At 39.9% G+C, this 576,716-nt stretch overlaps 1 protein-coding gene across 1 annotated transcript; it reads left to right on the top strand.

Annotated features, from left to right (window-relative positions):
* Positions 1 to 81,583: 81,583 nt before the first annotated feature.
* On the top strand, positions 81,584 to 84,284 carry LOC130883695 (myb/SANT-like DNA-binding domain-containing protein 4). The gene has a single exon (XM_057784392.1). The coding sequence runs from the start codon at positions 81,624 to 81,626 to the stop codon at positions 82,791 to 82,793; it is 1,170 nt and encodes a 389-aa protein (XP_057640375.1). The 5' UTR covers positions 81,584 to 81,623; the 3' UTR covers positions 82,794 to 84,284.
* Positions 84,285 to 576,716: the final 492,432 nt, after the last annotated feature.

Here is a 576,716-nt window from a genome sequence, read left to right on the forward strand (position 1 = left end):
TGAACTGTAAGAAGCATGTATCACATCTCTTCCTTGGAGTCCAGGAACTCTCTGTGACTGTGGAAAGGAATGTGAAACTCAGTGTTGAGACAGGGTGTGTTTTCATCAGTGCTATACAGTCAATGCTGGTGTATATGCCATTCAGCAAACAGCTGGCTTCTAGCATGTGTCCAGGCATTGTCACAGGTATGGTGCTATACAGATATTTAAGACATTGCTCTTGTTTTTAAGCATCTATGAAAAAAATGGAATAAAATACAGTGTTTCTCCAAATGGGGAAACCAGTTTCCATGAGATCATATATTTCTGTCTCTGTATTTTGCTGGAAGTTTCCACTGACAGGTTCATCTATGAATTGCTCTATGCAACTTCCAGTTTAGGGAAGATGATTTATGGTCTTTTAAATCCATTATTTCAAGCCTCAGTGAAAGCCAGACAGATTTGGGGGTTTGGGGCTTAGGCCTGTGGCGTCCCAGGCTTGTTAGACAGAGGATGTCCAGATTCCTGTTCCTGCCTGTGGCCATCAGTCACCGGGCTCGTGTTGATCCTGGCTGAGGTTGTTTGTCTGTGGCCCCTAGGCAAACCCCAGCTTGGTTAGCTTTTTTTCACAGGGTAGGAGATGATCACAGTGGTGAGGAGCCTTTACTTTAGAGGACTCTGTTGGAGCTGGATGTTCTGGATTTCCTGTGATGATACTGACATCACTCTCTTCCATTCATTGCTGAAGATGAGTGCTTGGGTTTAGCATTTAGCAGCCTTGTTCTCCCTGCATTGGTTTCTACTCTAAGCAACAGCTTCTCGTGGAGAACCCTCTAGAGCTAGTTGAGATTTTGCTGAGGAGCTGACCCAAGGGTTGAGTTTACTTTTTGTGTTTTAGAGTGAATCAGTATCAATGAAAGATAAACATTTTTCTCACTGGGCTGTTCAAATCAGAGCCACCTGTACTGTGACAGGGTCATTACTTGCTCCTTTATCTCAGTGACTGGATTTAAAAAAGGTTTAATTTATTTTTTGTGTATGAATGTTTTGCTTACACGTATGTCTATATATCACATATGTTCCTGGTACCTTCAGAGGTCAGAAGAGGGTGTCAGATCCCCTGAGAGGGTGACAGATCCCTTGAAATTAGAGTTGGGGATGGTTGTGAGCCACCATGTGGGTGCTGGGTTTGAACATAGGTCCTTGGCAAGAACAGCATGTGTTTGTAAACACTGAAACACCTCTTCAGCCCTCAAAGGCCGACTTTTGACCAGATAAACATACTTTATTTTGCTAAATGTTAGCTATGACCAGAATTGGTCTAACTTTTAAGTTATGTGAAAAGCAACTTCCCACAAAAACAGAACCCTCACTTGAAACTGCTGGTCACCCATGCCCTCCTGTTTAATGAAGCCCAGTGCCAAGTCCCTCTGTGAGGGACAGAATATTCTGGTTCTATAGGGGCAGTTATGCACTAGAGAAAACAACTGAAATATTTGATAATTTATTAGAGATTTCCTGTCTATGTTTTGGAAAGCCAAGAACCTCATATTCAAAATTAACCATTTCTACTCAGTTCTTTTCACATTTCCCCTAAAGAGCAGCATTTGAGGTTGAAGGAAGGCTAGAATGATTGCTTTGGGGGAAACCAAGAAATTTAATATATAAGAAAACATTTAAATAAATCCTGAATATTCTTTTAAGTCCTTCAGTTCAGAGACCCTTTCCCTGATGGTTTCTTAGAAGGCCTGTTTGCTAGTTGTATTTCCTACAGGGTTTGCATTCACAGGTCCATGGTCCTCTGAAACAAGACTGCTTAAGAACTTCACTTGCCTTTGTCATTTGGGAAACCTTCCAGCACTTTTAGTGAGATTGATGTCACCCCAAGATTTATCACTATTATCGCTGCAACGTGTGCACCTGAACTTCAGGACAAAGCTGATGACAGCAAGGTTTTACTTATGAGAATGGAAGTGGTTCATATTCAAAGCTGATGTCTCCGGAGCCCTGATCTCATTCACCAGTGTAGAACTCCAGATATCATATGGGGCTCTTCAGTGTGGCTACTGGAACCTTTAGGAAATTGGGGAAACTGTAGGTGCTTCACAGTTTTTGCAGAATCCCTGTTTACATGAGCTGTGAACATTCTTTTTAGCATGTGATTACGTCTACACAATATTTGTAAAGGTATTCACACATTAAGATCATATGCACACACACATATATACATGTATATGTACACATACGTAATATACTCTACACAACATATACACATACACTGCACACACTTGCACCAGGCATATACTCAAACACACATCCAGGAAGTGCTAAATGTAGTAGTACTTTCTCATTGGGATAGCCAACATGCAAATAATGACCCAGAGATTTAATATCAGGCTTATTTCTAACTAGCTGTAGTAACTTAAATTTACCCATTTCCATTTATCTACATGTTATCACGTGACTCACGGCTTTTGCCTCTCCTCCTGCATGTCTTGCTTCCTCTATGTCTGGCTGGCAATTCTGCCTTCTTTTTCCCCTGAGACCTTTCTGTCTCCAGAAGTCCCATCTAACCTCTTCATGCCTAGCTATTGGTCATTCACCTCTTTATTACACTAATCACAGTAATACATCTTAGCACACTGTACAGGAATATTCCACAATAGCTAAGTCCCTTAGTAATGAGCACAAGGACTGAGAGAAATATTTCTCAAACTGTCTTATAATTTGAAAGACAGATTCTAGCATCGTTTCTTTATCAGGCTCAGTAGATGAGATACTGTCAAATGGGGAGCCAGATCTGAATGTTACCTGCTGTCTGTGCCGTCCTGGCTTAGATGACATCTTCTTTAACTTTGCCCTGCCCTGCTCTTGATACACGATGTCTGTCGACAGTGGCCCTGGGCAGTCAGCTTCCCAGAGGCCTTTCTGCTCTCACCTCTCTTCCAGCCATGTTTATTGTCCTTCGCTCTACTCTCTCTACCCTTAGGACTTACCTACTGTCCCCCTTGCATTACTGCAGGCTGCACTATTAGCCCCCAATCTGGATACTTGAAAATTGGGGTAGAAAGAATTTTATATTCCTTCTTCCAGAGAGATAACAAGAGCTTATGAGTGACCTTTCACAAACAGCCTTGCAAAGCATGCAAGTTCTGAAGGCACAGTGAGGGTCAGGAGTTTCTGCTGCTTCTCAGTTCTGTATCCTGAGTCAAATGGTTGAAGTTCGCTGACTCTCAGTTTTCTCATTTGGAAAAAAGGAATGTTACACACACCAAGCTCCATTTTGGCAAACAACAGACACTGGAATAAACTCCTGTCTTAGGGACCTTGAGTCTTTGAGAGGATAAAAAAGGACTAAGACCTTACAACTAGTGAATGTCTGAGATGAAGTTTTTGTTGTTATTATTTATTATTGTTATTAATTATTGAGTCAGGTTTCAGGAAGCCCAGGCTGGCATCCTTTCTATGCAGCCAAGGATGGCTTTGAATTGACCCTCTCACTTTAATCCCAAATGCTAAAGTTATAGGCATGAAGAAATCCTGGCTTGGAGGTAAAATTTAAGCTTTATCTTTTGACTGTAGAACTATGTTCTTTTAGAGAATAATAGTTGCCATTGTAGAATTCATATAAAATAATGTATGTAGGGTACAACCAACTCTTCTTTATTTAGAAATATCAGTTGGGTTTCATTTGTCCCCTTTCCCAAGGCCCTGCAGTAATGGGATGGGAAAATCAGGTTGGCAGGCAAGATAGGGCATCTATTTTTGGCTGAGTGAGCAAGGCTGCAGAAGTAGAGAGCTAGAGAAATTCTGTATCTCAAATCAAACTAGGCTGGCAGCTTTCAACTCCAGCTATACATAGGCCCGCTGGCCTTGGTGGTTATGCCTTTATTTAGAATCCCATGTCCCTTTTTGAACCTTGTAACTTGAGAAAGAATGAGTAACTGAAGGAAAATGCGAAAGATTAATGGATTAAAAGATTTGAAAAAAATTCTTGTAGGAATTGGGACCACTTAGGTTGAAGAGAAGATGGGAAATGGCAATTTTCACCATGCCAGCGAATGCGTTACTGGCTGTGACAGCATATTTTTCTCTAAACGTGAAAATTGACTACGTAAACATCTAGGCAGTTTTTAAATCTAAAATCTCCTGTGTCTTGGGAAATGAAGAACAGGAGACTCGGGGGTGTTCTGAACTTTCAGAACCAGAGACCTTCCGTTCAAGTGGTGCTTTTGGATACTTTGGTAACATTGTGGAGCTCAATAGAACTGGCTTGTCCAGCAGAACAAGCAAAGGCTTTGGCTGAGCTTCAGAGAGAAAGAGATGGAGGTGGGTGTAAATTATGGCAAAGCTGGGCAGCTAATCATCTTCTGAGGGCAAAGATGACCACAAGGAAGGCAAGAAGAAACTCAGTGGCAGATGAAAGAGCCCAAAATGGTCCTGATACTTTCAGTTTCTCCGTACTTTAGAAAGAGGGACCGAGGGCTGAGACAATGGTGGAAGCCCCCAGAACTAGGACACGACTATGGTTTTGAGAGCTGTGTTAAGCATGGCAGCATTGGCAGCTGAGACAAAGATACTGTACAAATGCGAATTTATGCATATATTTAAAATTTTGCATACACATAGAATGATTCCATAGTCTTCCCTGGAAATTTTGTTTCAGGTTCCGTAAAAATTCAAATCCATGACTTCTTGAGTTCCGTACAGAATGTGATGTGCTATTTGATTCTCATCTTTGCACATCTTCCTATATACATTAAATAATCTTCAGGCTGCTTGAATATCTACTATAATATAAACCTTATGTAAATAGTTGTTATTTTGCATGGCTTTGGAATGGTGGAATGAAAATGAATCTTTACCTGTTCAGAACAGTTTTTAAGTATTCTTTATTTGTTGTTTGTTGAATATGTGAATAAAGAAGGCAAGCTACATGAATCGTTCAAATACAAGGAAGGTCTATGTATTCTTCTTAATATGAGTAATAATAATCAATCCTCTTAACGAGAGTGATATTTATTACTCTTAAGATAGCTTTTGTTGTTCATCGGACAGCTCTTTAGTCTTGTGACTCCACCATCTTCTGGGACTCCATCATTATGAGATGGTGCTGGTGGAACAGGGAAGAGAACATGGCGGCCAATGCTTTTCTTAAAATGGCTCATATCAAGTGGGCATTGTACCAGCACGTTCACACCCAAATATAATGGAAGGTGGGATATATTCTATTTGCTTGAGGAAGAAGAAGAAGAACAACAACAACAACAAAAAAAAAACAGTTTAACAGCTAGCACAAACTTCTAGTACAAACTTAGGACTAAGTGTATGAGCAAAATGACCAGAACTTACAGGAAATTTGCCTCTTCTATGATGTTAGTTCATTGTGCCTAGAAATCCTACAAACCCTCAATGGTGGTACTTGGCTTCCCAACAGATTTAAAGATATTAAATTCTAAATTCCAATCTGCTGCCCTTCCTTTCTCTTTCGCTTTGTCTACACACCCTTAGATCAGGGTGACTCTGCTCTGTCTAGCCTCTAAATTGGGCTGTACAATCAAACTGATGGATAGCATTCTGTGGCTTTTGGTATAAGAACTGCTCTTGTGTTTTAAATAGCTGAGGGTTGGAGCTTAGTTTCAGTGGGGAGAGGTGCCTGCACAGAAACAGGACAGAGCTGACTTTGATCCTAGGACCCATGTGAAGGTGGAAGGACAGAACAGGCTTAATCAAATGTCTTCCAATGTTTCCTTGTGTCATGGTGCATGCATAATTAAACTCGCATCACACATTTAGCACACGGGGGGGAAAAATTGAGAAAAAGTTAAAGTAACAGTTTTCTATGGCATGTAAATGATGACTTGAAACATGAATTTTCATAGCCATAAGTGTTTTGTTTTCATTTTGTTTGTGAGCACAGAGGCACACTGTACTAGACTTTTAGAGAACATGGAGTCAGTTATGTCTTATGTGCAATAAATAGCATTATACAAACTGAGCAGGTTATATTTAGGAATATATACATATTCCTAATATATAGGTATGAATACATAGATAATATATTGATGCAGGTGGGTCTTCTTTTTATGTGTTGCTTTCATTGGTTAATTAATAAAGAAATGGCTTGACCTGATAGGTCAGAACATAGGTGGGTGGAGTAGACAGAACAGAATGCTGGGAAGAAGGCAATGAGGCAGACGCCATAGCTCTCCTCTCTGAGATGGATGAAGGTTAGAATCTTCCCGGTAAACCACCACCTTGTGGTGCTACACACATTAATAGAAATGAGTTAATCAAGATGTGAGAGTTAGCCAATAAGAGGCTAGAGCTAATGGGCCAGGCAGTGTTTAAATGAATACAGTTTGTGTGTTGCTATTTTGGGTGTAAAGCTAGCCATGCAGGAGCCAAGTGGGATGAAAAGCAGGCCCGCCCGCAGCTCCTTCTACAATATATGTGTATATACATATGAATGTAAAAGCATTAATGAAAAAAGAGGTCATGAATTTGAAATACAGAAAGGAGCGGTATATGGGAGAATGGAGGGCAGAAAGGGAAAGGAGAAATGATATAGTTATACTATAATCTCAAAAATAAAATAAAGAATTAAATAGAAAGTAGAACAAAACAAAATAGGAATCTGAGTTGCTGTTCACTTGTATAATGCCTTTATGAAAATTTGAAAAACTTTCTACCTCAGGCACAAACACCTTATAGGTAGATGCTTTAGTAAAAGAAAATGGTCTTAGAGTACCTCCTCCTCCTCCCCTCTAGTCTGGTACCTTGGAGCAGGCAAGAACCAGTGCAGAAGGATGCAGTAACCTTGAGTAGAGACTGCGGGAAGCTTTGTTGATGAGACCTCAAACGCATATGTCTTAGCAAGCATGTTCATCATTTTACAAATCTTCAATAGCTAAGGCACTCCAGGAAGCTGGCAACATTATTTTTGAGTGTCTTTTCAAAGGTCCTTCTGGAAGAAATTGCCTTTGAATTTGTAGACTAAGCAAAGAAAATCTACCCTTACCAATATATCCACTGGGAGCTTGAACAGAACAAATGACAGAGAAAAGACAATGTTCGCCTGTACTTGAGACTGGGCATCCATATGTTCTTGTCTGAGAACACGTGAATACCTGACTTACAGACATTTGTGTGCAGGCTAGAAAAGAACTGTTGGCATTTTAAGGCCTCCAGCCTGCAGGTGGCAGATCATGAACCTCCACAATTTCCCAAGCATTCTCTTTTAATGAACCAGTCCTAAACACACACTACACACACACACACTCACACACACACACACACACCTATCTCCTCTTACTTCTCTTTATTTGAGAACTCTGACACAGCAAAATTCTTTACTACACTCCTAGCGCATGGCAGCTATCTGGTCTCCTACACCCTCTCAGAGTAGCACAATGCAAAGTCATTGGTGGTTTTTTTGCAGGCAACATGTAAATTGCTCGGTTTGAGTATGCCTCTTCAAATACTCAGATACTGCTCAAATTTTAGCTTAAACGATGACTAGACCTTACTTTGGAAAGGAAGGTTATACTCTATAATATACTCCATGCCAGATATTGGAGAGGTGTAGAAAATACTGTATAAAATTCTTGATGCTGTTCCATTTGGGTCCATGCCATAAAAAATAACCAAGTAGGTCTGAAGAATTGTCAATAAATCATCTATTTAACCTGACACTGCAATGTGCCAATTTGTTTCTTTATAAGCCTAAGTGCTCTTCATAGAAAGACAGGATTAAAACTCTGGTTTGAAGTTTGTCTTCAGACAGCCCCAAAGGATGACCAGAAACTTGCTCAGAAAGGTGATTAGAAGATGGGGCTTTGGTGTATCTCATCCATACACATAAGTATGTTCTTAACAATAACCGACCAAAGCCAGTTGATACCCAGCTTTGGTATTTAGACAGTTTGTATTTGGGTTCTTCTATTTATGCCTAAAGCCAGAGTTTGCTCTGGTGGCACAGCCCAGGAAGCCGCACTTTAAAATGATGCAGCTTTTATCTGCTGCTGTTGCTGAATCAGGAAATCTCTCTACAGCATGCCCTAGCAAATAGCAAAAGGCTGTGTTAAACTTTTTTGTGTGTGTTTAAAGTTAAACTCTCTCTCAGGTTTTATGTGGAATTCATTACCATGTTGGGTGCCATTTTGTAGTAGAAGAAGCTGTGGGCTGTGTTCCTGGTGCCCCAGATCCCGGCCGCCTGGCTAGTTTATGCCCCGAAATAATTACACGGAAACTGTATTCTTTTAAACACTGCTTGGCCCATTAGCTCTAGCCTCTCACTGGCCAACTCTCACATTTTCATTAACCCACCTCAAACAATCTGTCTAGCACCACGAGGTGGTGTTCCACCAGGAAGGATCCTAACCTGCGTCCATCTTGGTGAAGAGAGGCATGGCGTCTGTCTGACTTGGCTTTCTTTCTCCCAGAATTCTGTTCTGTCTACTCCACCCACCCAAGGGCTGGCCTATCAAAGGCCAAGCAGTTTCTTTATTAATTAACCAATGAAAGCAACAGATAGATACAAGACCCACCACCATCATATGCCTACCATCACTCTTCTTGTTATTCTGTCCCTTGAACATTGACAACAGTTTAGGACATTGAATGACCCCCCATGTGTTTTTCAGATAAGAACTGTGCATTAAAATCATAATTGTCTCTTCTGGATATTAGCTGTAGGCCTTGGGGAATGACTTTCTAACCTCTCTTCTTCTGTGAAATGGTGCTAACAGTGATGCAAACATGGATTCATTCCTTGTAGTACTACTCTAAGAGTTCAGAAAGGAAGTAACACAAGGCTAACAGTGTCCTAGCACACCACAGAAACCCAAACTAATGGTAGTTTTTTTACCTGGGCATAATTTATTCACCAGGTATGCTTAGCTTCTTTCTTCTTCATTTTAATGACTATCTTTCACAGGCTTGGTTCTTTAAATTCTTATGGCAATTAAGAAATATATTCTGCTTTAATATGCAATATAAAGTATTGTGCGAGATAGAGAAATGACCAAAAATTTACATGCAGGAGAAAATCTGAGTTAAAAATTTTCCTGAAGAGTTTGATGAGAAGGAAGGTGGATACAGTAGCTTGTCATGGAGTGTCAATGTTGGAAGTAAATTGAGGTCAGATGCTGAAGGGCACAGGGCTGTAAACCTGTGACCATTGTTCTGCATTAATGCTGTATCCACACTTCTGTTGTAAGTTCCAACAGAAGCATCCTCATCTCCACTGCCTCCTCCCCCTGCAGAATGCCTGGCATAGAACAGCAAATCCTCAGAGCAAAACTGATCAGAGGAAATGTTGAAGCGTGATTACATTCCAATATGAAATATCTGATGGTTTCCCTCCTGAATTCAACAACATACGATTTATTGATTTTACTGATTTTACTGATTGATTTTACTGATTACGATTTATTGAAATTGTACTAGATCTTATATCTAGTATAGTGTTGAATGGAATGAGGTGGAGGAAATTATTTAGCCTTTTACTGAAGCTAAGAGTGCACTTGTTCAAACTTTTGCCATCAGTGATCCTACCTGTGAGTTTTATAGGTGCCCTTTCCTGATTTCTATCATGCTTTTACATTTTTAGATTTCTGAGTATTTGTCTTGAATCAGCATTAATTCTGTCAAAGGCCTTTGGTATATCTCTTGAATGATCACAGTGTTTTTCTTCTTCAGTCTTACTGAGTGTTGCATCCATTGACTTTGGAGTATTACGCACCTGGAACAGACCCCATAAGGACACAATGTGTTTCTCTTTTTGAATGTCACAGAGTTAGGTCCTAACATTTAGTTGGGAAATTTTGTACAGTTTTCAGAGATCTCTAACACTGTCTTCTTGGGAGGTTTCAAATGGGCTTTTGTATCAGTTTAATATTATAGACAATAAAGCAAGTCAGCAAACATTCCGAATAACTATTTTCTGAGTTTGTGTAAAATTAATATTATTCCTTCCTTAGGTACTTTTTGCAGTGTACTTGATGTTGTCGTGACTTGGAGATTTCTCGTAGGCTTAAAAAATTACTGATTCATTTCCTCACTATATATGTCTTTTTATGTGTATGCACAGATATGAATATATCACCACCTTGTTTCTCTTGCATCAGTTTTGGAATGCTACTATGATTCTGAAGATAAAAGGAAGTCCATTTAAATCTAAGTTGTCAAACTCATTGGCATAATAGTTTTGTGCTGTGCACACAATGCTAGGCAGTGGCAATAAGTAGGGCGGGCCAAGCTCCCGACCTCATGGCTTGGGTTTTATCTACTATGCTAACATGTGATAGAAATCAAGACTAATGAATTTGACAAATATTTGTTGTTCTCTTACCATGCACTAAAGGTTTTGCTATGCTATGGAAATGAACATTATTAAGATGATATCTTAGGCTTCAAGGGTCCCACAGTCTAGTAAAGGAGATACATTTACATGTAATTGTTTTTCAAAGATTGGAAGTGATAAGAGCTACCATATTAATTATCACAGAAGAGGAAGTGATTAATTACCTTTGGAAGTAGAGAGATCAGAGGAGGGTTTATAGAGAGGGCAATATTTACTCTTGTCCTAAGAAGAGATAAAGGAATTTCCCAGGTAGGAACTAAGGTACAGAAACATGAGCACATAAGGAATCAAGACATGGAAAGGCCTGCTGTGGACAAAGGGGAGAGACAAATCTGTACTGCCAGAGGCATGTTCAGAAGAGGAGGCAAAGATATATGTGGGTCAGAGCTTGAGCAGTCTAACTACACTACTAACTAGTTGGTTAATTACACACTAACTAGTTGGTGTTTAGAAGTAAAAATGTAGGAATGGGCACAATTGACTCAAAAAATGGATTTAGAACCAGATACACGAGAATCACATGAACCAATTATTGAATTAAAATGCAGATTATTGAATACAAGCCTCGCTCCAGTCTTTGGTAGCACACAAATAAGCATAGTATATGTGTCTCCAGTGATTCTTTTTCATTAGTGCTGGGAATTGAACTTAGCGATTCCCATGTCCTAGGCAAGTGCCCGACTGCTAAGCTATACGCCCAAACTGGGGCTCCTCAGTTATGTCCAAGTTGAGTCACGAAATGCCACCTGCTCAAAGGTTCATCCCTAAATTGATGATTTATCATGAGGTATTGCTACCTCTCACCAAATGCAGCATAGATTTACTTTAAGAACGAATGTCTTTAGAATCTAGAGAATGGTAGGGTGAGCTGATGGCACAGCCTTAATGATGTGGTGCCAGGAATTCTCTTTCCTGAGACAGTGAGCCAACTTTACCATTCTGTGCTGAAGCAGAAAGAGTTCACAATAAAAATGACAACAAAAATGCCAACTTTCAAAATACAATCTTTAAAATGTGCAAAGGAGACTGTTTTTTAATATTTTCAAAAACTTCTTTGTTTTCTTTGTTTATTTATTTATTTATTTTTTTGTAAAAGAATTCACCTGTATGCTCAAGTTTATTCCCCTGGCCAGTATAAAGTTGGTGAAGCTAGGCATTTATTGTTTGGATTCAGTTGTTGGTGAGAGACTCTAACAAGTCGTCATTAGGAAGAGGTTTCAAGAGCTACTTTCAAAAACCTGAGACACTGTCTGAACTGATGAAAACATATAAGATGTCATATTCTTTTAACATCAAAGATGGTGTAAGTTCCTGTCAGAATGGTTAAGGTCAAGAACACTGATGACAACTTATGTTGGAGAGGATCTGGAGTAAGGACAACACTCTTCTACTGCTGGTGGGAGTGCAAACTTGTTCCACTACTTTGGAAATCAATATAGTGGTTTCTTAGAAAATTAGGACTCAATCTACCTCGAGACCCAGCTATACCAAATTTAAGCATATACCCAAAGGATGGGCAATCATACCACAAGAACACTTGCTCAACTGTGATCATAGCAGCATTATTCATAATGGCCAGAACCTGGAAACAAGTAGATAAATGCCCCTCATCTGAAGAATGGATAAGGAAAATGTGGTACATTTACACAATGGAGTGTTACTCAACTGTAAAAACAACGATATCATAAAATTTGCAGGCAAATGGATGGAACTAGAAAAAAAATCATTCAGAGTGAGGGCATCCAGACCCAGGAAAACAAACATGCTATGTACTCACTTATAGGTGGTTATTAGGAATAAAGTTTAGGATTACCAGCCTACAACCCACAGCCCCAGAGAGGCTAGATAATAAGGACGCCCAAGGAGGGATGCATGTATTTCCCTGGGAAAGGAAAGTAGAAAAGATCTGGGTTAACCAGGGCAGGAATTAGGGGAGATGGAGGGATGGGATGGTTGGGTTGGGAGTGGGAGGTGGGTTTGAGGCAGGATAAACTAAGACAGTAACAAAATAAATGTCTCGATGGGGGAAATTTTGGGGTTAGGGAGAAATTTGGGGCAAGAGAAGCCCCCAGGAACTACAAGGTTGACCCCAAATAAGACTTCTAGTAATAGTGGAGAGGGTTCCTGAACTGACCATCTACTGTAAGCAGTTTGGTGTCTTCCCTAATTGCCATGAGAGATCCTCTATCCAGTAACTGATGGAAACAGAGACAGACATCCACAGGCAAGTACTGCACTGAGCTCTGAGAGTCCTTCAGAAGGAAGAGAGAAGGAATTATACTAGCCATGGGGGGTCCTGATGGGGGAACCCACAAAAAGAGCTCTCCTAAACTTACATTAGCTCATGGATACTGGCCCAACAGTGAGGGAGCTTGCATGGGACCAACGTAGGCCCCCTGCATGTGTGTGACAGTTGTGTGGCTTTCTTAGTAAGACTCCTAACAGCGAGAGCAGGACCTCTCTCTGGTATTTAGCTGACTTTTGGTAACCTTTTCCAGATGCTGGATTGCCTGTAAGGGGAGAAGCTTGGCCCTTCCTCAACTTGATGTGCCATGCTTTGCACAAGCCAATGGGAGGCCTGTCCTTTTCTGAATGAAGATGAAGGAGGAGTGGATGGGGAGAAGGGTCGATGGGAAAGGGGAGGAATTGGAAGGAGAGGAGGGAGTGGAAACTGGTTGATATGTATAATAAATAAAAAAAAGTTATTTAAATAAAAAAGATGGTATAAATTATATATGATATAACAAATAGCCTTCCTAATATTCAGCAGCAAGAGTGTGTTTACGTGTGTGTGTGCATGTGTCATGTGCCATGTGTCTTGTGTTATTGCTTGTTAGACTCTGGGTGACAAGACTGGTGGCCAACCAAAGGTTTTTTGGTTTTGGTCCACTCTGAAGATAGATTTAAGTTTATAGTAAGTAGGAAGTTCTCTTTACCAGATCTGTTGTTTTGGAGTTTCTTAGTCCTTTTACCCATGTGATTTACAAAAACCTAGGTCAGAACAATAGTACATAAAGTACTTTTATAGATTGTGTCTTTGTATCCTCACAAATCATTTTAAAGGAGGAATTACATGTCCTAGAATATGCTGTGGGCACTGAGGCTTGCTCCATAATGGCTCATCTATGGTTGTATCACTAAGACCAAGGTTGAAAGGTTCATATTTTCTAGGTCAGTTTGACATGTGTTACTGTTTCTTATTTGTAAGTTACATGTAGTGGAGTGAAAGAAAATGGTGCCAGTAGGCTCAGAGGATGTGCACTAGAAAGAGGTGTGGTCTTGCTGGCATAGGTATGTGTCAGTGTGAATGGGTTTTGAGGTCTCAGATGTTCAAGCCAGGATAGGGCTCATGTTTCTTCCTGCTGCCTGTAGATATAGGTGTAGACCTCTCAGCTACCTCTCTAGTACCAAGTCTGCCTACATGTCACCATGTTTCCCACCATGACGATAATGGATCAAACCTCTGAACTGTGAGCCAGCTCCAACTAAATGTTTTCTTTTGTAAAAGTTGCTGTAGCCATGGTGTCTCTTTGCAGCAATAGAAACCCTAACTAAAACAGAAGTTGGTAGCAGGACTGGAGGATTGCTGTGATAGGACATTTGGAGGAATGCAGACTTTGGGACTTTACTTTGGATTAGAAAAGCAGGTGAATGCTTTAAATGGGACTTAATGGACCATCCTAATAGGAACATGGAAGAGAGCAAGCAGTGCTGTGGGTGATTTGAACTGTGGGGGCTTGACTCACGAGGTTTCAGAGGAGAAGAAAGTTAGTATGTGACTTAGAGACTATTGTTATAGTAAATGATGTAGGAGGTTCCTTCTCTAGTTGTGTTGCTTTCATTGGATGAATAAAGAAACTGCCTTGGCCTTTTGATGGGGCAGAACTTAGATAGGCAGGGAAGACAGAACTGGATGCTGGGAGGAAGAAGGCAGTGTGGCAGATGCTATAGCTCTGGTTAGACTCACGCCGGTAAGCCACAGTCAAGTGGTGATACAGATTATTAGAAATGGATTAAATTAATATGTAAGAGTTAGCCAATAAGAGGCTAGAAATAATGGGCCAGGCAGTGTTTAAATGAATACAGTTTCTATGTAATTATTTTGGGGCTAAGCTAGCCGGGTGGCGGGATGTAGCCCGCCATTCTCACTATTACAGTAACTGCTTTTTGCTCTTGTCTGAGAAAGTCTGTCTGAGTCTAACTTGAGGAGTTTCGGATTAATTTCATTTGTTGAGGAAATTTCAAAGTAGCCTAATGTAGACTGTGCCTTGTGGCTTTTAGTGACCACGCTTATTCAAAAAATAATGAAATGAAATTGGCCAAACATGAAAAGTTGTAAAATGTACAATTTGAGAAAAAAAGGGGCCCCAGGAAGTGGGTTCAAAGACATAAACAGATTGAAGAAAATCTGGCTGTTAAATGGAATAACGAGAGTGGTGAGGTCAGGACAAGATGCCACCCAGTTAAGCTTCCAACATGTGAAAAGGAATTTTAAAAAAGCTTAGATCTAGGTGTGGTGGTGCCTACCTGCCCTTAATACCAGCACTCTGGCAGCAGAGGCAGGCAGATCTTTGAGTTTGAGGCTAGCATGTTCTACAGATCAAGTTTCAGGATAGCCAAGTATAGGCAGTGAAGGAAACCAGAAAGCTAAGATGTAATTGAAAGAGGGGGCCATGTTCCAGCCCCAGCAAACAGCAGAACTTGGTAGCTTTGGCCATGTGGTTTTGGATTTAGAGTCAAAGACTGAAGAAAGGGGTTATAGAATCTCACTCTGCAAATAAGAAAAATCACTTGGGCAGGACATGTGCCAGGGATGTCCCTGAATGGAAGTCTTGTAGAGAGGCCATTTCATGAAGCGGTGAAGGTGAGGTCTGGATTGCATTGGAGACCCCAAAAGATTGGAGATGCCAGAGCCATGGGATAGCTGCTGAGGTGAACTACTAACAGGAAGTGAAACTAGTCCCAGCGAAAGAAGTATGTTGTAGTCAACAAAACTCAAAGAGGTGGAGATCTAAAGAATACTGACGTCAGACGGGGTCTGGAGTTTGCCCAGCTGAATTTTGGTTTGCTTTGGTCTATATTTACTCACCACGCCACCTTTCTTGCCTTTGGAATGGTAATGTATATTCTGTGCCATTCATTATATGTTAGAAGTAGATGATCTCTTTTGGGTTTTGATTTTGTAGGGGCATACAGTCAAAAGACTGCCACGAGTCTCAGAAGGAGCTTTGGGCTTTTGGAGACTATAGGACTTTAGTATTTCTGAATTATGACATGATTACAACCTTATGGGGTCCAGGGATGTAATGTGGTGGTTTGAATGAAAATGGGTCCCTTAGGCTTAAAGGGAAGGCAGCATTAGGAGGTGTGGCCTTGCTGGAGTAGGTGTGGCTCTGTTGGAGGAAATGCATCACGGGGAGTGGGCTTTGAGGTCTCAGATGTTCAAGCCAGGATAGGGCTCATGGCTCTTCCTGCTGCCTGCAGATATAGGTGTAGATCTCTCAGCTGCTTCTCCAGCATCATGTCTACCTGTATACCACCACACTTCTCATCATGACAATAATGAACTCAACCTCTTAACTGTGAGTCAGCCCCAATTAAATGTTTTCCTTTATATGAGTTGCTGTGGACATGGTGTCTCTTCACAACAATAGAAACCCTAACTGAGATATTAGCATTCATTTGTGATTTCACTTGGAAAATATTCAAAGGACAGGGCCTTTGAGGAGACATGTGGGCCGCCTTGACTGAGCATAAACATCTTGGTAAAATGCAGATTTCATGAGATGAGGTGGTCAACCTCAATTTTCTAAGTCATTCTCATTTTCAGACTATCCTTGACTGAGAATCACAGGTTTTGAAGCTGAACATTTGGAGAAATGTTTCCAGGCAAAGAATAGAAATGAGGTACCATGACTTTTAAAAAATACTTTTTGTTAATTCTTGGGGTATTTCATTCAATGCATAGAAAAAGTTACTATTTTTATATTAAGTGTATATGTATGTTTTTCCTGTCTATATGTGGTGTTCCTCATATGATTTCTGGTTGCCTATGGGAGCCAGAAGAGGGAATAAGATTCCCTGAAATTGTAGTCAAAAACTGTTGTCAGTTGCTCTGTGGCTGTTGGGAATTGTGTCTTTTGGAAGAGCAGTAAGTACTCTTTTTTTTTTTTTTTTTTTTTTTTTTTTTTTTTTTTTTTTGGTTTTTCGAGACAGGGTTTCTCTGTGGTTTTGGAGCCTGTCCTGGAACTAGCTCTTGTAGACCAGGCTGGTCTCGAACTCACAGAGATCCGCCTGCCTCTGCCTCCCAAGTGCTGGGATTAAAGGTGTGTGCCACCACCGCCCGGCAGCAGTAAGTACTCTTAAGCACTGAGCCATCTCTTTAGCCCTAAGCATATTGACATTTTGACACAAGAGCATACAAGATAAGGGCTGGGGCCTTAGTCCAGTGGTAAAACACTTGCCTGTCAAGCCCAAAGCTCTGGGTTCCATTCATCTTTGAGAGATTGATACAGGCAGTTGGATAGACAAACAGACAGACCAGCAAATAGAGAAGACGGCAGATTATTTTTTTCAAATTACATTCTCTCTCTTTGTGGAGATGCCTGTCGTTCATCTCTCCTAAGAGCTCCTGTGGTATGATTTGCACTAATATTGAAGATACCCACAAACGGCAAAAACCATTATGTGTAACATGATGACTAAATGCAACAGAAACCTTTATAAAGATGCGCTACACAAGATCTTCAAGGCAGCCTAGGGTGGTTTCATGACAAGGTTCCAAGTTCTAGAGAGCTTACCGTGATCGTTCAGTGCTGACTTCCTCTTACATCTACTGTGGTCTCTTTCCTTTCTGTGGTTGTAAAGCCCATAAGAGTACAACACACACACACACACACACACACACACACACACGTTATAAAGACAGTGCTGGGCCTCCGAGTCACTTCAAATGATGGGGCAGTCAGCTCTCTCCAGGTATTTCTGATGGGTTTTCCTATTTCCTTCCTTTTTCACCCTTCATCCCTCACACTTGCTTACTTAAATGTTCCTTTTCTTTCTTCCTTCTCTCTTCCCTCTCTCCTTCCTTACTTTTTTCATTTCTATCTTTCTTGCCATTTTCCTCTTCTCTCTTAATGTCTGTCACTGTTCTTCTTAATTCCTAGAATTCTCTCAATTCATCCTCATCCACAGAACAGTGGTTCTCAACCTGTGTGTCACGACCCCTTTGGAAAACCTCTATCTCCAAAATCATTTACGTTTTGATTTATTATTAATTATTATTTTTTTATTTTTTGAGAGAAGGTTTCTCTATATAGCCCTGGCTGTCCTGGAACTCGCTCTATAGACCAGGCTGACCTCAAACTCCCGAGTGCTGGGATTAAAGGAATGCACCACCACTGCCTGGCTACATGACTTTTTATAACAGGAGCAAAACTAGAGTTATGAAATAGCAATGAAAACAACTTTATGGTTGGGGGTCATTCTAACATGAGGAACTGTGTTAAAGGGTTGCAACATTAGGAAGGTTGAGAACCTTTGACCTATAGTCTTTGTTTTGGAAAATTAATTCAGATTTTTGTCATCCTCACTAATGAGATGAGTTGTCCTACCTGGACGAACATTTTTGTCCTTTCGATGTTAGGAACAGTTTAGGGGTGTTACCTGGCAATTCCTTTGTGTCTGATCAGGAAGATCCAAGCACATAAAACACAACCTTCTTTCTTTGCTATTCAGATTTTTCCAGATGCTTTAAAGTCAATGCACAAATCAGATCAATGGAAGTTATCTGAGTTGCAGTAAACTTTTGAGGCGGGGAGTAGGAAATCTGTTTCTAAATTCTAGAAAGGAAAGTGGCAGCTAAGTCAGGGAGACAGCATTGCAGGACTCAGTGTTGTTTCCTTCTGTCAGGGGGTCAGGTCGTTGGCCAGGAGAAGAGGTCAAGCAGGTCAGAGTTCTAACACCGTGACTATACTTTCGTCTGAATCAGCACTTGCTGTGTAATCTGGGCTGACTACTAACACCATCTTTAGGATGAAATGCAGGGTTAGTAAACAAGGTTTGTGGAACACTGGTGGGTACAGAAGGAAAACTCAGAAATTATGTGATTACTCCTTTTTTATGGGTAATTTTCCCTTCTGTGAGGTTCACACAGTGCCCAATAATGCTGACACCTATGCCCACGGCACTGATAGTTGGGAGTGCTGTTATAAAGCTTCTGTCACAGAGTTCCCTCAAACTTCACATACTCCATGGGGTCAGCAATAGCACCAAGGCCTACAACGGAGAGCACAACCTCCTCCTGCTTGAAGGCCCAAGAGGTAATATAGCTGACTCGAGGGTCAGTTCACAGAGAGACTTTCTGGAAAGGGCTGCTTGAGATTCTGAACATGCCAGAGAGTCTAGGTGTTTCCTGGAGAGGGAGGGGGAGTGGGAGGAGAGAGAGGAAGAGAGAGGGGGGAAAGGAAGAGGGAGGAAGGAAAGGAGGAAGAGAAAGAGAGAACAGGCAAAGGCAGAGAGAAGGAAGGGAGGAGGGGGCGGAACAGACACTCTACCCTATTGTATCAAAACTATCTGACCTGCCACAAAATTCCAAGAGCACTGCTTAGCCGTAGATATTTTACTCATCCGACTCTTTAAATACAAGTTTATAATAACCTAGGAGGTTACTTCAGGGAAGAGAGGGCTCTGGGAGTTGAATCTAAGCGGCACCTGGGGATAGGCTGGGGAAAAGAACTAATAGGGCATTCTTAGGAGGACTTCTTCCCGGGTTCCTTGCTTCAAGAAAGAAGGGTGACGTCAATCAAGGAGGAAAAGAAGAAAACAACAACCCAACAAATCCTAGGTCGTATTGCTCCAATTAAGCAAGAAGGCACGCTAGAGCATGAACGATTAGGTAATCATTCATACCTGTTCTGTTTCAGTGCTAGCCCTGAGCCTAAATGTAGACATTTCTTGCTTAAACATGAATTCTTTTTATATAATAGCTCACGGCCTTGACTATTTAATTGCATTTTTCCCCCTTGAAGAAAATTACTTATAAGGAAATGTTGAAAACGAATCTCCTGGAGGGAAAATGTAGGGACCTCCTGAATGTAAATTTGGCAAAACAGAGCTATAAAGGACCTCTCTCAGTGGGAGCAGGTGATTGAAGTCCTTTTCCTGTTCAAAAGCAAGAACCCTGTTATCAGATGATTCATTTCCAAGGCAGTAGGCTTTCCTGTCTGAAGAGCCTAGCACGCATCCTGGCCCTCAGACCCCTGGGGGCTAAGCCTGACTCACATCCATAGGCTTCCTTAAAGAGTGTGGGGGCTTCTGGGAGGAGCACTCAGAGGTTTGAAGAATGTGCTGCACCCTAGAGGAGCTGGCTCTCCCAGAAGCTAGAGCTGGGTTCTTTCTAAGAAATGGTTTGTGGAGTAAGGAGCTAGAAGTCCTTGCTCTGCTGATCAGGAGGCAGGATTAGATGATGACTCTGAACAGCCAGTGTGGAGTCAAAGGGTCTGTGTTCAAACGTGGCTCTGCCAGCTATCCACCACAGTGAGCTTAGGCAAGATACTCCATCAGTTACACTTCAGTTTCCTCAATTCCAGGCCAGATTATACTGCCCGTGGGCAATTCAGGGACGCTTAAATGGAGAAATATAGATAAGATGCCTAGTAGTGTGGGGGTCATAAAATGAGTAATCAGGGAGTGCTAACAGTTGTGGTTAACGCTAAATATCTTAGGATGTAAAATACGCTATCTCCGTGGGAACTGGAACCCGATAGAGCCACTACCCAATGCACAACAAGCAAAATGCATGCCTTCTGTAGACAGAAAATGCGTTACTGGAAAGCATTTTGGGGGTAGGGTTGGCTGTATCTGATGCCTAAACCTACACATCAACAACAGTCATCAAAGGAATACATCGTAAGCCTTTGAAACAAAGTAGGTTCTGCGAACTGTTGTGTAGTAGGTGAGGGAAGTTAAGAGGCTGTAGGTGAGGCTCCCAGGGTGCACGGCTGTCTCTGAAATCACGTCATTTTAGCAATAGGACTCGTGTGATGAGATTGAGTCAAAAATATCAGGCTGGAAAGATCCGCACTGAGGACTGTGAAAATTGGGACATGTCTGGAAGAGTTCAAATTCAATGTCTTTTCTCTGATTACAAGTAACCTAGGACCATAACACCAGTATTCATTTAAAAGGAAAATCAAGTTTGGCTTTCCCCAGAGAACAGTTGGCTCTCTGCCCAGTGGCCTGTACAGTAATAGACTCAGACAAACTTCCCAAGTTTGCGAAGAAAGGAAACGCGGGGAAAGAAGAGCCGGAGAGAAGTGTTTGACCTTTGTCTGTGAACACTCTGCATTATGGCCAGGTGTTGAGAAAACTTGTTTGCGTTCTCAGGGCAAGTCAGCCAGCTCTTATGGGAACAATGAGAACTTTCGTCTTTGTCCGTTTCCAGGTCCTATGTTTTGTAATGCGATCTGTTATTCATTCATCAAACATTCATTAAGTGTCTGGTCTTGGAAGTTCGGTGTCACTGGAGGCAGGGCAACCATTCTTCTCCAAGTATCTCTGGCCAAGAATGGTCACCAGTTATCCAAGATATGAGGCATAAAGCTGCAGTAGAATGCCAGAGATGCTGGCTATTCTGTATTGTCTCTCTGTTTCTGTTTGTGTTTCTAAACACTGCTAGGAGCTCTGTGTCTGTCCCTTTGATTTTGTACGTAGCTGTCACCCGGTTCTGGCTTTCTTCCTTCGAAAGCCACAGCCTGGATCTACAAGTGTTTTTAACTCTTAGTCTCCTCAGATTCCCTGGGGCTTGGAGAGATGCCTTAGCCATCAAGAGCACGTTCTGTTCTTGCACAGGACTGGAGACTGGTTCTCATAACCCCTGTCAGACGACTCCAGCTCCAAGGGCGCACCTCTGGAACTCACAAATACCTGTAATCACCCAGCACACAGACACACATCTGTTACATAAATCAAACTAAAATGAAATCTTTAAAGAATATTAAATGTGGGGCTGGAGAGATGGCTCAGAGGTTAAGAGCATTGCCTGCTCTACCAAAGGTCCTGAGTTCAATTCCCAGCAACCACATGGTGGCTCACAACCATCTGTAATGGGGTCTGGTTCCCTTTTCTGGCCAGCAGGTATACACACAGACAGAATATTGTATACATAATAAATAAATAAATATTTTTTAAAAAAAGAATATTAAATGTTTCTTCTCTTCTTTGAATTATAACAAATGAGGGTAGACTTGGGTAAAAATGTTTAGAAAAACATCCTTGAATAATGCTAGAAGTAAGTAAAATTCAGTTCAGTTGGGCTAGAGTAGAAGACTGAATCTTGTTTTTATTTCTCCTGAAAGTGACCATTAATGCCTAATTTTATGTATGGCTCAGTGTTTGTATGCTGTGTTGTGAGAGAATTTGAAGGATGAGAGAACAGTCCCGTCTGAAGGTATTCCCTTTCGATGTATGACATCTCCAGAGAAGCAAGACTTAATTCAGTCTTGATTCCTATTGTCTTTTATCCTGTGTAGTTTCCCCTCCAGTGTTGCTCCCTGAACAGGATTATGAGAACCCCCACACTCTAAGGGTTTGCTTCTTACAATTACCAGCTTCCAGAATTGTGAACGACAGCTAGACATTGAAGTTCCGTTCTTCGTAACGAGGATTGAACAGCGCTCTGAGCAAAGTGCCGGCTTCTCTGTGGAGGAGTGAACTGTGCTTATGAAGAAAGGTAACGAGGGAAGAAGACAGAGAGCAGAACACCTGCCCCAGAACTATGTAAACCCTCGAGGTAGCAGTTTGTTTTCTGGCCTCTGATTGCAGGATCCCTCTCTGTACTTGTGATAACATGTCACACGCTTATAAAGACTGGTGTGGTCTTAGCACACTAGTAAAAGCTTGTCCAGTTTTGCAATTTGAACCAGTTGATACGAGACCGAAAGCTAGAATACATTTGCATTCATTGGCTCAGTGGAGTTCTTGCTGAGGTGTTGGCCACATTATCTCGTCACTGCTTCTTAACTGACAGATGCCCAATTGTCTTATATACTTTAGAAGTGAATGTAGTTTTTATCTTGAAGAACAATTAAGTCTTCCGAAGGCTAAATGTGTCCAAGGAAGAAAAGGAAAGCCAGAATACAGTTTAATTTATTGAAAGTTATTTATAATTTCAGTACTCACTGTCCTGAAAATGCCTGTCCCCTTGGAAATATGATTCAGATGCTCAGAGCTGAAGAAACATTTTCCTTTTTCCTGTGTAAAACATGAAACAAAAGACAACTGAAAAACACTTCATTAAAATAGTTCCTTTGTCCTTTTGACAATGAAAATCAAGGAGAGTCATGCCAGTTTGGCTATGTAGGTGGTCCCTTTCTATGCTGACCTTAGCATGACCTCACAAAAATCACTATAAGTTATTTGATGGCTCTAGAGATTTTCAAAATCTGTTGAAAAGAAAGAGCCTGGTGTACTGGAGCATTCCAGACACTTCACAAATTAAACTGTGAGGTTCTCAACTGAAGAAGCTACCCACGACCTGCTCTGCCCAGACTCACCGTACTTAGGCCTCTTGTGTTCTCATATTTGAGGACTCCGCAGGTTGATTTTGGCTTCTTCATCCTTTGTTGGGGTCTTCCCCAGGCCAACTTTGCTATCAACTACATGTAACTGGTTTACATCAGCACACATATTACATGTTTCAAATTAAGTATGTTCCCCGAGGGAATATCACTGACATTTCTTTTTCTTTCTTTTTTAGGGGATCAGTAATTCTAGAACATTTTTCAATAATGCAATGTTCAGAGCTTCTTCAGAGTATAACAAAAAGCAGCGATTTGATTGTCTGATGAAAAATGAAAATTAGGTACTGGGTTGTTTCTTTTCTTTTAGTTAAAAAAATATCTTTTCTTCTCCTTGAGTAAATTTTTAATATCCTGGGGCTGTCCGAGGAAACAAACACAGTCATGGGGGTCATCCGTCTTACCTGCCAGAGAGCTCAGTCTAAGAGTTTTGAGAAATGAAAAATGAACTTGGTGCTTTTGGTTAATGTTTTTCAGTTAGATGAAATTTAGTATTCGACCCCTAATTTTGTGCAAAGCTTTCATATGGTGGCTCCATCCTTTTTGCCTGCTGTTAGGTAGTAGTTTTGTTTAGTTGATTGTCAACAATATAAGTAAAAGAGAATATGTCAAAGGCTTGGGGGTTTTATCCTACTAGGAGGTATGTGAAGAACCTGTCTCAAGAATCGATCTTCCTTCTCTGGAATACCAGAAGCTTTAAGAGGAAAAGAATAAAAAGCTCTTTTCCAATCTTTTAGTAAAATGGAGTCTTGGCAGCACACATTTTCTGAGCACACTGTCCACCTCTTGTTCTTCTGCTTGACGTGATTCATGCTTGCAGAATGTTTGGCAGGAGTCTGAGTTTAAGTTCCCAAATGAGTATTCAACATAGATTAATTGAGACTGTTATTTCATGGAGTATAAATACATCTGCTTATTAAAATGCATTTATGAAGATAAACAATTATGTAATAGAAACCATCTATAGGCTATAATAATAGGACTAATTAAGAAGGCAATTGTAAGTGACATAATTACTGGAGGTTAAAAGGTACACTGTTGATAATGCTTGTTATGCCGTGTGAAGACTCTAATAAGAATTTTGATCATCATTTAACATGTAATAACTCTTACTGTACACAAAGAAAGGGTCGCTCTTCCAGTTTGGTCTTACAGAGTGCTCTGAGGAGCTGCGGCATTAAGAGCTCTACTCTTACGATAGACGAAAGACATAGATTTAGGATATTAATTGTTACTAATTATATTCTATTTGGGAAGTGGAAAGAGAAACCTATGCCTTTGACTAAACCTTCTGTCATCTCTGATGATAGAAAAGCCCCATATATGTATTTATATATGAAAAAGAGTTCATCACTGCTTTCCATGGGGAGGATTTAAGGCAACTTTTAAAATGTTTGTGAGTTGCTATTTCTAGAGACATTCTCCAAGAAGTCATTTTTTATTCTGATTGTCACTAGAAGGAGCTTTAGGAGGATTAGGGGGCTGGTTTTTGCTCCAGCATTTGTATGCACATTTCCTCCAGCTTCTCAGTGGTCCCTTGCTCTCCATAGTAATGTGATCCGCTCGGTGGTACTGAGAAGCGGGGAGAACTAAAGAGGGATAATCAGTCATGTATGACCTCAGTCTTGGGCTATGGGAATAAGGGATGCATTATAGAGGTAGAAGAACACGTGTGGCATTAGGCCCGTTCCCAGGGCCCAAGAGAAGCCCTGAGAGGGAGTCAGAGCAAGAGGAGCACACTAGATTGCAGACAGCTCTCTGTTGCTTCAAAATCAAGAAGCATTTCAGAGCCAGAGAAGTTTGTATTCTTAAGCAAAATGTCTCCACTGCTTCCTCACATTCAGTTGTGGTCACTCTGCTGCAGACCCCAGAGTTTCTGGATTGTTGCCCAAGAGAGAACTCATCTATCTGCTCTTGAGAAGTGTTTGCTGGTCTTGTTTATTGAAAGACTATTTGGGAAGGCTGTGTCTTTATTTAGCAATGAAGTGCTTACATGTATCTGTGCGCTAGAGGTGGTTGTTCTTTGAGATGTAGGGAGCCACAACTTTTATGTTGTATTTGATGGTTTGGATGGTATAGTCTCAGGTTGAGTTGACCAAAACTTCAGAGAGTTTCAAATACTTTTCCAAAGTTGTTAGAATATATAGGTATTGTCTGTTGAGGAGATTGCATTTGGCACAATCCACGTGGGCATGTGAGCTCATGCATGTGTGTTTGTGTATGTGTGTGTGTGTGCGTGTTTGTGTGCGTGTATGTGTGTGATCCCTGTGCTTATTTTTGTCCTTCTCTTTGACTCTACTCACCATGGATTTTTCATGTTAGTGTTCAGATCTCCATGATTCCCCATCTTTCCCCGTGGTTTATATACATTATGTACCTGTGTGTACATGAACCAGGTAGGTGATTCTTATAGCTCTAGACTTATTCCCAATATGCTCCATTCTTTATTAAAAATCTATTTCAGATTCTCTGTTGTTGGATTCTCTCTGAACTATAGTAACGTGGCTGAGAGGACTGAGTTCTAGTTCCAATTCTAATACCTATATTTCTATTAATTTTGCAAATCTATTTAAATTGTCTCTGATTGCTTCCTTTCCTGTAAATATGGACAAATTTAAAATCACTTCAGTGTTGGCTTACAGAACACAGAACTCTCAGGAAGCATTGGCTTAGCACTGTGGGATGACAACTGTGGCTGTCACTGAAGAATAAGCAAGCCAGTGTAATCCGGTCAATAATGTGTGCTATGTCAGCAAATTGCCTCTGGTCCATGAAGACATAAAAGCCTCATGAGATTACTCTTCTTAAGTTCACACAAACTTGATTCCACGATTCATGTCCATCTATTTTTGTCAATTCTCTCATGGCATCTTTTAAGTGCAACAAGACATAAGGAAATGGTAAGAGCTTTTCCTTGTCTTTATTTACATGTGAGCATTTCATTTTAAACTTCAAGATTACCTTATTTAATTAGACAAATATGTCATTTTGGAACTTGTAGAAGATGGAAGGAAGGTTGGGAAAGCAGTAGAAGAAGGAAAGGACTGGCCACAGAGTTGATGCAGCAGTCATCATCTTGATTATCTATGAATTTTGAAGATATTGGTCAAGGTCTGGCATGTACATATTTAATAATTATCATCTGATATATAGAATAAAGCAGTAGATGGAAGTGTCCACTCCCCACCCTGCCAACATGCCAGGTAATGTCTTGAGGACAGTGATGACGTTGCTCTGGTTCAGTCCTGATGCCTCGGGGCATGGAATGTATATGCCAAGATCCTTGTCATGACTCTTGTGAACAGCTTGATAGAGTCAACCACTTAAAACCTTCATTTGTAGGAAACTACTTAAAATTGTTAATTATCAAGACTAAGAGAATGAGGTCAAAATGGTGGTTTTAGTTTCTTAATAAAAAAAATTCTTACCAGAAACTAGAATTGGTGGTTCTGAGACAAAAGTTCCACCAAAAATTAGGCCTGTTTGCTTCACTTGTGAGAAAATGAATCTTTGCCTTTATCAGATTCCCAAGAGGCAAACAACATGCAAAGAGTCTGCGTTTACGAACCACCCACTTGAGGACAGACAAAGAGAGAGTCCTCTGATTCCATTGCTGTTCAAGGAATCCTTGACAATGAGAGTTCAATGGTTAGCGTTCACATTTCAGACTCAGGAAGCTAACTGAGTTATCTTATCAATACAGAAACACTTTTGAAGGATGACCTAGAAATCTATGTCTAATTCTACAATACTTTGGCAATCTTTAGTATAAATTATATGCAAGATGAGATGCATTTCAACTAAAGTCTCTGGTGACAGATGAGTTTTGGTGAAAGGAAATGCTAGACTAGAAGCCAAATGTGAGTTTTGGTGGGCAGAAATGGACAAGCTGGATTAGCTTGAGAAAGAAGTTTGTGGCTAGTGACTCAGTGCAGTGTTTCCTGGAGACCTAGCCTCAAGCTCTGCCATTAGAATATAACGCACTCATTCGAAGCAAAACACAGTCCTAACTTCAAAGAGAAGAACAATTTATTCTTGAATTGAATGATCATGGCCTGGGAATGGGGATATAAATGGCATCAAATAACGTGTTCCACTGTGGAAATTATTTCATGAAACTAGTTACAGAGCAAAATAAAGTTCCAAATGAGGCCGTTTCTTCAAATATTTGGTGAGAGCATTAGGTAGATAGATTATAGTCAAGTGGAAAAATCTCTGCTTTAGGTCTCAGCACTGTCTGACGGTGTTCCCAGCCTTGGGGTTTGTAGAAGCTAGTGGTCTGCTAAACTGATAAATTCCCAAGGTTTTCCTGGTAATCATAAAGATATTATGTCAGACACAGAGGTGGGCAATGAATGGTTATTAAGGTAGCAGGTAATTAGGCTTTAGATTTGCAGCATTTCAACTCTACAAACACAAAATTCAAATTGGTCATTTTTGTAGAATCTTTAGCATAATGGGTCTCCCTTTCCCTGAAAACTTGAGTCCATTTTCTAAAGAAACATCGGGGCATTAACCCTATGAGAGGCAGGGAAGAGGCCCGATGGCAACAGCATATCAACAACAATGAGAGGCATAACTTTTATATTTTCAGCTTTCATATTGGAGCCTCTGATCATCATCTTGAAACTGACAGATAATAGAGTGTGTATTTTACTCAGACAATTTTCGCAGATGTAGTATAGGTCTATGCCAGGCTTATTTTATAGAAAAATATTACCATGTGTTTCAAATGAGCAAAGTGAAGATCTGCAAAACACATTTCTCCCCCAGCAGAAAATTCCCGGCAATCATGGTTAGTGGAAGGTTGCAGCCTTCCTTTAGGAGCAAGGAAGAGTTGGATTTGAAGACCCACTTCCCTGGAAGGTTGAATTTTGATCATCAACCTGATTGGAGTAAGAAATATTTAAGGAAAAGCATGCCTCTGGTGTTCGTGGTGGCCTTTCCAGAAACAGCAAGGTCACAAAGGCTCTGACCTAAAGAATATATTAATCCTTTCATAACTGGTGGTAGACGACGTCACAACGGAGATGTGCTGGAAGATCGAGCTGGGGCCATTTGGGGAGAAGCAGATATACTTGGGTGTATCCCTGGAGGTCCAGGTCCATCTTGCCCAATTCTTGTAGCTCCTTTTTTTTTTTTTTTTTGCCACCGTAAGGTAAACTGTCTTGCCTGCCCCCCTTGGTCCCTTCCTGATGAGACTGACCACAGCCCCTGTGTTCTCAGTAAAAATATCCTTCTAAAATCATTCTCTTAGGTATTTTTACCACAGTGATGAAAAATCTTATTACCTCACTGTACATGGCTGAAGGAGGTAAAAGAACTTCTCATTGAGCCTCAATAGTTCCACCGATAAATGAAGAATATCACTGCTTGGCCGGGTGTGGTGACACAGTCCTTTAATTCCAGCTTGTGGGAAGTAGAGGCTGAGAGATCTCTGTGAGTTCAAGGCCAGACTGGGCTATACAACAAGGTCCATGCCAGCCAAGGCCACACAGTGAGACACTGTCAAAAATACAAAGAGAATATTAATGCTTATTCTAAGATTCTGTAAGGGTTGGAAGACAATGTCTAGCTTTATGAATTGTGGGTGGCTAATAAATGACAATGATTATTATACTTACTAATATGAACCTGAATACATATTCATATATGTGCCATAATGCAATAATGAACTTTATATAAGCAAGCTCTGGAGGGCAAAAGTATTCTTCCAAATAGGCTAATCTTTTAATATTTAACCACCTAGGGGACAGTGTTGTCTTTTTATGTGATGTAAACCCTTTGTCTTCTCTGGAGAAATGTTTATTCATATCTCTTGCTTGTTTTGAAGCATTTTGGATCCATTTTAGTAATCACCTATACGTTTTCCATGTTAATTCCTCTGTTCACACATATGGCTTATAAAACAGAGACTGTGTTTCATCTTGAATTTCTTGCAAAGATGCCTTCCAGTTTCCATTGTACAAAGCTTTCAGTTTGTCGGGTAAATACACTCTGGATATTTTGATTTTTTTTTTATCAAATTTTCATGAGTTTTTCATATTGTTCATTACTAGGGAAAAAGCAGAACAATGAATTTTACAGTCCTGTTACTTTGCTGATGTAACTTGCTAGTTACTATTTATGTCTTCCTTTTGTTTGTATTTTGGGCTTTCAAATACATAATCTCTCATCTCTTGGTAGAGAAGCAGATAATGTTACTTCTTCCTGCCCATTTGAATGTCTTTCATTTTTTTTCTTGTCTACTTGGTCTAATTATCTACCTAGAATGTCTAGTACTATGTCAACTCTCCGTGACAAATGACAGCATTTATGCTTTGTGCCTGAATCTACAGAACACGCCTTTAGTCTCTCCTGTCACTACTTTTACTGAGTTCTATAAATTTTAATATCTATGTTTAAAAAATTATATCTACCTTTGACCATTCTTTGTGTTTTTCCCTGTTTGATCTAAAGTTGAGTATTTATTCTCTGTAAATTTGTGTTTTTCACAGTTTTTCTTGTTTTAAATTTCATCACATGCAGTTTATAAGATATTTTGTATAAGGCTTAAACAATCTGGGAAACACTTTTAGTGCTACTTCATAAGGACTCGTGTGCTGCTGTTACTGGCTAGAGCATTCTGAATGCTCAGTAGAGTTTATGCTGTTGCTCACATCGGCTCTACATCTTACCTTCTATCTTGTTCTGTTCAGTATTGAAAGTGGGTTTTGTAGTCTCTAGTCCTTATGTTAGACCGGCTTCTTTCTTCAGTTCCTCAGTTATTTTTGATGAAATATTAATTTTAAAAATCTTTCACTCTTATATGTACTGCACGGTGAGCATACTTCTCAAAACTCCCCTCATGAGTTGTGCTTATTTATGACTTGGTGTATAAATGTCTATAATATTATTTTCCATTATATTGAAATTTTAATATTTAAAATTTATTTATTCACTCGTTGTGTGTGCAGGTATGTGCTATGTTTGCACATACGGTATGTGCTGGCACCCATGGATGTGAAGAGTCAGAAGAGGTGATCAGAGTTGGAGTTACAAGAAGCTGTGGAACTGCTTGATGTACGTTCTGGGAATTGATCCTGTGTTCCCTGGGAGAACAGCAAGTGCTCTTGATTACGAAGCCATTTCTCTGGTTCCTGAAAAATAAAATAAAATTAAAAATACTGTGTGTGTGTGCTTTGTAAGTGCTAGCCTGTCCACATTGAGGTCTGAGGACAACTTTATTGAGTTGCATCTTTCCTTCCACCTTTATAGGGGCTCCAGGATGGAAAGAAATCAGTCAAGCTTGTGTGGAAGGCTCTTTAGATGCTGAGCAGTCCTGCCGACCCCAAACTTTTATTAATATATAACACTCTGTATATAACTCTGTATATAATCTGTGTCTTATGCATGTTAATGTAGACTTAGAGTCTTCATTTTCATCTGATATGATTGTAGCTCAAACCTCTGTGCCATGTTGATTATTAATTCCATGGAACATAGTCTTCCTTTTTGTTTTAAGTATGCCTCGCAATCTCAAGTATCTGGTAGTGTATGGGTGAATCATGTATTTATTTATTCTGCAGAATGCAGATTTAGAGTGTAACATAGTTCCATTTGTAAGGATTTCTGGTGGAGGTGGACTGTTGTTATTTCCCATATGCCCGGATATCCTCAACTTCTTTTCCTGTAGTCTGTCTTTTATGTAATTGATTGGATTTCTTATTGTAGGAAAAGTTTTGTTTTTACCTCTCATTTCTACTTGAATATATTTTACACATGTTCTCTCTGTGGCTGCTGTGGAGATTATATTTAATGGCATGAAGTTGAAACACTTTAATTTGGATTGACACCAACCTGAGATCAACTTGTGAGAATAGTGATCAATTAGCAACTCTTGTTTCACTTGTATATGTCTCAAAATGTCATTTCCACATAGTATCGTCTCTGGATAATCCCTTTAAATGGCTTAGTCTCTTCAATTACATAGGAAAAATCCTGTGAATTTACAAGCCAAAGTTAAAATAAGTTCTGCTTATACATTTTAAAATCATTAATGTCTTGAGTCAGTAATAAATGAAAATAGACTAGCTCTTAGAGTTATGTATATACTTATCTTTTTTGGGCTCTTTACAAAAATTTACATTGTATGTGTTTGTGTGCTTTACTTGAATAGATATCTGTGCAACACATGTGTGCCTGGTGTTCACAGAAGTTTGATGCTAGAAGAAATTATTTCAGTTCCCTAGAACAGTAGCTATGATGGTTGTGAGCCATCGTCTGGGTACTAGGAGTTGAACCTAGGTCCCTGAAAGAACAGCCAGTGCTCTTGACTGCTAACCCATATCTCCAGCCCCAGTTTTTTGTGCTTTTATTGCTTCAGAAGTTCTGAGTTCCTGTCTTTTGTTCCTTGAACATTTCATTTCAGGAAGGTCTAGTGGCAATACACTTTCCCAGTGTTTTTCTTTTTTCTTTTTTTTTCTCACTTTCTTTTTTTTTATATTTTTTTATTTTTATTTTTATTCTTTTTTAATTAAAATTTCCACCTGCTCCCTGTTTCCCATTTCCCTCCCCTTCCTCCCAAATATTGCCCCCTCCCCCCACTCCCCTCCCCCTATCCCCACTCCTCTTCTCCTCCCCCCACTCCATTCCCCCTCCCTCTAGATACTGAAGAGCAGTCCAAATTCCCTGCCCTGTGGGAAGACCAAGGTCTTCTATCTAGGTCCAGGAAGGTGAGCGTCCCAGTGTTTTTCTATGAAGAAATACTTTCTCTCTCTCTCTCTCTCTCTCTCTCTCTCTCTCTCTCTATATATATATATATATATATATATATATTTGAGTCACAGTTTTGTGAAATATAAGGTTTATGGTTAACAGTTTCTGTTTATTTTAGAACTTTGATTCTTCCATTGGCAATCCTACTGAAGGGTCCTCATGTCTTACAATCTGCTCTGGTCTTGTTTCTGATAAGATTATCTCAGTTGCTTGGAAGGTTAATTCTAATGTGTCTTCAGTAGCTTGTAGTTTCTTGAAGTTCATGAATTTTCATATTCTACCTTTCATTAGTTTCCAACAATCTCAGCCATTATTTCCTCAAACGCTGTACACCTTTTCTCTTTCCTTCTAAAGCTATCACAAGCACATATTGGTCCACTTGTTGGTGTCCCCTAAGTTCTTAAGCCCTCTTTATTTTAAAAATCTGTTTTTATTATTTCTTAAAAGAACCTTTTCTTTTTATGTTCTAGTCTTTCTCCTCACTGCTTGACTCTATTTGAATCATTCGTGTACAATTTTCAACTTACTCTATTTTTTAATCTCTGTAATAGTTTGTTTCTTTTTATGATTTCTCCCTCTTATATTTTCATTTTATGAACACGTTTGACTCTGTCCATACCTTGTTTTTGTTCTTCATGTGTCACTGATCTATAACTCTGCCATTAGCTCATTGTCAGGGACACTTCACATTGTCTTTGGTTTCTGTGCTTGTTTGACTAGGCCATGTTTGACTGCTTGTGTGCTTGGGACTTTTGGTTGCAAATAGGACATTTCGTTCTGCAAATAAGAATTATGTTATACTTTTTTCCACTCTGAGAACTCAGAATTTCAAACCATCTTATCCTTGAGTTTGGATATATTATATTTTTATTTTGTTGTATCTACTTTTTCTTTCCCTCATGGTTGGCTAGAGTAGTGAACATGTGTCTACTACTTGTTTCTGTGCAGTCCACGATGTTAAAAAAGAATATTTAATTTTTATGTCTATTGGGGACTGTGAAATTTGCAGTAGAACCTTAGAGTTGCCAGGGGGCTGCTGAGGTAAGACACTGTTGTCTGGACTCTGAATCTACCTCTGTTTTTGGTTTCATTTACTTTCTTAGAAAGTATTTTTTTTTCCTTTTCTGGGATCCATTTATGCCATAAAATGTTATGGGAATTGTTATTGAGAGTTGTAATTCAATGTAATATAATATAAGGCATTGAGAATATTGGGAACATTTTGGAAACACAAAGCTCTCTCCCCTTCCACACGACTTTTCTCTAAGTACTAGTGGTAGGAAATCCAAGAGTTAACAGGAGAACAAGAGACTGAAGAAGATTCTGGGGTGCCTCTGTTTCTGTCTGCATGTGCACAAATGCTCTTTCAAGAGTGTTGAATCTAAAAAGAATGAAGGTAGTCTCAGTTCAGAGACAGCTCTCCCAGTCGGTACCTTTTATTTCGTTAGTTCTTGGAGAGTTTCGTACAAGGAGTTTTCATTATATCCACCCCTCTCAACTCTTCCCAGATTCAGCAGCCTTTTTCTACCCACTTAATTTTGGGTGTGTGTTTTTTTAAGTTTTCAAGAATTTATGTTGTCCAAATTCTTGGATAGATGATCTTTCATTGCATCGTGGTCGACTTGCCAGGGGATACGCTCTCAGAGAAATCTGTCTCTTTCCTCTCCCAGCAGCCAACAATTGGCAACATCTCCATAGGTCTGCATGGGACTCTATCCACCTCCCACCACTGTCCATGCTGGCGTTTGGTCTGGCTTGGGCTCCCACGTGTCTCTTGCACACTGTCGCATCTTCATGTCTGAAGCTGCCCTTCTGTGTCCGGAAGCCAAGCTTTGCTTGTACCCATTCATTGCCTCCAGCTTTTCCATTCTTTTTGGCCCCCTTCCATAATAATTCCTTGACCTGTGGTAGTATCTATGTTCCCTTTAGGACTGACTATTCTTCAGTCTCTTATTCTTTACACCTTGGTTAGTTTGTGGGTCATGTGTTAATCTTTTCCTCTTCACTGAACTTCTCCAAGCCCCATGATTCTCTCAGGTAAAGACAGATTGCTATTTTCATTTCTTTCAAAGTGTTGTCTTGGTAATGTTTTAATAACGCATGCAAACTGTTGAATATATTTGACTATATAATTTGATCCATTTATTTCAAAATGTTTGAGATCTTTTCCAGTTCAAACCATTTCAGACCAGAAAGAAGCTGAGGCTTTTAAATTTCTTTCGCATGTGCATAGATAGACCGATGGGGAGTGAACTCAAAGCTACCCATTTATTCCCTTGGCTTTCCTTTGTTAACTTAGGGTAACCATGTTCTTTTATTAAAGCCATTTTAAATCTGAATCCATCAGACTATAACTTTAACAATCTTCTACCCATTTTCTGGTAGCTAGTCAGCCGGACACCATCACATACAAAACTTTCTGGTGATGTAGTAGTTTTGCTGAATTCCATAATGGTGGGAGATTCACCCAAGCCTTGGTTCTGGCTGGAACAAGAGGAGGTGCCCAGAGGTGTCTCGTAGAACTGATCTTCTTTAGATACAGATACCACCATTAGTTCTGCAGACAATGAAAGAAAACCCTCTAAAACCCAAAATATTTTTCAAAATGTCTTCCATGTAAGCCCCATGTCTGCTAAAAACAAGGGAACTTTATTACATGTGAGGTCAGCGTACTCTTATCGGATGCTCTACTCTACTGCAGAAGGTGATGGGCTTGCGGACCCAGGCAAAGCTCTTCTTTCTGATGGCCTGAAAGGTGTTGATAATGGGAAGCTGTTTTTAGGGTGACTAATGCTGTCTATGAAGGCACTGGATCCCCGAGTCTTTGTCTAGAGATTTTAACCCTAACCTTTCTTAGGAAATCCTGTTTGGACCTTACGAAATCTCTTTTCTGTTTGCTATGATTGTTTTAGTGCCTTCTGATGCCTCCTCTCATGGTTATCTTTCAGTCACATGTGCATGTTGACAAGCCATTTACTTTGCAAACTCAGACACAGGTCATACCTATTTCATCGGTTGCCACTCTTTGTGAATCTATTTACAAAGTCACGAGGAACTCTTCTGACAGATGTCACTGGGCAAAGATCAACACCTCAATCTGAGGTATGTCCACTGCTGGGCCCCCTGCTGGCTTTGCCATGCTAGGGTTTCCTCCCGAGGGCTGGCTTTCCAGGGAGAAGGCACCGAGAGACCCGGAAAGCACAGGGGAAACGAGCAATGAAGAAATGTGGCTGCTTTTCTCCCTTTGTGCGTGATGGGAGATACCCGTTAGTTACGTAAAAGGAGGGAGAAAGAAAGGCTGCCCAGGTTCCGCGCTTTGTTATTATTTCAGTGAGGAGGGAGGCAGGGAGATTCACTGCCCTACCGGTTTAGCAGAGAGACTGGAAGCCTGTCCGTCACCTGCGGGGTCCTTTCTTGTCTTGGCTTGTGTTGGAGCTGGTACAAGGGCTGAGAGTCTTAACCCTGTTTAATTTATGTAGCTTCAGAAAGAAAGGTTGTCAGAGCCCACTTGATGAGGAAAGAGGAAGGACGGCAGATGAGACTGGGGACATGTCTGAACCTCCTCCCGCTGCCCTGTCACCCGTGCTCATCAGGTAAGAAGAAAAACAGATTAAAGCGAGGCCTTTGTTTCCAAATTCCAGGCTTGCAAAGGATGTATTATGATACTCATTTCAAAATATGGTTACATCTTGAAAGCATTTTTGTTAGAGAGGCATATTATCTTCAACAATGAAGCAAGGAAGAAAGCTTGGTTCTTAACAGTAGACGCTTAAAATACCTTTGCTCATATATATATATATATATATATATATATATTTACATTAGCATTCAGAAATTCTTGGCAGGAACAATAGGCATGGTTCAAAGTTCACCTCCTAATCATAAGCAGACTTCTTTTCCTACCCCCTTTAGTCTTTATTTTTTTCTTGCTGTGTTTAGAGTGAGGGGGAAAAAGGGTTACATTTAAACACCATTCCCCTAGGATGAGGCCTAATTTCATAATAGGATAGTTTTATTCAGAGTTAACTACTTTGGTTTGGGTTCCGAATGATAATGGTAGAAAATATAAAGTAACATTTTAAAAGCTCAGACTGAAAGGCATAGCGCAGCTTAGTAAAAGCATATGTTGCTGGTGGGACCTCACAACCGCACTCGATCGTGCTCTTGCCAAATCACGCTAGTTTCTCAGACTCCCATTTAAATTCCCCCAGCAAGACGCACAAGGCAGGCTCTGGTTTTCTGCTCTACGGTATTGAAGGGCATCCTCACAAAGCTTGCCCCCCAAAGAACTAACTTCGTCTTGTCTGTGTGAAAATTCAAATTGAGGCCAGTGTTCAGTTACAGAGTTCAGGACTCCACGCCACCAACAAGAGCAGAAAAGAACAGCTGTTCTTGGCACCGCGCTGGTGACAATGGCCGCAGCGCTGAGCACGCTCACACAGGCAACGCGCCTGCCAAGTCTGGTCTGTAAGGAGTTAGACTTGATGGCGGTCAGCCTTTGCAGGACCTGAAATACCATGTGGCCAAGCCCCAGATACACAGAGAGACTTTGTTAAAACTCCCTGCCTGTGTCTCCTTTTCTCTAAAAGCCCGAAAGACAAAAACAAAACAAAATAACAACAGCGGAGTAACTGTTTGGTGCTTCGTGTAACCTGGAGCCAGGAGTACATCCTGAACCCGAGGGTCACCAGTTGATGTGCGGCTGTGGTCACTTAGAAAAAGGGGCTTCTTTGGAGTCTTCTGGTGCTTTTATTGAGTGCAGGGGTGGGGTGAGGTGGGAGGTTTATTGCTGTTGTTTTTCTTCTTCTCAGGCTCTGTTGAATTGCTGTTTATGATTTTGACAGCTCTCTCCTGGCACCTCTGAATTCTTTACAGCTAATTATCATATCTATCACTACAATGAATAAGGTGATTATCCCACCCCACACGGGCCTTTGATATTGTTTACCCATCCACATTTAAAACAGACCACACTGAAGAGTAGACTTGCATTAAGCTGGGAATGCCCTGAAGTTCTGGCCACCAGGTCCTTGTCCCTGTTAGGGAAAGGAAAGGTGATGGGTTCTTGTTCCTTTTGTTGGGAAAAGTCCACATTTGTTTTCAAGATGAACTCGTCCTGTGGAGGAAAAACACTAAGGTTATCTTTTCCCCTGTGCATGACAAACAAAATGCTTTCCAGTTATTGGAGCCTTGCCCTGCTCTGCTGAGGCGCACTACACTTAAAACGAGCCATAAGTGTGAAAAGGTTTTTGTCAAATATTGAATTTCCTGAACTGTCTTTGTCATTGTAAAACAGTGATATGATGTCTCTATATCACTTTCACAGGAAATACAAGGAGAACCTTTTAAGGTTTATGCTGTAAAAGAAAAAAAGAAACCCGAAGAATCGCAGGAAACCTTCCTTGCAAAGCCCTGCGTGCTCAGCAGTGTGTCGTAGACACAGTGTGCACTGTCACTACAGTAAGCAGTTGTTCTTGGTGTGCAACTGAAGTGGATGCTGCTCATAACTAGGGATGTGAAGTATAGCATGGCTGCTGAAGAGACATCAGGTATTCTTTGATTTGGGCATGGCTATATACATTGCCGAGCTGCAATGGAAGACCAATAGGTTCATCGAAAGGAATAAAAGAAAAACATGGATTCATTTTCTTCACAAGGCAACAATTTTTTTTTCTGGTGTTTTGTCTTTTAAGTACTTACAAATTCCTCTTCCTCTGTTGTTTTCCAAAAGAGAGATTAGATGCTGGAGGCTAAGAGAACAGGATCTGCAACCAGAATGCCTGGACAAGAACCCCTGCCCTGGGTCAACAGTGGTAACCACTGGGTAGTGGCATGGTGTTTAAGTGAAACACCGCGTGCCTCTGTGTTTCAGCCTTAGATTATCAAAGAGGTTACAGCTGTGCACAATACTGACCGTCGTTAAGGCCTAGTTATTCTTTAGTCTTGAAACGAAAGGCTAGTGGCATGCGTTCCTTCAACAGTGCATCGTACTGAACACTTGAATGTGCCCCTTCTTCCCAACATTTAGTTCTTATTTCTGTTTATTCTGTTACCAGATGGTTTAATATAAATAATAGAATTCTGGTCTCTTCAGCTGTTGAGAAGTTTTGCTTTAAAACCTGCAGGAGTCCCTAAGTGTCTTCAGGAGTTTGCTCTAGGAACAGTCTGTAGATAGCAACTGTGAAGTTTCTTCTGTGAACCAGTATAGCTGTCACAAAACCCCTCACATCTTCCCATATACTTAAAGTGCTGTCTACTGGATTTTAATATTCCATACAATGTAGATGCTGGTGAGTTACTGCTATACTGTGCAGCAGAAGGATAAAATCCATGTCTATTCAGTACAAACAGGATTTTCCTTACCTATTTTGATTCTTAGCTAGTTGGATCTGTACACATAGAAACAGCTGGTGTGGAGGACTGATGTACTTTTTAAACCACTCTCTGTTTTGAGATACTTTCAAAGAAGTTTGAAACATCCCCCTTTCCCCTCCAAGACAGGGTTTCTCTGTACCTTTGGAGCTTGTCTTAGAACTGGCTCTGTAGACCAGGCTGGCCTCGAATTCACAGAGATCCACATGCCTCTGCCATCCGAATGCTGGGATTACAGGCATGCATCACCACTGCCTGCCCTAGAACTTTGGATTCTTATGTGTGCTGAGTCACAATTATAGCCCCCTGCAGAAACAGGTGACATCCAGCTCCCCAACATGTAGAGCTGAAGATTGCTAAGAAAACAGTTCAGTTTGGCAAGACCATAATTCAGCTATAGAACTTGGCTCTTAAGAAGGTGGACATATACTTGTCATCTACACTTGGAAGACAGGGTGAAATACTCATTGTTCAAAATCATGTTGCAACTACAGGCATGCTCCACAGACATCATGAGTAGAACTGGGTAAAATGTCATCCTATGAGTTTGTATTCCTGGCATTTAGAAAGTTTATAAGGTTTATTTATTTTACTTTATGTGTATGATTATTTTGTCCGCACGCAAGTGTGTGTACCACACCTGGGCTTGGTACCCTCAAAACTTAGAAGAGGACATAGTGTCATGTGGAACTGGAGTTATGGAGAGTTGTGACTTCTGGGGATTGAACCTGGGTCCTCTATACAAGCAAGTGTTCTTAAATGCTGAGTCATCTTTCCAGCCCTATTTTCTGATATTTTTAATGTAATGAATCACTCCTACTGTAGCAAAAAATCGTTTTGGTATCCTTATAATTTTGTGGGTAGTTCAAGGACAGCAGAGTTGTCTCCAAGCTCAGCTCCACGGTGGCTGGGTCTTGAATGGAGATGCTGGAATGACATGTCTGGAGCCTCGTCTCTGGTAGTCAGTTGGGCTCTCCAGTTACTCGTCAAAGGCTGTTTGCTTTGTTTAGAATGCACACCTCTAATCAGCAACCCAGAAAGAAAACACTAAATGAAATGAGGATCATGATGGTGTCCTAGCGGAAGGAAGTTCCGGCCGACACACAGTGCAGACACAGCTCATACCAAGTCATTCAGGTACACAATGTGTGCCAGCTAGGATTTTCAAACAGACTTGACCTTGACTAGCACAATGGTCAATCACACACTTGAAGTGTATTATGTTCTAACCTTCCTTCCTCTTTGATGGTCCGTGAGAAAGGGAAACGTTTGTTTGCTACAGATATAGTCACGGGTCAATGCTACCGGTGGTAACTGCCTTCCTTAGCAGAGAGCAGAACTGCAGCCCAAAGATTTCATTGCTCGGTACAATTTCAGAACAGCTGATAAGCAGTTTTGGTCGTTATAGTATTTTCTTTTTATTGCCTTTAGATTTTGATAAGTATTATGTTTTGTGTATTAAAGTTTCAAAGTATATCTTAATGTATATATGTTTATATTTAATATATATATTCCTATCTAATGGGTACACACACTCACTTACACACACACACATATACATATACACATATATATGTATACTAAGTCTGGTATACATATGCATGTATATATATATTTGTGTATATATGTATATATAACGACACATATACATGCATATTTTAATGTAGTAACATATTTACAATAATAGAATGAATACATTAAAATCTACGAAGTAGTTAAAGTTTTGTGTAGTGTTTTGATGGGACCACCAAAGCCAGAGGCACTCAGAAGACGCAGAGTTAGAGCTCGTGGAAGTCTGTACAGATACACACAGCATCTGAGAACAGAGACAGCCAGCGCCAAGAGGATGTCCACAAGGAGACCTGGAAGGCGGAGCATGTCCAATTGACCACAGAGCTGACCATGTTTCCTTACCCTCACCCCTGAACCACCAAGGTCAAAGCTGAGAGGAAAGAGCAGAAGGTCCAGTTCGCCCTCTCCTCCCCAGAGGAACTGTCACCCAGTAGTCTGGCCTGAAGTAGCGAATCAGCATGTTTCACCAAGACACGAAAAGCAGGCTTATGTTGGCTTGCAACTAGTAGTGAAAATGGAAAATTATAAATTTAGTAACTGAGAATGCCTGAGAGAGTTTGAAATCTGCCCAAGTCATGATGCAGAACTCTGCCCATGGCACAGGGAGATTTGACACAGCGCAAGGGGAGTGATTGGAGAAAATCAAACCGCCTCTTATTTCTACCCTACCAAGCTGAGACAGTTCTGTGGATCGCTCAGCTACCAACTAACAAACACTACAAACGTATACATCAGTGAAAATTGGGGTCAATAACAGCAAACATGAAAGTGCTAAGCCAGTGATGAAGTATGCCAAAAAGCACAGGATGGCGTAAGAATAATTAAAATTTGGAAAATACTTAAATTGCGAATAATGACAAAATTCCCAGCACAATGCCCGAAATGAGGTCCAATTGAGCAATTTGTCTTGACCGAAGCTTTGCCGGTTCTGCCAAGAGCCACGCAGTCACCTGACTGTGAGGCAAAGGAAGGGCTAACCTTGCAGTCCCTGCCAATGTGACTATAATAGATGTGACGATGAGCTCACTGGAGAGCTGGCTCTGTAGCTAGACTGGAGCTTCAGACGTCTCTGGAAGCTGAAGAACAAGGAAGTGAGTTGTACCAGGGGACGCCACACACTGTAGAGGAAGGTGGATTCCCAGAAAAAAAAAAACAAAAACAAAAAACAATGCCTTTAGCATGAGATATTCTATGTCTTTGTCCCTGACTCTTATTCAGCCTGTTTTTCTTTGTCCTTCCTTACCCTTCTTCGTTGCCTCTCACCTCTAAAAAGTTCTATTTCATTTTAAAATCCCTGAGGTATGGCTGGCTGCTGCTCAGGAAAGGCCTCTCCCAATAAACAAAACTATATTCTTTAAGACTACTTGTAGTGTCAAAAATAAATACTTGCAACAGGGATTTTAGACGAGGAGTGTTTTGCTTTTAAGAATAGGTTCTGTGTCAGGCCTGGTAGATCAGGCCTTAGTCCTACCCTGTGAGAGGCAGAACCAGGTGGGTTTCTGTGAGTTCAAGGCCTTCGTGGTCTACATAGACTGTTTCTGGTCAGCCATGGTTATAGAATGAGACCTTACCTCAAAACAAACAAACAGGTAAAAAGGGGAAATCCATGGTCTGCATGCATGTGTGCACTGTGAAATTGCTGTTCAAAAAACAGCAATTCCTTCCTTCCTTCTTTCCTTCTTTCTTTCTTTCTTTCTTTCTTTCTTTCTTTCTTTCTTTCTTTCTTTCTTTCCTCCCTCCCTCCCTCCCTCCCTCCCTCCCTCCCTCCCTCCTTTCTTCCTTCTTTTCTCTCTCTCTTCCTGCCTCCCTCCCTCCTTTCTTCCTTCTTTCCTTTCTTTCTCTCCCCCCCCATTTCTTTTTCTTGTTTTATAGACAGATCTGCAATTACATCTTCAGGAACACTAGGAATCTGTCATGGCCTCCTGCGACACCGAGCTTCAGCCTTTTTTGTGTTCTCAAAAAGACTCACTCTTTTTAATTCAGTGGTTAAACTGTCACGGTGAGCATGTATAGGACACATAGCCAGTGCCTATGCCGGCTACATGTTCAAGGAACAATGGTGACCCTGTCCTCCTCCCCAGATGAAGACTGTGGCAGTGGGAGGTTATATGCGTATGTTTGCACATGATGCCCACACAAAATTACACGTATGTATGTGTACAAATATATTTACATCTGTATGTTTGCATTATGCCATGTGTAAATCATCAGATAAAGCAATGTAAATTCAAAATACTGGAAATAATAAGAAAACACTCTTCCAAAATTCCTATCAAATTAGAAATAAAACCTTAGCTCTGGGAATTCAGAAATGAATCCAAACAATCAAAAACATAAGGGGAAAACAACAATACACATGCAATGTTTCTTGGCAGATGTGCCCATGTTTCTCCTCAAAGAAGCCCCACAAAGCTGTGTTTCCTTTAAGAGTGTGCAAGAGCCTTAGTAACTGTGGAGGACTGGCCCTCACTGCAGCGTTGCCCAGCGTCTTGGTCTTTCCCTTTTTTAAGTCTATTTTACAAAACTCCCCCCTTTCCTTTCTTTTACTTCCTCCAAAATCCTTAGTGACAGGGACAGCTGCAGTCCCTTCCTCCCACTCTCCCATTCAGGGTGGAAGGCTGTTGCCATTGGAGACCTCCCCAGCTCCCACAAGCTTGCTCTGGCCAAGAACTTAGGTGGTGGACTTGAAGTAGCAGAAAACAGTCAGTGATTAAGAAAACAGCTTTTTCAGCCAAACTAAGTAACCGGAGCTTGGTTTCATATCTGAGATATTGGTTGTGTTAATTAATTAGTACAAAAATAATGGTCTGTGGGGAAACACGGCTTTATAAACTTTTGGCCGGACCTAGCAAAAATGAACAATAGGCCCGGGAAAACGTTAGTAGTAAAGCGAGGCAGTTCTAACAAAGTTTTACAGTACGGGGTTTAGGGTCCTCAGGGCGAACATATGCATTACACATCTAACCCCACACTGAGAAAATAATCCCTAATGCTGGTTCCTCAGCTAGTCCTATTAAAAATTCTCCAAAACAGAAAGCCTGCCAATTTCAGACTAAGAATAAATGGCTCATGGTTCCTTCTGTAACAGCATCCAAGATTCATGTTCTCAGCACGGCACACAAAAATCACCGGGGGAGGAACTGCTCTGGTTTCTGGGGAGACAGGAAAAGCTCGCGTGTTGATGCAGCTCCGTTTATTTCGGGCAGGGCACCCAAAGGCCTCTGTTTGTTCAGGAAGGATTCAGTCTCGATTTCATCATAAAAGAGGTGAGGATCCTTGTTGCTTTTGTTAGCACCCAGCCTGTATCGACTTGGAATTCATGATGGAGGGTCTATAAAATGTATTCAGAACACTATAAGATGTCACCTTGCAGAACATCCAAATGCAGCGAGGAAGGACCCAGTCAGTGCGTGACTGTGGTAGGTTTTGCAGAGGACCTTAATGCCCTGCTAATTGTCCTGGAGTTTGGATGAGTCCATAGTTTTTCCTAGCCTTACATAAACTATTGCATAGATAAGTAGCCATTGGTACATGAAAGTTGTGGGTGAATATATGCAAGATAAGATACGGGAACATTTTAAAATTGCTTTAGACCATTTTTTTTTGCACTGACTGAAGAAAACATTTGAATTCTGAAATTAAATAACACAACCTTGGGCCATGATCTCAGCTGTGAGAACTCTGACTGCTTCTCGGCTTTCTCAAGCCTGAATGTTCCTGCCAGAAATGTTGGTCTGTGTCCATACCACACGGAAGTGAGGAGCAAGCAGGCAGGGCTATGAACCATGTTCAGGTCTAAATTCTTTAATACATATATCCCCTAGCTCTTACAGGATAAAATATAGTAGAAAATAATGTTAAAATATTGCCGTGTATCAGTTATTGAATTTCTTAATTTGAAAATTTCTTAATCTGCAAACACTCGGCATTGGCTGGATCTCAAAAGCTCTGTGAGGCTCTAAATAGCATCTCCCATGAAAAGGCTCGTGCCCTGTCTCGTGCTCGGCTGGTCGATCGCTGTGTCAGGGTCCACACCTGCCTCGTGTTGACCTGCTTGCAGCTGTCACACCGGGGAGGGGCCTCGCTTGCTTTAGACACCGTGAAAACAACTGGGCAGAGCAAGACTGTCATTTCCCAACAGTCCCCAAGCTTTACACTCAAGCTCAGAAGTACACAGAAGTCCTACACATCAGAGACTTTCAAATATAATCCCACATCAAGGTGACCTTAATTTCAAGGCTCCCCTAGGCAGTCTGTTCCTCCTGCAGGCTCCTGGGTGTTTCTGCATGTGACCTGCAGCCTGTATGACTGTGTTCTCTTGAGGCCTCTGTTTCCAGAAGTGAGAGCATTTAGGCCTGTTCCCCAAACTCATTTGCTGTGGGATTTGGTCTACAGAGAGAAACACTTTTTCCCCACTTGGCTGCTTCTAGGCCTGAGTGTGACTGCGTGGCATGATGTCTGCATGTAAGCATAGAGAGGACAGGTCTCCATTTCCAAAAATAAACAGTTATGCACACAGAGACAATCCAAACAACTTCTTTAGGATGTACTCCAAGAGGCCACCCTGGGACAAACACTGGCTGGTGTTTTCATTGACTCCAAAGTGGTCATTGAAAGTATCATTTCACAAGGACCCTATTCTAAGTCAAGTTCCTTACAGTATGACAGTGTCCCTTTTTAGTTATAAGCCTAGCCTGTTTCCCACCTTTGACCCCTTTTATGTGTGACAAAGGGGAGTATAATTCAGCCGTGCTTCGCATGCTGACAACTTTGACTTCACGTCCTTGGAATTTTGTCTGGCAAGCGAATGAAGAGCTGACATTAGGTTACAAGCTTGCCACACTCTACAGCGAGAGAGATACAGGACTGCTCTTCTGGCTAGAAAGGTACTGAGTTTTCCTCCAGATGTCCTATGTAAGGATCCAGTTCTCAGCCATTACATCTGCTGCCATGTTTTATCCATAATGGGATTTCAAGACCAGAGTAATAACTACACATCCCAGTTTTTCAGTCAGAGCTAGGCTAAGAGAATAAAATGAGTAGTCTTTCGGGTGCATTAGTGCTGCTCTCCCCAAGATACTTTACGTCTGCTGTGTTTTAAAGACTCTGGCTAAAGGAGGTAAAGACAGCTTTGCTGAATGTCACATATGAGTCTCCAAGACCTTGCATGTGGGCTCTTGGAGGTGGCAGGGGTGCTGCTGAGTCTCAGCACAATGTCTTCTCTTGATCTGTCCCATATAGCAAGACTTTCTGGAAAGACTGATATTATCCACTACCATTAATTATTACAAAAACCACAGAAGGACATGGAAGTAGACTAACCTGTATAATGGTGGGAAGCAGGAAGACCCCTCTGGCAAACACACAATGTATGCTCTTTGTTCATGTTGGGGAAAGCCCTTTGGATAAAAGGAAAATAGTGGCATTTCATGGGGCTGAACTAGCAACGTGAAAGTGTGATTACACTTGACAAAGACCTTTATTCTTGGTCCAAGACAAAGAGAATTTAAGGCAAAGGAGAATTGGTGCGGCTTTATGGACACATACAATAACAAAATGATGCAACATACCTCTGACCCAGATGCAATCTTTCCCTCTGTTCCAAATTACAAACAAGCCAGTCTACAGAGACCAGTACAATGGAAGCAGATAAGAGCATTTCGTCACCATCATCTGAAAAGGGTTAAGGGCACAGCAGCGCAATCACACGGTGGCCTGCCAACTTGGTGCTTACGTTCACCATGGAAAACTTTAAGAAATAAAAAACATGCAGACTTTGGTTTTCTTCCAAAGATTTATGATTTGGTTGATCTAAGATGAGGAAAAAGGAATTCTTTAAGCTTTTGGGGTGACTATATCAATGAGTGCTGTTTCGAAGACATTTGTCCAATTAAGTAAAATTGTCTTGAATTAAGTGAAGTCTACTATAAGAACTAGAAAATGCCATTTCAGTCTTCTCTAGTAATACTAATGTTTGCCTCTCTCTTTTTCATATGATATTTTGTAAGTGTCTTTGTAACTTTAGTTGTGAAAAATGAGATTATGTAGAAATTCAAAATATATATATTTTATACTTTGTGACTATACAAATAAAATATATTGGCATTAAATTTTTGAAGCTTTAATACCTCTTAAAATATTCCAATACGACAAGCACAGTCCTACCCAGCTATGACTTCTATGAACCACAATAACGGCAATCATGTCAAGGTAACCCTTAGGGTACAGTAGTGGCACACACACTTTACCAGTAACCAACAGTTCTCTAACTGAACACAAGACCTGCTCAACAAGAGGGAGAACATGCCTGACCAGAAACTTAGATAACTACTTAGTGCTAGTGAAGTCATGGATCTTGGAGGAGGCTCTAATAACCAACATTCTATTAAATCAACATAATCATTAACTACATTCTAAATATTTGTCTATATACCCACAGATAAGTATAGTCTTCACCCTTTACCAAGAAAACATCTCTGAAAAAGAAGGAGACAATTACAAAAAATATAACCAATCAAAATACAGAGTTGTGGAGTCTAGTACCAATTGATACCTCTAGAAAATACTCCTGTATCTACGATTCAGGGAACAGTATGGAAGAGGGAATGGGAAGAGTTAAGAGATGGAGAATTGGGGAGCTTACTGTGATACTGTGTCTCCAGTAAAGTCAGAAGCTAACCCCATAAAGTCTCAATAAAACAAGACTGCCTAAATATTTGCTGAACCACGGCAGTATGAATAGACATGCTAGTGAGGAAGAGAAGAGGAGAAATAAATAATGTAAGACTCAGAGAGGTTGGAGGACATCAAGGAACAAGGCCTCTAAATCAACAGGATCGAGGTACATATGAACTCACACAGCTGAGGTATCATGCACAGGGCTTGCACGGGCCTGCACCAGATAGGATCATGGAGCTGAAAGACGTAGAGACAGCCCCACTCCCAACATGAAATAGATCTCCAATGATAACCACTTGTAACCAAAAATTTAGTTTTCTCTGGGGGAGTAACCCTGGAGAAAGAAACTGCTCTTAAGGGTGGGCTGCATGCTCAGTAGATGACCTGCAGAAAATGAACTCAGTGGCATCTTTGGAGGTGTCTTGTCTCATAACGTGGTGTCGGGGTTTTAAAAAAACTTTTAAAATATTTATTTCACACACACACACACACACACACACACACACACACACTTTTGTATTTTAACCCTATAGATCTTTTGGCTTCCAGTTTACTGTTTTTATGGGATTACCGAATGTGTGAATAAAGGGATTTCTGTGTCTATATCTGTTTCTTGGGTTATTTTCTCTCTGCATTGTGTTAGTTTTTGCTTTCTATTTCATTTTATCATTATTCCTTATATGTTTGTTTTCTAATGAGAAACAGAAAGTGGTGGATCTGGATAGTAGGGGAGGTAAAAAGAACTGGAAGAAAGAGACATAGGGGAAACAGTAATCAGAATATATTATATGAGAGAAAAATCTACTTTTAATAAAAGAAAAAAATGAAAATTTAAAAAAGAATTGACATATAAAATAGACCAAGCATGGGGATGTTGTGGAAGTAGTAGGCAACTGTTCTTCAGCTCTACTGGATACAAGAAAGAGTTGGCTTTAAAAATTGAAGTAGTCAGTCATGGTGACATATGCTTTTATTTCCAGGGCTTGGTAGGCAAAGGGAGGCAGATCTCAGTGAGTTTGAGACCAGCCTCATCTACAAATTGAATTTCAGGATAGCCAGGGCTACAAAGAAAGAACCTGTCTCAAAAAATAAATTGAAATAATCTTTAGCCTAGAATTGAATGTTCATAGCAAATCAAGTAGATTGAAAATGTTCTCAGAGATGCAATATCTAAAAGACTTCATTCTATTATATCCTTCTCAGCCATTAGAATATTTTTTCCATAAAATAAGAATAAATTGAAAAAGATAATGATAAGAGAACAAAGGTCTAACACAAATCAGAAGAAAGGGAAAATTTCAAATGGAAATTCTAAGATAAAAGAAAATCAGTGAAGAGCAACCCACATAGAATAAAACATGACGACAGTAAAAGGTTGGTGATGAAGGAGCCAATGAACTTCACCATGGGAGAAGTTGAGTCAGGGGTATTCTTATAACTTACTGTAGACAAGGGAAATTCAACTAGAAATGTAAGGAATAATTTAAAAGTGTTATGTGCATGAGTGTTTTGCCTACACAAATGTAAATGTATCACACATGTAAATAGTGTGTTAGGTGAACAGAATAAGGCATCTGATTGATGGGGAATCTTTGCCAACCAATTATCTTTAAGAGGTTGGACCGAGTTAGGGTGTGGCTTTCTGGGACCTGGTGAAAAATGGTGCAGCCCAGGTGCTCTCTGTGTGGTTCTCTTGCAGCATAGCTGAGCTTGGACTTTTTGTTTCTGTTTTGTGAGTTTTCCCCTGATAATAAGTAAAAAATAATTGTTTTGTCTTTTAAAAAGGGGAAAAATCGAATGGGATAATAAATAACTTATTGTGAAATTATTCACACTGATAATAATAGTGGGTGATAGAGTGAACACTTGTAAGCTATTATTTATGGACAATTTACGTTGGTATAGTTTTTGTATATTGATTCAAGTTCAAATTATATTTGTTATTTCTGTTTATAATATTTGTACACCTATGCAAAGTCATTCTGTCAGATTGTACATTTGCATGCTTCTACCTCTGTTTAGGACATTTTGTATATTGATACAACTTTTAGGATATATTTTCATATTGAGTTATATATTATTCTTACCTCTGATCATATATTGTTTACATTTTGAGGTCATTGTTCTCATTTGCTGTACATTTGTTTATAGGTTATTTAATATTCTGACATGAAGTCTTAGTCTTAGTCTTTAAGTTATACAAGTATTAAATATTATAGGTCAATTTTTGTTCATGTTTATTATACATATAGTCATATTAATTAGGTTATTTAGATACATAGAGATTGTATTCTGCCTCGATAAGTAATCTTTAACTACTTCAAGGATCTGTAGAACATGGCATTTAAATAACTTAGGGTTCTGTTGACATGAGACATGATTGCTCCTGACAGCACCAATCTATTCCCGAGAGAATGTTCAGCACTGAAGACACTCCACTCGGAGTTTGTTTTCTTCTTGGCACAGTTGGCCTTTGGGCAAGGAAATGCCCATGCCTCAACCACTGACAAAGTACATGGTATCTGGACTGGATATGCAGGACACAAGAAAAGGATTGCCAAACCTTGCCAAGACAGGGTAAGACAGTTATGAAAAATTTTCTGCCTCTGAAAATGGTCTGTCAGTTACCTTAACCAAAGTTGATTGCTTCAACTTTGCACATGAGACTTTGGATGATTGCTCAGGTGGCCAGTTGTCTCCGTCATATATTGCTTGCTTTGGAAGCTGCTTGATTGCACTTCCTGCCTACTCAAGCAACATTATCTCCCTTCTCAGGCCTTTGATGGGGTTGAAAATTAGATAGTCATAGTTACCAATCTCTTATGATTTAGCCAAGCCTATTTCCTATGCAAGACTTAGACTCTTTGGAATAGAATGCCTATTAAAACATTTATCATGTGTTCCTTGTTTATTATTGTTTATGTTGGTTGTAATTTTATATTTGATATTGGTTCCCATTGTATATAGCTTTGTATTGGGTTTCATTACTCTTATTTAGGCAAGGGGGAGGTGATGGGGAATCTTTGCCAACGAATTATCTTTAAGAGGTGGGACCAAGTTAGGGTGTGGCTTCCTGGGACCTGGAGAAAAAAGGTGCATGACCCAGGTGCCCTCTTTCTGTGTGGTTCTCTCTCAGCATAGCTGAGCTTGGACTTCTCGTTCCTGTTTCATGAGTTTTCCCCTTATAATAAATAAAAATATAATTGTCTTGTCTTTTAGCTACCCTGGTTATTTCCCAAATTGAGCTAGCTTCAACATTTGATCTGCTAAACTGGAATTACAGATGGTCATGAACCACCATGTAGGCCCTAGGAACAGAATCTGGGCCCTCTGCAAAAGCAGCAAGTGCTCTTACCTGCTGAGCCATCTCTCCAGCTCCAAGAAGTTGGTGTTTTGTTGTTGTTGTTTTATTTTTGTTTCAGTGATGGCTTTGTTAACTCCAGGAAAAAAAAAAAAGAGGTGTCCAGGGGAGAAATGTATAGGCATAATAGTACATTACTTGGCTGCGCACCGAACATTTAGTGTTCATACAATTTAATAATGGAAGAAGTCTGTGATAAAAAGAAAGTGGAAGTAGGAGCCCAAATAAAGCTAAAATTCTCTTTTACTAAGATGGAGAGATAATGGAAGGCTAAGCACACAACACACCATAGTATCTGGGAGATACATATGTTTTTAAAATGGAAATAAGTGTTTAAGAAAATCATTTTAAAATTTAAAAATGGCTCCTTTTCAGGGGGAAGATCAATGTTACAAAGGAACCAGAAGTGAGTGAGTGATTTTTGTAAGCCGATTACCACATTTTCTTTATTTTTATTTTTTAAGAATGTTGTAATCATTATTTTATGAAACCATACATGATTTAAAAGTCAAATTTCAATTAAGGTTGAAAAGAAGAGTTAGGGAACCAAAGCAGTTCCCTGTTTTATCTTTGACCAGCACGGGGATAAGTTAGGGGTTGGTGTCTAAATTTTTCTGTTTGCCTTGAGCTTTTCAAAATACCTTCTTAGGACTGGATGTTTCAGGCCTACTCTGGGACTACATTTCACAAAGAAAAATTACCTACTAAAGCTGCCTTCCTGCAGGAAGATATTAACAAAAGCAGCCTCGATCTGCTTTGGACTCTTCAAGTAAAATGAAAACCTGTGATTGAAGGGGATATGATGGACTGATTTAAATGACTATGCGAGATGAATTTGATAGGAGCAATCAAAGAATCCTCTCAATAGCTTACACAATTGTATTGCGATTGAAAAACTCTAATATTTCCCAAAAATAGGTAGCCATTCATCCCTCCTTCCAATATTCATCTAAGCATATTTTGGTTTCATGTACTATGCTTGGAGTTGTTAAGGAGATGACACATACTCTCAAAAAATTCACAGTCATTTGTTATGGAAATAAGACAAAGCCATCTCCTGTGAGTGAATCACAGCACAGCATCCCAGAGGCTATGTGGAAGGGATTTGGGAGCAGACTGCTTTTCCCTCGTAGGCTATATGAGACTGAAGTCATCTGAACTTTGTCTCAGCATCCTTTATCCTCAGGACAAACTCTGCCTCCACCCCTGTTGAGAGCTCATAAACCTTATGAACTTTCTCCCACCTAGATGCAGCTAACAAATAATCCTGCAGACTTAACTTTTTCCAAGCATATAAAACGCAGAATGTACAATAAGCCCTCAAAAGAGGTTTATTTCTTTTACCATTTCACCTGGAACAAGTAAGTCTGTTTACAACTTGACTACACTGCACCGTGGTGGTCAAGAAACCGAGGAGAGCATTTAAAATCCCCACTCCCGTCTGATTTGGGGTACATGTGGTTGTGATTACGTGGCATTGCTGAATTACATATTACTTATTATTTATTCATTTTTGTATGAGGGGAGTTATATCACACTGAAGGTTTATTGAGATGATTCATTTAAAGCCCCTGCCTACCATGTTCAGAGCTGCTTAAAGGTTGAAGCAAATTATTACTTGTATTCTTTCATCCAGAATACATGTATTCTGATAGCAGTTGGGGTGTAGATATTTGCTTGTGTGGAAAGTACAGTGTCAGGAAGGCAAATGGCACGTGGGAACACCTCTAAAATACAGAACCCTTCCAAAGGAAACAGGTCAATTGATGGTCAACTTCTTACTAAGGTTGCTGTTGTAGAATATTGTTTTAACTAGGCAAAGATGCGTTACATTTGTTTATGCTGCAGAATATTACTTAACTATGTGACAGTGTGGTACATCTGTTTGCTGCTGCCTTTGTTAACTGCGTAAAGATCGGTTATATTTGTTCTGCATTTGTTTAATTCTGTAAAGATCTGTTGCATTTGTTTCACCGTGCCTGCCTAAGGCACCTGATTGATCTAATATAAATCTGAATGGCCGATAGTTAGGCAGGAGAGAGAAAGGCAGGGCTGGTGGGCAGAGAGAATAAGTAGGAGGAGAAATATAGGAGAGAGAGAGAGAGAAGAAGAAGAAAAAGGAGAAAGGAGAGGAAGAGAGAATGAGGGAAAAAGAAAAGAACACACCTGGGTCGTGAAGCCAGGCAGTGGCTAGCCACCCAGATGTGGAGACAGCAGAAAAGTAATATTATACAAAAAGAAATATAAAGTGCCATAAGGCAAACTATAGACAAATATAAGCAGGTTAAGTTATAAGACCTAACAAGAAAGAGGCATAAGCTAAGGCCAAGCATTCATAGCTAATAGTAAGTGTCCATGTTGATTCGAGAGTTGGTTAGTGACCTAAAAAAAGGTAAAGCCTGGCAGATGTTGCAAGAAATAGCCAGTTTGTTTTCCTTCATAGAGCAGTCATCTCTCCCTCCCTCCCTTCTCCCCTCCTCCTTCTCCTCTTCCTCCTCCTCCTCCTCCTTCTTCTGCTCTCTCTCTCTCTCTCTCTCTCTCTCTCTCTCTCTCTCTCTCTCTCTCATCTAGGGATAGACTCCAAAGCTATGCACAAGATGCTGATGGCCGGTTGCACCCACTCCATGTTCCCTGGCCCTAGTTTTTCCAAGGAAGGAGTAGATGCTCCAAGAATGCCTGTTAAGATGGAGTCAAGAGTAGCAGGGAGACAGTCGGGCAGTGGGCCAGAAGAATTGTCATACAGCTGCTCCTCCCATCTTATGCTCACAAATAGGATTGCCTGAGTATGTCAAAATCCTAATTCACAAGATGAAAAGTATTGGGAAGTGGAATCTTTGGGGCTATGTTTGATGGATTTGGAGCTTAGTATCCTTATAATATAAGCCTAGGTTGCTTGTTTTCCCCTTCTCTCACCAAGAAAAGAGCTAGGAGGGACCACAATGAAGCAAGAAGAGGATGCCCTTTGGTGATTAACCTATTAGTGCCCCAGTCTTGGACTTTCCAGTCCTAGAGGTATTAGCTGTGAATTTCTGCTATTTGGTAAGCTACCCAGTCTGTAGCATTTTGCTACAACAGTTGAACGGACTAAGTCAGACAGGCATTCCTAGCACAGCTTCCTTCAAGATGAGGTTCCCTGCTGCTTGGGAAGTGCCTTAGCTCTGGAAGTTTCCCAGGAGATTAGATTAGGCTTGAGAGAAGAGAAAGAAGGATCTGGAAGTGTGATAATACTTCGTGATCTAACAAATAAAGCTTGCCTGAAGGTCACAGTGTGGAGTTAGCTACTAGTTAATCATTGAGGCCAGGTAGTGGTGGCTCACACCTTTAATTCCAGCACTAAGGAGGTGGAGACAGGAAGGGATGTGGCTGGGCAGAGAGGGGAATATAAGGCAGGAGAAGGCAGGAACTCAACATTCAGTCTGAGGATTCCTAGAAACGGGAAGATGGAAGATCTGAAAAATAAGGTTTTAGTCATGTAGAATTAATACTAGAACTCTGAGGCTTGATCTGTGGGCCCAGAATAATTCCTGTGGGTTTACATGAACAACAGCAACAAGCTTTGACCTCTAGGTACTCAGATCCTAAAGCTATGGGTAATTACAGAACCTACGTCAAAGGGATAAATGAATGGGAAGAAGGGAATTAATCTTTCTTTAATATTCAGAATTGTGTTCAGCATGTGTTGTATACTAAGCAAGTGTTAGCTGTTGTTATTTTAAACTTTCAGTACTGGTATTCAGTTCAATATTCACTTCAATAAAACAGCTGGACATTTTCCTCATAAACTATTCTTAAAATGGTAAAACCATAAAGTAATAGGTCAAATTAATAAGCTTCCTAGTAAAATTTGTGTATAAATCCATGAACAAACTTGTATATAAATTAATGAGTGAACCTAAAGTGTCACCTTTCCAGGTTCCATGGAAAGCAAGAAGCCAGCTTGAAAATGATCCCCAATCTCCACTAATCAGAGAAAAATCTAATCCCAAAATTTAATCATTGCCTTTTCCCTACCACCGCGTATAATAATGAAGGCATTTTATCCATCATTTTTCCTTCAATTTGATTACAGTTTTCTGAGTGTTATCTGACTCTCCCCTTGGGTGAATCCCAAGGTCTCATTCTGGGTCTCAGGTTCAAGACAAGTTCTTTAACCCTACATTTGCTGTAATAAGACTGACTGGTGATCTATGTCAGAGACTAAACCACGCTACACACACAGGGTTTCAAGCTGAGAAACACGCTTGGGAATTGGAATGAAATGAAAGAGAAAGTTAAGTTCATCTTGGAAAGGACTTTCCATTTCTCATGTGACATCCAGGAAATGAAAAGGGACAAGCACTCTTCAAGGTAGTTATTTTGGAATTTGCCTGCAATGTACTTACATAGAATGAGGAAGTAGGGTAGCCAGTCACCTAAACCCTGTGACCTTAAATCCATGACCATGACTTCACTGATTACCAAGAGAAGAAATGTAAATTTTAAGCGCTTCTCAAAGGCCTGTTGATCAAATAGATGGATGGAAAGGGTTCAAGAGTCCTTCGAGAGAAGCCTTGGCAGCTTCCTTGAGGAAAAGACTGGTGTACATTTCTTGATCATTATTAGATACAAGCTTTGGAAAGAAATAATGATTTTTGCAGTCCAACTAGGAAAATTATTTAAAAAGGAAATAATAGAACCCATGTGATATGAAGATAAGAGTGGGTGATAATTGCTGAGACCTCAAGGTCTAAGCCAAGATGGTGTCAGGATGTGTGGGATGTTCCTTTGCACTGTGTGTGGATATGTCCCTGTGATTGGTTCAATAAAGAGATGAATGGCCAATAGCCAGGCAGGAAGAAGATAAGCAGTACTTCTAGGGACAGAGGGGTCTCAGGAAGAAGAAAAAAGCAGGGTCACCAGGCCGACAGAGAGGACACAAGACATGCAGAAGGTGAGGTAAAAGTCAAAAGTTATATGATGCACATAGATGAGTAGAAATGGATTAATTTAAGTCATAAAAGCTAGTTAGAAACAAGCCTAAACCAAGGCTGAACTTTCATAATTAATAATAAGTCTCTGTGTCATTATTTGGGTGCTGGCTGGCAGGACAGAGAAAGACTCGCCACATCAGGAAGGTGGAGAAAGGGGCAGATTAATTAAAACTTTCGATGTATGAAGAAGCCATATGAGTTCCATGAGTTTGTAAAATAATTGAAAGTATTTTTTTTAAAGGGATTTGGAGCTTGAGAGTCAGCTCAGCAGTTAAGAGACCTTTCTGTTCTTGCAGAGGACCAGAGTTCAGTTCTCAGCCCCCAGGATCCGGAGACTCAAAACCACCTGTAAAACGAGTTCCTTTTTTTCTGATCTCCAGCATCACTCATAGACATGTAAATGTGCACGGAACCCAACATGGGTAAAAAATAGAACCCAACATGGGTAAAAGAAAATGCCTCCTGGATTATCAAATGTAAATCTCAGCACCAAGCATGGGTTAGTGCCTTATGTGTTGGTCATAGAGGCTACCTTTGTACCTGAGTAAATATGGGCTAATGTCATTGTTTTTGGTTACCCACCATAATTAGATGGTAAGAACTTCTTGTTGAAGACATCACAAATTTTGTTTGCACACTCTAGAGAAGTTATTTGCCTTCTATACAAAATATCAGGGACGTATCTCTCTGCCTTCTGAGTGCTGCTCATAAAATATTTAGCCCTAGTCCCAGTTAGCTTCATAAGCAGAAGTGTTAAGAGGATTTCTGGTTATTCTTTTTGCCATGTAATACTGGAATGTGCAAAGTACAGATACAACTTTTTTTTTTTGCCAAAAAAAAGAAAAGAAAAAATATAGTTCCAAACTCTATCCTTTTATACTCTGTCCCAAGAAAGACTTATTTATTGGCTTACATATTGGCTTAAAACCCAGACTAAGCTGGCTGTGCCATTCATTGATGCCATTAGCTGAGTCTTTGTCCAGTTCTTTGTGTCTCTGAGACTCAGCTCCCTTTTTCATACAGAGTTGGATGGCTTGGGGGCAGATTAGATACTTTATGAAATCCAACACCAAGCAGAACGCTTAGTTCACAGTAGGAACCATTCTGTAGATGCCATCAGTTGGAGGTCTGTCAAAATTTCCACGCACATCTTACAATCCCATCTTGGATCTTTTGGGAACGTGAAACTCCCAGGATCGATATATATATATTTTTTTTTTTCTGTGAAACCACTGGGGAAAATATTCTCCTGAGCTGCTTTCTCAGCTGGCGCCTGGCCTTGGCCTGCAACTTTTTGGTTTTTTTCTTAATAACCACTTGGCCTCTGAGCTTGACGGTGGACGGGCAGACAGTAATGCTAGGGTTAATGGGGTGGGGTGACTTCTGCTACTGGCGTCTTAAGTCACACACTGGGTCAAAGGAAAATGCCAGTCTGCCTCCTTGTCCCTAGTCCATGGCTGACTGCCTACCTCTCACTCCCACCTTTCCTAACACCTTTATTTAAAATCCTTGCTCATTGTCTTGTGGTCTCTCATCTTCTCTGCTTTCCACAGTGTTACTGTTGACAAGAACATCTGAGCCATTATTTGTATGTTAATGACTCCCAGGAACCTTGGTAGCTAGTAATTAAATATTGTTAACTGCTGGGTTCTGTGACATTACCAGTGTCTGGTAGAAAGACCTGTGAACAATACTACCCAGTCATTCCCGTACCTGTCTCTGGACCTAGAGTTTACTGACTACCTGACCTGGGTTAGAAATTATAGGCTGCCTGTCAAGTCCACAGAGTCCTTTTGGTTAGGATTGTTTGTCCTGAGAGCAGAGCTGGCCCCGATCTTGGCTATTTTACCTGGAGAAATCTACAGACGGGTTGGCGTATCCTTTCTTAGGAAAGCTGGTGTAGCTGTCAGTCAGTCAGAAGTCACTTTATTCCCTAATCTAGTTCCAAAGGTCTTCTCTCTTTCCAGAAAATCTCTCAAAAGGTATGTGCTGAAAGTCCACCTTCTATGGGATATTTTATATGTATATCTTCATTCATGCAGTTGCGGAAATAGCATTAAGTTTGTGCGGAACTCTATATTTCAAATAACTCAATTCTTTTTTTTTTTTTTTTCTCACGACAGGGTTTCTTTTTGTAGCCCCCAGTTATTCTGTAACACACTTTGTTGGCCAGGCTGGCATAGAATTAACAGAGCTCCATTTGCCTCTGCCTCTGCCTTTCGAATGCTGGGATTAAAGGTGTGTGCCACAATCGCCTGACTTTCTGGTTCAGATCTTTAGCTTTTCCCTGAGCAGTTACTTGAGCTTGAGCACACTATCGAATGTCTCTGTGTTACTTTTATTGAATTTCTCAGATTGGTGTACTAATGTTTGGTTGAACTGACTATTAAATCAGCTAATAAATATGAATCATCTAAAAGCTGTTGTCTTCCTTACTGAGATCATTTTCTTGATACATTCATTCTTGTTGTATAAAGTAAGTACACACACGCAGTCATGTGTTCATATACACAGAGGCATATGGACATGCAAAGATGAAACAATTACACAAAATGTCCCTGAGGGCTAACAGGAGCTAGTCCTGAAAGTCACTGTCTTTTCAGGAAGGAACAAATGGGTCTATATAGTACTTCGCTACTGAAAGAAGGAACATTTGTTTCTTGTTTCTGGTGTATACATATTGATGAATCCAGAATTGGCATAAATGGATGCAGTGGCAATTAGGGACAGAAATGATTGCATCCATAAGAAGACCTTTTGCACTTCCCAAACCAAGTCTTGTGCCTTGGGAATAGACTGCAGGTCCATGAGGCTCTCTTGCAAAAATTTCTCCCATGAGGCTTGACGGTACTCATGCATTGTTTCAGAAGATGAGTGCAGGATCTGAATCATTATTACCTGAAGACTGTGGTTCAGAGCCATAGGAGGTACACAACCCCCTCTGTATTGAAATTCTAGAAGAAGTAAGTATAACCCTGCCGTTTCAATGTCCAAAAATCTCACTCATCAGCATTTATGGCATATGTGAAGTTCTTCACCCATCTGCTAGGACACTTTCAAAGATATACCATAATATACAAGAAACTAAGATGACTAGTCTAGTCAACTCAATTTCATTCCCTATCTAAGGAAAGCTTCATGTCTTCATAAGGAGGCAGCCCTCTATGAGGATTGTCTATGTTCTCAACCGACATGCTCAATCATGTCTCTTACTCTGACAACACTAAAATGTCCCTAGGGAAACTGCTACTTGTTCAGCTGCACTGAGTCTTTCTTCCTCTTTCTGATCTGGCTCTTCGGTGCAGAACTTGGAACTCAGGGAACTGGCAGAGAAGGATGGACTCATGTTTCATGCACAAGGCTAAATGCAGACCCCAAGCGTCCATTCAGTATTTCCAACCATAATGTGGAGGTTTCTTTACTAGCAAAGTTATTAAGCATCTTATCAATGATAAATATTTTTTCAAGGGCAGACATTACTATTCTTGAAGACAAGGCTGTATAACCATACTGGCAGAACAATTTACTTTCTTGCCAAGGTATAGGTTTTGTTTTCCTAAAAACAGTCTAGAGGGGTACTTGGTTTGTTCTTGCCAACCTCGGGTGATCTGACATTATAGAACAAATTATTCGAGGTATGAAGTTAGATTCTATTATGGGATTTTGATGAGTGTGTGTTCTATGATATTGATGCCCACTAATCCTTGGTTCCAGTGAGATGTTAATCTTTGTATTTCATGTATCATCTCTTAATTTAAAAAGTGGTCATCTTCTAAGAGGCTAGTGTAGATCAGAAAAGAATGTGATTTCTTTGTCAATTATGATGGCACATGAAGAACCAAGTGAATTCAACTATATTATTTAACTGTTATCTTTATTTGTATTATTCAATAAAAACCAGAGAGCTTGGGGGCAGTGATTTAAAGGCACCCTATCTTTGTTTACTGTAATATAGAAAAATAAAATTGTTAATAGGCTCTCATCCTAATATCTTTTAATATTTTTCTATGTATCCATATTTATCTAAGCTCGCAGTAGCTAATTGGAGAAGCAGTATGGGTAGCACATAAACACTTGGAATTGGATTGGTCAGACATCTGTTTAGATCTTGGTCTCGACATTTATAGCTACTTTGGAAAATTGACATTCCAAAACTTGACGTTTTCATTGTCAGAAATGGAAATCAAAATATCAAGAAGTTTAATATACAATATTCAGCACAGAGCAAAGCATCTGTCTATAATGAATGGTGAATAAAGTATACTTCTTGCAAGCAGTATGTAGTTCATTGCATATAAAGTCATTTATATAATATATATTTAATGACTTCCTCTTCCCCTCCAATACCAATCTCCCAGTCTTATTCTCAGCTCTGTAGGAGATCACATGTTGCAACCTACCCTTCCTCTATGACCCACTTCCACTGAGCTCTTCTCCAACAACTTTCCTTACCACCCTTTCCCTTTGTCACAGCCTCCAACTCCTGCAGGCACTGCCTGGGAACCCAACTGCCATACCTCTAGCAAAGCAGATAGGTGATCTTCAAATTTTCACTTTCTCTCCTCTCTTTTAAATACCATACCCCAATCTCATTCTGATCTTGTTAGCAGACTACCATCTGTGGTCTCTCCCCTGTTTCTGCTTGCATTTCCAGGGAACTAAACAGATCTTTGTGGCACACCCCATTAATCCTCTGTCCCATGGACCTCCTCAGTACCCCATTATAATCTATCTTCAGCTCCCAATATCAAAAAACACATTCTAACCTGAATCCACAGTGGTCACGCTGGCAGCATCTCCGCAGATTTTCCTACCAATGCAATCCATGGATCTAAAGATTCACAGAAAGTAACAACCAATGAACAAAACACCACCAAACAAAGACAGAACCAGGTACCAGTACCTAAAATTACAGTCATTCTAAACCCAGATGCCTAGACACCAGGGTAAAAATATGGTCAATAACAGTCAGACAATGCCTCTACTAGATCCCAGCAACCCTAGTATAATAGGCCCTGAAAAATGCAATATACTTGAAGCACAAGTAAAAAAAAAAATTAAAATAGCATTTATGAGTATGTTAGAGGTTCATAAGGAATAAATTAATTAAATCCATTAAATGTAAACACATACACACAAACAGAGGAATGAAACGAAGAAAACAGTTCAAGACTTTCTAGTAGAAATTAAATCAATAAAGAAAACTCAAATGAATGGACGTCTGGAAATGAAAAATTTAGGGACAAAACAAGGACCTCAAAAACAAGTCTCACCAACAGAATATACAATGGAAGAAAGATTCTCAGACTTTGAAGACAAAATAGAAGTAATGGGTACCTTAGCCAAAGAAAATGTAAAGTCTACACATATCCAGACATCAATCATCCAGAAAATTAGTAGCATCACAAAAAGACCAAGTTTGTGAATAGTAGGTGTAGAGGAAGGAGAAGGAACCCAGGTCAAAGGCACCAAAACTATTTTCAATAAAATCAAAATAGAAAATTTCCCTAACTCTAATGAAGGAGATGCCTATAAAAATATAAGAAACATACAGAACACCAAATAGATTGGTCAAGAAAAGAAATTCTCCATGTCACATTATAATCAAAACACTCAACTTACCAAAAAAAATCAAATAGCATATAAAAGCAGATATATTCTATTAGAATAATGCCTGACTTTTCAATGGAGACTCTAAAAAGTCATATGGTCTGGACAAATGTTCTAAAAACTCTGTAAGAGACTACAGATGTCAGCTAAACTATGTACTCAATTACTATAGACTACTATGCTCAACAAAACTTTGAATCACAATAGACGGAAAAATAAATGAATTTTAACATAAAACCAAATTCAAGCAGTATCCATCTATAAATCTGTCTCTGCAGAATGCAACATGAAGAGGCTAAGAATACTCAAGAAAACATAAAGAAAAAATAAAATTAGAGAAGGAAATCAAAAGAATGGATATAAGAAAGCCCACACTACCAAAGCAAAATAACAGGAGTCAAGAAACACTGATCATTGATAACTCTTAACTTAAATGGTCTCAATTGTTCCATAAAAGACACAGACTAACAAAATAGATTAAAAGCAGAATCTATCTTTCTACTGTATCTAAAAATCATGCCTTAACATTAAGTATAGATATCACCTAAGCATAAAAGAATGGGAAAAATATATTCCAAGCAAACCAACCAAAGAAGCAAGCCGGTGCATTCATTTTAATATCTGACAAATTTGACTTTAAACCAAAACTAATCAGAAGAGATAGGGAAGGTCAGTACATACTCATGAAAAGAAAAATACACAAACAGGACATGCAATTCTTAACATCTATGTACCAAACACAAGGACACCTGGAGTACGAGTTTGTTTGTGTGTTGTTTTCATTGGTTAATGAATAAAGAAACTGCCTTGGCCTAGTTGATAGGGCAGAACTTAGGTAGGCAGGAAAGACAGAACTGAGTGCTGGGAGAAGAAGGCAGAGTAGGAGAGAGACACCATGGAGCCACCAAAGACAGACATGCTGAATTTTTCCCAGTAAGCCACTGCCACATGGTGATACACAAATTAATAGAAATGGGTTAAACTGAAATGTAAGAGTTACCCAATAAGAAGTTAGAGCTAATGGGCCAAGCAGTGTTTTAATTAATACAGTTTCTGTGTGGTTATTTTGGGGCTAAGCTAGCTGGGTGGCCGGGACAAACAAGCTGCGCCTGCTCTCCTTGCAACAGACACCCGAGTTCATAAAAGAAATACAGCTACATATTAATCACATACTGATCCTCAGACAAACAAAACAAAGTACAAAAGAGCTGATGAAAAAAGTGTTGGTTCTTTGAGAAATTCAATAAGCTTGACAAACCCTTTACCAAATTAACTAAAAGGTAGAGAGAAACTATAAAAATTAACAAAATTAGAAACAAAAGGGGAACATAATAACAGATATCAAGGAAATACAGAGAATCATAAAAACATGTTTAAAAAACATATGCTTGGCCAAATAGGAAAATCTAAAAGAAATGGATAATTTTTTTGATATGTACACCACCTAGTAAAATTATATCAAGACCAGATAAGCAATTTAAACAGACCTATAGCCCTTAGTGAAATAGAAGCTGTAAATAAAAGTCTTTCTATTAAAAAGGTCATAAGGTCATATATTTTTAGTGTAGAATTCTACAAGACTTCAAAGAAGAGTTAACTCCAATACTCCTCAAATTTTATCACAAAATAGAAACAGAAGGAACATTCCCCAGAAGAAACATTTTTATGAGATACAGTTATTCTGATACCAAAGGCACATGAAGACCCAACAAAAGAGAAAATTATAAAACAATTTTCCTTATGAATGTAGATTTAAAAAATTCTCAGTAAAAAAAAATATTGAAAACCAAAATCAAGAAGACATTAAAACTATCATCCACCATGATCAAGTAGTCTTCATCTCAGAGAGTCAAGGTTGATTCAGTATACATCAATAAATGTAATACACCATATAAACAGACTGAAAGACAAAAACTGCATGACAATCTCATTAGAGGCATCAAAGTCCTCTGACAAAATCCCAGCACCCCTTCATGGTAAAAGTCCTGGAGAGAATAGATAGAGGAAACACACTCAATATAATAAAAGCAATCTCAACAAGTCCATAAGCCAACACTTACTTGAATGGAGACTCACACAATTTCCACTCTAATCAGTAACAAGGCAAGGCTGTTCACTCTCACCATGCCTACTCAATATAGTTCTTGAAGTCTTAGCTAAAGCAATAAGACAACCAAAGAAATCGAGAGACACAAATAGGAAAGGAAGAAGTTAAAGTATTGTTATTTTCAGATGATATGATAGCACACATAAGTGACCCTAAAAATTCTACCAGGAAGCTCCTAGTGCTGATGAACACTTTCAGCAAACAAGCAGGATACAAAATTAACTGACAAAACCTAGTAGTCCTCCTATATACAAATGACAAATGTATTGAGAAAGAGGTCAGGAAACAACACCTTTCATAATAGTTTCAAAAGACATATCTTGGGGGGAGACCTTTGACTAAGCAAATGAAGAACTTATAAAAAAAGTTTAATGCATTGAAGAAAACAATAAAAGATGATATCTGAATATGGAAATCTCTATCATGCTCATGGATTTACAGCATTATTAAGATAAAATTGTCCACCCTACAAAGCAATATAATTTAATGCAATTCCCATTAAATTTGAACACAATTCTTCACAGATATTGAAAGGGTAGTTTTCAGCTTCATCTGGAAACACACAAAACACAGAATAGTTAAAAGACTCCCAAATGATAAAAGAACTGCTGGAAGTATCATCATCCTCAATTTCAAATTGTACGATAGCTGTAGTACTATAGAAAGTATTGACACACACATGCGTGCACATACATACACACACACCAAAAAAAAAAAAATAACAGGCACATTGATCAGGGGAATTGAACTGAATACCTAGACAAAAGTTCACATACCACTGAACAACTGATTATTTTTAAATAAATAATCCAGAAATACACACTGAAAAAAAGAGAGCATCTTCAACAAATGGTGCTGGACAAACTAGATGACTACATATAGAAGAATCCAAATTTTCCATACTTATTGTCCTGCCCAAAACTTGACTTCAAATGGATCCAAGTCCTCAGCATAAGACCAGATACACTGAACTTCATAGAAGAGAAAGTGGAGAGTAGCCTTGAGTGTATGGGCACAAGAAAAGGTTTCCCAAACAGAACACCATTAGCACAGGTTCTATGATCAACAATTATTAAATGTAACCTCATGAAGCTGAAGAACCTTCTGTAAGGCAAAGGACACTGTCATTCAGACAATGCTACATTCAGCATGGTACAGAATGGGAAAAGATTTATACCAACTACACATTTATTACAGGATACTTTCCAAAAATATATAAATAATTAAAAAATTTGGATAACAGCAAAAAACCAAAACAAAAAAGGAACCCAATTTTAAAAAGTGAAGTACTAATCTAGAGAATTCTCAAAAGGGGAAACTCAAATGGCTGGGAAGTACTTAAAGAAACATTCACCATCCTTAGTCATCAGGAAAATCTAAATTAAAATGACTTTGAGATTCCAAATTATACCAGGCAGAATGACTGAGTTCAATAAAACAAATGACAGGTCATACTGGAGAGGACACAAAGCAAGGGGAACACTCATCCATTGCTGATGAGAGAGTAAAGTAGTATAGCCACTATGGAAATTAGTTTGGTGGTTCCTCAGAAAGATGGGAATTGATCAACATCAAGATCTAGCTATACGCCGGGCAATGGTGGCCCACGCCTTTAATCCCAGCACTCGGGAGGCAGAAGCAGGCAGATCTCTGTGAGTTCGAGGCCAGCCTGGTCTAGAAGAACTAGTTCCAGGACAGGAACCAAAAAGCTACTGAGAAACCCTGTCTCGAAAAATCAAAAAAAAAAAAAAAAAAAAAAAAAGGATCTACTATACCACCTTTGGGCACATACACAGAGGGCATTTCATCCTACTCCAGAGACATTTGCTCACTCATATTAATTGGTCCTCTATTCATAACAGTCAGAAGTCAAAAACAACCAAAATATCTGTCAACAGATGAATGGAGGTTCCTTGTCTCGTGATGTCATGGCATGGCTTTAAAAAATAATTTATTTTTTATTGAAAAAAAATTTCGCCTCCTCCCAGTCTCCCATTTCCCTCCCCCTTCTCCCACTCCTCTCCCCCTCCCCCCACTCCTTTCCCCCTCCATCTCCAGTACGAAGAGCAGTCAGGGTTCCCTGCATTGTGGAAAGTCCAAGGTCCTCCCCACTCTATCTAGGTCTAGAAAGGTGAGCATCCAAACTGCCTAGGCTCCTACAAAGCCAGAACATGAAGTAGGATCAAAACCCAGTGCCATTGTCCTTGGCTTCTCATCAGCCCTCATTGTCTGCCTTGTTCAGAGAGTCCGGTTTTATCCCATGCTTTTTCAGTTCCAGTCCAGCTGGCCTTGGTGAGCTCCCAATAGATCAGTCCCTCTGTCTCAGTGGGTGGGTGCACCCCTCGCCTCACGGTCCTGACTTCCTTTCTCATGTTCTCCCTCCTTCTGCTCCTCAAAATAAATTTTTTTTAAAAGTTCGTTATTTTTTTTTTTTCCGAGACAAGGTTTCTCCGTAGCTTTGGTGCCTGTCCCAGAACTAGCTCTTGTAGACCAGGCTGACCTTGAACTCCCAGACGTCCGCCTGTCTCTGCCTCCCAAGTGCTAGGATTAAAGGCGTGTGCCACCACTGCCCGGCCTATGTGTAGCATGCTGAATGTAGCATTGTCTGAATAGAAGACCCGGACTTTAACCCACACACCTATGAACACCTGATTTTCGATAAAGGAGCTAAAAGTATACAATGGAAAAAAGAGAGCATCTTCAACAAACTGCGCTGGCATAATTGGATGTCAATCTGTAGAAGAATGAAAATAGATCCGTATCTATCACCATGCACAAAACTCAAGTCCAAATGGATTAAAGACCTCAATATCAGTCCAAACACACTGAACCTGATAGAAGAGAAAGTGGGAAGTACTCTACAACACATGGGCACAGGAGACCACTCCCTACGTATAACCCCAGCAGCACAGACAATAAGGGCAACATTGAATAAATGGGACCTCCTGAAACTGAGAAGCTTCTGTAAAGCAAAGGACACTGTCACTAAGACAAAAAGGCAACCCACTGACTGGGAGAAGATCTTCACCAATCCCGCAACTGACAAAGGTCTGATCTCCAAAATATATAATGAACTCAAGAAACTAGACTGTAAAAAACTAATCAACCCAATTATAAAATGGAGCACTGAGCTGAACAGAGAATTTTCAACAGAAGTTCAAATGGCCAAAGACACTTAAGGTCATGCTCAACTTCTTTAGCAATCAGGGAAATGCAAATCAAGACAGCTTTAAGATACTATCTTAAACCTGTCAGAATGGCTAAAATCAAAAACACCAATGATAGCCTTTGCTGGAGAGGTTGTGGAGTAAGGGGTACACTCATCCATTGCTGGTGGGAATGCAAACTTGTGCAACCACTTTGGAAAGCAGTGTGGCGGTTTCTCAGGAAATTCGGAATCAACCTACCCATGGACCCAGCAATTCCACGCTTGGGAATATACCCAAGAGATGCCCTATCATACAAAAAAAGTATATGTTCAACTATGTTCATAGCAGCATTGTTTGTAATAGCCAGAACCTGGAAACAACCTAGATGCTCTTCAATGGAAGAATGGATGAAGAAAGTATGGAATATATACATATCAGAGTACTACTCAGCAGTGAAAAACAATGACTTCTTGAATTTTGCATGCAAATGGACGGAAATTGAAAACACTATCCTGAGTGAGGTAAGCCAGACCCAAAAAGAGGAACATGGGATGTACTCACTCATAATTGGTTTCTAGCCATAAATAAAGGACATTGAGCTTATAATTCGTGATCCTAGAGAAGCTAAATAAGAAGGTGAACCCAAATAAAAACATATAGTCATCCTCCTGGATATTAACCTTCATCAGGCGATTAAAGGAGACAGAGACAGAGACCCACATTGGAGCACCAGACTGAAATCCCAAGGTCCAATCAGGAGCAGAAGGAGAGAGAGCACGAGCAAGGAACTCAGGACCGCGAGGGGTGCACCCACATACTGAGACAATGGGGATGATGTATCGGGAACTCATCAAGGCCAGCTGGCCTGGGTCTGAAAAAGCATGGGATAAAACTGGACTCACTGAACATAGCAGACAATGAGGACTACTGAGAACTCAAGAACAATGGCACTGGGTTTTGATCCCACTGCACGTACTGGCTTTGTGGGAGCCTAGGCAGTTTGGATGCTCACCTTACTAGACCTGGAAGGAGGTGGGAGGTCCTTGGACTTCCCACAGGGCAGGGAACCCTGACTGCTCTTCGGGCTGATGAGGAAGGGAGACTTGATTGGGGGAGAGGGAGGAGGCAGAATTCTTTAATAAATAAATAAATAAATAAATAAATAAATTGTTGAAGGGAGCTGTGGGCTGTGTTCATGCTGCCCAGCTCCCGGTCTCCTGGTTAGCTTATGACCGAAATAACAACACCACTCTGTTTAAGGGAGCTGCGGGCTATGTAGTAATAAGAGTGGCAGAGCTGCGTCCCCGGCACCCAGCCGCCCGCATGGCTTTACCCGAAATAATTACATGGAAACTGTATTCTTTTAAACACTGCCTGGCCCATTAGTTTTAGCCTCTTATTGGCTAGCTCTTACATATTGATCTAACCCATTTCTAATATTCTGTGTAGCACCACGAGCTGGCTCACCAGGAAAGATTTTAACCTGCGTCTGTCTGGAGTGGGAGAATCTTGGCGACTGCCTGACTCAGCTTCTTTCTCCCAGCATTCTGTTTTGTTTACTCCGCCTATCTTAATTCTACCCTATCAGAGGCCAAGCAGTTTCTTTATTAATTAACCAATGAAAGCAACAGATAAATACAAGACCCACCTCCATCAAGAAATAAATAAATTAATTAATTAATAAAAAACAAAAAAAATAATTTATTTATAATTTAATTTATTTACATATATTTACTTTTCTTTTTTAATCATTAAATCCCTTTGTGGATATATTATGTCTTCCAGTTTTGTGTTTTTATGGGATTTCTGAATGTACAATAAAGTGGGTATCAGCATCTGTATCTGTTTCTTGTGCCTTTTCCTGGACTGTTTTCCTTCTGCTTGTTTGTATTATTCTATTTGGATGTGTTACTCTCTTGTTTTATCTTATTTTTATTATATTTTATTGTTATTCCATAGAAGTCATCTTATTTTCTAATGAGAGACAGAACGTGGGTGGATCTAGATGGGAGGGGGCGGGGAGGAAATGGAAGGGGAAGAGGGACAGGGAACAGTAATCAGGATATAGTATGTGAGAAAAAAACTATCAGGGCATTTTTCTTTAAGCTTACAAGTCCTTTGCTGTAAGCTTCTTCGGTTTTTATGGGATTCCCGTATTTGTGAACGTGTGTCTCTTGTTTTGTATATACATTTCTTGTGCTTTTTCTTTGACTCTTTCTTGTTCCATTGTTTTGTCATACTTCTGATTTGTTTGATTTTTATTTATTTTATTGTTATCCATTAGATGGCTGATTGTTTTCTTTTATTATTTATTTATTTATCTATTTACTTTTATTGTTTTTATTGAGCTATATATTTTTCTGCAATCCCCTCCCTTCTTCTACTTCCTCTTATATCATCTCTCATGGTCCCCATGCTCCCCATTTACTCAGATCTTGTCTTTTTCTACTTCTCATGTAGATTAGATTCATATATGTCTTTCTTAAGGTTCTCTTTGTTGTCTAGGTTCTCTGGGATTGTGAATTGTAGATTGTTTTTTTTTTTCTTTATGTCTAGAAGCCACTTATAAGTGAGTACGTATTATATTTGACTTTCTGGGTCTAGGTTACCTCACTCAATATGATATTTTCTAGAACCATCCATTTGCCTGCCCATTTCAAGACGTCACTATTTTTCTGCTGTGTATTACTCCGTTGTGTCTGTGTACCACATCTTCTTTATTCATTCTTTAGTCGAGGGACATTTCAGTTTTTCCAAGTTCTGGCTATGATAAATAATGCTGCTATGAACATAGTTGAACACATGTCCTTGTGGTATGATTGAGAATCTTTTGGGTATATACCCAAAAGTGGTATTGCAGGGTCTTGAGGTAGGTAGTTTCTTAATTTTCTGAGAAATCACCATATTGATATCCAAAGGGGCTGTACCAGTTTGCACTCCCACCAGCAATGGAGGAGTGTTCCCTTCACCCCACAACCTCTCCAGTATAAGTTGTCATCAGTGTTTTTGATCTTGGCCATTCTGACAGGTGTAAGATGGAATCTCAGAGCTGTTTTAATTTGTACTAATTTGTATTTATGTGATGGCTGAGGATGTTGAACATTTCCTTAAGTATCTTCCAGCCATTTTAGATTACCGTGTTAAACGTTCTCTGTTTAGGTTTATACCATTGTTATTGTTTTTTTTTCTTTTGATAAACAATTTCTTGAGTTCTTTGTGTATTTTGCAGATCAGCCCTCTGTCCAATGTGGGGTTGGTGAAGATCTTTTCCCATTCTGTAAGCTGTCGTTTTGTCTTGTTGACCATGTCCTTTGCTTTAGAGGAGCTTTTATGTTTCAGAAGGTCCCATTTATTAATTGATTCTCTCAGTGTCTATGCTACTGGGGTTATAGTGATCTCCTGTGCCAATGTGTTCAAGTGTACTTCCCACTTTCTCTTCTATGATGTTTAGTGTGGTTAGTGTTATGTTGAAGTCTTTGATACATTTGGACTTGAGTTTTATGCATGGTGATAGATATGGATCTATTTTCATTCTTCTACATGTTGATATCCAGTTATGCCAGCACCATTTGTTGAGTATACTTTCTTTTTTCATTTTATATTTTTTTTCTTTGTCAAGAATTAGGCGTTCATAGGTGTGTGGATTGATATCTGGGTCTTCTATTTGGTTCCTTTGGTCCTCTTTTCTATTCTTATGCCAATACAAGGTTCTTTTTAGTGCTGTGGTTCTGTCATAGAGTTTGAAGTCAGGTATTGTGATGCCTCTAGAAGTTCCTTTATTGTATAGAATTGTTTTGGATTACCTGGGTCCTTTGCTTTTTCATATAAAGTTAAGTATTGTTCTTTTGAGGTTTGTGAAAAATTTTGAAGGGATTTTGATGGGGATTGCATTGAATCTGTAGATTGCTTTTGGTAAGACTTCCATTTTTACTATGTTAATTATACCTATCCAAGAGCATGGGAGGTCTTTCCATTTTCTAGTGTCTTCTTCAAAAATTTAAAGTTCTTGTCATACATGTTTTCCACTTGTTTGGTTAGAGTTACTCCAAGATATTTATGTTATTTGTGACTATTGTGAAGGGTAATGTTTCTCTTATTTCTTTCTCAGTCCACTTATCATCTGTATAAAGGAGGGCTACTGAGGTTTTTGAGTTAATCTTGTATCTTGCTACATTACTGAATGTGTTTATGAGATGTAGAAGTTCCTTGGTAGAATTTTTGGGATCTCTCATGTAAACTATTATATCATGAGCAAATAGTGAGTGTTTGACTTCTTCTCTTCTAATTTGTTTCGCCTTGATTTCCTTTTGTTGTCTTATTGCTCTAAATAGAACTCAAGTACTATATTGAATAGACATGAAGTGAGTAGATAACCTTATTGTGTTCATGATTTCAGTGGGGTCACTTTGAGTTTCTCTCCATTTAGTTTGATGTTGGCTGTTGGCTTGCTGTATATTGCCTTTAATATGTTTAGGTATGTTCCTTGTATCCCTGATCTCTCCAAGACCTTTATCATGAAGGGATGTTTTATTTTGTTAAAGGCTTTTTCAGCATCTAATGAGATGATCATTTGGTTTTTTTTTTTTTTCAGTTTGTTTATATGGTGGAGTACATTGACAGATTTTTGAATGTTGAAGCAATACTGCCTCTCTGGGATAAAGCCTATTTGGTAATGGTGGATGATTTTTTGATGTATTTTTTGATTTGGTTTGTCAATATTTTATTGAGTATTTCTGCATCAATGTTCATGAATGAGATTGGTTTGTAATTCTCTTTCTTAGTAATATCTTTGTGTGGTTTGGCTATCAGGATAATTGTAGCCTCGTATAAAGAGTTTGACAATGTTCTTTCTGTTCCTATTGTGTGGAACAATTTGAGGAGTATTGATATTAGTTTTTCTTAGAAAATCTTGTAGAATTCTGTCATGAAAAATTTGGTCCTGGGCTTTTTTGTTTGGGAGACTTTGGATGACTGTTTCTATTTCTTTAGCAGTTATAGGTTATTTAATTTGCTTATGTGGTCTTGATTTAATTTTCCTAACTGATATTTATCCAGAAAATTGTCTATTTTTTTTAAGTTTTCCAATTTTGTGGAGTACAGGTTTTCAAAGCTGATGATTCTCTGGATTTCCTTCATGTCTGTTATGTTTCCCCTTTTGTTTCTGATTTTGTTAATTTGGATATCTTCTCTCGCCTTTTGATTGGTTTGGATAAATATTTGTCTATTTTGTTGATTTTCTTGAAGAACCAACTCTTTGTCTCATTGATTCTTTGTATTGTTTTCTTTGTTTCCAAATTGTTGATTTCAGATTTCAATTTTATTATTTCCTGCCATCTAGTTCTCCTGAGTAAGTTTGATTGTTTTTGTTCTAGAGTTTTCAGGTGTTCTGTTAACTCACTAGTGTGGGATTTTCCCAACTACTTTATGTAGTCATTTAGTGCTATGAACAGTTAACATTGCTTTCATTGTGTCCCATAAATGTGGGTATGTTGTATAGTCATTTTTGTTAAATTTTAGGACATCTTTAATTTCTTCCTTTATTTCATCCTTGACCCATTGGTGATTCAGGTGAGCATCATTTAATTTCCATGTGTTTTTAAGCTTTCTGAAATTAGTGTTGTTGTTGAATTATAATTTTACGTTATGGTGATCTGATAAGATACATGGAATTACTTCATTTTTTGTATCTTTTAAAGTTTACTTTATTACTGAGTATGTGGTCAGTTTTTGAGAAGGTTCTATGAGGTTCTGAGAAGAAGGTATATTCTTTTATGTTTGGATGGAATGTTCTATAGATTTATGTTAAGTCCATTTGAGTCATCACATCTGTTAGTTCTCTTAATTCTCTATTAAATTTCTGTCTGGCAAACCTGTCCAGTAGTGAGAGTGGGGTATTGAAGTCTCCCACTACTAGTGTGGGGGTTTTAATGTGTGATTTAAGATTTAGTATTGTGATTGTGTAGTTCATTTAAAATGTAATGTATAATTGAAAAATATAGGTTGTTAATGGATAATCATCGATAATAATCAAGCTTGTAGTCATGTTAGTTAGATTTTCTAGTTATATAAAAATATATTTTAGTTAGATAAACATTCTTCATATCTTTCAAAGACTACAGAATATGGCATTTAAAATGTTTTAATAACTTAGGGCTTTTAATGACAATGAGACACATCTACTCCTGGAAGCACCAATCTACTTCAAGAAGAAGATGGGCATCAAAGAGGCTCCTTATGGAGTTGGTTAGCCATATTAACAAGAAACTGCTCTTGTCTGGACTACTTCACTGGACATGCAGTACCCATAGAGAGATAACTGCTGAACTTGCCTAAAGGTGAGATGATCTTTGGGGTTCCTGATTCATAAAAGAGTTTGCAAGGACACAAAAAAATGACTAAACTGTTATTAAAATTTCCTTCTTCATGAAAAAGTTTGCTGTAATCTATGGGCCTGTAGGCTGAAGATGAATGCCCCAACAGTACAGAATAACTTTGGGTGACTTTCCAGGCAATGAGATGTCTCTGTCAATTCTAGAGTTTTGGAAGTTGCTTATAATGCACTTCCTGTTTACTTGGGTAATATTATATTTTTCTATAGTCTTTGATGGAGTTGCAGAAAGGATAGATAGTTATAGTTATAGTTTTCCTTTGTTATGATAAAAAAATAGATATAAATATTATAACTGTAATTCTTGCTTGATAACTGTTTTGTTAATTTTGCTATGTTAAAGCCTTTCTTCCCTTTTTAAACAGAAAAGGGGAAATGGTATAGAAATTCCTTCTGTTTGTGTGCTGCTTTCATTGGTTAATCAATAAAAAAACTGGTTGGCCTGATAGGGCAGAACCTAGGTAGGCAGAGAAAACAGAACTAAATTCTGGGAGAAAGAAAGCAGAGTGAGAGAGGGCTGCCATGGAGACGCCATGAATTACCTGCCTGAGATGGATATAGGTTAAAATCTTGCCTGTAAGCCACGATCTCGTAGTGCTACACAGATTATTAGAAATGGGTTAGATCAAGATGTAAGAGTTATCCAATAAGAGGCAAGGCATTGTTTAAATGAATACAGTTTCTGTGTGATTATTTCAGGTGTAAGCTAGCCGGGTGGCTCCTACTACTACACCTGATTTTTTGTATTAAGCTTTTGTTATATTTAATGGGTTTTTTTTTGACCAATGAGTCTCTTTTCTCTATTGTATCTTTAATGTTTGAGTTTCCTTTTTCCCTTTCTGTATTCTGCTGCTTATGCTTGCATGTGTGGTTCCTGATCATTTTCCCATATTTTCCATTTCCAGAATTTCTTCAGTTTGTGTTTTCTTTATTGTCTCTATTTCAGTTTTCAAGTCATGAATCATTTCTTTCATTTGTTTGGTTGCTTTTACCTGGTTTTCTTTAAGGGATTTGTTGATTTCTTCCAAATTTTTGTTTGTCTTTTCTGCATTTCTTTGAGAGAATTTTTTTATTTTTTCTTTAAGGGCCTCAAACATTCTTCTAAAGTTATTTTTTAGGTCATTTTATTCTACTTCATCTGATTGGTATGTTCAAGTTTTGTTGTTTTAGAGCCACTAGTTTTTGTTGATGTCATGTTGCTCTTTGTAGTGTTGAGTGTGTTCTTACCTTGTCTACCCACCTTTTCTTCTGATTGGTGGTAGTTGGGGATGTGTCTCTCTTGATCATTCTTCCAAGTGCCAGTCGATACAAGGCTCAGATGGCTGCTCAGATGCTGGAGTTGAGGCCACAGTTTCAGTCACCCTAGATGTCACTTGGTGTTCCTGGAGATCTCTTGGCACTTCCAGATTGGACTCTGCAATCCTTGAGGTCATTTGGGTCTGCTCCCATGGAGATCCCCTTCTTGGGCCTGCTCCCACAGAGGTCTGGCTTGAACCTGCTCCTACGGAGGTTGCTGGCTCAGGCCTGGTCCCATGGAGGTGGTTGATTCAGGCCTGCCCTGGAGGAGGTTGCTCCTTGGGACTGCTCTGTTAGTTTGCTCCCTCGGACCTGGTACTGCAGAGGTCTCTCACTCAGACCGGCTCCCGTGGAGGTTGAAGACTTGGGCTGCTATGACAGAGATTGCTGGCTTGGGCCTACTCCCACAGATGTCCCTGAGTCAGGCCTGGTTCTGTAGATGTCCCTTGCTTGAGCCTGGTCCCTAAGAGGTAGTTGATTGTTTCCTAAGGAAAGACAGAAAGGGTGTAGATTCTGATGGAGGGGGTACTGGAGGAGTTGGGGGAAGGGAAACTAATCAGAATATATTGCACAAAAAGTATTTTCAATGAAAGATAGAAAAACATATCCAACATCATGCAATTAGAAAAAAAACTGCCCCTTTTTCTTATGAATTTCCTAAGTGCAACAGATCTTACAGCAAGCATAGCTCAGGGCATAGCCCTCTCAACAAAGGGTTTTTCTCACTGAGAAATAAGCTTAGGTACCTAACAGCACTTTCTGTCATAACCTATGTAACCAAGCTCTGAAGTTTCATAGAAAATGGGCCTACTACCGAATTTCTGATATTTCTACACATGGTATTCTGTACATCCTGTACATGAAGACCTTATTCAGAACAATCTTTGTAATGATTTTATAGAGTGACTGACTTGAAAGATAGAGATCCCATTTTTTTTTCCTTAGTGACAATCAGGTTTCCATACAATCCAGCATATCAAAGGTGATGTTTAATCCACAGCAAAGAGCTGGTCTCACTGCTGTCCACTATAACAGACATGGCTTCTCCTATCACTGTCTTCCTTTTCTACAGTATAATGCTGGATGCCTGTGTGTTGGTGCTATGACAGTTTGGGGCAAGTATAATTATTGCAAATATATTGCTCTGCTATGATCCAAATAATGAAATTTTATTCATCAATCCATTATTCTTGGCTTCTAGTGACTTCTAGGAAATGATGGAGGGCTAATTTGTTACTTTTCAAGAACACCAAAGTCTCAAAACAAATGTTAATTTAAAAAAAACTACTTCTTTCCCCTGCATGAAACTTGAAGAGCCTCACCCTGAACACAGAGTGTCTAAAGTAGACCTCCATAATGTTCTTACTTACTATAATACCATCACTGCACAGAAATCTGCAGGAGTGGAACTGATGAGTGAGGGTCATGAGAGAGATGGGAACCAAATGGGTGGGTACTCACTCCCCTTGCTTGGCCAAATTATAGTTGATACCCGGGGGAGCCAGCTTGAGGTTGTTCCTGTTCAGGGCCACTGGGCTTCAGGTGTACACATTAGGATGTTAGGGTTTCAGGTAGAATCTGAAAGACTTAAGCGGATTTCATGCTGTCTAGGAATATGTCTATCGTGACCATAGTACAGATGATAGAAAGAATGTGAAGAGATTCAGGTTATCCAAGCCCACGCTATTTCAGTCTTCTGAAAACCAGGGGAGTGTGCCTATGGCTGAGTCACAAGATCCAGTTGGTCCTGGAACATTCTAGGGGGCATATCATTGGAGAGGAAAAGCCACTCCTAGGGAAAGATAAATGGAGCAGAGTGTAGCAGTTGAATCACTAGACTTAAGAGTGAAATGTAAAGCAGCAAGAACTTATCTTGCACCCTTCACCATGATGTCTCTGGAAGCATTTTTGTGCTATGCTTGAAGAACACTGAGTACCTTCTGGAGCATGCAAACTTCCTGCCTTCATCAGCATAAAGAGCAGTTTATATCTGGATGCCATACCTGTAAAGCTTTGGACAGTGATTGCATTTCCATTTCACCGTATTTTAGTTTGTTTCCAACAATGACTGTAATTTTAATCTTCTAATTGTTCCCAGTAATTGTAGAAGAAGTACAAGAGGTCACAAAAGCTGACAAAAGAAAATGAAGGTTCCAGTAAGAGAAATGAAAGTTCAAGACTAAGGACAATGTCCCTTGAAAATGGAAGAATGTTTGTTTGGGGGGGGGACACACTATATTTGATTTAGCATTATGTCTGCAACTTGCACAATATTATCAGTTAGAATCAGAATCACTCCAAAGGGTTTCTCACAGGTCAGAACAATTGAAAGATTCTCTCATTCTCTCCAGGTCCGTGATCCTCACCTCCACAGAGAAGGTTGACTCAGTTGGAGACAAATAAAGGACTCTAATTAGGGCTCTTGGGAGGCGCAGCAATTGTTTGAGACTGTTACTCAACTCTGTGAACTCATTAGCAAGAATCTTTCTGTTTGCATAGGCAGAGAAAGAGCGGCGAGTTCATTTTGGCCAAGCAAGCATGGGCCTGAGAGAATTCATATTTTATAGCAGAGGATTATTATTTTAGAGAGGAATCCAAGCAGCAAATAGACTATGAGTAACTGGCACAAACAGAATGAGGAAGAAGGGGGTGTAGAAGTGAAGGAGGGACGGAAGCTGGAATTGAAGAAAAAGTCAGGACTAAGTACAGTCCTTAGAAGGAAGAACAAAGAGCCCTAGAATCCAGGGCCATAACCTGGAGATAGTCTCCTGAAGGCCTGGGTGTAGAATGGAGCATCCCTGGCTGCTTAGAATCTCTGTGACTCTTTGTTCAAGACTCAAGTTCAAGAAGGGAGAAGCTGGTTTGATGGGTGTCAAACACATTCTTGTTGAGCAAGGGTCAGGGTGATGTGAGAGGAGTATCACTAATGCGGTAGAGAGGGGTGGTGAGCCGATGAGAGCAGTGGCTTGCTATGATGAATTGGGAGATACCTATTGTCCTAGATAGTTTGAATCACTTTATATATCCCATGCTGTCTTTATGGGGCTGACAGCAGTTAGGCTTCCCATGACTTAACCTGACCAGCGGCCTGCTCTCCTCAATGCAGCCTATGCATGCACGGGTTAGACAGCCCCACATTAATAGCTGTGGTACTCAGAAAACTCAAATGTTCTAAGAAGGCGACATATTGTCTTATATTGACATGTGAGCATGTACTTTACTTGTAAAATTTTAATATATGTATACATTGAAGAATGAGTCAGTGATTTAACACATCCACTACCTCAAATGCTGATTGTTTTTGTTGTGAGTACATGTAAAATCCATTCTTTTAGAAGTTTCAAAACAGGTAATGTACTACTGAATATGGTTCCCATGATCCACCAAAGAGCAAGTTTTGTCTCATCGGCTTGTTCCCCACTGACTCATTCGTGGAGTTTGGTAACTTTCGTTTTATGACTTTGACTTAAATGTTTTTGTACATTCAATATTTTTAGTTTTTACAGGTAAGGCATTCTATTCCTGCCTTTTCACTTAGCATTGCTCTCTGTGCTCAACCGTGTTTCCACATAAGCCTTTTCTTCTTTTGAAGACCGAGTTCTATTCTATTGTGCAGGTAGGTCATACTTCCTTTCTCTCTCCATCTCCGGAACGCACCGGAGATGCTTCCGAATCTTTGCTACAGTGGACAGTGCTGCAGTGAACATGCGAGTGTGGAAATTTTCTCACCACACAGATTTCAGTTTCCCTGGCTATACCTCTCCAAGGTGGGGCATCTGGGCCATATGTAGTCCTATTTTCTGCTTATTGACGAATCTCCATCACACGTACTCCAATGATACCCCTATCTTCCCATCAACACCAGGGTTGCAGTGCTCCTTTTTCCTGTATCCTCACTAACCCTTGCTCTCTTCCATGTTTATGAGAAGAGCTATTCCACCAGGTGTGAGCTGATACATCGTACAGTGATTATAATGTGCCTTTCCTTGGTGATTAATGACATTAAGTAGTTCTTCATGGAGCTTTGGGCAGCTTCATGAGAAACGTCTGTTCAAGTCTTTTTCCTAGTTTCTACATTGGACTGTGTTTTTTTCTATCATTGAGCCTAGTTCTGTCTACATTCTGACGTTACTAGCCACTTATCAAATGTATGGCTTGAGAATGTTTCCTTTCATCTTGTTTGCCTCTTCCCTTTGCTCTGAGTTCCCTTTGCTATGCATACATTTTATGGTTTGTCTTAGTCTCAATAATCTGTTTTCCCCCCTTTCTTTTTCTATGAACTCTTGTAGTCTTACATTTGTAAAATTATTGTCCACATACGGTATTGTGATTCTCCCATATTTCCAGTATTGCCACAGTTTCAGCCTTACATTTAAGTCCTTTATCCTTGTACATTGATTTTCACATGTAATCTGACAGAAGTATTCAACTTCATTGACTTTTTGTGCATACTTGATCAGCATTGCTTTTTAAAGAGGCTGTATTTTTCTCATCATGTGTTTTGGGAACCCTTGTCAAAAACCAGTGAAGTATGAATATGAGGGTTTATTGCTGCACTCTGTGTTCTACTGTGTTTGCCACTGTGTCTGCTTGATGCTAGTGCTGTGTTACTTTGACTACTACAGTTTTGTAATATATTTTAAAGGCAAACAACACAACGTTTACAGTTTTATGTTGGTTGTTTGGAGCTGCTCTAAATAGATTTTAGGATTGTTTTTACTGTTTCTGTGGGAAGCATAATGAAAATTTTAGTGACATTGTGCTGAAGTTTTATATAACTTTGGGTGGCACAGATATTTTAACTATTAATAAGTGGGGTATTGTACTTACTTTAGTCTTTTCTCCCAATAATGTCTTATAGTTTTCAGTATAGAAATCTTTCAGCGCCTCCACTAATTTTATTCCTAAGTACTTTTATTTCACTTTATTTATATATTTGTATATTTTATTTATATTTTATATTTGTATGTGTAGCAAAGTTACACATTTTTGTGAGTGTGCCAACTTGCACATATGCACATGGAGGTTACAGATTAATGCCAGTGTCTTCATTGATTGCTCTCTACCAAATTCCTTTTTGAAGCAGGGTCTTACACTGATCATGTAGCTCATCAATTCGGCTAGGCTAATTGGCTAATGAGTTTTAGGTATTCTTTGTTTTGCCCCCCCCCACGCCCCCAGTGCTGAGGTTACAGATGTGTGCTAATGTGTGGCAGCACCCAGCCTTTCTTTGGGTTCTGATTGAAATTCAAGTACTCATGTTGGTATAGTAGACAATTTACCCACTGAGTCATATCCTTAGCCCGACGTTTAATCATTTTTAATGCTATCTGGACTGGTGGAAGTGCTTCTGGTTTGTGCATTTTATTTTAGGTACTGCTACTTTAATGAATTAGTGCAGAAATCTCTAGGGCTATGTTTCTGAACGTGTCATCATCAAACAATACTATTTCTTCTTTTCCTATTTATATACTATTTGTTTATTTATCTAACCTAAATTGTCTGATTGGGGCTCATGGATATTTTTGTTTAACACGAGAGCTCGTAATCTTCAAGAGCAATGGTATTTAATTCACTTTCTTGTATCATGTATGCCCACATTTTACATGCAATGCAACTTTTTTTTGGGGGGGGGGAGCTAGGAAAACCCAGTTGTCCAGTTGGGTGTAGTAAAAACAGGATAGCAAACAGAGTGCTTTAGATGATCAGGGAGCTCATTGTCTGCAGTTCCACCGTGGATACTGTATCTGACAGCAAATAAACATAAAGGCACACGGACTCTTGGTTCTCATTGAAGTTCGAAGACACTCATAGAGGTCATTACGCTAATATCCGTGTTGAAGCTGGAGTGCTATGCAAACTTCAGCTTCTGATTAGCAATTATCAACAGAACACTTCAATTGTTGATGCTTTTGATACCAAGCATTCTTCTGGCTGCAAGGTCTTTAGGGTTTACCATAAACACTAACCAGGGACAGCTATGAAAAGGGGATGCTGTGACTAAAGAACTCACTTTCAAAGTTTGTTTCATCTGAATTATTGTAAATTTTAAGTTCTGATATTTGATTCAGATTTTAGGAAGTGTGTAAGTAGTTTTGGCACAACTTGTATATGCGAATCTATTTTTTTTCAGCTGCAAATTTTAACAAATCTAAATATAAACTGAGGATTTCTCATGGAAACGTGCTGTCCCAGTATGGAAAATTCATACTGGCTTGTGGAGACTCAGTAGGAAAAAAATAAATGTATAATATTTCATTAACATGAGTTTTGATGATTAGGTCTTGGAATGATAATATTTTGGGTAGATCGGATTAAAAAACATGTTGTTAAAATTAATTTTCCCAGTTTCTTCTTTGCCATTTAGAAGTGTGGCTACTTGCAAACTTAAAATTACTGACATCACTCACATTATATTTCTATTGGACAATGTGGCTCTGGAAGCTTTTTGAAAACTTCTACCATGTCACTGAATCATCCAAATACCCCAGCAGTAGCTCACGGCTTCCCTTTTTAAGAACAAGGCTAATGGAATGAACTTAAAGAAAGTTCTAGTCTTTCTGGAATTATAGAGGACTGTGCCAGGTCAGCAAGATTCTCTTCCTATTTCCTCTCTGTCACATAACTCCATGTAGCTGTCTGTCAAGGAGGTAGAGAACGGGCATACTATGTCTTTTGAGTCTTCCTAACAAAATTTCCATAACCCAATTTCTGATCAAAGATAGAGTGAAGGAAATACCTTCTCTTTGATTGGCAACTAGGAGAGTATTTGAGTTTGCCAAAGGAATGAAAACCAAACCCACTTACAAGAACAAATGGAGTTTTAACAATGAAGGCTAAAACATACTTGAAAAAAAAGGAGCAAGATAGTTCACCCAAAGGGCTTTGAGTATGTCTAGTAGAAGTAAGAGTTACCAAATGGAACTAGCTCAACATTTAATTCTCAGATTGTATTCTCCCTATTAACAGTATTCTGTATTTGGTCATCACAAGAATGAAAGTCTTTCCCAGCACATTTTTTTGGTGTTATTAATTTTGTATCAGCTGGTTTCCCTTCTTCTCTTCCTCTACTGTCTTCTCCACACCACAGGGCACAGGGTCTCCAAGCCTTTCTTTATCACTGCATGATTGATCGCAAAGCATGGCTAGAGTCCATGGACGTGACCGGTTCTTGCAGGCACACTCTCCCGTGAGGGAAAGATTCGCAGAGAGTGAGGCAAGCGCTTAGCAGATCATTTCTTCCACAGAGATAGGTGCCAGCTGCAAGTCTTGAAAAGCACAGCCATCTGCTCTGTTCCTGTGTCAGCCTTTGCCTCTCGCAGATTCTGCCATGTGGGTTTGGGGGAGTTCAGAACTTCAGTAGTGCCTACGACAAAAACAAAGAGCAAAAATGATGCCCGGAGGACAGCAGGCCCTCATTTCCCAGGGGATCCCTGGAGCCACCTCATTGGCTGTATTTCCTGTGTCACACGGGATGGTTCTTCCCTGGCTCAGTCTTCTGGTTCTCCCCAAGACCAGCCCTCCCCATCCTGACCTTCCTCTCTGCAGAGAACAGACCTGCCAGAGAGCCTTGCTATTTTTACTTCTCTGAGAGGGGATCTCAGGTTACAAATTATATACGGATGAGGTAAGTTCCAGGTACGCAGACTCATGTTTCCAATTTAGCTTGGCACTGATTTCGAACATTAAACAGTCCCGCCCAGATCTCCCTGTTTCCACTCTCCTCCCCTCTCTGGCATCTCATTTCATCCTGGTTTTAAGGGTCATTTTTCTTTCCTGCTGCACCCCTCAGCTTTCAGGCTGCTTGGGGTTTGGGGATCAGGGAGAGTTAGGTTCCACACAGATACAATTGACACCTACTATGTCCTGAGTGGTAGCCACACTACACCCCTTCTCCTGGTACGGCGGATATTTGTAATAGAGGTTTCCGTCGCTTTCATCCCTACGGTCACAGTTAAGCCCCTAGACAGCATGAAGAGTTTAGGATGCTGTAATTACCTAGGATTTGCAGATGAAAACGAAGCAAGATTCGGAAGAGTTTAGTGATTTGACTAGAGAACATGGGAAAGATGAAGTGCAGAGGTAACAGATGAATAAGGGATTTCTGGTTGGCTGCCCTCCTTGAAAACGCTGATCTGAAGAACTCTCCCTCTTTTCTCGCTCCTTCCCTCCTCCCTACATCTCCCTGTCCTTCCATTTTTCCTGAGTCTTAGATCTATTAGACCTTAGTTCAGATGTCTCCTCAAAGCTACTTGTATGACAAACACGTTGGATATTTCCTGAGTTCTGTCTTATGAATGTAAATTCAATTAGGGCAGCGTGTTAGGAATGGGAGACACTAAAGTCAGGCTAAAACATACAGGAATTATTGAGAATAAGAATTCAAATGTCGGTGATGGTGCCGCTGGGGTCGCAGATATCAAACTGCTTCCATGACTAGATGAATGGAAACTCAGTGATTTTTTTTTTTTTAGCTAAGAGCCGACAAGGGGTTGTACTTGGGCTTCGTTCTTTGGAGCATACTCTTTGCACAAGTTTTCCTGCTATTAAAACCTGCCCTGAAGTTTTAAAAATGAAGCAGTTGAAAAGGAAAAGGAAAAGCAATTTTAGTGTTCAGGAAACTCAGACCCTTTTGAAAGAAATTACCAAAAGGAAAGAAGTCATTTTTTCCAAGCAACTCAACACAACAATAAATGTGATGAAGCGAATGGCCTGGGAGGAGATTGCACAGTGTGTAAACGCTGTAGGAGAAGGCGAACAGAGGACGGGAACTGAGGTGAAGAGACGGTACCTCGATTGGCGTGCACTCATGAAAAGGAAGAGAATGAAGGCCAACATGAAGCTGGTTGGTTCTGGGTTTCCTCTACCCACGTCTGATTTAGACGACTCTCTCACTGAAGAGATAGATGAAAAAATTGCATTCCGAAATGATGCAAATTTTGACTGGCAGAATGTGGCGGATTTCCGAGATGCAGGTGGATCCCTAACAGAGGTCAAAGTGGAAGAGGAAGAAAGGGACCCACAAAGCCCTGAGTTTGAGATTGAGGAGGAGGAAGAAATGCTGTCATCTGTCATACCAGATTCCCGGAGGGAAAGTGAGCTCCCTGACTTCCCTCACATTGATGAGTTTTTCACCCTCAATTCCACACCGTCCAGACCCGCATATGATGAGCCTCATCTGCTCATGAATATAGAGAAACAGAAGCTGGAGCTGGAGAAACGCCGGCTGGATATTGAGGCAGAACGGCTGCAGGTGGAGAAGGAGCGTCTCCAAATAGAGAAGGAGCGCCTGCGCCACCTGGACCTGGAGCACGAGCGCCTGCAGCTGGAGAAGGAGCGGCTGCAGATCGAGAGAGAGAAGTGGAGGCTGCAGTTGGTTAGCGCTGAGAAACCCGCCCTAGAGAACGATCTTGGCCAGGGGGAGAAGTCCATACTACAGCCACAGGACGTAGAAGCGGAGAAGTTGAAACTCGAGCGAGAGCGCCTGCAGCTGGAGAAAGATCGGCTGCAGTTTTTGAAGTTTGAGTCTGAGAAGCTGCAGATCGAAAAGGAGCGCTTGCAGGTGGAGAAGGAGAGACTGCGAATTCAGAAAGAAGGGCATTTGCCTTGACTGTTCTCCATCCTCTGCTTAGCAAAGGTTTATGAACTGTAGCTTTCCTCATCAGTCCATGTAAAGGTAGTTGGTGAATTAGCTACCCCATCGCCACCCCTGTCTTATGTTAGTGTTTTTAGTAGGAAAAAAGATAGTAACACATAGGTAGCCATGTGGTTCAATAGTACATTGTATAAACTGTGCCCACCATAAACAAATAGCAGAGGATCTGCTAGACTCTTTCACATTAGTAATACTGCATAGAGTCCTGTCTTATTTGTGTGCCCGAAGTTTGCAATAATGTCTACAGTGAAGGTCCCACCCAGTGATTCTCAAGTGGAGTTTGGGCTCCCAGAAGACATTTGGGATTGTGGGGAGATGTTTTTTGGTGGTCAAAGTAGATGGGTGTAGGCTTCTGCTGACATCAGTAGAGGCTACAGGCTCTGCTAAATACCATGTAATGCCTGGCTCTCCTCTTCACAGGAAAGAATTACCCAACCCAAAGTATCACTAGTACCAAGTTTGAGAAACCTATCCCTGGCCTAACTGTGCACCTATAACTGTCTTCTAAAGTTTTGGAATATTAAAGCTTCAGATATTTATGTGCATAGATATTTAAATGGCCAAAAGCATATTAACTGTAAGACATTACTGTGTAGTTTATTGAATATAGGGAGTGGTGGAGGTTGTAGGTACTTTATATCCATGGTGTTGTCTATCAGTAGACTGAGACTTAGAAGCAATCCTGGGACTATCTGAGATTGTATAAAATGAATCACTTTGAAAGGCAGTCCCCCCCTCAAGAATGAACACGCGATTTGGAAAGCTTTAGTTCCCCCTTCTTTAAATCTGTTGTTGTAGTTTGAATAGAGAACTTGCCATTTCAATCATACACTGAAATGTTATATAAGAGAGTGGCAGAAGCTAGTAAAAATCATACCAGTGCCAAATGGTGACAGTAGTCCATGATGGTGACCCAGTAAATTGTTGATTGATTTTTTATTTTAAAGTGAAGAATAGTCATTTGAGACTGAGAGATGGGGCAAATGCCCTCTGCATCAGTAAAATGGTGTTGAAATGATAGAAGTAGCTGTGTGTTATGGTTAGGGGAATCATTTGCTTAACTTAATATCTACAAGAATATGAAATGGTAACTTCTTACTTTAGAATCTGAAGTTCAGAGAAATCCTGCAGTAAGTAAGTGGCTGATCTTTATGCAGTGTCCTGACGGTAGTTTATGACAGTAAAGTGCTTTCTCTGCACAATGAGCTGGAAATGGCTGCACAAGTTCACTTTGTGTTTCCTGTTTTCTAGGATGATAGCTTTAATACAACACTTCTGTTGACACACTACTTTGATTCTGTATTTGTTCCTCATTAATTTATAAATGGCTAGAAATCATGTTTGAATACGGGTATGTAGAGGGAAAACATACCTGTAATTCCTTATCCTGATTTTGAAATAGTGTTATTTTTTTATAATTCTATTAAAAGCTTCTACCTTAGAAAGAAAAAAAAAAAAAAAAAAAAGAATTCAAATGTCTGCTCATTTTGTTATTTAAAATTAAAGGTGTTCACTTAATAGTGTTCCTATCTTTAGGGAGTTTATAGTGCAAGATGTACAGAAACATTTAAAAATAAAACATGATTCACAAACAGAATCTTAACAATCAAGTAGAAAACTTGTATTTCTCCTAATGAAAGAAAGAGCTTTAATTTGACAGTTTTGAATTCTGGCTATACAAATAGACACGTGTGATATTATGCATATTTGTTACAGATGTAAATGTTTGCACATATTCATGTATTCAGTGTAGTATTTAACTATGCTCTAAACTTGTTGGTGCCTGTTTGCGAGTCCTTGACTATATCATTGGGGCCTACATAAAGATGGGATAATCATTAATTTTGATTTTATTAGTGATCATAAATGATTTTCTTCAATCTTTTACAAGTGTGGTATATACAGCACACAATATAACAAAAATGGCATGGAATGATTTATGGTCTGCGTAAGTTTCTTAGTGTATTTTGCCCATTTTTCTTCCTCTGTAAATTGGAAATGATACTATAAAGCTCACTAAAGTTTTGCGGAGAACTTTTAATGAGATAATCTCTAAGAAATTCTTAGAATGACTTTAGTAAATAATGATCAATAAAGACTGGCTTGGAAAGCTACAAAGCCTATGAGCTACAAGAGAGCAGCCTATAAGATATACGGATGCAATAGTGACACAATGTTATGTAAGTAATCAACCCATTATTAAAAATTGGAATTAAGGCCCACTCCATGAGATAGAATTCATATCTGACACTGTTAAAGTGTTCAAGAGCCTGAGACTAGATAGGGCATGGAACATAGCAATAAAATGACTCCTAATGACATATCATTATACCTATAGATCAATGTGCTGTGGGATAATGTTCTTGTATACTGTAAAGATTTGTCACTCATATTAGTTTAATAAAGCACTGATTGGCTGTCCTCCTTTAAAACGATATAGTGACAGGAAGTATAGGTGTGGTGACCAGACTAAGAGAATTCTGGGAAGAGTAAAGGCAGAGAATCAGTCACTAGCCAGACACAAAGGAAGTAGGATAAGAATGCCTTACTAAGAAAAGGTATTCAGTAATGTAACTAACATATATAATTATGGGTTAATTTAAGTGTTAAGAACTAGTTAATAATAAGCCTGAGCTAATAGGTCAAACAGTTTATAATTAATATAAACCTCTGTGTGTTTCATTGGAACTGTTTGGCAGTGGGATCAGGTGGGACAGAAATTTCTGTCTTCAAATGGCACCCAATATGGGGCTTGAATCCATGAGCTGGGATTAAGAGTCCCATGCTCTACCAACTGAGGTATTTGAGTAGCACAGAAAATTCCATCTACATTTGAAGCCCAACATTTGGGGTACGAACTCACAAAAAAGTCACTGGCACAGTCTAGAGCTGTAAGTGGTGCCACAAGATCAATACATAAACAGATCCAGGTGGTGGTGGCTCATAACTTTAATCCCAGTACTAGGAAGTCACACACTTTTAATCCCAGTACTAAAAGGGAATATAAGGTGGGAGGAGACAGAGCTCAGGTCTGAGTCTGTAGTCACTCAGCCTTGGTAGAGGTACGACTTCTCTTGTGGCTTGGCTGTTTTGCTTTTCTGATCTTCAAGTTGCACCCATATCTGTCTTTGGGTTGTTATTATTCATGTTACATTAATGCCTTGGTTTACCCTATCAGAGAAGGCTCTTCTTAGAGTAGGTGGTAAGTAACAAAGAGATTCACAACTGGAGGGTGTGTGGAGGTGGCAGGCTTTGGAGCACTCAATGCCAAATGGGATAGCATTATCAAATCTCTCTCTTCAAGGTTAGAAATCTACACAGAAGAAGAGACAGAAAGACTATAAGATATGGAGGTTGTGGATACTGACAAGGAAGGAGCATCTTCAAGATGAAAGAAGACTAACATACAAATGAACTCAGAGACTGTGACAGTGCACACAAGACCTGCACAGTTTCAAACCAGACAAAACCTCAGCACTGAGAAGGGGAAGTGGACACAAAATCCCACCCTACCCATTAAGTTATTTGCAATTGATGGCTGCAGGGAATGGGGAATTCATTTTTTTTCCTCATGGAATATCACTGGGTGTACCAAACACCAGGGCAGATTCTATGCTTTATAGTAGTTAGCCACAAAACAGACTCAAAGTGTGCCTTTTGTTTTGTTTTGGTATTTTCTGTCTTATTGGTTTCATTTTTTTTTCTTTTTAGTCTTTTATTTATTTTTGTTGTTTTTACATTCTTTTTAAGAGAGAGGGAGAGAGGGAGAGAATATAGCTTGATGGGTAGAGAGGTAGGGAAGATCTGGGAGATGTTGGGAGAGGGAATTAATATGATCAAAATATATTGTATGATAACATTTTTAATAATAAGAAATCAAACAACCTTCAACCACTGCCCCACAAAGACAGGTTGGGACGATGGTTCAGCATGTAAGCCCTAGCTGTGAAAAGAGAGGACCTGATTTTGAGCCCCCAGAATGCCTATGACAGCCAAATGAAGTAATTCACCTCTGTAATTCCAGTATTCTTACCGTGAGATGGAAAACAGAGATGGGGCAGTCCCCAGAAGTACGCGGGCCAGATAGCCTGTTTGATGCAACAATAAACAACACACAGACCCTGTCTCAAATAAGGAGGCAGGAGAGGATCCATACTCAAAGCTGCTCTCTGATCTCCATATCCATGTTATTACACATGACCACCTGTGCTCACACAAAGACAAAAAATACAAATATGTGGTGAATTTTGTATAAGAATATGTAAGCAGCATGTGCATATGTATGCACATAAAACCATCACATTACATTCTACGGCCGTGTTTCGCCTCCCTTTCCCCCAACAGTCAAACACTGAATACACTGTTGTTTTCAATGATTTCATAGAGATGAGAGTGCTTGTGTGATGTCTGTCATCATTGGTCTCCCTTTGAGCACAAGTGAGGCAGTATTTGGGAGAAGGGAGTAGGAGCTTCAATGGAGGAGCTGAGGGTTGGATGAAACTTTTTAAGACCAAGGTAAAGAGAGCCCAAGGAGGAAACAGGCTTCAGAAGCTCGTGAATTCCATGGGACTGTCAGCTTTCGCTTTTCCTCTGCATCTCTTGCAATATTGGGAGGAGATTTCGGTTGCAATAATTTCAGATTGTCCTCTCATTGTGTCGGGTTCTGGCACAGCTTGGTTGCTGACAACTCTTCCAGACTGACTCATTGATTCTTTGGAAAAAGAAGAAAAGGGAGGGGCGCCTGCTAATCCATTTACTCATTATTGTTTCTGTTTATGATAGAAAAGCAAAATATGTCTTCTTAATCTGAGGATTTAAGTATTGAGATAGAATTATTGTCTTTTTCTCGTGAATTTTTTTAATACATTGAGTGCATAGAATAAATAACACCATTTTAAAACAGCAGTTTGATGATTCTGGCAATTACATATAACTGTACAATCAATACCACTATCGAGTGCTCCCATGGTTTCAAAATGCTCCCCCTTACCCTTCTGCAGTTGGTCACCTCTGCAAGTACTACCTTCCATCACCCTGAGTTCAGCTGCTTTCCTGCAGTGTGTGGTTCTGAGACTCATTGATGTTCACTGTTTTTATAGCTTGATGTATTGCAGAGTTGATGTCCACAGTTTCTTTACACAGCAGTTGGATGATGGCTGTGTTCTTCAGGGCTGCTATTTGGAATGCTGCTACCAGAAACATTTGAGCACTTGAGTTATTTTGAAATACATGTTCATTTAATTTAAATAAATATCTACAACAGAGGAAGATAGAGATAAGCATGCATTCACCTTCATGAATGTTGGATTGTTTTCCTGATTACTTTACTACTGTCAGTAGAAGCTGCAAGGGATGCCAGCACCACTCGCTCTCCTACTTTTCCAATGTTCCGTATTGATGTTCTGTAGCTGGTCTTCTGTTTACTGGGTGCTTATCTATCTTGTTTTGTGAAATGTTGCTCAGATGTTTTGGGCACGAGCCACTTCTTAGAGTTTCTTTCCTATTAAACTGTGAGTATTCTGTATTCTAGACACAGAGGTTTTTGCTTCACATTTTTTGCCAGCTTGTGTCTATGTTGTCCTGCTCCCTAAAGTAGATGAACTTATCTACTCTCTTTGTGAGTGTGTGTGTTGCTTTTGTATTTGTATTCTTTTTGATCTGTTTAAGATAGGAGTAATTTCACTTACAAAAATGTCACTCTAGTTCTTATTTTCTATTCACATTTTCTACGATGTACTTTGATTTTTTATGTATATATTATTTGTTTTAATGATTTCCCTTATGAGAAAAAAATGTAGCTATTCCAGAACCACTTTCTAGAAAACTATTTCTTTTTGGTTGAATTATCTTGGGAGATCTTTGATTGGGGAATGTAGTGGATGGTGTGTCTGCTCTTCCTCCTGAGTCCTGAACACTTGTCTGTAGCCAGTGCAGCTGATCCTAGGTCCTGGACCAGAGAATACAAGTATCCCAACTTGCTCCTCTTTTGCAAAAAATTTCCTGTACCATTTCATTTTATTTTACTTTCTGAACACAATTCAGAGACAGCTTATCAACTACTTTAATACAATTTAAGATAATTGGTATGTTTAGTCTATTAAAATGCAATGTGGCTATTGCTATGTTTCAGTTTGGGCCTGCCTTTTTATTATTCAGTTTTTACTAATCCATTTTATTATCTTCCCATAGTCTTTCTTTCCAGATCTTTGGCGATTATTTTAATACTTTTTGGCATTTAATTTATTTTTGTTGGCTTTTTTTGAGTGTGTAGATGTCAATGCCATGGTTGTGATATCTTAGTTTAGCCATTCAAGATATTTCGATTGGGGAAATAATTATCTCAAAACAAAAAATTTAAAAGACACTATTAAAATATAAATGATAGGGCATGGATTATAGCAAAACATCTATAAAATATGAGTCTGGCAAGTAAATTATGTCTCAGATTTATATTAAAAATACCAAAACTGCTACAATTTTAGGAAAAGATAAATGACCTAATATGAAACTGGAAAATGATTTGAACAGATAGTCACGAAGTGGATATGTGAATGGCCAAAAGACACAAGGAAATATATTAAATATCGCTATATTAGTCAGGGCTCTTTAGAGGAACAAATCCAATATGATAATACATATTAAAAAAGGGTTTATTAAAATGTCTTATGTGATCCTGTCTGGGTAGTCCAGAAATGTCTATCTCACACCAGAGAGACCAAGAACCCTAATTGTTCAGTCCACAAAGATGGGTGCTTCAAGAGCCCCAGTCTGGAGCTAAAGATCTGGAAGATTCCTGGAGAACTGCTAATTTTCAATTCAGATTGGAATCCTGGCTAGGTCACAAACTAAGAGAAGGAATACAGCCATGGCAGCAGCAGAGTAGCTGACCTTGCCAACAAAAGTGAAGGCAAGCAGGCAAACACAAAGCAGCCTTCTTCTATACTGTACCTTGGCTGTGAAAGAAAATCACTGATGTGGTTGTCAATGGTAGTAAATACAAGAGGTGGGAAGAAACTGGGAAAAGGCATGAGAGAACCTCCTGTAGAGATGGTATTGACCCCTCCCTGGTGGGGATTTGAATTATACAGTTGTTGATTGGCAGTTGAAGGTCTTACTTTGTCTTATAGTTCCAGAAAGATAGAATGCATAAAGATGAGAGGTTATGTATGCTATGCTGGTGGGGGCAGAAAGCTGGAAGATCACATTTCCATCTACACACAGGAAGCAGAGGGACTGAGCAAGAAGTATAACGAGGCCACAAACTCTCAAAGCGCTCCTCCAGTGTCTTATTTCCTTCATCAAGGCTTCACCTCCTGAAGACTCCATAATCTCCCAAACAGCACCACCAGCTGGGAAATGAGGGTTCAATGCATACGCCCATGGAGGCCACTTCTCATTCCTACCACCACAAAAGTTACATGAAAATTTTTTTACCTTCAAAATGAAAAGAATTGTTCACAGTATCATTTGGTTAAACTAATACCTTATGATATTTAAAAAAAAGTTGATGTTAATCTCTGGCTAAGGTTAACAATAATTAATTCAGATTTTTATACATTAAAAACAACTATAAAACATTAGTGGCCCATGCCAATAGACATTTGTTTCTTACATATGGGTGGGTCTAAGTTGCTTGGATATCTGCTTAAAGATGTGAATTTATGAGTTTATTGGAGGGTCACTCTAAGCTTCAGGTTGGACATGAGATGTCTCCATTTTTTTTCCCCCAATTTTTGTAGATGTGCTCTTCTTAGGAAAAGGTACAGATATTTGAGTGTAAGGAGAGTCATGCAGATCCTTCCTCAAGCGTTGTTTGTATCAGGTCTTCTAACATCCCTTTGATGACAGCAATTCCCACCATGGAATTCAGAATTAAGAAGAAGGAAAGTACTTGCTGCTAAGGTGGAATGTGGGTGACTGTTGAAATGACCTATGACAAACTGGATCCAGAATGTGCCTGTGGTATCACATGAGAGGATTATTCAATAATTACTTTGGAAAGAGATTATTATTTATGGATGCAATGATAGAATGATCTTGAATTTATACTAAGATAGTGTGAAAAAGGGGGGAAGTGGGTGGAGGTATAGAAAAAGTATTGGCTGGAAGTGTATAATGGCTGAAGCTAGGTGTGGGGAAAATGGAATCCATTGCACTATCCATTGTTCTTTTACATATATTTAAAATTTTTCTATGACAAAAATATTTCAAATATGACAGAAATCATGCGTTGAATTAGTTGCTTTTATATATATGGGAAAACAGAAATTCTGAATTGGTGTGCTGTTTATTCTGTGATGAGGCCACTACCTATTGGCCAAACAGAGCCAGGATCCAGGCCAATATTTTCTACTTGATGTGGCTTTCAGTCATTTATTTGGTAATTCCTCAAATATTTATTTAATACTAGGCTCTGTGCAAGTTATGGATAAAAGAGATAAAGTTTCTATTGCCTCAAATCCCCTCATCTAGTGTGTCAATAACAAACTGCAAAAATGAGGGCATGCTACATTGTAATGGGGTTATACACAGATCTGTCGGGGCATAGGAAGAGAAAGGATCCCTAAACATGACTCAGGCATTTGGTCAAGGAATTCCAAAAGGATACACAGAATGTAAATGGGAACCTATATATATGAAAGATTTAAAAGATTAAACAAACAGTAGTATCTTATGGCATGCACCATCCAGTTTCTGTGGCAAACTAGTGTGCCTACTGGGATTAAAGGTGTGTGTTACTATTATCTGGTCTGTAAGGCTGACCAGTGGGACTGTTTTACTCTCTGATCTTCAGGCAAGCTTTAGTTATTAAAATACAATTGAATTGCCACACTTAAGCACACACACACACACACACACACACACACACACACACACTACATAATCAAGCATCCTGGCATGTGTCATGCTTCTTGATGGGTACAAAGCTCCTCTCATCCACACTTGATATGAATTTCCCAGTCCTTTTTTTAAAAAATGCATCAACTAGTCTTTCTTTGTTAATTTATAGCTGAGATTAAATAATTTAGAGTAAATTTGTACGAAAGAATTTAGATGCCCTAGCAGTGTGTTTAAAATACTAAATATTAATTTTATTCACTGACTGCCCAAGTAACCATGGTGAGTGTCCATGTTCATGTCAGAAGCATTTCTGTGGGCTTATGGGCAACAGAAGAAATATTCTTGTGAATATGTACAAAATTTTAAGCTCGTGAAGTATTGTAAATTCATCAGCCCTTCCAGAATTTTCAAAAATCAAAACTTTAAGAGGATATTGACAGACTACTAAATGAGAATTTTAAGACAAGCTGTCAAAAAAGCCATATGGTAATACTAATTTTTTCCATGATTATTTTTTTCTCTAAGAACTCATGGGGTTCTGAGAACAGGTTTTGGAATGCTTATATGATTATTTTAAAGTCCTGTTTTATATTTTATCTGTTTATATCATAACTGAAGTACTCCTCTTTGAACTCTACACTTGGTTCCATATTGCATTCTATTTCAGTCAAACGGAGAGAGCATTTATTACAGTTTTTTCAAGCCCTCATAGCTTAGCTGACATCAAGTAGGGTTTTTAAATGGAGCTTCTTCTTCTATTCTGAAACTTGCTGACACCACTGCCCTACCCCCTTTCTCTCCCATGCTCATCTGTGAATTTGAGAACATTTTTAGGCTGACAAGAATCATGGGAAATAAATGAAATGCAGATGAGTTTTATAGCTGCGCTACGCCCAAAATTTATGTTTTCTTAGTACAGCAAATGTTTTAGGTAAGGGCTGGGAGGAATACCTCCAAACGGAATGTGGTAACCTTTGGAGGGAGTGAAGGACTGGCCTGCCATAGTGACTCCACTCCAGTGATGTACAAGAGGTCCTCACTTCGATGCTATCTTCCCTACTTCCATGATTCTCTTGTGTGTTGATCTCCTCACTCCCCAGGTAAGGAGGGGATTTGGTACAGGTGCCTTGCATCTTTTCTCATGAATAGGATTAGTGCCCTAAAGGAAGAAATTCTAGTGGGTAACTTTGTGAGAGCCCAACTACAAGATGCCAGGATGAACTAGGAAGTAGTCTTTTACCTCTTTTACCAGACACTCTATCTCTTATCTCCTTCCTATTGGACTTCTGTATCTCCAGGACTATGAGAAATAATTCTGTTGTTTGAAAGCTCCAGGGTGCATATATTTTGTTGTAGCAAACAAACTCAAGTGAACTGTTTTATTTGAACTTTGGCAAGAGAGATTTTTGCCTTGATCCGATACCGAATACCCTCCATGGCTCATCTGTGGGAAGCCTGGGATGCCAAGGCTATGCTTCTGTACCTAACTGGAGTCTAGACCACCTCTATTTCAGATCGTGTATTGACATTCCAAGTCCGCAGAGTTTCTAAACCAGACCCCAAGCCCGCTTCCTGGGCTCCTGTGTTTCTCATCTCTGAAAGCACCCTTGTGAGTATGTACCCACAACTGGGCATGGGAGGAGGCGTGCCTAAGCAAGGCTCCTTAACAGGGACTGTGAATAGCACTTCAGTGTCTTGGACTAGGATTCAGTGATGACATGAAACCCTTGGCTATGTGTGGCCGAGCTGAAGTGAGAGGGATAGGACCAGAGCCATATGCAGAGTTCCATGATGGAACTCTGAGGAGTCTGGGAATTCTTTATGGATACTATAGATGGGCCATCTGTAAGGTGTATCCTCAAGAAACATGAGATATGCTTTGTGGAAAAGCTCTCAGCTTTATTTGTAGGGTTTCATTGTTTTGTGAGGGCTTTCTATTTGCACTTCCTCCCAGGGCTCCCCAAGTTAGGTCTGGGTTGAGGGAGATGTGACAACAGGCACTTCCCTGTCCATGCAGATGTCACTCTCCATTCAATTCCAAGAGATGACAGCCCATGTAGCCAGGCACACTGTGAACCATGAGTCAGGGTCCAGTTCTCTGTTACACTCGCCTGCTTTGGATACCAGGCTAGCAACCTTGGAAATCTGACCAACTGATGGTCCCTTCCCCTAGTGGCCTAGGTCCTATCTCCTTTTTCCTTAGCTTTTGCTGACTGTTATTTAGTTATATACAATTTATTATGTATGCATTTATAATACATATATTCAACAGGACCACCTTGATGGGTTTTTTCATTGTTGTTTATAGGCCAGTTGTGTCTTCCCATCCCATCTGTATATCAGTGATAGCCCGTGATGATACTGGACAGCAGCTTTTGTTGTTTCTACGTCAGGAAGGAGTCTCATGTGAGCTAACGTACCTCAGGCAGACAGTATGCGCAGCGTTGAGATTCGCAGCCCAGACATGTCTGCTCAGATTCCTCGCTCCACCACTTAAGCCCACAGGCTCACCTGCTGTGCATGGCAGAAGCCAGGTTTGTTGAGACCTGGTGGGCTGTGCACGATACACCTTGGGACATTCCCATCTGGACACAGCCCGGTACTTTCGCTAATCCTCCCACTCGATGTTGTGTTCTAGGGTTTGTCTTACTCTCCCTTTGGCTCAGATACAAGCTCTCTGTTGTCTTGTGGTTTAGGCCAAAGTGTGTTTGCTGGTTGAAATGGAAAGTTAACAATCGATCCGAATTTTGCCAAAACACACAATAGTTCCCTACAAACAGATGCAGTTAATGTAGCAGCACAGAAAAAAAAAAAAGAAAAAAGAAAAAAAAACCCAACGTATTTCGAAAATCTGTAAAAGTGACTCTTATCCCAAGAACCCCTGAAGGAAGGTTTTATAAAATTCTTTCAAAGATGCATTGCTATTATTTCATAATCTTTACTAAGCCAGTCACTCTAGTGAGATTCAGCATCAGCCTAAAAGCAGCCAAGCTCAGCTTTAGGCCGACTGATTTCTGATTACCACGGGATTCGCACACACCTCTGCCTCTCATAGCCCAGCTGATCAGGAAGCTATGTCGGTGAAGGGAACGCCAGGGAACTGCATTGACAGGTGATTTTTTTCCCCCTCGTTTTCTTTCTTCCCCTATGCAACTGCATAGCTCCACTCATCCTCAGGGATGGAGAGAGGCAGGTTCACTGGTCCTCACTCTAGCATGCTGTCACCTGGAGCTGTCAGTCTTCTCTCAATTGTACCAACTCATCCGGTCCCTTGTTTTCCACCATTGCTACCTGCAGCTCCTCCTCTACCTGGATTTTAAGAGGGCAGAATGTCTACTGATCGTGATGAGCACCGAGGGTACCATCTTGACTGTGACCTTTGTGCCAGAAGCCACAAGGTAGTTTTTCTTCCATCCAGAACTGTTATAGGAAGATGGACCCAGCCAGATGGACTGATTTTACTTTATATGTTATTTATGACCAGGTAAATAAGGGGCTCGGACCAGGGATGTGAACTCAGGACTATCTGATGCAAATTGGAATTGTAGTCATTTTTTTTATGGTTCATCATTTGATTGAATCAATAAACATATTGACTAGTTCCTCTGAGTAGGGTTTTCTATCATGACATTATATAGTTCTTATGATAATTTCAGTTTCTCCCTTGAGGCTCAGCGGCTGAGAATAGCCCAAGGAAAAAGGTCAAAACATAATGCAAGGGCAGGTTCTATCTTTGGGATTTTTTTCCCTTATACTGTGATCAACAGTCACTGGTTCAGAGAACCTTGATGACCTAGCCCTGTGATTCCAGCTACTGAGGATACCCCATGGCACAAAAATGACAAGTTCAAGGCCTGCCTGGGCTGCAGAGCAAGTGTTTTGAAGGCCAGCCTGAGCAACTTTGTGAGACTGTGGCTATTCTTGGTTGCCTGCTTGACTAGATCTATGATGAGCTACAATCCAGAAATGGAGGACATACCTCTGAGGAATTGTTTTCTTGTTTTGAGTGAGTGAGTTCACTTCTGGTACAGATGTTTGAGGTAGGAAGACACACACACCTTTTGTCCAGATCTTGAGGCAGGAAGGCATTTTAATCTGGGCCCTACCTTCCTCAAGAAGCCTGCATAAGACGTAGAAAAAGGAAAGTTTTGTTCTCGCCTGCTTGCCCTCTCCTTGATGGCACATGTGTTCCTTCAGCGGCATTGGAGCCTACACGTCAGCATGTCCCGAAGACAAGCTGAGACACCCAGCCTTGTGGACGGAGCATACACTGGGTTCTTGGACTTCCCATTCATAGCCAGCCCTTATTGGGTTAGCTGAACTGAAGCCTTAAGTCTCTCCAGTAAATCCCCTTTCTCTCTCTATATAGAGATTCATTCTATAAGTTCTGTTATTCTAAAGAATTCTTACTAATACACTATCTCAAAATAAAACACAGGGATGGGATATATCTCAGCAGTAGAAGGCCTTCCCAGCAGTTATAAGACCCTAGGTTTAATCCCTAGTATGATACAATAATTATAATCATAAAATCTCTTAAAAGTCACTGATAATCACAGTGATTGTTTTATATTTCCCTAAACTTTGGAGTTTTAGAAAATGCTTTATAAACCAATAATGGATAACAAAACTGAAAACAATTGCCAACAAACTAGTATTTAAGTTGAGTCTTCAAATACCCCCCCAGCATGTATTCCTCTTAGAAGAAGATATTATAGCAGTATCACTTAAAATATTTCCCCCATCACCTTTACTTCAAGGAGTATATACCATTTTAACAATTATTATGTGAACAATCCACTTTTGTTATTGAAATGTTCCTCTAGAACCACACCTATTCATTAGTCAAACATCCTGGCCAATTTCCCTAAAAGTGACATTAGGCTATTTTCAGTTTTTATCTTATAAATTTATTTTAACAAAATTATTTTCATTAAACTAAAATCACAGAAAATTTGGCAGGGAAAAAACATGTTTTTGTCATTGGGAATGACATTTTTTTGCAGTTTTTATGTGTGCCTAATTTAGCATTTTAGGTTTAAATTTCATCAATGGTTTCCTCCTCTGTAAAAATTTAAAAAGATATAGAAATGTATGTGTACAGATAGACACTGTGTAAAAATCTAGATAATCTGATTTTGAAGGTACTGAAACAACAACAAACGAAAAAAGGTTGAAAATCACAATAATCAGAGGGTGCTATATGGAACAGGTATTAAATCTATTATAAATCTACAATGATTACAATGCCATAGTACTGAAATATTATATAGATAAATCAATAAGGAAATAATAAAAGCTATAAAGCCAGATACATAAAATAATTTACTACATAATAAATGTGGCATTAGGTACTCTGGTTTAACGGATAAATGGTACTGAGACAACTATGTAGCCATTTCACATAAAGAAAATTTATATGGTTGTTAATCATATGAAGAAAGACCAGCTTCACACATAAGAGAAGTGCATATTAAAACTGTAATAAAATATTATTTCTTCACACATCAACTTTGCGGAGATTATGACATGAATAAGTTTCTCTTTTAAATAAGATACATACATATATATTTATATATAATAAATTAATTTACCTGTGTGTGTGTTTATCTGTATGCGTGTGAGTGTATGTCACATGTATACAGGTGCTCTTAGAGGTAAGCAGAGGGTGTCAGATTCTCTGGAGCTGGACCTTCGGGCAGTTGTGAGCAACCTGATACAGGTGGTAGGTGGAAAGGCTCTGAGGTCTTCTACAAGAACAGCAAGTACTCATTACCACCCAGCAATGTGGTGATACCAGCACCCTGAACAAGGGTTAAAAACCAGCTATTCCAAGTGCTGATAGTAGTAATGTAAATGAGCCCAACTTTCATTCAAAATTTTCCAAAATCTCAACATTTAGGATGAATATAATATTTACCCAGAAATTTGCTACAACTAAAGGCAAGGGATTGAGGTTATTATTTAATTCCATGTGCACCCTTTTATGTCTTCTTAACTTTGTATGTAGTCACATTCATAAATTCAATTTAAAAATAAAATGGTGGTGCCCAAAGCTTGTTTGGTTTCCATTCATTTGATTTTTAATAAATTTTAAATAAAAATTCAGCACATAAAATTGCAGTTGTGCTATTTCTTTTCTCTATAAAGTCTAACGTTTTTAGGTCAAGCTTTCAAATTTCCAACAAACTTTTTCAAATGCAGTTTCGGTTGCTATCATTCTTATTTCTTTTGGATTATGATTAATTATGACTGCTTTAAGTGATTCTTGATCTAGTTTGGGAGCTAATCCACAAGGAAACTACAATGTGGGAGATACAATTGACATGGTTGGCAAAGCAAGAGTGAAAATTACAGAATGCTCTGAGCTTCAGACTGGCCAAGGCAAGTGACAATCATCGGTTCATCAATAGTGTGGCTTGTTTTGAAAGTCATATAATAATAACAATGAGTCTTTTCTTTCCGGATGCCTTTCTTTCCAGAAGGCTTAACTTCCTTTCCTTTACCGTCTGTGTGTGGAGAGATGCTTTAGACTGGATGAAGACAGTGGTAGTGGATTAGATACCAAATACCTACAACTTACAGAAACCTGGCTTTAGCAAGCCAGATCATCCATAGAGGTCCAAGCAGGAGATTAAAGTTAAGCCTGACCTTTAACCTGTAACGTGAGAGAAGACCTTGTTTTCAGTGTTGGAAGAAATAACAGTGATTTGAGAGGTTGCTGCTCTAGATTATTTTTTGGTGGCTGTTTTTAGGACATTCATCAAAAGTACCTCAGGGGAGGCTTTTTTGGCTGATCCATTACTGTCCATCAAGGGAAACTGGGATAGGAGCTCAAGGCGGGAACCTGGAGGTAGAACTGGAGGTAAGACCATGGAGAAATGCTGCTCACTGACTTTGCCGAGCTATGTTTCTTATAGAGCCCAGGCTTTACCTACTCAAGGGTAGGACCACTTGTCATGCAATGAGCCCACCCATATCAACCAAAAATCAGGAAAATACCCCCAGAACATGCTCTCAGGTCAACCTGATGGAGGTTATTTCTCAGCGGAGATTCTCCCTTCTCAGATATGTGTAGGTTTCTGTCAGGCCGATAGGAACTAACTGGGACAATCGCTATAAACAGTGGGCATATTCCTGAAGTTTGATTAAACAGCATTTCTTTACATTTTAATAATTCTAATAACTCAGACAGAGGGTGCTGGAATTAGCTTTGTCCCTGGAAAATTAGGGAAAGGGAGCTGCTTAAAGAATTAACTGTTTCATTCAACAACTACTTACTTATTAAATGTCTCCTTTTCACCAGGCTTTAGGCTGGGTCGGCACTGACTTCAGGAAGATACTTAAGACATGTTCCTGCATATCAAAGGGCACTACGATCTGTTTAATCCTCCCATTTTCTCACTGCGTTGCCAGGTAGGCGCATGGAATGAATGCGGGTATTTGTTAGGACTTTCACACAGAGCCCTGGGACATTAAAGACTTCAGTGTGGAGAAGAGCTTAAGGAAATTTTGTTTGGTTTTGTTTTTGTTTTTAACCAGCAAAGTTTATTCCTACAGCTCCCTCCGTATCCTGTGCCATTAGGATGCCAATTGATCGCTAATTGCTGTGCATTACCCATAAGCCAGCTACAAACATGTTTAATAGCATGCTCTTTGTTGTAATTTAGGGGCAGCGACTGCTGTCTGTCTCTTTGTTCTTCGGAACATTTTTTTTCCTCCCTGAGCCTACAAAGTGTTTGGCTGGCATGCAAGGGCCTGAGGAAGCTTAGGCAGAAACCAGGCCCCATGAGGCATAATCCTACCACACCCTGTAGTGGATAAGACGGCTGTGCCTTGCCGATGTGTGCACAGACGGCTAAGTGGAAGATCTGTCAGCCAGAATTGTGAGAAGTGCCACCACACTGCCAGCCAGCCCTGCCAGAGGAGAATGGCACTTGCCAAGGGCAAACATGAGGCAGGCCATGAAAACCGTGTTTTCCCTCTGTCAAGGCTGGTTGCAAGCACTGAGTGCAGACACTGAAGCAAGGCAGCTAGGGCAGGGAGGAAACCTTCTTCCCAGTGGGGCTTCTGCACTTTGACTTCAGGATATTTTCCCCATATCAGACACTAGCACCCGAGAATCGAGCCTAAAACAAAAGTTTAAAGATGTTATTAAATGTAATAATTGTGGGGCCTGGTAACTAGAACTCTGAGATGGGTAGAAAGACAGGAAATCATTCAGTGTTAAACCAGATGAATTTTCAGGGTTTCCATGGCTCCTTATAGAGGCTTAGGAAGGTCGAGGAAGTTGAGTTTCACTGAAGTAAAGGGCCAGCTCATGTACATGTCTGGTGACCTGAGCATCTATGACACCTAAAACCACCTCTTCCATTTGTTTCTGTTTGTCATCATTTGTTTCACTGAGTGCAGCATAGAATGGCCTTGACTGCCCTCATTATCCGAGGATAACCTTGAGTCCTAATTGTACTGCATCTACCTAGCCACTATGCTAGGTAGATTCCCGACGTGCTCCGCACCACTATGCTCAGATCCTTAGATCTTCATAAAGTTTTCTGTTGTTGTTGTTGTTGTTACTTTGCTTTATTTCGTGAAGATTTTGTTTGGGAAACTTGCTTTATCTACATTGTGTTTTAGTCCGGGTGCTGAGAGGACTAGTTAGTACCCTAGCACATCTTGCCACCACAAGCGCCCAGGTGAAGTCGTCCTAAAGCCAGGTCTTTATTTTGCTTCTGGTTGAAGGCTGTTCTATTCTTTCCCAGACTTAAGTGATGCAGCATACTCTTTATTACAAGTACATCTATTTCCAGTTGTTGTCAATGCTCCTGGTTCCCCAAGAGAGCCCTATCTCAGACTAATGCATGTATGTTCCATCTTCTTGGAGTGTCCACTGTTAGCTTATGCTCCCCCCTTTCCTGTAGAATTACTATTGCTAAATGAGAGAAAGCCTTTGTATCTTGTGAGATACATTACTCGTCTATAGGTAATAGCTGAGCAAGCATAAAAGCCAGCCTTTTGTCACAGGGCCAAATCTGAAGAGAAATTCATGCGCCACAGCTCCCTGTGCATACAGGCTGCTGTTAGACTTTAACTGGGACCACATTGTGCTCCACTTTCTTCTGTCTTACCCTGGAGCCTTCGTTCTTCTTCCCTTGGGAACACAAACACAAGAATGCCTGTCTCATGCTCTGCATCGGGGGAACCTGACAATCACCCTCATTATGGATGTTTATGGCAGGTGGGTAAGGCTCTGGGAGTGGTAATGTGATTGGAGAGGGCTTAGCACATAATTTACCCTAATAAGTGTGTGCTAAATGAATGGATTTTCCAGGCTTGCTGTTTGGATTAAAAGTAACACAGCTATTATCAGAAAATCTATTTCCCAAGAAGGGCCCAGCTCACTGATTCACTCCTGGACTTAAAATGAGACGACTAGGAAAATTTCATAAGGCATATTGCTGAACAGGAAAGAAACTGTTGATTGTTAATGATGTTAATTAATCAACAGGGATTATTCCATGCCAACTTTTCCCAGCATGTCTCTAAGTACCCCAGTCTCTGGTAAGTTTGAAGAGAAAACAATGGCAACAAACAACAACAAAACCTAAAGAAACTTTTATCTTTTAAGTGAAATGTTATTTCAACATAGTGAAAAGAAATTAGTCTAATGAAATGATGGAGAATTATAAGACACTATTTCATCACATGGGATGATATATCTCATAGGTAACATATTCTGAAAAGGTTCAGAGAAGTAAGTGTGGGTGTTCACCAGTTAGGCAGGTCTGGGTATGGGGGAAAGAGGCAGAAGCCATTCCAAGTGGATAAAGCAGTAAGGACAAAGGTATGGAGATAATTGTGAGGGTGACGGTGTTTGCTATCATATAGAGAACTGGGAATGTTTCACACAGGTCTTCTTTATGTATTCCTCAGGTATTCTCATGAACATTTACATGTTTCCTTCTTTAATCATGGATTAGATCAGCCAGGCACCGACTGTTTCTGGAACGTCTGCTGTGATCTACTGGCAATGCGCCAATAAAGAGAGCACCTCTCTTGGCTTTCAAGAATGCTGCAGCCAGCAATAGGCCATTGTAGCATACAGGGTGCTAAGGGAACTAGGGAGAGACAGGAGGTCCACACCTGTAGGTGACTCAAAAGGCCTCCTTAGAAAGTCAAATCGAATTTGTGGCCTGAAAGTTGGACAGACTTTATTCAGCTAAAATAGGATGGAAGGAAAAATTTTAGAGATGCATGGAACTCTGAGAGAATTGAATTGTGAACAACACGTGTGTAGAATAGAGGGACAGAGGGAGGGAGGACAATGAGGGGCCAGATAAGGAACAGACACAGCACAAGCAAAGGAGAACAGACTTTGTCTGAGAGTTCATGATAGCCACTCATTAAGTATTGAAATCACATAGTAAGGGTCTTATGAGGCACCTTCTGGAAGAGTGGGAAGTATAGGACAGCAAGCTGGACACTAAGAGATGTTCTGCAGCTTCATCATGCTCATAAGAAATGATAGCGAGAACCAGGAAAAGCAGCACAACAGAAGTAGGCATTTGGTTAGGTTCCAGAAAGCAGAAGAATGACCAGTGAAAATACTGGGGAGCTCAAAACAAGAATCTAGACTAGGGCTTCATGAGATTTTCATAGGGAGCGTAGCAGGAAAATACAATCATGGGAAAAACTAGGACTCAGTTTTCAACTTTTTGAGTTTGAAAGTCCTGAGATGACACAAATAAAGTTTTTAAATGCATGAATCTGGGAGAAGAACTTAGGGGTGTTGATAATAGATTTGGGGTTTCTACTAAGCAATATATAGCAAACTACAATTAGAAACTTTTCCTTCATTAAGAGAAATTTAGGGGCCAGGCGGTGGTGGCGCACGCCTTTAATCCCAGCACTTGGGAGGCAGAGGCAGGCGGATCTCTGTGAGTTCGAGGCCAGCCTGGTCTACAAGAGCTAGTTCCAGGACAGGAACCAAAAGCTAAGGAGAAACCCTGTCTCAAAAAATAAAAAAAAGAGAGAGAGAGAGAGAGAGAGAGAGAGAGAGAGAGAGAGAGAGAAATTTAGGAGCCTCCCAGGAGTTTTATGTCAAGTTTTGAAAATGGGTAAAATGTGTATTTTCCAGACAATATGAGTCATAGGTTTTCTGAGGTCTTCAACGGGTTTCTTTGAATCTCTCTAAAGTAGAAAAATAGAGATTAAAGATGGGGGAGTGCTTGTTCTACCTCCCTTTCTCTTTTCCTTGTATTTGCTCATGAATCAAGAGTTTGATTCATAAACTCTTTATTTCCCCTGGCCTCATTCCTAGTTTTGTAGTACAGATCCTTATTTACTTATGATTTAAATTGTTCTTATTAGAATATTCCAACTTCCCAACACATCTGTCTATACATTTGCCCTACACTGACAATACAAGTCTCTTCTCCTCAGAGAAGCAGGAATCTCTATCATCTCTATGTTTCCATGCCTATTAATCCTCAGCTTACTTTGTTGATCTCTGCAATTCAGTTATGGAAATCTCTGACTCAATTTAAAGCTCCTTATTCTTACAAGTTAGACGTTGTTAGGTTCTGGGAGCTGGATGCCAAGAACTCAGGTCTGACCCATTCCCTCTCTCTAGCTTTCTTGTCTCAGGCATTTGTGCTGTGGATAGGAGCATTGAAATGGTCAGTGTGATTGGAAAAAATTAGTTCATGCAGTGTGTTCAAGGTGACAAGCTTAAAGTGCCCACCTCCCCTTCATCTAATGCTTTACCTGGCCTAATATCCAGCTGTAGTAACCAGCCTCAATAAGATACTGTGGTGTTTGAAGCCCATGTATTTCATGGAGGACTGTAGCACTCACCCTTCACTTCTGGTAGATATCCCTCTGTGTCTTTCTTATACTAGGTCAATATTACTGCTCACTCTGTTTTGGAAAACTGGACTAAGTCTATATTGGAGACTGAGAATACTTCCTCTTTTCTCAATATGTGTGAAAATGAGAAATGAGGAAACTTTCCTGATGTGGGAGTCCCTTCTGTGTGCTGTGATTACCATTAATGAATAAATAAACTGCTTTGCAAGGCAGAATTAAAGTAGGCAGGGAAAGCTAGGATGAATGCTGGGAGAAAGAAGGGCAGAGTCAGAGAGATGTCATGGAGCAGCCACCAGAGTCAGACATGCTGAAACTTTGCTGGTAAGCCACTGCCATATGGCAATACACAGATTAATGGAGCTGTGGGCATGGCTCTCAGAGGCAGCAAACAGCTCTGCCATGCTGGACTGTGGGGAGCAAGCAGAAAGTACTGTATATAACATAGTAATGGCACAGCATAAGTTTTAGACTGGGCAGGCAAATAGGAAGTACCATACATACCATAGTAATGGCACAGTTTAAGTTGTAAAAAGCATTTAACATTTTAAAAGGTGCTCCTAGACAATAAGAAACATTACAGATATACAATAAAGAAAAATCCAAATGAGTCATAGTGTTGGATAAATGTACATAGGTTTAAAAAAAGAGTATAAAGAGTCATACAAGGGTAAAGTCCCAAAGAGTCAGAGTGCAGATAGTCATAGATTAAAAGCATAGAAAAATAGTCCATATAAAAATGAAAAACTCACAGAGAGTCTGGATTATGTATATTATTGTGTTATCTTTGAATTTTTTGACTATGAAATAGATAAATACAGAGAGAAATTTCATTGTATGGACTGCTAAGTTAAAGCAACATAAAGGTATCTTTATTCCACAATCTGAGGTAAGAATATGTTGCTTTGGAAAAGAGATTCTTCTTTTGTTTTCACAGAAGATGAGAACCTGTGGATTGCTTCCAGACCAATATGGTTTGATGGAACAAGACCCCCTGAAAGGATGCTGTAAACACCCCCACAAAAATACTTTGCCCAATAAACAGCAGGAAGTAGTTTAGAAAAATTATGCCTATATTCCCAAATATTGTTTATAAATGTTTCTTTACATTTAAAGGGGGATATGCTATAGAGATTTGAATTGGAATGGATCTTGGTTTATTAATACAAATTTAAGGTCAATTTTGTTATATGTATATTTCTGCTCTCAATTAAGATATTATGCTTGTGCAGCTTATTTAAAAATGTAATGTATAATTAAGAAATGTAAGTTAATAGATAATCATCTACAATAGTCAAGCTTGTAGTCATGTTAGTTAGGTTTTCTAGACATATAGAGATATATTTCAGTTAGATAGGTATTCTACAAATCTTTCAGAGACCTTCAGAATATGGCATTTAAAATGTTTAAAAACTTAAGACTCTTCATGACAGTAAGAAACATCTGCTCCTGGCAGCATCAAACTACTTCAAGAGGAAGATGGGCCTCAAAGAGGATTTTTATGGAGTTTGCTAGATGAACTGTACATGCAAGATCTGCAGAGTAATGACTGCTGAACTTGCCTAAAAGTGAGATGATGCTTCAGAGTTCCTGCTTCATGAAAGAGTCTGTGAGACATTCTGCAGGATACAGAAAAAAGTGACTGGCAAACTGCCAATATAGGCGGAACTGTCTTTGAAATTTCATGCTTTGTGGAAAAGTCTGCTGGATACTATGTGCCTGTAGGCTGAAGATGGATGCCCCAATGATACAGAAGAACTTTGGGTGACTGTCTAGGCAGCGAGATGTCTTTGTCAATTCTAGAGTTTTGGAAGTTGTTCCCAGTGTACTCCCTGTTTACTTAGGTAATATTATATCCTTCTGAATTCTTTGATCAAGTTGAAGAATTTATTGTTATAGTTTTCCCTAGTTATGATAAAAAATAAAATAAATATAAATATTGTAACTGTAATTCTTGTTTGATACCTGTTTTATTATATATAATTTTACTATGTTAAAGTTAAAACCTTCCTTTTTATTTAAACAGAAAAGGGGAGGTGATGTGGTGGTCCCTTCTGTGTGCTGTGATTACTATTAATGAATAAAGAAACTGCTTTGGACCAATAGCAAGGCAGAAAGTAGGCAGGGAAAGCTAGGATGAATGATGGGAGAAAGAAGGGCGGAGTCAGAGAGATGCCATGGAGCTGCCACCAGAGACAGGCATGCTGAAACTTTGCCAGTAAGCCACTGCCATGTGGTGATACACAGATTAATGGAGATGGGTTAAATTAGTATGTAAGAGTTAACTAATAAAAAAACTAGAGCTAATGGGCCAAACAGTGAGTTAAACAATATGGTTTCTGTGTGGTTATCTTGGGTCTGTGTTATCCGGGTGGCTGGGAACCAACAAGTGGTCCCTTCTCCAACACCTTCCCAAAATGCAGCTCACTTATTTACTCTGTCTCAGGGTCATATCTAAGAAATTTTGGGCATCTCCTAGGATGTAGTTCCTCAAAGTATAACAAAGGCTCATCACATTTTCCTTTTCCTTTCAGATTTTAGAAATGAAGCACTAGGGGATAACTGGCTTGGTTTGATAGGGAAGAAGGAGCCCACCTACTTTTCCATCAACTCCACGTGAGGACTAGATGAAGAGGGTAAGTACAGATAATGTCAGATCTCCCTTTTTATGCCTTCTGGTAGATGATCTAGGATTCTTCTGAAATGTACCATGTGAGCAAATTCTGTGTCCGGGATGATCTCACTATAGTTTCTGATGTTGATTGCTCTCTTCTTGCTGACTGGCATGGGGACATATTACTATCTCGTAATTGATCCATGAGATAATTTCATGTCTTATCCCAGATATCCTTTCTGATTATATTCACTTCAGTGAAGGTCAAATCAAATATTCTCAGACTTGATTCCAAGGTCATTAAAATCACAATATTTTAACCTTGGTAGCATAGATTTAATGAATAATGTAGCCATTCCCTAAGTCTTGTTCTAACACATTTCCATGCAATAACACTTTTACCTGTTATATCCTCTATTTTAATCAAATATCTTTTATTTGTTCTTATGTCAAACTCATATGTCATCTTCTTTGTAGTCTCTAACAATTCTCTTAATACCTTCTGTTTTTTAAGCAGCATTATTTTTTCCTTCAGTTCCAAGAATTTGTAAAGAATCCTCTATTCATCTCATGGTCGGTAGGTAAGTGGAGTTAGATTATGGCAGGAGATTTAAATAGTCTTAAACACTAGCTTAGCTTGGATCTGTTCAAGATTTCAAGATTTAGACAAAGAGGTTCACAAGTTTCTCAAGATCATCCAGAACACAATCTATAAGATGCTTCCAGTGTGGTAGTTCATAAACATATTCACCATAACAAAGCACACTGTTGGAACAGAGCCGCTCAGAGGGGACTGCCTGCTGGCAGGCTACCCTGGACTCACTGTTAGAATAACACATTAAAACACAAGCTTTGGACCTAAAGAAAAGACACATTAGGACACAGAGTCTAAAAGAAGATGAAGCATGAATATACACAGAAATGAGCACAGACCTGATGCAGTGCTCTTATCAGGCAGAGGACCAGATTTCGTTGTACAGTGGTGAAGCAGAAAGCAAGGGAAACAGAGCCAAACCCTGCTGGGGTGACAGTGCCCATATGGACACCAATCGACACTTGAACTTCCTACATTGCATAGCCATGTGGCCGGAACCACCAGGCAACTGAGTATCTGGGCTTCAACAAACTTCATCTTCAAAGGTGGCTGTAGACAGAGGGCTTCAAGAAGGGTTCAGGAATCTCTGGGTAACACTCAAATCTGGCTACACTAAAAAAGTGCCTGTGCGAATGAACAGAGGCTTAGTTGTTCTTTAAACAGCTCATCAGGCATGCCTGGACCTTATAAACAACAGAATGCCCATAGATGCATGGCGTTCCAAAAGGATTTGTAAAATCATCTTGATACATCTAAATTTAATTTGGTTTGCTAATTTTCAAGAGCCAGGTCTAATAATATCAGTTACATGTTATTGTTGTTGTTGTTATTATTATTATGTGAGGGTTACCTCCCCTCACTTCTAAGCTCTTCCTCAACCAATACCCACACCTGCCTGATCAGATCATTCATGCAACCCACTATCCTTCCCACTCTCCACAGCCTGTGGTGAACCATGTAGCTGTTTTGGTCACCATTTGCCTTACCAACTACACTGTAGGTAGAACAGCTGTGGTCACAGCTTAGTCCAAGCCTTGCTGCCAAGAGAGGGATTGAGCTGGCCTAGGGAGCAGCTTTTGAGTGTCGTTTAGGAATGTGGGTGGATCCAGAGAGAAAGGGCACAGCTAATGCCACTTTTACAAGAAGGCGGGAACCCCCGTTCCTCCCCAGAAAGATGAGTGAAGGCAGCTGGTGCTGTGGGGAAAATATGCTGGTGCATCTCAGCTCCCGGAGGAGCAGCTGTTATGGTCTGAAGGGCAGCAGCAGGTCACTGGGCTCTGTTCCTCTCACCTGCGCATCATGGCGGGAGGAGAACACTGGGCAGAAGGAGTCAGCAGTTTTCTGATGCATCATGTTTGAGAACTAGTGCATGGTTTCATGGGTAGGACACAGTTTCACCTTTTCCAGGATGCATGGACATGATCTTTAGGGATGTTATTTTGAGCTTATAGCCAGTAAGGAAAGCTGGATACTGTTGGCATTGAACGAACACATCCAATGCCCTTGTCTTTATCTTGAGAGCTTATGTTCTATAGGCCCTGAGAGGCCAATCCCCCAAGTAATCAAAGAGCCTCACCTAGACCACTTCTCCTTGTGCCCAGGACACCCCTCGTTTTCCATCCGGTCCAAAGAGGCACAGTGGGGCCCTGAACCCTCACTCTTTTGGAATGCTTTTGATATTTGAGAGTCCATGACGGAGGCTACAGCAAGGTTTGATCCTGGCCATTACATACCAACTGCAGACACAAGATAATGTGTCCCTAACATAGCGGTTCATGTTTAGTAAATTATTTAAGAAAGGACTCCTCTGGTTAAGAGATTTTAGTGTATTGAGTCTTCTAGCTTTTAGTTATAGTTAAAAACTTTTATTAAATATATTATTATATAATAATAAACAATAAGGTATAAACAATGGGTTTCAATGTCACATTTTTTATATGTATAAGGTGTACTTTGATCATACACGGCCTGCCCTGCCCCCTCCTCTTTTCCATGTCCTTATACTCCCCTATATGACCAATGTCCTTCAGTAGTTCTTCTGACTCCCAGCCAGGTCTTCACTAAGAGCTTCTGTCCAGACAGTCTGCTATCCACAGCAGGGCCACTGTGATTGGACCAGTGGTTCCAGGAAGACCAGACTTCCTGATAGAACCAATAGATCCCGAGTACCTTTGTCTTTGACAAATACCATGAAAACTTTGCACCCACGGTACCTTCTCCTTCTTCTCGTCTTGCACCCCAGCAGTCACGGTTGCTGTACTTGGCTCAGCCATGGGATTTCGCCATTCTTTGAATTCACTCCTTCTTGGCCATCTTCTCAGCAACAGCTGCCTTCTCAGCTTGACTTCAATCTCCATGCAAGCTATGGATAAATCCATAAGCTGGATGCACCTGTGCCTGGCAGCTGGAAATTATAATCTCTCACTATGTGATGCACTTATTGGGCAGGGAGTAGGCAGCAGAGCTTTAAAATTAATATTTGAAGTGAGAAGTTTCTCTTGCAAAACTTACTCCCCTCAAAATTCTTCTCCCAGCATGGCATTTGGATAACAGCATCTAAAATAAGAATTCACCCTAAAGTATAAAGGACTAGGCGGTCAGTCAAAGTTATGGCTCTTGAAGCAATGAATTTGGGAAAGAGCGCTTGCTCGTCTAGATTTCCCATTTCTGAAGAATCTCTCCTGACACATCTGTGATATTCTGATATGAATAGTTTTATTCTTTTCTTCTTCCAGATGAAACTAACTGTTCTAAAGGCTGAGATTATAGTAACCCTATGTAGAAACTTCAGTTTTCTTTGTGGCTTGAATTTAGGAACTGAGTCTCCTGTGGTAGTCCTCCCCATGGAGTCACCAACTTTTCAGTGTATTGCCTGGCCAGCAAACAGGATAAAGCACGCTCCTCCCTTCTGACTCTGCAGGATCCCTGTAGCTGCCTTTGTTCAGACTCATTACAGTTACCCGATAGTGCATGAAATATTTTCCAATGGCAATTTTCCTTTCTGTATAAACTTTATATAGCAAAGAATATAAAGAAAAGTTGTATACACTCTTTTTATTTAATGCAAGTTAACTGAGATATTTTTGGTACCTTATACCCATCTCGTTTGTTATCTCCATGCCCTGTGATGATAGTCATTTGTCACGTATTTTGATCAACTGGGATCAGATCTTGAGTTACTTTTCTCACTGATGTGACAAAAGGCAGCTCAGGAAAGGAAGGGTTTGTGGTTTTAGGGCACATCCCATTATGGAGGCAGGAGTATGTGGCAACCAGTCACACTGCACCCACAGTCGGGAAGCAGAGAGAGGTAAGTCCATTCCCTTTTGTATTTGGCCTGGTACTCAAACACATGGTAAAGTGCTGCCCACATTTAGGGTGGGTGTTACCACCTCAATTCACAAAATCTAAAAACGCACAGCTATGCCCTCAGGCTCACTTACTAGACACTTCTATACCCTATTAAGATGACAGTTAAGCCGGGCAGTGGTGGCACACTCGGGAGGCAGAGACAGGCGGATCTCTGTGAGTTCGAGCCAGCCTGGTCTACAAGAGCTAGTTCCAGGACGGGAACCAAAAAGCTACGGAGAAACCGTGTCTCGAAAAATCAAAAAATAAAATAAAATAAAATAAAAAGATGACAGTTAACATTAACCACCATTTCACCTCTTGTCAACCTGACAAGCAAATATATTAGCCGTAAGCCAACAGCTTCCGCTCCTTGTTCCCATAGACTCATAGCCATCTCGTTATGCAAAAATGTAACTTCAAAAGACCCAGTAGTCGTTAATCATCCCAGGACTACTCTGAATAAAGTGTAGTCTCTTTTGAGACTCTGTGGTCTCTTAACTGTGAGCCCCTAAAACATTAAAAGCACAAGTTTCTCACATATAGAATACAATGCTGTATAGAAAACATTGTCATTCCAAAATGGAAGTGTGGAGCATAGCAAGAAAAAAAAATGGACCAAAGAAGACCCAGCAGGAAAAACACCCATTCCTGAAGTTCCACGTCTAGACTCTCGAGCTTGTGATGAATAATCTTGGTTCCTTGGTACCACCATCCCCACTTATGCTGCTTGCAGTGTATACAGTCTTTTGGGGGCTTCTTATGGCTTGGTCAGCCTGTCTTCTAATACAATCTGGAATCAGTCAGGGTTGGTCATGGTCACAGTGGACTGGGCCCTCCCACATAAATCATTAAGCAAGAAAATTTTCATAGACTTGCCTCCAGGCAAATCTGATGGAGACATTTTCTCAATTGAGGGTTCCCTCTTCCTAGGCTGAAGGGGACTCTGCAGTTGCCATGGCAGGCAGGGACACAATCTCCAAAGGGGCAAGAATGAAAACTTGTTCGAGACTGACTTGTTTAACCTGGATCAAACTTCAGGGAGTCTGATACCAGGTGGTTTATTGTCCATATATTTAAACACAATGTAATCTGGACAAAAGTTTCCTAGTGTACCACAATCGCCAGTGCACAAGGAGGCAATAATTATATTGATAATCAATTCAAGGTACATGTAATTTCTTCCACAAAGATGGGTTCTGGAGATAGGCTATCTTTATTAGCTTAAGGGCCAACAAAAGGATCTGGTTTGGTCTTGGTCATACAGATAGCACAGAGGTCATTTGGGCTCTATTAACCACCTCTTGAACCTGGTTGTGGGAGCTTAGGGGAGCCTTTGGTTATACAGACAATGTAAGTGTCACTTAGAGTATGAAGTATCTTCAGTCCTGGTTGTGGAAGCTTGAGGGAGCCCCTAACTATCCAGGTAATCTAAGGGTCATTTAGATGACTAGCCACTCTGGTTCTGGTTGTAGAAACTTGATATGGCATGACCCAACAGATAACACAGATCACCTTACTGTTAAGCACCTCCAAATCTCAGCCTTCTGGGAAAACAAATTATATGCCCTTCCCTTTGAAAGGAAAATCCGGGTACTTAATAATCTTGGTTTACATGGAGATCTGTAGCTACAAGGACTGTTCTGTTCTTAATACTAGAAGACCCCAGATTATGTCAAGTTAACAAAAAACTAACCAGCGCAGAATCTAATTCTCAGTAGCCTTCTGGGATCTTGGCACAAGCATCTCTGATCTTGTCACTCTTCCATCTATCATAACTATAAAAACAGTACTGTGTGGATGTCACTGACAGTTTCTGTTGACGCTCGATATGTACCCTGCCCCTCTGGACTATGCATGCTACACCGACCAATGTGTGCTGTCTTGGCAGACCCTAAGAGTCAATTTTTGAGCAGAGAACCCCTACGGTGGCATTTTCCCAAGACGAAGCCTTTGCTGAACAGGGTCTTGTTCTCAGGCCGTCTTTTCTGTTGTACCAGTGTAGAGAAAGAGACTTTCCTTTAATTACGCTAATTGTTTTAACAAATACAATCAGTTATAATTTGCTTTCCTAGTACCCATATTGTCTTCTACTCTACCCCCTCCATTTTCATGCCAACTAGGATGGTTTTCATATCTCCTTGCTCCACTGTTTACCCTGTTTTACTCTAGACCTGGGCGAGAGTAGTGAGCAGTAGCCACGCCACAGCTTGAGTAACAGTTATTCTGTCTTGAGAGTTCATTAGCCAAAACAAACCAGTTTATTGCTTTTGAATTCAGCATCATCAAGGACGCAGGTAGAATGTAGCTAAGTTCTCTTTCAGAATATAATATGAAGAGCTTCTAGCCAGGTTCCTCATGGAGTCCATGTTCTGTGAAGTTTCATGAGCCAGACCTCTACTCTCTGTATTTCTCTCACCAGTCTGCTCTTCACCAGAGTGGCCCATTAAGCTCTGCTTACGTCCTCCTATCACTTTTTTGCCTGAAGTTCTAAAATCCTCACTATTCATCTCATAAACCAGCACCAATGACCTCAAGGACGCATGGCCAGGTTGATTATAGCAACAACCCCATTCTCAGTACATTTTTGCTACATTAGTTACTTTCTTCATTAGTGTTGCAAAATACACAGTAACAACTTCGGGAGTAAGGGCTTCCTTTGGATCACAGTTGGAGGATATATCCAGTCTGGTAGGAGAGGCACGGCAAACAGAGCCTGAGGCAACTTGTCACATTGTATCTGCAGGCAGGAAGCTCAGAGAGATGGATGCTGGTGCTCAAATACTTTTTTCCTTTGTCTTTATTCTGGGATTGTATGCAAATAGTACCAATTCCAACTATATTTAGTCCAGTAACTCAGTATAGAAACCCCGTCACAGAAAATCCAAAGGTTTGTCTGTTAGGTGATTGTAGATCCTTCTAAGTTGATAATTAATATTTCTTATTACAGACATGTTAAATGATTTACCTGACATCATGTAGACAACAAGTTTAGAATTCAGGTCAAGATTTTCCTAATTGCAAATTCTGTGTTCACTGTCCGACTCCGGACCACAGGATACGATGAATAAACGTGAATGCTTTTCTTCCCCATCAGTGGAAAGTCATGTTCATGACTGATGGAAGCCCTGCTACTCTTCCCAGCTTTCCGCACATTATAGGATAAGGGACCTTGAGATTCACAGGGCCCACTGGCTAATTAAACTCAGCTTAACTTTTTCTTCTTGGTCATCAAGTGAGAGCAACTGGCTAATCAACCATTACTAGCACATCTGTAGATATGTGTATGCTCGTGGGTTTTCTTTATCTATGTTTTGACACCTTAAAATCCCTGTCTAGCTGAGGAAGCCCGCCCTAAGCCTAGGAGTGAGGCTAGCTAATATTTTAAGATAATCTGGGTTCAGAAGCAGCCTGCCTTTGATATGCAAATGAGCCATTCTAAAGCCACACCCCCTTCATGAAACCCCTGCTCTGTAGCAGGCAATGATCCCAGGGCCGGGCCAGCTAGCCAGAAAGCACCGCTATAGTTTAGAGGCACTACAGATTATCTGGAAGCACTCACCCTAAACTGCTGACACCCTTGACCCCCTTTCCCATGAAAAGTCCAGCCTAGGCTCTGGGGGAGGCTTGTTTCTGTCTCCTGCCTATCCACGTCGTCCCCATGTGGTCCTATGTGTTGTATTATGCTCTCTCTCGCAGCTGTGAGAACAGCGAGCTTTATTTTCCCCCCTAAGCTTCTCCTCTGTACCCTCTGTGGCTGCACCTGACTACACACACCATCCAAGAGCACAGAGCAGTTTCCCACAGAACTGAACGTCTAATCTGTACACGTCTTTGTGGCAGCAGAGCTGATTGTCTGGCAGGCAGCGTGCGAGCTGAGCCTGAGAAGCTAAGAGTCAGGGCACCCTTTGCTCCTTGCTGGTGGGCAGAACACAAACTCGGGACGTGCAGCTGGAGGAAACTCTAAACTTTAGATTCCTGAATTGTGAATTTGTGGGGCTTTAGAATAACCGCTGTGACGACTGGTACTTAGTGGCAGCTGATGGCATCTGCCAGTTTCGCATATATTCCTCTTCATTTGTGAAGCCTCCCCACAGATGTTGTATCCCTTGTGATCACACCTGCGAACCTAAAACCAACTCTTTTTTTTTTTAATGCAGCAGCAGATGTTTTGGAATTGGAACAGTTATACAATTGGACAGGAAAAAGAAGGGACAAAATTTGTTCCACCTACTCCTTTATCTGCACAAATGCCAAAAAAGCAACTCTCCCTTTTTTTCTGGGGAACAAAAGATGAGCAGCCCTAGCATAGTCACACACAGAAACAGAAATGTCGAGGGGAGCTTTGACATTGTGTTTCCATAAATGATGATGGTTTGAATTCGAGACCCAAGAGTCAAATCCTCTTCAAAGTACTGTCGCATGATGTTCCCAACTCACATGGGGAAGTAAAGGGATGCTCTTCGGCCCTATGAAGGTGCCACATTTGCTGAGGCAAAAATGTGCCACTCTGATAGGACAGTTAATTAAGCAATAAGACACGACATGACGTGAATTATTGTGTAATAACTCATGCCTTTTATGCATCAAGACGCAAACCTGAAGGCCAGGCAGTCCTCTAGCATCTGAACTTGAATTATGCTGTCATAACTCAGGCCCATTTTTCCAGTGAAGTGGGAGTTGGGGTGAGGCAGGACTGAAAACCAAGGACAAACATGGAGCCTTGTGAAAAAGAGGGAAGAAAGAGGAGTCTAGTCAGACTCGTACCCGCTGTTCTTCAAACATCAGAACAAGCATTTGAGGAAGAAAGACACTAGTGTGCCTTAATCTTTTTGCTATAGCTTTGAGATCGGCAGACTTCCACTCCAGAGCTGGCTAAAGGGCAAAGTTTGTCAGAAGAATGGGCGTTAGAGAGTCCAGAAGCTCAGCAGGGTCTCTGTGACATAATGGGAAAACTCACTCACTTAGGTATGTCTTTGGATGTTTCATGTACTGACCTTGATCCTGGGAAAATGCATGTCCTGCTTCTGGGAGAAACTGCAGTCCAGTAGCATGTCTACAGTCTGCAAAAACAGTTTCTCTAGCCGTGCCCCTCACGAAACAGAGGTGAGTAGTTAGCTTCAGAACAGATCCAACAAAGAAGGCCTGGTTCCCCAGGCTTGAACTTGACCCAAAGAACCAGTCTGTACAAACTGTGGAGAAGCCACCATTTAAAGAGTTAAACAGACAGAGCCCATTTTGGAATCCCATTCCAAAAGAGAGAGCAAAATTAGGTCCTCTGAGAGATTTCCTTGCTTGCTGCTCTTCCCTTTCGCGGGCATATTGATTTAATGAATGATGATGTCCCTAACAAGTCCCAATTAGTGGATATGGTCCTGTTAATCTCACAGCTGGATAGCTTGACAGTCAATCAGATTGATCTTTGTTAAAATCCCATTTAACAAAAGCGTATCTATGAAGGCGACAGCAACACTTCCCTCCATCCCAGTGTGGGCATGTGGGACTGAGATTGACAAGACTGTGCCCTGTCCAGCCCCACGCATCGCAAGCTGCCAGCCGAGCAGCCTCTTTGCTTCCTTCCCACTCTCCCCGAGTACCTTCGGCCTCAGCCTGGGTGGTGAGAAGCAGTTCAGCAAACCTGCCACTTCGGATCGTCAAGTTTGCTGGTAAAATTCCAAAATTCAGAGTCAGACGGTGCCTCCCTGCGTATGACTAACATATGGTATTAGCAAATTTTACCCGCACTGTACTAAGGGAAGCACTCCAGAATGTGTTTGCTATTCCTCCAGCTACTCTGTTGCCTTCCATGGTGGCACTGATACGACTCCTCTTTGGTCCTATCTGAAATGCATATTTTAACATTAATTTCTCCTCCTAAGTGGAAAATAGAATGCTTAACTTCATGATTGAATTCTTCCTTGATTTGAGAAGTTGCTGTCGGGTCTCTTCAATAAACAGGTGGGGATTTTGTACTTTTCCCTTTTGGCTTATGAATAGTATTCTATATTCGACTAACAAGAGTTCCAGGAGACAATATGTTGATCAACAAAGAGAGTCTACAATGGAGGGTATCAAGCTTTCTGCAAAGGGCAAGCAATCAATGAATTGGGTTTTGAGTCCCGTTGTGACCGTGCCGTTTGTTGTAAAAACAGCCATATACAGTAAGCAAAAGGGTGAGACAGGCTGTTAGGATAAAACCATACAAGCAGGTAGCAGGCTGTCTTTGGCTCAACGGCCGTCGTTCTATAATCCACAGTGTTAAGGTAGACAGATCCAATTTTTATCCCCTTTTAAGATTCTCCAGCGCTGACAGGTAGTGAGGTAAGCACACAGGAAGATCCTCAGAGTAGGGAGGGGAACAAGAACTTGGGGTTGGATAGACAGGGGCTTGGGCTTGCTTTCAGGTTATTTGTATGACTTTTGGGAAGTGACTGTCTTCTCCGAGCTGTACTTTCCCCGTGTGTAAAAAGGCAATTGCACCAGCAAGGGCAGAAGCCACTCACGTATTTCTGCTCTTCTATCTTTTCTGGGCTCAGAACTAGACACATTTCCCAGCTCTCCTTGCTGCAGTGGGTTTCCATGTGGTTAAGATCTCTTCAGTAGACAGCATGAGAAACCTGGTTCGGATCTAAAGCCATGAAATCAATGGCCCCATCTTCATGAACGTTTCTCGCCTTTTGGCTCTGACCCGGGCATGGTGATGAGGACCTCAGCACAGGAACAAGAGAACATTGAAGCACAGAATTTGGAGCAAGGAAAGGGAGAAGCTCTCAGACCTGGATTACTGCATGCAGCCATTGTTGCCTGATGAGCTGAGACGGTGGCTGGGCTCTCTTATAGATAAGAAGTCCATGTTGTACACATGTTCACACAAGTGTTTCCTTGCTTCGTTAGCTTAATCCAAACTAAACACTACAGTGTCTAACCCACGAGTTTATTATGGAGATATACATTAACTCATGTGAGGTACTTGGAATTTAATGGAAAATCCATAAAACATAGCTTTTTATCTATTTCATTATTTAGAAGGACCATGGCAAAATTAACTTTTTCCTCTCCATTTACTTGGTTGTAGTAAGAATAATCTTTGCCAAACCATAAAAGCTGATTGTGTCACTCTGTTTAATTTTTATAAATTATTATATTTCTTATTTTATGTGTTTGGGGTACATTCATGCCACAGCATATCTGACAAGAGAACACTTCTGTGGGGTCAGTACTCTTTCTACCTTTACATGCATATGAGGATTGAACCCAGACTGTCCAGCTTGCTCGGCAGGCAGTTTTATTTGTTAGCCCTCTCATTAGCCCAAGCATCCTCCATTTCAAATTGATTAGCAAGCCAATTCTAAACTCCTTAGAAACAAATTGAATTTCTTCCCTTAACCTTTAAGGCCCTTGCTGATCTGGTCGTTGCTAACACTTCAGCTGTATCTCGTTGCTGCTTCTCTTGGTTTTGCCCCTCATGCATGTGTTCTTGCTCATATCCAGAGACACTTTCATCGTCACAACCCCCCAGCAGGGCTTCCTCACGCTCTTTATGACCGCAGAGTCCTGTCCACCACAATCAAACCTCTTCTTTCGTCCTGTATGCTTTCTATTCGAAGGCTTCAGGACATCTTTATGGATAGCATAGCACATACTTCATCTCTAGCATGGATCATGATTTGGATATGAATACACAATTATGAAAAATGACCCAAACTCTGTGTAAACCACTGGGATGCAGGGGTTCTGACAGTATCACCTCTAAAAATCTCCCAGCTTGTGAATAAACACCAGGGAAAGGAAATTGCATTCATTATCATTCCAATTAATGTAACAAATAGCTGAACTAAATCAATTTATTAGACAGTATAGTTCATTTTGTGATAATAGATATAAATAATTTGCATTGGTATGGATTTTTAAGGTCAATTTTGTTATATGTATATGTATTTCTGATCTTTATTAAGGTATTGTGATTGTGTAGTTCATTTAAAAATGTAATGTATAATTAGGAAATATAGGTTGCTAATGGATAATCATCCATAATTGTCAAGCTTTTAGTCATGTTAGTTAGATTTTCTAGATGTGCATAGATATATTTCAGCTAGATAGGCATTCTTCATATCTTTCAAAGACTGCAGAATATGGCATTTAATGTTTTAATAACTTAGGACTTTTCATGATAATGTGACACGTCTGGTCCTGGCAGCACCAATCTACTTCAAGAGGAAGATGGGCACCGAAGAGGCTCCTTAAGGAGTTTGATAGCCATTTGGGCAAGAAACTGCTCTTTCATGGACTGATGCATAAACTGGACACAAAGAACCAGCAGAGAGAAAACTGCTGAACTTTCCTAAAGGTGAGATGGTATTTCAGGGTTCCTGACTCATGAAAGAGTCTGTGAGACATTCTGCAGGACACAGCAGATAGTGACTGAACTGTCTTTGGAATTTCCTGCTTCATGAAAATGTCTGCTGGATACTATGGGCCTGTAGGCCAAAGATGGATGCCCCAACGGTACAAAAGAACTTTGGGTGACTGTCCAGGCAGCGAGATGTCTCTGTCATTTCTAGAGTTTGAAGTTTCTTATTTCTTGTTTACTTAGGTAATATTATATCCTTCTGGAGTCTTTGATGGAGTTGAAGAAGGTTAGTTAGAGTTACAGTTTTCCTTAGTTATGATAAAAGATAGAATAGATATAAATATTGTAACTGTAATTCTTGCTTGATAACTGTTTTGCTATATGTAATCTTACTATGTTAAAGTGAAAGCCTTTCTTTTTTGTTTAAACAGAAAAAGGGGAAATGATGGAGGTGGGTCTTGTATTAATCTGTTGCTTTCATTGGTTAATTAATAAAGAAACTGCCTAGGCCCATTTGATAGGCCAACCCTTAGGTGGGTGGAGTAAACAGAACAGAATGCTGGGAGAAAGAAGCTGAGTCAGTGAGTCACCATGATTCTCCCACTCCAGACAGACGCAGGTTAAGATCTTTCCTGGTAAGCCAGCTTGTGGTACTACATAGAATATTAGAAATGGGTTAGATCAATATGTAAGAGCTAGCCAGTAAGAGGCTGGAACTAATGGGCCAGGCAGTGATTAAAAGAATACAGTTTCCGTGTAATTATTTTGGGGCATAAGCCATGCGGGCAGCCGGTGCCGGGGACGCAGCCCCGCCGCTCATATTACAACAGAGTGGCACCCAACGTGCTAATGAACTCCACGTAAAACCTGAGAGGGCTTAAAAAGGAGAGAGAGAATTCAAGATAGTTTTTTGCCATTAGTGGTTGCCAAGAATTGAACTTTTGACCTTTGGTAGGGCAGACAGTGCTCTTAGCCACTGAGCTATCTCTCCAGCTCTTTTTTTTTTTTTAATCACTGCCTGGCCCATTAGTTCCAGCCTCTTATTGGCTAGCTCTTACATATTGATCTAACCCATTTCTAATATTCTATGTAGTACTACAAGCTGGCTTACCAGGAAAGATCTTAACCTGCGTCTGTCTGGAGTGGGAGAATCATGGTGACTCACTGACTCGGCTTCTTTCTTCCAGCATTCTGTTCTGTTTACTCCACCCACCTAAGGGTTGGCCTATCAAATGGGCCTAGGCAGTTTCTTTATTAATTAACCAATGAAAGCAACAGATTAATACAAGACCCACCTCCATCAAATTTGGACTGTGGTTTCAAACGTATGTATCCACCCATGGTCACTTATATCTTGCTTTGGACTAATGGGAGGACAGGATTTCATGGCTGCAGCTGGCACTGGGGAAGGATTTTTTTTTTTTTTTTTTTGGCCTCATGGCGACACAGAAGCAAAAAGAATGATGTGGGAACTGTGGTGGTTTGTATGAGAATGGCCCACATAGGCTCTTATGTTTGAATATTTGCTTGGTCCCAGTTGGAAAAATTCTTTGGGAAGAATTAGGAAGAATGACCTTTTTGGAGATCTGTCACTGGGGTGGGCTTTGAGGCTTCAAATGACTAGCATCATTCCCTCCCTCCCTCCCTCCCTCCCTCCCTCCCTCCCTCCCTCCCTCTCTCTCTCTGCTTCCCTCGCCCTCTCTCTCCTTCTCCCCTCCCCACCTCTCCCTGCCTAAACCTTGTACATCAAGATGTGAGCTCTCACCTGTTCCTGCCACTATGCTTTTGCTCCACCATCACGGACTCTGACCGCACCCCCCCCCCGAAAGTGCAAACCCCAAGTTAAATGCTTCCTTCTAAAAGTTGCCTCGATCATGGTGTTTTGTAGCAGCCCTGGCAATGTGATTAAGGCGGGGACTAAAGGCACAATGTCCCTTTTAAGGCTACTCCCTTTACCCCCTTTGGAACTTACTGCCTTTCTCCAGGCTGTACCTTCCAACAGTAGCTTAGGTTAGAGATCAAACTTTAAACAAATATACCTTGGGGGTGTTCAGGCTTCAAAAGTCAGCAGAGTCGGAATACCTATAGTTTTTAAAAAGTATATAAACAAGAGTCGGGCAGTGGTGGCGCACGCCTTTAATCCCAGCACTTGGTAGGCAGAGGCAGGCGGATCTCTGTGAGTTCAAGACCAGCCTGGTCTACAAGAGCTAGTTCCAGGACAGGCTCCAAAACCACAGAGAAACCCTGTCTCGAAAAAAAGAAAAAGCAAAAAAAAAAAAAAAAAAAAAAAAAAAGCAAAAAGTATATAAACAAAGTGATTTACGAAAGAACAAAAGAAGCTATGAAGATAGTAGACTATTAATCGTGGATAGTTTGCTATTTGTATTTTTTTTAAGATAGAAAAGTCCTTTTGAGGAATTATAGTTTTTCTAAAACCAAGACTTCTAATGTGACAGTAACACACACCACCATAATAATGATGTAAAGAAATGCAATCTAAATGCAAAATAATATATAATGCAATGCTGCATGAAAGACTAATTTCTTTGTTGACAAAGAAAAATATCAACTAATGAAACAACTTATGAGACAATTAGGGACATGAATTAATAATTCACAGAAAATGTAGTTAACAAATTTATGAAAAGATATTCAACATAACTTTAAATAAATAAAATTTAAAATAACGTTTAAATTTACTGATACTGTTAGAAATGATAAAAATGTGGTTAGGATTTTTCAGAATCTTAAAAAAAAAAGACCATATATTTGTGTGGACTGCTAAGTTATATAGCTCTTCTGTGGTTTATTGACAATATCTATTAGAAAGTTAAGTAGAGATATCATTTGACTAAATAATTTCATATCTAAAACTATATTCTGAAACTTTGTTACATGATGGTTTGTTGAGTTCTTCTGTCTAGTAACAGGCCTGACTGGGGCTGTAAGAATAAAGAAAAGACAAACAGATACAGAAAATCTAGGATTCTGGTGGACTGGACTCTGATGGAAAAACCACAGCACCCAGAAGAGGCAGCATCATTGCGTATGGCTGAACAAGAAGCCAGGGTTTATGGTATAAAGCTGGATAAGGAGGTCTGTTGTTACTCTGTTGGGAGTAGTCTCTGTTAGGAAGCAGTCAACATGCTGTAAGTATCTGAGGAGAGAAAACTATGATGGACATTTTCTCAACACTTGGGTTTGGCCCATGCCTCTGTGCCTGGGGTATAGAGTTCTTGATGTGGCCATGCCTATGTCAACAGCACACGTTCACCCAGAACTTCACTCACTCGAGACTTCCTCCACTCCATAACTGTTGTTTAAAAAAATGCGTATCTGTAGTAAGTGTGTCCTTCTTGGCAATGATGATGGTAACAATGTTTGGGATATTGCCAAAATATTCACCATATCAGTTATAATAAAATACACTGTTGAAAAATATTCTACCTTTTAAAAATAAAGTATATGTTTGCTTCAGATTGAGTAAAAGTCCATAATTGATTAGAAATTAGAAGATGAAGAAACAGAATAGTGCCTATGTTTCGTTGCATTTATTGGAAATGTGGGCATTACATACAGATAGAATACACACATCCAGTGTATGGAATGGGACAGCTGTTCTTGAGCACTGGAAATGATTCCTGGAGGGAAGACTCAGTACTCAGAGTAGGGAGATGGCGCATTCAGAGGGTCAGTCCTGGGGAGATGGCACAGTCAGAGGGTTAGTCCTGGGGACATGGCAGTCAGAGGGTTAGTCCTGGGGAGATGGCACAGTCAGAGGGTCAGTCCTGGGGAGATGGCACAGTCAGAGGGTTAGTCCTGGGGACATGGCAGTCAGAGGGTTAGTCCTGGGGAGATGGCACAGTCAGAGGGTCAGTCCTGGGGAGATGGCCCAGTCAGAGGGTTAGTCCTGGGGAGATGGTAGTCAGAGGGTCAGTCCTGGGGAGATGGCACAGTCAGAGGGTAAGTCGGGGTAAAATTTTCCATTTCATTCCCTGGGATTTTGCTTCCTCTACTTTTCTTTTGAAAAGTATTCCTTTTCCTAGAAATGATGAATTAATTGCTATTTAAGTGAGCAAAGGTTTACAACCTGATGTTATAACTGATATTCAATTCATATTAAGCTCTCTTCCACAACTTATGCTACTTAAACTCTGAGTTTTTTACAAAAGCACTTTTATTTTGTTATTTATAATCTAAAATGATTAAATTGTCTCTTTACTATCATCATAAGGAAATGTTAATGGTGTATTATATATAATATAAACATCTGCAAATATACTCTATTTTATTATTTGTATTTGGGACTTAATTGTCCTCTATAGTCCAGGCAGGTCTTACAATTCTGCTTTGGCCTCCTGAGTGCTGGGATAATAGGCTCTTGCTACCACACATGCCACACATATTTTTCTCTAAATTACTTTTATTTTTCCTTGGTCTTCTAGGAGTCTTGGTTATTCATTGTTCTTATTTCCTTCAAAGTACTCAACATGATTGTACTATATTTAACTTAAATATTATCTTGTCAGTGGTCATTTGGGTTGGTTCCAATATTTGATTATGTAAATACAGGGCTCCAGCGTGTGCTTCCTGTATGAAACTTGAAGTTTTTAATCCATTCAAAATCTATTATGCTAGATTGTTCTCATTAATATTTCCTCTTAAAGTTTTGATCCTTATATTTAGAAAGCTAAATATTATATTCTCATGTTTCCCACAAATTCTATTGATGTGTGGATTGAAAATATAATAAATGTTGGAAAAAAACTATCTCCAAATTATTCTTATTTTCCCCATTTCCGTAATTCTTGTCATGACTGTATATTCTTCTTAATTTTAAGAATTACAGAGGCCTCAAGGTCCCCGCCAGGGAAAGCGGGCCCCTGCTGCTGGGGCTGCAGTCTCTGCTGTGATCTCCTGGACCTGCTCTGCCTGCGCCCTACTTCCCTTTGTCCCTGGCTCATTGGGGCATCCAGGAGTTCCTGTGTAGGTGCCGAGAAGTTTCATCGGGACGGGTGAGTGTGTGCTATCCTGGGGCAGACGGTCCCGGTAGAGAGCACAAACGCCCCTCCCCCAGCTCCTGCTGCAAAGCTTTCTCTCCTACACACCCGCCCCCACCCCCACCCCCAAGCCTGCCTTGTCTGCAAGGTCCTTAGCTGTGGAACAGTTTCCTGCCCTTTCACTAAGGCTACCAGCCCAGACCAGTGAGTGCCTGACTAGAGGGCAGGCCTCAAGGTCCCCGCCAGGGGAAGCAGGCCCCTGCTGCTGGGGTTGCAGTCTCTGCTTGTGATCTCCTGGACCTGCTCTCCCTGCCCCCTATTTCCCTTGGTCCCTGGCTCATTGGGGCCACCAGGAATCCCTGCATAGGTGCTGAGAAGTCCCATCTGGATGGGTGAGTGTGTGCTATCCTGGGGCGCACTGTCCCGGTAGAGAGCACAAACGCCCCCCCCCCCCAGCTCCTGCTGCAAGGCTTTCTTTCCTACACACCCGCCCCCCACCCCCACCCCCAAGCCTGCCTTGTCTGCAAGGTCCTTTACTGTGGAACAATTTCCTGCCCTTTCACTGAGGCTACCAACCCAGAGTAGTGAGGGCCTGACTAGAGGGCAGGCCTCAAGGTCCCCGCCAGGGAAAGCGGGCCCCCGCTGCTGGGGCTGCAGTCTCTGCTGTGATCTCCTGGACCTGCTCTGCCTGCGCCCTACTTCCCTTTGTCCCTGGCTCATTGGGGCATCCAGGAGTTCCTGTGTAGGTGCCGAGAAGTTTCATCGGGACGGGTGAGTGTGTGCTATCCTGGGGCAGACGGTCCCGGTAGAGAGCACAAACACCCCTCCCCCAGCTCCTGCTGCAAGGCTTTCTCTCCTACACACCCGCCCCCACCCCCACCCCCAAGCCTGCCTTGTCTGCAAGGTCCTTAGCTGTGGAGCAGTTTCCTGCCCTTTCACTAAGGCTACCAGCCCAGACCAGTGAGTGCCTGACTAGAGGGCAGGCCTCAAGGTCCCCGCCAGGGAAAGCGGGCCCCTGCTGCTGGGGCTGCAGTCTCTGCTGTGATCTCCTGGACCTGCTCTGCCTGCGCCCTACTTCCCTTAGTCCCTGGCTCATTGGGGCATCCAGGAGTTCCTGTGTAGGTGCCAGAAGTTTCATCGGGACGGGTGAGTGTGTACTATCCTGGGGCGGACGGTCCCGGTAGAGAGCACAAACGCCCCTACACTAAGGATACCCAACCAGAGCAGTGAGTGCCTGCCTAGCGGACAGGCCTCAGCAACCCCCGAAAGGGAGCGCAGGCACCTCCAGCTTGTACTGCAGTGTCGCCTGTGTTCTACTTGACCCCGCCCGACCCCTTGCATTCGGCCTTCTTTACGCGGGTCATTGGAATACCACGCATCCATGTTTTGGTGTTGAGGAGTTCACCTGGAAGAGAACGGTTCCTGCCCCTACACTGAGGAGATACACCTAGAGAGTTAGTCACAGCAAAGACTGGTCCAAGACATCAGGCCTCTCCTGGCTCCATTTGAAGGAAAAGATGGGCAGGCGCCAATGCAAGAATTCCCCCAACAACTTGAAAGGCAACGTGACATCACCAGGATCCAGGAATCCCGAAATGAGAAGTGTACACCCTAATCCAGAAGAATTAGAAGAATTCGACTCAAAAGTGAATTTTATGAAAATAATAGAGGACCTTAAACAGGAGGTGAAAAACTGCCACAACCAATTAGAGATTACAAACAAAAAGGTAGAGGAAATGAATAAATCTCTCAAAGATACCCAAGAAAACCAAGAGAAACAAGAAAAAGTAATCAAACAGGTAAGGGAAACGGTTCAAGACTTGAAGAATGAAGTGGAAGTAATAAAGAAAACACAAACCGAGGGAAGGATGGAGATGGAAAATTTGAATAAACGAACAGGAACTACAGAGACAAGTACCACCAACAGATTACAAGAGATAGAAGAAAGAATCTCAGACACTGAAGATACCATAGAGAAAATAAACACTCTCATCAAAGAAAACAGCATAACCAACAAATTCTCATCACAAAACATTCAGGAAATCTGGGACACAATAAAAAGACCAAACCTAAGAATAATAGGGATAGAAGAAGGAGAAGATCTACAGCTCAATGGTCCAGAAAATATATTTAATAAAATTATAGAAGAAAACTTTCCCAACCTTAAGAAAGATATTCCTTTGAAGGTCCAAGAAGCATACAGAACACCAAATCGACTGGATCAAAAAAAAACATCTCCTCGTCATATAATAATCAAAACACAAAACATACAGAATAAAGAAAGAATATTAAGAGCTGCAAAGGAAAAAGGTCAAGTTACCTATAAAGGTAAACCTATCAGACTTACACCTGATTTCTCTATGGAAACCATGAAAGCCAGAAGGTCCTGGATAGATATACTGCAGAAACTACGAGACCATGGATGCAAGCCCAGACTTCTATACCCAGCCAAGCTTTCGTTCACTATAAATGGAGAAAACAAAATTTTCCAGGATAAAAACAAATTTAAACAATACGTAGCCACAAATCCAGCCCTTCAGAAAGTAATTGAAGGAAAATCACAAACCAAGGAGTCCAACAATGCCCACAATAACTCAGACATCTAATGACCCTTCACCAGCACAACTTGAAGAAGGGAAACACACAAACTCTACTACCAAAGGAAAGAAGGAAAGAAAGGAAAAATGACTGGAGTTAACAACCACTGGTCATTAATATCACTTAATATCAATGGACTCAACTCACCTATAAAGAGGCACAGGCTAAGAGATTGGATACGAAAACAGGATCCAACATTCTGCTGCTTACAAGAAACACACCTCAACCACAAAGACAGACATCTACTCAGAGTAAAGGGCTGGGAAAAGGTTTATCAAGCAAACGGACCTAAGAAACAAGCAGGTGTGGCCATACTAATTTCTAAGAAAGTTGACTTCAAACTAAAATCAATCAAAAGAGATGGAGATGGACATTTTTTACTCATAACAGGAACAATTCACCAGGATGAAGTCTCAATCCTGAATATCTATGCCCCTAATATAAAAGCACCCACTTATGTAAAAGAAACGTTACTAAAACTCAAGGCAGTCATCAAACCACACACACTAATAGTAGGAGATTTCAACACTCCTCTCTCACCAATGGACAGGTCAATCAGACAGAAACCTAACAGAGAAATAAGAGGATTAAGGGAGGTAATGAATCAAATGGACTTAACAGACATCTATAGAACATTCCACTCAAATAAGAAAGAATATACCTTCTTCTCTGCAGCTCATGGAACCTTCTCGAAAATAGACCACATACTCGGTAACAAAGCAAACTTACACAGTTACAAAAAAATATCGGTAACCACCTGTGTCTTATCAGATCACCATGGATTAAAGTTAGAATTCAACAACAATGCTATCCCCAGAAAGCCTATGAACTCATGGAAATTGGACAGTCAACTACTGAACCACACCTGGATCAAGGAAGAAATAAAGAAAGAAATTAAAGTCTTTCTTGAATTCAATGAAAACGAAGACTCATCATACTCAAACCTATGGGACACTATGAAAGCAGTGCTAAGAGGAAAGTTCATAGCATTAAGTGCCCACATAAAGAAAACGGAGAAAGCACACATTGGAGACCTAATAGCCCACCTTAAAGCTTTAGAAAGAAAAGAAGCAGACTCACCTAGGAGAAGTAGAAGACTGGAAATAATCAAATTGAGGGCTGAAATCAACAAAATAGAAACACAGAAAACAATCCAAAGAATCAATGAAACAAAAAGCTGGTTCTTGGAGAAAATCAATAAGATTGATAAACCCCTATCCAAACTAATCAAACGGCGGAGAGAGAATACGCAAATTAATAAAATCAGAAACGAAAAGGGAGACATAACCACAGACACAGACGAAATTCAGAGAATCATTAGATCTTACTACAAAAACCTGTATGCCACAAAATTAGAAAATGTAAAAGAAATGGACACTTTTTTAGATAAGTACCATATACCAAAGTTAAACCAGGACCAGGTGAACAATCTAAATAGACCCGTTAGTCGCGAAGAATTAGAAGTTGTTATAAAAAACCTTCCCACCAAAAAAAGCCCAGGTCCAGACGGCTTTAATGCAGAATTCTACCAGAACTTCCAAGAAGACCTAATACCTATACTCCTTAATGTATTTCACAATATTGAAACAGAGAAGTCATTGCCAAATTCCTTTTATGAAGCTGAAGTTACTCTGATACCAAAACCACACAAAGACACAACCAAGAAAGAGAACTACAGGCCAATCTCACTCATGAACATCGACGCAAAAATACTCAATAAAATACTGGCAAACCGAATCCAAGAACACATTAGAAAAATTATCCATTATGATCAAGTAGGCTTCATCCCAGAGATGCAGGGCTGGTTCAACATACGAAAATCTATCAATGTAATCCATCATATAAATAATCTGAAAGAAAAAAACCATATGATCATTTCATTAGATGCGGAAAAAGCATTTGACAAAATTCAACATCCCTTTATGATAAAGGTCTTAGAGAGATTAGGAATACAAGGGTCGTTCCTAAATATAATAAAAGCTATTTATAGCAAGCCGTCAGCTAACATCAAATTAAATGGAGAGAAACTCAAAGCTATTCCACTAAAATCAGGAACACGACAAGGTTGTCCACTCTCTCCATACCTCTTTAATATAGTGCTTGAAATTCTAGCAATAGCAATAAGACAACATAAGGGGATCAAAGGGATTCAAATCGGAAAGGAAGAAGTTAAACTTTCATTATTTGCAGACGATATGATAGTGTACATAAGCGACCCCAAAAACTCCAGCAAAGAACTCCTTCAGCTGATAAACACCTTTAGTAGCGTTGCAGGATACAAGATCAATTCCAAAAAATCAGTTGCCCTCCTATACACAAAGGATAAGGAAGCAGAGATGGAAATCAAAGAAGCATCACCCTTCACGATAGCCACAAATAGCATAAAATATCTTGGGGTAACCCTAACCAAGGAAGTAAAGGATCTATTTGACAAGAACTTTAAGTCAATGAAGAAAGAAATTGAGGAGGATACCAGAAAATGGAAGGATCTCCCTTGCTCTTGGATAGGGAGGATCAACATAGTAAAAATGGCAATTCTACCAAGGGCAATTTATAGATTCAATGCAATCCCCATTAAAATCCCATCAAAATTCTTCACAGATCTTGAGAGGACAATAATCAACTTTATATGGAGAAACAAAAAACCCAGGATAGCCAAAACAATCTTATATAATAAAGGATCGTCTGGAGGCATTACCATCCCTGACCTCAAACTCTATTACAGAGCCTCAGTATTGAAAACAGCTTGGTATTGGCATAAAAACAGAGAAGTCGATCAATGGAACCGAGTAGAAGACCCTGATTTTAACCCACAAACTTATGAACACCTAATTTTTGATAAAGGAGCTAAAAGTATTCAATGGAAAAAAGAGAGCATCTTCAACAAATGGTGCTGGCAGAACTGGTTGTCAACGTGTAGAAGAATGAAAATAGATCCATATCTTTCACCATGCACAAAACTCAAGTCCAAATGGATTAAAGACCTCAATATTAGTCTGAACACACTGAACCTGATAGAAGAAAAAGTTGGAAGTACTCTACAACATATGGGTACAGGAGATCACTTCCTACGTTTATCCCCAGCAGCACAGACATTAAGGGCAACATTGAATAAATGGGACCTCCTGAAACTGAGTAGCTTCTGTAAAGCAAAGGACACTGTCACTAAGACAAAAAGGCAACCCACTGACTGGGAGAAGATCTTCACCAACCCTGCAACAGACAAAGGTCTGATCACCAAAATATATAAAGAACTCAAGAAACTAAACTTTAAAATGCTAATGAACCCAATAAAAAAATGGGGCACTGATCTGAACAGAGAATTCTCAACAGAAGAAATTCAAATGGCCAAAAGACACCTAAGGTCATGCTCAACCTCCTTAGCGATAAGGGAAATGCAAATTAAAACAACTTTGAGATACCATCTTACACCTGTCAGAATGGCTAAAATCAAAAACACCAATGATAGCCTTTGCTGGAGAGGTTGTGGAGAAAGAGGCACACTCATTCATTGCTGGTGGGAATGCAAACTTGTGCAACCACTTTGGAAATCAGTGTGGCGATTTCTCAGGAAATTAGGGATCAACCTACCCCAAGATCCAGTAATACCACTATTGGGAATATACCCAAGAGATGCCACATCAAATGACAAAAGTATCTGTTCAACTATGTTCATAGCAGCATTGTTTGTAATAGCCAAAACCTGGAAACAACCTAGATGCCCTTCAATGGAGGAATGGATGAAGAAAGTGTGGAATATATACATATTAGAGTACTACTCAGCAGTAAAAAACAATGACTTCTCGAATTTTGCGTGCAAATGGATGGAAATAGAAAACACTATCCTGAGTGAGGTATCCCAGACCCAAAAAGAGGAACATGGGATGTACTCACTCATAATCGGTTTCTAGCCATAAGTAAAAGACATTAAGCATATAATGTGCGATCCTATAGAAATTAAATAAGAAAGTGAACCCAAAGAAAATCATATAGTCTTCCGCATGGAGAGGGGGAAGTAGACAAGAGTGCAGGGCAAAAAATGGGAACTTGCGGGTGAGGTGGCATGGGGCAAAGGGGAAATGGGATGAGAAATATGAGAAGGGGAGGATGGGAGGAGCTCGGGGGATTGGGATGGTTGGGATATAGGAAGGATGGATACGGGAGCAGCGAAGTATATATCCTATCTAAGGGAGCCATCTTAGGGTTGGCAAGAGACTTGACTCTAGAGGGGTTCGCAGGTGTCCAGGAATATGTCCCCAGCTGGTACCTTGGGCAACTAAGGAGAGGGAACCTGAAATGACCCTATCCTATACTGATGAATATCTTGCATATCACCTTAGAACCTTCATCTGGCGATGGATCAAGGTAGAGACAGAGTCTCAATTTGGAGCAACGGTCTGAGCTCTTAAGGTCCAAATGAGGAGCAGAAGGAGGGAGAACAAGAGCAAAAAATCAGGACCACGAGGGATGCACCCACCCACTGTGACAGTGGAACTGATTTATTAGGAGCCCACCAAGGCCAGCTGGTCTGGGACTGAATAAGCATGGGTTGATTCCGGACTCTCTGAGCATGGCGGTCAACGAAGACTGATGAGAAGCCAAGGACAATGGCACTAGGTTTCAATCCTAATACATGAACTGGCTTTGTGGGAGCTTAGCCTGTTTAGAAGCTCACCTTCCTGGACGTAGATAGAAGACCTTCGTCTTCCCGCAGGGCAGAGAATTTGGACTGCTCTTCAGTATCGAGAGGGAGGGGGAATGGTGTGGGGGGAGGAGAAGAGGAGTGGGGATAGGGGGAGGGGAGTGGGGGGAGGGGGCAATATTTGGGAGGAGGGGAGGGAAATGGGAAACGGGGAGCAGGTGGAAATTTTAATTAAAAAAGAATAAAAATAAAAATAAAAAAAAAAAAAAAAAAAAAAAAAAAAAAAAAGAATTACATACTACGGATTGGCTTTTGGTTCGGAAATATTGCCATTTTTCCATTGTATTTTTCTAAATGATTTTTCATGATTGACAGGCACTCCATTGCTTCTGTCATTATTCTTTGTGACTCTGTAGTCAGTTTCTTATTAGTTTGTATAATTTTCAGTTTACTCATTGGGCTTTCTATGCAGACAATATAGGTCTCTATAAATAATATATTTTTTATTCTTACAAGCTCTATACCTGACTCTGCTCCTTCTGTCTTCTGTGTAATATAGTCCTGTGTGCATATGTGGACAGTTACACAGACCCATGTGTGTCAATATGGAGGCCAAAGGCTGATATCAGGTGTCTTTGAGTGAACCTGGAGCTTCACTCTGCTATTCTGGTTGCCCAGTGAACCTTAGGGACCCATACGTCTCAGCCTTCCATACCAGCAGTGCAGTGGTGTCACAGATGGGTATAGCCACATGCAGCTTTCACATAGATGCTGGGAACCCAAACTCAGGCCCCCATGCATGCAAGCATTGTACCCACTGGGCCATATATTCCACTCTTTGTTTTCTTTTCTGATTTGCTCAGGTTGTCTATAAACTGGTGATTCTCAAAATTGTTGTGCACTCCCCAATGCTGATTCATTGGTTTGGACTGTTTTTATCTGTCTTTGGGAAACTCCTGTATCCTTGGCCAATCTCTGGTTGCAGTAGATAAACATATTCGTGTGAGTACTTGTTGACGTTTAGCATTTCGGTGTGTATGCACCCAGTGAGAGACAGAGTTAAGCAAAGCAGTGAAGATAAATGTTTAAACTTGACTGGCTTGCCACACTAATGGAGGGACTTCCTGGCTGGGTCAGATAAGTCTCTAATTCCTGAGAAAGGTCTCCACTGGTTTTAAGCTTCTGCCCATAATGTAACAAGTTCTTTCACAACACATGTAACATCTTGTCCATTGCTTTTGAAAACCTAAGTCAGGAGTCAGCTAATTACAGCTGATAGGCCAATCAGACCCAATGCCTTTCCGAGTTTCACTGGAACCCAATGACACCTGTTTACTTACCTATCATCAGTGGAAGTTTTCACACTACACAGATAGCCATGACTCAGAGAGGCCTGGTGAAGCTTAAAATATTTATTTATTTATTTATTTATTTATTTATTTGTTTGTTTGTTTAAAACAACCTTTTTTTTATTTCATATACCAACCTCAGTTCCCTCTCCCTCCCCTCCTTCCACTTCCCCTATCTTTCCCTCCCCTACCAAACTCTTCCCCACCACACCCCCATCACCATCCACTCCTCAGAAAGGGCAGGGCTTCCCATTGGGAGTCAACAAAGTCTGCCAGAACACATTGGAGCATAACAAGGCCCTCACCCCTGTATAAGGCTGAGTAAGGTATCCCTCCATAGGCAATGGACTCCAGAAAGCAAGCTCATGCAGTAGGGATAAATCCTGGTCCCACTGCCAGTGGTTACACAAACTGCTCAAACCACACAACTGTCACCCACATTCAGAGGGCCTAGTTCAGTTCTATGCAGGTTCCCCAGCTGTCAGTCCAGAGTCAATGAGCTCCCAGTAGCTCGGGTCTGCTGTTTCTCTGGGTTTCCCCATCACAGTCTTGACCCTCAGAATCTTAAAACATTTATTATCTGGTCCTTCTTAGAAAATCAAAGTGGGAAAGGGATGGCTGAGATGGGGGAAGGACAGAGATGGAGAGCAAGGAAAGAGATATCTTGATTGAGGGAGCCATTATCGGGTTAGCAAGAAATCTGGCACTAGAGAAATTCTTAGGAGTTTACAAGGTTGACCCCAGCTAAGACCCTAAGCAATAGTTGACAGGGTGCCCGAACTGGCCTTCCCTGTAGTCAGATTGATGACTACCTTAAATTTCATCATAGAACCTTCATCCAATGACTGATGGAGGCAGATGCAGAGACCCACAGTGGAGCACTGGGCTGAGCTCCCAGAGTCCAGTAGAAGAGTGGGAGGAGTGAGAATATGAGCAATGAGGTCAAGACCATGAAAGGGATACCCACTGAAATAACTTACTCAGCTAATGGGAGCCCACCAACTCCAACCTGACAGCAAGGAAACCATCATAAGACCAAACTAGACCCTCTGAGTGTAAGTGACAGTTGTATGGCTGGGGCAGGCTATGGGGCCACTGGTAGTGAGACCAGGTTTTACCCTACTGCTTTGACTGGCTTTGTGGAAGTCATTCTCTTTGGAGGAATACATTGCTTAGCCTAGATACAGCGGGGAAGGCCTTTGTCCTGCCTCAAAGCAATGTGCTAGACTTTGTTGACTCCCCATAGAAAGCCTTACCCTTCCTGAGGAGTGGATGAGGGGTGGGGTGGGGAGGAAGTGGAGGGAGTAGGAGGAGGGAAAGAAGTGGGAACTGAGATTGACATGTAAAATAAAAAAAAAAAAACAGTTTTTTTCAATAAATAAATGAAAAGAAAATTGGCAAATCTGCATATGGAAGCAACAGGTTCTTGTTTAGAATGACAGTGTCAGGCATGAATTTCCTACTACTGAATGGGTCTTAAATTCCATCAGACAGTAGTTGGTTATCCCAAGACATCTGTGCCACTATTGCACTATTGGACATATCTTGTCAGTCTACCCCTCGTGGAAGTTCATAGTGTTCCAGCTGTGTAGGTCTGTTGAAAATTTCTCTCCTGATAGCCTGCATAACACCTAATGCTACAAAAGCTAGCTTTGAGGGAAGATATTTCCAAGTCATTATTGCTGGATTTCTCCAAGTCTTGAGGCTGTTCTGTAATGTTTTCCACTTTGGGATTTTGCCCTTGAGTTCTGGTAGGGAACCAAGAGTAATGATAATAGCCTATATTGTTTTGGGGGTCTCTTAAATCCACCTCGCTAGCAACTTTAAGGGAGACAGCCTACATTTGTCTCTGGACATTTTGTTTGATAAGCTATGTCTTCTGGGAGTAATATTATCTTTCAGTATGAAATAATCTCAATTAAACTTGTGTATGTGAATATGGTTTTATTGGGGATTTTATACAGTGTATTTTGATCATATTCTTTCTCCCACATACTCCAGGATCTACCCCCATTTCCCTATTTACTCAACTTCATTCCCTATCCTCTTCCCCCCCGCCATAGTGTTCAGTTTGTATTGGCTACTCTAGGATATGGTGACTACCCTGGAGTGTGATCAGTATACCAGGGGTCACACTAATAAAGTAAACAGATTTTGCATTTCCCAGCATCCATTAAATGCCAATAGTTCCTCACCTATGGGTAGAATTGTGTACTCACCTCCCTCCCCTCCATGCTGGAATTATGTCTGGCTTGAGTTTGCACATATCATGTGCTTTTTGTTACAATCTTTGGGAGTTTACATGTGCATCTTTACTGGAAATTTTTGTGTTTTTTTAAACACTGTAAAGTAATATACTTCCTCTGGTTCTTATGATTTTTCTACTGCCCCTTTTTACTGAGATGCCTAGATCGCAAGGGGAGGAGTGTGAGATAGACATTCATTTAGTCTCTTATTTTCTGCATGTTGACCAGTTGTGACTCTCTGTGTTAATTGCCAACTATTGCAAAAAGAAGGTTCTCTGATTTGGATTGAGAAATGTATCGATCTATGGTTATTGCAATACATCTTAGGAGCCATTTTAATGCTATGCACATTTGGCAGAATAATAGTACTTGATTTTCCCCTAAGGTTTACGACCTATATAGCCACAAGTTCTTGGCTCTGTTAACAGTTCCATCTCGTATTGGGTTCTATCTCATAGAGTATGGCATAAATCCCATCAGGAAATGGTTGGTTACCCCTATAACATTCACACCACAAGTGGGTATATCTTGTCTGTCAGATTGTTACTGAAGCTTGCAGTCTTCATGGGAGAGTGAGATTAATGATTACTTTTCTCCTCCAGTAGCATGCCCAGCACTTTCTAGAACTATGAAAGTTAGCCAGTAGGGGTAAAGCTTCTATGTAAGCACCCACTTAATTTCTTCATATAACTCAACTATGCAGTGTCTTCAGCAATAGAAGTCAAGTTCTGGAGGGTATCTGCACTGGCTAGACTTTAGTCAGCTTGGCACCTACAACTCTTGAGTTATTTGAGATGGAAGACTCTCAGTTGAGGAAATGTCCCCACCAGATTGTCCTGGAAGCAAACCTATGTGACATTTTCATGATTTAAATGATGTGGGTAGTCCCAGCTCACTGTATACAGTGCCACCCCCGGGCTAGCTGTCTTGGGTGCTATATGCAGGCAGGCTGAACAAGTCACAAGGAACAAACCATGGCCTCCCAATCAGTTCCTGTCTCATGCTCCTTCCTTGAGCTCTTGCTGGGATTTCTTTGGGTGATGGAGTGTGACCTGAAAGTTGTAAGCAGAAGCAAACCTTTTCCTCTTCAAGTTGTCTTGGACACAATGTTTTATCAGAGCACTAGAAAATAGTTCAAATAGTTACCAGGAAAAATGGAAGCAAACTGTAATGCTTGAGGGGGGGGGGGTCTATGTGACTCCATTTTCCCACAGCTCTATAAGATAAAATGGAAAGTTTGTGATTTTGTTGATTTCGCCATGACTTTCTCTATTCCCTCACTGACCCTTGGCTTTCCTCTCTAACTCCCCCATCCAGTCTCTTCCATTACCATCTTCATTCATCCTTGTTCGGCTATGCCTCCCCCATTAAAGCTTTATTATACACTACAGAGACCTTTATCCAGTGTCTGATTTATTAGGACGTGAGTGATTCATAGAATTGGCATGATTTTTATGTTTGCAGGTGGTGTTAATGCTGCCGATTGGGTATCCGAAACCTGAGACCCACAACAGTACTGAGATATAGGGAATCTGTCTCAGAATCATGCTTACATGTTATATTTATAGCTTGCTGGGATTTTGTTTTTTATTGCTATTGCTATAAATTTAATCATTGCCTGTTGCTTATCTTTTAGGTGGATGATTCATTTTTCTTTGTTTGATCAATTTATGTTATGTTTATATCAGAAAATTTCCCAATAAGAAACTATTTTTTAATTCTTGCCATTGCATGTGATCATAATGGGTTATGTTACTTTGTTGCTGTATTTAATTTCCTTATTTATTTAGAATTTTTCTTCAGTAGTTATAATCAAAAAGAATATTCATAATGTGCATACTACAGTTTGCTGGGTTTTCCCTTACAACAATTTATTGGGATGATTATGCCAGCATTCCAAATTTAAATTTAAAACTTCTGTTTGTTTCTGTGACCTAAAGTAGAATTTACTCTGAATGGAAACTACCTATTCTCCGAAAATGTGAGGAGTCTCATTTGAGGACATGTTTGATTTTAAAACATCTTAGGGGAAATGCTTTGATTTATTTTAATTTTCTTCTAGGCAGTTTTATCCTATATACACCATAGCTTTGGGGCTTAGTTTGAGTAAATTACATTTTCTTACAATTTTACCACAATTTTCAAAATTTTAAACCCTCTAAATCTGTTCTTACCTTCTGTTTATTAGTCTTAATTTTGTTTTACTATATTCTTTCTCTTTTCTTTACTGTATTTGCTAATTCTTATTTTATCACTTTATAAAACTTGATCTTATAATTGATCTAAAATACTATATATGTCTTAAAATTCATTTCCACTTAAAAAAATTTTTTGTTTTTTCCCCAATTACTTTGGTATCTTAGTTGAGACGTTAGTTTGATATTGGTAGCTTTGCTTATTAAGATTATATTCTATAAACTTAAACTTAAAATATATATGTATGTAAAATATTATATATATATATATATATACAGTATACTTGTAAATTACATGGAAAAAGCAAATAAACTTTTCCCTATTATTCAAAACCTGTAGTTAGTTTTAGAAATTATCATAGATCATCAAGTGAACAAAGGTTGAGCATGTGTCCTCATTGTTTCACTTCTGGTTTACCCCTTTATGTAAAGACAAGTATTAACCAATATCTGCATTGGTCCATGCCCATCTCCCCATCTATAACCAAATCCTGGATATAGCTGCAACAACCAAAAAAATCTCAATGAGTCATTGAATGTCTTAATAAGGTTTCTATAGCTGTGAGGACTCACCATGACCTTGGCAACTCCTATAAAGGAAAAGATTTAATGAGGTTGCTGACAGTTCAGAGGTTAAGTCCATTATCATCATGGTAGTACATGGCAGTGTGCGGGCAGACATGGTGCTGGAGAAGGAGCTGAGAGTTTTATATCTTTTTTTTTTTTTTGGTGTCCATATCTTGATATGCAGAAAACAGGAAGTGAGCTCTTTCACTGTGAGTGACTTGAGCATATATGAGCTTTCCAAGCCCGTGTCCACACTGACACATTTACTCCAATAAGATCACACCTCCTCCACCAAGGCTAAATCTGATAATGTCACTCCCTTTGGGAGCCATTTTCTTTCAAACACCACATTGAGGATCAACTGGTTCTGTGGAAGTGGCAATATAGAGCATATTGTTACATATGTTATAGTAGGCAAACTTTGTGTAATCTCTACATCGATAAATTTATAATAATTTATCAATTTGACTATATATGCATTTTACATATAGAAGTCAGCTATTGAACATGTACTACTAATACCTAGGCATGTTCAAGGATACAAAATATCTGCACTTTAAGACTACAGTGTACTCATGGTTTAGTTGTATGTAGTTTGAATTAAATGTACCTGAAAATATTTTAGAAATAATAAACATAATCACCTTTATTATGTCTTATATGTAAACTACTTCTAAATTATTATTATTATTTTCATTCGTAAGGAACATATGATTCATTGTATAAAAGTTTGTGTCTTTTGTTGGCATATTTATCATATCTTTTTTTAAAAAATGTGGAAAACTGTAAGAAGTCCATCAAAAGGTAGGCACTTAAGGAACTGTGGCATTACAGAGCATTTATACTATTGAGTAATGTTTCATCATCTTTAATAAAGGAGAAAATATTGTTAGAATCGCATGGATACACTTTGAGGACATGATGGTAAATTAAACCAAACCATCTCAGAAGGAAAATACTTCATGATCCTACTGTCTGCCTTTTCATTTAATAGCCACCTGGTTTTCTTTTCAGTTAATTGATTTCTTCCATTGAGAAATAGAGGTTTTAGAAGGACATGCATCGGGGGTGAGGAGTTTTCACATGTTGGATCATCAGGCTCATGCTGGTCTGTGGTGTGAGAAAGGAACAGTGCAAGGCTGAGGTTGAGCGCTCATTATTAGCTGTTTTGCGATAATGCAGCACCTTTCTTGTGGGCAATGGTCTTAATGACCTCACAGGACTAAGATCTTCAAGATGATGTTTACTGTCTATTTTGGAACACTTGTTTAACTACGTAAAGATGTGTTTTATTTGTTTATGTTGTGGGATTTTTGTAAACTATGTAAAGATGTGTTGTTGTCTTACCTTGCCTGCCTAAGGTACCTGATTGGTCTAATAAAAGGTTTAATGGTCAACAGTGAGGGAGGAGGTATGGGTAGAACTTCCTGGCAGGGAGAGTAAGTAGGAGGAGGAATTTAGGCTGGAGGAAGAAATAAAGGGAGACACCAGTGGCCAGTCAGCCAGACAGACATGGAGGAAGCAGAAAAGGGTTAGAAAGCATGACGGCCGAGCAAAGGCTTATTGTCAGAACAGCTGAGCACTCATGCCTTGGTCTGTAAGTCAGAGGCAGAGAGTTCTGGGAATGGTGTGAGTCTTCTGAAATCTCAAAACCCACTCCCAGTGACAAACCTCCTGGCAAAGTGTTCTACCAACTGGCAACCAAGTATTCAATCATATTGACCAGTGGAAGTCATTCTCATTCAAACCAACACAGGAATTCATTAAGCACATAGTTGGATCTTGAAAGGCCAAAGACACGGGAGTTTCACCCCTGAACTCAAATCACTCAAAAGGAATTTGTGGAGACAGAGAAGTGATCAGTTCACAGTAACACTGTTGTTTTAAGACGAGAATCATCATTTGAGATGTTCTAGTGTGTCTAGCATATTCACAGTCACCACTACCTAGTTCTGGAACATTCTCATCACTTTATAAGAAAACTTTGTTTTTCTTTAGAGGTCAGTTCTTTTCCTGCCTATGGAAGTAGCAAATCTGCTGTCTGTTTTCATGGGTTTAAAGAGGTTGGATCTTTTTTTCCACACAGACAATTGTGCTTGGAGAAGAAGACAAGAGGTCAAATCACCTCAACTAGTTGGGGGAAATTGAGCAAGACAGTTTGGCTTTTTGAAATTCCGGTGCTTAATCTGCCTGAATTCTCTGAAGGAAGGGGCAAGGCCAGACTACACTCAAAGGTTGCTCTGAGCCCTAAGATCATGAGCATTATAAACACCATTCTACATTTGAAAATCATGAATCGATGCTTTGCAATAAACTAAAGATTAGTGTGTAACCTTAGTAATTAATGTCTAGAATGACACTGCTGGCCTATTTTGGGATATACCTACATAGAACTTGCATACATTCCCAAAGAGTAAAGGGAAGAACAAAACTCTTTGGTTACCAGAGTACTCTTCATACGGTTAGGATTTGCATTCATCATACCATGACCCCAAGAAAAAGACTGGCTTGTCATTCTGTTCTCATGCATATTTTCTCTCTGTTGAAATAACCTGTAGAGACTCTCAACTGCTGACCAGGCTTTGATCTTTTTTTGATAGCTCCTAAAAGACAGTGCCTATTAATATAACCAAAGAGAACTATTTAAAACAGAAGGAGCCATGACGTGCCCTTGTAAGAGCCACTCCATTTCAAACGGGCATGGAAACATCTCAACAATGAACAGGCTTCTCCACACAGAGGTGGAGAAGCACGGTCTCCTCCGTGCTTGGTTTTTTTATGTGCTGGCTTCCTGGCCAGTTTGAGGGCAGTGGTGGCACATGCTGTACCAGATGTCCTTCCACAAGCATTGAATCTTCCATTTATCACTTTCTCGCTTTCACAGAAGTGTGGTTCAGAAAGGCAGCAGACGGAAACCTTCACGGACTGACTGTCTCACATGTGCGTTCAACAGCGGGGCTTCTTCAGGTTAGTTTTTGGGTTAATGCTGACCTATAGTTGACCCTTTGAATTATACATTTATTTAAGTTTTCTTAGGTATGAGAAACACTAGTTAAATATGAAGGGCCTGATTGGGAGCCCTCTGGTGCCTGCTTTAAAGGAAGGAAGTTGTTTACAAATGCAAGAGGCCATTCTTTGCCCGGAATGAAGTCCATCCGTCTTGAGGACTCTTCCTTTCTCCTTCTCTGCCTGCTCAAGATTGTATTCCTTTTTCTATCATCTGTATGTTATCAAAACAAGTCAGTTATGTCTCTGTCTGTAGAGAAGCCTATCACTGCCCTGAGAGAATGCCCCCAACCCCGTCAGAATCCTATCCTGCATCTCCATGTTCAGGAACCCTGGAATTTGGTTCTCTCTTTCTGAGGTGCTTAGGACCTATATGGTTTGAAGTTATGAGGAACTTTCCATGAAAATAACTTAGCATGAAGCCCTCGGGTCGTTAGTTCTGCCTGACAGCTTATTGCAAAGACCAGAAACTCTCGTTTGAAAAGAAAATTCATAGAGAGAAAGCTGCTGTAAAGTTCTGAGTGTTCATTAAGGTATTCGTAGAGAAGCAGAGAGACCCTCAATTTGAACTAAGCTGGGTAATTTTGGAAAATGGAGCTGCAGCACCAGGCTCCAGGTATGGGCAGTCCTTACTGGCAGCTGTGTGGCATTTGCAGTTTTTCCCCGTTTTATGCGACGATGGTGCGGGCCGGCTCAGCCTGCAGCACTGATTGCTATTCAGGGAGCAGGTTCTGGATTCGCTCCAATCATGTGGAATCTATTTTGGACCCGTCATGTCATACTTGAACTCTAAAATATGTCTTTCGGTGAAAGGTTCTGTTTATCTTTCTCTACTCAGGCTCACTCAGAAAATGGAGTTCAGTCCACATACCAGCAGGCTTTTGTTCCACTTTGGAGCCCCTGGAATCCTCTGCAGCAGACACAGAAACAGCATCCCTCAGTCCCGTAATGGCGGCTGGGTTTTCCTCAGTGCCCACCACGTATTCTGTTGTATTCTCCCTTCTTTGCAAACATCCCACTGGGAAATGGGGGCGGCAGTTTACACTGGCTTGTCTCTGTTTCGCAGGTAGCAAGCAGCTCAGCATTTTGCAGGATACACAGCTGAGCCCACCTCCTTAGTGGAGGGAGTCCTGCACGGAGTCTGCAAGATCTGCCTGGGGCAACACTTCACGGTCAGGGAAGCCAGCAAACAAGCTGGGAAGAAAGGCAGCTAGGCTGGGGCCTCAGCGTGAAAAAATAATCCAATCTGCTAAGAGCAGATAGCAGAGACTGGCCCAGGAGGCCAAGCCCTAGGAGCAGAGGACTGATTCTCGATTACACCAGGAAGATGGGCGTACAGCTGTACTCTGGTCTCTGATGCGTTTTCATTCTTGAATACTGTACCCACAATGAGGACAGCAGCCTGCAATTAACTTCTTGTATTGAAGTGGTTAAGAAGGCTTTCTGAATGGTTGCTCTTCTCGGGTCTCTTTCTCTCTCTGTCTCTCCCTTTCTCCCTCTGTCTCTGTCTCTCTTCCCCCCTCTCTCTCTCTCTCTCACACACACACACACACACACACACACACACCCTGTTAGAATGTCAAGACTTCAGAGTCAAATTACAGGCAGCTCCATTTTGTGATTGGAATCTGATAATGTCTTGCCTTTGTGGTCTGAGCCTTTTCTTCTTGGGGAAGGAAGAAAAGGAGGGATCCATAAAGAAAATAACTGGGGAGAAGATGTTGCATGGCACTGGAAGGAAGGTCCCTGTGATGCCTTTGAAAGACCTCGTAAGTCACGTGGTTTGATCGACAAGAACTACTTTGGAAGTGAATGGGCAGCGGCGTTAACTAGGGACTCCAGCTCGTGAGCTTGCATTTTCATAATGGGGTCAGGAGCTGGCTGTAATTTGTTAGTGACTGCGGCTAAAATGCGAACATTTTCCAGTCACATTTGCAGGAATCTGAAGCTAACCACAGTCTAGGGCACAGCCGTGAGGAAACACGTCCCAGCTGCAGTGCTGCACTTGGCGACCCGGCTGGGAAGCGACTCCACAAAGCTGCCAGTCTTCCTCGCTGGACCAGTGCCACTGGAAACAGAAGTGCAACTTTATCACTTGACTTCAAGACGCCGTTTCCCAGCGGCATATGGAGGCAATACAGGCCTGGACCAGCTGCAGGAGAAGCTCCTCTTTCAGGGTGGGGTGGTAGATAGGGGCACCCTCTCCATGCCTGAGGGAGAAGGTTCAAAAGCCTGGACAGTGGGATTCTTTTCTTGCGGGGGTGGGGGGAGGCTGGAGAGTATTTAATTTCTCCATAAAGTGTTCAGCAGATGTGAGCTCAAGGCTTCTTGTGTGCCCATGAGAAGCAAAGTTCAAATAACCATCGCCCAGCCAGTGTTGTGAAGATAGCCCCACCTCAGCAGTAACCCATCTCCGGATGTTCTCCAGCATTGCCGCAACTACACGCGGAAGTGCTCGAGAATCCTGGAGTACACGATGCCAGAACTAGCTCGGAAATGAAATTGGAGGTGTGCTGAGAACAGTGATTTCCATTTGGACTGTTTAGTTGGGAAGCAATAGCAGCCTTGGGTGGTCACGGCAGAAGCATGGCGCTTGGCCCAGTTCACAAAAAACCTACAGGCCCAAGACCCATGGGCACTCAACGGTAGCAAACGTCCAAGAAGGAAGCAGCTTAAAACTGTCAACGAATTCTAATCGAAAAATAAGACCACAGGGTCCCCTGGGCTATGTGTGAGAACTGATCCCTTGACGAGGAAAGGCACCCACCTTAGCAGTCTCACTGAATCTGAGAAACGTGATCAGATGGCTTCTACTTTTTATCTAGGACAGCGCTAAAATTCTCACAGACGTGCATGGATGTTCCTTGCTGAATTTTTGTTTGTAAATATGTAAGAAGCCGGGCGGTGGTGGCGCACGCCTTTAATCCCAGCACTCGGGAGGCAGAGGCAGGCGGATCTCTGTGAGTTCGAGACCAGCCTGGTCTACAAGAGCTAGTTCCAGGACAGGCTCCAAAACCACAGAGAAACCCTGTCTCGAAAAACCAAAAAAAAAAAAAAAAATATGTAAGAAATGGTACAATGGGATAACTTAGATGCATTAAGGTCCAAAGATACATCCACACACATACAGTGGACACACCATGCACATTTTTGTTTATGATGTGTAATTCTCTTAATTCTTTAAATGTGTTCCTAGGTGAATACAAGGAGACAATTGAGATGTGAATCAGCTACAAGGTTGGCCACTATAATACTCTATAAAAATTAGTATGGAATGGGGAGATGATTGAGTGTTAAAGCACTTGTTTACCAAGTGTGAAGATGGAGTATCAATTCCCAGGATCTATGAAAATCCTGGGTAGGCTCCTTAGCCTGCCTGTAATTTCAGGGCTCAGAAGATAGAGATGGGATCTCAGGGCAAACTGCCAGTTACATTGGTCGTATTGGTCACTTCTGAACTCAGCTGAGAAATTCTGCCTTGAGATAGAAAGTAGGGATAAACACAATATAAACTTCCAAAAATAATCAACAATTATATACACATACCTATCTGTCTGTCTGTCTGTCTGTCTCTCTGTCTATCTATCTACCTATCTTTATATCAGAAGGAATGTAGCAAGGTTTCGTGGCAGTCCACATGTTTGAGAAGATGAATCAGGAAGATTACCATGAGTTCAGGGCCAGCCTGGGCTACATAGTGAGATTAAGGCTAGGCTTGGCTACAAAGTGTGAAACTGTCTCAAAAACAACAAACAAATAAGCAAAAAAGAAAGACAATGACTCAACAACAAAAAACAAAGCAAAACATGAAAATGGGCACCATGTGTTGTTATACGGATGTATTGAAGGAGTCAGGCTACAAAATCGTGAATTCCCAGATATGGAATTATTGGTAACCTCAATTTTCCTCTTTTTAATAATCTCTATTAATTTGCCCTCTCTTTTGATGCACTTCAGATAATCTATATCATTTAATAGCTTTATAATGTTCATATAATATGGCAAGATTATGTAATGTGATATATAGTGTTTTTGTGTTTTGTTTTTTGCTTGTTTGTTTGTTTTTGTTTTTCAAGACAGGATTTCTCTGTAGTTTTTGGAGTCTGTCCTGAAACTAGCTCTTGTACACTAGACTGGCCTCAAAACTCACAGAGATCCACCGGCCTTTGCCTCCTAAGTGCTAGGATTAAAGGCATGTGCCATCACCGCCTGGTGATATAAAGTGTTTTATGTTGAAAAGTTATTAAGGTGCCTTGATATGGGATTCCCCTTTGTATGCTGTGAATACCATTGGTTAATAAAGAAACTGTCTTGAGCCTGTAGCAAACCAGGGAAGAACAGAGCTAGGTGGGGAAAACTAAACTGAATGCTGGGAGAAGGAAGGCAGAGTCAGGAGAGAAGCCATGTAGCCCTGCCGGAGAGAGACACCAGAACTTTACCTAGTAACCCACAGCCTTGTGGAGATACACAGATTAATGGAGATCAGTTAAATTCATATATGAGAGTTAGCCAATAAGAAGCTAGAGCTAAAAGGCCAAGCAGTGTTTTAAATAATATAGTTTCTGCGTGATTATTTCGGGTCTGAGCAGTCAGAAACAAACAAGTGACTCTCCTTAAAACAGTGCCTGGAAGATGTTTTGGAAGGGGAAGGGAAGTGCTGTCAAGCCTGACTACCTAAGTTCAATCCCCAGGACCTGGTTGAAGAAGAGAACCAACTCTTGAAAGTTATCTTCTGACCTCCACATATATGCTGTAGCATGAATATGTGTACACACACACACTCACATAAATAAATACAACTAATAAATTATATTTAAAAGGTTTTGATCCCTTCATGAATTTTTAATCTTATCCTAAAAGTTAAATAGGATAAAATAGATACAATCCTGTGATTTTTAACATCTACCTCCTGCCCATCCATCCCTTCTTCAGAAGGGGGAAAGCCTCCCATGGAAGTCAACAAAGCATGACATATCAAGTTTAGGCAGGACCAAGCTCTTCTCCCTTGCATCAAAGCTGGACAAGACATCCCACCATAGGAAATAGGTTCCAAAGAGTCACCTCATTTATCAAGGACAGGTCCTGGTCACACTGCTAGGGGCCCCACAAAAGACCAAGCTACACAATTGTTACCCACATGCAGAGGGCCTAGACTGGCCCCCATGTTGACTCCTTAGCTGTTGGTCCAGAGTCTGTGAGTTCCCACAAGCTCAAGTTAGCTGTCTCTGTGGGTTTTCCCATCATGATCTTAACCCCCCTTGTTCATAAACTCCCTCTTCCTCTATGAAGATAAAATTATAAGACCACAGGTATAATGGGAGTGAATAATAACAAAAAATGTGTGCTATAAAATTTAAAATGATTAAATTAGATTATTATGGATCTTCCTATGAAATTCTAGAAAAACATATAAGCTTGTTATAAGTGTGACCCTGAATCAGAGTACATCCAGCAATCAAGAAAATACACAATGCTCATAAAAGGAGAAGAGACTTCCCCTTCAGGTGTAGAGTGAAGGAGAGGCAGCTTCACATGCTCTTCTGTATGATCCAGTCTGACCATGATAGAACTTCTCCGCAGAAGGGACTGCCAGTTGAACACCTCCAGATGACATGATCTGTGGTATTAGTTGTGCAAAAGTGCCCCAGTAACGTCACCCTGCTCCCAAACTTAGTGGACCTTTGATAACATCCACAAATCAAATTGAAGTCCATTAAAGTTAGGGACTTTGATTCTAAAGAGATGCAGCACCATTGAAAATCTCCAGTTCATTGGATCCATACAGGTTTAAGATGGTAGAACGTAAATCAGGAAATTATCCTGTGTTTCTGGTGACTGAATTTTTAGGAGTACTGGAAAGATCTGTTTATAGTTTAACAATCAACACAGTGACATGGGATTAAAGTGCTGTCCTGTATTCAATGTGTCTCACTGCATGCTGAAGACTAAGATAATTAGCTACTGGTTTTAGATCGTATTCCATATAGACATGAATAATGAAAAATTAAATGATAGCATGATGTCAGGAAACTTCATTAAGGAGAGAATTTATCTATCCATGTGACATTAAACACTTCCTGAGAGAAGTTAAAGCATAGTCACATTCCTTGGAATGGGAAAGTAATGCCAATTTTAACTCCTGAAAAGTTAAAGACAAAAAATTACTAATGGGAACAGCATAGAATAACACTTATAAATATAGATTCTGAGTTGGGCAGTTTGGATATGAGTTACAATCTGCCTATCTATCTATCTATCTATCTATCTATCTATCATCTATCTATCTATCTATCTATCTATCTATCTATCTATCTATCTATCTATCTATCATCTACCTACCTACCTACCTACCTACCTACCTACCTACCTACCTACCTATCATCTGTTTTGGGCTTGCTAAGGATCAAACCTAGGGCATTGTACATGATAAACAAATGTTGTACCACAGAACTACATCAGCCCCAAGTGTGTGTAGCACAAATTTGACAGTCCATTATCTCTCAAAGTTTGCATTATCTCAGACATAAAATGGATAGTGAAGCCTAAATCAGAGGATTGACATACACTTCACTCCCATGCAAAGTTTCTGTCAAGTTGTAACATTCGATCATTCAATAATAGCTTTGTGTATTGGTTTTTTATTATTTTTTGTTTGTTTGTTTGTTTATTTATTTATTTGCAAGACAGAGTTTCTCTGTGTAACAGCCCTAGCTGCCCTGGAACTAGTTCAGTAGACCAGGCTGGCCTCCAACTCACAGAGATCTGCCTGCCTCTGCCATCTGAGTGCTGGGAGTATAGGTGTGCACCACCACTGCCCAGTCATAAATATGGTGGTATAAAGGAAAATAAAAATGGGCATCTCTGTACCTGCTGTCATTTGCTTTATCTAGCCCTGTTCCCTTACAAGTTCATAACTGTGATAGTTATTGATAGATGTGTTGTGATGGGCTGTGACACTTATAAGGGGCTTGAAATTTCACACACACACAAAATAGGTATGGTGGCTAATTGATAGCCTGTGATGAAGAGAGAAATACAGACTAGGTGCTGTGTCAAGAGAGATGGCTGTCTCTTTGAAGCTCTTCCTTTGCTGGGATATCCTGGGTTGCAGAAAACAGTAAACCTATGTTGTTAAAGGTAAAGATTGCGAAACACTTGGATAACTGAATAGACTGATAATTCCTATAGAAAAAAATGATTATTACAGACAAAAAGCACCAAAAGCCCTAAAAATTACTTTTCAAAACATGAAGCGCCTGGTCTAATTTGGCTTTCAGATTAGGCTGAACTTTCCCAGCCTCTGAGGATGGGAGAATTCCCCCATGGTTCTTTGGGAGTCTCATCTGAAATAGAATTGGAAGGAAAAGCAACATGATTGACAAGGGCAGGTGATGGGAGCTCCGACATCCTGCTGAGGGAGCTCACTTAGGATTCCAAATTAAAGTTAGCCTCAGCCCCATGCTGGCTTGTTCTGCCCTCTTGTAGATACTGTGAGTCAGTTCGGTGCTAAAGACATAGCATGTACAGATTAGCAAGTACAAGGCTTGAAGGTCTCAGCACATCCTCTGTCTTTCAGAAATAAGAGAGTGTAGCCATGATAATGAGTAAGTTAACTGGGAAATGACACGAAGCTTTTTTTTTTAAAAAAAAAAAAACACTTCCCAAGGTTTGAATGTTTCCCCAAATATTTGTCTTACAAGTTTATTGCCTGACATCATGCAAAACACATTTATTATCTCTCTACTCTCATTTAAAGCAACGAGTAAGCTAGTTTTGGGACCTAGGGAAAAATCTTGACACTCTTTAAGTATTGGTTTTGCTTTTCTACATTAGATTATGTAATCTTATAGTGAAAATTGCTATAGTAATTCTATATAACCGAAGCCTCTAAGATGTGAATTCACCATAACAACACAGCAAATGTTGGGCTTGTAATTTCTGTGGGAAATTTGTATAGAGACAAGATTCAAGCTCCACTTTCACAAAGGGCAGTCTCTAAGATAATTGAAGTTTCTTTTGTAGTGAGTACCTAGATTATACCTAGGCACACAGCAAGCATCTTATAAAAGCTTACTGTTTAAAAGTAGAAATATGCACAGAAAATAAGAAGATAAACATAACAATATTCTGTGAGTATGAATTCTAAAAAATATGTACTCAAATAAGAAATATGTCTACAGAATGAATAGCAGAAGCTTTAAGGAAATTTAATCTACTATATTCAGAAGAACTCTCTAAGTAACAATGGAGGTAGATTGATTAGCTTGCAACATTTCTGTTTGCCAACCTGTCTAATAAAGAAAAACTATGTTTCAAAGGATGATATCCTCCTGGGCCACATTTCTGTTAATCTTTCCCTTGTTTCCCTAACTCCAAGGGAATGGGCCTTTATCTCATGTGTTCTTTCATATTTGAGGTGTTAGCTGAGCCAGAACCAAGACTTACTTTCTCTTCTGATGAATGGGGATTGAGTGACACTTGCCACTTCTAGTCTCACTCTCTTGAGTACCTGTTTCAACTATAAATTTACAGGGAAGTTAAAGACAAGCCTATAACCAAATAAGAGAGAATTGACTCCCTACTTATAGTGGTTCAATTAATGATTATATTAACATTATAATAGCACAGACGTGACATGTACTCAATAGAAACTTTACTGTGAATTTGAAGTTCATCTCTTTCCAGGACACTACTTGCTACTGTACTTTCTTTTGATGCCTTTAAGTGGCAGCATACAGTGGCTGCCACTTAGTCATGTGATCAGAGGAACAACAACAACAAAAAAAACCCAACACTTTACCTACCTTGTGGTTAGGTAAGCTGTAATGTCTGGTAGGTAGAGATATTTTAAAAAACTTTGTTTTACTTGAAATACTTTCCATTTATGATGGATAATTGTGATATGGCTCATCATACAATGAGGTACTGTGGGACAATGGTCTTGTACCCTGTAAGATTTGTCACTTTTATTGGTTTTATAAAACATTGACTGGCCAGTATTCATACAGGAATTATAGGCAGGGTTACCAGAATAGGAGAATTCTGGGAAGAGGAAAGGCTCAGAGGCAGAGGAATCAAGATGGGAATGCCTCACTGATAAAAGGTACCAAGACATGTGGCTAATAGAGACAAGAATTATGGGTTAATTTAAGATGTAAGAGTTAGCTAAAAATATGCCTAAGCTATTGGCCAAACACAGTTGTAATCTCCTACAACAGTAAGGGATATGGAACATTATACATATGTACATGGAAGGTTGTCGGAAGGGATGAATGGTAAAAGAGCAAAGAACTTACTTCCAGAGACATAGTGGGCCTAGAGAAAAAAAACCTTACTCAGAAACTCATCAAAGGGCTGTAGAATGAGAAGCCCTCTGTAGCTCTGTAGAGGTGAAGTTAAATTTGGAGCCTGGTCCTGCTCCAGCAAAAAAAGAAAAAAAAAGTCATGTTTTGGGGTACAGGATAGAATGACAGAAACTGCATATGGAAACTAAGTTCTCATGCAAATTTTGCCACATATGAAATAAACACCCAAACACTGCTCTCTTCAGAGGGGGACAAATTAATGGCCATGTCCTTTCTGTTTCTAGCAAACTACTGACTTGTTGGAGACCATACTAATAGTTACATTGACAGCAGTAGATCTTGCTTTGGGCCTGCCTTCCAGGAGAAGAGGTTGAGAGTAGAATGGTTGCTTGTTAAGCTCTGGCCCCTAGAGCAACGAATCATCAGATCTATTAGTCTAGGTGTCAGCAAAGTGCCAAGCCAACAGCTAAGGAGATGAGTCGTGATGAAAGGGGTTAATTAGTGGTCGAATCACCCAACAGTTATAGTGGTGAGACCCCGATAACACATGGGTGTGTTTGCTCATCCCTACAATACAGTGAATTCTGTGTGGACTTTTTAAGATTTCTTCAGCGAGCTAGGGTGTTTTCACTTTCTGAAATCATGTTTAACATTCTCTCTGCATCAACATGGATAATTCTCAAAAACAAAATGTTGAGTGAAAAAAGCAGATTGCAAAAGGATAAGTACAATATGCCACCACTTATATATATTTTAAAATACATGAAACATTGGAATACATTTTTGGATGCATATACATATATATGGTGACATTAAAAACATGGGCATGGAGGAATAAAAATCCCTTTGGGCTGGTCTTTATTTCTGAGTGGATAACCTCTGGGGAAGAAAATCCAAAGAGACAGACACACTATTTCATCTCAAAAAGTATTCTCTCCCTCCTAAACATTTCTGAGATAAATACAACACAACTTTTGGGCAGGTACTTCTTTGTATTTCTAACTCAGGCCTATTAACCAATGTTAAAGCAACTCCATGTGTAAGTCAATGAGTCCTGGAAACTCTGGGTTATCCTTAGAATTTTGTTGTCTTTAAGGCAATTGGTTCAGATTATCCTTGCCATCTACTTTCCTTGAAACTGATTCATAGAAAGCTCCAGATCTGTAGTCCATTTGGGTTTATCTATATAGAAAAGTCACTTAATTATGAAGTCAGAAAGTAACTGGACTCATTTTGTTCAACTTTAGAAAGCTTCATCCTTGGGATAAAACTAAGGCATGAAAGTGTTCAGACTCCACAAAGGTGACTGTAGAGCTGAACACTGATGACTGGAAGATAACACATGCAGAACTCAGTGTGGGATCTCCAGGCATCTGCTTCACCATCAGTGCTGTTCTGTAGTTCTTCATTCTGGATATGTCTCCACATTTGTCTCTGTAATTGCTTAGCATCTCTTCAATACAAGTTTTTGATTTTAGATTTTTGAGCTTTTTTTGGTATTAAATAAGCAGATAATAAAATAGACTCCAAAATACATGATTATCTGACTTAAAAGAAAATCCAAATGTTTAAAATTTTCTATTTGTAATGTTCTTCTTCCTTCCCTCCAAGTTAAAAAAAAAAGTCTTAGGTAAAATAAAAACAAGTGGCTTAGCCACTTGTTAGCTAAAATTTTAAGTAGATTTTATTGAGAAATGGGGAAAAATTGTAAGTTAGGTAGAGAATATAACAACATATTTATTTTAAACAAATGACACCAGAAGTGAAATGAATAGCAATTCCAAAGTTTGGGGACAAAATTGGAGTTCACTTCTAAGTGTGTATGTACGTGGCAATGGGAAGCAGGGAGTTCTTAGGCCCAATCTTTGGCTTCTGCTGTGTAATCTGGCAGTCATTTCAAAAAAACTGAAGGATGCCAGTCAGGGCATAGGCCCTGTCTCTTTCTTCCCTATGTGTCTTTCTTGAATGTAGAGTGGAACTTTGCCCAGATCTCAAGCCTGCTGGGTGACAATTCTGGTAGCTTCTTTCTCAGGACATATCTCTATTTAGTTTGGCTTGATATGGAGGGAAACCATAAAAGGAGGAATTGGACACATGTGACTGCTTTAATTTTTGGTGTTGACGGACCCTGCTAAGCCTCTACTACTCGTCTTTAAACAAAAAGTATGATATTTACATAGAAAGTGTGGATAAATTTTATTTGAATAATTGTACATCCATTGCATCACATATACTCAAAAACCTGTATTCCTATTCTCTGTAGTAGGTTTTCTACCTGGCAGCTGGCAGCTGGTATCAACTTCATGTATTCCAAGATTCTGAACCTAAATCTTTTCCCCAACCAAACCAAACAACAAAATATGTCAGCCACAAAGTTTCCTTCTAGTCTTGAGTTTTATCTAATGGTCCACAGACCATCAATCCCATTCATATACAAATGGACACACAGTTTGAACCTTGAGTTTTCCTGCACTTTGGACCTGATTGGCTGTGTTGGCTGTCAACTTTGATCACACAGTCAATCCTCAGGTCCAAAGTGAAGGAAAACTCAAGGTTCCAACATCTTGCTCCTAGATCCTGCACCTTCCCCATCAGACCAATGCTGAGATGTCCGGTGGCTCAGGTTATCCTCCACTCACCATCTACAAAATTAAGCTGAGACTATAATCCCATCATTACACCTTAGAGCAATTGTTCTTTCTGTTGCTTGTGTGAACACCAGATCCCAGTAAGTAGATGCTGGCTGATCTGCTAAGATGTGGGCATGGAAATGAGAGTCAAGAAGCTTTATTATTTATGGGGAGTTGAACAGAGCTGCATTACCAGAGGAAGAAGAGCTTTTGGGGCAGAATTTAAGAGCTCATATGGGTGTTGGAGATGACAGTCTATTAAAATCTTGGATAAAACATTATCACATATTTTAAAGGGTAATAGTCAACCATCTTTTCTTTCTAAATAAGCTCTATGAGGATCCTTTAAATAAGGTAACCTCAATCAGAATTAAATGTACCCATCATTGCTATGTTCATTTTACAAACTCCAAATCAAACCTCTTCCAATTTTTTTTCCCAGTCCTTCAGCCACTTTCCCATTGAAATTTGTGTCACTGGGGTTGCCATGACAGCAGGCACAATTCTTCATCCCTAAGAAACACCCAATTTATCACTTTTCCCTGTAGAGTTCTCAACTATGGCAATGCCCACCTTACTCTTCTTCCAATAGTGACTGCTTAGAACTGAAACTTCTACTTGACAAGAACCGTAAGGACTTTTTTGTCAACCTCCTATCTCTTTTCAACTTAAGTGATACAATACAGCATACGGCTTAACTGGACCTCATACTAAAGAACTGGTGCTTAGGTTTTCAGAAGCATATCTATATGAAACCCTTGCCAGGGAAGAGAAGTGGTTTATATAGTACAATAAGTCGTGAATGAGACAGATATACTCTTCCTTATATGAAGTATTTGACATAATAAGAAAAACAGATTGTACATTGGCAACCCAAAACAAAAAAGAGTGTTCCAATAAATTGAACTCTGAGAGGAAATAACACAGGAGTGCAAGGGGGAAAATAATATGAAGTCTACACAATGAATTTGATACATCTGAAGAAGTGATGGGAAGAGCCAGCCATGGCACGAACAGAAGGAAAAGAATTCTCAGCTTCCAGGGCAAACAGAGCTGGAAAGCAAGAATGAGCTCTGTGCTGAGTATTCCCCACACTGGATGAAGATGGGATGGTTGGACACCACAATCAAGGCCAAGGATGACTCCCTGGAAGCCAGGAGCTCCAGGCTGTAGATTGGTAGGTTTGGTTCAAGATGGCTTTCATTATAAATGTCTCTGAAAGTGACTAAAAGGTTCTGAACAGAGATATTACAATACAGTCCAGTAGAATCTTAATTACAACTCATGACCCCTCTTAGCTTGTTTGAATACCTTTTACTTATACCCCATAAAAGAACAAAATCCATATAAAAATAAATTCATAGAAGCAAATTTTGTACACATGAGTTAACACAAGCATAAATATGCTCTCTCTATATGCTTATCACCACAACTTTCTCCTCTCTAAGAGACTATCATCTATTGTAATAATAATTCTCCTTTGTCCAGATGCTCCAGTGATGTTTCTTGTACTTGGCTTCACATTCATACATCTTGCTTTCATTATGTTGCAGAAAGTTCACAGTATCTGCGGCTGCAGTTTCTTAAAGTACAGAGGCTCTCCTGGCCCAATTAGAGTTTTTCATTAACTATAGTTCCATTGCTATGACTGTCATCAGTGCAATCTGCTCATTCACAAATTCACAGCAGTACTGAAATACATTTTGCTAATGTGTGGTGCAAAATGTCTCCTGTATAATATAATTTACAAAATACCTGCTGCAGCTTCCAGGAGAATGTCTATAGTCTATCCTGGGTTAGCCTGAAAGTAATGTATCTTCTAGGCAGAGAAAGCTCTACTCTCAAAGGGTGCTTTTGTGGGTTGCTATTTGTCTCTGACTGTCAGTGTTCTCAAATTGCCTCTCTGGCATTAGAGTTTTAGCCAATTCATGCCCCCTTTAAAAGTATTGAATTAACAAAATTTGGCAAGAAAATTTTAGATTAATATCAGATAGTAACAGCTCTTGTGAAAATTTAGATCAAATATTGATGTCACTTTAACCCAAAGCAAGATAGATAGACAATACTATGTGATGTGTTTTGAGGGACAACAGAAATGCCCAGTTAATAAATGTGCGATTTTCTGGATAGAAACTACACCTTAGAAGTTCATTACCTTTCCCTGGCTAGAAAGCCTTTTCAGCTTGATGCATTCTTAACATGGATTGGTTGACAGCATTGATGTAGAGAAGGTCATGGCAGGAGATGGACTGGGGCATGAACAGATTCCAATAGAAGGGGATGGACACTGTCTGGAAAAGCAGTATGACCAGGAAAGTCTGTAAACAGGGACCTAGGAAAAACCCTGGAGCCCGTGGGAGGTAGAAGCACCAGGCCCTGAAAGCAAAGATGGTTGTGTGCCAAATTCTGACTCCAGACTGTGCCTCAGGCAGGCACTGTTAGCACTTCATGTCCCATTAGAGGACCTTTCCTTTCAAGCAGATGGTGGCCTCATTGATAACAAAGAAAACAACAGTGGTATCAGGAAAGATGGCCAGGACCTGCTTCAAAGAGACAAACACCCAAGGGAAAATTCCTAATGTTTCTTGGGAATGAATTACTGAAAGAAAGAAAAAAATCTTTAAATGGAATTGATGCAATGGTATAATTTATTTAAGAGAATAAATATCAAATTCATGATCACTTTGTTCTTCTACACAGTACAGATTATGAGAAAGGAGATTCAGGTGCATATTTCATGTGAATAAAAAGCTTTCTACATTTGAACATATTTTTATGTGGGATGCATTCTGTGTTCAACTGGAATAATTTTAGTGGCAGTTTGAAAAGCTGTCTGTGAAAATAGAATACTTTTTAAGTTGAACAATAAGACATCAAATCTTCATGGTAATAGTTTGTTTCCTGTTTAAAAACATTTTATCAGAAAAAATGTAGTATCTGTAAAGCTAATTTCTAAAACTAAACTTATTTTTTAAAGTTAATCTTAAACATTGTTCTTATAAAAGAGCTCTTGCAAATAAATAAACATCCACACAGAGAAATTAACCAAACCTGAAGACTATTCATCTCAATGAGCATTTACACAGAGTAAAATTCAGAGCTCTAGAGTTTCTCCACAACTGGTTTTTACACTTTTATTATTTTTTTTGCATTTATTTACCATGAAAACCAATAAATCCACAACAGAATTAATTAGAACTAAAAATCCAAGTAGCTTTGTATCCTCTTTTGTAGCTTGTATCCATTGCTTGCAACTTTTATATTATATATTTAAGAAGTCTAAATTCTATAGATGTGACATTAACAGATTATAAAAGCTTACTTGTTACTTGTTTGGGGTTGAATCATAAATGCTCTCCAAAGGCCCATGTGTTGAGCTTCAATCCTCACCCAATGGTATTGCTAGTTGACAAAAATATTAGGAATGCAGCCTAGAAGAATGTTAAGTTATTGGGGGTTCATCCTCGATGGATTTATTAGATACCAATCTGTTTTCCCATTTTGCCTTGTGCACTGATGTCCCGTTGTCACCTGATCGCTATTGTGTCACCCAGACTCGCTGCACAATTGAAGGACGGAGCCTAATGTCCATGTACGGAAACTCTCGAGGCAATTCTTTTTTTCCTTTTAGTTAATTATCTGAGGCACCTTGTCACAGTGTAACCAAGTTCAATGGCACATCCACAGATGTGCCTTTGGTGCTTAATACTGTCAAACTGACAAGACCTAGACTCGCTGAGATGGCAAATAGCAGGAGGTGCTTGTGAGGGGGTTTCTAGACTAGGTGGAAAGACTTGCTTAAACAAGGTGCCGCTCCATAGTACAGGAGTTCCAGGTTGGATTAAAACTTGAGAAACCCAAGCTGAGCACCCGCATTACTTACTCTCTGCTTCCTGACTGTAGATGCTATGTGACCAGCTGTCTCACACTCCTGCTGTGGTGGTTTCCCCACTGTGATGGACCAAAAACCAAAGTACACCAGCCCTTCCTTAGGTTGCTTTGCACAGACAGGTAATTTGACAGATTAAGAAAAAGAAACTAATATAGAACTGACTACATAAAGACAGAGATGCAAATACTATAATTTGTAGACATTTGTGTCTACATGTAGGAATCACTAAAATATGAACTTGTGTGTCTATATTGGAGTGTGTGCGTGTGTGAAACTGGCAGAGAAGTATGTTTACTTCAGGTGCTTCCTTTACTAGCCTATAGCTAAAGATTCACCTGCGAACCTGGCTGTGGTTGAATCAGCCCAAGTTTCAGGACTTTTCTCCCCCTGTCATTAGCACCATATGTTGGCTGCTTTGACTTTCTGAGGTTTGACCTGTTTTTTCGGTCTCATAGAGGGAACTCCTCTGTTCTTATTTCATTTGCATCTGGCTTCCATTTCATCTGTGTTTTCTGGGCACTGCCGATGCTTTATGCTGTTTGTCAAGCATGTCTACACCTCCGTGATCCTGGCTGTCCATACTGTCTCTAAGTCTGATTGGAAAAATTATCCTAGGGTGAGCACAGAGAACTTTGGAACTTCGTGTGTGTGTGTGTGTGTTTGTGTGTGTGTGTGTTCATGAGTGTGCATGTATGTGGAGGGGAAAGGTTACTGATGGAGGAAGGTCATTGGTTAATAAACAAACTGCCTTGGCCCATTTGATAGGCCATCCCTTAGGTGGGTGGAGTATGCAGAACAGAATGCTGGGAGGAAGTGAGGCAGACGCCATGCCTCTCATCTCCAGGGCAGACGCCGCCAGGTCAGACATGCTGAATCTGTCCCGGTAAGACTGGTGCTACACAGATTACTAAATATGAGTTAGGTAAGATAAGTCACCATCTCATGGTGCAACACACATTAATAGAAATGGGCCAAGCAGTGTTTATATGAATATAGTTTGTGTGTTGTTATTTCGGGCCATAAGCTAGCCAGGCGGCCGGGAGCCAGGCGGCAGGAACGCTGCCAGCAGCTCCTACTACAGATTACTTTGGGTGTCTTTCTCAATTGCTTTAAAATTTATTATTTGAGAAAAGGCCTCATTGAGCCCAGAGCTTACCAATTTAGCTAACTGTTTGGCCAGCAAGGACTAAGAATCCTCCTGTCTCTAACACCCCTGTGCTGGGATTACAAGCGCCTATAACCACACAGGGATTCTTACATGTGTGGTGTGGATCCGAACTCAAGTAAATATGCTTCCATAAGCACCTTACTCACTGGAATGTCTTCTCTTCTAGCTAGTTGAGCAGGAATCTAGATGTTAATAAAGTGTATGGCTTTGCCAGAGTAACTGGTCTTTCCCTTTCCCTTTTCTTCCCTTCCCTTCTTTCCTCTCCCCTTCCCTTCTCTTTCCTTCCTTCCTTTCCCCCATTTCCTACCCTCTTCTTTCCCCTTTCCTTTCCTTTCCTTTCCTTTCCTTTCCTTTCCTCTCCTGTCCTTTCCTTCCCTCCCTTCTTGTCCTCTCCCCTTCTCTCCTCTTCCTTTCTCCTTCTTTCCATCTTCTCTCCCTTCCTTCCATCCTCCCTCCCCACCCCTCCCTCTCTCCTGTCCTTCTTCCCTTCTAGCATGTACTTTAGGCACAGAACTTCAGCTTGATTTTTTATATTAGAGACTTGGTCAGATTTGCTGTGATAACTGGAATGTGTGCACAGATGAATATAGCATAGTACCTAAACCTCATGAACCAAATATAGTTAGTAAGAGACAAAATAAATAATTTCAATGCAAAACAGTAAGTTCTAGAGTAATAACTGCCACATGGTGAAAGATCAGGAAATAATCAACTCTACTTAAATTACCTCAGTGCTCCTAGGTGTCTTATTTTAGAATACTATTACTATGAAGAGACACCATGACCATGGTACCACTTATAAAGGAAATATTTAGATGGGGTGACTTGCTTACAGTTTCAGAGGTTCACTCCATTATCATTATGACAGAGAGTGTGTAGCATGCAGGCAGATGCGGTGCTGAGGTAGCTGAGAATCTTATATCTTACAGGCAACAGGAGGTTGACTGAGACACTGGGTGGTATCTTGAACATAGGAAACCTCAAAGCCCACCTCCACAGTGACACACTTCCTCCAACAAGGTCATACCCACTCCAATGAAACCACACCTCCTAATAGTGCCACTTCCTATAAGATTGTTGGAGCTAATTACATTCAAATTACCACACTAGGGAAGTCTCAGTTAGGACTTTATTCCAACATTTATTCAAATGTAGGAGCAGTCTTACCCTTTATTATTGTCCATTGTTCTTAAGACCTTGTGACCTTGTTTGGGTTAGGAATTTCCAGAGATCCAAAGTTATTAGAATAAAAGTGTAGTAATTTATGATAGATTCATGAAAGACACTTACTAAGTAGTCTTAAGCAGTTATGAAGTCTGAGAAGTCCCAGAGGAGTCAGCATGGAAGCTGGAGAACACAGAGTCAGTAGCATGATATAGTACAAAGGTCTGAGAACTTGGGAGGCTCATGGTCTCCTGGTCCACCTGAGGAAAAAACTTAAGAATCTTGTAGAGTCTCAGAGTCCAAAGACAAGAGAGCTTGCAGCCACACCATCCCAGGGAAGGACAATAAATTTTCTTCCAATCCAGAAAAGACAAATGGTAGACTATTTTCTTCTCTTCTTGTTGACTTCATCCAGGCCCTGACCTGAAGGGATGGTGCTATTTAGATGAAAGTAGATTCCTTTTATGTACCTACAATGAATCACCCAACAGACACATCCAGAGTAATGCTCATCCTTTAGTTCAGTTAAGTTGTCACTTACAATCAGCTGCCACAGTATTTATAAGGGGAAGATCTCACTAGTTTTTTAAGGATATGGATTAATATAATTAATTTATGGAAATATATGAGAAGGAATTTGATACTCTGAAAAGGAAGAAGTAGGAATTATTGGTGAAAGAAAGATTAGGTGGCCTAATCAATAGTGGGGCTGAAGAATATATAGTTCCTGATGCTGTACCACAGGGGAAATGATGAGATGCTGTGGTCAAAAGAAGCCATGAATTGGTTATGATGAACTCTGACTATAATCCCAGAACCTTGGTCTTTTCTGAAAGTTCCCTCGCATGGAAGCTACTAACCAAGAGAGTGACCTGTTTATCCTATTTAGATTATTATAAAAGTGTAAGCTCATGCATAACAAATGAAAAAATCTTAAGATTTTTTTTGTTTAGGAGACTTGTAGGACAAGTTGGTTTTAGCTAATTAACCTAAGTGTGGATGGATGGCCAGCTTGAACCTTTCTCATTGTTATTGCAGTATCATTGAGATGCTTGTGCAATAGAAAGTGCTTATAGATAGAACAGAAATACTATTCCCCAAGGATACATTTTTGAAATGATTAATATAAGCAATTAACACTATTGATAAAAGTCCTAGTCATATGAATCAGCAGTCATTAAGTGCATAAAATTCTCATACTTCTTGCGTTTGTGCGAAAATAGAAAGTTTTAAACAATGTCCTGCAGCCAAGTAAAAGCATGAACAAAATACTTTTCTAAATTAATGAGTATAGCCAAAGTATAGTTTAAGATAGTATGAAACTCTCAGGCAGCTTTCTATTATTGTTACAAATACCTGCGATAATCAACATACGGACACAAGTTTTATTTGGGCTCATAACCCCAGAGGTATCAGGTCATAACCAATTGTCCCCATTGCTTTTGAGTCTGTTACCAGGCATTACATCATGGTGGGCATTGAGCAACAGAGCACAGCATCACAGTCAGGAAGAGAAGTGATAGAGAAGGACAGGAAAGGGCTTGGGTCCCCACAGCCACTTCAAGAGCACAGCCTCCAGTCAGTACAAGAAGTCCACCAGGCTTCATCTAATAAACATACTTTTACCTGTTAATATCTTCATAGGTTGAGGACCTTCGGGCACATAACTTTAAAGGACACTTACCCAAATTATAAGACAAATGTTCCAGCTCATGGTTTGAAATTTTTAAAGTATGTATGTTTATATATATTCACACATACATACATACATACATATATACATACATATGCACACACATATACTAACATGTACTTCTCTTTTTCTGCAACTGATATTTAGGTAAATTCTGAAGAGATAGCCTGACATAATACAAACGCTTAAATTGTGACAGGAACATTTTCCACTGTAGTCTGTGGTCCTTTTACATATGTTGCAATTAACTGAGATCCTTTCAAATAGTCATCCCCAAGGAAGGAAAGTACTTTCTAGCTTCTGAGAATAGTTTCTGAAGTACTATTTGAAGACTCAAAATACATTTCAAATCATCAAAAAATTATTTCTCACATCAATAATTTATAGTTTAGTAAAAGATTACTATTTGGGGTTATGCAAATTAGGAATATTTACTAATTCAGACAGTGTTTATAAATAATTTCATACATAATGAATGAAACTTAAAAACCATTTGATTTACCTTTTTAATTTTCAAGGTCATACTCACTAAGAAGATGGAATTGGGTGAATAACAGTAAAATTAAGAGTTTGGCTTTTTAAATCAAAGGATTAAGTAATAAAATGTTCCAAATGCTTTCTGCTTTCTTCACAGAAGTGAATACTAAGAGCGTGTCTAACACGTAATCTCTTACAAAATAGTTATATTTATAACAATCTGTGTCTTATATATACTAAATAGTATCCATTTCTATCTTATATAACATACACACAGTAAGTAAAAATATTTTTTAAAAAGTAGTCTAAAACTCAGTAATTTAATTAAGTAAAAATAGCTCCCTTACTACTAACCTTCTTTTTATAATTAATTTAGTCTTTCTGTATTGTGAAGTATTTAGTCATTGCTTTGCTCTCTGGGGTAGTACGCCACCCTAACCCCAGCTAGAATTAGCATATTATTAACCAGGCTGCAAAGGCTGACAGCTAAGTTTCTATGGTTATCTCAGTGAGATGTGTCCCCCCAGGTTCCTGTATTTGAGCACTTGGCCCCAATTTGCTGTTCTTTGGGGGGGTGGGCTATGGAAATTTAAGGACTCAGAGGCTCACTGCAGCAGGCTCTGTGGTCTTGGAGGCTCACCCCCATTTCCAGTTTACACTGCTTCCTATGTGTGACTGGAGATGTGCCTTCTCGGCATCTTGCTCCGGTTGTCTGCTGCCATGCCTTCCCTGCCTTTCTGTACTATCCCTCTGGAAACTTACGGTAAACTCTTCCTTCCATAAGCTGCTTCTGGCTATGGTGTTTTATCACAGCCACTAGAACCTAATACAGTTCTCTGCCAGTGAGTTGCCTGACTCAAAGTCACCTTTCTTTTTATGGTCTGCAACCAACATCACAACTCTGGTTAAAAAGGGACAAAAGTCTAGTCTCCTTGTCTCAATTTGAAACATCTTGGATACTGCCAGTTTTGCAGATTTCTGTGGAATGTCTAGTTTTTCCACTAAGGCTGCATCCAAGTTCAGCTTCATACCCCTACGCTTCACAGGTGAGGGCCTCCTATGGTGCCTTCTAATAAATCAACTAGATGAAGAAAGGCCCAGCATCTGCCATAGCTATGGTTTCTTTTATTTTTGCTTATGAACCTAGCCCTTAAGGACTGAGTTATCTTTCCAAACCTTAGCAGTGGTTTCTATTGCTTTGATTCAAAGTGCCTTAACTATGGACTCCTATAAAATAAAATAAAAAATAATAAAAAATAAATAAAATAAAAAAACAAGTAAAACACTTTCTTATTCCAAGAGGGAAGAACCAGGGTATAGTCACAAACCAAAGCAAAAGCAAATTTCAAGACTGTAAAAAGTTCAAAGTTTGATGTCTGAGACCCACTCATGGTAGCCTGGGCTCCAAAGAGCTTGGACGGTCACACATCTCTGGGTCTCCCAATCACAACACATGCAGACTGTCTGGTGGGCTCAAGGCAGTTCCACTTCATAGCATTTAATATCCTTGGCAGTTGTTCCATGGTACTGTATCTCCAAAATTCTCTTCTTGCAACTGCACTGCAGGTTCATCATTAGCCTTTCTTGCAACTGGACGTCAGGTTCATCGTTAACCTAGCTTGGACTCTTGTCAGGAGATCTAACCCTGTTACAAGATGCCAAGACTAACTCCATGACCCCTTCTACCCCGGGGCTGCAACTTTAACTGCAACTGCCCCTTCACCAGTGGCTTCTGGCTTCTCATAATATCAAACCTCAGCTTCTCTCCTTGACCTTTTCGTACCTTCAAACCAGTACCTTCTGGGAGACTCATACACATTACCAATTGCAACTGTCCACATGAGGTGCAACCTCAGATCACTTTGGACTATAGCTTTTGTGTGCTGACTCTTGTGAAGTATACTTAGAAGATTCTACCTCATTGATGCCGGCCACTTTTTAATTATACCTTCTTCAGCCCCAGATGACCAATATCTATTATCCCAGCAAAGTATAGGTCTCACTATAAAGGTTCTTAATTCAAAATATCAGAGCCCTGATAGAGTCTTTAAGGAACTCTCAGGCTTCCTTTTGGAACTGTGCAAGCCAGGCCCGCAACGTCTGTTCCCCCTCTCATCATTATAATCTAAGTTTTTTGTTTGGTTTGGTTTGGTTTGGTTTTTGTTTGTTTGTTTGAGACAGGGTTTCTCTGTAGCTTTGGAGCCTGTCCTGGAACTAGCTCTTGTAGACCAGGCTGGTCTTGAACTCACAGAGATCTACCTGCCTCTGCCTCCCGAGTGTTGGGATTAAAGGCTTGTGCTACCACTGCCCGGTTTATACACCATCTTTTTGGCTTCTCTAGCCTGAAGTTCCAAAGTCCTTTCCACTCTTGGTACCAATTTCTGTCTCTGTTGCTATTGCTGTGATAAGACACTGTGATCAAAATCAACCTGGGGGAGGGGAGAGATTTATTTCATCTTATACTCCATCACTGATGGAAATCGGGACAGGAATTTGAGCAAGACAGGAACCTAGAGACAGGAGCTGATCTCTAGGCCATGGAGAAGTATGGCTTACTGACTTGCTCCCCATGGTTTGATCAGCCTGCTTATTATATACTCAAGAACTACCTGAACAGGGGCCTCACCGACCTCAATGTGGTTGACCCTCCTACAACAATTATTAATTAAGAAAATGTACCATAGACTTGCTCACAGACCAATTTAGTGAAGGCACTGAGACTTCCTGTATCAAAATAACTCTAGCCTATGTCAAGTTGATATAAAACTATCTTGGCACAACATGTGAGAGTATCTTTAGTGACAAAAAGGACAATAGGTGCCACCTATTATAGTAGGCTCTACTTCCATATATATATATGGAAGAATTCTAAATGGAATCACTAAATAAGAGAGGCACAAAGCTCCAACTAGATATCTAATGGCTCCTAATTGAGATTATGCTGTACCTATTTGTCTTAGTTGGGGTTTCTATTCCTGCAATAAAACACCATGACTGAAAAGCAAGTTGAGGAGGAAAGGGTTTCTTTGACTTATAATTCCATACCACTGATCATACCTAGAGAAACTCAAACATGGCAGGAATCTGAAGGCAGCAGCTAATATGGAGACTATGGATAGATGCTTCTTACTGGCTTTCTCCTCATAGCTTGCTCAACCTGATTTCATAGAACTTGATTCCAATAGGCCAGGCATGATACCACCCAAAATAAACTAGCCCTACCCCCATCAATTACTAATTAAGAAAATGTTCTACAATCAGATCTTATGGAGGCATTTTCTCAATTGAGTTTTCTTTCTTTCCTCTAGTATATGTCAAGTTGACATAAAAGTAGAACAAAAGAAGTAGACTCTTGTCAACTTGACACAAAAACACAACAATTGTAAACCATAATCTTTGCTTCATTGTTTTTTTCTCAAGATTATATATTAATATCAATATCACAATGTAAATATTCAAAAAATTTAAAGGTCCCACAGTCTTTAAAACTTCAAATACTTAAAAATGTCATCTTTTTAAAATATCCAAACTCTTTTAAAACCCAAAATATTTCAAATTCAAAGGCAATCAACTATGGACCCCTGTAAAATTGAAAAACAATTAAATACTTTATTTCAAGATAGAAAAACCAGGGAACAGTCACAATCAAATAAAAACAAAACCAAAATCCAAACTAAATAACTAAACATCCAATGTCTGGGAGTCACTTATGATTTTCTGGCCTCCTCCAAGGGTCTTGGGTCACTTCTCCAGCTCTGCCCTCTGCAGTAAACACAGCTTATCTTCTATACTTTACCTGTGTCCACCCCACTTCTGCTTCTATTCTTGATGGTCACTACATGGTACTTGTATCTTCAAAATGCTGGGGTCTTCTGCTGCAACTAGACTGAACTTTCACCAGTAGTCTTTTATAGACTCTCTTCATGGTGTCAAGCCTCAATTTTTCTGCATGACCCTTTTAATCCTGGCCCTTCAACTGCCATTGAGGCTTCACTTTTTGTAGTGTAAATCAAGTATAAGATTAGAATTATAACCAGCATAAACAATATTAAGCAAGGAATATATGCTAAATATTTTAATAAACATTCTCTCCTAAAGAGTCTAAGTCCTGTATTGGAAATGGCTTGGCTAGTTCATAAGAGGACAGAAACTACGACTATCTAATCTTTAACCCCATTGAAGGCCTGAGAAGGAAGATACTATTACTTGAGTCGGCAGGAAGTACAATCAAGCAGCTTCCAAAATGTGCAGTAGATGACAGAAACAACTGGCTGAGGAATCACCCAAAGTCTCATTTGCAATGTTGAAGTAACCAACTTTGGATAAGGCCTAGAGTAACTGACAGACCATTTACAGAGGCAGGAAATTTTTTAAAACCATCTTACTCTGTCTTGGCAAGATATGACAGTCTTTTTTCTTATATTCTGCTTATCCTGTCTGGAGTCAGTGGTTGAGGCATGGGCAGTTTCTCTTTGCTTGTTGATTCTTTCTGGATGCTGTGTCTTCATCTTTAGGCATCTAGATGTTCAAGGTCTCTTGACTCTTTGAAGATGAGTATTTTCCTGCAAAAACAAGAACAAAACCCTGTCCTGACCCTTATGAGGTTTACTTACCACCTGTATGGTTGTCACCTCTGTGGGCAAGCTTTCATTTCTCTTTCTCAAGAGGTTTCTATTTTTCAAACCAAATTTTTATTAATTTTAATGGTATCCGTAGTTTTTCTTCTCCTGTGGAAACAAGAGCGAAAACCCTTCCCTAATATAATACATTTTCTCATTTCTATTGTGAGGTCAGCACATCATTGAAATATACTGGCTGATTTAACTCAGAAGGTTTTTCTATTACCCAGTGTCTCTCTGCTGCCATTGTTCCTTTCTCATTAGCATTAAGAAAATTTAAGGTTAATAAACTATTATGCAATCTTTTTCTGGGGGCATTTTCCATCCCTTTCTGTTTGTTTAGCATATCCTTTATAGTTTGATTGGATCTTTCTGTAACTGCCTGACCTGTAGGATTGTTTGGTATGCCTGTAATGTGCTTTATATTATAATAAGCAAAAAACTGTTTCATATTTTTAGACACATGTGCTGGAACATTGTCTTTATTTGTGCAGGTATACCTGCACATTATGGCCATAACTTCTAATATATGTGTGATTACTGAATCAGCCTTTTCTGAGCTCAAGGCAGTTGCCCATTGAAAACCTGAATAAGTGTCAATGGTATGGTGTACATATTTTAATTTTTAAAAATTTGTAAATGGAAACACATTCATCAGCCAGATATCATTTCTTTGAGTATCCGTTGTGTTACTCCCTGAAGGTAATAGTGTTTGATTGTAGAAAGAGCAAGTAGGACATCTCTTTATAATCTCCTTAGCTTTTTGCCATGTAATAGAAAACTCTTCCCTTAAACTATGCTATTGATATGATGTTTCTTAAGAAATTCTGAGGTCTTCAGCACACTTTCAATCAATAATCAATCAATTTCTGTATTACCTTTTGCTAGAGGAACTGGCAGACCCATATGGGATCAGATGTGAGTTATGTATATAAGACAAAGCCTATTCCTGATTATATCTTGAACTGGTATAAATAATGAAGTCAATTCTGTATTATATGGTATAAATTCAACAGTTTCAATATTCAGGACAACTCTTTCTGCATACTGTGAATCAGTAACTATATTGAGAGGTTCTTTAAAAATCCCTTAGGACCATGAGACTAGCATATAATTTTGCCTTTTGGACAGAATTATAAGGGCTTTGTTCTGCCTTTCTTAATTTTTCTGATTTGTAACCTGCCTTTCCTGATTTATTTGTATCAGTATAAAATGTATAGGCTCTAGTTATTTGTGAATCACATACAATTCAGAGAAGAACCCAAGTAGTTTTCTTTCTTAGGTTAATTCTATCATTTTGGGGATAATTGCTATTAATTTCTCCTAAAAATTAGCACAATCTCTTTGCCATGGTTTATTGTCTTTCCATATTTTTTTTGTTTCATCAGTAGTCAAAGGCACTATAATCTCTGCTGGGTTTATATCTGTTAGTTGATAAAGTCTCAATTTTCTTTTTATAATTAATTCAGAGACTTTTCCTACATATGTTTTTAATTTATTACTTGGTTTATGTGGTTAAAAGATCCATTCTAAGATAATATCTTCCCTCTGATTAAAATTCTTGTAGGGGAATTTCTCAAAGGCAGTATGACTAGAATATAGTTAAGATTTGGATTCACTCTATCTACATGTGCCTCCTGTAATTTCTCTTCAATGGCCATCAATTGTTTTTCTGCTTCAGCTGTTAATTCTCTGGGACTATTTAAGTCTTTGTTTCTATCTATCTAAGGTTTTTTTTTAAAATAAACTATTAGGTCAGGTGTTATCCCAACAGCTGGTCATAGACTAGAAATATCTCCCAACAATCTTTGAAAGTCATTAAGAGTCCTCAATTGGTCTTTCCTAATTTTTTGTTCTAATTATCTGAAAACTGATTTTGAATCCTAGATAATTAACAGAACCTCCTCTTTGTATATTTTTAGAAGCAATTTGTAAACGCCATTTAGGCAAAACTTTTTTTTACTTCTTCAAACATCTTTCTAAAGTATCTGCTTTTGAGTCAGATAACAAAATGTCATCCATGTAATGGTAAATTATAGACTTAGGAAATTGTCTGTGTATTATTTCCAATGGCTGTTTTACAAGGTATTGACACAGGGTGGGACTATTGAGCATTCCATGTGGGAGGATAGTCCACTGGTATCTCCTAGTAGGCTGAGAATTATTATAAGTAGGCACTGTGAAAGCAAATTTTTCTTGATTCTTTTCTTGTAAAGGTATAATGAAGAAACAATCTTTTAAATCAATAACTATAAGAGGCCATCCTTTTGGTAATAGAAAAGGCAGAGGAATTCCAGACTATAGAGGGCCCATAGGTTGGATAAGCTTATTGACAGCTCTTAGATCTATTACCATTCTCTATTTTCCAGATTTCTTTTTAACAACAAGATTTCTTTTTAACAGGGGAATTCCAAGGGCTGGTTGATTCTTCAATATAGTGAGCATCTAATTGCTCCTGTACCAGCTGTTTTAAAGCCTGCAGCTTGTCTTCCATTAAAGATCATTGTTTAACCCATATGAGTTTTCAGTTAACCATTTAAAAGGCAAGGTTGTTAATACCTATGAAGGTTTACTACTTGCTTTGTGTTCTTGTACAGCCTGAATGGCTGGTGACATTTTATATCCTTCCCAGAAACATGAGTTTTGTGGACTGCAGAACTGTTAATGTGGGCATTCCATTGCTGTAATAGGTCACGGCCCCATAAATTCACTGCAATATTAGTTACATATGGTTTCAACCTTCCTTTCTGACCTTCTGGCCCTATTCATTCAATTCACCCCATGCTTTGTTTTACTTGAGATAGGGTATCAATTTCTAGGAACTGAACATCTGCCTCTTGAAGATGCCAATCTGGATGCCAAGATTTTGGAGTAATGATAGTCACATCTACACCTGTGTCCAGTAATCCCTCAGCTACAATGTCATTTATGTGCACTCTTAGCTTTGGTCTTTGATCATTTATAGAAGTCTGTCAAAATATACATTTCCTATTTCCTACTGAAGTTTTTAACTCATCCTCAAGGTCTACTCCACCATCCAGAACAGTATGGCCTTATACAGTAGGCACTGGATTGTTTAATTTTTATGGTGAGGTATGTTATCCACAGTAACTGGGAATGACTAGGCTTTGTTTGACATTGGACCATGTGAGAGGCTTCCCAAGGAGTTTTTTTTTTCATTTAGAAATTAATTACAACATAAGGAGATACAATTATCTGTCAAGTTGGCAAGGGCTGGACTTGTGATGGCTATTCTTGGTTGTCAACTTAACTACATCTAATCCAGATTTTTGAGGTAGGAAAACATGCTTTTAATCCAGATCATTTGAGCTGGGAAAAGTCCCTTAATCATGATTTTGAGGGGAGGACACAACTTTAGTCCAGATCTTAAATCCATATCTAATCTGAGCCAAACCTTCTGTTGAAAGGCAGAAGGATATGAAGGAAAGAAGCTTTTGCTCTCTGCCTACTTGATCTCACCTCATTAATGGTGTCTCTATCCTGTGGTTTCTATCCTGCCAGTTCCCGCAGTCATTAAGTCCCAAAGAAATCACCCAGATATCTATATTAGTTATAAACTGATTCGCCCGTTAGCTCAGGCTTCTTATTAACTCTTATAACTTATATAAGACAGATCTCTGTGAATTCAAGGTGGAGCAGCACACACCTTTAACCCCAGCATTTGGGAGGGAGAGGTAAGCAGATCTGTGTGAGTTCAAGGATAGCCTGGTACACAGAAGAAGTTCCAGGACAGCCAAAAATACATAGAGAAACCCTGTCTAAAAAGCCAAAAATTAAAAATAAAAGAAATAGAGGTTAAAATAAAGCTATGTAAAGATAAAAAATACACAGATTTTTGACCAAAAGAAGAGAGACACCACTAAATGTGGGTAGCATTCTGTTTCCTCACTTCAGGCACAATGTGATCAACTGCTTCTTGCTCTAGGTACCATTTCTTTCCCTCCATAATATACTATATTCCCTCAAACCATGAGCCAAATTAAATCCTTCCTCCGTAAAGTTGATTCTTATCAGGTATTTCCTCATAACCACAAGAAATTAGCTACTGCCGTCCTGGAGAATGGTAGTATAACAGTGAACACTCAACCAAGTGGAAGCTTCAGTGGTATCCTTATTAGATTTCATGTCCTTGTAAACACACAGTAAGTCAGCCTCCGGATGGTAATACCATCTACCAGCCTCTAGATGGTATTAGGAATGAAGGCAAGAAGAAAATTGCCTTCCCATGGAATAGAAAAGCACACATTTACAGTTTTATCCCAGAGTGGGATAATCTGTCCAAACCTTAAATCTCATTTACTCAAAAGGGATACGTATGATGTGGACATTTGTCAGAATATAATGTTGTTCTGTTAATTCAAAGGCATCATCCTAACCACACCAGATAGACAAGCAGTCGTTTATTAGATGTCTTCATAAACTCCATATACTCACTCCAGAGTGGGATGACACCAACTTTGCAAGAATTAAGCTATATCTTTAAAATCATAGACATCTGTGAGGCCTGCCTCTGAATGAAAGGAAAAATTATTGCCTCTTGTGCATCCTATCATGAAGAAGGAAAGGCAGTAGCTGGCAGAATTTGTGCTTAGGATGCCTTATATTGATACTTGGGAAACATTTTCAACTCATTTATAAATGACTTATAAAAGATACAACTGTAGCTTCCACTTGGTTGAGTGTTCACTGTTCTTCTACCATTCTCCAGGACGACACTAACTAATTTCTTGTGGCTATGAGGAAATACCTGATAAGAATCAACTTTATGAAGGAAGGATTTAATTTGGCTCATGGTTTGAGAAAATATAGTATATTATGGACAGAAGGAAATAGCACCCAGAGCAAGTGGCTGTTGGCTTTGGTAAGACTCTAGCAGGACTGTTCTGCACTGGTCCATAGTATAATACAACTGACCCTGTCCTAAGGCATAAAATCTGTCAGACCATGTGGTATTGCATAGTAATATATAGTATTCTAATAGAGGTAATTGTGGTCTAAAAAATGCTATGGTAAGCCACAGTAATAGAAATGCAGTGTAGACTCATGTGTTTATGAAGCAAAGATATGCCACCCACACCAGGAAATTATGCCCTAGTTCTTGGCATACTACTGCCTTGGTAGGATGATGATGGGCTCCAAAGTGATTTGAAACCAGAATTCCTCCTCATGGCATGAGTTTTGTCAGATCTACTAAGTCATGAGATGTGATAAATCCAACAGCTATATTTTATAACATAGAATGGGAACATCTAGGTTTGAGTCTGGGTCATTTGGGACCCCAGTATTTCTACAGGTAATTCATGATCAGTATAGTTATTATGATATGGAAGGACATATCATTGAAGGTTTCTACTCATCATAGTTGATTTAGGCACTGCTACTGTTGAAGATCCAACCTACCAGTGACAGAAGACAAGAGGGAGCCTCTAAGGTGCCAATATACCTAAGGAGAATGCCAAGTTGAATAAACTAGCCTCTTTCCATCTTAAAAGGAACATTAATTCACCTTGACTGAAACAATTCATTCGGAACGTGGACATAATGTCCCTGCCTGTGATTTATCAGCAAAGACCATTATATAAAAGGCGTTTGGTGTACCAATATAAGATGACACATAGTATGATGACAGTGGCCCAAGAAAATCTACTTTGCAGTAGAGGAAGGCCAACCACAAATTTTATGAATCTAAACATCAAAGTTCTCACTAAACTACTGAAAAGATGGTAACATGATTAATTAGAGCAGTGGTTCTCAATCTTCCCATTGCTACAACAGTTTAATATAGTTCCTCATGTTGTGGTGACCCCCAACCATAAAATTATTGTCATTGCTGCTTCATAACTGTAATTTTGCTACTGTTATGAATTATAATAAATATATGTGTTTTCCAATTGCCTTAAGTTACCCCTGTGAAAAGGTTGTTCAACATCCCTCAAAGGGGTTAAGACCCATAGGTTAGAACCACTGAATTAGAGGGCTGGGTATTTTTCCAAAAGTAGCTTCAGTGTCATCTTTTTTTTTTTTTTTTTTTTTTTTTTTTTTTTTTTTTTTTCGAGACAGGGTTTCTTTGTGGTTTTGGAGCCTGTCCTGGAACTAGCTCTTGTAGACCAGGCTGGTCTCAAACTCACAGAGATCTGCCTGCCTCTGCCTCCCAAGTGCTGGGACTTCAGTGTCGTCTTTGAGAGGCATTCTGTTCTCCAGAACACAATGTACACTAAACCAACAGCAATGGTATGATATTGTCTTTTACTGGGCAGAATATGTGGTGTCAAGGAAGAAATGTGAGTAATATAGGCTTCCATTGTTTTCCACTGTTTGGAAATTCCATTGTTGACTGTTTGGATAATTTATAATTTCTGCCTATTTAACTCTGTATTGAAGATCTGGAGCTCCTGAGCTTCAAAGAGGGAAGTGTCTGCCACCAGGACACAGTGAGATATCAATAAACAAGAATTATGACTGCTGTCTGGTGGCTTTGCACTCCTTGTATATATGCTCTCCCCTAGATGGAATGTGACCTAGGGTAAGGGAGTTTTCTCTTCAAGTGCAGGCAATACCCAAGAAAAGGGTCAGCAGTGATCCTTGGGAGTCATTACTCTTGGCATAAAAGGGCGCATGAGTCTCATTCTTGAGGGGGAACTGAATGAAAAAACACAGCTCTCACTAAAGCCCACTTCCTGGAATGCTTGTTTACATGTAAGCTGTGTAAAAACTACCTCTTCTAAGAATAGCCCCAGAAGTTTCTGGTTAGGTTATTATTCTGAAAAAAGGGGGGCATTTCAGCTGTTCTGGACACAGAGTTTCTGAACCATTTGTGCTGGTACTTGTGCAGCGTCCCTCATCCTTTCATCTTGACAGTGAGACACTGGTTCTCTTTGGCTCATCTCCTTACTGATACTGTTCACTGGATCAAGGTACATCTGACTCTCCACTGCAGTAACTGTTTCAGAGTTTCCACTCTTTAATATCTACATTTCCCCTTTCTTTAGGACAGTGAAGAATTTGTGATTCATACAGGACTTACAGATAGTTTTACTGAAATCACTGAAGATACTGAAAATAGTGTAACAGAATCTGTTCATTTTGTAGAGCAAGTTTCAATGCTTAATGTCTCTGTTTGAAACTAATGTGGGCAGTTAATGCAGAGAATTACCCAAGAATTGTAATTCAGGTGGGAGTGGTCGGGGGGTACATAAACCAGAAAGCAGTGGCTGTATGAGTTAGTTGGCTAAGATTGCTACAATGAGCGCCACAGAGAGAATGAAGGGCAGAAACCTCTCATGGATAGGACCAGAGGCTACAGTCCAGACCCAAATGGTGGCTTTGGTTTGTCCCTCCTTACAAAGAAAAAAGAAGATTCCTCATGCCAAGTCCTCCAAGTCTTTGTTGATTTTTCTGGTGGCATTGGTGTTCCCTGGCATCCTTGGCTTCCCTTGCTCTTTCTCTATGATCCTCCTGTTCTCATGCTGTTCTCCCCATGTGTCTCTGGTTAACATCTCCTTTCCCAGAGGAGAACAATAATATAGGTAAGACGTGTATTAAACTCTACCACTACCTCATCTCAACTTTATTGATCATATACATAATGACCCTGGTTTCAAAAAAGATTATTACCTGAGGTACTAAGGATAGAGAATTTAGCACATGAATTTTATGGAAAAACTAATGCATGCTATTAAATTTAGGGAATGTTTGTATGACTTAAGAGAGTTAAGTGGTAGAGAACATCAACTTTGGAAATAATAAGTGTGAGATTTTTTAATGATAGGAACTTTAGATTATGAGCCCTAAGAACAAAGACTTCTATTCATAAGTTTTCTGAGAGATTCCCCACTGGTAACTTTTCAAATGAAGCAGGAGAAATCCCCAGTTACTCCAAGTACCTGTTTCTTTGGTTCACCTGAAACTTTGTAGCACCAAAGGGAAGAGAAAGAAGAAAATGTTCTCACTATATGAGTTCCTACTAACCACTTGCAGTTAATCTTTTGAAGAAAGAAAATTCCAATCCAGCAATTCCCATCTCAGGACAAGTTCTGGAAGATGAAAACCATCGTCACCCCACTCGGTTCACTGACTTTGAAAGCCCCACATGCCGTGCCATGTTGCCAAGTCGAACATCTGCATTTCAGTTGCTGCATGCCTTTGGCATTGGCATTGGCCCTATGACCACAATGCTTTCTACGGCAGCTATTTTAGTGGCTTGGCTCTTTTGTGCTCCCTTAGGTCTTATGGTGTAGCAAGAGGACACCCACAGTGGATGCCAAGAGAGTCATCCTAATGAATGGCATATTACAGACCCTGGGAATGTGATTTTGTGTCATTTCATAGCGTAGCTGGCTAAATTCCGGTTACTGAAGGATCATGTTAAATCAGGCAGAAAAGTGATGTGGAGCCCTTTCTTTTAGGAAATCAGTCACAGACGTTTGCTTGTCACAACCAAGGTTCCCTCTGTGGTGCTCTTAAGGGAGAACCAAAGATTATATATGAGTATGACTCAGGTCATGTGGAACAGTACTGTAGAATTAAAGTCAGTCACAGACTTCAGGTAAAAGCAGATTCCTTTTTTCCACTCTGTTTCCTTACCATGTGACAAGTTCTTGTGCCCACACCCCTGAATGTAAACACCAGGTCAGTTCACCCAGTTGTGGGCTTCCTTCGGCGACAATGTCACTGGACGCAGAAACGAGCTGGTGAAACGCTACTGCAAAAGGGAACAACAACAAAAGAAAACAAACAAGCAAAAAACGTATTTCAGTCCCCACACGTTGTTATGAATGTGGGAGATGATGTAATGAACCTAATGCTAGAGCAAATAAAAGCATCTTTTCAAAGGTTGCAGCTTGCTGCCAAATGTGGGCTCTGAAGCCGTGCCACTGGGAGCGGCTTGCACATGGCATGGTCTTCCTGATGAAGAAGCCTGGCTGGCATGCCAGAAGGAGCTAGCAATTAGCACTGCCAAAGACTCTGGAGACCCCTTTCAGCAGCCTGAGCTGGAATCTATGGCTGCTAGTTACCCCTCCAGCAGCACAGCTGGGGTGTGGCCAGCAGTGGCTGCCTCTTGCGTGGGCTCAAACTCATTGTTGTAGAGTGTGGGTTTGCTTTGGGAGGATTTATGCTATTGGAGATCGGGGCTCAGTGTCCAATGCTTCAATAAGGAATTAAAGTAGCATCTCTAAAAAAGCTGAGTTACCATGCCCAAGAAGGGTAGACAGGATTCAAGATAAAAATCCAACCATGCATAGTTACCATTGGCTGGGCAGACAGAAGTGGTAGGTGTGAGCTGCAAAGAGGGTTGCAGTTACTGAGTGGATGATAAATCAGGCCAGGATAAGGGAAAATGACAGTCATTTTGTAAGCAAGAAAAATGAATGAATAGGTAGCCAGTTGCCCTATCGTGGAAGAAATACAAACTGGACATAGGTTTCTGGGTTCAGTTACAGAGACTACCACTTCCCGGTGTTTCGATATTCTCATATAACACATATATAGCCACATATATGTATATAGAGAGATTATGATAAAGCATATGTAGATTTTAAAAATCTCAATTTGAATACATAGGTAAGAGAGTTTTATCCAGTAGATAATCTATACACATATATGAATATCTATATTGTGTAGATAATCAGTGGTGTACTATACAATCTACAAACAGAACACTCTACAAACATTCATGGAGTTGAATGCCTCCTAAGAACAGATAAAACCAGACATATTACAAAGAAAGCCTCTGTTCCCTTGTACCTTATATTTTAATGAACAAGAGAAAGGGCAGCTGGACAAATGAGCTGCTTTCATACTGTAGGGAAATCTATGAGCAACATGATGAAGGATGGACGGACTGCAAGATGTCTCAGCAATTGGAGGCACTTGCTGCCAAGCCTGATGACCTGAATTCCATCTGGGGCCCACATGTTAGAGGGAGAGAACTGACTCCTATACGTTGTCCCCTGCCTTCCGCAAGTGCTCAGAGGCATGCAGTCCTCTATAATGAATAAATGCAGTAAAATTTTAATTGAAATTGTAAGGGGTGATATGATGTGGGACTTAAAAGATTGATTTAGGCAGAATTGTTGTAGAATGTTAAGGTATTGCCCATTTGCTTTTGCCGATGGAGGCAATGCAGTAGGCTCTGCTGTTTCCACTTGCCAAAAAAGAAGCTCAACCACTCTAGGCTTGTGCTAATGGCGCAGGCTGAACTTTGAGTATAAAGGAAATCTCATCCATTTGCCCTTCCTAGACAGATCCATGCATGTCTCCCATAGGGTCCTCTTTGTTACCTAGGTTCTCTGTGGTTGTGGCCTGGAGGCTGGGTGTTCTTTGCGTTGTATCTATCATCTATTTATGAGTGAGTACACATTATATTTGTCCTTCTGGGTCTGGGTTACCTCCTTCAGTATGGCTTTTTCTAGTTCCATCTATTTGCCTGCAAATTTCAAGATGTCATTGTTTTTTTACTGCTGAGTAGTACTCTCATTGCGAAAATGTAGCACATTTTCCTTATCCATTCTTAGTTTTAGGGGCAACTAGGTTGTTTCCAGGTTCTGGCTATTATGAATAATGTTGCTATGAACATAGTTGAGCACATGTCTTTGTGATATGATTGAGCATCCTTTGGGTATAATGTCCAAGAGTGGAATTACTGGGTCTTGAGGTAGATTGATTCCTAATTTTCTGAGAAACCTCCATACTGATTTCTATAGCAGCTGTACAAGATTACACTCCCATCAGCAACGCAGGAGTGTTCCCCTTGTTCCACATCCTCTCCAGCATAAGCTGTCATCAGTTTTTGATCTTGGCCATTCTGACAGGTGTGAGACGGTATGTCAGAGATGTTTAGATTTGCATTTCTCTGTCCAAGTTGCTTGCAGTCTTCTCACATAGTTCATCCTATATGGTCACTGAATGTTAAAATTATGTTTCTGTGTCTGTTTTAATTTTCAATTTATGTATACTCAATAGGCTTAAACAAATACCATTATCAAACACTGTTTGCCCCATGTCTGGCAGAAAATATTTGAGCAATAAAAAGCTGTGTTTGCCACAAATTAATGTAAGTGAGTTACTCCCTCTATTTATCTGGAAGTTGCTTTTGCTTCTCATGTAGGATATAATGATTTGGTGGAAGGCTGTTAAAATTTATTGAGAAAATCTACACAAAGCTATATTAGTCACTGAAACATACCTTGCTCTCACAGGAGTTATTTCCAATAGAAGTTTGCAGTAGCCTTGAGTGCTTCATTTCATCACAGTAGACAGAAACTCTGATTTCTACAGTGTTCATTTTGTCCCTTTGCCAGTCTTTGAAAACCAGTATGAACTGCTTTGTGTACCATGTGTTAGGTTGATTCTTATAACTTCTTATTTTTGAAAGAGAATATAACTATTCAAGAAGAATTATTAATGATACAGATTTGACCTGAATTTATTTGCAATGAATTTTGTATTGTATCCTGAATAATAGTATGAGCAGTAAAGAAATAAAGGTCATAACTAAATAATGAAGCAAATTTTGTCTCCTGGGACATGTGAAGTCTGTTCAACAGATACTGAATTTCTGTTTATCACATGTACAGTGGTGTATAACTTACACAGCAAACATTCTCACTAAGTGTTCATGCTATTAACCTGTACCACCAATGAAACATGAAATAGTTACTTGGGAGTAAATGTAAGCCATTAACCCCATACAACAACTTAAAAACCATTTAAAAATTACGTTCTTTATAATTTCTCTTGGTAAATAAGTTCACATTAGTTTTCCCCACTTTCCAACAACATGAGATAAAAATTACCATATGTCTTTCTGTTTAATTTATCAGCCTTGAATGAGACACAATTCCTGCCAACTGCTTATGTATGTGACCCACTCTTCTTCATAATTTGGGGGAAAAAAAGACAATGTCAAAACAATCACCCTGAAGAAGAGCTCTAATCAGGTTATGTTTGCTTCAATGGTGTTACACTTTCAAAATCTGTTTCAGAATGTTTCATAATGAAATTCTTAAAATTATGAAGACAAATTTTATACAGAAAAATCCCCAGTGGATATTGAATCAGAATTGGAAAATACTACCGAATGCAGGGATGCTGAAGTCAAAGGTCATCTCAGTGGACATCCATCTATATACCCTTGTCTTTTCTTTTTGGAGATTGTTTGGCAGAACCTGCCCATATCACATTTTCAATCAACCCATCCAGTGATAAATCACACTTGCTAAAACTTTTGACATGTGTGTCACCCATTGCTGCTGGACTGTGGAAAAAATACAATGGGGTAAGACAGTGACAGGAGTAGGTCACAGGCATTTGTAGACATTTCTTGAACTCTGGGGTAGGGGATCTATTTCGTTCTTGTAAATAACTTAAGAATGTGAGAGAATGCTGTTTGGAATAGAGATCATATCCGCAGGTGTGCTCTTTGGGATGCTTTCACTTTTCCCATGATGCAAGGGGTGTGACTGAAGGGGAAAGATTTGACGTGGATTGTGGAAAACATCAAGAAGGAAGTTAAGAAATATGTTTAAATGAAAATGTCAGTTTTGAACTCTTTTTATTGTTGTTGAGATAGGTTCTTGCTACAGAGCTCCATCTTGCCTGGAACCTTCTTTCCTCAGCCTCCCAGTGTGGAACAGCACAGTCAGGTATCACCATGCCTGGCTTGGGGCCATATTTAAAAAATAATCTTGCTGTCTTCTTTTACTCTGTCAATGTTTGCGTTCCTATGAAATATGCATCACTCTTGGGCCAAGATACAGCACACGCGGTACAAAGGGTAGCATAGTGCCAAGGAGAACTTTAAAGTCATGTCGGTAAGAGCTAGATTCATACGCTCATATCCACTTTCATTTCGGTTTACACGTCTCTTCTTTCATCAGGAATCACTTAAATATCCCAAGCGTGGTTTCAGGCAAAGGTGAGACAACAGTAAACTCTTACTGAATGAAGGACAAACTGATGAATGAATGGTCAATTAAATGGAGCTTCTCTACCTGCCTCTTACTCCTTCGTGCTTCACCTTCTTTCTATTACTTCCCAGGGAAACTTCTCTATCCTGCACAGACTCAGTTTCCCTTATCTGGCCTGCGCAGAGCAAGCCTCTAATACATCCCCTATTCTCACGAAGTTGAGCATCCCAGTTCCAACTCCTTTTCCATGCTCTCTTGCCTCTTTCATGATTATGAATTTTTTTGACATAAGCCACCATGCCTAGGTATGATTATAAATTTCTGTAAAGTCTTTCCAGTTTCTAAAACAGGAATCCTCTTACATCATCCTTAATTTGAGAAATAATGCTAGTCCTGTCTACGATTTAACTACAGTGTGATATTGGGACTTTAGTGCCACCAAGATTCAAAGACTATATCTTGAGAATATATTGCTTTAATTAACCTTCAGGACAACCGTTGACAGTGAGTGCATGGTTTCCATTTTACACTGGAGGAGGTTGTGTCTCAGAACATTTCTCCAAAATTTCCTAGGCAGTAGGCAACGGTGTGATAGATAAATCTACAACCTCTGACACTTGCCGGGACCCCAAAGGCTGGACCATCACTAATTGTATTCATTCTCCCTTGCTTCGTTAGCGATGAGTATTCATAAAAACGACATGGAGGAGGATGATGAAAACTCTGCAGGAACCTTCGCAATCAGCTCCGGGGAACCGACTTCATGAGGACTAGGGGGCAGTGCCTAAAGTTCTGGGAAAGAGCATTTGGGTAAAACTTTATAGTGCTGAGCTTTGCCACGGGAGACTATTCCAAGAGCTGCTATGTTGAGCAGCTAATTAATCCTCTTGAGGCAATTACCTAGCCACCAGAAATGGTCTACTGCAGGCCCATGCCCAGGGGCACAGACTGTTAAATAAGCAGCAGAAGAACCTTGAAGTGGCAGGATTGTAAGTGGTCCTTCCTGAGGTCAGCACTTCAGGCACTTGTTTGGGCTGGACCCAGCAGCACAGCCTCGTACACAGGTGGGCGGACTGTAAGTGCTTTTTAATGATGGCGGTGGCGATGATGTATGAAGGTCTGTTTATACTTGCAGAGAGGGTCATGTATTTTAACAAGAAGGGTTTTTGATTGGCATTTCAAAGAGGCCAGTGTTGTTGGAAAATGTCAGCACCCTGCATAGGAGGGCACTTCATAAACGTTAAGGGATCGGGTCTGCTAAGGGGATTAGGATAATTGTTTCGGAGTGAATGGGCAGGCTCAGTGGAGATGACCTGAAGTCATTTTAATGGGCCTAGTGGAGCTCATGGTGACGACTCAAGCCATGGGATTAAGATGCTCGGATGGAAATTCCCAACCATCCCTGAGCATCATTTCCACTGGGATACTGGCTGCCTATTGTCCTACTCTGCCTGGTAGAGTGACTGCTGCCTATTGTATGGCTATGCCTGGTAGGGTGACTCAGTCTCTGGGCTTGAGCAAAGACATGCTGATCAAAGGAACTGCCACCCACCATGTGGCACAGGACTTCTTTGCCTCCAAAGATGAAAGATGCCTATTTTCGTGGAACTTCTCACTTGGGAGAACCTTTTAAATCATGCCAGTTCAAGATCAATCAGAGATGAAGCCACATACTGTCAGAACCGAAAGTTTTGTGGATGGAAATAAGAAGGAAAACTTAGTTCTCCCGAGATACGCAGGCTGGGTTGCTGGAAGTGAAGGTTCGTCAAGGCTGAAAACCTTAGAAACAAACATCAGAGTAAATAGGTGTGAATTTGGAGACTAAACAGAACAGTGCTAATATTAATCCTGTCCGTTAACCCATGTCTGTCTGCAACCTTCCTTTTAATGTTAGATATTTTGGATAAAAAACCTTAAGTTTCAAATACTGGTTGACTTGGCCAATAATAAATTAATGGATGAATTAAATAGATGTCCTCTCTCTCTCTCTCTCTCTCTCTTTCTCTCTCTCTCTCTCTCTCTCTCTCTCTCTCTCTCTCTCTCTCTCTCTCTGTGTGTGTGTGTGTGTGTGTGTGTGTGTGCATGTGTGTTCACCCCAAAGCTATAGCACTACCATTGTTTGAGTACTTTAGCTTCAAGTCTGTTTGAATGTCTGTGTTCATAAAACAATGGAGTGGCCTTAACCTTTGCTTTCTCCCTAAAAATAAACTGAATGGGAGGATTCCGGAAACAAACATCAGCTTTTGCCCCAAGTTCATTGCATCGTGGCTTTTATGAGATACTTAAGTGCTATTTGGTAATTGCGACTTTTACAAGGCTGCCAGCACTGGGTTTGTGACCAGCAGCCCTCGTACCAGTATAGTTTACCAGACTCAGATCCTCTCCACGGAATTAGCAGGGACGTAAACGGGGCAGGCAGGACAGTGTGTCAGACTGCAAGCTGTGGAATCCCTCCCTTGGGCTGCAGTAAGGGGATTGCACCTGCAGCCAGCAAATGTTGGGGTTCTCTAAGATGCAAGTTGGTGAACTGTGTGCACAAATGGCTCTCAGCCTGGAAATCCCATGACTTCCCACAGGCTGTGGAGACAGTCGGAACACTCACATTCCAATTCAGCCCTGGGTTCTAATCGGCCTGATGCTTCAGTGACTGGACAATGACTGCCTCAAGGCTAGATGTTTCCTTCCTTCCTTCCTTCCTTCCTTCCTTCCTTCCTTCCTTCCTTCCTTCCTTCCTTCCTTCCTTCCTTCCTTCTTTCTTTCTTTCTTTCTTTCTTTCTTTCTTTCTTTCTTTCTTTCTTTCTTTAGCTTAATGCTGGTCCAAAACAGCTCTTCCTTAAATTAAATCAAATTTCAAAACTCACCCATAAATTTCACAGCTCCTTACTACAAAGTTTTCCTCCTGCAGACACATTCATTTTTAAAACTCCCCCATCAGGTTCGCCAACGGACAAGGAAGGCACTGAAGATTTTGATGAAAGAGCCCACAAGTTTGGAACCCTGTCTCTACTGCAGTGCCGCAATCACTGTGAGTGGCCGTTAACAACTGATGTTCCTGGAATCCGACCCAAGTCTACTGAATCAAAGCCCCAATGCTGGGTCAGGAATCTTCCTTGCACACAGCGTCGTAAGCACTTCTGCGAGTGAACCTCTGCCGGAGGCTGCCAGCTTCTTTTCAGGGACAGCCATTAGACCCAGTACCATGTCCTGGCTAGAAGGTTTCATGTTATACAGAAATTCATCACTTTTTCTGGTTCTTATGTTTTTATGTTATTATAAAGATGCCATTTAAAAGATTTTTCTAAGATAGAAAATAAATGATTTTAAAAACTCTTGTTTCTAGGTTTTTCGTAGACTTCTCCCATTCCTCCTCTACTTTGCGCTTCTCTTTTTCTCTCTTTTCTTTAAACTTTATTGGCCCAGGTTAGAAACATATGCGGTACACCGAGGAGGAGGGTAAAATGCCAGGTAACAATAAAACGTCAAGGTAAGCCAACCTCATTTGGGGGACTCGTGTAGAAAATCTGAGAGGGGAAGACGAACTTCCAGGTGGGTTCTCCAGAGGAGAAATGGCACATTGCAGAGCTCTCGGGGAGCTCACAGGTGAGGTGCGGCGCTGTGTGCTGAAGACTGGGATTCAGCCATGCCTGACGGAGGAAGGGAGTGAGCGATAACTGAAGACAACGCTTCACGCACGCTCATATGGAATGTAATCAATGAAACACGGGGCAAGGCAGGACTCGTGGAGGAAGGCAAGAGTTTTGGAAAATTGATTTGGCTTCTTGATGAGTCGATCAATCATCCCCGTCTGTTTTATGCAGACAGGTTGTAGCTCCAAGGTTTTGTCAGGGTATCTCCATTCCGATCCTTGCCATTTGTGAAGTGTATCAGGATGCAAACCTAAACCACACTCACAAAGATTCTCCAGTTCCCACTTTCATGGTTCATTTACAGGAGTAGATGTGTACTTGAAAACAAATGGTTCTCTCTCTCTCTCTCTCTCTCTCTCTCTCTCTCTCTCTCTCTCTCTCTTTCTCTCTCTTTCTCTCTCAAACCTATCTTAAGTATGGTTGTGGGATATCATGAAGTTTTCTCCTGACCTTCATGTTCCCTGCTCCACTTAAAGAGCCCAAATGTGAGACCTGTGCAATGAGAAAAATGGATAAGAACTGAAGAGAAAAGGTGAACGAGCCAGTTTTATTCCTTTGGATTAAGATCTCTCATCTAAAAGTTCCTAATGAAAGGGACACAAAGGAACATTTCCAACAAAGTTCTTGGGCCCTGAGAATGTGGGCAGGAATGGAGGAGTATCCTGGCAGAGGCTGTGAGCTGTGGGGAGAGGAAAGAACTGATGTGAGAGGCACCAAGTGCTTGAGTGTTGGCAGGGGCATGGGAGTCAAGTCCATCCTGAGATGTGGAAAGAACCCTATGTGAGGAAACCCAAAAGGCTTGACCCATAAAAACACCTCATAGTGAGTCTGAATATAGAGCCAGTGCCGTAAGGGAAGCAAGCACAGAATCCGAGGCAAGGAGAAGGAGGCTGCATGCCTGATGAAATGCATTGACAGAGCCAGAGACAGCACACAGGCTGCATGCCAGACAACTGTGCAGCATGCGCAGTTTAGGCAACTATTATTTCCTCTACATTAAACAAAGTCTGACGGAATACTTTGGAAGAAAGATGGACCAATTTCTCTAATTTATCTAGAGCTAAAGGGAAAAAAAGTGGAACTCATTCTTTTGGCCATGGGAGAACAAAGTTCATGCACTCTTTTTCTTTGGCAGAATCAACTCAAATGATTCATGTCCGGGAGACTTGAAGCCCGGAGAAGAGCATCAGTAAAGGGGAGGCTTCTAAAGGTTTACACACTCCCATCATAAACCTTCCCCCTGTGGAAAAGAGGTTGCAGAGCTTGAGCAAATCTTCCCCCGTGCCTAGCAAGTTGCTACAGCCTTGTTACCTCGCTTTACTCCAAGGATGCTAGGACTATGAGAGCAAGATGATAATAAAATACTTAGCTCTAGGAGTGGCAGATTTGGCTCCTGTGATCCTGCTAATTGGGAGGGTGCCTGCTATCTCCCTTCATCCCCAAGGGCTTCAGCAACAGCACGTGCATGCAGACATGCTCCTGGATTGATTCAAAAGTCAATTCACAGGGGTGTGCGAAAATCAGCCTCATTATTTTAGGTCTGGGGCTGAATTTTATTAATGTGTGGGGGCGTGAGATTGGGGAGGAGGTAAATGGGTCCTTTGGCAAACAAGGAAAAGTACATTGTGTACATATGGATTAAAATTTGTATTAAAATATGCACACCATGTGCAGCCCAACAAACAAAAACAACAAAAGCCCAAATATAAAACTGCAGGGTCGAATTTTACCTTTGTGCCAACAATTTATGATTCCTGCCTCCAAGTCACACTTTCTATTTATGAATATCACCTCAAATTTGACTTGTAAGCCAACTGTGGTTTTACATGTTTCAGGTCATCTACCTTTGTCGCAATATTTCATTTTTAAGCTTATAATTGAAAAAGTGTAAAGGGGGGTTCTGTATTCTTTTTTTTTTTTACTTCTGAATTGAGTATAGATAGAATTAAAATTTGTCTAAGACTATACAAGATTTCTGGATTTGTTTATATGTACTAAATGTTTCTAACTATAATATCTTGAGATGATATCAATGAAGGTAAATGACTTTCAGAAATAAACTTGAAGGCATGGGAATGAGCCAAAATCTATGCTATAGAGAGGCAGGGTCTGTGCAAGGTCATTGTTGTGAGTGGTATCTCCAGGTTGAAGCAGAGCACTTGGATGTAGAGGGACTCAATCGCCTGTTAAAATTTTTAAAGATTCCCAGTTGTTCTGTTTTATTCTCCCTCCTTCTGCAGCCAAGTATATTTCAGGCACAGTCCTTGGTAACCAGCAAAGAACCATGCCAGGAGAGCAACGGACAAAATTCTGGATGTGACAAACATCCGTGTCTTTAAAGAGATAAAGAATAACTCTCTCCCCTTGGTACCACCGATAGAAAACATGTCTGTGATTTTGTAATTTCCTCATGTCTCACTGAAATAAAGCACTGTGGTATGGAAGCACCCATCGGGAGACAAACACACAGTAAATCTGAACCAGTTCAACATTAATCGTGTAAATGAAACCTCCAAATTGTGTGAACCACGAGCAGCCTTGCAACTCTTTACATGTGCAAAGAATTGAATGAAGACATATGGTCACCATCAACTTGGTTATTTAATTCTGAGATGACACACGTATTAATCTAACAGAAAGGGGAAGCTACTACATAGCTGGTTATAATTAACCAACCACAAATTTCTATAACCACTTCAGTCTAAACCAAAAGCCAAAATGGCATTTCGTGATTACACCATCCTACCCAGATTTGCATTTCTTGATGAATTCCCAAGGTTAGGCTATGAGCCATACTGTAAAACCAACCCTCAATTACACCTTTTTAGAGGGGCAGATTAGTGGCAGGTGGCGCCTGCTATAAAAGCCTCATTAAAACACCTTCTGGTGGAGTTTCACAAAAGGAAGCCACCAGATGGAGACCCATCTCCACATGGTAGCCTTACCTCAAATGAGAGTTTCACCTGACACTTTGGGGACAGACAATTTTTTTCTCACCTAACAAGCCACCGAGGTTCAAAAGACGATCTATTAGGATTAATCGTACTTGATCACTAATCCATTGTAAGGCCATATGCTGAGAGCGTTGTTCACTGTTAAGCCTGGAGCCAGGTAGAGCCCCTCTGGTAATGTAAACCGTCCCATTTTCCTGGAGCTAATCTCCCTTCACCTCCTCCCAGACCCCACATGCCAGGCAGGACGCTTAACTCTTCCTACACTGTCTGTGATGCGTTTTTGAATGGTAGCAAATCTGATCTCCAAGGTAATGGCGCCGAAACCTGCTGACTAATTGGAAAATGAGTTTCCTGGTGTTGCCTGCTTAGCGGGGCGAGTGGATGAAAGGTATTTATTCCATTGTGCACAAATTCAAAGACTTTGCCTGGCCTTCTTATCGGCACAGCTTGGTGTTACTCATCTGCTTCTCCTTCCTGAATGTGTTTGTTGAATCTGCGATTTACTGGCTTGGAACAATCGGCCAGCTGGGCAGTGAGAGAGAGATTTACTTTCATAGAGGGGATTCTGTCACCTTATGCAGTCCTTGAAGGGGCAAGCCTTTTTTTTTTCTTTTCAAGTGGATTGCCTTTGGTATGAGTCCAAACCATTAAGTCCTAAAGTGTATAATAGTGTAATTGTCTCTGTCCCCCTCCCTCCCCTATGTATATCTATATATCTAGATATCTATCTTTATCTACATAGATAGAGATATTTATATAGATACACACACATAGATAAATATAGTGATATATGATTTTCTAGGGTGTTTCATGTGAAGCTACTTACAGGGCAGCACCCACAAACTAAGTAATTTTCTAAGAAAAAAAAATGGTCTTCCTTGCTCAGACCCATGTTCATGAGTTGCTCACATGTTAATCATACACACATGGCCACGTGAGCCCCTCACATTTTTCTCTAGTTCTGGGCCCCAATACGAGAAGTTAAGGGAAAGAAGGTCCACATCGTTTGCCATGGTTCAGCTGTAGAGACTGCTACACGGCCTGGACCAGAGATGCTACCAAGATGGCGGTAGCCACTCTCAGGAATCCTATGTGATTAGTAAATAGGCTTGGCGTGCATTGTGCATCACCCTTTCCTAGCAAACTGCTCCTTCCAAACACCGTGCTCGGGGGTCTGGACTGTGACATCTACCAGAGTCCTCAAATCTCCATCAGCGCGTTGGATAATCTTTGGGCTTGGCGGAGGCATTCATAAAATGAAGATTCTCAGACTTCAACACTCATCACTAAATCAAAAGCTCTGCAGACGGGATCCTTGACAAACTGCACAGGTGATTGTGGTATAACCCTAAATTGTGAATGACTCCCCATTGGCTGAAACCGAGCCAAGGATCCTCAAATCTCTGTTCTCTGTCTTCACATGGTGTAGGTCATGTGACTCTCTGGCCAGGCAAGAGAAAGAATGGAGAAAAACAAATACTTCACTTTCTCTCTGCATCAAATTTGTGAGTACTCAAGGTTGCCATGCGTGTTTTGTATTATCCAAATGGTATGCCTAATATGTCCCATACTGTACATGTTTACGAACCCTTAAAAGTCCTCGGTTTCTAATGACACATATAAATCACTCTAGCCTTGTTCTTCTAGTTTATGCAGTCACCAGACACCAGAGATAAAAATATAACCCCAGCATTCTCCAGCTGGAAGAGTTTATTTTATCACACATGAGAACTGTTGGCTTTGGCCAGGCCACAGGGAATCTCCTAGGATCTGTTTCAGAGAGAGGAGGTGGGGTTCTAGTTTCATTTGTCTCTTCTCCGATTCCAAAGTCCAACTTCTACATCAGTGCGTTCAGGGCATACATTATAAATATTCTTCTATGTCCTTTTGAGAGGCAGATTCTGTACAGATCTCAGACAATAGAAACGTAACTTCTCTACGTCTGCCTCCCCTTTATCCTCCCTCTACCCTGAGCAGACATGGGCTAGAGGGTTTTGCTGAGGCAGAAAGCAGTTCAGTAGAAATAAGACATGCGCTGTAACAGGATTCAGTGGGACTTGCCAGGGAAGACTTGCCTGTCTCAGTTGGCCAGGGTTAAATCTAAACCAAGAACATTAGGTGCCCACACTAAAGGGGAAATGTGACTCTCGCCTGGTTAGGAGTGCGGGGATGTAGGGAATATGGAAAGGATCAGGAAGTAGCTGGTGGATAAGGCAGCGCTCTTCCCCTGTTGGGATCACCTAGTTATTGGGGGCCGAGTGGGAACTATGAAGGCAGAAGATTATCTCAGGCTCCTTGTTTTCTGACATAGACAGAGTCATGAAGGAGGGTTCCTTCTTGAAGGCTTCTGGCATAGGATGTAGGAAAGTTACTAGATGGCCAGTGAGAACAATCTGGGTAGCAGTAGAGGGCCTGAGATGTCATTTCTCTCTCAAAGCTTCCAGAGCCTAGGGACTCTGCTAACCTTGAAATGCTAAAGGGATTGCTTCCTGGATCTTTTCTGGGATTTTCTGCCTGTCCACCTTTCTCTTTCTGACCTGCTGATATGGAGAGGATAGAAAATCTGCCACGATGCCCTTTAAAAAATAAGATTGCTGAAGGTGCTGAGTCCACCCTGAGCGTCCCCTGTCACACTGCCCCAGACAGTCTCTCTCTCTTTTGCTTGGATGCTATTTCTTCCTTTTCTTTTGTTTCTCCATGGTTCTCTCAGGGATGACTGCATTTCCCTCTGGTTTTCTGCTTGTGGCTGCGAGTCATTGTCCTCGGGAAGTGCACGACTTTCTTCCCCGCGTTCTTTCTGTAGCCCTCCTCTCACACTTCAGGTTCTTTAGAATCAAGTTTTGGGTGTTTTCTGAGAAGAGAAAATTCAACCTTTTCACCTTGCTGCTGTTTGCTTTCTATACTCCTTGGAGTTCGTGAAGAGGTGAGGCACTCATTTCTGAGTGTTTGGCTTTTCGAATGTGTGAGAAACACTCAAGGTTCCACAGCGAAGAGAGATGAACAAGAAAACCCAACATCAACCCCCATTTTTCCACACTCGGTAGTTAATTTGCTTATCAAAATAAAAACGTTTTTTTTTTTTCTTCTGTAAAGCATGTGCTTGGAGGATTTTATTGTCTCTGGTTACCTCAAGTTTCCCCCAAAGAAGAAATTTAAGCTCCTATTAGGGCAGGAGAAAAAAAAAAGGAGGGAGGGGCCGACTTAGGTGCTAAATCCCCCAGAGCCTGCTCTCCCTCAAATAGACCACAAATTTCTCCAGCCCAGTTAATTTCTTCCCATTTAACTAATAGAAGGCTAGGGAGTGACCTTTGAGGCCAGGAGGCAGGAGCTGAGAAACAGTCCCCCAAATAGGGGGCGGGTGTCTGTTTACTACACAGCATGTTGGCCTCGGTTAATGACATTAATCCCCCTACTGCATTTCATTAGGTGACAGACAGGGAACCGCACTGTGGAAGGCCCTATCTCACCCAGCAGCCAGCTGTGGAGAAGAGCTTTTCTTCTTCTATTGCTTTTCTATTTGCTTTTCTTCTTCTATTATCCCTGACGTGCTCACTGAACTACAGGCTGCATATGTTTAAAAATAATGAAATGTGCTCCAAACAAATAGGCAAAGTTTCCTCAATTCTTGCAATGAGCATTCCGTGTTTGGACAGATTTTTTTCCCCCTCTTCCTTGGGTGCATCAGACAGCCAAGCTCCTTGCTGTCACTCCTAAAAGCTCGCAGGTAATTCCCAGGGCAGGCTGCTGTCCCAGGATCTTCACCTGCTCTGACACTGGAATGCAATCCTGCTAGCCTGAAGTCTCCAAATTGGGGTACGCATGCCTGGACTCCCAAGTTTGTAAATGGAACCACTGGACAAAAGATTTAAAAAGCAAGATAAACTTGGGACTTAAAGTGGAAGTGTTGGAAATTACGGAGAAAAGACACCCCTAGATTACTAACTATATGAGACAGTAGCTGGCAAATATGAAGCCTTGGGACGCTTCTCACTCCCACCAAAAGTAGACTTTTCACACCTTGTACACCACCAATACCTAGTTCTTTTCTTTTAAAAAAGCAGAGCAGTGTCCTCCCTTAGAAGATGAAGGAAGGGGGAAAAGAAACTACAACTTGTAAAGTTATATAAAACATAAAATAAAATGTGCTCATCTAGAGAACTAAAGAGATGCTCAGCAGTTAAGGACTCACAGTAGAGGACCCGGGTGTGGTTGCCTGTCCCCTCGAAGAGTGATGCGCACTCACCTGTAACCCCAACTCCAGGGATCTGACACCCTCTTATGACCTCCTTGGGTATCTGCCTTCATGTACACACACACACACACACACACACACACACACACAACTAAAAATAAAATAGAAAGTATGCATACAGAGGGTTGGTCATTGAGGGAAAGAGACTCTGAGTTCCCACAGCAAAAAGTCTGCTTAAAAACAAAACAAAAGCAATCATTTCTGTAGCTGAGCAAGAGTCATCTTTATACAAATGACACACTGACGTGACCAACAATGTTCACAGCCATAGCCCGCCATTAACAGAGTGATAGATGAGAGAAATTTCTCTGTGGCTCGCTGTATAGTCTGTGTGCAGTTTGCAAGAACTCTGTACTGTGAGGTGTACAGAGACAGACAAGTCTGGACTCCACGGAGGAGGAAAAATAAAGGAGGAGAAGGAGTCAGTAGGGTTTGGGTCCCTAAAGTACTATTATGGTTTGGCTTGATCCAGGAACTACTCTACATAAAACCATAGGGATGAATGCTCTTTGGTTCCTTCAAGCAGTATGCCCAACTGTGATCTGAATCAATACTGACAGCAGTTAATATGCAGTGACATTAATTTACCCATTTGACTGCTTTAGCATTCAGTGGAGCCCAGTAGTCTTGATACCTTGTGAATTTTAAAAAGCCCGCAGGAAGCATCTGAGTCTCCTCAAGGAGGGGTTTTCTAACATACTGCAGAACCGGCAACCAGGAGCCGACCAGCACTTTCCAGTGGTTCCCCCAAGACCCCTGGCCTGGGGGAAGGCACAGCCAAATAGGAGACGATTGTCACCTAGAAGGCCTTTGGTGCCAGGCCTTTGGTCAACATCATACAAACGCTATGGTTTCTAGTCCCAGGCACTCGAGAGATAAAAAGTAACATTTCTACGTCATGCTTGCAACTGAGGTAGGCAAGACTCAACCAGGGCTACCTGTAAGTAATCCAGGGGCCCACCAGACATCAGGGGGCCATTATCATGAGAGGCCTGGTGAGGAGTAGGCTGATGTAATGGCCTGCTTGCTACCCGAGTCCAACGTGATGTCCAGGACTGGGCTATAGTCAAGGGGCAAGTCTTGGTCTGAGGCCATGAAGCAGCTGAGGGGCCTGTTTAGTGTCTGTGGCCACTAAGGGCTGTCCAAAGGTCTGTGGTCTGGGCCACCACCACCTTGGGCCATGATGGTGTTCAAGGCTATACTGGTTAAGGGATCATGCCTATTGTCATCTGAGTCATAGGAGCCATGCTGATGCACCTGTGCCACCACCTGGGACCATGGTGACATCAAAGCCTGGGCTGCTGCCTAGGACTATATCTGGGCCCATGGTCCTACCAGAGATGGGGTCTGCATTGATGTCTCTGACCCATGTTGTCACCAGAGACTACATTGATGTCCATGGTCTGGGCTGTAACCTGTAGCCAGGTGGGTCTCCAAGGGCTATGCTGCTGTGGGGGCCAGGCTTATCAGAGTGGCATGTGATCTTATACGGGGCCATGGTGTCATCCAAATCAGGGCTGCTGCCCAGGGTCATGTCTGGGCCTATGACCTTATGGCAGCTAGAGTCTGAGTTGACGTCCATGACTCCTGTTACCAATGAGGGCTCTGCAGACGCACAGGGTCCAGACCAGTCCAATGGCCATGTTGCCACCAGGGCCATTGTTGAGAGAGCTGCGGGCCTCTTCCCACAGCCCGGCTCCCGCATGGTTAGCTTTATACCCAAAATAACAACACACGCATTGTATTCTTTTAAACACTGCTTGGCCCATTTCTATTCATGTGTGTAGCACCCCAAGGTGTGCTTACCGGGAAGATTCTAGCCTACGTCCATCCTGGGTCGGAGCTTTATTGCGTCTGCCGGGGAGACGGGAGCATGGCGTCTGCTCCAGAGAGCAGAGCTGTTGAGTCTGAGCTCACTTCCTCTTCCTCCCAGCATTCTGTTCTGTTTACTCCACCCACCTATGTTTTAACCTATGAGGGCCAAGCAGTGTCTTTATTACTTAACCAATGAAATCAACAGATTGATATATGACACTCCCACATCACTTCCCCTTTTTCTGTTTAAACAAAAAGGAAAGGCATTAACTTTAACATAGCAAAATTACATATAACAAAACAGTTATCAAGTAAAAATTACAGTTAGAATATTTATATCTATTTTATCTTTTATCATAACAATGGAAAACTATAACTACAACTATCTATTCTTCAACTCCATCAAAGACTCCAGAAGAATACAATATTACCTAAGCAAACAAAAAGTAAGCAACTTCTAAGCTCTAGAAATGACAGAGACATCTCGCTGCCTGGACAGTCACCCAAAGTTCCTCTGTACCGTTGGGGCATCCATCTTCAGCCTTCAGGCCCATAGTATCCAGCAGACATTTCCATGAAGCAGGAAATTTCAAAGACAGTTCAGTCACTATCTGCTGTGTCCTGCAGAATGTCTCGCAGACTCTTTCATGAATCAGGAACCCTGAAAGATCATATCACCTTTACACAAGTTCAGCAGTCCTCTCTCTGCGGGTTCTTTGTGTCCAGTTTATGCAACAGTCCAGGCAAGAGCAGTGTCTTGCCCAAATGTCTATCAAACTCCATAAGGATCCTCTTCGATGCCCATCTTCAAAGTAGATTGGTGCTGCCAGGAGCAGACATGTCTCATTGTCATGAAAAACCCTAAGTTATTAAAACACTTAAAATGCCATATTTTATAATCTTTGAAAGATATGAAGAATGCCTATCTAAAATATATCTATGTACATCTAGAAAATCTAACTAACATGACTACAAGCTTGACTATTATTGATAATTATCCCTTAACAACCTATATACATTACATTTTTAAGTGAACTACACAATCAGAATACCTTAATCAATATCAGAAATACATATACATATAGTAAAATTGACCTTAAATTAATGTCAGTAAACCAAGATTCATATCAATGCAAATTATTCACATCTATATCATCTCCCCCTTTAAATGTAAAAGAACATTTATAAACAATATATGGGAACATGGGCGCAGTTTTTTCTCTCCAAACTGCTTCCTGCTGAATGGGGGCGCTGTTATTCAGGTCTTTTATGGGATAACCTGTCTGCTAGGTTCATTTCAGTGGGCAGTTGAGCAAAGTAATTTTCTAAAGGTGTTCACAGCAACCTTTCAGGAGGGCATGGTCTATCATACCATATTGAAATAGAAGAAATCCACAGGGTCTCATCCTCTGTGAAAACGAAAGAAGAAACTCCTTTCCAAAGCATCATGTCCTTAGATTCAAATTTTAAAGTCAAGGTATTTTGAAAATATCTATCTTGGATTAGTTCATCAGCATTTATAAATAAATATCTTTTAGCATTTGTTGCTCCTTCCTCAGCATTCAAACAATTCAAAGAGAGCATAATAGCATACAGTATCAAGATTCTCTGTGTATTTTCCATCTTTGTGCAGCTTTATTTTAACTCTATTTTGTTTATTTTTACTTTTGTTTTATATTCTCTGTATATATTTGTCCTGGAATAACTCTGTAGACCAGACTGTCCTTGAACTCTCAGAGATCCTTCTGTCTCTGCCTTCCAGGCACAGAGGTCAATCTCCCTCTGCCTCCCAAGTGTTGGGATTAAAGGTGTGTACTACCACACCCAGCTACTTCCTTATTTTTGTTTTTTTTTTACTTTTAAGAACTTTAACTTTGAGCCTGCATATATTTTTAAACACACTGTAAATCATTTAAAGTTTTCTTTCTCTTTGAATCTCTCTTTACTGTATATCTCTCTTTTTCTGACCACATGAGTCTTTAATTTACCAAGCAATATCAGTAGGATGTGTGGCTTTGACGGCTGGATCCAGCACATTCCTTAGCTTTCCAGCCTCATGGTGGAGATACCAGCTGTAGCCATGTTTATCACCACAACTCTGTGGCGTTTCAAGGTCTTTGCCAGCAAACAAGCTGCAACACTCAAATGCTCTCTCTGTAGCTGACCTCCTGCCTCAAAGAGTCAGAGTTTGCCCTGGCAGGATGGCCCACAAAACCAGCATTTTAAAACAGCACAACTTTTTCCTGCTACGGCTGAAAACCGAAAAGCATGCCTTCAGCTTTTCATCAACACCGTTTTAAGTGTTTCGTGGCAGGACCTCTTAAATGAGCTGCAAGGTTTCACAGCTGAAGCTGAGTCAGGAAGCCTCTCTTAGATGAGAGTACTTGCTTGCCTCTAGCAAGCAGAGCAGACCCGAGAAATTGTTGCTACCAAGAAAACATGCTTTACTCTATTCTTTCCCAAGCTTTCTCAGGCTTTCTGTGGATGCAGTTATCCATGTGGGCGCCATTCTGTAGTGGGAGCTGTGGGCTGTGTTCCTGCCGCCCCAGCTCATGGTTGCCTGGCTAGCTTATGCCCCAAAATAACGACACACAAACTGTATTCTTTTAAACACTGCTTGGCCCATTTCTATTCATGTGTGTAGCACCCCAAGGTGTGCTACCGGGAAGATTCTAGCCTACATCCATCCTGGGTCAGAGCTTCATCGCATCTACTCTGGAGAGGAGAGCATGGCGTCTGCCTCTGAGAGGAGCTGCCCTGCATCTGAGCTCACTTCCTCTTCCTCCCAGCATTCTATTCTGTCTACTCCACCCACCTAAGGGATGGCCTATCAAATGGACCAAGGCAGTTTGTTTGTTGACAAATGACCTTCCTCCATCAGGCCATACTGATTTGGTTAGCCTGCTTGGCCACTGGCACCATGGTGATGTTCGGCTGAGATGTTGCCAAGTGTCATATCTGGGTCAATGGACCTGCTATAGCTGGGGTCTATGATGATGTCCATGACCAATGCTAATACCAGAGGTCTTAGGAACCCCATGGTGGAAATCCTAGGGCTGTGTTTAGTTAACCTGGCCCTTTACTGGCCCCAGGATAGCTGGCCCTGCCATTCAGTGGGTACTGTAGCAGGAATGCTGGCCCAGCCAGAGAAAAGCTTCCCCGCAACACACACTGGAAAAGATAACCCCATCTCTCACCATGGGCATACAGCTCACCAGGGTAGTACTTTAGAGTTGAATGTATTGTTGGGGGATACAGACAGGCTGAGACTGATAAAGTGAGAGCTTGACCCTGTCCCCACTCCCTCATTCGCCATGTGGGGGCATGTGTGAAACAAAGATGCCCTTCCCAGCTCACCTATTACTACCTATGACAGGTGAGAGAGCTGACCCCAGGGTCATGAACATGAAAGAACTATCTCTCAACTTCTAACCCTCACAGGCTGCAGCCCACAAGAAAGCAGGCTCTGTACCTTGTCTGGGGATCACATAGTGATGACCCTGTTTTTGGGTGGTTCAGGAGAGCCAGCCCTGAGGGCGCGAGAGCAGGAGGGCATATGCTCTCTCGCTCTCTCTCTCTCTCTCTCTCTCTCTCTCTCTCTCTCTCTCTCTCTCCCTCCCTCCCTCCCTCCCTCCCTCTCTCTCTCTCTCTCTCTCACACACACACACACACACACATATACACATATACACACACACACACACACTCTCTCTCCTGCCTGGGCAAAACAGTAGAGCTGGCCCTGGGGCTATAAACTGGGTGAATTGACTCTGGAGACCTGAGAACAGAACTGGTCCTGCCCCTTGCTACAGGCTGTATTGGGTGAGCTAACCTAGGCAGCGCTGTAGAGTTAGCCTGCGTAGTGACTATGAGCGAAAGCTGGTGGGCTGACCAACCCAACTACCATTCAGATCCAGAACCAGGGCTATGAGCCTGCTCACTTCAGCATCCACTGCATCTATGAACTGTTGGAGCATGTGAAGGGAACAAACCAAAACAAAATCACAGGACAGCAGCAGGATATCTGAGAGGAGTCCCAGAGAGAGTTTACCATTGCTAATGCAGCAGAAGCCAGAGGCCTTGGAGCAGACCAACGACTCATAGCAGTGAACACTGACAAGGAAAGATGAACGAAATAAAGGGCAGACTTTGCGGCTCAATGGGATACGCTATTGATTTGTGGGTTTTTCTTTCAAATTTTGTTTTGTTTTGGGAGGAGGTTTGCAAGGGCAGAGAGCAGAAGTGAGAGGACAGGGAGATAAATGGGATCAGGAAGCATGATGTGAACTCCCCAGAGGATCAACGAAAGCTAAAAATATTGAAACGAAACAAAAACAAAAACAAAAAAACTAAATAATTTCTACACGGAATTGTCAGACCACAGACTCCAGGTAAAATCTGCCACTTTTTTGTTTGTTTGTTTTTGTTGTTGTTTTCAAGACAGGGTTTCTCTGTGTAACTGCCATGGCTGTCCTGGAATTAGCTCTTGTAAACCAGGCTGTCCTGGAACTCACAGAGATCCTCCTGCCTCTGCCTCCCTAGTGCTAGGATTAAAGGCGTACGCCACCACCGCCTGGCTCACTGCTTCCTTCTACAGGCAGGTTGTGAACTGTGTGGCTTTGCCATATTTTAAATTACTGAAACAAAATTCAAGAGAAATATTCTTGTGACATGTAACAGTTCTTTGCAATTCAATGCCAGCCCTCAGTACAAGGCTTCAGCAAGAACGGTCCAGACTCACTCAGTTCCACACCTCCTCCATAGACAGTAACTCCAAGGCCTTTGGGTCATAGAGCTCACCATATAAACCAGTCCTTGACAGGAAAAGTTTGCTCCTACTGTCCCCAGACAACCCCACGAACAGCAGAGAGTGTGACAGATCACCAACACTTCTGATTACGACAAAGGACGAACACAGATTCGTTCCTCTCTTCTAGAACAGCTGAGTCTCAGAGCCACTCTTGCCAAGCTCTCTTCTCACTGCACATTTGGGTGTAGTGTGTGCTCTGTACTGAGTGTGACTGGAAGCCAAGTAGTGTGTGCTCTGTACTGAGTGTGTCTGGAAGCCGTGTAGTGTGTGCTCTGTACTGAGTGCATCTGGAAGCCGCATAGTGTGTGCTCTGTGCTGAGTGCATCTGGAAGCCGAGCTGGTTCATAGCAATTGGAAAAGGAGCATCGTTCCTAAGCTTTCATCAATGCTTCTTGTGCACAGGACACATGGGCCTAGTAGGAGCCTTCGAATGGAAAGGGCTGAAAATAGAATGTATTCAGAGCAGTAGGTGCATCACCTCGAAGAAGCAGCAAATAAGACAAGGCCGCTTGCCCTTTGAGTCACGAAGTACGCCTAAAAGGGATTCTCTTGGTGGCAGAAAGCTGGAAGCATCATGGTATCCAACAAAGCAATTGATGGTTAAACAAACTTCAGTAGAGATAAACAATGAAAAGCTTGCAGCCGAATAAAAGGATGAGATACACTTTTAGCCTGTGTTCACTATCACTCTCTCTATCTCACTCGCTCTCTCTCACTCAGAAGGATCCTTTGTTTCTAGGGAAACTATCAGACTTTAGCTTTCATTTTGCTGAGTGGCAGAAAGTATGGAATTACGTAGGGTCAAGAAAAGGCTAATTGGATTTACATTTTATGGTCATGGGGATGCTTCCCCTGGAGGAAGGAAATAGACCTGGAAAGGCAATGGGTCTGGAAACCTGGAGGAGGGAAAGAGTTGGCAAAAGCAGGGGAGCAGTGTCCTGGGACCCCTGAAACACAGTCAGAGTGAGTCACCAAGCAGAGTCACTCCATTTGTTCCCTCTTTGGCAGGATTAAGTCCAAGGTTAAGGTTTAGCAAGACTCTGAGGAGGTGGGGCTGGAGCTGTCCCAGACTCTTTTGGCTTTGCTGGGGAGGGGGTGTTCCCTGACTTCTAGATGGGTGACCACTCTGTGTTCCTTCACACATCAGTCTTCCCTCAGATTCCTTTCTGATAAGGGCACAGTCATAGTGGAGGAAGATAAACTCTAACGACCTCAATGTCACTCACTTGCCGCTCTGAGGACATGGTTTCCGCATAAGGTCACAGTCTGAGGTTTGCAGTCTGGGGGCTGGGACTTGGAAATGGCACATTTTTACCTCCCACAAGCCTACAATTCACTTTTCTCCAAACAGCTACGACAGAAAAGTTAAATCAGGCCGTGGGCTACAAAACAGTGGCCATCCTCCCTCTAAGCACTCCAGAAACCCCTGCAAAAAAAGAACCCGGGGGGTCTCAGTGAGCTTAGCATGGCATCTAGGTTATTTTTCTGTATTATGTAAAGAATTGTTTTTTTTGTGTGTGTGTGTGTGTTCATATTGTGCCTTTCCTTTGGCTGTGTTTCTTTTTTCTCCTTTCCTATCTTTAAGAGGGAGTATATGCTATTATGTAACATGAATGGGGCCTGCTTATTGGGGCTTCTGTCCTGCCCAGTTCCCCACATCCGGCAAGCCCCAATGAAAATCACACAGAAATCTCTATAAGTTATAAAGCTAATTGACCCATTTGCTTAGGGTACTTGTTAGCTCTTGTATCTTATATTAACCCATTATTCTGATCTATTTTAGCCATGTGGCTCAATACCTTTTTCAGTGGGGCAGATCACATCCTGCTGCTTCGGTGATCTGGGCAGGAGTGAGAGGAATCAACTTCCTCCTTCCCAGAATTCTTCTGTTCTCATTGCATCATTTCTACTTCCTGTCTGGGATTCCTGCCTATACTTCCTGCCTGGCCAATCAGTGTTTATTTAAAACATGATTGACAGAATACAGAAAATTCTCCCTCACCACTATTATATATGTTCTTGTTATAACATAAATGTTAGTGTTATAAAATTGGAAAGCTACAAAAATGATAAAAAAGAAAATGAGTTGCCATCCACCAATCTGCTTCTCAGCACCTCGAAGAAATCACACAGTTCCTAATTCCTAGTGTGCTCCTGATACTGTGTGGGCATACAGGGATATGATATATATATATATATATATATATATATATATATATATATATATATATTCTGTTGTGATTGCCCACTAGTCAAGTGCCACACCTTGCTTTCAATGTATGCAGTTGAAATAATCTATGCCTGTTCCTCTGGGCTGCCGTACTCCCTTTAATAATCACATTATCTAGATATCCCCATTGCTTTTGGCCAGCCTTTACTAATACATGCATAGGTTTTCACAGCTATAGTCTCTTTCAAACAAAATCACAATATCTATCTGATGTATATGAAATATTAATAACCCATAAGATTTTAAATATTCATATCATACCTGAAGGCATATGGCTTTTATTTTTGATAAGTGTCGTAGACTTTTCCCATAGAATTTACTCATTGTGTTTCATAAGAGCCTCAATTCTATCTCCTTAAATATAGTATGCTAAAAAGCAAATTGTGATTCACTAATCTGAAAAATAAAAAGAATCTCATCTTAACTTAATTTTATATTTACGAGAAGATTTGCTAATTTCCCCAAATAAAAGTGTGTGTTTTTCACACTTCCAAACTATTCACACTTATTTTTCTGTGATTTGTTTGTGTCTTCTGTTTTCTATGTTGGTATTTTTGATGGTGTTGATATTTTTCTTATTTATCTGATAAAATCTTTTGTGGCAGTGTTTACAAACATTTTCTATTGTCATCACTTGAGTTTTGTCTTTTTCCCTAGAGAAAAATGTTTCAATTTTACATAGTCAGACAAAATTCTTTCACTGATTATATTGTGCATGCTGAAAGAGCTACTCTGTTCTAAAACCCATCACTATACATAGTTTATATTTGTTTTTTTTTTTAATTAAAATTTCCAACTGCTCCCCGTTTCCCATTTCCCTCCCCCTCCTCCCACATATTGCCCCCTCCCCCCGCTCCTCTCCCCCTATCCCCACTCCACTTCTCCTCCCCCCAGTCCACTCCCCCTCCCTCTCGATACTGAAGAGCAGTCCAAATTCCTTGCTCTACAGGAAGACCAAGGTCCTCCCACTTCTATCAAGGTCCAGGAAGGTGAGCATCCAAACAGGCTACGCTCCCACAAAGCCAGTTCATGTATTAGGATCGAAACCTAGTGCCATTGTCCTTGGCTTCTCATCAGCCTTCATTGTCCGCATAGTTTATATTTGTGTTCTTATATGTTGTCATTTTCTCATGTATGACTTTAGAGTTTGCATAAATATTTAAGATACAAAGTTAAATTTTTCTTTAATATACCTTAAAACACCCTTGGCTGGATATAACACTACACCAAGGCTTACTGAAGTGGTGCAACTTTCTGTTACTTGCTTGCACATATTTTTTTTTAAATCAAAATTGCTCACAATATTAATAGTGTGCTAATATATTAATCTGTGTATGGAAAACAGGTGTTAATATGTGAGTCTCTAAATGGAAATCAATTTTATCTTTGCAGTCACCCAATCTCTATTTAAGTCTTATGATATTTAGAGGCAGAAACATTGCCACAGGCCAACTTGGGAAAAGTTAGCCATTTTTGGTGTGAATGCAAGCTACCCAGAAACTTCTTTGACCACTCTGTCCCTTCTGCAATCTAGGCCAGTTTTCTCCTTGACTGTGTGAGAGTCTTAGAAGTCATGGTGACAGTGTTAGGCTTCCTCTGGTCTGCTCATCTCTCTGCTACAAGGTGAAATACAACTGAACATGGTCCTGAAGCATTGTGGTGCAAAGGTGAAGACATCTTCTAGGGCAGATCTGTTCTTTAATGGCCCCTGGGATATAAGAGGCAAAACTCTCTTCCTGCAGTGTAGATGGAGCAGCGGGCTGTGTTCCTCTGGCTCCCACATGGATAGCTTTACATCCAAAATAACAACACACTAACTGTATTCTTTTAAACAGTGCCTGGCCCATTAGTTCCAGCTTCTTATTAGCTTATTCTCACATCTTGCTTTAACCAATTTTTAGTAATCTGTGTAGCACCACAAGATGGTGGCTTACCAGGAAATATCTTAACCTGTGTCCATCTCAGAGAGGAGAGCTATGGTATCTGCCTCACTTCCCTTCTTCCCAGCATTTTGTTCTGTCTACTCCATCCACCTAAGGCCAAGGCAGCTTCTTTATTTACCAATAAAATTAACACATTGACAGATGACCAACCCTACTACATCACTGCAGTGACTCCTTGTCATAACTACTGTCCCATTTCAGCTCTGGAATACTTGTTATCACAATTGCCCACTACCACACACAGAAGTATTTCCCAGTCATGGGGGCAGCCCAGGAATTTATTAGCTACCCTTTTGGTGCTATGATAAACCAGAAACAAAATTCAGCCCCTGTGTATTTCCTCAGTTCTTATAGCTCCTCTGCTACTCTATGACACCCAAGATTTGGATTCTAAGAAAGAGTTGGGACTTTTCAGAGAAATCACCAGGAACCCAGGCTACAGATGTCCATCTCCTCACATTTCTGTCACATTCTGTTGAGTAATGGGGTAGGTTCAATTTTCTTCTATAGCCCTGTTTGAACAAATATTCAACTTCAACGTCAAAATGTGTTCTTAGAGGATGAGATGAAATGACAGACATATATAGCTCACCAAATGTTTTTCTGAAGTTTCAATGTCTAGACTAGATAATAGTCTTTTAATATTTGTAAGTTAGAATTTAAGATGTGCTTTCCAGAGTTCTGCATTAGTTAGATAATCATTACCATAATAAATACCTTACAAAAGCAACTTAAATAGGAAGGAAGGGTTTATTTTGGTTCACAGTTCAAGGGCACAATCCATCATAGTAGGAAAGTCACAGCAGAAGATGCTAGAGGCAAACTTTCACAATGGGTCCACAGTCAGTAAGGAGAGAGCAGTAAATATTCACGTTCATCTCATTGTCTCCATTTATTCAGTTCAGGACCCCAGCCCATGGAGGATGCTATACAGTAATAAGGATAGTCTTTCTATCTCAATTAAAATGATCTAGATAACCCTTCCCGGCATGCCCACCAGTGAGATGTCTATGTGATTTTAGATCTTGTCAGGCTCTCAATATTCATCAGAGATGGCATTGTTACACATCACTTTGGGAACTACAATTGGTCATCACTGTCAACTTGACTGGATTTGGAGTCACCTAGGAGATCAAAACAGACTTCTAGGTGTGTCTAGAGGGCTAACTGGGAGGAGAAGACTTCTCCTCAATGCAGGTAGTGCTATCTAAAAAGCTAGGAGTCTAGATGGAGCAGAAAGAAAACTCTTTACTGAAGCCATTTGTTTCTAGAACAAGGCTCACAACTTCAAATTTGTAAATGCAGGAAAGGGGCATTACTATTACTTGTATAAATAATGAATCTCTAATATGTGTAAATGATTGTTCTGGTCTATCAAGCTCTCAAAGTGGCTAAATGATGATCATTTTCCAGCTGATCTAACATATTCAATTCTAGGATAGTGATCTGGAGGGTAGGGTAAGGAAGGGTTCCATGATAACATTCCAATTTCATCTTCTATTGACTCCTTTCTTTGTGGCTACAAATAATGGCCTAAATCACTGTTTCATCAAACTAGTCATCAATCTGTTAATTAGGATTTCTACAAACGAAGTGAAAATGAGCCATTTTAATAACCACACAACGATGAGAAATAAAAACAGAAGTATTCTTGGCAAAGACTGTCCTAGTTTAGTTTCTATTGCTCTAATAAAGACCATGGCCAAAAGCAACTTTTGGAGAAAGAGTTTATGTCAGTATGCAGCTTATAGTACATCATGAAGGGAAGTCAGGGCAGAAACTCAAAGCAGAAACTTTGATGCAGGTATTAAAGCAGAAGTCATGGAAGGTACTACTTAAATGTTCATCAAGTCTGCTTTCATGTATACTTCAGGGTCACCTTTTCAGAGATGGTACTGTCTCCAGGGGTCTGAGTCCTTCCACATCATTAATGAAAAAAATGCCATACAGACTTATCATCAGGCACTATGATGGATGGAGGCATTGTATCAATTGAGAATCTTCTTCCCAGATTACTTTAGTTTGGGTCAACTTTGCAAGCGTGCGTGCATGTGAGTGTGTGCACACGCACACATAAACAAAATCAGCCATGACAATTAAAGCTTGTCAACTGGACACACTAATACATTACTACTAAATCACAACTCTGATTTATAAATCTTTTCTGATTTATCCTCAAATCATCCTCATATTAATGTCAAGACCTCAATATAAAACACAACTAATTTAAAAAGGTCTAGAGTCTGTAGATTTCTCCATCTTGATCTTGATTTCCCTTGCTCATATATTCCCTCCTTCCACTCTTCGACTGAATTACTGGAGCTTGGCCTGGTGCTTGATTGTGGATCTCTACATCTGGTTCCATCAATTACTGGGTGAAGGTTCTATGGTGATAGTTGGGGTATTCATCAGTCTGATTACAGGGGAAAGCCAGTTCAGACACTCTCTCCATTATTGCTAGCAGTCTTAGGAATTACCCTAACACCATGTTTCACCTTAACCCCATAGTGGCACTCTCTATTAAAATATCTCTAGCATTGCTCTCCCACTCCATCCCTCCCCCATTGGCCAACCTGTTCCCTCATGTTCTCACCCCTATCCCCTCCCATTTACCACCTCCCTCACCCCCAGTTTACTCAGGAGATTTCATTTATTTCCCCTTCTTATTTCCTAGCCTCTCTGGACCTGTGGATTATAGTCTGATTATCCTTTGCTCTACATCTAATATCCACTTATGAATGAGTACATACTGTGTTTGTTATTCTGTGATTGGGTTACCTCACTCAGGCTGTTTTATTTCCTAGTTGCATCCATTTATCTGCAAATTTCACGATGTCCTTGTTTTTTTTTTTTTACAACTGAGTAATACTCCATTGTGTAAATGTACCACACTTTCTTTATCCATTCTTCAGATGAGGGGCATCTAGTTGTTTCCATGTTCTGGCTATTGTGAATAGTGCTGCTATGAACATTGTTGAGCAAGTGTCCTTGTGTTATGATTGATCATCTAGATCAAGATCATGGTGGAGAAATCAGCAGAGACAGCTGAACCAAGCTTGTGAAAACTCATGAACTCTAGACCAACAACTGTGGAGTTCCCATGGAACCGAACTGGCCCTCTGTATGTGGGAGACAGTGGTGAAGCTTGAACTATCTGAGGGACCTCTGGTATTAGGATGAGGATCTATCCCTGATGAATGAGCTAGCTTGTTGGAGAGCATTTCCTGTGGTTGAATGCAATGCTCAAACTTAACGCGGGGGCGGGGGAACTTGATCTTGCCCCAACTTAATGTGTCAGACTTGTTAACTCTCTATGGGAGCCCTTATCCTTTGGGAGGAGTGGATTGGGGGTTGGCAGGGCGGGGGGGGGGATGGATGAGGGGAAACAGGAGGAGGGGTTGGAGGGAGAACTGTGGTTGGAATATAAAGTGAAATTTAAAAAATAAATTAACTGGCCGGGCGGTGGTGGCGCACGCCTTTAATCCCAGCACTTGGGAGGCAGAGGCAGGCGGATCTCTGTGAGTTCGAGACCAGCCTGGTCTACAAGAGCTAGTTCCAGGACAGGCTCCAAAACCACAGAGAAACCCTGTCTCGAAAAAACCAAAAAAAATAAATAAATTAATTAATTAATTAATTAATTAACTAAAAAATAACTAGAAAGGTCTAAGGCCTTTAAACATACTCAACAATTAAAAATATATAGCCTCTTAAAAATATTCAAGCCTTTCAACTGCAGGTTCCCATAAAACAAACAAAAAAATGAGTTAAATATTTCTTACTCTAAGAGAAAAGAACCACGACACCGTCACAGTCAGACCAAACTCCACCAGTGTAAATAGCTTAAAGTTCGATGTCTGTGACTTACAAAATTCTGGGCTCCAAAGAGCTGAGGCACTTCGCTTCTCTAGTGCTCACCCACAGCACACTTGGCTCTCTTACAGGCTCAGGCGAGCTCCACTCTGCAGTCGCTTCTGCTTCTGCTGATCATCCTGTGGTACTGGCATCTCCAGTATGCTGGAATCTCCAAAGCACTAGGGGCTGTGCCTTCATTAATGCTTTCTCCTGGACTCTCTTTAGCCTGGCTACACAGGTCTAAACTTTAGCTGCCCTCCATGACCCTTTCATGCCTTCAAAACCAGCACAACTTTGGTGACTCTCATAGGTCACCAAGTTTAGCTGTCAGAATGAAGTGCAGTCTTGGCTCCCTCTGGTCCATGGCTCTGTATACTGACCCTGAAGAAATACTTTTCAGAAATATCTCATCTTCTTGCTGGTCATCTTTCCTAAATCACCATTAATTTCTCAGTTCTAGCTAAGTAGTCTCGAATGTCTCATTAAAGCACCAACTTTACTTCAGTAATACTGATCTCTTGTCAAGCACAGCTGAGTCTTCAGGAAAGCTTACCAGAACCACTATTCTTAATTCAATATATGGCATAAACAGTCCTGAGAGAGTTATTGCTTTCCTCAGAAATGGTGAGACTTCTATCATCTACATTGTTCTCAGAATTCTTACCTTCTAACCTTCCACAATATCAACTCATTCAGCTCGGTGGCTTTTCTAGCCCATAGTTCTGAACATTTCCACAATCCTTCCATAACCATATTGCCAGGTCCGTGACAGCAATACAGACTCTTAGTACCAATTTATGTCCTAGTTTGGTCTCTACTGCTATGATAAAGACCACGATCAAAACAACTTGTGGAAAAAAGAATTTATTTGACTTCCACTTGCACATCACAGGCAATGACTGAAGGAATTCAGGGTGGGAACTCATGACAGGAACCTGGAGACAGGAGCTGAGAAAGGCCACGGGGGATGTCATACTGTGTTACTCCCCATAGCTTCATCATTCTCCTTTTTTATAGACCACAGGACCACCTGCACATGGGTAGCATTTTCCCCAGGGGACTGGATCCTCCAACATCAATAATTAATAATAAAAAAGCCCTAAAGATGTATCTACAAGCAATTTATGGAGGCATTCTATCAACTGAGGTTCCTTTTTCAGTATAACTCTAGGTTATATCAAGATGAAAAACAAACAAATAAAAAACTATGGCAGACTCTGAAATCCAAATAGAGGAAATTTATATACTTCTAGAAGGACCAATCATGCAAGTATATAAGCATGCTACAGTGTTGAAGATCTCATATGCTGGGGCATAATTGGTTTCATCTTAACCTGGTATCACATCAGGACTAGAAGAAAATATGTCTGTCATCATGGTAACCAGGAAGTTTGATAGCAGCACCTTGGCGCTGTGATAGAACACCATGACAGAAACAATGTATATTGGGAAGAGTTTATTTGGGCTTATGGTTCTGAAGGACAAGAGTCCATAATGGCATGGAGACATAGCAACAAGTGCTGGGTGTGGCAGCAGAATCAGAAAGATGAGGGCTCACATCTCCAAATGCATGAATGAAGCAGAGGCAGTGAACTAGAAGTGAGGCACATTTTCTTCTTGATGCTACACCTCTTAAATTCCTCCCAGACAGAGCCACCAAGTGGGGAACCAAGCGTCCAAATACCTAAACCTATGGAGAACATTCACATTCAAACCACCATATGCCTTCTCCTGGAACTGGAACTGGAGTCTTCTTTTCATGAACTGGGGAAAGATCCAGAGGAAGATGAAAAATATCCATTACCCCCTTTACCTCTTCTACCTTGAGAACAAACCCATGGCGAATCTGTTTTTGCTTATTAAACATGGACATAAAGAATAAATGTCAGTAGTGGAGTTGATAGAACCAAGACTTTTGAGTAAAAATAAAACTACTTGCCTCTAAAATGCATAATAATAATAATAAGATACTAACACTGCCAACATTGTAAAAATAATAAAACATCATTAGTAAATAGTGAACCATACAGTGAGTGATACATAATTTTGCTTTCTATTAAGGGGTTGTTATTCTGTGCATCCTGGATACATTCTTATGTTATTGAATATTTCTCATATGTTGGACCTCACTCCAAGGTTTGATATAAATGAATACACACAACAGATTAAGAATTTCACCTCAGAGAGTTTACAAACTTGACTTTGATAAAAATATGAACTCTAAAAATACTTGACATCAAAACTACATGAATCCTGTCTACATTATTTTGAGGAATGTTGAGGTCACACATATCTATGGCATTTATTACTGAAATGTTTTTGTATCTCATTATAAAAGCTACTTGAGTCAAAAATTCCTTCTACATAAAGTCATTTTAGTTATTTTTAGGAAGGCCCAGACAAGTGTACACAAATACCCCAGATAATAGGGTCTACAAAATTTGTTGTTATTAAGACCCAATGTTAGCTAAATAGTAAGGAAAATACAAGCATATGTCTACTTACTACTTAGTTAGTCCAAAACAGGAATATCTATACCTAACAGATATAGAACATAAACTCTAGCAGATTCTAGGATGACAATGAATAATTTGTTGTTCTGGCAAGCTGCTCATAAAATATCCATCTAGTAAAACATGCTACTGTACAGGAAAACACAGCAATTTAGAAATAGAGAAGTTCATTTCGCTCAGAGGTAGGGCTGTAGAGTATACGGCAGCAGTGAGTTGTCTCGGTTTCCTTTCTATTGCTGTGATAAAAAACACCATGTTCAAGGGAACTGATAGAAGAAAGATAGGTATTTAGTCTATGGTCTAGAGGGAGGATAAAGCATGACTATGAAGAAGAGACAGCAGGAGACATTTAGTTTGAGTAGCAGCAGAGAGTTGACATCTAGAACCACAAACTGGAAGCTGAGGGTGCATAAAAATGGCACATGGCTTTTAAAACCTCAAATCTCACTCCCAGTGACATACTTCCTCCATCGAGGCCACACCTCCGAAACCTACACAAACAGTGCCACTAACTGGGAAGCAGCTATTCAAATGTCAGAGCTTATAGGGACATTCTCATCCAAACCACCATATTCTACTTCCTAGCTCCTATAGACTTGGCCATATAATGAAAAACACATTTAGTTCCACTTAGTTCCCATAGCCTCTCAGTATCAACATTGTTTAAAAGTCCAACATCTCTTAGGAGACTCTAGGAAATTCTCTCTCTCTCTCTCTCTCTCTCTCTCTCTCTCTCTCTCTCTCTCTCTCTCTCTCTCTCTCTCCCTCTCTCAGAAATGATATGTTTATTTCAAGCATAAGACATACAGGTTTTGGGGGGTAAAGCCAGCCTCTTCTTTTCTTCTTTAGTAGTGGTGTGAATTCCCTTACCTAACCAACCTCAGATCATTGCTGGAACATATAAATTGCTTTATGTATGCACATACACATATATAAACACACATACACACATGTATATATGCATATATACACACATATATGTATGTGCACACATGTATATGTGCATACATGTTTAATGTATATTTTCTATACATATCTTCAATATAATCCCCTATAAAATTAAAAAAGCAAACTGCATACTTCCAACATACAATGGAACAAATTATGCATATAATTCCAAAAGGAAGGAATGGGGGCATAGTGAGGAGATACTGAACCAAAGCGTGACCGAAACCTAGCAGGGTAAACTACAATCCATGTAGCTCTATGTGTGACACCAAAGGTCTTTGATGGCTCTGCCCTATGCCCTACCAGGTCTCTTTCTTGCTTATCTTAGACTGGTCCTCCTGTCTGTGTGCAACACTTTGGCAGGTGTCTCAAAATTCTTGGGGTCTCCATTGCAACTCAGGCTTCATTTCCACAACTTCACACAATGGCCTATCAAGGGCCTCCATGCTGGGACTCCATGCCCTACTCCCTTGGCCTCAATGACTCTCTGAAGCCAATGAGAAAGATTCCATCACCCCTTAACTCTTGTTTATTTATGACACTAAAGCCAGGGCTGTGTGGATGACAAGACCAGGTCTGACTGCTCACTAGGGATGACCCCTGTCTCCTTGGACTCACATTTACAGCAGCTGTTGTTCCTGTCTAGGAGCAGAAAATTCCCTCAGACTATTCCTTTCATTAACTAGAAGTTTAGTTGGGTGGGGTTTTCCCCTGAGGGCGACCTTCTTTTTAATCCAGTGCAGATTTGTCCCCTTGTCAACAGGGCAAATCTTCCTAACAATTGCAGCTGCCTTTTCAAGCAAAGGGAAAGTCTTGGGTTTTACTATGAAACTTGTCAGCATCCTTTTCCCTACAAACTGTATATTTTATATTTCTTTCTCCCACACTTTTCATTGTAGATCTGCATAAGAGTGATTACTAGTAACCACATGATAGAGACAATATTAGGGTGTCTTGGAATCTCCTTCACCAAAAGTAAAATCAGTCCATTACTTTTTAATTTAGCCTTGGGTAAATTCAAGGACACAGGCAGAAAGAGGGCACAGCCTCTTCCCCAAATGTCGCAGGAATGACTTCTAGCCTAGTTGCTAACAATTTCCCTCAGAAAACCTCTTGAAGTGGGCCTCCACAGTCCACATTGCCCTCAGCACTACTGTCTTTCAGGCTCCTACCAGAATGGCCCACTGATCCCCACTTAAAGTGTTCAACTGCTTTTCTCATCCAAAGTCCCAATATATTCTATATTCCAACAGAATCCAGCAAGGTCAAGTCTGTCACAGCCGACCTGGTGGCAGCTTCTGCCTTAGTTATTTTTCTGTTGCTGTGTCAAAACACCATGATCAAGGAAACTCATGGAAGGAAGGGTTAATTTTGGAATTATTATTATTATTATTAATTATCATCTCCAAGGAGATAATAAGGGTACATTACATTTGTAGAGCATTGTAACAAACAGTGGACAGGAACAGGTAAGAGATCACATCTTGAACTATGGACAGGAAACAGAGCAAGCTCGCTGGAAATGATGTATGGGTTTTGAAACCTCAGAGCCCATCCCCAGTGATATACTTCCTCTAGCATGACCAAACTTCTGAAACCTACCCAAACAGTGCCAATAATTAGAGACTAACTCTTCAGATGCCAGGGTCTATAGGGACATTCTCTTCCCACACATCACCGAGTGTTGGATGGTGGTGGAAAATACACTTATTTTCCCTCTGAGTCTTGATCCTTAGCAGAAGCTTGTCAGGATGAGAAAGAGCAGAACGTTCCAAAATTTCCAGGCTGAATTTACCACATGAGCAAAAGTCCCAAAGCGTTAATTTAAAACTCAAAATATCACAGTGAGGCTGGTTTAATCATGTCCGTTATAAAAATCAAAGCAAAAAACCCTCCCCCAGACAGAAACCTTTCTGAGGGAGTCAGTTATATACTGCTAAGCAAGAATGGCCAGGAAGAGAGTCTGCTTCATCCAGCCCCAAAGATTTTCTTTCTTTACAATATTAAGGGGCGTGCCTTGCCAAATGAGGTCGGGAACAAATGCATATCTATTATGGTCATATAAAGTAGCTGATGGGGCTGGAGAGATGGCTCAGAGGTTAAGAACACTGACTGCTCTTCCTGAGGTCCTGAGTTCAATTCCCAGCAACCACATGGTGGCTCACAGCCATCTGTAATGAGATCTGGTGCCCTCTTCCGGCCTGCAAGCATACATGGAAGGAATGTTGTACACATAATAAATAGATATTTAAAAAAAAAAAAAGTAGCTGATGCACTGTTGAAGACCTCCAGCTCTTCTAGCAGGAACTGATTCATCATGTGACCAAACTGTAGTGATATTTCATTTGTATTTTAATAAATAAAGCTTGCCTGAAGATCAGCGAGTAAAACAGCCCCACTGGTCAGCCTTACAGACCAGGCAATGATGGCACACACCTTTAATCCCAGTGGCCAAACTAGTTCGCCATAGCAACCGGGCATTGCATGCCCAGTGGTGCACAGCTTTAATACCAGCCCTAAAGAGAATTATAAAATGGGAGGAGACAGCTTTCAGACACAGTCTCATTCTGAAATTCCTGGAAGCAGGATTGCCCTTATGAGACTAAGGTCTAGGTAAGAGCCAGTGGCTGGCTGCTTTGCTTTTCAGATGTTTAGGTTGAACCCCAGTATCTATCTCTGAGTCTATTAATCATGCTTCACCAATCAGGACAGCAAATATCTGCCTTAAACTCTCTGATGGAAACTGAACAATCACAGGGCATTTTGTGCTTTATGGTTGGATTTGCACAAGCCTCACAGGGTAAAACCTTGAATAACTACAGAAAACCAGACAAAAGAGACAGAGGAGATTTATGTGCCTCCCACCCTGTGCTGTGAGCATCACTTTTCAAAAGATGCCAACCTCGACTACAGAACAGCTGGCCAAAGGAGGCCATGCTGATATTTCCATAACAGCCAGGAATTTGTATTTTATTTGCCTTATCTTTATTTTATTGATGCTATTTTTTTTCTTTTTTTAAGAAACATTAGAGACCAATCAAAATGCTACTCGGAGATGCTGTGAGGGGCTGTGTCTCTATTTCATTTTAGCAGGTTGTGGAGACCAGTACAAAGGGAGTTGGTCCAGATATGAACTTGGGATTGAATAGAACTGTTTGATAAGCATCCGTTGACTTGAATAGTATTTTCTGGGCCTTCTGGAATCTTGAGCAAACGTCTTGAACTTGTTCCTTGTGATAGTAAATCTATCTTGGCACTTAAAAGCAAGTGATTCCTGCCTGGTCTCCAGGGACTCTCTTTTCTCCCAGTCTTTGTGCAGGAAGTTTGATCCTGTACATTTGCAGTGAACAGGAGTGGTGAGTGCTGATCGAGCCCTATTGTGGTCTTCATCAGGCAGAAGAAGTCTTGGGAACCAGTATGAAGGAGATATGGCAGTGACTGCCCTGTGGAAAGACTTGTGTCTTCCTGGGGTAGGGCCTGTCTCCTGATGACTCTGATATTCCCTCTGTATGGAAGTAGGGTGTGTGTGCACAGAGACACCGCCTCTGTCTCTGTGTTTCATCCACTTTTCCATAACTTCATTATCTAGAACAGCTGTCCTGCTTATCCCTTACTCTGGAGATATGTCTGTTCAAGTGGCCATCCCAAGAGATGCTGACAACCCTGTCCCCAAAGTGAAGTTCGTCTGAGTGGCTCAGACCCTTTCAAACTGGTCCCAGCTAACCCCTGGCATGGCCATCCTTGCTCAGAAGTTCCCTCTTCCCAAGTCCTCTATCTGATTAGGAAAGGAGAAGTCATCATATGACTCAGTGTTCCAGGAAGTACTTTAACAGACAGGACAGTAGGAGGAAAAACATTATAATTGTGTCTATTAAAAACGGAGAGTATACATCAATTTGATCAAGTTGAAAGAGAAAATAATATAATACAAAATATTGTCAGAGAGAGCCGGGGAGAATGGGAATCACCATGGAGATTCAATGACGATATATCAGATGCAGCTGCATTGTCTACCCAAGTTTATCAATGGTAGCATTCTAGGAGGATGCCTGTATTAGTTTCCTGTTGCTACTGTAGCCAATTACGAATTACTACAGGCTTAATAGCTTAGAACAAGGCTTTAGCTTCTTTGATCTACATTGAGGAGATCTAAACACATCTCCTTGCAAAATGTGATAAATCTGTATGTCTGTCTAGGGTATATGGGTAAAAACTCATGTTTTTTTCTTCCCCTGGCTTTTAGAGGTCACTTTTCTTGACTTACAGTTGTCTTCCTCCATCTTCAAAGGAACTACAGTGGGTGGATGGATGTTTTCTCATATTATGTTACTCTATCCTCCTTTAGCCCTTTCTCCTTTTTCCTTAGGAGGTCCATGCCATTATGCTATCTCCATTCAGATACTCCAGAATAATTTCTTATCTTTTAAGTCAGTTGACTAGTAACTTTAATTCTCTTCTTCTTTAGTTCTCCTTTATTGAAGAACATCCTATCCAAACGATCTAAAACCACAAGGAAGCAGTGGTTTTGAAGAGGGAATACTATTTGACCAACCAATGCATTTCAGATGGATGTGACCTGATAATGAAGAAGTTGCTGGATGAGGGCTGCTGGGAAATGAGTCATCGACATGACTGGAACTTAGACTTTACATAAAGAACTCTTGGCGACAGAGGTGACATTCTGAGGTTGTGTTTTATCATTTTCACGTTTTGTCAAATAGTATCTCCTTGTGGTTCTGGTTTGCATTTCCCTGATGACTGTTGTAACTGAACACATCTTTGTGTGTGGATCTTTAGAAACTTTCCTCCCATGCATGTTAGGGGTCATTTGGGAGTATATTGCTTGGCATTATGAAACACTGTTTCAGAGATTGAAATTTTTTAGGCAAGCAATGCTGATGGTCACTAAAGATCTTAGGCAAAAAGAATAAAATAATAGGACATACTTCAGGTAAAAATTTTAGTATATAAAGTGAACTGAATTATGGAAAATTTGATGGTGTCAGTTCAGCTATTGGTGTGGCTATGAAAATCTCAACAAGAAAACAGGACTAACTAAATGGAGAGAGTGTGAATTAGGGACCATATTCAGCTAATTCATAGTCAATGTGCTTAGGCTCATTCCAGATAGAACAACTTTCAAAGAAATTTAGGAGGTGATTCTTCTCTGAGCTGTGGGTTCAATTTGGAGCGAATTGGTTGATCATATGTAGCATTATATTTTCACAGGGAGTAGAAACTAACCTTACCCCAGTATCCTGAGAATGGGATACAAGGTTGCAGTGGGCAGTACTGAAATCAGCCTACCCCAGTTAGGAAGATAAATCAGGCCATAAAGCAGCATTGAAATGGACTTCAGAAAAGGATTGTCAGGGGGCCTCTAGAAGCTTGAGTGTGGAGTCAAATGGCCATCATAGCAAGAACTATCAGCAGCAAGAAAATGAGACAAGGGTGTTTGCATCATTCTGAGGGTAGGCTATCAGTCCCTGTCATAGCAGTTAGACATTCCCCAAGGCTGTGGCCCATGTGGTCAAAATGGCGGCACCATGACGTAGGGTAGCAAGATGGAGGAAGAATTGTTCAGTTCAGAGCCAGACTAAGCAGTTTAGTTTACTCTCCAAACCAAGTAAACAGAGGAAGAGGTTATGACAGCTGCTCCTTGGAATTACCAGCAGCCATCTCTCTCTAAAGGAAGAGTTCTACAGCGTGTCCCTTGTCAAGCAGTTAAAAAGCTCCTCGGCAACACTGACATTTGTAGGAGGAGTGTAGTCATTTAGTTTCTGCAGCCTTCCCCGAGGGTTGCTGTCACATTTTTCTGCAGTAAAGCTGCCACACTGCGGAGGTTCAGGTCCTTGCCCAGGGTCACACTGTGCAACAAGGTTAGAGTAGGTCTGGCATCAGTGGAGTGCGCCTGTTCTCTGTTTGGTTCACTGGCTCATCGTGGCGGCCTTTGGAGACAGAATCATAAAGTGTGGTGCCAGACAGTAGCCAGAGAATTCTGAGGCAGGTGGTACCATGTGCCTCTAGAGGTAGGCAGCTTCACGGGGGAGAGGCAGGCCTCACCGTCTTCTGGAACAAAGATCACAGTTCTTAAGCGGTTCTTGTAAGTCTCTGCCTCGGCTTCCACTTTCTTTATTTCAACTTTTTAGGATCATTTAAGGTGTTTTCGCATTGCAGTCTCTGCTGAAGGAAAGGGCCAGCCAGTGATCCCACAGTGTGGAAACAGGTGTAACTTCTCTTTGACAACGTCCTCCTGAGACTGTTATGTATGGGCTGCGCTTCAGACACACACTTTACATAACCAAGACGGGTGTGTATAGCTGCGTATGAGATGTGTGCTCTGAGCAATGCTTTGCCTAGCACAGCTCAGAAACAACTGCCATGTATCACGGTGCTGGGAAGAATAAATAAGAGTTGGTTAAAGTTGCAGAATGGAGCCCTGTGCAGCCTTTGAAAACAATAAAGCAGAACAGGAGTTGTGAAACCCATGGGGCAAGTTAGTCCACTTTGCCTTTATTTGAAGTGGATTTAATGGGAATGTGGCCATGGACACTTGTTGTCAATCTGTCCATGGCTGCTTTTTTATTTTTTATTTTTTTATTTTATTTATTTATTTATTTATTTATTTATTTTGATTTTTTTCGAGCCAGGGTTTCTCTGTGGTTTTGGAGCCTATCCTGGAACTAGCTCTTGTAGACCAGGCTGGTCTCGAACTCACAGAGATCCGCCTGCCTCTGCCTCCCGAGTGCTGGGATTAAAGGTGTGTGCCACCACCGCCCGGCCATGGCTGCTTTTTTAGTACAACAACAGAAGTGACAGAATTATCTGATTCGATTTCCTTTTTTTTTTTTTTAATCATCCCTCTACCATTAGTTTGAGTCCTGTCCCTACACCTGGAATATCATGGAACTTTGGCTCTCTGTCATGGTAGCCATATCAGTTGCTTATTTGAAAGGGCTCATATATCAACCAATACTTTGATTTTAAGTGACACACAAGGATTTCTCATAAGTCACTCACCTAGACAGCTACAACTGCTGAGCTACTCAGGGAGAGGCAGGGTTTTCCTTCTCCGTGGTGTTGAGTGCCTCTCTTTCTTTGTCTTGTCAACTATGAGGAGGGAGAACAAGGCACAAGCAGAATAGAGACTGACAGAGGGTCCTTACTTGACTGATGTGGTCATAAGTAGCCTCAAGTTCCCTCACATTTAGCAAACATTAATTTGCTTTTATCTATTCATTCTGAAAACTTTCTTTAGCATGTTTTCATTGCATGCAGTACTGGACTGCACAAGAACATTTTGTACAAGTACTTACAATGACCTTTGAGCATATTCTACAAGCCCCAGGCCTTCAATCTCACTCTGGTATTTAGCCACTAGGCTCCAAACACAACAGGCTGCCAGATCCAGTCCTCTTTGATCCAGCTGTTGCCTGGGTTTCATATGGTCCTCTGTATAGATTGTCCAGTGGACCTATAGTCTCATATAGAACGTGCTGTTAGGTAGGGATTAAATGGTCTCAGTCTCGACTCCCTTCCTACAAGATCTATCCTTGCATACCTCATCTGGACATCCTAAGGCCGGCAGATGACCCCCATTGAGCAGAAGTCTTTCCTGCTACTCTTGTTGGACAAGAATAAATGGCTCTTTTCTGCCTTCAAATTTTCCAGATGGATACTGATTTTTGCAAAACCCTTATACATGCTTGTGAGGCCCGTGGTTTCTTGCGTTCCTCCCTCCCTTGTATAGAGTTTGAGGTGGTTCCTCTTGATCCCCTTACTGTGAGAAGCAGTAAATTTACTGCAAACACAGAGAGACCTCTTCCATACAGAGTCTCTGTGAAAAATTCTTACCTGCCTGTTCCCTGCACGTGAGCCCTCCCCATAGGTCTCCTCCAGTGTTTTTCTTTCTGATTCTTAATTTAATGGGGGCATTTCAGTTTCTCCTAACTATTTGCATTTATAAAATATATGTATTTCATAAGGGATAAACAGACACAATTCCATTTGTTTTAAAATGTCTTGTTTAAATCTCTATTGGTTGTTCTTATTATTCTTGTCTATAATATGGGCAAGAGTACACAGCATCATTGTTCCCTGTGTGACAGCTGTTGTGTTTGGTGGAAAATGAAAGGCCCGTTTTAAAGAGAAACACTCAGAAGCACAGGACCGCTCCCTGACTTTATGTTTTATAGAACTATTATTTCTCTTCCTGAGATAGAAAGAGCAGCATCAACTGAGATTAAAACACTATTCCTCCAACTTACTTCTTGCTTCCGACTCAAGCACAGCACTTGCAGAGAAAAGCTGACACAGGAAACTGGACAAGGTCTGTGTCTCCAGTGCTCTGAGGAGAGAGCACTAAGTAAGGTGTTCTGCACAGCTCAATAATTTGCACCACAGGAAAGCCGTACTTCCAAGGGCAGGCAATATGTCTGCAGCATCCTCCTGGAGGAAGAAGGGCCAGGAGCTCATCTTTATGGCTTGAGGCTTGAAAGCTGCTTAACTGGGCGGAACGCCACCTCCTTGCCATCAAAGCTGTCCACCTGGCAGTGAATCTCAATGAGACAGCTGACTGGCTCAGCATACAAGTTGCCTTGCCAAGGGGATGAGAAACGTAACCAGAAGGTCTTTCAGGAAATCTGTTTAGGAGGTGGGGGATGAAGAGGAAGGGAAGGATCAATTCTTCCCCTGCATGAGGTGAAGGAGAAGGAGTCCTGCCTGCTCTTTGCTGCACAAACCAGCTGGAGCTTTGCCTAGCCCTTTGCTCATTCGGTCCTAAATTCTGAAAGACTCTGAGTTCAGACTCCAGTATCTGTGTCAGGCAATAAGGCCATCCCTTTGAAAATACAGTATGGATGTTGGCTCGGTTCAACAATTAAGAAGGAACTTGACTCATTCTCAGGGGGGTGAGTATAAGCATGCAGCCCTCTGGAGGCTGAGGCAAAAGGATCCTGACTCCCAGCACAGCATGGGATACAGAGCAAGACCCTGTCTCAGAAGACAAAACAAAGCAAGCAAACAAATAAAAAAAAAAATTGCTTCTATGAGACAGTACCGATGCAGAAGAATCTTAGAGGAAAGACAGAAATCTATTATTAGATTGCTTGCTTAAAAAATTAAAGCTAGAAAATGCAGTGGACTGTTTCTGTTCCCCAAGTTTAGAATTGCGAAGCAAATCATTAAGAAAACTTTTTACTGTTCGAAGACTTGCTACATGCCAGTTACCAGATTCGGCTCTTCATGCAAATGCTTGCTCTGCTGACCTTGAGACGTCACAGGTGACTCTTCCACTTCATCTACAATCAAGACAAAACAAAACCAGGCAGCTTTTATAAACTGCCCATAAACAGAGTAAGCAAGTAGCACAACTAAGGTCCAACACCTCTTTTTTTTTCTTATTCCAAACCCTAGAGTCTTATACACCAGTGCACAAACATTTGTGGTCAAAGCTTTGTATGACACAGTGGACATCAGAGCTGCAGAAACACTACTGTGTGTGTATGCTGGAGTGGGGTTACTATCGGGCTGCTCAGACATTTCTCTGCCATTCGTTTCCCTTGGCTTCATAGTGCCACTCACAAGATATCTGGTGCTCCAACCTTCAGAATTAACCGAGTCTCTGCCTAGAATCTCCTGCGGAATTAAGCCAGTGGTACAATGTTCTAAATATGTACCCTGACTTCTGGTGGCTGGAGGGGAAAAGAAGATAAACATGGTGTGAAATCTGGGTGCAATCTTCAGAAATCCCACGACTATAAATTATGGCAAAAAAGATCTTTCTATTGTCTTGGAAATTGTGAAAAATACTCATTTTTGTTCAAACAATATATATGTGTGTGTGCATACACATATACATATTGTATACATACATGCACATATATATGCATATACAGACAGACATATATATATAATATCATATATATTATTCACTGTCACTTCTCTTTATAGAATTACATCTGATTATTTTAGAATGGAGGAAGACAAAATTCAGAAAAATGTTTAAAAAGAGGGAAGGATATAAAACTTGTAGATTTAATTTCTAAAAGCAAAAAGTACTCAAACTAAGAGATATTCAGCAATGATACTTTTAGACAGCTTAATGATCAAAGGGTAGGCAAAGATGAAATCCTAGGGTGTTTCTGGCAGAGGGCATGTAGGCTAGCAAGTGACGAGTGACTTTTCTCATTGCTGTGAAAATACAGGACAAAAGCATGTCGCAGAAAGAGGCGTGTGTTTTGAGTGGTCGAGGGACATAGCCCATCACGGCCGAAAGTCACTGCAGCAGAAGACAGGCAGCTGGTCTCATCGCATCTGCGGTCAGGATGGAGAACAAGATGAATGCTGGCGCTCGTCTCGGTCTCTCTATTTTACTCAGTATGGGATGACAGAATGACATCCTTCCCAGTAAGGTGGATCTTCCCACCTAGGTTAGCCCAATCTGGAAGCTCCCTCACAGACACACCCACAGATTTGTCTCCTAGGTGATTTTAGCTCAGTTCTTCTCAACCTATGGGACACAACCCCTTTGCAGGTTGATATCAGACATCCAGTATGTCAGATTATTTACATTACAATTCATAACAGTAACAAATTTACAGCTATGAAGTAACAAGGAAATCATTTTGTGGCTGGGGCACCACAACAGGAGGAACTGTGTTAAAGGGTCACGGTATTGGGAAGGTTGAGAAATACTGTTTTAGATTCTGTTGAGTAGACAATATTAGCCATTATGGAGGTCATAAAACGAAGTCTTGCTTTTCTGTATGTGAACATAGGCAGTAGAACTGACAGTTTTGCTACGAAAAGATGTGGAGCAATCCACATATCTGCACTCATAGTTATTGTTCGATTTGATAAAATGTAGCCTTATCTGGGAAAGAGTTTCAATGAGGGACTCTCTGCACTGGGTTGGCCTGTGGTCTTGTTTGTGTGAGACTGTCTTAAGTTAATGGATATAGGAAGTCTCAGTCCACTGTGAGCTTCATCAGTCCCTAAACAGGGGTCCTGAACTGGATAAACCAAGCAATAGCACTGAACAGAAGCAGACAAGCAAGAGAGCCTGCATGCATTCATTTATCTCTGCTCTTGACGGTGGATGGGATGTGACTGCTGTTTGAAATTCCTGCCTTGACTTCTTCACAGTGATGGGCTGGAATATGGAACAGAGGAGATAATGATAACCTTAAGCTGCTTTTCATCAAGTTATTTCATCACAGTAAAAGAAACATAAGTAGGCACTCTGCTTAACACAATACTGTCCCACGGCAAAGCTCGAGTGTTCTTATTGGTCCCTTGTGCTACTCAAGTCTAGAGCGTAAGGAAATGACATCTTCTGGCTAGATATTTCTTACTCTTTAGACTTCAACCTGAACATCTTTTGTGATGGAGGAAGTCATTTCATTCCTAGCATCACTGCCAAGCATGGGTAGTGCCCATTCTCGGTGCTTCCCTCGTTCTGTGGCTCTGAGTACCATTGGATCTCCACCCTCTGAAGGCAAAGAACTATATATTCATCTGCCATTCTCTTGTGGGTGGAGAGCACTTTGTCCTTTAGCCTCAACAACCACGGTAGTGCCTAAAATACAGAGTCTAAGAATCAAAAACCTACAGGGAGAACGAACTCAGGTATACAAGCTGATGCATGTGAAAATGTGAAGTTACTGGGGTATGTTATATTCCTTGGGTACCTCTGAAACATGGGATAATAATGGCTCTGACATCTATCCTCACTGACTCTTTCTGAGTCTGTTAAAGAAGAAAATAATATTTATCCCTTGTAAACTCAAAGCCTAAGCACCATCTCCTTATCTAGGGCCTTTCTATTTTGTTGCACTAAAGAAGTAAATGCTAGTTTGCAAAGGGAAAGAAATGGTAAAATCACCATGAATCGCTCAGATGGCAGATACTTCTTTCCCAGGCTGTCCAAGTGAAGTAATGAACATCTTTTGATGGTAACATTGAGTGTGTTGATGTCTCACCATGCTGAAATATAGGGAGCTTTTGGTGGATTCTTTACCATGGACTCTTTAGCAGCTTGCCGCATAGATTTCTGGGCTTCGGTGGGGCTTACAAAGCCTGCCGAGGCTGCAGATGGGAGAGGAGCAGGCTGGTGTTCTGAACTGAGCAAGGGCAGCAAAATGAGCTAGTGCTTTGTATCTGCTCCCGACAGTGCAACAGTTATGCAAACCAAGAGCCCAACGTTTCCCTAAACCCATGCCAGGAATCTTGTCCCACACTACAACACATGTTGGATCTGCAAAGAGCCTCTGTAGAGTCAAACCAATATGCTATTGTTGGAATACATGTCTTTGGATAAAACTGGTGTTCAAGAATGCCTTGGACACTTACTGTGAATGAGCCTTATCTAATAGCAAATTGGATATGCATTTTCTCTCTGTTAGGGATGGAGTTTTTGAAAATGTTGTGGTCCTCCCTCAAATCTTTTGCAGGGAGGGAAAACAAACTGTCTTCTCCTCTGAGATGTTTTCTTTACTGGAGATAATTATTGAATAACTATTTTCAAGGGTGACAAATAAGGTTCTAAGAAGTTCAGTAATTTTCCCAGCAAACAAAAACAAATACTTCACCTGCAGATTATACTATACAGATTATATTTCATATGTAAATTATGTTCTATAGAGTGTGTTTTGCCTGTCTGTTATGTGTAGTTATATTTCACCCCTGAATTATGACCTGCAGATTGTGTTTTTTTTTCCCCATAGATTGTCTGGTCTGAATGCATACTTGCTTTACAACACCAGATGATACCTTGAAAAAGGGGATGCAGCTCCTGTTTCACTGGCTACTCTGACTTCTCATCTCCTCGTCCTTTGATGGAAGGGTGCCGTGCTCATCCTAAAGCGTGGTCCTCTTCATTGCAGGAGACGTAGGCAGCAGTCAAGTGCTTGCATAGTTGTATGGTGAAGGTGTTTGAGACTCTCTTTGTTCCAGGACATGGGAACGAACAGGAAATCAACTTCATGTCCTTAGGCCAGGTCTCCATTTCGCAATCCCAGAATCTGCTTTATCTAAAGTCACGAGAGAGCCCTACAAGGCCCTGGGGACTCTGATCCTAACTTTTGTTTTTAATAACGCATACCACTGCTGTATATCTCTGTTTTCTTCTCTCTTCGCTCCCTGCTCACATCCAAGGTCCCTTCGCTACAGTGTTCGTCATCTCTCCTAAGTGGAAAGTTTAAGGTTTTGCCTCCTACAAATGAAAAACATTTGCCCATCACAGATTATTTTCGAGCACAAGTACACAAGAGAAGCTTAAATTACAATTCCACTGATTTGTTCATGTTTATTATCCTGGCAGATTTCACTTGCTGAATTAGGATACAAATAATACATCTGTGGAGATACATCTGGAAAGCAAATTCCTCCTAAGAACATTTCATCCCTTTGGAGTGGGGATCTGGAGAGAGTCACAGAGAAAGAACAGCAGGTGTGGGGTGGGAAAGAGACAGTGAGAGAAAAGTCAAGCTTAATTGAAGTGAGGAGGTCCCGCTAGGCCGTGAGAATCAGGCACAGGAAGGGCCGGCAGATGCGTGCTGAGATGATCGCTGTTTGTACACTTGTAGGGGATGCTCGTCTGACACATTTACACTTACACTTTAAACCCTTGCTTTGGAGTGAAGAAGAGATAGAATTTTGCTTCCTCCTAAAAGAATTCAATATCCTTGAAATCATTGGCTAGACAGTTTATCTTTTTCTCCCAAACTGGAATGCCTCTTTCATCAGGTACTAAAGATCTGTTCTTCCTTCTTTCTGATCTGTGTGTTTATTCCTTGGCCAAACCATGTTCTTTTGGTCATATTAGCTTAATCCATATGTACATTGAAATGACAATATTGAGTGTAATGCACCCAATATTGCAGGGGTCCTGGGGAAATAGTGCAGACAAAATGTTTTCTCTTGGGAATTTTACATTCTAAAAAGTGTTAGTGTCTTGTATGTAGAGGCCCCCTCCACTATTCTTATGATGAACTTCTGCGCAAATACTGTATATTTACATCACAAACAAACCCTTAAATTATTTCATCTAATTCTTAATAATAAACCAGTTTGACCTTTTATTGGAATTCATTACAGTTCTAGATCAATAAACCAGAAATAACTCTATTGTATAATAAAGTATATCTTTGGATTTTTGGCATGGTATGATCTCCACCAATCTCCAATATTATTAACACCTTAGTCTTTTGACTTCCCAGGCATAAAAGCCTATCATCCATGTTTTCTTCTGTTTCCTATAATTTCTAGAAATGCTTATACTACTTGGTTATTTGAAGACTTGGCCTATCTATAAAAATAATATTTAAATTGTTATTATTTCTCTGTCTTCTGCTTTTCAATTTTAATGGTCTTTGTATTGGTTTTTGATGTATTTGCCATTAAACAATCAGCCTTTAGAATTTCATTACAGGTTTCTAACCTAGAGTTTTCATTAGTAAATCAAAATTGAAAGTGTTTACAGAACTATGTTGTATCTTAGCATTAAGCATCAATTTAGTAAGTTAGGGTTTAATGTTTTCTAATATTGAGCTATCCCTGCATTCCTTCAAAATGTTATGCTTAGTCTTGGAATTCAGCTTTTTAAATTGACACTTGTTTTTAATTTGTTGGGTTTTATGTGCAACTTAGACACCATACTGCATCCATATTCCTTAGTGAGATTTTTACAGTTTTTGTCCTCGCCTGTCTTCATCGGGACTAGGAAATAAGGTTATGGTAGCCCTGCAAATTGCATTGGGAAGCTTTCCATCTTTTGCTATGGTCAGAAATGTTTTGAATAACATAAGGATTATCTGTTCACTGCAAGTTAGATATAATTCAGCTGTGAAACCATCTGGGCCTGGCACATATTTTAGAGAATAGATAATCTTTGAAGAATGTTTGTGGTACAGCGGGAAGAAGACATCTTTGTAGTTAGAGAATTCTACTTGAATCTCTGCCCAACTGCTCACTGTGTGATGGGCGGATGACTTGCTTTTCTCAAGGTAAGATGGTGATCTCTGTACCTTCCTGTCTCCGAGGGAAGAGTATTTCTCAGGGACATTTATAAAATGCAAATGCCAAAGGAAGGAGCCTGGTACTGTGGGACACAAAGCAGGCACTAACTAAACAGTTACCTGTCTTTCCTCTGTCCTTGCCCTCATAGTTGTTCCTCTGGGGGTATGTTCATTCCCACAGTCTACCTCAGCAATCACCACACTATCTCCATGCCTTGGTTTGAGTGAGAATTGCTCCCCCGTAGGCTCAGGTATTTGAATACTTAGTTCTGAGCTGATGGTGCTGTTCTGGGAGGCTTAGGTGGTACAGCTTTGCTGGAGGAAGTCCATCACTCGGAGGGGGCTTTATGGTATAACCTCACACTGTTTCTCGTTTCCTTTCTATACTTCCTGTGTGTGTAGATGCGATCTCTCAGCTCACTGCTCCTGCTGCCGTGCCTGCCGCTTCTGGTTATGAGACCCTGCCATGATGGACTCTTATCCCTCTGGAACCATAAAGCAAACTAAACTCTTTCTATACTTATAAGTTGCTTTGGTCTTTCCATTGAATCCCAGAAATGAAAAAAAAAAGTACACCCGTTAGCATTAAAGTTAAGATCCTCCCTTGGCAGTGCTCCTGTGTTCTCAGATCAACCTTGAGCACCTAAGTTATAAGACATCTACAGCGTGACAGCTGTCTAGGGGCCCCTCGCTCATGTCATTCTGACCAAAGCTCAGAACAATCTGATGAATGGGCGGTCCCCAAACTCCCAGTTCTTACTCAGCATCCCCAAAAGTTTCCAAGGGTCTGGGTATTTCTAATCTCTAAAAGTGTATTATCTGGTAGGTATCCCTTTGGTCCTGGCTCAGAGCAGAGCTAATGGGTTAATGTATCTATTTAGAGCTGTTCCCACGTTGCTCAGAGGCAGGAATTGGCTTCGTTCACTCAGCGCTAATATTTGCTTTGAGCTATTTCTATGCAACAGGTTCTTTTTTAAAGTGCCGGAGTGGCTTCATGAGTACTTTCTGAATGAATTAAAAGGAATAGGAGACAGATATTTTTGAGATAAGTTTCAGTTAGGAACAAAAATCTGTCTGGACTGTATGAGGATAAGATAATCTTGAAGCAATGAAAATGAAAAATATTACATATAATAGATCGGATCTGAGAAACTGAAAAGAATTTTTTACTGTTTACACAAATATGAGTCTGAGGGATTCTTTAAAGAAATCAGTCATTTTTATATTTAGCAAGAAGTATTGAGGAGTCTTTGGGAAAGAGATTTATTCTCCATTTTCTATCATTCGGTTGAGTTTTAGCATGAATTTTATTTAATTTAAATTTTAACCTTTTCAAGAAATTTATACATGAGTAGTGTGTTTCCAAATGTTTCTGCCCCTCTCTCGCCCCCCTCCCCAATTCTGCCCTCTAACTCCTGCTCAAATTCATGAAGTATGAATTTTAAAATGTTAGTTTATCTTATTCAATGTATTGCATGATAGTAAGGTCCATCCTCTCTCCTTCAATAATTTATTTATTTATTTGAACTTTAGCATTGGATCTTGGCTGTTGAATTCTCTCATCCCATCACATGGGCGCCAAGTTCATCCAGCTCTCTTTGCCCCTCACAACCTTCTAGAAGCAAAATTTACTACAAGTTTGGCCCAGGAAGCATTCTGAAACTTAAGCTTTGTTTGGGGTGTTTTTGAAAAGGAAATTTGCCATCATCAAATACGGTTTCGGGAGCCCACACAGAATGTGTGGCATGGATCCAACAGTTCTTTTCTGGTTCCTTTGAGATTTGTTTATTACTTTGAAAATCAGAATTTCCATAAAACAGCGTAATACTTGCCGGCTTCATAGCTCTGTAGAATAGCTGAGCAAAGAGATTTAACTTAATTTGAAGGTTGGTTTCGCCGTATGTATTACCAACGATAAAAGCAACACACAGAGTAAAACAACCATGACTACCGAGTACACAGCAGAGGAAACGCAGTGTCTCTTTGCCTCTTATGCCACCTTTAGGCTCACCAGAACGTTGTTGGGCTTTGCCGGGATGACTCAGACCTTTCAGATGCTTGTGTGAGGAGTTAAGAGTGAACTGCTTATCCTTGAGGGGGTGGATTAGGAGTGGGTTATAAAGCATGGTGTTGCTGACAGCTAAAGCAAATTGTCTTTCAGTTCAACTGCTACCAGGACCGGCTATGAGTTTCAGTATGTTTACACGAGTCCTTAGGACTGTTCCAGCTCTGTCTCACAGGTCGGAGCTGCTGGGGTCACTTTAGCATTGGCCATCTAGTCCTCATTTGCATATGCCCACCAGAAATTCCTGCTTCCAGGCAGCATTTTTTCTGGATTATAAAAGTTGCCTCTCTCCCTCCCTTTGTATATTGACTTACATCTTGCATGTTTCCAAGCCCTCCATACTGAAATAAATGACAATGTCACTTACAGCTAGACACTCAGCAGTGATGCTTGTCACATAGGTAGTGTTTGTCACATCTCCCCAGCTCCTCTGGCACTTGGTGGGTTAGCCCTATCAGGCCTTGTCAAGTCTGGAAAGGATCCTATGGATCGTCCCGGCCACTGATCTTTAGAGTGATTTCTGGGACATCTGAAGTAGGCATTTGCTCTGATTCAAGCAAGATGCAGGGGCCTCACACACTTAGGTCCAGCACTGGGACACCTTGGTCACCCACAGCTCTAAGAGGGCACCACCACGCTTACCAAATAGCATGTAGCATGCCACTTGAAGCAGCAGAGACTGGAGTATGGGGAGAGTGTAGAGAGCACAGCACAATTTAACTTATTCTTGTACAACATTTGACATGTGTTGCTTATAAATGCAGTTCCTTCCTTAAAAGCAACTGTTGCTGAGTCTGATGTTCTTCCCAGTTTAAGAATATAGAATGTCTTCACTCGGAATTAAAAGTTTGGCATCTGGAGGGCTGTCTTTGACATGCTATTGTTGTATTTCAACTATATCCATTTATGAAATCCATAAATCTGGGAATTGCTACGTTCCCTCCAGCTCCGTCACCCAGTGAAAATCGTATAGTCCAGCCATGGTTATCTAAAGTATGCTCCATCTCTTAAACTCAGCTTCCTTGATAATCACATATATAGTTTGTGAGTATTGGTGGCATTTAACCCCAGCCCATCGATTGGGATATGCAAGGACTCAGTCTCTTCTTGAGCATCACCTCTCGCCACCTGCACTCCTTTGGTAACTTCTGCCAGTCATTGGCAGAGAGCAGGGAAGAGCAGGTGCCGTAGCCAGCAGGATCTCACCACTCAGAGTCACAGTTCTTCCAGGTTTCTTCAGAAAGTCAAGTCTGGTGAAACAGCAGCCTGTGAGTTTTCTTCTACTGTCTTGAGCTACCTAGAGCAGAGCTACACCATCTGCCATGTTAACCTGTTAACTCCAGAGCTCATAGGAGTATGGCTCCTAGGAGCAACCAGAGAGTGAGTTTGCTGAGGAACCAATGGAACAGATGTATTTCATAGGTTAACCACACACTACTTAATTCGGAGTGCAAAGCCTCCTGGTCGCTTTCCCTTTTTGAATAACAGCAAGCGTAGGCTTTCAAGGCCTCCCACCCTATAAGGAAATGTACAATTATTATAGTTCTACATGAATGGCTTAATTTCCCAGTGAAAGGACAAGGCTTTCTTTCATCTCATTCATCTAGTTAGACAGGATCGTCCCCGCTGCTGTCCTAAGGATATTTCAAAACCGCAGGTATGCGTGTGGTTTCCAGAGCCTGAAAGCAGAAAGCCGCATGTACGTTTAAAAAGTATGAGTATTTTCATTTCTATTGTTAAAAGTAGAAACTACTCACGAATTCGCCCTGAGGACAGCCGTGCATGGCAGAGGTATGTGCACTGCGCATTCTTTCCTGTCTCTCCTGCTGGCACCTATGCTCCCTGAGCTCAACACAAAGTTCTTTGTTCACACGGCAAAAGGTTCACTCCGTCTGCAGGCACAAAGAATTAAAACGTGCAGGCCATGATTTACGTTGCACACACACCCCTTAACCCGAGGTATCTGGGACTCTGGGGTCATGCATGCTCAGTGTGACCTCTCATGTTGTTTTGAAAATATTCATAAGTTACCTCTCCATGTACACAAAACTTCAGGCTGTACCTGAGAGCCAATGATTGCATCTGAACCAAAAGTCTTGACTTCCTCATCTTCTCAATTTGCTTTGACTCTGGTTAGTTAATCTCATACAGCACCAACTCCACCATCACCCCAATTCTTTTTCGAGACAGGGTTTCTCTGTAGCTTCAGAGCCTGTCCTGGAACTAGCTCTTGTAGACCAAGCTGGCCTCGAACTCCCAGAAATCCGCCTGCCTCTGCCTCCCGAGTGCTGGGATTAAAGGCGTGTGCCACCACCGCCCGGCCATCATCCCAATTCTATAGTGAGAAGTGGCAACAGAGAGGATGGGTAGTGGGAAAGACTCTCCTCCGTTCCCTTTCTCAGAGCACTTTTCAAGTTAGTAAGAGAAAGTGCATAGTTTTACAGTGGAGCTAAGTACTTGACTCATCCTAAAGGTATTCAAGGTGCTTAACTGTCCTTTATACAGAAATCTGCTGAGTTCGAGCGCCATACCCCTTCTCCCTGCACCATATCCAATAACCGTGTCTAGCTAAGCAACACAAGGCTTTTTCTTTTTTCCAAAATGAATTCTCTGCCTGCGTGTACAGCGTGAAGTCTGTCTGTCTGCCTCCCGGAGCATGTGTGCTCACAGCTGTGGTCACACACCCTTTGCAGAAAGCACTGCTAATGAGGACTTCCCGTTCTCCTGGCTTTAGGTGACTAAGAAACCTGAGGGTGTTTAGGCTGATGAGTGATGTGCTTGACTCCAGTCTGTGCCCGCCCGGCTCCAGAGTTTATCTGCTTTCTGTTTGTTTTCTGTGCTCCTATTAGGTTGTTGTTAGTTACATTCTGATGTTTGTAGTTTGGGGAAATCTGTATCTTTGTTATTTATGTTATCAATAATGTGACCTGGGCCTTCCTCAGCAATGTTCCAACTGTTCCCAGGTCCTCAATCACTAATTATGCAGATGAACAGATTGTGGAAACTCTTTCCTTATGGCCGCATTCTGGAGGAGTTGTTTTTATTAAATTGCGGATGTCTTGAATTATGATTAGGTACTGGCCCATATATAGCCTCTCTCTCTCTCTTTTTCTCTCTCTCTCTCCCTCCATCTCTTCCTCTCTCTCCTCCTCACTACCGTCACTATCTGTCTTTTCATCTCTTCTCTTGTCTTTGTGCCATCTCTTTTTTTTTTTTTTTTTTTTTGCTACAGGCAGGAAATTTCATTAAAAGGGAACGAGAGTGAGAGGAGCCTCAAGTCATTAGCTGCAGAAGTAAGCTTGCCTAGTAGCAGATGTGACGGGGCAGCATGCTGGATCCAGGAGGTTCTGTTTCTTGCAAAAAGTCATTAGGATGTGGAGTAGTTTGCCAGACAAAGCGGTAGAAGTTGGAGAGCTTAACAACTTCAAGGAGAAGGAAGGAATTCACTCACGGCCTTGTGAAACAACAGCCTGGCCGGTCCTCTAAACAACAGTCAGAGAGAATATGGGGGCTAGTTCACTGCAATTAGCCAGACCCTCGTATGGCCCATCCATGCGCTTGTTAAATGTACTGTATTGATTTTGTTATTTGAGATTTACTAAGCACTCAAGTGTGTCAAATACTCTAAGGAAGATAGGAAATGTGGCCTCCTTGATGCTCCCAGAAACACCTGATCTAAAGGGACTTTAAGGGCTTTTGTATGACTCAGACATCATTGCTATACGTTATCTAGGATTTCATTTAAAAACGTATGTACATAGATGCCTATTTGCTGAATAATGAGCAGTGGGAGAGGACTGAGTATGGGGTTTGCAATAGAGCAGAAAGAGCAGCAAGTTCCACGAATGCAACAAAACCAAAGCAAACAGACCAAATGTTCCCCTTACTGTTCTAACTTATTTTCTGGCTTTCAGCTGGTGGCTCTGAGAGGTATAAAATTTCCTTTCCACTTTTTAATTTTAGATAGAGACTCAAGACAATAGCGTTCCATCATCACCAATGAAGAGAAACCCTAGTCTCCCATCATCATTGGGCGAAAGACTTACAGGGGAGAAACGGCTTCTCTCATCCTTTGGAGGAGTTGGGGTTGGGAAAACTTAGTGCTGGTGTAAACATTCATTTGCTGGCACAACAAAAATAACTAAGGACTAAAGAGCATTCAGTGCACAGTGAGCAATCAGGAAACTGTCAGTAGTGACCGTACCTTTTCCCCTTGTGTTGTTCGAGGAGGTAAAACACTTGTACCCTAAAATGGGAATAAAGCTTTAACGTTGTGATTGGGTGAATAATCGTTCTGATTGATACTAGTCTTTGATGAGAATGCTAATGGGAGTGGAAATTACATTGTCTCACAGATAATTAAGAGCTATCATTGTTAAATAAACTTCCAAATGCGAAGGTATCCATTCTAGCTGTTTGAGACAGCACTGAACACCCTCTAGGGGCACAGACGCTTAACTTTAAGGACTTCCTGAGAAGGAAGCCCACACAAGGCCCTGTCAAAATGCCCCTGTGACTCACCCCTTGCAGACAGAAATCTATAAAGATGGCTATGATGTTTGCATCCTAACATTTCCTGTTTCTGTTATCAGTGCCTCCCAATGGTGTGGGACTTCTCCACAACCAACACACTCTTATAAACACATTTAGTCTAAACTGAAGGCCATTGAGTTTCCACTTATGATCCTTTTGCCTGATCTAGGATCCCAACCATGATACTGTACTGCATTTAGTTTCTTTTTGGAATAGTTTTGTGTCCTCTGGTAACAACTTCTCCTGTTTTTCTTGTTCTTGATGACCTTGAGTTGACAGTTTTAAGGAACACTGACAGATGTTTCTTAGAATGTTCCCCAGTTGAAATATCATAATATTTTTATTATGATATTATATATAATGACACACATATATCTAAATATATATGTGTATATATTATTATATATGTAATTATTGTATTTGAATAGAGCTACATAATTAGAATAAGCTAGAGGAGCTGGAGAAAAAGAGCACAGAAGTAGATAGCCCATACCATGACTTCACATGCATGTGTGCACTGTCAGTAGACATCCCCTAGATGCTGCTCTTTGTTACCTGCACAGGCTGTGCTTTCTGGTTTCTCCACTAAAGGTAATCCCTCCTCCTCTTCCTTTATCACTCTATTAGGAAGGGAGGAACTGAGTACAGCTCCCTTCATGAGTAGACAGGCTCTATCTCCTTGAGATTGAAGAATAAATAGAACTTTTTTGGAATGCTGTTGTTTTAAGATATACATATCAGAAAAATTCCATTTTTTTAGTGTTATATTTTTTCATTTTAATTTACTGGGCTAGTCTGGCCATTTCTTGAAAAATGTCATTTTTAATTAAAAAATGTATGTAATTAGATTTTTTTTTCATTTCGCTTTTTAAAATACAGCAATTACAAACATGATAGCCATTGAAGGATGAATTAAAAATCATTGAAGCTCAATTAACTAAGTCGATTTAACTTTTAATTTCATGTTTCTCCAAATGTTGGCACACATATTTTTATCCCAGCTCTGACTGTCCTCAGGCATTTCCAAGGGATCTGATCTTCTGTGTTTCAATGTGTGCTCAGCTGCTGTTTAGAATGCAGACGCACTAACCTCTCAGAGATTGCCAGATGCTCCTCCCTCCTCCTCTCTCCCTCCTCCACTACACTCTTTTCAGTAGTTCCTAGTCTTGTGATGCCATTTTTTTAAATTTCTCATTTCTTGGATATGTATTAAAAACGCCAATGAAAAAATCGCAAATACTAACTTGCTTCTATGTGGAGTCATTTGCAGCACTAAGACGGCTTTGGTACTTGAATTTAGGCTCTCTAGGTTGAGAATATGAAGAGTTTTCATTTCATGTACTATATCCGCTGTTTATTAGGATCCAGAAGGAAGTTTTATTGGAAAGGGTTTAGGGGAATTTGCCCAGGGATGTAGGGAAAGAATTGTGAGGGATATATTATGGGACTGAGAGAGGAAAAAATGTGGAAAGGAACCTCTGCATGTGACTATGTGCCCACATAACTTTATCAAGCAAATTGTAACTTAATAGAGGATTTTAATGACTTTTTAAACATTTGACGTTATTCTTTTATGCTATCAGTTATCAATCTCATGCAAAATGAAACCATCATTTCTCATTGTTTAGCCTAGCACCACAGATGAATATGTGGGAAACTTGCCTGAATCATGGCTGTAAAGGAAAATTGAGGAAGACGGGAGGACTACTCTTCCAAGATAGAAGTTTTAGTTTCGTGTTGCACTCTTCCTTTCAAGTCAAAGGTCAGAATGGGAACACATGTCGAAAGCATCCCGGGATGGGGCAAGGAGTCGACTTTCAAAATGTAAGGGGCGCTGAGATGAATTATGAGGTCTACCTCCCTCCATTGGCCGTTGGTCCCATCCAGCCCTCGGTAAGTACTAATAGGAACACTTCACATTTTAAAATTATTTGCTGTGATGAAGTAACTCATCAGGGACCAATCTTGGTACTTTATTTATAAATCACGAGGACTACAGAGTCTATTTACCTCCTGTCAAGGTGCCATTTCTCCACCTGCGCTGATTTACCCCTTGGAGAATTCCTCTCAGAGCACTCTTTGATTGTTTGCTAAATTTATCCAGGAGAGGCACTGAGTAAAATTAATTTACTAAAAAAAATGAGATAACTATTTTTGTCCTAAAAAATTCCGAGTTAGCTCAAAAGCACTGTAGAGATAATGAGGAAAGAGCAAAAGGAGAGTAGACAGCTGCAGACCGGGAATATCTTGGTTTTTAGTCCTCTAGCCATTTGGCAAAAACAAATTTTTGTATTTCCCACATTCTTTCCAGGGCAAGAGGTGAAGAGGCTAATGTAATATTTTATGCTTGACTTAAAAATATTTAATGTTCTAAAGTTATTTGACAGACAAATTAAGAAATTTATTTAAAAGTTTGCAGATAATGGAAACTAAAAAGGATGACCAGTGTTCTGAAGCCCAGCATGAGGACTCAAATCCAAATCGTCTTATCACATTGATGTGTAACACAAACCAAATGGGAAGAAATTTGATGGTTACTAGTGAGAACATATTTTACTCACGCGAACAGAACAATGTGATAAACATGCTCACTCAAAACTTAGTCCCTTAGATGGACCTGAATATAATTCCTGGTAATGATAAGTCTATTAGAAATATTTAGAAACCATGGCATGTGTAAATTAATCCTGATGCAGTCATACAGAATACTATACAGAAATGGAACTGCAATAACCCATGCCAAGAAGCTTCGTATCAGAAGGGATGCTGAGTGAGAAAACACTACTCACCAAACAGTGCATAATGCATAATTCCATATGAATAATTTAGGAGAGGAGAGAATAGTCACATTTGGGCAGGATGTGAGGGCAGAGGGCACTGAGATGCTCATGAGGATATGCGACTTTGCTGGGACTACGACGGTCTGCTCTTGACGTGAAATGTTGGTCCAGAGGGGCTTTTGCTTTATGGAAAATAGTAAGTGATCAATGCATGACTTGTTGACTTTTCTGTTTTGTGTGATCTTAGTGTCTTTTCTCTTGCAATTGATAAAATATCCAGACAAAAGTAACTCAATGGGGAAACATTTATTTAGTTCACAATCTGAGGCTACAAAGCATTACTACAGAGGATGGGGGTCAGCATGACAGGCTTTTAATTCAAGAAGAAGAAGAATAAATGCGCACACACTAGTACTCAGCTCCCTTCCGCCATTTAAACAGTCCTGAATTCCCATGCCCAGACAATGGTCCTACCCATAATGGGTGGATCTTCCTGCCTCAACTGAAACTCAACCAAAATAATCCTCCACTGGGGAAAGATGTGAGAGCTCAGTGAGTGACCCTGCTTGCTGCCAAGCCTGACCACCACAGTTTGATCTCTGGGTGAGTTTGATCACAAGATAGAAAGAACTGACTCTGCAACGTGTTCTTTAATTTCCATACACACGCCATGGCACACACCTTCTTCTCTCCCCATACAACAAATAAAGAAATGAAATAAAAATAACCCCCAAAATAGAATCATTCACAGGCATGCCTAAAAGCCTAGTATTCAGAGGAGTTTTGGTTTGGTCAAGTTGCAATTGGCAATTGACAGTCATCACCACAATGGTATACTTAATAAAGATTTATTTTTTAAGAATGAGATTATTTCTATGTAGATATGCAGACATAGATACTGTTGGATTAGGTCATCTTTAATGCTAGGGTGTGTGTGGTTCATGTGGTTACAACCAGGGATTAGAGGAATTGGATCATATTTGCATACAGCTGAGGACCTTTGGTTCTTTCTACTACTTCTCAGTATCAAGTACCAGTGGGATGACCTGTTTTCACCTTAGAGTTTCCTGAAGTAGGGCTTAAGCTGTTGGTATTTGCATTGTTAGTTTTCAAAATATATTACCATATTTAGAAAATTATTTTTTGAGGAATTCATATATGAGTACTGTTTCTACATCATTTCCCCACCTTTCTTCTTCCTCCAACTTGTCCTAAGTCTCCCCCACTCCTTGTCAAATACATGGCTTTTTATTATCTATTACTGTAACATCATATATGTATATATATATGTTTGTGTATAATATTTTAATATATATGCATATATAAACTTATAAATACAAACTTTTGAGTTCACTTGGTATTGCTCATATGTATGTATATGTGTGTTGAGATGATCTCTTAGAAAATACCAACCTATTAGGTTGCTTGCCCATGAGACAATTGATTCTCTGTCTACAAGCAGTTTATCAATTGCCCATAGCTCTTCATGTAGATATGGAGCCTTTTGAGATTTTCCCCATCCACAATGGCAGGTCAAGTGGAGATGTCTCTCTTTTTTTGAGGTGGGGTCTTATTTAGACAACCACATTTTTGAGATTTAATTAGAACAGCTTCCCTGTTATATATAGGAGACACTAGTTTAGAACAGACTTCTTGGTCATCTTCTCTTACAGTCCTTCCAACTTCTCTTCATGAGGTTAGACTTAGGTGTAGGGGAAGCACTGTAGGTGTTTTGGTTTTGAGCCAGGCTTTTAATGGCTGAGTTATCTCTCTAAAATAGCATTGTAGGTGTAACCCACCATGGCAAACAGCTTTCTCCATTTTGACCAGTTAAGGCTTTCTCTTATGGTCTCTACCTGATGCAAGAAAGCCACTTTGTGGAAAGAAGAAAGATAGACTTAGCGCTTTGTTTAGAATGCAGTTAAAATCGTGCTGGATTAGGGAAGTGGAAGTAGATGGTTCTCTTGGACTCATCAGGGCCTATGGACTCATCAACCACAGGCCATTACAGACCCAGGCACATGCGTTTCCAGATGAGTGGGTCTCAAGTTCAATTAGATCGTTGTTGGCTACCCCAGCATATAAGCGATGCTATTTTACCATTGGGGGTCTTGCTGTGGTTAATAGACTTCACGGAACTACTGATTGTTTTTCTGTATTGGCAGCTTTCATTGCTCCTTTTGGTGCTAGGAGAGCTGTTTTTCAGGGAGGAAGTTTCTAGATCAGATCCAGCTAGGTTCCTCAAAGTCCTCTGTACAAAATGTGTGGTGTCTTGAACAACAGAGTCTTACCTTCAACATCTGGGAGACAGCCAAAGGCAACATAATAGCATATGTTGCTTGGGAGTTGGAGGGGGTCTCTTGGACTCCCCTGATTAAAAACTGAAAAGGTTTCCAAGGCCTTGCACTGGAGTTTTGTTAGATAATTTCGGCATTATCACCCCAAGTGACATAGTTCATTTAAACGGTGTGTCTAGCTGAAACCTGAACATTTTCTGAAAAGAAGGGCTTGAAACTTGATGGTCTTAGTGTAGAAATAAAGAACCCAGAGTTCCAGAATATTTCCTGTAGCATCTAAGGTTGTGCTGTCAAGGCACAAGGAAGAAAATACGCAGTTTGCTCTGTTACAAGAAGAATAGGTTATGAATGTCACAAAAATCTTTGTTTCAGTTTTAAGCCTTCTTGGCCATTCATTGTGTTTACTGGGAAATGAAGAACTGATTATCATGTGACAAGACCTACAGAACGCAAGATAAATGCTTTTATGCTGGACTCAGAATGAGATGGCAAAATACAATGATCCCCATGATTTCTCGATCTCATGAGATCGTTTTTGAGACTGAAGCTAGATATGTAAAGTAGAAGAGAGGAGCACGGCTTTAGATGAATAGTGAATCTTTATCCATTTTAGAAGGTATAATGACAAGTCTACGTACCTGTTTGAAGGAGACTCAGGTTAGACTCCTAGACTCTGTGGTGAAGAAAGCAGAGGTTACAAGGAGGAAATAGGAATGTGGATTTAATGAATACGATGATTTGAATATGGAATTTCCCCCACAAATTCATGTGTTAATTGTATGGCCTTCAGCTGAGCAAGCTATTTTGGGAATTTCTGGAAATTTTAGGAGGTTGAGTCTATCTGAAGAAAGTAGGTCACTGGGATGGGATATTGGGAGGGAGAATCTGTGAAATCAACCTTCTCATCCATATAGTTCTGCCATTGTGATGTCTCATCCCTGAAGTGATAGAGGCAGTTGTCCATGGACTGAAACCACTGGAACTACAGCCCGAATAAATTCGTCCTGCACTTGTTCTGGTCAGGCATATTGTCACCAATGTGTAAATGGGAAAGAGCACATGTGGGTAGCATAAAAACTCCAGCATCCTGTGCAGTGACTATTAGTACAAACTTGTGTTTCTGGGCTCTTTCTCTTTTCCTGGGACAATTTACTTAGCTTCTTGCAATATTCCTTTTTCTTATCTACAAGAGAGCCAACATGGTGTATACCTTAGAAATATGTTACAGAATTCATATACGGTGATGTATAGAAGATAGCTGCCAAAATTCCTAGCACAAATTCAGCATTCAATCAATATGTTTTTAGCTAATGTTATCTTAGGATCTGCCCATGCCAATGTGCAAGATCATAATTTTAGGGCTACATAAACAATTTCAAATCCCCGTGAACAGGGAGGATGGGTCTGTAAATCAGTGCTGACGTTGGTGCTGGTCAGAGAAGAACTCAAAGACAGAATGTTTTCAGCATTTGCTTTAGTGTGGGCTAGATCTGAAAGGCCTGACTGTATTGTCTGGTCACATAATTTGCCAGCACAGCCTTTCGCTATCCCCTACGTATTTATAGATATGCATATGTGAGGTTTTCCGAAACGATTCTTGCCTTTGGAATTTTAGTTGATTTCATTGTTTCCCCCTAACATTTAAGTAAAACAGTTATACAAACTTTCTTTCCAGAGTCTTACTAAATATGTTCAATTTCCTTGTACTTCAATCTAGAAAAAGGATTCTAAATTCTTCTATGATTTATTTCCTTCTTGAAAACCTTCAACAGAGTTCATGTTTTCCCCCCAGAAGATTTATAATCTCCAACCTGTCCACTCAGTGGTCCTAACAGTTATATGCTTACTTCCTCTCCTTCTTACTCATTTATTAACCCTACAACTTCTTGTCATTTTATTTATTTTGGAAACAAATGCTCTTTCTCTAGTTCTAACCTGCAAGTCGGCCACCGAGGCTTCCTTCCATAGGTTTGCAGGCACCCTCAAGATCCAAGAAATTATCTTCTCTACACTATGAGAGCCACACAGAAGAGCCTCCAAAAAGATGCTCTCTTCTCCTGTAGTTACTTTATGGGGGAAAGTAGGCTATTTTTGCCCTTGAAAATTACCTGCAAATGTTATCGTCTCTGCTTATAAGGTTTTTCTGATTTGAACATGCAGTCACTGGCTATGAATTAGCAACTCTACCTTAAAGAATAAAAGTCTCATAGGAGGAGTTTTGGATTTCCTTTCCATGTGGGCTCAGGAATGTATGTTCCTTGGCATATAAATGGGAAATAATATGATTCATTATTTACCCAAAGATGAATCCATTGTTGAGAACCTTGAAATGGGCCAACTTGCCTTCGGCTGTATTCAGAGGGAAGTTTAACCCACCTGATAATTACAAGAAATTATAAAACTGAATCTTTTCACTCATACCCCTATTAAAGTCAGCATTCATATATTTGCATGATCTTCTGCATATATTGTGTGGTGAACTGGGTTATTTCTATAAAATTCAAAATTCCTAACTTCAGGGAAGCCAAATAATTAATGAGGCAATTGTGTTTGCTTTCCTAATGTGATCCAAGCCAAAGAAAAGCATGGCACAACCCAGAGACCTGTCAACAGAAGCCATTTATCCTGGGCTGCTTTCCTGCCCCATCCACAGACTCCCATAATAGACTTAGATTAAAAATTCCTTACAGCGAACGAGAATAGTGTTTGTGTCCAGTTCATTGTTACATGAACCTTTGTGTTATCATTTTATTTAGGAACTCTACTTTTCTCAGCTTCCGATTTTATTTCTTACAATGTGGTTGCATTTTCTTATAATTCTCTCCTTGTAACGAACTGTAGACCTCGGCATTGTCATTTTTAAAATATGTGAGAGTCACAAATAATTCAACTTCCTAAAGCACAGTTGTCTTATCTACAGGACAAACATAATGCCTCATGGAAATTTAAAGACACCTAAATATAAAAATATGACAGAAAGTGGTTGGGAAGGGGTATATGTATAAGAATTGGTCATTTCCCCCCATTCAACCTCTCACTGCACCCCATTCCACTATGTGAACTATACTGAATCAAATATTATCATTTTCCAAGATTTCAACATGTACAAGGTTTCAAGACACCTGTCTAGAGAGTGCAAATGAATGCATCCATCCAGGTGTTTGGCCTCCGTGATGACAGACATCAAACACTTTCGGAGCCATCTGGGTGACTAACGTGTGTATTCCGTTCCCTTGTATCCTGATCTATGTAGCTTTGACCAGAGGGAAAAAAATAATCAGAGTTTTCTAAAATTGCATATTAGCGAGTTTTTAGAAAGGCGTGTGAATATTTTCTGTTTCCTTTGAAATGGTTCTTATCCAAGTCACTTTTGAAAAGACAAAGGTTATTTGATTTCAACATTATTCCTGAAATCTCGAAGTTTCACAGAGGACAAGGAAATGACTTTCACTCCAGAAAATAAAGAATCAGGAAAGCTGAGTGATATCAGATTTCAGGACTGAGAAGGAGGTAGTTCGTGTCGCTGAGACAAGGAGGAAGACTTTTGACCTTCAGCCATAAGCCTCCACTTTCCCTGACATATTCTTTGCATGTAAGTTGGATATGACTGGAGCGATCCAAGCACAAGCCCACATACTCTATACACAGAAAACACACAGAATAAAATAACCCTGACCATTATGTTACTTTGACACGATGTCTTCCCAGATGTTTCCTAAATTTATTTGGACGTCAGAGAAGAAAGAAACAAGATTTCACCGCACCTAGTCACACGTTCATGCAGTGACTATTCAAACATCTGCCATCCAGGTCACCGCTTGAATAGACGTTGCATTAAGATCTGGTGTCCTGTGAGCAGCTGATGCAATTTTCCTCAGTCACAGGGATGAATCTTGGATAACATTTCTGGCTCTGAGAAATCCCCAAGTCACAGAGAGACGATTTGGTTGACCCCAAGGCTTGGCGCTCCTGTTACAGCGTGTTCCACAGCAGAGTCCCTGGGGATAACGTGAGAGTTTTTAACCAGTGCTGAAAGCCGCCCCGTAATCATCCTGTGTGGATTTCACTGGCATTCCAAAGACATCCCAAACAATTCCAAGAAGACTTTGGGGACCCAGTGAGGTTTTCTAAACATTTTCTTTCTGTCTGGAAACACTGAAGATAAACAGCTTCCTCTAACTCCCAGAACAAAACGGAGCCATTTGATCAGGAACACAAGTCATCAACTGCCATTCCACGCCCCAAACACAAAGATCCAAGGTGCTGTTTTCCTTACTTTTAAATGGGGCATCTCAGAAGAGTGCAACTCACTTCCACATTCTGTATTCTGATTAATTTGTACCTAAAAGCAGAAGTAGGTGGCAGGAAGGTGGAAAGAACATTCCTGTTACGTGGATTGGTTGGTAATCTGAGCAGCTGCAAAGTGTTGTGGAAGACAGGGGTTGCCAACAGGCAATGTCCACAACAGCTGATTGTCTCGGTGAGATCTTCAGCCATTAAGATGGGAACATGACAACCAGCCTTGGCTTAGGGGCAAGCATTCAAAATTTGGACTCAGACAAGTAGTATCCCAAAGTCAGTTGGAACAGTCTGTGAGAACCAAATACTACATTTTCTGGAGTTGTGGAGACCATTAATGTTACCTTGGTGGCTCAAAATTGGCCACAGCAGTAGTATTTATACTGTAGATAGGGACAGATGTCATAAATCAGGGCTTTTGTTTCTTGAAGAGCTTGTTGCTAACCCCCCGTTAGAATCTCATTGAACCAACCAAACTTAACCTTTAAAAAGTCTAGCATTGGCACTTGTGACATAGGGAATTGTCGAGTCAGCAATGCTTTGAGCCAGAGCCATGGTCTTTGATTAGGAATGGTAATGGTATTCGTTTTGGAATACCCATTTCAGGATCCAATCAGGCTGTGTTCGTAACCCACATTTAATGTTCACTTAATAAATATTAAGAATGCCTTTCCTCTTACGACCAGGAGCAGCAGCTAGCACTGGAGGCACAAGGACGAATGGATTGCCACAGATCTCAGAGGAGACGGTAACAGAGACATCAAATCCTGATTATAATGCAATATTGACATCTTTGGTGTGAAATATAAATGGTCAAGTTTGGAAGAGAGAACACCACTGTCAGTATTTGTTAAGGTTCGGGGAGTCCATGCTATAGGAAGCTTTATAAGTCTGTTTCTATACATGCCAAGTTGTAGATATTTTGGATTTGGAAACAGAAATTTAAGACTTCTGTAGAAATATGTGTAAAGCCGAGAAACACTTCGAAATTGGGAAAATACCAATTTGTGGGTTTAGCATGGGAGTAGGGCTCTCTTTCCCCAAAGTAACTCTTCATTGTCTGCCCTTTGGTCCACCCAGCTGATTCCTGGGGATCTGAAGGTAGAGTTGTAGTCTATTGGAATTATACTTTCCAAAGTAAACATTAATACTGAATATCTGTATTATTAGATTGTACCTTATTTATGTGTAACTGTGAATGAATACCTGACACAAGCAGTTTTAATAGAGGAAGAATTCATTTTTGCTCACAGTTCAAAGTATTCAGTTCATGGCCTGTGGCTCTCTTGATTGTGTGTGTATGGTGAGACAGAACACATGGAGGCTGGAGCACATGGAAGAGGCAATTCATATAGCAGACAGGAAGCAGAGAGAAGACAGGGGGCTGGAGACCAGGAATAACCTTCACTGTCTTCATTACTCCAGCTAGTCACCACCTGGTAACATTTCTGTCAATTCCTGAATCATTGACACCATCTAGGGAAGAATAATCCAGAGTATGAGTCCATGAGAGACATTTCAAACCATGACTCAAACTAGAAGATAACATTCCTTTGAGAGTTAGCCATGAATGAGGCATTATAGATTGTTTATCTGAATGACACTACTTGAAATAGGTGTCATCTTCATTCTGTGGGAGAGGAACCTGGGCATGGCAGCGCTAAGCAATAAATATTAGCATGACTAATTCAATAATGTAATTACAGTAACAACTTTATGATGTCTTTTCATTGATGTCTCTTTGAGAAGGAGAAAACTGATTAGTGGGAAATCTCAGTGACTTGCTTTTTGTCATAACTTTTTGAATGGAAAATATACACTGCTTTTGATCAATATTATATTACTTATTCTAATTGCTGCTTTAGCAAGGATCAGTTAATATCTCAATATGTGCAAGAATACAATAGCTTTGCTTTAGGGTAGAGTATCTAAAACAAAGTGTCAGGTGGGAATTAATACTGAGAACCAAAATAGAGGGCAGGACTATGGGAGACAGGAAGTCACCTTATTTCAACCTTTGCTGGAGGATGGTGAACTCTAAAGAGCTAATTGCCTGTGCAAATCTATGAGGCTCAAAGATAGATGAATGCATCTGGATGACACTGGCTGCATTATAGGACTCAATGTGGGAGAGTCACCTATATTATGAGATAACATAAGAGTATGAGTTTGCTGTGTTTGACACCTGGGAGTACTTATATTTTGTAAGTCATTAAAGTATCAGTTTTGTTCATTTCATGTAATCTCCAAATAAAATAAAGCATTTAAATTATTTTAGGAGTAAGATGGCAACCATAATACAAATGAAAAGAAACAAAGTGTCTGCACTGCTATCAAAAGCATGCACATCTTTTAAAAGGAGCTTGGATTGGTTGTAATAGATACACTAGAAAAAAATCTAAAATCTGATGAGTTCTTGGATTCAGTTTGCCAGTATTTTGTTGAGTATTTTTGCATCAATTTTCATGAGGGAGAATGGTCTGTAATTCTCTTTCTTAGTTGTGGCTTTGTGTGATTTGGGTATCAGGGTAACTGTAGCCTCATTAAAAGAATTTGGCAGTGTTCCTTCTGCTTCTATTGTGTGGAATAATTTGAGGAGTATTTGTATTAGCTCTTCCTTGAAATTCTGGTAGAATTCTGCACTGAAACCATTTGGTTCTGGACGTTTTGTGATTGGGAGTGTTTTTGATGACTTTCTGTTTTATTATAGATTATAGATATAGGGTTATAGATCTATTTATTTTGTTTATTTGCTTTTGATTTAATTTTAGTATGCTGTGTTTATCCAGAAAATTCAGTGATAAAAAGTAGAGACATCTTTAAATTTGCAATCAAATGGATGGAACTAGGAAAAAAAAAACAGTTCTGAGAGAGATAACCCAGACTCAGAAAGACAAATATAGTATGTATTTACCCATTAGTGGATACCAGAAGTAAAGCAAAGGATAACCAGCCTGCAGTCCACAACCCCAGAGAAGCTAGTACCCTCTTCGAGAAACAGATGGCAATAGATACAGATATCCACAACTAACCACTGGGTCAAGCTCCAGGCAAAAGGAGGAACAAGCAATAATGTGAACGAAGGGGTCAAGACCATGATGGGGAAATCCACAGAAACAGCTAATCCAAACTTGTGGAAGATCACTGACTCCTGACTGACAACTGGGTAACCTTCATAGGACCAAACTAGGCCCTCTGAATACAGATGACAACGGTGTGGCTTGGGCAGAACGTGGGTCCACCAGCCGTGGGACCAGGATCTAGCTCTAATGCATGAACTGAGTGTAGAGCCCATTCTCTATGTAGCGATACCTTGCTCAGCCTAGACACAGGGGGAGGGGGCAAGAGGTAAGGACCTTGGTCCTACCTCACTGAGGGCATGGAACAGTCATAGTTGATTTCCCAGGGGAGGCCTTAACCTCTCTGAGGAACAGATAGGAGATGGGGTGGAGGAAAGGGGGAGGCAAGAGGAGAGGAGGGAGGGGGAACTGGGATTGGTATGTAAAAAATAAATTAATTAATTTAAAAAATTTTTAAATCAATTACATAAGTTTTTACCTTAAGAAACTTGTAAAAAAAATCACATTAAATCCAGAGTAAGCAGAAGCAAACACATAAGAATTGTTATACAAAAGTCTACCTTTTCTTTACATACTGGTAATGGACAAATGGAATTTGAAATTAAAAGGAAAAATTATTCATATTGTACTTAAAATTAGGTTATTTGCATATATCTAACAAGATCTATATGTTGAAACGTGAGCAAAACTAAATAGTAGCAAACGTTCTCTGATAACTGGAGAGTTATCCCATGTTCATGGATAGAACCGTTATTAATAAAATGTCAGTTCTTTCCAAGTCACTGCAATTTCTACCAAAATCTGAATAAATTGCATTTTGACAAAAGGATTACACAATTTATATGGAGGGACAAAAGATCTGGGATGTCCAGTTAATGTTGAAGAAGAATAAAGTCACAGAACTGACACAGTGACCTCTAAATTTAATACAAAGCTGCAGCAATTAGCCAGTAGCAGTCAGGTGATACCAGGAAAAGAACAGATGAATGGGGCTGAGAAGACAGATCCACAATTAGGGATTAAAGTGCTTTCTACAAAAACATGAGGACCAGGGTTTGGATCCCCAGGACCCATATAAGTGTCGATGGGATGGAGTAGCCTGCTTGCAGTTCTAGTCTTGAAAGAGAGAGAAAGGGAATATGCAGAGCATGCTGCCTAGTGAGTGAGAGTAACTGTTCAGGTGAGCTCTGTGCTGACAGAATATGGTGGAGGAAAATTGGACAGAGACACAGTATTAACCTCTGTACCCCTACACACACACGAGAGAGAGAGAGAGAGAGAGAGAGAGAGAGAGAGAGAGAGAGAGAGAGAGAGAGAGAGGAGGGAGGGAGGGAGAGGGAGAATGAGCATGGATATAGACCTCATACCAATTACAAGAGTTTAACTGAGAACCAATCATAGTTCAGGGACTGTGCTTGGGGCTCAGTCAGTAAGGAGCTTACTACACAAGCATAGTGACTGGAGTTTAGATTCCCACCTTTCACATAAAGTCCAGGAACAATATTAGGTGCCTGTAATTCATCACATCCACTGGAGTGATGGTGACAGAAGGAACTCTGGCCAGCTAATCTAGCCAAATTACCATTCTTCAGATGGAACGAGAGGCCCTGTCTCAAAAAATAAACCATAACATAATTGAGGCAGACCCTATATGTCAACCTCTGCCCTTTAAATGAGCATACATATGTGCTCATAAGCATATATATACATATGTATATATATATATGAAAGTACACTTATCATTAACAAGAATATAAATGTAAAATTCAACATACCTGGAAGAAATAGAGTAGAAAAAGTAGAAGGGCTTGGTCATGGCAATCCTACAGAGATGATATGTGAAGGAGACTTTATAAACTTCATTTCCATTAACACTCTGACCCAAGAAAGCCATTTATGAGGAAGAGTGTGAGAAGATAATCACCTGAAGAAAATATTAGCAAAAGGTAATCTAGTATGATGGCTATTCTTGGTTGTCAGCTTGACTACGTCTGAAATGAACTAAAAACCCAAGCTATTGGGCATGCCAGTGAGTGAATCTTTTTGTTAATTGGACCATTTGAGATAGGAAGATCCACCTTAAATCTAGATCATTTGTTGTTGGAAGACCCGCCCTAAATTTGGCCACATCTTTTCCTGGTAGCCTCTATAAAGGACAAGGAAGAATGAAACTTTTTAGCTCTTTGCCTGCTCGCCCTCACTTTTGCTTCATAAGCATTAGAGGCCCATCTTTGAGATTCTGACATATACTGATGACCAGGTGAGCTAGCCACCCAGCCTCGTGGACTGAAAAGCTGCTGGTGGGTTCTTGAACTTTCCATTGGGAAGCTGTTAGTATCCAGGCACACCTTGGCCCTGCCCCTTGGGAAGCTGGCACAGTGCGTTATCTGCACATGGGAAGCAGTTCCTAGTTTGTGCATAGGTGCAATGTTTATAACTTGAATGTTTATAACTGGTTTTAGAAAACAAGTCCCACCTACTCACACCCTCTCTCCCTGCTGTTCTTAAGAGGCAAGCAGGCCTTTGCCTCTCTATCCCTCTCCTCTCTCTCCCCTTCTCTTTCTGTCTCTCTCTCTCCCATTCTCTCTTTCCTTCCCACTCCCTTTATTTCAATAAATTCCATGCTCAAGCTCTGAGTGCGTGGTGTATTCTGTCACCCACGGTGATTTGGACCAACCAACCGCTAAGGTCCAACTCATGCCATGTCTTAACAGAAACAACAAGCTGAGCCACAGTCTACAAACCACTCTAAAAAGTTGTGTGTGTACAATAATATATGCATATAAATTCTATCAGTAAAAATACACACTGTGTTACTAGGAGTGGAATGTATCTGGTAGACGATTACTACCCATATACACATAAAATAGTTAAGACTCAATAATAACAAAGTAAGAAATCTGAAAGTAAGGGAACAAAGTATTGTGTAGCCACCTCCCAGAAACTCACTCACAGGCAATATAGCAGACATGATTCCCTTTCCTTATTAGGGATCTGCAGGTTAAACCAACAGTGCAACAGCATTGCCCATCTATTAGAAAGGTCAAAATCCAAAACCCCAACACCACAGTGACTTAGAAGTCCATTTGCTAATATCTTAGGAAACTCAATAGACTTTTAGCAGATGATGGAGCTTTTGTGTTCTGTGACATTTCTCAAATGGATTAGCAACATATATCCACAAAAAATTGTGCTTGAATGTTTATAGCTGATTTTTTAGTGATTACCAAGAGCAGGGAGACATCAAGATATCCTTGAGTGGACAAATCAATGATGTCACATCCAGACAATAAAATATTCGGTTGTAAGAAACAGAATTATCAAAGCATGAAAAGACACAGAGGAAACCAAAATGCACGTTACTGAGCTGGACATGGAAGTCAGTGGCAGGGCAATACATATATACATGAGCCCCTAGGTTCAGGGCTCAGAACTACAGGTAAAAGGGGTAAAACACAACTTTAAAAATGCAGGTTGAGTGAGATATAGAATCCTGAAAAGGCTCTATAGTATATGACTTCACCTCCTACATTCTGGAACATAAAATTACAAAGAAAATGAAAGATCAGTGGCAGCCATAGGTGAGAAGAAAGGGGGGATGAGCAGGTAGGGGCAGAAGACTTGCAGCAATCAATATCCTGCGCAGTGCAGAAGTGGTGGCTGATTTTTATCTATAGCTGAGAAGACTGAAGCCTGAGAAAAGCACATTGGCCTCATATTATGAAAGGAAGAAGGAGTCCTGGAAAGTAAAGTCAGAGGTTTGGTCTCTTGGCCAAGTGTTTTCTGACCCTGGAGATATTAGACCTGCTGGTTATTATAGATGGAGACCTAAAGAAGCCAAGCCATGTCCATGGATGCCATGTGTAGGTGTTTTCTTTCAAAGCTACCCAAGAAGAAACTCGGGTCTGTGAAAACTAGGAGTGGATGCTGTTTCTAGTCCAAGACACTGGGTCAACTTTTGGAAATCTCCTACACCAGCCAACAGAGCTTCTTCTCATGTTTACTTCCAAAGACACAGGTGATTTCTTTCTTTGACCCCCACCCACCCCACCCTATAGGCCAGCATGAAAATAGAAACAATACACACACAATAATTGTGTGTGTATTGTTTCTCACCCAGGGCATGGCAGGAACAAGATCCTTAAGCCTTTGCGTTTGTTTAAACTTTCCCCAGGTCTTATTAGGAAGTTTAGAATTGTAGGCCAAGGTTCAAGTACATTGCGAGACACAAATTTAGAACAGCAAACGTGCTCCAAGAAGTCTGTTGGCTCCCCCAAACAATGGGACAAAGGATTACTCCTTTGGGAGGCTGTTCACCTCCAAAGAGCTAGCTGACCTTGGGTCCAAAATCAGCATAGGGCCTGCCTTTCTCTTTAAGAATGGGATGTGTGGAGTCTCCTGTCTATTCCTCCACCCCAGCCTGCCAAGGGAGCAAAACCTGCTTCATTTGGATGCTGTCTGCTTAGGAACTTTTCAGTAGGGGAAAGCCACAGAGGCAGCCTGGCTGTCTAGTTTCAGTACAAATATTTCCTGACCCCCGTGTTCATGTAGTACGCCGCCTTTTCCATCCTTTCGAAAATATTTTGTTTTCCAACTCTTGTTTCTCCTCCATGTTGTATTGAGAACGACCTAAAACATCCTCCCTGGTTTCCTAAACTGTTTTTATGTTTTTGTTTCAAACCACAGCCTAAATTTAAACCCTAGCCCAGGCGATCAAGCAGGCCAGTGGTTGTGGGTGGGCCTCCATTGTTGCCTTGGGGACAACTACGTTCAGCCAATCAAGAGCAGATAAACTGTGGATAAGTCTGAGCAGAGGGGTGTTGTCAGGAAGCCTTTGGGAAGAGCCTGATGACATCTTTTCTTTCTTGGTTTTCTAATCTGTTCAGTCAAAGACAGCACGATTACTCCTCCTGAATATTATCTTTTATGAAAGCTAGTAGAGGTACGATCCTGAGGTACCTTTGTATTTCTCCATCTTTTATTCCAAAATGAAGAACGAATCTCTTAGCATGGCCTACAGAGTCTCTGAGGTCTGGCCTCAATTTTCCTTTCCAATTTTACTGCTTATTCAATCTTATTGCTTGTTTCTTTTCGCACTTCATTCCATAACCTGGCTCACCCTTGTCCCTTACCACTAGGACTGGCCTTTATTCCTGTCAAATCATCTCATGCTTTATGGCCTTTGTTCAAAGCTTAGCTGAGTATTTCCTTTTTGAGGAAGGCTTTATGGGTTTCTCTACACCACATCACTACTCCTCTGCTTTGCAACTATGAGAATACCTGTTATGCTTGAATGATACTTTAGAATATGCTCTGTGTCACGTTGGACCTGTGCAATTGTTTTGTTTTCTTTTTCTGAACTGTGCTGTGTTTTATATATACCAGTGGATTTTTAAAATCCAATAAAAAGAATCTCTGTCACACTGTTGCACGGATGCTGTTAGGGACATGGGATTGTACATCACAGTGTTCTTTCCACGCACGCCCATGGGAGAAAAGTCTCTTAGTCCTCAAAGCGAGCCCCAGCTAGTCTTCTCCTGAACCGATGCTTTGTTTTGATCTTGTGGTCATTGTGAGTCATGTCTTCTTCTTTTCATTGGCCCAGAGCCAGAATTGTAACCCACCAAGAGTAATAAGCCAGGCTTAATGGCATGCACTCAGGGGTAATGGCGTTAACTGTGGCTTCTTATTCTTATTTCCTGTCTTTATTTTTCTTTCCTCCAATTTTCTCTCTTATTTATTTTGTGCTCTTGCAATTGTGCATAGCTTTGTAAAAACATTTAATCATTTTTGGAATTTGATGAGGACTTCATGCTCATATACATATGGAAACCAAGCAATTCTTTATGTTATTTTATCTTTAAATAGGCTGCAGGTTTTTAGTATATAGCTTGATGGGTTTTTACATATACTTATACCCACATAACTCCCACCTAGATCACAATATAGAATATTCCAGAAACACCAGAAGGCATCACTTCCTTTGATTACTAATCTATCATTTTAGGTCTATTTAACTTGGCTTTCTACTTGTTCTGAAAATTGTTTGAGATAAGACTGTATTTGTTTGTATCCCACACAAAGCCTAAGATGGTTTCCCAAGCACAGTAGGTAAAGAAACAGTGGCAGTTGATTGAAGAGAGGGACGCATTCCTTGTGAGAAAAGCTCTGAAGGCCTGGCACGCAGCCCTAACACCAGTGTAGCCTCCAGGGAACGATTTACAACTGACTTCTCTGCTTGTCCATGGACCTCATGACTCCAGTACACGGTATAGTGCCGTGCTGACCCTGAGCACATAGCCCATTGACTGAAATAGGTTTTTAGTATCTGTTTGCTGTCTCAATTCAAGAGAGTGTTGGTATTTCTCTAATTCTGGAAACCAGAGTGGAAAAATCCAGTGCTCTCCCAGGGCACATTTTTAAAATTTATTTTTTAATTTATTTAGGTGTGTCTTTACCATCTCCTTCTATGCTTTCCTTCTATATACACTAGAACACAGTAATACTCTGGGCATCTGCCAGCTAGAGGTAATAATAGGACCAGGCATAGTTTCGGACCATTCATCCAAAGCCTCTTGGACATTGTGGCCAGGAGGATCACTCTCTACAGGGATAAAAACAAGAGCATCCTTGAAAGTGTTCCTTGGCAGCCTGGGCCCCACCAACTCATTCTTTTCTTACGTAAATGGTTTGGCAAAGAAAAATCTGGAAATGCGGTCAGAAGTTCTCTCTCTCTTTGTGTCTGAAGTTTGTTGCTGCTGGTCACCAAGAGGAGAATAGTCTTGATTGAGGATTTATTTTGGAATGAATGTTTATGCAGCGTGTGAATGAAACAAACAAGTGCACGTCATTATCAATGATGGAAACGAACAATGCAGATTTTCAAGAAGGATTCTCATTTATTTTGGTCTGCACTCCCTGGGCCATCTGGTGAAGAAGCTTGCCCCTGAGCAAAACTGAATGACAAGGCCTTGGGCGAGTCTCGCAAGAGCAAAGTAGGCCATAGCAAGAGAAAAACGGTGAAAGTGGAAGAACAGAGCCGGATGATGCAGAGGAGTTGGTCTGAGTCTGCAGCGGGCTCGTCCTGGAGGTCAGCTAACTTTCCGGACCCATAGCATTCACAGTGGTAAGCTGACGAATGTGCAGTTACCCCTTTGCTTTGTTTTTATTTTGAAACAAACAAACAAAAAAATCTGATTTTATCTTTTTCTCTTTTCTTCCATGAGACCAACTACATGATTAACAAATACTATAGTTTATTTTCACTAACTTAGTTTTTCTTAAGATAGACTTTCTTCTGCCTATGGATTGGGGACTTATAAGAAATGCATTATCTAGTCACTTATCCTGCTTTTCTGGCTAGGTTTTTGTCAATATGCCACGAACTAAAGATATCTAGGAAGAGGACCCATCAGTTAAGGACCTGTCTCTAACAGCTTGCCCTGAGGGAATGTCTTATGAGATGTTTTCTTTATTAAAGATGTGTATGGATGGCCAAGCTCACTATGGACAGTGCCATACTGGCAGGTGGTCTGGCTGAGAATAAGCAGAGGAGTCAGTCAGTAAACAGCATTCCCACACTCTCTGTTTCAGTTCCTGCCTTTAGGTTCCTGCTTTGATTTTTTGCCTTATGATGGATTGTAAGACGTCAGCCAAATAAACTCCTTTTTCCTCAAGTTGTTTTTGGTCATGGTGCCTATCACATTGATCCTGTTGATATTGACCTTGTACAAAAAGAACAGTTCTATTTCTTGTGTGAAGGTCTTAGGGGGTTCTTTCTCTCAAGACACAACTATTGTTGGCAGAGAATGAGAGCAAAGGCAAGCCCTTCATAAAAACAAAAACAAAAACAAAACTTCCTGAAAGAAAGCAAGATGATGAAATTTATATGTTTTAGTTCTGATGCAATACAGCCCAGTCTTTCCAAGAATATTGTATATTTTTATTGGAAAAAAAATAATTAGATTAATATGGAGAGGCACAGTTCTGTTTCTAATTTATAGCTTGTTAAAAAGCATGGTTAATTTTTCATAAAATGTGTCATGCATTCTTAGTTTGATGCTAATAATCTGCTATTAAAATAAGACAATAGATGGAAAAGGTAATGATGCCAGATTTGGTACCACGATAAAGATTCATTAGTCATTTCCGAATGACTGTTCCTCTCAGAGTTCTCAGAGTATTGTTGGTATTTTTGTTTGTTTGTTTTTGTTATTCTGCTAAAACTTGATTTCTACTTACAGAGGCTGCAAGGGTATTAATTTTTATTCATACTAGCCATGGACCAAGAATAGACTGGTTTTTAACTTTGTACGTTAGTACATAAAAGTTCAGCATTTGTGTCCTTTCCCCAACCCTTCCCTCTCCCAAAAACTCCTCCAATGTCACCTAAATCATCTCTTCTGGAATTCAAGACCTCTTCTTTTATTTTTATTTATATGTGTTATGTGTGCAAATATACTGACATGTTCCAATTATCATTGCCTTTGTTTGCTTGTGTTTAGTAATAACTCCTTAGGATTGAGGTCTTGATCCTGGGAAAGACAGACAGATAAATGGAAGGAAGGAGAGAGGGGGGAAAGAAGGAAGGAAGGAAGGAAGGAGGGAGGGAGGGAGGGAGGGAGGGAGGGAGGGAGGGGGGAGGGGGGGAGGGAGGAAAGGAAGGAAGGAAGGAAGGAAGGAAGGAAGGAAGGAAGGAAGGAAGGAAGGAAGGAAAGAAAGAAAGATCCCTGGCTTCCCCTCCTTCAGTATCCATTGTCTGTATGTAACCTTTAGTCTATGGATGGGAACTTGTGAGATTTTCATTGGCCCATATGTTGGCATGTCAGCTGGCATGAATTTTGCAGATCTTGTGCTGGCAGCCACAGTGTTGAAACTTCAAGGGAGCTACCTGCCCATCCTTTTCAGAAGAACCTATCATGCAGCATCCTGGTCCTCAGACTCTGGCAATCTTTCCATTCTCATTTCCACAATGTTCACTGATTCCTAGATGTTGGGGTTGGGTTATTGGTGTCCTGTTTGGAGCTGGGTACCCTGTAGCCACTTATTCTCTTTATTTTGATGAGACGTGAATCCATTTGCTGCAAAAGGAAACTTCTTTCTGTGAGAATTGAGAACTGCAATTAGCTATGGCTAGAAGGACCAGTATTTAGAAGGCAGTTGGAAATGAAATTTCTTTAGTAAAATGACAGTATTAGGTTCTCCTCCAGGCTCTACAAGCTCTCAAGGCAGGTTCTTGACAGTTAACAGTTCTGGATAGGCATCCTTCCAATTGGGTGGGCTTTAGTTCTGATTAGACAGCTGTTGGCTGCCCTGAGACACAGGTGCCACTATTGTACCATTAGAGATTCATTGCCAGTCCTGTCATTGCTGTGATACTCCAGCTTTACAGGTAGCAAAGGTGATTGCTTTTCTCCCTTGGCAGCTGCATAATACCTTCTATCACGATCAGAGCTAGTCTTCGGAGAAGAAGCTTCCAGGTCATTAACCAACTTGATTTACGCAAATCTTGTGACCAAAGTTTGTGGTGTCTTAAACAGTAAGGTCTTGCCTTCATGTTCTGGAAGGCAACTAAGAGAATGGCTATAACCTATATTTTGTATGTGTGTGGGGTTTGGGGGGGCTCATGGACTTCCCTAATCAACAACTTAAAGGGCAATAGTTCCTGTTTGGTGCTTGAGTTTTTGTTAGATAGTCTACAGGTCTGGGAGGAGCACTAGTCCATTATGTGTGGTAACATAATTGACACATCATATGCACATATACTTAAATATATATGTACACAGATACACATGGAAATGTGTGTGTATGTGTGTTTAAATATGCTTATCAAACAGTAGGTTTCATTATGGCTTTTCCAAGCATCAAAACATCCAAACGTTTGTTTTTCCTCCTCCTTCATCCTCTTTATTTCTTTCTTTCCCCAATTGAGTGTTCTACATTTTCCCTCTTCCCTCTTCATAGAACCTGTTATTCCCATCTCTGTACTCCTTTCTCCTCCTGTGGATCCTTTCTGTTTCCCTGGTGTCTATGGTTACTCCAGGTAATACATTAAAATATAAAGATTTAAATCTAGGAACTCATCTGGACCCAGGATCAGAAAACTTTTTTACTCTTGTCTTCAATCACTATCTTTGTCATGGGTTTGTTTAAGGTATTGATCTCTTCTTGGTTTAAATTAGGTGGTTCTTACATTTTAGAAATTCATCCATTTCTTTTAGGTTTTTCCAGTTTGACGGAGAATAGTGTTTTTTGTTTGTTTGTTTGTTTGTTGACTTGTTTTTTAGTACTACCTTATAATTCTCTGAATTTCCTTGGTGTCTGTTGTAATTCTTCCCTCTTCGTGTCTAATTTTAGTAAGCTGGGTCTCCTCTGTCTTCCTCTTGGAATGACTTTTAACATATCCCAGAGGTTGTTGTGTTTCTATTTTCACTTATTTCCAGGATTTAAAATTTTCCTTCTTGTCTTGATCTCTTGTTTGGCCCATTGTTCAGTCATGTTCTGTTCAGTCTCTATGAGTTTGTGTGATGTCTCGAGACTCTTTTGCTCCAGATTTTGAGCTTTACTGCATTTTAGTCAGATGGGGAACATGGAGTGAGTTAATGTTTTATGCTAGTTGAGATTTGTTTCAGTCTCCATATGTGATCTTTTTTAGATAAACTTCCATGGTCTTCTATGCAGAAAGTAAAATATTTGGTGAAATATTTGGGTGAAAAAGTCACTACGTATTTATTTAGGTTTACTTGAAATAGTTCAATTAGCTCCTATGTTTCTCTATTTTTGTCCAAATGACCTGTGTATTGGAGAGACTGGTGTACTGAAATTACCAACTATTACTGAGTTGGAATTAATCATATTTTGAAGTCCAGTAGAATGCTTTCTGTGAAATTGGATTGCCAGAATTTGGTATATATATGTTAAAGACTGTAATGGCTTCTTAGTTAATTGTTTCCTTGATCATGATGAAGTGTCCTTCTTTTTCTCTTTTTTAATCTTGGATTGAAGACTATTTTGGAAGATATTGGGATATCAAAACCTACCTTATTTGTGATCTTATTCACTTAAAATACTTTTTTTCCAAACCTTTCACTTTAAGGTGGAATCTATTCTTAAAAGTGAGGTGTGTCTCTTATAGACAGCAAGAAGATACATCTTCTTTATTAGTCTGTTCAACTAGCTTGTGTTTTTTGATTGGGAAGTTGAGGCCATTAATGCTGTGATTTATTATTGAAAACTGAATGCTAATTGCTGTTACTTGGTTAATTTTCCCCATTTATGCTCTTAGCTCTATTTTAGTAGTTAGCTTTATTTGTTTTCTTTCTATAGTCTCATGGCTAGGCTTACCTCTCTCTTCAGCCTGAAATACTACTTCTAGAATTCTTTGTAGGGTTGATTTTTTGTGGGCACAAATTCCTTTAGCATGTTTGTTTAATGGAAAGGTATAAATTGTGGCAGATAATTTTTGTGGGTAAAGTAGGCAATGACTGTTATTTTGATTGATTTGTTCTTATATGTGATTTGTGGTTTTTTTTAACAGTGTATATCTGCTATGAGATCCTAGCCTGATTAAGTTGGGTAGAAGTTTGGTTCTGTTTTTGTTGTTGTTTGAACTTGGTTGATTTCAGGGAAGGTAAGAGGAGTGAATAGATACTAAGTGTTGATTATTAATTAGAGAAAATGGGTTGATGTGGGATGTCCTTCTATATATGTGTTGTTTTTGTTGGTTGGTAAAAATAGCTGTTTAATTCAATGGCTTAGCAGAATATAGCCAGGCTGGAAGAATATATAGAGAGAGTAGGTAGAGTCAAAGAGACATCAGGTAGCTACCGAAGGAGACAGATGTTGGAATTTTACCCAGTAAGCCACAGCCTCATGGTGATACACATAGAAATAGGTTTATTTAAGATGTAAGAGTTAGCTCATACAAAGCCTGGGCTAATAGGTCAAGCAGTATTGTAATTAATTTGTTTCTGTGTGATTATTTGGGTCTGGGAAGGCAGAAAACGAATGAGTAGTCTCCATTTACAATGGGTGATTCTAAATCAGCAGTAACCTGTGTGACATGGGAATCTCAGAGTGGTGTGAAGTTCAAGAAAGTTCCCTGCTGTGGACATCAGTCAGACCTGGTCATGAAAAGGAAGCATGGGGCCATGAACCAGGTAAAATCTCTGCAAAAGCACAAAAGTGTGGCTTCAACTGAGTCTGGGTTTGGAGGACAGCACAGGTCCAAGGACCTAGAACAGACTAAGTCAAAGAACATATAAATGAGTCTGGGCCAAAAGACATTGCAGGAGCAGTTTCTGGCTGGTCTGGAGGGGCAGTGGAAGGTGAGGATCCTTGGTCAAAAGAGATAAGGGAGAGCAAGGATTCAACTCTGTCTGGGTGTAGGCCTGGCTGTGAATGCAAGGGTGGTAGGTCAGTACTGTGTTGTACTCATTTTTCCAAAGCAAGTGTGAGAAGTGAGTGATAGTGATAGTTTACTTATTCTGTGGTTATAAGCTGAAAAATCCTGAGCACCACAGCTGCTGTAAAGCAAATGTTTGTGTTCTGCATAAGGGTTTGTATTGAAAGCAAATCCCCAGTGTGATGGTGTCTGAAGGCAGAGCCTCTAGATTTGGTTCAGTCACGAGAGAGGAAAGCCCTCAGGGATGGGATTAATGTCTTTTTTATGAGGCTCCAGACAGCTACCTCAGCCCTTCTGTCATGTGAGGACATGGAGAAAAGATATCATCTACAAATCAAGAAGGGCTCATCAGCCAATGTTTTCTTGATTATAGACTTCCCATCCTTTACAAATGGAAGAATTAGATTCTTGTTTTTAAAATTCACAAGGAGGGGTAAGTATGGTGGCACATTATCTTTAATCCAAGCAATGGGAAATTAAGGGCAAACTGATCTCGGTGAGTTTGAGGCCATCCTGGTTTGCATAGTGAATTCCAGGCTAGCCAGAGCTACAAATGAGACTCTTGATTCAAAAGTAAAATAAAAGAAAGAATAAAATCCATTAAGTTTATAATACATTATTAAAACACCTAAACAGACTGAGGTAAAGACAGTGGATATATGGTAGTTTATAATAAAGTCACTGCCTTCATGGATGCTGGAAGGTAAACTACAAATACAGAAATCAGCAACATAAATACAATATTTTCTCACTAGTTAAGCCTGAACTTACCTGGCTAGTGGTGATATTGCTAGGCAAAGTGCATCCTTCCTTGGGAACTAGTCTTGAGTCCCACTCTTTTCTTCTATGGACACCTGTAATGAGAATCAGGGACACCATGATCTTCTAGACTACTGATTCATGTGGTTTGATTCTAGAGTGCAGTGTATGTATTTATGTAATGTCAGCTACCTCTGCTCCTATTCAGAAGAGCTCAGTCCATGTCTTCCGGAAGTTTGGGAGTTATGGAGGTAAGGAATGACTGCCTCTGTTAGCTCCTTTCCAACCAAGCTGGGGGAAGCCAAGCCGGGAATGAGTAGGGACGCAGCTATGGGGCTCGCATGGCAGCATGGGGCACAGAATGGAGAGTGCACAGAGACGTGGCTATGGGGCTCAGAGTTGGGTGCAAGCTGTCCAGTCTATGCCCAAATGAACACGGTTGGGTGGCAGCTGGCCAGAGCTGCAAGAGGCTCTAAAAGCCCCATGTTGGGCGCCAAGTGTTAGGGATTTGGTTGGCACGATAAATAACCAGGCCAGCTCAAGAATAACAATTGTATTTTAATGGTTATAAGGGGAAAACTCCCTCTACAAGAGTGGGAGGTCCGGCTTCCTATATGTCCAGTGGGCACCATGCAGAGAGAGAGAGCACACCTCGGTCCTCCCAGTTTTTCTTTTTGGGGTCCAGGTTGCCACGCCTTAATTAGATGTGATTGGTTGACAGAGTTTGCCCATTAGGTATTGCCTTTAATCTTGCAATGAGTCTCAAAATTAAAACCTTTCCTGACATTTTTAAAACTAAAAGTGATTTTTTTTATTGTCAATATCTTTTTAAATTGTGAGTTTTTATATTGTAAAATAAGAGTACAACAAAACTTGTAGGAAAAATTTTAGAAGAATATTTAAGGGTAGATGATGAACACTCCTTTAAAAAAAAAGCAGAAAACTTATTTCTCCCAATGTAATCCAGATTTGGAGACAGCTTATGGAGAAACAGAAAAAAAAAAAAAACACAGATAAATGTAACTCATGAATATGGGTTAGCTGTGGGCTAGGAAGAATATCTGGGCCTCTGGCTCTTTGTGATAATTATCCTCCCATATAGTTATTGAGCAAGATGTATTCTTTATTCATAGGGGATAAGACTCAATAAAAGGAGATAATAATATTCAAGGCATGGCCAATGGTGCTTGTGGGAGGTAGTTGATTACCACAGAGGTAGAACTTAGTTGGAGGGCATAGCTGAGTGGGAATACCTTCTTGAAGGGGAAATTGTGACCCTGGCCTTAATTGTCTCACTCTTTGCTTGCAGATCAAAATCAAATGATCACCTTTTCCTATTATGTTCTTCTGCTCCAATGTACTGTTGGGGACTGTGAGAGTATGTATTGAAACCTTTGAAATCATGAGCCAAAATAAATATTTTTTTCCTCCTAAAAAAAGGAAATTCCGGCCGGGCGGTGGTGGCACACACCTTTAATCCCAGCACTTGGGAGGCAGAGGCAGGCAGATCTCTGTGAGTTCGAGACCAGCCTGGTCTACAAGAGCTAATTCCAAGACAGGCTCCAAAACCACAGAGAAACTCTGTCTTAAAAAAGCAAAAAAAAAAAAAAAAAGGAAATCCCTAAACACAGCAGGATTGTGCTACTAGCTATTTTATTTCAACAACTCAATGCTATCTAACACAGCTCTTTTTTAAAATCCAAGAACTAGAATTTGTAACTTTTGCCAGAATGTTGCAAATGAGCAGCTTCAGCATGAGAAGCTATGCATGTCACCGGTACAGCCAACACTGTTGTGAGTGGTTGTCTATCAGCTCTTGCAGCCTGCAGAGAGAGGTGCCCTGGGCAGGAGAGTGGTGCAGTTGAGCAAGAAAGTAGACTATCAGCCAGGCGGTGGTGGTGCACGCCTATAATCCCAGCACTAGGGAGGCAGAGGCAGGTGGATCTCTGTGAATTCGAGGCCAGCCTGGTCTACAAGAGCTAGTTCCAGGACAGGAACCAAAAAAAGCTACGGAGAAACCCTGTCTCAAAAATCCAAAAATAAAATAAAATAAAAAAAAAAGAAAGTAGAATATCACCTCCTGGAAAAAATGGTAATTTTATGATTCTATGGTGTAAAACTCATCCAGCATAGACTATTGTAATTATGATAGCTGCCTTTTATCATATCCTTGGATGCTACCATGACCTTTTTTTACCCCTGAACCCAAACAGCTGTGTTGTTGGAAAGCAAGGTTCCAAAAAAAAAAAAAAGCCGTGGGATCAAGTCATCTCTAGACTTTACTCCGAGAAAAGAGAACTCAAATAGGAATGATTATTCTGGTCTGGAGCCACTTGGTGTCTGTGTACTCCACTTGAGTGTGTAGTTGGGTTATGTTCAGGGAACTGTCAATAGATCTTCTTGAATGGCAGCCTTATTGAGACCAATAGAAATTCTACTTGCTTTCCTTCAATACCATTCATTATTTTTCAAATACTGACACAAATAGAATACACGCATACTCCTGAAGCATGTCCTGACACTTGTCCCTAAAATATGCACAGGATTCCAAAGGAGCCCCCTTCCCTCTTCTAAGACATAGTCTTGTACATACGTTGTCCTAGAAAGAAATATTCTTGAGCAAACTTGAGGACTGTTAATAGATTACTGTGCTTTGCACTGTTGAGTCTATTCATACCTTCCCAATGCTAGTGCCTCCTCTCAACTAAAGAGAAAGATGCAGAGGTGTTCAATGTATGGATGACACCTGTTTTCAATATTGGTGGCAGAATATTATAAAATTCTGGGACATTCTAATAAAAGACACCTGGAGGAATTTGTAGCAATTCGGGAAGATGTATTCAGACATTTGGGCAACAGCTCCAGTGGCTGAGAGGTTCTGATTTCTTTATAGAATGTTGTTCTTGAGTTTGGGTTGAGTTTGGAGTGAAGGGAGGAAGATCCCACGACTGTTGTATTGTTTTGGAACTTTAGTGTTGTGGTGGTTTCCACCCAAGTGATTCAGAATAGGAAAGCTTCTGAATTGCAAAAGCTGCTAGTATGGAAAGGAGAATTTAAAAGAGGAAGATAGAAATGAGCTAGAATAAATTAATTGCTATATTCACTTAGATATCTGGAATGACTTCAAACTTGTGACCTTTATTGTTTTACTTTATCTTAGGCTAAAGCTTCCATCTCACGCACCCAACAGAAGATTTTTGGACATCCTTTGTGTTCTAGGTACTTACCCCAATATGTAGATGTATGAAGCAGAATGCATTGCTGAAGTTCTCAATGAGAAAACCTAACAAACAGAACATCAAAAGCAATTTCCTGAAGGTAAGGATCATGGCTTGTGCATGGAAGCCCTCTCATGGAGGGCTGGGTATTTAGGATGCTCTAGAAGAAATCACAGAGGAGAAAGCCCATAATCTGATTGTTAAAGATTTTATTAGACTTTATCAATAGTTGCCTAGCCCAAAGTAACTGTATGAGCATGATCTAGAGCTGTGATAATAACACCAAAAGACAGACTGCAAAATGTTTCCAGGCAGTTGATGGCAGGCATTGGGAGGGAGATTATGAGCTGGAACTGGGAACTGGGACCAAAGCATGAGAATCCTTGGAGATCATAATAGAAGGCTTTTAGAGTCATGCTGTACAGGGTGTGGATTTGGCAGGGTAACACAGCCCAACAATGACTCAACTGCTAGCCCTCTCTAGCTGGGATGTGAAAATACATTTAAAATAACAGGCCTAAAAGTGAGGCAACTATAGCAGGAATCCCTGAGCAAGGGCAAGGGTCTGAACAAGAAAAGCAAGTTTGGGAATGAAAAGGATAGTGGATATGACTAGCAAGGTTAATAAATAGTCAAAACTGGAGGAGGCATACTGGGGAAAAGAGAATCCAACCCAGTGTGTATTCTGATATGTAAATTCGGTGTTTTTCTATCACTTTGGAATATAGGTACAGCAAAGTGGAATTATTTCTATTTAGTATTTTAAAATAGGCCAAGCTCCTTCCTGCTTCTGGGCAATTGCACACACTGTTCCTCTGGCGAGAATATGAAATTATCTATTTTTCATTTTCTGTTGAGTTTTTTTCTTATCTTTCATGTACGGTTTAAAGATCTTTAACTCAGAGTAGCTATTGATGACTTGTTTAGCAGGCAATCTCCCTTATTCTCTATTTCTTCCTAGGCAAGTAGCATCTTTTCTGACTACCCTACTATTGGTTCATTTATGAACAACCTCATGTTTGTCCTCCAATATGAACGCAGCAGGTCACAGCTGTCACTGAAGTAGTGTTGTTCAGAAGAGCTTTTCCTAAGCGGTGTATAAGATCTCTATTTCTCAGAATGTGGAGGGAGTAGCCCAAGACAGATTATAACTTATATGTGCTTGGAATTCCTACAGATGTTAAAGGTAGAAGACATCAGGTGTGTGCTGGTTGCACAATAACACATGTTGAAATTCTAGCTTTCGTTATCTCTGAAAATGCCCTTGTAGAACTGCAGCATGAATTCTAATTGGCCTTAATAATAAAATCCTGGAGTCAGATATTCGGGGATGAAAGTTGAAAGGTCAGAAAAGCAGAGCAGTCAGCCACTAGTTCTTACCTCTATGAAATCTTTGGACTGAATGGGATATCCTGTCTCTCCAAGTCCTCAGACTGAATGCTGCCTCTATGAAAACTCAGACTGAATTCTGAATTCCTGTCTCCTCGCACCTTATATTTCTCTCTCCACCCAGCCATATTACTTCACATCTCCATCTGCCTTGTACAGGGATTAAAGGTGTGAGCCACCACCACTTGGCTTTGTTTACCTTTTAGACTGATTCAGTCTCCTGTGGCCCAGGGTGACCTTGAACTCACAGAGATTCCTCTGACTCAGTCTCCTGAATGCTGGGATTAAAGATGTGTTCTCCAACTGCCTAGCCTCTATGGCTAACTTGTAGCTTGCTCTGCACTCTGATCTTCAGGTAAGTTTATTTGTTAAAGTACAAACAAAATGACACCACATGGAGCCTTCACAATGGTAATCAAGTTAAAGGAAATCTTTAGATTAGCCCCTAAATAAATATTACTGGTGTCCTCATAAATAGGTGGTAGGGAGAAAGTGAAGAGACACAAGAAGACAGATGTCTAGAAAGCAAAAAATGTGTTAGACTTCCAAAGTTTAGGAGAAAGTGATGTAGGATGTCCAGCCTCGAAAGGCAAGTTTTAATCACAGCCATACTCTTTAGCAGATTTAAGACTCATGTGTGCAGAAAAAGATACATATATACAATAAAGACAGATTAATATGGAAAAAACAAACCTCTAAACAATTTACAGTGTATTTAAACATATATGTAGGCTTGGGAGAGAAAAGATAAAGGATAGAGTTAGTTCTTAAAAATGAAATAGACTAGCTGGGTATGATGGCACAGACCTTTAATCCCAGCACTTGAGAGGCAGATGAGGCAGATCTCTGTGAGTTCAAAAACAGCCTGGGCTACAGAGTGCGATCCAGGATGCCAAAGCTACCCAGAGAAACCCTGTCTTAGAAAACCAAAAATTAAAAAATAAAAATAACAGAATTTGAAAAAGGCCACATAAAGATGGAAAATATACAGAGTCTGGACTATGTATATTATTGTGCTTTCTTTGAATTTTTTGACTGTGAATGAACTAACTGCAGAAAAACATTTCATTGTGCAGGCTGCTAAGCTAAACCAGCGTACACCCACAGCATATTAAAATACACTTGGAGTCCAGTTATATACTGAAAAACATTTGCTCCCTACCTCCGCTCTTGTTCCTTCACACTTCCTTCCAACTGGCTATGTAGCTAGTGATAAATATACTTTTAATATTTTGTAAAATACAGAAAATTATTTGTAAAACTTAAATTGCCAGTGTAATTTCAAATCTGTTAATAACCAAGTTTTTAGACAGTTTATAATCCTGCTTTCTTCTCTATGAATGCTAGATTTTAGTTATCTATTATGCCTAATAAAGTGGTTTTTGAGAAAGGAAGAAAGAAAGAAAGAAAGAAAGAAAGAAAGAAAGAAAGAAAGAAAGAAAGAAGAGAAGGAGGGAAGGAAGGAAGAAAGGAAGAAAGAAAGATAAAGAAAGAAAAAAGAGACAGAAGCTGAGGGAAGAAAGGAAGAAAGAAAGAAGGAAGGAAGGAAGAAAGAGTGAGAGAAAGAAAGAAAAGGGGAGATGTTGAGATGGTTCAGTTGGCGAGATGCTTACTGCATCTCTGGAACATACATGCTGATATGATAGAATGGACTCCTGCAAATTGTTCTCTAACTTCAGTGCTAACATTTCTCAACCTCACCTTCCCCCACACAATAAATAAGTAAAAATCAACAAATATTTTTTAAAACGAAGTGATAAATTCATATAACTTACCATCAATACTTGAAGAGATAGACACTTCGCATTTCCTGAAGTTCACTAGCCTCAAATACTTAACTTGTTTATTGACATTTCTAAAAAAAACAAGCCTACAGTGGATTTGGCGTACATAGATTGCTTTAACATGAGCTGTGCATTTTTTGAGAAAAGTGAATTTAAAGAAGATGGTTGGTCAGCCACCCAAGATTCACCCCCTTTTCCTCTTACTGACTCTTTTAAGCTTTATTCAACTAGTGATCATTTTTCAGTTTGTGGGGATCTTTATTATAGCAATTAAGTCAGCTTTTATGTTGCTGTATGCCAAGAACAGTCTAATTACTTACTGTGGCTCACTCAGGCAGAGGGTCAAGACGGGCTTGCATGCTAGAAGACAAGTTTCTCTCACTCATATCTACCAAGTATTGTGTTTCACTTCATCTGCTTCTTGAAGGAACCCAAGTGAAGACCAAAGTAAAAAGGTGAAGACAAAAGAAAGGAAGATATATGTTGCAAGGACATCAGTGAATTTCTATGTGAATCTGAGTTTATGTAGGTACATAATGTAGTCATTTTTGAAAATTTCATTTTATGTGGCAGGAAGCTTCATGATGCACTAAAGGATAATTTTATAAATGACACCTTATCCATTGAAGTGCTAGTCACCAAACCATGGATTGATTAAAACATGAACCAAGGTAAAATATCCTCTGAGAAGAACACGAGCTATAATCCTGTCTCCAGACTTGGTTGGAGTAAGATGCCCACTGGCAGCACTGTGTAATCTGATAAAGCCGGTTAATCACAGTCTTCTCTGGAAAGTGCAGACCACCTGTCATTTATTGAGTGCTGCTTAGGAAACACGCATACTCCTCTAATATTTTATGTGTAGTATACCCAATTATTTGCCTACGATTTCACATAAAATATGCATAATTAACTCTACTTCCTCAAGAGGGAACTGAAGCTTAGACAAACTAAGAAACCTCACTGGATCACACCAGGTGGTGAAATGTAAGGTGCTCAGTTAGCCCAGACATGTATATCCAAAATAGTTATTTTTGAAGAAGTATTTTTCATGGGTAAACAGAAGTCAGAAATGTCATACTGATAAAAATAATGATTTTTTTTCCTAGAGAAATTTTAATAATAGCATTGTTGTGGAGTTGAATGTAAGTATGTATCTAGGTTAGTACACATCTAGGGGAGGGCAAGGAGATCTTATGCAGGGCAATGGAGCCCTTGCATATAGTTCTAGGCATTTTTGAACCGCTGGATTGGGCTGTGGATGCTGGGACCTGACAGAGTAGTAAGCACTCTTAACTACTGATCTATTTCTCCAGATATGAGGGGAAGTAATTTTACCTTGACATTGAATCAGGCTTTCTTTTTTTCTTTTTCTTTTTTTTTTTTTTTTGGTTTTTCGAGACAGGGTTTCTCTGTGGTTTTGGAGCCTGTCCTGGAACTAGCTCTTGTAGACTAGGCTGGTCTCGAACTCACAGAGATCCACCTGCCTCTGCCTCCCGAGTGCTGGGATTAAAGGCGTGCGCCACCACCGCCTGGCTTGAATCAGGCTTTCTTAATGCAGTTCTTTTTCTATTAACATGGGTATTATCTTTAGCAAAACTTTCTTTAAAAAATAATATTGAGAATTTGTATATGTGACTGGTGTATTTACATCATTTTTATATCATTTTCTCCCTTCCTTTGTATCCCCAATTCATACCCAAATCTCCCCAGCTCCCTCTCTAATTCATAGACTTTTATTCTTTAATCATTTTTCTCTCTCACACACACATACACACCACACATGCACACACACACACACACACAAACAAACAAAAAACCCACTGAGTTCATTTAGTGTTGTTCATAAGCATATGTGTTTAGGGTTCTGCTGGATAGTTTTATGCCAACTTAACACAAGCTAGAGTCATTTGGGAAGTGGGAACCTCACCTGAGAAAATGCAAAACAAGTTGGCAAGCCTGTGTTACATTTTCTTTATTAGTGATTGATATGGAACGCTCTAGTCCATTGTGGGTGGTGTTACCCCCAGGCAGGTCGTCCTGGGTATATAAAAAAGCAGGCTGAGAAAGTCATGGGGAGCAATCTTATCAGAAGCACTCATTCATTCGTGGTCTCTGCTTCAGTTCCTGTCTTCAAGTTCCTGTCCTGCGAGAATCTTCCCAGAATTCCCCCAATGGAAGGTGTCTTTTCTTCCCCTGCCTGTTTCCTGTGCTACAATGAGATTCCTCAGATTGATGTAGCTTCACTAGTCTATTGTCGCTCTTGCTGTGTGCTTTGGTACCATCTCCATGAGTTATGCTTGAGACTAAGTGTTGTTAGGTTTGTCATAGATGCTTTCTTTTGGCATTTTTATCATTGCAAGGCCTTCCATTTATAGATACTTCTTTGCAGTTGATTTTTGTGCATATTTCTGTGAATGTTCCATATTCAATTTCCCCACAGCCAGTTATTGAAGAGACTGTTCCCTGGCTATTGCTTACTCCTGGCATCCTTTTCAAAGATCAGCTAACTGATCACGGTTTAGTTACAGGCATTCCCTGTTCTCACAGCAGTTTCATAGAGTTTTGATTACTGTGCCTCTCAGAAAGCACTATCCTTCCAGCTCTGTTCTTGCTTGCCCTTAGGATCTGGAACAACAGGCATTTTAGAATTGTTTTTTTTGTTGTTGTTGTTGTTTTGTTTTTTGTCTGTGTGCTTTCAAACATGTCATTAAAATTCTGATAGGGATTACATTGAATCTAGAGACTGCTTTGGTAGAATATTTTAATAATAAATATAATTCATGATCTGTAGTCTTTCTGTTCATGTCTTTTTTGAACAATGCTTTGTGGGCTTTGTAAAAATGGTTTTTTTATTCTTTTTTATCTTTCTCTTCTTTTTTTATTGTGTTATGTCATGGCATACATGTGAAAGTCAGAGGCCAACTTGTGAGAGTCCATTCTCCCCTCTGCCATGTAGGTCCAAGGGACCAAACTCCAGTTGTCTCTCTTGATGGTCAGTGCCCTTGCCTGCAATGGTTTCCAGGTTTTAAGTGTATAATGTATTACCTTCTTATTTAAGTTAACTGTGATATAATTTCTTTTAATAGTATAAGTGGCATTGTTTCCTTAATTTCTCTTATTCTTATTAATATGTGGAAATGCAGTGGCTTATTTGAATGTTTGTTTGTTTTTATGTTGATTTTGTGACCTGAAATCACAAAATTATAAATTCATTTATAATTTCCAGGTAGGTAGGTAGAGAGAGAGAATGAGAGAGAGAGAGTGTGTGTGTATGTGTTTGTGGTGATACATGGTTGATCTTTAGAATTTCCTTCACATAAATAACATTCTATAAAGTGATATGATTTTTATTTCTTTTTCAGTTTTGATGCCATTTAAATTTTGAATTTTTTAAATGACCGAGGTTTTATTTATCCTATGCATGACATGTGATTTTAATTGTGGGATTTTTGTATTTGGCCTTTATAATATTGAAGAAATTGCATTCTATTTTGAAGTATGGACTACTTTAATTATAAAAGTGTATTGAGTTTTGTTAGACACGTTGAATCAGAAGCTCGTGCCGTTAGTAGACCTGCTTTCTTGACGTCATGCCTCACACCGATTGATTACAGTTAGTCTAACCATCTTAGCACCCCAGAGATAAACCCAACTTATCCTCCTGCATGTTCACTTTAAAGCACTGTTGATTTGGCCTAACAGAAGCTTTGTGTCTGTTTTCATCTGGGAGATTGGCTTAAGGTTTTCCTGTACTGTCCTTTTCTGTCTTTGATGCGAGAGTAATACTAGCCTCATAAAGTCAATTTGGAAGTGATCTCTCCTTTCCAGTTTTTGGAAGAATTTTAAAAGGATTGACATTAATATTTTAAATGTTTGCTATAACTTACCATTAAAACCATGTGGCCCTGGGCTTTTCCTTTTTGGCAGCATTTTGATTGCTAATTCAATCTTCTTACTGGTTATGGGCTATTCAGATTTCCCTTGATTTTTTTTTTCTTGATTAAAATTGGAAAGTCTAGGAATTTGGTCATTTGTTCTACGTTATCCAATTTGTTGACATATGTTTTGCACAGTAGCTTCTTTTTCTTTTGTCCTTTAATACAAAATGCCCTATTAGTTTTTCTAAAAAAATTTCCAATTTGATTTTGTATATGTGTATGTATGTGTGTCATGTTTTTAATATTCTGTTTCATTTGCATTTGCTCTGGTCCTTATTATTTATTTCCTATTGATAATTTTGAGTATAAGTTATCCTTTTTGAGTATAATTCCTTGAGGAATAGAACTGGCTTATTTGAAACATCCTCACTTTAATCTAAGTATTTATAATCCTAGACTTCCGTTTTAGTACAGTTCCAGTTCACTGTATTAGTCTAGTCTTGGCCTATTTTCGCATTTTCCTTTTGGATCCTTTCTATTGTATCGTTTTTATATTGTATCTTTTGGTTTTTATATATTTGTAAAATTTACAGCCGAATTTTCAGCTGTTGATTTCTTGTTTCGTTATATAATAGTCACAGTGGATACCTGGGATGATTCAGTTTTTTTATGTTGTGGTTACACAAGGACTCGCTCTGGAGGGGTTTCCTGGGCACTTCAGGAGAATTTACTGTGGTCATTTGAAAAAAAAAGACCCCCAAACAGAGTGCCACTATTAGGATGTATGACTTTGTGAGTAGGTGTGGTTCTCTTAGAGGAAATATATCACTCTGGGGGTGGGCTTTGAGGTTGCCTTTGCTCAAACTATGCTCAGTGTGGTACACTGTTTTCCTTTATAAGAGTTGCTGTGGTCATGGTGTCGCTTCACATTAATAGAAACCTAACTAAGACAGAAGGTGTTAGCAGGACTGGGGTATTGCTGTGATAGGCTTGACTGGGCTTTTGTTTGAAGGAATGTAGACTTTGGGACTTTGGATTGGAAAAGCAGGTGAAAACATTAAGTGGGGCTTAGTGGGCCATTCTAATAGGAACATGGAAAACTGTAGTGCTGAGGGTAGTTTGAACTGTGGGGACCTGGCTCAACAGGTTTCAGAGGAAAAGAGATTTAATATGTGACCTACAGACTATTCTTGTGATATGTTGGTGAATATGGCTGTTTTCTGCCCTTGTCAAAAAAATCTTCCAGAGGCTAACTTGAAGAGTTTTAGATAAATTGCATTTGCAGAAGAGATTTCAAAACAGCCTGGTGTGGACTATATTATACTATGTGGTTATTAGTGGCCATGAATATGCAGCTCTATACTGAAAAGAAACAGGCTGGGCAGGAAAAGTTATAAAATGTACCGTTTGAGGAGAAAAGAAACACAAGAAAGTGGAATGGAGCCAAGTCCTGTGTTCAAAAAGAAGGAGATAAGCAGATTAAAGAAAATCCATTTGTTAGATGGAATACAGTGGTGACCTCAGGACAATATCCCACCCAACAGCTTCCACCTTGTGGAAAGAAATTAAATAAAAGCTAAGATTCTGGTGTGGTGATACATGTAGTGGTAACCCCAGCACTGTGGAGGCAGAGGCAGGCATATCTCTGTGTGTGAGGCCAGCATGGACTACAGATCAAGTTTCAGGACAGTCAAGTTTAGGCAGTGAAGAAAGGCCATAAAAAACAGAGGTGGTGAAGACATAATTGAACAAGAGGACCTTGTTCCAGCTCCATCAAGCAGCAGAACTTGGCAGCTTTGGCCATGTGATTTTGAGTTTAGAGTCCAATATAGGCAGAATATTCTGTCTCACCAGCCAGCATCCAAATAATCACACAGAGATTTATTATTAATTATAAATGCTCAGCCAATAGTTTAGGATTGTTTCTAATTAGCTCTTATAACTTAAGTTAAACCATTTCTATTAGTTTACTTGATGTCATGGGGTTCATGGATCGTTAATTTATCCTGTACAGGTCCTGCTTCCTCTGCATCTAACTGTTGACTCTACCCTTCTTCATCTCAGAGAACTCTCTTCCTGTCCACAAGTCCCTTCTAATCTCTTCCTACCTAGCTATTGGCCATTTAGTACTTTAGTAAATCAATGAAAGCAACAATCTTTATAGTGTATGAAAAGATTGTTCCACATCAGTCAAAGATTAAAGAAAGGGGTTATGGAAGTTCCCTCTCTGGATAAGGAAAGCTGCTGAAGGCCAGCATGTGTCAGAGGTATCACCACATGGAGTCCTAGAGAGGTTATCATGTGAAGCTGTGAAGGTGACTAGAGAGAGTTTTGACATCAGACTTGAAGATGTAAAGTTTGGGGTTTGCCAAGCTTGTTTTTAGTCATGCTTTGGTCCAGTATTTCCTCACTATGCTCCCTGTGTTTTGAAATGGGAATGTTTATCCTTTGTCATTATATGTTGAAAATATGTCATCTGCTTTTGTATTTTGATTTTACAGGGACTTACAGTTAAGAGATTGCATGAATCTCAGAAGAGATTTTGCATTTTAGATTTTAAAATAAATTTGAGATTGTTAAAGAGTATGGGGACTTTTGAAGTTGGACTGAATGCATTTTTGCTTTATAATATGGTTACAAGCATTTGGGTATTTGGGGACCAGTTATTCGAATACAACAGATATAAAAACTCCCAGATTCTTGTGCTGTTCACTGAATAGCCAGAACATTGAACAAAGTGTCCAATCTTCCCTACTGCCATCATCAGAATGCAGGAGCTGAAAGTTCTGTTCTTTGTGTCCCTGTAATAGAAGAAGGGTCCATGTTGCAAAGGTGTTACAAAGTGTCTTTGATTGGATTAGTGTTGTTCCATGGGTGTGTGCAACACTAAGTTTGTTTCTGAATTTCTCATAAAAAGAAATTATCCAGGTACTGTTGAATTGTTTCATGGAAAAAAGAAGTTTCTATGCCTTTATATTTCTGCATTATCTTGATATCACTTTCCTCATGCTTTCTTTTATAATGATTATAACTTATTTTTTATTGAGTGTTTTATCATTCAAAGCAGTTATAGTGCCTGTGAGATACGTGTCTTTGCCTCTTCTCACTCCCAAAGTGTTCATCTTGGTTTATGGTAATTACAACCAATTATAATTTGTGTAATATTACTTAAAAGTTATGCATAAGTGCAGCAATCAATAAAAATTTATAGTGTGAAAGCAGCGCAGTCATAAGATAGAAGAAGGATTTGTGACTATAAAATTTTCAAAACTCAGTATTTCAGGGAAATAGTCTTTCATAGAAAGAGCATAATGGCTCTTACAGTAGCTTAAAAAATACATTACAAATCAACAGAAAATATAAATAATGGATTTACAGAGATCAGAGTAAACACTAAGAGCAATTTCAAGTTATTACGAAGAGAAAATCTGTATCAAAAGCCACAGACACAGATGATGACTAAAGAGCATGGGAAGGAGCTCCCAGTCCAGGAAGCAGAGCAGACTCACTCTCCGACTGCTATTGTCAAATACAATTAAAACTATGTATATTATATTATAAAACAAAATAAAAAGTTTGTAAAAAGCAGAGAAAAGCCAGATAAGCTGGCCACTTCCACCCCAGAGCAACAGGGAGAAATACTCTTGTATTTTCTTTCTGCCTATAAATTTTAGTCACCAGAACAGGTTCAGAACCCAAAAATGTCAGCAGGTGCCAATAAACAAAAGCAAAGAGATTCTAATCAGATCCAGTCTTTTACACAGGAGGGAAAACAAATCCCATAACTTCAGCTACACAAAGTAACACAGTCCAAAATCTTTACCATTGCTAGTCTGAAAATAGATTTCCCAACTCATGTTCCTAGACCTTCTCTGTGGGTGTCAGAAAAGGCTATGTACCAAGTTGATTATTGTTCTCACAAAAAGAAAAGTTTAAAAAAAATTTGCCAGAAAATCAGTTTTTTGGGCAGAAATTATGAAGTAAAGAAAGTTTTAATAAATACCAAACACCCCTATTAAGCTTTTCAATTATGTTTGGCAGCCAAAACAAAAAAGTTATATTTTCTGTACTTATTTTAAAAGACTATACAAAGTAAATATGTAAAATAATTATAATTTAAAAATTAGAAGGTAAAGGGTTTAAAGATAGTTCAGATTTCCATACAGTTGGTAAAATGACAAGACCAGTAGACTTTGATATTGCATATTCTATAACATATGGCATAACAACTAAAAATGTTACACAAAGAGATAGACCCCTGTTGTGGAATATTATTTTAACTGGGCTGCTGTGGAATAATCTTTGTACACTGTAAATATGTTACTCTCGTTGGTTAATAAAGAGTAATAAATACTGGAATGTAGCTGGGTAGGAAGAGATTGTGAAGCAAGGCCAGATTAGGAGGACACTGTGAAGAAGGACGAAGTCTGAGATGCAAGCCAGACACAAAGGAAACAGGATATGAAGAAGATGAGGTAATAAGCCATGAGCTACATGGTAGAACTTAGATAAGAAACATGGGTTGATTTAAGTTGTAAGAGCTAATTAGTAATAAGCCTAAGCTATCCGCCAAGCATTTATTATTAATATTAATTTTCTGTGTGGTTATTTAGAATCAGTTGCCAGGACAGAGAAACTCCACCCAGAAATGACTCCAAACATGGGGCAGGAATTTCCATATAAAACCTTAACAAAGGTTTAAGAAAAAGATTCCAAGCACACAAATAAATGGAGCCAAATGCAGCTTCCCGATAACTTCCTTTTCTTGGGTAGACTCTGTTTTTTGTTTTTTAATTATTATTTTATTTTTTTATTAAATAATTAATTAATTAAAGATTTCTGCCTCTTCCCCGCCACCACCTCCCAATTCCCCCCCTCCCCCAATCAAGTCTTCCTCCCTCCTCAGCCCAAAGAGCAATCAGGTTTCCCTGCCCTGTGGGAGGTCCAAGGACCACCCACCTCCATCCAGGTCTATTAAGGTGAGCATCCAAACTACCTAGGCTCCCACAAAGCCATTACGTGCAATAGGATCAAAAACCCATTGCCATTGTTCTTCAGTTCTCAGTAGTCCTCATTGTCTGCTATGTTCAGCGAGTCCGGTTTTGTCCCATGCTTTTTCAGACCCGGGCCAGCTGGCCTTGGTGAGTTCCCGATAGAACATCCCCATTGCCTCAGTGTGTGGGCGCACCCCTCGCGGTCCTGAGTTCCTTGCTCATGCTCTCTCTCCTTCTGCTCCTCCTTTGGATCGTGAGACTTCATTCCAGTGCTCCAATGTTGGTCTCTGTCTCTGTCTTCTTTCATCGCCTGATGAAGGTTAATATTCAGGAGGATGCTTATATGTTTTTCTTTGGGTTCACCTTCTTATTTAGCTTCTCTAGAATCACGAATTATAGTCTCAATGTCCTTTATTTATGGCTAGAAACCAAATATGAGTGAGTACATCCCATGTTCCTCTTTTTGGGTCTGGCTTAACTCACTCAGGATAGTGTTTTCAATTTCCGTCCATTTGTATGCAAAATTCAAGAAGTCATTGTTTTTTACTGCTGAGTAGTACTCTAATATGTATATATTCCATACTTTCTTCATCCATTCTTCCATTGAAGGGCATCTAGGTTGTTTCCAGGATCTGGCTATTACAAACAGTGCTGCTATGAACACAGTTGAGCATATACTTTTGTTGTATGTTAGGGCATCTCTTGGGTATATTCCCAATAGTGGTATTGCTGGGTCAAGAGGTAGGTTGAACCCGACTTTCCTGAGAAACCACCACACTGCTTTCCAAAGTGGTTGCACAAGTTTGCATTCCCACCAGCAATGGATGAGTGTGCCCCTTTCTCCACCACCTCTCCAGCAGAGGCTATCATTGGCGTTTTTGATTTTAGCCATTCTGACAGGTGTAAGATGGTATCTTAATGTTGTCTTGATTTGCATTTCCCTGATTGCTAAGGAAGTTGAGCACGATCTTAAGTGTCTTTTGGCCATTTGAACTTCTTCTGTTGAAAAGTCTCTGTTCAGCTCAGTGCCCCATTTTATAATTGGATTGATTAACCTTTTACGGTCTAATTTCTTGAGTTCTTTATATATTTTGGAGATCAGACCTTTGTCAGTTGCGGGGTTGGTGAAGATCTTCTCCCAGTCAGTGAGTTGCCTTTCTGTCTTAGTGACAGTGTCCTTTGCTTTACAGAAACTTCTCAGTCTCAGGAGGTCCCATTTATTCAATGATGTCCTTAGTGTTTGTGCTGCTGGGGTTATATGTAGGAAGTGTTCTCCTGCCCATGTGTTGTAGAGTACTTCCCACTTTCTCTTCTATCAGGTTCAGTGTGTTTGGACTGATATTGAGGTCTTTAATCCATTTGGACTTGAGTTTTGTGCATGGTGATAGATATGGATCTATTTTCATTCTTCTACAGATTGACATCCAGTTTTGCCAGCACAATTTGTTGAAGATGCTCTCTTTTTTCCATTGTATACTTTTAGCTCCTTTATCGAAAATCAGGTGTTCATAGGTTTGTGGGCTAAAGTCAGGGTCTTCTGTTCGATTCCATTGGTCGACTTCTCTGTTTTTATGCCAGTACCAAGCTGTTTTCAATACTGTAGCTCTGCAATAGAGTTTGAAGTCAGGGATAGTAATGCCTCCAGACGATCCTTTATTGGGGTAACTCTGACCAAGGAAGTGAAAGATCTATTTGACAAGAACTTTAAGTCTTTGAAGAAAGAAATTGAAAAGGACACCAGAAAATGGAAGGATCTCCCTTGCTCTTGGATTGGGAGGATCAACATAGTAAAAATGGCAATTCTACCAAAAGCAATCTATAGATTCAATGCAATCCCCATCAAAATCCCATCACAATTCTTCACAGATCTGGAGAAGACAATAATCAACTTTATATAGACTCTGTTTTCTAACAGCAAAGTAAGGTGTGGCTCCTATATGAGGCAGCTTCATGACTTAGTCCTAGTTGCAAACACAGGTGCAGTTCTTTTAAGAGGCACATCTACTGAGCAATTAAATGGGGTTCATGAACAATGGGAAGAGTGCTATTCAGTAACAGATTGAGCCCCCAAACTTCCTAGAGCTGGGGCAGTAAACAAGGCTTCTGCTGGTGCATCCACCATGAGGCTAAAGTCTCAGGGAACCAAGCGGTGGGGGAGAAGCCAGTTGCCAATGCCATGTGCCCATGCATGCAATAAAATGAGCCCTGCCAGTGAATAACATAGGAGATTAAGATTCATCTCGTGCAATTAAAAAACAATACAGATGCTCAATAAAAACAGATACAGGAGGGAAAAAACTCTAAACAGTTAAAACATGTCTAAAAATATACATAGCTTTGGGAAAAAAGGAGAAAGGGAAGAGACAGTCATAGATTAAAATATGGTTTAAAAATAGTAAAGTTCTTAAAAAGGGAGTAAGTAATATTTTTAAAAAGCCACATAAAGATACGAAATACACAGAAAGTCTGGATTCTGTATGCTATTGTGCTGTCTTTAAATTTTTTGACTGCTAATGAATGAGCAAAACTGCTAAGAATCATTGGATTATGGAAATTGCTAGATTTTACCAGCCTTATATAGTTTAAAATTATCTTGACTTCAAAATATAAGTGAAAAGGTGTGTTGCTTTGGGAAAGAAGTTATGTTTTTACTTCCACTGGAAACGAGGGGCTGTGAATTCATTCCAGGTTAAGGAAAATCAGGTTTGATCAAGGTAGACACACTGAAAAATTCTGACTTCAGACATAAAGAAGTAAAAAAAAGCCCTACAAAATGTGTAACATATTTATTACCTGCTCAAACATGAAAAAGTATCATCTTTGGCTAAATTGTGTACAACACATAGCCTATACTTGTACTAATACAGATATTTATGCTACTTTTAAAAGTATATGTGTTTTTAGAACAAGGGGATCAAACATCAATGAAAACAAATGGCTCAGGTAATCTAGCATCTCAAAATGCCTCTGTTATAGTTTCTTCAGAGTTCTGCATCTAGAACAGCTTCAAGGATTCTGGCTGAGATGGTCTAGCCTCACAAGCTACTCCAGCAAAGACTTAATCATTATCATAATTTCTTCAGGGTCCCCCAAAGACTTTAATATCCCCAAACAATAAGAAGTTGTCTAGAATATTACAATAGTCATGTTCCCAAGATGGGTTGTGTATGTTTAGTATTATTTAAGGGAGTTGGTTACAAGTTGTTATTGATATTGGTCTTAGCAAAAAAAAAAAGTCTAAACAAAAGAGTTAAATTAAAATGTCTCTTTCTAAAGGGGGTTATGACATAAGAATGATAGGAAAGGGGGTAGATTATTGAATCTACTTTAATCTAAAAAACAACTATTAATCTCAAAATATTTTATATTGATATGGGTTTTGGTTTATTGATGTAAATTTAAAGTTTATTTTTCTATACTATGTGTATGTTTCTACTCTTATTTGGGGTATTGTGCTTATGTGCAACTAGTTTAAAGTGTAATATATAATTAAGAAATATTGATTAATAGTCATCTACAATAGTCAAACTTATAGTCATATTGGGTATGTTTCTAAGGTTAAACAGATGCATTTAGATAGATAGACGGTCTTCACACACTTCAAAGACCTACAGAATATGGCACTAAAGGTGTTTAATAACCTAAGACTTTTCATGACAGTGAGACTTGTTTACTCCTAATAGCAGCAATTTACTTCAAAGGAAGATGATGGGCACTGAATATCCTCCATATAGAGTTTGATTTCTTTATGACAAAAGTTAGCCATTTGGGCAAAATAAATACCCTTGACTCAATTTCTGACAGTATACTATCCAAACTGAACCAAGAGGGCACACACAAAAAAGTGACTGTCAAACTTTGCCAAGACAAGGTAGGACAGCTCTTTAAAATTTCCTCCTTTTCAAATATGCTTGTCAGATATACTAGACCCTTAAACCAAAGTTGGATGCCTCAATGTTACAGAAGAATTTTGAGTGATTATTGAAGCAACCAGATATTCCTGTTGTTATATAATAGTATACCCTCCTGGAGTCTTTGATGGAGTTAAAAACTAAATAATTAGACTAAAGTTTTGCTTTAAAGGTATGATAAGAAGTAAATTGGGTATAAAATTTTAGATTCTCAAAGACAAGATAAATGATAAAGTATTTTCTCTAATTTTGCCAAGTAAAATGGTCTGGATATTGTAACTGTAATTCTTACTTGATAATAGTTTTTGTTGTTTGAAATCATTAAAACAAAGAGGTATCCTGTCTCTACAAGTCCTCAGTTCAAAGGCCTTGAGCTCTGGTCTGCTCCCACCTTATGTTCTGTGTTGAACAAACGTACCACCACGTGGTGGAGTGTAGATAAGAAATATGGGTTAATTTAAGATGTAAAAATTAGTTGGTAACACACCTAAGCTATTGACTGAGCATTAATAATTAATAATAAGTCTCAGTGTGTTTATTTGGGAGTGGGCTAGTGGGACAAAAACCTCCTACTACACCTGCCAGCTCCCAAATCATGACACAGACACTTCTTACTAATTTTGTAAGCTTGGTCTATAGTTTAGGCTTCTTTGTAACTAACTCTTACAACTTAACCAATTTTTATCAATCTACTTTTTGCCTCTACTTTTTTATCTTTACTCTGTACTGTCCGTGTTGCTTCCACTCTGTCTGGTTATTGACTTTTTATGTCTCCATCCTTCTTCCCAGCATCCTCCCTGCCCTCAAAATCCTGCCTAGCTATGTGTCATTCAGTTTTTTTTTATTAAACCAATCTGAGTTTCAAATCTTCACAGTGTACAAAAAGATTATTCTTGTCATGACCATCCTGAGAGGGCCTGAAAACAGGGGACAACCTCAGCCAGGGAGACAGAATTTAACTTGCCACATTCCCTGAGTGAGGCACAACTCTGAGAGGCAATTATGGAGAGCAGCTTCATTCTTGATGGAAACAGATCTGAAATTCTGTCAACTGAGAACACCTGAGTTTGATTGTAACGAACCTGAGGTCAGCAAGTGGATCAAACTCTGGAGCCACCTATCTGACTGTCACTTCTGTAGAACCCAAGAAGTCTGAACTCTAATTGACATTCTGAACCATGCCTTTCCAACAGGGTGATACTGAGTAGATCCTGAAATAGCAAAGATGAGTCCTCAACCTGTACAGACAGCAGGCAAGGTGAAAGAGATGCAGCACAAACAAATGTAACACATATTTACATCTTTAACAAAGGCTGCAGAGAGAAATGTAGCACAACTTCATAATTAAAGTAGTATTCCTCAGTATAAACACATGAACACATCTTTGCCTACTTAAAGTATTATTCTACAATAAACTCCTTAATAAAAGGCTATTCATTAAGAAGATCACAGAATAAAAAAGGAAGAGATATGTAACACAGAAACACAAGAAACATAGCAAAAATAACAAGACTCTTCCAAAGCATCATCATTCTACAGCTATCAAATTCAAAAATTGTCAAAACAGGTAAATTGCCACATGGATATTTCAAAAGTTCACCAGCAATAATGAAGACTGTATAAACCAATAAATTAATTTAATCTAGGGTTTGGAGAGAAAGCAAGACTGAGAAAAGTCAGCAATATGGATGAAAGCATCATTAGTATGGATAAAAAAGAAACATGAAGAGAATGCTGTAGCAAACTGACATTTTGAAATAAAATCAAATTGAGGGGTCGAAAATGAAAATTTCATAGAATTGAATATAAAATCACAGTGGAAAGAACCACCAATAGACTATTCTGTCAATCAGGAGAAAGAGCACTGGGAATGAAGGGTGAACCTAATTCAAACCTCAGCAAAATCAAAAACAAGTGTGATCAGGTATCCACAAACACTGGGATACTACCAAAATAACACACATCCTAATAACCTCAGGCTACTCAATAAAATTACAGCTCCCCTCAAATAGCTCCCAGTTGTAGAGAATGAAATAGATACACAAACACAAGGTGCATTAAGAACGCTCTGTAATTATGATGAAGGAGAAAACTTTAGGCAGCATAGGCATATCACAGTCATAGCATAAAAGATAAGAAGCAAAGAAACAATATTAAGAGCTATAAGAGCAAAACCAAGTCCAACTTCAAAGACAAACACATCAGAATAGTATTGTGTCTCTCATCAGCAATCTAAAGACAAGAAATCATGGAATGAAACAGTTTAGGCTATAAAAAGTGTGTAAGTACCAACCAATATTTTTATATCTATCTAACTTTTGAAACTTTTGACTGCTTCCTCCCCCTTTCTCTCCTCTTCATATTATCATCATCACACATATGTTTATATTTTATATGTTTTATAAACATATTCTATTTATTCTTATAGGGTCTCTGTTAATATGTATCTTTGACTGACCTGGAGCGACTATGGTAGATCAGGGTGACCGCCAACTCATAGAGATCTGCCTGCTTCTGTCTCCAGAGTGGTTTGGAAAAGGCACATATTACCATATCCATATAAGTTTAGCTTCTTTTCATAATGATGGAGAAATAAAGGTGTGTCCAGATAAGCACAATTAAGATAGGTCATGACTACCAAGACAGTACCACAAACAATGCTCAAGGAAATGTGGTATAAAGAAGAGGAAGAAAGTCTCAATAATGAAAGCATAGAAAAGAATCAAGTTCATGGGGGAAATTGGATAAAGAAAAGAGAGTACTACTCAGCAGTAAAAAACAATGACTTCTTGAATTTTGCAGGCAAATGGATGGAAATAGAAAACACTATCCTGAGTGAGGTAAGCCAGACCCAAAAAGAGGAACATGGAATGTACTCACTCATATTTGGTTTCTAGCCATAAATAAAGGACATTGAGCCTATAATTTGTGATCCTAGAGAAACTAAATAAGAAGGTGAACCCAAAGAAAAACATATAGGCATCCTCCTGAATATTAACCTTCATCAGGTGATGAAAGGAGACAGAAACAGAGACCCACATTGGAGCACCGGACTGAAATCCCAAGGTCCAAATCAGGAGCAGAAGGAGAGAGATCACGAGCAAGGAACTCAGGACCACGAGGGGTGCATGCACACACTGAGACAATGGGGATATTCTATCGGGAACTCACCAAGGCCAGCTGGCCTGGGTCTGAAAAAGCATGGGATAAAATGGGACTCGCTGAACATAGCGGACAATGAGGACTACTGAGAACTCAAGAACAATGGCAATGGGTTTTTGATCCTACTGCACATACTGGCTTGGTGGGAGCCTAGGCAGTTTGGATGCTCACCTTACGAGACCTGGATGGAGGTGGGGGGTCCTTGGACTTCCCACAAGGCAGGGAACCCTGATTGCTCTTAGGGCTGACGAGGGAGGGGGACTTGATTGGGGGAGGGGGAGGGAAATGGGAGGCAGTGGCGGGGAGGAGGCAGAAATCTTAAATAAATAAATAAATAAATAAATAAATAGAAAAGAGATATAGGAAGAATTCATCATGGCTAACACACTAAGTCATCAAAACCATGATACAGATAGGAGAGAAATAAATGAACAAACAATAATCAACTCAACCAATCCAGAAAACAAATAAGACAATTACAGTATTTAGTAAGCATCTTTCAATAGCAATAAGATGATATAACAAGTATAAACATAAATGCACTAAATGTTGAGGCTTTCAATTCAATAAAACAAATAACAGACACATGAATGAGAACATCCAAGAGAGGTGATACAACATATTGGGTTTCAATATTCCATTGTCCTCCTTTGATAGGGTATTCATATTAAAGTCAACACAGCAATATCAGAATTAAAGTGCACCAAAAGACAAGTGGACTTTACCAATAGAATACTTTATCCAACAATACATATTCTTCTAAGGAGTCCCCAGAGCCTTTTCTAAAACAGCTTATATTTCAGGCCACAAGGCAAATGTTAACAAATACTGAAGAACTAAAACTCTAGATTCAAAGACTAGGATGAGAACTTACTAGCTCAGAGAGGTTGAGTAGCTACTAGATAACCTTCTCTCCTTGCTGTCATCTCCCAAAAACATGTCCTTCCACTCCACCAAAACAAAACAAGTCATGCCACTCAAAGTCCTTCCTCACTACTTCTGGTGTGTCTCTCGATCTCTTCCAGACGTTCTCTGATGCCCTCTGATTACTTTCTGTCATCTAGCTGTTAACTCAGCCTCCTGACCCAAGGTTAATTTTGTTTAAGTAATGCAAGTGCAAATACATCGTTCACAGTGTGATCAAATATCCCCCAATACTTGGGAAATCTGGGGGAAATGAAAAAATCCCTAGATACATGTGACCCATTCTACCAACATTAAGTCAACAGAATATACACAGCTTATATGAACCTATACTAAGCAATAAAGGTTGAAGACAAAGCCACCTACAAAAAAAGTTCAATACCAGATGGAACTTGCTGAATTCTACAAACATTTAAAGAACCACTAACATGAATACTCTTAAAAACTGTCTGTAAAATAGAAATGGAAAGTACATTCCCATGCAAATTTCATAAATCCAGTATTACTTGACACTAGAACTATTTGAGAACACAATGAAAATGAATATATGTGTATAGACATATATGATATATGCATACATACATATATATGCATGCACACATACATATATATATATATATTTCCCTGAGAAATATAGATACCAACATTCTCAATAAAATCTTGTAAACCATATCTAAGGTCATATTAAGAATATCATATACTATAACTAAGGTATTTCATCCCAACTATGCAAGAGTTCACCATATGCAAATCATCTTAAGAACAATGATGTGGGATTATTCTCCTTATGCTATGAATATCATTGGTCAATAAAGGAACTGCTTTGGGCCTATAGCAGAGCTATGGGGGAACAGAGCTAGGTGGGGAAAACTAAACAGAATGCTGGGAGAAAGGAGGAGAAGTTAGAGAGAAGCTGGACGGAACTATACCCGGTAAACCACTGCCACCTGGTGATACACAGATTAATGGAGATAGGTTACATTAATATGTAAGAGTTAGCCAATAAGAAGCTAAAGCTAATGGGCCAAGGAGTACTTTAATTAATATAGCTTCTGTGTAATTATTTTGGTTCTGAGTGGCCGGGACAAACAAGCAGCCTCCTCGCAAACGATGTTTGTTTGTTTGTTTGTTTTGTTTTTTTACTTTTCTTGAGACAGGGTTTCTCTGCAGTTTTGGAGCCTGTCCTAGAACTAGTTCTCATAGACATGGCTGGCCTCCAACTCACAGAGATCTACCTGCCTCTGCCTTCTGCATGCTAGGATTAAAGGTATATACCCCTCCCACCTGGAAAGCCTGAGGTGGGAGGGACGGTATGGCTGTACCATGTACACAGGACTGCCAAGATTCTGTCAAATGATCAGTTTCATTGGGATTTTACAAGACAGTAGCAGTTGGGAGATGTGGTAAAGGTTAGCTGTATCATTTTTTACAAATAAATGAAAATATATAATTTTTTTCAGATTAAAGTTTCAAAAGTAATGTAGGCTAGAATGAGACATATAATAAAATTAGGGGGGAAACAAACACAGAATATGATTGTAGATAAAATGTTACATAATAAAAATCAACACAAGAAAGAGAAGGGGGTGGAGAAAAGGGAAGTGGAATTTAGTCAGCTGCTGAAAATGCTGGGAGGGGTCAGGAAATGGAACCCAGGGGAAAAAAATTATAGCCTGAAGAGGGTGTTCTTGAAGGGAGCTGAGGGGACCCCTTCCTGCCCTGCCTTCGTGGTGAGCAGCATGTAGTGACATGGTGTCCTTGATGCCATGTTCTACCTTACCATAGGCTAAGATGTACCAAGTCAACCAATTACATACAAGATGCCTCTGAAACCATGAACCAAAATAAAAATATCCTCTAGAAAGTTATTTATTTGGGTATTTTTGTAAAGTGACAGAAAGTTGACCAACAGAGTATTCCCCCTTTTTTAAAATAAATATTTTTTGAAACTGAAGTGCAATATTAACAGTTTGTCTGCCTCCACTTCCTCTCTGACCTGTCCTGTGCACCTGCTTCGTTCCTTCTCAGACTCATGGCCTCCTTTCTCTAACTGTTAACACAGTAATTTTTTCAAAGCACTTATCTGCTGTCAAGTTCTGTTATGGATAATAGCGCTAGGGAAATGAACATATTAAAGTGTTCTTTTCTCTAAGGGAGCCAAGGTTCTCTTGAAGTTTTTAAGCAATAAATTTACAGGATAATTACAGGCACTGACAAATACTTCAAAGAGAGGAATGCAGTATTTGTAATAATACTGTTATCTGGGAAAAGTATGTGTACCCATCTGAGGAAGTGGTACCTAAGAAGAGGCATTTATATTAAGAAAGATGCAAATCCAAGATATTTTTAAGGGAAGGCTGGGTGAGAAGCCATAGGAAATACTGATTTCTTTGAGGTACAGTTCCTACCCAGAATCCCCCAGCCACACTTACATTCCTGTTCTATGACAAGTGGCAGAAACAAATGCCTAAATATCTTGAATCATTAAATTTTGGGGGTCTCCTGTATCTCAGTATTTCAATCTGATTTCTCATAGGTACTCTTTAAGATAGAAAAAATTGATTTAAGCACATTTTGCTGTTAAGGCACTAAGTTATGTAAAGGCAATAAGCTATATTTTCTCTCCTATTCCCAGCCCCACTGTGGGGGGTGGTGTGGGGGGTATGTGTGTGCACATGAATATGTGTAAATGTGTGTGTATGTGTGTGTGTGTGTGTGTGTAGCAGCTGTGGAGTCATTAATGTTTTGTTTATTCCCATGGGAGGCCTGCCCCTTTCTGAATGGAGGAGTGGGGGTGGGGTGGAAGAGAGGTGGGGTGAGGGAAAGGGAAGAGAGAAGGAAGGGGACACTGTGTTTGGTGTGTAAAATAAATGAAAAACTTAATAAAAAAACACAATCAGAGAGAAAATAGAAAACTGTGGAAGTGTTATATGGTAAAAAGCCAGATATAAGGTTCCTGGAAGAAGAACTTGGCCAACAGTGCTGAAAAGCAATGAAACATTAAAATAAAAAGCAGAGTCTAAAAAAACTTAGAAACATGGAAACCAGGCACCACCTTAAAAAGAGTAACCTCCATGACTCAATAGTGGTAATGCTGTGGGGTATCCGGTTACATTCTGGTTGGATATAGGCCTGCTCCATGGAAGAAACATGTACCTGATACTGCAAGCCTAGGCAAAACCCCCAGCTTGATGATATCACAGGCCTGAGGACAGAGGGGACTACTGACATTTGACTTAATGTTCCAGTCATCATGGATGGTGCAACCTTACAGAGGGGACAAACCGCTCTGCTAAGGCTGGTGAACTAACTATATCCTTTAAAAGATATCCATTAATGCATAGACTGAATAAGTGAGAAAGAGACCAAAATTGTTATAAAACTTAGCCATGTAAAAATAAGAATGAAGGGGAGTTGTGAAGTTCTGATTCTCAAGGAAGCAAACTCCAGAAGCAAGATGAGCAGACTCATAACAGTATGCCTGTTCCCTTTGACAAAAGATGTTCCTGTGGGTGGACCTTTGAAACTTATTAAGAAACTATGATAGCACAAAGACAATATTAATCTGTATTTTATATACCACTGGAGCAAGATGATGCCATCCAAGAAATAAAAATTCTAGCTTAGGTGGTGGCAGCCAAGACTCATGTGGAAGCTATGTCTCTCCACAAGTAAAGACTGAAGTAAGATCATCTTTGTCTTCAAGTGATCCTACTTACCGGAAATGGTTTTCCTTTTTCCCAGTTTCTCTGCTGCTCTAACCGAGCTCATGTACATTTGTTGCATATCAAACATCAACCATCCTTGGATGAACTTCTTCTCTTCCCCCACTTTGAAATATTTAGCATATTTTCTGCACTAGCTTTTGTGGCCTCTCTCCTATTGTAATTTCAGTGTTGTGGTGTGGGACAATTCTGTATTCTGTCAATTATGTTTTAAATAAACACTGATTGGTCAGGAGCCAGGCAGGAAGTATAGGTGGGAGAACCAGACAGGAAGTAGAGGATGGGCAAGGAGAACAGGAGTATTCTAGGAAGAAGGAAGATCTTTTCCCAGTTCTGCCCAGACCATGGAAGAAGCAAGATGTGACCTACCCTGCTGAAAAAGGTACTGAGCCATGTGACTAACATATATAAGAATAATGAGCTAACATACGTTATAAGAGCTAATACGAAGCCTGAGCTAATGGGCCATCAGTTTATAACCTATGGAAACCTCTGTGTGATATTCTTTGGGGCTTACTGGTTGTGAGAACTGGGTAGGATAGAAACCCCAACAAGCCGGCCTTCATGTTACAACGTTGTTCTTCTAGTCCTGGGCTTGAACTTCTCAGCATTGCTTGAAACCCCATCCTGTGGTGGGAACACTGTCATAAACAGGTAGAATTTGGGATGCTTAGGGACTCCCCCAGTCCCTTCTGTCTGCACCTGCCTTTGGAGGAGAAGAATGCTCCTCCACAGGCCAGCAAAATCACTGGAGTTGCAGTTCTTTTTTGACTGTGAAGAAGACACTGAAAGTTGAAAAACAAATGAACGAAAAGAATGAATTGCCGTTTAAACAAGTTACCATAAGGCCTATTTCTCCACTGCTGAGATGTGGCTGAGGTGGAATTGGGGAGGGCTGCCAGGCTGCTCAGGCATGAATTTTGTGAAGGCATCAACTTATAAGAACCTCATAGCTTTGAGTATGAAGTTCATCTTCACGAAAACTACAAATTGTAATTAAAAGTCCATAAATTGTTACTTTCTGTCTCATGGTAGGGTGACTACAGTTAGCTGTTGTGTGCCACATATTTCCCCAAGCTAAAAGAAAGAATCTGAATGTCTTGTTCATGAATAAATGGTGTTAGAAAAGACAGAAGTGTTCGATCAAAGAATGCATGGATCAGTCTAGCAATACTGCCCCACAGTTAGAATAATGTTCATGTTTTTATGTATGGCTAAAATAAATGCCCTTTTTTTTCAAGGTTAAGATTTAGTAAAGGATCCTATTTTTGCAATGAATGAAGATGGGAAGCTTTTGGGGGCCGGTCTACCAGTCACAGTGCATTAATAATCAACGTGGTATGCTAGCAACAGCCTTGGGGTACAGGCTTGCTTTGCCTGGCTAGCAATCGCTCTGTTGTTCCTCTGGATTAGCATGCCTACAGAGGCGAGCTAGCCTCTTCCCTCTGCCCCCCCCCGTTAATTCCAATTATCTCACACCCAGTCTTGCCTCACTTACTTATGTAAATCTCCCGAGTTCTTTGCAGATGCTAGATTTGTGGCTCTTGACATATAACATTATTGCAACAAAAACAAATCAGTCACAAGTTCAAAACGATGACCTTCAGAACTTCTGCAGTGCATAAATTAGTTAGCCAGAGACGTTTAAAGTGTGCCAATAAAACAGAGAGGAAACTGGATCTGGTTTCATGGTTCGGAGTCCTCGCTAGTCAGAGCTACATGGGAAATCAAAATAAGTTCTTTAAGATTTCTTAGGGCTGCAGAGCAAATGTTTAATGATACGTCAGAGAGTTGTAAAGCGTGCATGTGGAGGGGTGTGAAGAAAGAATTGTGCCTCTTTTTCTATATATAGTTTTGCCAATTGTTCCCATTCTGCAGTGTAAGGGTGAGCAGAACATTTACTATTTTGGGCCTCAGTGGCTTTCACCCTGGCCACCCAGTGGAATATTGTTATTCTTCAACATATTCTTTTTACCTTATGTTATGCCTTGTACCAGAAACATTCTTCATACAGTGACATCAGAACCTTAAGTGATCTTGATGACATACACAGCTACATTTAAATGCTGTTCAGGTTGATTATATGGGAAGACAACTTTGGTTCATTAGTTCCCTGCGGAGGAACACAGCATCCTCTTATGGAGTCATGGGAGACAAAACAGCCAGATGAGTGGCATTTTCCCAAGCCAAATCTGAAACACTGGTGTTTACACATAGTAAGCTTGTGTTAGCCTAGGTTTCATTCATGCTGTTTTAACGCTGATGGTCCTCAATGCTTACAGCAGCAGGGCAAAGTAGAAGTGCTGGTACTCACAACAACTTCCTGACTTACAACATAGGCAAGTTATGCATCATTTGTTCTGACTTTTTTCAAATATACATAGAAGGGTGTGTTGTTGCTACCTTCAGTGGGCTATTGTAAAAGTTACATAATACATCTAACAGGGCTTACCACATAAAGGCCGGCAACACATCTTTCCTTCCTTCTGAGTGAGTCATTATTTGACTTCATCCCCAAATTAGGGAGTGGGAAGGATGCTGGTGAGAGACTTACTGCAGACTCATTCACACTAATTAAACAGCAAATGCTTAAACAAACCTCTCATAAAGGTAATTATTTCCTATAGTATTTATGGTATGATTTAGTATTATTTTATAAACTATAAATTATGGCTCGGAGTGGCTGTCTTTATCCCAAATTACCATTTTCATCCCTATGGGAAAATGCTTTTCAGATTTTAATTATTCAACGGAGAAAAATGAAATGTTTTAACCAGTCAACTAATAAATGAAGGTTATAAATAGTGCCTACGTTTCACCTTAACTATAAACTTTAAAGACTAGAGGCCTATCACTGATCAATAATTACTTTTTATTACAGTGGGATTAAGAAAATATTTGGGGGGAATGAAACCTTGTCAGGAAGATGGAGAATGAATGTGGCACCAATTATTCAGCCCTCACACTTTTAGCTCTTAGAAAACAGTTTCAGAGCTAGTCCTCAAAAATCTTCCTGGCAGTGTGTGTGTGAATGATAGAATCTGTCTTAAACAGTGATATTCCAATTCAGAGTCCTGAATTCAAAAGACCTTCATTCCTATCACAAAATTAACCCCTATATTTAAACATGCTATGAGGAGCCTAATGTAGTATGAGGCATTACTTATTGAAAATTCTAACTGTCCTAGCCAAGGTCATGTTAGACCAGATTATAAGTATCAAAACCCAAGCTAGAGATGCCTACTCAACCTACAGTAGCAAACTAACTAGGTGTGGTTCTAAGTAGTAAGTAATGACTATGTAGAGAGTTGTAACAGAATGTTTCAGAGTAGGATTATGACAATTGAATTCAATGTTTTATAGAAAAAGAAGAGCCCAATTTCTCAGCTTCAAAAAGAAATAACACTATCACAGGATTTTATGCATCAGCTTTAGGGAGAAAGGGAATATATACATATGCACACATAAATACATTGCACACCTACAGAATACCTTCAGAGAGAATAGATGGTTCTACAAGTGTTTGTCTTCTATTAGAAGGTCAGAAAGAATAGCTGCCATGCAGATAACCCAACATTTTCTGGCAACATCCAAGGGTTTATTCTAGAAGAAAGCACCTTTCTAAAAAGAACTAAGTATGTCCAAGTTGAGCAATAGGGCAACAGAGCAAACACCAGTGGACAGACATAAACTCAAAAGTAAACAGACCAAGAAAGAATTTTAAGAGCTCTTTGCAAAAACTATAATGTACAGTCTTTTAAATAAATTGGGGTGGAGGGGAGCCAACCAAGGAATTGTGAGATGGATATAGTGCAAAAGGTCCATCAAGAAAATGAGAAAAGATAGCAGAGAGACTCAATTAATTCTTGACTTCAGTCATCCCTAAAGAAGATGTTAAGGAGTTCCCCTCTCTGAAATTGCCTTTTGACAGAGACAGGTCAGAGGTAAGGGAACAAATAACACTAAAAGCACAAGGTGTGCTCAAATGAATTGGCAAGTGAAGGCAGATAGATTGTGCACTGGCACCCTGGCCTCTGGCCAGGCATCTAGAAGAAACTGAAGGGTAAAGAGGGCTCTCCCCAGGCAATGTGCAGCTGCCAGAAGAATCCTATGAATGTATTTGACTTTATGTTCAGATAATAAGCAGAAATTTCATGAAGCTGCAGGGTCATGAGATATTTGTTCAAAAATTGTAGGATTCTCAAGTGAAGCCTTTGTAGATGGGCTGCTATAGATGGGTAATAATACATAAAGTCCTGTAACTTTCAGGTTCCATAAGAAGGCAGCCAAATTTGGTGCTCTGAACTTTCTGCTTTAAGGAGTTATTAAGAAATTTGACAAGTCAGAACTACAAACAAAAACGAGATGAAAAAGAACTATGTGGTGCTGGGGACTGAACTCAGAGTCTCATCCATGGTGGGTAGTCACTATATCTTTAGCATCTAAAAACAAAATTTGACCTCAAGTCATGACCTTGACCCAAGCTAATGTTCAGGCTTATTTGTGATGGTTTAAAGTGAGAAGTCACTAAGTAGAAAAAAGGCCTGCTAATGGTAGAAGGGACATAGACTAACCTACTAAAGTATTCCCAGATACTAGGAGAGGAGGATCCAGAATGGATTTTGCATTGAAAGAGGAGAGAGGGCTGGGCGGTGCACACCTTTAATCCCAGCACTCAGGAGGCAGAGGCACTGGGATCTCTATGAGTTCAATGTCAGCCTGGCCTACAAGAGCTAGTTCTAGTATGGCTAGGATTGTTAAACAGAGAAACCCTGCCTCAAAAAACAAACAAAACAACAACAAACAAACAAACAAACAAGGGAAAAATAAGGAAGGAAGAGGAGAGGGGAATGGTCACAGTATGCAAATTAAGATTGTTGAGTCCCATGGCACTGAAAGATATGGGAAACATTTCCTTGGTTAGACCTGAGGTTAGCCAGGGAACAAAGGCAAATGAGTTTCCTCATGTATTCATGCTTTCATAATGGTGGGGGCAGTCTTGGCAGAATCATTGACTAGTTGAGGAGTCCAGGTATCAAATGGAACTGCTACTGTACACTAAGAATTTGGTTCATACCTTGACTTTGGGTTGTTCAATTATCATGATTATATTATGCCTCAACTCTTTTGAGTGGGATTCAGAACTCAGAAATGTGACATTTGTTGTATATTAGCGTTACCAGCAAATGCTTAGCCTGTTCCTATGACTTATCAGAGTGAAACCAGAAATACATTTTTAAAAATAGAAATCATCACTGATTAATCCATTTGGATTATTTGACTGGGAAAGGAAGCCTGAGAAAAATCACAAATTTAATTTATCTTGCTGTTCAAAAGACATTTGCCAAAATTCTATGACCAGAGCTATTTAAACTTTTTCGTCTCTGTTTTGAATGATAAAGCATCTCGCATCTTCTGGAAAGGTCATAACTTGTGATAACAGGGACCTAAAACATTGACCACCCAGATGTAACAGATGTTAACATTTTATTTTGTTTATTTCAGATCCTAATATTAAAAATAAAAATATAACATGGAGCTTAAGTCCCAACTTCAGTTTTTTCCCTTTCTTTCAACATCAAGACCTAAGTCTAGATTTATATGGCTTTTATATTCATTTTTCCAGAAACATTTATTCTTTGCAAGTTTGAATGTAGGCCATGCTATTCTAATATTACACTGTCTATCATTATTCAAGTTTCTTTCCCCCTTTCTCTGCATTTATTTAAAACAGGAAGTGAGAGACCAGAGATGACTCAGTGAGTTAGAGCAGATATTGCTCTTTTAGACAACTGTAATTCAGTTCCCAGAGCCAGTATCAATCAGCTTGAGGGTTATTCAACAACTCTGGACCGTGTGGGCACCTACATACATGTTCACATGCCCCCACACAGATACACAGACATATACACATACACATAATCAAAAATAAAATGTAATCTTTAAAAGCAGCCCCCAGAAGAAATTGGCAGTGTATTTCTCTTTGTGAACAGATTTCCTGTGATATTCTTTCCAGAGTGCACTTTTCCTGTGAGCAGTGCTAAATGATGCTTCAGAGTTTTTCTTTTAAATTTTTCATTTTTTTAAATTTATGGGTGTATAACAAGAATCTTTTAGTTCCATATATTTAGTGATTTCATATTTTTTCGATTTCCAATTTAATTCCATTATGTTGTGTGAACTATTTTACTTGAATTAGATCATTATAAATTTATTGATAGTTTAATTTATAGCAAAATAGTGTTTACATTGATAAAGATTTTATGTAAATTTTAAAATAATATGTGTTCTACTGTTTCCAAGTTTACTATTTTATAATTGTCAACAGTTGATTTTGATTGATAGAATTGCTCATAACTTTAATATTTTATTCAGTTTATATATTGTTCTCTTGATTATTGAGAGGGATATTAAGATCCTTGGCCACTTTCTTTCTTTTCTTTAGTTTTTGTAATGGTGTCAACCAAGTCCTGGCCATGGAGTAGACTGAACAAGAGCTCTACCACAGACAGACATCTATAGTCTAAATCTTAGAGGTTAATTGTAGATTTTTCTATTTCTTCTTGCAATTCTATCACATTTTGTCACTGTATTTTGAGGCTGTTGTCAAATGAATAACCTCTTACAGTTACTATATCTTTTAGATGAATTGAGTCCTTTATCAACACAAATTTACCTTCCTTATCCTTGGTAATATTCTTTCTTCTAAAGTTTATATTTTCTGATACTAATACAGATATTCTGGTGTTTAAATTAAACTCACTGAAGCGAGTTTCCAGGCCATAGAGGAGAGGCAGCTGGTACCTGGCAGATCGTGTGAAAGAGAGCACAGCCCAAGTATGGAATGAGGGTTCCCTCCGGGTCTTGGCTGAATACAGGTAGATGACGTCCTGAGAAATGTGCTCACTGAGGGGAAGAGCCACAGTTAAGAGCATTGGAGCCCAGTAATCAAAGAGAATTGAACCACTGTGCGTTCATTCCACCCAGAGTGACAAGTCTCAGCACACATGGGGCTCTGACAACTGTGCTCATCAGCATTGGGTGTCAGGAACTGGAAACAACCCACACTCTGTATTATCCTGGATCCTAACATATTTTAAACAAAAGAGACAATAGTATAGGGCAATTTCAAGCAACCTCACATCTTAGACTGAAACTCAAGAATATTTATGAGAATCCAAAATTTCCTGTATTCCAAAGGTAAAACTGGTAAGATCTGACATTTAATCAAAACTTACAAAGCAGGAAAAGTATCAAGAAAATATAAACCACTAGGAGAAAAAATTAGCAATTAATCAAATTCATCACAGACCTGAAGCAGATGTTAGAACTATCAAAGACATTAAAACACCAATTATAATCGCCTTCCATATGTTTTAGACCTTAAGAAGAAACATAAAACTATAACAAGAGACCCAAGGAGGAATTTTTAGAGATTAAAAACTACAATTGTGATCATAAAAAGATACTAAAAATGATCAGTGAATTTGGAAACATGCAGCAGAAACTGAAGAAAGGGCCACTGACAATAAGCTAAATAATTTTTTTACTAAGCGAAACATCAGTGCCTTGTGTGAACTCCTCATGCTGTCTCCAGTGGGTAGATTAGGATTCCCAGAGAAGGGCGGCTGGCAAATGTTTCTAAGGTGGAAAGAAAAGAAAAGAGAACCAAAGGAGGATGAGCCAAGTTCCAGTAACTAGATGGCACAGCTAACTATGCACACCTTCATAATCACACTGAAGATAAATAGCTTAAACATTCTGGTTAAATTACAAATGTTCAGAGACTGAAGAAAAAGCAGAATAATTAAGTGCAAGTTACAATCAAGACTATAAAATAGTGAGAAAATATGCTGACCATAGAGGAATGAAAAAAAAAAAAAAAACACGAGTGTGTTAACATTAATGGTTAATGTTAATGATGGTGCTGTTTATCTAACTGTGTCCTACCTCTCAGGGACAAGCCAGCATTGCTTTGTGACCATGGAACTATTGTTTCCTATACTTTCTTGCTCTTTTGTTTACTTAATGTTAGAATTCCTATTTCATACACTTTATTGATTTTTGGTTTATTTCATGTTAGAATATAAATTTATATTCTGAGATTTTGATATAGACAGAATTCAGTCTCATAAATTCATTTTAAATGTGACTGTAAAACATACGATTATAGTATAGTTAGGTAAATTAGAAAGTTTTTCTTTACTCTCTGCTACTTCTTACTCTCTTCCCCCACTACCTTATGACAGAAATTCAGAATATAATGTGTGTGTGTTTGTGTGTGTGTGTGTGTGTGTGTGGCAAATATTTTAAGTAAAAGCAATGTCACTTTCTCTTTTCATTGTTTAATATGAGGCATAAAACTTTCAATGGTAATATTTTTTAAATTATATCCCTAAATTGTCAAATATTATAAATTCAGAGTGTATCCTAATATGTCTACTTAGTAAGTTTGTTTATTGAAGGATTAATTGATTATACTGTTTTCTATTATGACCTGCAATGATTGTAATGCCATCTCTAAAATTCATATTGAAATTTAATTGCCACTGTTATGCTATAGGCAATTGACAACATTAAAAAGTATTTCACGGTCATAAGGACTCCACTTCTGCCAGCACAGTGATAATGCTGCCTGTAAGTAGGTTCAGGAATGAGTGCTTTGTTGTGACAGTGAGCCATCGCCATAGCTCTAAAGCTTGCTACTCTTCTGCCATCTTATGGTACAGCACAGAGGCTATTGTCAGATGCTGGCCCCATGCCTTGAACATCCCAGACATCTGAATCGTGATCCAGATAAACTTTTATGGCTTATAATTCAAACAGTTGAGCCAGTCAGCAGCTAAGAGTCCTCAGGGCAGGCTGCTTCACTACTGCCATCACCCATTGGACACTATAACACACAGGACACTCAGTTGTCCAACTCTCTGAACCTATTATCCTCTCCCTGGTCAACCATCTCCATCAAAATCAGCAGCTCTGAGAGGCATAAGCACCACCCAATCATTTGGAAGAAGAGCCCCACGAGGTACAAGCACCACCTGCACCAATTAGAAGAAGATGGCCTCCCTAGGAAAAGCCCTCTCCAGCAACCTCAGCAGATCCTACAGGCACAACTGCTACCCACACCAGCTAGAAGAACAAGCACAGGCAAAACCTACACCAGCTTGAAGAACAGACACCATAAGCACAGGCACAACCCCCTCCTGTTGTAAGAACGGACCCAATAGGCACAAATAAAGCCCATATCAGCCAGAAGAGCTGTATAATATGCTGAAACTAGGAACTCAAACCCCTGCACATCTCAGTTGAGACAACTCTACTAGACCAATCATCAAAACCCTTTGTCATTCAAGCCAAAAGACAACAAAAGGAAAAGACTATAAATGAACAAAAGACCCAACCAACAAAGATATTACAAGAATTAACATCTGTTTCTATAATTACCTCAAACCCAGATGGGTACACAGCAGTGTAATATGATACCACAGAATCTAATGATTCTACAGCAGTAAGACCTGAACATCCCAACACAGATGAAGCAGAAGAAAATAACCTTAAAAATAACTTTGTGAAACTAATAGAAGCCCTTAATGAAGAAGGACACTTAAAAGAAATACCACACTAGCCCAGAATTGAGAAAAACAGACATGTATTTAGGGGTAGACTCACAAATCATAATCCTCTGCTGGAATGGAGAACAGAAACCGAATCCCGCAGCTGGAAAAGTGGCCAGACACATGCTCTACATCGGCATAAATAGTATAAGAAGCCACACTCCAGAGGACAGGTAACTACTGGATATAGGACTTCCTACAGCACCTTAAAGAGGAAATGAAAAATTCTCCTAAAAAATGGGGAAAGATGAACAAAAAATTGGAATAAATAAATAAATCCCTTAAAGAAAGCTAAGAAAAAAATCAAACAGGTGAAGCAAACAGCTTAAGACACACACACAAAATATCATAGACTGAAGGAATTCTGGAAATGGAAAATCTGGATAAACAAACAGCAACTATAGAAGAAAGCATCTCTAGCAGAATACAAGAGATGGAAAAGAAAAATTTCAGGTGTTGACGATACAAAAAAAGAAAATAGATTTATTGGCCAAAGAAAACGTTAAATCCAAAAAATTTTTAACATAAAACATATAGGAAATCTGGGACACCATAAAAAGATCAAACCTAAGAATAATAGGGATAGAAGAAGAAGAATTGCAGTTCAAAGGCACAGAAAATATATTCCACAAAATCACAGAAGAAAACTTACCCAACCTAAAGATGGATACGCCAATGAAGGTGGTACAAGAAGCTTAAAGAACACCAAATAGGCTGGGTCAAAAAAATGTCCCCTCATCACAGAATAATCAAGCCAATAAACATACAGAATAAAGATAGAATATTAGAGCTTCAAAAGAAAAAGGTCAAGTAACATATAAAGGTAGACCTTTCAGAATTACTTTTGACTTCTCAATGGAGGCTCTAAAAGCAAGAAGATGCTGGATAGACATTTTGGAGACAGTAACAGATCACAGATCCCCAGACTACCATACTTGACAAAACATTATGTCACCCTAAATGGAGAAAATAAGATATTCCATGACAAAACCAGATTTGAACAATACCTATTCACAAACCCAGCCCTACAGAAAATAATAGAAGAAAAACTCCAACTCAAGGGAGCTAGATGCATACATGAAAACAATGGCAATAGATAATCCCACACCAGCAAATCCCAAAGAAGGGAAACACATACACACGAATGCCATCACCAATAAAACAACAACAACGACAAAATAACAGAAATTAATAGTCACTGATCATTGATATCTCTTAATATCAATGGACTCAATTCACCTATTAAAAGACACAGGTTAACAGAATGGATACAAAAACAAGATCCATGCTAATGCTGGTTATAAGAAACACACCTCAACTTCAAAAACAGATATTACTTCAGAGTAATGGGTTGGGAAAAGATTTTCCAATCAAATGGATGTAAGAAATAAGCAGTGTAGCTATCCTAATCTCTAAAAAAATAGACTTCAATCTAAATTTATTCAAAAGAGATGGAGAAGAACATTTCGTATTCATCACAGGAAAAATACATCTATATAAACTCAATTCTGAATATTAATGCCCCAAATACAAGGTCACCAACATTTGTAACAGAAACACTGCTGAAACGTAAATAACACAACAAACTCCACACACTAAAAGTGGGAGGCTTTAACACACTACTTTCATCAATGAACAGGTCTGCCAGACAGAAACTTAGCAGAGAAATAAGGAAACTAACAGATGTTATAACACAAATGTAATTAACAGACATATATAGAAGATTTCACCCAAACACAAAAGAATATACCTTCTTCTGAGCACCTCATGGAACCTTCTTTAAAATTTAACACATACTTAATCACAATGCAAATCTCAACAGATACAAAATAATTGAAATAATCCCCTGTATCTTATCAGATCACCCTGAATTAAAGTTAGAATTCAACAACAATACAAACTACAAAAAGCCTGCAAACTCATGGAAACTGGACAATGCTCAACAGAATTACCACTGGGTCAGTGAAGAAATAAAGAAAGAAATTAAAGACTTCCTAGAATTCAGTGAAAACAAATGCACAACATATCCAAACTTAAGTGACACTATGGAAGTAGTGCTAAGAGGAAAGTTCATAGCACTAAGTGCCTACGTAAAGAATTTGGAGAAATCTCACACTTTCAACTTAACAGCACACTTGAAAACTCTAGAACAAAAAGAAACAAATTCACCCAGGAAGAGTAGATGACAGGAAATAATCAAACTGAGGACTGAAATTAATAAAATAGAAACAAAGAGAATAATACAAAGAATCAATGAAACAAATAGTTGGTTCTTCAGGAAAATCAACAAGATAGACAAACTCTTATCTAAACTAACCAAAAGGCAGAGAAAAGAATATTCAAATTAACAAAATCAGAAATGAAAAGGGAGACAAAACAACAGACACTGAGGAAATCCAGAGAATCATCAGGTTTGTCAAAACCCTGTACTTCCCAAAATTGGAAAAATATTTTTTACAAAATTGGCAATTTTCTGGATAGGTACCACATACCAAAATTAAATCAAGACCAGATAAAACCCAAAAGGAAATAGAAGCAGTCATAAAAAGTCTCCCAACCAAAAATATCCCAGTTCAGAATTCTACTAGAATTTTAAAGTAGAGGTAATACCAATACTCCTCAAATTGTTCCACACTATAGAAACAGAAGGAACATTGCCAAACTCTTTTTATGAGTCTACAGTTACCCTGATATAAAACCATACAAAGATGCAGCAAAGAAAGGCAATTACAGACCAATCTTTCTCATTAAAATACTGGAAAATCGAATCCAAGAACATATAAAAAAAATCATCCACCATAATCAAGTCAGCTTCATCCCAGAGATGCAAGGATCTTTCAACATATGAAAACCTGTCAATGTTATCCACCATATAAACAAACTGAAAGAAAAAATGCCACATAATTATTTCTTTAGACACTGAAAAAGCCTTTGACAAAATAAAACACACTTTCATGATAAAAGTCATGGAGAGATCAGGGATACAAGGAACACACCTAAACATAATAAAAGCAATATGCATCAAGTTGGCTGCCAACATCAAATTAAGTGGAAAAAACTCAGTGATTCCATTAAAGTCAGGAACAAGACAAGGCTGTCCACTCTCTCCATAGCTATTCAATATAGTACTTGAAGTTCTAGCTAGAGCAGTAAAACAACAAAAGGAAATCAAGGGATACAAATTGGAAAGGAGGAAATCAAACTTTTGTTATTTGCAGATGTTCTGATAGTACACATTTTGTGACCCCAAAATTTCTATTAGGGAACTCTGACACCTGATAAATACCTTCAGTAATGTGGTAGGATACAAGATTAACTCAAAAAATCAGTATCCCTCTTACATACAAAAGAAAAACAGGCTGAGAAACAAAACCCTTTACAATAGCCACAAAAAATATAAAATATTTTGGGGTAAATCTTACCAAACAAGTGAAAGACCTGTATGGCAAGAACTTTTAATTTTTGTAGAATGACATTGAAGAAGATATCAAAAATAGAAGGATCTCTCATGTTCATGGATAGGTAGGATTAGCATAGTAAAAATGACAATCTTACCAAAAGCAATCTACAGGTTAAATGCAATCTGCAGATTCAATGCAATCTCCATCAAAGTCTCAACACAATTCTTCATAGACCTCAAAAGAGCAACACTCAAGTCCATATGGAAAAAGATAAAACCCAGAATAGAGGAAATAATCCTGTACAATTAAGGAAATTCTGGAGGCATCACCACCTCTGACTTCAAACTCTCCTATAGAACTACAGTAATAAATGGTTTGGTATTGGCATAAAAACAGATATGTGTGTCAATGATATCAAATCAAAGACCCTGACATATATCGACATACCTTTGAACACTTGATTTTTGACAAAGAAACCAAAAATATACAATGGAAAAAAAAGAAAGCATCTTCAACAAATGGTACTGGCATAACTGGATGTCACCATGTAAAAGAATGCATATAGATTCATATCTATCACTCGGCACAAAACTCAAGTCCAAGTGGATTAAATACCTCAGCATAAATCTAGTTACACTGAACCTGATAGAAGAGAAAGTGGGAAGTAGCCTTGAATGCATTGACTCAGGAAACTACTTCCTGAACACTAGTAGCACAGACACCAACATCAACACTTAATAAATGGGACCTCCTGAAATTGAAAAGCTTCTGTAAGGCCAAGGACACTATCAATATGACAAAATAGTAGCCTACAGAATGGGAAAAGAGCTTCACCAACCTCACATCTGACAGAGGACTGATCTCCAAAATGTATAAAGAACTCAAGAAGCTTGTCATCAAAATACGAAATAATTCAATTAAAAAATAGGTTACAGAGTTAAACAGAAAATTCTCAATAGAAGAATCTCAGATGTCTAAAATACTCTCTCTGAAAGAACCATTCAACATTCATAGCCATCAGGGAAAGACAAATTAAAATGACTCTGAGATACCATTTAACACTTGTCAGAATGACTAGGATCAAAAATGCTAATAACAACTCATGTTGGAGAGGATATGGAGTAAACAGAACACTCATCCACTGCTGGTGGGAGTGCAAGATTGCACAGCCGCTTTAGAAATCAATACAGCAGTTTCTCAGAAAATTGGGAATCAATCTCCTTCAAGACCCAGCTATACAAATCTTGGACATATACCCAAAAGATACTCAATCATACCACAAGGACACTTACTCAACTATGTTCAAAGCAGAGTTATTCATAATAGCCATAACCTGGAAACACCCTAGAGGCCCCTCAATCAAAGAATGAATAAAGAAAATGTGCTACATTTAACCAATGGAGTATTATTACTCAGCTCTTAAAAACAATGACATGAAATTTGCAAGCAAATAGATGGAACCAGAAAAGAGTGAGATAACACAGACCCAGAAAGACAAACTTGGTATGTACTAACTCATAAGTGGATATTAGGTGTAATGTAAAGGATAGCCAGGCTGTAATACACAGCCCCAGACAGGCTAGGTAATAAGAAGTGCCCAAAGAGGGATGCATGGATTTCTCTGGAGGGGAAAAGATTTTCTGGGTAAACTGGGGGAGTGGTGTTGGGTGGTGATTGGAGCATGGGAGTTCAAGTTGGGCAGATTGAGGGTGGAACGGAAGGGGACAGTAATAAAAGAGACAGATGTCTTGATTGGGAGGGGCGATTCAGGATTAGGGAAAAACCTGGTGCCAGGGAACTCACAGAAATTCACAAGGATGGCCCCAGCTAAGACTCCTAACAACAGCAGAGAGTGTGCCTGAACTGGCCATCTCCTGTAGTCAAATCGGTGAGTACTCTAATTGTCATCAGAGACCGTTCATCCAGTAGCTGATGGAAGCAGATGCAGAGATCCACAGCCAAGCGCTGGGTCGAGCTCTAGGAGTTGATTTGAAGAAATGGAGGAGGGATTACATGAGCAAGAGGGTCAAAGCCAGGACAGGGAAACCCACAGAGACAGCTGACCTGAGTTCATGGGAGATCAGGGACCCCAGACCCATAACTAGGGAGTCAACATGGGACCAACCTAGACCCTCTGCACGTGTGTGACAGCTGTACAGCTTAGCCTATTTGTGGGGTCCCTATCAATGGGACCAGAATATGTCCCTGATGCATGAGCTAACTTTTTGGAACTTATTCCCTGTGGTGGGATTCCTCACTCAGTCTTGATGCGGGGGAGTGGGGGGGGGGAAGGGGGGAGTTTGGTCCTACCTCCACATGATATACCCACCGTGCTTTGATGACCCCCATGGGAGGTTTTACCCTTTCTGAGGACTAAATGTAGAAGGTGGGGTTAGAAAGGAGGTTAGGGGAGGGATCAGGAGAAAAGGAGGCAGGGGAAAGTGTGGTTGGTATGTAAAATTAATTTTCAAAAATAGTAGAAAATTTTAAAAAATCAGTGCATGGTATTCTGGTATAGCAGTGGAAAACTAAGGTACAAAGAAAACTATAATACATAGAGAGGAGGTCAAAGGGGAATAAACAAACAATGAAAAGGACATAAAATATTGAATAATTACTTCTCTGCTTTGCTTAGTTACTTTCTCTGTGTTCTTCTTTACTAAAATTGCCAAGTGGCAGTCTTTAGAAATATAAATGTTTATCCTCAGTTCAGCAGTGCATCCAAGTGTCCACACTCGCACATTGGCACCACGTGCTTTGGAACAAGTTGTTTTTTCCAGTGTATAAGACGAAAATTGTTTTGGTGGCATTTTTTGCTTTTCTTTATCTGATAACCAATGAAGTCAACATATTTACTTCCTACTTATGTTTCCTGATTGCCTACTATCTCTTTACCTTTCCACAGATTCCTACTTCATTGCATAACTGCTTTCCAATGATGAGTGGAGACATTTTATGCTCAGTATCAGTCTTTAGTCAATGTATCACTGAGTGGCTTCTCTCTGGGCTATTACTTCTAAAAATTAGTTAATAGTCTTTTCCATATAGAAGATCATCATTTTATGGAAATAAAACCTTTAGCATTTGTCTTTATATTTTTTCAATTTGGACATTCTTTGGAAGGTATACAACACTTACATTAAAAATAGTCACTTTTATTTCCCCTTAATAGTTTCATGACTTTCATTTATTTAGTCTCTTTGATATATCAGCTGATTCTTTAGTACATGATGTGCGGCAAGAATTTGAAGTTCTTTTTCTAATTCTTTTTATTGTTTCAAAGTGAATAGATAATGCAAAGGATTTATCATATAGTTAAATATAAGCAGTCATATAAAAAGTTATTGTATGTGCTCTTTTGGGGGGCTATTTATGACTTAAATTATTGATTCATAGGATAATAGCATGCAATGTTTTCATGTATTTTTTTTTTTTTACTGAAGTCATATGGAAAGAGGGACCGTCAACTGGGAAAATGTCTCTCGAAGATTGGCCTCTAGGCAAGTCTGTTTGACATTTTATTGATTAAAGATTAATGTAGGAGAGCTCAGCCCTTCGTGGTGCTATAAGAAAGAAGGCTGAGAAAGCCAGTAGATAGAAGCCAGTAACCAGCATTTCTCCTTGACTTCTGCTTCATTTCTCGACTCCAGGGTCCTGCCTTAAGTTCCTGTCTTGACTTTGGTGATGTATTGTGATGGGGAAGTGTAAGCCAAATAAACCCTTTCCTCCACAAGCTGCATTTGGTTATGGCATATTATCACAGTATAGGAAAGCAAAGAGAATATCTTGGTCTCACTATTGCTATCATTTCTCTTCAAGATTCCATGCACAAGCCTTCATTTAGATTCCAAAATAAATCTATAAGTATTTTTATTAGTTTATAATAAAAGACTATGAAGAGAATTGATGTACTTATAATATTTATTGTAGGAATTTAAAAATACAAATTTAAGGTGGAAATAATCTTCTCCATGTCTTTTTAATCATATGTGGTCTTTATAGATGAGATTCTAGGGCCTCACTATTTTACACCTGGGCAATGAACAATGGTGTACATCAAAGTCGGAGCTTCCACAGGATGTCTGGTTGTGGTCAAGGGCAAAAGGACAAAGGTGGACTGAAAAAGACAAGGACATAGGGACTTCTCCAAAATACATCATTGGACCAGCACCCAAGAGCATCCCCTAGTGCAGATGACATGTACTAACGCTACAATGGATGGAGTTTCAGGCTGACAGTGAGCCAGCAAAGTGCCCTTCTTAATTTGGATGTTCATTTGGATAACTGATCTTTTTAAAAGGCCTGTCATTTTGAGCTTAGCAGACCAGAAGAAGTCACGAAAAGCATTTGAACTCTGTGTAGGGGTAAGGGAGGACTCGAGGATGGAGATGGTAATTAACTGGTATACAGGAGTGTCCGCGGTATCTTTGTGATCACAGCAATGACTGTGCTAGGGGAAGTTCATGAGTGCTAATTTTCTCACCTGGGGCACAGGTGGTTTCTTCTCTAGCTACTAGGCCTAGTGACTGCAGGTATGAAAAGTTTGCCAATGTAAAGTTAGCAAAACCAGTCAGGTCTGGGATGCAGCTGAGGGAGGCTTGTTTTCTTTTCCATGTCTCTTTTCCTGACTTGGCCATCATGGAAACAGGAGACAGGAGAGAAGGAAATCCCGTCAGCCTGGGGCCCCAGAGACCAAGATAAGAAGAGCCCCAGGCTGACCTATGTCAGAGGAGAACAGGCAGGAACTCACCCATTTGCAGTCCACTAATATTAGAGGGTGGCTTGCTGCTTCGTATGATCTAGTTTGACTGGCAAATCATGTTTTCCCATGTTCTAACTCTGGCACGTAACATTCCTGTCCTTAAATGTCTCTTCTCCATGTAGGAATTCAATGTCTTCTAGTTTTAGTTTCTTTTTTGTCTTGTTCTTTAATATAATGAATGCCATGTTTATCTGGGAAGTGTACTGCTGTTTTGTTCAAAAACACGGATGTATGGATTGGCAACTACCCTCATTTCCCCTCCTTTACTAACACAACCCATCTCCCTTTGAGATCAAGAATGAATGAGCTACTAGTGTTGAGCGAGGACTCTGGTTCATGTCTGAGTCTTTCTGTACTAACATGGAAGCCTCTTGCCACTTCCCACTACTACCCATAATAGTGATGTGCTTAGGCTTCCTAAGGAACACAATCCATCCAGTCTTTTATTGACCTTCTAAAAAGGCCCAACCAAACCAAAGCGACCACCATGAACATAGTCACCAAACACAGTGCTTCTCTGATGTTCACCTATATGACTCAGAGCTATTTCATTTTGCATAAAATAACCCTGACCTTGCAAAGCTGGAAGACTGAATAAAATGGCAAATGTCTGTAATGTGTATAACATGCCTATTTCACTAGTCCAATTAAGTATAATCAGTTATTTGTCAGGGTATTTTCCATTTACGGTTTCAACAATTCTGTCTTCTTTTCTTGTCTATTATTGACTAAGTTGTTTTTACTAATTTTTTTGCAGTCTTTTTCTTTGTGTGGCAATGGCATCTAGATGATTCTGAGAGCAAAACTGCTGAAGTATAAAGTCCTGCAGTTTAATCATATTCAATTAATTTGCACACTGTCGTAATAACTGTATTAATAAAATAGTCCACTCAGGGTTGTAGAAAACTACCTACATTTCAAGAACCTATTCTATTTTCACAAATTTCTGGGGTCCAGAATGGGTAGAGGAGTTAGCTCCCTCTGTCGAGAACTGATCTTCGAGGACTTTTAGTCTTGTCTGGCTTCGTTACACATTACCCATGAACATCCAGAGAAATGTCAAATGAAATCTTGAGCTTTCACTAGGATAAAATTAGACTGGGTCTGTTGAGCCAGTGAAGTGGGATTGAGGGTCCTCAATACATACTCCAGAGAGTGCTGTGCCCTAGACTTCCCACATAGCATTCCCCTGGATCCCCAAGGGCTGCCAAATCCATGACCCAGCTCCTGTCTCTCCATGTGACTTTCTACTTATTCTGGTTTTGCTTCTAATTCTGTTGCCTCAGCTGGCTATTTTGGTGTCCCTGCCCCCAACTTCCTCAAAAATTTGATTCCCTGGCTCCCACTTATGGTCCCTCTGTTAAAATGCATCTTTGACTTGACACTGTCCTGAGCTTGCTCACTGGTTTCTGCTGTGAGAGGAAGGCTGCTTTCTTAGACAGCTGCAGACAGCATTAACATTAGTGTTCTCTACTGGGTAATATAAATTGATGAATTGATAGAGCCTTCCTTCTGCCCCTCCCAACCACCTCTCTCTGCTTCTCTGTCTTTCTGTCTGTCTTTCTCTCCCCCCTCTGTTATTAAAACTGCTTTAAATCCTGCTAAATCCCAAAGATCAGAGAATCTTTACTGCTTGAATTAGAGTTCATATATTCTTGTATCCTTTAAAGTTTAATGTGAGCCTGAAACAAGTCATTTCTAAGCGCCTTCTTTTTCTGGATTAAGCTTTAAAAACAATCAGTTCTTTCATCATTGACTTTCTTCCCAGTCATTCTTCCTAGCTTCACACACATAGCCAAGCCAGAGTAGTTACCATCTTCAGTAGGAATTCAACTGGTATTTGAACCCAGGGCTTTTCAGTCTTAGCATTGTCAATATCCTGAACTAAACAATTCCTTATTGTAGAATGCTAACTTATATACTATAGAATCAGTATGTCTAGCTTCTACCAACTCTATGTTACTTGCAAGATCAAACCTCTACCCCCAATTCTTGAGAATCAAAATATTTCAAGATATCCATCCATCCAAGAAAGAGAAACTCAGAAATTTGCACCTAAGCCTACAATTACCCCAAACCTGGATACCTAAAGGCCAGCATAAGAACACCATCAACAACAGATAGGTCAATATGTCACCACCAGAGTCCAGCTTACCTACTAAAGCAAAGCCTGAATATTCCAATATAGCTGAAGCACAAGAAAATGACCTTAAAGCCAACTTTATGAAGATGATAGAGGTCCTTAACGAGGAAATTAATAAATCATTTAAAGAAATACAGGAAAGCACAAACAATTGGGGAAAAATAATAGAACCCTTAGAGAAACCTAAAAGTAAACAAACAGGTGAAAGGAATGAATGATACTGTTACAGACCTGAAAATGGAAATATAACCAATCAAGAAAACACAAACTAAGGAAATCCTGGAGACGGAAAATCTACGTAAAAAAATAGGAACTACAGATGCAGACATCACCAATAGAATATAAGAGATGGAACAGAGAAACTTAGGGTAGAAGACACTATAGAAGTAATTGAAACATCAGTCAAAGACAATTCTAAATTTACAAAATTATAGACACGAAACACCCAGGACACTGTGGGGAAAAAATAAAACTAAGAATAATAGGAAAAGGAGAAGAAAAAGAAGAAGAAGAAGAAGAAGAAGAAGAAGAAGAAGAAGAAGAAGAAGAAGAAGAAGAAAAAGAAGAAGAAAAAGAAGAAGAAAAAGAAAAAGAAGATGAATCACAATTCAAAGGCTCAGAAAATATTTTTTAAATTTCTTTTTATTTATTCTTTGTCTTTCACAACATGCAACTCTATCCAGTCCATTCATTCCCTTGTCCCTTCATATCTGCCCTAAGCCCTTACAACCTCCCCACCAATAAAATTAAATTAAATTTAAAAGAAAACAGAAAAAAAGGAAAAATCAGTCCCATGGGTTCTGTAGTGTGACAAAGTAAGTCATGCAGTAAACCCTTTTGTCCATATATTTTTACTTATAAATGTTTGTGCAGTCACTGATCTGGTTCTAGGCCTCTGGTTTCTTATGCACCATCTATGCTGAACCCTCACTAGGATTCCTCTTGGATAGCCTGCTGTTGTCCTGTGTCCTGGAGTTCCTGCAGGACTGGCCCTCTCATGTGCTCCAGCAGACCACAGATGGCATGAAGGACAGGGTGGGCCAACTCATAACACTGGTTCTGGGCTTAGATAGCTTCAAGGTTCACCTGCCCGCCTGCTCTCCTCAGTCCTCAACACCACAGTGTCTTCTCCTGGCTAGTTCACCTCTTGTAGCAATGAGCAAGGGGCAAGGCTAGTTTTTCTGCATTCACACCCCCAGGGTCATCTTTCCCACACCTACACCAGCAGGGCTAACTTACTGTGTTGCCCAGATGAGGAGCAAGAGCCACTCTCCAATAATAAGGGGCAGAGCCAACTGTCCCACCTACCTCAGGCATAGAGGGGTGGGTGGGGAGGACATGTCTCCCCGATCCATACAGTCATTTGACCAATGATGGACAGGCCATATCTCTCACACTCATATTTTCAGGGCAGGTTCGCCCATGCCCAGGTCAACAGGCTCAGCTCTGCTGTGCTGCCCAGACAAGTAGAGCATAAGACTTTTAATCTCAGGGGATGAGTTTGAGCCCCATGTTGGGTGATAAGTGTAGCACAATTGATAAAAACCCAGGGATAGAAATTGGTATTCAACCTGAAAGTCAGAAAAGCAAAACAGCTAGCTACTGTCTCTTACCTCTACCTCAATCTAAAATGGCAATTCTGCCTCCAGAAATCTCAGAATGAGACTGTGTGTGAGAGCTGTCTCCTCCTGTTTTATATTCCTCTCTAGTGCTGAGATTAAAGGCATATACCACTACCACCAAGTTTTGATTGCAAACTGGTGTGATTAGTGAAATTAAAAGTATGTGTCACTACTACCTGATCTGTAAGGCTGATCAGTGCAGCTGTTACACTCTCTGAACTTCAGGAAAGCTTTGTTTATTAAAATCTAAATGAAATATCACTAAAGAGACACTAGTAACCAGAGAGGCCTGGAGAGATGTCTAGCAAACACCAAGAGACCACAAATGCCCTCCCTCTCTAGTATCCCAGCAAAACTCTCAATCACTATAGAGAAAACAAGATATTCTATGACAAAGTCAATTTAAACAATATTATCCACAAATCCAGCTCTACAGAAGATACTGGAAGGAAAACTCCAAACCGAGGAGGCTAACTACACCTACAAAGACCCAGAAAATAAATAATCTCACACCAGAAAATCCAAAAAAGATAAGTGCATGTGCACACTCACACAGACAACCACCACTAACACAACAACAACAACAACAACAAAATAACAGGAATAAACAGTCATTGGTATTTAATATGCCCTAATATCAATAGACTCAATTTCCCAATAAAAAGACACACACAAACAGAATTAATGCTAAAACAAGAAAAATCCTGCTGCATACAAGATATATAGCTCAACAGCAAAGGTAGACATTATCTCAAAGTGGAGGGTTAGAAAAAAATTCCCAAGCAAAAAGATCTAAGGAAAGAGCTGGCATAACCATTCTAATATCTAACAAAACAGAAAATTCAAACCAAAATTAATCAAAAAAAGACAGGGAAGGACCCTTCATACTCATTAAAGGAGAAATCCATCAGGATGATATGTCCATTCATAACATCTATGCTCTAAATGCAAAGACACCCATGTTTGTAAAGGAAACACTACTAAAGCTTAATTCATACTATGTCTCTCATATATGGATAGCGGGAGACTTCAGTGCCCCATCTCACAAATGGGCAGGTTATTCAGACAAAAACTAAGCTAAGAAATACTGGATCCAACAGACATTATGAACCAAATGGACCTAACAGATATCTACAGAACATTTCATTCAAACACAAAAGAATACACCTTCTTCTCAGCATCTCACAGAATTTTCTCTAAAACTGACCACAAGACTGTCACAAAGCAAACTTTAACAGATACAATAAAATTGAGATTACCTACCACATCCTATCAGACGACTAAGGATTAAAAGTAGATTTTAATAACTGAAACAACAGAATGCCTACAAACTCATGGAAACTGAACAACTCCCTACTGAATGACTGTTTGGCCAAGGTTTAAATAGAGAAAGAAATGAAAGACTTCTTAGAATGTAATGAAAATGAATGCACAGCATACCCAGACTTATGGGATACAGAGAAAGCAGTGCTAAGAGGAATAACACTAAGTTCCTTGATAAAGAAATTGGAGAGATCACAAACTAGCAATTTAGCCTCACATGTGAAAACTCCACAACAAAAAGAGGCAAGTTCACCAAGAGGAGTAGATTTCAGGAAATAATCTAACTGAGCGATGAAAGCAAGAAGATAAAAACAAAGAGAACAATACAACAAGCCAGTGAAACAAAGAGTTGGTTCTTTGAGAAAAATCAATAAGACAGACAAACTCTTACCCAAATTAACAAAAACAAAACAGAGACATAACAACAGACACCAAGGAAATCCAAGGAATCATTAGGCTATATTTAAAAACCTGTACTCAACAAAATTAGAAAATCTAAAAGAAATAGGCAATTTTCTCAACAGACACTATATACCAAAGTTAAATAAAGATCAGATAAACAATTTAAGTAGACCTCTTACCCACAGGAAATAGAAGCAGTCATTAAAAGTCTCTCAACCAAGAAAATCTCAGGGACAGTGATATATATATATATATGAATAATTTGCATTGGTATGGATTTTGCTTTATTAATATAAATTTAAGGTCAATCTTGTTATATGTATTTCTGATCTTGATTAAGATATTGTAATTGTGTAGTTCATTTAAAAATGCAATGTATAATTAAGAAATATAGGTTAATAGATAGTTATCTATAATAGTCAAGTTTGTAGTCATGTTAGTTAGATTTTCTAGATGTATAGAGATATATTTCAGCTATATAGGTGTTCTTCAAGTCTTTCAGAGATCTTCAGAATATGGCATTTAAATGTTTTAATAACTTAGGGCTTTTCATGACAATGAGACACATCTGCTTCTGGCAGCACCAATCTACTTCAAGAGGAAGATGGGCATTGAAGAGGCTCCTTATGGGGTTGGTTAGCCATTTAGGCAAGAAACTGTTCTTGCCTGGACTGCTGCATAAACTGGACATGAAGAACCTGCAGAGAGAGGACTGCTAAAGTTGCCTAAAGGTGAGATGATTTTTCGGGGTTCCTGTTTCATGAAAGAGTCTGCAAGACATTCTACAGGATACAAAAGAGAGTGACTGAACTGTCTTTAAATTTTTCCTGCTTCATGGAAAAGTCTGCTGGATACTATGGGCCTGAAGGTCGAAGATGGATGCCCAATGGTACAGAAAAACTTTGGGTGACTCTCCAGGTCTCTGTCATTTCTAAAGTTTTGAAAGTTGCTTACTTCTTGTTTAGTTAGGTAATATTATATCCTTCTGAAGTCTTTAGTGGAATTGAAGATAGATAGTTATAGTTATAGTTTTTATTAGTTATGATAAAAGATAAAATAGATATGAATATTGTAACTGTAATTCTTGCTTGATAACTGTTTTTTATATGTAATTTTACTATATTAAAGTGAAAGCCTTTCTTTTTTGTTTAAACAGAAAAAGGGGAAATGGTGTAGGAGGTCCTTCTGTATTTGTGTTGCTTTCATTGGTTATTAAAGAAACTGCTTTGGCCTAGTTGATAGGGCAAAACTCAGGTAGGCAGGGAAGACAGAACAGAGTGCTGGGAAGAAGACAGAGGCCATGGTTCTCCGGCCCAAGACAGACGCTGGTTAGACTCATACCAGTAAGCCATGACCTTGAGGTGAACACAGATTAATAGAAATGAGTTAAACTAATACATGAGAATTAGCCAATAATAGGCTGGAGATAATGGGCCAGGCAGTCATTTAATTAATACAATTTCTATGTGATTACTTTGGGTGTTAGCTAACCAGGTGTGGTGGAACAAGCCCCCCCCCCATACAACAGGACAGTGTTAGCACAGAATTCTATCAAACTTCAAAGAAGAGCTAAGGCCAATACTTCTCAAATTATTCCACAAAATACAAACAGAAAGAACATTGCCAAATTCATGTTAAGAGGCCATAGTCACCCCGATATGATGATTCACAAGGATTCAATCCAAAAAGGGAATTACAGACCAATTTCCATCATGAATATAAATGCAAACATACTCAATAAAATCCTCAAAAACTGTATCCAAGAACACATAAAAAAGATCATGCAATATGATTGAGTAGGTTTTATCCCAGATATTCAAGGATGGTTAAACATATAAAAATCAGTCAATGTAATCTACCGTATAAAATAACTTAAATGATAAAAAAAAACCTATATGATCACCTCATTAGATGATTGTAAACCTTTGACAAAATTTAACATTCGTTCATGATGAAAGTCTTGGAAAGATCAAGGATACAAGGAATATACCCAAACGTAATAAAACCGATATACAGCAAACAGATTGCGAACATAAAATTAAATGGAGAGAAATCAAAAAAGTTGCACTAAAATCAGGAATATTGCAAAGCTGTCCACTCTCTATATATCTGTTCAATATAATACTCAAAGTTGTAGCTAGGGTAATAAGACAACTGAAGAAGATCAAGGGGATAAAAAATGGAAAGGAAGAAGTCAAAGCATCATTATTTGAAGATGATGTGACAGTATACATAAAAGACCCCAAAATTCCACCAGGGAATTCCTACAGCTTTAGTGGAGTGGCTGGATACAAGAGTAACTAAGAAAAAAAGATTAGTAGTCCTCCTATACACAAATGACAAAAGGACTGAGAAAGAAATTAGGGAAACAGCACCTTCACAACTGCCACACATATGGGGTAACTTTAACCAAGCAAGTGAAAGACTTATATGACATAAACTTCAAATTTTGAAAAAAAAAATTGAAGAAAATATCAGAGTATGGAAAGATATCCCATACCCATGGATTGGTAGGATTAACATAGAAAAATGGCCATTTTTACTAAAAAGCAAAGTGTAGATTCATTGAAAACCTCATAAAAATTCCAACACAATTCTTTAAAGACCTTGAAGGACAACAACAACAATAACAACAAAATCCAGGATAGCTAAAACAAGTCCGTACAATAAAAGAACATCAAGAGGTATTATCATCCCTGACTTCAAGTAGTACTACAGACACATAGTAAAAAAACAAAAGAAAACAAAACAAAAAAACATGGTATTGACATTAAAACAGACAAGCTGATCAATAGAATTGAATCAAAGACACAGATGTAAATCTCATAACTATGGGCATCTCATTTTTGATAAAGAATCCAGAAACACCCAATGAAAAAAGAAAGCATCTTCAACAAATGGTGTTGATCTAACTGGATGTCAGCATGTGGAAGAATACATATTAATCCATATCTATTACCCTGCACAAAACACAAGTTCAAGTGGATCAAAGACCTCAACATAAAACCAGACACACCGAACTTGTTAAAAGAGAAGGTGGAAAAAGCCTTTAACCCATTTTCACAGGAGACAACTTCCTGAACAGAACACTGATAGCAGATAACTCAAGCACTAAGGACAATAATCAATACATGGAACCTCATAAAACTAAAATGTTTCTGTAAGGCAAAGGACACTGTCAATAGGACATAATGGCAGCCTACAGCATGGGAAAACATTTTCACAAACCCTACATTTGATAGAGGCAAATATCCAAAACACACAAGGAACTCAAAAAACAAGACACCAACAAACCAAATAATTCAATTAAAAATAAGATATATATCTAAAAAGAGAATTCTCAACAGAGGGATCTCAAATGGCTGAGAAACACTTTTAAAATGGTCAACATCCTTATCTCTCAGGGAAATACAAATCAAAACTAATTTGAGATTCTATCTTGCACCTGTTAGAGTGGCTAAGATCAAAAGCACATGTCAAGAGTACCACTCCTCCATTGCTGATGGAAATGAAAATTAGTATAGCCGCTATGTAAATTAATATGGTGTTTCTTTGGAAAATTGGGAATTGATCTACCTCAAGAACCAGTTATACCACTCTTTAGGCATATACCCAAAGGATGCTTCATCCTATCACATGGATGCTTGATCAGTCACGTTCAAAGAAGCTTTATTGATATCTAAAGAATGGATAAAAAAAATGTGGTACACTTACAGAATGGATTATTACTAACTTGTCCAAAACATGACATCAAGAAATTTGAAGGTAAATGAATGTGACTAGAAAAGATCATGGAGGTAACCAAGACCCAGAAATAAAAACATTGTATGTATAATGTGGGACCATGGTCTATATTCTGCCAATTATATTTAAAGTAAATGCCGATTGGGCAGTAGCCAGGCAGGAAGTATAGGCAGGTCGAGGTAAACAGGAGAATTCTGGGAAGAGGACACAGTTATGGGCCCAAACACAGAAGGAGCAAGATGTGACTGCCTCACTGAAAAAGGTACCAAGCCATGTGGCTAACATATACTAGAATAATGGGATAATATAAGTTATAAGAGTTAATAAGATGCCTAAGCTAATAGGCCAATCAGTTTATAACTAATGTAGACCTCTTGGACTTAACAATTTTGGGAACCAGGCAGGACAGAAACCCTCACCAACATATGTACTCACTTATAAATGGACATTAACTGTTAAGTAAAGGGCAATCATGCTGCAATCCACAGGCCCAGAGAGGTTAAGTAACAAGGTGGACTCAATGTGTGTGGGATAGCACATGGATCTCCCTGGGAAGGGGAAATATTTTGTGGACGGACTGAGGGCTGGTTGGGATTGGAATAGGAAGGATCAAGATAGGAGAGACAGAGGGAGACAGTGTTGGGAGAGACAACTGGAATTAGGGGGCACTTGGAGTTCAATGTGGAAACCTAAAGCAGTGGAATCTCCCTGGAATCCACGAGACTGACCCTAGCAAAGTTTCCTAGCAATGGAAGATACAGAGCTTCTACTGCCCATTTTCTGTAACCAGGAAACCCTCCTGGCAGTAAAAGTGCTGGGGCAATGATGGTGCAGAACTTGGAGTAGCCATGTTACAACTTGTCCAATTTGTTGTCCATGCCACATGAGAGAGTCCATGTCTGACACTGCCTGGGTAACCAGAAGCCAGAAGCAAGACATCCCAGAGACCCAAGATAGAGCCAACATGGCTGACAAAAAAAATCAATGAAATGATTCCTACTGATATTCTGCCATATTCATAAATAGGTGCCTAGCCCAATTGTCATCAGAAAAATGAGTCAGCAACTGATGGAAGTAGGTGCAGAAACCCACAGCCAAACACTAGGCAGAGCTAGGGGAACGCACCGAAGAGGAGAGGATGAATTGTAGGAGCTGGAGAGCAAAACATGGGCCCCAGACTCAACTGAGCAGAGCTCCTAGGGGCTCCCAGAAACTGAAATGACAAACACAGACCTCATATGAGTTTGAGCTGAGACCTCTGCATGTACCTTATGGTTTTGTAGCTGGATGTTCTTGTGGGACTCCTAACAGAGGGAGAAGGGTATCTTTGACCCTTTTTCCTCTGCTTGGGACCTTTACTCCTCTTACCGGGTTTCCATGTCCAGCTGTGATATGAGGGTGTGTGCCCAGTTTTATTTTTTCTCCTTAAGTTATTTCAGTGGATATTTCTGGGAGTCCTACTTTTTCTTTTTTTTTAAAAAAAAAAAATGGAAATAGAGGAGGAGTTGATCTGGGAGAGAGAAGTGGGGAGAGGACCTGAGAAAACTGAAGGGAGAGGAAACTCCAGCTGGAAAGTAATGTATGAGAGAAGAATAAAAGGTAAATTAATAAAGGATAATGATGATTATGATGATAAAAGGATCCCAGGTTAGGGCCAGTGAGGTGGCTAGGAGAGGAAAGAGGCTTGCTGTGTAAGCTTGTAGCTCAGTTCAGTCCTTGAAACCCAGGCAAAAGTAGGAGGAGAGTACAAACTCCACGAGTGTTGACACATGTTCTGCCTCCTACATCTCTTTCTCTCTTACACACACACACACACACGCACATTAAAAAATTCTTTAAAGGGAAAATTAATTCTACCATATGCTTTCCTCATAACAAAAAATAGATACTTGCCTGTTTCTAAAGCAAATTTTCAGCTGAATTGATTGTCAATATGTGTTGAAATTTTAATTCAAGCTTTCATGCAAAGAAGAAGTCTTAGATATCTCCTTGGTTAGCATTTTATAAGAAACTACAGGTAAACGGAAAATATTGTGAAATGGGCATAAGAAAATATGCTTAGTTAAAAGTCACGTGACTCAGTAAAAGACTCATGATTTACTGGATAAAGAAAATCTAACTTCAGAGTAGAGGTAGCTAAGCTTTACAAATTCATCACAAAGAAAATGAGACGTTTGACAGCATTTGATAAAAATTGGAAATTTTCTCTCTCTTCACACTGACCAACTCTGAAAAGGCAAATGTATGGAGGAGATGAGGAGAGTGGAAAGTGACATAGTACAGAGAGGTACAGAGAGGTAAGGTGCCTTGCTGGAGCCTGTGGCAGCAACACACAGTTGGGAAGCTCCATCCGTTATCCTCAATGCTACCACTTCTGTCCTTCACCAGTTCTGAACCTCCACGGCGCAATCCTCAAAGCACCTCCTAAAACACCTCTCCTACAAAGCCTTTCCCTTTGTTACTACACTTCCCTATGTCTGAATAGTTAACCATATAGCTTTTTATCCTACTGTACAGGGGCTTGAAACTTTGATATACACGGTGCAATTTCTCTTTAGGGCTTCTCCGTGATTGGAATAGGTGAGAGTCTTCAAAGAGGGAATCTGTTTTACTCTTACGCACAGGACAGACAGACAGACATATTTATTTGAATAACTCTTAGAGGATGTTTTTCCTAACTTCTTAACAACCAGAGAACTTTCACTGGAAATCGTTCATGTTTTCTCAGCCATTTAATTCCTACCTTCGCCTTGCGCTCTCTGACCTGCTAGAGATAAGAATTAGACATATAGCTGCATAGTGTGCTGATTTAAGAACTACCCAACCTGTGCTGAAGCTTGGGTGTTAACTCTTTTCAGGCATCGGCTGACTTCTTAGAAGATGACCGTTAGAAAGGCCCTGATTGGCCCAGAATTATGAGTGAAGTCAAAAAAACATGGGGTCATGCCAACGTCTCCAATGGCCTAACTTGAACCTCTGTTTTCCACTCTTCTCCAACAATGGTAACATCCTCTAGACAAAGGTTCATTATGAAGAGGACCCTTTTTATAATGTAACCAGAGTGCATTTGTGAGCGGTTCACGTTTCCTTTTCTGAGTGATTGTAAATAATACTTTGTCTTGCTTGGTTTACATTATACTATAATGTGCAGGTGCATAGATACTTCAAAAATGATTGTTTTTATAATTTTAATTGTTTTAGTTATATAGCTGTAGTCAGTAAAGTGTGCATTTCAACCAGAGAGGTCAATCAGGTCTTATGCCTGTGTATCCCCTCTACCCATTATCCTAGTAAATACACCAAATTTTCCATAACCCTAGGGAATTCACTCCTCACCTCCTCGTCCATGCAATCCAGAGGTCTTCTATCATCTGATTTCTATCATCACAGGTTCATTTCACCTGGATTTGAAGTTTGTGTTGATGGGATTATATGCTATGCACACTACTAACATGACAGCATCATTTAAAAATGTTTTTCTAGTCCTTGTTTCACAAATATTAGTTGTAAATAATGTAAATAAATAGATTGTGGAGGTAAGCTATATACATGCCATAGCACACGTACTTAGGTTAGAGGACATCTTTTTTCAATTCATTCTCTTCCTCGTTCTTTACATGGTTTTCTGGCATTGAACTTGGGTCTTCCAGCTCCAGTCGTCCTAGTCCTTTTCTGGGTGTTCATTTTCAGTAATGACTCGTGTTTTTGCTTTGTTTGTTTGCTTTGTTTTATTTCATTTTGTTTATTTGGGATAGGTCCTATAGCTTTAGACTCCACTTGTAGCAGAGGGATGACCTTGAAGTTCTGATCCTCCTGCCTCCACTCCCAAGTGCTGGATTATGGAGTCTACTATCCTGACAGATTTTAAATGGTCCTGGAGATCAAACCCAGGGATGTATACATGCTAGATAAATACTGATACCAACTGGTCAACATCCTCAGCCTCTGATTAGTAGATTTTTCAGTTTTTAAAAAGAAGGGGGGGCAAAGCCAATGAAAGACATTCAGAACCAGAGCTGAAATTGTCTGTGGAGGACTAGACAGCCAGTATTGTTGACATTCTAAGTCTCTAGCTCACAGGCTTCTCTTCATCTTTCATTCTGTTTCTCGTTTCCCCCCACAATCGTTTGAAATGTAATTGCTATGCTCAGTTTAATACTAAATACAACAGACTGGGCTAGTAGCTCACTAACTTGTGGTTTATGATGCTCTTTATTTACCCAGGGCCCATTGAATTGTTACCTTTTTCTTCCTTGAATTCAATTAAACTTTTCTGTATTCACTTCCCAAATGCAGTCCTATGAAGAATAAAAAGGACATTCTTCTTTCACTAACTTAATCTATAAATATTTTATAAGCAAACACAGTCCCAAGCACGAAAAATATACAATTTTCTAATAGAAGTATACAAAGTTGGGTGTAATTTTATTTTTAGATGTTTAGGCGTTTTGCTTGCATGTACTGTGCACCACATGTAGACCTCTTGTCCACAGGGAGCCAGAAGGGGGAGATAGATGCCATGTATTTGAAGTTAAAGATGATTGTGAACCATTGTGTGTGCTAGGAATCAAATCCAGATACTCTATAAAAGTCAAAGTACTTTTAACCCCTGAGGCATCTCTCCATCCTCTAGATGTAAAATCTAATAAAGTATAACAATTTATTTAAAAAGAACCTAGGTATTAGCTGTATTCCAGTCATCTGTCCTTCATCTTATTTAATCAATTAGTCTTCTTGAAAGATCTTCCTCATGGCCTTAAATGTTACTTGGTAGATTTTTCCAGCTTCTTCATCATTGCCTTGGCCTTTGGTATGATGGATCTTTCCAGATCCTTCTAGCAGTAAAACTATAAGAAGTGCTTTCAGAGCTTGAGCACGAAGCCTATTAAAATCATGGTCGTGCCTGCCAAAAACCAGAGCACAGGTAGCAGGCACTATACTCCCACCCTAGCTCAAAATCCACCAGTCATCCTGTCAGCACATACCATCTGTCTTGCTCTGTGGGATGTTTGATCTTATCTCTCTGCGATTAGAGCCAGCAAATGTGTTAATTGTGACCTTATGCAACAACTTTAGTAACTCAGAAAAGTATTAGTTTCCTCATAAAAGATGAGTCAGCCTTCCTCTGCCAGGCCACGGAGTTTTATTATTTTGGAATAATCTCTATCTTTGGAAAACTCTAGCTAATGTCTAGCGTAAGCATTGCTGGAACCCCACACCATGAACCAATGTGCTGCAGTCCACTATGGATCTAGTGATCTGAGGGATTTATATTCTTTTCGTTCCTTTCCTTTGTTAAACTTCAGTTTCACCATTAAAAATCCTAGGGTTTGATTGCAGTCAACTGAGATGTTCTGCCAGGAACTATTGGCAAAGCAAGGTCTTCAGAAACACACATCTTGTTTTGAACGCACTGAATCAGGACTCAGATAACCATGTGTTGAAGGGAGATGCCTGTCATTAATACTACAAATACAAGACCCAGCCTGCCAAAAGACCATTAAGCAAGGTGAGGGGAATGGAGAGGGTGAAGCAAAAGGAGAAGGAGAAGAGGAGAGAGAATGGAGGAGAAGAGAGAGCGAGGAAGATCATTCTTTTGAGAGCTCCCATGAACAACTAAATTTTAATGAACTGAACTCGGGTTATAGCCTGACAATGTAACATGGAAATTTGTCTAGAAACTTGAAGATCTAACAGAGTAGCCAGAGCCCCAATCCTTAACTGAACTTTATTCATACAAATGTTCTCTCGTGCTGGAACTCATATCTGAGACACGGTTATGCCCTAAGCATCAAGGTATTTCATACTCTATTGTCTGACTTTAGATACATTTTGTCTCTACTCTTTATTGGGTTACAGGGAGAGAGAGATTGAGAGTACAGAACAAGGACAACACATCTTTAAGTTTGCTTTAAATACCATCTTGCAACATGGCTGATTACATAAATTTGAAAGAAATACTATCCTGCAGCATTTTGTAGAGCAGATCCTGTTTGTACATTTAGAAATAAATATGTAAAAATATGTGTCTATGTGCTCTAGACGGTTTCTTTTCGCACTGTGTAGAATTTGTCCTTTCTACAATACGGATGCTTTGTTTTACAGACAAGACATATGACGAGGCTATTCACTTACCAAAATAAGAAAAATCTCTCTCTTCTTTTGAGCTAGGTACTGCTCACTGCATACTCCAGGGTATCAAGTTGGAAAATCCACATTGGAAGAGCATCAAAATTATAATTCGACTAATCAAAAGATACAATTACAAATTGCATTCTTCTGTACTAATTTCATATAACTTGAAAAATTAAATGTTTATTTTCTCTGTTCCCATTCCTTTTCATAAAGCACATAAGATGATAAGAGAATATTGTGATATATATGTATGTATGTACGTGTGTGTGTGTGTGTGTGTGTGTGTGTGTGCATTTATATGTGGCCAAGAACTGAGTGGGCAGGACTGGAGTTTAACACTATGTCTCCCACTGAGGAGTGGGAAGAAATGTTATCTGAATTTAACATAAACACAAAGAACTCCGTGATTTCTGCTTGTTCCTTGCAGACTATCTTCTCTTAATACTGGATTTTTTTTTTTTCTCATCAGACAAAGCAGAAAAGCAAAGACTGACTTCCTATAGATGTCCTATAAGCTATTAATTAACCCCTTCTTACAAAATTTTCTTCAGTTCTAGGAGTACAATAGGAACTCAGGCGCTACGAGCACTTACTGCTCTGTTAGAGGACCAGAGTTTGCTTCTCAACAAGCTCACAACCCTCTGTAATTGCAGTTCCAGGGGCCATCTGTCTTCTGTAGGCATCCACAGGCATTTCCATGTATGTGCACACAAATAAATAAAATAAATCTTTAAAAACATAAATAAATCTTTATTTCTATGATAAACCCAGAACATGTAATGACAAGAAATAATGCCATAATCAATTAATATAAATGCATTTTCCTCAACCAATTTAATATGAAAAGAAGTCTGTTATGGTGCTTTCTAAATTGTGATGTAGCATTTTGAAGTAAATGTTATTGTGATGGGACCCACTAATACTATAGTGTAAATCAGAAGTAGCTATAAACACATGTACCTTTTTAAAATAAAACTCAAACTAAATTATTTTTCTTATGGTTATTAACCTTCATGGTGAGAGAAACAGAGTTTCAGATTCTTCCAAAATGGCATTTTCGCATATTGGATTATTTCATCTTTACATGATTCCAAAATTGGACATTATGGTCATTTCTTGATAACTGTGAATATAAGCTCTAAGTGGGCTGGTTGGCCAGCACCACAGTCAACAGCACACCCTTGCCACTGCTGAAGCTAGAACAGAGAAACGAAAGCTCACAGCGTTCACAAGGTCACGTGGGTGGCCTGAGTTCCATACCCAATTTCAATCCAAGACACCCCCCCCCCTTTGAAATTCTGCTTGTGCTCCCACATGCTAGGCAAGCATTCCACCACTGACTCACATCCCAGAGGAGAGCATATTGCGACAGAGAAGCGAACATTATTTCTAACTTCTGAAATTAAATCAGATCTATGCTTCAAATTAGCAATCTTTTATTCAGTGACTAATCGATAGGCGGCTACATCCTCTTTCCCCACCCACTGATTGCAGGAATAGCATGGCCTTTAAAGAGAAACGGGGTACCTTCTTCCTCCTAGGTTGCAACATCCTGGAATGACAAGTAAAGAATAAACTTTGCTCTAAACTCTGCTCAGTATGCAGCCTAATTAAATACACGCGGTGCAGAGGCTGGCCTCCCTGGGTCTGCAGTTTTCTATCTCTGCAGCACAGAGCTGTGTCTGGAACACTTAGCGTATCTGCACTCGATCAACCAGAGGAAAACCAGACAAATTTCCGGTACCCAAACAGGAAGCGAAAAACCTCTGTCTCCCACAGAAACCCTAATAAGCCGAAACTTTCTAGTGGAAATCAGCTCAAAGCACTTCATTCCCACCCGCGGGGCTGTTACTGCAAATTCACAGTCTAGAACCGGAATTACTTGAAGTTCAGTTTTAGCTACACTTCCGCCTTGATGTAGTCATGCCCAACACGACTTTGTATATATCCGCTACTGGCATAACCGTGTGGAACAAAGCTTTCTTTCAACATTTGCTCATCGGATACACACCAATGACAGCATCCTGATTTGGAAAAATCCCATTATAACAAACTCCAGATAACTCGGAATTCAGGTTTTGATACTCAGTTCCTGTCAAAGGTTCCACCTCAAATAATTCCTTCCAAAATTAGCAATGCTGAACTCACCCATGCAGCTGACCACAAATTAAGAACAGACCTATTGCTAGTCAAACAGCGAACAAATAAACTGAGGGCCAGTTTTTAGCGCGGGCGGAGGAGCACAGGCTTGGGAGACAGGCCGACCAACGATGTCCCTGAAAGCGACAGTTGAGAACCTGTATTGTAAAACTTTGTAGGTGTTGCTTAAAAGACAGGTTCACAGAGCCGTCTCAGGGCTCTCTGACACCTTGCGGGAGCTCAAATTTCTCTCGCACCTACACTTTTTTATTAAGATATTTCGGGTTTTCCACGAAAACTCGTGGGAGTGAGATCATCGCAGAATTTGACACCTAAACAGCAAAGGAAACTAATCACTGGCGCTGCAAAGGAAACCCCAAACTGCCGCTCATTTGGCAACTTGAGCTGTCACACTTGAATTTACCTTTATAATGGTCTGGTTTAAAATACAAGGCAAAATCTTAACGGGAATTAACCTATTCTGTACTGAGCTACAGCACCGGGGGCACATTTCTCAAAGCGGAGGGGCTAGCTACAGACTGTCATGCAACCACGGTTACACTGAGTCATACCACATTTCTTTTCATTTAAACAGCAATTTTATTATTGCGAGAGGCTTTAATAAACACCATACTTAGGGTGAAACATGGTGCCACACGCTTATTGTGCCAGCTCTTGGGAGGTAGAGGGAGGAGGATCAAAAGTTCAAGAGCAATCTGGGCTACACAGCGAGTTCCTGACCCAGCTACACGGCAAAAGCCTGTCTCAAAAACACAAAAGCAAACAAACAAATGAAAACTAAAGTTTTTGTGTCTTTCCCCTTATTCCCTCCAGCTTCCAGATGATAGAACTAAGGGCCAGAGAAATAGACTTGTCAGAATGCACAGAACTAGCAGACCTGAGACACGGGTTTCCCCTTTGCTCAAGTTCATTGCTCCTTCTACATTTGTAGCTTTTGGGATATGGTGTGAAAATTGATTATATTAATCCTATCATGCTTATTAAAGATTGGAACTTGCCCTTATTTACTTCATTTCTGGTTAGGACCTAGAATCCTACATAAAGAAGCAATTAGTCTTAGAACAGGTTGCTAAAGGGAAACATAATCCATTTGATTCCCTGTATTATTGACATTTTCTGACTTCCTGACCACTTCCTCCACCTTTTTCTCATTTACTCCCTGCCCCCAACATCATGAGGGTATAGGACAAATAGCAGTTGCTTGTATTTCTGGTGTACAGTGTGATGTGTTGTTAGATGTCTGTTGCGATGCCAAAATTAACCACTTTAATTTTGTGTGTATGTGATAACATTTCAGATTCCCTTGGTTTTTCTGTCCTTAAGATTTATTTATTTTTAAATGTGTGTGTGTATGTGTTTGTGTGTGTTCGTGAGCATGAGTTCAGGGGGCCGTGCATGACAATGAACAGACATAAATCACCATGTAGGCACGAGGACGTGAACCCTGGGCCTGGAGAAGAGCACCTGGTCCTCTTAACCATGGCTCTATCTCTCTGGTCTTCTCATATCCATTTTTTTATTTCTGGAATATCAATACACTATATTAGTTAAGTTAACCATACTTTGTGCTTGGTTTCCAAAATGTATTCATATGGTTTGACACTTTGTACCCCTAAACTACATATCCCCATTTCCCGCTCACCCGCCCTATTCAGGGACCACGCCAGTCTGCTTCTAAAATTCAGTTCCTCTAGGGCCCTCTCTTAGGTGACACTGGGTGGCATTTGTCTTCCCGTGTCTGGCTTCCTTCACTTCGTAGAATGACCTCCTGTTTTCTCTGCGACAGGACTTCTTTCTTCTCTCACTAAGTAGTATTATCATATCTTTATTATCCATCTACATCTCTATTGATAAGCAGCTTGATTCCTTATCACGTTTGTTGAGAAACAGGCGGCTATGGAAGCAGAGATAGTTTGTCTGTGCACTGATTTCAGTTCCTTTGCACACACAGATGGGAAGTGACTGGATTAGATGGTAATCCCGTTTGTAATTTCTTTGCAAAACTTTCTGTTTTGTTTTTCAGAATGGCTGTACTAGTAATTTAAAATTCTCCCTTTCTCCCCACTTGCTGTTTAATCTTTTTCATAAGGGGTATTAAACAGGATGGACCCCCCCCCCCTTTTATTTTGTCACTTGGGTCTCCTGACAGGCAGATATCTCTTCATGCTTCTGCCCATTACTGGACCATGTTATTTCTGCTTTTGCAACTGAGTCTTTGTTCTCCTTACATATATTTGATATGAATTTCTCTCATCAGTAACATAACATGCACAGCATTTCCTTCTGCTGCATGGTTGTCTTTGCCCCTGTGGTATCAGATCCCAGCAACCACTGTCTATTCTCACAGAGGGAAACTTTGTGATTACCTCCAGCAGTTGTATGATCTTGGGTTTTATGTTTAAGTCTTTACTCCATTTTGAGTTCAGTTTTTTTATATATATAAAGTGAAATAAAGTTCCAATTTCATTGTTCTGTGTGTGGGCATCCAGTTTTCTCAGTACCACTTAGTGAAGACTGTCCTTTCTTTATTGCGTGCTTTTGAAGTTTCTGAAACTCTATGGGCTTTAACTGCTTTTCTTTCTTTCCAAGATACTTATTCTGCTCCACAGGCCTACGTCTATGCTTATACAAACAGTTACTAAAGCTTTATAGGATATTTTGAACTTGGGGAATAAGCTGATTTCATCTCATATTTTTTTCTGTTTTTTTGTATGTCTGTTTGTTTTACTTTGTTTGTTTTTGTTTTTCAAGACAAGGTTTCTATATGTATAGCTCTGACTGTTCTGGAACTATTTTTGTAGACCAGGCTGGCCTCATCGCTTCTATTTTTGTTGAAGTTGAATTTAACTGTTTTGAATTATTCTAACTCCCTACAAATTTGTGCATCGCTGTTCTATTTTGTGGAAAATGTCATTAGAATTTGCTTCCATGGAGTCAGTAAATCACGTTAGGCAGTATTTACACTTTAACAATATTAATTATTACAATCCATGAATACTGCACATTACTTCATTCATCTACTTCTTTTAAAATTTCATTCATAAATGTTTTACAGTTTATAGATCTTTCAACTCTTTAATAATTTATCACTAGGGTTAGTGGTTCTTTGAATTTTTTTTAAAGCTTTTATAAATGGGAATACTTTCCTGTTTATTTTGTAAAGGTTGTTATTACGTAGCATTCCCAGTCACAATGGTTTTTATATGTTCATTTTATATCCTTCAACTTTAATAAAGGCATTTGTTCACTTGAATTCTTTAGTATTTTAGGGTTTTCTAGGAGGGATATTCTTTTTCAAGTTTGAGGTCATTATCCATTGTTTGCAGAATTGATCTGTCTAAGATGCTCAGTGCTATAATGACCAGAAGTAGCAAGCACAAGTGTTCCTGACCTTGGAAAAAAAACCTCCAACTTTCTCTCATGGAGTGTGGTGTTAACAGTGAGCATCACTTGTGGTCTTTATTATGTTTCCAGATAAAAAAGTGTTGCAATTCCATTCCTCAGATGCTTTTTTTCTGACTCTACCAGGAAGAATGCAGAGTTTGTAGCCTCATTCTCTTAATGAGATGTATCATATTTACTGCTTCAACCTTTTGTCTACCTCAGAGTCAACTTGCAATGGCCATTGCGTGTGGTCCATTGCATTGAAGGAAATATTTAATTTGTTTTGCTAGTGCTTGTTGAGGATTTGTGGCATATGGTCACTAGAAATATTCGATGATGAGGTTTTTTTCTTACAGAGTTCTTCCCTGATTTTTTAAAATTATTTTTATCTAATTAACTAGTATAAATTAGTGTACAAAGTAGTGGGGTCCATTTGTGTTACATACATTGCTCTCATTCATTCCTCTCCCGGACTGCCTTTCTCCCTACCTCCTTCCCTCCCTGCCTGGTTTGGTACTTCTCCAGACATTCACACTCTGTTTTCATGTCGCATACTCTATTACATTCTCCTTCCCCTCCTTTGAGATCTCTTCCCTCTTTTCTCATGGTCTGCCCTGCATTCAATATCAGATTAACACTGCTTCATTTTCTCCAGTATTTGGGGGATTGACACTAATTCTTTGTTTAGGCATCAGGAAGCTCTCTTATGAGAAGCTTTTTCTTTGTTGGTAAGTTTGGTTGCTGATTCATATTTCTTGTCATTGTCCATTCAGGATTCCCCTATCTTCATCATTGATTCTAGGATGTATGTTTCTAGGAATGAACCCATTTTTTTTCTAGGCTATTATTGTATACTGGCATACAATAGTTGTCATTGATAGTCATTCTAGTTCAGCCCTCTTATCTTCTTGCTCTTTTCTTCCCCCAGGGTATGTTCTGTCACCTTCAGAATATCCTCACCATAACTAAAGGTAGGAAAGCAGGATGTGTATAAAAGAATTAAAGAATTAATACGTTAACATCTTCTTCTTAAAATGAGGTGAACAAAGAAGAAAGTCTTTAATGTTATAAAACTGGGTCATAGCCAGTTATCAGCAGTTTAAGAAAACAGAGCCATAATTGATAACATAGACTAAATTTTGACAAACTAGTAGATAAAAACCAAATACTATCTATATATTATCTATATATACAGTCACCCTTTGCTTCATCCATAATTACATCTTGAAATTAAAAATCTGATGACCAAGTTGAGAAAATGAGGTACATGTGTGAATTTATTTGTGTTCATGCATACAAAATGGAAAGAACACACATCGTATAATCACAGAAAAAAAACTGAGCAATAGAATCAGGAACCAAAAGTATGAGGGACATACACTGTGCATTTTCTAATAGAATTTAAATGATATTTGAAAATTGCTGTTTCTCTTGTTTTAGTCTCCTTTATTTATATTAGTATCTACAAATTATTAGAGTCTACTTTATTCTGACTTTCCACCCTTTGTGGTCCAGGTGCCTACTGCACAAAACCACTTTGCTATTGCACAGACAACTTAAACCCACGGAGTCCCACTTAGACAGGTAGTGTTGCCTTTCAGCACTGTCTGCTTTATGTCTATTCCTGGTACCAATGAACACCATCTTGGCCTATTTACTTTATTAAAATCAGTTCCTGGGCATTCAGTCATCTACTGAGTATTTCTATACTTGGGCAACACCTCTCTTCTCCATGCATGATCTAAACACCATTAGAGTAAAACACACTTCTGTGCTGATGACTTAGCCAGCACCAAGTTCTTGTGTTCTTATTTGCACGAATTTACCCCACCATGCGAAATGCCTCTACCTCTGTGGTCACATTCTGAACACGGGCACAGATGAAATGTGTCTAGCTGTGAAAATAATTATCTGATCATTTCTCTATTCTATTCTTTCATCTTACTACAATTTTACCACATAGTGACCTCCAACACACCAAACTAACCATTTCTACCATCTGCCTACTTCTTGCCAAACTTCTCACTTGCTCTAAATTTCTTAATGTGTGGGTATATAATTTGGATATATACTCAAACTATTTATTTGGAGAGAGAGACTGACCAAGTCAAGAAATATTATACTGTTGTAGACTAAATATGTCACGTACAGATAACCAGATTTTGTGAATGTCATAGCAGAAGAGATTTTGCAGGCATGATATCTTGAGATTTCATAAGGTAGAGAGATTGCCCTATGTTAGCTGGTGTATTCTAATGTAATCACAACTGTCCCTGGAAGGAGCCAGAGAGAAATTAGACTATAGAAAGAAAAGATGGTTATGTAATCGAAGCAAAAGGAGAAAAGTGACATGATCAAAGAGAGGCACCATATAGAAGGTGAGCTGCAGGCTGCGTTTCTGCTGCCCGGCTCCTGCACGGCTAGCTTAGTAGCCCCAGAAATAACAACACACAAATTGTATTCCTTTAAACACTGCCTGGCCCATTATATCTAGCCTCTTCTTGGCTAACTCTCACATCTCGACTAACCCATTTCTAATAATCTGTGTAGCACCACCAGGCAGTAGCTTACCAGGAAGGATTCTAGCCTACATCCATCTTGGGCCGGAGCTTCATCACGTCTGACCCATTTCCCTTCTTCCCAACATTCTGTTCTGTATACTCCACCCACCTAAGGGCTGGCCTATCAAATGGGCCAAGGCAGCTTCTTTATTAACCAATGAAATCAAAACAAACAGATTGACAGATGACAATACTACATCAGCACCAGATGTTAAAAATGCAACTACTTTTAGAAAGTGAAAAGCATAGATGCGTATTCTCCATAAGACATTTTCCTGTTGGTAGAGGCTGCATGCTTGTTCCTGGCTGTCCAGACCAGAAATAATCACACAGAAACTATATTAATTTCAATACTGTTTGGCCAATCATATTTATAACTAGCTCTTACATCTTAAATTAACCCATTTCTATTATTCTGTGTATTACCATGAGGCTTGTGGTTTACTGGCAAGGTTCCAGGGCATCTCTCTCCTTTCGCAGCTACATGGCATCTCCCTGACTCTGCCATCTTTTCTCCCAGCATTCAGTTTAGTTCTCTCACCTAACTCTATTCTGCCCTGCCATAGGCCAAAGTAGCTTCTTTATTAACCAATGATTAATTAATTAATTAATAAAACATATTCACAGCATACAGAGGGGAATCCCACATCATTTTCCAAAAGAGCCAGGACTGCCAGTGCTTTGAATTTTACTCTGGTAATATTCATGTTTCTGAAACCCAGAATTATTAAAAAACAAATGTGTGTTTTTAAGTTGCTAAGTTTGAAGGACTTTCTAAAAGCTGCCTTAGAAAATACACACATAAACACATAGTGAATCTTTTGCCTAGAAGTTCATGTACTCTAGTAGAAATTGCCATTGTTTTTTTTTTCCTTCTGAAGGTAGTTAAATTGGTACTAAGGTTTTACTATCACCACACTCCCAAGCATGTTTTAGATATACCTTGCTATCTATTTTAAAGTCCTTATTTTTTTATCTCTTCTGTTGATTCTCTTTTTATAGCTTTATTAATTCATTAAGAATATCGTGCAATGTGTTTTGATAATATTCACACCCCAACTCTTCCTATTTAGACTCACTCCCCCTTCCCTACTCATCAACCTTTTTGTTCTTTTTTTCCCCCAACCTATCATGACAATTTGTACTCTCCAAATATCTTTGGATGTGTAGGCTTCCACCGGAGCATAGTTGACCTACCAGGGCTATACTGATAGAGAAAACTGACACTCTCTCTACCAGCAACTAATAATGACCAATAGCTTTCTGCTAAACGTCGTTTCATATTCAATTCCCCTCATCATGCTGGAATTCAGTCTGCCTTGAGTTTCCGCAGGTCTTCTGCATGCTATCATAACCACTGTAAGCTCACATGTGCGGTTACCTTGCTTTGTCCAGAAGACACAGTTTTCTTGTAGTCTTTCTTTGACCCAGGCTCTTATACTCTTTACAACCTTCTTCTACAATAATCCTTAAGTTCTATGAGGCAGGGCACATTATATTTATTCCATTTAGGGCAGAGTATCCTGCAGTCTCTTATGCATCTTGCCCAGTTGTGGATCTCTCTTCATTGCCATCTATTTCAAAATAATGATGATGACAATAATAATAAAGACAATAATAATAAAACTTCTCTGGTAAGGGTTGAGGAATTAATTAATCCATGTGTTTAAAAATAAATACTAGGAGTCAGTTTAATACTCTGCCCAATTAAAGTATAATAGTAGTAGATTCTCCCCTAGGGACTTGGACCTGTCTAGCTATGGATTCTTAGCCCAGTGATTCTGGATATAGATTTAATCTTGTTGAGAGGAACATGAATACAATAGAAATAGGGTTGGTTACTCCCAATGCTTGTGGTGTCTGTTCCACTATTGCACCAGTGGGCATGTAATTATTATTGCTCACAAAGTTTTGACTGGATAAAATTGTTGATTACTTTTCTCCTCTGATAGCTTGTTTAGTAGAAATAATAAAATTATAATAATATTTTACCAGTTTTTTGTTTAATGCTTATATATTCTGTATTTTTTATCCATTTACCTTCAAAATATCTGTGTTCTGATATTTAAATTATATTGCCTTATCCAGTGCATAATCAGTTTATTCTATTTCCATATTTTAAATATAATTCTTAGTATATTAACATTTATTATGATCAATGTAATCTATTGTAGCCTGTGGTATTGTACTTCTTTTGTCTTATTTTTTTTCTTTTTCCCCAAGTCCTGTCTTATATGAAAACAACCACAAATTCTATTGTTTTCTTGTTACCCAAATATTTTGATTATATCTCTAGATTAATCACTTAGATAACTTGAGAAATTATTGTTTGCATCTTTGACTTATTACAGTTGTTTTAAAATTAAATATTTAATGTTTACCAAAGAACTCAATCTTACAAAACCATTTTCGAATGTATCTAACATCTCTACTTACTTTAAATTTCTATTACACTAAAATAATATTACTGTTTTAAGCATGCAGTATAATTTTATATTTATTCACATATTTTATATCTAAGTTGGCTTTTATTACTTGATAAGATTTTATTTTCATGTCATGCTATTTTTTCAATTGAGTAATGCTACTTCCTTTATATATCTACGACCATACTTCCTCGTGCTTGCAGGACAATGTTTCTGTTTTACTTCTCACATAGAATGGGTTTTTTTGGGGGGAGGGGTGGTACTAGGTATAGGGTTGTAGGTTGGTTAACTTTATGTTTCTTTTCAATACCTTAAAAATTCCATTCTACTGACCTTTCTAGTTTTTCTCACAACCCTGACCAGTAGAATCATCATTGCTTGTTTAATGTTGATACATCTTTTTCTTTAGTTGCTTTTTAATTTTTTATTTAATGTTTAGACATGTTCATAGTATTCATAAGAATATTTTTCATTTTAAGTAAGTACCAAGCTTCGTGTTTCTTGAATGTTCTAAGACTATGTTTGAGTCTAGAATGCTTTGCAATACATCTACCAACTTTGTTATAGACTTTTTCCCTCCATTTTTTATCCTTCTCTCCTGGGGATCTCAATTATGTGTTAAGTCATTTGTTCATCTGTTATAAATTTATTTGAGATTCTGCCTTTAAATGTTATTGTCTCTCAATTGGGTGATTTATTTTTTTATTTTCAGATCAATTTAGAGTATCTTGTATACCAAAACTTGAAGAAGTGTTCAAAGTGATCAAAAAAATGGAGTATACCAAAACCAGTCAGTATCTAGCCAAATATGGAAAATTTTGAGAAAATAAAATGTTGTGATAGTGATAAATGTTAACCATGAAATAAAGCATATATCCATGACTTCATAGTGATAGATAAATCATCAGTTCAACAAATAGATGGAACCTCAGACAAGTGCTCAAGCCAGCAAAATTCCAGTGAATGAGAATAAATAATAGCTACAGAAAACACCATAAGTCAAACAGCACAGTAACAATTGTTACAGATAAAAATCATCAATGGATGCTCAAATCCGTAGGTGAAAAGTATGACATGAAACAGGATATGTGGACAGTCTCAAAGTATTCCCCCATATGATACTTATTAATTATAAAGGGAAAAATAAAACCTTACACTGGAGAAATCTGGCAGACAGGCCTTTAATCAAGTGATCAAAGTTAACATTGCCGGTAATAAGGCACGTTGACATCATATACCTACTGATAGGATGCACTGCGCACGGTACATTCTTCATGTGATACTGCTGCCAAAATTGCATAACCTAATCAAGTCATGGGAAAACATCAGACAAATACCAATTAAGGAACATTTTACAAAATAATTGGCCAGTACTCTTCAAAAGTGTCAATGTAGAGAGAAAAAAAATGAGAAATATTCTTGATTAGAGGAAATGAAAGAGACATTAAAAGTAAACGCAACATAAGACCCTGGGTTGGATCCTGGACCAGAAAGGAGAAATTAAGGAGCCAGTTTGCGAATGTCAAATCAGGCCTGAGTTAGTTGACAGCATTACTGCAATATTTTCCTTGCTTCCAGACATAGACTCTGGGTGATCAGCCTTCACCAGTGAGGATGTGTTCTGAGAATTCATCACCGTAAGAACGTCATAGACTGTACTCACACTAGCCCAGAAGTCTAAGCAACTGTTCCCCATGGCCTCCACGAAATCAAGTAGCAACAAACATGAAAATATAGTGATTTGAATGAGACTGTCTTCAATAGTCTCTCACATTTGAATGCCCACCCACCCACCCCAGGTGTTGACACTTTTGGCAAGGCTTAGAAGATGTGGTTTTGCCAAGAGGGAGTATATTACTGGGGGAAAGGCTTTGAGGTTTCAAAACCATGCTTTGTTTCCAATTTGTTCTCTGCTTTGCTTGTGTGTCAGTGAGAGCGGTTCTTACCCCTATGACTGTTGTTTACTGCCGTGATACCCAGCCCAGATGGACTCTTTTCCCTCTGGAACCACCATAAGACCAAATAACTCTTCTATAAGTTTCCATGATCTTTGTATTCTATCACAACAAAAGAAAAGTAACTAATACAGAAGGGTGAAGCTGCTCTGCTGTGCATGATGTCCTACTTTACAGTAAGTGTGTATGTGTGTGTGTGTGCATGTATATGTGTAAAGAATGCATATTAAAACATCAATAAAAAGTATGCAGTATCATAAATGTATAAAGTTCAGTACTCATTTATATTATTGCCCAGTATTACACATCATACATAATTGTATATTCTATCATGCCTGTATACATATTTCAGCACAGGTGGTTTGCTTCCATCAGCAGCACCACAAACATGAGAGCGATGCATTGTGCTGTGAAGACGGCAGCTGTGGCATCACCAGGCAGAATGCTTTCTCCGTTCCATTATAATCTTTGAAGGCCACAGATGAACATGCAGCCCATCAGTGACTGAAATATTATGTGCAGTGTAATTGTGTGAGATAGCAGAAGGCTCCCTAGAGGTTGGCAAATATTGATTTGGAAAGCACTTTGAAAACTGAGCCTTGGTCTAAAGTGTGCATGGTTGAGAACTGGTCTAACAGGATGCTTTGCCATGTGACTCACTCATTTGTTTACATGTAACACCTTCAGAGTGGTTTTAGCAGGAATACATTTGAAAGCCACTTAACAGTTTTGACCATGGAGGAGAATCAGCTTTGCGTAAAAAAACCAGAGCCCACTGACCAAACCCAAAGTCCAATGACTGCAATTCCCTAAACCATTTCCAAAGGGTTTCCAACCGAGATTGAGAAAGATACACTGTGGCAGTAAAGGAGTCCACTGCTACAATCAAAGCTATCATTGTGGGTTGATAATAAAGAATGAAAAATTTCAAAATTAAACAAAAAAAAGTAACTATGTTCCACCTATACTCCTATGTTCCACCTTTCCTCCTTCCCATTCCTTTTATTCCTCTCTAAGGGTCAGAAACCTCTCTCTTCCATTTCAGGGAAGGAAACAGTTTAACTACCTAGCATCAACTGAAAGCCCAGAATATTTGACTTCAAAGACATCTTACTTCTCGGCAAGTAACTCGGTGTAATTTTTTATTAGAAGATAAAATGGAGGTCCAGAGATTAAGTCTCCTGTTCCCCCCCCCCCGCAATCTGGGTGCCTAAAATTATTCTGTAATTGCCCCCACCCCAATCTTCATATCCAGGTGCTGTGACAGGACAATGGTGAATCTTGGGCTATGTCTTGAACCATATGGACATTTTTATGTCTAACACCAGCATTAAAGGTGGTCTTGTGGGCAACCAAGAGATGTTGCAACATGGTGCCTGGTTTGTGGGACCTTCAGGACACAAAACATTTTTAGCAAAATCATGAAAGAAGATTATCCTAATCTAAAAAAGATACGTCTATCAATGTGCAAGAGGCATACAGAACACCAAATAGACAGAACCAGAAAAGAAACTCCTCATACAACATAATAATTAAAACACTGAATGTACAGACTAAAGAAAGGATATTAAAAGATGCAAGAGAAAAAGACCAAGTCATATATAAAGGCAGGCCTACATGACTTCTCTCTGGAGACACTGAAATTCAGATGATAGAGCAGACTACAGCTAGCAAAACTATCAATCATAATAAATGTAGAAAGAAAAACTCCACAACAAAAACAAATTAATTTAAGAAATTCTCATCTACCTATCAAGACCTAAAGAAAGCATTAGAAGCAAAACCTGTCTGAAGAGAAGGTTAACTATACCCAAGAGGATAAAAAGAATTTTTAAAAAATCCCAGAATAGTTAATGAAAAGAAAGAGGAAACACATCATAATTACAACAAAAACCCCACAGGAATGAATAAACATGCCCAATAATAACTTTCAATATTAATAGTTTCAATGCCCCAATAAAAAGACACAGACTAACAGATTGTACTAGAAAATGGGGTCCAGCTTCCCGCTGTATCCAAGAAATGTACCTTAACATAAAGGACAGATATCACTCAGGGAAAAAGGATGGATAAAGATATTCCAAGCAAATAGATCCAAGAAGCAAACAGGCATAATTGTTACAATATCTAACAAGAATGGTCTTCAAACCAAAATTGATAAGAAGGTATAGGGAAGGACACTATTTACTTATTAAAGGAAAAATCTATCAAGATGCTATTACAAGTCTAAACATTTATGTCCCAACACAAAGGCATGCAAGTTCACAAAAGAACTATAACTAAATCACAAATTCACTGTAACACAGTGATAGTGGTTAACTTTAATATCACACTTTTACAAATAGATGAGTCATCTAGAAAAAAAAACTGAACAGAGTCTATGTAGTGAGTCTACATAGGGAGTTCCAAAACAGCCTGAGATAGGCACAGATACTCTGCCTCAAAGCAAACAAACAAAGCCAAAATTATACACTAAATAAAGGAGCATCTTCAACAACCAATACAGTCAAATTGGCTAGCTGTGTGTAGAAGAAAGAAGGTAGATCCATATCCATCACCATGCATGACACCAACTCAGAATTGATCAAGCACCTCACAGTAAGACCAGATACCATGAATCTAATAGAAGAGAAAGTAAAGAATAGGCACAGGAAGAGACTTTCTGAACAGGAGGACACAGATAGCACAGGCATTAAGACCAATAATTAATAAAGAAGACCTAACGGGGCTGGAAAGCTTCTGTACAGCAAAGGACACCATCATTCAAGCAATCCACAGCCTACAGAACAGGAACAGCATCTTCCAATTATATATCTTCCAGAGGGTTAGTATCTAGAATGAAAAGAATTAAAAAGACTGAACATCAAGAAAATCAACCTAATTTAAATGGAAGGTATATAACTAAACAGAGAATTCTCAAAAAGGTGAAATCACAAATAGCTGAGAAACACTTTTTAAAATGTTTAGTATTATTAGCCATGAGAGAAAAGCAAAATAAAGCTATTTGAGATTTCACCTTACTACAGTCAGAATGGCCAAGACTAATGATAGAAGATGCTGGCAAGGATACAGGCAAAGTAGAACAGTTATTCATTGCTGGTATCTGTATGTGTATAAGATGTTGGAGGAGGCCACTTGTTTGTTTTCCCAGCTGCTCAGCTCCGAAAGAATCACACAGAAACTGTATTATATTTAAAACACTGCTTGGCCCATTAGCTCTAGCTTCTTATTGGCTAACACTTATATCTTAATTTAGCCCATTTCTAGTAATCCGTGAAATGCCACATTGCTGTGGCTTATCACGCAAAGTTCTGCCTGGCTCCCACAGGACTACATGGCTTCTCTCTGACTCTGCCTTCCTTCTCCAAGCATTCAGTTTGGTTTTCCCCACCTAGCTCTGTTCCCCTATAGCTGTGCTATAGGCCCAAAGCCATTCCTTTATTAACCAATGATATTCACAGCATACAGAGGGGTATCCCACATTGGTAGGAGGAGAATTTGAGTGTGTGTGTGTGTGTGTGTGTATTAGAATAAAGGATTGGGGAGAGGATAGAATTTCCAAAGGAAGGGGAGATAGAGTACGGTGTTATAAAAAAGATAAAGGGTATAATGGAGTAGGAAGACTAAATGAGGAGCATGGGAGAAAACGGGAAAGGAGAATATATGTGGTGTGGGGGGCACAAGTAACAGCAAAGGCCTTTTTAAAAGCCATATGGAAACCTACTCTTGTAGAAGCTTATGTGTGTATACATAAATATATACATATATGTGTATATAAGTTTATAGACATATGTTTAAATTAAGATTGTGCATATGTATGTATATATATATGTGTGTGTGTGTGTGTTTGTGTGTGTGTATATTCAAACTTAAATTGAATCACCATGTAATTAGGGAGACAATGTACCAACTAGATATCTCATACTACTAAGTAAAACTCCCAGTGCCAGGAATGGGCTATATATATCTTAATGAATCATTGGCTACCGAGGTCTCATAGGTCCCCAAAACAACAAAAGTTATAGCAAAGGGTATTGGTTACCTTGACACTAAGGGCCTATTGTTGAAGACAACACTTAATGTATTGAACACAGAGAAACTGAGCTAGTACCTAAATAGACGTTCACCACTACTGAGTGGCTAGCTTTCTTGGTGCTGGAATGTATTATGCATACTACCTGTGTGGTAGTTTGAATGTCATTGGCCCCCGTAAGATCATAGGGAGTGGCATTACTAGGAAGTGTAGCTTTGTTGGAATAGGTGTGGCCTTGTTGGAGAAAGTATTTCACTGTAGGGGTGGCTTTGAGGTTTTCTAAGCTCAAGTTAACCCCAGTGTCTCAGTTCACTTCCTGTTTCCTTTGCATCAAGATGTAGAATTCTCAGCTCCTTCTCTGGCATATCTGCCTGCATGCTCCGCCGTGTTGATACTGGACTAAACTTCTGAGCTATAGGCCACCCAATTAAATGCTTTCCTTTATAAGAGTTGCCATGTTCATGGCGTCTCTTCACAGCAATAGAAACCCTAACTAAGACACTTCCCAGGAAGAACAGTAATCATGAATATTATCCAGCTATAAAGCCTGTGAATTACAACTATAACCTGTCTACCAGATACACTGGTACAACAGTGAGACAAAGTTTAGAGGAGTAACCAACAACTTTTTGTTTTGTAACTCTTAAAACCAACACCATGATATGGAAGCTAAAATGGCCAAGAACCTGAGGCTAAATAGGCCCTAGGGGAAAACCAAACATTATTCTGCTAAATGAACATAGCAATAAGTGGCTGCTAATGACACATTGCTATAAATATAGATTAAGCCTATATAGATCATAACTCTTGTCAGAGAAGCTTCTTAACATAGATGGGAACTAACATAGACACTCACATCTGGACAATGTACAGAGAGTGGGAGACTGTGGAGGCTCAGCCATAAATGGGATGGGTGACCCTTTCCCTCAACGGTCAGACATCTATAGGCAGGTGAAAAGATTCTAAGAGCCAGAGGTGGTGAATGACTCCAAGGAAACAGTGTCTGTCAGAAAGCAGGTCTGGTGCATGTATGAACTCACAGAGACTGTGACATCATGCACTAATTCAAAGCAAAGAAAATCCCAGCATGGAGAAAGGAGCATGAACCCAAAATCCCACTCCCAGACAGGAAGTCATCTGCAAGTGATACCTGCTGGGAAAGGGAAACCCCATTTTCTCAGTGTGGGGTTACTGGGTCTATCAACCTCACCCCAGGCCAGGCCCCATGCCTAGGAGTACTTGGCCCTCATGAAATGAACTCTTCTTCAGTGTGTGCTTGTTTTGGTTTAATTTGGTAATTTTGCTCTTATTTAGAGTTTGTTTTTATTTCCTTTTTTTTTGTTAGTTTTTATTTTGTGAGAGACAAAGAACATGAAGTTATGGGGTAGGGAGGTGGGGTGAAACTGGGAGAACTCAGGGGAGGGATTTAATCAAATCTAATCAAAATGTATAGTACGAAACATATTTAAACAATGATAATAATAATAATGAAAATTAAAAATCCCAAATAATCGCTCTTTTACTTTCATTTTGTTTTTCTATTTGGTGTTGTTTATTAAAAATAATTTATTTGAGATAAATTTAACTGGGCATATTTAAAACATACAGCTTTATAATGCATAACTTCATGTTAAATGAGAAAATTTCAGGTACTTTTACCATAAGAGAAATATGCCCGTTTATTTCTTTTGATCAAAAGCTTATCATTGGCATAAGTCATTTTTTCTTAATTAGTTCCTCAGTTTCATTGGTGTTCGACTGGCAAATAAAAATTACATGCATTTGAGGTGTTCTGAAGGTAAGAAATGGTTCTTCCTCTGCTTTCATAACTAGTACCGCAAACACTGCTGACCGGGTGTGTGAAAGCTGCTTGCAACCTCCTGGGACTACCCACAATTTAGATGCCTGTTGCAAGTTCCAGTTAAGGTCTATGCTTCTGGCCAAGAAGATATAAATATAAAATATAAAGTCTCAGGTACCAATGAAACCCAGAGCAAATGCTATCTGTGGTGCCTATTAGCATATCAAAGCACACACTGACCGCTGGGCCCATTCAGTACTTGAGGCTCCTTTCTGCTCTTCTCCAAATGAAATGATTGTTTCAAGTACAGATCATATGGAAGAAGAGCCATTGCCCATCTTTCCCATCTCACCCTGTGTCTTAGAATGACTTATCTATTCTCTTCTCGCAAGGAGCTTTTGTCATTCTCCCAATTTATAGCTTAGATAATTTTAACAGTTTAATTGTATCGTTTTAAAAATGAACATGTATTAACGAAATTCTTGGCATCTAAACATGATTTTCTTGTAACTGTTATACTCAAATCTATTTGTATCATTGTGTGTCTCACAGTTTAAAAGTAGGACTTCTTACCTTTAGCTCAGACACCCCTCATAGAGAAGTTTTGCGTGCTTTGATTTCGAGTGAGAGTGGACTACTGTGTAGGATGAAGTGACAGCATGGATGCGTGGAGGTTCTAGCTCAATAGCATTTATTTATTTTAATATACTTAATTTAATATATATTGGAATAGAATTATAACTGCCTCTTTCTCCTTCCTCAAACCATTTCCAGCCCAGGGACTTCCCTTCCCCCAGTTCCCCAGTTTCTGATTCCTATATAACCCTACCATTTGGACCACGTACTTCCTGATTTCTCTTGGATCTCTCTCTCTCCCTCTTTGTTCTCTTGGTTTCTTCCTTTCTTTGGCACCTCTCCTTTGCTCCCTCTCTCCTCTTCCTCTCTTGCCCTCCTCATGCCCATGGCCCTGTTTAGTTTGGACTCCTTCAGATGCCTCTGACTGTTCTCTTCTTTTATACCTACAATAAAAATCCTTCCCCTCATCCATACCTTGGGGAGGTCAAGTCTTCGTTTCATTTATAAAGGCTCCTTATTCCTCCTCTGTTCATTTAACCTTCTGGAATAGCTCATAGGATTCGTGGACATTCTTTTACTTATGTTTGTACCTCACTTAGGAAAAGCCATTGCAATGCATGCAGATAATAGCCAGGTGGAGAGTACAAAGCAGAGTTCCATGGACCTTGCGTGCTCTCTCTCGTAATGGTTTCTCTTGCCGTCCCCCAAGGAATCTTATCAATTTGGGAATTTCCTGAAACCCGTCCTTTTAAGATTTTTACAGTAAAGTCTTGATAATGTAGTTATGCTTAACTGGTGGGAACAGACTCAGCTTTCAACCCCTCTTCCTTTCCTGGAGGCTGGGATAGGATTGAAAGCATGATGACATGGGAACTAGGCCCCAGGAACTCAAGTTAAGGAACTCTTACTCATTCTTTATTATCTTAGTTCATATTCTGTTTATAAAATAGGCTACCTGACACTGGCTAACTTATGAATAACAGAGGGTTTTTTTTGTTTGTTTGTTTCTGTTTTTCTTTCCTGATGGGTAGGTAGTGCCAGAAAGGATAGTTTCCTATACTAACATTGACAGGCAAATACAGGAGAGTGTGCACGTGAAGATGAATAACATGTGTGTAACAGAATGGAGAGAGCACCAGGCCTGGGTAATAACAGTCTACTCTCATGAGAACTGCATTAGTCCTTTCCAGAGACTCCGCGTGCTCTTTTTATCTCTTAAAAGTCTGATTGTCTCTCAACACCTCCAGTGGAGAACCAAGCCTCAACAGACTGATGCAGACAGACCTTATTAAAATGGTAGTAGTCACTTTGTAAGTAGAAAAAAGAAACATCACTTAAGCGTTTAAGAATTTTTGGAATTTGGTGCCTGGATCCAGGGGCAGGGATCAAATATATATTTCCTTATTACAAGTATATAAAGTATTATGTTGTTATATGTACACATTGTAGGATAATTATCCGAGTCAATTGACTCTTGCTTCATGAAACTACTTTTTATTGCACATGCCAAGGAAATTTAAAATGGGCTAATACTAATTAATTAAAAAAATGTGCTAAGACTAAGTAATTAAAAATACCAATTCAGTATCTGATTTGTATATTGTTCTTTGTCTTTAGAAGGTGAAAGTTTTTGTTTTGTCCAGTTGTGGTTTCTTTCTGTTTGAGTTTTATTCATTGTTTTTGCTTTGTTTTTGTCCAATGTTTATAATGTTAACCAATGGCGGCTCCAATAAGAACAATCTACCATGACCAGCATCAGGACACAAGTTTAATTCCTTCCTATGGTGATATTTTAAACTTTGAATTTACTAGGATTTTTCTTTGCTGTGGCCTACTGAGTTAAATTTTATTGTTAAGATTCTTTGTTGTCCTTCTTTGTCTTTGTAAGTGGATAAATTGCTGTTCACCCTCCCTTGTGACCCCTCATTAATTTTTTTTTTATTTTTAGCTTTAAAATGTGTAAACTTAATATATTTATCTTTTTGTTTTAGTCAAGGGTCAAAATGAAATGATTGTTCAAGTGAAGATCATGTGGACAGAGTTTACTTATCTCAGAGCTATTTTTGCAGGTGACATATCTCACAGAGGTATGAAAGAGCCTGAGTAAATCACTGCGGGACATTGCACCAACTCTAGCTTCAGGGAAAAGAAGGGACACTCTAGAAAAGACAAGTCTTTTTTCTTTTCTTTCTTTCTCTTTGCCTGATTTAGCAGTAACCACATACTGACAGGAATAGACAGTCTTAGGTGAATACTAGGAATATAGAAAGGATTATAAATTCTCTTGATTTTTCTTTCCTCCCTCCCTCTCATCAATCAGAGATTCTGTCTCAATTAAGGTTTGTCTTGCTCTGTTAAAACACCATGGCCAAAAGCAACTAGAGGCTGAAAGGGTTTATTTGGCTTATATAACCCAAATTCATTTATTTAGGGAAGCCAAAGTAAGAACTCAGAAAAGGTCAGAACCTGGAGGCAGGAGCTGATGCAGAAGCAGCAGAGGAATGCTGCTTACTGGCTTGTTCCCTATGACTTACTCAGCCTACATTTTTATGTACCTTAGAATCACCTGCCCAGGGATGACAATAACCACAATGGGCTGGGTCCTCCTATATCAATTACTAGTTAAAATAATGTCCCATGTGCTATCCAACAGGTTAATTTGATCCGAGCATTTTCTCGGTTAATGTTCTCTCTTCTCAAACTACTGTAGCTTGTGTGAAGTTGACATAAAACTAACCAGTCCAGCTTCTGAACAGAAGCTAGGAATCATGATGATGTAATACACTCAAGTCAGCCATCTAGGACAGAAAGTGGCTGGGGAAGAGGAGATTTTACAAAGTAAAGCCAACAGAAGATCCCTAGCACTGCTTCTTAGCACAACTTTGGTGTAGGAGGTCCTTCTGTTTGTGTGTTGCTTTCATTGGTTAATTAATAAAGAAACTGCTTGGCCTGATAGGGCAGAACTTAGGTAGGTGGAAAAAAAGACAGAACTGAATTCTGGGAGGAAGAAAGCAGAATCAGAGAGAGAACCGCCATGGAGCTACCAAAGTCAGACATGCTAAATCTTTCCCGGTAAGCCACGACCTCGTGGTGATATACAGATTATTAGAAATGGGTTAAATCAAGATGTGAGAACTAGTCAGTAAGAGGCTAGAAATAATGGGCCAAGCATTAATTTAATTAATACAGTTTCTGTGTGATTATTTCAGGTGTAAGCTAGCTGGGTAGCCAGGACTGAACAAAGGCCCTCTCTCAACACAACTTAGTTGGATCAACACCAGTCTCCCACCTCCTGCCACTTACTGATCACCCCTATTTTAGATTCACTTTGATATTAGATTCCAGAATTCATCCTCAGAATTATTTTATAATGTCATTGCTTATTCAGGATTCTTCTATTGTTTCTTGGGCCACACCCAGGTCTGTGTTTGAACCTCATTCTGACTTTTTTTTCCAGCAAGTGTTGAAGGATATTTCTCCAAGACTACATGGAATATCTCAACATCACTATTTTCTCTTAATCTACAGGTTCATCTTAGCATCCCATGTTGAAAATTCATTTCTCTCTCCTTAGCCACTCCAAAAAGATTCCATTGTTATATGGCTACTAGTGCTAGAGTTGAGAAATCTCTTTTGTTTCATTGGGATTTTTGTTTGTTTGTTTTGCTTTCTGTAATTTATATTACCTTAAATTACCTTTCTGTTCTTATTCAGAATTTTGTTAATTGTGTTTAGAAATTTTTTTAAATATGAGCATAGATGTGCATTAATTTCTGTTATATGATTAGCAATGCTTCTGAAATAAAAGAATTCTTGCTTTTTCATTAATTTAAAGTGGCTCTTGTCAGTGGCATTATACTGCTCACAGGCTCTTTCCTTAAAGCCATTGCCCATCTTTCCCATCTCACCCTGTGTCTTAGAATGACTTATCTATTCTCTTCTTGCAAGGAGCTTTTGTCGTTCTCCCAATTTATAGCTTTGATAATTTTAACAGTTTAATTGTATCGTTTTTAAAATGAACATGTATTAATGAAATTCCTGGCATCTAAACATGATTTTCTTGTAACTGTTATATTCAAATTTATTTGTGTCATTGTGTGTCTCACAGTTTAAAAGTAGGACTTCTTACCTTTAGCTCAGACAGCCATCCCCCTTAGAGACTTTTTGCATGCTTTGATTTCGAGTGAGAGTGGACTACTGTGTAGGATGAAATGAGAACATGGGTACGTGGAGGCTCTTTATGTAATTTCCTCTCCTTTTTTCCGTTCTTAAGCTAAATTTTCTAGCTCAATAGCATTTATTTATTTTAATATACTTAATTTAATATATATTGGAGTAGAGTTATAACTGCCTCTTTCTCTTTCCTCCCTCCAGCCCCTCCCAAGTACCTCCTTCCAATCCTTCCCATGTCTTCTCCTAAACTCTCAAACTGATAGCCTCTTTATCTTTATTATTAAGATTGCCTATACATTAATATATATGTTAGTGTATATATATTTACATGCACAGAGATATAGATACAACATGGTAAGTCTATCTTTGTTGCTTTTGTGTACATACTTTCAGAGCTGAACACTGGATTGGATAACCAATAAGGGGGCTCAGCCCTGGAGAGGCTAATCTTCTTTCCCCCAGCATTCATTAGCTGTCTGTAGTTCTTTTCCTAGGGATGGGACCCCATGAAATTCTCCATCTTTCCCATTAACATACCCATTGAAATTGTCATTGTTCCAGTCTCGTTTATGAAGTCATTTCCAGGCAAAATTGTTTCACCACAGACTTCTGATATTCTGGCCAAAAAGTCTTTCTGGCCCCTATTCTGAGCAATAGATGCAGGGGATATGGTATACTTTTAGGGTTTGCCTTCCCATCATCCTTTGATCTCAGCAGTTATGGTTCTCAGTGATGGTTTCTATTTCCTGTAAAAAGAGGTTTCTTTGATGAGGGGTGGTATCTACACTTATCTGTATTAGGTTAGGATTTAGAATGGGAAAATGGAAGGAGACTTCATGAGGGGGGTAAATTATAGAAGTATTAGGAGGGACAAGAGACAAATAGCATTAAGGTTGTATAACAAAGCTTCGATGGATCATATTGTTTTATATTTACCTAAAATTATGCATAATGCAGGTAAGTTATATATGTATTTATGCTACTTATACTGCTTCCACTGGAATCCTGCACTAACAAAAACCCCAGTACAGGGCACAGAAGTCTTGTGTTGAGTGGTTGTTCAGGGTAATCCAAGTGACTCCTCAAACAATATAGACTATTGCTATCACCCTTGGTTGCCTCTCAGAGAATGAAGGTTAAGACCCTGTTGATGAAGGCACCACACACTTACGATACTGGATTCAGATGATCTGAGCTGAGTCTCATCTGTAAGCCTCCTGACTATAATCTACTTTCCATGATACCAGAAAATACTTTGCTAGCTGCCAAGGGAATGAAGCAGTTAAGAAGTCCTACCCAGAGGCAACACCCAAGAACTACGATAATGACCAGCATGACAAGATAATCCTTAAGGTGCAATAAACAGCCCTCACATGGTGGCTGCAAACAACAGCTATCTAGTTGGATTTAAGATCCATTCAATAGTAGGAAACCAAAGCAGCTTCTCTGGGTATTGAGATCATATATAGACTTTAGGGAAAAAAAAATCTATTACCAACACCTTGCTAGATCAGCACAATTCCTTACTATGTTCTATGTGACAAACTCCCTCCACTGAAGAAACAAATAAACAAAACCAGTCCAGACAGAAGCTATTGAAGAGAGTCCTTGAAGACTGTGATGAAGATGCTGAAGTCTAACAGCTGACAGCTTCTGGCAGTGGGATGGGGGAAAGACTCAGTTTACTGGATAGGGCTGGTCACTGAAAGTTTGATCAAGCTTCAGTGAACGTATGGGATACACAAATTGAACTTGGTGTTTTAGGGTTCTTTTGGGGGCAGGGAGTGCAGGCATGGGAGGGTGGTCCTGGGAGGAATGGGAAGCAAGTGTCATTGGAGTCATTGTATGAAATTTTTAAATAATTAATACAAGTATTATGTTGGGGAAAGGAAGCAAACAAGCAAAAACCAATTTTTTAAAAAATAAAACAGGTTAAATAGTTATAATTAGTTCATAAAAATTAATTTTCAGCATGATGGCTATAGTTAATAATTATTATATTTCTGATAAATGCTAGGAAAGTGGTAATGAGTATTCTTGTCACAAAATGATAACTTTGTAATGTTTTTGCTAATTAGATTTAATATTTTCACAATATATTTCAAGCCCTGTTATATAGAAGTACAATTTTATGTATTTATTTGAATAGTTAAATTTGTAGAAAAAGAAATTTGACTTTGATTATTTGTGTGCTGTTTTGTTCATATCCACTCATCCATCTACATATGGACTATGTTCTTAGGGGAGAAATGAGTCATATACTTAGGCTAAAACACTGTCGGACAGTAATAAGATTATATAGATTCCATCATTATTTGTTCAGTAAGTGCATTGGGCTTACTGTAAAGACCACTGAGGGAGCCCTACTCTTGTAAAGATCATCAAGCAAGGTCAGTGATCACTGACTTTTCAAATTATCCACTGAGGTAGGAGGATAACACTGTGGAGTGGGACAACCAATCAAAGCAGTGTAGACAGCTACCAAACGGGACTGTTGGGTAGGAACTGGAGAGTGGACTCATAGGCTGAGAGACGTGCTGCTCTTGACTCCTACAACCCATCCTTAACTCCAGTCCCAGGGGAGTCTATCCACTCTTCTGATCTCTTCAGTTACCAGGTACGCATACACATTTAGTGCACATACATACATGTAGGCAAAACATTTATAAAATATATATAGAAAAAGACAAAATCTCCTGAGTAATTTGGGAGTAGGGGGACAGGGTGGGGAGGATGGAAGGGGAGGGCAGAGGAAGGAAAGTGGAAAAAATATATAGCTCAATTAAAAACAACAAATGATAAGTAATAATAAAATAAATAATCTAACACATTGTTAAGGGGCTATTAAAGGAAAGACTCATGCTTTAGTACCAGCTCAATTACATTCACTGAGACCGTCACAAGTCCTTGTGTGTTTCTACCACTGGCAAATAAGGCCAGCTCCATCAATGAGGTAAAAATCATCTGGCCAACTTTAATGAAGTCAAAGCATCCATGTTGGTGTAGTTGTTAAGGCTTCCAAAGCACACATTCTACAAATGTTTGCTCTACCGTGTCCTCACCGAACACCACAAAGTAGGTTCCTTTAAAACAAGGAAACAGTGACAAAGAGAGTAACTGGACTAGCTTTATGAGCTGCATGGGAAGCCAGGCTAATGAGTTAAATCATGTTCTTTCCACGGCACCGCTCCACCTCCCAAGTAGTAAGTGCCTCTCCATGGAAATGTGGGATTCTTAGCTGCCCAGCTATGCTCACACTGTGAATTAAAAGGTCATTTGATGGAGGTGTGGGGAAGCATTTAACTCATGACAGTCATGTCTGTTTTCTTCAAATGTATTTCTGTGTTGTTATTGGCCTCCACTTAATGGGAAGGCCTGTGGAGAGGGCTGTTCAGGGGTGTCAGCATCGTGGCTGAATGCGAGGCTCTGCGTTTGATGGTGTAAACATTTACAGTGTGTGCTTGGTCACCAGAGTAACCATCCCATTCTTCTCTTGGCTCTAGAAGTTTAGATTTCACTGAACAACAGAAGGAAGTATTTTCAGAGGTTGATGACAGTACCACATAGCTCAGCAGCCTTCACCCTTGGCCTTCCTCTGGCTTCACCTGGACTGACTGACTGAGGTAACTAACAATAGCTTGGCAATGCCCAACATCATCCTCCCAGAATCTGCATCTATAATTTTCAGCTCTCTTCTAATAATGATGTTCATCTTTGACTAAACATTCTTTAATCCCAGTTTGAAAACTAAAGAATAGTCTTCTATTTTTTTCCCAGAAGAAAATAAGAAAAACTAATGACGTGTTTATTGGTGGAAGATCTGAATGTTTTTAGCAGTTAGCTCTTTCTCCAAATGCAAAAGGTTTCTGGAAGAAAAGTCGTCTGGAAGTGTAGTAGTTTTTCCAAAAGCTCTCAGCTCATTGTCGCTGGGTTACCTCCTCTGAAGGATGGCTGTTTAACTCTGCAGTAATGTCATGTGAAAGGGTTCCATAGCCATAACTTGTGCTCACTAAAGAGCAGCTGAAAATAATGCGAAGCGGGTATCAAGGCAGAGATTATTGTTCAAAAAAATGTTCTTGTCCTGGTCTATTTTAATCCTCTAACGGGAGTTATTTTCTTAGCATCTTAAACCAGAGTCATTTCAGTGAGAGACCTGGTTCAGTGTTCTTCCAGGAGATAGAATTTTGCGGAGCTTCCTTTAGACTCACAGAGAAGTTACTACTCCATTTGCAGATTTCCCCCAGTTTCTAATTAGGGAAATATATCTCTTACTAGTTTTGGTGGGTACTGTTGATGCTCCTCCTTATGGTCTCTATCTAGATTGGTTTTGAGTTCCGATTGTGAGTACAGCCATAAGTTCTAGTGTTTCCCCACTCTGAAACCTGGGTAATTTGGTTGTGGATGTCATGGTATGCCTCTGTCCTGACTGAAGTCTGAGGACTTAACTTCATGACTGTGACCGCCCTTCCTTTGGTATGACTCTTGTGTCTATTGGTGGTCACCACGTGAATCTTGTCTAACCAGAACCTAGTTTATTTCTACCAAGACAGCCCATTCACTAAGAAAATCTTGACCAGAAAGTTATGTTCAAGGGCAATGTGTCAAATGAGAAATGACAGGAAAGCGAAACTGAAGTGTATAAAATAAAGAATTTTATTACATATAGTTTCTAGAGAGACTTGTGAATTGATGGAAACTCAGTAAAAAAGGAAGCCTTGAGGCAGTGGGAGAAGAAAGAGAGGACAGAAAAGAATCTGTGGAATTATTCTTTATATTCAGGTGTATGGACAGTATTATACATACATACACACATATATACATACATAGTTTCTCTGGGAGGTTGTAAGTTGTCAAGTTTAAAGAAAATACACCAAAGGGCATCCTTACTTCTATGACTGTGGTGTTGACCATTGAGTTTTACTGTGGTCAGCAGCTATGGGGGTGTGCTATATTTTGGGACAGGACAATGAGGTGAGAAAAGAGAGAGGCTATCTTAAAACCCCCACCCAGGAGCAGGCCAGAGACCATGGAGTAGATCTGGTTTCCAACAGCTTAAGTGAGGATTCAAAATGGCTGCAAAGGCAGCAAGCAAATCAACAAGTGTATGGTATACATATATAATCAGTGTGCACTCCCTCTGTGGACGCTGCCTTTAAAACTGTAAGTAGAATATGGTAAAGGTTCATGACTCAAAAGCAGCCTCAGCACAGAGGTTATAAACCAATTTTATACAGTTCCAGAAGTTTCCCCACAACCTCAAAGAACCAGAAAACTTACATCTGAACAGTTCTGGAAGAACATTTCAGGAAAACCACCATGTGTGAGCAAGTGACCCTCAGATTCCGTGGGAACAAGCATCTCTCGGATACTGCTCCACTAGATTCTTTTAAGGGGCGATTCCCTCATGCTTCTGGGGCTTTCTTGGAACCACAGTTAAAATAGCCTTTTACGCTGACTGAGATAATTCCCAGAGCATTCTGGTATTCACATTTGGTGCACTGTTAAGAAAACAGTCACCACATTGGTAAAGTGACTGACTCTCTAATGCAAAGCTTTCCCAGGCTACTGGAGATGGATGAGATGTTTCCAGAAGAAACGTGCCGTGGTACACGGACAGCATTGTCTGTGTGCTCTTTCCTTGTCACCTTCTTTACCTGCAGAAGATTTGTACAATGTCACCGGGGTGGTGCAAAAATGATGATAAGACGTTGTGCCTTCCTAACCCTTTCAGGTGGCTCGGTGTTCCTCACAGCGTTCATTAATAAAATGTCAAGAACTCCTAGAACATTGGGGAAGGGGCTTTGATTTGAAAGTCACCCAAAGCAAGACTCGAGGCAGCAGTTTTCAATAGGAAACAAAGAAGATTATGTCTAATTAAAACACCAGGGGTGATTTCAAGAGACCTGTGTAATTACCTGGGAAGGAAGTGAGCCAGGTGGATGGTAACACCTCTAGTCAGGAGAAAGAGTCTATTTATACTCCTGCGTTCTCACAACTATAATTTCTGAACGCTCATGAAGGAAAATAAATTTCTACCTTTCAAAATGTTGTGCTAAGTGTATTTTAAGGCACCATGAGCCATGAGTTTTACTGGAACTTTACATCATTGCACAACAAACGACCTGTTAATTTGATATTAAATTTAGTTCCATTTTGAGTTAAAGCCACAAACTCTAAAATTTTTGCTTTGAAGATTTCTTGCCTTAAAGATGAATGAAACTATTTGACTTCAGATTCATCAGTAATCATGTATTAATCCGCGCGTGCACTCAAAATGATATTCAACTTCTTATTCTATGCAAACACTAAATAAAATCTATCAGACTGTAGAAAAAACATAGTTGAAGCTAAAGTCAAATTCAATTTGTGAATTGCAAATACAATAACTTCCATTGATTCTTAACATAAGTAGAGTATTTTGCAGAAAATGAAGGAGAGTGTAGACTAAGTGATTACTTTCGACTCTGGTAAATTCAGACAAAATAACATAAACACAACTTTTTATCTAGGAGACATACGTCCAGCATTTCGTACACAGGTGCTTGAAAAACAGGGGCTGCTTGTTTTACATGGTATATGACGGACAGCCAGTAATTGTTAGCACATGAGGATACTTAGCAGGGAGGCTGCTGCGCTGTGATGTTCTCAGTGGGAGTTGTAATGCCCTCTCTTCCTATGCCTGAGATCCCTAACATGCTGCAGTCAAGTAGAATATGAGTTTTATTATTTTCTTCACAGTCATCTCAACCTGACAACCAGGAATAGCACAGGGCCCCTGAATGGGGTTCTTGCCATTGTCTACTAACTGCGGTCAAGTAAGTCTTCTGTAATCACCAAAGATGCTCTAGGAAAAAAAGCAAGGGCAGATCCGCAGCCCTGCATTCACACCCCACACCCCTAGTCAACATCTGGGCCTCACGGGGGCCAGTGTCAATAGGAATTAGAGATGAATCAGAAGCTGGATTCACTGATAAAACATTACCAGTCAGGGCAGGTGAGATGGCTCAGCAGATAAAGGAGCTTGCTGCCAAGCCTGATAGAGGACTGGAGTTCCATCACTAGGGCTCACATAGGGGAATGAAATATGTGACTTCAGGAAGCTGTCCTCTGCCCTCCTTAAAGGCACCCCCCCACACACACACGCATACCAAATTAATTTTTTATTCTTCTTTTTGTTTGGTTGATTTTTTGTTTTTGTTTGTTTGTTTGTTTTTCAATTTCGAGACAGGATTTTAAAAGCCCTAACTCTCCTGGAACTTCCTTTGTTCATCATAGAGATCCATCTGCCTCTGCTTCTGCCGTGTAAGGATTAAGGGTGTGTGTCACAATACCCGACTCCAAATTAGTTTCTAAAGGAGAAAGTTACAAAGCAAACAGACAAGAAATCAGAAAATCGGGCATGTTTTATCTGTGTTCTGCTTTATCTTTCCATGTCTGTGATTTTTAAATTCATTGATGTGTTGTTTGTAGGACTGGACCTCTGTCCCTAGTTTGGGACAAATTTCAATCAAATGGACAGAATCTGGAAAGTCATTTCCAAATACTTATTAAATAATTATCCGACCAGTGAAAGACACTCTTTGCTGCCATGGACAACCCATTCCTTATGCTTTATTTCTGGTGTGGGGGCCACTTGAATGTCCTGTAAGGAAGCTCATATGTCATGGCTTCTCAAACTTTATAAAAAGGAGCAGATGGTAGACAGGGGTGGGGAAGGACCTCAAGAAGTTGTCCAAACATTTGGCCAGTGATCATTTCAAGGTTTCCTGAAACCAACTCTGTTATTTGTAGCTAAAAGACAATGTAAATATCAATTGCTTTGGGAAAGGTTTAAAAACCGAGAATATCAAAGTGGACATTCCTTTTTCCTGAATGCTGAGTGTCTTTAAGTGGAAACTTCAGCTGAAAATTTCAGACTGCAATTACCCTTTCTCTTAACTATTATTAAAGCTTATATTGATCTGGCATTGAGTGTGTAATAGCATTTCACTAAAATCAGAGGGACTAGGAAAAGCCAGAAGTATTTACTGGAAATCTAATTCTGCTAAAAGCTGAGATTCTGTACAGTTTCTGACTTCCTTGGCTTAATATTTAGTTCCAGAGGTAGGGAAAGCACATGATCCTATGCTAATGTTTACATCCTCTTTTTTGGTGTATTGGATCATGTCTTTGTATCAACTCTTGTAACTTTGCAATTTGTGAACTGGAATGCTAACTTACACAGCAAACAAACCACAAGTAAATATAAACAGTGCAAACCCCAAGACCTCAAAAAATCTGAAAAAGAAAACTGACAGAGAGAAGTAGGAAGATGTTGAGAAATTAAACCCTTGTCCACCTCCCCTCCCCGACACCCACCTCAGCAGAGAAAAAAAACAGGCACATAAAGCAAAGTTCAGGGGGGCAAGTTCAGGTTGAAGAGCTGTGTACGAAAGTGGACTTGGATGGTTTCTAACTAGGAAGACGTTGGTAGGGGTTGAGCCTTTACGATGGTGTCAGGCTAAATATGAAATTGCACTGCAAGAAGCCTTGGAGAATTAGAGGTGATTTTCTTAGGTGAATATTTGAAACGAAGGAAATGCTTTTCAGAACTGGAAGAAGCTCTCAAGGATGAGATTGTCTGACCGTAGGGCACGAGAACACAGCACCACTATTTTCACGGCAGATGTGATCACACGGATTCCCAGAGCAATGGTGTGCAAACAGCACATTCCTCCAGATGCATGCTACGTGCTTTCCTGCAGTTTAGGAACAAATCAGCAGGCACATGATCCAGGGCAAGAATGCTAAGGGCTGAAAATCAACAACAGCTATGGAGGAAGAAAACCTTGGCTGAACAGAAATAGACCTGAACATAACTCAGTTTTTACCAGCTTACTTTCTGTTCTTGAATTCTCTGCGCAAGATCATATAAATAATCTTTGACTACACTTAGTTAATAGTCAGTCAGTGCTACCGTAACAAGAAACTAACAAGAATTAGGTTTCTGGTAATTTGGGAAGTCAAGGTGCTGAACTCTTCATTTCCCTTTGAAAACCTCTTCCTTTACAATTTCTTGCTGTCTCTTCATGTGGTGGGGCCAGAAAGAGAAGAACTACCCATGGGATTTCTTCATACAAGGGAGTCAACGCATTTTGAAACACCACACTAAACCTCAGAGGCCCCATCTGGAAATATAGGCGCAGTTCCTTCTGTAAAATTTCAGGTATTTAAGAGGATACAATCAACTTCAAAGACGCATGTTTCTATTTGGATAGACAATTTCAGGAACGCTGTATTAATTACTGAACCATAGGACAAAGAGAGGCTACAAAGCTAATTCCACAGCAAGAAGCCCAAACTGAGAAAATCTCAATCACATCTCCTGTTCAGGGCTGAAGACTTCCTGCCAAGTAGGTCCAGAAGCCTGGACACTGACATATATCACAAATAGAATAGAGACAGAGGCACAGCCCCTCTAACACATGGAAGTGTGTCAAGGCAAGTCTGGCGCTAGCATACACTGGTAGCCTACCTCAGAGTGGCTGCACAACAGGACATGATGGGGGCTAAGCAGCTAGGAAGCAAGCATGTTTGCGCTGGAGAAGGCAGCATCACCTCCCTCCAACAATTGTTTGTAACCAGATTTTTCTTTGAGCTGCCAGTTCCCAAAACCATGGAGACTTAATATTAATTATGAAAGCTCTCCTTATAGCTTAGGCTTGTGCCTCTCTATATCTTAAATTAACTTAAATTTAGTACATTAATAATATATTAATTATAATAATTTTTGATAATATATACTATTATATAATAAGATAACAAATAAATTAAAGTTATATATAACTACATAATTTAAATTAGTGCACTCTATTCATTTATGTGTTGCTATGAGAGTCGTGGTTTTTACCTCTTCTGCATGTCTTGCTTCCTTTGCATTGGCTGGCAACACTACCTTTCTTCCCAGAGCTCACTCTGTCCTAAAATTGAACCTATACATATCCTGCCTAGTTATTGACCATTCAGCTTTTTATTAAACCAATCACAGTGACATATCTTTATATAGTGTAAAGGAATATTTTACAATTATTACTAGTAAGAATGCTTCCTCAGGGTTACAGCATTCCTTGTTTCTCTGAAGTGAAAAATTTAAATTTTACTATACAAAATCTTTCAATATTTGTTGTAGTGGCATTTCAATTGTATTTTAATAAATGAAATGTGCCTGGGTTTTGGGAAAGTAAGATAGCCACACTGCCAGCTTTACAGACCAGTCAGCAATGACATACACCTTTAATCCCAGTAGCCACAATGATATACAACTTTAATCCCAGTAGCCACACTAGTTGCCATAGAAACCGGGTGTTGCATGCCTTTAATCCCAGTGGTGCACGCCTTCAACCCCAGCCCTAGAGAGTATTATATCGAGGAGGAGACAGATCTCAGACACAGTCTTATTCTGAAGTTTCCTGGTGGCAGGATCGCCAATTTGGACTGAGGTAGAGGTACGAGCCAGTGGCTGGCTGCTTTGCTTTTTGGATCTTCAGGCTGAATCCCAATTTATCTCCCTGAGTTTCTTTAATCATGCTTCAATTTATATCATGAAAAAATTGACAATCACAAGAATGAGCAAGCTCTTCAAACTTTAAATGAGCTTTCAGACAATAATTTTATGCCTTATGTTATGAATTTTGTAACATTTTTCTGAATAGGAAAAATTGAGGGACAGCCTTTGTTACTTTTTAATGGTGTTATTCTGTGGAAGAGAGATCCATCATTCTTTCTCCATTCACTGTGAGTCATTTTAACCAGATCCTCACGCTCGACTCCCCAAGCATACCTGTCACCAGAGATCATTCTACAGCTAGCTTCTAGCCTGGCTTTTTGATAGCACACACAAGATAAGGAAATAATAGGATCCTGAGCCCAGGCAGATGTAGGAAACGTGGAACAGAAAACATTGCTGTGTCCATATTTCTGCTCAGTGGGAGATTAATTTGCAGATTAGATGTTAGGCAGGAAATGACTCCTCTCATTAAAAGCTGTTTAAGTGGTCTTCCATTCAGCTAAAACCTTGAGTCCCACAGGAAAAAGAGCACCTCATTGAAAAGAGATAAGGATGGAAGCTTAAGCTTATTTTCATTAGCAAATTAGAGAGGTATGAGCTGTTTTTCAAAGGAAGCTAGAGGTAGGTAAACATTTACTTGTGTATTGCTTCATCAGACTCTATTGAGCTGCTATGTGTGCACACTGGGACACAATAGTGGATAAAACAGACAGAAATCTGCTTCCAGTATGTCTTAACCACGAGAAAAGAAAGGGAACTGTTGTAATATGAGCGACGGGCTGAGTCCCCGGCACCCGGCCGCCCGCATTGGCTAGCTTATGCCCCGAAATAATTACACGGAAACTGTATTCTTTTAAACATTGCTTGGCCCATCAGTTCCAGCCTCTTATTGGCTAGCTCTTACATATTGATCTAACCCATTTCTAATATTCTGTGTAGCACCACGAGCTGGTGGCTTACCAGGGAGGATCTTAATCTGTATCTGTGTCCTGCGGGAGAATCATGGCGACTGCCTAACTCAGCTTCTTTCTCCCAGCATTCTGTTCTGTTTACTCCACCCACCTAAGGGTTGGCCTATCAACCTAGGCAATTTCTTTATCAATTAACCAATGAAAACAACAGATTAAAAAGAAATCACTCCCACATCAGGGAATGACAATATGAAAATAGGAAAATGGATGCATGACATTAAGTCAAATGATATTTCCAAATAAATCAAGCAATGTAAAGGAAGAACTAAGCTCACTCAGGATGTCAGGATGTAAGCTCACTCAGAGGTGACCTTTAAACAGATGATTAAATGAAGTAAGAGGGTTAATGTGCAAATGTGCAAAGGTGTGTTCTAGGAAGTGAACAAAGAGGAGTTAATGTGCAAATGTGCAAAAGTGAGTTCTAGAAAGTGAGGAAAGAGGGTTTGCAAGGTCTTAGAGTGGTCAGGTACTATGATAAAGACAATATTCCAAGGGAATGCATAAATAAAACACAAAGGCTACCTACCAATAAGATTATCAGAGAAGAAACCCCATGTTAGTTTTGTATTAATTACTCTGTAATATTACAAAATACCAGACACAAACAAAGCAAATGGAGGAATTATTTGTCTCATGGCTTCAAAGATTTTAGTATAGGATTCTGACCCCATGGTACTGGAACATGCACTAGCAGCAAGGAATAGGAAGCATGGTCAACATGATGGACAGAGATTGCATATTCTCTTCAAACACATGTTGCCTGAACCTCATCACTGCATCTGCTTGGTCAGGAGCACTCAGAATTTGTGTCTGTGGAAAACACTTCAATGCATACCAGTGTAGTTCATGGAGATACAAATTTCTTAGGACGAAGATCTAAATGTCAGAATTAAAGCTAGTCATTCACCTCTCTTACTCACAGACTGCAAAGTGTCTCTTCACAGGCAGAATTATAAGTGAATACATGTAAATGCATCTGGAAAAAGCCTTTGACATAGACTGTCCTGCTGGAAAAGTTCATTTTTATCTTCACAATTTTGGAGTAAGACTCCCTATTTAGACTTTTATTCAGAGACCCCAGTTTCATACATTGTGGGATTATATAGCAGAATAAATGATTTATTTGGCAAACTCTTAAGCTTTAGTGTGAAAAGAGCGCTGGGGAAAAAATCCATGTCATTAGTTACAATAATTCCACTTCTAATAATTCATCCTAAGGAAACAAACAAATGCAGACAAAGATTTATGTGCAGTGTTATTCACTATAGATTTCCTAACAGTGAAAAGTTAGATGTGATCTGAAATGTGCATTCCACAAAATTACAACTTATCTGCATGATGAATATTTTGTAGCCATTGTGAAGGATAATAGCAAAGATAATGAGCTAAAATATAGTTATATATATATATATATAAACTATACATTATATATACATACATACATATATATACACCCATAAATATCAAGGGAAGGGCCAGAAGAATATCAAGCAGCTGAGTAGTAGAAAGACAAATAATTTCTATTTTATGTTGAAAACAATCTTCCACATTGAGAACATATGAGCTCCATAAAAATTTTATAAGTATTAGGATGTGATTCTGCTTGGATCATATCCATTTCAAGGTAGAAAGCTGCCTTTCTTTTTTCTTCTAAGTCCTTGGCACTTCTTGAAAGCTGTTGTCTGGTCCATTTCTCTGGATACTGTCTGCACTGAGAATTGTGCTAACCTGGGTCACATATGATTCCCCTCTTTCCTTATTCTATCCTAATACTTCACAAATACCAATATTCCTCAACAAAGAGATTACTCCCTATGTGATCATTGAAGAACCTGTGCCCTTTCAGACACTTTCTTCCTGCCAATCTATGTAAAGTCATTTTAGAGACTAACACAGATATCAGTAACTTTCTACCATGGGTGGAGACAGCCATACAGCTAAGAATTTAGATTTTAAAAGGCTGTGCTCCCTCACATTGTGATCCACTGTGTCTTTAGGAGATGTTCTCTGAAATGCATCGTTCCATTCAAAATCAATTCAACAAATGCTCAGAAAGTGTATCCCCTTTGTTAAAGTTGGACATTCATGTTAAGGTGTTAAAGTTTCAAAGGTACATCTGGGCATCTGCCGAATTTGATTTTGAATATGTTATATTTTGTATGTCTATGTACCTCTTCCAAATTCCTGTTTAAATCTACCTTGAAAGCAACAAATAGAATTAGGAAGCTGTGGAACCTTTCAGAACTCATTAAGTCATAAGGCCATTGTCCTCATGAATAACCTTAGTGCTACTTAAAAACAATACAGAGAACCTTTTCTTGACACTAAGCAAAGACACACAAAGGTAACACAGAAGATACAGAATGTTAGGAGACACTGAATCTAACAGTGCTTTGATGTTGGAATCCTTACTGTGTAGAACTATGAACCATAACTTCTTATTGTTCAGGAATTACCCAGTCTAAGCTTCTTTACTATAGCATACCAAATGGTTGAAGACAGTCTGTGTAGATGAAATGTACTGAAAGAAACATATTCTTTTTTTCACATATTTTCACTAATATTCTTCAGACCTAGATTTCCATGACACTTGTGAAGCACAAGGTTGGCAAACGTGAGAATGAACACTGTGTACTGAACAATCTTAGAATATACTATAATTGGAGGTAATGTTTTCAGAAATACTGAAACAAAACTTTCAAGTTGTTTTGAAAAGTGCAATCATGAACCATGACCCAACAATTTCCTTGTGGTTCTGTGGAAACCCAAAGCTCAACAGGATAAAACCCTACCTTCCTGTGTATTTAGCATTGTTGTAGGGGAGACCACTTGTTTGTTTCCAGCTGCTCGGCCCTGAAATAATCACACAGAAACCATATTATTTGCAATACTATTTGGCCAATAGCTTAAACATATTTATAGCTTACTCTTATATCCTAAACTAACCCATCTCCGTTAATCTGTGTATTGCCATAAGGCTGTGGCTTACAGGGTAAAGTTTCATTCCTTCTTCTGTCTCTGCTGGGACTACATGGCTTCTCCTGACTCCACCTTCTTCCTCCCAGAATTCAGTTTAGTTTTCCCCACCAAGTTCTAATCTACACTATCAAAGACCAAGACAGTTTCTTTATTCATTAACCAATAAAAGCAACACATATACAGAAGGACCTCCCACACCATTTCCCCTTTCTGTTTAAATAAAATGAAGGTTTTCACTTTAATATAGTAAAATTATATATAACAAAACAGTTATCAAGCAAGAATTATAGTTACAATATTTATATCTACTTTATCTTTTATCATAACTAAAGAAAACTATAATTATCTGTTCTTCAACTCCATCAAAGACTCCAGAATGATATAATATCACATAAGTAAACAGGAAGTGCATTGTAAGCAAGTTCCAAAACCTAGAATTGACAGAGACATCTCACTGCCTGGACAGTCATCCGAAGTTCTTCTGTACCATTGGGGCATCCATTTTCAGCTTACTGGCCCATAGTATCCAGCAGACTTTTCCATGAAGCAGGAAATTTCAAAGATAGTTCCACCTATATTGGCATTTTGTCAATCACTTTCTTTTGTGTCCTACAGAATGTCTAGCAAACTCTTCCATGAAGCAGGAACTCTGAAGGAACATCTCACCTTTAGGCAAGTTGAGCAGTCATTTCTCTGTGGGTCCTGCCTTTCCAGTTCATACAACAAAACATCAAGCAGTCCAGGCAAGAGCAGTTTCTTACCCAAATGGCTAGCAAACCATAAAGAGCCTCTTTGATGCCCATCAGCCTCTTAAAGTAGCTTGGTGCTGCCAGGAGCAGATGTGTCTCGTTGTCATGAAAAGTCCTAAGTTCTTAAAACATTTTAAATGCCATATTCTGGAGGTCTCTGAAAGATTTGAAGAATATCTATCTAACTGAAATATATCTCTATATATCTAGAAAATCTAACCAACATGACTACAAGCTTGACTATTAGAGATGACTATTAACCTGTATTTCTTAATTATACATTACATTTTTAAATAAGCTGTACAAACACAATACCTTAATTAAGAACAGAAATATACATATAACAAAACTGATATTAAATTTATATCAATAAACCAAGATCTAAACTAATGCAAAGTATTCATATCTATAACCTACCCATACCCTTTACATGTAAACAAACATTTGTAAACAATATTTGGAAATTTAGGCATAGTTCTCTCCAAACTACTTTCTGTTTTTTGCTGGGCAAAGTATTTTCTTTTTGTGGGTTCATGGTGACCTTTCAGATGGTCTTGGTCTATAAAACCACATTAGTCTGGAAGGATTCCACAGGTTCTCATCCTCTGTGGAAACAAAAGAAGAACCTCTTTCCAAAGCAAAATATCCTTAGTCTCAAATTTTGAAGTCAAGAAACCTTTAAAACATATATGTTCTTCCTTTGTCTCACTGGCCTGCCTGCAACAAGAAGGTAAGGGCTTTGTTTACAAACTACCCAACCTGCAGGGAGATCTGATCTAGGCACCAGGAGAGACAGCAGCCGGGTGAGTTTGTGACCAGCGGCGGCGGAAGCAGCCCTGGACAGGGAACTCTGAAGTTCCTCATCCCCCACCCTATACTCCCTGGGCTCCCTGCAGGGGCTCTACACCCTGCATACTGCCTCTCTCTTCTTGTCCCACCCAGCTTGCATCCAGAACCCTTCTTCCTTCTGCCCCCTTTCCTCTTTGGGCACATAACACCATCCAGCTCAGTCTGTCTGGCGCTGGGGGCAAATCCTCAGGGCAAGTAGGCAGCCGAGACTTCCTTTGTCTCACTGGCCTGCCTGCAACAAGAAGGTAAGGGCTTTGTTTACAAACTACCCAACCTGCAGGGAGATCTGTTCTAGGCACCAGGAGAGACAGCAGCCGGGTGAGTTTGTGACCAGCGGCAGCGGAAGCAGCCCTGGACAGGGAACTCTGAAGTTCCTCATCCCCCACCCTATACTCCCTGGGCTCCCTGCAGGGGCTCTACACCCTGCATACTGCCTCTCTCTTCTTGTCCCACCCAGCTTGCATCCAGAACCCTTCTTCCTTCTGCCCCCTTTCCTCTTTGGGCACATAAAACCATCCAACTCAGTCTGTCTGGCACTGGGGGCAAATCCTCAGGGCAAGTAGGCAGCCGAGACTTCCTTTGGTTCACTGGCCTGCCTGCACCAAGCAAGGTAGGAGCTTTGTTTATGAACTACCCAACCTGCACAGAGATCTGATCTTGGCACCAGGAGAGCCATCAGTGGGAGAGCTAATCTGGGTACCAGGAGAGCCGTCTTTGGGCACGGAGATCTGATATTGGTACCAGGAGAGACATCACTGGAGCATCAGGAGAGCTATCACTGCAGGGTGCCATCACTGGGAAGGTACATCAGTAGGCAAGGAGACCTGATCCGGTAAAAGAAGATCCATAGGGGAGCATTTGGAGAAAGAGATGGGCAGGAGCCAATGCAAGAATTCACCCAACAATCTGAAAAACTATATGAAACCAACAGAACCCAGCGACCTCACAACAGGAGGACATGAACACCTTAATCATGAAGAAGTAGATAAAATTGACTTTATGAAAGTGATTGACGCCCTTAAACAGCATGTAAAAAATGCCCTTATAGAAATGGATGAGAAGTATAACAGAAAGTTTGAAGAACTGAGTAAATCAGTGAATGATACCCTAGGAAACCAAGGAAAAACAATCAAACAGATAATGGAAACAGTTCAAGACTTAAAAACTGAAATGGAGGCAAAGAAGAAAACACAAACAGAAGGCCAGCTGGACAGGGAAAATCTAGGTAAACGAATAGAGACTACAGAAGCAAGCATAACCAACAGAATACAAGAGATAGAAGAAAGAATCTCAGATTCTGAAGATACCATAGAGAAAATAAACACGCTGATCAAAGAAAACAGCAAGGCCAACAAATTCTCATCACAAAACATTCAGGAAATATGGGACACAATAAAAAGACCAAACCTAAGAATAATAGGAATAGAAGAAGGAGAAGAAGCGCAGCTCAACGGTCCAGAAAATATATTTAATAAAATTATAGAAGAAACCTTTCCCAACCTAAAGAAAGATATACCTATGAACGTTCAAGAAGCATACAGAACACCGAATAGGCTGGATCAAAAAAAAACATCCTCTCGCCATATAATAATCAAAACACAAAGCATACAGAATAAAGAAAGAATACTAAGAGCAGCAAAGGAAAAAGGCCAAGTTACTTATAAAGGTAAACCTATCAGACTTACACCTGACTTCTCTATGGAAACCATGAAAGCCAGAAGGTCCTGGGTAGATGTACTGCAGAAACTACGAGACCATGGATGCAAGCCCAGACTACTATACCCAGCCAAGCTCTCGTTCACTATAAATGGAGAAAACAAAATTTTCCAGGATAAAAACAAATTTAAACAATACGTAGCCACAAATCCAGCCTTACAGAAAGTAATAGAAGGAAAATCATTAATCAAGGAGTCCAACAATGACCACAGTAACTCAGACATCTAGAGACCCTTTACCAGCACATCTCAAAGAAGGGAAACACACAAAATCTACCACTAAAAAAAATGACCGGAATTAACAACCACTGGTCATTAGTATCACTTAATGTCAATGGACTCAATTCACCTATAAAAAGGCACAGACTAAGAGATTGGATACGAAAACAGGATCCAACATTCTGCTGTTTACAAGAAACACACCTCAACCACAAAGACAGGCACCTACTCAGAGTAAAGGGCTGGGATAAGGCTTATCAAGTAAATGGACCTAGGAAACAAGCAGGTGTGGCCATACTAATTTCTAACAATGTTGACTTCAAACTTAAATCAATCAGAAGAGATGGAGAGGGACATTTTCTACTCATAACAGGAACAATTCATCAGGATGAAATCTCAATCCTGAATATCTATGCCCCTAATTTAAAAGCACCCACGTACGTAAAAGAAACATTGTTAAAACTCAAGGCAGCCATCAAACCGCACACATTAATAGTAGGAGACTTTAATACTCCTCTCTCACCAATGGACAGGTCAATTAGACAGAAACCTAACAGAGAAATAAGAGAATTAATGGAGGTAATGAATCAAATGGACTTAACAGACATCTATAGAATATTCCACCCAAATAGGAAAGAATATACCTTCTTCTCTGCAGCTCATGGAACCTTCTCAAAAATTGACCACATACTCGGTAACAAAGCAAACATTCACAGTTACAAAAAAATATTAATAACCACCTGTATCTTATCAGATCACCATGGATTAAAACTAGAATTCAGCAACAATGCTACCCCCAGAAAGCCTACAAACTCATGGAAACTGAATAGTCAACTACTGAACCATACCTGGATTAAGGAAGAAATAAAGAAAGAAATTAAAGTCTTCCTTGAAGACAATGAAAATAAAGAAACAACATACTCAAACCTATGGGACACTATGAAAGCAGTCCTGAGAGGAAAGTTCATAGCACTAACTGCCCACTTAAAGAAAACAGAGAAAGCACACATTGGAGACTTAACAGCCCACCTGAAAGCTCTAGAAAAAAAAGAAGCAGACTCACCTAGAAGGGGTAGAAGACTGGAAATAATCAAACTGAGGGCTGAAATCAACAAAATAGAAACACAGAAAACAATTGAAAGAATCAATAAATCAAAAAGCTGGTTCCTGGAGAAAATCAACAAGATTGATAAACCCCTATCCAAACTAATCAAATGGCAGAGAGAGAATCTGCAAGTTAATAAGATCAGAAATGAAAAGGGAGACATAACCACAGACACAGAGGAAATTCAGAGAATCATTAGATCTTACTACAAAAGCCTGTATGCCACAAAACTGGAAAATGTAAAAGAAATGGACACTTTTTTAGATAAGTACCATATACCAATGTTAAACCAGGACCAGGTGAACAACCTAAATAGACCTGTTAGTCGTGAAGAATTAGAAGCGGTTATCAAAAACCTCCCTTCCAAAAAAAGTCCAGGACCAGATGGTTTCAATGCGGAATTCTACCAGAACTTCTAAGAAGACCTAATACCTATACTCCTTAAGGTATTTCACAATATAGAAACAGAAGAGTCATTGCCAAATTCCTTTTATGAAGCTACAGTAACTCTGATACCAAAACCACACAAAGACCCAACCAAGAAAGAAAATTACAGGCCAATCTCACTCATGAACATCGACGCAAAAATCCTCAACAAAATTCTGGCAAACTGAATCCAAGAACACATTAGAAAAATTATCCATTATGATCAAGTAGGCTTCACACCAGAGATGCAGGGCTGGTTTAACATACGCAAATCTATCAATGTAATCCATCATATAAATAAACTGAAAGAAAAAACCATATGATCGTTTCATTAGACGCTGAAAAAGCATTTGACAAAATTCAACATCCCTTTATGATAAAAGTCTTGGAGAGATTAGGGATACAAGGGTCATACCTAAATTTAATTAAAGCTATATACAGCAAGCCGACAGCTAATATCAAATTAAATGGAGAGAAACTTAAAGCCATCCCACTAAAATCAGGAACACGCCAAGGCTGTCCACTCTCTCCATACCTCTTCAATATAGTTCTCGAAGTTTTAGCAATAGCAATAAGACAACATAAGGGGATAAAGGGGATTCAAATTGGAAAGGAAGAAGTTAAACTTGCATTATTTGCAGATGATATGATAGTGTACATGAGCGACCCCAAAAACTCCACCAAAGAACTCCTACAGCTGATAAACGCCTTTAGGAATGTGGCAGGATACAAGATCAACTCCAAAAAATCAGTCGCCCTCTTATACACAAAGGATATGGAAGCAGAGGGGGAAATAAGAGAATCATCACCTTTCACGATAGCCACAAAAAGCATAAAATATCTTGGGGTAACACTAACCAAGGAAGTGAAAGATCTATTTGACAAGAACTTTAAGGCATTGAAGAAAGAAATTGAAGAGGATACCAGAAAATGGAAGGATCTCCCGTGCTCCTGGATTGGGAGGATCAACATAGTAAAAATGGCAATTCTACCAAGGGCAATTTATAGATTCAATGCAATCCCCATTAAAATCCCATCAAAATTTTTCACAGATCTTGAAAGGACAATAATCAACTTTATATGGAGAAACAAAAAACCCCGGATAGCCAAAACAATCTTATACAATAAAGGAACTTCTGGAGGCATTACCATCCCTGACTTCAAACTCTATTACAGAGCTACAGTAATGAAAACAGCGTGGTACTGGCATAAAAACAGAGCAGTCGACCAATGGAATCGTATAGAAGACCCGGATTTTAACCCACAAACCTATGAACAACTAATTTTCGATAAAGGAGCTAAAAGTATACAATGGAAGAAAGAAAGCATCTTCAACAAATGGTGCTGGCACAATTGGATGTCAACCTGTAGAAGAATGAAAATAGACCCATATCTATCACCATGCACAAAACTCAAGTCCAAATGGATCAAAGACCTCAATATCAATCTGAACACACTGAACCTGATAGAAGAGAAAATGGGAAGTACCCTACAAGATATGGGCACAGGAGATCGCTTCCTATGTATAACCCCAGCAGCACAGACATTAAGGCAACATTGAATAAATGGGACCTCCTGAAACTGAGAAGCTTCTGTAAAGCAAAGGACACTGTCATTAAGACAAAAAGGCAGCCTACTGACTGGGAGAAGATCTTCACCAACCCCGCTACAGACAAAGGTCTGATCTCCAAAATTTATAAAGAACTCAAGAAACTAGACTTTAAAAGGATAATTAACCCAATTAAAAAATGGGGCACTGAACTGAACAGAGAATTCTCAACAGAAGAAGTTAAAATGGCCAAAAGATACTTAAGGTCATGCTCAACCTCCTTAGCGATCAAAGAAATGCAAATCAAAACAACTCTGAGATATCATCTTACACCTGTCAGAATGGCTAAAATCAAAAACACCAAGGATAGCCTTTGCTGGAGAGGTTGTGGAGAAAGGGGTACCCTCATCCATTGCTGGTGGGACTGCAAACTTGTGCAACCACTTTGGAAATCAGTGTGGCGGTTTCTCAGAAAATTTGGGATCAACCTACCCCTGGACCCAGCAATAGCACTCTTGGGAATATACCCAAGAGATGCCCTATCATATGACAAAAGCATTTGTCCAACTATGTTCATAGCAGCATTATTTGTAATAGCCAGAACCTGGAAGCAACCTAGATGCCCTTCAATAGAAGAATGGATGAAGAAAGTGTGGAATATATATACATTAGAGTACTACTCTGCGGTAAAAAACAATGACTTCTCGAATTTTGCATGCAAATGGATGGAAATAGAAAATACGATCCTGAGTGAGGTAACCCAGACCCAAAAAGAAGATCATGGGATGTACTCACTCATAATTGGTTTCTAGCCATGGATAGGGGCCACTGAGTCTATAATTTGTGATCCTAAAGAAGCTAAACAAGAGGGTAAACCCAAGGAAAAACATATAGATATCCTCCCAGCTATGGGAAATAGACAAGATTGATGGGCAAAAAATTGGAATCTTGAGGGGTGGGGTGGGATGGGGATGAGGGGTGATGGGGAGAGAAAAGTGTGAAGGAGAGGATGAGGGGAACTGGGGGAATCGGGGTGATTGGGGTTAAAGGAAGGTTGGATGGGGGAGCAGGGAAACTCATACCTTAGTTAAGGGAGCCACCTAAGGGTTGGCAAGAGACTTGAACCTGGAATGGCTACCAGATGCCCAGGGCAATGTCCCCAGTTAGTTCATTGGGGCACCTGAGGATAGGGAACCTGAAATGAACCTATCCTATAATCATACTGATGAATATCTTGCATATCGCCATAGAACCTTCATCTAGCGATGGATGGAGATAGAGACAGAGACCCACACTGGAGCACCGGACTGAGCTCCCAAGGTTATAATGAGGAGCAGAAGGAGAGAGAACATGAACAAGGAAGTCAGGACCATGAGGGGTGCACCCAACCACTGAGACAGGGGGGGGCGATCTATTGGGAGCTCACCAAGGCCAGCTGGACTGCTACTGAAAAAAACATGGGACAAAACCGGACTCTCTGAATGTGGTGGACAATGAGAGCTGACGAGAGGCCAAGGAGAATGGCACAGGAACTTTCATCTGGCGATGGATCGAGAGAGAGACAGAGACCCAATTTGGATCAACCGTCTGAGCTCTTAAGGTCCAAATGAGGAGCAGAAGGAGGGAGAACATGAGCAAGGAAATCAGGACCACGAGGCGTGCACCCACCCACAGTGACAGTGGAACTGATCTATTGGGAGCTCTCCAAGGCCAGCTGGACTGGGACTGAATAAGCATGGGTTGAAACTGGACTCTCTGAACAAGGAGGACAATGAAGGCTGATGAGAAGTCAAGGACAATGGCACTAGGTTTCGATCCTAATACATGAACTGGCTTTGTGGGAGCGTAGCCTGTTTGGATGCTCACCTTCCTGGACCTAGATAGAAGTGGGAGGACCTTGGTCTTCCTGTAGAGCAGGGAATTTGGACTGCTCTTCAGTATCGAGAGGGAGGGGGAGTGGACTAGGGGGAGGAGAAGTGGAGTGGGGATAGGGGGAGGGGAGCGGGGGGAGGGGGCAATATGTGGGAGGAGGGGGAGGGAAATGGGAAACGGGGAGCAGTTGGAAATTTTAATTAAAAAAGAATAAAAAAAGAAAAAAAACATATATGTTGGTTACCTTAGCAGTCCCCAGTATCAAGTATCTCTCTGCAGTCAAAAAATTCAAAGAAAACACAATAATATACATAATTCAGACTCTCTGTGTATTTTCCATCTTTTGTGACTTATTTTTTTACTTTATTTCTTTCTCTACAAGTTTAATGTTTATTTTATTATCTTTACCTATTTAATCTATAACTGTCTGTACTCTTTTATATTATATTTACTGTCTCTTTACTCTTTTTCTTCTCTCTCCCAAACATACATACATTTTTTAAAAACTCTGTGTCTCATTTAGAGGTCTTTTAAGTCTGAAACTGTCCTATTGTGTATCTATAATCCTTTTCTGCCCAGGACCACTTCCTAAAATGCGAAAGCAGCTTGGCTAGGATTAAGGTTGCTTAGCCTTTTGGTTCTGCCCATCCATCATGGCAGAGGTCCATTTATTGCCTCTGAGACTGCTGGGGTGGGAGCCGTTCTCATCACCTCAACTCTGGTAACCAGTTGGCCCATGCTGCCACCAAGTAACTTGCAGCCATCTACCCACAAACCCCATGCAAGGGCTTGGCCTCCTGAAAGATCTAGAGTTAGTATTGATGCACAATTGTTTTTGCAGCTGCTGAATCAGGAATACCTCTCTTAAAGGAGCTGCAGCATGCCACCATCAAGCAGAGTCCATTCCCCCTCAAAAAAGTGGCTAAATTTTGATTTTTAGTGTCTAGAATTCCTTTATAAGCACTCTCAGGTTTTATGTGGATTTAGCTAGCACACATTAGAATATGCCAATTTGTTGTAGAGGAGATCACTTGTTCATTCTTGGCTGCTTAGCCCCAAAATAATCATACAGAAACCATATTGTTGGCAATACTGTTTGTCAGTAGCTTAAGCATATTTATTTCTAGCTTGCTCTTATGTCCTAAACTAACCCATCTCCATTAATCTGTGTATTGCCACGAGGCTGTGGCTTACCTGGTAAAGGTACGCCCCTGCTTTTGTCTCTGCCAGGGCTGCATGGCTTCTCATGACTCTGCCTTCTTTCTCCCAGCATTCAGTTTAGTTTTTCCTGCCAAGCTTTATTCTACCCTATCACAGGCCAAGGCAGTTTCTTTATTCAATAATCAATAAAAGCACACATATACAGAAGGATCTCCCACTCCACTTAGAATGATCAAACAGACTGATACAACTATCCAAAGTCTCCATTATCACCCACAACTCCTTGAATCATTGCTTCTGAAAGGGAGAGTTAGAAGTGGCTAACTGAGGTGAATGGGCTGGCAGAGTGAATGGCCAACCACTGTACTCCAGAGATCCCTTCTGCCACTTTCTGACTTAGCCTTTCATGGGAGGCCACCCTTCCAAAGATGGGGTATTTGGATATATGGCTTGAGGGGTGCACAGCTGAACCTTCTTGATTGGGACTGTCTCCCAGGGTTTACAGTCCTCTAAAGGCCTTGTGTTGCTTATCCACATTTCTTCTCAGTGTTCAGAGCTATGAGGAAACAAACCATCAACACACTGAAACAGGGTACTTTGTGGATTTTTGTCTAAATTCTAACAGATTTGCACTCATTTGCTCCATCAAGTGATGCTGGCAAGTCACTGAATTGCTTCTTCTGGTTTATTTCCCCCATTTCCTCTCTTGCATATTTCACAAAAGGTATTTTTTTTAATATCACCACAATGGAACATTTCTTTCCTTTCCTCTTTTCAGCTGAATCTCAACTGGGGTAAACTTTCTGAGCGAATCCAAAAGTTGAGACCTATTCAAATTTCTCTAGTTATTGGAGTTTTCTCCTTATGTCTGGGACTACCTATATGACATAGGCAGTATTAGTAGTTTTCTGGTTTTAGGGGGGGCACCTGGGTCTGTGGGAGTAAATATCTAATATGCTTCACAAAGCTTGTCCAGAAATGCAATAGGCAATCCATCAGATCCTTGAATAACCTGACCTACCTTGGATAAGTTGGCAGATTTTCTGGCTGCTGTTTTTAATCTTCCCAAAAACGTTTGGTCAAAAAAAATCATTATTTTATTTTATTTTTATATGTATTTATTTGTTTGTTTGTTTGCCCTCTTACTTTAAAACAGTTTCCAATATGCTGGTAATAGCATACATCTTTTCTGAAAAACGAAGTTTTGGGGGGTCTTCCAACTATGTGAGTCACTAGTAGAGAAAAAGTCATAAACTATGAACTAGAAAGGAGTTAAACTTCTACATTATCCCCCTGTGTGACTGGAGGAATTATTTCTCCCTTATGTGGGCCCAACCAGCTTCTCAGATTAGGCAAGGGAAGGAACAAAGCATACAGCTCAGGGACCTATTTCTCTTCCCTATGAGTACTGTGAGGCCCTTCCCACCTCCACACAGGCAACAAAATCATGACCCCAGGGCTATAGCAGGAAGTCAACTCACTAAACAAGCTAAATTTGAGTGCTCTAGAACAGGAGTGGACATTGATTTCTTCTGGTGTATCTGAGAGAACAGTTGGAGATAGTTTGGGGTTGCTCTGAACAACCCTCTGAAGTCCTCAGCAAAAGAGCACAGGTCTAAAGTCAAGGAAGAACATGAGGTCTCGCACCAGAAAATGCCACTGGTTATTAGATGAAAACTAATGGCAACTACTGAGACTTGGGAGCCTCCTGGAATACCATAGCAACAGCAGCAGTCAAAAGCCAAGGCACTGGCTGAGGTGTGGCCATAGTTGCTTTGGGAAGGGAAGGGGGTTACCACAGCATGCAGATGGGCTACCTAGAATGGGCCATGACACTGTAGAAAACTATATGCTACCTTAGGAGAAGTGGTGACTGTAATTAATCTTGGGTACTCTAATAACCCTTCCATTTTTGATCTTTTTTCTTCAACCAATAGAACTGACAGAAACACAGAAAAACACAGGGAAACAGAATCATATAGAGAGATACACTGTAAAGATAACCAGTGGTGGACAACATACATTCATATACCTGAACAGAGCAGAAATGTCTAGTGATGTCTCATATGTATCCCAAACACAGGACCCATGGTTGTGTCTGACCTCCTATCTCGCATACTAAGATGGTACTTCTTACAGACCAAAGTTAGTTCCAGTGATGTTCAGAACATCTGACTTTCAATTTACCATTTTTTTGGAGGGTGGGTGTCATCAGGGTGTCTCTGGATTTCTCAGCAATAGTCAGTCAGAGAGGATTTTCCTGGGACCCTGGAAGATCTCAGGGCGGGCATCCCTTAAGATTATTCTCAGATAGCATTCTTTTCCCCACTCCTGGGAATCCCAAGGTCCCTAAGAGTTGGGGTCCAGTTTGGGGGACTCTCATTGGAGCCTCTAAAATGTTACAGGGAACCCACCAGAGATGATCACCCAAATGCAGTTTATAGCCAATTAAAAGTCTTATTCAGGGACCCAAGTGTCATCCTGAACATTTAGAGCAAGGAGCTTTTAAAGGTAAAGCTCACATCCTGTTATCTTACTCATCGGCTAAAGGGAAACTTTGCACAAGCAAGCAGTTTAACAGAGTGAGGGATAAGTTACCTGAGGCATGTTGACCTCAGTTCTTAATTTTTTGTGGAATTCTCCACCAGGGAGATCAAATTCTAGCTTAACTTAAAATGTCCTTACCAAGAATATAAGCTGAAAGAATCGTTGCCCTGTCTTGCCCTGTCACAACGTTAATAAATGTTTCTTGTTTATCACTCTCATAACCAGTTTTATCATTTTTATTGTTCTTCCTTAACAGTGTGATCTTACTGTAAGTGTGGGGTGCAGAGAAATCACTGAACTGGCAACTTCATGACTGGGGGGAATTTTATTGTGGATGAGAGACAGAACAATCAGATGGACCTAGAAGAGTTCAGAACAGAGAGACAAAGAAGCAGACTGGACAATGGCAAGGGCTAGGGAAGCAAGGATAATATCAGAGCATTGGAAGAGAGAGAGAGGTAAAGAGTAGCAAAGCAGCCAGAAAACTCTTGCTGTTGTAATGGGAGTGGGTCTCTGGATCAGCTTGGTGGCTAGCATAGTGGAAGGGGCGGGTAAAACAGTTCAAGATTCTAGCATGGGCTTTGAGGTATATAAAAAGTACCTGTGGAAGGGGCTGAGGGAGCCTGGAGGACAGATAGCACAGGCTTTGATATACTATTAGGCACCACAGGCAAATGTCAATACACAGTCATATATCCCTTTTCTCAGAGGCAAGAGAAATGACTCCTTTTCCGGGATTGGAAGCCATTCCCCAAATTCCTGAAGAATGCTGATCTAACCATCAGAAGTTCTCCTATAGTCCAGCTTGAGCTGAGCCAAGACCGTCATTTCTGTCATATATGCTTCCTGAGACCTAGCAGATATAGTTGCTACTTTATTCATGGCAAAATGTGGCTTAAGGAAAGAATGTTTCTTATTCACCTAGAAAATGGTGCTGGATCCTTATGTAACCGGCTCCTTCCTTCTATAGTTACAACTTTGTATCCTGACTGCTATTTTCTAAGACTTCACTGTGAGATCCTTTTCTCTGAAGATATTAGGACAGAGAATTTCATATCCACAATCTTGACCAACTCTGTATGGAATGGCACCCATTAATATTAAGGCAGACATGAGACACTTCATTCTTGATGGAGATCTAAGATTTCTTTCTTCTGACCATTGATTGATCTTTAATTTCAGCCCTCTGGCCACCATGCTAAATGGTCAGAAAGACCCAGAATAGCCAGACACTATAGCTGTCTCTGTGAAGTCTATGGTAGGCAGAATCTACCTACAGAGGAACATTACTTCTGTTTTCATTATCTCTTCTTGTGAGGGCTCTCAGAAGCCAGATTTCTACGTTACCTGTTTCTGAAGAACCCAGAGGGACCATCAAAGACCTGTGGTTTAGTTTCATATTTTTTTTATGTTATTGACAGAACCATGATGAAGCAACTTGCCTTGCATGAATCTGCATCTGGCAACCTCTGCATCTGAGAACCTCTGGATTTCACCTTTGACCAAACATGGTGCCCAGCACCAAGCTACTATCTCGTTCACTGGCAGAAATGGGACGAATTATTTAAAAATTCCATAGAAAATGTACTTTTTTTCCCTTCAGTTCCATAGATATTAATAGATATAAAGGAGAATACTTAAGTATTTAGTTTTAGTTAAAGATCAGAAAGCTTAATATCTCAGTTTGAGTTGTTAATTGCTAGAACAAGGCAATAAGGAATTGAGTCCTAAAAAAATTAGTAAAGAAATGAAACTATACTTTTGATTACTTAAGAAAAGCACTAGCTTCCCAAGTGAACAAATGAACTGTACTTCATATCACAAGAATATGTTGATGACACATAGATCTCAAAGCACATTTGCAATTTATATTTGAGTTTTTAAATATGTACGTATTTGATGAGGTTTTTCTTTGTGTACATTTTTGCAAGTTTCAGTTTGAAAATATTGCTGATGAAAATGGGGGAAAAACAAACAAAACCCAGAAATGTTCATCGCGCGATGGATCAGACGACAACCAGCCTGCTAGGGACTAAACGCTTTTCCTGACCAAAGCTAAGAAGACTTTCTTCATGGGCCGTGGCTGCCACAGGTCTCCATGCCCACCTCGACTTAGCTCCTCTTTGAACACAGCTCCTCCATTTCCACCACTTCAGGGTACAGGCTCCAAAACTCTTTAAGGCTGGTGCCTGTGCGTGCAGTAGAGCGTCCCTTTCTGGGACTCATGGCCCTGCATCCAGATTCAAGTCACTCTTGAGAACTAGGGTCATCCTTATTTTTAAATCTCTTGGCTTTTGTCCCTTTTAATCAGTTCCTTAACAGTACGTAAAGGAGGCCGTGTTGTTTTCTTCCCTCAGGGACAAGAGCTAGGGAGAACTGGCTGCTATTTTGAAGTGAATCACCTAGTTAACCTCAGGGGGCCCTCCCTGGAGTGGACATCCATTCCAACAAGCATTCCAGTCCGGCTGACAACTTCACTTCAAGACTCAATTTGGAAAAGTTCTTTTAAAAGCCCAGCGTCGGCCTGGCCCTTTTCGTTGGATTTCTGTGGAAATTTTCTTAGTAACCATTTTGGGCTGAGGGAGTTCCCAGACAATTGTAAACTGGAAGCCCTGCAGGAGGAGGGGAGGGCGGCTTCTGTGCTAATTAAAACAAAGCCTGCTTGTGTAAGCTGGCCTGCTGTAGAGAGCTCACAATGCAGGGGCCTCACAGGCACCAGCTCTTAAGTCTGCAGGGACTTACATTTCTAAACACAACTAAAGTAATGCTCCTTTGTGGATTCTGCTCTCCTTGCCAAACTGGAAGAAGGTGAAGCTGCCCAGTGTTTGCTTTTGAATGTGCTGGGCCCAACCGCAGGGCAACGCTGTCCTCACCAAAGGCAGGGCAGCCTGCGGTTGCTTCCCAGTACAAGTGAGCTGCTGGAGCTCTCGCACACGGATGCCTGTCTCCACTGAAATTTGCTGTCTCTCTGGACTCTGATGTTTATGCAGAGTTGGCCTTGTCTTTCTTCTCAGCAGTGTACAAGTTTTGAATCGGAAAGCGCGGCCTCAGCGAACTTTCGTGCGCTCTGCGTCCCGAGTGCTAACTAAAATCCCTCGTCCAGGGAAAGAGAAATGAACAAACATGCCTGTACTTTGTCTTCTAGATTTCAGAAGCGTCTAATGTTACATGGGTCACATGGACTTTATTTCAAGCCTGGCCTTTGGTGTAGTATTCCCTTTATGGCGTCAGTGGCTGTTCTGCTTCCTTGCTGTTCATGGCCACAATTATTTTATAAGCCTTTCTGCAACTTGGTATGATTTGACGTAGCCTGCAAAACGTAGTTTTGTACCTGACAATCCAGTAAGTTCAATGTCAAAGGAAAACTGCGTGGAGAAGGGACGAGGGAGGTAAAAAACTGGAAATGAAGAACCTTGGGCAAGGTAGTAAACTTTCGATTTTCTGGATTCTTCCAGTGTGATAATCTACAAAGCTGAATGCCAAGTTTGATTTCAGAGTTTTATGAGTTGCACAGGGGCTAAACCAATACTTAGCTAGGACTCTCTCTCTCTCTCTCTCTCTCTCTCTCTCTCTCTCTCTCTCTCTCTCTCTCTCTCTCTCTCTCTCTCTTTCCCTCCCTCCCTTCTCTATCTTTGCCTCCTCTGCCTCTCTCCTGTTCTCTCTTTTTCTCTTTCTCTGAACTGCTCCCACCCTCACCCCCGCACCACCCAGTCCTCTCACTACCTCTCAATGCAGGTTTGAAGGACAAGGCGTAGCATCTTTTTCCAATTAAAAGAATAGAAATCTAAAATGTCTCCTTCTGGGCCTGGTACTGAGCCAGGTGGGAGAAGGGTGGGTATGGTTGCTGAGAAAGCAGTAAGGTGACAATCCTCCTCTGCTTGAAGTTACTTTATACCGTAGACGGTTCCCCTCCCTGTCCCATAAAGAAAGATATCTGTATTTCATTTGTTTTCTTTAAAATCCATTTCCCTTGAATTGCTGCTCATTCCTGCAGGTCCTGTACTTAACTTCTATTTTCTCTGTGTATCTCCGATTTTTGTTGAGTCCCACAGGGGTAAATGTTTGACATCCAGCCATCCCCAGGGTGGCAGACCATTGCACTGAACACAAAGTGGTTTCACTGCCCTGAGAGGTGAAGTCAGGCTCCAGGGGATAAACAGACACCCATAAATAACTGCTCAGAAATAGTCTAAGGAATACGTCCGGCACAGAAACCCTGGCTCACTACAATCTGTTTTATTTACTTGTATAAAAGTTTTCTTTGTCTAGATCGGCAACCAACTCAAAGGCACCTTCAGCAGAACGAACAGTTAAAACAAAGCAAAAGCAAGCATGGAAAAAGCCTCACCCAGAATGAAGTGAACCAATGCTCTGTGGAAGCCAGGGGAAAACAAACTTGCCTGGCATTCTCATACCTTGAGAGCTGTGAGCAGAGTCCGCTGCAGGGGACTTCAGGCCCTGCTTGATTATTCATGTGCTCTGACTGCGGGACACATGGTACAAAAGCACTGTCAACACCTGACTTCTAGAAATAGGGAAACAAGGCCCACATTTATCAGTAAGGAGATGTCCTGCAAACTTCACATTATGCCACAATGTAATCCACCCGGCAGGGCCCTGAGATAGCTCGACTTTCTGGCTTCTTGCTCATGTCTCATTTTCTTAACTCTAACTACAGTATCAATTCTTAAAAACAATAGTCTTGTTAATCTTCTTAATTTCTAAGCTACAGTTGTTTAAAGTGTAAAGAAGCAGTTTCTCCTTTCTGAATGTTGGGATGATTATTGTTATGGTTTTCGTCTCTTTAAGAGACAAGCCACACCCACTCCCAGCGACCCCTGCCCTCCTCTCCCCATATTGATTCTCACCATCCCTTCTGGCTTCCCTCTCTCCTGCTCCCTTCTCTGTCTCTCTCCTTTCTCTTCTCCCTCTTTCCCCACTCTTTTTTCCCCTCTAAGTAATAAATATCCAATTCTATTCTGTACAATGTGTCTTCCCATGTGCTTTCTACCTGCCATCTGCTCACACCTCCAGGCTCACTGAGACTATCCTGCTGGGACCAGCCCAGGGCCTGCGACTCTCCAGGTCAGGGACCCACTGCTCAGGAACCAGCAGCCTTCTCTGCCTGGGACTGGCTGCTCTCAGGGCCCACTGCCTGTCTACTGCCGCTAGGGATCTTGCAGCACTTTTAACAACTTTATTAAGATGGCATTATAGAGAGGAACACTTCCTTAGTAGGACAGTTGGAGTGTCCTACAGGGTGAGGCCAGGTCATTCTCAGATTCACTAAGAGGATCTGTCCTACAGACAACCCTAACAAGAAAAGAGTCACTGAGAACAGCTTATACATACACACTGTTTTGTAGTCACTGTTACCTAGATCGGCTGTACCTTCAAGCCCTTGGTAAACTTAAATAGGATGTTCTGGGATTTTGTTAGGTGTGGTACAGGAAACTTTCTCCATCCAGTGGTCATTCTGATAGCAACAGTAGGCAAAGTCAAAAAAAGCAGCAAATCTCTATTAAAATCTGGAATGATGCTGAAGTACTTAAATCAAATATCATTATTACTTAAAATTAATTTTTCTATAAATTAAGGGAAAATATAGATCCATATAGTGGAGATAATTTTCCTTTCTTTATAATGTTGAACACACACACACACACATATATATATATATATATATACATGCACAGATGCCTAGGTGTGAAAAAGTTTATGCTTTATAAACAAGTAATTAGTTACTTTAATCGATTTTTAAGGTTAAGGCAGTCTTTGGGACTTTGATGACATTGTTTGACCTTCCGCCTGCATCTCTCTCTCTTTCTCCTTTAAGTACCATCTGGGTATCTTCCGTAGTAACTTAGCCACAACAAGATGAGGAGCAGTGCTCCAGTACTGCCAGACTCCTCATCTTCCATAAGATGAAACACTAACTCAGAGTAAGCTGCACTATCTAAAACAGCTTCTTGAAAAGAGTGCACAATATTTGTGGTTCCAGGCAGATATTTCTTAGCTAGACGTAGATTAAACTATTAAAGAAACTAGATTGTAAATTCTTAAAAACTAGAAAAGAATCTTGTTAATCTTCATATTTTCTAAGCATAAACTATTAAGTAAAATGTTATAGCAGCTATAAAATATTCTTGCTTCCCAAGTGATGTTGCTATTTTGGAATGTTCTGGAAATTTTAGAAGGTAACTCGAGGAAATGGTTCCTTGGGAATATGTCCTTGAGGTTTGTGTCTTGAATATTGAATAATATCCATCTCTCTGTGTCTAATTCTCTCTGTCTCTCTCTGTGTGTCTCTCTCTCTCCCTGTGTGTCTTCCCTCCTTCCTTTCAGCTACCATCACATTCAGCCTCACCATGCACCTAGATACAACAGCATCAAAAACTATAGGTTGAAAACCCTTAGTTGTGAGTAAAAACAAATCTCTTCTTTCAAAATTTATATTGTTCAAGTATTTTGTCATGAAAGCACACAAAAAAGATGTTACATTCTATTAGTCATTAAGAAAATTATAGATAGGGCCACAGTGAGATTTCAACTCTAATGTGTACAAATGGATGAAATGAAGGACTGAAATCAAAGGCAAATTATATAGGAAAGGAGGAATATAAAACTGTAATGTCATTCTAGAAACAAGTCTGCACCATTACAAAGACTTTTAAAGGTAAAATGTCAAACACTGCTAATCAACTCAGTTGTTTTGTCCGTAGTTATTTACCCAAGAGAAATAAAATATACATGGCATAGCTATATATAGCTATACACATTCCTATATACACATGTATTGTAGTAACTTTAACAGACATATTTACAAGCACCAACAAAAATGGATACAAACTCACTTAGCCATTAAGCTATAAATGATAAACAAATTGTGACATAGTGAGGCATAACACTCCACAGAGCAAAGAAATTGTTAGGAAATGCAATAAGAATGAGTCTCAATAACATTATTTGGGGGAAAAATGTACACAACACCTATTTCAAGATGCTACTTTATATTCAGGGAAAGGCGAAACTTCAAAGCAAAACACACACACAGCTGTTGATTTGTTAGAAGGGAGGTTCTGGCTGTGAAGGTGCCACGGTCAGGGACTTTAAAGAACTTTGGAAATCTATGCTTGGATTCTGCTTACATGACTGTAAAATGCTCAATGCTTATGTTCAAAATTAGTAAATTAATGAGAATTAATAAAAAAACATTTGTAGTTTTGAAGGCAGGACTTTGAAAAGAGAAGAGACAAAATTGGTAATACAAAATACTACACACAGTCAGTAGAAATTCTAACAGGAAAGATAAAAAAGAATTGATAGAATATATAAGTATTATAGTCAAGAAAATGATCATTCAGGTATAGTAAAAATATAAAATATTTAGATAATGAAACATTTAAATTATTTATCCCTAATAAGTCAGACCTAAAAAGAATTAAAAGGATAAAACTAAACTAGAAGAAGTGGAATAAATAATAATAATGATCATAACAATAGGCAAAAATTGATAAATGTATCGTGTACAGTATAAAACAATAATTTATCTTAAGATATAGAGAACAATAGAAATGAAGTAACTAGACTATAGTTACATGTAAAATAGAGTAGAAAAGTAGTCAGTATGCAAATATTTCTTTATGATTTGAGAGAAGCATGAATTCTGAATTATAGAGCAACCTTAAATCCAATCAGAAAGAGCTGGTTACTCCCATAACATTCTTGCCACTACTGCAGGAGTGTTGCCAACCTGTTTGCCCTTGTATCTCACAGCAGAGCAGGAACGATGATTCCTTTTTTCCTCTGGTAACTTGCATAGCACCTTCCAGCACTGTGAAGCCTAGCCAGAGGGGTGAAGCTCCCAGGTCTATACCAGCTTGATTTCATCATGTTATCTGACTCAAGAATGTGACGCCTTCAGCAATACCATTGCTGAAGGTCAATCATGAGCAAAGGTAAGAGCATATCATGCTTATGGAGGTCTATAGGATTCCACTTAGCAATGACTCCAAAATACTTAACACATACCTGGCCCTGGAATTTTATTTGATAGCCTATGGTGTCTAAGAGGGTGCACTGCCCCCTCCCTCATTATAAGGTAGATCAACTTAAACTCTATGTATATTTATATGTATGTGTGTATGTGTTATAGAAACCCTCTACAGGAGTATGTTTCAACATGGTGTTTAAAAAGCCTTTACCCTACCCTGCTACCCTTATCCTCACTTAGTCCTTTTTCCCTTTTAGTCCTGATTCCCCTTTCTTAAAGCAAAACTGGCAAGATTATACATAGCCATTGATTTAAAATAAGAACCTACTATGTTGTAGGAGGCAGCTTGTTTGTTCCCAGCTGCTCAGCCCTGAAATAATAATACAGAAACCATATTATTTGCAATACTGTTTAGCCAACAGGTTAAACATATTTCTGGTTAACTCCATATCTTAAATTAACCCATCTCCATTAATCTGTGTATTGCCACGTGACTGTGGTTTACCAGCAAAGTTTAAGCATGTCTGTCTCTGACTGCGGCTCCATGGCTTCTCCTTCCCAGCATTCAGTTTAGTTTTCCCCACCTAGCTCTACTCTGCCCTATCAGGCCATTTCAGTTTCTTTATTCATTAACCAATAAAAGCAACACATAGACAGAAGGACCTCCCACGTCACTTCTATATCTCCCAATGACTGAAAAATAAGGTATACAAAAGTAGAATAAAAATAATTTGAATAAATGAATATTACTAACATTGTTTTCTTAAGCTTCAAACTTTAGACGTTTACATTTTATTTTGAGATTCTCTGTATCTATTAAAACATGGAAAATGACAATTTGAGGGAGAAAAGCAAGATATTTCCTTAGGTTTCTGTATTATTGTGCTGATTACAGTTGGAGGATTGTGATTCTGTAGCCTGCCTCCCCCATAACATTCACGCATGTAATATCTTTTTAAAATACACATTATGGGGACTGGAGAGAAGACTCCGAGGTTAAGGGTGCTTACTGCTCCTGCAGAAGACCTGGATTCAGTTCTTAGCATCCACCAGAAGGCTCACAAACATCTGCAATTCCTTTTCCAGGGGTCCGTAAGCCCTCTCCTGGCCTCCTTGATCACCAGGTACTCACATCATGAACAGACATACATGCAGGCAAACATTCATACACATAAAATATATTTTTTAAAAAGTACTTATTTAAAAGGTACTTATTTTAATTTGACATAAATGGTTTATTTGGTGATTTGTCTATCATACATACTCAGGCTCCAGTTGAAACTCTTGCCTCCCTTTGTGAATGTGAGCAGAGGAAGCTTGCTCCAGGGGCTGATAAGTGTCTTCAGCAGTGGGGTCTTGCCAGCAACGGCTAATGTTCATTCGCCCTTCAGATTTTGTCTTCTCTGCCAGGAAGAAACACTAGATAAAAAGGCTCTCAAACTTCTTGGGCGTTAAAATACTTGCCAAACCTTCTTTTCATAATCTCTGTTTCAACGTTTGAGTATTTTTCACACAGAACTCTCAAGTCTTCACAATGTCAAAAAACAGAACCTTCTTTCTTCCTTTCATTTCCCTTTGTTCTAGTGAAATCATCTGAATTCACGAAGAATCAAATTAAACAGGACTTTTTTATTTTCCTGAAAGCACTGACTAAATGTTATTTAGACTAGAGCCTGGGAGATGGAAAAAGAAACAAGATTCAAGTCAAATTTGGCCCAAACAATCTCAATCTTACAGAAACTTCAGGCAACTGAAATACCCCCTCGAGAGCAACATTTCATGCTTAGGAAGAAGTTATTTACTTCACGCAGGAAAATGCTTTACTCCAAAGAGGGACCCTGGTTCACCATAATATTGAGCTTGGCCTATCATGGGACTAGACTTAAAATATTTTATGTTCTCAATTTATTTTTCCTCACATCTGGATTGAAGATAATTTTTCTAGAGCTGAATTAGGGAAAATTCTCTTGTCAAAACAGCATGCCATATTCTTTACGGTAAACATTTTGGTCTTACTCTAAAGTTACCACTGGGAAAGCTAATTATTTAGTGTTCAGGTCCTAAGTAGAATTTCCTCACCTCTAGGTAAACCACAAACACATATCAGCTGAACTCTCCTGCACAGAAAAGAGGTATTTCCACTGACTCTTCCCTGGAGAGACTCTTACCTTTGGCTAGGGGTTGTTTCCACAGACTGAAAACACTCTTTTCCTGGCCATGGGGACTTGTGGTGGCCCACTGAGGTTGCAGAGAATTATTTGAGTGCCTCCTTTGGGTTGAACTCATATCCCTCAGCAGTTCCCTAACAAATAGCCCATTATCTTGCTAAGGGCTTCTTTGGCAAAACCTTAGGGAAAGTTATTGCTGAGCTGCTCCTGTCTGAGCTGGCCTTTGCTGCCAAAAGAGCAGAAGAGAGGGTTCCCCTCTTAGCCTGATGCCAGATGCTTTCCTGGTTCTGTCTTGGTTTTATTTCCATGCTGGATAGAAACTAAGAGTTTTTATTGTCTCAAAGTATTACTACTCAAGCTAAAACTTTAGTGACAAAAGTCACATCAACTACCAAAATAGAAATACTGTTGAATTTGTTTTTAAAATGACAGTCCTCATACAAATAGCAATTATGTTTTCTTATCAAGAATAGATTTTAATTGTAATATATGGGATGAAACATTGCTTACTTTTCAATATAAATTCAGTAAGCACAAACTATGATTAGCATGAACATGATGTTGTACAAAAAGTAATATTTCTTCAAAACAGAAAAGAGTCATATATTCTTCTGGGAAACAGGTACAGAAAAAAGACAGGCATGCAAATAAATAATTGCAGTGTAATACATATCTTACTAAAATGTAGCAAAACAACAAGCTGTCAATACAATGCCTTCAAGTTATAAGACAACTGATGGATGTCTGGTAGGATGAGTTGAATCGTGAAAAAGAAAAAAAGACCAATTGTAAGGAACAGTGACAGTATAGAGAAATGGCACAAGGCCAAAAAGGACTTGGGATGTTTAGAGGATGGGTCCAGTGTGAGCATGAAGGGGGTTCAAGGAATTGAATAAAGCAATCCTTACGATTTTAGAAAGGAAGTTGTTACCAGGCAGGAATATGCACTGTAAGACACTAAGGTTTGAGGGTTTTCTTCTTCTGTATTGTGGTTAGTCTATGAAGGGATGCTCGAGGACCACATCACACGTAATTCTGGGTGCTGTATACAAAATTACTCTTAGGAATCCTATAATAAGAACATGAGAGAAAGAACACAGTAATTTATACTGCACAGATGAGCTTGGACAAGTTATCAATTTCATCTTGTCAAATTGATCTATGTCTTCAAGAAAATCTCCATCAAGATAAAGAATTTTTCTTTGTGCAAATAAAAACTGGTTATAAATTCATATAGAAATGCAAGGCTCATGAGATAGACAAATTTAAAAGATCAAAGATGGCTATTTTGTGCTATTTGAATTTCAAATTAGTCAGGCATCTTTAATAATAAAGACACTATAAAGGTTGTATTAACAAATACCCAGAGTAGAGTCCAGAAATGCTGCATGCATTGTGCACTCCCAAAGCTCACATGTCCAATGTTTCATCATTAGCCTGTGATACTATTGAGAGATTGTGGACCTTGCAAAAGCCCAAGGAAAGGAAGTTGTGTCACTGGGGTCTTGACCCGAATCAGATTGTGGAACTTCTGCTTCTTCTCTCCTTCTGTTCCCTGACCTTCAAGACCTGAACAACTCCTGTTCCACACTTTGGCTATGATGGCTTGCCTTATCACAGTTCCGAAAGTGATGAAGTAGAGTAGCCATGGACTGAAACTCCAAAACTGTGAACCAAAAAGATATTTCTCATTATAGGTTGATTACATAAGCTCTACTCTCACAACAACAGAAAAAAAATGGGCAAAATTTTTGTGAACATAAGTTTGGAAAATTCTTCTTAGATGTGACACCAAAAAAAGAAAAAAAAATACTTTTCAAATTTGAGTTATCAAAATTAAAAAGTTCTGGTTTTAAAAATATATATTGAAAGGTTGAAAATACACGCCAAAGACTGGGAAAACATACCTGAAAATAATATCTGACTTTAAAAAAGGACTTATAGAAAGAATCACTAAGAACTTATTTAAGAAACATTCCGATGATGGGGAAACAAAGATTTGAATTGGTACTTCATCATAAAATCCCAAATGGATGCAGGTGAATTATAGGGATCATATTTTCATTATCTTTATTAATGATGGGTTAATTGTCAACCTGACACAGTCTAGAATCATCTGGAAAGAGAGACATCTCTGTCAGGGATTAGTTGATTGCATGAATTGAAGTGGGACGATGATGTAGGCGGATTTTTTCTTTCCCTCTCGCTATTTCCTAAATAACAAACACAGAGACTTAAAATGCTTGGCCTATAGCTCAGCCTTATTACTAGTTAACTTTTACATTTTAAATTAACCCATACTTCTTATCCACCCTATGCCAAATGTCAGTACCTCTTTCAATGTGGCACAGCCATCTTGCTTCTGTCTGTGTTTCTCGTGACTCCTCTGACTCCACCCTTCTTCTTCTTGGTGTCCTTAGTCTAGTTCTCTTGCATTACCTTATCCTGTTCAGCTATTGGCCAGTCAGCTTCTTTATTAAACCAATCACAGTGACAAATCTTTGCTGTGTGCAAAGGGATTATTCCACAGCAGGATGTGCCCATTGTGGTGGCAGCATTGTCCAGTCTTGGGATCCTAGACTATATAGAAACAGGGAAGGTGAGCTGAGTACAGGAATGCATGCATTAATGCATTGCTCTTGGCTCTTGACTGTGGATGTAAAGTGACTAGCTGTTTCATGGTCCTGCGATATTGACAACCCTGCAGCCATACATTGTCACCTTAAATTGTAAGCCAAATAAGCTCTTTTTCCCTTAAGCTTTATTTTTATCAGGATACTTTGTTCACAATGGAAAAGCAACAAAGACATCAGTGTATGGATCTGTTAAAGCTTACTGCTTGACTACTTTGTGTCAATTACATCTCAGTAAATTTAATGAGAACAAAAATGCAATGGGATGATAACTCAATCTATTCTGTTCACTTTCCTTTATCAAGGATGTCTCAGAGGTAGTTTATAAGTAGCAGAGTCAGAATTTAAATCCAGTCTAGCCCTTTGGCTTTTAATTTCTTTATTGCTATTTCATATTGAAACTAGTTCATAATCAGAAAAATCAAAGAGAACTGGGTATATTAATTCTTTCACTACGAATTTAATGCCATTTCTTCCAAGATTTACTGAGACATATCTAGCAAACATGGATATTTAAAGTTTACAATGTGACATTTGAATATGTAAATACACCATGAAGCGATTAGTACAATTAAACTAATTAACATATCCATCATCATTTTTAGAATTTAATGACATTTACATCTGTATTTATGCAATAAATTTCTTATTTTGTTCAACCAGGCATGTAAGTCCTACAGTGAAAAACACTCTGCCGAACATTCTCCAGGACTTGCTTCTGGCTCCAATATCTTAAAGTCCATGTGCTAGTCTTCTGGGTGATGTGAAGGAAAGGAGACCAAGCCCATAACAGATGCGGCTTGCTTTCTCCTGCTAGGAAGAAATGCCACATGTCTTTTGGGTGTCATGGTACATTTGGGTCTCTCTAGGCATGCTGACAGTGTACCTCACAGTTCCCTTGTCATAGGTTTAGCAGTGTGTGGGAGTGCAGTGGACACCAGTGTAGCAGCAATGAGAGACTGCACTCAGGTTAAGTGTTCTCCTGGTGATTTCCTTGTAATAGACAGGCACAGGTTGTTTTCTTTTGAGTAATTACTGCTGCATGTCAGCTCCGTTTACACCCTGACCAGTTTTTCTAAGTCTATTGTTATATATATGGTGAGTAGTCATTTTTAGGGGGACTCTCTAGCTCTTTACTCATGCACAAAATTGCTGGTCCTGTGATCCCGCAACATTCCTAGACACTGTCTACAAGGAAAGTGTCAATCTCCCAGTGAAGATTCACCACTGCTTCAGATGTTATGTGGGAGCTCAGAGTAAGTGTGGCCACCCTCAGTTGTGATGAAGTGAGCTACAAGGAGCACACAGGATGACACCTTTATTTGCAATCCATCTCTTATTCCACAAGTGATGATTTTTGAAGGAGTTGTCCCCCACTGAGAAACAGGACAAGAAGCCTGTGTCTTTCTGAAACTGCCAGCATTAATCCATGGGTTATGGTCTTTTCGACTTGAAGGCAATTTCCAACCTCAGCATTATGAAAATTTTTAGGCAACTTAGTTCTTTGTAGTTTTTGCATTCTAGGGTGCTTGGTAGCATTCCAGGTCTCCGCCTACCAGTCTCCCCAGGCATGACGACCCTAAATGTCTCCAAATAATGTTGACTATCTTGTTGGCAGTGGAATCATCCCCATTAGGTACCATTATCTTACTATTCAAGAGACCTGAGTTGGGACCACTCTAACGTATTCCACAGATCCCTAACATCCCTGTCTATAAAAGCAAAGGGTGGCTTATGTGATCTCCCTCATAGTGTACATTCGCCTGTGCCACTCCCAGGTAATGTGATGTTTATAAACTCCCATTAAAGATCACACATATTTTTGTTCCAGGGCCAATGGTTTGTTTCTTGTCCAGCCACAAAATCAAGAAAAGTATCTTAAGGGTCTGTTCCAAGCAAGAGCTTTAGCACAGTGCAAACAATTACCAGTGTTAATAACAGCGAAGGGAAATCAAAGAAATGCTGAGAAGATGCCTCACTTCGCCATCCTTTCCTTAGGTGGAACAGTCTAATCAGCACTCTGTTTTTGTCGGTCTGTTGCTCCTCACTTGAGTCACTCTGAGGCTGCACGCCTACTTACTTACTCCTGTAGTTCACAGTCTCCTGACTGCTAAACAGGTGTGAGTGAAGTGTAGTGTCCCAGACGTGTCCCTCCTCAGTTGCCCAAATGCCTCCTCCCCACCCCATAACAGCTGAATAAGAAACATAAAGAAACAGAAGAGGGCTCCTCTGTTTCTAGAAAGCAACTTTAAAACAAGGATTTAACTGGGAATCATAATGTCCCTTCCACAGGGATATCAGTGCTTATCCCTGTGCTGAGCAAGACTATGCATGGAATGGTGGTTGTTAATCTGGTATTGACAGTACCCACTGCTTTCAGGCCACAGAATGTTCTTGAAGACCTCTACGGAGTTGGATAGTTATGTTTCAAAAGCTTGACAGTGCCATGATGTATGATGTCATTGTTTTTTGTTGTTGGTGGTGGTGGTGGTTTTGTGTGTGTGTGTGTGTGTGTGTGCATGCATGTAGTGAAGTTTTAGGACCATCACTAGCAATGAATTGTTCGGTGGTTTCAAAACAGAGATTAGCTCTGAGGAAGAAACAAGGAAAATAATATTCCTGAGGTAAGAAAAAGACTTTTTCGTTCTGGTTTTAAAATATTATCCCGGCTTTATTCATTGGTTGTTCTGTCTATTTGCTTGCTTGCTTTTTTTGGTTTCCCATGTTCTTCCATGTCCCCCGTGTTTTCCTCTCTGGCTCTGTTCTCTCTTGATGCTTCCATCTTATCTCAAAATAATTCTCTCTTCCTGGGACTCAGACTGGCCTTCCATTGAGTGGTCTGGGTGATTCTTCTCTTAGTAACCACTATAAGCTCAATTCCTCTCTCCCAAATATCTTTGTTATCCTGAATGTCATTATATAGCAGTTGTTCGTCCTAAACCTAGGTCTCATTTCCTCTCTCAGGAAGTTCTATGTGTGGCTCAGCTAGGGACAATGTTCTATGGATTCTGCATCCTGAGTATCTTTAAATGTTGCATTTCTGATTTCCTTACCTCTTCAGCAGTAACCTCCACAGCGGTATCTCACCTGGCTGTGGCAACGCCATCTACATTGGATAACTGCCACATCTGCCACAATACTTTATCTCTTTGGTGATCTGTTGCATTGGTAGAGACATTATCTCCTAAATGAACCATGTGTATGATTCCACCATAGCTTTCCTTTGTTATTGAACGGGTCTTTTCATCAAAGCCTGCCTTTGTCAGCTACATAAGACTGAAGCTCTACCTACTCATTAACTCTTTTAATGCCACTGTCGTCTTCTCCCTGCAGCTCAATCGTAGCCAGAATAATTTTCTTCATAGTCGCTAGCACGACTCCGTGTATAACATTTTCCCTGATTATTACATGACTCCAGATTGTTTTAAAATGTACCATTCATCAGTTGGTGGACAACTAGGTTGATTCCAATTCTTTGCTATACTTAAAAAAGTAGCAATAAGTTTGGAGGTTAAAAATATTTTCATGACAGGGTGTGGAGTTCCCTGGGTGTATGCCCGAGAGCAAAATAACAGGATCATATGGTGGCTCTATTTTTAATGTTTTTCTTGAGAAATCTCCAAACTGATTTCCACAATGGCTGTATTAATTAGCACCCTTACCAACAGTGAATAATGGTTACTAATTGTCCATTAGCAATTAGGATGACTAAAGAAAATTCTCTCTCTCTCTCTCTCTCTCTCTCTCTATATATATATATATATATATATATATATTCAGGTATTCAGCTGTTCAAAAAAATGAAATCAAGGAACAAAATTTCAGGAAAATGGATGGATTTGAAATGTATGATATTAAATATCATCATGCAATCTTAGGAGAAAAAATTCACATGTTCTTCCTCATATGTGAAATCTAGCCTCAAATACATGTATAAGCAAATACATATGTGAATACATGATAATATGTGGAGGAGAACACAAGCTTTGCCAAGTATTAGGAGATGAAGAGGAGCAAATGCAGGCAAGGGCACAAGTTAGGAAAAAGTCCATAGCGCTAACTGTTTTTCTAGTTCGGAATCTGTCGTGAATATTTACTTTTGGTGGTGCATATGCACATAAAGTATATTTGATGGCGAAAGTATAAAATCCAGTGTGAAACTACATAGCTTGTCTATGGCTACTTGTCTGATGTAGGGATAAGCCCCACCCATTAGGGGGCGTGTTCGCCACGGGCTAATGTTTACTGATAAATCTGCCAGGCATGATCCCAGCAGCCTCTTTTTCTGCTTTCCTGTTCTCCATGGGAACCTGTGGTCCTGTAAGTCTATTTCCCCATTAAAGCTGTATATATTTTTATAATCTGTCTGCATTCATTTACGTCGTTACAGTCTAACTGTGTAGATGTTGGTCTCGTTATATAGTCTTTGGATCTGTCAACTAATTTCTCTGTGTGACTTTGAAACATTTTAAAAATATTTAAAATCAATTTTTTAAAAAGAAAAAATATGCCAAATAACACTTATGTTTCTCCAAGACTGCTCTTATGCATACTTTAGGAATAAGCCTATTTAACTTTCAAACAATATAAACCAACAAAGTTGAAGGGCATATTATGAATGACATTGCAAACAGGAATTCTTAAAAGCATCTTAGTTGGAAGATATTGACCACAGCCTAAATTAGAGCTCTTGGAAACCCAGAGAAGCTGGGTACAACCTCAGGCTTTCTCTTGAGCTCTGAAATCCCTCCATTAAAACCTCTCTCTTTTCCTCTTGGAAGACTTGTGATGCTTGACTGTGTGATGAGGATGCTAAACTCTGTAACTTGTATACACAAGAAAGGCATGCATTTTTTTAAATATTTCATTGTAAATACTGTAACATGCGGTTTGGGGTGAGTAACATCGTCAGGCACACCTTGATTCCTTTTCTGCCGTGTATGACAAAGCTTCCTATTGGCCTTCCAGAGCTGTTGCGAGACTTGAGTGAATTAATACTCTGGAAATGATAAGATAGCATCTCAGTTAAAGTAAGCACGCAGTGAAAACTGGAAATTAAATATTATGCATCTCTCTCCTCACTTATGAATATAGGAACGTAGATTAGGCACCCTACAACCTTGACAAAATAATGAACGAAGTAGAGAGGACTTATTTAAGTTGTGAAGATTACTTGAGTTCATGATAGCTCATTTTCTAAGTATTTCTACATTCAGAAAGTCATTGATCCCGGGAATTCGGGTGAGTGGTTAGGAGTGAGTGCTCTGTGAACATGAGGATCTGAGTTGAATCCCAGCACCCAGGTAAAATGCCTGGCACGGGGAATAGAAATAGGGCCATTCTGACAGCTCACTGGCCAGCCTGTCTAGTAACAATGGCAAGCTTTCTGTTCACTAAGAATCCCTGTCTCAGAATAAGGCATAGCATGATAAAGGAAGACATCTGATAGCCTTCTCTGGATCCTGAAAGCCTACGCATGGATGTGCATATTCTTATGTATGTACCAAACACGCATACATTTATACACACACATGTGTATATATACACACACAGAGGGCAAGGGGTGTGTTTATGTTCAGTCACAGAGAGGTTATATTACACCCCTGAGAACTTATGAAAGCATTCGGAACCGCTGCTTCTTTGGTGGAAAACACGCATTCTAAATACTTTAAGATGACTAAACTAGAAGTCTGTGCCCATTTGGTTGATCTAGTCCAACTTAGCCAGGTTTATAGCGTGGCATTGTCAGAACTTTCAAAAATAATAATTTTGCAGAGCTCTGAGAGAGTTTCAATACGCCTTTTTATTGGATGTTCTGGGAAAACATAGCTCACGTTGTCCACTGTGATAGGTAGTTTTCTTGTACTCAGGTGACATCACAGCCAAACTCTACAACGGCGGCAACAACACAGGATAAAGGCATTGTACAAACAAGTAGAACCATGGGGTGGCTATGTCCTAATATGTTATTAGTAAGTGGTGGTCTCTTAGTCAGGAAACCAAAACTCAAATGAGAAGGGAAGAAGGAAAGCAATGCCGGTCACCTTTCTAAAAAGTCAACTGTTCAGCAACAAGTAGAAAGATCGTTTGGGTTACGGTTAAAAAAAATTTCCCAGCTTTTTATCTCTATTTCTGCCCTCAGATTGAATCCTATGAGGGAGGTTTCCACTGTTTCACAAGGACAGCTGTCTTAACAGAGCTAACCATAAAAGGAGGGTGGACAGTCCGTGAATTAGAGCCTGTTGAAGAAGTAAAGGACGCATTGGTTGAACTGAATATTTTAGGTTGGGATTCTTCTGGAAGTAAGATAAAAATGTGCTTTTGTACAATAGATCAATTCTGAAACAAAGCAAAGTGTGGCCCTGCCTTACTGAGGTGGCCTCACTTTGCACAAGGGCCTGGGAGAAGGAGAGTCCTTAAAGAGTTTTCTGGTAGATGACATTCACTTCGTTTACTAAACATTCCTGACCTCGTGCCCTCTTATAAAAGCAGCTCCTTTTGGCTCTCTGAAAAGGTGGGATTGCTCTGTCCAGAACCTTGTGCTGGCCTCTTTCATCTTGCTGAAGATGGGTGTGGTTTGATTTTCAAGAAAGAAAGGTCAAGGTGCAAGCTTAGCTGTCTCATCCCGGTGACGCAAATGCCGCATACCTTGTTTCTGCGTCTCGAATCTCCAACCAGGAAAGCACGTCGTAAACTTAAGATGAAAGGTTCTGAGTATCCCAAACCCACACTATGGAATTCCTCTGCCCCTTGACTTAGTCCCCTTTCCTCCCCTGACTTCCTAGGTTCTCCAGAGCCTGGGACCCTGAGGTAGCAGCTGAGCATTCTGGTGGGATCCCAACGCTGTTGCTCTAGCTATCTAAGCATAAGGATTTATTAGTTGTGAACGTTCATTTTTGTTTTTACTGGTCTAGTGCCAGTAAATAAGTCACTCAAACCCTGACTGAGTGTCATTTGATAGGAAAAGGCTGGGATCACAAGGAAGCCTTCTGTCTTTCAACAACAACAACAAAAAAAAAAATGCTGAGGTAAGCAGTGTCAAAGCCAGCTGCATCAACATGATGGCCTTAAGACAAATGAGAGCTTTCACTGCTGGGTACGAGGCTCCGAGCAAAGGGCTCTGCAGACCTCCTCAGCCAGCACAGCTGAGAGAATGCGAGTTGCAAGGGGTGGCTTTTCTAAGCTCTTAGCTTTGATAAGAAATAGTCTCGGTTTCTCCATTCAATATGTAAACACAGTTCATCTGCAGGGTGACTAGGGGTGAAGAGTTCATTAAATCTATACACAGGCACACTCTGCCACGTCTGTATTCACATCTGTACACACGCAGAAGAGCATGTGGGCATGCAAGGATTCTTTCGCTGTCATTAGGAGAAAAATGTGTGGGTTTCTTCCCTCTGTGTCAAGGACCCACTGGCAGGCTGGAGGGCATGAGGCAGTGGGCCAAAAGTGGGGTGCACCATTGTTAGGGGCTATTAGGAGATTCAGGGTGGGAGAAGAGGAGGAGGAGTCTGCCTGAGCTAGAGACAGGGACTGCTTTCTCCACAGGCCATGCCAGCTCCCTGTGACTGTTGCCAGGGCAATGGCTGAGGGATTATCAGGAATGCCTGGAGACGTTATCCTTCTTTTGGACTCATGGATGGAGCAGAAGGGGGTGGATGGCTTTTCTCTTTCTGTTTCTTCTTTTCATATTCAGCAGATTAGAGTGGCGGGTTGCTGTGGCGACCATGCAGAGGAGGGCTCCGGCACACCTGCACCACGGGCAGAGCAGCCAGTGTGGACTCCAGACAGTCCTGGGGGCAGATTTTTGCTGTGGGAATCACAATAACAACAACAAAAGAGGAAGTGGGAGTAAAGGAGGAAGACAGAATGGTGGGAAAGAGAGGGAGGGAGGGAGAAATGCACCCTCCAGTCCGAACAATGTCCCTCTTTAATAAAACAGTAAAGGAGTCCACAGTACACAGATAGCACTTCCGAAATCCCTAGGGAATAGCTTTGCAGGGCTGCCGAAGTGTGAGGAGATATAGGGAGGTGGGTACCTACATCTTTGAAGGCAACCTGTTGGGCGCATCCACCGTAGAGGAACACAATCTCATTGCAGGGACACCAAAACTATGGTTAAAGTTATTCTGATTATCCAAACCCAAATGAGACTTGCATAACAACCTTCTAAGGGAATGAGAGCAGAGAGCAGTATGCTGAGAAAAATAACATCACTGTGCTTGCTTTTTAAGCTGAGAGAGGGGAGGGGAGGAGAGGGGAGGGGAGGAGAGGAGAGGGGAGGAGAGGAGAGGGGAGGGGAGGAGAGAGGAGAAACATGATGGATTGATGATCTTCCCAAGACTAGCTGTATCTTTCCAATGTTCTGGCAGTCCTCCAGGCCTGCTAATGAAGAAGTCAGCTGCAAGCAGTGTCCGTCCCAGTCTTACCTCTCCTAGACAACTCAGACCCTGCCCTGTCTTCTTCCTTCATTTCACTCCACCCCTCTTCCCATCTTGTGTTTGCCTTCTGCAGTATTGTCTTTGTTTCCATTAACAAAACATTACAATCCATTAGCCTGTCCAAAGCACTTTACAATAACAATATTTACAGTAGGTCAAATAAAATATGTATAGAGAGATTAATAGTGACTGAGCAGTAGACCTTTTGAACTTCTAATATGCTGGGTTTGTGGGGTATTTTTTTTTTCTTAAGTTGGATTCTCAGTCTGCTCCAATACTTTAAAGATCTCTGAAGTCACTTAAAGGAATAGATAGTAAAATATAGATAAATTTTAAAATAAAACATTCTTTTTGTTTCCAAGGATTGTTGCTGTTTTTTTTTTTCCAGGCAATCTGGTTATAGGGAAGTGAGACTATGTGTTTCTCTGACAGAATGGCTGAAGCCAAGAGCATTTCCTTGAGGTAAGCAGTCCTGTAGACTAAGGGACAGCCACTTGCTTATCACTGTGCTCACAAATAGCAGGCATTGCTGCCAACGCTCCTTGAGTCTTTTTTTTTTTTTTCATTTGCATATAGACCCTGGAATGTTGACTTAGTAAGGCAATCTAGTCTCTGGATGGTCACTTCTTTTTATAGATTTTTAAAATATATTTTATTACTTTTACATGCTTCAAAATAAGTTAATTAAATAGGCATCTGTACATTGGGTTGGAGGTCTGGCGTTTTAAAATAAAGGCCTATTAACTATTCTGAGCTTGTGTTCCATTTAATCTTTCAACCAATAGCATTTTGTGGCAAGAGAACAAACGATGGGCAACAAGTAAATAAATGGGCATTTCTGTTTTCCAATAAACTTTGTTACTGTCAGGGCCAGTGATATAGGCTTATAATTATAGCTACATGGGAGGCTGAGGCAAGAGAATTGCAAGTTCAAGGACTGCTTGGGATGCAAAGTACCAAGAGGAACTTGGATAAGTTAGTGACACCCTATCTTAAGGTAAAAAGTAACATCAGGTTGACATATAGCTCGGTGGTATAACACTCAGTCAGTATGAGGGTCTCAGGATCAACCCCCAGTATGGGAAACAGACAATAGGAAAGTGACCTTTTCTTACAAAAACAGCAGGGACATTTGAGTTGCAGGACAGTTCCCAGCTCCTCTCGTGGAACCGTGGTCCTCCGGGTGTAACTGGCTCAGAAAATGTTGCTATTCAGAAAGAGGCGATTGTTTTCTGTCTCTGGCTTTACTAAGTATGACAAATTAGTTTCCATGAAAGGATCCTATTTTGTCACCCTGTATAGTAACTACAAACTAGGAAGGCCCAACCTTTGTCAAGCAGAAATACTCCAGGCCATTCACTTGTCTTAGGACCAAGAATCAGGAAAAACGATGAAATAAGGGTTATAAATTTTATGGTAGAATCCCAGAGAAACATAAGTAAGAATATGAGAAACCAAATTTGTTTGGTCCAGTCACAGAAAGACTCAGATTATTGCAAGTTGGCTAAAACCATGGGCATCATTATTTATTGTGGATTGTCCTTGTCTGCTAGAATTGTCTATTATCAAAGATCAATGTTGCCAAGGATGTGCAGAAAAAGAAATGCTGACATATTGCTGCTGGAAATGTAAATTGGTACAGCCAGTATGGATAATCAGAAAAATTGTCCAAAATTAAAAACAAAACTATCTTTTGGTCCAGCAATATAGCCATATAAATTAAAGAAAATAAAAACAGCTTGTCAAAAAAAAAGTTTTCCCAGACTTTTTATTTAGTATTTTGCATACTATTGAAACATTATAAATATCTAACAACAGGTAAAAGGATTTATGAAAATGCAGTGTATATCTGTATAAACAATAACATATTATTCTGCATTAAACATAGAAAATCTTAGCAGCAGGGTGGCACATGTCATTAGTCTCAGTACTCAGACAGCAGAAGCAGACAAATCTCTTCGTGTTTGGGGCCAGCCTGATCGACATACATATGTTAACAGAAACAAACCAGGACAGAAAGACAAAGAGCACATTATCTCAGCAATATTTGTAATCTAGAGAAATGGAAGTCCAGGAAACTTTAGGAGAAACGCTTATTGCCAAGGTTCAGGAAGAGGCTTAGAAATGGTTTATACAGTGTTATACAGTGTATAAAATATTATACAATGGAATGTTCTGGAGGTCTAATATGCAGTATGTGAGTATAGTTAAAAAACTGCCCTGAATATTTAAATTTTACTGAAAAGTAAATCTTCAATGTAAAGAAAAGATGTGTGTATGTATCTGTGCACACCTGCACACACATACAAATGACATTAGATACCTTGCAAATACACCATTCTTATTCTCCAATTGTTTTTTATTGAAGTTAGGCTAAATTATGGACAAGTTAAACATATTCCTTTACTTCTACATAAAGATCCAAAATATACAGCATATCAATGTAGAAAAAGTTAACTACTCCCTCAATAAGACATTTAAAAATAAAAATCATCTTGGTGAAAACATAAGGTTCCATTTTTTGAAAATGTTGAGTATACAGAAAGGTCCAGAGTGGAACATCTCTCTCTCCCTGCTTACCACACAGATACAGGTGGGAAGACATGATATGTCAGTCTCTCTCTTTGGTCAGGTCAGTATTCAATATAAACTTCAACTGAATCAACCACAATGTTGTTCATTAGAAATAGAAACACCATTATGCTCTTATCTTTTATTTGTGATCAACGCAAAATACAATTATTTGGCTAAGATTAGCAGATGTCCAAACTGGGTCTGATTAACGCCTATAATTTCATGGTAATATGATGAGGAATTTTCACAAAAGAACATGGATGCTTTCCAAGCCATCTTTCCCAGATGTACCCATAACTGGAAAGTCCTCTCAGAAAGCAAAAATGCCCAGGGTCTGCTAAAGTCATCAATCAATAGAAAATCACTTATGGAATTAATGCCAGCCTTCAAGAGACTGGGAAAGGACTTTCATTCCATAGCCAAGACAACTTGGGCAGTTCAAGGTGCACCTAGTGCTTTGCTGGGGAAATGACAGACAGTGGGGGAGGGCAGCATCAAAATGCAGTCATCTACTGAAACTAAATATAACAAAATGAAAACACCACGTAGCAGCAATTCTGGGTGCTCTTCCAGGCTGACTTTAGAGCAGACACCTGGTGGATTTTCTTCTAATAGAGGGGATTGCTTTGGGCAATTTTGCACTTACTGTGACTTCCAGGTCATCTTCCATTCCAGTTCTGCACAGTGGGACTTGCCTGCTACTGAGGGTCAGGATTATAGCTGCCTCTAATTGCTATTCCCATCTGTTGTAGAAGAAAAAGCTGTGTCTTTCTCCTTTTGACTAAAGCAGAAAGAAGGATAATAAGCCAAAAGAAAAACCATTTTTTTATCCACCCAAATTGATAGATAACTAGATAGTCCAACCAGTTGCAAAGGGAATCAATTTAGAAATAATGAATGTTTACTGGAAAGTACAATTTGACTCTTCAAGGCATGGGCTAAAATTGAACTGAGTTTCTCCCCTTTGTAAGAGAGACAGTTATGCTGAGGAAAAGTAGAGGGACAGGGAGGAAGACGGTGATGCTGTTTACTGGATGATGCCCGCGTACGCCTCCTCTAGTGCCTGTGATAACCATGTAAGTTAGGTGTCACCACTCCAATTACAGGCATGCAAAGCTGAGGCTAGGAGCTTACACTATTCCCTCAAGTCTTTGGAAAGCCGTAATTAGTGGGAAACATAAGAGGACTTTTAGAATGCTCTGTCAGCAGGAGTGATGTTTAAGCAAATCTTGTAGGAATGTAATTACATGAGAAGAATTTTAAGATCATCATCTGATGACAAATGATCAGAATTACCATGAAATATTACAAAGTCTCAGTTACATAAATGAGATTGGGCTGAAAGTGAAAGCTAAATGTGTCTTTAGTTCATTCATCTGGTAATAGTATAGCTGTCATTGTATTAGTGAACATAGTAGCCCAAGTGCGCCCATTTGCTGAGAAAGAGGGAGGTGTATGAATGGGAAGCAATACAATTTTGGCCAGATAAAACTCTTTCTGCAGTGGCAGGGCAGTGGCTAATACAAACTCAAAGTGCTGGGAATAAGTCAAAGTTGAATGCTCAGTCCTCAACAGGAAATCCGTATCACCCCTCCAAGATCCACGGAACACCAAAGAAAGAATGTAAACACTGGAGGGTAGAGAAGAGTCCGGTGGAACACTGTTCTCTGGGTAAGATATGGCTGATGTAATCACGAACACACCCAGGCTGTGGCTATGTGCATGAGATCTGCACGCATATGCATGCACACCACACACACACACACACACACACACCCTGAGAAATGAAATTATGTAAAATACTAGGAACCAGGGGACCCCCTTTTTAGGGGCACTTAGGAGCCAGGCATAAGAGGGCATAAAAGAGGTCAGTGGGAGGATTTGTTACAGTACATTACAAACATGTATGATATTGTCAACAATTAAACAAAATGTTAAAAATGAAATGAATGATAAAGTACAGCGATCTCATTAGAAAGTGAGAAATACATGAACACTCCCATTGTCAAAACATTACTTGAATCACGTTGAGGAAAGTATTTAATATTGTATTTTAATTTGTAGATATTTAAACTATTGGTGAGTTTTTAAAGATCATTTTTAAATGAATGATATGAACTAAGTTATCAAAATTACCACAAAAATCAATTGTACATGTACAAGAAGAAATGGCCTGATACATTTTTGTTATGTTCGTAATAAACACTGGGAAAGAGTAGAGAAAACACTGTTGTTTCTCAGAGTTGATTCAGGTGCAGAAACACACTTCCCTGAAACTGGATCACCTGCAAAGAATGATGTGACATTTATGGGACGAGCACCGTGTAAAGTGATAGGATTAAATGGCCTCTAGAAAAAAGAATAGCAATAGAATTTAGATTATTGTTAAGAAGAAAGTATGAAAGTAGGAAGGAGAACAAGAAAGATTAACTATTGGAGTGAGGAAGGACGGATACAGTTATGGACATAAGTTATGAAATAGGATATAAAGCATTGTTTTTCTGTTTCTAACTGTGCTGCAGATTTATTTTTGTTCTAGTGCTGGGTGTATGCACAAAAATACACTCAATAGTATATAAGAGTGTAAAATCCAATGAGAAACCCCACAGCATCCATTGCAGACAGCTTGTCTGACTCCATACAAGTCCATTGAGATGTGGAAACGTTGGGTCTGGTTAGTGTCAGCGTGTGTGAGTTTTTAAAAAATGTTTTTAAAAATAAACTATAAAATAGATTAAAAATTTATCAAAAGTTTATACTCAGCAATAGGAAAAGAGAAGTTCACTGCCTCTTTTAGGGTATAAATCTGCATTGAGAAGATATTAGTCACAGTTTCATAAAGCATAAAAAAGCAAACTTTCCCTGAAAGATCAATGCTCAAATCCACAAACTTAAAGTTCTTCTGGCAACCTTTACTGATTTCCTTGTAGGGAGTAAATCAACACAAAGGAGTTCTTCCTGCCTTGTCCTTGGGTTCCAAGCACAGGCTAAGTGAGGTTCCCCAACATACAAGGTCACAGGACATCATCACAGCCACATTCTTCAGGCTGCAGTCTCCTGCTGCAGGGATTTGTGAGAATCCCTAACCTCCCGGAATGCTCAGCCTTCTACCTGCCTCCAACGCCACTTGTCTACACTTGTCTCTTTCAGTTTGAGTCTGGTCCTGGGAACTACATGCGGGAAATGGGTAGACTCGAACAGATTGGGGACAGATTAAAGTAAGTCTAGGTTATAGTTAACCACTATCACACTGAAAAGTGTTAGTCATCCCTTCGTGGTCTTCGCTTCATGCTTTTCCAAAAGTGGTTCAAGGAGTCTTCGCAAACATCAGCTCATTCACTCCCCTGTGAGTTTTCTGTGAGAATGGTAAAGTATTCCCACTGTTTTATAAGATCACTGTACTTTCCAGTTTATTTAATTTTAACAGTTCGGTTTAATTTGACTTGGGACATACACAAAGCATCTTGTCATTTAAGCTAAAAGACACTGGAAAAGGAATATATAGTCTTTTCTTCCAAGGATTTTTGCATATGCTGAAAGGAATTTGCCAGTTAGGACACATACTAAGTTTCTAAACATGTAAATCAAACTAACAGTGGTCCATTAAACATGGTCTCTCTCCCAGTCTTGAATATGATACTGTACAAGAGTCTGGAAGCCTGAGTTAACACCTACAAGACACAGGTTTCTCAGAGTTCCACAGAGGAATGTGAACGTGAGATCTGGTCTCTGGTTCATTCATGGCTCCATCCTGCACGCGAGGTGACACCTGCACCAGCCGGTGACCTGCACCAGTGCTCTAGAAAACTGTCTATTTCTGCACACACTGTAGCCAGTGTGGCTTTCTGTCACATTTGGAGGCAAGTACTTTTACAGTCCACCTTCCAGAAAGGGAATTCTTAAAGTAAAACCTGAACTTGTTTAGAAGGAAAGACAGTGGATTTTAAGAAAGAAACTGCAGGCAGAGTCATTGGTATCTGTGAGTAGTCTAGAAGCAACAACATAGGCTAAAGGTGAGAACAATGTTTGAACCCTCCAAGGCCCTGCCATGGTAGAGCAGCATGTTCTGAGCAAGGGCAGAGGTGGTGTTCTCCAAGCACTGCCAAGATGACTGTGCTAGATCAGATCAATGTCGTACAGGTCTGCTTAAGTGTCAGCGAAAGCCCCATTTCAAGTTGATTTCTATTGGTTTAATGTTTTCCAATTTTCATGAAGAAACACAAAAGGTTATTTCCTATCGCTTATCTTTTTCAATAGAACAAAAACCATGAGGAAATCCCAACTTAGGTTCATCAATCCTATTTTTCTAAGTTATAGTGATTACACACAAAAAATGTTCTGCTATTTCATCTCTTACAAATAGAATAATCACTGCAATATATTATCTGTAAGCTGGAGCTCTCTGTCTTACTTAGAATTTCTATTGCTATGAGACACCATGACCATGGCACCTCTTATAAAGAAAAACATTTTATTGGAGTGGCTTAGAGTTCAGAGGTTTAGTTCATTATCATAATGGCAAGACATGGCAGCACGCAGGTAGACATGGTGTTGGGGAAGGAACTGAGGGCCCTACATTTTGATCTGCAGACAACAGGAAGTGAACTGAGACATATGTCTCATAGGAGTCCTCAAAGCCCAGTGGAACACACTCACCAACAAGGCCACGCCTACTCCAACAAAGTCACACCTCCTAATAGGACCCTTCCCAATAATCTTATGGGGGCAATTTCATTTCAACTACCACAGTCTCCATGTTTCGATTCATGCATCATCCACCAAGATCTGTACTGCTATGTTTTTGTCTCTGCCTCTTATGGCAGGCTGTTGTAGAGATTGCTCTGTTTGGCTTCTAACTTTGACAGTTTAGGTTTTCCTCAATGTACTTCTGTGCTGCGGTCACTCTTGCCCTTGACTTTTGAATCACCTGTTCCTTTCTCTACAGCTATTTTCTTGTCCTAATTCTAATTATGTGGTATATATTTTTTGAAACATTGCAACATATGTCAAAGGTTAGGTCTGCTTTATTCTTTTTCTTGCAGATGTAGTGTTTGAAGGAATATATTAGAGCCCCATCTTGCATCTATGGTCAACCTTAAACCTTCATCTTGCAGCTATGGTCATCTACATTTTAGACACAATGTTCATTGTTCAATTTTTTTCTTTTATTTTCTTTCTTTATTATTATTATTTTTTTTTTTGAGACAGGATTTCTCTGTAGCTTTGGAGCATATCCTTAAATTCACCAGGTAGGCGTTGAACTCACAGAGATCCTCTTGTCTCTGTGCTTGGATTAAAGATGTACACCACCACTGCTTGCTATTCAAAATTTTAAATACATTCTTCCAAGTAATTTACTATTTTTCAATCCTGCCTTTCTGTCTCCATGCATTCTGAAACGATAACTTCTACTATTTTCAGTAATTTTCTTTTTTCTTATTCATTGGCATTTTTCAAGTGTTTTAAAACATGAAGGCATGACTGTTGATTTTCTTGACAGTTTTCAATGTAACAATGGTTAACTATAATCTAATCTTAATTTTATCTGGTCCCATTACATCTGAGTCTTCCTAGTTCCTATGTGCAGTTCCTTGTGTACATCATTAACTCAATGAAAAGAAATGACATCTGCTGAATAGCCCATATGTAGTTAGCACAAGGAAGTTTGGTCTGTCCTTCATTCAGAAAGGTAACTCAAGCAAAACAAGGATCAGGAGACAGGGGTATGATGAAGTCTTTCCTCTGGGGGCTGTTGGGCATTCTCTCCCTTCATGGGCACAGGGAAAGAAGACTAGCTTAGATCTATGCCCTGTGTTCACATGGGGTCTTTAGAAACTTCTGGGTTTGGACAAATTTTCTAATCTCTTTGAACCTTGACATCAAAAGTCTATAAAATTATGTTAGGTTATCACTTATGTCTCTTTTAGCTTTAATAACCTATTGCCTAATCATTCCAGCTGTCTGGAAAGTCTCTGTGTTGGTGACTACTGAGACACTGACCGAATGAGACAGGAAGAATGAAACAGTATCACCAGGCTCTCAGTTAAGACTCGTGGTCCTTCTGCAGCAGCTAAATACTTCCAGATTCGAGGTGTGAGTCACTGGAAACTGGGTGTACACCCAATGATCCAGGAGTATACGGGTAAGGATTAGGAGTGAGAGTTAGCAAGGGGAGAAGCCACCAAAGCCATTGCTGCCACAGGCCTTCCTGTGAGAGCAAAATGTGAAAGTGATCTAGTTGAGTTTGCTAGGTTGGTAAGGAATGAGATGATCTGCAGCCCAATGTAGTAGCTAAATGGATTTGAAAGCTTAGTCATGATGAAATTCTTACTTTTTGATCTTTACTTTGCTTGGCCTGTTTAAAAAAATAAACAAGCCTACATCTCACCCTGTTTTGCAAATAATTGTCAATTTTTTTTAACACCCTGGTACTATGAAAACATGGTATTCATTAACACAAAACCCTATGGCTAATTTTTCCAGGACTTCCCTCTGGTGTCATCAGCAGCAGGACTCTCTTCCTACACACACACAGGGCGTGCTCCTTCCACTAAGGCCTTCTAGCTCATTCTGCACCACAGCAGCAGGAGCTGCAGGGGAATCCGTCATACCAGCCTTCTCCACACCCGGCCTGTGTCCTGTTCTTCTAGGAAGGTGGGCAACATCTCTGCCATCTTACCCATTGTCTTGCCCTAGCTCCCTTTCAGGGGAAAGGATGGTAGAGATTGAAAAACTTGGACCTTGGTTCCTTACTTACTTTATTAACTGGTTGACAATAATTTTTGTAGGCAGGATCCTCATCACATTGTTAAAAGGCTTTTGATTAAAAGGTATTGATTCTTGTTTTTTTTTCTTTCAAAATTATTTAATGAACTATATGTGATTGATAAATAAGTTTAATCTTTTTTAACATTATAAAATGCATGCATGATTCAAAACATCAACAAAACTACTGTTAACTAATCATTATGTATAATTTTATATTTTTATGTACTTGATATATTTATGTACTTAAATAATGAAATGAAATTACCTTTATGTTTGTATATGTATCCTAGTCAACATTAATGAAGGCAAACATGATATTTTTAAACTTAAGAATAATATAAATGTATTATATTACATTATATAGTTACACATAATTTTTTTATTTTTTTATTTTTTTGAGAATGGCATGGGATGTTCTTTCATTATATCCACCCCTTACCCTTCAAACCCTTCATGTCTCCCCATCTACCCTAAAATCCGTGTCTACTTTTCTATAATTATAAATATATATCAAAAATGTATGTGAGACCTACGGTGTCTAATTAGTGTTTGGTTAATGTTGCCTGCATGGATATGGGTGTAGCGCTGACCACTTGGACATGAACTATAAAAGGTTCTCATCCCTGAAGAAAACTGCCTGCTGACTCTTCCTCCCTCAGCGGCCACTGGCTGCCTATAGCTCCTGAAACAGGGTGGGTCCTCCCATCCACGCTGGATTGTTTACTGGTGTGACCTTGTGTAGGCAGCCACAATTGTTGATAGGTCATGAGTACAACAATCCTATCATATCCATAAGATGCTATTTTGCAGCCGTTCTCGTGCCCATCTGGTCTTCGAATCTTTCTACCCCCTCTTCTGATATGTTCCCTGAGTCTCAATTTTAAGAGTTGTGCTATTGTGCACTGGTCAATGGCTCTCCAAAGTCATTTGTTGTCTTCATTTTGATGGGCTATGTTTCTCAACAATGGACTCCAGCCATTGAAAGAAAAGGAACTTCTTGGATGGGGTATGCAAGTTGAACTTATTTATGGATATAAAGGTAAGAATTTGGAAGATGGTTGGATTCTTCATCAATTTGGCAAAATGGTACTATAGATTTCTCTCTAGGGTCTATGACTCCATGCCGTCCTGGTGAATTACTGTTTATTCAGTATAAGAAGATATCAGTGTATGTATGTGTGTGTGTTTGTATATGTGTGTGCCTGTCTGTCTGTCTGTCTCTCTCTGTCTGTCTCTGTCTGTGTGCATATGTATTTACTAGCACTGACTCACGTGGCAATAATTTACTGCTTTTTCTGGGGAAGATTATTTGTGAAATTTCTTTCTGTAATGTGCTTTTGAAAGATGCATACAGGTTATTTATGAAGATGCATAAACATTGTCTTTTTGCATCCATTTGTACTTATTGTCTTAAAAGTTTCATACTTCCCAACAACTCTCTTCTCTGTGTATGTGAGAATGTGTGTGTGAGATAGATAGATAGATAGATAGATAGATAGATAGATAGATAGATAGATAGATAGATGATAGATAGATAGATGATTGATAGATAGATGATAGATAGATAGATAGATGATAGATAGATAGATAGATAGATAGATAGATAGATAGATAGATAGATAGATAGATAGATAGATATAGATAAACAGACAGACAGATAGGGACAGAGGGAGATATCTTATTATTTTATGGAATATTTCTAGAATATTCCTGTATATTCCTGCCTGGTATTCTTTCAGTAAAACTCCTTCCCTTTCTCCAGGTTCCAGCTGTTATCAAATCTTCCTGTAATCCGTTCCACTCTAGTGCTCTCTTGCCTATGATCATCCTTATATAGCACACTCTTTCCCTTGTTCAGAGTAAAGTTTGTCTCCGTGTCTCTTCCTAGCTTCACACTAATGCAGTGACAACTGACTGTTTCTGTGTTTCCTCCTTAGGTCTAAGCCATTCATTGCAGACAACCTGAACTCTCATTCTCAGAGGAGTGCTGACTGAAGACCATTGCTTATCTACCATGTATTGTAAATGATTGTATATATGACATTAAATGATATATGTCTAATGATTATTTAGGGGAAAACACAGGATTCTTTTCTTTTTATTGACCTCATACTCTGTAACCCGTGGGACGTACCTCCAAAGCTAGATCAACAGAAACATCAAGACAACTGCCCTTAACAACCTGACTCCCTTTCTCATCTATGTTATTCAGAAATAAGAACACAAGATTCATATAAAAGATGACTTTCAGATTTAGTCTCTAGCCTACTATTTACATTGGAGTTCAATTATATTTACTGGCCTTCCTAGAAGCCAAATGGTTAGATATTTCTCCTGGGTCAGTCACTATTCCCTCTGTCAAAAATTTTAGGAGGCATTCTCAGACATTTCTAGAAACTCATTGCTTGCCCAGTTTGTTCCCCAAGGCCTCTGAGAGTTTTGTTCAAGAGATGGATTGTTATACTATTTTACATTTCCAGATAGTGATAAGAAACCAGCTGTCTGTCTCTAAAGGGTCATCATTGGAAGCAAGAATAATGGCTCACCAACAGAAGGGTGTCTTTCTTACAGAATGTTAATAAGCACTTTGTTTGTTTATATTGTATTATTGTGCATATGTGGTAGGTTTGTGTGAAGTTTCCCATGCAGGACAGAAGGGAAGGTCAGATTCCTTGGGAACTGAAGTTACAGACAGTTGTAAGAGGCCTGACATAGGTACTGGGAACTGAACTAAAATCAGTAGATGCTGTGAACCATTGAGTCATCTCTCTAGCCTAGTTTACTTATAGAAATTTAGGAATTGTTCTCCTCTTCACTGACCTGAGCACCTATCAACATTTGTTACTACACAGTTGTCGGTTGATAAATAGTTGTTAAGTCAACTAGAAAATCTGATTTTTACCTCTTACAGGAAGCCTTTCTGACTTACTCAGTAAGACTGAGTGCTCCTAACTTTTTCAGTGATTCATTAACAACAATAATTATATGAGTTTAATATCTCAAATGTTAAGGGCTCATGAGGCTTAAAGTGCTGAGAAGTTTTGCATAAGATTTACAAAGGTGTGGGATTAGCCCTGCCCATTTGGGGGGGTGTTCGCCTCGGGCTAATGTTTACGTATAAATATGGCAAGCGTGAGCCCCGCCACTCTCCTTTTTTTATTTCCTGCTCATCACTGGATCCCTGGTGTTGTAAGCTATTCCTTCATTAAAATTTGCTGTTTTATATTAAGCTAGCCTGGTTATTACGTCGGTACGGTTGGCCCCCAACAAATATTAGAAATGGGTTAGATCAAAATGTAAGAGCTAGCCAGTAAGAGACTGGAACTAACGGGCCAGGCAGTGTTTAAAAGAATACAGTTTCTGTGTAATTATTTCATATAAAGCTAGCCGTGCTGGCGGCCAGGTGCCAGGAACGTAGTCCCTCTGCTCCACCAACAGAATGGCACCCAAAACAGAGTGGTGCCCAACGTGGGGCGCCACTCTGTTGGTGGAGCAGTGACAGGGCTGTGTCCTGCCACCCGGCTAGCTTTATCCGGGCCATACCTGTTTGGATCCTACACTGTCGGAATTAAGGAGAGAGGAGAAAGGGCAGATCTGGAAGGCTTTATCAATCCAGTTCTAATAATAATTACTGTAACCAACAAAGCCATGGATAGTTCGCAATGCTTTCTCACCCAATTAATAGTTACAATAACCAACATTTGTAAGGTGGTTCGAGAGCGCACCAAGATTGTCTAATTAGTTTCTCATAATAAGCCTCCAACTTGGCAGGGCTAATTCATCATTTCTATCTTATATATGAAGAAGGTTAGCTTCAGAAAGCCAGATGAACTTGGTCTTGAGTGTTGAGTCTGCACTTGGTTCTCTTGTGTCCATCCACATGTCCTGATGCCTTCCTCAGGAACGCAAGCACATCATGGCACCAGTTGGGAGTGAGGGTAATGAAGCAGTTCTCCAACTTGGTGGCATAAAAAAAGGCCTGTGAAATAAAGCATTGTTGACAAGTCTCTCCTACTGCTGAAAATTTATTATCCTATGATTATTTCCAGCAAACTGACTTTAACAGTCGCCCTTAGCTCTAGTCTCCTGAGTTTCTCCAATTTGTTTTTCAGCCTTTTGAATAGAAGCGTGACACCTTTGAACATTTAACCAAATTCATTTTTCCCCTTATTTGTTCAAGCATTTTGCTTTACTGACATTCACTTCACATTTTCAGTGACAGACTTCTATTCAATCATCCAGGTCAACCAAATTCTTAGCCACAAAATCATCTCAACCAGAAATACAGAAATGCCCATTGTGGTGCAATTTGCCTAAGTTTGAATAAGGCTTAAGTAGCATGTGGTAGGCATCAAATAGCTCCTGACTGACTGATCCCCAGAGGGACTGCTGTGAGAACAGTGCTTGGTGGCTAAGCCTGGCCGTGCTGCCTGGCTTCTTGGTTCGAGTCGTTTATGTTGTAGTCAAGTGGTAACTTAGAGCACTGTTTGCACTCCGAAGGATAACTTGTGTTAAGAGACCAACACAAATGAAGAAACTGAGTTTGGGGAAAGAGAGGACTGCATGCTGAGGTGCAAATTCATAGAACAATGATTAGAGATCTGTTAAAAATTCCAAAGAAGACCAGGAGAGGACCAAGCAGATGCCATAACAGGCTGCCCAGTCTTCTCTGAGATCAGGCCTCCTCAGTTTCCATTTCCTGTGACAGATCAGGCAGTTTCTGAAAGAGCCAGGAACAAAGGACAATCCCAACCTCCCACCCCCAACAAGGAGGAGGCCTGAGACATGCAGTACCAGGCTAAACCTGAGCCACAGCTCAATAACAAGGCCCAGGACGTGTCCAGGCCTGTCCCAAAATGGAAAACTGTGACCCTGACCAAGCCCTGACTAACCCTGGCCAATTAGAACCCAATAATTTGATTGTCACTTGCTTAAGTCAGTCATCTCTAAGATGACTTAACTGTCCTAGAAACTCCCCTTCTGCTGCATGAAAAAGGAGCCTACAAGTCCCTCTTAGGGTCTTTCACCATCTTGTTTCTGTGTATGGCAACACTCCAGCATACTGGAATAATAAAAACGCTCTTACTGATTGCATACATTGATGGTGGGCTTTTGTGGGTCTCCGTCAGGATCCTAACAGTCAGAGTTCTGGCTCATTAGATAAAAGACACTTGCCACCAATCCTAAAGATCTGAATTCAAACCCAGGAATCCACATGGTTAAATGAGAATCAGCTCCCGCAAGTTGTCATTCCCCCTCCCCAATATACACACACAGACATACAGACACACACACACACACACAAACACACACACCATAATTTTCAAAAAACAGTCTATTGCATTTTGGCTTCTACAATTGAAGGACTCTCTGTAGGGCTTCCTGTGTAAGACACTCTCTAGTAAGAAATATTTTGGGCTTCAGATTTTGGAAGAAAATTAAAAATAAAAATGATGGCTAAAAAGTACTTTCATGTGTTTTTTGTTCCTGGATCAAAAAAAAAACAGAAATATATTAGACAAATATGATAGTGTCTTCTATTCCAGACAGATTTTCTGGAAATTTGTGACTTTCACAAATCTAAAACAACAACAAGAAGAAAAAATAGTAACAATTTCTAGTCTCAGGCCAGGCTCCCCTAGTCAGCTGCCTATTTTCTTTGCCACCCAGATACTAAAGCGCTTGGCATCCGTGGGATCCTAGTGTTTGGATCTGGAAGGGAAACTCTCCCACCCTGCTTTATCTGTAGGCTGGATAAAGGTTTGGGATTTAGCAATCGTCTTTGCTAGCTCAGCTTGAGAAAAATCACATTCTTTATCAACTCCCCAGATGGTTTAGATCATTAAAAACACAACAAAACAAAACAAAAGCCCTTCAGAGTGTACACTGTGAAGATATTCTCTAATTTCCAAGAAAAATAAATATATGTGGAATTTCTCACAGATTTCTCACACTTTCTCAGTACGCAGCCTGAACCGCCGTGGTGAATGGGAACTTAAAGCCTCCCGTTTTGAAACTGCAAAGCCTTGTGCTGAATACTTAACTCCAGCAACCCCTTTGCCGCCCCAGCTTGTCGGTCAGCCCCCAACTCTCAGTCAGAATTTATCTCTTGGGGCTTAAACCGAAAAGTGTATGTCTTTATTCAGTGAATTCGGGGCAACTGCCTCTCAATGAGTAACAAAAACAAAAAGGCTGTTTCAAGCCAGGGAGACCTCGAGAAAGCGTCCCACCATCTGCCAAGGATGGAGGACAGAGCCTGTGAGCCAACCTTTCTTTGCTGGATAGAAGAAACAGTCCCATCCCCTACGTGTTCAGCACATCCCAGATCAAAATATAATGATCCCAGCAAAGAGACGGAGTAAAATAGCAACAGCCATAGTCAAGGGGCAGGCACGCAGAGGGCCAGGCCACTGCTTAGTGGGCCTCATTGACTATGGTGTGGATGTTAAACTGGGGGCTGAGGAGAGTGGGGCTGGAGGGAGAAGGGGGGTCTTCCTAAGCGGGCATGCACCAGTAGGTAATGGCTGGCATTTGCAGATCTGCATGGCAGGGGAGCTTTTAGCGGTTTGCCACTGCCAGCTGATGTCTCTGGCAACATCAGTGCCAAGAAGCCAAAAATGAAGCAGGTGCAGGGACAGAGGAGCTGAGTGTGGGGGACAAGAGGGGGGTTTCAGAACAGAACTTCTGTTGTTAAAAATTGCTTGCCTTCATTAAAACCTAAACAATGGTTCACTTTGACTTCGGTAACATTTTCAGTCCGCTGGAGTCCGGCACACACACTTAAGACAAGCCTCTTACATTTATGCACAGGACTAAGAGACTGTTTTGTTTGTCACTTTCCAAAGCTGTGGATTGTCTGCGAGCCTGCTGAAGTCCTCTGAGAGCGGCTTTCCTTCCAAAGCCAGGAGCATCTGCTTCGGAAAGGGCCCCTTTTCTCCCCTCCCTCCCAGAGTGCCCCCCTCTTGAGAAAGCCCCACTTCTACACCACCAGGGCCTGGGAACAGGGGACTGTTCCTGAACTCCGGCAGGTCTTCACCCAGCATTGGCCAGCTCAGCCAGCTCAGCTCTGAGACAGGGCTTTTGGATGAGAAAACAGAAGGACGCATGGTCGCTTGCAGCTCACATTTCTCTCCAAAGCTGTGTGTGCCAGCCACATTGTTCCGCAAGCCCAGCACAAGTGACAGCAGGGAAAAGACAATGGATGAGCAAAAGGGAGACGGAATAGAGGTACAGGATCAGGACCAACAGAGGGCAGGAAGCAAGGGTTGCCACCCACACAATAAAACTCCAGGATAAAGCCCTGAGCCATCTGCCGCCTGTTGCCCTGGTTCTAATGCTCCTGGCGTGAGCTTCAGTGACTCCCTGGCATGAAGTATGCTCCAGTCATATCTCACAGATACAGAACAACACCTGAGGGCAACAGCCTTCCCGCCCCTACCTAGAGGAGCGCAAAACCTAAGAAGAGGATGCTGGGGGCAATAAGTTCAGTGGAAATATGCACTTTGTGTTTTTTCTTTTTCTCTTTCTTTCTTTCTCTTCCTTTCTTTTTTCTTTCTTTTTTAAAAAACATTTTATTGATTCTTTGTGTATTTAACATTATACATCCTGATCCCACTCATCTCCCAGTCCCCTCCCTCACTTCCATCCTCTGTCCTTGCAACTCTCCCCGAAAAAAACAAGATGAAAAGTAAAAGTAAAAAGAAAAAAAGCATAAAGATAATCCCGGCAGGGGAGCTGTTGTGTGGTCCAATGAGTCACACAGTATGCCCTTTAGTCCATGCATCTTCACTTGCAAGTGGTCATTGAGTCTTGCAATGACAAGGCTGGTTAAATGCCTCTGGTTTCTGCTACACTCTCAATAGTGGGCTCTCGCTGGAACTCCTTTTGGATCTCCTGCTGTTGCCTTGTGTTATGGATCCTGTAGCTTTGGATCTGCAGGCCGTGCCCCTTCACATGCTCCAACAGCTCATAGATGAGGTGGGTGTTGGGGTGGGCTATGCCATAGTCGTGATTCTGGGCCTGGGTGGTAGCTGGGTTGGCCAGCCTGCCAACTTTCTCTCATCGTCACCACCCAAGTGAGTTCTCCAGCACGGCTCCGACTGGCTCACACAGTGTAGCAGGCAGCAAGGAGCAGGGCCTGTTCTGCTCTCACACTCTCGGGTGGAGGATAGAGGGTGTATCTTATCTCCCTTACCCTTGCCATCCCATGGCATAGGAGGGAATGGGTGGGGCAGCTCTCTTGCTCTCGTTCCCCGAGGCCTGGCTCCTCTCTATCCCTGCCTACAGGGTCAGCTCTAATGTGTTGCCCAGGCAAGGTGCACTGCTGTGTGCTGTATCTGGGTAGGAGCAGGACCACATCTTATGTTTTCTAATAGAAACTCATGCAGTGGAAGAAATAGAAACTGTGCTTGTTTTGTACAATTTTAGAAGACACTGAAATGGCAACGCTCGCCTCCAAGCCAGATGCTCTGCACAAACTACGAAGCGTGTGATTTATTACAATGTTGTGGCTAAGAATTTTTAGTATTATTTAACATGGGTGGATTGGTGACTTGTGAGGAGTAGCCCCTGGGAGCTACGTTTGCTTCATCAGTAATAATTGCGGATGATTGACTATCATTTGGTCTGTTTCAAATTACACGGTTGCTCTGCCCTGCCCAGAGTATTATATGTGAATTTTCAGCCTGTAAAGTCCAGCAAACAGTTGAATCCTGAAGATAAATGGACTCAGTTAGATAGCAGAAGAGTAAGTTGGGAACCCAAATCATGTTCTTAAAGGAAGCAGCGTTTCCTCTAAGTCTGAATGAGGCAGGACACACTAACCTTGAACAGTAGGCATCTGCAAGTTCAAGAGTTCTGAGACAAGCCTGGGCAGGGTGAGTCAGCAGGACATTGACAGACCTGGGAAAAGGCATTCCAGAAACCAAGGCGGAGACATCTAATGCTATATAACCCAGGTCAGGCTGAACTAGAAACAGCAGAGGTTGTAAAGGAAGAAGAGAGGCACCTGCCGTGGGGGGGGATGCTGCAAATATTCAGTATGTGAGGAGTTGAAGTAAATAAGCTCAGATCTAGAAAGGAAACTGGAAAAAAAAATTTCGTTCAATACATTGAGTGTGAAACTACAGGTATTTGTTTTTGACAAATACTAGAAGACTATTGTGAATATATTTATTAAACATTAAAATATAGAGCCAGGTGAGAGATATATTTATCTGCGGGTATATGACTACGTATTTAGAACACGGTTATAAGTTATATTGGTTTATGACAATGGCAGTAGGTCTCCTCTAGGATAGCAGCCTCCCTAACTATGGATAGCTGGCTAGATTTAAGTACCAGCAATGGATCCCCTCCTGCTGAGCCTCAGTACAATTAGACAGATCTTGGTTATCCCTAAGACAAAGAGCCACTATTGCACCATTGAGGATGCCTTGTCAGGTCCATCATGAGGTCAATGTTGTGATCCACAGGCTTTACAGATGGGTAGGACTTATGATTGCTTCTCTCCCTTGACAACTTGTATAGCACCTTCTAATAATATGAGAGGCTGTCCAGAGAGGCCTCAGGTTCAGCTTGATTTCTCTGAGGCTTATGCCTAAACCTGTGTTGTCTTCTGAAACAGGGTCTTTTTGGGGACCAGTTGGAGGCTATTACAGAGATCCAGATCCACAACTGTTTGAAATGCAGGAAATAAGTGGCCACAAAAGTTTCCAATCCCAAATGATACATCTACAATGTAACCCGTACACCCAAGACTTAAGGAAAATCATGGAATAAAGGGCAGGCTGATTTTTTTTTTAAATATTTATTTATTATTTATTATGTATACAATAGTTTATCTGTGTGTATGCCGAAGGCCAGAAGAGGGCACCAGACCTCATTACAGATGGTTGTGAGCCACCATGTGGTTGCTGGGAATTGAACTCAGGACCTTTGGAAGAGCAGGCAATGCTCTTAACCGCTGAGCCATCTCTCCAGCCCAGGGGCAGGCTGATTTTAAGAAACAGAGGATACTTGCTTCAAGATAATGTCTTCGAGATGTGACAGGAAAGCTACACCCATGATGTCTCAGCAATAGAGTTGCCTAAATGATGCCTGTATATAGAAAACAGCAGGTGACATGCCAATGTGGATAGGGGAGATTTCACAAGTTCCCACCACTAAATAAAGAGCTAAAGGCAATATCTGACTGCAGAGAGAGAACCACGCCCTACCAAGCCTCCTGACAAGTTATCCAATTTCAAGTTATCAGTCCTAAAAACATTATTATTTTTTTAGCTGAGCTGAAGCAGGCATGGGCAGCCCATATATGGCAGTTCTGTTGAACTTGTTCATATTGGATTTCACTGTCTAAGTTAATGAGGACGACTGACCAGGTATCTTCCTCAAGAGGGCACCAGATCTCATTACAGGTGGTTGTGAGCCACCATGTAGTTGCTGGGAATTGAACTCAGGACCTTTGTAAGAGCAGGCAGTGTTCTTAACTGCCCAGTCCTCTCTTCCATACCCATATGTTCCTATGAGAAACACTAAACAAATCACAAACTCAGTAAGTTTAGTGTGTGTGTGTGTATGTGTGTGCATGCTTGCGTGCGTGCTTGCGTGCGTGCGTGTGTGTGTGTGTGTGTGTGTGTGTGTGGAGAGAGAGAGAGAGAGAGAGAGAGAGAGAGCAAGAGAGAAAGAGAGAGAAGTATAAAATAATGATTAAAGAAGAGGTCACATTTGAGAAGGAGTTGGGGCATTCGGGAAAGTAGGAGTGAGGAGAAGGAAGGGTGGAAATAATGTAAATACAATGCTAATGCATAAAACTTTCAAAAATTTTAAATTTAAATTAAATTAAAATGAATTAAAAATGAACACAAAATCGTGTCTTAGGGATTCAGAAGGCTGGAGGTAAATAGAATAAAATGGTTTTACTTTAACATGCTGTACACATGTATGAAAATTTCACACTGATCTCATTATTGTATATAATTAGTGCTTTATTCATTTTAAACACGAATGCCTACGCGCACACACGTGTGCACACATACATACACACACAGAATCAGACATGATGGAACATGAGTTTAATTCCCAGCACTTGAGAGGCAGAGCCAGACAGCTCTCTCTCTCAGTCAAAGGCCAGCCTGGTCTAAATAATGAGTTTAAGGCTCCTCAGAGATCTCTAGTGGAACTATGAATTAAAAAATTAAGATATATAAACATCTGTTAAAGGAATCCTGTTACTGCTCCGTAAGCCAATTAAGAGAAGCAAAGTAACCTTTTATTATCCATTAGTCATTTTTGCCCAACACAGGACATTGCTAAGAACATGAAAGCAAGTTCAGGTGCAGCCACCTCTATGCAGTCGAAGCAGTGCACCTGCCTCATTGCTTTGTGGTCTGTTGGAGAGTGCACACCTTTCCGCAAACCCTTTGGCCTGCCTCCCAAAGGTTGGGAGTTTTCTGAACCCCTCTCTGGCTGTTAAGCTGCCACAGCCACAGCTCAAAGTAATTTTAAGAACTTTCCCAAAAGGTGGGATGGGTGGTGTTTGGTCTTTCCCTGAGTTTTGGCTATTTGTCAGTTTATAAGGGGATTGGTTACAAGTTGTCATAGGATATGGAGCTGAACAAAAGAATAGATTCAGGTGTCTTGTTCAGAAAAGAAAAATGATAAGATAAGAAGATAGATTATTAAATCTACTTTCAAACTAAAAAAAACTACTATTTTTAAATAATTTATTTTGGTATGGATCCTTGTATATTGATACAAACAAGCTTATTTTTGTTATACTATATACACATTTCTACTTCTGCTTAAGTTATTCTTGCTTATTGATACAAATTTAAAGTTATTTTGTTATACCATATATCTGTTTCTGCTTCCGTGTGAAATATTTTTGTAAATTGTTACAAATTTGAGCTTATTGTCTTTATACTATACATACGTTTCTATTTTTGCTTAAAGTATTACATATACAGCTCATACCTATACAGTTTGTTTATTTATGCAATGTGAAGTTATAGTCCTTAAAAACTATATAGGATAATAAAGAAATACAGGTTAATAGTCACCCATAATTATCAAACCTATAGTCACGTTAGTTAGGTTTTCTAGGTATACAGAAATATACTACAAACAGATAGGTAATCTTTGAACACTTCAAAGTTCTACAGAAAATGGCATTTAAAATGTTTTATTAACAGAATTTTCTTAACATGAGTCATGTTTGCTCCTGATGGCACTGATCTGCTTCTGAAGAGGATGATGGCCATTGAAGACACTCATAAGGAGTCTGCTTTCTTCATGGAACAAGCTAAAATTCTGGGCAAACAAACAAATAAAAAACCTACCCTTACCTCAACTACTGACAGTATGGTGTCCAAACTGGACAAGCATAACACATAAAATTGACTGCTGAAATTGCCAAGGCAGGGCTGGACAGTCCTCCAAAATTTCCTGCTTCTGAAAAATGTCTGTCAGATATGCTATGCCTGTAGGCCAAAGATGGATGCCCCAATATTGCAGAGAATCTTTGGGTGACTGTCCAGACAGCCAGCTATTTCTGTCATTTCTCACATTTTTTGGAAGTTCTTTGCTTGCCCTTCTTGTTTACTCAGGCAATATTATTTTCCTTCTGAGGTTTTTTTTTTTTTTTTTTTTTTTTTTTTTGGATTTGAAGACTAGACAGTTACAGTTCTCCTGAATTTTGGCAAAAGGCATATTAGGTACAACAACATTTTGCACTCTTCAGGAGAAGACAGCTATTGGAATATTTTCTATAATGACAACTGAATTTAGTCTTAACATTTAGAATGTATTTCTTACTTAATAATTGTTCTTATAGCCGGGCGGTGGTGGCGCACGCCTTTAATCCCAGCACTTGGGAGGTAGAGGCAGGCGGATCTCTGTGAGTTCGAGACCAGCCTGGTCTACAAGAGCTAGTTCCAGGACAGGCTCCAAAACCACAGAGAAACCCTGTCTCGAAAAACCAAAAAAAAAAAAAATAAATAATAATTGTTCTTATGTTTGTAGTTCCATTTTTGTTAAGATTATTACCTTTCCTTACTATCTGGACAATACTTGGTAATAATTATTGCATATAATTTTACTATGTTAAGGTTAGAACCTTTCTTTCTTAATTAGACAAAAGGGGGGGAAAGTTACAGGAATCTGTCTTTGGTCTGCTAGCCAATTGAGAGGAGCATTGGAAGACTGCAAGTGGCAGTTGGTGACTCAATTCAGATTCCTCATTTGTACTGAGATATTTGTGCATGAATTTTGCTTGATAATAAACAGTAAAGTAATTTTTTATCATCCTTTACCAAACATCTCCATTAACAAAATATAAGCGATTGAAGAAAGCGTGGTACGTGAATAAATTATGTCTTAGAAAAATGCTATTTGACACAAGACAATATTTCTTATTGAAAATCATCTATAAAATAGTATATATCAATGATTTTATTTATGAATGTTTGTTATAGGAGGACACTTGTTTGTTCCCAGCAGCTCAGCACCAAAATAACCACACTAAAACTGTACTATTTACAATACTGTTTGACCAATAGCTTAAGTGTATTTCTGGCTAACTCTTATATCCTGAAATAATCCATCTCCATTAATCTGTGTATCACCATGGGTCTGTGGCTTACCAGCAAAGTTTTGTCATGTCTGCCTCTGGAGGTGGCTCCATGGCTTCTCCAATGTCCATGCCTTTCCAAAGATCACATGTTTGCCTCCCAGACACTCAGTCTTGGCGGTGCTGATAAAAAACTGGGAACCATTAGCATTTGGTCTAGTATTTGCCATGGACAAGATGCCAGGACCAGTATGCTTCAGAATGAAGTTCTCATCCTCAAATTTTTCTCCATAGATGAATCGGCCATCAGTACCATTATGGTGTGTGAAATTACCACCCTGGCACATGAATCCTGAAATAATCCTGCAAAAGGAGGAACCCTTATATCCAAATCCTTTCTCTCCAGTGCTGAGAACACAAAAAGTTTTCTGTCTTTGGAACTTTGTCTGCAAATAGCTCAAAGTAGATACAGTCCAAGAGTTTGCTATAGAACAAGATGTCAAAGAACACAGTGGCGTTGACCATGGTTACAGCAAGAGGCAACAGGGTACAGCAGTGTAAACAAATTGGCATGCCAACAATTTCAACTAAAACCCATTTAAAACCTGAGAGAGTTTGGGAAAGAATTCTAGGGAACAAAAAAGGAAAAAAATGTGGTTAAACCATGACTTTTTTGAGAGAGGTTTTCCTGATTCAGCAGTAGCAGAAAAAAAGTCACACAGTTTTGAAACAGTCGATTTATAGGCTGTACAGAAGAACTTTGAGTCATTGTCCAGTTAGTGAGATGTCTCTGTCAATTCTAGAGTTTTTGAAGTTGCTTACAAAGCATTTTCTATTTAATTAGGTAATATATCTTTCTGGACTCTTAGATGGAGTTGAAGGATAGATATTAATAATATAGTTTTCTTTAGTTATGATAAAAGATAAAGTAGATATAAATATTGTAACTCTAATTCTTGCTTGATACCTGTTTTGATATATGTAATTTTACTATATTAAAGTTAAAGCCTTCCTTTTTATTTAAACAGAAAAGGGAAAATGGTGTGGGAGGTTCTTCTGTCCATGTGTTGCTTTTATTGGTTAATGACTAAAGACTGCTTTGGACATAAAGCAGAGCAGGGCAAAATAGAGGTAGGTGGGGAAAACTTAATTGAATGATGGGAGAAAGAAAGTGTGGTCAGTGAGAAGCCATGTAATCGTGCTGGAGATAGATGCTAGAGATTTACCCAGTAAACCACAGCCTTGTGGCGATACACAGATTAATAGAAATGGGTTAAATTAAGATGTAAGAGTTAGCCAATAAGAAGCTAGAACTAATGGGTCAAGAAGTGCTTTAATTAATAAAGTTTCTGTGTGATTATTTCAGGACCAAGCAGCCGGGAACAAGCAAGCAGCCTTCTACAACAAATGTAGCTTCTAGTCTAAAATTCTTACAACAGCTATTTCAGAGTTCCACAATTAATGACTTTTTCTTCATTTTCCCTTTACTTTTTTCAAAACATTTCAAATGAAGTTAATATATTAACTCTTATTTGAAGTTAATATATTATTAAATCTCTATATAAAATGCACAAATCAATTATAATTGATATATTGATAAATGCATAGCTTATAATTTTAGAACATCTAAATGCCCACATCAGTTGGGTCTAGAGATCACACACAACAAGAAACAGCATCACTTGCTTCAGCATGCCATGTCTTCCCTTTGTCGTTCTCAGTCTCTACTATGAGGATACCCTTTGATCCAAACTTAGAGACCTATCAACTAAGTTGCCCTCTATTTACTTTAAATAAAGCAGTCATGCTGCATATAACTTTTTGATCCAGGCTCCTTTTATTCAGCATTGAAAAATACTTTGTTAAAGAAAGATCTGTCAGGAAGACATTACTGCAAGTCAGTTGGTAGTATCAGGATTTTCTTTGGATGACTCCAGGGTCTATTCCAACCCATCTACCCATCATCATGGTCTGTGCCATGAATGTGGTAGTGGTCCTTAAATTGTCAAGATCATGATATCAATTCTTACAAGTTATTGTTTTTGAGTCATAGTTTTAATCATGTGATTCATGTTTAAACTATTCTGTCTTATTCACTTTTAATTAACAACCATTAGATGTCCTCTAAGTGGAGGTCACACTATGACTTCAAGGCAAAATTTCCTCATTGTACAGACATGAGGAAGTGATATGGGTCAAAAGTTTCCTCACCAAGATATACCCATCTGCTAGAGAAGTCTAACTTGAATGGTCCACTACTGTGTTTAGTTTCCTCATCGTCCATGATTACATTCTTCATTAAAACAGAGCATTCTAAGTAATCAAATGTTTATTGTCTACCTTTATCTGGCCTTCTCTGCTTAGCCCAGTATTCAACACTTAAAATAATATTATTCTATTGTTAAAGCATAAATATATTGATAGTTTGATATTTTTGAGCATCACTCTTTATAAATTGTTTTCTCAGAATAAATAAATTAAGCAGACTAGTCTTATCTGTAATATTGACCATTGTCATGGCATTGGATTCTGATTCTCATAGTATGGAGAGAAAGGAGTCCAGTAATAGACATGGAAACATGCAAAAACAGAAACACTGACAAGGTGAACTACAGGTGGTGAGATAGCCTGGTCATTTGATTACTCCTCCTCATTATTTAGACATAATTTCTCACAAATAACACCAACACAACAACTGTGAAGTCAGTTAACACGATGCTTAAAGAAAAGTGAAAAGAAGTTAAATATTAAAGTACAAAATCAGGCATTGTTTCTCTTTTGGAGCATTAACAAAATATTTTCAAAAGAGAATTCAATAAACCTATACTGGTCTATGGTAAGAGACCAATAAGAATAAAAAGTCATTACTTGTCTTCAAGTTTTACTTAATGACTTTGTTTAAACTGTTACTACCTATTTCATAGACACAGCAGAAAAATATACCAATCTCTGTTTTAATTTACTTGATTAAACATTGTGTTTTATTAAATTATAGCATCATTAAATTACTTTCCCATAAACTAGTTCTCAGTAACAAACAAGTGTACAGATAAAATAGTGTTCTTTAAGCCTCGAAGATCTAGTCTTCCAGCTTTCAAATATACTTAAAAATAATTTTAAATGTACAAACTATTTTTTCTTCTGAGTGTTTGAGAATGTTTCTAAATAATGGCATTCATGTAATTTATCTTCTGGAACTTTCTGATGACATCATTGTGAGCTCATTTATTTTTATACACCTGTTCTTTGAATGCAGAAGGATGTACTACTTTGGGCCATCCTGCTTCCATGTCTCAATCGAAGGGATTATAGGCGTGCACTGCCATGCCATGCTTAGTTTTATTGTTGTCTTTACCGTCTCCCCCAGCTAAGTCTTCTTATCTAAATCTGAGAGATTTCCCACACATAAGGATATCTAGCTGGGCTACCCTCCCTGAACCCAGGAACACCTAAGACAGCATACTTAATTCGAAAACAAAAATTTTCTGAGAAACTTCAAAAGTCTGGTAAGTGAGAATGAGGTCAGAAACAACTGGAAAGAGAATGTGAGAAGGAAAACTGAGCTTCAGCGAGCCCTCCAGGCACTTGTGCTCTGCCAGGCTATATATACTTAATCCTCTTGACAATTTTACTTACTGTTATTTATTATTCTAATACTTGGATTGTGTAACTGACTTGCGGAGACATTATGTAAGTTTCCCTCAAAATCATATGAGTTACAAACTTAGGCATGTGTGGCGGCTTAAACTCAAGCTATTTCATTCGTGTTATTGCACACACTTGCGATGTCCAATGCTTTCCCGGAAGACTCTGCACTCTCCACCCTTAGTATTTTCAACTAGGTTGAAAACTGTTTCAGAGCTGTTGGTGGATTTGAAATACTTGGTTCACATCCAATAGAAAAAAATAAGTTATGATCACAGGTCTACTATGTGTCTGTATGTATTTTGTTTTAAATATGTTTATATGGTGCTTCACATCACTCTGCCATGCATTGTAAAGAGCACATGTACTTTGTTGGTGAATATGACTTCATTTGGGTTTACATATCATTTTCTATTTGTGTGATGTGTTTCCATTCTATTAAACATTTTGCTGATTATTGGTTTGTAAGGATCATAGGAAATCATAGCTTTAGTAGTGGCCTTCTTGAAATCAATCTTTAATGAACTGCTGGGGTTGAGCCCCATGTCCTCTCTACTCCTGTGTCCTGAAATAGTCTCAGTCTGTTTTTCACTTCTAACCTGTTGGTGAGACGGGCAAAGACTCAGACGAAATTAGCAAATACAAACGAAGTATTCAGTTTAAGAATCAGCTGGCATCCACCACAGTATCTATGTCACACATCTCATGCGTGATACAACAACAGCTCGTTCTTACAGCATCTCTGCGAGGTTAGTCCTACTGTGACCACCAGTTAACAGTGACCAACTCAGGACACAGGAGGTTGAATAGTAATGGTTTGTCATACTGTTAGGGATCAAAACCAGACTTAGTGTGTACTAAATAACTGTAATATTCCCAGGCCCAAGACTTCTTATTTAATCTCCTACTTTTTAAACTCAACAATCTGGCTTTTTAACCCCTTATCCACAACATGCTTCCTCTTTCTAAGATAATTAGGTTACTCATCTGTTCATAAAGTTCCCCGTGCTGATTGGAAGGAACAAAAAGATGTGGCTTAGAAAACGCAGGTATACATAAATATATACACACATACATACACACACATACATATACACACATACATGCATACACACATACATACATATATACATACATACATACATACATACATACATATAATGTAACTGCCAACTTTTGACCTGCCATTATGATTCAAAGCCTTTCATGTTCACGGGTGATTGCCAACTTGATGGAACTGAGAATCAGCTGAAAGGTTCACCTCTGAGCCCGTCTGTGAGAACCTTTCCCAACCTGTTTAACTGAGGAAGGAAGACCCACCCTAAACGTTGGTCATATTATTCCACAGGCACGGTTTCTAGATGGAATAAAATAAGAGAGATAAACACTACTATCGTCTCTCCATGTTGTGAGTGGACATTATGTGAGTAGCAGCCTCATGCTTGAGATACCTTTTGCTGACACACCTCTCCTGCTATGATGGATTACACCCTTAAACTTTAGCCAACACTAAGCCCTTTTTCCCAAGTAAGTTTTACATGTATGTGTTCAGAACATAAGAAAAATGACTATGATGCTTAACTGTTCAAATGGGGCCATCACCAACCTGATGCTTCAAACAGGGAGCTTCACATTCAGTTTTTCCCACTGGAGCCCTCTGTGATGACTGTGCCTGGCTGAAGTTTGTGCCACTTCTTGTCCATGAGACAAGATGGTCTCACTCTTTTCAGGATTCTATAACTACAATGTAAGGAATTGTGTAACAAAAATCACAAGAATGTGTTTTTTAGTTTGGGATCTGGAAAGTCTAATGTCCAATCCAAGTGCTGACAGATTCAATTCCACATCTGATCAGAATACACATCCTGGCTCTAAGACAACACTTCTTGCTGTCTTCCGATGGTTAATGGAGGGGAACACGTGCCATTCCAAGGATATTTGTCTTATTCCTGAAGACTCTGCCTTCATGACCTAATCATCTCCCAAAGGTTCCACTTAATAGCATCCCCCTGGACACTACAATTTCAACATGAGTTTCAGAAACTGAGACAGGGAAGAGTCACCACGTTTGTTTTTCGAGGAAGGGTTGAGGGCACTTTCCCCTCCTTGTACATATTTTGTCTTCCCCTTACACGTAATCTCTCAAGGACATCTGCTTTTCAGATTTAAGTCTCTCTAGAAAGAGCGTATTCCCTGGTAACTGAAATATTAAATTTAATGCAAGTATGGTGTTAGCAAGGGAGGGAAAGAAATTCTTTCCTCCCCACTCTGTTCCCTTGCTCACTGTTGAGCTAACACTGGAGAATTCGGTATGGACCAGACACAAAGTGGCAAGAGATAAAATCAGTCCACAAAGCCACAGTGTCTGGAGAGGTGAGTGCTCACAAAAGGGTGTCGGGTAAAAGAAGGGTTGTGCTAATGATTATTTGTATCTCTCTGCCGTGCACCATTTGTATTTAGAATCTGGATTAGATCACAAATTCTCCACTAGGATGTTTCAGGGAAGATTCATGAGCTCCCATCTTCACAGTATCTTCTGTAGAAATTACTCATCCAGTGACTAATAATGACCAGTGTCTAACAGTATCTATGCAACAGCTCCAAACACAGTTCAGATACCAATGATCTTGACTCTAAAACAAAAGAGACTGATGACCTTATACATCTGGAATATAAATGGCATATGCGTATATAAAATTACTATAAAATTACCAACTTTAGAAATATTATGGAAGAGAAATGAAATTTCAAACAAGAGTTGGGGAAGTCGAAGATCCTGGATACTTTCTACTTTCCCCAGGATGGACGGAGTACTGTTATTTCTTGTGGACTGTGTAGTTATGCTTCCCAGATCTCAATCAAGGCCAGAAAGGGTCTGGTTTGAGCCTATTGGCAATCCTTCAGACTGGCTCACAGTAGAGCCCTTTCAGCCTGCCACCAACATTTAGATGCCAAGCAGCCTTTAATTAGCTACTTATTCTAATGACTCTAAATAGAAACTTATCTGTTCATGTGTCCTCCTACATCCATGGACTAAGTGTCTTTTACTGCAGAGCTAGAGAGACCTCTGTAAGCTTGTATGTGATTTCTGTGGCTATAAGAGAAAAAGAAATGAAAATATAAGAAGCCACAGGCTAGCTGAGGCACAACCCAATCTTCAGTGTCTCGTTTATACTGAAACAGTTCTCTCAACCATCTAAAGCAGACTCTGCCCCTTACAATTTGAATTAGGTCAACTTTCCTTTTCTCTCTCTCTCTTTTTTTAAACAGCTCTGAAACACATTCAAAGTCAAATTGAACAAGGCAGAGCAGGTTCTTTTTTTTTTTTTTTTTTTTAAACTCAGTTACACAGTGTCCTTTTACAACTACAGATTTCTGCCTAATGTGTATGAAAATTAGAAGTTCTAAGAAGACCGGAAGGAAGTGGGAAAGGGGGGGAATGAACTAATAAGCAAAAGTGGCCTCCTGCCAGTTGCCAGGGCACAGCTCCGCTCTGCTGTGCTAACCAGAGGGAGAAGGGAGCACAGTGTGCCACACCTTGGGAGCAAACTGCTGGAAAATAATGCACTCCATTGTTGAGAACACTAATGTGACCTGTGATGATGTATATCTCATGGCACTTAAAGGGTTATTTAAAGACACTAAGATAATGAGGTATATGAGTAGGATTAACCTATTAAAGAATGTAAATTTTAATTTGAATCACAAGCTTCTGTTATTTGTGCATTTGTTCAAAATTTAGTCATTGAAGAGAAACAGTAGTAGCTCAGAGAAAATAAAGTTCAAAACCATTGATTTAGAAGATTTATTAAATTACAGTGAGGGACTTGACTTACGGGCTTAGCTCTTGACGTTTTTCTATTTTTTAATAGAAAATGTTTTTCATACAATATATTCTGATTACTTTCGCCTCCCCACCTCTACCAAATCCTCTCCTCCCTTTCCTAGAAAACAAACAGGAAAAAGAAACAAAGTTAAGAAAAAAGCAAAAGAGAAAGAAAGAGCACAAGAAACACATTCACAGAAGTTTTCTTTACTTCTGCCTGCTTTAGCATAAACAATACCCAAAACAATTATGAAAATGGGAAAATTTAAGAATCTGTTCACTGTAACATATGACACAGCTTTTTCAAGACTCTTTTTATGTGTTTAGTGTCACGTTGATAAGTTATAGAAAGTTTTGCCATTGAAAAAGAGCAAAAATAGATTCTGATTAATTATTTATGCATTCAAATTCATCATATATTTGTGAAGACTTTTTAGGAAAGCTGAAGAATAATGGAAACATGGTGTTCTATATATAGACATGCTCCACATTTTAAAGTCTTGTGTCTTTAATTTAATAACATAATCAGCTAATTATTACAATTTTATGGTATATATTCTGCATAAATTATCTTTTCAGTTTAATGAGTACTCTTTCTTCAAAAGTAATGAAATCTCTAAACTTATGCAGGCTTCTGAAAGCACCAAGAATAGAAGAAGGAATTCTTTTCACAGTGGCATGGATGTCTCCACTCAGGTAGGAATATTTCTATCTCCTGAGTGTTGGGATAAATTCCTAACCTATCATTCAAATTTTCTCCAGATAGCAACTACTTTCCATGCTCACACAGATGTTGGGCACATTCCTGCAGATTAAGTTTGGTACTGCTCAGCATTGTATTTTTTATTTTAAAATTTCTTTTGCCCATGCTTTTAAAACATACAACTTAATTTCTAATACAAAGTCTTCTGCCGTTACTAATGCTATTTTTTTAAACTTTTGAACCTCATTTCAAAATTAAAATTGATTTATCACATATGAAGATGCTAAACATACTTTATATTGCATTTGTTACCTAATAAGTGGCCTGAAAAAAAATAGTGAAGCATTGTTATTTTACAGCTTATTGTTTATGTTTTGATACAAAGACATCCTTAAAAGAACATCACCAAAAAAGGATGTTGGCAGTGCTATTCAATTAATTAAAATTTCAGTAGATAGGCTTGGATGACATAAGAAATTCCACAAGAAAAGCAATAAGGAGGTTAGATGTGTGGAGAGAGCTATTGCATGGGCAAAGAGGAAAGTTGCAAGTGCCGTAATTGAATGCTAACAGGATGTGTAAATGTTAAAGCCAATGCCAATAGTTTTTGCTAGCCAACTGCATAGAATTAGAATTAGTTTTCACCTTTTGGTAAGCGTCCAAAAAATGAAATAAGTAAGTCCTCCTAATTGTTTCTTTAATGAAAGTAGTAAGTGAAATCAAAGGTTATGCAATATCTCATTAGACTGCCTTATCAAATCTTGTGCAAATATGGTTTTTGGTTTGGTTTGGTTTTGTAAGCAGAGAGTGTAAGATTTTTGGTTTTATGTTTTTGGGTTTTTTGTTTTTTACTGTTTTTTTCAGGTTTTGTCATCTTGATCTTGAATAGTGTCCTATGCATGTTTCCCTTATTTACTGGTAACTTTTAATGAAATAAGTATATTTGGGAAGAAGGGTAAATGACATATAGATAGATACAACATGGTATACCTATCTAAATATATCACATTTTCTGTATATTTTTTGATATTCTTTTGAGTGAAATATTTGGAAAGTGTGATATACTTTTATGGTTCATCTACTTTTCTGGCCTTTATCATTGCCAGGAGCATAAATTATCAATTTGAGAAGATTTTAATTTTTAATACTATGCATGTCACATATACAGAAGGACTTCCTACACCAAACAAAATCTCTGATTTTAGCATACCATAAAATTTTATGTATGATAAACTTTGGTTACTTTGGCTTTGGTTAATTCTCATGTGATGAGCTTTCTTTCCTCATGTATACATTGCCGGTATTCATGGTATTCACTTACCTTGAATCACTTCATTTATCTCCATCCCTTTTCCTTTTCTTTCCATGGGTATATGCTGATTGTGATTATTGCTATTCTCCTTTCTCCTTTTTGCATCTATTTCATTTGAGTTACTCATAGCCAGATTTGATTTTGCTTTTTAACTTCTATTTTTTTTAAATATGTGGTTGAAAAAATCCTGCTCAACTTTCAGCTTCTTTTGGGGAATTGTCTTGCATTCTTAACCATGTATGTTCAACCAAGAGGTGGACCTATATTCTGAAGTGTTTCATAAACAAAAGTCTCTCACTCTTGCCTTGTCTTTACAGACCAATAAACTGCTGATTAGTTATTTCTATGCTTGGCATAAATTAAAAGATATCTGCAAAGAGGGCACAGGAATTGAGGAATTGCCTGCATCAGACTGGCCTATGGGCGTATCCTTGGGCATTTTTTGATTCATAATTGATGGGTGATGTGGGATGTCCCAGTCTACAGTAGGCAGTGCCAACCCTGGGGAGATGGTATATAAAAGAAGCTGAGTGAACTTGAGAGCAAGGCAGTAAGGAGTTTTCCTCCAAAGTTCTCACCTCTGCTCATGCTTGAGTTCCTGTCCTGGCTTTTTTCTTTTCTATTTATTTATTTATTTATTTATTTATTTATTTATTTATTTAAGATTTCTGCCTTCTCCCCGCCACCACCTCCCATTTCCCTCCCCCTCCCCCATCAAGTCCCCCTCCCTCATCATCCCTAAGAGTAATCCAGGTTCCCTGCCCTGTGGGAAGTCCAAGGACCACCCACCTCCATCCAGGTCTAGTAAGGTGAACATCCAAACTGCCTAGGCTCCCACAAAGCCAGTACGTGCAGTAGGATCAAAAACCCATTGCCATTGTTCTTGAGTTCTCAGTAGTCCTCATTGTCCATTATGTTCAGCAAGTCCGGTTTTATCCCATGCTTTTTCAGTGTGGCGGTTTCTCAGGAATTTCGGGATCCACCTACCCCTGGACCCAGCAATACCACTCTTGGGAATATACCCAAGAAATGCCCTATCATATAACAAAAGTATATGCTCAACTATGTTCATAGCAGCATTGTTTGTAATAGCCAGAACCTGGAAACAACCTAGATGCCCTTCAATGGAAGAATGGATGAAGAAAGTATGGAATATATACATATTAGAGTACTACTCAGCAGTAAAAAACAGTGACTTCCTGAATTTTGCAGGCAAATGGACGGAAATAGAAAACACTATCCTGAGTGAGGTGAGCCAGACCCAAAAAGAGGAACATGGGATGTACTCACTCATATTTGGTTTCTAGCCATGAATAGGGGACGTTGAGCCTATTATGCGTGATCCTAGAGAAGCTAATTAAGAAGGTGAACCCAAAGAAAAACATTTAGGCGATGAAAGGAGACAGAGACAAAGACCCACATTGGAGCACCGGACTGAAATCTCAAGGTCCAAATCAAGAGCAGAAGACAGAGCACGAGCAAGGAACTCAGGACCGCGAGGGGTGTACCCACACACTGAGACAATGGGGATGTTCTATCAGGAACTCACCAAGGCCAGCTGGCCTGTGTCTGTCCTGGCTTTTTTCAATGATGGACTATGAATATCATATGTAAACCAAAAAAGTATTTTATTCCCCAAATTTGGGCTTGGACAGTGCTTTATCACCTCAACAGAAACCTAAGTAGGACAGTTATTTTATGTGTAAAATATCCTGATAAGTTTCCATAAAATATAAGAAGGGTATTGAAGCCCACCTACGGTGTTTTCATTCTCTCAAGAATTGCTGTGTAAGCCACACTTCTGTTTGCTCCTCCATGTCCCAGGCCTTTATTCCATATTTGTTTTTAGTTTTCACAACAATAATTTTATAAAAAGTTGTGGCAAGATTACATGATAGTTAGTTCTGGAAATCTGTAGAAATTTTGTCTGCTTCAAATTTAAAGCTTCTCGTGAGCTGTTTATCTTTTTCGCAACATACTTTATGTTTAAGCCCATGGATATTGCTCATTCCCAGTTTTTCCATGCCCTTTCTCCTCTAAATGCAAAAGTTTAGGTCAGTTATTGATGCTACTACTAGCCTTGTCTCTCACATGTATCCTCGTCTCCTTATCCCCTTGGATGCCTTAACTTCTTCAGAAGCCAGCACCAATTTGTAGGAGGTCCTAGATTCTGTTACTCCTTCCTTACCCAGTCAGTCAGTCAGCCCTAAACACATGTTCATATGGGTTACACTAAAGGAACTCAATAAACCGTGTGTGTGTGTGTATGTGTAATAAACATTAAAGGAATAGGTAATAAACTTAAAGAAAGACTAAAGCTGCAGTTCTCACCTGTGGGTCATGACCCCTTTGGAGGGGATCAAATGACTCTTTGACAGGGGTCACATATCAGATATCCTAAACATCAGATATTTCCATTAAGATTTACTACAGTAGTAAAATTATAGTTATGAAGTAACAACAAAATAATTTTATTGTTGGGGTCACCACAACCTGATGAACTGTATTATAGGGGTGTAGCATTAGGAAGGTTGAGAACCAGTAGACCAAAGGGACATGGGAAGATTTGCAAGGCCAGGGAGAGGCAGGAGGAAAGAATGTAAATATAGTATTTATATATAAAATTCTCAAAAAATAAATTAAAGTATAATCATAAATAAAACAAGATAAGGATTTAGGTGTATATGAAATGCTTCTCTGTGACCAGAACTTAAGTTAATCATACAGACAGAACGGTGGAGAAAAGTCAGGGTCTGTAAAGGCTCAGGACCCGACATGCTGTACTCAGGATAAAGTCTGCTCTATCAAATGGAAAAAAGCAAACATAAAATAGTTTGAAAATATCATGAAAATAGCAGGATTAGAAACATGAAAATATCAGGAGCAGATTTGTAGCTTAGAAAATGTTTCTTGCTTTGGGAGGGTCACAGTTACTTGTGACAGAGTCTCTGCTGTCTCTATTAGAAATGATTACTTGTGGGGAAACTTTCCAGAATCTTTAAATTCTCTTCAGCATTATCCACTGACTGATTTAGCTATCCTGAGCATGGGGTGATTTTATCATGAGTATTAAAGATGAAGTTATCATCCAGGCCTCGTGATGCACTCTTGACACAATCCCAGCACTGGAAAGGCAGAGGCAAGTGGATGTCTGTGGGGTTGAGGCCAGCCTGGTCACTGCAATGAATTCCAAGGCAGCTAGGGTTATATAGTGAGGCCATTGAAAAAGCTAGAAAACAATGACAAAACAAATAAAATAAAGCAATCTTTGGGGGGCAGCGTAAAAAAGAAACTCAAGATAAAACAGAAACCCCGGAGCCAAGGGGAGCTATGGGATAGAAACAGGACTGAAGGAATGAGTGCCTGCCTTTCAAGGCAGCATCCACAAAAGCAGGGTGGTCTTCGACGCTTTGCAAAGGAAACACAGAGACGACCTCCCTCCCCTCCTGCAGAACTTGCAACAATTCATTTCCACGTCTATGTCTCTTTTAAAATTTGGCAGGAACTTCTACCTATACTTAGAGTTTCATTTGCTATAGGCATCTGGTGACAGCACTCTGTGCAGACATGTGGAGGCCCTCTGAGTTACAGAAGTCACAGGTGTGCCAATGCTATGACACCTTCCCTATTTGACTCCCACCCACACTGTTCTGTCCTTTTCACAAACTCCTGTTATATGTACCTTGGCATTTGCTTTCTAATTATTAAAACATGATATTGTTAATGAGTACCGTTTATTGGGTCTTTATTAGGTTTTATAGGATGCAGAACTGGTTCTCTGTATGCACCAACATAATATGAACTTAGTTTCATTTATTTTAACAAGTACTTCATGAGGTTAAACAAGTTTGGAGGTTAAGACGTTTTATAGATGAAGCAACAGAAGTTCATGAATAATTTGCCCAAGATTACCCATTTTATTTATTCACCAACAAGCATTTGTACAGCACCTATATTTCAGGCTCTCAATTTAAATGTATGGCATATATATATATATATATATATATATATATATATATATATATATACACACACACACACACACACACACACATATGGGAAATATTATTCTCACCAAATTCATGGAGGTAGGCATCATGATCTCCATTTTTAGGTTCCATGTCCATGAAGAATCTGCTTGATAGAAATAAGTAACTTGTCTAAGGTCATACACATACTTAGTTAGTTAGCTCTCTAAGGTCGGCATTCATGTAGTTAGTATCCCACACCAGTCCTGCAAATCCCTTGCTCTAACCACTGCTATTAATTTTGTGCTCTCTAGTTCTAAAATATTCGAGGACTATGCCTTACGTTAGTGTTGCCTTCAGTATATGACTCGTACTGGATATATAAGGAAATTAATCATTGCACAACACATGACCAATATATGTATATTAATAACAGTTAGCGATTGCAAGCCTGTGTTCATTATTGACTCTTCATAAAAGTCAAGGTACAGGACCAGCCTAGATGCCCATCAACAGTGAACGGATAATGAAAAGAGGGGGATAGAAAGAGAATAGAAGGGGAGGAGAGGAAAGGAGGGAGCAGGACAGGGGACAAGATGAGATGAAATAAGATAAGACAGACAAGTTGAAGATAAGAGAAAAAAGAGAAGTTTTGAGTCAAAGAGCAAAGTGACATTGCTTACAGGAAGGTTGCTGGAGCTGGACAGGTAAGTTCAATAGAATAAAGCACATGAACAAAAGCAAGTCCCTCAGGTTTTGTCTAATGGAAGTTAGTGCAAAAGAAAATGTAAAATGCAAAGGAGATGTAGAAGAGGAAAGGGAAGTGGGGAGCAGGAAGTGCAATAGGAGAGAATATGACCAAAAGCGTATTATCTGAATGTGTGGAAGTATTACAATGAAACCCATTATTTGTATGATTAGTATGTATTAGTAAAAAGGAACAAAGAAAATCAAATTTGTGGCATAGAATATTTCAGAGTTTATAAATAATTTATAATTGGATTTCTGGAATTTTAATATAGGATACTGATGGTTCTTTTGTTGGATATGGTCCTGGCCTTGGCACATTCTATACACAGACCCAGCCTCAGTTTTCTGGACTGTACTCTATACCAACGATGCTATTGTAATCTACAGTGTAAACATTTATATTAGTGGTTCTCAGTCTGTGTGTCGCAACCCTTTGGGCTTGCACACCTTTCACAGTGTCTACCTAAGGCTATCAGAAACACGGATATTTACATTGCAATTTCTAACAGTAGCAAAGTTACAGTTATAAATTAGCAGCAAACATAATTCCACGGTTGGAGCTCACCACAACATGAAGAACTGTGCTCAAGGGTCGCAGCGTTAGAAAGGCTGAGAACCTCTGACCTAAATGTATGAACACTTGCAGGCCATGAGAAATCTAAAAAGTAAAATGAGCAAAGATACCCAAAAGAAGATGAAATAGTGGTCCCATTATCAGGCATTGTTTCAAAATTAAATGCATCTTTCCAGATCCCTCAAACACCACTTTTCAGATTTGTTGTTTTCTCAGAGTAAACCCTTTCACTGACCACAGTGCTCTGCCTTCTTCTACATGGCAATACCCACAATTCCCTCTGCTTCTGAGAAGTGTGCCTCATTGCCAGAAAATCATTTGTTCTCATTTATTCTTCTTTTATACAATACATTCCAATGACAGTCTCTCCTCCCAATTCTCCAGATCCCCTCTTTTTTTTTTTTTTTTTTTGGTTTTTCGAGACAGGGTTTCTCTGTGGTTTTGGAGCCTGTCCTGGAACTAACTCTTGTAGACCAGGCTGGTCTCGAACTCACAGAGATCCGCCTGCCTCTGCCTCCCAAGTGCTGGGATTAAAGGCGTGCATCACCATCGCCCGGCATCCCCTCATTTTTTATATTTGCTATGATACAATAAAGCTAATGAGATGTATGTGCCATGACTGATCTCCTCGAAACTCTGAACTGTTTCAATATCTTTATTTTGCTAATTTATGCACCTTCAAGAGTAATATCCTTTGATCTAAAGGTAGCTTTAAGCACAAAAAGAAAAGTCATCTGTTTTCTTTGAGTATAAATAAGTAGGCTTTGAATAAGATTCTAAGACTCCTGAAAAGACTGAAGACAAACATAATACTCCACACATCAGGGGCCTCTGCCTCTTATTTGAATAAAGCTTTTTATGCCTTTGATTTTGCAGGTGAAGAGTTGAGTTACTTCCTCAAGCAAGAATGGCTCTTTCTCCTGTTCCAGCTGGACGGCAATGAGGGTACCAGTAAGATGGAGCATTCTGGGCATTGCTCCTCTTCATTTTCTCATTTCTCTCTGCTTAGGACCAGTAAGCTGAAGGGTAATAGAGTCGGTACATGATAGGATGGAGATGGGCAAATGGCATTGGTAATAAAGAAGAGATGCACATTCTATATAGCTATCATTTGAATATGGTTCGTGTCTCAGTGAAGAAACTTCAAATGTCAGGCTAACTCCAGGGCGGACTCAGAAAAAGGTGTGCAGTAATTCCTTCTCATGTTCTATTATTTCCCTTTTATTTTCTTTCAAGACAGGGTTTTTCCTGTAACTTTGAAATCTGTCCTGGCATTTGCTCTGTAGACAGACCAGGTTAGCCTCAAATTCACAGAGATCCACCTGGCTCTGCCCCCCAACTGCTGGGATTAAGGCGTGTGCCACCAGCGCTCCTCTGTTGTTGACTTCTTAACCCTTACAAATGGCAACACAATGAGGAGCAATCATTGTTTTCTGTTATCTCACATCTTCTAGTCACAAAGCAGTCTAATTTTTAGATGCCCCTGAAAAGAAAGGGATGAAACCCTGTGATGCAAAACAGAAGATAAATCTAAGCTACTTATCATAGAGTGTTTTCTGCTTAATGTTTATCTGTTCAATCTCAAATGATGGTTAAGTAGTCTTCATGATTTGTTTTTTTGTTGTTGTTTTATTTCAAGCAGAAAATATCTTTTCTGTGTGTAGCGACATAGGTCTAGGAACTGAACTCAGGATTAGTCTCACTAATCGACCTTTAGCTTATGCAGGGTAAAATAAAACAGTTAGTGGACTTCCCGGGCACTATTCCACACTTAAAATATGTTAATAAAAAAGAGATAAATTATCATTTTTGTGACATTCAACTTCTTGCAAAGGGAGTAAAAAATAAATATAATACATCGGTCATTTTTAGAGTATGAGACAAGTATCATGAATAAGAAAGATTGAAAGACAATTTTGTGGGAATGGATGGGCAAGTATGAACGTCTTGCAGGTTTTATGAAGCCCACAGCTAGTTCTGCTTAGCTTCATGGTGAATTGCTACTGACATTTTCATTCTCACAGATAATTTCTATACCCTCTCTTATACACTGAGTACAGCACAGATAACTCCTATATCCTCTCTTATACACTGAGCACAGCACAGATAACTCCTATACCCTCTCTTATACACTGATCACAGCACAGATAACTCCTGTACTCTCTCTTATACACTGAGCACAGCACAGATAATTCATATACCCTCTCTTATACACTGAGCACAGCACAGATAACTCATATACCCTCTCTTATACACTGAGCACAGCACAGATAACTCCTATACCCTCTCTTATACACTAAGCACAGAATAGATAATTCCTATACCCTCTCTTATACACTGAGCACAGCACAGATAACTCCTATACCCTCTCTTATACACTGAGCACAGAATAGATAACTCCTATACCCTCTCTTATACACTGAGCACAGCACAGATAACTCCTATACTCTCTCTTATACACTGAGCACAGCACAGATAACTTCTATACCCTCTCTTACACAGATCACAGCACAGATAACTCCTATACTCTCTCTTATACACTGAGAACAGCACAGATAACTCATATACTCTCTCTTATACTCCTAGTACAGCACAGATAACTCCTATACCCTTTCTTATACACTTAGCACAGCTCTAACTTCATGACTGGGACTCAGCAAAAATTTGCTGATTTACTACATGTTCATTCTGAGTAAAGGGTGTCCTTATTAAAAACAGTATTTCAGATTATAATTGGCTTTTGGAATTGACCCATTCAATAAAACTTAAATATTCATTTATATGTTTAACCTTTTTTTCCCATTAGCTAAAGCAGTTGGGGAATAAGACAGTCCTTTGCTGGTAAGGAAATTCAAAGAGAGCAGATATTCCCATGTAGCCACAGATAGTCATTAGGTAGGGCTCTGCTCTACTTTCATTTTTGTTGCTGTGATAAAATACCTTGACTAAGAACAACTTAGGAGAGAAGGGCTTATTTCAGCTTACATTTTCAGAGTATAGTCCATCACTGTGAAGAAGTCCAAACAGGGATTTTAAGCAGGAAGTGGCATCGTATCCACAGTTGAGAGCAGAGAGAACCGAATACATATATGCTTACTTGGTTGCATGCTTGTGCTCAGATCTATTTTCCATTTTTTTGTTTTTGCTTTTATTGAGCTATAAATTTTTCTTCACCCCCCTTCCTTCTTTCCTTCTCCCCTTCTCTCCTCTCTCTTGACCCCCACACTCCCAATTTACTGAGGAGATTTTGCCTTTTTTTCCTTCCTATGTCGATCCATGTTTGTCTCTCTTAGGGTTCACTTCGTTATCTAGGTTCTCTGGGGTTGTGGATTATAGGCTGTTTTTTCTTTGCTTTATGTCTAAAAATCATACTACACTTTCTCTTCAGAAATCTTTCGCTTTACTATTTTTCCACTTTTATACAGTTCAACACCAGGAGCCTAGGGAATGGTGCATCCCACAGAGGACTGAATCTTTCCACATCAACTAGCTTAAGACCATCCCCACAGGTCAATCCAATGTAGAAAACACCTCAATAAGACTCTCTTTCCAGTTGATTATAAATTATCTCAAGTTGAAAGTTAAAGCTAACCAGTAGAGCTTCCTAATTCACTTCACTGAAATAGCATGATAATAAAATGGTTTCATAGCTCACAATGGCATTCTGAAGTCAGAAAGCAAAGCAAGGAGGGGGTTAAGAATTCAGAATTCATAGAGGCCAAAGGAGAGTGACAGTCTTTGTTTCTTGAAAGCCTATAGCTAAGTAGCCATGCCCTGAAAGAAGTCTCGGGACTCTGGGTCAGCTGGAAAGAGGACTTCATAGACTCCTCCACTGTGGCTCAGGAGAAAACTAGCGGATGGTATGGTTTATTAAAGCAGGCTCCAGAAGTAGGCCTCTAGACGTGCATTTCCATGTTCCTCCAATGTTACTGGTATTTGCATAATGGAGTCATTGCTGATTTCATTTCCTTTGGAATTAGCGAAGCCCAGAAATGACTTTAGGCTGCAGCTAGAGTTCTGTCTGGCAGTGAGCAGGATAAACTCTAAGGCATTATTGCTCAGTTGAGACAATAAATACAATCTAATTACTAAGCAAACATGGAAATTAGGAAAGGGCAAAGCACTCTGGATTTTGTAACTTTTTAGTTTTATAATAATGGTGGCGGTGATAAAAAGCCAGCATTTATTGAGTATTTACTAAGTTAGCCCTCTCCTAAGAGCTTAACATGCTTTAATTCACTCAATCCTTAAGGCAGTGCTACACAATGCAAAACTCTTATACCTTCCAGCTTACAAATGAGTGTGACTGACATTGAAAAGACATAAGGAACAGAAAGTGATAGAACCAAGAAGAAAACATATTCTGGATTCTTGTTCTTTTTGATAGTTACATTCAGGTCCTCTTTCATTCTTCATGACTCCCTTCTTCATAATCTCTGTTTCCATTGTGATGTGTGTGTGTGTGCGTGCACGCATGTGCATGTGTGAGTGTGTGTGTGCGTGCGCGAGTGGCATGCATGTAGCCACACCAGATGTTTATTTGTGATTGTAACCACCATAATTTAACCAGAAGAGTGTTTCATAGTGTTCCTGTCCATCCTCCAGCCCTTATGATCTTTCTAACCCTCTTCCTCAATGTTCTCTGGCCTTTGAAAGGGTAATGCAGAGGCTTCAGTTAGAGTTGAGCAACAGCTCTTGTTCTCAGAACTTTGCCAATTTGTGAGTCTGAATTAAGCATCACCCTTCGCAAAAGTAGTTTTCCCTGACGACAGCATAGAGTACCAGTGGTCTGTGGGTACAAACACGTGTGATTAGGAGACAATTTGACAAAGGGTCATTTAGCAAACCATTAGTAGTACATCTCCTAGGTCCCATAATCTCACAAGGTTACTACCTGGCAACATCTCAGATGGTTGTTCACAAAGCCTCAACTTCTGAGATGGACAGCCCATTAAGCCACATTCATTCTCTTCCTTTGGGTTACAGTTTTTATTCGCTATGACTTTCTCCATTTGGTCTTTCTGTGCAATGCTCAAACCCCATATACCGTTAGACACGCCTCTCATGGCCCCACTTCTAAGAATAGCTCTCAGCTCGCATCTCACGGCACCACCGTATCTTCTCCTTGTGTCCCCATCCATCCTTCTGATTCATTGGTCCCACAAGTCAAAAATCAACATTATCATGCAAGACCTGAAGATTTCATTCGAACATTTTTCATCATCCCTGATTTATTTCCCAGATCCTAGAAAGGTCTGTTGTTACCCTCATGCCGGGAACATTCTAAGCCAGATAATCTTATTGGGGTCTGGTTTTAGTATTTATATCTGAGAACTAATGCTACAATGCCAGTTTATATTTCACTTAATTCTAAATTTTCTCTAGATATGCCTTTGATACATTCACCTACTGCCTGTAAATGAAAATTTACGTGCATTTCACGTTGTTTTGCAATTATTCCATTAAGGAATGGACTCCAAATGCTTTCTGTATTTTCATCTCATTACACTCACAACACCTTTTTTTCTCAAATGTTTAGCCATGCTAGACATTTCTTAAAACGGAGGGATGCAGCATTGCAATTATTTCTGTTTCCGTCTGCATTTTAAAGAATTACACTATGGTGATCTGATACTCCATTGGCCAACTTGGTGATATTTTTGCCACTTGAGTAACAAATTCAGACTCTACTATTAAAATGCATTTTCCTTTTTGGTAGTAATATAAATTAAAATGAATATTTATATAATTTGAATATTTTCGGAAGTTTTAAGACTAAGCAAAGTGGTACATGTCTGTAATTTCAGCACTTGGTAAGTAAAGGCATGGGAATTGTGAATTAGGAAGAAAGCTAGACTACAAACCGAGATCCTGTCTTAAAACAAAACATAAACACTAAGTGATTGACTTTCCAACATTACACTATAAAGTTGTCAGCAAAGAAGTTTTTAAAAACTAAGATTCTTTGGGCAGGAGATATAGTCCATTGATTAAGAGCACTTGTTGCTCTTGCAGAGGATCCAAGTTCAGTTTCCAGTATCCAAATGATGGTCCAGAATTGTCTGTAACTCCAGTTTCAAAGGGTCCAACACACACTTCTGACCTCTGACCTCTGGGCACACACGTGATGCATGTACATATATGAAGGGAAAACCCACACATACACACACGAAATTAAATAAAGAAATCTAAAGAATGTTGTTGCTGTTTTTTTAATTAAGATTCCCAGGCCTAGGCCTGCAGCTCTAAATTTCAGAATTTTAGATATATAGTAGATATTTTCATTTTAATAAACAGTTTGGAGACTGTAGTTGAAAAGTTCAGAATGTGTCACAGACCTATTGAATTTCTTCATCCACTACATCAGCAGCTGGCACACCTTGTTTATTAATATTTGTGGTATATTTTAAATGTTCTCTGTATGCAAGTCCTTGAGACAAAAATCTCACCAAGTTCAGGTGCTAATGCTTTGAAAACTGATATGCGTCAGATTCACTGTTATTGTCACTCAAGTGTGCCAAGAAAAAATGGCATCAGCAGTATGGCAAAGCCACAGGGCTCTAAATGTTCCAAGGAGCACTCATGATATATGTCTCCTTGATCCTTCTCTGCATGTGCTCAGTGTCACTGTCGGGCGTCCTGTCTTGTAACACAGCGAAGGAGATATGAACGTAAAGGAGGAGACTGTTAGTCTTATATATTATCTCCATGCCCATAATTTTCCATTTCCTCTCAAAGACATTTCACCTGATAAGAAGTTTTATGAAAGAGATTTACTGTATATATGAATAGTCCAAGTGTATAAACTAGACTCAAATTTATTGCATATCTTTCCAGATTTAAATGGGTTGAAAAATGGGTCAGTCATAAATACTGTTATATATTTTTACTATAACCTGGTTTTAGAAGCTATGTTTAAGTAACTACTGCTTTCCCTAACTCAGTAAAACTCTTGATTAAACTAAAATGAAAAGCCTCCCCCGACAAATTAGATCCAAGAATGTAAAGATTCTGAGACTCTGGATTTACTCAGGTGTTATCCATTTATTTAATACTGTTGAGCACAACAAAATGCACATGTGAGAGCTATGGTTTAACTGAAAAGCATTCAGCATAACTTAACTAGACCCTCCTGCATCATGCTAGCAGCACGTGGGGCTAAGTAAAACAAGAAAAATCTAATTATATAAAGAAATAGTGCAAGTTCAGGCAATGCCTCCAAGCTATTATTTGCTCTTTTCTCTTCAATATGTAATAACTATATGTTTGTTAATTTATAAAGCATTAAATACCATACACAAGACACACACACACACACACACACACACACACACACACTCCCCAAGAAGACCTCCTGATAAATCATCAGTCACTTGATTTACAAATTCTTCTGAGTATATATAATTTAATTTATGTGGTTTTTGGCTCTCATTCAGATTTTTTTTTATTCTCAGCCTAAGATAGATAAATAAGATTTTCACCTGGTAGAAATCTTCCTCTATCCATCACCCAAAGTCTAACTGAACACTAGGTCAAAGTGTAAACTCTCAGATTGAGATGGCTGTGGTGGTACCAAGTTAGTACACACACTGGACAAGAAACACTCATCCTATTAAGCTATTGACATATGCCAGCAGATTCTTATGGTCTTATGGAGGCATTTTCTTTCTTCTTTCTTTTTCATTATTTTTTTTTCAAGACAGGATTGCTCTATGTAGCTTTGAAGCCTGTCCTGGAACTCACTCTATAGCCCAGGCTGGACTCAAACTCCACAGAGAGCCACCTGCCTCTGCCTCCTGAGCCCTGGGATTAAATGCATGACCAACAGTGCCCAACTTGGAAGCATTTTCTTAATTGAGGTTCCCTCCTTTTAGATGACTTTAGCTTGTGTCAAGTTTATATAAAACTATCCAGCAAAACTGACCCACTGTCAACTTGTCACAAAAACCACATCACTATTAAGCCACACATATCCTTTCTCATTCAATCTTATATTTAATTTTAAAATCCTATATTTAATTAAAATATAAATATAAATTAAAAATATAAATAATTTCAAAAATCTCATAGTCTTTGCAAATTCAAACACATTAAAATTTCAGTCCTTTAAAATAACAAATAGCCCCAATAGAGTCTATCAACTTGTCTCTGAAACTTCATTAGCCAGGCCTTCATCTTCCGCATTGTCCTCAACATACTTATCTTCCAAGCTCTTACAGATCAGCTCACCAAAAACTGAACAGTCAGTGGCTTTTTTTGCACAAAGTTCCAAAGTCTTTCTACAGTCCTTTCCAAAACAACATGGTCAAGTTTGTAATAGCAATACCCTACTCCTGGGACCATCTTGACTTCCTTAGGGATTCTATTGCTGCAATGAAACACCGTGACCAAAGCCAATTTAGGGAGGATATGATTTGCTTGATTTACACTTCCATATCACTGTTCACCATCCAATGAAGTCAGGACAGGAACTCAAACAGGGAAAGAACCTAAAGGCAGAAGTTAATGCAGAGGTTATGGAGGAGTGGTGGTTATAGGCTTGATTCTTTTGACTTGCTCAATCTGCTTTATTATAGAATATAACCCTACTAGCCCAGGGATGACACTACCCACAGCGGTGTTGGCCCTTTATCATCAATCACTAATTAAGAAAATGCCTTACAAGCCGGGCGGTGGTGGCGCACGCCTTTAATCCCAGCACTCGGGAGGCAGAGGCAGGCGGATCTCTGGGAGTTCGAGGCCAGCCTGGTCTACAAGAGCTAGTTCCGGGACAGGCACCAAAGCTACAGAGAAACCCTGTCTCGAAAAACCAAAAAAAAAAAAAAAAAAAAAAGAGGAAGAAAATGCCTTACAGTTTGCTTACAGTTTGTTTCCTTACAACCCTATTCTATTAATTGAGGTTCCTTCCATTTAGACAACTTTAGCTTGTGTCAAGTTTACATATAACTGTCCGGCAGACTTCCCAAGACTCAGGGATCATTGCAGAAGAAGAAACAGAAAAGAGTATAAGAGCCAGGGGCAGTGGATGACTACAAAGAAGTAGTATTCTTACATAGCAAGAAAACTGTACATAGGAACACACAGCTATCGACAGACTTGACCAGACCAAGCAGGACAAAATCCTCGGGATCGAGAGGAGAACTAGGAGCAAAAACCTGGAGCTATATAACTGTTAACTGCTGGAGAGTTGTGGCAGTGTTTGGTTTATTTGTTTGCTGTTTTAAGTGTAGACCTTGATAAGTCAATCACACTCCCATAGAAAACCACACATACAGTAATATTTAGGATGCACAAATTTGTCTTGAAGGGTGTGGTGGCTTGGAAGAAAATGACCTTCAAATGGTGTAGTACTATTAGGAGGTGTGGCCTGTGGGAGGAAGAGTGTCACAGTGGGGTGGGCTTTGAGGTCTCTTTTGCTCAAGCTTCCCTCAGTGTGACTTTCAGTCAATACCCTGTTGTCTGCAAGATGTAGGACTCTCAACTATTTCTCCACCACCACAACTGCCTGTATGCTACCATACTACCCACAATAATAGACTGACCCTCTGGAACTTTAAGCAAGTCACCCCAATTAAATGTTTTACTTTATAAGAGTTGCCACAGTCATGGTGTCTCTTGACAGCAATAAAAACCCTAGGACAGAAGCTGGTATAGGGAGTGGGGTGTTGTTGGGATAGGCCTGACCAGATGTTTGTCTGGAGGAATTTAGACATTGGTACCTCGGGAGTTGTGGAATACTTTTCATTCATTCATCATCATATCATCATCATCATCATTATCATCATCATCATCATCATCATCATCATAATTTATGCCCCAGCAATGCTTAAGTGTGCATGGGTGGTCTATTTAGGATGGTTCTCCAGTTGTTCCTATCCGGGACAGTTTTAGGTGCATATGTTATTGTCATACCCAAGGTTCCACAGTGGAATGCTTTAAACACTCCTTAATGAGCCATTCTAGTAGGAACATGAAAAAAAGTGTACTTAGTTATTTGAACTATGGTGCTCTCACCTTAGAGATTTTACAGGACAATTTTAGTATGTTGCTTAGAGATGGTTCTTGTGGCATTTTGGTGAAGAAAGTGACTGTCTTTTGCCCTGTCTGAAGAGTCTGCCTGAGGCTAAAGTGAAGAGCTTTTGATTAATTACATTGACAGAAGAAATCTCTGAAGAGCCTGGTATAGACTCTATCTGTGGTTACTAGTATTAACTCTAATGAAGATATATAATGAAAAGGAGCAAGCTGAGCAAGGAACAACACTGAGGAGTAAAAGGGGCACCAGAAAGTGGAATGAAGTTAAGTTCTGTGTTCAAGGAAATAAATGGATTAAAAAATGCAATGAAGGGAGTGGTGACCTCCTGGCAAGATCCCATTCAGCTAGGTTTCCGACTTTTGTGAAAAGAAACTCAAAGAAAGCTTAGAGCCGGGTGGTGGGGAAAACTTTAATCCCAGCACTGGGAAGGCAAGGCTGGAAGATCTCTGGCTTTGAGGCCTGCCTGATTTAGAGAGAAAGTTTTAGGATAACCAAGCTTAGTCAGGAAAGGACAGAAAACTAGTGAAGATGTAACTGAATGAGGAGACAATGTTCCAGCCCCAGCAGGAAGCAGAACTTGGCAGCTTCAGGCAAGTGGTTCTGGCTTTAGAATTAAGGATAGAAGAAACAGGTTATGGAATTTACTTCTGTGCCTAAGGAAAGCTATTGAGGCCAGGACCTGTATCAGGTGTGTCCCTGAAGAGAGGCCAGTGCCAAAAGCTGTAAAAGGGAAGCCTGGGTTGCCTTGGAGAACCCAAGATGTTACAGATGCCAAAGTCAGGAATATCTGCTAAGGAGAACTGTTAACTGGGAGTAGAAACAGCCTGAGAGAAAGAAGCATGTTAAGGTCAATAAAGCTGAACAGACTTGGAGATCTGTAGAACATTTTGGCATCAGGCATGAAGCTCCAGAGTTTGGAGTTTGCACAGTTGGTTTTAGGTCTTGCTTTTGTCCAATATTTCCTCACTATGCTACCTTCCCTACATTTTGGAATGGTAATGTATATTCTGTGTCATATGTTGGAAGTATGACTTTGATTTTACAGGGGGATTACAGGTAAAGATTGCTATGCATCTCAGAAAAGATTTTGAACTTTGAAACAAGTTTGAGACAGTTATAGACTGTAGGGGCTTTTGAAGTTATACCAAATACATTTAATTTTTTGCATCATGATATGGCTATTCCTTTGGGATCCGGGGAGTGGAATGTGGTGATTTGAAAGAAAATGCCCCCTAAAGGGAGTGGCATTATTAGGAGGTGTGCCCTTGTTGGAGGAAGTTTGTCACTGCGGGGTCTCTTTTGCTCAAGATGTAGGACTCACCATTATTTTACCAGCACCACATCTGCCTGCATGCCTCTATGCTCCATGCCATGATGATAATGGACTGTGTTGGCCCTCATGAGGCCCGGGCATGAGGCCCAGTGTAACTTCCTGAGCCTAGCTTTGGCCATGTCTTTGGCCATGACTTCCACATACGAGAAATTCAGTACAGCCCGACCTAAACCTGCCTCTGCCCAGCCATCACTAACCTGGGAGAATATTATTGGCCCTTATTCCTTCCTCCACCTCACCCCATCCCAAGACTCCCAGGCAGGACTGTCACAGAGCCTGACAGACTGAACCTCTGAAACTGTAAGCAAGCCACCCCAATTAAATGTTTTGCTTTATAAGAGTTGCTGTGGTCATGGTGTCTCTTCACAGCAATTGAAACCCTAACTAAGACAAAGGATTAAAAAAAAAACAGAAGAGAATACCAAATTTTAAAGAGCAAGAAAGGCAGTGGATTTGAGAAGAGTTAGGGGTGGTTAGTACGAGGAAAACATGTCCTATGAAACTTCAAAGAACTAATACAATAAAAATTAATAAGGGAATTAGTGAGAATTATATGTTATTGTGATAGTCTCTCCAATCAATAGGTAAATAAGTAGCCAGTAGATAAAGTTGGTAGCAACTGGACAAATGCCATTGCTCATACTATGCAGCAAAATAAAATATCTGCTTAGGAGACGTTATATGTGAGGAAGTGACAAAATTGGGGAGCTTTCATGTGTATAACTTGTAACATGAATGGGCCTGGCTTGCTGTTGTTGGTTTTTGTCCTGCCCAGTTCCCCAGCTGTTTAGTCCCAAAGAAAATCACACATAGGTCTCCATGAATTATAAGCTGATTGGCCCATTAGCTCTAGCTTCTCACTGGCTAACTCTCACATCTTGATTAACCCATTTTTCTGATCTGTTAGCCATGTGGCTCAGTACCTTTTTTCAGTGGGGCAGCTCACATCCTGATACTTCGTTGGTCTGCACAGGAGAGTGGCGGGAATCAACTTCCTCCTTCCCAGAATTCTCCTGTTCTCATTATATCATTTCTACTTCCTGTCTGTTTTTCCCATCCATATTTCCTGGCTGGCCAGTCAGCGTTTATTTATAACATGATTGACAAAATACAAACACACCAATAACTCAAATGAAAGATAACACTGAATGTCTGTTTGAATATAGAACATTATTGTGGGACCAACAGCAATAGTGAGAGAATCTGAACCGGAAGCAGGTGTCTTCTTTCCTCGTGCCCCCAGACACCAGCTCCCCACAGGAAATGTCTTTACTATTTCCTTATTTGCCTCACCTCGGTTTTTTATGCAAATGTTGAAACTGAGTTTTATTTATCCACCTGTTTTGAACCATAAAATATATATTTAATACACGTGTTTTACAATTTGATGTTTTTTTCATAATCTATCCCAGAAATCTTTCTGAATCAGTCCTTAGTTATTGTTACTTCTATAAATATTCAGTGTTATGCTATATGGGCAAGTTATTATTAATTTAGTAAGCATTTTTGGCAGATTATCCTGCTTTGAAATCTTTTTCTCAATAAAATATTAGAAATGTAACTGGCAATTCACTAAAAATAATGTCACAGCTCTTAGTAGTGCAATATTCTCATTCAGGAGAGAGGCATCTCCAGAAGTGATATAAAAAGTCTGAAAGAAAAAAGTCCTGAAAGCGTATCATAATTAAGCTACTAAAGGCATTGTCGATAAGATATAATACGTTTCCCTCCCCAAAATATCTTTCAAGCAAATTCACTGTGGTATGACAGGCAGTGTTAAGGGACTATCTCATATACAGTGAATATGAAATTATAATCATTATAATGATCAAATTACAGTAATTAGAACACAGAGGAGAGAATTTATCTACGCCAGTTCCACAAACTGAAATAGTTCAGGCAATAGTTATCTTATCAGTCACCATTCCTGTTCCCCCCAAATAATGACAACTCTTTAGTATTCCACTCTCAATTTCATGACACAGAACTTATTAAATGTTATTTTTATGTTCCAGTGATGGTAGCAGAAATAGGATTGTGACAATGTGTTATAATGGATTCACTGACTCATTCTGGCTCATCCACCTAGTCATTATCTCAATGCGATCTACCCGCACAGTTAACCTGGTAACTCATCTAAAGCTAAGAATCAATATTTCACATTTAGGCTTTCCAATTTCATCAAAATATTCTCTAGATATAAAATAATCATGCAACACACACAAGTGTGTGTGTGTGTTGTATATATGATTTTGGCTACACGTCTCTACACTCTGGTGGTCACAAGACACTTTACCCATCTGAAGAATCTTTGATGGCTTCTCCTGGTAACAGCTGTTCTGTCCTTGACTTTTGACTTAGAGAAACAGTAAGAACTGTTCTTCCCAGGGTTGAGGACATGGCTAAGTCCATCAAATGCTAGCCACTTAAGTATGAGGATCTAATTTCAGTCCCTAGCAGCCACATCAAAAAGTGATAGTGAGTGTGCTTATTGCCCCAGTGCTGTGGTGGCAGAAAGAGGACGATCCATGGAGCTTGCTGACCAGCTACTCTACCCTTATTGATGAATTTTAGATTCATTGAGAGACACTGTTTTAAAAAGAAAAGGGAGAGCAATAGAAGACGATGCTGGACATTGTTTTCCTTGTTTCTTCATGTGTGTACAAACACATCTGCATAAATACACACATATGCATGAATACACGCACATACACTATGAAAGGGAGGGAGAAGCCATTTTTCTGCAAAGTACCTTAGAAATAGGTCTACTAGTAGGAGCCTTGCTTCTCTTTTCCTAGCCACCCACAGTCATTGTGTTGTGTTGTTGTACAGCATCTCACACAGCTGTGTATGATTTTCAGCAGGTGTTGCTCGTCCTTTGATCTTCTGTCTTGGCAGGTCAGCTGTAACTACTCTTCTTCCCTCAAAGCATGAGGCAGGGCAGTCTACTTTAAACTTTTAGTTGACTTGTAGTAATACTATTTTGAGCACTTTTGGCCCCTCGGATGTTGATAAGTCAAATTAGTAAGGTCTGTCTCGGATTTAGGAAGTGCTTCTGATCCATTTGGAAAAAGTCACATGTAGGCAGTGGTAACCAGTATATTTATGACTCCCAAGAAGCAAGTTTACTGATTCTCCAAAGAAAGAACGTAAGGTATTTCCCATTAATGGCTCAGAGACATACTTACTCCAAGGAAGAAGTGGAAAGATTATTAGAGCCAAAACTGGTAGATAACTTAGAGAAAAAAATTTCAAGACACAATAGGATAAATGCACACATATATGAACTTACAGCAATTGTGGTAGCATGCACAAGATTTACACAAGCTCAAGCCACAAAAAGAATCCCAGCATAGAGAAACGGAGGTGGGTGTAAAATCCCATCCCAGTCTGAAAAGCTATTAACATTTGATTGCTGTGAGAAGAGGAAAAAGTCCATTTCCTTAATGGTGTGACATCTGGTATATAGACTACACTCCACGGCAGGTCTCTCATGCAGAGTAAAGAAAGGGACGGCAGAGGGAGAAGAGAGTGAAGAAAAGGGCAAGATAGATGAAAGATAGAGGGGGAGGGAGGGAGGGAGGAGAGAGAGAGAGAGAGAGAGAGAGAGAGAGAGAGAGAGAGAGAGAGAGAGAGAGAGGTATGGGTATGGTATGGATAGGGAGGTAGAGAAAGAAGTTCTGGGAAGAGCTGTAGAGCTGTTAGGGAAGGGTGTGACTTTCTTCAAAACTGTTTGAAATTCTCAAAGAATTATTCAAAAACCTTTTTGAAGAAGTTATTTGGAGAGTAGCTGATTAATGCTACAACATCTGCCTAAATGTCAGCTATAGTGTTTTGGAATCACATAGGTCATGCACTAATGCTGAATTTCTTTGTGATTTCTCTAGAACGAGAAGGAATGGCCTGAGAGATTAATACAAAAAGAACCACAGGCATTCAAGGTAGAGGACATAATGCTGAGGTCAGGCTGATCTCAACCAAAGTCCTAGCTGTGCCATTTGCTAGCTATGGTCCCAAACCATTTGCTCTGTCTCCCAACAGATTCCTCTTTTCTAAAAGGAAGTATGATGCTAACTTGTTGAGGAAGGTTTGGGCACAGATGTAATGAAGTAATTGCCATGACAAGGCTGGCATACAGCAGGTAATTAAAGATCTTTGTTTCTTTTTTTTTTTTTCCTTTCTTTACTAATTTTCCATGGAAACAGAAAACTATCAGTCATACCCACACATGTCTAGACCACCTTGCTTGCGTTAATATACAATTATAAGTCAACTTGATTACATTTCACCCTTCATCCTCACTCACATCTAAATCATTCTCAGCAGCTTTGCATGCATCTCCAATTGTCATAATACAAGATATGCCGGAGAAAGCACATTCCACAGCACTTCCCGCCAGGCAGTATGTTTTACTCCTTTCCCAGTCATTGGTGTTTTCCATATTGTGAAATAGAAGGTCTCTTGTCTTCACTTTGGTATAATTTTTTTTTCTCTTCTCACTGTGTAGATACCGGAAAACTCAATTTTCACATGATGAAGTCTTTATTTTCTGTAATAATTTTCAAGTAAGAATGGTAGGGCTCATCTCATTCTAAATATAAAAATGAGAGATTCGGGCAGTCAACAGAAAAGTATCTAGCTTCAAAGGTGTGAACTGCACGCTCAATCTAGTTTCAGCAGGATTCAAGATGAAGTTCTAGCTATGTGTGCTTATGAATGATGATGTGTATGGTGATTTCCAACTGCATGCAAGGGTTAGTTACAGCTGAAAAGAAGTCACAAACAAAACAAATCGGCTCTCCTTGCTACTTCGAAGATGTGGCAAGATCAAGGAGCCAATGAAAATGCTTGAGCAAGCAAAACTCTTTACCAGAATCCCCTGTCCAGAAGGTGATCTCATACAAACCTGAAGGAAGCTTAGGTCATACAAACCTGATGTTCTTAGAGCTCTAAAAGAATCACCCTAAAATTGTTTTTTAAATGTTGAACTTGTAGTTTGAGCAAAACCTATATTTCCATCTCCTTTAAAATGCCAAAGCCCAGACATGTGCCGGCCATAGGTGCGATGAGCTTGGGTTTGTTTTGGGCGCCTCTGACAGTAGTCGCGCTTCTCCCTTTTTTCCCTCCCTCCCACCTCTTTCCGTTCCCCATCTTTCTATCACGAGATTGTTTATTAAAAATTCCATTTGAATTATCGCTGCGGAGAATTTGAAAACAGTTGAAAAAAACCAGTGCCCCTGGCTGTTATTTGATAGATGCCTCTGGTTGGCTTGACACCAAGTTCCGCGAAGTTAAGCAACACTCAGAAACACTGCCATGTTAATTGGGGAGATGTTACTCCTGTGTGGGTGCTGGAATGCAAACAGTACCTGATGTCTGGAAAATGAAAATAAACAGAGGTAAATGACCAAGCTTATCTTGGCAGGACATGCAAAACACAGACTATACGCCTAGCCAATCTGATAGCATTTGGAGAAGTCCTACACATTTATTCAGTGACCAAAAAGGAAGCCAGGGCTTGGCATATAGAAAGGAGTAGAAGAAAGAAGAAACAAAACATGTCTACTCTGTGATGTAGACACTTTGCTTCACGGGTGCTTGCAGGACACAGAGTTGACTGGTCTGCAGTCAGAAAACTCCATAAATTGACGCAAACTCTTTGCTGTGGAGTCATTGCGCTCTGGCTGTAGCATTCTTCCACTAGCACAAGCAGAAACGACCCACAGGATTGGTGGACAAAATTGGAATTTTGATGATTATTGAATATTATTATGATTGGTGTATGTGTGTGTGCACATGTGCTTGGTGTGTTTGTGTACTTGGTGTGTGTGTGTGTGTGTGTGTGTGTGCGTGCATGCATGTGTGTGTGTGTGTGAGTCTGCGCTTGGTTTGTGTATGTTTGAATGTAGACCAAGGCATGAATATATATACACATCAGAGAATAACTTTTGGGTATTGATTCTTTCCTTCTATAGATTCCAAGGATTAACACAGGTGGTCAGACTTGTGTGGCAGGCACTTTTATTGCCCACTGAGCCATCTCACTGCCCCAAAGAGGACATTTAAAAGGCTTTCAGTTCAATAAATTTATCTTGAAACTTGATAATCTGAAACCTCAGAGGAAGTTACTGACTTTCTTGCACCCTTTTTGCTAGTTAGAGCAGAGCTAGACAGAGAACGAAGAAACTGTGACACCTGAGGTCCAATCTCTTTCAAGCAATTTCTCCTCATGATGCATGTACCAGATTTCCTTCATGCTCCTTACTTCACTGAAATAGAAACTTCAGCACATTGCCCAAGATCCTCCAGTTACGCATTATGGCGAGCACTCCATATGTGTGCGCATCCTATGGACTCAGGTGGAACATATGCGGACTACCTGTATTGTGCAGTCATCCTGTCTGCTTTTTCCCATCCTGGAGAAAAAGGAAGTTCTCCTAAAGTCATGAGCCTCTTCGCTTCAGGATCTCTTGTGGATATGTCATATTTCCACTTCCCAGTTTATAGTACACTGAGATTAAAATACTGCAATACCACCAAGAAATAATATGCTCAGACTCTTCCTTGAATCACAATTTAGTCTTCTTTGCAAAAGTCCCCTTTCTGGGGTGTTTCTGGAATTTTTCCAGTAGTGCATGTGTGGTGATGTACGAAAGTGATGTTTTCTACCCTTGTTGATGCCGATGTTGATGGGGATAGCTGTATTCCCGCCATTTGCTCTTTCTCTCTGTGTGCCTTTGAATTCTATCCTGCCCAGAAAATTTACAGGATATATCTACCAGGAATTTGAGGCCACTCAAGGCCCCCATCCTTTGTAGCTGAGCTACGTGGAGTCTCACGCCGTTGGATCAAACTGGCTGAGACTAGCAGGTGCTGAAGCCATCAATCTCTCCACTGTCACCTATCCCTGCTCAAAATTCCAGTATGGAAAGTGCTTCTCCTGCTCGCATTTCTCCTCCAGCAAATATTTTGCTGTGAACTTTTCCAGTTTGCTCCTCACAGGTGGCAAACAAAGCAGCCACAGATTCCATGGTGCCCTTGGAATCTCTCAGGTGATTTTCCTGCATTGCATTGCCTTTTCTCCCCATAGGATGATTTATTCTCCAGATGTTTTTGTTCCTTCATACAACTAAGACTTCTGGCAATACCGTTCTGCAAGTCTTCAAGATAGGATAGAATCTGCACAAAAATACACAGTGGCAAAGAGCAGCAGATGGAAGTGCCACTACATTGACTGTATAACCATCAAGTTTGCCCACATAAGAGAGCATCCTTCTATCTAATTTACACATGGGCTCTGATCTTGCTGAATTCCTGAATTTAATTTTTTAGCTTGAATGGCATATGAAGATCAAGGAAAATAATAATAATAATATGTATATTTATGTATATCTCAGCCCATGACTAAGTATTGATGATTAAAAGGTTCTTTATATGTACTAGATAAAATCTATGATGAGATGGACAAATCATTCCTACAAAAATATCTATCTTTTTCTAATAGTCTTAAGACAAAATGACAAAAGTAAAGAATTTCTTAAAGTGCAAAGTGTTAGCTCTTTCTCAGTCTAGAATCAAATTAAATTAATCTCCATGACATTTCTTTCCTGTTTGTCTACTGAAGTCTTGAGACAAGGTTGAACTCATGACCATACCTAAAATAATTTAACCACAGACTAATTTTGTGGAAGTTAAACATGTCCTGTCCCCTTTCAACTTATAATAATTTCATAAATTACCGAATTTGATAAATCTTTTAAGTGTGATGGGTATCATCTTTTCTTTGAAGACATTGGAATCCAAAGTGTTCTGATGATCAGTAGCTTCCCCGACAAAGAGCCAGTATTTCTAAACACCAAGTGGATTTTTCTTCATTTTCCTCTGGCCTGATCTGTGGAACTAGGTTAACTAATGAATGAGTTTACACAATGTTCCTTTCATTGTTGGATCCTAACTGATCTGCATGGAACAAGCAAATCTTCCCTTGTAACATCTTTCTGTGACCAATGCTGTACTTTACTTCCCTAAAGTTGTTCAGTTTGTCAATAAAGTTCATGGATTCATCACTCACCCTTCATAAAAATCTTGGAACCCACATACAAAGATTAAACTCTGCCTCACAAAAAGTCAGACATTCAGCCAAGGAGCTGAAGTGGTTCCCACCCTTGACACTCGCCACACCCTGTCAGCCAACAATAAATCCCCTCCTGACATAAAAGTTCCTCTCCCCCACTCACCCCAGAATAAATCCCCTATTGGCAGCAAGCCAGACTGAACAGATGTGTCTGCCTCCACTTCCTGGGGTGGAGTCAGGCTCGTCCAGCTTTGATCAACCAAAAGGAGGAATTCCCAGTGTCAAGAGCTCTCTGCAGAGAATGGCCCCAGGACCTACTCCCAGAGGGAAAGGCACCAAAGATGAAAATGTGGTGAGGAGCATCCTAACTGGAAGAGTAGCCCAAAAGATTCATGTGCCCAGAGAGGCTGCATCTCATTCTGTCACTTCATGTCTTACAAAGTCATGCAAATTTGAATAAACTCACCTTTCATGACTAGAGTCTCCCTCTGAGGAAGAGAATGTGATCTTGAGTTTGGTACTCCCATTAGTCATTCTTATCAGAAAATAGGACTCACTGGAAAGATTATTAATCTTAGTGAATTTAAGTGTTAATGCTTTTGTTGGGACAATTTAATCATGACTCCTTCAGAAACCTAATGCTGGTTTACACATGGCATTGCTATTTGCCTTACCCCTTCTCCTGAATTTCTAGACAAGTTATTGAACTTGGGAATATCTGAGGGGCTTGTTTCAAACTGTGTTTGCAAACGTAAGAACGTAAAACATTATGGATATGTTGCCTCTTAAACTTGAAGGTGATGCCCTTGAAGAAGCGAAATAAGCGCACTTCTCAGTGACTGAGCTTAATTCTCCCTTCCCCTGTGGAAATCCATCCATTGGTGAAGCCCAAGATTTAATCTTTGTAGGAACCCACAGAACATTGTATGCCATAGAGTTTGTTAATCAGAACTACGTTTTGCAATAATAAGTAATGTCAGATCTCAGTATCAAGGTCTATATCCCTTTGTCCTTCACAACCCTGTGCAAGTTTGATGCGGGAGTCTCCTCTGTGTGCTGTGATTACCACTAATGAATAAAAAATAACTTCTTTGGACCTTTAGCAAGGCAGAACTTAGGTAGGCAGGGAAAGCTAGGTTGAATGCTGGGAGAAAGAAGGACAGACTCAGAGAGACACCATGGATCTGCCTCCAGAGATAGACGTGCTGAAATTTTGCTGGTAGGCCACATCCTCGTGGTGATATACAGATTAATGGAGATAGGTTAAATTAAGATGTAAGAGTTAGTCAATAAGAAACTAGAACTAAGGGGCCAAGCAGTGATTTAATTAATATAGTTTCTGTGTTGTTATTCCGGGTCTAAGCTAGCTGGGTGATTGGGAACCAACAAGCCCCTTCTCCAACACAAGTTGATTGTAAAGAGGACAAAGGAGAAGACCTAATTCTACTCCAAGAAGGAAGTGGTTAGTTGACTCCCTGCGGTGGTGCTGTCAGCAGGCTCTGGAATTGTCTACTAGATTTTCTGTGTGTGGCCAGCATGAGGAAGACAAGAAGTAGGAAGTATGGCCTTCAGAAGGGTAGTGTACACCCTTATTGATCACATTCTTCTGGCCCTGTGCAGCTGGAAGAGAAGATGAAAAATAGAGCTAAGTTTGTATACCCAGAAAAAGCACTATCAGGGAAGATGATTACAGAGACAGACAGGAGAATAAAAAAGAAAAGTGTGACACATTGGATTGAATTTGAATGCTGGAGAATGAACTTGGGCACATAGATACAGGTGGACTTGACATAGACAGAAATAGATATGCTCTAACCTCTAAATATTACTCTCTAGTCAAATGAATCAAGACGCTTTAGGAAGTTCTAATGTTCAGTACCGGAACAGGAAAATACAGGACAAGTCTGAAACAAGGTTTTTTGTTTATAAGAGAAAGGAAAATAGTAAAGAAAACACAGGAACCAAATTAGAACACAGGAATCATCTGAAAGAGGTTTAAATACTGAAGAATTTGGGTATCAAAATGAATGATGTTTTTAGCATATTAGTCCACAAAAATTTAGTAGAGGAATGAATAAATCAATGGGGAAAAACAGCAGTTGTCATTGGAGTAAAAAGTCAGTCAATAGCAATAAATGCAGAAAAAGAACAATGAAAATCGAAAGTCTCAGTGAATCACAGGAATGAATGATGCAGATGGGGACCTTCAGAGAGGGTCAGTGCTGGCTGAGCATTGGATCAGAAACGGTAACACCAGTGTAATCTCACACAACCTCCTAGAATATGTTGATATTAAACTAGAAAGAACAAAAGTTGCATGCCAGCTGGGAAAAAGCTGTCAGTTGCCAGCAGAATCAAATGTTAACAATTAAGACCATTAGCAATGAGGTAGATTGACCCGATATTCTTCCTTTTTAAATGCATGGAAAGAGAACATATTCTTTACATTTTTTTCCCCAAAGAACTCATGGCCTAGATCTGGCCAAGAAGAATTAGCAGATCATCCAAGATTCAGAGTCAAAATATAATAGATAAACTGTATGCTTTAAATGGTCAAAGATATAAAAACAATGAATAAAACAGCAAAGCCACAGGAATTCTTCCAGGTTGAAGTGGCCCTGAAGATGTATGGAAGCTAAATGCTCATGTACTTCTAGATAGGACCTTTACTCAGAAAGGAGAGATGTGGGGAGTGAGGTTATCGGTGGATAATAGTGCGTTATCAGTGCAGACTTCCTGCTCTCTGGTTAGGAGAATCTTCTTGCTTAGGAAATGAATTCTAAAATGTGTCTGGGTTATGGGTCACCATTGTACAGCCTGTTTCTCAAAAACTTCTAGAAAAACACTCAACAGCAGGAAGATATATGAGTGGCAATGTAAGCTTGAAATAAGCTAATAGCAGAGGAATCTTGGTGAGGGGATACACAAGCTACTCTGTGACAAAAGAAAAACATCTTCTTTGAGATTATTACAGAAAGAAAGTACAAGAAAAAAATCAAGCAAAAGAAAAAATTCTTCCCCAGTTAAAAAAAGAAAGTGCCTGTAGACTTCAGAGTAGATCTACTTGTCCATTTTTACTAATCCCAACAAAAAATTTGAACTGATTTTTAACTATGTTGTAGTTGGACTATATTTTTAAAATGTAATCCTATTTCAAGGGTAAACTCACAGGATTCAAAAGTTTATTTGGGTCATAATAATTAACTTTTATAAAGATCATACTAAACTTTTGTTAATTGGCAAGGTACAGTTTTATGATGCATATAAAAGTACTTGCTAAAATTCCTCAAAGAAACAAGAGAGGCTAAGAAATTTTAAGCAGTGGCAATAATTTTTACCACTCAAGTTTTGGGGAGTGGGGGGCAAAAGTAGACATGCAGAGCCAGAACTAGAGAAGAAAGATATGTGAACGTGATATCACAATGGAGAGAGCTGTGTACCTGAGCACACATGAGACATTTTCTGTAATGACTGGCAATTCCATACTAATAAGTGGGATAAGAACTGGTGATTATTAGGGTGCTCCTTGTTATTTCTCTGTATCCTGGGATGTTATCTTTGTTGCCAGACAGACCTGTAAATGACATAGAAAACTTTAGAGTACTTTCTGAGAACCTGAGGGCTAGAAAGGCGTCGATGTGGGAGGCGATTAGATGCATTCACCTTTGTATTATTTTCCTCGTACAGAGCTGAATTCTCTTAGTAACAATAGTGTCACCTTCTGTGAGCTAAGTATCAAGCATTTGTACTTAGTTCTCATATTATTTAAAACTAAATGTCTTTCCTGCCACTCAAGTTTTGTGGAAGTATTCAGAGATGTCTTCATGGGTGGCTACCAGATAGTAGCTTTCTAAAAACGGACACCAAGACTCCTACTATCATAAGGAAGTCAGAGAATCCCTGTCTGAAGCTGCCCTCTGCTTGCTAAAATGCCTCAAGGAAATACAGGTCTAAGAAGTTGGGGGCAGTCTCAAAAGGTCATGGTTACTACTCAAGCTAGAAGAAGTTTACAAATTCTTTATCCACTCTTTAAATAATATTACTTTCATAATAAAATCTTTTTAAACAAGAGAAAGGAGAAAGTTGGTCTCCCTAAAAAGTCCAAATTAAAGTTGTTTTTGGCTATTTCCAAGCCTAAAAGAATCAGCCAAAACACTTTCAATGCAATCTTTTGTAAAAACAGTAAGTTTCCCCTGAGTGGGGTTCTGCGGGTTGGGTCTTAACCTGTTGAGAGCAGGGAAATCTCAGTGTGGTTGAGGTAGAGGTTAAATAAAGATCTCTGACTGCATTAAGTCTAGCTTCTGCAGCCAGTGTAAAAGGAAAAGGTAATGGCTGACTACCTTTAAGCCTTTCTCTGAGTTCTGATCGAGAGCTAGCCTTTTGTAAACACTGGGAACAACCAAAATAGATCTACGGACAGGGGAATAGGAATAGCTTATCCAGTAGGAGAAGCGCTCCATCTAAAATAAGAAACATGATCCTTAATGTTTCTATTTTTAAGATGTATTGGTCTTTTACCGTGTGCTACACAGCACCTGATGACCAGAACACAATTAAAAATGAATTAAAAAGCCAACTTCTAATGCAGGTACTGACAACATGTTGACTTGCATGCTTGCTATGGACAGTTCTACACACGCAGAGGCATCTATCAGGCTCACACTGCAGGAAATCTAAGGACACCTTTCTTACTTACCAACCAATCAGCGCTCTCCCTAGGCATTGCCTTCTTAACGCTCTAAAGCATTACCTGTCAATTAAGTCAGACGAGTCCCTCTTCAATACATAATTAGACAACCACTTTTATTAGTCTTTTATTTATATATATATATAGCATTTTATTAATTTGATAATCCATCACTTTCTAATTTTTGCTATTAGTATCAAGTCTTCTATTTATGTTTTCCCGTGAGGAGTTTTAGGAATCCCCATGCCAATGATTACCCTGCATAGCTTTGCTAGGCTAGTCTGCTGGGATGGACTGCTGGCCCGACAGGCAGGAGCCTATTTAAGATTTGGAAAATGGCATCTCTAAATCGGCAAGTGGAGGCCGTGTTCCTACATCACTGCCACCTGAAGAATGTGCACACATGAGACCCTCTGCTCTGGGAGGTGCACGTGGGGTGCAAGGGGTTATTTTAGCAAGGAAGTCAGCACTTTCCACACACAAGTGCCTATTAAAGTTTCTTTGGGTTCTTTGTTTCTTGTTCTTTGTTCCCTCCCAATGCATGTATATTTTATTCATTAATCTGTCAGAACCTATCAGCACGTGTTTACACAAGTTTTGCACTTGCTTATTAATTTTGCTTGGGATTATTTAGTTATGGCTGTTGTTTAGAGGAAACACTAAATTTATATGTAGCCAAATTATTAATCTTATCATTAATGTGTCTGTATGCTCATAATGGACTGGCTACCCCATTACCAATTTGATAAATGTTCAATTTTATTTAGTTGTGTGATTTAAATTTGAACTATATTATAGTTTAAGAAATGACAAAACAGCCTTGCTTGATAATTAGTTCACCAAGTGGTTGGGACACCATTTTAGGGAAAACTATCATGTCCCAGGCCTCTGTAAATGCCTGCTCAGCCTGATGATGTAATACAGGAAACAGAAGGAAGTAGAAAAACTTTTGAACATTAGGCGAAGCAACCCTTTTCAGGCAAATTCAACATTATCTTTATGACTATTCTAAGCACCAACCCAGATCACCAGAGCCCTGGGCATCAGCAGCATCAGCATCAGAGATGCCATTTTCAGGTGTTGGAAACATTCAATGGCATTAGAAGAAGGCAAAACCCTCCAGGAGCACAAAAGTAAGTAACAACAGGGAGGATGAGCACGAAATCAGTGACAGGACCATCTTAAAAGACTGCTCTTGAGTAATTGCGAGGAGAAAAAGAAGGGGAGGTTTGGTGTGACTTGCTGAAAAAAAGACATGGTGTGCACACTAGTGTGAGATCACAGAACAGCACCTAGCAGACAGCAGAGACAGATGGAAACACCAGGGAAGAGTTTTTCCGATTAAGGCTAGGCAAGGCTAGAGCTGTTTATCTACCATGTTTAATGAACAACTTTACCAACTCAGAGACAGGATAATTGTGCTGTCATTTCAGAGCTGCTGATTAAAATGGTGTCAGGCCTTAACCTCTGTACCATAGAATGAGGTCATTTAAAAATGTTTCTTATATTGTTTATTTCCCTTGTTCAAAATAAACTTGCTCAAATGTATGTAAAGCCAATATTCTAATTTATATAATCTCATGTAACATCACTGATCTAGATGAAGGCAGCAAAAGTAGAAGCAGAAAGAACCCTCAGAGGCAAAGCCATGGTATCCTTTGTCAGTGGCTGTCAGTGGGCTGTGGATGCACGGGGCCTCTGTGAGCAGGAAAAGCAGAGTCTTGATGAGTAAGATCTGCAGAGTGCAGTTACTAGGTGCACAGCATGAGCGTCAGGACTTTCCACCTGAAAATCTCTACAAACTGTTCTCTCCCCTGGGCATGCCATTCCCATCTGTAAAATTTGTGATGTTCTTAGCATCACAGAGCTAACAGGGGAAGGGAGCCAATGTGATAATGTGCACCAGGCACTAAACAACCATCCAGTTCCAAAGCTGCAGTTCTTTATCTACTCAGTAAATGAAATGACCAGCATCTAAACCAATTTCAAAGCCATCTGAGTCTGTACTGTCAGAGGAGAAGACCCTGAGAGTGGTTTGGAAGTTTTCAGTTGTTACTGTTTGCTGTGCAAAGAAGAACTTGAGGAACTGGGGTGTGGGAAAGAAAGAAACCACTTTTGTAATGTTAAAGTAACTTGTAGCCTGTAGGGAAAGTAAGATAATACAGGTATGTAGATATATTTCTCTCTAAGAATTTAGATGGAAATGTCTGAAATTTAATGCTGATATTTAGAGGAAATGTGAGTCACAAAGGTATGCACTGGAAATTTAAACACATACACATTTATCGAGACTGTTCACTTATGGGGAGGTTCCTTATGGTTCTGAATTCGGAGGCCACTGTCCGTTTTGGACTTTTCTACAGGACCTTGGAGTGGCATGGTACTGGGTGCTTATATCAGATTTCAGGAATGTACTATTGGGTGCTACTGTGTGTTATGGTGGGGTTCTTCAAGGAAGACAGACTGCTGAGAATTTTGTCAGCTGGATACAGGCTAGAATCATCTGGGGAAAAAAGAAGTGTGGTGATATTTTGTTCCTAATCTAACAAATAAAGCTTGCCTGAAGATCAGAGTGCAGAACTAGCCATGCTAGTTAGCCATAGAGGCCAGGCAGTGGTGTCACACACCTTTAATCCTAGCGCTGAGAAGACAGAGGGAGACAGATTTCTGTGAGTTCAAGGCTACTCTAGGCTACACAATAATGAATCAGTCTAAAAGAGAAACAGAGCTCACACAAAGTTGATTCCAGCATTTGGGATCACAGGCTTTTAATCCCAGCACTAGGGAAGTGGAGACAGAAGTGATATGGCTGGGCAGAGAGAGGACCTGGAACACAGCGTGATACAAGGATGGGATGCCTGTTGCTGAAAAGGACTTTCAGCTGTGAGTTTTCACACCCCAGCCAAGAGAGCAACCCTACACTGCTTACCGTTTTCAGTAGTTAATAATGGACACTGATGCCTGGCTTGTGTTGTAACATCTCGTGTGATTTTGGGAGGCAATAGAAGAAGACAGGTATGTAGCTGGGAGTGAAGCGACCACCTGGGCTCACACACTGTCTCCCATACCCACCTCATTAGCAGGAGTTCTGCCCACGTGTGACTGTCGCCATGCAATTGACTCAGATGCCTTTTAAGAATTTAGGAAAAGGGAGCAGTAAGAATTGAATTTAAATGCCTAGAAGAAAGCTGATCACAAATATTGTACACACACACACACACACACACACACACAAAGGAATGTTAGACTCCCGTTCTAGTTTTCCTGAAGTGTAAAAGACAACAAAGCTGACCCTCAGCCACTACCGCTGAACTTAAGAGAGCATTGGAGGGAAAACAGGACACAGCAGAGAACAATGGCACCTCTGCAAACGAGACAGAGCCAACAGAAGGATAAAGCCCTGGTGTTTTTCAGAGAGCAAGAAGAACAATGACTGTGGAAATAACCATTGTTAGCCCTGCCAGTAAACTAAACAGGGCTTCTTTCCTTTTCTTGTTAGTTCATTTTCACCTGAGGATAATGCCTGGAAATGTTCCTCCCAGCTTCAGATGCCCTCTGGCCTCTGGGATGGCCACTGAGGTTTCCATGTCCGATGTCATTATTGTGATCTTAAAAATGTCAAGTTTGTTAAACTAACTATAGCAGGATATATAAATCATATAAAGTACAGATTAGATATCCCCACAGATAGTGTGTGTGTGTGTATGTGTGTGTGTATGTGAAAGAGAGATAGAGAGAGGGGGTAGAGAATAGTTATTTAAATTCAATAAATTCACACAAGGTGAAGGAATTATCACTAGCTCTCAAACCCATTCATGTTTTCTCTAAAACATTTTAATGTGGTTAGATTTAAGACTTCTCTTAAAATGTGTAGAGAAGGGGCTCTCAGATGGAGATATTGTGCAGATTCCACAATGGCTGTCAGAATAGGACACCTATAAAAATGAACAGGCGAAAAAAAATCAATTCCAATCAATAAAGCAATAACAATGCATTAAGATATTACTCTCTCAAACACACAGCTTCTTCCTCTGGCCACATTTCCTTTAAATGCTCATAATCCAAGTGCAGGGAACTTTTGAATTTGTAGCCTTTGTAAAGGAAGACATTATCATTTAAACCTAACTAATTTAGAACATTAGCTTAAGAGCAAAATATTAAGTACAATCTATTAAATTTAGTGTTTCTACTATTCATCAACTTAACCGATCCTTACAAATAAGTATAAAAGAAAGGCCATGGCTCAAGCATTTAAAGTCAATGAAAAAAGTGAAGCTGGGAGTTTTTTAAGAAGTTGCTTTTAAAAGTCCCCTTATATTTCCATCCACCAATCCTTTCTATCACTTGTAAAAATTAATTACAAGTGGCTAAAATCAATATGATGGTCCATCCAGCCGGTGGAGGTGCTACTTATGGGAAATTCCACTTGGTCCTCCAGGTACCGGGGAGTGTGCAGCCAACATTCTTAGTGAACTTAGAGGACAGTAATGACAGAGATATCTATTCCTAGACTCTGAGAGGCTTAAGTTGGTGGTCCAGTTGCATAAACTATTAAATCAGACAGGTAAGGATTTCCTGTTGCTAACCTACGGTCCCATTGGAATCTGTCACTTCCAAAACCTCCTTAAGTGGTTCTGATATGAAATCTACCAACAAGGTAGACGTTCCCTGGTGGCAGGAACTAAGTATCCCTCATTCTTCATGTTTTAAGCCCTAAGTTAGTCCTGAAGTATTTGGTCCATGGCATTGTAAGTTGCTCAGTTGTGAACCAGTGAAAGTTACAACATCTACCAAAAAAATAACCCTTTTATATTTTGGTCTAACCCTTGGCTGTGACCGGCTCTTCTATGTTGGTGTGGCCAACATTGCCTATTTTCACTTGGATATGTAGCATGTGTAGCATGTAACATGTTAAGCCAAAATGGAATCTCTCAGTAACCAGTTTTATTGCTCAGAAACATCCTTTATTTTAAATTCTGTTATTTGACTTTGTTTTATTACTTGGCACTTGAATAACCTGTCTATACTTTGTTAAAAAATGTTAATAACTTAGCTGAAAATACTTGTATTCATGACTTCAGTAACTTCTTATATTTTGTGGCTGGAACATTTGAAATCACCAATTTTTGTACAGAAACTGTCAAGATACAGGGCACACTGGTTACTAATAGAGATGTAAGTCTGAATTTCTTTATTGCCAAATTGTTTGTTTTAAAACTATTAGAAGTTACCTTTCAGTGGTGGACATGGCCCTGTCCCTCACAACATGAATAACAAGTCATACCTCTTGTCTTGGGGTGTTTGAGTTGGTCTCATTGATCATTTGCACAACAGAATGCATCAAACGAGGTTCTGATTGTCTCTTTTTATAAATGAATAGATAGATAGATAGATAGATAGATAGATAGATAGATAGATAGATGCATGCATACATACATACATACATACATACATACATACATACATGTAGGAGGAAAGGCCACTTGTTGGTTCCCGGCTGTTCAGAGCCCTGAAATAATCACACAAAAACCATATTATTTAAATCACTGCTTGGCCCATTAGCTCTAGCTTCTCATTGGCTACCTCTTACATATTATTTTAACCCATTTCCATTCATCTGTGTAGTGCCATGTGGCAGTGACTTACCGGTAAAGTTTCAGCACATCTGTCTCCAGTGGAGGCTACATGGCTTCTCTCTGACTCTGTCTCCTTTCTCCCAGCAAGCCATTTAGTTTACCCCACCTACCTAAGTTCTGCCCTATCGTTGTTTTTAATTATACAATTAGAAATAGTGGTCACAATTTACCAGCTTACAATACTATAGACATAATTCATGTGGGCAATCTCACATTTAATGAATATTTTGCTGTCGTTTTTTACTCAAAAGCACAAGGCTTTGGCCTGAGGTACAGGATAATCTGCCTCTCCCACATTAGACCTGGCTGATGGAGCAGGTATCCTGAAATACTGCAGTTTTGTGAAGGGGGTAACTGTGAATAAAATTTCATCTCAAGATAACCATGACCCACAGGCCTATAGTCCATTGCTCAGCAAAATGCACAGCATAAAAACACATAAGATCTGAAAACTAAATCAGTATTTGCATTTATACTGTTTTGCCTATTTTCCTTACTTTTGAAAGGGATCGAGTTTTAAAGGAATTTTATTTGGCCTGAGGGAGAAAAAGAAAAATTTTAAACTCAACAGTAACAGTCACCTTTCTGCTTACTCTAAACCATTCCATTAACCCAAACCTATGTACTTTACTTACTTTTATAAATGCATATTGTATTTTATGCTGGACAAAAGAAGGAATTTTTTAAAACCTACTACAAAACTTCAAGAATACATAGTATCAAAAAAATACTGAGGTAAGACTCTCATGATGCTGTGCTTTAAGGCAATCTGATAATAATAACATACCACGAAACTGCCCTTTCTCTGCCTCTTCTGCCTCCCTGAGTCCGTGGTGTGAATGTTTTGCTCCACCCTAGAGAGGGTGTCTGGGGAATGACAGGAGCCGCTGGCAGAGGAGGACATTGTGGTAGTGAGCAAGCAGTCAGCAGACAAAAGCTCTGCAGGTTTCTCTCCAGACAGTACTGAATCAAACTCCCTCTGAGTGATTAGCCTCTGGAGTGCCCAACAATAACAGACTCCTGCAGGGTCTCAAAACAAAGTACCAGCTTTCCTGAAGCCAGTGACTTCTGGCCCGCCTGAACCCTGGGAACCAGTAGTTCTCTTCCCTTCCCTCAGAGTCTTTGGAAAGCCTCTTTGCACACAACAAAGTAGGCCTAAAAAGCTTACAGAATAAGGAAAAGATGACTCCCTAAGATGAAGTCCTGGATTTGTTCTTGGAAGAGGAAAGAGAAGGAAAGAAAAGGCTACACAGGGGAGAGATGCTGGCCCGCCGATCGAGCACTGACAAAGCACAGACAGGAAGCAGAGGCCCTGTATCGCCCAGAAAGCAAAACAGTGTGGCAACACAGAAAACAGAAGCAGGACAAAGAGAATCAAAATTGGTATGTGTGAGCCACCTCAACAGGCCTAGGCTAGGAGACCCTCCAAGCTGACCTTACACCCATGTGGATAAAGGCACATTTCAGTGGGACAAATGGATGAGAATCATTAAGTGTGCTACAGCAATCCTGTCTGCCTAGCAAACCCTCAGCCAGGGAGCTGCCCTCAAGAGCCAGGGGAATTCTCTACCCCAGAAGGGATGGACTGCAGACATTTATTGCTGAATTGAAAATTCATAACTTCCCCTTTTATTTCTGAAAACTCTGGATCCTTCCTCCTATCTTTCCTCTCCTGTCCAAGGTAAGTTAGGAAGAGGTCATAAAGTGTGGCCTGAGGTGCAAAATATTTAAAACTAACCTTTAGTGCCCCCCTTCTTTCTTCAGTTCTGGAAGGAATCTGCTGAGATCATGGGAGGAGCAGCAGGTTCCCCTTCTCCATTGAGTTCCAGTCACACTCCCATTTGTAACTTTATAAATAATATAAATATAAATATATGTATATAGCTTGCAAACAAAAAGTGGCATGCACCAAAATTAACCAGACTCCATAATTTTAAGTATATATATTGACTCAGCATTTCTGAACCAAGATAAATGATTATGGTATATCTCTTATTATATATACACACTTTATAAAATATATATGTACATATATATATATATATATCAAAGGATTATATTTCAATTCTGAAGCTTGGAGGTTCACAGTGATTTAATACTTACGATAGAGACTATTTAAAGCACTTACCCACCACCAAACACAACTCCATGACAGAATGATAACTAGATGAACAATTAGTTTTATGGTCTCCTTTCAATCGCGGCCTCTTCCTAAGGGTAGACGCGGGCTACAAAGTTGCCAGCTTTCAGATTTGGTTTGGGTTGTTAAACTGCTTTGAACTCTATCCCAAGAGCTTGTCTTTGGTAAGCCCACTAGTATATCCATTATCCTCAAATTATCCTGCATCAATTCCATTTGGGCTGCTTTTAAATTTCGTTTGCCCAGAAAACTCTTCCCCATTCTTGCCATTTAAATCATAGTCTTTATGTTTCTGTCAAAGACTTTATGAAGGTGTCACTCTGGCAATGTTTAGCTGGGCTTCAGGAGAGGCCATGGCATTCATATTTGGAGACGCATCTCTCATAATTCCCTTTCTGAAGACAGGTTAAGTCTGTTCCACAGGCCCCTACTCTCTAGCATAATATGTGAGCAGAGAGGTAGAAGCCCTGTCCACAGGCTCAAGTCATTGAGTAGATAGAGTTAGTCAAGCCAAGTTGAATTTGAATGCAAAGACCAAGATACAGACAACTATGTCTGTGAATCTTAACACTGAATCTCATTTTTCAAGAACACATTATAGCTATCCTTGTCAGAATTTAGTCAATGAAATCTGGTTACCTTTAACTTCCCTAAATATAAAGTCATATTGAAATATGAAAGAGATAGTTAAATTGTGCACTGTCTTCCCCTCTATAAAGACTAAGATGCGCACACTCCATCAGCAGTAGTCATACGAGCTCTGTTGGGATTCTCAGTTTCAGTTGGCAAAAAGAAAGACTGAATTGTTTGATGAACTTGACCTAGGGTCACCATGTGTAAACAATGTTGACAAAAAATAAAAAGGGGACTGGAGCTGAAATGGAACATGGAGGTCTCAAGAAACAGAGTAATGACCCGTTTCTCACACACCAGAAGGAGCCATGTTTTAGTTCATGCTCGTGGAAGCCTTCATCACTCCAGTGCCTACAATGTGCTGTTTCTTTGTCTTTTCTTCTTTATGTAAGAGGGTGGAGAGAAAAAAAAAACCAGCTCTCTGCAGCACGGAGGGATCTGGAAAATAAGTTGTCCTGGTTTGTTTCTTGAAGCCAAGCCAGGCGAATAGGCAACCACACCTTCAAATGAGCTAGAACAACAGGCTTCAAATCCACTGCCACTTTGGTGGAACAGTTTTATACTTTGGTTGTGTACACATTTCAGCTAAATTTATAAGTTAAAATCCTATATTTTTAAGTACTAGGAAATGTTTAGTGTGTACTTTTTTCTGTTTAATATTTTACACTCATTTAGGGCAAAAAGGTAGACTGTGTGGTAAGGGGCATTGTAAAACTGAACTGAATGGTCATGGCATGGTCTAGCATTTCTGAACCAAGGTAAATGATTATGGTATATCTCTTAATTAAAGGGGTAGGGAGATGAGCAGTTTCATTGATTAGATATACCCACTCTGTAATTATATAATGAAAAGGAAAACTAATTTTCTAATATAATTTGTAGAAACATTAGAAAGAAAGGTATTGAGAGAATTTTCTGAAAATCAAACACACATTCAATGACAAGGTTGAAAGTAGCCACTCAGCTCTCCCTATGGCAAATCTAATCATATCTACAACAGTCTAAAACATCATCTTTATTTTGGGTGAGGGCAAACTTGATCCAAAATATTTTTCTTTATCTGTTCTGTAATATAATATCTGTAATAGTCGCTCACAGACTATTTTCCTAACAGACAGGTACCCAATAACAAATGCCAAGAGGCCAAAGGGACAGCCACAGATATTGAAGCAATGTCACTTCAAATGTTCCTCTCAGCTCCTAACCAGGGAAGAAAAGGCACCATTGTGGTGGTCAGGACTCAGGAAAGGGCACAGCTCGCCCTGCCCCTGCCCTTGCGTGTTTCCCTTTCCTTGGGCCTTTTTCTTAAGAAGACCTGAGCAGCAGTCACTCTTGGCTACAAGAGTCCAGACCTCACATCTATGTCTTAGATTCCTGCCAGTCATTCCCTATTGTGCCTCTTTTTGATCCCTCATTCTTTTCAAATGTAGCAATTTCCATATCATAGTTGTAACTCTTCCCCTTTCCAATCATCTATAAAAGCCAAATTATCATTTTTCGGAGTGAATGCTTATTCTTGGTGAGCATAGGTTTTGATACTGGGCTATCTCCAAGCTAATTCATCCAGGCAAGTAGGTTAACACAAGATGCTCTATTGTCTAGCTGTGCTTGAGTCCTGCCTCTTCTCTTTAATTGATCTATGTATGACCTTAGGCAAGATAATATCTTTCTTCAAGACTATGTTTCCATTTTTGTAAACTGCATATTATAAATGGCATCTGTCTCATGGGATTATGGTGGAAATTGAGTAAACTAATACTTAGATACTCAAGAGATAATAAAAATAATATTTGGCAAGTACTAGAAATTCATAAAATATAATTGTTACTGTACCTAGCAAAAATTAATTTAGTGCCCTTCATAAGTTGAAGCAAAGAAAATTTAATGTTTTTAACTTGGTTCCCTTACTTTCAACTCATCCTCAAGTGATTTCCATTTGACTTTTGGATTAACTAGATGAATAAGCCGCCTACAGCTGAAAAGCCAGAGGAATGGGAAAGTCCTCCCTAGACTGAGAAAGGGTTTTTGTGCTGTGTTAGAATTCCCCTTACCAGACAAAACAAGTTCTGCTGCCTAATTATCAGCAGAAAGAATAGCTAAAAATCAGTGAGCTGAAACACAAATTATTAGCTTTAAAGATTCTCTCTGGCATTTAATTGGCTGTTAGCCACAGGTTTTATGTGGGGTTCAAATCATTCAATTACCTACAGGCACAGTTTTGAATTTGCTAATCAGAGAGGCCTTATAGATTCCTAAATTTGGCATGGTCATAGGTATCATTGATTTCTTTTTCGTTTTTAAATGGCTGACAATCAAGCCTATTTTGAAAATTTTGCCTAAATTTTTTTCTACCTAAATTTTTTTCTAATAACTTAATATAGTTTCAGTTGCTCTCTGTTCAAGGGAATTCTGTGTCTTCTTATATATTCCTTTTGTGTGGAATGATCATCCACTGGGCTAGCTTTGGCCTGAGCTCAATCAGTTTTCCTTATCTACACCCCTCTCCAACTAACTATGAAAATCACCTGAATCACCCTTGCTTGTCAGCATGGAGGATAATTAGAAGAGATTAGAACCTTTCTCTTTCTGCAGATCCCTTTGAGGGAAGCATTACTCTAAAGGTTCAAAATGTTATTCTTAGGTCTATGCAGACCATCAGAGGTCAGAGCATAACTGCATTTTCAAGCTGGTGTCAGGAGACCACCTTGAGAAGGGACATGTTGAGTTACAGGCTGTAGATGAAGGAACATGGTGTGCTGGTAGGGATTTTGGCCATTACATACACTATAAACACAAAAAACCCCCCCAAAAAAACCACCTTTTCAGGTCTTCTGTGTCCCCTAGGAGATCACCAAATCACTGCAGAGGTTTTAATCATTTAGAATTAGTCAAAACTCAGGATTTTTGTCTCCAGGTGAGGACTTTGAATAAAGGTCCTTCTGTAAATGCTATTTTTTCTGTCAATCTCGGTCTAGTTTATCTATACCATTTCTTAAAGCTCGGCTGTCAGTTGAAGGTTGAAAACAATCTAATGGGTTTCTGTGTTTGGTTTCCTTGACTTATCACAAGAGCTGATAACTTTTTGTATACATTAACTAATAGGCCTCCTTCAAAGTATGCTGACATTTAACAGTGTTAAATGGATTTTAATGAACTCTAAACCTCAAACCTTAGTTCCTGCACATGAGATCTACTTTCATTATAAGCTGGAGGGCTGGTGCTGTGCATTCCAGTGAATGTGAACCAAGCCTGGACCCTGACTGGGTAGCTTCAGACAAGATTAGAATCATGCAGACAAAACATTCTTATGGCTGACATTTAAAAAATCCATCCAGTTACATGGCAATATACAGACACAACCTCCATGTCAAAGTATTTATTTCAAATGATGTAAAACATTTAATGGCTTTTTTTGGAGACATATAATCTTCGGAACAATCCAGTTGGAAATGACTTGGGGAAGGTGCTAGAGATATGTCTCAGTAGTTAAAGACACTGGCTGCTCTTGAAGAAGATCTGGGTTTGAATCCCACCACCCATAACGGAAGACTCACAGCTGTCTGTAACTCCAGTTCCAAGCATTTAACACCCTCTTTTGACCTCCATGTGTACCTGACACACGCAGTGCACATACAAATATTCAGGCAAAGACACATATACATAAGTAAAATTGGCTATCTTTCTCAAAGCTTGTCTAGCCTCTCAATATTGTCGTTTAGTGAAGCAAGGCTTTTAGCACAGGGACCTTTGGATGTCTCTGAAGATTAAGCCAATGCAGAAGTGTACACATTTAGTTTCTCTCTCAGGTCTTCTGGTCTTTCACTTCCTTAGTGACACGGTTCTGTCCCACAAAGGAAACGACAGCCATCAAAACCAAAGTCTTATTGCTCCTTTCCACTGACTTCAGTTCAGTTGGTGAGAAGCCTACTTCCAGGAAAAGAAAAACAAGGCAGGAATAATATACCATGTACAGTACCTTTACATAAATATTCTAAAGACTGTACAGTAAATAATGTATGCTTAGCAAGGCAATGTAAATATTTGATATAGCACAGAGCAATGGCTAAGGTCAAAATGAAATCACGGTGTTTGGAGAAATATAGAATGCCCCAAATTGCACCACCGCTTCCCTGCAGCCTAGCCGTACAGTTCATAAATCATAACATAGTCCACATTACCTGGAGTTCAAGCATCCCAGCTGCCAGGTGGGCTCCTCCCTTCATTCCCCATGGCTATGAGAAGTTCCCACTCCCACCTCACCACTCAAGGTCCTGCTTTGAACTATGGCAGTGATCAATACCTGCTCTTTGAGAAATGGAGCCAGGGCATGTGAGTGAACTCACCCACGTCACTAATTTTCATGGGGAGTGCAGTAGGAAAGCTGATCTTGAACGCACACAGAAATGCATAATGAATCCCACATGCCCTGTGAGCTCTGCGTATTTTTTCAGGTGGCTCAAGACACATCCTCCTGCTTCTCTGCAACCTACTCCCCTACGTCTTGATTGGGTAGGCCACGTTCAGTTCTGCATCAATGCCACTGAAAGACCTGAATATTATAATATTTACCAGATTGTGTGAAAAAGATGCAGGTGTGTTCTGATAAATGGAATACAAATATCAAAATATTCAGAGGAAGGGCAAAGCAGTGTCAGGCAGCTCACATTCCAGCTAATTGGAACAGCTAGGGGAAAAAATGTCCCTGTGATTAGTTACCTGGAGCTGGGAAGTGAAGGCTTTTTCCCCTGTCAGTGGTTTATGCGACTACAGTAATAATGTCTTAGAGAACGAAATATCTAACAGAAACAATGGATCTTTTTTGGAAACTGAAAGTTTATTAACTTTATTGGCAAATACTTGAAAGTATATTCCCCTAGACAAGAATGTCCTGCCTAATCACAACACAGGCATCAGGATCAGAAATTAGCTCCAGCACCTTTCATCCTGGTACAATTTGCTTTTCACGAGTTCTCCCTAACGCGTCTCTACTAACAAAAGGAGCTGGTTCACACTGCATTTACTTGTCATGTCTTTCTAGTCTCCTTCAGTTTGAAAGAATTTTTATCCTTTCAGACATTTAGTTCCTTAAAATATATATTTCTTAAAGAAGAAACTGATAGGAATAAATACTATATTTAGTCATCTTAGCTTGGTCAGTTAATAGCAAGAAGCCAACAAAGAAGAGAGAAAACATATTCTGAAGCCACAACAGATGAAGGCTGTTACAGGAAATGAATGAATCACATTGAACGTAGGGTGTGGTGGTGTCAGATCGTAATTCCAAGGCCCTGGGGATGAGGCAAGAGGATCAAGAGTTCATGGTCATGCTTGGCTGTGTAGTGAATTGGAGGTCAGCCTTAGCTATACAAAACCCTGTCTCAGGGCTGGAGAGATGGTTCAGAGGTTAAGAGCATTGCCTGCTCTTCCAAAGGTCCTGAGTTCAATTCCCAGCAACCACATGGTGGCTCACAACCATCTGTAATGGGGTCTGGTGCCCTCTTCTGGCCTGCAGGCATACACACAGATAGAATATTTTATACATAATAAATAAATATTTTTTTTTAAAAAAAAACCCTGTCTCAAGGTGAAAAAACAGAGAGGGAGAGTGGGGAGATTGAAGCAACCCATCTATTCTGAGAATAAGACAGTGCTTGCTAAAAGCAAGGATGGAAAAAGCTCCCTAGAGTTGATGATTCAAGGATAGGATCACCTGGGAGTCTATGACCAGTACTGAATCCTGAGCTCAACTCCTCGGGACCCTAACTCATGAGTTTTATCTGGACAGATAATGTGCAGAAGAATCAGGATGCATGGGTGATTTTGATGCAAGAGAATTGTGAGATACATTTAAAAGGCCATTGATTATTACAGCAAGATGTGAACACAGAGGGTACCAAAAAGAGGAAGGCAGGCCTGCGAGGCAGAGGATCACCAAGCCATCCACTCCATTTTGTCAACTATTGCAAATACATATCACTAAAAGCCTCCATCTCTGTACAATGAGCAATGTGTATGAAGTTGAAGTGAGTTTAGTATTAGCAAGGAAAAGCTGACAAGGTAGGAGACACCATACTTAAATGCTTGTGTAAAACATTGGTTCATATGGCAGGAGCCATCTACCTTTAGCAAAAGATTGCTTATAATTCATTATGCCGTGTCAATAAATGATAGGTGGTTTTATTGTCTAAGTTTTCATTTGACCCTTTGAAAGTGAGGACTGTCACTGTTGCTGCTGCCACTGTCCTGCTGTCTTCTTTTGAGGTGTGGTCTCACTCTATAGACCAGGCCAGCCTTTGAACTCCTGGTCCTTAGGTCCACAACCTCCCATGTACTGAGATTAAAGGCATGTATGCTGAACCTGGCCATTGCAGGGCTTTTGAATAAAGACAATTATTTTCTTGAGTGTTTTGAGAATATTGCACCAGGTTAAATTGACATCAAGAGAAAAAGAAAGGCAAAAAAACGCTGAAGAAGACGCCTTTTGGAGACTTTGCTGGTTACTTATTGCTCAGGTAACCACTTCCCCAAACAAATGGCTCAACCCACAAGCATCTACTTATCTTACACAATTATATGGACCAGGGACTGGGCTAAGTTGGACACTGTTTTCATTCCACACAGCAATAATGTGAGCTGCATCGTGGTATTTAGGTAGTGGGTGGCATGATCTAATTTATTCATATATCTGGCTTTCTAGAGAAAACGGGTAAATTAGCCTGGTAGAAGCCTGAGTTCAGCTGGGACTACTAATTAGAACATCTCAACAGCATGGCGGATGTAAGGCTCCTTGAAACATAGTATGGACACTGCTTGCTTAAGGTTTGAGACTAGGAAGTTATGGTGGTTTGAGTGAGGCTGGCCCCTGTGGACTCATTTATTTGAATGCTTAGGGAACAGCACTATTTGTTAGAGTAGGTATGGCCTTGTTGGAGGCAGTGTATCCCTAGGGACGGGCTTTGAGATTTCACAAGTCCAATCCAGGCCCAGTGGTATCTTCTCTCTTCCTGCTGACTGTAGATAAAGAACTCTCAGTTACCATGTCTGCCTGTATGCTGCAATGATCCAAGCCATGAAAATAATGGACTAAACTGCTGAAACTGTAAGCCAGCCCCAATTAAATGCTTTCTTTGATAAGACTTGCCATGGTCATGGTGTCTCTCCACAGCAATAGAACACTGGCTAAGACACGTGATACAGAGTCATTTCTATACTGTTTTGTTTGCCAAGACAGTCACAAAAATCTGGCCAGATTCTGGTCGAGGCGTAAATCCCAGTTCTGACGGAGAAGAGCCTCAATGACTTGGGGCTCCAGTGTCTTAATCCCCCACAGGAGCTGTAGAATGAATGTAAGCCATGCCTTCACTTGCTAGTACCTCAGTTGATCAATACATAGTTACAACTTCCTCCTCTCCTCAGAAAGGAAAATTAGACTGTGTGTCGTTGACCATCCTTGCTAATACTATATAGAGATTTTTTAAAACAAAGATTCTAAATTATGTTTGGTTTAATGATTGCTGCATGTTTACTTATTCCAGAACATATTAAGGAAATTTCCCAAGTCTTTCCTTTTTAAAGATAAACTTAGATTCAATAACACTTTCTCATGGAGTGTTATCTATTATATATTTTTCCTAAATGTATCCCCGCCCCAATTTCTCTTCTCAGACCAGCCCATAGGGATGTTGCAAATGGTCAGAAAAAAAAAATTCCCTGGAGATGTAACTTTTTAGCTGAGATGCAAAGGATGAGTAGGAGGCCCCTGTACAGAGTGACTCGGGGGCAGAGGGAGCATTGGTAAAGATGGGGAATGTGGGGCAGCCTTCCCTCATAGGCACAGCCGGGAGGAAGACTAAGACCCAAGGAAACTTATGCAAGTCAGCCAGGGACCAGGAGTCACCAAGAGTCATCCCAGCAGGAGCTGAGTACTTGGGAAAGGAGGCACACCTCCAGCTGTCTCCTCCCTGAGAGTGAATCTGCAACCTGGTGAGGGTCAGCCTGATCGTTCACACCTCCTGAGTATCTGCTCCATATGTGAATGTCCGTGAGAAACAGCTACTAACCAGATGGGGGTTCAGAGGCAGGCAGAGGCCAGAGAGGGCTCTCAACACAACTGACGTCCTGTTACTTTTAAACTTTCTAGGGAATTTCACCGTTGGACTGCAAACCATCCCCTTTTGTAATATCTCACCTGGTTAGATTGTTCCTTATTTTACACATCATGGATCTGAGCACCAGAGAAACTGAGTGACTCAAAGCCTTCCAGGAACATGGTGTCATTCAAAACCCAGGTTGCCTAACATGTCTAGACTAACAGCCCACAACAGATGACAGGAAACAGTTCCTGAAAGACGCCTTGCCATTGTGGACAGACAAAACACAAAGTCGCCTTCTTGGAAATTGTCACAGAGCAGGTTCTCCAGGAAGAAGCATCACAAAACAGAATAAAGAGCCTGTGAGGGGATTGACACTTGTGTGGGGACAGAGAAAGGCAGGGCTGACACAGAGCGCAGGGTAGCCATACGGCTGAGCCAACCCTGCTGGGTGTGTCTGCCAGTCAGATGGCCTTTCAGGAGTCCCAGGAGCCAGGCCTTTGTGGTTCAGACTCAACCTGTCACTGCGCCTGCCTCAGTGTGGCTGGCATGCTGGCAGCCACGCCAATTGCTGGGGCCTAAATCCTTTGTGACTCTCTGTGGCGTCTAGACAGTGCAGCCCAAGGCGCCCCTACGGAAGCACTGTCACATCTCTGCATCTCCTCAGCCAGTACCTCAGCCACCACAGCAGCCTGGTTTATTGTAGCCAGCCTGGACCTTCTCCATTCTTCAGGTATTGCCAAGCTACAGTGCATCAGTCATACCACAGGCTGTGTTTTCCTTAAGCGTTCCTTCACCAGCAAGCCTCCAGCTACTTTTCCTCTCGCACACAGCGAAACTAAAGGCTACCACAACCTTTAAGGGCTTATGAGATTTGACTCATTGGCTTTATTTCTCTCATTTTAAAATAGAATATACGGATTTAAAGTATTCGCTGTGATCAAGCTGGACAAATGCAAGCCTCTCTGTGTTCCCACCACTTCTTTTCCATACTGAAAGGTCACTTACGTGTGTTTGCGGTCATTTATCTCCCAGCCCCTCTGGGCAGAGGCAGTAGGTATCATTACACTACTACTTCCTCCTGTTCCTCTTCTTTCTCCTCCTCCTCATTCTCTTTCTTCTCCTCCTTCAAGACAGGGTTCCATTATATAGCCCAGGATTATCTCAGGCTTCTGATCTTTCTCCCACCTCAGCCTCTCCAGTGTTCTCACCACACTGCTAGCTACATCCTTATTATAAAGATTTCACAGCAGTTTTGAGTAACAACAAATAGAGTTGATAGGCAAAGCTGTCTGATTTCCCTAGTACCAGATTAGATAACCCCTCAATGCATCGTCTAGAGGAGACAGAGATGACATCTGGAACTCCAAATTACTTCTTTTTTGAACAACATGAAAAAGAGTGAAAGACCTCAAATGCTTAAACCTAAGCTCTGTGGAAGGTTTTGTTTGGGAGAGAGTTGTTTGTTTTGTTCTTTGTAACATAGCAAATTTTAAACTACCTTTGGGTGTGAGCAGGAGTATATATTATCTAAGGCTATCTTGTAAGTATGTACTGTTTGGGTTGGGGCTTCACCCAGGCCCCTGGCATCCATGTGTGTAACATGAGGGCCTGCTTGTTGGGGTTTTTGTCTTGCCCAGTTTCCACAGTCATTAGGTCCCAAAGAATCACACAGAAGTCTCCATAAGTTATAAATTGATTGGCCCATTAGCTTAGGCTTTGTATAAGCTCTTATAGCTTATATTAATCCATTGTTTTTACCCAAAGCAGTTTCTTTATTAACCAATGAAAGCAACACAAATATAGAAGGACCTCCTACACCACATGTGTCCTGGGAGTCTGAAATGTTTGGGTGGAGGGTTCCACCCCAAGCCCTCTCCCCTAGGAATTGCCACAGTCTAGACTCCACCTCTGAGAAAGCCCACCAAATGGTGATCCCTCCCCAGAGAGAATCAAGACAACTCCCACAGGCTATTTAAACTGTCCCCCGCCCCCAGAGAATGAACATGTGGTTTTTCCTGTCTTCCTTTCTGTCTCCATCTCTGGGGGACCTTAAAGGTCACCTGGGAGTGGTGGCATCCATTATACCTGGGCTTTTTCTAATTTGGTTTGATTGGGTCTGATTTGGATTATTGCATTGGTGGAGAGTTTTGTTGGGTCGTAAAAACTTTTCATGGACTATCTAAGGTCTTCCAAAGACCTCCAAAGTGGAGCAGAGATTCAGTAGGATGGAAGAACAGAACTGCTTGCTGTGGCGTTGGTTTCTTGGTGTCTCTACACTATTTGTCAGGTCACTGCTAAATTCAGAGTAGAACAGGCGAGAGACCGGGCCTTTTATCTGAGTTAGAAAACAGGTGGTCATTTTTCATTGGAGATGACTCAACACTTTTGAATTCTAAGTAAACTCAATACTGTCCTGTTACTTATGGGCAACATTGTACCAAGTTCACAAGTAATATTTACTTACTCCAAGGCAAATTCATGCAAACAATCAAATTCTCTTTATTTGCATTTTCCATTTCCATCAGCATACACTTCATACTAGTCCTTGATAAAAACTTGATTGCTGTGGTGGGGGGAGGGGAACAAAAGAACATATTTGCATCTTTAAGTCTAAGAAACTCCTTAAAGCTTTGGTCACCCAAAGCACCCTGGGTCTCGTGGTATTGCTTAGCATTGCCCTTGGGCACCATCCTTAGAAAAATGAGTGCGTTCATTCAGAAGCTCATATTTCAATACAGTTGCAACACAGATTGGTTGCACATCTATTGTTGAGTCATACAGAAATCCCTTATCAAATCTGCCTTCGTATGGAATTTGAGTATTGAGCATTGGGAGAACAAACCAAACAAACTCTGGAGAGATTTGATAACAATTGAACTCTAAATTTTATCTGGTTTATATAAAGATCAGTGCATGAAACAGATACAATTTTCAGCAGTAAGCGGCTTCAAATTGATGTATTAGAAATATATAAAAAGAAACAAAGCTGCCATCAGTATCATTTAGCTTTTGCTACAGGGTCACCATAAAATGCCACTGTTTAAAAATTTTGTTCATTAAAAGTGAGTCTTGGTAGGCTGTTTCCTAGCTCCTGAACCCATCTTGAGATGGCTCAAGTCACACAAACTCACTCCCAAGTAGTGTAGTAGTGTGTCAGTTCAGGCTATGGGAGAACTTTGTGTACTTCTGATCTTCTATTTAATAGCTAAGCCAAACCTGCTTATACATGTGGAGGGACTCACAGGAATTCCACGTCTCAAAGTACAAAGACATAACACATCTTTGAGTCCTACTGGCCAAAAAGTTTGTGGTTAAGTCCAGAACAAATAGCTTTTGTGATCAGGAACCACATAGATACAAAAGGAAGTAAAGAATCGAGTATTGTTGATCTAGCAACTATATGTTTTATCTTAAAATGTTGAATCAATTTTAATGCAATAAGAAGAAATGTATTACTTGAAGCACCATGCATCAATTTGAATAATTGATGGATTTGAATGATAGAAACACCATGTAAAGTCTTCCACTACTTTGAGTGACTTTGTTTCTTATTGTTCTATATTGTTAAGGTTCTGTCATATTAATTCTTTGATGTTTCTTTTCATGCAAAATGATCATAATTATGGCAACATTGCTGGTTTCGCCACAATTCAGGAGCTCAAAAAGGACTTTTTGATAAATACAAGAAAATGTTGAGTAGCTCCATTGCTCTTGGAGTGAATCTGGCTGGATTCTATACATGCTCTTTCTCATACGTAAAAACAAAGCCATGCAAGGTGTAATTGAAATTTGTTTGATGTACAGGCAGATATGTCTTTCAAAACCATTAGCTGATATTATATATATATATATGTACTATATATATAATAAAAATATATATTATTTTTCATGGAACCATAATATTCCATAATATACTATAATATATATAATAAAAAACATATATATGTATATATGGTTTTTTTAGACAGGGTTTCTGTGTGTAGCTTTGAGTCTGTCCTGGAACTCATTCTGTAGACCAGACAGGCCTCAAATACACAGAGATCTGCCTGCCTCTACCTCTTGAGTACTGGGATTAAAGATGTGTACCACCACTGCAAGGCCAAGGATATATTTTTATCTCTTGTCTGCCTTTTTTTCTTATATTTTCTTTGCTATTTGGATCATAACTTGGGCATTTTCAAATTAACACTGGCTACAGACCATGTAAAATTAATCCTAGCCATCCCCAAACAGTAAATAATGTTTGGAACCCATCTTGAACTCTTACTTGCTGTTTTCAGGATTCTTTATTGTAATGTTGAATATGCACACTACAACAAACCATCTGGAATGTTTTCTGGAAGTTTAGATTTCTGGAATTAATCAACATTATTGAATTTTTGAGAGTTAAGTTAAAATAACCGACCATCTTTAATGAGTACTTAAGGTGTTTATTTATCATAACTTATTTATTTTTAAATGTTCTCTATGAATACATTCATTAATACTACATTAATACATCATAATATATGTGTATATATATATATATATAATTACAAAGTAACCATTATAAGTACATGTAAAACTTATGGACAATAACTTAATACAAATAAATCTACCTAATTCCTTTTCATGGAACCATAATATTCCATATCATGACACTTCTTTAGTCATCTCCTTTCTTACATATTGTTTTCAATTGTTCAGTATCTAAAACAAAGCTCCAATGATCATCACACGTGAAACTCTTTATGTATATACCTATTGAAATTAATAAACTGTGCCGTTTCTGAGTTGTTAAGTTTTAAAATGTGCGTATGCATTTTATAAAGTAATTTTTAATTGATGCTGTCCAATAATTTGCTAAAATATTCACTTTCCATATCTTCACATCATCAAACTTGAGAAATAGTTCATCCTTTGAAACATTTTGGATTTTGGACTTATAAAAAAACAAAAATAGATGAGAAACCACATCCCACAAAGGTGGCATGAATAGCCCTATATTGCCCTTACCTAGTTTATCCCATCATTAACATCTTACAGCACTGTGAAGAAAGTGAAAGCCAACACTGGTGTGTTACTGGTCCTTAAATCCTCAGTGGTCTCTAGAATTGGTGTACCAATTATCCCCGACTCTACCCAGCCAGTCATGCCCAATAGCAACCTAAGGACTTGCTCAGTTGTTCAGTCAGGACAATGTCCTCCTTTATTTTAATGTTACTCTTTCCTCCTTTCCTTCCAAATTATGCTCTTTTAAAGTAAGTTGCTAAATTGTATGCAGACTTCAAGCAAAGAGAGGCCATTGTGAGTAAAGAAGATTCATTTACTTCCCACTCTGAGGAGAACACAGAAATAAGTGGAATTCTTCTGGAGAGAGAGAGAGAGAGAGAGAGAGAGAGAGAGAGAGAGAGAGAGAGAGAAAGAAAGAAATAGTGTCTTCTCTTACATGTATTTTTGGAGTTCTGTCAATATCAGAAAGGTCTCTCATATAATAATCTTGTACCTCCAGTTATAACCCACTACTATCTATCTCATCTATTGTGTTGCTCAAATACTCGGGAGCTCCTGCTTTTCTCTTACTTGTCATCATCATTTTGTGCTTGGAGAGCATTTCCTTACTCTAAGGTAGCTCAAGCTGTCTTGAACTCATTTTTTTCATTTTTCTTCAGTTCTTATATTTGATTAATCTCTCTCTCTCTCTCTCTCTCTCTCTCTCTCTCTCTCTCTCTTTCTCTCTCTGAGACAGGGTTTCTCTGTGTAGCCTTGGCTGTCCTGGAACTTGCTCTGTAGACCAGGGTGCCCTCAAATTCAGAGATCTGCCTGCTTCTATTTCTGAGTGCTGGGATAAAAACATGCACCACCAAACCTAGCATATACTTACATAAACTTTAATATTTTGAAATATTTCCCTGTTTCTTGCTTCTTGTGGAACTTTCACATTCACAAATCTGCACGGTTTGCCTAATGATGTCCGTGTGACTGCCCTCAGTTTCTGTCACTATATTCACAAATGTTTGAGTCCCTCTCAGACTTCATCAGAGAAGCTCCTTTGTGCAGAGGATGGAGACATGCAGCTGGGGGAAGTGCAGAGAATCAGAGACCGTGAGAGTGTTTAGCCCTAAGTAGGACATCTACATCTTACCTCCTTACTCAGGGTGTTGGGATCATCTCAGAAGATGTGGGGGAAGACTGTCAGAGCTGGAGGTCGGAGAGGATGAAGAATGAGTGGAACAATGTCTTCGGGATACAGTAGGATTGCTACTGTCTTGGTGACCGTTCTACTGCTGTAAGACACAACATGACGAAAGCAGCTCTTCTGAAATAAAGCATTTAACTCGGAGTTTGCTTACGCTTTCAGAGGTTTAGTCCATTACCTTCATCATAGAAAGCATGGCAGCATGCGGCAGGCACTGGAGCACTAGCTGAGGAATACATCCTGATCCGTAGGCTGAGAGAGAGAGAGAGAGACAGAGACAGAGAGAGAGACAGAGACAGAGACAGAGAGAGACAGAGAGAGAGACAGAGAGAGACAGAGAGAGAGACAGAGAGAGACTGGGGCTTGGTGTCAGCTTTTGAAACCTCAAACCCAACCCTTAGCCACACACTTCATCCAACAAGGCCATTTCTTCTAACCCTTTTAATTCTTTCTAATATTGCCATTCCCATTGACTAAGCCTTCAAACATGTGCCTATGCGGGTCATTCTTATTCAAATCACCTCAGCTATACTCTTGAGTTCACAGCAGCTGTGGTTTCCTGCAGAAGGCCAGTCAACATTTCCTCAAAGAGTGGAGAGCAGCTCAGCAGTCTTCACCTCTAGCCTGCCACCACCTTATCCTGGCCCACAACTCCTGCTGAATCTCCCTGTTTTACCACAGGCCATGCCAATACCCAGAACCCCAGGTAACTCCCCCACCCATACATCACTGGTATTTCCTCAGTGGCTACCTAGTCAACCACCAGCAATGCCCCTCATCACCATATCCCAGCCCACAACTCTGATGGAAGTCCCACCAGATGTCACATCAGCGGCCAGAAACCCAGGTAGGCTGCTTATCCAAGGACTGATCCCATTTTCTCAGTGCTTAACTAGCCCACCCCTACCAGTTCTCCCCTCCTGGTCACCCTATCTTGGCACCAAACTCCAGCAGAGGTACCTTGCTAGAGCAAAGACAAACCAGCCACAAGATCCCCAACTCCAGCATGGTCTCCACACAGTGCCCACCCTGCCTACCTAAATCATCTCACCCCTATCACCATATGCTGGCCTTCAACTTCTGGGAAGAAATCCTGTCTGGACCAGAGGCTATGTAGGCCACCAGAACTCTAAGCCTCAACTCTGGTAGAGACCCTGTACTCAAATCACAGGGCACTCCAACCAGAAGACAAGAGAGAAAATAGAAGCTAAAGGAGAAAAAACACCCATATAACAAAGTCAAGCTCAGAAATTGGCACCTAGACCTATAATTGCCCAAAATCCAGGTGCCTAGAGGCCAATATAAGAACACAATCAACAACAGCCAAGGCAATATGTCACCACTAGAGTCCAGCCATCATACTACAGAAATCCCTAAATATTGAAGCACAGCTGAAGCACAAGAAAATGACCTTAAAACCAACTTATGAAGATAATAAAGGTCCTTAAAAATTAATAAATCCCTTAAAGAAATTAAGGAAAAGGCTAGCAAAAATTAGAAGAAATTAATTCCTTAAAGAAAGCCAGGAAGCCAAGAAAAATCAAACACACTGGTGAAGATAATGAATAAAAACTGTTCAAAACTTGAAGACAGAAATAAAAGTAATTAAAAAAAAAACCTGAAGGAATCCTTGAGATGGAAAATCTAGGTAAGCAAACAGGAACTATAGACATAAGCATCACCATCAGAATACGAAAGAAGGAAGAAAGAATATCAGGGGTTGAAGATATAAGAAATAAATAAATTGATCAAAGACAATCTTAAATCTAAGAAATGTCTGACATAAAACATCCAGGAAATCTGTTACATTATGAAAAAAATCAAGCCTAAGAATAATAGAAATAGAAGAAAGAGAAGAATCCTAAGTCAAAGGCCCAGAAAATATTTTTAACAAAATCATAGAAGAAAACTTTTCTAACCTGAAGAACAAGGCTATAAAGGCACAAGAAACTTAAAGAAAATCAAATACTTTCTGGACCAGAAAAGAAAGTTCCCTTGATACATAATAATTAAAACATTAAGCATACAGAACAAAGAAAGACTATTAAAAACTGCAAGGGAAAATGGCCATGTAACATATTAGAATTACACTTGACTTCTCAACAGACTCTAAAGCCAGAATGACATGAATAGATGCCCCGCCAACTGTAAGAGAACACAAGTGCCAGCCTAGACTATATATATAAACTTTCAATAACCATCTCTTCAATGAACAGATCATCCAGATAAAAACTAAACTGAAAAATAGTGGAGCTAACAGAAATTATGAACTAACAGATATCTACAGAACTAAGAGATACTTACAGAACATTTCACCCAAACACAAAAGAATACACCTTCTTCTCAGCACATCATGGAACATTCTCAAAAATGGAACACATAGTTGGTCACAAAGTAAGCCTCAACAGATACAATAAAACCGAAATTACCTCTCACATCTTATCAGACTACCAAGGATTAAAACTTCATTTCAGAAATGAAAGAAAACCTACAAACTCATGGAATCTGAACAACTATCTACTAAATGACTGATGGGCAAATTCAGAAAAAAATTAAAGAAATTAGAAACTTGCTAGATTCAATAAAAATGAATACATAACATACCCAAACTTGTGGAACACGATGCAAGTGGTATTAAAAGGAAAGTTCATAGCACTAAATGCCCACATAAAGAAACTGGAAAGATCCCATAGTAGCAACTTAGCAGAACACCTGGAAGCTCTATAACAACAAAAGTAATCACACCCAAGATGAGTAGTAGGGAAGAAATATTCAAACTCAGGGCTACAATCAATAAAATAGAAATAAAGAGGACAATACAAAGCATTAATGAAACAAAAAGCTTTAAGAAAATCAACAAGATAGACAAACCCTTACCAAACTAACTAGAAGGCAGAGAGAATATCCAAATTAACAAAATCAGAAATGAAAAGGAGACATAACAACAGATATCAAGGAACTCCAAAAAATGTGTGCTTAAAAAATGCATACTCCAGATAATTGGAAAATATAAAAGAAATGGATAATTTTATTGATAGATACTACTTATGTAAGTTAAAGCAAAAACAGATAAGTAATTGACATAGACCTATAACCCCTAAGGGAATAGAAGCAGTCATTGGAAGCCTCCAAACAAATAAACAAATGCCCAGGCAGTGAGATTTAGTGCATATTTCCACCAGACTTTGAAAGAAGGCTTAACACTAGTATTCCTCAAATTATCCCACATAATAGAAACAAAAGAAATATTGCCAAATTTATTTTATGAGGCTACAGTTACCCTGACACGGAAACTACACAGGGACTCAAGAAAGAAAATTACAAACCAATCCTTTCATCAATATTGACGCAAAAATACTAAATAAAATACTTGCAAACTGGACCCCAAAAAGCATCATGATTACCCACCATAATCAAGAAAGCTTCATTCCAGAGATGCAGGCATGGTTAAATATAAGAAAAATCAGTCAGTAATCCACCATATAAACAAACTGAAAGAAAAAGAAAACATGATCATCTTATCAGCTGCTTAAAAAGCCTTTGACAAAATCCAATACCCATTCATAATAGAAGTATTGTAGAGATTAGGAAGAAAAGGGACATGTCTAAAGAAAATGAAGGCAATTTCCAGCAAGTCTATAGCCAATATCAAATTAAATGTAGAGAAACTCAAAGCAATTCAGCTAAATACAGGAACAAGATAAGACTGTTCACTCTCTACATATCTATCAATATAGTAGTTGAAGCTCTAGTTGGAAAAATAAGACAACTAAAGGATTTCAAAGGGACACAAATTGGAAAAAAAGAAGTAAAAATATTGTTATTTGCAGATGATGTGATAGTATACACAAATGACCCTCACAACTCTATTGGGGAACTCTTACAGCTGATAAGCACCTTTAGTGAAGTGAATGGATAGAAGATTAACTAAAAAACAAAATAGTCATCCTCCTATACACAAATGACAAATGAACTGAGAAAGAAATCAGGGAAACAGCACACCTTACAATAACAACAAATAATATAGGATACCTTAGATTAGTTAGCTCTAAGCAGGCAAGTAAAAGACTGAATGACAAGAACTTCAAGTCTTTGAAGACAGAAATGGAAGAAGATATCAGAAGATGGAAAGATCTTCCATGCTTATGGATTAGTAGAATTTGTATAATAAAAATGACTATCTACAGACTCAACACAATCTCCATAAAAATTCCAACACAATTTTTTATAAACTTTAAAAGAACAATACTCAACTTATAGGTAAAAATAAAAACCCAGTATAGCTAAAACAACCCTATACATTAAAGGAAGTTCAAGAGGTATCACAACCCCTGATTTCAAGCTATACCACAGAGTTCTCATAATAAAAACCACATTGTATTGGCATAAAAACAGAAAAATTGGTCAATTTATCAAAGACCCATACATAAATTCATACACCTATGAACACCTGATTTTTGATAAACAAGCCAGAAATACATAATACAATAATGATGATGATGATAATGATAATAATAATAATAATAATAATAATAAGAAGAAGAAGAAGAAGAAGAAAGCATAGTCAATAAATGATGTTATTCTAACTGAAAGTCAGTATGTAGAAGAATGTGAATAAGTCTATATCTACTACCCTGAACAAAACTCAAGTCCAAGTTGATCAAAGACCTTGACATAAAACTGTATATGCTGAACCTGAAAGAAGAGAAACTGGAGAATAGTCTTGAAAACATTGACAAAGGAGATAACTTCCTTAACAGAACACTGATATTACAGACACCAAGAACAATTAATAAATAAAACTTTATGAAAATGAAAGGCTTCTATAAGGCAAAGCACACCAGCAATAGGATAAAATGACAGCCTATAACATGGGAAAAGATTTTAACCAACTCCACATCTGACAGAGGGCTAATATCCAAAATATTAAAGAACTCAAGAAACTAGACATCAACAAACCAAAAATCCAATTAAAAAATGAGGTGCTGATCTAAACAGAGAATTTTCAACAGAGGAATCTCAAATGTCAGAGAAATAAATAAAAGAATCCTGAACATCCTTAGCCAAAATGACTCTGGGATTTCATATTACACTTGTCAGAATAGCTAAGATCAAAAGGACAAGTGTGATGGAGGAGGGTCATCTGTCTATGTGTTACTTACATTGGTTAATAAAGAAACTGCCTTGGCTTTTGATAGGACAGCAGCTTAGATAGGCAGAGTAGACAGAACAGAATGCTGGAAGAAAGAAGCAGATTCAGGCAGACACCATAGCTCTCCTCACCAAGATGGACACAGGTTAAGAATCTTCCCAGTAAGCCACCACCTTGTGGTACTACACACATGAATAGAAATGGGTTAATCGAGATGTGAGAGTTAGCCAATAAGAAGCTGGAACTAATGGGCCAGGCAGTGTTTAAAAGAATACAATTTGTGTTTCTATTTCGGGTATAAAGCTAGCCATGCGGGAGCTGGGCAGAATGTATCCCGCAGCTCCCTACTACACGATTGACAGCTCATGTTGGTGAGGATGCGGAGCAAGGGGAACACCCCTCCATTGCTGATAGGACTGCAAACTTATACAGAAACTTCAGAAATCAATATGGAAGTTCCTCAGAAATTTGAGTTTTGATCTAACTCCAGATCCAGCCATATCACTCTTCAGTGAAGCGGGATTCCCATTTGCATGCTGTGATTCCCATTGATTAATAAAAAAATTTCTTTGGGCCTATAGCAGGGTGGAACAGAGCTAGACAGGAAAACTAAACTAAACGCTGCAAAAAAACAAGGCAGAGGCAGTGAGACACCATGGAGTCACCTGAAGGGAAAGATATGAGCGGCCAACTAAAACCTTGCTGGTAAGCCACAAGTCTCATAGTAAAATATATAAGAATAAAAATGGATTAGCTATGGCTATAAGAACTAGCTAACAATATGCTTAAGTTATTAGCCAAGAAGTGATTTAGATAATATAGTTTCTGAGTGGTTATTTCATGATCTGGGCAGCTGAGAACGAACAAGCAGCCTGATACTACAGACAAGCAGCCTTTGATTACACTTAGGCACCAAAGAACTCTCCATCCTACCACAAGAACACTTGTTCAACCATGTTCATTGCAGCTTTATTCATAATACCCAGAAACTGGAAACAACCTAGATGTTCCTCACAAAATGGATAAGGAAAATGTCATACATTTATATAATAGAGTATATCTGAGCTGTTAAAAACAACGATATCATAAAATTTGAAGGCAACTGGTTAGAATTAGAAAAAAATCATCCTGAGTGACATAATTTAGACCCAGAAAGGCAAATATGGTGTGTACTCACTTATAAGTAGATGTTAGGGGTTCAGGAAAGGATAGTCATGTTACAATACACAGACCCAGAGATGCTAAGTAACAAGCAGGCCTCAAATGGGGGCACATAAATCTCCCTGGGAAAGGGAAATGGAGTAGATTTGGAGGGTTGACTGTGGTTGGGTAGGGATGAGAACATCAGGGATCAGGCAGGAGGTGAGAGAGACAGGGGGAGAGAACTGGGAGAGACTACTGGAATGGGGGGAATTTGGAGGGCAAAGTAGTAACCTAGTACAGTAGAAACTCTTTTGAATCTATAAGAGTGACCCTAGGGAAGTCCCCATAGTAATGGGGATTGGAGCCCTAACTGTTCATCTTCTATAACCAGGCAAAGCTCTTAGTACTGGGATTGGGACATCAGTCCAGGCACTAATTGTCTGACCTTCGATCTGTTCTGCCTGCTGGATATGCTGGGATAATGGTGGTGCAGAACTTGTGGGAGTGGTCAACTAATAACTGGTCCAACTTGAGTCCCATCCCACTAGGGGACCCCATGCCTGACACCAACTAGGTGACCAGGAACCAGAGACAGAACAGCCCAGAGATAGGATAGAACTAAACAAAACTGGCAAAAAAAAAAAAAAAGTCAATGCAATGATTCCTAATGATGTTCTACTACTCTACTCTACTCATTGATTGGTACCTAGCCCAAGTGTCATCAGAGAGGCTTCATAGCATCTGGTGGGAGCTTATGCAGAGACTCACAATCATCTATTAGGCAGAGCTGGAGGAATGATCCCAGGAGCCAGAGAGATAGCAGACATGTACAAGAACAGGGTCTGGCCCACAGAATCAACTAAGCAGGGATTTTAGGGGCTCACAGAGACTGAAGTAACAAATGTGGGTCCTGCACAGGTCTTACAGTTGTGTAGCTGGGTGTTTTTATGGTACTTGCAATGGTGGGGTGGGGTTGACTCTGACTCTTCTGCCTGTGCTGGGGACCCTTTTCCTCCTGTTGGGTTGCCCAGTTCAACCATGGTATGAGGGTTTCGGCCAAGGCTTATTGTAACTTGTTGGACCATGTTTGGATACACCTGGGAGGCCTGTTCTTTTAATTTTTTTAAGGGAAAATGAGTAGGAAAGGATACCTGGGAGAGGAGAAGTAGGGGAAGAACTGGGTGGAGCAGAAGAAAGGGAAATTTCAATCAGGATATAATGTGTGAGAAAAGAATAAAAGAAAACATGATATTTTAAATTTCCTTTATGGATATAAGCATCTTAGACAGACACAGAAATGCCAATTCTAGGTGAAATAGGAGAAGCAGGCTCTTCAGGTGATACCTCACCTAAAGGTGCCGTGAGGCCCCAGGTAGCCAGGAACCAGGCCCACTGCTACAGGGGCGATGACTGCATTTTTTTCCTGACATTTACACTAAGGTATTTTTAGTACATGAAAAAAAAATATAGAAAAGTTAGTTTTAATGACTACCCACTGACATTTTAATAAATTCACTACATCTTTATAAAATAACTTGGTGATGTAGAAATATTTTTCCTTTTCCTAGAATAAAATCCTGCCAGAATGAGTAGAAGCAGAATAACATTGAGCAAAGTTAGCTGGACTCCGAAAGACATAGTGCATGAGCGCTATCTGCAGAGCTTAGGGACCTAACCTAAACAAAGACGACATGAAACAGAGAAGGATAAGAAACCCAGGATCCTCATTCATGCTTTCTCAACCTCCACAATGCTAGCATTCTGAGCCAGGCACTTCACTGTGGGTTGTTGTGATGGGGTGAAAGAAAATGCCCCCCATATGGAGTGGCACTATTAGGAAGCATGGCTTTGTTGTAATAGGTATGGCCTTGTTAGAGGAAGTGTGTCACTGTGTGAGTGAGCTTTGAGGTCTCCTATGCTCAAGTTATGCACAATGACCCAGTTCACTTCTTGTTGTCTGTGGGTCAAGATGTAGAACAAACTCTCAACTCTTTCTCCTGCGCCATATCTGCCTGCATGCCACCACGTCCTGCTGTAAAGATAGTGCACAAAACCTCTGAAGTTGTGAGTCATGCCAATTAAATGTTTTCCCTTAGAAGAGTTGCCATGATTATGGTGTCTCTTCAAAGCAATAAAAACCCTAAGAGAGGACTCCTGTGCACTACGGTGTCTCTGACTTCAAACTACTAGTTGCCACTTTTACTGCCCCACTATTCTGACCACCGAGTATGTTTCCAGATGTTGTCAAATGCTTTCTGGGTCAGATGTGCCTCACTTACGACAGTACTATTAAGAATCCTGCTGTACCTGATGCTTGTAGTGGATGTGGTAATTCCAGAACATGGCAGACCATCTTTTCTTTCCCCATCAAATTAGGTTTTGATGCATACATTACTTGATGAAAGAATCAGGAGACTATATGATGTGTGCCTCAAACAAATGGATACACTTAAAAGCTAGTGTTCATGCCTCTTTCTCCCCTATTGGAAAGATAGATAAAATTTAAAGGATCTTCAACTAAGACTCTCAGTAAGCCAAACTGAAGTATGGTACAAACTAAAAATTACCTGAATACATAGTCATTAGAATGGGGGTGTGTGTTACTAAAGTGCAATTTGGTGTGTCCTGAATGAAACATCGAAGTCTGTAAATAAGAGAAATGCATAATGCCTTTGTACTGACTTAAAAAGTTACTTATGCTTTTTGTCTTCTCTCCATGATCCCTCAGCACAGTAGAGTATGAGCAAGCAACCCGTGTCAATGAGTGTCTCTTGGGGAACTTTCTGCAGGTGCCAGTAATGGAAATGGACATAACTGGATGGCCAAAGAGTTCTGTTTCAGTTTCCATCAGAAGCAAAAGTACCTGATTCCTTGAATCTGTGTGAGTTTTCCCCATCGGCAAAGATGCTTTAGATAACGGACTGTCCTTCTAGACATCTTACCTCAAAAGACCCGCAGAAACAATGGAGCCACTGGAGAAGAAAACTGACAGAAGGACTTCATAGAGTCAGAGGAGGGAGAGCAACAAAGAATGACATTTAAGCTAGAAAATTAGTCCAATGTGAGACTGCATTCATTGTTCTTTACATCAGTACTGAGGTCTTCTAGGAACGTTTCATGAGTAGGATATGTTCACAAAAACTTATTATCCAGCTCCATGGGAAACAGATAGAGGAGGATAGGAATTTTTAATTCAGAGAGAAAAGGGGAAATAGATATGATTTAATGATTTACTTAATAGGTTTATCAACTTTGAGGTCTAAATTTAACAACCATCATTCTCAGTCTGAGAGACATGTCATGTTCAACCTTTGTAGGATGTTTTCTGTACCAGTGCTTGGCATGTTTCTATACTCTTAGCTGATCCCTTCTTCACTTAATCATCAAAGTGTGAGCAAGAGAGGAACCCATAAACTGTCCTGTATTAACTGCAAATGTTTGCAAAGGAGACAAATGCTAGGGAAATTCTTTGAGAAGAGTTTGAATCATTCAAAGAGCGTCTAGTTCTCCACACCTACATTGGAGTTAATTCCATTGAATGGAAACTATCTCTCTAATTTTCTAAATTGGTAGGTGTGTATCGTTACTCACCAAGGCAATTTATTGCCTGAGAAACTGGGGACAAATGGGATTGGCCCAAGCCCAGTGTAACTCCAGCAGGTGAACAGCTTTCCCCGCCAAGCGACATCAACCCTCCTCTCTTTAGTTTTTTGCCACTTGCTTGTGACAGACTCCTCACTAATGTCACAACCACTTGCCACTAAATTTTATTGACTCCTGCCAGACATTGACAAAGGACATACAACCACCTAGAGGACACCAGTGAATCTCGTTGCCGAAGCAGAGACCTGATTGTTGTCCAAAGTTACTGCAAGGAAAGTCCTGCTCTATGCTTTCCTGGAGTGTGTCAATATAATTGTTTAAAATTAACCTTTAGTTGCTCTTCCAAATGACAGTGTGGAATGTCTACAAAAGCAAGCATAGAAGTGTGACTCTTCACACTTTCATTGCAGGAGTTGTGATATTAACAGGGAATTCATGGTGTGTTTACATTGTGCCAAACACTTTCCTGGATTAAATATTTTAGACACCAGGAAAGTAGATCATAGTATTGGATTCCTAGCAGCTGGATGCTGCTATTTGCTACTCTGAAGTAACCTTCATATCTTTATCAGTTGTCAGAATAAAAATGAAATTCAGAAGTCACACATCTGTAATACATACAGAAGAGTAGTATTTGCACCCCGTTTGTCCATCTATAAAGTGTCAAGATGTCCATTTACCCTTTCCATTTTAATTCTGCAGAAAATACCACTAAATCCAGAAATGAACTTTACAAAGACCCACTCTTCCTAGGACAACTGAGTCCATTAATTATATGGGGCAAACATAAATCTAGCTCTCTACCACTCAGGAAAGAGACATGAGTGCAGGGTAAGGAAAGAGTGTCATGCCCAGGAAACTAAGACATGGAAGATTAGAAAATTATAGACATCTTCTACAGCCCTGTGAGTTTGTCCCCCAGCACCACAGCAATTACATGCGTCTCTCTGTGCTCATAAAGCCCCCATTTAATCACTGACACTTAAAGCTGACCTCTTCTTGGAAGATGACAAAGAACTTATTGTGGCAGGGCTTTATTAGACAATTAAACAGGTGAAAACTTCTGCATTCCTTTTACATTGTGTCTTTGTGACTTCTGGGCACAGGAAAGCAGGAAGACACTTACATACCTGAGGAAGGCCATGCAGTTCTGAGCCAGTGTGGGCAGCTCCTCTTGGGGTGAACACTGGGGATGAATGCCTCCATTGTCAAGTGCAAAGGAGAGCCTGCAGCTGTTCTGCTGAAAGGTAAATAGGAGGGACCTTCTGTCCACATAAAAAACAATTCTAATGCAGCCGACATTCCTTGGACCGTCACATCAAACCATTCATGGCATGAAAAAGTGCAGATTTCAATTTAGGTAATGTACATGCCGTTGAAGGTTAGCAGAGGACCATGACCAGGCCAATCCATCTTCAGTAGATTAATGTCTGGGTTAGGCAGGTATGTCATAAAACATGGCCAATGTAGGGAGACGCGTGGGGCTGGCCTCCTTCCTTAATGCCCGTGATGCTTGCCTGTAAGAAAGCTTTGGTTCTTGTGGGGGCTACTGCTTTTAAATGTTCCCTCTGACCCAGATAATGTCAAAATGTCTGAATGAATGTGATCTTCCTTCTCCAAAAGAGCATCTCTAATGTAATGCAAATGCACATTGGAGGGGAAACTCCAGCTGAGAAAATGAGGCCTTATATTTCTAAAACCATATACATGTCAGTAGCCCATTATTCTCCTGTTTTAAATGTAATTGCAGCCCGGCTTTGAATGAATTCTTGAAATAATAAAATACATTGAGCAACAGTCCCTGCCTCTTGCAGTTATTTTATGTCTGCTCTTCCTCCCCTCTGTCCCTCCCTAGCACCGGAAACAGGGGATGTTGTGGAGGAAGGAGGGGAGACAAGGAAGAAGTGAAAGTCGCATCAGCTGTCCTGAATGTATTCTCAGTACAGAAGGTGCAAAGAGACCACGCAGCATCCCACCACGACTGCCTCTAAACCACCGACGCAAACACAGGAGGCACAGGCCAATTTTGCACAGCAAATTATTGCCAGGCAATTAGAATACTTACAATTGTTGCCGTTGATAGGCACCCCTGTCTTTCGCCAGGTTTCCCTTCAAAGCAAATGTTTCCTATAAAAGCCCAAAAGCCATCCTTTTGAAAGAACCTTCAAAACCACTTTCCGTCCTAGTCATGGGAGCTCTCTGTCTCCTCTTGATAAATTTAACATGTGTACAGTACAGCCTTCAGCAGCGTCATGCTGAATGTGAAATGCCCATTTTTCATTCAGTGCCTCTCCTAGCAACTCCTCTTCTCCACCCTTTCTTCTTCCTCCTCATTCCTCCTTTCCCCAAAAATTCTCGGTGGAATTCTGCTTAGGGTTAAACTGAGCACAAATTAAATTCAATACAACAGTTGCTACAATTGGAAGACAATGAATGATCTCTCTCACACACATGCACATATTTTGGAGGATAATTGAGATTACATCTTTATAAATAAGCACTATCAAAATGTCTTGATTTCATTCAACACAAGCTTGAAAACTGACCAGATTGAAAAAGTACAAAATAGAACAGGTTCGAAATTTGAATGAGAAGAAAGCTACTCTATGCCCATGCCTTTGCTTCCTGCCTGTTTACTAAATTTCCAAATATTAGGATGGACTTTGAGTCTTTCACCTTCGAACTATCTTCAACCCAACAGTTTCCTCCCTGGGATTTAAGTAAATTGTACAAAAGAAAGCCTGCTATGGCTCAAACTTCAGAAAACATTCTTTGGGTTATCAGTGAAGTGCTTTAGATCTTCAATCTGATTTCTCACATTTTTGAAGGGTCAAAGTTCCATGATGATCATCTACAAGAAAAAATTAAAAGGAGTCTATTGAAGATATCATTGACTACTTTGGGATATACAAATATCAAAATACAAATAAGTTGTTTAAAGTTAATTACCTTTCTGTTTTCATTCTTTTTGTTCTGGTTTTGTGATCTAAGTGAAGGAAATGGGAAACGTGAGACTAAGAGAGAAGAGAGAGATGGAGGAAAGTTAAGGGCCATCTCCACTCTGGCTTTAAGGTTAAGTAATCCACGTCTGCCTATTCACTGAATGGGCACGGAACTGCTCATACCTGCAGTGTTAGACTGGCACCGAGTTTAAACATATTTCTCAAATCCCAGAACAAGAAAGCCAGAAGGAATTATTTCCCGGTTGTGTGTAGAGATTAATGATAAGAGCCCCCTCTTCCAAGGATCTACAACCTTCAGTGAGATGCTGTGTTCTGCTCCTGGGATCTTGCAATAACTGCTGATGTGTACATCAGGTTTGGGGAGCCCATCACGAACAGGGGAGTTGAGAGCGATAATAGAAAGAGAAAAACTTTGCCTTCACAGTTCTCCTTTTATTCCATTTGGCTGTCATAGTCCTGCCTACATCAATAACCAACAGAGGGGAGAGGGTTACATGTGATTCACTACCAACAACCATAGACTACTTCCTAGAACTGTGCACATCGCTACTTAGAAACAAAACAAACAAACAAACAAAAAAGCCTGGCATTTTCTCCAGGTGGGGAAGGAAGAAGAAAAGAGGGGTGTCAGATAGGTAGATACACACTAGTGTCGTTCCTACCAAAATACAAAGGCAATAATGTACTTGCAATGCCATTTCAATTCTTACCATGAAGCTTTCCAGGTAGAGCTAGAGACTCTGTATGAATTGTTCAACTCTGGGAAGATGGTCTGATATAGGCATTTCAATCTTTAGTCAGAACCAACTCTCCACTCCACTGGGAGAAAGCATAGTTACATTAATGAAGACCTTAGGTTTTTTTCCTCCCATTTAAGTTGGAGATTATAAAATATAGATTGCTTTGAAAAGTTCATTTAGAAATTGGTTGTGCAGAAACTTGATTATATGTTTCAATAGAAATTATCAAAATTTATGTTTAGTCTTCCAGGCAGCCCCTCAAGCCCTGCAGCTCCCAGGAGGTCTTTGGTACACATTGCTGGGTCTCCTATTCACTCATATTTTAATTGTTTCCTTAATGATAGTTGCAAATTAAGCAGCCCTAAGTCTTGGGTCACCCATCTAAGTACTTGGAATTTACCCCAAATCTCTGGTGTTATGCCAAATAATTTGTGTCCCAAGGCAATCAAATCAATCCTGGGCCCCGGTTGAAAGTCTTTGCTTTGATGTTTCCCTGAGTTCATCCTTGAGTATCTAGAGATACTGTGCCCTTCCTACAATTGTCGCTTGGCTCCTAGCCACACGGATTTGCTGCTTCTGATCGTGTAATCCACATAATCAAAAGTTTTTCCACCTCAAGAGTCGGCCGATTCCACCTTATTATTCCACTTTGATTGCATCAGCTCGGGAACAATCAATGCCATGTGGAATCCCTTGCTCTGCTAGCTGATTTTTGGTGGTCAAACGCAAGCATTTTCTTTCTCACTTTTAGGGTCTGTTTTATTTTTCCTAAGTTTAAAGGAAACGGTCAGATAAGCACTCTGGCAACATGTATATTAACTGTGGAATAATAGACAGGATCAGTTTGGCGCTGAGCAAAGTTGACATGAAAATTAGGGAAGCACTTATATTTATCAACTTATTTTAACTTGTTTATGTATCAATTAAAATTAAATTTGAGGTATAATTGAGATAATAGAATGTTTGGAAATATACATTCTTTTTATTGCTAAAATACTTTTTAATTGGATGATTAGATAATATTTTAGAAGACTGGTAGTTCATAACAGGCTTAAACCAATGACCCCAACGTATTTGTTACTGTGGTGCCCTATGACAACAGAGGCATTAGAGACAGCAATTCTTCTTTCCTTCCTTCAGGATCACCCATTCTAAACCCTAATTTAGGGCTATAGGTGGGACAGGAAAAGAGAGGTAGTTGAGAAAGCACCAAAAATTAAAAGATACCTAGAAAGGCAATGGTTGAAGACTGAGAGAAATCCTCATAAAGACAGCAAGAAGGACTGGGCACACTCTCTGGTAGCTATAGTATGTAAAAATATATTTTATTAGCAAGTACAGCCACGGTGCCTATAATGAAACCTTCAGACATTCACCGAGGTGTCCCCGAGGGCCCTGAAGCGTTCATCTTTCTTCAGTTTATGTCACAGATAGATTGTATTCATGTGAGCTGAACCTCTTATCTGTTTTGCATCAAGTTGAATTTCTATCAGCATTTGCAACGTGGAGGACAGACAAAACTAAAATTAGCTCTCTGAAGTCTGAAGGGAGAGGCTTTTCGCAGAGAAAAACTGTCTCTTTAAGTCCTTCCAGTCTATGGAAGTTGATTAGTCCCTGCAGTAAGGAAAATTAAATTTTGTGGTTCAGACCCAGCATGCGTGATAGTTTAATAATACTGTGGCCATTGTCCAATGGCTGACAACCAAGAACTGAGGTTCACTCTGCACTTCACACCTCATGAAGCACCTGAAAATCCTGGGGCGAATCGAATGGCAAATTAAAGCTCAGACAGCCCTTACCTGTGAGGTTTGCGCAGTAGAAGGACCTGCTTCTACTTTCTGGCTGAAGTCATAGGGGACAGACACACAAAGTCTGACCACTGAATTCTGCTAAGTTCTTAAAGTGCCTTATTTGGAATGTGTTTTTTTCACTCGCAGTTTCTTGCAGTTTCGACTGTGCTGAAAGTTAGTGATTTGTCTTTCCTCCAGGCTGAACAAAGGCCAAATTGAACACTTAATAACAGCAACAAGGAAAGTCTTACAGACATTCTGTGTCTGCAGGATGGGAGAATGTGAAGAGCCTTGCATTTGGAATCTCACTTTCTGTCTGGGGACCCTCTCCAGTCCTAAACCGAGAGTATGCTAGTTGACAGTCCATAGACTCTCTGACTCCAGGGTGCAAGCTACACAAAACTGAGTAGGCAAAGGACTGTGTAGACGGATCCTGGATTCTTTTTAATATCCAATCTAACTTTAGAGAGTATTTGAGGAGTAACAGGATCAAAGTACATCACATACACACACACATACACACACACACACACATACACGTATACACACACATATACACACACACCATGGGGTAGGAGAAATCTATAATTAATCTCATTATTTTGAACAATTAATATTTTAAATTTTCTAAACAGTCTTTATTTATAAGATTTAAGATGTCTTGGCTTGATGATAGTCATTGTTTCCCAAAGAAATTCCAGGAAAAAGAGTTAGGTATCTTTATGTATGTAGGTTGATGACAGAATGAAAAAAAAACTGAGTTAAAGCAATAGGCAGGAAAGAATCTTATATTAGTTTTCAATTGCTGATCTGTATTGTTCCACAAACTGAATGGCTTGCAGAACAAATGGATTCTGCTATTGTTCTATAGGCCAGAAATCCTAAAACTGAAGGTTTGTCGTTTCTCACGGAGGCCCTTCGGAGAATCACAGCACTCCTCGGTTCCACGCCCTCTGCCTTCAGCTGCACGTCGCCTGTCTGTTACCATCCGCCGAGGCTTCCTTCTGACCAGTGCTTGTCTGAATACACTAGACCCACGTGGACAACACTTGCATCCTGAAGTCCTTAACGACGCCCAGAACTCTTCTTCCTTCTTTCGCGGCCTGAGACAACACAACGTGGGCATTCATATGTGAACATCTCCTGAGGCTGTTATTGAGTCTACCACAGGAAGTTTCAAATTAGAATATCTTTGGGACTCAACCTTTGGATACGGGAAGTATGGTATACACCCTTTCTCTATAAACACTACAGAGTGAGCATTTCTGTGCCACTCTAGGATTTCACTTTTAAAATTTGTGTGTGAGCTATGAGTGCTTTCACTTCCATTTTGAAAATCTCCAAGAGCTGAACATGATCTCAAATCAAATGCCAGCACATCTGTGCCAAGTCTCCCCATAGACTCCCACTCACTATGATTCCTTCATCACATGCTCACCTGTGGCACACATCCTTTTCACAGAGCCTTTGTAAGCTATCTCCATCAATATTCCCACTCTGTATTCAGCACTCAGCCCATTGCCTGAGTTCTCTTTCCTAAAGCCCCAACCCCATAGAGTTTCTGAGATGATCTAATTCACAACCGTCATAACTAAAACCGCTAACGTGTATAAAGGAAGCTGAAATGACAAAAAGTGCCACGCATCCTCTAGTTACTTTTTATTTGTTTCTGACAGACTTTGCTGTTCTGGCTGGCCTGGAACTCACCATGTATACTAGGATGGCCTAGAACTTATGGTGTTCCTCCTGCCTTTGTCTTCTGATTGTTAGCATTACAGGCAAGTGTTGATTTTCAGCTTTGTGAAGAGGGAATATTAACTCACTTTTTCACTACCAGATGACAGTGGATTTAGCAGAATCTAGGATTTGGAAGCCAGAGATCCAGGCTGCTTTTCGGTTTGTTTACCTCATTCTGATATAAGTCTCTCTCTTTGACCCTTCCTTTGAGGCTCCAGTTCTCTTCTGTGGTATTTGTCGCAGACTGTATGGTATCATAATTACGTTTATTCTTGTCTGTAATTCTGCAGACTCCTAAAAATGATTCTCACTTTTCATTTTATTATTCTACTTAAATATCAGGAAAAATAATTGGCATTTCTTGAGTGCCTATTGTATACAGGACATTTTTTCTCATTTATATTATTTCTGCATTTTGTTCACTTTGTGAAAAGAATTATTTGTTTCATTTAATAGATGAAGGCATTGGAATTTAGCAAAAATACATAAATTTCTTTGGCTACAGAGCAAGTCAGCGTGATACTCAAACCCATATTCTTTCCATATGCTTTGCCACATACACACTCAATAAATTTTTGTTGAAGTGAAACAAATATCACTGTAGTGTAACTATTGTGAAAGATGTCTCCCTTCGGGAAATGGGAAAGGAAGGAAGGAATTTGCCTTGAGGAGAATACTTCCTGACTGCCAAAAAACCATAGGAAGGCAAAGATGGAGAAGAGAATTCTGTGGATTCAATTATGTGTTAAGGCCATCAAAACACCCTCTGTGATAAAATTCTGATATTTAAAGCCAAAACTTGCTTAGAAGGCATTATTTTACCCTTTGCTAAATGAAAAGTACCTTACATTTACTTAGCCAAGAAAAGTGATTGAAGTTTTATTTCTGGATAATAATTGAGCAACCCTTTGGTATGTGGTTCACTGCCAAGTGGACACTGTTGGTTTCACACAGCTGTAGCTAGAGATGGCAAGGGCTATTTGCTGGGAAAGCGATAATGGAGTTGGATGTTGTACTGAACCCAAGGGCAAGATCATTTCTGTTGTGCTGTTCTGCAGGCCTGCGGCTAAAGTCTGTTTGTTAGCCCATTGGTAGTGCCTATGTGGCTGATATGAATTCATGGGATTCTGTTGTTGGAGAAGAATGTTCGCCTTCGTTTTCCATGAAAGCAAATGATGTAAAGATTTAACATCCATCAGTTGGTATTTTTCAGACCCTTGGTTCACTTTTTCAAGTCTACAGAATGTATTCTTCCTTATTGGAAGAATATTGTTTAAATAAAATGTTTACACTTTGAGGCAGTTATCTCACTCATGGGAATGCACGCTAAGGAAATGACATAAAGAAGGCAAGGGGAGAAGCAATGAACATTTTTTGCAACATTATTTATAATCACAAAACATTGGAAAAACCCTAAATGTCCAGCAAGAGAGGAATGCTTGACAAATTATTGCACATCCTCCTAGGGGAATCTTAATGCACCAACCGAGTCACAATTGTGAAGATGGCTCAATAAATAATATGTAAAGCCATGCATGGGAAAGGATTAAGTAGGAGAAGCTGGAGAGGCTGAGCGCAAGTCTGTTTCAAGCAGTTCATTTTAAAGCTCAGTCTGAAGCTCACATGCCCTATCAGGCTCTTCCAGGCAGGCCGGTCTATCAAGTCGTCTACAGATATCTATTAGTTTACCAGAGATTCTGCTCTTCTTTCTAGTAATGAAGAGGCAGAGGATTGTGGTCTACTTCAATCATCTCTGTATGCTCCACTGGGATTGATGCTGGCCTCTTGCAGAATATAGAATGGTCTTTTCTGTCTGTGTCTAAAGGGAAGCATCTGAGGCATCGTCAACTTCTATAGGATTTGCATGGGATGACACCATATTTGTTCTCCAATAATACTCAACAACAAGAATTCCCCAGCAAAATAAGTCAGCCCTTGGTCTCCAAGTTGTCTTTGCACCAAGCTATCCCCATAGGATATGAAGATTCCCACAAGCAGGGTAGTAATGAAGGTTCCCTGTCTTCCATGTCCTGTGAGCCAGTGTTGAATGGAAAAATTCTTCTCAAAGTCATGACTATATCAAAACTCTTCTTCAGTGATAAATAATCCAAGTATCTCCCCATCTTTTCTCAAACCAGACAGAAAAATTTGTCCTTTTCATCAAGGAAATGAGAGATTGGATATACCTAGTAGGCTGTTAAGTTTCCCATGTGGCCAAGCTAGAGCATTTCATTCCTAGTAGAAAAAAAAAAAAACATGAAATGAGATTTCCTCATTCCCCAAATCCTCGAGCATCATCTGCAGTGGCTTGTCCACTTGTTTTACACACTTTTATAGATGTGAGTGACATTTCTCCCCCAAATTCTTTTCAATCAAGACAGGATAGCTTGGAGCACTCACTTTAACTTCTTTCTGCCAGGGTGGGTTGCTACCAATCGAGTTCTGAGCCTTGAACAAAGGAGAAGAACAAGAAAGATGGATCCAGATGAGATGTCACTCATCAGTAATCGTAGAACTTGGGAGGCGGAAGCTAGGGCTTGTGGAGTTCAAAATATGTAGAGTGAGTTCAAGGCCAGGCTAGGACACATGAGACTCAGAACAACTAATGAACAAATAACACAGACACAAATACAAACGATGGGGAAGAAAAAGGGGAAATTGATTATGAAAAAGAAATGGAGAAGGGAAAAGGAGAAAGGAAAATATAATGAAAATGGAAAGGGGAATGGGAAAACAGGAAAAGGGCCTGGTTGCAGAGATTCTAAGAGCAGTTGTGGTAGCATCATGAATGAAAGAGGACATAAGGGACAATTTTAGAGGAAGGAGCACTTGTTGTCTTTCTTGCTGCTACTGGTGGTAGAATTGGGAGCCAAAGCATGTCAGTGTCAAAAGTGATGAAGTAGAAACTTTTGAACAAGAGAATAAGGACCGATGTTTCTGCCCAGTTCTACCATTTACCCTGTCCATGCCCAGGCTCATCATTTTTCCAGACTAAGTTATTTCTACAAATTGATAGGACCTTTCTAGATGTCTGTGATTCCTGATCATGACTGAAAATCAACAGAAGGGTAGGGAATGGGCTTGGTATATCATTAAACTCATTGAGATGGTGATGGCAAAGCAAATTCAGTTATCCCAAGATACAAAAGGATTGAAGATCCTGAAATGGGAATCATAAGTAAGGCTTTGGTATGTAGAGACTAAGTAATAATTGGGTGGGCAGTTCAGATTCAGAACCTGGGGACCCAAGAAGTTCCCCTCCATGCTCTCCAACACTCACATCCTTCCTTCTGTATCACACAGGTTTTAGAATGCAATATGTATTGTGTTTAGACCAAAGGGCTCCTCCAGCTTTCTCTAGAATCCAGTTTGAGGGTGTAAAAGGAGAGGAAGAAAAAGATAATGACTTCAAATGAGAGGCATGTGTCTGATACGTGGGCATGCCAGACTCTTCACACTGTGACACGTGACTGATACATGGGTATGCCAGACTCTTCACACTGTGACAAATGAGTGATACATGGGCATGCCAGACTCGTCACACTGTGACACATGTCTGAAACATAGGCATGCCAGACTCTTCACACTGTGACACATGTCTGAAACACGGGCATGTCAGGTTCTTCACACTGTGACACATGACTGATACACGGGCGTGCCAGACTCTTCACACTGTGACATTGACAGCTACAAAGTTCACACTCAGAAATTTTACAGTCCAGTTGCAAAAAGCAGAAACAAAAAATATCATATTATTTGAAGTAAGTTTTCTGATTTATTTGGGGATATATTCATAGACATGCTGGGTAAATACTACCTGAGGGCTGCAGATTGAACACACACTTCCATTTCAGCCCTATTCATAGGTAATCTGCGGAGGAAGAAATAGTCCTGAACAAAATGAATTCCAGTACTCTATACTACTTAGGGAATCTCTGATCCACATTGTACAGCTCATTTTTGTGTCCCTGTTCAATTACATCATCTAAAACAGAGTAATGAAGATATTATCTGTTAAACTAAGACACTGTAATTACCCTTCAATACTTAATCTAGGTCTTTGACTTTTCTTCTTTCATTTCTTCGTCTTTCAGTTACTTGCAACCTTTGGGCAACTAAATAGCTCATCTTTCCATGCCTACAATGGCCAGCTATTAAACTGCTCCTGGAAAGAGCTGTGAATCGGTGTGAAGCAGTGATCTTTGGTCCGGAGAAGGGCCTCAGCATGGACCGTGAGCTGGGACCCTCCTGTGGTTGAGAGTGGGGAACTGCCCACTGCACTACAGCCCATGCCTCTTCTTGGGTACTTGCTGCTTTGTACTGTGTAACATATTCATTCCGTTAATACCAGCTTTCCCAGATTCTGTTTGTCTCTATTTCTGGAAAAACTTATAAGAAACATAGTGGAGTGATGGGCCTGACTTTCAAGTCTGGTTTTTCTGTCCTCTTGTCCCAGGAAATGAGTCAACGAAACCCTCTGATTTTCCCATTTGGCCTTAAATGTGAGGTTAATCACGCACAGTCATTTCTAATTCTTCAATGCATTGATTGCCTAGCATCAGCCATCCAATTGTTGGTGCTTATAAGAATGTAAGAACCTCCTTGTTCCATCCCCACACTGTTAATTTGCCAAATGCTGCCATTTCCTCTCAGTATCCCTTCCGATATACCATTCCTCCCACTACACCACTCAGTGTTGTGCAATCCTTCTGCTGCTATATTCGAGGAGTTATTATCATTGCGCCTATCTCAAGTGATGCTTTCTCATTGTCAAACAAACACACTTGTCTCCAAGATTCCATTTGCTTCTACTTCTAAGGACCACTCTCAGCACCAATTGTTGAATAAGGGAGGGTCCTAGAAAAAGACTTGAAAATGGAGATTTGTGAGTGGTGTGTGTGTATGTGTGTGTGTGTGTGTGTGTTAGTTTTCTATTGTGAGAGAAAACAGTGACAAAAAAAGAAAAGGGGTTTATTTTGGCTTGGGGAAAGCACGGCAGCAGAAAGATGAGGCCAGCCTGCCGAGTCAGGAAGCAGAGTGATCACATTCCATCCACAGACAGACAGGAGGACAGAACCAGACTACAAAACCCCAAAGCTGGCCACCAGTGAGATTCTACTTTCAGTAAGACTCCACCTCGTAAACTTCCCTAAACAGTGCCACCAACTGGGGACCAAGTCAACAAACACTCATTTCAACCGCAACAAAAGGTGAAGTGCCTGCTGAGGAATGTTTCTGGTGGTAACACATGAAAGGTAAGAAGGGAAGCAAGACCAGGCAGGCACAGGCACAAGCTGAACAATGAGAGCCAACAGAAACTCAGACTGATGCTACAGGAACGCTAAAGTGTGCATAGTTTGGAAGACATGTCCCAAAGTGTGCTGGTCAACAGAGAAAGCAAAACTTTGAACTACTCCCTTTCTGGTTCAGAGCCCAGATGCAAGTAGAATCATCCATCATGGAGCTATGAGCTCCATGATGGATGATTCTACTTGCATTTTCTGAGGATCCGGTCATAATAAGTTATACTGCAACAAGCCTCTCGCGGTGCGTTTTCAACAAAGATACTGCCCTAGTTAGGATTTCGCTGTGATAAAACGTCATGACCAAAATAAGTTTAGGAAAGGAAGATTGGTTCAGCTTACAACTCTCAGATCACACCCCATCACTGAAGAAAGCCAGAGCAGAAGTCAGCAAAGGGAACTGGAGGCCGAAACTGAAACAGAGGCCACAGAGGAATTCTGCTCACTGGCATACTCTGTATGACTTGCTTGGCCTGCTTTCTTATAGCACCCAGAACGACCTGCCCAGGGGTAGCACCCCACAGTGAGTTGGGCCCACCCATGTCAATCATTAATTCAGACAATATCCTACAGATTTGCCTATAGGCTAATCTTATAAAGAGATTTTTCTTAATTAAGATTCTTTCTTTCCAAATATGTCTAGGTTCATGCCAAGAAGACAAAACCAAGCCAACACAGGTCTCACTAGGCGTCTAACTTTCTTGTGTCCCATTAAAAGAAAGAAACGATATCATGGTAATAAACTTTTAAAAAAAAGGCCCAGTACACTGAGCAGTGGACAAAATTTCTAGACCTTCTAATACTTCTTGGAAGAACAGAAAAAGAAATTTTTTGAAGACAAAATTGAAAGATGATGGCTATTTTAAGTAGGACAAAGTATCCTGACATGTGTGTGAAACTGCCATAATGAAACACATCTGCTTGTATGTTCACATTAAACAGTAATTAATTTTTTACAAATAATATTTATGAAAAAAGGACACTTAAGCTTGTTTAAGTTCGAATGTTTGTTTATGAACAGCATGGGTACTAAGGGTTCGGCCATTAAAATACATAAGTAGCTGTGCATCATGTCCTAGGGAACAAAACAAAAGAAACTACAAAAGGAAGGATTTCAGTGAAAAAAGTTACTTAAATTTCAGCTTTAATAGTTTTATATATAATTATTAAGCAAGTTTCTGATTCAGAAACACTCAAAAACTATGATATAGTCTCCTTTTCATATGTTTTATTATGTAATAATAATAACTAATATCTATGGAGTGCTCACTAATAAGTTCAGTAAAAATTACCCTGCTTGTTTAAATATAATATTTTTCTTTATATTTTTGTCTACAGTTGACACAGGTATTTAGTTCAATTCTCATACACCCAGGGGTACATATTATAAAATTCCTCTCTTAGATATAGGAGCATATTATTACAGAATTAATTTTCAATAAGATGTTTTTAATGCACAGCAAATGGCTACTGCTTCTTTTCAACTAATTGTGTCCTTGACAGTTTATGTTCTGCAACTTTTTGAAACTTAAACACTCATGTGTACATCCCGGAGAATGGCTGAAAAGGATACTTTAAAGCCCTATGAGAAGAAAGGGCCACCAATGTCCATATAATTGGCTTATGACCACTTATCAGCAGGCCTGTAATATTTAAATTTTTATTTTATTTGAGGGAGTGCATGCACACAAATGCACCCATATGAAGGTCAGAGGACAACTTCCTGCTTCTGCTCTCCCATATAATATGGGTTCTGTGGAATCAAATTCAAGCAGGTGAACTTCATGACAAGCCCCTTTACCCACCCGATGAGCCACCTCACTGGCATGCAAAGAGTTATTTGCACATGAAATTGCTTGCTTGATGTTTACTTGTCTTGTTTTTTGAGTAATGGTCTTTTGATGTTTTATCCTAGGCTTGCCTGGAACTTTGTAATTCCCCTGCCTCAGCATCCCTAATGCTGAGATTACAGGTGTAATTTCCAACTTCTACAAAATTTTTCAATTACATGAAACTTAATTTCTAATTTTGGCAAAGATTCAGGCAAAGTCATGCTCAAGTTCGGTAAAGTATTTTAAAATCTTAAATTGTATTTTTACTTCCTATAGCAAATGCTTCAAATATTGTTTTCTATTTCCTTTTTGCAACTTGAAATATCTTTTCTAATATCTTTACTAATGCAACTAACTAAAATAATATTAATAAAATGCAAAACTCAAGAATTTCCTTTGGTTCCATTTAGGTGGAGAGAAATTTTAATTTTCTCCTCCGGTATTAATGAAATACATGTGTCCCCATACACAGGCACACAGAGATTCCCGCTCCAAGCGTCGTGAATGATATGCTGTAATTATTGAAATAAATCAACCTTTTTGAAAGAGATCCAGTCATGAATTTAAAATCACAGGAAGACACAGCACAATTGTAACTCAACAACTGTCACTTTCTGGACAGTACTTTGCTAAAGTTAGGAATAGGAAATAATTGTTCAAGTTTAAAAATAAAACACTAAGTCTGTGGTAAATAACTTATAACTTTGTTGAGTACCTGTATCTTAGTGAGGCTAAAGACAAATTCAAGTGCACTTGGTAGAAATGAATTGAAAACCCACAAAACCTAAAATCACCTGAGACCACTTGAGTGTCTGTATGGAGACTGGCATCTTCTCCACAAATTGGCTGTGGTTCTACCTGAGTGGAGTCCTCGGGGTAATGGGTCACAAGCCCCAGCCAGGCATGGTCAACTATACCATCCTTTTATCCGAGCCATAGTAACAAACACCAGAATGGGAACTTGACCAAAAACAGCCACTAGAAAATTCATTCTGGAATCAATTCCCGCCTTAAGCAAACACTGATTCTGGCTATGTCAAAAATCTTTCCCAGAATGAGTGGCAGAACAGGAGTCCCACAAACAACTGTTTTGTGGATATTGGTGTCCTAAAATTGTCTCCTTTGCTTTCTAGTTGTTCAGCTGATGTACTTTAGTCAAAAGATTAACATCGTAATTTGGGATAGTGTACACCCATAATACCAGCGCTTAGGAGATGAACCCAGAAGTATAAGGGGCTCAAGGATATACGCTGAGACATCTATCTCAAAAAAGAAAATAATGTCTGTGTTTCCTACTGTGTGTATTCCCCAGTCTTGCTGCCGTATCAAGAGGTTCCTTCCACAAAGCTAGCCTGCATACAAGTTAGAACATTGTCTCTATGTTACTCTAACTTAGAATGTATTTGCTCTGAATGAAGAATCTCCTCCGCCTCCAAAGAATTTTCCCAGTGTAATTAGAAGCTCCCTGGTTCGTCCCTGTGTTGTCCAAAGGCTAAATATCTGTAGCTCTAATTGAAAAAGCTCATTAACTTTAAATACAGCTAAAGTTATTGAGGGAAAGCATCTCGGGAGAAATCCTCTACTAGTCACTCGGTAGGAGAGGAAGGGAAGGTTTGTGCATTCTAAACCACTCCGTCTTGCCATCCTCTCACTTGCTAGGGATGTCTGTCTGTGTGCTTCACAGGGAAAATGCAAACACGTGTAGCCATGCTGGAGAAATCCTTTGCGTTTGCTGGGTATTTAATAGACTTTAATACTTTAAATTAAATCGTCCTTTTGGGTAACTAGAGAATAAGAGGAGGAAAATTCTCTTTATGTTTTTTCAGCTGATAAAGGAAGAAAAACGTATTTAGAATGTGAACACCAGTCACCCTAATGAGACAGCACTTCTGGGCTGTGAGCACCAACAGCTCTTTAAAGAACTAATAACCAGAAATAATAGCACCGCTATAGGGATTTGCTCCAACACCTGAACTAGAATCTGTTTCAGCCTCTCAATTGGAGTCCCTCTAGCTCAGCTCTGTGGGCACTGTGGCCCGGGTACTTCTTTATTGTCATCCTGCAATATTCTCTTTTACCTTGGACATTAGCAGCATCTTCTGATGCTGTGACAACTGGGCATATCCCCAGGAACAATGAGCATCACATCAAAGGAGGTGGTTCGGGAAAATCATCTGCTGTTGACAGTCCCTGTTTTAGATTCAAACGCCAGATCAGAAGGTGACCATAGGCTGGTCGCATCAGATCAGAAGGTGACCATAGGCTGGTCGCGTCAGATCAGAAGGTGACCATAAGCTGGTCGCGTGTGTTTAACGACAGCACGAAGCTGCGAGCAATAAGAGCTGCACAAGAAAAAAGCCCTAAAGTGTAGGGAACTTTCCAGTTTATGTACAAGAAAAGGAGAAAGCAGGGGCCTGGAAATGAAGCCCACAGATCAAATGATTAAAAAAATACATCAGCTAATCATAGTATGGCCCTTACTCAGATTTTAAGTAAAAATCACTGTAGCATTTGCAAATAAATCATATGAAGACTGGCTGAATGCTGAATGGTTTTAAGAAACTGTTATGAACTTTGGTTGATATAATATAGTTACATACTTTAAGAGATTTCTTATCTTTTAGGCTTATTTCTATAGTCACTAATGAGTTGGGACATAGCTCAGTGGCACAGCCTTTGCCCAGCATGTCCAAGTTCCTGGATTCAAAACACAGTCCATAGACACACACACACACACACACGAGACAATATGCAGAATTTGCTTCAAAGTAATATACAAGAAAGGGTAAATATGTGAGAAAATAAATGACACAGATTGACCTTAAATCATTAATTTTAGAAGTTGAATAAAGGGTCCATAAAGAGTCATTATAAAGCTGTTTTTTTCATATTTTTGAAAATTCTATTATGAAATTAAAAAAGCAAATTGTCTTCAAAAAGTATAGTTTCTCTGGGGGAAGTATGTCATAACATTCATGAAAATAAAGGCCTCAATAAAAAATATATGTGCATATTACATATACATATATGTATAAATATACATCATATAATACATTACACATGCGTATATATACATCATATAAATATTTATATGGTCTGGAGATTTTGCTTAGTTTTGTAGAACTTGCCCAATTTACATGATGTACTAGATTCAATCCCCAATGACATATTTCTATATTAGTCATAAGGAAAAGAACTAGGTCAAAATATTTTAAAATTATCATTATGAGCAGATTTTGAGAGAATAATCTCACTTTAATATAACAACCTCTCTTGTGCGGAGGGAAACATAAGAATATCAAATATTATAGTGTATATTAGATCACCATTTTAGTGTGTGTGTGTACATGAGCTTGTGCTTTTGTGTGTAAGTGTGTTTGTGTGTATGTGTGTGTCCACATGCACACCGGTGGAGATCAGAAGACAACTCTCAAGAGTCAGTTCTTTCCTGCCACCTTGTGGGATTAGGTAATAAAATTCAAGTTTTCAGGCCACAAGTGTCTCTACCTATTTAGCCATCTCCCTCCAGCAGATAAAAATTTGAAGCAAATACGTTTTAGTTTCCTCAGAGTGGGACTATGTTAAGACCACTACCTAACTCAGCTAAAATGTTTTCGCCATCAAATTCTCTGCGGTAGTTCCGCAGCTAATGTTTTTGCTTGCTGCCTGTGTAAATTCATAATGTGCACATGCACGGCTACTGCCAGGAACACATCATCTAACCACTGCCTACCTCTCACACCGCGCTTGCCTGAGGGCTCCTCCTCCACTCTCCTGCAGTTGTCTTTACAAAACCCAGGCCTCCACCTCCTTATTGAAAGCTGAAATTCGCCCACATTAATTCTAAATCCCAAATCTGGTGGCCAAACTGTCCGCGGTGTAGATGTTGGAAATTTGTGGTCCTAAAATTGCCTCCCCTCCTGTGACAAACACATAAACAGCACTACTAAACTCCTGTCCCCTCCAACATCCCCATACACTTAGGGTTACTTAATCTTTCTGTATACTGCTCATCCCTAACATTTTGGTATTTTGTATTCCTATGTGTATTACATTACTTAACCAATAGCAAAGATTTTACAAAGGATTGTTCCTTCTGCCACTTAGGACTAATCTCTTGGCCACACTCCTATACTTTTGTACTTATTTCTCTAGTAGGCAATACCTGTGTCCTTTTGATTAAAGTAATTTTATCTATTATCACTGAGATTTCCAAAAAAACAAAAACTAAACTTACTTAATTTTAAATATGCTTGTACAAAGGGTTGCATAAAATGTTAGGCGAATTGAGTAGCTGAAGAAATAACTCAAGTAAACCTGCACGCAAAAAGATGATGGGACTCAGAATTGTTACACTGAAATAAACAGGAGATTAGCCATCCCTCTGAAATATTCCAAGCACCGGAAGAAGGCTTATGTGAGGAGCTTGAGGTGTGCAGTAAGGTTTGGGTGTTAAGTCCTCCTGTAAGTTCCTGTAAAGAATAGAAACAGCTAGAACAACAGCGCTGTCTTAGAGCTGGACAAGAGCTCAGACTTCTTGTTTTGGCCCAGAACTGGGGGAACAGAGGCTGATGCCAAGCTTAAGTCCTAATGCTTGGCTGCTAGGGAAAATACCTGGGGCAGGAGACCCACAGTGAGAAAAGCGAGGAGGGGCAGAGTGTGCAAGGCACTCCATGGAGAAATGCTGAATCACAGAGGTGCTTTGGAATTAGCTCCTAAGCTTCAGAATCAGACACTAATGTGGAAACAGCCAGAGAACTCTGCTGAAGAACTACTCCTGACCTCCCAGTCTGCTTTGTGTGGATGTCTTTCTTCTCACCCATACCATCTACTGATGTTCCTGCAGACGTGGAATAAGTTTTAGAGATGTGAATGTTCCATCTTTGTTCTTCTTTTCTGTCCTTTTTAGCTATTCTGGATCCCATCCACACCCATCTTGCAGAATCGCTTGTCTGTATCTGTAACAGGACAGCAACGACTTCAGTGGGATGGTGTCAAATCTGTAGTTTAACTGGAGGATCCTATGTGTTTGTCACCTTATCAATTAATGTTTTCTCATTTTGACAATAGATTATTTGTTTGCATCTCTTTATTCCTAATTTTAAAGAAAAGAAATACCCTAGTATCAAGTTGCTAGATATTTCTTCCCACTCACTGTAGTGTCTCCATATGTTGGTGCAAGATTTTGCAAAGCCAACTGATCCCACAGTAACAGGGTCAACCCTCCTTAAACTCCTGTACATTGCTGGAGAAAAGTCTGATTTCCTATACCCTCATCCATCTCTTAACAGTATAGATTATTTAATTTGGGAACCTTCTTTTTCTTTCAGCAGGCTTTTGTGTAGTCCAAGCTGGTCTTGAACTTGCTACATAGTGGAGGTTGACCTTAAACTGCTGATCCTCCTGTGTCCAATTAACAAATCTTGGGATTATGGGTGTAAACCCACATGTCTGGCTCTGAAGCCTTCATTTGATTATTAGTGACAATAACTGTAAACCTTCAAAGTTTTTTGTTTTTCAAGCATTGTTCTGATTTACACATAATCATTTATTAATCCACATACCAGTTTAATCAAGTATATATTTTAATTTATCCATACTTTATAAATCTTTAACTAGAGTGGGGTGAGTGAGTGAGTGAGTGAGTGAGTGAGTGAGTGAGTGAGTGAGTGCGTGCGTGAACACACAGTAGATATTATGACCATGAATCAAACTGAGAACATTTGACTTTTGGAAGCATGATTTTAACTGCAATTATTATATTAATTTCTTTCTTATAAGTGGCAGAAAAATTAAAAGAGGAAAAATATTTAATATCCTGACCCAAGTTAGACTCTTGTGTAAAAGATGTTTGTTATAAGTTTTCCTGCATTTGATTTAAATCTATTGATTTCAAGTATAATGCTTTCCATAAGGAAATTCCTTTGTTTATATAAGAGAATGAACACCAAGAATAAAAATGATAAAGTTTAAGCTCAAGTCATCAAGTTTCTTCAATCCTTTCTGTAGTGGTATATTATTTATATTTTGATAAATCTTACCTGAAGACCAGAGGCAACGCTAAAGCCACTAGAGGTCAAGCAATGGTGGCACACACATTTAATCCCAGGATTTGGGAGGCAGAGTCAGATGTAAGTTCAAGGCCACCCTGGGCTACACAAGATCACTGCAGAAACAAATTCAGTTAGTGGTGGCTCACACCTTTAATCCCAGTCCTAGGGAGTCACACACCATTAATCCCAGCACCAGAGGGAATATAAAATGAAAGGAGAGAGAGGCTAAGTTTGTAGTAACACAGCCTTGGTAAAGGTAAGACTTCTGTAGTAGCTTGGCTGTTTTGCTTGTCTGACCTTTAAGTTGAACCCCAGTTTCTATCTCTGGGTTTTTATTAATCATGTTACCCCTTTCCCAAGCCCTGTACTTAATTTTAAGTGTGTTACCATTTTACAAAGAAGTTTCTTCAAATTCTAGATGCTTCTGATACCATGAGAGCTGGCTGTCAAGCAGAAAGTATACTACAAGAAGGGGCAACATTGAGGTTTCCAGCTTAGAAGATTTAAGGTAACTTTGTAAATGACACAAAAAAGGAAGGGGACAAGGAGGACAAGAATGAGCACAGAGAAGAGGAAGGATGAGGAAACACAAGAAAGGTGCAAGATCAAGTACGAATGTGAGAGCATCAGACAAAAATGTGTGGAAGAAAAGCTGGGACAAAGCTACATATACTAAAATCATTTTAGCAACAATGATTATTACATCCATGGAAGGGTTCACCTCCAGAAAATAAGTATAATTACAGGCTTCTAAGAGTCATTTATCAAGCAAATGCCCTGCAGATCCCATTGGCTTCAGAGACGCTGACAAATGCCTGTTAATGAAGAGAAGAGTCCCCTATGACGGAGTTGTATGATGTGACATGTCACCCTATGCCAAGGAGACCAGAGAAACGATGTTGAGAAAGGGACAAGGAGACTCTGGCTTCTGCAAGCTGAGTGAAACCTTACACGGAAGGACTACCACAATATAGGAAGTATAAAATGCCTGTTTCCATTTTTCCATCATACCAAAAGGACCATCATTCTCCCCTGTCCGTGGTGTCCACCATATTTCCTCTACAATGGCCCTGCCAGAGTGACAATTCTCAGATGACGTCACACACGCAGATGCTCAACATCTGCTAATCCCAAATTGCACAACTCTTCATGCTGAAGCCTATTCATGGGCCCTGGAAGAGTTGCTGACATATTGTGTCCCAAATGTGTATTCTGCAATTTTTATGCTGTATGTCATGTCAGGGTGTGTCTAGATTGCTGCTATCCATCTATAACACGTGTGGCTTACATTAGGTTTTTTTTTGTTGTTGTTGTTATTGTTGTTGTTGTTGTTAAGAAGAAATAGAAAATCAATTGCTGGACCGGTTTCCACAGATAACAACAGTAACTACCCATAGGAATTTTGTAAATGGGTCAGTTCTAGAGAAAGATGATATAACCATAAAAACAAAAGCAGAAACTCTTCATCCAAATAACCATCCAGGGCGGGGGCAAAGTAGTAAGAGTGCTGGCCTGGCATGCACTTTCCCAGGAGTACCACAGGAAAAGAACAGAGCTTAATTGTTTGCTCTGCTCCTAACAGGTTCGTTCTACCTTTTCCCGTCATTCTCATTAAGACCAAGGACATGTGTTGTTGGGGAAGGTGGAGTTTAGGAGGAAGGGAAGAATCCTTGTAATGCTCTCGGCATTCTCTGTAACGATTCTTGTACTCCTTACCACCCTCATGTTTTATCTACAAATGTTCCAAGTGATTAGTTAACATCTTGCTGTTCATACCAGATTTATGATTGTCTATCTTCTAACAATAATAATGGCTATTCTTAAAATTATCTCTGACACTCATCGTACCTCACACTTTCTGATCGGTTGGCTTGGGTTTATGCTTCATTCCTCGTATATTTGTTTAGATGTTTCTTTTGCCTTCTGATCAACATCCATCACGCTCTTTTCTGAAAAGCACCTTAATATTTTTCTTTTCCTTTTTAAACTGGCATATAAAGTAATGTGTTTTATCATGGCATTTTCACATATATACATTGTACTTTATTCTTAATATCCTCCTTCCCCCTACTGACTTCTTTGCTCCTCACTGTCTCCTCTTACTGGTGACCTTCGCCTCCCAATTCACTGCTTCTTGCTTTCATGTCACATGTATTACATTAATTTCCCTTTTTTTCTCTCCCCCATGTCAACTCTTAAGAGTCCTTTCTCCCATTTCCCAGTCCTCTCTCTCTCTCTCTCTCTCTCTCTCTCTCTCTCTCTCTCTCTCATATATATATATATATATATACACATACACACACATAAACACACACACATGCACATGCATGTATGTATTTAAATCTAGAATATGTATATGAAAAAGAGCAATATTTAACTTTCTGGATCTGGTTTACTTTGGCATCATCCATTTTTCTGTAAGTGGTATCATAACATTTTCCTTCACAGTTGAACAAAGGTTCATTGTGCATATTCACTGCATTTCACTATCCTCGCATCTGCTGCTATATAGGCCGGTTCCATATACTAGCTACTGTGAATAGTGCAGAAACAAACTTTAGTATGCAAGTATCTCTGTGATATGCTGACTTAAAACTCTTTGGCTAGGTATCCAGGAGTGACATAGTAGCGATATTGTATGGCAGGTCTATATTCAGTCTTCTGAGAAATACTCATACTGCCTTCTATAGTGGCTACACCAGTTTGTAGCCTACCAGAGTGATAGAAGGAATTTACTTGCCCTGCCTCTTCACCAGCATGGTGTGTTTTCTTGATGATAACCATTTTCCCATTCGTACTCGGATGGGATGGAATCTCAAATCAGTTTTCATTTCTGTTTCCCTGAAGGCTGAGGATGATGAACATATTTTAGTCTTTATTGACCATTTATATTTCACTTTAGAACTATCTATTCAGCTTCTTAGCGCATTTGTTGATTGAGTCACTTCTCCTTGGGTTTTTAATCTGGGAAGTTCTTAATATATTTTAGATATACAATTCACAAAAGTATTTCTATTCTATAGGCTTTCCTTTCTGGTGATGTTTTTCTTTGTGTACTGAAGGTGTTTAATGTCATGCAATACTGTTTATTAATTCTTGGGATCATTGCCTGTGCTCCTGGAATCTTATTTAAAATGTCCTTGACTATGTTTCTACCTTGAAGTGTAAAACACTCTTTTCCTTGAGGCAGTTCCAAGTTTCTCTTTCACATAAATTTTAAGATTTTTTTGGTTCTGAAAATAATATCATTGGAATTTAACAACAATTACATTAAATCTCTATACCAGTTTTTATACAGTCATTTTCACTATATTAAGCTTATCTTTGAATATGGAGTTCTTTCTATATTCTAATGTATTCTTCAATTTTTTGTCTCAGTGTCTTGACTAAGTTTATACTTAGATGTCTTATGAATTTCAAAGCTATTGTGAATGTTATTTTGTGATGATTCTATGATTTCTTTCTCTGCTAATTCCTTATTGCTCTCTAGAAAGCCCAGTTATTTCTGTAAGTCAGTTTTGTATCCTGCAACTTCATTGAATGTATTGATAAGATAGAAGAGTTTTCTGGTGGGGGTCATAAAGATCTTTTAAGAATGTCATCATGCTATTTGATGTATTCCTTTTGTATGGTATCTATTGTATTTCCTTTTCTTGTCTTACTACTCTACCTATGATTTCTAGTTCTACACTGAATAAAAATGGAGGGAGTGGGTGTCCTATTCTTGACACTGGTTTTAGGGAAAATGCTTTCAGTTTTGTTCATTTCAAATAAATTTGGCTGCAGATTTCTTATACACAGCCTTTATTGTGTTAAAATATATTCCTTCTAGTTATGTTTTATTCAGAGATTTTATCAGGCAGTGATATTGAATTTTGACAAGTCTTTTTCATATCTATTTATTTAATTATGTGATTTTTAATGTCAAGTCTATTTGTGTGTCATTAGCATATCTTTGGTACTTGTATGGAACTTTTGAGTTTACAAATGCCAGAAGTACTTATTTACTGTTCTACATCAAGAGTATATTAATTTTCCATCCATGTATCATAACTTCGTTCATACGGATCTTCTGTCTTCCACAAGGTATTATATATTGGCTCATGGTATTGATGATTTATCACACTAATTTGACCAAGTGAGAAGGAGGCAGCAACCACTCTGGACTTCGGAAATCAAATTGCATTGTAAGATGAAAACTAAGTTCAACCAAAACTTAAGGGTCTTCTACTTCAGTGAATCTTCTATAGCCTTAGTGGTATGGAGCAAGCTGAGACATTCCTTTGAAGGTAAAAGATTAAGGAGTGTAGTGATAGGAGCGGCGGGGCTGCTTCCCACCACCACCCGGCTAGCTTTACCCGAAATAATTACATGGAAACTGTATTCTTTTAAACACTGCCTGGCCCATTAGGTCCAGCCTCTTATTGGCTAGCTCTTACATATTGATCTAACCCATTTCTAATATTTTGTGTAGCACCACGAGCTAGCTTACCAGGAAAGATCTTAACCTGCATCTGTCTGGAGTAAGAGAATCATGGCGACTCCTGACTCGGCTTCTTTCTCCCAGCATTCTGTTCTGTCTACTCCGCCTAACTAATTTTCTGTCCTATTAAAGGGGCCAAGGCAGTTTCTTTATTACTTAACCAATGAAACAACAGATAGAAAGATGACCCACCTCTATCATTTCCCCTTTTTCTGTTTAAACAAAAAAGAAAGGTGTTTACTTTGACATAGTAAAATTACATATAACAAAACAGTTATCAAGCAAGAATTACAGTTACAATATTTATATCTATTTTATCTTTTATCATAACTAAGGAAAACTGTAATTATCTATCCATTCTTCAACTCCATCAAAGACTCTAGAAGGATATAATATTACCTAAGTAAACAAGAAATAAGAAACTTCAAACTCTAGAACTGACAGAGACATCCCGCTGCCTGGACAGTCACCCAAAGTTCTTTTGTACCATTGGGGCATCCGTCTTCGGCCTTCAGGCCCATAGTATCCAGCAGACATTTTCATCAAGCAGGAAATTTCAAAGACAGTTCAGTCACTTTTTGCTGTGTCCTGCAGAATGTCTCGCAGACTCTTTTATGAGTCAGGAACCCCGAAAAACCATCTCACCTTTAGGCAAGTTCAGCAGTCCTCTTTCTGTGGGTTCTCTGTGTCCAATTTATGCAACAGTCCAGGCAAGAGCAGTTTCTTGCCCAAATGGCTATCAAACTCCATAAGGAGCCTCTTCGGTGCCCATCTTCCTCTTGAAGTAGATTGGTGCTGCCAGGAGCAGACATGTCTCATTATCATGAAAAGCCCTAAGTTATTAAAACATTAAATGCCATATTCTGCAGTCTTTGAAAGATATGAAGTATGCCTATCTAGCTGAAATATATATATGCACATCTAGAAAATCTAACTAACATGACTAAAAGCTTAACAATTATCGATGATTATCCATTAACAACCTATATACATTTTTAAATGAACTATACAATCACAATACCTTAATCAAAATTAGAAATATGCATATACATATAACAAAATTGACCTTCAAATCCACACCAATGCAAATTATTCATATCTATATCATATCCCCCTTTAAATGTAAAAGAACATTTATAAACCATATTTGGGAACATGAGCGCAGTTTTTCTCTCCAAACTGCTTCCTGCTGAATGGGGGCACTGTATTCAGATCTTTCATGGTGTAACCTGTGTGTCAGGGTCATCTCAGTCGGCAGTTGAATGAAGTAATTTTCTGAAGGTGTTCACAGCAACCTTTCAGGAGGGCGTGGTCTATCATACCGTATTGGGATAGATGCAATCCACAGAGTCTTATCCTCTGTGAAAACAAAAGAAGACCCTCTCCAAAGCATCATATCCTTAGACCCATATTCTGAAATCATAATACCCTTATATCCATTCTGGTTTAGCTTGGCAGCCCATATAATGAAATGTCTCTCTGCACTTAGCTCCTTTACAGTCAAAAATTTTAAAGAAAACACAATAATACAAAGAATCCAGACTCTCTGTGAATTTTCCATTTTTACGTTACTTATTTTTCTTCATTTTTTTTAATCTATAACTATCTGTACTCTGTCTCTTTAAAGACTTTACCCTTTTTATAAGACATTAACTTTATTCTTTATATATTTTTTTCTCTCTCTCAAGCCTACGTACATTCATCCAACAGTGTCTGAATCTGTTCTATTGTGAATCTGTAATTTTTTTACTATCCAGGAGCATTTCTTAAAATGTTAAGCACTTCTTAAAAACTTAAGTTGCACCATGTACAGGTAATACGGTACCACCTGTGTCCTGCCCAGTCTAAACCTTAACTGTGCTATTATTATGGTAATTACGGTAGTTCCTGCCTGAGACCAGCACAGTTCAGTGTGGTGGAGCTGAGCAGCTCCTGTCTCAGAGCCATTTGGTGCCCCTGAGCCATATACAGTTCCAGGCACACAGCAGTCCACATTGCCATCAAGCAAGCCATAGCACTTTACCCCAAATGCTCCATTCAAAAGCTCTGTCTCCAGCAGGAGCCAAACAGAGATCGTAATGGCGGCACAGCCCAGAAAGCCGGCATTTTAAAACAGCCAGTTTTTTCCTGTTGCTGAGTCAGGACAATTTTTTTGCCACTCACAACCCACAAACAGCAAAAAGCTGTCTTAAATTCTCTCTTCTTTTTTTTTAAAGTCCTCCCAGGTTTTACGTGGAGTTCATTAGCACGTTGGGCGCCACTCTATAGTAATAAGAGCGGCGGGGCTGCGTCCCCTGCACCCGGACACCCGCATGGCTTTATCCAAAATAATTACACGGAAACTGTATTCTTTTAAACACTGCCTGGCCCATTAGTTCCAGCCTCTTATTGGCTAGCTCTTACATATTGATCTAACCCATTTCTAATATTTTGTGTAGCACCACGAGCTGGCTTACCAGGAAAGATCTTAACCTGCGTCTGTCTGGAGTGAGAGAATCATGGCGACTCCTGACTCGGCTTCTTTCTCCCAGCATTCTGTTCTGTCTACTCCGTCTATCTAATTTTCTGTTCTATTAAAGGGCCAAGGCAGTTTCTTTATTACTTAACCAATGAAACAACAGATAGAAAGATGACCCTCCTCCATCAAAGGAGTTATACATGGCGTCTTTCATCAACAAAAAGAAGTTTGGCCTTTGTAGGCAGCTTATTCCTCATGCTAGTATGTTGCTCTGGCCCATGTAACAAGTGACTAGGAAAAGCTGCTAGATTTGAGTGGAATCCAGAATAGAAGATAGCTCTTCAAAAAGCCCAGGCCGCTGGTTAGACTTCTCCGTCATTTGGGTCACACTATCCAATTTATCTGATGGTACTTGAGACATTGGGGGCATTTGGGAAGCTGTTTGGAGTCTCTGGTAGATCCATCAATGAATCATAGCCATTATTATTGAGATTGTAGAGCAAAACCCTTGCATCTTCTGAAGAAAACTAGTTTCCCTTTGAGAAATAGCATGTGACTTATTACTGGGCCTTTGTGGAAGCTATCTGTTTCACAATGAGCCATGAAATCTGAGATGCCCATTATGAGCTGGGTGTTACCTGACCCACCAAATAATAAATTGAATGTTTGCAACAGCCATCTATCATCGTACGGAAATGGTATATACATGATTAGGCTTGAGTAGGACCTGAAGGCCCAATCAAGTTACATAAAGAAATTGTCCAAATGCCTACGGCTTCTACTTTAAATATAGTGCTTTCCTTCCACAGTGTGCACCTATGGTCTCATAGGGTGTGCCCTAGTATTAGTTGACTGATCAAGAGGAGAAAATGGCCTGGTTTACAGATGGCTCTACATGTGATGCAAGCAATACCCAGAAGTCAACAACTGCAGCATTGTGGTTTCTTTATGGGCCAGCAAGAAGTAGATGGGCAAAGGTAAATTTTCACAATGGGCTTAACATTGGGTGCGTACTTGGTCGTGCATTTTGCCTGGATGGAGAAATGGTCAGATCTATGATGGTTTCTGACTAATACACTGTACCCAGTGGTTTGACTGGAAGGTCAGGAACTTGAAAATAACGTGATTGGAAACTAGATGAGAAATCTTTGGGAAAATAATATGTGGATAGATATCCCCAATGAACAAAGGACTTGAAGATATATGTGTCTTGTGTCAATGTTCATCAACAGTTAGGAAACTTTAGTAGAATGTAATAAAATAGGATTACAGATTCTGAAGATAGTAGTCAGCCTCTTTGCCTTTCTATCCTTGTCAGTACTCATGGAATCATGGAAAAAATGGCTGTGGTGGCACAGAGAAGGAAATTATGAATGTGCACAATGACATGAACTTCCACTTGCCAAAACTAATCTGGCAATGACTGATGTGGAGTGCCCAATCTGCCAACAGAATACCAAAACTGAATCCTTGATATAGCATTACTTACAAGTATAACGAGGAGCAGCTTAGCGGCGAGTGGGGTACCCTGAACCACTTCAGTTATGGGGAGGGCAGCATTTGTCCTCCGTGCAATTATATTTATTCTGGCTATAGATTGCCCCATCCTACATGCAGGGCTTCTACTGAAACTATTATCCTGGATATAAAGAATGCCTAATCTACTGCCATGGTAGACTTCTACACAGCATTCATTCGGACCAAGGAATTTATTTCACAGCTAAATAAATGCAGCAGTGGAATCATGGAATTCGTAGTTCTTACACCATCCTCTGTCATCCTGAAGCAGCTGACTTCTAAAGACACAGTCACAGTGTCAATAAAGTAACAAAAACCAAAAGCCAGGAGGGCTGTGGCAGACTTCTCCAGGAGACAGAATATGCTTTGAAACAGCAGATATTACATGGTGCTATTTCATTCTTAGCCACGTATTCACAGGTCCAGGAATCAAGGGACTGGTATGTAAATTACGCCACTCACTGACACTGCTAATGACCCACTAGAAGACATTTTGCTTCTTCTTCCCAGAACCTGATACTTTGCTGTCATAGAACTTTTGGTCCCAGAAGGAAGATTGCTTCTATCAGGAGGCACAACAAACATCCCATTGGACTGGAAGCTAAAATTTTTCCCTTGGCCACTTTGGGCTCCTCATGTTTGTGAGTCAGCAGACTAGGGAGGAGGGATCATATGAACAAGGGGATAGAGAGCATGGTCGGGAAAACCACAAAGATAGCTGACCCGAGCTCGTGGAAGCTCAGACTATGGAATGACAGCTGGGGAACCTGCATGGGACTGAACTAGACACTCTGAATGTGGGTGGCAGTTATCAGACTGACAGATTACTGTTGGGAGGGCCCTGACAGGGGCACTATGACCTATCCCCGGTGCATGAGCGTCATTTTTGGAGCCCATTCCCTATGGTAGGATACCTTGCTCAATCTTGATGGGAAATGGGGGTCTTGGTACTGTCTCATGTTGGTATGCCAGAACTTGTTGATTACCCAAGGAAGACCTTACCCTATCTAAGTAGATGGGGGCTGGAAAGTGGTAGGTGGGGGGAAGTGGGAAAATGGGAGGGAGGTGGAATTGGGGTTGGTATTTAAAAATAAAAAGTAAAATTTTAAATTAAAAAAATATGAGAAAAAGGAGTTCCTGTGCTACAAGAGGTAACTGATTTCGACTACCAAGTTTACCTACTTCTCCACAGTGGAGGTATTGTGAATTGGTTATGAAATGTGCCCACAGGCTCCTGTTTTTGAATACTTGATCCCCAGATGGCAGTGCTATTTGGGAAGGTTAGGAATCCTTTCAGAGTGGAGCCTAACTGGAGAAAGACTATCATTGGAGGTAGCTGATGAGGTTTTAGAGCTGGGCCCCACTTCCTGTTCTCTCTCTGCTCTCTGCTCACCAGTCACTGCATGTTCTCACTGCCTTTCCGCCCCCATCATGACACTGTGCTCTCTGGACCTGCATGCCAAAATCAACCCTTTCTCCCCTAAACTGCTTCCTGACAGGGCATTCAATCACAGCAACAGAAGAAATAATGGATAGCGAAACTGGTGCCTGGAGTGGATTCAGTACTGCGGTCAACCTGACTATGTAGATGCCAGGCTTTGTTTTGTGAGGCAAATATAAAAGCTTTTGGAAACTTGGACTGGTAGTGCTTTCTTGCAGCTGTTCTATCGCAGAAACAGAAAAACAACTCATACCGAAGACAATGAAGAGTATTTCTGGAATGAAAGAAATCTTCAGAAGAGGCCTTGGTGTTACCTTGTCCTCTGATTACAATAAAGGGGAAACTACCACAACCCAAACTAGGCAGGATGATAAAGAGACCAAATACTTCAGGAATGAAGATGTGGGTAACCTCTCCAGGTAAAGAATCAAGACCTGCTGAGATACTTTCTGAGAGTGGAAGAAATCCAGAATAGGTATTAACACAAGAGAGTTATGAATACCAGATGAAGCCATGTGGCCAGTTGTGATCATTGTAACTACAATGAGTGTTTCTGTCCTTTTTGCAAGAATATGTTTGTGCCTGTATACATATAGATTAGGCAGACATATGTGGGTTTCCTTCCTTTTTGTTTGTCATATGATATGCATTGATTTGAGAAAATATCAGAAAATATATGCAAATATATATGTATGAATTATACTTAAGTTATGGGACAATAAAGATATAAGGGTTCCTTAAGAGACTTTGCCACCTATTAGGGAAGTACTGTGGTACTGTGGTTTTGGGTATATGCATAGTCATATTATATTAAGGGATTAGGGAAGTACCATGGTAGCTATGATCTTGGGTATAGGCACAGTCAGACCATATTAAAGGGCATTACAACTTCATTGTTTTTAAAGTTAAATGGGACATGGATCAAATTTTCTGTCAGGTTGACATTTAATGATCTTGTGATAACTCATCCTGGGTTTTTACCTTGACTGGATCTGAACTCAACCAAGAGGCAAGCTGCTGGGCACAGATGTGAGGGATTTTCTTGGCCAGGTTCTGTGAAATATTAGCAACCGCCCTGAAATCAGGAGCCCAGCCCTCAGTCATATACATTCACAATAGTTCAAATTCCTGGCAAACTATTCCCTTTATGTTATGTAGTGGCACTCTCTATCTTTTCTGGTTAATTTTGGTTTGAAGTCTACTTTATCAGCTATCAAAAGAGCTAGGCTGGCTTGTTCAGTTTTTCTTCAGCTTTAACTTGCTTGACAGACTGGCTCTCATTATGGGTCTCTCAGTCTGTAGATATCTTGACTATGAGGTATATTTTATGGAGACAAATAATAATTGTGTCTAAATTTTTACTCTTAGCAGCCAGTCTATACCCCATTATTGGTGAGTGTGTTGGTGATGCTTTTCACAGCTTTATTGGATTCGCTGATTTTAACTTCTAACATTTCTATATTTATTCAAAGTCTTAATTTCCTTGCTGATGATTTCTTTCACATTGCTGACATTTTCACATGTATTTTTTCATATATATTTCTGATTTTCTCATACACTTTAATGATTTTTCATCTATGCTACCAACATTTTTCTCTAGGTCCTAAAGAGAATGGATGCTTGTTAATATTCTTTTTTGGTACACTTTTTTTTACTAATAAACGTTATCCAGCATCTTGCCTACTTCATTATCTTTGAATTCTATAGTCAAAAAATTGTGTTCTCACTTATTTTGTGTTTCTCTGATGTGATTTGTGTATCTGCTGGTTTGGAAATCTTTTCTGGTTTTATTTGGGGTTCTTCCTCCTGTATCACTCAGGAGAAAATACCCTGTTATAAGAACAATGTAAAATGTACAAATCGTAAAATATCCTTAAAGTTGACTAAAGCACACTAACATGTCAAGCAATGCCTAAAAACAGAAAACAAAACAAACAAAAAAAATCAAAAGTAGCATACAATGTGCTGTAAAGTTACAATTACTTAAGGGAAGTGGAAAAACCATGAGTGAATGAGCTAACACAAGGAGGCAGACAAAGGCAAACTGCAGTAGAATCAAGGTTAAATAAATGAAAAAAAAAAAGGAAATGGAGAACAGTATTGTCAGGGAGAGGAAAGAATAAAACAATAAAAATATGTTCATAAAAGAACATATTAATGGGATAGTTTAAAAACAAAATCAGGCAATTGCAAGAAGGAACTAAAAATTAAAAATGTGAGTATTTAGTACAAAAAAATTAAATAGAACAAAGTTGAAAACAAAACTAAAACTCACGATAAGGTAAAAACACTACTGAAAGTATAGTAGAAGGGGGACAAAGGAAAAACACAGATACGGGGAAGAAAAAAACAAAAACAAAAACAAAAGAAAAGAAAAAAACATTGCTAAATAGTGGGGAAATGCTTTAGAAAATTATGAGAAAAGCATAAAAATATAGTCTTTGCTCAGGAGTCAAAGCACTGAAATCCCATGAAGCCCTAGGTTTTAGGTTTGATTCTCAGCACTGAAAAACAAAGTGTGTGTGTGTGTGTGTGTGTGTGTACAAACTACATAATAAATGTGCTGCTAACATGTAATTTCAAAAAGGAAGGGATGTAGATAGAAGTTTTGTGCTTCCCAGTCCCATAGCCATTCAGTTCCAAATAAATACACAGAGGCTTATATTATTATAAATTGTTTGACCTATGGCTCAGGCTCATTACTAACTACCTCTTACAACTTAAATTAACCTATAATTCTTATATATGTTTAGCCCCATGGCTTGGTATCTTTTCTCAGTAAGGCATTCTCATCTTACTTCCTCTGCATCTGGCTGGTGACTGATTCTCGGCCTTTCCTCTTCCCAGAATTCTCCTAGTTTGGCCACCCCACCTGTAATTTCTGCCTGGCTACTGATCAATCAGTGTTTTATTAAGCCAGTTCAAGTGACAAATATTTACAGTGTTCAAGAGCATTATACCACAGCCTTTCCCCCCCTTTTTTTCTGCTCAAAGCATTTTCTCTGATGGGCTTTGTTTGCTAGAGGCAAGCAGAGGGATGGCTCCTTTAAGAGAGGCGTTCTGATTCAGCATTAATGGCAAAAACCATGAGGCTCTTTTAGGAGGCCCTGCCACCAAACACTTTAATGGTTTTTCTGAGCAGCTGGTGGCATGCTTCTTGGTGGTAGCATGGACCTAGAAATTCTACAGTGTTGTGGCAATAAATGTGGCTCTCACCAGTACCTCCACCATGAAGCTAGACTCTCGGGAAGCCAAGGAATGATGTGGAGCCAGCTGCCAAAGCCACTGTTTCAATCCCAGCCATGTTGTTTAGCAGACTGAAGACTCATGTGGTCAGAAAGAGATAGAGATACACAATAAAGACAGATTCAGACAGGAAATAAACCCTCTAAATGGTTTACAGTATGTTAAAAATATATGTAGACTTGGGAGAGAAAAGAAAAAGGACAGAAAAAGCCCTTAAAAAAGAAATTGAGTATTTTTTTAAAAAGCACATAAAGATGGAAAATTCACAGAGAGTCTGTATACTGTATATTGCTGTGTTGTCTTTGAATTGTTTGACTGTGGAGGAAAGAGCAACAGCTGCTAAAAGACATTTGGTTATAAATGCTGTTGGATTAGATCAACCTATATATTTTAAAAAATATCTTGACTTCAAAGTTTATGTTACTTTGGAAAAGAGGTTCTGCTTTTTTTTCCACAGGAAATGAGAGGCTGTGGATTCATTCTGGCTTAAGAAAATTCAGGTTTAACTGAGGAAGATTCCTAGAAAAATCTCCAATAAGAGCAGATGGCCCAGATGACTCAAGTCTTAGAACACCTCTGTTGCAGTTTCCTCTGAGTTCTTCATCCAGAACAGCTTCAAGGTGACTCGTTGAGATGATCCATCCTTACAGAATACTAAAGTCAGAATTTAACCATAATCCTAAATTTTCTCAGGGTCCCCCAAAGATTACCAGTACCCCCCATTTGCAGGAAGTTGACTAGAAAACTATGCCCACATTCCCAAAATATGGATTATGAATGTTTGTCTTTATTTAGCATGTTGTTTACAAGTTGTTATGGATAATAATCAGGAACAAAGCTAATCAAAGGAAATTAGATTCAGGGTTCTTGTTTTGAGAAAAAAAAAGGAGAAATGTGTAGGATAATGCCCTTGTACACTGTAAAGATATGTCACTCATAATGGTTTAATAAAATGCTGATTGTCCAGTATCCAGACAGGAAGTATAGGCGGGTGATCAGAGTAGGAGAATTTCAGGAAGAGGAGAATCAGAGACATAGTTGCAAACCAGTCACAGAGGAATCAAGATGAGAATGCCTTACCAAGAAAAGGTACCAAGCCACAAGGCTAAACAGAGATAAGAATTATGTATTAATTTAAGTTGTAAGTGCTAGTTAGTAATAAGCCTGAGAAATCAGTAGGCCAAACAGTTTATAATTAATATAAGCCTCTGTGTGTTTATTTGGGACTGAACAACCATGGTACCTGGCAGGACAGAATCTTCCATCTACAAAGGTAAGAGCACAGAGGATAAAAGAAAGAAGACAGATGCTATGGTAGTGAGAGGCCTAGGCCCCCACGGAGTCAATGAGTTCATAGCCCTAGCATAACTCCTGAGAAGCCTAGCTCTGGGTTCAGAGCTGGGGAAAGAAAACACCCTGAAAATGGAACCAGAGCCAGGGGAAGACACTTTGTTCCTGAACCTAGAGCTGAAGAAAGGTTCCCAGACCCTGAAACCAGGAACAAAAGAATGCACTAATCTCCTATATTCAGAGTACACCAAAGATATTTGACCCGGTCCCAAAACTAGAGTAAAAATGTTAAAAGAACCAAATAAAGAAAGTTTGGCCCCAGAATCAGAGTTACTTTTGCCCTGACATGAAACCAGTCAATCCCTGAGCAGCGAAAACAGACCAATCACTGAGTCCCTAGAGGTTTGGATTTCCCCTCAGGTAATTATTGGCCATTACAAATTTCCCTCAGGCCTGGAAATTCCTTCTATCATAGAGGGCAGCCAATCCCAAGCCCAGATACTTGGAATTTTCCAAGCCTTTTCCCCTATATAAACCCCTCTGTTCTCTGCTTGGAGTCTTCCTATACTGTTCTTGCTGCTGCTGCTGCTGGACAGACAGACAGAGGGACCCGAGTTAACTCACAATAAATACTCTTAGACTTTGTATCAGATACAGTCTTATGGTGATGTTTTGGGGATATGAACTTTGGGCTTAACAGTAGAGAAGCAGCGAGAGGGAAGGAGAGAAAAGATGCCCATGTAAACCAGAGAGCAGATTCTCTAGAGCTGGTGTTACAGGCAGTCATGAGCCACAAGACATGCTGGTCCTCTGGAAGAACAGATCACACTGCTCAGCCCCTAGAGTAGTTCATTTCTGGTTCCTCACAAAGTAGAGAATGTCATTTATATACATGGATGGTACAAGTTGAACTTCTAGCTTTTTTACTTTCTTGTAGCCAGTGCTGGTGTTCTGGCTGGGTAGCACAAGTGTGCTTGTCCCCGAAGCTGTCTTCACTTCAGTATCTTCCTGTCTTTGTGTGCCAAGGAACTCTGCTGACCACACTTAGCTCCTAGTTCAGCAGTCTGGGCTGGTCCTCCTCCTCTCCTGATACCCCACCAAGGGCCACCTTGAGTGACCAATGTTCTAACGAAGTATTTCTCAGGTGTACTGGGGATGTGGGGGCCATCCACATCACTGAAATCTGCCCAAGCAGAGGACCTGTCTTCATTCTTTCAAGACCTCCTAAATATTCTTCACTTTGTTGGAGGAACGTATGTGTGTTATTGAGTAAATGACTAGACATTCAGAGTTTGGGGACCTACAACAGGGAAGGGCAGATTGTTGGCCCCCAGACTTGATTAACCTGCTGACCTCAGAGTCATAGCTGTCAAACTCCAGGGTCATTCTCATGATATCTTCCCCTGGAAACTGAGAATAGAGTTGTTTTCCCTGTGTTCATCATTGCCTAAGCCAAGCCTCCTGTCACCTACGTTTTGGGGCATCTCAAACCCCCTCACTTTCCCCAGCCATCTCTCAGGGCTGCCACTTGTTCTGCTGCTGTGGGAGATTAAGTTTATTTGCTGTCTTATAGTTGTTCTCTGCCTCAGGCAGATAGGCAATTTAGGCTTAAACAATAAATTCTGTCTCCAATTAGCATCCCCAAGTATTCCAAATGACAAAAAAGGATTCTTACCACCTCTGACCCTTCTACTGGATAATCCCTGTCCCACCCAAAACAGATTTTGAGACTTGTGAGGGTTGTGGGCTTGTCCTGAACTAGTCATTCTCTCTTCTTCAAAGCTTTTAATTACCTTCAGGAAGGGCTTTGGCTCCTGCCAGCGCACTGGAGAGAGTTGCATCCCGGAGCTGGGTCTGGTTCGGCTTCCTCTCTGTGCACAGGCTGTCGTTTCCTCTGAACTTTCGGTGTATCCTATCACTACCAAGAGGGTCCCAAAGCATTCGCTCTTTTTGGAATAGAGTCTATTTTATTTTCTTATTCTAGTTTTTCTCCTTTATGTTCTCACATAGCAGCAACTCCTAACCTGCCGTTTTACCCACAACTCTCTCTCTTGCACCTCTTTTGAGGAGTCAGCCACTCAATTCAAATTATCTGGGTGGGTCATTATTGTGTAACAGTTTTCTCGGAGATTGAAACACATTTTATCTCGCAGGGAAGCTCCTAAAGCAGGAAGATAAGCAATCAAAATAGCTTCAGGAAGTCTCTGAAGCTGACCAGACTCTCTAGGCCCCTCCCTGCCAGAGTAAAGAAAGTTTCCCTCAGACCCAAAGAAGCTGGGCTGCAAAGAGAGGACTTTGAGACACCACCAGCTGCCTGGAAGAAGCATAAACTATCCCTGGATAGTTTGGAAGAAGCTCAGACTAATGGAAGCAACTGGAAGGGACACTCTTCAACCTATTGAGTGGCTTGCAGGCTGTCCTGTGTGCTCCAGGTTCCCATCTTTGTGAGCTGTCACCCACATGGGGTTGACTTTGAAAATGCAGTTGTTTTTGAGTTATTTTTGTTCCTGTAACTCCTCACCCATATTCCTGTAACTAACCCCAATAAAACTCATTGCTTCATCAAGTAGGCTTCGCTAGTATCTATACTTTGGTCCCTGTCTGGGGTTTGCATCCCCTTAGGGACTGTTTTGTTACACAACAGTTATCCATTCTTTATGGTTTGAAGATGTACAAAGGATCTGGACTTCACTCATTGTTTATGACGTTCTTGTTGGCCATAGTGACTGTTATATAGATAGCTTTGCTTCCCAGATCCATTCAGAAGCATCCAAAGGGAGGGCATTTTTCTAAACTTCTGAAATGTTTTTTGTGTTGATCAGCTGTGAGGATTTAAGGCTGAGTATGCCCATTGCTACTTTTCATGGAGTTATCTGTTCACAAATAAGCCCTAGAAAGTAAAGCAGATCCACGTGTGGAGAAACAAATAGAAGGAAGAGAAAGGGGAGTTAAGAGAGAAAAGCTGGAGTAGTGGAGGAAACAGAAATCTGATAACATCATCCAAGCTTTCCAAAATCCAGCTAGACCTAAGGAGTTACCCCCAGACATTTTGTTAATTAAATAAATGGTTCAATGTCTATTAATTACATACAAAACCAATTTGGATTAAGTCTTCATTTATTCAATACAAATGTCTTATAATCAGGAGATGGGGAGATGGTTCAATGCTTAAAACGCTTTCCAGGCAGAGTTTGGATCTGAAGAATAAACTTGTATGTTGAATATATGGGTGGCAGTTCACCTGTAATCCAACCTCAGAAAGCAGAGATGAGTATCCCCAGACTGGCAACCCAAATCAGTGGGTGAGTTCTGAGTTTGATTCAGAACTTCAGCCTTAATGAATAATGTAGAAGACAGACCAGTGGTGGTTCATGGCATCAAATTCAGGCATCTGCACACAATGTAGGCCCACACCCATGTTAGCAGGAAGACAAACAAACACACACATATGCATATTGCATGCACATACATGTCATTAGGAACAAAAAGTGAAAGGGAGAACAGTTCTCATGAAGCTCTTAGGTTGCTGAGACAAATAAATTTTAAAGAGAATGCAAGAGTACTGAGCGTTAGGGAAGACTTACAAGGTATCCTGGGTGGAAAACCACAAGAAGTTCACCTTTCCCAAAGTTCAAAGGGTTTTCCACTAAACAGTTTTCCTCAATTGTGCCGATTCCCACAAGCTTCTCATGTGTCCTCAGGACTCATTGGTATATCACGGTAACTTAGCGATGGAATCAGCAGTGATTCCGTATCTTGTAGGTGTGCATCAGAAATCTAGAACCAGCTTAGCTGACGAGGTCTCTCAAGCTGCCAGCTGATGCTCAGTTACCTCAGAGTTCAAATGGGAAGGACTTCATCTCTACAGCCACAGAAGACACACTTTCTTGAGTTTACAACAGGCTGCTTCACACAATGACAGTTGACTTTGTAAGTCATTGGAAGAGAAGAAGAAAATATATCCAGGGCAAAATCTGCTGGTCACAAAAAGTTTTTTATAACCTTGACTTTGGGGTGACATATCTTTATTCCTTTCTTCTGTTCATTAGAAGACAGTCACCAAGCCAAGCTTCTACTGATGGGGAAGAGCATCAAGAAGGAGATCTCCTTACTAGCCCCATCTTGGAAGTTGCCTGCCTGCCACACTTGGATACTCTTCAAAGCAATCACAATTCTAGAGAACCTAGACAACAATGAGGACCCTAAGAGAGACATACATGGATCTAATCTACATGGGAAGTAGAAAAAGACACGATCTTCTGAGTAAATTGGGAGCATGAGGAGCATGGGAGGGCGTTGAAGGGGAGGGGAGCAGAGAAAAGTGTATAGCTAAATAAAATCTAAAAAGAAATGCTTAAAAAATAGCAGATCAAATAATCCTTGAGACTGTGGCTTATATGCAAGCTACAACTACAAAGTTGATTTCAAAAGTGTTGAATATTAGCTTCCTCTGAGACTAAAACCTTCCTTCTTAGAAAGCTCATCCACACACAGTTCTCTTCTAAGCGGAGGGAAACTCCAAATGACAGACAGCATGTATAAGCTGTGAGGACTGCTGAGAGATGCTGCCTGGAAGAAGAAAGACCAGAAGAGCTGACTAGAGGAGGTTAAAGGTCAACTAGGTTCCATAGGAAAAAAAAAACACTCGCCTACCATTAGATTCTACAGCTTACTACACGCTTCCAGATTTTGTGAGGTGTCACTCATCCTGGGGCAGGATTTGGGGATGGCACTGTCTTTGAATCATTTCTGACTCAAAACAACCTCAGTGGTTCACTGACTTGGAATTTAGACTTTGGTCAGTGGTAGGTTCTCTATCTGTAGTGATAGACATTTGTTTTCATCTCCCCAGAAAGAGTGTCACATGATTGGTATTTTGAGGTGTTTGGGAAGTGAGTCAGGTAAGGGAGAGCAGTCAGTGCATGCTTTTAAGGAATAGGTCTACGCCTCTGAGCTCCATTAATTTAGAGTCCCTCTGACAAACTATATGAGAAAATGGCCCTGTCAAGAGGGAGGAAGCTGGGCTATTGCTTCAGTACCACCTGTCCCCAAGATTATTCAGGGTCACATGACATCTCCTGCAAGGATACGGCAAACACTGGTAGCATCCAATGTTATGCTTTAGGGACCACTGGGCTACTGGACCAGGCTACTGGCTTTCTCTCCTTGGGTCTCACAACCTGTTCACCTGAGGCTAGATAGAATCTAGTCACTTTGAGTGAAATGAATGTCATTTGATTCATGAATGTCTGCAACACAGCATCTAGACTTGTCTGTCTGTAACAGTGTTCTTCTCATTTTTCTACCAAACCATGGGACAAACCTGAGGAGAACATTACACTTTACTAAATGCACACCAATTTTTTTGTCATTATTCTCTAAAAAACACAGCATAGCAATGACTTATGTTGTCTTTATATTATATTTGGTGCTATAAGTAATCTGGGTTGTTTACTTTATATGAGAGAACATGCTGATATTCTAATGCCAACACTGTGCCATTTTACATAAGAGACTTCACCCTATGGATGTCAACAGCCAGAGGTCCTGAAATGTAACATGATCGGGGGGCCTGCTTGTTGTTGGGGTTTTTGTCCCGCCCAGTACCCCACAACTGTTTAGCCCCAAAGAAAATCACACATAGGTCTCCATAAATTATAAGCTGATTGGCCCATTAGCTCTAGCCTCTCACTGGCTGACTCTCACATCTTGATTAACCCATTTTTCTGATCTATGTTAGCCATGTGGCTCAGTACCTTTTTCAGTGGGGCAGATCACATCCTGCTGCTTCAGTGGTCTGGGCAGTAGTTGGAGTAATCAACTTCCTCTTTCCCAGAATTCTCCTGTTACCATTGCATCATTTCTATTTCCTGTCTGGTTTTCCTGCCTATACTTTCTGCCTGGCCAATCAGTGTTTATTTAAAACATGATTGACAGATTACAGACAATTTCCCCACACCACTGATAAAACTCTCCTAGACACTCCTCCCCCCCCCCCCAAAAAAAAGATTGTGTATTTGGATTGAAATTAGGATCGAGCACAATTTCAGATCTTATCTCTATAGGTATGTATAAATTAGCCATTATACAAGAAAATTCAATAGTAGTAATTGCATCAAATATTGTGGGGCAGAAAATGGAGAGGTTTTAGATCATCCTTTGCCTGGATTTGGAATGGCTAAGCAATGGTAGCACTTAGATGTGGGTAACTTTTTACACTCTAGAGATAACTGGAAATATAGCTTGAGAAGAGGCAGCATATGGGAGGCAGCAGAAGGAGACACCTGCTCAGGAGGACCTTCACCACGATGGCAGGAGTGGGAGAGGGAGAAAGGTATGCCCAGTGTGTGTGATGCAGTAACTTAAGGGAGACAGAAAGTGTCTTGTGTCAATGAGTATTGACACTGCACACCTGTAAACAAACAGCCATGTTGGAAACTGGTGGCTGTTGCAAATGTAGATCATTTGTAAATACGAACACTATTGAGCAGCATTCTAGATCAGTGATTGAAAAATTTATTCTGTGAAAAAGTTTGATAGTCAGTAGCTTGGGTGAATAACTACAGCACAACAACCTATCTCCTCTGCTACAACAGCGAGTTGCTGAAGATATGCGCAGATGCGATTGTGTGGTGAGGTTCTACTCTAAGTAGTGCTCTTCAGAAATTCATGAGCAAGAACACTACAAATTGATTGTGCTGAGAAAGACCTTGCATTTATATACCATACCATACGTGTGTACCAGAATATTCCAGAAATCCCTGAGCACACCACACTGCAGCTGCATTGGTGCCTTTGAAATCCCTGAGCACACCACACTGCAGCTGCATCGGGGTCTTTGAAACCCCTGGAGACACCATACTGCAGCTGCGGATTCTCACACTGCTTAGAAAGCCACTTCCCACTCCTCCTCAAACTCCTTGCTCTTACTCACACCCCCTGTGCCATCTGTCTACCCAGGAAACCTTGGTTAATCTTCAAAATTAGCTCAATCACACCTCTGCTTGGTTTCTTTTGGACCTCATACCTAACCCAGCGAGCAGAGTGTCACTCTTGGTCATTTCTATCGGGTATACCTGCACACAACCCAGAAAACGCTTCGAATACAGGGGTACTGTCACTGTTGCCTCCTGTTTCCAGTTATACTTCCAAACAGAGGACACCACACAGTTTGATCCAGGTCTGAAAATAATGGTGTCAGTTTGAGGATGAATGGATCAGCAGGATGAAGATAGCTGCACAGAAATAGCTCTACGGTTGACCCCAGCTAATTGGATGATGAACAGTTAAGCTATTAGCCTGTAGTTCCTAAACTCCCCCTACTTAGGAAGAAGGTCTGGTTTCCAGGCTCTTAATCCGTTAAATCTACACTTGTACCAAGCAGCTGGCATCACATAAAAACAGGCATCCAATACCCTCTGATTAGACACAATCTTAGTTCTGAGCCCCTTGTCCAAACCTACCCTATACTATATACCCCATGTGTTTCTGATCTTTCTGGCTTATGACCTCATTATATAATCTCCTGTTTATAACCCCACCACATTCTTTTGGCCTAACTTTGCTTCCTGACGACGACTTCAGTTTGTCTCCCTGATATAATTTGGAGTGTTGCTCTGAATTTATGGTTCCCTCTGAGTAGATAACTTTTAGCATCCAGCCCACCCTAAGAAGCCCTTAAGCTGAGCCCTGTCTCGGCTCACCCCATCCTTCTAGATGAAATGTGTATGCAGGATCTGACTCTTGGCTATTGGAGCAGAGAAACTGATGCACTGAAAATATTAGTATGGAAGGGAGGAAACGTAGGAAACACATGATCTATATGTCATTAAGTGGTGTATATAATTTTCCTTTTAGAGGCATTTGCGGTCATTTTAAAAATGGGCTTACCTTTAATAGTCTGTTCTTCAAGAGAAAGATGAACAAGGATGAGGAACTGATCTTAGACTAGTGGATAGGCAGATGGTCAGAAAACGAAAGAAAATGATGGTATAAAATGAATTTGCTACAACTACCTCTACTGGAATATCTATGGTGGAGACAGTTTTGAGAAGAGACCTAATACTCAGAGGTCTGTGTAGAGCCCTGTATCAGACAAGGGAGGTAAGAGAAAACTTGGAGAAAAGAGCAGAGGCAGAATCTAGACTCTGCTGTCATAAAACTACAGTTCTTTTGCTTGATTGTGACCTAAGGGAACTAAAGATTTGTGTCCTTAAAGGAGAGGGGAAATAATGAAAAACTGCCAACTAAAGAGTTATTATTTGGCCAGAAGAGAAAAAAGGGAGAGTAAACCTGAGGCTCAGCAGTGAGGACATCACAATCAGAGAGATGTGGGTCTGAACCTCAAGCCTGCACATTTTAGAACCTAGAGATGCCATGAAGCTACAAATTTTCTGATTTCATCATCTGTAAAATAGAATGAATACATTTAAGTTTTGTTTTAGCTATTAATTCTTGCAGTATAATGCAATAATCAGTGATTACATAATTTCAATTTCCCCATAAGAGACCTGGAGCATCCTTGATACCTCTCCTGGACCCCATATCTAACCCAAGCCTAAGTTTGTCATTTTGTCATGCCTGCTAATATCATCCTAGTAAAATCTGTCTGAATTGTTACAGTTTTTTAAAGTTCCCCAGTGTCCTTACTGCTGTTCCCCTTAGTCTTGTAAAGTCTCTTCTGAAAGAGTAGTCAGTTATATTTTTACACATATTTGTTGTGTGTGCGAATGTGTGTGCACACACTCAGCAGCATGAATGTGGAGACCACAGGACAGCTTTTGGGAGCTGTTCTTGTCATCTACCATGTAGCACCCAGATATGAACGCAGGTTGGATTTGGTATAAGCACCTGTACCAGCTGAACCATCTCTCCAACCAGATACTTTAAAAACACATTATTATTCTGAAGAAGAGGGTAGAAGGACATAGTTTTTTTTTTAAATAAAAGGAAAATTATTTAGTATTATAGGAAAAAAAAGTGCAATACTGGGTGTGGAAAGGCCTAACCAGGGAGGAGCAGAAGTGAATAGAGAACGAAAATGAGAGAATGATCTAAAAAGATATATGAAAAAGACATATAGAAACCGATGTTCTTATAATCCAATTAAAGGAGTATAGGTAGAGGGGATACTCGTTGGTAGGAAAGAAGATGTAATCAGGGATGGGGCAGAGAACTTGGGTTAACAAAACCCAAAGATGTATGATGAAGCCTTATGGAAACACACTAGTTAGTAAGGTCATTTTACAATATATTTTTAAAGGGGTTCAAACAAAGGTATCCTATAGTCAATGCCACTTCCATAAGCCGTGGGTTTTTTAAAAAATAAAAACGGCAATGCCAGGCATGGGATACCTCCCTATAACAAAAACAGAGTCCCCAGAGGTCTCCAAAACAACACAAGTCATTGTAATTGCTCTTGGTTACATATCATAAGTACCGCACAAAATCCTATTACTGAAAACACCACACACGTTGTCTGAAAGACACAGAAAAGTCAATAACAAAACTACCAGGAAACTTCATGCCTAATGGCTAGGTTTTGTAATACCAAAGGGTACTTTGTAGGTTTCTAGGGGAGAGAACACATCACTCATCTTACCTAATACTGTATCCCACATGCTATCCTGACATGCCAAGCAAGATGTGTTCACTTATGCAATAGTGGCACATTTGTTACATAGTAATCAATCACTTTTTAGTCGTATCTGAGTCCTCCACAGAATGGAATTCAAACTTGGTACTCTAAAATTGGTTAAAAGGTCATAACTAGGGAGCTCCTAGGCCTTAGGGAGGGTAGGACCTGCCATTGCCATTGGTGTTTTGCCGAATAATCATGTTGTCAAACTATATCCTAAATATTTATGTTTATGCAAATGTGCCTGGGCTACCTGCAGCCTTCATCAGAGAAGCTTCATTTATCAGTGAGCATCAGTCAATGCAGAGACTCATAATTAGACAAATTGCTGAGAATAAGGTAACTGTGAGTGGGCAGCCCTTTTTCAGATGGATGCTGCTATCAATGTCTTCTACCCGTGTCACTAAGACACAGGAAACTTTGCTGAAGAGGAAGCAGGAGGAATGTGAGAGTCAGGGGTTAGGTATAAGTGCTGTAAGATGCTGTTTTCTGGCCATGGCATCGGTAAGGTACTCATAAACTCATAGCAGCTCTGATTACTGGCAGAAGATCCAACCAGCCAAAACTACAACATAAATGAGGGGCTAGAATTCATGCAGCCCTACCCCTAACTGAAGAGCGCCTGGCCACTGAAATCTGTTTGGAGACGTAGAATCATTATTCTCTGACAGTGTGACCACTGGTATATTGTTCATACTCCACTGGGTAGCCCCACCCCTATAAACACATGAGTAGCATTACATGGACTTAGTAGGTTTGTTTGCTTAAGACAACAACAGAAAGTTGGAAGGTGGATGAGTGATGGGAGATCCTGCAGGAGTTGTAGGGGGGATATGGGGATGGACACAGTCATATTGCATTGTATATACATATGAAGTTCTAAAACATAAAATAAAACATCTTTCAGATCCATTTTCTTAGTCTTGCTAAAATTTCCCCTAGTCTTCACATTTAACTTACAGGGGAAAAAAAGCCCAAAATGTCTCTGGATAGTCTATGGGGTGCCTTAGATTATTGATCACCATTGTAGGAAATAGCGCAACCTAACTGGTTTCCTCAAGGAATTATGTAGACTATCCCCCAAATAATTTGTTTTCCCAACTGAGAAAGCAAGAAGTGTTTCTTTATCTAGCAGCCCTCCCCACAATTGCTCTAAGGTTGGTCTTGACCCTTGAATAACATACACAAAAATGGAACTACAACAATAAAAAAAAATTATACAAAAAACACATACTAAGTGTTCAGGCTATAGGTAATTGACAAATAACAGAGATTGTTTTAATAGCTGTTCTATACTGGAGAGTCTGCTTTGTAGGTAAAATGCCTTACCAAGATAAGAGAGGATAGTAACTGACCATCTAATCTTCAACCCCATCAAAGACCTGAGAAGGAAAATAATATCACCTGAGTAAGCAGGAAGTGCAAGCAAGCGACTTTCAAAAGATGTGAGAAATGACAGGAACAGCTGCATACCTGGACAGTCACCCAAAGTCTCTCTGCAATGTTGGGGCAACCAACTTTGGCTATCAGCCTAGAATATCTGACAGACTATTCCAGAAAAGGAAGCTTGTCAAGATTTACCGACCACTCACCTACTACGCGACCGACCCACCTTAGACAAATTTGGTCATATTTTGATGCGAAATCTTTTCAGGTTATATTACACTTTCCTAAGTATTTTTTCAACAACAAATGCTGCTTATGTTTCTAAGAATAGAAAGTCTCCTATGGCAGAAGATTAACAAAGCCAATTATTACAGAATATAAAATTAATTTACCAGCTGATTTAACTGACTGGCTGATGTAGCAGAGCATTGAATCTCTCTCTAGTTAGGGAAGTTTTATTTCTATTGGTTATAATACACTTGGGAATTTTCTTCAGATTACTCTAATTCTGAAATAGGCTTCTACACCCTTATCATTCTGACATTGTGGTAGCAAGTTCTCAGAAACACCACCTAAGTTCTTTGGCTAATTGTATTGACTGATGTTCTTAACATAACCACTTTACTTTAATTCTCCTGGTCACAGAGCTCCCTTAACTGGGAAAGGACCTTTAGCTCCAGCAGAGACTGTGCCAACAGAAGCCGTCCTGCATTCTTGCAGTTCTTTCTTTCCTTTCATTCAGGCACCTGAAACTGTTCATGTTGTTCGCCGTTTCAAAACATAAAGGACCTTGTTTAACTGCTTGGTAATAACGATTTCCATTTTACATTGCATTTTTAAAGCTTAAGAGTGGGCTTAGTTCACAAAGTGATATGGTGGAGGCCAGAATTGTGCGATGCCAGAGTCTCACCAGGCTGCCCCTCGCGGGTGATACAAAGTCTAAGACATGCCACTAGCAGACTTCAGAATACTAGCTAGGTGGAAAATAAAAGCATGGATTCTGAACAGTACACAACTCTGGTTAAACACACTCAAGATCTTTTTCAATATTAAGCAAAGTGCATGCGTGTTTAGTCAACTCTGAAAACCCCCACATCTCAGCAACATTAGCGCTGAAGTGGTGTCTAAGGGCCTATTCAAAGCAAGTCTGGAAAATGCTTCTTGCACAAAAAAGCAGGATAGCAAGGCTCTACCATTCCACTGTTGTTGTTGCTGTGCTCATTTTGCCAATAAATAAAAAGCAAATTGCAAGTTGAATTCAAGTAGACTCATTTTTTTCTAAGTGTTTTAAAACTCAAGCAGCTTAAAACAAAAGTGTGTGTGTGTGTTTGTGCATGTGTGTATGGTGTGTATAATAATGACAGTAGTCGTAGATGCACAAAGAGACCCCAAATCCCTGTTGTTAAACTGCATACCAGTGCCTTCTTTGCCTCCATCCAATTCCACAGCAGTGTAGGGCTTATCAACCCTACGGAAGGAGCCTTAGCGCTTCCTTCAGCCCCAAGTGGGAAGGACTCTTTGGTGTGGCTGCCTCTCACCTCGCATAAAGGACTCTGCAATAACAGTTGCATTGAGAAATAAAGGGATTCAATTCAGAAGTACTATAGAATTTTCATGGAGTCAACTAAAATGTGGGGAATCGCTTTAGACATATTCCCTTTGGGGGGAGAAGGGGTTCCCTTACATATTTAAAGAATTTCCAAACTGAAGGTCAGACTTGAATAGTGTCTGTAGACGGGAGAGTTTTCAATGACAATTAAAATTCCTGGTAACCAGAGATAATTGGATGGCATTAGGGCATTTGGAAGCAGAAACCAGAAGGAAGTTATGCTCGGAGGTTTAATAAACAAATGATTTGGAAGCAAGGACACTAAATTTAATAACATACATTTAGTCCTAATGAGTCAATGAAGCAGATAAATATGACAGAGCCATGGGAATCGCGGCTTATAGTTTGGGCTCTAGATTCCAGAAGTACCAAAGGATACATTTTCTAGATTCTGGGTTTCCCAGGCATAATAAGTGAAATTGAACAAAACTTCCTGAGCTTTCTTCTAGCTTTTAAGTCTGGTTCCTACAGTTCAAGTTTATGATCTGCTGCCACCATTTCAAGGTTTCTGTGAAATCTATAAATAAGCATACAGATAACCTTACTGGGTTTTATTTTCTTTAGTCTTTAATATTATAGTAGGGCTATGAGTCTAAGAATCATATGCATAGCCACCAGATTAAGGTAAATCTTCTAGATCCCTCCATTTTACTCTGTTGCTAAGTAACAACAGCTATCAGATCCCATGCAATCCTGAAGAGATGAAAAACAGTGGTAAAAAAGGCAGAGTCTTCGCCCAAACCAAGCTGAACGCTGACACCTTTGGATCACTGCAGCAACACACCACCCTAGGCTTTAGCCAATCTCTGAGAACCTAGTCTTTGGCACTGAATCTGAGTTCTTCATATAGGACTCGGCACCAAACAGCAAAAGGAGTCGGATTCAGAGCCTCATTGGCCACTTGTGGGGATCAAGGGTAGGCTCCAGGATGAGGTTTACATTTTCCTATGATGTCAGTGGAAAGAACTATTCTAGAGCAGCATGATCAGTGCATATTTGCATGTGTGCCTGAGGTGTGCATTCATCTACTGAGTGCCTGCTATTCTCAAAGCATGCCAGGACCCACTACAGGCTTACAATGTGTTTTCCTCTATTTCAGCAAATGCCAAGCTCTGGTAGTTTCCCATGGAGAAAGGAAGTATCTTTTTGTGTCATTCAGTTGTATCATTCAGTCAACCAGTCATAAGTGTGACTTACTTCCAAGGGAAGACCTTCTGAGGACCTCCCATTTCATTATTCTCCTCACATATACAAATTGTGTTTTTCCAGTGAGGTGTGTGTGATCCTTCTGAATCCAAGGAATAACACGCTTTAAAGGGTACAGACTATCACTCACAAATATTGAACACAAGCTGATATGTGCGCATGTGAGTATGTACATGTGCGTACACACACACACATACACATACAAACATGTTTCCATCTCTAGCATGTTGCAGGACATGTTCCAAGTCTCCCTATTGACTTCTGCTATGCACCTCATCTAAGCCCCTGCTTCCCGTTGGCAGAAGCACACCCCAGATGCACAGTCCCTGGGAGGAGCACCCCACCAGCGTCATCTGGTCATCACCTTTTTTCAACTGTTCTCCCTGGCAGATCTCAGTGTGCTGATGTGTGGACTGTGCCAGATTCATCAACTTTCTTTCCCCCCCCTTTTCTTGAAAATAGATTTTTTTCTCTTACATAATAAATCCTGATTATGGTTTCCCCTCCCTCTATTCCTCCTCACTTCCCCTCCCATACAGATCCAGTCCCTTTCTGTGTATTAGAAAACAAATGGGCTTCTATGAGATAATAATATAATAAATATAAGAGATAAAACAAAACTAGCATATCAGAATTGGACAAGACAAACAGAAAAAAAGAGTCTAAGAGAAGGCACAAGAAATAGAGACCCAGCCATTTGTACACTCAGAAATCCCATAAAAACACTAAAGTGAAAGTTCAAAAGCAAAGGAACTTTGGGGTAAAAAGAGATGTATGTTTGTGTGTGTGCTGTAGAGTAAAATAAAAATTAAAAAATAGATAAAATTTAAAAAGAAAAAGCCCTGACACAACATTATGAGACAAGGACTCTTCCAAATAAGCTATTGTGTTTGTTTCCTTCTGGTCATCTACTGTTGGGCAAGCACTCTACCCGTAAGAGTAGCTTGTTTTCCCAGTGAGACACCTTTGGAGGAGACCAGATTTTTGTTTGCAAGAGGTTATCTATTGAAGATTGCTTCTGGTGTCCACTTCTTCTTTCAGTTGTTGGACCCCCATCTGGTACTGACCCGTGCAGACCTTATGCATGCTGGCTCTATGAGTTAACATATGTGTTGATTCTGTTGATTTTGAGGGCCTTATTTTCTTGGTATCCTCCATACTCTCTGGTTCTTACACTCTTTCCATCTCCTCCTATGAAGGCTACCTTGAACCCTAAGGAAAGATTTGATGGAAACATCTGCTTGAGGACTGAGTGTTCCAAGGTCTTTAACTCTCTGTGTGTTGTCTGACTGTGGGTGTCTATATTTGTTTTCTTCTGTTACAGGACAAAGCACCTCTGAAGTTATATCAACTTTCACTCCATCTTTCTGCAAACATGGCAAAGGAAGCTACACCCTGTACTTCTAAACTGAAAAGAACCAAACCACAGGTACAGTGAATTTCACTTGATGGAATTGAGGAAGGAAAAAGGTTTTCTGTAGTCTTATGTATGGTAATACATTCTATTCATGAATCAAGGATTGGTGAGCCCCAACACTCACATAAACTGTTTTGGGCTAGGGCTGAACTCTCAGTAATTCTGCTATACATTGAGATGGCACACCCTCGCATCTAAAAGCCCAATGACGGGGTTCTTTTAAACAAAGAGCCATTGTTTGTGGTTTTGACCTCAGAGTCTCTTGGGCTTCTGTGGTACTAGGCAGAAATGGTAATTCAATCAGCTCAACTGCACACAAAATAGGAAATGATTCTGGCAAAAGTCTCAATTTCAAACATATTCAATCCCTATTTAAATCAATTGTGTCCAATTTTCATGGGGACTAAATTTTAATGTCTTGCGTTTATTTAGCTGTGAGAGCAAAGCACTAGTTTTCTGTAGTAGTTTTATATTTTAAAAGGCAACCCTCACCCAATCTTAAAAATTTAACTTTCTTACGTGTATCTTCTTGGTCACTGTGGCCAAAGCCCATAACATGCTCCAAGCATCTTTATAAGTTCTTTGATGTAAGAAAATGTGAGATGGGCAATAAAGTTATCTTCCGGAAAGGACTGATATAGAAAGTGAGAGTCATTTGCATATGGGCACATTGGTAGTAGCCTTGGGTACCTAGACACAAGCACCGTACTTTCTCTCATTTTCTAAGTGTCCATTTACTGCTAAAGAAGAAATTTGTCCTGTTTCTAAAATTCCTTGGAATGCAATAGCATGCTGAAAATTTACTGAAAAATGACACTGAAAGATGTGATGGGCTGTGGGTCCATTCCATGGCTTACATATCTCAGAAGTTCTATGTGTTGTTTGTAAGAACTGAGTGTCCCATCAGTGAAAACGAAACATATATGACCAAGTGCTTTGATTCTTCCCTCACACCCTCTCCTTGTCAATACCTACTGCTGGGGTCTCAAGGAAGAACTTGATTCCTCTGGTGCACTGCAGCCATTGGAAAGATTCTGTTGTTTCCCAAATTATTTAATAGAAATCACACAATACAGTTGGGTGAGGTGGTATATGCCTTTAATCCCCACACTTGGGAGTAAAGGCAAAGGGATATCTGAATATAAGTAAGTTCAAAGCCAGCCTGATCTATAAAGTGAGTTCTAGGACAGCCAGGGCTGTCACACAGAGAAACTCTCCTGATGAAACACATGAAAAAGAAAGGAAGGAAGGAAGGAAGGAAGGAAGGAAGGAAGGAAGGAAGGAGGGAGGGAGGGAGGGAGGGAGGGAGGGAGGGAGGAAAGGAGGGGAGGAGGGAGGAAAGGAGGGGAGAAGGGAGGAACATGTGATAGTAATTCAGATATTAGCACACATTTCTCTAAGTTCAAATTTATCATATATTGTTGGCCTTCCTGTGACCTTCTAGAACCCTATAGAGAGCCCCTTGCTAGGTGCAATGGAAACTTCAAAGGGAGCTGCTGCCCTGAAGATTTTACATGACTATTTTACCAGTTGCATATCCAACCTCTTTTTTTTTTTTTTTTTTTTTTTTAACGAGAGAATAAAATCTTCAGGGCATGAGCCTTAGTTTAGATTATTTTTTTTTGTGTAGTGAAATCTGTTTCTAGCTAAACAAGCTGTGCCCCCTCCCCTCCAAGATAACTGCAAAGCTGCCCGGCTTCCTGGATTCCAGGAGATGTCCTGAGAAAGGAGCCCTGTGTGAATAGAATGAGGAAACCAGGGCTCTGTGAGCTTCCTTTCCATCACTGTCTTTTTAAACTCTGTCACTGGAGGGTCTTAGAGCTTTGCAACAAGAAAAGGCCAAGCTACTATTGGCCTCTCCAGGGCTAAAGGGAGAAAAGGAAGATGTAAGATTGAAAAAAGGGAAAGGAGGGGTGAATACATACAAAGGAAGAACTCACATGTCATTTGCTTCGCAATGGAATTTCTGAGGTGAGTGTGTTACATCTGATGCCTAAAATGCAGTAGAATTTGCATCCCACCACCATGTGTAGGTGGTGTTAGATATGCAGAAATGTGTGTATCATATCGCATGATCAAGATGAATATACTTTCAAGAGCCAAGGGACAAAGACAATCCAGGTGTTCTGTATCTCCCCAAATTGCTAGCTAATCCCTGCCCTAACATTTTCTGTGAAGGGTTCTTATTAGCCTAGGCATCCAAACGTTCCTGTTCACCTGTGGCTAGTACTGTCTTTCCCCTTGTGAATTAGCACCTTGTTACTTTGCTTTTAGCTCTTAGCACCTGCCAACAAATTGCCGTCTTTTTTTCTTTGCAGAGAGGGCACTCATCTTCTACCTGGGTGAAAGCAGGGGCCCAGCAGAACTCAGCTCTGTCCCGTGCATTGAATCCATGCTTTAAAGAGGAGCCGGGCACAGAGCAGCCGTTCAGTAAGTGTCTGTTGCTGGAACAATTGGAAGAGAGAGGGGATTTTTTGCATTTTTTTAAAAAAAATGTTTTAAAACATTGTAGCGTTTTAATTTTTTTATTTAGCCCAAACTCGCTATATTATTAGTTTATTTCATGTCATCTTATAACTAGATTTACTTGGGCTATGTTTCACTTTCTAATAGTGAGAGAAAGCTATTTCCATCTCATGCTAGTATCTTGACAGTGAAATGAGATCGCAAATGACAAGTCCCTCTGATGAATTCTTGATAAGCATCCTGGAATCACATCAACTCTTTCTAAATGCCTTCTCCATATGACAGCTTGTCAGTTACCAGGAGACCGTCATCGATGCTGACCCCACTGCACTCTTCCCAATAATCCCTTACCAATTGAAAATTCTACCCGTTCTTCACCCACACTTCCTGTCCTTATCACAGCTCTTCAACATTCTCTCTACTCCCCTCCCTCATGTCCTACACTGTTATCAAATTTCTTTTAAAATCTAGTTTTCCATTCTTGAATGAGTGTTCCAGGTACATGACCTCCAGCACAGAGTATCCTCTTTCTCTTTATGACTCTTTTGAGATATTTATTTCTGTTTTTGCTTTCTCTCATAGCTTAATATTATGTTATATCATTACAAAAATTGATATTTGGTAGTTGCTCAGCTTAGAGGAAGTAGCCTGACCCCTGAAGGCAGGAAGCAAGCAGGGCTAAGAAGAGCAGGAAGTAAGGAGACAGCCCAGGAAGTGTCCTGGTGGGAAGGAGGAAACTCGCTCTCCCTATGTGGTGTAATCATATGCAAATTATCATGTGTTCCGCAAACACGCCTTCCATAAGCAATCAGGCTGCTCACTCAGTACTCAGCACTTGGCAGTCTCCACAAGGTACCAAGCATCTGCAAGAAGAGAGGTTAAAAATCACCCAGATGTTTCAGGAAAGCTAGGGTTGGTAGTACGGTGAGGCAAAGCACAGCTGTCACTGCCCTGGTTTGGTTTGGTTTTTGTTTTCTGCACAATTACAAAAACTCATAAACGGAACTCTCTGTTTTTCCTCTGTATCAGCTTCATCTGCAGAGAGAGAGAGAGAGAGAGAGAGAGAGAGAGAGAGAGGAGACAGAGATTTTTTTCACCTTCAGGAAACACATCCCTGACATGTACACACTCCTTCCCTGAGACTCTCACATTTTGTGGTTTTTGAACACTCAAAACTTTTTTTTCTCTTTCTTTTTATTTATTCTTTGTGTCTTTCCCATCGTGCATCTCCATCGCACTCATTTCCCTGTCCCTTTGTATCCACCCTCTGCCCTTCCAACCTCCTCTCCCCAAAATAAAATAAAATAAAATTTGAGAGAAAAAAGAAAAGAAAGAAAAAAGGAAAAAAAAAAAACAATCTTGCCATGGAAGCTGCAGAGTGACACAGTAAGTCACATAATAAACCATTTTATCCATATATCTTTACTTGCAATTGTTCATTACAAAGAGTCATTGGTCTGGTCCCAGGCCTGTGGTTTCTGCTACACTGTTGATGCTGAGCTCTCACTGGAGTTCTCTTGCTATCCTGCTGTTTCCCTGTATTGTGGATATCCTGCAGCTAACGATCTGCAGGACTGGTCCCTTCACCTGCTCCAGCAGATCACAGATGGGGTGGATGTTGGAGTGGGCCAACACATAATCTTGGTTCTGGACCTGGGTAGTTGAGGGTTGGTCAGCCTGTGAACTCTCCTGCCTTCACCACCTTGGTGAGCTATCCTGCATTGTCTTGGCAAATTCACCCCTTACAGTAATGAGCAAGGGGCAGGGCCAATTCTCCTGCTTTTGTGTCCTCTTGGTCTGATGGCTCATACCTATACCTTCCAGATCAACTTTCCTGTGTTGCCCAGGTGTGGCAAAGGGACAGCCTCCCAAGTGATGCAGCCGATGAGGGAGGGGCAGGGCCAGTTCTCCCACCTGCCTCAGGTGTTGTGGGTATATGTATGTGTCCGGGGGTGGGGGAAGGCATCTCTCCCCAACCTGTACAGTCACATGACAGGTGAGCAATAAGGACAGCTCTCCTTTGCTACAGCGTTGAGCTGGCTCACCACACCTCTGCCAATGTGGTTGACTCTGTTGTGCTGCCCACGTGAGGTGCAGAACTTGGTCCAAAACGTTTCTTACATGTACAAGAAACACATTGTCTTCCGCAAAGACAAAGTTCTTATTTTAGCACTTCTCACTTTCAGTAGCTCCCCGATCTTATGAACCATGCATGAGTCTTGGAGTCCATGAAGACAGATAGGAGGATTGGGGAGTAGCAGCACTAAGGCGATTTTGTCTTTCATAGAAACCTAGCTCCTAAGGCTATTCAGACAATGAACTATACTATTTAAATTATGTATTCCTGTGTATTTCCAGTTAGTAGATGGAGAGAGAATAGAAAAGACTGTGTGGGCGAGTTTTTGCAAATATGCCTTCCTTCCAAAAACTATAGAGACTTCCTCTACACCCTGCATTATGGCTGATTTTGCAATGAAAAAGAACTGCATGTAAAAATCAATGTGGGCTTTTTTATTTTAACATGAAAACTCTGAGATAAGTAGGAATTTCTGACTCTACTGAGGACTGAAAAAGTTAAATGAATATATTTCTTTGAACTAAAATCTAGAAATTTGCAGCACCACCTATTGGTTTCAAAATAAATGCTATATTTTCTTTGTGTACTAATTATAAAGAAAAATTTAAAAATATTCTTTTGAAACACAACTTTTTAAAGAACTTTATGGTGATTGTTGTCCACACCAGTGGACAACACTCTTTCAAACACACTTTCAAGCACACTTTCAAGAGATGTGTCAACATGACTTGTAAAAATAAATACAGATCTACATTGTGCATATACTCAAAAAGCAAAATGGAATACGGGATTTCATTCACATATTGCTTGTATCAAGTTTCAGTGTTTAGTTTTGAAAGCTCCCTTTTCAGTGCTGTTTGTGAGCTGATGAAGCTGCACTTTTTCCATCGTTCAATTGGAGCAGAGAGGTCCATACTCAATTTCTCCCATCAGATCATCTTCTAAAATCAAGGAAGGAACTCAGCTTGCACGTCAATGAACTCCTCTAGTATTGGCTATTTCAGATCCTCCTTCACAGGGGTCTTTTATAAATCAGCTTCCATCACCAGGTAACAGCCTCCTATACAACCCAGACAACAATACCCTTTCTACAAGGTGCTTAGCATGAGCATCTTTATTCAGAACCTGGGACCCTTCCTAGAGAAATGGGAGGAAGGAAGCCCTCTCTGCTTTCCCACTCACAGGGAAACATCTTACAGAGGATTGTGTATGCAAATTGCTTTTCCCACCCTTGGGACAACTAGGTGTCACAGAGGGTCTACTTCAGCTCTACCAAAGAATTTGGGAATGAATATACTGTTCTTTTTATTTTGTGTGGATTATGTTTTTAAATCTAATCTTTTTGGTTTGTGTGTGTGTGTTTAGATTCGAAGTGAAACAAAGGTCTAGAAACCCTGAAGTGTGGGCATCCTCGCCCTCACCACATCCATAATCTAATGATTTGGAAAACCAAACTCCGTATAGTAACTTTGGTGTGGAACGGAAGGAAGACTTACCTCACTTAGATGCCACATTAAACATTGTTAAATGGTTTGTTTCCATTCACTTTTCCAAAATTGCAGCAGGCATTCAGATAGGAAGACCGTCTGTATCTGAGAGCAAAGGAGAAAACTGCGGAACGAGAAATTAGAATTAGCCTTGTGTGAAAAGGAGCCGGTAGGCCCAGCTAATAAAATTACGTGTAGCAACTCCAAAACTGTTAAATTAGAAGTTTCATGATTCAACCCAATATTAAATAAAGAAAATCCTTCAGCCATATTTAGAAACAAAAGTGAGAACGGGAGGAAGAGAGCCAGGCAGGCTTTCTAACTCGGAACTGTCAAACTAGCTCTCTCCATGGTCTGCTCAGGTTTCTAACCTCGAGCATTTCTTCCAAAAGCTTCACTTCTCCCCAGAGTGTCTGACGGGGAGTATAAATGGGCCTGTACTTCCAACTACCTGATTTCAGCAGAACAGAATTCAAGATGGAGTCCGTAATCTTTTTTTGTACATTTTTTTCAAATTGTCATTTTTGTCTTGTTTTTGAAATTTCAGGTCAGGAACATCCACGGTCTAATTTGAGTGAGGATCCTTTAAGGCTCGCCTCACTCCATACCCTGCCCCCCCCACCCCTGAGTATTTCCAAACAGGCTTCTCACCAAGCAGCCTCCACACCCTCCCTGCGGGTCTCGCTCTCAGAGCAAGCCATAATCACAAGCTTCCATGCCCTGGCTGGCTTTTTGGCTCAGCAGGGCAGTTCCACTGCCAAGTTCTGCATCTTGCTCTTCGTGGGTTTATCCTTACATGCACCTTAGAGACCTAATGCATTTCATCTCTTCTCGGGTCCCCTTGCTGCTGTCCAGGCAACAGAATGTCTACATCGAAAAGCAAGAAAGCCCCTGACATGCTTTTTCCCTTTTCTCTGACAAATCTGCTATTGGAGAAAGCATGTTAGCAATAAAGGAAGGGAAAGCTGGGGTCAGCTGAGGCTGTAGGAGGCAGCCCAGCTGAAGTTTAAAGAGGCAACTCTGGTGATAATTCCTGGGAAGGCGGGAGATGTTGGTTTCAAAATATATAACACATAATCTGTCCCCAAACAGACCAAAAATTTAGCTTAGACCTACTGGCTTTACTTTTAAACATAAAGCAAAGAAATTAGGAATGTCTGCTCCATTTCTCTTTAATAACGGACATTAGCAGAGTGCTTTGGGAACACAACCCTTTTTATGGAGTAAGAACCAGCAATTTTAAAACAAGAAATATGTGTGGGAATGGTGTTTATTTTTGTATACTTAAATGCACATGTGGTGATTATTAATATTTACATACAGATACACGTATGGAAATCATTGTCTCGAAAAGTGGCTAGAATCTAGAAACAACTGCCAGACAAAGAAAGGAAAACTGAGAATGGTCCAGTCTCCCAAACCATCCCAAAGGACGCCCTGCCCAGTTAATGAGAAGGCTGATAACACAGCAATGGTGGTGAAAGCCCCGTAAGAGGGAGAAGATGCCGCCTTAGGATCTTTATGGATTCTTGTGTAAGATTTGGAGGGCTAAGTTCTTTTCAAATCAGCCTTCTGGGTGCAAAAATCAAGTGACAGCTTCGAGTGCAGGATAGGTATATTTGCCTCAGAGTCTTGGCAACTGCAGATAACGGCCTTCCTTGAGGGGGGTTGCTACATGGAGGGAGAGACAGAGAGCCTTCCCTGCTGAAGAGACATCCCTACCACAAACGTGCCACTGTCCTCTACAGAGATTGTTTTGCTACAACTCAGCGAGATTTGGGGTGGTTTTTATCCTGTTCATCATGCACACCCTGGAGTATTCCCTTGTTTGGGTACATCAAGCAAGAAAAAACCCAAACCCAAACAAAAAGACGCACACAATCAACACGCACACAAAACAGGATTGTGCTCCTTTGTTTTGCGTTTTCTGTAACCCAGATTGCGGCAATTATCTCTCTGGCTTTACAAGCCTTTTCTTTCATTCTAAAGGCAGTTTTGGAATCACGTTACACTTAACTCAGTTTAACAAATAAGAGTAGTCTGGCAAAATGGCACCATGTGCTTTCCACAAATATCTGTGGTACAGGCAAGCTCTCAGTGTTTTTCTTATGCCCAAGCTTCTTCAGTTTAAAGCAAACAGAATAAGGCAAAGGAAGGGGAAGCTCAGACTTGGGGACCTGGAGGGTGTTAGGGGCACTTTCTGTATCAGAGAGAGAAGCGGGGAGAAAGATGCATTTTAAAAATAACTAGGGAGGAAAGAACAGAGAGAGGTTTGGAAGCCTTAGCCGAGCACGGTTTACCCTGGCGTGAGCTACAGGCTAATGATAGCATAATGGCATCTGGCAGGGGAGCCCCGAGAGGCTGACAATGAGGGCACTGTAGCCTGCGCTGCTTCACACTTCGGCCTGCTCTCTAGTCAGGACAAAGAATTGCAGGACAGAGGCGAAGTAAAGGGGCTGAAAAGGGAGTCTGCGCTAAACTTTGCTGTAATACAAATATACATCCACTGCGCTACAGATGTTCCTCATTGGTGAAGGCTGGCACATAATCATGCTATGTGCTTCATAATATTTTAATGAGCCTTTTCTCTAAATAGCAATGAAAATGAACAATAAGAAGCTCTTAGGGAGGGAAAGTTGGTACGTTTATTTGTGTGTATGTGTGTCTATGGGGAAAAATTCTCATAATAGGTTATATTAGAATGGCAGGAAAAAAAACCTGCTAGTCTGGGTTTAATAAAATTGTATTGAGCATAAACTATGATTTCTGAAGCTAGTTTCTTTCTTTCTTTTTTTTTTTTTCGTAACTTCAGCAATTCATTTAGGCTAAAGGAATAACAAAGCAGGGGTTAGAGTGTAATTCTGGTGGAGACCTTTCTCTCCTCTTTTCTCACTTTCTTTTTAAGACAAAAACAAACAAACAAACAGAAACCTCATCAAGTGGAAGTGTTGCGACAATGCCATTAATATATTGTGCCAATTAAAGTCCTGAAATAAATAACAAACCACTTAATATGTGTTGTAAATGTCACGCTGATTTAAGCACTGTTACACAAAGATTACATCTCTTCAGGGGATAGATGACTGGAGGGTGTGTGTGTGTGTGTTTCTTTTCCTTTTTTTATTTTTAACTTTTTTATAGACTAAATTCCAAAATAAAGGTTGGTCAAAGATTGCTACCTACCACGATCAGCCTTTAGCATTATTCCTCTTGCAAAGAAAAGAATTCTTTTTGGCCGTGGTCAGTATGACATGTAAAACCACTACAATAAAAAAAGCTACAGCAAGAGCAGAGTATGCGTCTTGGTTGAGCCATAATTCCTAGATGGCTCCCTTCAAAGGCTTTTCTAAATTCACAGGATGAGCAGACTGAGGCAGTTTCACAAGGATGAGCAGGGCTGCTGGAGGTTGCTATCTGGAGACTGCGCTCTATTGACACTAGCTCACTAATTCTGCTTTCTCTTTTTGCAACAGTCCTATCTCTTAAGATGTTGATGTTTCTACAACTGAGAAAACATTCTCTCCCTTTTTCCTCATTTTTGTACATGCTGTCATGGCACACCTTTGATTGAAAGAGGGAGCAAATGCTCCCTGCTTTATTTTAAGCTACCTGTTTAATGGGAGACAATACCAAAGTGGTCCCTGTATGTGCATTATGTATGTATGTATGTATGTATGTATGTATGTATAATTTGAAAGAACTTTTTAAAATAAGTTTATGAAGTATTGCTTTAAAACAACTTAGTTGCTAACCCTTCCATAGCTTCTTTCTTAAGAATGCAAAATTACGTTAATACAGAAGACTGCAGACCACAACAAAATTGGCTGTGCTCTCAAAAATCAAAATTTACATGAAACTGAATTATGATGAGTAGAGTTTGGGTGTCAACTTTATTTTAATTTTTAATTATTTTAGAAGTAGATACTCTGTACATGATAAATTTGTTAACATAACTGGCCAGAATATGTAAACAATCTGAATATCATCCATTGGTAAACGAGATGAATGTCCTGCACAAAGATCTTAATATATAAATGGCAACAAACATTTTTTAAATCATCTGTATATATGGATAACTTTTTAAAGGAGGTACAAAATGGCATCTCTCATGCTTTTTGATAAATTACATATAATTTTCTAAATAAAGCAGGTTAATTGGAAGGTATCAAAGGACACAGCGACAGAGGCTTGCTGACCGTGAAAAGCAAGAACTCCAGAACTGGTTGTGTGAATTCAGCTCGGTCACTGGGGAAATATGTAGTCTTGGGCAAGCTCCTCATTCTCCCTCCTGGGTCTTCTCACTTGCCAGCTGAACTAGGAATTTGCAGTCCTGGGGTCTTGGATTCAGCTCATGTACAGCAATAGAGAACAGCTTTGTGATCTTCGTTTAGTCTGATAGACTTCTTCTTTATTTATTGTTTTCACGTGTAAAGTGGAAAAACCTTTTGCACCGAGTCTGGTCACCTTTGGAACAAGAAACCTTTTAAGGTAATCCAAAACTTCCTGGAAGCTATTTGATGAAGCTACTAGGAAAAAGTGATGCTGGGAACTGCCCGGCAGAACACAGGAAACGAGATAAGAACCCCAGAAAATTTACCACCTTCATGGTCACAGTCTGATGTTCTATGTTTGTCTCAAGAAGGAACCTCAGCAAATTCTGTTGGGATCACGTGTGAATATCTCTTGTGTCCAAGGCTGTACGTGCAGTCTCTCTTAGGTAGAGCCATCATGAGAATTCTGATGTTCACAACTGGTGTGTCACAGACCCCAAATGTCTACAGGGATGCACAGCTTTTTCTCTCTGGGTGAACAGTCTTTTTCAGTCTCTTGGGTATTTTAATCCCTTTTATAAAATTAAATTATTACTTATTTTTTTAAAGCATGAGGGCATGGAGTTTTTCCTCAAAACTGTGTTTCTCTTTAGGTAGGCACCCAGCCCCTGACCATTGATTGTTGTGACATTATTCAAAACAAAGCACCTCTCATTAGGGTGTGCCCGGAAAACCAAATACCAAGGAACTGCTGTTTCTTAGACACCAGCATCACTGCTTAGCATTAATGAGTGTTGAAGATAATTTATATTATCATCTAAGGGCAGTGTCACCTATCTGCCTCCTCATGTATTATAAACTCACATTCCCTTTGCCCTACCCTGAGATTCCAGTGGATCCCATACCTTAGAAAGCAACACAGAGCATGAAGAACACCCTATAAGGATGTGATACAATCAATGCTGGGCTTAAGAACCTACACCCAAGCGGCCATGCCATGAGCCAACTCCAAAATCAAAACACAACGCATTTTACTAGTAGAGCCAAAAACACTTCCCAGCCAGATACTGAGATGGAGGACATCCTAATCAGATGTAGCAACCATCTATCGGCCACAAACTAGTTCAGAGCTTTACAACTGGGATTATGGTTTCACAGCTTGTTCTGATTTGAATTTCCCAAAGACTTTGAGAGCAAAGGAGACCTATTTTTTAAGTGCACACTAGCACTTCTTTCTCTTGCCTGCCATTGCTAACGAAGGAATCAGGATCACTGCTAAGGGAAGTGCCTTTCCAATACTCACATCCAAGCAAACTGGGACACTGGGGGAACAAGCAAACGTTTTGCTGACTGCTCTAACACGCAGTTGAGATTTCCCCACATTTGGAAATAGGTTCTCTCTCCCGAATAGCGCTGTGCCTCCATGATAGCTGCACTAGACAACTTGACCAATCAGCCGCGCAAAAAAAAAAAAAAACCCAAAGTGATTTTGGAGGAACCCAACACCTTCATAGACAGCACAGCTCCACTGAGCCTGAACTGTCAAGATGGCCATCCCACCTCTCCAACCACACCTCCTTTTATTGAGTAAGGCAAACATTTGACAAAAAAAAAAAAAAAAAAAAAGTGAACTATGATTTGGCCCTGTGGTGAATATTAAAATAGCAGATGGAGTTGAGGGTGAATTTTTAGTATTTCCAGCTCTAAATTATCTTCCATAACATAAATAAAGGCATATAAATTTCCAAAACACATTTCATATATAAATGTCTTTTTAATGTATGTCATAAGGAAAAACAATAATGCCAATAGTATTAAGGAGAATTAATAGAAATTATGGTTTTCTGTTGCTCTCATCTATAGATCCATACTTTAATGTCCTCACTTCTCAGTTTGAAATAGTTTAAACAAGATACTTGCTACCGAAATCTTGATAACCATTGTAATATTTCAGAAACTCAACACCTAGCAAAAGGAATTCTAAGTTGCCCTGAATGTGGCACTGTATACACATGCACATGGTGTCTTGTATGTCACATTTGACCAGGGCCAGGTGTTGGGGTTCCTATTCCGTTCTTCGCTGGAAATTTGAATTTGGGAAGTGACATCAAATGACTTTGAACCCTAATTTCCTCACTTAAGAATAGACTGAACTAAAGAGAATTACTTAAATGTTTTGAGCCTTGATTTCTTTGTTTTAAAAATATGAATAGTATTTCCTGTCTTAGTGAGTTGTAGGGATTAAATAAAAACTGTAAAAGGAAAATTAGGCCATGATCTGTGAGAGAAAACTCCAAGAGGAGAGGTGGAGGCTATTCCTTTTTGGGTCCTGACAAGGATATTCCAGGGAACAAGGGAGCATGGTTTGACAGCTTCAGCTTCAGCATGAAAAGGCAGCATATGTGCCCCTGAGCAGAAATGCTCTGGACTTAGTTCTTGCTGTGGGAGAAGCCAGTGGTCAATGTGATTCTCTAGAAAATGCTCGAGTCTGTGCAATTCTAATTTTCTTCCAAGCATTGAAAGGAGCCTATGGGTACTGACTGAGTTGACCTGACCTCTGCTTAAAGCAACACATAAAAAGTCATTGGGATGCTGATCTTATTGTCATTACTGAGAAGATTGTCTCCCACACACTCATCTGACTGTGTGGTGCCCCATTGTTCATCATTAATAGACTCCCAATCAAATTTCGAGAAAATACTTTATGAGGCTGCATCACCCCAAAATCTAGTATTGTGCGATATGCTGATTGTTCCCATTGCTGTGGGGAGGGGGCAGTGCTCATGGGTGTGTTCCTAAACACGAACCTAAGAAAAAGCTAGAGAAAGCTGAGAAAGCTGAGACACAGATGGCAAACGTCTGGGCTGTCCTTCCTGGCACAAGTGCACTTGTGACTGGCTCTGTCTCTCATGCAATGGCTTCAGCTGGGTGTGAGCCCACAGCATAACAAATGACAGAGAGAATGGGGAAGAGGTTTCCCAGGGGGAGTATGGAGTTCAGAAGGCAGAATGAATCTGTAGACGGAGCTTCCCTGTGCTCTCTTGGAAACAAAACATAATCCTATTCAGCTAAGAAGAGGGCTGTCTGTCGGGCCCATCGCTACACCATCGCGTTTGGTAGAGCGGTCTTCTGTACTCTTAACATATTCCAACAGAAGGGGCCACCAATTCTCGGTAACCAGAGAATCTAGCTTGGGTTTCAGTGAGGAATGATGCTTACTCTAGGCATTCCAGAACACGGCTTGGTTAGTGTTTCAGAGAAAGCATGTTTAACTCTGTAGAGGAAAATACTTAAAACCAAGCAAAACATAAACATTTCATTTGTTCTGTCATAATGCAACCTGTGAAAGTCAATACTCAATACTCTCCCTTCTGCCATGTGGGACCCAGCTCGAACTCAAGACATTGGGCCTGGCGACTGGCTCCTTTACCTGCTGGTCCATCTTGCTGGCCCAAGAAAATACTTTCTGACAATTAAACCCACCAGCCACCAGCCAGGCATGGTGGGATGGGTCTGTAATCTTGGCACTCAGGGGTCTGAATCAGGAGGATCAGTATGAGCTTAAATGCAGTGGGGATTATGTAGTGATACCCTATCTCAAAAGCAATAGGCAAGAGATAACCCAACGAGGACCAAAAGAATAGGCATGCTAAGGGAACTCGCATCCTGGGAAAGGGTTGATATAGATGCCCGGGATTGCGTTCTTAAAAGAGTTGATCAAAGATTGAATGGGAGAAAACAGAGTGGTTTCGAGGCTAAGATAATACAAGGCAAGCAACTATGCAGCAATGCTCATTCTCCAACCATTCCACTCGGGCATATGCTGCCATAAACACGGGAACTCGGTGCCAAAACATGGAATTTTGCACAGTTCGTGCCTCCAGTGCCTGCAGGAGAAGCCTGGTTGGAGGGCAGACCTAAACAACAGATAACCTGCCCATTTCTCATGGCCTTGTCTGCTTGGCTGTGATGGAATTCTTCCCATAGCACCTACAGGTCAGACTTTCCAAAATAGATAGAAAGATAGATAGATAGATAGATAGATAGATAGATAGATAGATAGATGATAGATAGATAGATAATTAGTCATACCTTGCTTTAATCTCAGGCTCCTTGCTCTGTTATTCCCAAAAAGGGTGTCTTTTAGTCAAAAATATGTCCGATTATGTTTGCTCTCTTTAATCATAGAAAGTGATGATGACTGTTGCTTCTAGGTTTCCTCCCCTCCTCTCCCTCACCCCGCTTTCTGCTCAGTTACCATTGACTGCTGCCTTGCCTCTCCTTCCCTGTCTGTTTCCCTTGGGTTTTTTATGAATCCTGGAATTCTTGCACCTTTGTGTTTCTGCAGACCTATATTCAGGTCCCTAGTACAGAGCGTATGATAAGACTCAGCTGCAAAGTCCCTGACACCAATGTAATGAAGACATGGAATCCCTTGTTGACAACAGTTAAGAATTTCATTCATAATAGTGGCTCAGAGTACGAAGGCAAGAATGGACTTTGTGAGTGGTGGGATCTTTGACCACACTGGTCTCATGTGTAGAAAGCTACCTTTATGGGTGGCACGTAACCCGATGCTATATGTCATATTTCATGTTGACTCTGAGCTACCAATCACCCAATGTTTTTATTAGTTTTTAATAATTTTACCCAGAGTTCCAGTCTCTTCCCTGAACTTTAAATTCTTCAAACAAAGATGCTAGGCCAACGGGGAAGATGTGGAATGTGTTTTGTCACTGGCAGTTCTGGTTAAGACTGTCAGGACATTCCTGGCACTCAAGTCATCAGCTGTGTGCTCAGCTCTTCCTCCATTTTCAAGCCTGGATTTTTGGTATTCTAACTGATCCTGAGACTTTCTGTCACTGGCCATTAAAGGATGTACCTAGTTGATGTACATCATTCTCATCTTTCCTATGAGTTAGTTCTTGGTCTATTAAAATTACACATAAATTTGCACACCAAGAAAATACAAAATACTTACATGGAGGATTTCAGTTGATCCTCACATCAGGGTTCCCACTTTTCAGAAGACAGAAAGCTCATCTGAAGTGGTAAAGAACTTTCTTAAAGCTCCCCAATAACTTGAGTAAAGATTTTAGCCCTATTTTTTCTGACTGCCAAGGCTCTGCTTTCCCACAATGCCATTTTTCTTTGGTTGATTATATTTTTTTTGGCGGGGGAGTTGTTTCCCTTTCCCCTTTAGCATGTCACTGGGCACACCATAATCCCAGCAGCTATACAATGAGAAGTAAATAAGTAGAAGAAGGAATATTCATGCCCATTTCTGACTTTAACACCAGTTCATATCAAATCTATAACAGCCTCTGATCTGAAAGTCAAGTTTGTACCTTTCAGTGATCTCCTGATAAAACTTTATATGCCATTCCCTACCATGAAAACACAGACAGGCTTACCATCTAGCTCTGCTCTTACCTAGATCACCAGCAATCTAAGTTTATTCCAGGATCTGGTCCTGTTCTTATCTGTGACTTTTGGACCAAAAACATAAAGGCTGGCATAAAAATATATCAAATTTTAATGCTCAAGGAACAGCTGTACAGTTTGCTTCAAAAATAGAATTGTCAGAGTACTGATTTATCTTACCATAATCATAAAACTTGTAACCATGTCATTCAGTGAAATGCCCAGGACAGAGCCAACTGACCAAAGACTTGTAGGTAGCATCTTTTATTTCTACATGGTCTGTCTAGCCATAGCTTAAAAAGAAGACCTCTGTTTGGCAGGTGAAAACAAACCCTATTATTTTTTCCCTTATATGTGTCTAAACAATTCAATATAAATAAGATGTTACTCAGCAAAGGACTAATCCTTGCTGTTCCATGTACAGGTTGAGGTTTAAAAAGAAAATCAATTAATCACAAAAGCTTCCAAACAATGCAAACAACATTAAGCACAGTAATTATAAGATAAGCATTCAAGCAATTTTCAGTTGATTGGGTGTGGGTGTGCTGAAGTAAACCTACAGTTTGCCTGCTGGTACAAGAACGGCTTACATGCCAATTAGTGGTATTGCTACTAATTATTAAAAACATTTTTAGGATTAATTAAAAACTAAATGCACCTGTATGATGGCTTATAACTGTGTTGTGGAAATTGCTCAGATTTTCCATATCAGTCACACAGGAAGTGCTTAGTGCGATGGAGAAGAATTATGACTCCCATCATCTTTGGAAGCCATACAACAGATGAGCATTCCTTTCCTGTGGAAGGGAGGCTCCGCTCGGATGTGGATTTGATACTAACAGACATCTACAGATGAACGCTATGAGACAAAGCTAAGACAAACAAGAGGTCCTCACCCTCAACCCTGTACTTCTCATGTTTGTTATGCTGGCCTTGCATGAAATTCTACTGAGAAAACAAAGACGACAGTAGATTCTCGCCTCATCTGAGAACTTGTTTGCCTTTTTTAAGAGTCTTGCTATGAAACCAGAATAGTGGCACCAGTCTGTAATAGCAGCACTTGGGAAGCTGAGGCAGGAGGATTGTCACAAATTCAAGACTAACCTGGACTATGTAACAAAATTTTGTCTAACCTTCCTCCTGGAGGGAGAGGGCACTTCACACAAGGAGGAATGCCCAAATTTCTAAAGGGAGCCAACCCCTAATCTTACTCTAGTCTTGCTCCCCTATAGTTCTAGGTCTAGGACAAATGCTAATGGTTTTTAATTATAAATTCTGAGGTCTGTGTTTTGGTCTGCATTTTCAGATAAATCTTATAATTCAGAGAGGCTGAATGTCTCTGGAAGCACAAATCTAGCAAAGACCAGGGTAGCATTACCTCCAGGAGTCTCTGACCTAAAGATTCCAATTGTGTAACTTAGAACATAAAAAACATTTACCAATTTTACAGGTTGTTCTTTGCTCTTCTGTCATTTCCTCTCTTTACTAGCATCTGCTAGCAGGGCTCACTTCCTTAGATATTTTATATTTCCTCATAGTCCTCACATATCTCCATATCATAATATACACAATTAGAAGCATAAATTTGACTATGACTCCTTCAAATGATTCTTTTCCATACTGGAAATAAATGTTGCAAGTCTAGGTGATACAGCCTAAGAAGAGCACAGCAAATGACTGAGTCCAAAGACTACTCAGGAGAGGGGACCTGAGCAACCTGTGCAACCTCAGGCTAAAACAAAGCACATAACACAGGGACGACTGGAGCAGGTACACGCAACAGACAGAAAATGAAAGGAAACGACCACTCTTCCTGTGTGACCCTATCTGGTTTGGTTTTGTTCTCTATAAGGCTGTGACTCCCCATTCCCAATGATGCCTCACTGGTCCGAAGTCATTGATAACACTGCTAGTTTTTGTCTCTCTAAAGTCTACTATTTTTTCTAAAGACCAATACTTTGTGAGCCATTGTACTTTTTTTGTTGTCTTAGTAACCATGCACAAAGTAAAGGAGGTCAGTCCGATCCAAGTGCACAGCAAGGCTACTGTCATGTACTGCAGAGGTGAGGACTCAAAAAAAAAAATGACAGAAGATATAAGGTTAGAAACACTCAGAGACTTTCTGTCAGGTACACAAGGACCCACGAGCAAAAGAGAATTGTATTTTCATTGCAGCATATAATTGACAGAACCTTACCCATTTCTGGTCTCTTTTTGTTCATTCTGCAAAATCGGTGTGGCCTCTCTCTGATTTTTTCTATCCACCAGAATGGATTGCATGAGGTTCCTGATATAGAGGAACTCATAGGTCCATAGTTAACCTGAATTCTAGGGAGTACCAGGGAGGCAGCAAACATACAAGAAGAAGGAAAATGAAAAAGAAAAGTGCATGGAGAAAGCATGGTTGAAGAGCAGAAGGCAGATTTGAGACCATTCCTGGTAGGGTGAAAGCAGAATATCAGAAGTGTTCTTTAGGCAAATGCATATAATCTACCCAGTGGATCTGTGGACCCCTGGCATTGGATCCAGTACAGTGATGGACAGTGGCCTCACTTGATCAGGGTTATTTTATTACCAATTTTGCTAGTGTTTAACTATTGAGTATTTAATGCTCACGAAAACAATTCAAGGTCCAGTTCACCAAAGTATCTTTTTTTTTTTTTTTGTAAGTGAGGGATCGAGTCTTCCAGTGCAGAAGGTTTCGCAGCTTTTCCAGCCCATGGAAAAGAAGCATGCACCAGCAAAGTGGGCCACTCACCTTGTAAGAAAGAAATAACCTTGTGAGATCTGTATCCTGCTGTAGTCTATGGAAGTAAACCCATTTTAGCATCCCTTTTCACCAAATGAGATTTTACTTTTTTAGATTCCCAAATCATGAGCCAAATTAGTATAACCCATTCAATATGTCATGGAAGACCTCCACTGTAAAATTACTATGTTGAACTTCCAACTTTCTGTGTTAGAAAAAATTTAAAAACACAACAAAACATAACATTTTTCCAACAGCAGAAACATGATCAACTCCAAACTCAGAAAGATTTACAAATGCCAGAACATGGTTATCTCCCAGCAAACATACCATTTCTTTGTTTCATAGGACACCAAGGATGAATTATTCATGAGACCTGATTTCACATGCTTATTGCGTCTGGTGGCAAAGTCCCCGCCTGCTCAGCCTCGGGAAAGTGGGGCCGCTCCGCTGCTGCACAGGGCTTGGTGCCATCCAGGGACCAGCCATGTGCTCACGAGTTACTGAGGCAGGGCAAGCAGCTCCAGTGGCCTCAGCTGTGGCGGCAGCTGTTTGCCCACCGTCTGTGATGGCAGAAATGTGTGGTGGGCTTCTCCTGAACAGCATGCCCCTCCCCAGCCACACATGGGCTAGCAGGCACCCACTCGCTCACACACACAAACAATTCCATGCTGAGCATCACACTCCACTATCACCAAAAGAGAAAGAAGCCCCCACTCACTATTTGGGGTCCAGAATGAGCAATGCAGCAGAGTGTGGAATCAGCCCTTCATCTTATATGCAAAATCGTTGGACGAGGCGAGTCTGTCGCCTCCTCAGAATGTCAACATTTCTTGTCATTTCGGTACCAAAAGGTTTGCGCGTGCATGAGATTCACAATGACTTATTGTTTAGATAGTGTTTTATTTACTTGCTTAATAAATTGATCGATGTGCTAGGGTCCTACAGAAAACAGAGGCTTCTTCTTTCCAAAAGAAAAAAAAAATGAAAGGAAATAGATTGCATCCAGGAGTTTGGTCCCACAGTAAAGTCAGCCTGTCCCAGATGGCTTCTGTTTGTAACAAGTTCCTTTTGACTCTTGCTCTGCTACCTTTGTTTAGCTATTCATTGTTGCAAAATGCTTCACCATAGACACTGTGAAAAGTGTCAGAGATGAAGGGATCAAATACCTGGAGTGCGCCCTGGAGTGCCAAGCCCTATAGCATCAGCGTGGGCAGTTCCCTGTGGAGCGCAGGCGTAGAACAGATTTGCCACCTCCACCATGAGGAGTGATTAGAATTCCATGGTCTCCCTTCCCAACAGAGGGAGTTGTGGGGAGGGAAATCACTGCACTCTGGTTTCCTCTTTTGCGCCTCGTCTCATGGCTTTCCTTTGTAGACACTAGACTTACTTTCATTTTATAAGGACACACTACTCCTCAACTAGCATGGGCAATAAAATAAAATTCTCTAAAACCACGAGAAAGATGGCTATAAGAGAATTTCCACAAACTTCTTACTAGCTTGTCTTGGGTTTTATTTATTACTTCATTAGGGGTTCTAATATTTGACTCAAGCTTGGTGAATAGCAGTCAAACTGGGGAGGTGGGATTTGTTTATAGAAAGTGGATGTTGAATTTGTGCAGAACTCTTACTCGGCCAACGTTCCATGCACGTGACGTTTTCGTAGGCCCTCTGTAACCTCTGTTCCAAACAAACTCTAATTTGACATAATGCAGCATAGAATGGCACCCGTCATCGGGCTTGCATCCGAAACGCATTTTATTTGGATTCAATTCAGACTTAACTGGTTCCTGTAAAGGCAGCAGATGGGAGGGAGGCAAACGGGAGCACGTGTGTGAGGCCTCACGCCCAGCAGCCGCTGCTGCTCCCCTGTATGCAAGCCCTGCCCGAGTTAGCTGGTTAGCCGGCTAGCTAATTGGTTAGACACATTCCAGCCGAAACGTTGATTATAATCCTCAGCTTTCTCCTACCAGTCCACCCGACTGAGTCTTCCGAAGCGACAGTCCAGACAAGCAGCTAGCGGTTCTTCCTGCTCTCTCTGTCCTGCTGATTAAAGTGGACAAGGCTGCCAGAAGATGGTCCATGGTTTGTAAAGTTGGCAAAGCTACAACCAGATCTTTAAAGGTCAATTTAAAAAAAAATGCTAGCTGGACTGTAAACAGAATTCTCCATAGAAGACCACATGGTGCCCGGAGTGGTCTCTTAATACAAAATATCAATTTGATTTTCCTCAGGAGACTCACTCTCCTTTTGCAATGCAAATATTTTCAAGTGTACTAAACACGTTTTAGCACCTCAACATAGGCACTAAAACTATTTGCATGCAAAATTACCCAGAGTAGGCAGACAGGCACAAGCTTACGCTGGCACCATATGTGCTGAAGAACTGAAGCCAGGAAACAGCTAGTACTGGACGGTATTTACAATTTAAATTTAATTTTACATTATTATTCAAATGAGCGTTTATATATAAGTCTCTATTAAAATTAAGGCTTCACATGGAACAAAAAAATTTCACCTAAAATTATATTTGTAGTAGTACTGGGCCTTTTTTGTCCCAGCTAGCTAGAGCATTCAAGAACCTCAAAGCATTTCTGTTTCTCTCTTTCAACTCTACCTGAATGGCAGAGTCAGAATGGAAAGCAAAACGAATCTGGATTGGAAGGCCAGACATCAAGACAAGCACAGACCAACCTGGACGCACTAAAGAGTGTGTAAACGATCAGAGAGAAACAGACGCTGCCCGACAATATCACAGACCCTCGTCTACCTTTGGATTCAAACACAAGACCATCTCTTTCCCCTTCGCCTTCCAAGAAGTTCCGTGTGTTTTGTGAACAGTGACATGCCTTTGGCTTGGTGTTTTGTTTGCAAATTGCAGTGTGTTGGACTGTCCCCAGAAAGTGGCACTTCTTTATATATGCAGAAACAGAATCAACCACATCCCCTGTTCTGTGCAACCCAGCAAAGAAGCCTTCCACCCTGGGCGGCAACCGGGGCGGCATCTCAGAAAACACAGCACTCACAGAAGGCTGCTGGCTTCACTGGCCCAGCAAGTCCTTTCCTATTTTAAAACCAGTAAAGTGGCAAGTCTTTAATGTTACTGACTTAAATGCTGAACACTTTCTTTCATGTTCACTTCACGGAGAAAACTCCTTCCTCTTTCTCACCTGGGCGGCATGGACAGTGTGTTTTCTGAGGCTCTTTGAAGGTGGAGCTCCCATCATCCTTCCTGAGGCTCTCTACCAGTGCTCCCCTTCTCCTTTGAACCTGGTGTGTGTATTATAAAAGTACCAGTCGGGTAGATACAAAACTTGAGTGAGCTGCCTGGAGACTGTTACTTTGTTATCTAGTTTAACTAAAATCTAAGCACGAAAAGTAAAAATATCTTTTAATACTGCGGCCGTGGTAATCCTTTACAGCCTGCGGCTAAGGAACTTATGTGGAATAGAAAAGTAGAATCAAAATCAAGGCACAAAGTACTGTCAGATTCACCTAGAATCTTAACTACAAAGCGGTATTTACCCCCGGATTAAAGATGATCAACTTTGCCTTAAACCTAGCCGGTAAAATGTTTCTTCTGAAAACTTCAAGTGTGTATCTAGGACAAATGTCTCTTTTTGCTTTCTTTTCTGCCATTTTTTCTTGAGAACCATAGGAAGTTTCTTTCTTCCTGACTTGCAATCAGTCTTAGAAATGTTGAATCGGTGCCTGCATGCATGAACTCAACTTATAGTGGCCAACATTTTCTATACATAAGCACTCTCAAAGAGGCTCGCAGGAGAGCTAGAGACCTTTGGTTCTGTGGGTGTAACGGGAATGGAAAATCTCCACGTTTACACATCTATTCTCACATATTAATATCATTACATTTAAACGGAGGTTTGATTTCAAACATTGAATTAATTAAGAAGGGAACGTCAATGGCATTATAAAGCCAAATCAAATGCCAACAGCGCCCTCTACTGACTACTAGAAAAAGCTTTTTTTTTTCTATCAACAGCAAAGGCGTTTTCTGTTTATTTACTTAAGGAAGCATCCAGAAACAAAATTAAATGTTTTAGAAAATACCAAGTCTCTTGATAAACCTGAAGGAATATACAAAGAATTTTACCAATAGAACTTAACAGTCACATGCATGTTCCACTATCAATAAAAAATTCCTGTACTACTAACAAATTTTGAGCCATTTCCAGCTCGGAAGTCTTTATAAGAGAGTCAGGGCAAAAGATAAAACACAATTAGCGCTGGATTAACAGTAGCATTCGCTATCACCAGTCACAAATATCAAACTCGGATTCTGAAATGTGCGAGGTCTTAATGGAAGTTTCAGATTCTTGCCTGATACTCCCATGTTTTGCTGTGTTCAAAACAAATCCAAGGTCTTTATGTTTTTTGTTTTGTTTTGTTTTTTTAGGATTTGTAGGTCATTTCTAATTCTCATACAGCTTTGAGGCAAAGATACACTGGGTTCGTTTACTGAAGCGCTAACATTTGCTACAATGTGTATTTTAGAGTTATCAAAAATGAAAAAGTAAAATATATTTTCATGCCGAAGTCCTTGTTCCAGATTTTATGGAGGCTGCCGTCCCCTACACCGGCAATGGATCTAATTGATTTTACTCCGTAAGAGCTGCCTCTGTTTCAAATCCCCCATGCACTGCAGGTTGGCCTCATTTTTATGCAGCCGCATTCCCGGTTCTGGGTAGAACTCCAGAGCAGCACACTCAGGTGTATTTTTTATGCAGCCACACTCCCGGCTCTGAGAACTCCAGAACAGCACACTCGGGCGTTCTCCAATCTCACTCATTTCCACAAGTGAGACTTGACAAGCTCGATACGATAGACAGGTGTGAGAGATGCTGGAATTTGGGGATGAAGCCACCTGAGAGCAAAACCTTTCCTCAAAGGGAGGAAGAAGCAGAGCAGCCCTAGCTTTGTGGATGATCCAGCTCCTCAGCACAGGCTTGCTCCAACACTCCCCACCTTACTGGGTGAACTTTGCAAATAAGCTTCTAAACTTTTGTAAATTACTAAATTAGAAGCATTCTTTTACTCTTGCTTCTTCTCTTCCCATTAATTTCTCACCTGGATACACGCACGCGCGCACGCACACACACACACACTCACATCTTCCTCATCTCCAGGAGTTGACTATTTCTGTTAAATCACCACCCTTCGTATTAAACAGTTACCTAATTTAGGAAATCACAGTGATTTGCTACCACATCCATAACTGGTTTAAAGCTACAGAGAATGCATTTCATGACAGGTCCCCTGCTTAGCTGTATAAATGCTATTGACTGTAGCATGAGCTCCTGTCTGACCATTTTAGGAATTGTCATTTTCCACTATATTCTCAAATGTCTAATTCTCTTGCTAAAGTTGAATTTTTTGAAACATCAAGCTAAAAATTGGGGCTTAGAAGCCAACTTACCCCCTAGAGGCAAAGGTCTTCTTTGTCGGTTCTAAACCATGAGGTGAGTTATACAATACACTCTAATGTTGGGGACTGTGGACCTGCAGACCCTGAATTTCCTGTGACCTCCCTGCCTGTCTGAGTAAGCAATTTGTCTTCCTATGCTTGCAGCTGCTCTGAGAAACAACTTGTTTTGCAGCTGCTCTGAGCACGAGACCTTCAGGAATTCCTGATGTCCGGGGAGTGGTTTCTTGTGGGCTTGCAGCTGAGAGTTAGGGCATGCCCCCCCCCCCGTGTGTGTGTGTGTGTGTGTGTGTGTGTGTATGTGTGTGTGTGTGTGTGAGTTTCAATCTCCAGCCCCTTGCCTGACTCGCTAACCATAGCACATAGAGCAGGCATTGCACTACACTCTAACAAAATGCCCAGTATGTATAAAACAACCCTTGCTATTTCTCTATGCATAATAAATAAGAACACATTCTTAAGTGAATGGTTCAATGTAGCTACTGAATCCATGTGCACCATAGTCATCCTGGGGAGTTGGGAAACAGAAAAGGGCATCTGAACTAAGGACTCAGATTTGATGGCTGAGGCAGACACACATCCCAACAGAGAACCTTCTGTTTGGTGCATGTATTCCTTGAGAAGAAACAGAGACTGTCCTTTTATGGGTGCTCTGAAGGGAACTTCTGCTGGACAAAATGTTGAGGAGACCAGTAGCTAGTAGTAATTCAAGTCCTGAAGTGAATAAATGTTACTTTAGCCTTACCTAGTAGAGGGGATGCCAGTTTGTAGTTTTGAATCAGTTCAAATCTCTGAGCTTCATAGTCCTAGTCTATGAAGGGAATTGTCATCAGTCTTTTCTGTCGTGCCAGTCAGTTACCAAATAATGACACAGCGAGTTGGTATTAATTATCAAACTTGGCCTATAGCTTAGTCTTATTCCTAATTAGCTCTTGTAACATAAATCATTTAGACTAATCTATGTTCAACCACATGGCATTACTTCTCTTCCATCTTGCACTTCCTGTTTCCTTTCTGTATCTCATGGCATCTCTCACACACCTAGGTTCTTCCTCCTCCCCCATTCTCTCCCCAGAAATTCCACCTATACCTCCTGCCTAGCTACCAGACATTCAGCTTTTTATTACACATATCACAGCAATAAACCTTCACACAGTGTACAAATATCCCTCAACATTATCCTGTTTTCGTCTAAAAAAAAAGGAAATGTTTTAACTCTAACATAGTAAAACTATATACAATAAAAACAGTTATGAAGAAAGAATCACATTCACAATGTTTATTCCATATGTATTTGGCAAGTTTGGAGTAATTGCGGTATTATTCATTCTATCTCCATGAGTACAAATTTTTTTTCTGTCATACTACATGCAGATTTATTCATTTATTTATTTATTTATTTATTAAAGATTTCTACCTCCTCCCTGCCACCGCCTCCCATTTCCCTCCCCCTCCCCCAATCATATCCCCCTCCCTCATCAGCCCTAAGAGCAGTCAGGGTTCCCTGCCCTGTGGGAAGTCCAAGGACCTCCCACCTCCTTCCAGGTCTAGTAAGGTGAGCATCCAAACAGCCTGGGCTCCCACAAAGCCAGTATGTGCAGTAGGATCAAAACCCAGTGCCATTGTTCTTGAGTTCTCAGTAGTTCTCATTGTCTGCTATGTTCAGCGAGTCCGGTTTTAACCCATGCTTTTTCAGACCCAGTCTACCTTCATCAGGTGATGAAAGGAGACAGAGACAGAGATCCACATAGGAGCAACGGACTGAAATCCCAAGGTCCAAATCAGGAGCAGAAGGAGAGAGAGCACCAGCAAGGAACTCAGGACCACGAGGGGTGCACCCACATACTGAGACAATGGGGATGATCTATCAGGAACTCACCAAGGCCAGCTGGACTGGGTCTGAAAAAGCATGAGTACAAATTTTTATACCTAAACCATTTTATATCATAACTTGTATTACCATCCTGAAATATATTTTAGACCTAAAATTATCTTATATAAACAATGTAAACTTCTATATTTCTCAACCTTATAAACCTTATAACTCTTTTGTAAGTTTTGTTTTGGAACTTGGTAACAAGGAAAACTGTATACTGTCTAGTCTGCAATTCCTATCAGAGACCCAAGAAGGATATAATATTACCTGAGTAAACAGTAAGTTCAGAACAAACAACTTCTAAAACTATAGAAATGACAGAGACATCTGGCTGCCTAGATAGTCACCCCACCCATGTTCCTCTGCAACATTGAGGCATTCATCTTTGACCTACAAGTCTAGAATTTCTGAAACATTCTTCTGTAAAGCAGGAATTTTAAAGACTGTCCCACCTTGTCTTGGCAAAGTTTGGCAATTCCGTTCTTTTGTGTCCTGCTTGTCCAATTTGGACAGCATACTGTCAGCAGTCAAGGCAAGGACAAGTATCTTGCCGAAATGGCTAGCTTTTCCACATTGAAAGAAAACTTCATACGGAGGCTCTTCAATGCCCATCACTATTTTTTGAAGTATACTGGTGCTGCCAAGAGCAGAGATGCCTCACTGTCATTAAAGACCCTTATATTATTAAAAAACACTTAAATACCATATTTTGTTTGAAGACCATCTACTTAAAATATGTCTCTGTTTGACTTTGAAAACATACCTAACATGACTCTAAGTTTGATTGTTATATATGACTAACTATTAATGTTTATTTATTTATTAACTAAAAAGTTTTCAAAGACTAATACTTTACATTGCATTTTAAATGAGCTACATAGGTACAGTAGCTAAAACAAAAGTAGAAACATATAAAGAGTATAACAAAATAACTTTAAGTTTTTATTAATCTATAAAAATTCATACCAACATAAAATATTTGAGACTAGTAGCTGCTCTTTTAGTTTGAAAGTAGATTCAATGATTTACTCTTTTATTTTATCATTTCTATATCTCCCTTTTTTATTTTCATAGTGAGATCCCTGAATTTAATTTCCTTTGTTCATCTCTTTTCCTGACCATAATCAATAACAACTTGTAACCAGCACCCCCTACATGATGACAAACATTCACAACTCATTGAATGATAAAAACTATCCACCCCAACTCTTAAAAATCTGAGTACTGTGTTCTCTAGACTTCTTCCTGTTGTTTGGAAGTGATAGCATTTTGGGGAGACCCTGCGAAAATTAGGATAATGGTCAAGTCCTAGGAGAGCTAGCTATATTATTTTTTGGTTAATCTCGGTGTGATGGGAAAGTATAGAGTTTATCTGAAGTCTTGGGTCAATGGTCTGTGAGATTGAACCATCTAAACTAGCAGCTTTAAAGTTGTTCTGGATACAGAATTTTGAGGAAAGTGCAACAGAGGCATTTAGGAAAGCGGGATCAACTGGGCTACTTGTCTTTATTGGTCTCCCTCCATCAAATCTAGTCATTATTAACTTTGAAGAGAAACATAATTTCTTCCCCAACACAATATATTTTCTGACTTCCATTCTGAAGCAAAAACATTTTAAATATATATAGGTTGATTTCATTCAGCAGTTTTCATATCCCAATCTCTCTCAGAAGCTATTGCTTCTTTGTACATTAGCATTTAAAAATTTGAAATCAACAAAGCACCATACAGGATCCAGCTACCCCGTGTCATGTATTTTCCACCATTATGTGGCTTATTCATTTTATATTACTTTATTCTTTTTTAAAAGATTTTACTTTATTACTTTTATTTATTTATTTATTTTTGTTTTTTTTTGTTTTTTTGTTTTTTTCGTTTTTCAAGACAGGGTTTCTCTGTGGTTTTGGAGCCTGTCCTGGAACTAGCTCTTGTAGACCAGGCTGGTCTGGAACTCACAGAGATCCGCCTGCCTCTGCCTCCCAAGTGCTGGGATTAAAGGCATGAGCCACCACTGCCCTGCACTTTATTACTTTTAAACTATTTTCTATGACTGTCTATATCCATTTTATTTTCTTTCTGTAGTATCAAGGCATATTTTTAAACATACTATACTTTTTAGAAGTTTTTTGTCTCTGAGCCTACCTTTACTAAATGTCTGCAGCATTCTCTGATCACATGAAACCAATCTTAAACTGCCTTGTCAGCATCTGGCTCCAGTTGACAGGCATGAGCTGGTAACATATCTCTGTATGCTGAGCATCAGCCCACCAAAAGACTACAGGGCTAGATAGCTACATATGGCTCTATGTCAAGAACTTTTCTTAGAGTTCTTAGGCCCTATTTTTGGATATCTAAGTCTCCACATTGTATGCCATATGTAGTGAGTCTTTTCCTGTCTCACCAGCCAGCTCTCAAATAATGACATGGAGATTTTTTAGTAATTATGAAAGTTCAGCCTATAGCTTAAGCTTGTTCCTAGCTAGATTTTTAAAGTTAATTCATTTATATTTATCTATGTTCTATCATGTGACATTACCTCTCTTCTATCTTGCACCTCCTGTTTCTTCTGCATGTCTCCTAGTATCACCAGAGTACCTAGCTTCCTCCCCCTCTTCCTTTTTCTACCTAGAAATCCTGCCTATACATCCTGCCTAGCTCTTGGTCATTCAGCTTTTTATTACACCAATCACAGCAATACACCTTCACACAGTGTACAAATATCCCACAACAGGAATTTGTCTAGTTCACACAGCTAGGTAAGACTGTGTGGTCACAGGTCTTAGCAAAAGGTCTGCATGAAATCTTCTGCTTCTCTCACTCTCAGACTGGCTTCTCCCGCGATAGCCAGTTGGGCCTCCTAGAAGGCCATGTTTAACTTTTGCCTTCTACACCTCTTTAAAGTTTTCTTCTTCATCTTGCCTTTGCTTAACCAGTGTTTCCTTGTGGAAACCTCTCTGGTGTTTCTGAGCTAGCCACACCCCTTTTACACATTCTTTAACCCACAGAGGTAGCTGTCTCAGATTTGGTTTGCTAAAATGGCTTGATATCCACCAAGATACTCACATTCAGGCAGGGTGTCTATTTTGTACATTTCTATTTTCCCAGTGTCTGGCAGAAAGTAGGGCCTAATACTGTCAGTTGAATATATAGATGGAAACTCAATACAAGATAGGTACTTGTGGAAAGATAGTCATTATTATAAAATCTCAGCACAAAGAAACGCCAGAGGTCCTGCAGAGATTACCCAAAGACTGCTGTCTCCCAAGATGTCTCTATCAAGGTCAGAATCTTACCATCAATAACTAGAAAACAAATGCCTCAAAACCAACGAGATCCTATTAAAATCTTTGCTACTGAATGGTATCCATTTCCCTCAGTTTTTCTAAACACTGCTCTGTCTTATAATTAAAGCAGCCTCTTCAGTACAAAATGCTCTGGACGTGATGACAGCCACTGTGAATTGTGCTCTCCGACTGGGACTTCTATGGGGCCCTGGGCCTGGAAATGATTTATTCTGGGAAGGGAGCCTCTGTGTATTGAGACACTGAACATATTTGTGGGGGTGGAGGCTGAACCTGCCTTTTCAGATGGGCTTTCCTCTCTGTGTGTATATTTATCCTAGCATTCACCCCTTTAAAATCTGACACTGGCTACAAGGGGCAGTAAGGGTTGGGAGATATTTTAATGCCATAATAAAAGTCACTGGATGTGTAGAACAGAAACAGAGGCAAAACTGAACACCATTCAAAATTCCACTCATTAAAGATCCTAAAAGACCCAAAGGGCAGGAAACACTGCCACTTCGTTACCTTTTCAGTCAAATGTCTTTACATAGGCACTGCCCTTTAACCCGTATGACTACTGCTGATCCCTCAGGACCTCACAACATTTCCACCACCTCACTGGCTTCCCACCCTAGGGCCTGCGTTTGCAGTTTCCAGTATGATTTTTGGTGTGCTTTGATAACAGTTCCAGAGCTGGTCTGTCTGTCTATTTGTCCATCCTTTCATTCTCTTTCCCTCTTTCCCTCTCTCCCTTTCTCCCTTCCTTTTCCTCTCCCTTCCTGCCTGGCTTTATCCTTTCTTTTCTTTTTGTCTTCTTTCTTTCTCCTCCTTCTTTTGGCTTCTTTTCTCCTTCCCTCCCTCTTTTTAGTTCTTTAGTTCCTTCCTCTTCTATCTTTCTTCCCTTCCCATCCATTTTTCCTTCCTTCCTTCCTTCCTTCCTTCCTTCCTTCCTTCCTTCCTTCCTCCCTTCCTTCCTTCCTTTTCTTCTTTTCTACTTTCTTTTTCCTTCCTCTGTACTTCTTTTCCTTTTTCATCCTTCCTTCCTTTCTTCTCCCCTCCATTTTCCTCTTTTCCTGGCTCTCTCCCTTCCTTCTTCATGCCCTTCCTCTCTCCTTTTTGTCTTCTTTCTTTCCTTTCTCAATCCTTCCCTTTTCTTTTCTCACTTTTTCTTTTCTTCCTTTTATCCATCCTTTCCTTCTTTTTTAACCTCCTAGTTCCTTCTTTCTTTTTTCCTCTTTCTGTCCTTACTCACTCCTTGCCCCTTTTCTTCCTTTCATTCCTTCCTCTCTTTTTTCTTCCTTATTACTTCCTCCTTCTCTCATTTCTTTCCTTTCTCCCTCCCTCCATTCCTCATTTCTATTGCCTTCTTTTCTTTTGCCCTTCCCTATCATATGTCTTCTTTAGATGCCTGAGTCTGTAGGGACATGGTGGAAAGGCAACATTCCTCTAAGGAACTGGGAACAACAACCCATCAGATGGTAGTCCTTGATCTCCACTTCCACTGAGAACTTGTACCTGGATATAGACCTAACTTACAAGGGCTCCTGATAACATGGTGCCATTATAATAGAAATATCATGAGATATTATCCTGTTACTGACTCTCCGGATCAGTATCTAGTTAAGGGAATTTCAATGACTGTGTTGTAAGAATTTTGTGATTTTTTTTTGTTTCTATTCAATACTAAGGAAATATGAACAAATTCCTTTGGAAAATTTATCAATTCAAAGAGGTACGCAGAATGGAAATCAACAGCCTCCACATTTGATGGCACTGCAAGCAATGTTTTGTATCACCCCTCCTTTGGCCACAGTCTGGGTACACACTCATATCATCCCCATTTTACCTAGAAAACAACACAGCAAAAGACTCCTGGGGAACACAATAAAAATGTTAGAACTGGCAGTCCAAGCCAGTAACTCACTCTGCAGCAGCATCACATTGCGAGGGCAGCCCCCAAGTTGCCCATGGATTGAACAATCATAAAGAAAACACACACACACTGTATTGTGTATTTCAAATTTTCCTTCCAACCACAGAGTCATGAGCAGAGAAACAGTATAGAATTACAAAGTATTTTATAAACTGGGATAGAGCTCATGCTGAATTCAGAAGTTGTCCCCCACCAGAATCACATTTGCGCACTTTAATGACATTAACAGAACCAGATATATTCATTTTCATAGTGACTACATACTGTAATTTTCACTTGCATCAAGCCATTCTCCTCTTGGACCCTGAAATGATTCACAAACCTCAGTGCCTAATTCCTCTTCATCTTAAATTAATACAAATTTCAATTATAAACATTAAAATCTCCAGTATGCAAATTATATCTCATAGTAGGAGATAATTATATAATCTCCAGATGTACCAATTGTGATTCAGATATTATATAAAAAGGACTTTATAATCATGTTCCCAGCCATACCACAATGTCAGTCCCTTGTTGAGTAGTTTGAAAAAATAAACAACCCACTTAATTGAATTCATTTCACGATGGCATAATGTACTAGCGCTGCACCTGTGTAACAAGAACGAAGCTTCTTACATCATTTCAAGCAGCTTGGTCCCAGCCCTGTTGAAGACAATGTTGCATGGCCGGGCTGGAGAGCGACATGACAGGAATCACAGTCACTCTTTACGACTAAATGATCGCTTGCCTCATTTCCGCATCGTCAATTACAGTACCAGCATATTCTCTACACACTTACTGGGTAGTAACAAGATTTAAATGCCAGAAAACCCTGCACGCACCTCATTCTAAAAATTATTATTATCCCATATTATTAGCTGGATTAGGCTAGAAAACAGTCATGCACCTATGGAGAATTAAGCATCACAGGAAATGATTGAATCCATTCTTTTAACTACATAGAGAGGCCTATGAAAATCGCACAGGCTCTGGAGAAAAATTAACAATCCTGTTTCTTCCCTCAGCTCAGAAGAACACAAATATGGGAATCAATTTATTTTAAATCAGACATTCTAAAGGTGCTTGATTTCTGTCTTCCTGCAGTTTGTTCTGTCTGGGATCCTGTTAACCATCTTCTTAAAGCAGCTGAAAGTTTTTTTAGGGTCGTCCAAATGCAAATCTGAGTCAGGTTGACATCATCTGGTCCATTGATTCTTTGTAGAACTTCCACTGTGTTTGATTCCCAAGGCTTTCATGGCAGGAGTTTGTGCCAGGCACATACTTCCAGAGGACTAACAGAAGTCCTTACTTCTTTTCCTCCCTCTTTGGCTGTTGTGCCTCTTGTTTCTCCCCCATGGACTGTTGATAAAGTAGTCTGACTTCCTTGAGTTCCAAGTCTGAGCACCGTCTGTCTTCTTCTACAATAGTGAAATTGACGTCCTATTCTTTACATCTGAATCAGGCATTGCAGAATTAATATCCACCCCCCCCCCGCCCCAGTACTTTGTGCTACATGTGTGGTAGTCTCATTCCTGCAGCAAGAAGTAAATAATAATTATGGCTCACTTCAATAATATCAATGTTTACACAAATTTAAAGTAAAACAAAAATAATAAGAAGAAACCGTATTAGGGTTGGCTTTGCATCTGATTCCTCATAAACATGCCCCGTGCAGGTGCAGCCCGCCTCTTTAAGAGACTTTCCAGTCTTGTGGTTACTTGCCCTCGAGCTTAAAGACACCGACAGTCACTCTCCCATTGTGTTTAAATGTGGAAACAGCCAAATAAAATCTGCTAAGGCAATTTTATTTCATAGAAAAATTTAACTATAATATACTACCCACTTCTCCCTGGGAGATTGAACACGGGCCCATGTGTCTAAGCAAACATTAGGCTACATCCCAGCCATCCCCCTGATTTAGAAAAAAAAAAAGTTCTAGACAAATGCCACCCTTCAACAAGGAAACACTCTTGAGTAAAAGGAAGACTTTGCTAGCTCCAGACCAGGCTGCTGGGATGACACTAACATGTCACTAACCTCTCCAGATGTCACTCAGTCACAGTGTGGGACAATTGATAACAGGGCCTGCCTTCCACAGAATGTTCAGACCCTGAGAGCACATCCCAGCCAGGGACAGTTTCCGTGGCTTTGTCTCCCCTCTCGCTGCTGGTGTTGTGGATCCTGTAGTGAGCACTAGAGTAAGGGAGAGAATCAAAGTGCAAACTTAGATCTAAGATTTTCTTTTAACTGTTGAGAGATTTTTCAAGAATCTTGGGTTTGCTGTGCATTGCACGGTTGTGTTCTGTGTACTGAATCTAGCAGACGAGCACAGCATAGGCCTGACATACTATGTCCCCCAACATTTCACAGACTGTTGGTTTCATTCACCTAAAGCCTTGTTTGTGTGCTGTGTGTGTAGCTCCTGTATTGTCACCCTGTGCTAAACAGCATAGTATAACAACCACATATAGAGTGCAAACAGCGTGCTAGATATTATAAGGAATCTCGAGATGAATTCAAGAGTACACTCGCCCTCAACATTTGTCACCCACAGAAAATGTTGGAACCCATTGACTGTATGCACCGAAGGTCAAATGGTGTCTTCATACACTTTCATATACGTTTCCTGGTTTTGAATGAAGAAACTTCATTTTGCACTCTGTTCCAGGATCTGCCAGAGCAGAACTACTGACATCCCACCTTCTGGTCTTAACCGCTCGTTGACTACCTGCACACAGTGATTTGTTGAGGACCTGGGTCTTGAAAAAAAACTTGCATAGTATTTTGACTCTGCACAGAGGAGGAGACAGATTAGGATCAAATGTCCCCCTTTCCGCTGTGTGAATTTTTAGTTTATTCCTCACTGTCCTCTGAGAAATAATGATTATTTCCTTTACTGTTGGTGAAGTGACATGAACAGCGCGAGTAATGGACTCTGAGTACATTTAACCGTGTGTGTGTGTGTGTGTGTGTGTGTGTGTGTGTTTTATGGAAGAAAAATGTCATAATTTGGGGAGAGATCATGGGATTCAAATGGAATGCTGGAGAATGTTAAGGAATCATCTGGACAAGAGGAAAAACACAAGGCCTCCATCGATGCATCAAGAGACAATGATGCAGGGGTCATTTTGGAGAAAAGCGTAACATCTCGTTGGCTTAGAGAGCAGGATTTAAAGGCAGGTGTCATGTGGAAAGGGACTAGCATGGTCTCCCACTAGCATGGAGGCCTGGCAACCAAGAACCTGAAATGGCAGTGTTGAACTTTCACACAAAGCTAGGAAAGATGGACAGTAGAAGAGATGATAAAGCTGAGGAGACAGTTTTAGTTTCTGCTTTTAAAAGTTTATTTGAGGGGCTGTGGAGATGATTCAATGAGTAACAAGACTGTGGTGCAAACAATAGGGCTTCAGTCTGGATCTCCATTACCCCAATAGAAGCCACCTGGACAGCTGACCTAAGCAAAAAAAAAAAAAAATTAAAAATTAAAAAGATAAATAAATCAAATGCCAGATTTTTTTGAGATCCTGTCTCAAAGGAGATAAAAAGTAACAGAAGACACCTGATATCTGCTGTGGCCTTTTTGTGTACACACACACATGCACACATATGCATGTACCACACACACACACACATTTCTTTTAACTTCAGTAACTCTCTATTTTAATTATGAATGTATGTTTGTGGCCTCCAGATCCTCCTAATGCTGGAAAACCACTCAGCTTGAGCGCTAGGAAATAAACTTGGGTCCCCTGTAAGAGCAACAAGAACCTTTCATCGATCGCTCGTTTCTCCAGCCTCACACATTCACCTTTCATAAATGCATTGCATTATTTGACAACTTATTTTCCTTTGTGCAAATCAGACCAAAAACTATATATGCTATTTCAAACTGATGAGAAACATATAAAAAAAAGAATCCTCTCCCAAACGCTGTTACATCAGGCCTCAAGAACATGAGAAATCTATCACTGGTTTATTTCAGAAAATGTTAACAATACACAGAAATTGTAGTACAAGACCTTAAAATGTGATGTGATGCCAAAAATGCATATTTTCATGCCAGTTTACGAAAACTCAATATCTGTAATACCGTCTTGGGGGAAAAACACATGTGCATATTTGAAGTAATTGGGAAAGCCTTCCAGATTCCATTAGTGTCACACATAGACCGTGGAAGTACATACTCCAGTCCCCAGCAACCGAGTCTGAGTGATACCAGTAATTCAAATGTGCAGCTGACACAAGCAAGACTATTCGACATCCTGGCTTCAGCTTCCTGGAGTAGGTAATTATGGTATTGCCTACAGTGCTTCCCACAATGTTTTTGAAGTTTTAAGAGTGTGTGTGTGTGTGTCACACACACTTACGTGTACCACATTCTTGGCATCAGGTCCCCTCAAACTGAAGTTCCACCTATCAACTGCTCTCTGGATGATGGGATTTGAGCTTGGACCCTTCTCAGGAGAAGCAAGTGCTCTTAACCACTGAGCTGTCTCTCCAGTCTTGATTTTTTTTAAAGAATATGGACTCTCTTGGGCGTACAGTAAATGTTGAAACGTGCTTGAAGAATCCTACCCATGAGAACTTGCACCCAAAGGAAAAAGCAGTGTTGACGAAAGAAGCAGAAGTTAAGCGCATTGGTAAACAGTAAAATACAAACTTAAAGAGCAACTAAAGAGAAACATGCTCATGAGACTAACAAAAACCAAGATTTACTGGAGGGTTTTCACGGGTAAATGAGCATAAACTCTCAAGGACTGTGCCCCATTTTTACTCCATTTCTGTAACAAAATCTTTCGTTTCCATCCTGACAATGAAGGGAAAGCTGGTGAAGTAATTCTTCAAGGCCGATTTTTAGACAAACAGCATAGCTGAATATCCAAGAAAAAACTCAGTGGAACTAAAAATTTCTATCACTGATTTTTTTTTTCACTGCTTCAGATTTTGTCTAAGTTGTCTACCTGATGTTGGGACACAAAATCTTAATGGGCAGTCCTAGGTTTGGACTTGTTTTTTGGAAGAAAAACCAAAATTTCACCCAATCTCTGTGACACACAAAGGATACTTGCAGAGTAATGAGGGAAGAGCTTCATTGCTGAACATGTTCTTCAAAGAGCTTCGGAGATGCTGGATCATGGGCAGCGGGAGGCCATTCTCAGAGGGCTGGGCAGAGTGTGAACTGGAAGATCATGCAGAAAGCACTATCTCCATATTTATACAAAGAAGAATCTGCAGAATTTGAGCATGGCATCAGTCTCCATCCCTCCATCTGTCCTGTAGGGACTCAGCACAGAGCTCAGGCAGGATGCAGGGAATGACATAGAACTCAGACAATAGGACCGGACAGTCTGGGTTGAAATAGGACCTCCACTGTGTGTTAATACAGGTGCTGAGCCTCAGCAAGCTTCCCACATCTGAAAGATGAAGTCAAAGGTTCCCCTTAAGAGGACAGCAAGAGCTGTGACTTGATGAACACAAAGTGCTGAGTACATATCCAAACTTACGGCCACTCAACCAAGAGTGCCATTTAACTGACAGTAGTGGCCGAAAAGAGGAAGATGTGAACAGTGTAAACTAATTTCTAAAAAAAAAATTACAATTATATAAGTAATTAGAAACTAAGGTCATCTAAAGTTAGATTCTCTGTGTGTGTGTGTGTGTGTGTGTGTGTGAGAGAGAGAGAGAGAGAGAGAGAGAGAGAGAGAGAGAGAGAGAAAGCTCCCGTATGTGACCACCCCTACATGTAGCTCCACAATGGTCATGAAACTCTGCTAAGTTCCACAGCCCCTTATTCTGCACATCCCCTCCCTCTCTGAAGGATACCATTTTCTATGATAAGTTACAACCTCATCAGTCACCACTTCTATTTCTCCTCAGAGAAGTCCTCATTTTAGCTCTGATTCTGCTCGGCGAGAGTGGGTGGGTGTGCAGCTGCCACGCTCTAGGGACAAGGATAGCTAGCATGAAGAGAGAGCAAAACAGAGCCAACACAGGGAAGGTCTGGTCCAGGAAACAGATAGGAAGATGCTGAAGAAAGCTGAGACACATTCTTGAGTAACATTTATCCATCTGCGAACAGAAGAATATACAACTAAAGTCCTCCCCAAGAGATGTTAACTACTTTTTCCTCTCCTCCCTACCTTCCACAATAAACTATATCGACAAACTAAAGCATGTTTTTGCCTCCAGATAGTGTGGCTAGATCAGAGGGTTTAATACAACCTTGCCTCCAGTGTTTGATCCCAGTGAAGCTTTGTGAGAAGACAGATGAAATGTGAAATATTTAGATTCCAAGGGCAGCTGTGGCTTTGGGATTTACCTGTCTATTGTCCAAGAGCATATAGTGGATGCCTCCTACAAAGATCAAAGAAACACATCATCACTGCTTACATTTCAAAAGTGAATTGTTGCAGAAATCAGTTCTAGTTCACCATCTCTCCGGAGGGCAAGCGATGATTTTGTGGCAAGAACATTTACTGAACAATTATCAGGGGAACATTTTTCTGTTCGATCTCTAATGTCACATCAGGGGATTTGTTCATCAATAGCACTTATGTTGAGGACACAACAAGGATACATTTTTCTTTTTAGTGGTTCCAACATTTACATGATTTTTATATTTTCATCATATTTATCAGGAACTTATCAATTTTCATCATATTTATACAGTAATTGATACTTTGGATTCAGCTGTGTGGCTGTCACCCTGTGCGCACCGCCTCGGGATTTCATAGCAATTCTGTGTTATGCCATCTACTCTACAGAAGAGCCAACAGAGGAACAGTTTCATGGCAAACCCAAGGTCACATACTGGTAAATAGTGGCTAGGTCCACTGCTCCAGCGCCCATATTCTAAACAGGTTATGTTTCTTCCTAAGGTGCTGTCTTCCCTCGTGTATTTAAAATCCCTCAGTCTGTCAGTCCTTATCTGGACCCACAGTGAACACTAAGAACTTCTGGGAAAGGCAAAATGCTCAGTGAAATCGCAGCCATGAAAATGTGCCGTGAAAATTTCATTCTTTGACAGATACTTATAAAAAACTCATGTTGCTAATACAGTAATAGCATTGTTTGGCATTCGTGTTCACTCAGAGGCAAAGAAAATTAAGAGTTTCTGTGGTTCGTTAATAAAGTACAAAGCATTTAGCATTCCAAACTGAAGAACACTGTTAACTTCTTTCCAAGTAACTACAGTCCCTTAACCATTATCACCTAAAAAATAGATCTGTAGCATTTGATGAAGTTTTATGATTTTAGTTATTGTCCATTTTAGTATTATTATTATTATTACTATATGAATTTAATAAATTGAGGACAATTTAAAAAATTAAAAACATAAAAGTGTCTGAAACATTTCTTCCAGAAAGCTATGTTCTGGTTTCATTTCATTTTTCACTTACTATATTTGTATGTCTAGGCCCGTGTCCCACCACCTCCCACGTGGTTCCTGTGTTCACTGCCAATCTTTAGGAGTAAATACATGATGTAATTTTTCTCCTAACAAGCTGCCGGGACTGTCTAAATTTCTTATTTAAAAATAAATAAGAGTTGAACACAAAGAAAGTAATCATGAGACGAGCTGAAGAGGCTCAGTCACTTAGTCGGGTTGGCGTGAAGTTAGTTTGAGCACAAATCACACTTCCTCAGTTGTTTTCTCCAAATGTTTAGAAGATAAAATAAATGTATCCAAAAAAGTCTACATGCATTTAATAAAGGGTTATTGCGCAGAAGCTGTGTGGTTTAGTCTGGCCGCACCAAGAAAAAGGTTTGTTTTGTTTTTTTTCTTTTTTTCTACTTATAGTCTTTGTTTCTGAACCCGCACATGTTCAATTTTATAGATATAATTTTCTCTTTACCACAGACCACTAAGCTTTACTCTTTCAATATATGGAAGACAATAGAATGAGAGGAACATGCCAGTCCATACTGGTATGTGGACAACTTCTCTAGGATCAGCTCTTCTGTCCAGTTAAGAACAAGACTGTCCGTTATCCATCTCTGCATCCCAGGGTCCAAGAGTATTATTCTGCATGTTCTTGCTGCTCAACAGTGTTTGACACAATTGCATTGAAGAGATGATTATTCAGTTCAGGGGAGGGGTGAAGAATAGCTCAGCTCAGCCTCCAGGTTCCAGGTGAGCCTCTGCTGGGGATTTCAATCCCATCTTTGACTGCAGCCGCAGCTGCGGGGGTCTGAAGTCCCTGCAGCTTTACTACAACGATAAACACAATGCAGACCATGTGTTCCCACCAATCCGTCTCCATCTTTTCGGGACAGCAGTGCTACTGCTAGAGTCCTGCACTGTGGGAACGTGAGATGAAGATTCGTAAATGTAACTATGCTTCCTGCAAGATTAATTACAATATTAGGAAAGTATGCAGAGAAAGAGGAATGACTTAACGAATCATGGAAAGCTATTTAATGGAATACTCTTTGACCATCGTGAATAATTTTTTTCCAACATATTTGTGATTTTGGTATAAAATTAATGTTTTTACCTCAGTCATAGCATACATAGCAAACAGACAATGCACAGAGTAAAGGTAATAGCTCACTGCATTGAGACAATCATACTCCATTACCCTAGACACTGCCATGTCAGCTCCCAGTGGCTCACTTCTTTAATTATTTCTCTGTCCTTAGAACCAGTCACTATTTGAGCACTGTAACATGAGGGACTGGCTTGCTTGTTGGGGTTTTTGTCCCGCCTAGTACCCCACAACTGTTTAGTCCCAAAGAAAATCACATATAGATCTCCATAAATTATAAGCTGATTGGCCCATTAACTCTAGCCTCTCACTGGCTAACTCTCACATCTTGATTAACCCATTTTTCTGATCTATATTAGCGATGTGGGTCAGTACCTTTTTCAGTGGGGCAGATCACATCCAGCAGCTTTGGTGATCTGGGCAGGAGTGGGGGGAATCAACTTCCTCCTTCCCAGAATTCTCGTGATCCCTTTGCATCATTTCTACTTCCTGTCTGGTTTTCCTGCCTATACTTCCTGCCTGGCCAATCAGTGTTTATTTGAAACATGATTGACAGAATACAGACAATTCTCCCGCACCACTTCCCCCTCTTTTTTTTAAAAAAAAGAAACAACAACAACAAAGGAAAATATCCATAGTCCATTTTTGGGGGGAATGTGGGCCACACCAGAGTACACTGAGCATGGTAGCTCAACAGGTAGAAGCCCTTTACAATGGATCCTGGTGACCTTAATTCAGCGCTCAGAACAAACATGACAGAAGGAGAGAACTGAGGACCACAGTGTCCTCTGACCTCCACATTTGTGTTCTCTCTCTCTTCTTTCTCTCTCTCTCTCTCTCTCTCTCTCTCTCTCTCTCTCTCTCTCTCTCTCTCTGTCTGTCTTTCTCACACACATGCACAAAGTAAAAGATACACACAATTAGCCTATTAATTTTAAAAATAAATAGTCATTATCTTACTTTAAGATATGAAGAAACTGGTAGATAAATGAAGAAAGTTGGGACAAGTTATGTATACATAATCCTCTTGTGACCCCAGTACAAAACTAACTGTGCAGAAAAATACTAGAAGGAAAAAATGTAAATGTTAGTGGTGGTTCTTGTTTTGTAATTAGATTGTGGACAATATTTAGTTTCTTCTTGAAGGGAAAATCATATCATACAAATAAATAATTATCAATAAAAATATTCCTTAAACAGAAAATACAGATTTTCCCAGTTGTTAAGCATTGAGGATGTTTCTCTAGTCTGTGAGCTGTAGAAGAGCTGAGCAAGTTGCCTAGGAAGTTAGGCTGTTACACAGGGCGGTCTTTAAAGCAATACATTCCTATTAACACATGGAAAATCATGGCACATATTTAAATATTTAATATCATTTTATTTTTGAGATTATAATATAATTACAATGTTTCTTTCTTAATATCCCCCCTCCAAACACTCTCATATACACATCTCCACTCTCCTTCAATTTCATATTTTTCACTAAGTATTATTGCATTCATATACATACATATTCATATATACAAATATGCATTATAACCCTAAATATAACCGTTGAGTTCATACAGTGTTGTTTGTATGTATATTCAGGACTGACTGTCCAGCACTGGACAGCTGATTGGTGTACCTTTCCCTGAGGAAGAGCACCTCTCCTCCTTCCAGCTTTCCTCAGTTGCCAATGGTTCTTTGGGTAGGGTTGGAGTCTCATGGGTTTTCCCCATCCACTATGCCACGCTCATGGGTGTCATCGTTGTTCAGCTCATGTTCGTGCTGCTGTGTTGGCAAGACTTTATGGGTGCAGGTTGTGATGTTACTGGGAGACACTATCTTAAACTCCTAGATCCTCTGGCTCTTACATTACAGTATTTCCAACCCCTCTTCTGAAGTGTTTCCCAAGCCTTGGTTCCAGGAGTGCTCTACAGATGTAGCCATCGAGAGTGGGCTCTACAGCTCTGCATTTTGATTGGTTGTGGTTTTCTGTAGTGGTCTCGATCTGTTACAAAGAGGAGTTTCCTTGATAAGAGGTGCACAGTACGCTTATATGTGGGTATAAGGGCAAATGTTTACAGATGGTTGTCAGAGATTATGGTAGTTTAGTAAACTAGTGGTTATAGATTCTCCCGCAATAACCATGAGTTCAATGTCTCTGAGTCAGTTAGCTAGGTTTCCAGTACTAAGTGTGGTTTCCCTCTTGTTGAGCAGGTCCTAAATCCAATTGACAAGCTGTTGGGTACCACCAAGGTATATGTGGCACTCACTATTGCACCCTTATGGTGATCATGCCATGATGGTCATTGATGTGACTCATATGTATCATAGCTAAGTAGGAGTATTTGTTGCCTACCCTTTGGGATCTTTTTAAAATTGTACAATGGATACCAGTTCCTGAGAGTCCAGAGGCACACACCACAAGGCCACTTGGGATGAGGTTTATCCAACTGGCCACTGTGACTTGGTTGCCAAGATGCTAGTTCTATGACTTTGTAGATAATTGATTTTCCAGTTTTATATGAAACACTAGAAACTCATGCTGAAAATTGCACCACAGAATAGCAGAAAATGCACCGACCAAGCAGCACAAGTTTCATCATAACTAAAACTCTGCAGCTCAGTTGATACCCGGAAGTACAGTGATAACATTTTCTGCATTTTGCTTCATATTAATGGGGGGGCACACATATCTGTTTGTCTCTGTGTTTTACAGAAACTGGGTAGTGTATTGGTGTAAGAATGAAGATGTGAGGAAAGATTTAGCTCTCAATAAGCCGTGGATATACGATAAGATTAGCTAGATTCGTTTTCACTCTGCCCTTCCTCCTAAGACTCCTTTCTTCGGTTGAGTATTTATTCCAAAAACAGACGAGCATTTTCTAGACAGCAGGGTGTATAAAACCTAGCAGGACTGAAACAAGAACTAAATAGAAAACAAATGGAAAGAAATTCAACAGTTCAACAAAGTAATTCACAATATGATTTATCTGGGAGACAAGAGGCCTAAAAACTTTCCTAATCGGAAAATCCTCCCTCTTGGGAAGTCTGTTTTCTCAGAAGAGGCTGGAAAAAGAGAACAAACATTTGAGTCACTGATGGTAATAGCCTGGTCCTCCATCCAAGCAGAGGCTGGGGCTCTGCTTGTCGTGTGGAGCACCTCCCCTGGCCAAGTTGCCCAGGTTGTTAAGAAATTACAAAATTTGAGTAGAGGGAAGGCAATAGTAACTGTGGATCAAACATACATAGGAATGAAGTTTGCAAACCCAAGGTGCCACACTTTTGTTTTTTTCATTTTCCTGGAAAGAAAAGCCCTGGAACAATGGAATGTCTTTGGAAAAAATACAAAACGAAAGAAAAACCAAAACCAAAAATCCCAACTGCTCTCCTAGCCAAGCTGGATAAATTAGAAGCCATTAGTGCCCCTAAGTGGTATTTTTTTTAGATCTGGTCATTCATTTATTCCTTTAATAAGTAAAGTTATTTCATGTATACATAATTAATTTTAGGTGCCTGGTGTCCACAGTGCGTAGTTATCATTCATGAGTTTGTTTCTTCTAGTTCATAGCTGCCATTGACCCAAAAGGATTATTTTTTAGCAACATCCAATAACTTCTTCAGAGAAAGATTAGCATTGTCTTATCGCTAGGTAAGATCAAAATATACTGGACCAAGGGTCAAGGTTATAATGCAGTGTGCGTCTCTGGTTAGTCTTGACTGTAAGGTTACAAATACTGCAGTGTGCGTCTCCAGCTAGTGATGGCTGTGAGGTTACACATGCTTATTTAAGACACACTTTTGCCATCTGTCAAATGGGAACACAACAACTTTTTCTGAAGTATCACACGTCACACGCACATCAGAATACCAGAAAAATTAAAGAAAAAATGAATGCGATAGCTTTCTTGCTTCCTTCTATGTCTGTATTTCCTCGCTTGAAAAAAAAGAAGTGGCTTCATTTGGAATAATTACTAGGGGTTGTTTGCTGTATACCGTGAAGTTGATTTGAAACCCAAGTGGAATTTCCATGAAATGCTAGACAGGATGGGTTATCAATGTCTGCTTTGGTTAAGGGAGGAAGTGTGGTTATATGTGATCTGCCTATTCGTTAGCCCTCCCACCCTCCAAAGAAGTTTCTGGTTTTGAATATGACCTATGCTCTTAGTCTGTGTTTACTAGCTAGCTTCGGTATAACTAAGGTAGCCTAAATTAGGACGTTGGTTGTCAGACCTTTAAAGCAGTTCTAACAACTTTCAGATACAATGTGAAGTTCCTCATTCATAGACCTTTGCACACAGATGTTGTATAGAAGCCTGCCTTGCCAATTGCAGGCTAGCAAGACTTCAAGTCAAAAGCTGATTGATTATTTGCCAATTAAAATTTCTCTGTGGACTTTCAGGCCTTGTAGGCTCTTAAAGATTCAGGATAAGATCCCTGGGTATCTTATCCCTTTAAGTCTTCCCACACTTCTCTCTTCACTCTCAATTTCCTAGGAGGGAAACAGGCAACAATATACTTAGAAGAAATGAGGTGTAGTCAAAAATTCAATTGCTCAGAAGCACAGCTAAGAAAACAACTTCAGAAATTAAGTGTACTGAGTATAACACTAAGTTTGCTTGAGATCAAGATTTTAATATTCACTTCTCTTTCAATGATTTTTCATCTTTATTATAGAAACAAATGTTTTGGAAATATTTTTAAACTCCCTTAAATATTGCAGTTGCAATCCTGAACCAGCCATTACAATTCTACTTCAGATTTCGCCTATCTGCACGTACATGTGTGTGCTCTCAGTGGTCTGTACATTTTAAATATGTTTGATTTTAAATTTAAACCATTTATAAAGAATTATAAGCATTTCCTCATACTTTCCATCTTCATTATAGAAAATAAGTTATATTAATTGCATTATTGTGTGTCATTGCTCTGGGGCAATAATTTATTGGCCACTTATTATTTAGAATTGATTTTATTTTTAGCATTAAAATTTAAAATCATAAACATAACTTCAAGATCCAGCTAGACTTGGACAGGAATAAGGCCGTGCTTGACTTGGAGCGAGGTTTGTTTTCTATGTGCCAAGCACTGGGCAGTTTTATCAGTAAGAGACATATGATTTGCTGAGTTATTCTATAGAACCCAGCATCTCTCTGATTTGTAACAACAGAAGCCATTTCTCATTTATGCTCTAACCATAACTCTGCTCCATCACCTTCACCGAGGAGACCCAGTTAGATTGAGTAGCTTTGGCATGACATTCTCACGGTCAAGTGGGAAGAAAGGGAAAGAGCTGACCAAACATTCTGAGCTGAGGGACCATCATGTCCCTTCCCCACTTGACTGTTTCTGAGAATGTAGGGTGATGACCCTATCATATGGTGGATATTCCCAGTATTTGTCTAATAGTAACAGAATATTTTTGGTCATGGAAATGGTCCTCAGTCTTCCAACAGAACCATTTCACTTGATCCTCCCCAGCATTTAAGATCACATTAAACTGGGAAGCTGGGCGTCGGTGAAAGTTAAAAGGAGAAAATAAGGTGAGTTTACTTTATGTTTTAGTTGCTTCTGGCCATTTGGAAACAAAGACTATAAATTCCAGTTCCAACAATTCAGAATGAGCCCAGATGCTTATGTCACACCCCAGGGAATGCAATAACAGGTGAGATACCAAGCATCTATGTAACCCTCTGAGAGAAGAATGAAAATTTCAAAGGGCAAAAATGCCTTAGCTTTTTTTCTACAGTAGATGATCCATCATCTGTGGCTTGGAGACAAACCACCACGAGTGTGATGCTGGCAAAAAAAAAAAAAAAAACACCCACTCCACAAGGTGTGGCAGGCTTGACTCTCGTGGAAATACCTCTCTGGAACACCTAACATTACAGCAGAGAACTCGGTTTTCTTTCAGAACCGATTGCGAGGTTCACACGTTCAACTGACCTTCTTAATAGCACCCAGGATGCGTTCCTTAGGTTACCTCTCCTGTTTTATGTTACTGAGTTTGTCCTGCCCTTGGTTGCGTTTAGGTAGGTGGATTTCTGAAAATACTTAGACCCTTGCCTTCACATGTTTAAATAATGTAAGGCATTAATTTCATTCAGACAACACTGAACCCAACTCACTTGGGAAAATGTATCTCAAAGTATAATTCATCATCCAGCGCCTGACCACTAGTCCGTTCCTCCCTGGGAGTAAATTAGGCACTTTGAAAGGTGCATTAAACTCTTCCTGATACCGGGTACCGTTTAGGACTGCAGGACCATAATTTACTCAGTACTACCTTGGTGACCTCAAAAAGTTTATGTTGTTTTGAAAGTTTTTAATTTTCCTCTGAAAGGTAATTTATACACCATAGGTTGGATGTGCATATAAATATGTTTCTAGAAAGGCAGCATCTCTTGTCTCATAGAAATGAGATCAAATTGTCATGGCGCTGCAGAAATTAAGTATTCACAAATGTGTGGTCTTGCCTTTTCATAAGATAATGCACAGATCACTTAACAATCCTTGTTTTGTTTCATATTTTACTTTATAAGTTAAATTACATTAATGCCCCATACTGATAAAGATCTCCAGATCTACATAAAAACATTTTTGTTTATAAAACATAGTTATCTAATGTTAAAATAAAGCGCCAAATATAATTTTCTTTCTTCTATCCATGTCAGAGTTTTCCCTACAGTAAGTAAATTGGTTGTCGAGACTTTATGTCTGCTCCTTCAGTCATACGTCTTCTTTGTTCAAATTAATCCAGAGCCTGAAAGATGGCTCATCAGTTGAGAGTGCTGACTGCTCTTACAGAGGACCTGGTTCAGTTTGCAGCACTGACAGTGGGGTCTCACAACCACCCATAACTTCAATCCTAGGGAATCCAGCACTCATCTGGGCTCCTTACACACCTTCACATAATCTCATGCAGTCACAAATACAATACACGCACACAAATAAATAATTTTAACAAATCAAATTTAGCTTTATCAACTAACTACATGCAATATGCATTGGCTTGTGCTCTCATTTGGAGAAACTGTGCTTAAAAACTCTAGGAGACAATGATTTTTTACATCTTAGTATCTCTAAAATCAGGGTATATCTTGTAACTGAGAGTTAAACTTTTAGGCAACCTTTTTGCTCAATGATTTTTGCAATTTGTGGCCTCTTCCATATTTTGGGATATAGCAGGCATATTATTTTGAGATATTAGGAATAAAAACCATGACAGAAGAGGGAATGACTTTAACAGTCTGAGCATACTGTCATTTGTGAGGCAGAGACCCATATTTGTATATCCAATTCGTCACTGCCTTTCTAGAGTTTGGTTAATTCTTAGATGTTGGTTTAGATATGGGTTTCTTTTAATGTTTCAAAGTGAACACACACCAAGAATTTTATAGACATGAATCCTATATGGAATTTTAAGAAAGAAAATACACATCCTTAAACAAGGTAGTAGAATATTCATTTAAAAATAACTAAAGATT

Source organism: Chionomys nivalis, chromosome 11, assembly GCF_950005125.1.
Source record: "Chionomys nivalis chromosome 11, mChiNiv1.1, whole genome shotgun sequence".
In the NCBI taxonomy this organism is placed as follows: domain Eukaryota; kingdom Metazoa; phylum Chordata; class Mammalia; order Rodentia; family Cricetidae; genus Chionomys; species Chionomys nivalis.

Excerpts from the sequence above, each read along its gene's own strand:
- LOC130883695 (XM_057784392.1), top strand. The coding sequence starts at position 81,624 with ATGAATGGAAACTCAGTGATTTTTTTTTTTTTAGCTAAGAGCCGACAA.